The sequence below is a fragment of the Pleurodeles waltl genome, chromosome 1_1 (genome assembly GCF_031143425.1).
Source record: "Pleurodeles waltl isolate 20211129_DDA chromosome 1_1, aPleWal1.hap1.20221129, whole genome shotgun sequence".
Taxonomy (NCBI): domain Eukaryota; kingdom Metazoa; phylum Chordata; class Amphibia; order Caudata; family Salamandridae; genus Pleurodeles; species Pleurodeles waltl.
The window spans coordinates 177,024,980-177,601,695 of record NC_090436.1 but is presented as its reverse complement, the minus strand read 5'-3'; the positions used below and the strand labels follow the sequence as shown (position 1 = coordinate 177,601,695).

The following is a 576,716-nucleotide window of genomic DNA, read 5'->3' as shown; positions in this document are numbered from 1 at the left end:
TAGGCTGCCTATGCCCAGGAATTGAGACTTGTAAGTGTCTTACTTACCTCACAATCTAACTAATACTTACCTCCCCCAGGAACTGTTGATTTTTGCACTGTCTACTTTTAAAATAGCTTATTGCCATTTTAACAAAAACTGCATATGTTATTGCTCTAATTCAAATTTCCTAATTTACCTGTGTGGAGTACCTTGCATTTTATGTATTTACTTCACATTTTGAACTTATTTCTCTATATAAAAACTATTGGCCTGGAGCTAAGTCTTTGAGTATGTGTTCTTCATTTATTGCCTGTGTGTTTACAACAAATGCTTAACACTACCCTCTGATAAGCCTACTGCTCGACCACACTACCACAAAAAAGAGCATTAGAATTATATAATTTTGCCACTATCTTACCTCTAAGGGGAACCCTTGGACTCTGTGCACACTACCTCATACTTTGAGATAGTATATACAGAGCCAACTTCCTACAATTTGGCAACAGTGAAAGCTGACTTTTATGCCCTGGGTAATATCCCCAACATCATTGGTGCCATTGATGGTACACATGTGGCATTTGCCTCCCCCCCGGAGAAACGAACAAGTGTTCAGAAATAGAAAAAGCTATCACTCTATGAATGTACAGATGATATGTTTGGTGGACCAGTGCATCTCCCATGTGAATGACAAATATCCTGGCTCTGTGCATGACTTCTTTATCTTGAGGAATAGCAGCATCCATATGTGATGGGCCAACTCCAGAGGCACCGGGCGTGTCTAATAGGTGATCCAAAGTTCCCCACCCAGTATAACTTGGTGTCTGGGTATGGGGTTCTCCCTAAGGGTTAGTGTGTGTCTAACAGTTGTCCCTCGATATTTGCAGGTGACTCTGGTTACCCCAACCTCTCAATGCTACTGACCCCACTGAGGAATGCCAGGACAAGGGCAGAGGAACATTACAATGAGGCACATGGGCATACAAGGAGGATTATTGAAAGGACCTTCGGCCTCCTGAAGGCCAGGTTCTGGTACCTCCATCTGACAGGTGGCTCCCTGTACTACTCACCCAAGAAGGTGTGCCAGATCATCGTTGCATGTTGCACAACCTGGCCTTGAGACGGCAGGTGCCTTTTCTGCAGGAGGATGTTCCTGGAGATGGTCTTGTGGCAGCGGTGGAGCCTGTGGACAGTGAGGAAGAGGAGGCAGAGGAAGAAGATCTTGACAACAGAATCAATATAATTCAGCAGTACTTCCAGTGACACATAGGTAAGACACTGTAGGTTCACTTTACATTTCAGTTTTCTGTTGGACATTGTACATGGCAGCCTGATTTCCCTATGTCTATGGCCACTTACTGTTCCCTTTGGCATCTCTATTTTCAGATCTCTGTGCCCCACTCTGGCTCCTGCTATGTGTACTGCTGCCCACCAAAGGTCATTCCAAAGTATATTTCACTGTACATTTGAGTTGCAATGCTTTGATAATGTTGTACTAACACATTTGTGAATCATTTGACAGACTCCCGCTTAGTATTTGTTCCAAGGGTGTTTATTTAGGTGCTCATACGTAGAGAGGGATGTGCAATGGGCTGGGCTGACGGTGGAGGAAAGTCCAGGGTAGAGTCCAATCTCTTGGTATCACAGGTGCATTGTCCAATGGGGCATAGGAAGGGGAGTTGTGGCAGTTGAAGGTGGACAGGGTGACAGAGTGGGACAGAAGGGTGACAATCAGGAGAGTCTTAATTTCTGGTGGGGGTCTTGGCAATGTTCTCTGGCTTCTGCCTGGATCGCAGGGATTGTTTGCGGGGTGGTTCTCCTTCTGCAGGGGGTGGGGTGCTGGTGGCCTGTTGGTCCTGTGGTAGGACCTTCTGTCCACTAGCGCCAGCGGAGGTGGAGGGCTGTTCTTCGGTTTGGCTATTGTCAGGCGCCCGTTGATGTGCCACTGCCTCCATCATGGTCTTGGCCATGTCAGCCAGCACCCCTGCAATGGTGACCAGGATGGTGTAGATGTTAGTTAGGTCATCCGTGATCCTCAGGTACTGTCCCTCCTGCAGCTGCTGGGTCTCCTTCAGCTTGGCCAGTATATGGCCCATTGTCTCCTGGGAATGGTGGTATGCTCCCAGGATGTTGGAGAATGCCTTGTGGAGAGTGGGTTCCCTGGGCCTGTCCTCCCCCTGTCACACAGCAGTCCTCCCAGCTTCCCTGTTGTCCTGGGCCTCTGTCCCCTGAACCATGTGCCCACTGCCACTGACCCCAGGTCCCTGATCGTCCTGGGTTTGTGGTGTTGCTTGGGGTCCCTGGAGTGGTGGACACACTGCTGATTGATGTGTCCTGGGGACAGTGGCATGGGCCCGCTGGGTGGGTGCTGTGCTGGTGTTTCCTGAGGTGGGTTGGGACTGTGGCTGGGTACCCGGCTATCCAGAGGTCCCTGATGGGCCAGGTTGGTCATCCTGATCCAGGCGTGCAGAGCTGCTGTCGTCACTGTGGGCCTCTTCAGGGGGCGACTGGATGTAGCTGGCACCTCCTCTCCAGTGGCGTTGAGTATGGGTCCTGTGGGGATGCAAATGCAGTGTTAATGCATCTGCGTGTGGCATCTTGTGCATGGGGGTGTTTCCCTGTATGGTTGTGATTTCCCTGTCAGCTTTGCCTTGTGTGAGTGGTGATTTTGTGGGCTGGGTGAGTCTCTCTACTGGGCATGCTGTGGTTATGGGTGTCCATGCAGGTCTGTGTTGGGGGTCTGTGCTTTGGTGTTGCATACAGGGCTTGGTATTGGGATGGGTGGGTTGTGATAGTGGAGTATATGTGAGTTGGTGGAGTGATGGGGGTGAGGGTAGGAGTTTGTGATGGCATGCAGGTAAGGGGGTGAAAGTAGTAAAGATTTGACATACCAGAGTCCAGTCCTCCTGTGAGGCCCTCAGGATGCATCATTGCCAAGACTTGCTCCTCCGATGTTTTTAGTTGTGGGGGAGAACGTGGTGGGGGTCCACCGCCAGTCCTCTGTACTCCTACCTGGTGTCTTGCAACCCCAGAATGCAACTTCCCCCGTAGGTCGTTCCACCTCTTCCTGATGTCATCCCTGGTTCTTGGGTGCTGTCCCACGGCGTTGACCCTGTCCACGATTCTCCGCCATAGCTCCATCTTCCTTGCAATGGACGTCTGCTGCACTTGTGATCCGAATAGCTGTGGCTCTACCCGGATGATTTCCTCCACCATGACCCTTAGCTCCTCCTCAGAAAACCTGGGGTGTCTCTGGAGTGCCATAGATGTGGTGTGTGTGATATGTGTGAGGATGTGTGGGCTGCTGTGTTGGGGTGTATGCTGTGATGTGCGTGGATAGTGTATGGGTGATGGTGTTCTGTGGCTCTGATTGAGTGGGTGCTCCTGGCTTGTGTCTCTCTGTGTTGGCAATCTATTTTTTTCATTGAAAGGCTTGTGGGTAATGTGGGTGTATGTTTTATAGCGGTGTGAGTGTGTTGGTGTGGTGTGTGTATGTGTGTCAGGTGTGTGTAGTTTGAATTGTCCAATGTGGTGGTGTTTTGTAAATGTGTGTGTATTTTGAGCGCAGCGGTATGTACCGCCAATGGTTTACCGCGATTGAAAGACCGCCACGGTGATTCATGGGTCGTGATACTGTGGACTTATTCCTGTTGGCGTAACGGTGTGGGTTTGGCTATCGCCAGTTTATCACTGACCTTTGGTCTGGCGGACTTGTGTGGGTGTCTGTATTGTGGCAGAATTCTCAGTGTGGGTCATAATACCCGTAGCGGAATACCGCCACTGTCATGGCGGCCGTCTGCACGGCGGTAGGCTGCATTTACTGCCACGGTTGTAATGAGGGCCAATGTGTCTCCTGGAAACTAAGTCCAAAAGATCAGTCCTCTGGGCAGTATGTTGGTGTGGGTCAAAAATAAGGTTTGCGGTGCAGACAAATCCAAGCATGCTCATATGATCTGATGGTACTATGAACGACAATGAGCTCTCTATTAGTGAAAGAATAATTTCTTATAAATATCTATCTGTGCCATGAAGCTGTTTAAATGTGTCTACTCAGCTAGCTATTCAAACTGGTAGCCGTAGATAGCTTAAATTAGATGTGCCTATTAATGTTATGGAGGATTTGAATTTCAGAATACCTGTTGAAACTATCATTGACCAGGTTGTATGTGTTTGCTGGTGGCTGGAGATTGATGTACTCTCACTAGTGGATCCAAAGAGGCACCTCCTTCACCCCTTAAGGGGCCACTGCTCACTAGTATACCACACTGAACATTATTCGGTAATTATTAGGTCTGGCTTGGCAATGCAACTGTTATCTGACTTTCACCCACACAAATTTCATTCTACAGCTCTTTGCATCCACACAAATACATATCTATTCCTATACTATTTATTTGTAGTGCGTCACGTTACCATACAACATTCCTAGAAGGCCAGACCTATTGGAATTGCCAATGCTTGTTTGGAACACAGGGTGCCTAGAAGGTAGCTATACATTCAAGTTTGTAAGAAGAAGAAGAGTGCCATGTCACTCAGGTCTCCAGCACGTGCACACATGGAATGGGAGGGGCTTGCTTACAAGAATCTGCTTCCTGATTGCTAGTTCATACAAGTTCTTACCTCACAAAACTTTCTCAGAATAGAAACTGAAAATTAACTTTTCAAGCAAAATATAAATGCTGTTCAGAATGCAAATATGTCAACGCTGTGAGAAATACAAACACCAACCCAGCCTGTACAAACATGCGCTATGAATCTTTCATCACTTTGTCATTCTTTTGGGAACCACCAAAAAAAACATATTGCATGGAACTAAGGGCCAAATGTACTGTTGCCTGTTTTACTGAATGGTAAATTGTGATTCTTAAGAAATCACATTTTGCGACAGTAAATGAAATGTACTATTGCATGAATGTTCCTATTAGCAATTTTTTAAGATTCACTTCCTAAAAATGATGAATTGCTAAAAAGCGACTTCTACGCGTTAACAAATTGCGAACGACCCTCAGACACCTAATGATGACATCTCAATCAAGAAATACATTGTTGCACTGCACAGGAGCTTGAAGTGAGGACCTGTTTGGACTCCCATTTTTTTGTAATTTCATTTTTTTATCAAAATGGCAACTCAGGAAGGGCAGACAGAGTACTCCTCAAGAAAGTAGAAACACATGTTCTCAGATAACGAGACAGCTATGCGGGTGGAGTAGAGGAATGTGTAGCCAACCACTTTTTGGTATTCCTTCCTAACTGTGCCTGAAGCCACAAAGGTGCAGATCTGGAGTTGTATACAATAAAGAATCAATGCTGTGGACCTAACTGTTAGAAGTTGGACAATTCGCAATTTTCCTGAAATTCGCAAGCAGAGGTACAGTCTTCACTCTTGCACAAAGTAGAATCTCGCTAGTTGGAGGGAGGAAGCTGCTCGCACTGAAGGGGAAACTTCTATCCAACCATCAGCAAAAGAAGAAGTTATCAAAAGCACATTCACTACGGAGGATATATCTGGCCTCACTAGTATTGGTACACAGGATATTGTTTTGTTCTTTTAAATACTGAAATACAAATCCTGTAGCTTGACTTTTTTTATTATAACTGTAACTTCATTAAATTCAAACAGATAAGATTTGCTTCGGGCTCATGTATCTTTCAATCCATTTACATTTCTTATGTTCAATAAATTGCATTATGGGATTAATAGTCCAATGTAGAGAATTTAGCGGTTCAAAAGAATACAAATTTAAATAATGATACTGTGTAATATGTAACTAAAAACAATATCATAAAACATGTGTATCATGAAACAATTAGTGCATCATAGGCTGTAGAGGTTTGCAATGCAAAATAGACTGTTATGGGTCATTCAATATTACATACATATTATTTATCATTATATGACATTTTATATACAGAGATAAAAGACAACATTAAAGAAGAACATGATGGTCACAATGTAGAAGATGTAGCCAATAACGTTGCAAAAGTAGATTTTAATATTTTAGGATAAAGATATATATATATATATATATATATTCACTGAAAAAAACAAAGGTTACGGGCACGATATAGTTAGGTTCTGAATTTACTCGTACAAAACCACATAAATTCAGCAGTTATAGTTAGAGTTCTTTCAAGTAACTAATACATGCGCCCTAAGGTGACTATAACTCACGACCTTGCCCTTTATGGGCTATCTGGGACCGTGAAGGAGCCCTCAAGGGCTCCCTCGCGGTCCCTATATATATATATTTTTTAAATTGAACCAAAATAAAATGCCCTTTACGGGTTACCTGACACTTCGAGGCAAGCGTTAAGGCCTCCCCGCAGTGCCATTGCTTCAGCAAGCAGGAAGCGGCTTTGACAGCAGCTCCCTGCTTGCTGAAGCATTTCATCTCTGTCCCCTGCATCTGGGCCAGGCCCAGCAGCCAACCCCCACTGCGCATGGCCAAAGGTCTTGTGTGTGGTTGTGTGGTTATAGGGGTTCACTGTCTTCATGGTTGGATTAACGCATAGTAATGAAAATTACTTTTGTTAAAAAATGATAGAAATTCACTGAAAAAACCCCAAAGGTTACAGTGATGTTACAGTTAGACTCACATTTTGAATGTACAAAACCATAGAAATTCATCTGTTATAATTAGAGTTATTTCAAGTAACTATAACTCGTGCCCTAAGGTAACTATAACTCAGACCTTCACCATGCACTGCTAATCACCCCACAAATGACGGCACTTGTGACATCTCTGATAACATCATTGATCAGTCGTGGCTTGCGGCAAGCAGAAGGGGTGGGGCTGCGCGTGGGGGAGTCACAAATTAAAATTAAATTAAAAATAATTGTAAAAAACACTTAGCTGAACGCCGTGCTTCGCTCCGCTCCTCGGCTCCTCTGTTTCCTCGCTGAAGGCACAGACTCCCAGCCTGCCCTGCAGCTAATCCGCTAGAAGCCCCTAGCCAGGGCGCTCCAAGGCAGACTGGGAGCCTGTGCAGGCTCTCTCAAGCCCGGTGAGTGTGTTGCTAGGCAGAAGAGAGCCTACTGTGCATGTGTGTTTGGCAGGCCCGAGACAACCGATCAAACACACATGTTCTTTGTCCCTGTGGCCCTGCCCTTTTACCAAAAAATGATAATAAACACAGTTTATTATCGTTTTTTGTTAAAATGTTTACAGCTGCCGCTGCTGGCGAGGAAGCAACGCTCCTCTGCCTAATGGAGGAGCTGCTCTCTCATTGATATTATCAATGTAATATTTGGAGTAAAACTTTTGACAAAAAAACTGTGCATGGTGAGGGCGCGAGTTATAGTTACCTTAGTGCAAGAGTTATAGTTACTTGAGATAACTCTAACAGGTGAATTTCTATGGTTTTGTACATTTAAATGTGAGCCTAACTGAAGCATCCCTGTAACCTTTGATTTTTTTTGTGAAAATATATATATACAAATAGACATATATATTTTTTTTAAACTTTAATTTTACTGGCGGTCCCCAGTACATAGTTATAGTTAGGACCTAGTTTCCATACGAAAAGTGTTTTTTGTTTTGCCAATAACTTTAACACCAATAACTTTGATGCCAGATTTTCAAACTAGTACACACCTGAGTTCATCTGCTGTGTTGAATGTTTCGGGGTGATTCATCAAGTGGAGTCTGAGAAAAAGGGGGGTGTAAAACGTGTTTTTCCCCATAGGGATTTTAGACACACTACAGCCTGAACCGCTAGATGGAATTACACCAAATTTGGCAGAAAGCTAGCTCTTGGTCCAGAAAAAGCCCTTTTTGTGTTTTGGTATAAATGTGTTCAGTAGTTTTGGGGCTATTTAGGAAAAACAATTTGTATACCTAGGGACGAGGATCCAACAAATCTCATGCTGAGATCTGATTGGCTGCCAACACTTCAACCAGGAAGTGTTGACAGCCATTTTGGGACTTGGATTCAGCTGAGTCCCAAACAAAACAGTAAAAATGAGGGGGGCAGGAATACCCTGTCCCCCTAGGCCTGGTGATGGGGTCGTCCAGGGACCCTCCCTGGGCCAAAAAAGCACTTTTGCCACAAAAATCAAAGAATAGCCACATATCCTGGAGAAAAAAAGAAATAAATAAAATAAGTGCACTCTTGCATGCTTGTTTAGACCTTGGCTCAGGTCCCGGGATTAATTTGAAATAATTATGTTGGAAAGGGGAGTGCATGCGGCCCCCCTCCGCATGGCTGATTTCGGCCCTGGGGACCACCACCTCCCCAGGACAGGCCAATCTTTATGATGGGAGGGGAGGCGCAGAGACCTCCCTCCTGGGCCCGTTAAAGCTCCGGGGATCACCACCTGCTGCTAGGCTTATTTTTTAATGGGAAGGTGTGCCGTGCGGCACTGAGAAGGGGATGGGTTCCCGGAGCCATTATCGGCCCAGTGAAAGGGAGCCCTGTGGCCACCCTCCCCTTCCAATAATTGGCTGGGCCCCGAGAGATGGGGCCTCCAGGGCCAAAATTGTCCCAGGGAGGGGGCCGTGTGCCCTATCTCCCCTTCCACTAATTGACCGTCCCATAGGGGATGGGGTCCTAGAGGCCATAGTTGGCCCGGTGAAAGGGGCTGCGTGTTCCCCTTCCCTTTTTAGTAATTGGACCCCTCGAGATAGGGGAGTGGGGCTGCATGCCCCCCTCCCAGGTTGCCTGCATATGGGGAGTGGTCTACAAGGTCTGGCCGCAGGCCCCAACTGAGCATAGGCAAAGGTCATGTGAATCACAGGTGCATGCAGAGGGTTCGCTGCAGGCTCCGCAGTCAACCAACCTCTGTGCACAGCCGTGGAAGGTTGACTGCAGAGTCTGGCTGCAAGCTAGGGTGCAGTGCCTATGAAGGGGAGGCTGTAAGGCAGGCCCTGAGGCCATACCCCACCATGCAATGGCATGGCTGAATGGCATGCGTGGTGCAGGGGTTGGCTGGAGGGTCTGGCTGCTGGCCCGGCCCTGCAGCCAACGTCTGCCACGCATAGCCAAAGGCCGTGCATGGCACAGGGTAGTGTGCGTAGGGGGGTTGGCTGTAGGGTCTTGTTGCAGGCCAGGCCCTGCAGCCAACCCCTATCACGCTGTGGCATGGATTTGAGAACCTGCAGTTCAGATTTTACATGCACAAAACAATAGCAATACATATCTCAATACAATGTAACTCTTCCTCTAAGGTAACTATAACTCATGTCTTCACCATGCACTGCTACTCACTCCACAAATGACACCAGTAATTACATCATCTACGTCAACATTTATAATATAACTGCAATATTTGCAATAAAATTATTGATGAGAAACCTGTGCATGGCGGGGGCGTGAGGTATAGTTACCTTAATGCACAAGTTATAGTGTCTTGAAATCAGTATAACTATAACTGTTGAATTGTTATGATTTTATGCACGTAAAATCTGAACCAAACTATAACATCCCTCTAACCTTTGTTTTTTTAGTGAAAAAAAAAAATACCCAAAATCGAATCATCTTCAAAGTCTACTCTTCCAAGCCGGTTGTTTAGGGCAGAGTGCTGAAATATATAGGATTCAAGGGCGGAACCTGGAAATGTAGTCACAAAGTCAGTAATTAAAGAGCCATCATTTAAAAGTTGTTGAATGTTAAAGGAGTGCTGGCTCTTCCAATCTTAAAGACAACACTCTCTTGCTCTAGGTGGGCAAATTAAGACGTGTCCCATCAACACAGCCTATGTAACCTGTGGGAAACGTGGCACACAAAAATAATCAAATTTGGTTCATTGCAACGCTTACTGTGAGCCGGGAACAATATATTGTATAAATGTTTAGCAGCATTACATCTAACAAAAATTATGAAAAAAACGTGAAAGACCACATTGGGAGTGATGCTGAGCCTATATTTGCTATACATCTCCACCTCTGTCTGGTGAAATAAAGTCCTCCTGACTCTGTCTTCTCCTTGGGTGGCGGAGGGCTATCAGCCTCACCCTCCTCGCCATAGCATACAGTGCAGCCATTGTAGGATAAAATTGTACGTTTTACCACTTGTTCCCATTTGATGGTAAATTGTGAGTGCAAAACGTGTTTTTTAGACTGTTCGCAATTATTGAATCAAAATAAAAAGTGCAAATGGGTAATCAGTAATTAGTAATATGTAATAGGGAATTGCTAATTTCAGTTGCAAAAATAGCGAGTCAGTAAGACTGGAGATGAAAATCACTTTGATACATTTGAAACGTACCTTTCACTGGTCGCTAACCTATTTGCAACCAATTATGAAATTGTATTCTTTTCACACATCTGACCCTTCTTTAACAGTGATCGTCACTAGCAGGACTCCATCTCACAATTATAGTTAACTACTGCTTTAGCCTGTTTATCTGATGCTGAGGCTGACTCTATTGGAATAGAGGAGAGGATGTGGTGTCAGGGATAGAGCTCCACACTTTGAAAATGGGAAATTAGATTTGAGTCTCGGTGTCAGCTCAACATCCTGTGATTCTGGGCAAATCACTCAACCTCGCCATTACTAAAAATGATAAAAAATGAGACTGGTTCTCATGTAACGGGCTCAAACACCTTTGGGCGAGTTTACACTATATAAAACTGACAGAACAATCTTGAATGTAATTTTCTATTATTTCTCAAAAAAGCATCAGAGCAGGTCGATTTCCCCTCTGGAAGCCGGGCGGCGTTGTCCATGCGAGGCCGTGCATCGAAGTTCCGGTCGCCCCGTAGGCGCTGCGTCGGGCAGCGTCGGCGTGCAGCGATTTTTCTCACCGCGGAGCAAGCTGTGCGTCAAATTTTTCAGCGCACGAGGAGTCCAAATGAAAAAGAGAAGTCTTTTTGGTCCTGAGACTTGAGGGAACAGGAGACAAGCTCTATCCAAGCCCTTGGAGAGCACTTTGGCAGCCAGACAAGAGTTCAGCAAGGCAGCAGGCCAACAACAAGGCAGCAGTCCTTTGTAGAAAGCAGACAGGTGAGTCCTTTGAGCAGCCAGGCAGTTCTTCTTGGCAGGATTCAGGTTCTGGTTCAGGTTTCTTCTCCAGCAAGTGTCTGAGGTGGTAGGGCAGAGGCCCTGTTTTATACACAAATGTGCCTTTGAAGTGGGGGAGATTTCAAAGAGTGGTTTAGAAGTGCACAAGGTCCCCTTTCAGTTCAATCCTGTCTGCCAGGGTCCCATTAGGGGGTGTGGCAGTCCTTTGTGTCAGAGCAGGCTCTCCACCATCCCAGCCCAGGAAGACCCATTCAAAATGCAGATGTATGCAAGTGAGGCTGAGTACCCTATGTTTGGGGTGTGTCTGAGTGAATGCACAAGGAGCTGTCAACTAAACCTAGCCAGACGTGGATTGTAAGGTACAGAAAGATTTAAGTGCAGAGAAATGCTGACTTTCTAAAAGTGGCATTTCTAAAATAGTAATATTAAATCCAACTTCACCAGTCATCAGGATTTTGTATTACCATTCTGGCCATACTAACTATGACCTTCCTACTCCCTTCAGATCAGCAGCTGCCACTTCACCAATGTATGAGGGCTGCACCAATGTTAGCCTATGAAGGGAGCAGGCCTCACAGTGATGTAAAAACGAATTTAGGAGTTTTACACTACCAGGACATGTAAACTACATAGGTACATGTCCTGCCTTTTACCCACACAGCACCCTGCTTTAGGGGTTACCTAGGGCACACATTATAGGTGACTTCTGTGTAGAAAAAGGGGAGCTTTAGGCTTGGCAAGTACTTTTAAATGCAAAGTCGAAGTGGCAGTGAAACTGCACACACAGGCCTTGCCATGGCAGGGTAAGGGGCTACTTGAGCGGGTGGCACAAGCAGTGCTGCAGGCCCACTAGTAGCATTTAATGTACAGGCCCTAGGCACATACAGTGCCCATTACTAGGGACTTATAAGTATATTAAATAGTCCAATTGGGTATGATCCAAAGTTACCATGTTTAAAGGGAGAGAGCATATGCACTTTAGCACTGGTTAGCAGTGGTAAAGTGCGCAGAGTCTAAAAGCCAGCAAAAACAGAGTCCAAAAAGTGGAGGGAGGCAGGCAAAAAGTTAGGGGTGACCATCCTAAGGCATGTCAGGTCTAACAACTGCCAACAAGAGAATTCATATCATAGGGGTCCAGATCCCATAGCCGCCCTAAGGGAAGTCCAACATCCAATTGTCTCTTCAAACTACGCCAGAGTATCAGTGCGCCAATACAACGGGTCACTGGCAGATACATAGTGTGAGCTTTCCACAGACAACAATAAACCAAAACATGAACAAAAACAGCCACTGGAGTATTACATGTACAGTCCATAAAGTGTAATTCAAGCATGCAACTCGGAGTACGGGATTCACTGCTTATTGCTTTTCCATACCATTGTAAGATGGGCTCGCTCGCAGGCCACAACTGTCTGCCACCTTTCGATTATGCAACACTCTACACCACACCAAGGCAAGCCCAGTCCCACAAACACTCACCTTCCCCCACCCTCACTCCCAGCCCAGAAACCATCGCACATCTGCCTCTGCAACTAGTCAGATTCATACACACTCGAGCCCAGACTCCCAGCCCGCAGGCAGGCCTCTAGTTCTCCACACCTGTCTGATAACGAATACTGTCTTAGCCCCAACACGTCTTCCCGCTTCAATGCTACAAAGATTGTCTCCAAGTCTGCGCGGCAGGCGGGCCAACTGATTTCCTTCTACGTTTGATCAACCGCTTAGCCGTTATCAAGCCTAGGTCCAGGAATCGCACCTCCGCCCTATGCTGCTTACCCCTGGGAAATAGGCCCAGCACACAGACCTGCCAACTGAACGGAACCGGACAGGCCGTGCACTCCAAGAGGCAGTCGACCACCGCCTTCCAATAGCCTTCCAATAGTGGTGCAGGGATCCACAGGACCATATCATGTGCAGCAGGTCAGCATCCACAGAAGAGCAACGGGGGCATGCCGCATCTTGTCAATCAAAATACCTGTTCACACGAGCCGGAGTAAGATAAGCCCTGTGAATGATATAGAACTGGATCAGGTGAAACCTGGAATTCCGAGGGACATTAACATGTCCAGAAAGGGCTAACCTCCACTGCGTGTCCGCGATTGAGGCAGAAGCATCCCGGTCACCGGCTGCATGCAGGGTATCACATTCTAAGGCCGTGTGTATGCGCAGGTGCCTTCCCTGTCCCATCACCTGTATGTACTGCACCAGCAAATGTGTAGGGGGGCTACCGACATGTCACCCCACCTGGATGCCAAAGACCTTAACAGTGAATTGTACAATAGAAACTGCCCTGCCGGCAACCCCGACTCTTGTGCCAATGTAGGGAACGGAATCAGGGCACCACCCTCATAGTGATCACCTAGCGTGTTTAACTCCGCTTCGTGCCACGAACGCAGCTCCGAACCTGACGCAATCGTAGGGCCACGAGGAGTTCCCAGCAACGCCAGAGCCGGAGCAAAGGGAACCACCCCCCTAGTAAGACGCAAGGATCTACGATAGCAGCTACAGGCCACCTTGAGGAATATTTGCCCTGTTGACATCCCACGCGTAAGTGGGTGAAATAAATGTGACACCTGCACAAGGGACCAAGAGCCCTTTTGTAGTCACTGTGTCTGCGAGATGAAGGCCCGCCAGCCACTTAGACACTCACTGAAGCTGGGAGGACAGGTAGTAATGCTCCAGGTTAGGGACCGCCAGGCCACCTCTCTCTAATGGGAACTACAACTTTTTCAGTGCAACCCGGCATCGACCCCCATTCCAGATGAAATCCCTCAAGGTAGATTCCAGTTTTCGAAAAAAGCGAAGAGAAGTAATAGAGCAAGCGCGGTAAAACTATCATTTTAAGCAGCGCTATCCTGCCTGCCACTGACAACGGCAGTGTCTGCCAAAAAGCCATCTGGGACTTGATCGAGGACACCGCCCTTTTAAGATTTCTGTCCATTAGGTCTTCCTCTCCATGGTAAATACGGATGCCTAGGTACCTGAATGTATGAGGCTGCCAGGGAACCACAGTCCCTGCAAGACAAAGCTCCGGATCCGGTAGCACAGGATCAAAAGGGAAGAGGCATGACTTGGACCAATTAACTTTTAAGCCAGACAGCGAGGCAAATTGCTGCAACAGGGTCCCAACCTCTGGGGGGATACTGGTCACATCCCAAAAATACAGCAGGAGGTCATTGGCATACATTGACGCCACGTGCAGACCATCCCCAAGGGTAATACCCCAGTCAGTGCCCTTCTTCCGCAAAACCGGCACCAGTGGCTCCATAGCAAGGGAAAAAAGCAACGGGGAGAGGGCAACCCTGTCGCATACCTCTACACACCTTGATGGGCTCTGATATAATGCCCCCCACCTGAACCCGAACTTGAGGATTAGTATATAGTAACTTAACCATTCGAAGAAAGTGAGGCCCGATTCCAAACCACCGCAGTACTCTGAAAAGGTACGGCCACTCCAGAGAATCGAAGGCTTTCTCCAGGTCAAGAACAAGACAGCCCGCTCGCGGCCATTCCCACCTAGCATAGTGCATGAAGCGGAACAGTCGCCTGATATTATGTGGCGTATCTCTTGCCGGCACAAATCCATTTTGATCTGGGTGCACCAGACCCGGCGTTATTGGCGCAAGTCGCATTGCTAGAGTTTTGGCCAGAATTTTGTAATCCGTATTAAGCATTGCTAGCGGCCGAAACGACCCCATCTCTACCGGGTCTTTGCCGGGCTTGGGAAGGGACACAAGCAGCACCTCCCCCTGCGATAATGACAAGGAGCCTCTCCGCTCTGCCTCTTCATAAACACATATCAACTTGGGTGCCAGTATTAAGCTAAATGCTTTGTAAAAGTCGGCCGGCAGACCATCCGGTCCCGGCCCCTTACCAGATGCCGGCTCCCAAATACTGGCCTGTATCTCAGCGAGACCAAGCGGCTCCTCCACGGAGATCCCCTGCTCCTCCGTCAGCCGTGGGAGCTCCACACCAGCCAGGAACTCCGCACAAGATTGTCCAGAGGGGCTCACCCTTGAAGCATACAAGGCCTGGTAATGCCGCATAAACGCAGTGTGTATCTCCTTTGGCGTATACAACAGCCTCCCGGAGTCCGAGCGGATCTCCATAATCGGGCCATGGTCTCGGTCCCCTCTGACCAGCCAGGCCAGCAGTTTACCTGACTTATCCGCCAAAGCATGTGTTCTCGCCGAGTGTGCAGCGTAATTCAGGCATCGCAGCCGTTCACCCACACACAATTCATACAAGTCAAAAAGTTAGTACATTTCAGACTGTATTCTTTAGCTAATCCACAACTGTCAAGCCCTCACCCACTCACTAAAATGAATTAAATGTGGTACACAGAGTTTTGCCATACTAGAATTTACTTTTCTGTAGTCTGGCCAACAAATCCTGTTTTTTTATCCTTTCTTCCAAATATGTTCTCAATGATGAGACGCTATTACAGTCTCAGATCAAGTGAAATTGTAATTCTTTTCTGCAAGAAGGTTTTTTAAACTTTATTATTTGAACATATGACCCATAATCCAAATTATGTGAAGTGCCTATTGTATTTGTACTTTAACTTTCGGTTTAACCACTAAGCTAGTGTTATATGGGGAGCCATTCATATCAAAATCTCTGCGCTACAAACTAATGACACCTCCTGAAATGCATAGCATACACAAAAATGTATATAACACATACCAGATTGAATATAAAATGTCTAAAAATAAATAAGATGCCTATTAGGATGATTGTATTAATTAGCAAATTATGTGAATACCACAGACTAAACGGAATACAGTATTTACTAAAATAAATATCAACCATACTGAAATGAATATGGACATAAATGAGAAGACTATAGCAACATCACAAAGTGTGTTGGGGAAGGAAAAATACAAACCTCACCTTCCTTAATTGAAGGTTATATTCAATTTAGCACATCATATTAGTTTAAACATGTCATATTTCTCCTAACACGTCCTTCAATCCAGTGAATGTTCTGTTCATTTTAATACATTTCATATTCATTTCAAAGCTTGCTATAGTCCCTCCCCCAAACCTCTCAGTGGGCTTTAAATACTTACTGCATCCTTTTCTGTTTTCCCAAGGGCAGTGGCAGTGGCAAACCACCACCTGGGACCTGCGGAGAAAAGATAAAGAGGAACAGTAACATCTACTACCACACATGGAGGATCACACCAATCTAGCCATACTAAATACCTGTTGGAATATCCAGTTGTGTTAACACGTCTTATCAATAAAAGTCAAAATACGTAAATCAAAAAAGCCTCCTAAGATATATTTCCACCCATCCAAGGAAATTCTACATGCTCTGGGAAATTGGGACTGGCATTTTTCAAGATGTCCTCAATTCTAGGAGGACTTCTACAGTAGGACATTGCTGACTTTTTGGCCTTCTTTTTGTGAAATAGGCCACGTTTTTCAGTTCTCCTTGTACGCCTCCGCTAAACCAATCGTGTAACAATGTGTGCATGACTATTGCAGTGTATGGCTCAATGACCTGCCTAATGCATTTGTGGCACATCAAAAACAACACAAAATTAGGTTCAGAATTAACCAGATGTTGACTAGTTCCATAATTGGAATGCTCTCTTTTATTTCCTCCACAACTCACAAGCTACAGTAGTTCTGTCCCTCTTTCCACACTTCAATTGTTGCTCTTGTCCCCTTTTCCTGTGTAGGATCACGTATATGAAGAGAAGTTGAGGAACTGTTGTCATCCAGTAATTGGCAGATGTTGAATGCAAAGATTAAATGATTCTCCAGGCCAGCTGCTTATTTAAACTCCACAAGTGTTTGATAAAACTGAAGTCTAAGTGCCAAGTCTGGAGTATGATCATTTTACGATTAAGGACTTGTTATCTACCGCCCTTACAAACGCACGCTATATGCAACGTCTCAGCCAAATAGCACCTGTAACTTCAAGTAAATGTTGCAAAGTTTAATCACTTGGCCAGGAAGCAGGCAAGATTCAGGTCAGTTGGATCTAATAGGCTCTAACGAGTGTTGCAGATGCAAGACTGTCTAATGTACTCTGCAGCTGCAAGTAACACATGCCTTTTAGAACCACCCTTTATTTGTAGTTTCAAAATACTGGTTTTGTTGCTATGCATACAAACAAATAATATGATCACTTTTAATCACAGACAAGAACTGTATACTCCTAATCTACAAACAACAGCCCTTGTACTCTAATATTTTCCTCAAGTTAAGTTACTGACTAGAAATTCACAAGGATCCCGAGAAAATGCTCGGGATCAGATGAGGAGTCTCAGGAGAACCAAAATGCAAACAAGCTACAGATATCATATCCCTATAGATTACGACTATCCAATACTGATACAATTACATCTTGTCAGATATGTCAATGGTACTAGGAACATGCTTAAATGTTCAGAAGTTCAAATGTTTTTTCGCTGCGAAGAAATCCAGGGGGCGCACACAGTCCAGAACACCCAGGTAGAGTCAGGTAGAGGGGAATCAACCTTGGAGACAGAAAGCTTGCAACCCCTTGCAGGCGACATCGCTGCACTAGAGACAGACATGGCAGACCGGGGACAGCAGTCACAGGCCAATGGTTCAGATCCAGAACACTCTAACATCTAAATGTGGCATTCATATGGCCGGAGGACCAGATGGCGAGCGGACAAAACTGACATATGCCACACCCCTGCTTTGGGAGAACACAACGGAGCAGTGCAATTAGACAATCGTCTAACTGTATTTAACTTTGCTCACTTCTTCTCCCCCTCGTTCTTTTGTCTCTTCTCTTCTTTCTTCCTTTACTTCTTCTCTTCTTCCGGTTTATATATGTGATTTAGTGTTGCGGAATCTTAAATGTTCTTGGGTATCGGGTGACAGACCTCTCTGTACTTTCTTACACTGAGTTGTTATATATTGATGTGGTTTGATGCGTAATGGAGATTGTGGGTGGTGGGTTAGTTATTGGGAGGGTGAACTTAACGTTTGTTTTTCATACTTGAGGTATAGTGGTGACTTCTGGAGAGCACGTGCAGAAGTGGTGACATGTATGATGGGGGAGGCAATCGGCCTCAGCAACAAGTTATATTTATGAATTTTGATTTGTCGGAGAACAATCTTCAATGCAATTAGGTATATATAATTTCTTGTAAGAGATTATTTTGCTAGAAGTGTAAATACACAATCATAGCACAAATACACAATGGCTACACTATCCACTGATTCCATCCATGGGCTCAAGGTCTTGACATGGAATGTCAATGGGTTGGGAAATAAAGTCAAACACGGGTTGGTAATGACCTACATTAAACACTTACATCCCAACCTTGTTATGTTACAGGAGACACACTTACAGGGAACCCAGTGCCACTTTCTGGGGAGGGGCGCATATGTGACATTGGCCTACAATTGGGTTACACTACTGGTTCGAGAGCTGTGGCGATATTGGCCAAAAAATTCCTACCCCATTTAAGGTGTCTAAGAGATGGACTGACCTGCACAGTAGGTTTGTGTGCATTAGGGACAGATGGGCTAGACAGGACCTTACTTTGATTTGCATCTATGCACCTCCCCATCTTCAAGCTCCCACATTAGCCAAAGTGATGGATATTCTGCTAGAATCTCCCAACTCCCACCATATTATAGGAAGGGACTTTAATGTAGTGATGCAAGTATTGCTAGACCGTTCCAGCACCCAGGTGGGAATTACGCAAAGTACCCCATTGGCACGCTTTGCAGAGACACTGGACTGTCTGATCTGTGGAGACGCATACATCCTCACACCTGACAATATTCTTACTTTTCTGGGGCCCATAGAATCTTCTCCAGGTTAAATCATGTGTTGTCCTAGAGGGAGAGGTGGGAGAGGTGACCAGGGCAGAATGCATGGCGAGGGGTCTGTCCGATCACTCACTGCCTCTTATTCAATTAGGGATGAAACCCAGAGTTATGAGCATGGGGTGGAAACTGAACGCCTGGGAACTCCTTACCAAAGAGGTGGACAGAGGCCTTCAGGTGGACACTGAACTTTATTTTGAGGAAAATACAGACTCAGTCGAATCTAAGGTGATTTTGTCGGAAGCCTACAAAACCATCCTAAGAGACAGGCCACAGATCCTGGTCACCAAATAAAGACGCAGGAGGTTGCAGAGCTAGTACGGATGGAGCAACAGATTCTCCTTTTAGAGGAGAAATCGGTCCTCTCACCGGACGCCCTACTTTTGAGGCAACTCGCAGTTGCGTACGGAATACCGTGACCTGGCTCAAAATAATGCTAGACACCAGAGACTGGCGACCCTGCACCGTCTATATGAAGTCGGTGACAAGGCCGGTATACTCCTGGCCTAGATAAGTAAAAAAAGAAATAGAGGCTAGATGGGTCACTGAGATCCGAGATGATGAGGGGACAGTTCACACTACGGACCCCCAGATCATACAGGCATTTGCTACTTATTATGGTTCATTTTACGAGGCCTGCACATTGAGTGATCATGTAACCATCACTGATTATTTAGGTGGATTTCCAACCCTGGTGTTAAGGCCTGAAGAGGATGAAATTCTGGAGAGCCAACTCACTCTCACTGAGCTAGAGGCTGCGGATGCCAAGCTGAAGACAGGCAAAACCTGGGACTCAACGGTATTCCTGCGGAGTTTTATAAATGCTATCTTGATATCTTGGGCCCCCACTTACTAAATCTTTTTACAGAAATAAGCGAGACAGGCACTCTAACCCCAAACCTTTGAACTGCTACGATTACAGTTGTACACAAAGAGGGCACCCACGAGATCAGTGTGCTTCCTACCACCCAATATCCCTTTTAAATAGCGAGATCAAATTCCTGGCTACTATATTGGTGACACGGCTCCTCCAAGTCATAATACCTCTTATCCACAGGGATCAGTCTGGGTTCATGCCAGGGTGATCAACCCGACTGAACTTATGTTGCATTCACAACTGGATGTCTAAAGTCCGTGGCCAAACGTCTCTTCATAACTTTTTATTCCTGGAAGCCGAAAAGGCGTTCAACATAGTCCATTAGTCATTTCTGGAATGCAAACTGGTTAAATTTGGATTTGGGTCTAAATTTAAATGCTGGATATCGATTCTATATCAAGCTCTGAGGGCGGCAGTTCATGTCAATGGGTTGCTGTTGTCGGAGTTTCCCATTCTGCGGGAGACCTAACAGGGGTGTCCCCTCTCCCTGGGACTGGAGAATCTCAAAGGGAACACCTTTTTGAAAGGGGTCATGGTTCACTGAGATTAGCAAGCTGCAAGGGTTTGGGGTGTGAGATCTAATTGGAATCTCCACTATTGGGGATATCTTGGAGAAAGGAGATATCAAATCCTGGGTAACATTTTGCTCTGAATACAAATTACATTAAGTCACAATTCCTGAAACATGTGCAACTTAGACATGTCTGGGCGTCGGAGGGCATTTCTGGCCATGAAATCCGAGAATATGCCCCACTGGAAGGGAGGTTATTATTAGAAGAATTATCCTAAGGGGCTGTTTCTCTCACATATCGCACAACATGCCTGACAAAGTGCACACCCTTAGGGACCGCTGGGTAAGAGATGTGGGTAAATTGGAAGACATTGACTGGGAGGCCGCGCTCATGCACCCAAGAGGAAGTCATCAAGTCTTGGTTAGGCTTGATCCAATACAAAATCCTACATAGAGTGTATTATGACAGGGCGAAATTACACATGATGGGTACAGCGGGATCTCCAATACGCATACGGTGCAACACTGACAGGGGTGACTTCATCCATACACTATAGCCATTACCCCCATCCCGAGATATTGGAGTGCAATTCTGGCTGAACCCGGCAAAATACTTGAGGTAACGCTTCCGACTGAACGCACATATGTCCTACTGGGTATCCCAAATGATATGAAAATTCCATGACCACACCTTTTTTCAGTGCTCTGGCACTGGTAGTTGCAATGCGTGATGTAGTGAGAATGTAGGGAGTGACGTAGGTCAGGATCATACATGAATTGAGGAGCGGCATGGACCTCTACATGGCAGCAGAGAAGGTCACATATGCCAATAGTGGCTGCCTCCAAAGGTTCAGTAAAATATGGGGCAGGTGTATCAGCTACAATGGGCTTGATCTGATAGATGGTAGCCAGGACAACACTTCAGACCCGTAATTGTGTAACCGTCCTAGAGGGCCACAGAGTCACATAGAAACGTAGTAACAATGCTGCACTGGAGCGACATATGCGATGTCCTATCGATCAATGCTGTAAAGCCAAGCTTCCAATGTACGGCCTTTTGCCAATTGTTATTATATACTGTGACTTAATGTACTCTATGTACGTATATTCCACACCGCCGTTTTTAATGTTTATGCTTTTCTATGGCTACCTTGACTATTGCAAAATAACAAATATATTTATAAAAAAGTTAAAATGTTTTTGGCCACTTGTAAAGATGTGGAAATCATACCTCATGGTTGCTTCCTTGTTTGCGTTTCCTCTCGCTGATAATTAACATATAATTAGGGATCTAAATTATTTCAAATATTTTACTCTCTTATAAAGACAGCACCACTCTTTTTTCCCAGACTCTGAATACTACATAGTGAATTGCACAATTTCCTGTATACAAAATACTCAGCATTGTTCCCTTTACTAGTTATTAGTATGAGTTTAGTAGCAATTGTATTTTTTTTTTTTTTTTAACTTTTATTTATTCAGTTTCAAGTTATCAACAACGACCAACATTGCAGCACTTACAATAGTCACAGTACATTGGGCCAGATGTATGAAAAAGGCCTTTTGCGAATCGGAAATAGCGATTTTTAAGAAATTGCTATTTCTGATTCGCAAAATGCAATGTATCACATTTGCGATTCGGTAATAGCGATTTCTTAAAAATCGCAAATGCTATTACCGAATCGCAAAAATACCGGCCCCATTTGCACCTATGGGCCTGTCGGCCCATATTTGCAAATATTTTGCATGTCCCAAATTGCGAATTCCTAACTGGAATTCGCAATTTTGGGAAATGCAAAGTCCAGGGTGCTGGGGGCCTTAGGCCCCCTCTGCTGCACCCCAAAATATTTTTTTACAACATGGAAGGTGCACACATGCCAAAAGGGCATGTGTGCTTTACACGTAAATTTTAAAAATGCATTTTAAATGCATTTTTAAAATTTGCACATGGTTACCACTTGGTAGTAAATAGCGACTCCTTAATGCCAATTCGCATTAAGGAATTGCTTCTTACATGTGCTTTAGAAATCGCAAATAAGGATTCCTTATTTGCGATTTCTTATTTAGAGAGTCGCAAATTTGCGACTCTCTAAACAGGGTCGCAATTTTAAGGAATCGCTATTTTAGCGATTCCCTAAAATTGCTTTCAGAATGCCTTTGATACATTCTGAAATGGCTTTTTGCATTAGCAAACGGGCATTCGCACCGTTTGCGAATGCAAAATCTTTGATGAATCTGGCCCATAGTGAACAACTGAGGGGACATTTCTGCATTAACAATAATGGATTCGCAGGAGGCAAGCGACCAGTACCAGTACAGTGAAACATTCAAGGTGCGCATCCATTCATAGCCTAATGCAAGCAATCATAGTATTTTTATTTGCTTCAGAAAGTGTAATTTCAAATAATAGCTCAACAGTAACAATTGAGGTGCCAGCCTTGCATATGCTAGGAAATAAACTAAAATCTTTATATAATAAAGTGCATAATAACATAATGGAACTGTGATTTGAACCCACCCGCGTAACCGAGAATCTAAAATGTGATGAGACTGTAGAGTCGCCAATGTGATCCAAGGATATGTGATTCAAGGGCGCTGTCTGGCAGGGTTGCAGCCCCCGGTGTCCGATGGAGGCTCTCGTCCCCCATAGCATTCTGGCATTGAAACTCATTGGGTGACTATGTTCAGAAAAAAAGTAATGACTTAAACTTGAGAAGCGCCCTGACCGAAAGACAGAGGTAGCACACCACAACAGTTGTAAGGCGGAGTGCACAGGGAGTGAAGGGGAAGCAATGATGTGAAGATCTGATTGAGCAATGTCCCTTGTAAGGCTGTTGCAGTCTGTGGCTGACTGATGGTGGCTGCTGCCCTGGAGCCTGGAGTTAACATCTGAGCCTTGTTGTAAAGAAAGCTGGAAAGGCAAGTGGGATCAAATATGTTGCAAGGGAAGCAGACATGCTGTAGAATTCAATTCCAGGATTCGACTGATAGGAATATTGTGTCAAAGCCAATACGCAATGGGGGCTGTGACGAATAAAGAGGTAGGACCTGACTGCAAAAGACAACAGGGCTGTTCCTAAGCACACAGTAGACCTTAACAGTAGACACATGAACAGCCACCTCTGCTAATTGTTGTGGTGATTTCAGTTGCATTCAGAGCATCAACTCTGCTCAACACCTCTTTCACTGTGTTGCCAATGAGCTGTGATCCAGCAGTAGGTGATCTTGCTTGTAGGCAGAGCCTTCTCGATATGTTATCATATAGGGATTTTATTAACATGCTAACACAATGGGTTAATCAGATTTACAATAGATAAAATAGTGCTTCATTAGTAAACAATAGTGAACACAAGGCAAAACAAGTGAGACATCTAACAAGGTCATTCTAATGGTGACAGGGAGTACACCTACTGATATCAATAAAGATGTCATGGTTGTTTGTAGAATAGAGTGTTGCCAACATCAAAACTGGAGTACTACGTACTGCAAAATGGCAGAGATGCATATTAGACGGGATAAACATTGCAATCAGAGCAGACTACCATCACTGGAAGAATATAAAAGAATCACAACTACAGCTGTACTTCGAGTAAGATAAATGTCATAGAACTCACAAGGCGCACCGTACTCCGAACAAGACCCACAATCACTAACCTACTGAACTTCTGTGACAGAGATACCATGTACTGATTGGCCACAGAGTAGGGTGACTTGACTTATGAAGGTTCCAGAATTATGGTATTCCAAAATCCCTTTTGAAGATTAAGAAACTTCAACAAGATCATGAGTGAGGTGCCCTGTGCCATTTCCAGTGAAGCTGCACACTGGACTGTCATGCAAGACACACTTCCTCCTTGCTACTAAGGAATCTAGAGGCTTGGTGGAACATAAGCCACTTTCCCAAAGCAGCACCTGAAAGCAGCCAAAAGAGAATGATCAGGAATCGTGATTTCTAGAAGATGGGCATAAAGAGAGCCCCTGGCTTCCTGAAAACCCTAATCTATATTAGTTTTAGCAAATCATCCATCTTATCAGTGCCTACATGTGGTCTGCCAATTGGTGCTGGGAGTAACTGCAGGGCACACCCTGAAATTTTTAATAGTCTTAACTTGATGCACTCTTGTTGGCCATGACTGGTTCCATTATGGGGGTAGCAAACAATCACAACAAGTTTGTCAGGTCCTGCGACTCGCAGTACTCCACTGTCTGCATTGTTCAGGTTTGGGTCACTTGCTGTGGTCCAGACACCTGATCAGGAGGCAGGATCTCTTCTTTCTAATACCATAACAGGGATCAACAAAGGTCAGGAGGTGCTTGCATATTTAAACAGATACAACATTAATATTTACATGCTTCAAGAAAGCCACCTATCACTAAGTCATTCTGCCTCCTTCTTAATGCCACCAGTAGTGCCCCTCAGCTCACACAGAAGGGCGATCATCGCTATGATCCACCATTCAATAGGCTTATGAGTGGTGGAATCAGTTACAAATAAGGATGTAGAATTTGTGATCAGTCATAGGATCTTAGCTGGCCCATTTATGCAGCCGGGTAATGATTACAGCCCTAATCATGATTACTGTAAATGTTTGATTCTTTTTGGTGGTGAGTTTAACAACAATGAGGATCTTGCTATCAATAGGAAAATTAGTTACTTACCTGTAACTGCAGTTCTCCAGTATTGGTATCTTTCATAGATTCACATGCTTGAATCATCCCCGTCGTCGAGGTGGGAGCCTCACGGTAAACTTAAATATATAAAAAGCAGTAAGTCAGTAAAAGTAAAACCAGTAGGCCCTAGTAGGCCTCATAGGGTATTTTACAGTCTATCCACTTTGTTTTGTGAAAAGACCCAAACTTGAGTATCAACCAATCAGGATTCAGCCCCTCCCAAACACTCCCAACAGAGGCTGAATTCCCTCAGATTTTCTAGTAGGAGTGTGAAGTTTAATATCTGTATAATAGGGGAGCCTCTGAGGGGAGGAGGGTGGGTCGCATGTGAATCTATGAAAGATACCAATACTGGAGAACTGCAGTTACAGGTAAGTAACTAATTTTCTTCTCCAGTATTGGATCTTTCATAGATTCACATGCTTGAATCAGAGTAACGAGCAGTAATGTTTTCTTACTTACTGAATTACATTGACTGTAATTCCATCGTAATTCTATACGTGATGTGATTCACATTAGTTCAGTTTAAATATGCACTTACATATAATTATATTTATATTCATAGACATCCGAATATAAGAGCAATAAAAGGTGTGTGGCAAGAAATCCTGACACAATTTATGCTATTATTATGGAGAATACGACACGTTAAACAGTATAAGAAAATGAACCATTAATGACCATACCTCGAGTGTGGTGGTGGGATGTGTAAGAGGCTCACCTTAACGAAATAGATGCCTCAGCACTGCTTGTCCCACTGCTGTATCGACCTGGTTAGTCTCCTCTAGACAGTAATGTCTTGTAAATGTGTGTTGGCTGGACCATGTCGCTGCTCTACAGATGCTATGTAGTGGTACACCTGCAAAGAGTGCAGCTGAAGTGGCTACCGATCTTGTAGAGTGAGCTCTCACCCTGGTGCGGAGAGGCTTTCCTTCTTTTGAATGGCAGAATTGAATCGCCAGGCCAATCCATCTTGCTAAAGTCTGTTTGGACACCGCGTGTCCCTTCTTTGTTCCGCCGAATGCTACAAATAATTGATCCGACTGGCGGATGGCCTGAGTTTTCTGTAGATAAAACTTTAAACATCTTTTAATATCGAGAGAATGTAATGTTTTTTCCGCCACTGTTTGCGGATTTGGAAAAAAGGTTTTTAAGATGACTGGTTCATTTAAATGAAATGTTGAGGGAACTTTCGGAATGAATTTAGGATTTGTCCGCAGGATGACACCTGAGTTTGTAAACTGGAGGAACGGCTGTTTGATAGTGAACGCCTGAATGTCACTGACTCTTTTTGCCGAAGTAAGAGCTAACAGTAACGCTGTTTTCCATGCGAGGAATTTTAGGTCAGCTTTGTGGATCGGCTCAAAAGGAGCTTTCATGAGCTGCATCAACACAACATTCAATGACCATAGAGGCGGAGGTTTCCTAATTGGCGGGAAGACCCGAAAAAGGCCCTTCATAAATTGTTTGACAATTCTTGTGGAACACAAAGAGAGTCTGTCTGGTGATCTGCGGTATCTGGAAATTGCTGCCAGATGTACCCGTATGGAAGAATATGCAAGTCCTGATTTTGCCAGGAGCAGGAGATATGGAAGTATCTGTTCCGGAGTAGAAGATAAAGGATGTATATTTTCCGCTGCACACCAAATACAAAACCGTTTCCATTTAAGTCTATAGGTTTTGTTGGTAGTGTCAGCTCTAGCTTTTGCTAAGATGTCTCTACACTCTGGGGAAATTTTGAGATTTAAGTATTCATTGTGTTCAGGAGCCAAGCCGACAAATGAAGAGACGACGGATGTGGGTGTGTGACTTGTCCCTGGTGCATCGTTAAAAGAGTCGGACTCTGTCTGAGTGGTAGATGTGGTCGTTCGGAGAGCATGAGGAGCTCCTTATACCATATTTGTCTGGGCCATCTGGGAGCTATGAGTAGAAGTCGACACCCCTCCGTCTTCATTTTTCTGATGACTCTCGGAATGAGCGGGATCGGAGGAAAAGCGTAGGCATAAACTCCTGACCATCTCATCGAAAACGCATTCCCCCACGAATCTTTTTGGGGAAGCCAACTTGCGTAGAACTGGCATTTCTTGTTCTCGAGATAGGTCTAAGTTTGGTTTGCCCCATAATAGAAACAGGCCATTGAGAATTTTCTGGTCTAGCTCCCACTCGTGATAAGGAATCACTGTCCTGCTCAGGGTGTCTGCTAGAACATTGATCTGTCCTGGCACATGCTCCGCTTTTAGTGAAATATTGTGTTTGATGGCCCATGTCCAAATTTGTTGGGCTAGCTGCGAGAGTTGTAGGGATCTTGTGCCTCCTTGCTTGTTTAGATAAAACATGCTGGTCATGTTGTCCGTCCGGATTAAGACGCTTGAACATTGTATCTTTGGCAAGAAAGCTTTTAGAGCTAAGTGTATTGCTTTGAGTTCTAGATAATTGATGTGGAGCTGGCTCTCTTGCTGATTCCAGAGTCCGCTGATTTGCAGGTCCTGGCAGTGTGCACTCCATCCTTCTAGAGAGGCATCCGTTGTTACTATGTAACTTGGTGTTTGAAGAAGAAAAGACAGCCCTTTTGAGAAATTGGTTGGAGTCGCCCACCACCTCATAGTGTTCTTCATTAGAGGCGTTATGCGAATCTTGTCTTCGAAGGAGCCGTGGACCTGTGTCCATTGTATGTCCAATTGCTCTTGCAGGGGTCGCATATGGAGCCTGCAATCTGGGACTAGCGGAATGCACGATGATATCATTCCGAGCAATGATTTGTAGATGCGGACTGAAACGAACTTTTTTCTGGATAGGTTGTCTGCCAAAGAGGTTAACTTTTGTTTCCTCTCGTGTGATGGGTACGCTTTGCTGCGTACTGTGTCCAAAATTGCTCCCAAGAAACTCAATTCTTGTTTGGGGTATATCTGAGATTTCTGGTAGTTGACTACAAACCCCAGGCTGTGTAACAATTGAAGGCAATAGGAAATATGATTTGTTACTTGGAATTTTGAGGGTGCCTTTATAAGCCAGTCATCCAGGTAAGGGAAGACCTGGATACCTGACTGGCGAAGATGTGCTGCTACTGGAGCTAACATTTTTGTGAAGATTCTGGGGGCTGATTTGAGACCGAATGGTAGAACCCGGAATTGGAGGTGCATACGTCCTACCCTGAACCTTAAAAATTTGCGATGTTTGCGATATATGGGGATATGAAAATAAGCATCCTGGAGGTCTAGGGATGCCATCCAATCTCCCGTGTTTAAGAGACGCAGGACATCCTGCAACGTTACCATCCTGAACGATTGTTTCTTTAGAAACTTGTTTAGTGCTTTCAAGTCCAGGATGGGGCGCCAGTCTCCTGATGGTTTCTTTAGAAGGAAAAACCGGGAGTAGAATCCTTTGTTCTTTTGAGATAAAGGGACTGGTTCTATTGCTCATTTTGTTAGCATTATTCTTACTTCCCTGAGAAGTTGGCTCAACCTCGGAGGCGGTGTACCCGATGGAGGGACACTCGGTGGTGTTTGCATGAATTCCAGAGTATGACCTCTGGTCACTACATCTAGTACCCATCTGTCCGATGTTATAGCCTTCCACTTGGGGAAATAAGAATTGATGCGACCTCCGACCTTCAATATTGATTGGGGAGGTGTTGAGATTATCCGCTGGTCATTGCTTTCTGCCTGTATCTCTTCCTCGGGCAGCTCCTCTTCCTCTAGCCGGATGTTTGTAAGCTGCGGCTGGTGGTAATCGATAATGCTGCTGTTGTTGATGGTGCTGATGTCCTGGTCCTGTGGAGGAAGATGGATATTGTGACCTGTATTGTTGGTATCCACCTCGAAAGGAGTAATTACCTCTACCCCTTGCTCCACGAAAAGGTAGTTTTTTATACTGCAGGGTACCTAGGGATTTTGCTGTATCGGTATCCGTCTTGATAGCCTGCAGCATGTCGTCGACATGTTTGCCAAACAAACTCTCCCCATCGAAGGGCATGTCGAGAACACGAGTCTGGACTTCTGGTCTGAATGAAGTAGCTTTAAGCCACCCTTGTCTGCGCAGGACTGCTGCTCCAGCTAATTGTCGAAAGCCAGTGAGGGAAATATCTATTGCAGTGTCTATTATCTCTGCGGAGACCCTTTCTCCCTCCTGCAAGACCTTTTTGGCTTCCACCTTGAGATCTTCTGGCAGTGAATCTACAAAAGCGGACATGTCTGCCCACATCTGGCGATCGTACCTTCCCAGGATGGCGAGGGAATTGGCCACCTTGACCGTTACTGCAGCAACTGAGGAGAATTTCTTACCGATATTGTCTAGTCTCCTTCCCTCTTTGTCTGGGGGAGACGCAATAGGCGTAGAGGGGTTTTTGGATCGTCGTTGAGCCGCCTGTGATATAACCGAGTCAGGTTTCGGCTGTGAGACTAAACAGGCCGGAGAATCATCTGGGGCCTTGTATTTTTTCTCTAGCCTTGGCATTTGTGAAGGCACTGTTGCCGGGTTTTTCATTGCCTTCAAACTCTCCTGCCATAAGAAATCCACAATCGGTATGGCTCTTACAGATCTCTTTGATGGCTCTTTAAAGTCATACAAAAAACACTCAGTTTCATGGGAAACAATTGCCAGGCCAAAACGTTTCGCCGCTCTCTCTATGATATTATGGAAACCTCCTATGTCTTCTGGAGGAGAATCCACTGGAGCTGCTGGAGGTGGAGATGGTGTGGGAACGAGATAATCGTCCCATTCACTAGCCGCTGAATCTGCTAGCTCGCCCTCTTCCCTTTCGTCGTCCGACGAGAGGTAAGCTTCCGGAGCTTGGCTAGTTACAGGTCTACTAGCCTGTGGCTTTTCGGAAACATTAGTAGTTTGAGCTTGCTGGTAACTCTGAGGTCTAGGTGGCGTGGACTGAGTTGACGGTGGGAACCTTTTATAGTAGTCCTTCAACATATGTTGTAAATCTGTCACTAATGTGCTAGGCATAGCCAGTGGCGATGGTTGGTTTGCCTGTGGATAAGATGTTGAAGCATAACTATGCTGGTAATGTTGATCCTCTTCTTCATCAAACTCTTGACATTTGACATTTAGTTGGGACGGGCTACTAGCTGCCCCAAACATTCCTTGATCCTCATCATCATCATCGTCCAAAAGATGTTGCGGTGGGTATGGCAGCACTTTACTTGGTGATGTATGTATCGGCAAAATGTCAGATGGCTTGTCCCCTATATTAATAAGGGAAAGGGGTAAGAATCTGGTGGAGTCCTCATGATGGTATGAGGAATGATCTGGTGAAATGTCCCAAGGTTTGTAAACTGTTAATGCTGTGGTGATCGTCGGTTCCATCGTCGACGGTTCCCTCGTCGACGGTTTCCATCGTCGACGGTTCCCTCGTCGACGGTTCACTCGTCGACGGTACTGTCGTCGACGGGTCTCTCGTCGACGGGTCTCTCGTCGACACTTCCGTCCATGACTGCGTCTTTGTCAATGGGTCCTTAGTCGACGGTCCCTTCGTCGACGGGTATTTTACCGACGACGGTCGCTTCGCCGACGTATCTTGCGTAGATGGGTTTTTTAGTGCTCTGGATGATTTGTGAACCCAGGAGGCCTCCGCTGTCGACGCTGTGGTTGCCGACGAAGCTCTTTTGAAGATTTTTGCAGTAATAATCGTCGTCGATGACAACGGCGACGACGTCATAATCATCGGTGATGATGGTGTTGTGAACGTCGACGATACCGTGGTCGCTGTTACCGTCAACACTGTCGTCGACGGGGCGGTCGTCGACGGTTGTTTTTTCACCGACAAGAGTTTTTCTGGCTCTTTTTGTGGTGACAGAGACAGGGATGGTTTCTTTGAGGTGCTTTTCCGGTGTAACGGTGTAGTAGGTTCTGAATGAACCTTTTTTGGTCCATGTTTAACTGCCCCTTCAGTTAAGACTTGTTTTGTCTTTTTGTGCATTTTTCTTGGTGGTTCATCCGCACCTCTATCTCTCTCACCTGTTCTTTTCTGAGGGCGAGAAGTTTGTGGTGACTCTTCGCTGTCTGATGAAGGATGCTCTAAGGCTTTCTGTTTTTGCAGCCATAAGAGAAGTCTACCCTCTCGGTCTTTGAGGGTTTTTTGACTAAAGGTGCGACAGATTTTGCAGTCTCTCACCTTATGGTCTGGATGAAGGCAGTAAATACACTTCTTGTGGGGGTCATCAATATGTAGTCTCTCCTTCCCACAGTTGTCACAGTCTCTGAACAGACCCTTCTTTGCCTTTTCAGACATAGTAAAGTTGTAACTAGTTTCCTGAGAGAAAAAACAATCTTCAGTCAGAAAATAGGAAAAAAACTGAGCAGAGCTCAGGGAGACTCCCTTCACACGACGTGCGGTAGAAAATCTGAGGGAATTCAGCCTCTGTTGGGAGTGTTTGGGAGGGGCTGAATCCTGATTGGTTGATACTCAAGTTTGGGTCTTTTCACAAAACAAAGTGGATAGACTGTAAAATACCCTATGAGGCCTACTAGGGCCTACTGGTTTTACTTTTACTGACTTACTGCTTTTTATATATTTAAGTTTACCGTGAGGCTCCCACCTCGACGACGGGGATGATTCAAGCATGTGAATCTATGAAAGATCCAATACTGGAGAAATTAAAAATAAGATCAGGTGTCTGTCGCAGACATAAACGGTACCGTTTCAGGACCTGTTTAGTCTAACGGATGCAGGATGACAGATGCCTCCTGGGTAGAGAGGATGAACAGTTCACTCCATGGTGCAATATGCATGGTATTGGATTGATTGAGCATAGGTATCATCAAACTTGGTGTGTGCTATCGAACATATTGCCCACAGCAGTGTCCAGTCTTAAACTGAGGCTTACTTCACACTGCAACTGTCTTCCTGGAGATTAACACACAGAGCACAATCTTATATGGCTTTCCACAGTGAAATTTGGGAACACTATCCTGCTGTATTTTGAAAAACTAGTATCTCCGTACCCAAACATGGCATAGAATGGGAGGCCTTCAGAGTATATTTTAGGTGGGTATACGTATCCTATGTACATGGTATACGTAAGGTAATGTGATGGAGGATGACAAATTTGCACACAATAGTTAAGGAACAAGGACCCTAGTGTACTAACGTATTTCCCCATAGACACAGACTGAGTAAAACACTTTGATACATCAGACCCCAGATTCCCATAATAAAAATCTGGTGACTAGACCGTAGTAAAGTTACTTTTTCTTCAAGGTCACACACAATTTTTCACCTTTTTGTATTCGTTTTATGACACAATTCAGAGTCATAATGATGGAAGCTTAGCACAAACCTGCAAGTTACAAGTATTAGATATTTGACATTACTGTATTCAGTAATAAACAGCAACTGATTAAAAAAACATACTCTCATCACAATTTTATGGCCAAAAGTATAAGACATCGATTAACTTTTGACACTGGGACATTGCTATTTTTCCACTATAATCCCCAAAGTCTGTAACGATTTCTTGGATTCTCTCTCAAGAGTAGAGACATATGTTTAAATCTAAAGTCAATAAGGCAGGGGTTGGCAGACTAGCAAGGCCTAACAGTGAGAAATTGCCTTGTTATGATAGGTAGTGGAACATAACCAGAAATCACCATTCTAGCTTGAGGCCACTAAGTACTGCATAAAAAAAAGCCACCACATGGCAAAGCTACAACATATGCATTAAATGCACTTTCCTATGACATTGTCGCTAGCAATCTATAAATACACTTGGATAAAAAGCATACAATAGTTGGAGTATAGTTCCAATTGTAAATATACAACAGACTACCATGTTTGTGATTGCTTTTAAATAAAGCAATCTTTTTTTTAATGCAGCTGCAAGCTTCATTGTTTTGTATGCAGAGCCACTAGGATCCTTTTTATAAGGGCCCAATCTTCTTACCAAATGTTTTGCAGTTATTCATGATATTAGTGCTTTTGGTACCTCTTTCATCTTTACTTTTACAACATAGTGGATAAATGAGCATGGATTGTCATGATCAAAGGGTCCAGGGTGGTTTATGCCTGGAGACAGTAAGCAAATCTACACTTTTCACCAACCCACACTTAATCATGTACAATATGCCCACTCCAGCCTGTTCTTAGATGTGGTTGAAGGGAATGGGATATTATGTGTTTAACCAGTAGAAAGATTTCCAATGTATATCTTAATGGAGAATGTCCAGCAACCCACAGGGTCATCTATGAGTTACTGTCAGTATATAAGATTGTAAAATGTGCTCCTACAGGCACACGCAAAACGTTTAGGCTATTGGACGAGGACCATGGTAGTTGTGTTGTGTCCTCTGCCGTCCATTCAGTACATAGCCCACAGGACCAGCTAAGCGAGTTTATGAGCACTAGAGGGAGCTTTCCTATCAGCTCATCCCTGGATTCATCAGATGGGAGGTAACACTAATCGTCAAGCACATTCTTTCTTTGTCTGGATTAAAGAAGAGGTGGACAACATAGCTCCTTTGCCTGTCAGCTACCTAATGACGGAAAGGTGGTGGCTCCTTTTAAATTGCTGTTCTCTGCATCAAGTCTTAAACCAGATTTTTTGAGGAGGGAATTATTCATTGTGTACAAACATGATTTAGTCAAGGTATTAGTTTGAGAAAGAATTGCACTAGGCTACAGCCAAATAGTTTCCGGCTTGCAACTACCCTAACCTTATAAATATTGAAGCTACAACTTCGGACTGATGTAATATCCTGCATAAGGATCTAACATATCCTTCTTAATATCTTCTGCTGGCCAACCTTACCCTATCTACTAATATATACGAGACAACCAATTTAAGGAAATGAAAACATGAGGAAAACTAGTTTGGTGATTCATGTCTTGCCAACTCAGAAAACCTATGATTCAGACATTGAATCTCCTTGCGTACTAATTCGTCTGGTACAGCCCTGAGTTAATCCAATATCTTGTTCTGCCTAGCTCCACCCAACATTCACCCAATTTCTTCAATTAACATCATGACTATACATGTTTAAATGGTGTGCTCTTTTAAATTCTTCTACATCCTATAGAACTAGGTGCTTGATGTACAAAGATTCCAAATAAGAAATTGTAAATTGCATCAAAAAATTATTTGCAATTTCTTCAAATGGATTCGGAAGAAGAGGGTGCATTTTGCACACCGACTTATACCGAATGCATTGGTATTTTGCGATCCCATCCATGTCTAATAGGTTGCTTCACAAAACACTGATTCGTAGTTGGTTGCAACTTGACCTATATCATTAATATGCATGAGGTAGGTTGCAAATCAAGACCCACTGAGTGGTTAGAGTCACAGGCTTTGTGGCCTACTGGTGTCAGCAGACCACCATTTTTGCCACTGCTTTTAAGTAAAGGCAATTTTTTTTTAATGCACACCATTTTCCTATATGAAAAATGGGATGCATTTAAAAAAGAAAATGATTCATATACAAACATGTTTTAGGAGCAGGCAGTGGTCCGTTTTTGTCAACATTCACGAAGGGGTAGGGGGCCCATAGGGACCACTTCCTGTTTGTGGATGTTTAGTGGTAAAATAATAATGTTTTGCTATCAGCTTTAATTCGCAGAAGATTATTACATAAATTAAGGAGCTGGTATTTTGGAGGAGCTCACCCTTTACTCGCCCCTTCTAAATACTGATTCTATATTTTCTCTGAAACCCAAATCGCTGTTTGGTAACGTGTTACCAAATCGCAATTTTGGTTTTGTATATTTGAAAAAGCCATTTTGTGGTCTCAATTGCTCAAATTTCATCTTTGCAACCGTAAACTCGCTTTATAAAGCAAGCCCAAAGTTAGCACTGGTACTAACAAGTGGTTTGAACAAATATGCAAAATGTTGGAACAACTCCCGTGGGGCAGAAAACAGAGGCAACGCCTTTAAACACTACTAAGAGAACTAGCAAATGCAAGAGCCCGGGAGAAGTGGCATTTCCAGACCTGCAGAGGAACGACTAGGAGGGGCAGTCATCACATATGAGAAACCGGTTGAGAGTAGAGCTAATGCTGTGAGGCGGAGCAGTGTAAGAAAAAAATGTGAATAAAATGTTACCTAAAAATGAGAAATACACTTAGATAAAGAGGAAAAGTGTCCAATCCACTGGAAAAGAATTCAATTTAAATGTAGCAGATTGAAAAAATCTGCCTCAGGATAGAGGAACTAATAGAAGAAAATGCACCCAGTATGGTGCAATAGGTGATGGCCTGTGTTGTGAAAGTTGACCGGGTACTGCAAATGGAGTTATAAAAGAATCCTGGGACCACCTTGAGGAATCGGCTAAAGTAGAAACCTTTGCCTAATCCAAAGAGTGTTTTCAAGATACAGGGGCGGGAATGGCTCACATAGACAAACCATGAAAATAAGGCATCCCATAACAAAATAACAGATAAAAACTCACGTTGAACATATGCTCCTGGTGGGCATATCTAGAGACTATCCAACACAACTTGACAAGCGGAGTGGAATATTGACTATTCCTTGAGGGAGTATTGACAACAAGCACAGAGGGAATCACAGCAGCTTCCTTACAGAATTCCTTGGGTTTACACCTCCTGAAACTGTCACTGAAAATGCTCTTCATAGAAGTAAAATGGCAGTGGCATAATGTCCCATTTGAGGATTCACCACTCTTGGGTCATGGCCTCCTCCCATCTCACTCAACAATGGTAGTAAAAAAGGATATTACACTCTCTCGCTCTCTCTATATATATTACACAGTGGCGGTTGCCACTGTGAATTTATAGTTTAGCTGCACTTTCCATTGAACAGCAATTATCTGGTTTGCCTATAACTACTGATTCTATGAATGGATTTTCACAATATTTGAAAAATGACTATGTTTGTCTGCTAAGGTTCAGCATGCTGAGTTTCATGCAGGAGCGTGCAGGGGAGAAAACACTTAAGGGGTAAAAAAAGAAGCGCTTTCCCATTTTAACTCCTATAGGAAAATCCCTGCGGTGTCTGTGCAGGGGGAGTTAGCTGTGCACACTTGGTTAGGCTTTTGCTGTGCATGGCCCTCGGAAGGCTGGAAAATAAGTACAAAATGACACAACAAGGGAATTCACCGAAAAAACTCCAAAGCTAAAAACTGAGTTACCGGTCTGGCACGTGAAACCACTGCAATTTGCCAATTATGATGTCCAATGCACACAACTTGCATGCTGAGCTGCACGAGTCATGATGTGTGTTGTGTGGGTTGGAAACCATAATTGGCGAATTTCAGTGGTGTTAAAAATTTAAGCCAGAACCATAACTCCGGGTCTGATTTAGAGTTTGGCGGACGCGTGCGGTCTGTGACAAAAAGTCTGTTTATCCGTCCCCCGCCATGGACGTCCGTCTGTCTGCCTGTTTTAGAGTATGGTTGGATGAAAAGAAACATAAATAGCCAGACTCTGTCCACAATAACCACAAAACCAGCCCAAATGACATGTCCATGTTGCTCCAAGTTCAATCTGGCAGCACAGGGTGAGCAACAACACAAGCCTCCACCACAGGGGTTAGGCAAAACTTTTTTTTAAACTTTCTTGAATGCACAAACTTAATCAACAATGCAAGTAAATGTACCTTTCTGATCTCCAAAACAGTGCAAATTACTTTGTTAGTCAGTCTCGATGTCTGACCACGTGTCTCACTACAGATCTATACAAATAACTCACATAAAACAATTTTAACTATATCCCACAACTCAAGTCAGTGTGTGAATGCACATTTTTTTCAAATGTGAATGTTCACATTTACATATACTTTTAACACCCTCTAAGTAAACTTATATTTTAAAAAATAAACATGTTAATGCTATTTCTTATTTAAACTATTTATCGTAAAACACAAACTTTTTCCAAGTATAACCTTCATTACACTTTATCCCAGTGGTTCCCAACCTTTTGACTTCTGTGGACCCCCATTTTATCAATACTGGAGCCCGGGGACCCCCACTGAATTATTATTGGAACCCGGGGACCCCCACTGTGTCATTACTGATAGCTGTTACCCAATATTATTAAATTTTTTAAGCAGTCACGGACCCCCTGAGGAGGCTTCCCGGACCCCCAGGGGTCCCCGGCCCACAGGTTGGGAACCACTGCTTTATCCACTTAACACACATTCCACAATCATATCAGTCAACCATGTGCCCCAAGTATGGTTTTCTACCACCTACTCATTGATATGTTATGTATACAAATCAGCCACATTGTATCAAGGGCTGGACACATACTCATATGACAGACATTGCACTCAAACGTTTAACCTAGGTGTAAGTATATATAATCTATGGAATGGACTATAGGGGAGCCACAATATTTCTATCTATTCCTGCATTTATTTTCAAAAGTATCACTTTTTTATGTAGTCATGCACACTATTATTCTGAATGTCACCTACACTAGAAACTCACGACAACACTGCCAATTTCTATTAGAATATGCTATCACATACGGTAACTTTTTTGAGCATTTTAAAACACAATGGGCCTCATTACGACCCTGGCGGCTGGTGGCAAGCTGGCGGTAACACCGCCAACAGGCTGGTGTTGTACTGCCGGCATATTATGACCGTGGCGCATTAGCCAAGGCCATACCGCCGGCCCCTCCATTGATCCCCAGGGCAGCGGTGCAAGCACTGCTGCCCTGGGGATTATGAGTCCCCAACCGCCAGCCTGTCATTACCGCCATGGAGAGGCTGGCGGTAAGAGGGACTTGGGGTGCCCCTGGGGGCCCCTGCACTGCCCATGCACTTGGCATGGGCAGTGCAGGGGCCCCCAGGCACAGCCCCATCGCGCATTTCACTGCCCGAATTTGGTGCACCCGCTGCACATCAACATTGTCCCTGGCTCTATTACGAGCCGGCTGCAATGTTGATGTGACTTTTCTGCTGGGCCAGCGGACGGAAACGCTGTTTCCATCTGCTGGCCCAGCGGAAAAGTCATAATAGGGAGCCAGATAAACTGCCAGCACTGGCAGTATAGTGGCGCCCGCAGCTTCAGCGGTCTTTTTAAAAGACCGCCGAAGTTGTAATGAGGGCCAATATATCTTCAAGAAAACACATCATTTTAGAAATTTTAGATATTTATAGAAAACAAAAATTAAAAGGGACATCAACAATCTTCCCTTCTGAATATCTGTGTTTATGTAAAAAAAAGAAAAGAGTAAAAATGTCAAAGTCCAGGGGTGTTTGAAATAAGTAGTGTCCTATCACACTTCAAGAAGCACCAAACTTCAAAATGCCTCCAAGCATAATCGTTGCCATCACAACACATGTAGCTATCTCCCCCTCGGAGGGCTCTCCATCTTCTCGCTGACGTCATTCCAGGCATCTACTTTTTTTAATGGATGTGGGTTTTTTGAATTACTGTAGGTGAGGCAGGGCCAGATGGTTCTGGGTAGAGAGTGCAATGGGAACGGTAAGGTTTGGGGGAATGGTGAGTTTTGAGGGTATGGCAGTGTTTGGGGTTATTTCAGTGGGAGTATGGGACGTTTTATGTATTTTGGGTGTGGTGGGGGCAGTCGGAATTGCTGAGGGAGGTGGTGGGATGCTTTCAGAAGGACAAGATGGGTTGGGATGTGGAACAGATTCAGGTTTTATAATGGTGACAGATGGTGGTAAAGGGTCAGGGCTTTGGATGGGGGGTAATGGTATCAGTGGGGTTTGGGAGGGCAAAAGAAGGAATAGGGGCAGGTGTACCGAAATAATTGGTGTCAGAGCATTCACTAGGAGATAGCGATCCACTCTGTAAGGCAGACATGGCAGAGTGCATGCTATCTGACATGTCAATGACTTGTGTCAGCAGCTGACTGACATCCTGAGTACCATGCAACAGTGGTGTCTGTCCTACATACATGCTCTTTAGAAATTCCAGGGCTTCCTCTAAGACCAGTGCTGACTGCATGGGGGCAGGGGAAGAGGTGCCTGGGGCAAAGCAGACCCCAGCCAGTTTCCAGACTGAGGCACTCATTATGACTTTGGCAGGCGGCAGAGGCTGCCTGCCAAAGTCTCCCATCGGGATGGCCGCATATGTGGCTGTCCCTTCACGGTACCTATTACAAGTTTCCTGCTGGACTGGCGAGCGAAAACAGCATTTCTGCCCGCTGGCCCAGCTGGAAACACACCACATCATTGACGCCGGCTCGTAATAGAGCCAGCAGCAATGTTGTGGTGTGTTGGGTGCGACAGCACCCGTCGCGCTTTTCACTGCCCATAATTTGGGCACTGAAAAGTGCGACAGGCTGTCCATGGGAGCTCCTGCACTGCCCCTGCCAAGGGCATGGGCAGTGCAGAGGCCCCTATGAGGCCCCCGGCACCCCCTTCTGCCAGCATTTGCATGTCAGTGGGACCGCCATGCAAAGGCTGGCGGAAACGCGGGTCGTAATCTGGATGGCAGCGCTGCCCTGGTGGATGGAGACTGTCGGCACCGCCAGGTCGTTGGCTCCAATGAGGCTCCTATCTGTTAAAATGAAACTCTTATTTTTCCTTCTTTTAAATTGGGTAGAGACCACTTTTGTGTACATGGTGTATACTTATTGGCCATGGTCAACATTTACATACACTTATCTGATTTCAGTGACTATATATGGACATTTTTAGAAGAAAAAAAAGAGTTTTTGAAAAGGCATAGGACACCTTTTTATTATAACAGTTGGCCTATTCCTGGATGTCCAGGGGAAATTATCCATGTGACATATTATACAGTCAATCACAAATCTTCCTAAACATTATGGTTAGTATACATATGAACAGCTTATCCAATGTTTCTGTTAGTTACAGGAATGTAAATCTCGAGAGCAACTTGATTAAAGTCCAGGTGAAAATTATTTTAGCTGGCAAATGCCTTCTGTTCCACATATGACATCAGCAAAATTACAACTACAGTATTGTCACTGTACTTCATTTATATTTGGAAGCATCATTTACTGTGTCACAAATGTGGGCTTTATCTTGTCTGCCTTATTTCAATTATGAGTGCCTCATATGTAAATTGGCATATTATACTTTGGACGGGATATCTATAACATTTGGCCTACTTTATGCTCGGTTCTGAGTTTGAGGTTTGCAGTTGGGTACTCCATTAGAACATGACGGATATCCCATCTGCCTAAGTACAAGTGCATTATATTGTAAAGCACTAGTAACAAAGTGGACTTGATATTGGCTTCGTTGTCACAGAGTAATCCATCTGCAAAACAAAAAAATCAGACCCAACATCTTGGTAAAGGTCAATATATAATTTATGTGCTTCCGTTCGCAACATTTTATAAACTTGACTGTCCTGAATTTTATTTAGTTGGATGTTTAACTTTCGCAAAATCTGTCAGATACAGTAAAATATATCTATGCACTTGTAATAAAGTAGATGAGCTATGCATGGCAAATTGGATGGAGTAACTTTTAGCAAAACTCTACATCAGCCAAAAAATGTGGGCCTAAATTTTATGAGATCATATTACAATCTGCAAAATGTAAATAATGGTTAACATGCAAAGATTTATAGATTAATACACTTACCACCTTGTCGATGCTTAATGGCCTGCAGCTCCCTATTTAGGTCAGGGTATGCAACCTCCAGAATGCGCAGCATCATAGGAGTCAGCGACTGCCACAACTGCTACTTTTGCTGGGAGGACTTTCCCAGTTTTGACCAGGTGACAAGGTTGGTCGACCATCGAAGGACCTCTCACCTGTTGAGGCAGCAGATATTGCGGCTGTTGAATACCCGCTACTGACAATGGCCTTCCAGTTGACCTTTTTGCAATGGGGGCTGTTCTCTAGAGAGAGTAAGACAAAAACAAAAACATAAAAAAGATACATTAACTACAATGTTTCTTGTAACAATAATATTTTACAAATATGATTATGTATAGGTATATATAATTTCTAAGAACTGAGAATGCTTTTGAATGACATTTTGTTTCGCATGTTAATTTAGCAATACACTGACAGAAATACCATCCAGTTTGGTGTAGGTGCATGATGTACAGTGTACTATTGTATACAGTCGATGGGATATAATTTACCTTTTGGGTCAATTAAATAACAAACAACTTAACAGTCAAGGCAAACCACATATTGAGAAGATTGTTTTTCAAAAGTATATATTCAAGTTTTCATTTGGTAATAACACATTGTAATGTGATGCCATTTATGATCATATGTAGACATATTTTTGGAATTTTAATTTAGTGTGATGCCCCCTGTATTTTACCCAATCCTTCAGTGCAAAACTGACTGGCCTGTGCCAGCCTGCCACTCAGACGAGTTTCTGACCCCCTGGAGTGAGAGCCTTTGTGCTCTCTGGGGCCAGAAACAAAGCCTGCACTGGGTGGAGGTGCTTCACACCGCCTCCCTGCAGGAACTGTAACACCTAGCAGTAAGCCTCAAAGGCTCAGGCTTCATGTTACAATGCCCCAGGGCACTCCAGCTAGTGGAGATGCCCGCACCCCAGACACAGCCCCCACTTTTGGCGGGAAGTCCAGAGGAGATAATGAGAAAAACAAGGAAAAGTCACCCATCAGTCAGGACAGCCCCTTAGGTGTCCTGAGCTGAGGTGACCCCGTCCTTAGGAAATCCTCCATCTTGTTTTGGAGGATTCCCCCCAATAGGATTAGGGATGTACCCCCCTCCCCACAGGGAGGGGGCACAAAGAGGGTGTAGCCACCCTCCAGGACAGTAGCCATTGGCTACTGCCCACCCCCTCACACCTAAACACACCCCTAAATTGAGTAATTAGGGGCCACCCTGAACCCAGGAAACCAGATTCCTGCAACCTGAAGAAAGAAGAAGGACTGCTGACCTGAAAGCCCAGCAGAAACAACAGAGACAACAACTGACTTGGCCCCAGACCTACCGGCCTGTCTCCCGACTCAGAGAACATGCACAGCAACGCATCCAGCAGGACCAGCGACCTCTGAGGACTCAGAGGACTGACCTCTACCCAAAGGACCAAGAAAATCCTGAGGACAGCAGCTCTGTCCAAAACTAGAACCAAGAAACCATCTTTAAAGAAAACACCAGCCTCACTCGGGAAGCGTGAGTCTTCACACTGTGCACCCGATGCCCCTGGCTCATGTCCAGAGAAACCAACCCCGCAGAGAGGACCCCCAGGTGACTCCAACGATGTGGACACCCTGAGTCGACGTCCCTGCACCCCCACAGCAACGCCTGCAGAGAGGATCCAGAGGCTCCCCCTGACCGTGACTGCCCAGTAACAAAGGAACCCGACGCCTGGACAAGCAAGGCAAGGCACCTGCAGCCCCCAGGACTGAGAGGAACCAACTACCGGTGCAGGAGTGACCAGCAAGGAGCCCTCATCCTAGCCCAGTCGGTTGCTGGCCCGCGAAGTCCCCCTGTGTCCTGCCCCCAGGTCTCTCCATTGACTTCAATACAATACCCGATGCCTTGTCCACACACTGCACCCGGCTGCCCCTGTGCAGCTGAGGGTGTATTTTGTGTGCCTGTTTGGGCCCCCCCCAGCGCTCTACTAAAAAACCCTGGTCTGCTCCCCAAGGACGCAGGTACTTACCTGCTAGCAGATTGGAACTGGAGCACCCCTGTTCTCATTAGGCGCCTATGCTATTTGGGCCCTACCTTGACCTCTGCACCTGACCGGGCCTGTGTTGCTGGTACTGGGTGTTTGGGGTTAACTTGAACCTCCAACGGTGGGCTGCCTATGCACAGGAGACTGAACTTGTAAGTGGTTAACTAACTGAGAAACTAACCAATACTTACCTCCCCCAGGAACTGTTGATTTTTTCATTGTCCACTTTTAAAATAGCTTATTCCCATTTTTGCCAAAACTGTGTGCATTACTGATTTAATTCAAGGTTACATACTTACCTGTGTGAAGTACCTTACAAGTTATATAGTTACCTAAATTCTGAATCTTGTGGTTCTAAAATAAATTAAGAAAATAATATTTTTCTATATAAAAACCTATTTTCCTGGAATTAAGTCTTTGAGTGTGTGTTCTCATTTATTGCCTGTGTGTGTACAACAAATGCTTAACACTACCCTCTGATAAGCCTACTGCTCGACCACACTACCACAAAATAGAGCATTAGTATTATCAAATTTTGCCACTATCAACCTCTAAGGGGAACCCTTGGACTCTGTGCACACTATCTCTCACTTTGAGATAGTATATACAGAACCAACTTCCTACAGAAACCAGGGGTGGATCCTGGACACCTAAACAATTCTGAAAAGTAGACAAAATTTAGAATTCAGCAAGGGGTCATTTATGTAGATCATTCAAGGTTTTTCTACAGAAATTAGCAGCCGAAATAAAAAACAAATTGAAATTGAGTTGAAAAAAACCATTTCTGCCCACATTTTCTTCTGTAACTTTTTCCAGCTATGGCAGATTTTTGAAAGCAATATACTGTTACGTCTACTGGACTCTTCTGGTTGCAGGGATATATAGGGCTGTATGTAGGTTCATCAAGAACCCTAGGTACCCAGAGCCAATAAATGAGCTGCACCTTGCAATGGCTTTTCATTGTTTACCGGGTAGACAGCAATTCATTTGGTAAAATAAAGAGTGAAAAATAGGTATTAAGGAAACCTTTGTATTTCCAAAATGGGTACAAGATAAGGTGTTGAAATGCAGTGGTTATTTGCACATCTCTGAATTCGGGGGTGTCCATACTAGCATGTGAATTACAGGCATTTCTCAAATAGACTTCTTTCTTACACACTGTCTTACATTTGGAAGGAAAAAATGTAGAGAAAGACAATAGGCAATAGCACTTAGTCTTCTATTCTGTGTTCCCCCACGTCTCCCAATAAAAATGGTACCTCACTTCTGTGGATAGGTCTACAGCCTGAGACAGGAAACACCCCAAAACACAAAATGGACACATAACATTTTGACATTGAAATCTGACCTGTTTTTTGGAAAGTGTCTAGCTGTGGATTTTGGCCTCTAGCTCAGCCGGCACCTACCAAAACCTAGCAAACCTGTGCATTTTTTAATACTAGACAACTAGAGGAATCCAGGATGGGGTAACTTGTGGCACTCTCACCGGGTTATATTACCCAGAATCCTTTGCAAACCTCAAAATATGGCAAAAAAAACACTTTTTTCTCACATTTCAGTGATGGAAAGTTCTGGGATCTGAGAGGAGCCACAAACTTCCTTCCACCCAGCATTTCCCCAAGTCCCCCAATAAAAATGGTACCTCACTTGTGTGTGTAGGCCTAGTGCCCGCAACAGGAAATGCCCCAAAACACATGTGGACACATCACATTTTTGCTAAAAAAAACTTACCTGTTTTTTGCAAAGTGCCTTTCTGCGGATTTTGGCCTCTAGCTTATCCGGCACAAAGGGATACCTAACAAACTTGTCAATTTTTCAAAACTAGACACCTAGGGGAATACAGGATGTGTCGCGCCGCTGCGCACGGCACGAGCCGAACATTCGGCTCGGGCCGCGGCACGCGGTCACAAGACGCAACGCGCCCCTAGACTGCTCTGCATTCTCCAAGGCCCCAAATTGGGCATGGGACCTCGTTCTGCTTTCACGCACCGCGCTCACAGGCAGGTCTGACCCCCCACTCACCTGTTCTTTTATTTTCTGCTTTTTCTGGCTATCTGGTTGTGCCTTCCTTTATGTTTTTTTTCCCTTCCCATATTACCCTTCTCTTCCCAGCATTCCTTGTTCCCTACTCTCTATGGCTCCTAGTCCATTCTGTTCTATGTGTTTTTTCCCTATCTAAGATGGTGTCCTTGTACTTCCTGTTGGTCGCTTCCTGTTTGTTGGTATTTAAGGGCTGTGATTCTTTCTCTCCTTGCGCTGCAACACTTTCTGTTTGGATGGTGTCTTCGCTCCTATTTCCTTGCCTTCCTCTACTGGTTCTCGTCGGTTCCAGTATATTTTCCTGTATTTCACCTCTGTTGATACCTGTTCTATTTTGTTCCTGTTTCAGGATCCTATCTTTTTTGGAGTTTTTTTCCCCTTTTCAGGGGTTTTTCCCTCTGGCGCTACTTCTGAGGGACACTGTCTACTCTTGGCATTCCCATTGCCTGCAGCACTGTGGCTACCAGAAAGAGTCACCCCTACCTGGGCCAAGGCCGAACATTCAAGAACAAGACCCATGCCACTCGTTCTGCGGACTCCAGGTTAAAGCAGCACGTAAGTCGTGACAGGATGGGGTGGCTTGTGGGGCTCTCACTGGTGTCTGTTATCCAGAATCCTTGCAAACCTAAAAATGTGGCAAAAAAAACACTTTTTCCTTTCATGTCGGTGCTGCAAAGTTCTGGAATCTGAGGGGAGCCACAAACGTCATTCCACCCAGCATTCCTGCACATCTCCCGGTAAAAATGGTACCTCACTTGTGTGGGTAGACCCAGGGCCCTCGACAGGGAAGGATCTAAAACACAACATGGACACATCAAAATTATCTATTACAAAACTACCTGTTTTTGCAAGGGGGGCACCTGCGTTTTTTGACCTTGGCAGCCATCTATGCAAACCTACCAAACCCAGACATTTCTGAAAACTAGACACCCGAGGGAGTCCAGGGAGGTATGACTTGCATGGGTCCCCCAGTGTTTTCTTATTCATAATCCTCAACAAACCTCAAATTTAGCTACAAAAAATCACATTTGTGTGTGGGATCACGGCACCGGCACAAATCTCCTACCACCCAACATTACCCTCGGTTTCCTGATAAAAATTATATCTCACTTGTGTAGGTGGGCCAAGTGCCTGTGACAGGGAAGGGCCAAAAACATGTTGAAATTGAGAGGCAACCAAAGCGGGTCCCAACGGGCAGTTTGAAAAAATCTTTTTTAGGCTTACAAGTGGAGCAGAATTTTTATCGGCATAGATGTGACAGTTCTGCGTGGTAGGAATTTTGTGGATTCCTGCAGATTCCAGAAGGTTCCTTCACAAAACTGTGGGGAGAATGCGCGATTTGAAGCAAAGTGGAAGGTTTGCAGGGCATTGTGGGTAAGAAAAGGGTGTGGGGTGCATGTGAAGCACACCACCCTGGACTCACTCAGATGTTTAGTTTTCAGATGTGTCTAGGTCTGGTAGATTTTTCTAGGTAGCAGCTTCCCAAAGTCTAAAAAGTGTAGCTGCTCACCAGTCCAAGTGGGACGATATTGGGAGTTAGCCAAGCTCTCTTGGCCCAAATGTAAAATCAAAACCCAAAATAATCAAATGTCCTCTTGCTTGCCGTTGGGAGAAGATCCTTTAGTTTGCAGGGGGAGCTGAAAGGCTGTTGCACCCTTCAGTTGCAGTGGGGGACATAACCATGCCCATACTGGTTGGCAGCCCCCACACCTCTATTTCTTTTTTAATTTCCTGGCATCTAGTAGGCTTTCTGCACCCCCCCCGCGGAGTGGATCAGGGGTAATTACCCCATCTGTCCACCGGTGAACCGAACCGAACAGAACAACTGTGTCCCATTTATTTGGGGTGGGGGTATGGCCATACCCTCACCCTCTTTTTAAAAAAACATCTTCCCTAGTGGGCTCTATGCCCCCATGGGGGCAGATGGCTCTTACAAAAATAGGCTGGTCTGCCCCCAGGGTGGCGAAAATGGCCATCAGTAACGAGTGCCTGAGTGGTTTCTGCCCCCTTTGGGGCAGAAGGGGCTAATAAAAATAGACTGATCTGCCCCCCAGCCGTAATGTTTGCCCATGAAGAGCGAACCTTGCCCAAGGGCTAGCCCCCCAAGCAAAACACCCACATACACACAAAATAATCCCTGGTGGCTAAGGGCCGTTCCACTTGGGGGCAGATGGACCTAATAGAAATAGGCCGATCTGCCCCCAAGCGGGGCAGTAATGGCCTAAAATAATATGCCACCATGGGGAACGGCCCTTGCCCAATAGGCCGCTCCCCTTATGTAAAATAATTAAAGAAAAATCCCTGGTGTCTAGTGGTTTATGCCCACCTTGGAGGCAGTTTGGCCTAATAAACATAGGCCAATCTGCCCCCAAGGGGGGTAGAAATGGCCTAAATAAAAATGCCTCCTTGGGGAGCAACTGTTGCACCTGGGGCCGCTCCCCTCATGTGTAAACAAAAATAAAACAAAATCCCTGGGCTGCATGAATGCTTAGAGAGACATTAAAAGAAAAGGAAAAGCCTTTCCATTCCTTTACATGCCTGTCTGACCTCCTCTTCCCCGGTCCCAAGGAGAAACTAATCAGCATAGCTTCCAGCGCAAGGGGGGCGACCTCTGATGAGGTCAGCGCGCAATGATGTCACTTGGAGGGGTCTGAGTGATTCTGCTGTCTTCCCTGCCCACGGGGGCTGGGCCAGTGCAGGAAGTAATGGTTACATCCACGGCACAGCAGCGCTGTGTTACTGGATGTAACCATAACGTCCACGGCCCTGAAGAGGTTAAAGAAAAACTCATTAGAGTTGTTTGGAAGAAAATGCTTATTTTATATTTTTTTTGTATACTGATAATTTTGCATTGCATATGTGTATTTAAAAGCATTTCTTTGTAATATGGTTATTGATAAATGATCATGCTCACTCCTTGCTAGGACGAGTAGACCAGCCATTTATACTCTAGTGTTCTGAAACTCTGACAAAGACAGTAGGTTTGCCTTACTTAAAATGACATGTGTTATATTGGGCCATATGTACGAACACTTTTCCCCATAGACATAGCATGGGGAAAAAACCTTTGCTGCATCTGGCCCATTGTTACTTAACGTAAAAAATGCAGAAATTTACTGAGAATAAACAAAGGTTAAAGTGATGTTAAAGTTATGTGCTAATGTCAGTTAAAACATTTAAAACTCAGAGAACCTCTGAAATTCAACAGCTATTTTTAACTGAAGTAACTCTAACTCAACCCTTCACAGGGCATGGCTTATAACCTCACATTGTGCATCACTCAGACATGTACTATGAGATCTTTGATAACATCTCTGATGACATCTGAAATTACATCAATGATGACATCACTGTGCATGGTCAGTTCATGTGTTATAGTTACTTCAGTTAACTATAAATGGTGAATTTATTAGTTCAGCATTTCCATATGAAGTGCCTTTTTTGTTTTGCTTATGACTTTGACACTGTTTGACGACTATTCATGAAACATTCTAAAAAAGTGCTCTTTGTTGCCTAGTTTGTGCACTAAAAGTTTTGCGATACTCAGTCAAGTGCGGTGCTGAGAAACAATGGGGTTCCAAAAATGTAAACTCCACCTGCATTTTCCATAGACTTTTTTAGACAGAGTTAATGCAAAAACTGCTGAACAGGATAATATCAAATTAGGCAGCAAGCTTGATCTTGGTTCGCAGATTGTGCTTATTGTGATGTGGTGTAAATCCGTTAGTCGTTTTTTTAGATATTAGTGTTTCAAAATATTTGATATCTGGAAGGTTGGGTTTGAGGGACTCTCGCAAGAGTTCCTCAAACCCAATTCCCCATTCTGATTGGCCCAGGGAGCTTAATTGCCCCTCGGGCCAATTTACTCCTGCAACAGACAGCCAGACTCTCGCTGGAGCGAGTGCTCTGCTTGGCTGATAGCAATGTGAGAAAAACATTGTTGGCAGCCATTACAGGACTGGGGGACATAGTACCCTCTCTTGAAGTTTATATAGAAAAATAATATAAGGCGGCATGGTAGGTATACCCTGCCCCCTAGGCCTTTGGAGGGGGGACCCAGAGGCACCACCCCCCGGGAACAAAAAAAGCCCCCTCCTCTTTTTTATTATATTTTGCCAGGAAGATGGGTCAACAGAGCCTAATAAGGCTCAGGGATGGGGCTTCATGCCCCTTCCTCTGTTCTATTGCATTTGGCTCCAAGGGATGGAGTACCTGGGCGTTATTAAGGCTCGGGGAGGGGACCACATGTCCCTCTCACCTTAAGAATCTGGATACAGGGATGTGGTCCCCAGGGCCCATGAAGGTTAAGGGGGCACACACCTCTACCTTGTTTAATTGTGTTTGGCCCAGGGGGATGGGGTCCTCAAGGCCTTTTAAACCTCAGGACGTGGGCCACACTGCCCTCCTCTCACTTATATTGGAATTTGGTTCCAGGGGATGGGGATCCCAGGGCCAATTAGGACTCATGGAGGAGGGCAGCACACCCCCTAACCTTAATATATATATATTTAGGCACCAGGGTTGTGATCCTTTGAGCCTGAAGGCCAACCCTAAACTGCCCCCACCAAAGGCTGTGTGCAGAGTGAGGTTCCCAGCCTGCTAGAGGAGTTGGCCACAGGGCCTGTGACCAACCCCCTGCTGCGCATAGCGAACAGTCATGTGCAGAGGGGGGTTGGCTGCCTGGGAAGACTTGGACGCAGGGCCAGGCTGCAAGCCATGCCTCATGGCCAACCCCACACATGACCAAAGGCTGTTCATGGATTGGGGTTTCTGCGGGGAGTTTGAACCAGGGCCTGGCTGAAAACCAGGCCCAGTGGCCAACCCATGCCACGCACAGCGAAAGGCTGTGCAGAGTGTGGGGTTGGCTGCCTCCTGGTGGGCTGACCTTCGGACAACCTTCTGCCATGTAAGGAACATATAGTAACAAAATATTACTTTACATAAAAAAAACTAGAAATTCACTGAAAAAAACGACGTCTAAAGTAACGTTATAGTTAGGTGAAATGTTCACTAACAATGTAACGTGTTAAACCAAAAAAATAGGAATTCACCAGTTATAGTTAATAGTTATCTCAAGTAAATATAACTTGTGTCCTTAGGTAACTTTATCTCACACCCTTGCCATGCACTGCTAATTACCCCACATTGGTGTATGGTTCCTACTATGATAACAGGACTGTGTGTAAGGGCAACAGAACTTCAGAATGTGGGAGACTGAGGTGCTCATTCCGAGTTTGGCGGGCGGTGGAGGCCTCCTGCCAAACTCAACCCGCCACCTGACTGCTGGTGCCGTTAGGACACCGCCGGACGTATTCCAACTTCACTGCAGGGCTGGCCGGCCCTACGGTGAAGAGGGCCTTAACATTGACCCGGGCTCGGAATCGAGCCGGCGCTAATGTGGCGGTGCAGCAGCACCCGTTGCGCATTTCAGTGCATGGGCAGTGCAGGGGCCCCCGGCACCCCATTCCACCAGCTTTTCCACAGCAGTGTGAACCGCCATGGAGAGGCTGGCGGAATGGAACTCGTAATCTGGCAGGCAGTGCTGCTTGCAGCGCTGCACTCGTGGATTACAACCGTCGGGACCTCCAGGCTGGAGGCCGTCTCCGGCGTGACAGAGTCAGCAGTATAACCGCAGAGTTTCCGCCGTGGTCGGAATGTGGCAGATCAGACCGCCACTACTGCGGCGGTCTGATGGCCACCCTGAGTCTGGCGGTCTCAAGCCCCCAGACTCAGAATGAGCACCTGAGTCCGTCCACGTCCTCAGAAACTGTTGGCAGAATTCCTGGCTAGCTCACAGTGCCTTACCTGAACCATCAAACCAACCAGTGTGGAAGGTGACTGTGGTAACTTGAACAAGACACTCTGGGGGTCATTCTGACCCTGGCGGCCGGTGACCGCCAGGGTCACCGACCACGGGAGCACCGCCAACAGGCTGGCGGTGCTCCAGAGGGCATTCTGACCGCAGCGGTTCAGCCACGGCCAGAAAGGGTAAACCGGCGGTCTCCCGCCGGTTTACCACCGCCCTTGTGAATCCTCCATGGCTGCGGAGCGCGCTCCGCAGCCATGGGGATTCTGACACCCCCTACCGCCATCCTGTTCCTGGCGGGTCTCCCGCCAGGAACAGGATGGCGGTAGGGGGTGCCGCGGGGCCCCTGGGGGCCCCTGCAGTGCCCATGCCCATGGCATGGGCACTGCAGGGGCCCCCATAAGAGGGCCCCGCTAAGTATTTCAGTGTCTGCTAAGCAGACACTGAAATACGCGACGGGTGCAACTGCACCCGTCGCACCCCTGCAACTACGCCGGCTCAATTCTGAGCCGGCGTCCTCGTTGCAGGGGCATTTCCTCTGGGCCGGCGGGCGCTCTTTTGGAGAGCGCCCGCCGGCCCAGAGGAAATGTCTGAATGGCCGCCGCGGTCTTTTGACAGCGGTGCGGTCATTCAGCGGCGGTACCTTGGCGGACGGCCTCTGCCGTCCGCCAAGGTCAAAATGACCCCCTCTGACTCCACAGCGAAGTCATGGAAACAGATCTTAACCTTTCATGGTAGTACTCATGCATGCCCAGGAGAGAAATGAAAGAGATGTAAGATAAGTTTTCAATGCATTTATTGAAACAATGGCAATCTGGCATAACGTGACATAGCTGCAATAATTAGGCTGATGAAACACAGTAAAGTAATCAGATGTTGTATAGGTTCTAGATGTTCCTATCTAAGCCTAACCCAGAGCATAGCCGGTGTACCTTTCGCCTGGCCCGATCTAAGGGATCAGCCCCAGACCAATACCTTAAAACAGTGTCAGGAGTTGGCCTGCAGTATAGATGGCAGTCATCTCTGGGCTGGTAGATTAGAACTAGCTGAACAGCATATCAAACAGCATTCATCTCAGGATGGTAGTAACTGGCATGCCCTCTGCCCCTTCCGGTGAGTGTATTGCTTATATAATAAACCATACTGTGTTGGAAGCACAGCCAGGATGCAATGCTGTGTCTAAATGTTAGAAGCTGTCTCCTGTATAGGCACCACAAACTAGCATATTGTGTACCGGGTTCTTAACCTTGGACAAAAAGTACTGATTACATGTCGTACAAGGCCTAACTAAACAAGCAGCTCGCTCTCTATATTCCTAGAATAAAAGCAAGCTGATAAAATATGCAAAAAGTCATTGCTAAAAGCAGCCTTACTGAAACAAATAAAGTATGAGAGGCAAAATGAAGCCAAATGGCGCCAAAAACAGGGGGAACCAACACGGGTCCAAGAGGTTTTCACAACAACATATTACATCACTGTTGCCATCTTCTATGAAAATATGACTGCAACATTTGCAATGAAATTATTTATGAGCATGGTTGGGGTGTGAGTTATAGTTATCCTAAGTATCTCAAGGCACAAAGTATAGTTATTTGAGATAACTAACGTTTAAAACATTACTCTATGCTTCGCTTTTCATCAGTATATATATATATATATATATACCATCAGAGTGAAAAATGTGGCCCAATCGCACATTCTCACATTTATTACTACAGTGCCAATGTAAAATTCCAGTTTGTTACTATAGTAGTATGAAATTCTCAAGAAAAAAATCATTGTTTGCTGCCTCACAGATTACATGTTGCAATTACTTTACACATGGAATCAACTTTTGTTGTAGTCACAATTTTAACCCCTTTTATACTGGTTTCGGTTAAATACCTTTTGTTAAATTCACATCCAAAAATGACATGGCATAAACCTTATATGCAGATACTCAGAGTATAATAAGCTATTTATTACCACTGTTGAGTAGAACGAGAATATTTTAATTATTCAAGCACACGTCTTTATGGCGTGTAGCAGCAACATGTTTGTTTAGTTTGGGATAAAAAAGAGACTGCCCATTGAAACAACGTGAATTATAGAATTACACAGTATGACCTTTGTCTATGTGGTCTACACATTTATTTATTCACAAAAACGCATTTGTCCTTGCATGCATTATGTGTCCATACAATAGTTTACAGCAACCACATATATAAGGAGAGATTGTTGACATTGTTTTGACTATTTGTTCAAGCTTCTTTTTCATGACGTAAGCCACAGATAGTACGTATACTGTTTGTTCATTTTTTTCCGGATGAGGTAAGTGGAAATACAGGACGCCCAGTAAATGTTTCAGTGTAAGGCCAAAAAATTATGTTTGCCCTCACTCAAATGATCTCAGATGTCAAAACCTCAAAATGTAAAAGAACTTGGGGACAAATGTACAAACATTTTTGAGGTCGCAAAAGGTCCGATACGCAGAATCGGGGCATTTGCAACTGCAAAAAGGCATTTTTGGATGTACCAAGGCCAAACTGCGATTCGGTAATCTGTTACTGAATTGCAATTTGAGTTTGCGAGTCGGCATTAGAAAGGGGTGTGTTTAGAGCGTCCCTTCCTAGAAAAGAATCGCAGTGGTATGTATGAATGTTTCGTGACCTAAATGCTGTCGCAAAACATTTGCATCTTACCACCAATTTCAAGTTGGTGATAACCCATTCGCAAATTGGTAGGGGTCTAGGGACCCCTTCCCCTTTGTGAATGGTTGTAAAAACATTTTAAGAGCAGGCAGTGGTCCCACAAGCCACTGCCTACTCTAATAAAATTAAAAGAAAACATTTCATTTTTCTTTTTGAAATGCACCTTTAAAGAAAACGGGCAGCGTTTCAAAGAAAAAAAAAACACAGTTTTCTTCAAAAGCAATAACAGACATGGTGGACGGTTGACCCCAGGAGGCCACCATCCCTGTGAATTTTGCCATTCCCAATGGGTCCCAAACCAAGGCCTACCTCATGAATTTTAATGAGGTAGGTCTATTTGTGCCCTAATGGAAACCGCACAATGTGTGAAACACAAATTAGTACATGGGTGTTTCCATTACCAAATAACAAATTGCAAAAATCCGCTATTTGGTAATTGCAAACCATATTCTACGTACATCTGAACCTTAAAGATTAAAACACACTTAAATATTGAGAATAGAATGCTGAGAATGATGAGGCCGTCAGAATTAGTAAAATGCTGGCATTCTGGAGACACATAGCCCCTGTTTACACCCTGAGCTGAGGACAGTAATACTTACATTGCATATAAAGTTCAGAAAGGAAAATGACAGGTTGTGCCATGGTGCATTCTAAGAGTCTTACAGCACATAGAGAGACAAAGAAGGTTATAGTCCTAATACTGCCTCTCAAACTCAAAAACCATATACACAGAAAGTATGCGGGCATTCCAAAGAACAAACCTGCAGGATCTGTTCAACCTGTAATAGGACCACTCTTTTCCGTGATCCAGTCAAAATAAAACATGATTGTGATAACCGTGCATTGGGGGACCTATCTCAGGGGTTCCTCCTTACGGAATAGGTGGTCTCACACACATTATAGTGTCATGCTTCATCATTTAACCACCTATCCTCACCCGGGTAGGACAGTACCACCTGGGCGGACTCAACCTTGTGGTTAAATGAATCCTGAGGGAGTGCGGAAATAATGTTTTTCTGGATAATATAGGGATAGAATTACCTTGCAGATCTGCAGTGTGGATCGCACCTTTTTTAATAAGGGTGTCTGTTGGTAAAGTAAAAACAAAGTTGGGACACTTATACTTTGAGTATAATGACTCATAATGTCGCTCTAATCCTAATGGCCAACATGTTTCTGCCCACACTTCTAGCCTTTACTAGTCTGGGGCATTCTTCAGGGCCTGGGATCCCTCCTCGTATAGTGTAAAGAGAAAGCCTCTTCTAAATTAAAGGTGAAAGGCTCATATATAACACATTCAGGGCCTACCTGAGTAAAGACAAGGAGGAAGGAAGATTAAAACACAGCATGCACAAAAGGCTATATATATGTGAACATGAACATAACCACAGCAAACCACTGCATACAAAGTGTCAAAACGCATGCCAGTTGTGGTATCACAACCATGCAATTATTCATTGTTGTGGACATAGTGTCTATGAACATTATTTATTATATCCACTGCGTCTGTACAGAAGAAAGGACTTGTATTCTCTCTTACCGAAAACATTAAGAGCAGCTGGCCCCTGGTCTGAGGGAGGGGATGATGCCCCTTATAGTCACACACTGTGAAAGAAATTAAAGGGAGACAAAGGGAAAGAAAAGCAAACGCCGTTGAGTGGTATTACACGTGTCACAGTTTCCCGAACTTCCTCCAATAGAAGCAGGTGGAAGAAAAGCTCCGGCAGGAGGAAATCCGGAACTATGCGAGATACCTGGTCTCTCATTAAATTATTAGGGGTAGCCTCTAGTACAATTAAATAAATGCCTGATGGTTGTCTGTCTAGGTTATTAAAAAGCCCCCAATCAAACTTTTTCATGTTAATAACTGGAAAGGCAGTAGATCAAGAGTGTGCATAATTAAATAAATAAACTGAGCCTCTGCAGCTCAGAAAAGAATCATGAAGCCCCCGTTCTTCCGGGAACTTCACTTCCACGTGCCTGTTTATCACAAGGTTCTTGTCGTGTAAAGCAACACAGACCAAACAGAAATAAAGGACAAACACAAAACAAGACAAAAACGAAGGATACTCATCTTTTCTCCTTTTAGGAGTATGGAGCTCACTTGCTCCGGAGTGCCTCCAAGATGCGGCCCCCCAGGGAAGACAATGGGCGGAAGTCCCCCAGTGACTCCTAATATGGTCAGCAGACCGCCAGCACTGACAGTCTGTTGGCTGCAGAGGCTTCTGTGGTCTTACAAGAAGACATAATGAGGCCCTAAATGTGTAGTTTGGTATAACTAACAAGAACCTCAAAGTTGTGAATTATATTTACAAATAAATCTTATTTGGAACATGTTTCTTCAAATGCTAGAGTACGTTGTTCTCTCTTCATGATAGATGGCATATTCCTTCACCTCTCTCAACCTGCTACCCTGTGGAAGAGTACCCAAGCGCCCATGGTGGAGGCAGCCACATCGACAGGCTGCTGGAAATGATGGTTTGCTGGATCTCCCACCCTTTTATCCCTGGTAAACCAGTTAATTGTGGGAGGGCATTGTATTGCTAATTTGCCGGGGGTTTTGAGTTTCTAGGACATAGAACTGGTGGCCAAAAATAAGATCTTTATCACTTTCATGATGGACGGTCTTCAAATATTCTTTATTGTTAACTTCAGGGGCTAACTTAGTAGCAGCATTGTGTTGTTTTAACTCTTCCCAAGAGGTACTTTGAACTGTTAGAATATTGAATGACACTAGGATACTGAATATACATTCTGAGGTCAGTTTAACAGTGTGATGCAAGATTCTTGTCTCTATGTGAGTGGCAAAGATGAAGGAATGTTGAGGAAGATGGAAAAATCACTTGGCTCAGGGAGTGTAGCAGGTGGTGATGGCCTAGGATACAATAGTGAATTCTGGAATTGGTTTACAGTTAAATAGAAAATGTAAAAGAAGGATAATGTGAACAGTGGGAACTTCTTAGGATAGTTTTGGGTTCCATCTCCAATTACTAGCCAGTGACTACTACAATAAAGGCTTCTACTTCAGAGAATTCAAAAAACAAATGCTCTTGGGCAAGAATAGAAGAGGAAGAATATACTGTCTGTGTCTGCTTAGCTGTGAAACAGAAGACTTCAGGTATCCATCCAGTGGAGCCCTTCCTGGCTACAGCTTTCATCCAAGCCCCACGTGAGGATTTCAAGCACCAAAAAAGTGACTAAGACCAAATAAATACAGCCTGAGCTCTGAGCTTTTGGCGATAAAAGCCCATACTTCAGCAAGATCCTGCAAAAGACTTATCTAGATTTTGCCAAGAAGCCCTGTTGAATACAACTTTCTGCTTAGACATGCTGAGTGATTCTGCACTACTAAGAATTCATGTGAAGGAACCCAGTGGGAACAGGTGCAAGGTGATCCTGGAGGTGAAGTAACTTCGGAGTCTACAACCTTAAGCTGGTCCCACTTTGACGTTTTGCCCAAAAAACGGAAAGAGTGCTCTCAACTCTATAGGTTGTCATTTTGTGAAGCCCTTGCTGGTCACAATGTCTTGCCTTGCCCTGCTGGATGATTTCGAATTCAGGTTTAAGGACTAAGGCCCTGATTACATGTAGCCCAGGCTCGCAATTTATTGGGTGCAAAGAAATGCATCTGTTCTGATCAGCACCAAACCCCACCTTTCACATTAAATACTATACTGCAATGCTTTCCCCTTTTACATTTTGACAGGTTTGACCTACCAAAATGTGAAAAAGGGTACAGACTTTATCAAACCTGTTAATCACACTACCTAAAATCTGACCCAAACGTCTTCAAAAACCCTCTTTATAGGCCTCCGTCGTGGACGCTTTGCCAGTGGCCAAACCTATGTGAAGAAACACGTAAAGAAACTGTCCTACAAGATCAGCCTCAAAAAAGCATTTATACAAACACATTACACAGCACAAGTCCACAAAGATGCACCTAGTTAAAGTCTTGTCTTTGTTCCAAGACATAACTGCGAATATCCATTCAGGACATATTTGGAAAACTTATCATAACCCTGAGATCAGGAGGTAGATGAGACATATACCAGGGAACATGGCAATATATAGGGGAACAGACCAAACCAGACCTTACCTTTCATTCTGCGGGAAACAGCGGATATCCAGTGAAAATCCTGTGAATTCTGCTATGAGCGAGTAGGAGAGATGTAATATGGCAACATCCTAATGTATTGCGCTAGACCACCAAATCATGTTGTCTGTGTCTGACTGCACTAAACTTCCATATTCTGTAGCCAGTCTTTACACCTGTCTCTTCCCACTGCTGCTGCAGAGTTTAGTTACCTAGTTCTATCACCGGTCATGTCCCAATAGGTGGCGTGATCCCCACAGTGGTGGACCCCCTCAGCCCTGTGCTTCCTTGAGCCAGCACCCTTTGGTGGAGCAACACTGGTCTCACTGTTATCATTATGCCAGTTTGTCAAGACTCCACCACACAGACCTATAAAGCTCCAGGTTATACCCTTCTACTTTGATCCACATGCATGTCTCCCATTCTACTGTTGTCCACATCCACTGAGCTCATACCAAAAGCACATAAGGGTATAGTATACACATTCAGAGGGTCCATTGTCATCTTACCATTACTATCTTAAAATAACACAGATGTATCTTCAACAACACTTCTTGGTTTGTGTACTGCACTGGAATTGGCAACAATGTAACTGGGTCTCTGCATGGATACACAAATCGACATATGACCCCCATGGTCAAATATGAAGCTGGTGAAATAATCAAACATTGATACATGCAGGACTGTCACAGCTGCAATGGATATGAGAGCATGGGTCAGTTGCACGTCATCCATGGGGTGTATTTATGATAGAAGTTAAATGGAATGGTGTTCATGGCAAGGACTATTCTAGGTATTCCAAAATATCAGTCGGTCTCTAAGGGACTACTTGAACTACACTGGCTCCCCGTAAAAAAGCGAATTATGTTTAAGGCCCTGTGCCTAGTGCACAAAGCCTTTTATCAGACTTGCCCAAAGAGAATTAAGGCAATGTTCCACTGTTAGGTTCCAGGGGAGAAATCTTCGCTCAGCCCATTTTAATTGGGTTGTAGTGCCTAAAATCAAGAAGCAGAGATGGGGAGGTAGAGCCTTCTCTGTCACGGCAACCAGATTGGAGAACTCTCTCCCCCATCATCTGACGTGCATAAAATTGCACTATCCCTTTAGGAAAGCCTTAAAGACCTGTTTTTTTCACATTATAGGAATATCTTGTTAGTTTTCTTCTGCAGCTTAGATTTTTAATCCCCTGTTGTTTGTACCACCGATATTACAGCGCCTTGATGCCTAAGGGGAAATGTTGCGATTTACAAATACTGTTTATATCATATCATAAGTGGGGGGGTGAAAAGTTCTAGAAGCCAGGGACCTCATCCCTCCACGCCTGACCAAACCCTCTTGTACATAATTCTCGGACAAAGTAAGGTGGCTACTTCAAGTTGTTAGTGGAAAGCACTCTCCTAGGAGCCTCAACTCTGCCCCTCAATAGCAGAGCTCCCTTCCCACCAAACCTTCAAAGGCCCTGCCCCCATGTGATGGCTCCAGAGGCCTGGCCCTGTCATAGTGGTCTCCCTGCCTCATTCACAAACCCCTAGGTTGCCATTGTTAGAGTATTGTTAGAGCTCCTGGAGTTTTTGTAATTTCTCTTTGTTAGAGTACTATGTCGCCCCCTCCGTGTTTTATCTCAGCTCCCAAGTCCACATTCCAACATCAAGTACTATGTAGCTTTGTGGACAACATCAAGGACTATACTTGCCTATTGCATTTATTCAGTTGCTGTTATTTGGTATCAAGAGCTGCCTTACGTGCACCTCAGTGCCGTCTGCTTATAATTTACCAAAATCTCAAAAGACTTCAAATTCCCGCGAGATTTTGGCAAATCTTGGCGGCCATCTTGGGCGCAGTAGTATTTAAGCAACACCCAAAACCAACACCACACTTTGCCTTGTGATCTCAGCCCCAAAATGACCTTGCTTACTTGGCTTTCAGAAAGTCTTCATCTCAGCCTCCGAATTTCGTCTCCTTGAATCTTTGCAATCAGGAAATGGGAATCTGAAAAGGAAGCAGAAATAATCAATATTTGAGAAAACAACAGACTCAAGGTATACTTAAGTTTTAATTATGAGTGCATAAAGAAACTACATAGAACGGTGTTTGCAATTGCCTCATGTTAAAGAGTGCATCAATAAACTGTAATTCTAATAACTGTCAATATTAAAATCATCTTGGAGGTTTTAACTGTTGTGACGGAACCTGGTGAAGAAAAGAGATCTCCAACATTGACAACTACCACAGATTCTAAAAGGTACTGACAAGGAAATGAAGATTACCAGATGTATGATAACCAATTGTTAAATGTGTATTTGGTCTTAAAGAGTTATTGTGTATATATTGCAGATGTTAGCAATTGCTCTTCGAAAAAGACATGGTAGGGGATGCTACACTGCCCCAAGGTTTCACTAAAGCAATCATTCAAACAAATTTCTTAAACAGTGCCTGTGCCCATTTTCTGCTCCGCTTCGTATTATTCGCTCTGATTGTGCCCGTTTTTCTTTTCCGGCTCTTGCCGGTTGTTCTGACCCTGCCGCTGCATCCCCTGCAGCCCAGCCCCCCTCGAGCCCCATTGGCCACTCCCATACCGCCTCCCAGCTGCTCCTCCCTCCCACCTCCCCTTCTTAATGGCAGCCGCTACACCACCGTGCCAGAGGCGTGCCAAGGGCAAGCCCGTCTGCGTCCGTCCGTGCCTGGACCGCGTCCAGCGCCTGTCCCCCTGGTCCACGCTCCTCCGGCCCCCCAAGTGCCACTACTCCTCCACAGAGCTCCTTGCTCTCAACCCCGGCCAGCACACCGCCTGCACCCAGGCCAACCCCAGACACACACACGGACCTTTCACATGCCACTCATGCCACTTCTCTTGCACTCACACCAACAACACCAACAAGCACCACAACAACACCAAACCCCCCAATCACCTCAACTGCATCCTCCTTAACACCCGCTCCGTCCACAAGCACGCCATCAAGCTTTGGGACCTACTCATCACAAACACTCCCAACATCGCCTTCCTCACTGAAACATTGATGAACTCCTCATCAGAACCCGACATCGCCATAGCCATCCCAGAAAGATACAAAATCACCTGTATAGACCGCACCAACAAACCAGGAGGAGGAATCACCATAATACACAGAAACTCCATCAAGATTTTCACCAACACCAACCACACCCTAGACACCGCAGAGCACCTACACTTTCAGGTACGCATCAACGCCAACAACACCCTAAGAGGAACCCTCATCTACAGACCACCAGGACCCCGCCCCCATTCTGTGGCACCATCACTGACACTATCAGCTCCCACGCCCTCACCTCCACAGACTACCTACTCCTTGGTGACCTTAACTTTCACCTGGAAAGCACCTATGACTGCAACTCCACGGCCCAGCTGGACAACCTCGCAAACCTTGGCCTCAAGCAACTGGTCACCTCACCCACCCACTCAGCCGGACAGACGCTAGACGCCATCTTCACCTCCAGCAGCCACATCGCCTTCACTCACACCACCGAACTCCACTGGACTAACCACCACTGCGTCCATTTCTCCTTCCTGAAACCCACCACCAACAACATCCTACCCCCTACCGCAAATGGAACAAGATCTCCAAAGAACAACTGATCTCCAACCTCGCACAAGCTCCACCTCCCAGTACCAACGACCCCAACGCCGCCGCCCTCAACCTCACACGATGGCTAGAAACATGTGCAGACTTCCTCGCCCCATTCAAAATAACCAACAGCACACGCACCATCAAGACTGGCCCCTCGTTCACCACAGAACGTCAGTCTTCCAAACGAGAATGCTGAAAAATTGGAAAGCCTGGCACCAAGAACCCTCAGTGAGCAACTTCTCCGCCCTCAAATCAGCCATGTGCAAACATCACCAACTCATCCGGACCACCAAACGATCCTTCTACAAAGAATGCATGGACGACAACACACACAACAGCAAGGAACTTTTTGCCATCAAAAAAGAACTCACCAAACCCAAATCCTGCACCATCGATCCTCCACACTCCCAAGACCTCTGCAACTCCCTCTTCAACTACTTCCACCACAAGATCACAGACATACACGACAGCTTCACATCGTCATCACCCACCATCACCACCACCGACACAACCAACACCACAGCACCCTGCCGCACCAACCTACTGAACACCTGGACCCCCACCAACGATGAAGAAATCGGCAAAACTATGAGCTCCATCCACTCAGGCTCCTCAACTGAACCTTACCCCCACCACATCTTCAACAAGGCCAGCCAAATCATCGCTCCCCAGCTCCGGGCCGTCATCAACAGTTCCTTCAAGACCACAATCTTCCCAGATATTTGAAAACACGCCGAAGTCAACGCTCTTCTCAAAAAACCCAAAGCAGACCCTGAAGACCTCACAAACTACCGACCCATCTCTCTACTCCCCTTCCCGGCAAAGGTCATAGAGAAGATAGTAAACATACAACTGTCTCGCTTCCTAGAAGACGACAACATACTCGACGTCTCCCAGTCTGGATTCTGCAAAAACCACAGCACCGAGACCACCCTCATCGCCTGTACAGATGACATCAGGACCAGATTGGACAAGGGCAAAACCGTCACCCTCATCCTCCTAGACCTGTCCGCAGCTTTCGACACAGTATGCCATCAAACCTCCGCACACACCTCTTCGATGACGGAATTCGCCACAAAGCCCTGGACTGGCTCACCTCCTTCCTCTCCGAAAGAACCCAAAGAGTTTGCCTCCTTCCTTTCCGGTCTACAGCCACCAAGGCCATCTGTGGGGTCCCCCAAGGATCCTCCCTCAGCCCCACCCTTTTCAATATCTCCATGGCTCCTCTCGCCAACCTCATCCGCCCCCACGGCCTCACCATCATTTCATACGCTGACGACATCCAGCTCATCATCTCCCTCACGAGGAACACATCTACTGCCAAGAATAACCTACACGCCGGACTCCTCGCCATCGCTAACTGGATGACAGCAAGCCACCTCAAATTGAACTCAGAAAAAAACGAGATCATCATCTTCGGTCTCAACAAGACAGCATGGAACGACTCTTGGTAGCACACGACCCTTGGACCAGCCCCAAGACCCACCACCCACGCACGCAATCTCGGCACCATGCTGGACTCATCCCTCTCCATGACTCAGCAAATCAGCGCCATATCATCCTCCTGCTTCAACACCCTTCGCATGCTACGCAAGACTTTCAAATGGATTCCTTTAGAAACAAGACGAAGGGTCACCCACTCCCTCATAAGCAGCAGACTGGACTACGGCAACGCCCTCTATGCAGGGACCACAGCCAAGCTTCAGAGAAAACTCCAGCGAATCCAGAATGCAGCTGCACGTCTCATCCTCAACCTCCCTCGCCACGAACACATCTCCGCCCACCTCAGATCCCTACACTGGCTGCCCATCAACAAAAGGATCATTTTCAAAATCCTTGTCCACGCTCACAAAGCCCTCCACAACACTGGATCGGCCTACCTCAACGAACGAATCAACTTCCACAAACCAACTCGACAGCTCCGCTCCGCCGACCTCGCCCTCGCTACAGTCCCCCACAACCAACGCACCACCTCTGGCGGCAGATCCTTCTCCCACCTCGCCGCAAAAACCTGGAACTCACTCCCCACCAACCTACGCAAGACCCAGGACCCCCTAACCTTCAGAAAGCACCTCAAAACATGGCTCTTCGAGCAGTAAACCCCCCCCAGCACCTTAAGACCCTACCCGGTGAGTAGTGCGCTTAAGAAATTTGTTTGATTGACTAGAGCAAAAGACAATAGTAGCCAGAAAGGGGACTGCCCACAGCTGCATCACAGGTAGAGATTTCACCCTACCAATTGAAGGGTGCTTACATAGGGAAGTCTAGAAATCTCTATGACATAACTCATGAGTTGTGTCTTGTGTTCAATGTCAACAGCTGCCACCCGGGTTGTGTAACTCCCTTCGAAGAAGCAAGATCTACTTTCCTGGTCCTAATCACCTCAGCTTGCTGTACATCAGTTTATACGTAAGAAAGGTTGGGGTACAGGAAGTAGGTTCTTATCATCTCTGTGGAGCCATGTTGTGGGCCTTACAATGTAAGGGCCTGCGCTGCATTTTGACAAGCCCCCTCTATTGTTCCAGTGAGCCTTGGCTGACCCGATCCAAGTGCAATGTGACAAGCTCATTATCAGATGCAGATTTCCTCCCTACCCCTTCTTTTCCCAGGAGCTAGTTGAAGCACTGTTCATTTCTCTGTTATGTGGGAAGGCCTTTGGTCCTTTTGCTGAAGAGCAGAGTAATTAACTTGGCCCTGCAGGAAGCTAGAGGCCTGAATCTGATTCTGAGATAAGCAAGGCAAATATGACAAATTTTACAGGACAATAAGGTGCATTTGTGGGATGATGGGAACTGTAGCTTCACAAGAAGAGTACATGTTTTACTCCAGATTGGTGTCTCTCTGGACCCTCAAAAGCCTAAGTGGAGTAAAAATGTACTTCTGGGCAGATTTCACCTCAAATGTGTACACAGTATAAGTACCACAGAGCTTCGTTAAGCTCTAAAGACCAACACTATGAATGTCCACTGACATTATAAGGCCTACCCCAGGTAAGCACCAACCCCTGAAAAGTTCCTTGTGCAACAGACTACCTGTGCACAGATAAAAGACTGCACAAGAAAGTCGTTTCACACTTGCAGTCCACAAACAGCAGCTGACTTATCTTAGCAGGAGGATACTGGTGGTTAATTCAGCCCATTTACCATGAATATACCATGAGTGGGATTCAGGTTGTGAGACTCTCTCAAAGTAAAAGCCCAAAAACTGAGAAGGCAAAAGTGAAAAATCCTGGGGACTTACAGGGGAGGACCCATTTGCTTCAATAATGCACTGACCTCAGATACACCTTTGGTCAATAAATAACTGTTAGAAATTGGGTCTTTGGTTGGTAGTCAGGTTACCCCCTGTCCAAGCAAGTCACACACAATCCAAATTATCCTGTGCCCACCCTCTGGTAGCTTGGCACTGAGCAGTCAGGCTTAACTTAGAAGGCAATGTGTAAAGTATTGGTGCAATAAATCATGCAATAACACAGTAGAACACCACAAAAATACACCACACAGGGTTTAGAAAAATATTTAATATTTATCTGGTAAAATGCAGGTCAAAACGATTAAGATGCAATAAGTATATGTTGAGATATCACTGTAAAAATGATATAAAGTGTCTTTAGTCTCTTAAATGCAATAAATGTCTCTTGCAAGCACAAAGTACATGGTTTGCGTTCAAAATCTCCGCAAAGAACCGCAGAGAGGGAGATGCGTGGAAAACAGGGAGGTGTGCGTTGATTTCTCGGGCCGCACACGGCAATGCCTCATTTATTTATAACACAGGGAAGGCTTTGCATCGATTTCCGGTGCTCGGTCTTGGATTCTCTTCGGGTTGCAGGGTTTTTCGGATGCCTCAGGGACAATGCGTTGAAATCCGGCACTGACAGGACGAAGTCACAGGGGCTGCGTCGATCCAGTGGGTGTTGCGTGGAAATTTCTACTGCACGGCAGGCGCTGGGTCGATTCCTATCAAGAAGTTGGGCTGCGTTGTTCTAGCTCAGCTGTGCATCGATCTAGTGGGCCGTACATCGAATTGCTTGACTACGTGGACGCTGCGTCGATCTTCTCCTTGCGAAGTCAGGCTGCGTCGTTCTAGTTTGCCGTGCAGTGAATTTTTCACCGCAAGGCACGCTGTGCATTGTTTCTGGCAGGTGGTGTGACGATTTGCGCCGCACGGGGTGTTCTTCTTGCAAGAATGAAGTATTTTTGGTCCTGGGACTTCAGGGAATAGGAGGCAAGCTCTATCCAAGCCCTCGGAGAGCACTTCTCAGCACAGCCAGAGAGCAGCAAGGCAGCAGGGCAACAGCAAGGCAGCAGTCCTTCACGGAAAGCAGTCAGGTGAGTCCTTGGGGCAGCCAGGCAGTTCTTCTTGGCAGGTTGCAGGTTCTGGTTCAGGTTCTCCTCTCCAGGAAGTGTCTGTGACAAGAGTGTCTTGTCAAAAAGTGTCTAAATTGGTAGGGTCAGAGACCTTGCTTAAATACCCAAATGTGCCTTTGAAGTGAGGGCAACATCAAAGAGTGGCTTAGAAGTGCACAAGGTCCCCTTTCAGCTCTATCCTGTCTGCCAGGATCCCAGTAGGGGGTGTGGAAGTCCTTTGTGTGAGGGCAGGCTACTGTCCTTTGACATGTAAGTGTCAGCCCTCCACCTTCCCAGCCCAGGAAGACCCATTCAATATGCAGATGTATACAAGTGTGACTGAGCATCCTGTGTTTGGGGTTGTCTGAGTGAATGCATAAGAGAGCTGTCAACTAAACCTAGCCAGACGTGGATTGGAAGGCACAGTAGGATTTAAGTGTAGAGAAATACTCACTTTCTAAAAGTAGCATTTCTAAAATAGTAATATAAAATCCAACTTCACTATTAAGCAGGATTTTGTATCATCATTCTGGCCATACTAAATATGGCTTGGCTACTCCTTTCAGAGACCTACCACTCAAACAGTATATGCAGGTAGCCCTTATGATATCCTATGAAAGGAGCAGGCCACACAGTAGTGTAAAAGGAATGTAGGAGTATTACACTACCAGGACATATAGAACATACATGTTCATGTCCCGCCTTTTACCTACATAGCACCCTGCCCTCTGGGCTACATAGGACCTACCTTAGGGGTGACTTATATGTAGAAAAATAGAGTTTAAGGCTTGGCAAGTACTTTTAAATTCCAAGTCGAAGTGGCAGTGAAACTGCACACACAGGCACTGCAGAGGCAGGCCTGAGACATGGTTAGGGGGCTACTTATGTGGGTGGCACAACCAGTGCTGAACCCCACTGGTAGCATTTAATTTACAGGCCCTGGGCACATGTAGTGCACTTGACTAGGGACTTACAAGTAAATTAAATATGCCAATTGGGTATGAGCCGATGTCACCATGTTTTAAGGCGAGAGCATATGCACTTTAGCACTGATTACCAGTGGTAAAGTGCACAGAGTCCTAAAGCCTGCAAAAATAAGGTCAGAAAAAGAGAAGGAGGAAGGCAAAAGCTTTGGGGATGACCCTGCAGAAAGGCCATTTCCAGCAATAACTATCCAGCCTTTCTTACATTCTTAAGTCTTAAAAGCCATGTTTGATTGTCACAATCAAAAGTATAGGATCCAAGATGAACTTTTGGAAATTTGAACAAGGATCAGTGAATTTACTGTCCTACATTGTTAGGTTCAAAGCTCTGGCTCTTGATAGGTTCTAGTTACCATTTTTGGAAAAGTGTTAAAAAAAGAATTAAAGAATGAATTGTCTCGAGTAGAGAGGCCATCCTCACTTCAAGAGCTAATTCTAATAACCCTTCAGACTGATAACTGAATCTGGGAGTGGAGGATTGAAAAGAGAAGAAGTGCCCCTAATAAAAGAATTATTTTCATTAACATTCAGCGGTTCACTTTTCCTACATCTCAAAGGGCTGTCACTGAAGAAGAGCTTATACAACTAAGATTTACCCTCTCACCTTTGTCTAAAGAAGAAAGGTCAAGGAGAAGAGAACTTGGCATATGTCTTTATTGTGGTCAAAAGTGTAATTTGGTCGACAACAGTCCTGTGAGACCCAAGAGACCGAAGAAGCATTCAGAAAACTAATAAACTCACCCTTGAAGAAGAGTAAGGTGGCCAGTTTATGGAATTCATCCTTGCAGCAAGCTCATAAACTGACATATACCAGCTTCAATATTCTTCAAGCATTCTTATTTTTTTAGAGCAAGGAGTTTGAGGTTCCTGTCCTTCCTACCTATGGAGAATCAGAAATGTACATGGATATAGCCTGGGTTAACCTGAATAAAATACCTCTATGTAAACAAAGAAACTGCAGGAAAGGAGATGCAGTTGATGGGATGCCAGTCTTTTCTGATCTATTTAGTGAACAGACAAATCAAATGATGCTGCAAATAGTGAAACATTCTGAGCAGCTCTCTATGATTTACTAGCTTCTCTTTGCGACCTAGTAATTCTGGGAATAAATTGGTTGATTCTATATACGCCATATATTAACTGGTTGGCCAAAACCTTTCTCTTTGGGTTAGAGTACAGTTGAGGCCAAAGCCACTCACCCAAAGTCAAGCAATTAAAAACCTCAGCTCCATTGTCAACTGAAATGTTAAGGCCTTTCTAAATTCCATTCCTGCTACATACGTGGATTTCCAAGAGATTTCTGAAGACAATGAAGTTATGATCTTCCATTTTTTCTTGGGTGCATCTATTCCTTTTCCATAAAGGAACGAAAAGCCATTTGAGAATATTTGGACACTAATATTCAAAATGCTGTGATTATGACTTCTAAATCTCCTGTTAGAGCTTCCTTTTACTTTGATTCAAAGATTGCTTCCTCAGAATTCAGACCATCTATAGACTATTGAAGATTAAATTAAGTCACCAATAAGGAGAGATATCTTTTTACACTGATTTCTGATAACATTGAAGCTGTCAGAGAAGCAAGGACTTTTACTAAACTTGATCTATGAGGGGTGTACCATGTACTCAGAATCAGGGAAGGGAATAAATGGAAAAGGGTCATTAGAAATCCTTTAGGCCATTATGAATATCAGGGTCATGCCTTCAATTTTTCAGCGATTCATGTATTTCATATTTTCAGATCTTATACTTCACGTCTATATCCAAGCACAGCATTCCTAGTTCAAACAAACGCTTCAAACATAGCAATACTGGTGGTACTTCTTCAAGAGAATAACAACCAATAGGAATATCTTATAGCCTTCTATTCTCAAAAATTAAGTCCTTTCAAGACCAATTATTCAGTCTTGGTAAAATTAATCTTTGGCCATTAGGTCTGCTATCAAGCAATGAAGCTAATTTCTTCTTGGTGCGATCAATCCAGTTACAGGCAGACCAGAATACTGTAATATGGTAATCTCTGCACTTTACAACAAGTAAAGTGTTAAAACAGTTGACAAGCCTGATGGGCATACTTTTTTTGACAGTATGACTACATAATTGCCTATGTTCCAGGTGCAGAAAATAAAGTTACCAACTGTTTGTCCCGGATGTTCCCAGACATAGAAGAATCACCTTCTAGGGATTGTGTTCTCCAGCCTCAAGAAGTAACTGGTGTGACTACCATTATTTACACCTTTTTGGAACTGGTAAAAACACAAACTAGAAAAGCCACCTTTATTCTTTGGCGGGTAGTAAGAAACTTCGCTCAAAGGATGGCCTTCTCTTTTTAGACAGTATTTTACTTGTTCCTACTGAAGACGTACATAAGTGTATTCTTCAGGTTCATCATGATTCTAAGCTTGCCAGACAGTGGTTAATGAAACACAAGTCAACTAATCTTCTGAAACGTTTGGTGTTCATTTTTGAGAAAAGATGTCAAGAGCTATTTAAGGTCTTGCAAAATTTGGATGACCTTTTTGTCCTGCATGGGATTTGTCTATAACAATGCTTGAACCTTTTAAAATAATTTGCTCTTTGGTCTTGTTATTGTTCATTTGAAATTACCGCCTTCCTGATGAGTTCATCCATATTTTCATGACTCTCTGTTAAAGCCCACTTTCTGATCACATGTACATAAGGATTATGCTCCTTGTAGGCCTATTATGGTACATTGGCATGAGAAATATGGTTAAGGAAATTTGTTATTCTAGAATGTGTAGACCTCAACTTTACTATTAGGTGAATTTGAAAGGATATCCACCTTCTGAGAGGTCTTGGGAACCAGTTGATTTAATGCATGCTCCTAGATTGGTAAGAGCTTTTCATGGCCGTTTCATGCAAAGCCAGGTTGGACTTAGGGTGGGTAAAGCTTTGTGCTCCTTATTGATATTTTACTCCCGACCACGCTCTCTTGATCAGGTCGTTTGCCCTACTTGTCAGTCTATGAAGCACTGGCACATGCTGGAGTTGGTGGGGCTTGATCAGGTCAGGTGCCTAATTGTTATTATTTTCTCTGAGGCTGCAAGCTCCCAATCCCTTGCTTTTTAAAACTGAGCAGCCCAGGCCAGGATTTGCTTTCAGGGAAACTAACTTTTGTCTCTTTTCAGGTTCACTATTACCAATCAATCATGGCTGAAGTACTTCTGGAGCATTTTGCAATCTGTCTATATAAATGGCTGCCTAACCTTGGATCAGCACGTCACAACATTGCTTGTGTTGCTTACTCTGTTCCAGTTTAAGCTGCTATTTTCCTGTAATTTAGAAGTAAATTCTGCACTGTTTCTTTTTGACTTTCCTACGCCCAGGGTTTTTTCTGGTTGTGCAGCTTTTTTCCTCTGGGATTTTATGTTGCTCTTTTCTGCCTGCTTGAGTACTAGTTGTACCTAACCCTGGACTAAGAGCAGCAAGGTAAAAGCAGCAGGCCGTTTCTAGGAGCAAACTAAAAAAATGACCTACTTTTGGCATTCCATAAACTGCCCAAAATGGAGAAAACCTCAAAGATCTGTAAGATATTTTATTATAAGCAAACTCACCTGACCAAACTCAGCTGACAATTAAAATATCAACTCATTCTGGGGCTTCTGTAGAGGATATATAACACCAAAGATATTGTTCTGTTGTCTGGTTCACCCTTCCATCTGGTCAGCTAACTGTGCATGGTAACTTGAAGAAAGATAGACCCGCACCTCAAACTTCTGACAAAGTTAGTTCCAACAGTTTGTAGTAAATTGGGCCTCTTTGTCTGAAACAATAATTTGAAGCACGCCATGACATTTAACAATACACCGTGTGAATAATAAAGACAGTTTTGGGATGAATAGAATTTATTGACATGGGATGGTGCCATTTTTATAAAAGTATCTACCACTACCCATATATTATCATGTTGGTCTAACAAGAGCACCTCTACTCCATAGACATCATTTCCTATTGGGCTAAAGGATTAGGTAGCACACTTTCTGTTATCTGTTTTTAGAATGAATACAAACTTCACACCCTTGTACTTATTTTTCTATATCTTTGCCTACAGATGGGCACCTAAAATAACTTTGTGCCACCTGACTAGTTTTTCATAAATACTCCCATTCAAGGTGTGTATTATGCCCTTTTTAACCAGGGCATGCCCAACATAATTTTATATTGAGGGTCAGACCTTTGTGTCATCTGACAAGTTTTCATAACTCCCACGTGACCTGCTAATTCAGGATTGTGACACCACTGCATTAAAGCAAACTGCAACAGCTGTACATGATTGCCTTCAATTTGAATAATCTCTGCATTACACTGGATCAGACTTGAAGTTAGTTCTGATCCATCCACTGGATGGAATGTTCCATTTACTCCGTTTTTAACTATTAGGATTTTTCACTGTTTGACACACTTTAAACTGAAAAATTGAATGTGGTCCCTGAATCAATTAATAATTCATCAGTTTCTCTCTGGTATTCCCCACCCAATATCTGGGGCTTGACATGAAAATGAGGAACAGAATCTAACATAGTAGAGTTTAAGGTAAGTAGAATCTTACCTTCCTGTTCTATTTGTTTTTTTTATCTGATATGATATGACTCAATTCGATTCCCCTGACAGTTCCTCTCTCTTCTTGCTGTTGACTAAAATATTCCTTTTTAGTTTTTCTGGACAACATCTAACAAAATGCCCCTTACCCCCACAGTATACACAATCTCGCTCTCTTTTTCTTTTCTCCTTCTTAACTGCTGTCAAGGGGCCCATCACTCCTCCAATTTCAATATTTGAAAAGCGGTAAGGTGTATCTCACCTACAGTCATAGGAGAAGACTCGTTACAGGGTACAAAACAATAGATGCACATTGGAGCTATGTCAAGAAATAATATATGCTTTCTCAATACCATGTGTTCTCATACTGTTTCAATCTCTGATGTATTCCTTGAATTTACCTTTCTAATATCAAAATGCAGCAGCAACAGTAGTCTATGTTTACAAACAAGAAGAGGGTGCTTTGTATAAAGAAACTTGTACATTTTCCCAATCCAAGACAATGGCTGATTCCACATGAGATTTTGCATCTTGAATGAGAACAAGGCGGGACTGGCTAGTGGCACCCACCTGTTGCTTTCAGTCTGCTCACATATGACTGCTTGAAAGCCACTTCCTCTACGAGCATTACTGAATCAGTGTCTCCTGTGTCCTTCCCTCTATGGTTTGGAGTAATTTTATTGGTGATGGTTTTCCCCCAGAAATGTTTCAGCAGTATTTGAAAAGGTATGGATCCTTGTGTTTCTGGATGCTGATTAAACAATTGTTCTAGAGCCGAAATCCAGCAGGTTGTGACATTAAGAACCTTTTCTCCTGAAAGACTCTGAATTAAGATATTGGTTGTGTCAATAAAGCCATACTGTGAGCTGCATTTGGTATTATTTTGGGTGATATATGTGTCATATAGATGGTATATGCTATGACATATATATATATATGTATATATATATATATATAAACATACATATATATATATATATAATATATATATGTATATATAAATATTCACTGAATGCATGTATATCAATTCACTGAAAAAATAAGCTTAATGTGACATTATAGTTAGGTATGATAATAAGATCTTCCCTTAAGTTCAAAACAACCCCAGAAATTAAAGTGACGTTATAGTTAGGTGTTAAAATGAGATAGAAACATTTTTTTTAAACTGAAATTCACTTGTTATAGTTTGATGAGCTAACTTTAACTTGATCAGCCACCATGCACTGCTTGTGACCTCATTTATTACATCTCTTTTGATCAGTGCTTAATTTGTGAAAGAAATCCTGCTGGTGCCCAAAGCTCTTCTCAGAAGGTGCCGGCTGCTGTAATTGATCATTGGCAGACTGGATACTAGGGCTGGGCTTTAATCCACTACCAGACACTTCCTATTACCTTTTCTCACTTCTGCGGGTTCCTGCTTTCTCTCTTTGTTACAGTTTTTCTGTATTTCTCTCCCTCTGTCTTTCTGATCTGTGTTGCTCTCAGTAAATATCTGATGTGGCAAATAAGTGCTGGTGCCCCGAATTGAGCGCCGGTGCCTCCTACCGGCAATCACCAGCTCAAATTAAGCACTGCTCATCACATCATGGATGAGACCTTTTTTTGGTAAATTTCATGAAGATTCCTCATAAAGCGCCAACATTATAAGCAAACCAGAAAATGATTTTCCAATAGGAACTTGGTCCTACCTATAAGTACTATAAAATCTACCTCAGCTTCTTCCTGGAAAATTTTGGAGTGATCCATCTATCGGGGTCCAAGAAATAGAGGGAGGGTCCCAAAATGCATTTTCCCATTTACTTTTTTCGTAGGAAAATCAGACACATCTACAGTCCAAATGGCTGAACAGAATTACACCAAATTTGCAGCAAGCAAGATCATGCTCCAGAATGCATGCTGTTTGTGATGTGGTGTAATTTCTTGCAGTCGTTTTCGAGATATTAAGATTAAATAAATATAGATATTTCATGCAGCGAAGGATCTACGGAGCTGACAGATCCAGCTAAGATCCCATTGGCAGATATTTTAGGACTTGGGGTTCAATCCCCTGTCCTGAAAAAACAGTTTCAAAAACATATAAAGGGGCAGGGTAGGGAGACCCTGCCCCCTGGGTCTGATGGGGGGGAGGGGGTCCCAAGGGTCTGCGGCAAAAGTTTAATATAAAGCAGGCTCCCAAGCTTATTAAAAAGAACCAGGGTCGGCCCGGGGGATGGTGCAATGTTATATATATATATATATATATACATATGCATATTTATGCGCCACTCTAACCCTGAAAGGGATTTGTTTTGATATATATATATATATATATATATATATATATATATATATATCAAAAACGAAGTTGTCCTCATGTGAAAGCGCACTCCCAACAGGTTATATAAACAGGAAGAAAAGGCAAAGCCAGCAACTCACAGTGAATTCTTTAAGCAGTTTCATTATTCCAGGCCTTAAGTTATAAAATCATCTCTGGACACGTGTTTCTAGGTCAATCCTTTCTTCAGCAGAGAAAAATATTAAAGTGTTTCACCCTCATAGGTGCAGCCAGTGCTGGAAGTGTTCCAGGCATTTCTTTCTTACTGAAAAGACCGGCATGGCTTCAGCTTGTCTAATTACAGGCACCTGATTAGTCTCTTTAAATACCAGTCTGTCCCAGTGGGCCTCTCAAGTGAGCAGTGCATGCTGGTTGTGGTGGTCCTGCAATTTTTTCATTTTGCCCCAAGTGGGTTGGTGGAGCTAAATGAAATAATGAACCAAAGTGCAAAACCTTTGTAGGCGAATCCAAAGTAAAATTGTCAGATTTGCTGTGAATATCCCAACCTGACTGCTCTTATGTGACAATCCATTTTTAGTCACACAGACCTGCTACGATGTGCAGTGGTGCTGCTTTCCCGACTGGACAGGCCGGTTAAATATCAAAAACAAAATATATATATATATCCTTGTGGCGGTTGCCACTAGATAGTTATAGTTGGCATCTGGTTTCTATAGAAAAAACTGTTTTTTACTTGCCTATTTCTTTGGCACCGCTTGACGAATCTTCCCAAAATTCTCCAAAACATTTGACAGTCACATCAGCTGCTGTCTGGAAGGTTTTGGGGTGATCTGTCAAGCGTGCCTGAGAAAAATGTGGGGTCAAAAAAGGAGCCTTTCCCTTGTTAATTCCCAAAGGGATTTTGAACAGCGATAGCGCCCGAACCACTAGATGGAATTTTATGGCAGAAAGGTAGCTCTTAGTCCAGAAAGCGCCCTTTTTGTTATTTGGTGTAAATCGGTTCAGTCGTTTTTGAGATATTAAAGAAAATCCAAATTTGGATATATAGGAACGCAAAGGCTTTATGAACCCTCCCAGTCTCGTGCTGAGATCTGATTGGCTGCCAACACTTCAACAAGGAAGTGTTGGCAGCCATGCTGGGACTCAGCTTCAGTCAAGTCCCAGTAAAAACATTTTAAAAAAAGAAAATGGGCCAGGCTAGGGGCAACTTGACCCCTTAGCTCTGGTGCTGGGGTCCCAGAGGGACCCCCCAGGGTTAAAAAGCACTTTCAAAAAAATAATTGCTGTGAAATTGTGACAGAGTCGCATGGCAAAAAAAAAAAAAAAACACAAGTGTGAACTCCCGCAGGGGCTGGGCTATTTGTGGTGGCACAGGAGCAATGGCTCCGGAGCCTAAGCATATGAGAGACCAACTGCAATCCAATTATGGCTGCCTTTTACCGCCATGCCAATTCCTGCTTTTGTTAGGGGCCGTGGCACCCAAACATCTCCACAGGTAACTTGCAGTGTTTTTCAGTTGTTGCAGGGGTATCTAAGCCTTTCATCATTCTAAGATAGAACAAAATTGATATGACTGAACAAGTCATTAACAGTGCTGTAAAACTGCAAACTTTGCTGCTGCAAAAGCTATGTAGTGCAAACAATGATATACCTGGTAAGTGAAAGCAACATTTCAGTGAAAGTTAAGGTTACAACTGGTGTACATTAGAAAACCTAAGAAAGGTTTCAGAAGTACAAAAATGCTCAGATAAGGTGCCTTTTTACAAAACATCATAGCACTGTACGTCTTTCTAAATAAAGAGTATTTGCATCATATGTTGATCAGTATACTGGTGGTCAGTCAAAATGAATTCATGGTTTGGGTAGTAGTATGGTGTTTTATTAAAAACACCTCAACTGACGTATTTCAATACCTTTGAACATACTTTTGAGAGTCATAGTCTACACCCAGTGCGCCCTTAACTTTGGTTGAAAGTTTTGTGTGACTTGAATGACAGTGTCTAGGTAGAGTTAAGTAGCGCACAGTACAGTGTTGTCCACTCTTAATATACACCCTTTCCATGTTATATGAGCAGAGGAATGTGCAGGCAATAGTGTACTTTTTATGAATGAATGTCTTCTTTCACGGTGCTTGTACTTGAACATATTTAGTTGCCCACTTTAAATGTGATGTTGTTTTTATTCTGTATCAATGTTCATTTCCTTCGGTAAATGTGCATTCACTGGTCTAAATGTACATTTAGTTCAAAGTCTACTTTATTGATTGGTTGGTTCGAAGGAGGCTACATTGGTTTTTCAATATTTACATTGATTGAAGGTAATAGAAAGTTGATTAGGCTCAGTTCCATGTATGACAGGTACTTACCGAACTGCATATCTACTAACCTCATAATGTCATGTCCATTTCGTGCTGACTGGACAGTAGCCAAACTTGCAGAACCTGCAATGGTCATGGCTTTGCTAAATACTGTATATTTTATGCATTTCAGATACTGATTGAACATGAGTTTGTTCTTTCGCCACTCGACACACCATAGACAATTTTGCAATACATCTAACAGGTTTTCTATAAGGGCTGCATACTTTTTACACACTTTTACCGTGCTCTTTGTTAGATTATAGGACCTACACACTTGGAAGTGATGAAAGGCCGCGTAGAAGTATGCTGACTGCAGCAAGTGGACTGTCAGTGTAGCAGATGGCCTTGCCACTCTGGCAAACTATTTACGATGCGGGGTTCGGTACTGTGTTGCTCACCTTAGGGTATACAAGGAGAGACAGAGCTTGCTCTCTGTGCTCATAGACCATTGCTTTATGGGGACTGGGATTTGCAATTCATTTTTTCTGAGGAAAAGCTAACATAAGCAGATTGGATGTCCTCAGGACACTACTGGAGCTGTACCAACTACGGTTACCTGCAGCTAGACAGTCCCTAAACACCATAAGCATTTGAAAACCAGCATTAGAATTTTAAAGCTTATTATGGCATTCACAGGAAGCCAGTGAAATAATTTCCTAAGATGTGAAATGTGATCCATTTTTCCCCAGCTAAAATTCATCGAAATAGAACCATTTTGAATGGCTGTTGTTGAGATGGAGTAATGTTCCCTGCTTTGATCTATGTGCCCCGGCATCGGATTTATCATGGTAAGCTATAGCTTTGAGGCCCCTACGTCAGTACGTACACATGACTATCACGTGCAAGCACTGGAGGTATCTTTCTTCAGTAAAGATAGCAAACCAGCACAAGGCTCTATTGTCAGCTCACTGGGCGGTACAGGGTAAAGTAATAGGGCTGGCCCTTTCACCTTTCACCTGCTAGGGAGAGGGCCTACAAGCCTCTGCTGTGTTTTAACATTTGTTCCGCCACTCCTCTGAAATTCTGCCACTCCCCTGTAATCAGGTCCTTCACCCATCGACGTAAGTCATGGATGTTGCATGCTGATACATTACTTGTGTGAGTAGAGAATACACAGCCAACCAACCCCCACAGAGCAAGGCCAAAGGCTGGGATGTATGCGGCAGGGGGTTGGCCACAATGGTAAACACAACACAATGTTTATTAGTATTGATTATTTTAAAAATATTTAATACAGTCTTAATAAAATACCTATCGGTGACTCTTTTTCCATGTTTTTTTATTATTACATTTTGAGGGTGAAAATTTGAAAATAAATAGTGAAAGACATATTGATTTTTTGAAAATAAAAAAAACATATGTGTCAGTCTGTTCTTTTAACATTTTTCAGTCCTAAAAATGCAATAATAAGAACATCTACAGAAAGGCCTTCCATTTGTTGTACATCTTCAGGCCACATACAGCAGCAGCCACAGTATCAGACCCTGGAGAGGGCGGCACTCCCAGCTGCAGAGCAAAAGCTCCATACGGGGAAGCGCTTTAAAAGATATGGTAAGTTCTCCTGGGGTCATGAAATCAATGGCCCAGGAGTCTTAATGTTTTTTCTAATGTTTCTGGAAGGCTGCAGAATTCCCTGCAGCACCCCTCCCCCACAATATTAAGCTGTGGCCACTCATTTATTAGCCTATTTTTGTTTTTTATTTGAATTTTTCTGGGTGCTGCGGTTCTACACTGAACAAAATATATACAATCCCAATCCCTGTATCAAAGCCCTTCTCGAAATCCTTTTTACAGGTCACTTGGGAAATCCCTAATTGCCTGTAATAAAGAAATGACATAGTTGCTCAACTGCGATACCTTATTGCAGTTTAGATCAGGCATCACAATGTCTGCTGCCAGATCCACTTCCCAATGGGAAAGGCGGGACATGGAATATCATTCCATGTACTTCAGAAAATTAAAGGAAATGTTTTTTTAATTCTTCTTTGTTTTTCTAGATAAGTAGAAAGGAGATATTTATGGCAGTATACTTTTTTCCACCCACGTAGAGAATCAATGACCTTACAAAGGAACTTGGCGTTCACTCTCACTCACTTATATGGCCATGGATCTCTCCTGTGACTTCCAATATCCTTATAACATATGGAAGGGGGTATTTTACTACTTAATAGATGGATGGTTTGATCGATGGATGGATATTGCACAGACGTTATTGAAAGATTTTGAATATATGTTAACCATAATATTATTGTTTACAGCAGAATCACATAATCTGCATTAAGCACATTTAGCTGCAGAGTTTTGTCTGACTCTAAAAGGTACATCATAATGCAATATGCTAAAGATAGTTAATTTCAAAAGATTGTTAAATGCGCCTTTGTTTACTTTGTGTAGGACCAGAGATATTAAAACTACAGAAAAGGAGAAGAATCCAGACAAAGGTGCTATGCAACACATGCCTCTCTTCCCCATCCTTTTCAAGTGTCCTCAGACATGGTTTGTAGGGGCCTCCTCAGAGAACAAGAGGGGCGAGACGGAGCATCATCAGAGCCCTGGAACCATAGGTTCTCCCATTTCTCCACCTTTAGCAAAAATAAAAACTCTCTAGCTCGTTCAAAATTAGGGTTATACATTATATCACTTTGGAAGACGAGGAGGAGGGGCAAAGGCTAGATAATGGGAATCAGACTGTCTTGCAAAGTAGGGGAAGTAGATGAGAAAATGGAGTGAAGATGCTGAAAAATAACAAAATGGGATGTCAGTACATATGTCACAATCAGATTGAAATATGTGTTGAAGAAAGTAGTAGTTTTTTATAATGCATTATGCTCTGAATAATAAGTATGATTAAGGAACTTCAATTCATCTGAATAAATATACTCAGTGAAAATTAACATAAATATCTCAGACAAGTCAATTGTTTTACTACAGGGACCATGCACACCATGTAAAGCCAAGAAAGTGTTTTGAAAATATGGTAGGTTGCAAGAAGAGTGTAAATGCAGCCAACCCAGTAGAGCTCGGAGGTGCTCTTGTTTTGATTTGAAAAAAGGGTATGCATTTTTCCACAACACACAGTAAGAGGCAATATATCAACTTTCCAAATGCATGATGTCTGTAAAAAATGTTATACTATTGAATTACCTGGGTTTTGTAAGCTGTTTTCCCCTCATATTCAGTGCTTTAAATGGAAAAATAGAAGTGCAGGTACTCTGTACCAGAGTACCTGCTTGTTTCTGAGAAGTGCCGGTACTCTCCAATTAAAAGTATTACGTTTTTCTTGAGATATGCCGGTACTCTCCCTCTCAATATAAAAAAGTGCCGGTACTCAGTACCGGAGAGTACCGCCCCATTTAAAGCACTGCTCATATTATACTATAGATGATCACATGATTCACAACACAGTTGTTGTCAACTTTTTAAATCCTGTTTAGGATCATTATGAATGTTCACTCACAAGAGTATTAAACACATACTATAAGATCTTAGTAAAAGTTTAACAAAACCGACGATCAAGGATAAATGATCACCTGGTACAGTACAATTATTACAGAATGGGACTTCCAGGGGCAGCACATTTGCACCAAACCTGGCCTGCTTGTATGTTCACCAATTTGAACTGGGCGTAATATGGGCCAACAGCACCTATCAAGAACATGCACATCTCTGGTGCTGATACAGCAAAGTTGTATTTTGTCATCTGACAAGGGTGTCGGAGAATTGGCAAACACTTTTGTGAAGTGACTCAAGTCATAAAATCAATATTTGAGATTCACCCATGCCTTGAATAACTTGGAAACCTCATTTCTAGACTTAGTTATATGGGAAGAAGAAGGCACATTAGACACTCGACTATTCAATAAACCCACTAATAGGAACAACCTACTACATTTCTACAGTGCACAACCTTGTGAACTTAGGAAAATGCTGGTATTTGGGAAGTTCTTGCTGATCAAACACAAAAGTACGAACTTACAGGACCATTGGTTTGAGGCTGACAACCTGACTACTACTTTGATCTACATATATTATCCACAGTCTATAAATGAGAAAACAAAAAGATTGGGAAAAGAACAACCACAGAAAAAGCTTACTGAAGGTCAAACTCAGAAAACAGCCAACACAATTAATAGGCATTACTACACACAGTAACACATCCAATGGGTGAAAAGGAAAATCAACAAGCAATGCTGCATATTTAATTAAAATAGTCTCTTTCTGGAGAAACCTATATTCTCTTTTAAATGCAACAAAAGTCTAAAGGATTTGCTAGCACATACTAGGCCACAGTGATCTACCCAGCGTGAAACAACCACCTTCTGGAACCTAACCCAGTTTTTAGAAATTTTCTATGTGAGCAGTCTTCAGGCTGTATGTTTACATCACCTACAAAAACACTTGATCCACCAAGGTCAGAGGAACTGAGAAATCACACTAATTACAATTCTACAAATGTTATATATCCCATGTAGCCTCAAGTAAAAAGCGTTGACCTCTAGATAAGTAAAATTTGGGATATGTCAACACAGTATTAATATCAGATGCGTCTGTAATACGACTAAAATGACTTTATATCGGTCGTTTTTGAAAAAATATCACAGCATACCAACATAATAAAAAGACTGCTTGAAAGGGTATAGGGATGGGTATGCAGACGCAACACCAACATCAGTGAGCTTAATGATGATATTTTTTAGAATCATCTTAGTTCATTATAATCCTGAATCCAACCTGACAGCCCTTCCAGGGTTTCTGATACAGGTAACATTCTGTGCCCTGTGTTTTATCTCGTGAGACCACATCCACATGGAGATGAGGTAATCCTCCCTTTCTTTTTGAGTTCTTGTCTAACTCTTTACTCTTAGCTGGTTGTTGGGCACACTACATAATGGTCAATCTCAGACCTCATACTTAAGAAAGGGGCGTGTGCACTTTTTCATAACACATTATAAAGAAGTTGTGTTTCAGTCATGGATAAGCTGAGAAGTTGTGTTCCAATCATGGACAAGCTGCCATGCTCAACATTTTCTAAAATTGCATATCTAATAATTAATCTTGATATCATCTCGGTTGATTATCCAAATAAAATTTCATATTTTTACTTATTCTGAAATTAATTTTGGATAAAACGTCACCAGAGATAAATGCAGGACAGTTCTTACCAAACAAACTTTCTATGGTGTGACCTTGTGACACTCCCTTGCCCATTGGTGCCAATGAATAATGTATTGTTTGGACTATGTTTTGTAACATTAGCATTGTCAAATAGACATGTGTCACATGATGCGCACATCAGACGCAATGGATGCTGCCAACTAAGTGCATTTTCGGAGTTTGACTCCTCACATCAATTTAGATACTGTGTACTCATAGATGTAAGCAGATGGGCATAAACTCCCAAAGGATATGATCACTTTGTACACCACTGGGAATGACCACGCAGTGCTGGCTAACCTAAGGTTAATCCTCAACTTAGCACCCTTGAGGAAGCCTGTAATAGGCCTAAAGTAACCAAGGAATACTATATAGAATGCATATTGGAAGACTGTTTTTCCTCCATTAACTCCTCAAACCTCTACTTTCATTTCTTACCGCCGCCTCGACATAGTGTGTGACTATAGGGACAGGTCACCAATTGTTTCAAGGACAGGTCACCAATTGTTTCCTATAAAGTGTGATAAAATACTAAGGTGTGAGACTGGATTTTTTTTTAACGAATTACTATGCATCTCACCTTTAGTTTCAGTGCTGTGTGTTTTACACCTTATATTGTATGCTATATATATTGTCTCTACCTTGTATGTGATTTTTAAGCAGGATCATGCATACATCCTCCCGGTGCCATACATCAAGAATGTTGTATTGCATGCAGTGTTTGCTGTTTTGTTCAACTCTTTATATAATGTAAGGAACTGTGCTTATAAGTATACCTTTATTCCTCCAGACACTACCAAGTGCAAGATGTTTGGACTAAGTCTGCATGTTTTCTTATATATACATGTCCTATATAAATATTACCAGACTGTGAAAGGACTGGACATAGAGCAAACATGGGGGTGTAACATTAGTCCTGATGAAAGCCTAGGAACCATAGCGTCCTGTGAACTGGTTGAAACAAATGATCCCGTATATGGATGTACGGCCAATAATAACAGTAAACAACCATATAAATTCCTTTTAAACTATACCAAGGGCACCCAAAATAAGGGGAAACTGGGGTGAAACTTAAGTAATGTTTATTTCTATAACCATGCTAGGAGAATATAGAAGTGCTCCCGGTGACATAGTTGAGCCCACCCTTTTTTATAGGGACCAGGATGAGATCCGATGATGAAGCATGCATTTAATAGAGTGGGTAAGGGTCTTCAATGAAAATAAGAACATTTCTGTTTTACAGGTACCAACTTCCCAACATTGGGATGACTTGTTTTGGTTGTAGGAAACCAGTTGTGCAACTGTTGTAGTAAAGGAGATTGTCATATGGACCCTTGCATTACAACCAGACTACTGAATTTGTGGTGGCAGCACCTCTGCGCTGTAGGCGACTGAGTCACTCCCACACCAATCAGAAGCTGTCGGCCCATCCCTCCCGGCTCTCCAGCAGTACCTCACCAAAACCCTACTGGTAAAGGTGATTGTTGCAGCCTGGCATGGAACTCTGAAGACCCGACAGGGAAAATCATAGTGAAACAAGTCTTACCCTTTTCCCTCCATATACATGTCTCTTACACATACATAGGCAAGAAAAAAAGATGCAGGACAGTTTGCAATACATTTATTGAAAAGACTGCGATCTACAATAAAATACATGAGCTGCAATGATTAGGATAACAAGGAATAACAAAATCAGGATTATGAAAATTAGAGATGTTGTCAGAGTCAACAGATACTCGGGTCTGTGCACGTTCCCAACACTTCCATCACAAGACAGCTCCAATACTCTAATTAGATTTGTCACAGAGTCTAAGAGAGTCCAAGTGGGGAAAAGGGGGTTAGGAAGGGAACAGCTGGGAAGAAGACCTGTAGGAAGCAAAAAGGTTAAAACACACAACATCAAAATTACATCTCATGAAATCAATACTAGGCTATGACTCTAAGCATCGTCATTCTGAAAACATGAACAACCTAAGAATAGACTTAAAATGACTAGCCTTCAAGATGACTGGGTACCTATGAGGGAATCAAGAGAGGTTAAATGAAACTTTCAAATTCAAGTACTTTCCTTTGCTTGAGAATCAGGAAAACAATCTGAATAAGTTCTGAACCATCATATGAATCCTTTTTGAGAACACATATTAGGAACACACAATATTACATCTAAAACTCTGGCCTTTTTGTTCTCTCAAAATGTTGGAACATGAATTGCGCACATTGCAGATTTTCACATAGGTAGTAAACACCATAGAAGGATTGTGCACCATGAATAACACAACGTAGATTCAAGGAATAAATCACGTGACTTGTCAACTCGAGTACTACCAAGTAAATGCCTTAGAATGGTAGCGCACAATGAATAACATGAATTAAGCACGAGGAGAGAATCGCGCGTCTTGCCGATTCCAATGCCACCATGTAACGGCCAAGGAATGGTAGCGCACCATGAATAACATGAATTAAGCATGAGGAAAGAATTGCGCGTCTTGCCGATTCGAATGCCACCATTTAACTGCCAAGGAATGGTAGCGCACAATGAATACCATGAATTAAGCACGAGGAAAGAATCGCGCGTCTTGCCGATTCGAATGCCATCATGTAACTGCCAAGGAATGGTAGCGCACAATGAATAACATGAATTAAGCACGAGGAAAGAATTGCGCGTCTTGACGATTCGAATGCCACCATGTAAATGCCAAGAAATAGTAGCGTGCAATGAATACCAAGGGTTCAATCACTAGAAAACGAATTGCGCGTCTTGCCGATTCGAATGCCACCATGTAACTGCCAAGGAATGGTAGCGTACAATGAATATCAAGGGTTAAGCACAAGAGAACGAATTGCGCGTCTTGCCGATTCAAATGCCACCATGTAACTGCCAAGGAATGGTAGCGTACAATGAATATCAAGGGTTAAATCACAAGTAAACGAATCATGCGTCTTGCCGATTCGAAGGCCACAATGCAACTGTCAAGAAATGGTAGCATACAATGAATATCAAGGGTTAAACACAAGAAAAAGAATCGCGCGTCTTGCCGATTCGAATGCCACCATGTAACTGCCAAGGAATGGTAGCGTACAATGAATACAAAGGGTTAAATCACAAGAAAACGAATTGCGTGTCTTGCCGATTCGAAGGCCACCATGTAACTGTCAAGAAATGGTAGCGCACAATGAATAACATGAATTAAACACGGAGAAAGAATCGCGCGTCTTGCCGATTCTAGTAACAGCATGCAAATGTCACAAAACGCCCAAACGCACATTCACACATGCAAGAGTAATTTGTTTATCATGCAAGAATTAGGCCCAAGAATTTGAGCGTCCTCGATAACGGGGTCGGGGGCCCAGCCCAACCTCCGTCTTACCGTCCTGATTAAGGATTACGAATGTAGTATGAAGGGCAGAGGCCTGGAAGATCAAAGTAGGCCACCGGAACAGGAGCTCAGGAAGTTGCTGCTGCTCTGCACCGGGACCTCTGAATAGTGAGCACGTGGAGCTGGGCTGGCTCCCTTTTATAGAGTCTTGGCCCAACCCACAACCAAACCCAGGCATGCTGCAGGGAAAGCTTCTAGAAGGCCCTGGAAAGGGACCACACCCTGACACACTCTGAAAGCCTGCAGCAATACATTGCAAATGAACAGTATTTATAAGCACCTTAAAAATAAGTCTTCAGGATTGAACTCTGCAATGCAAAAGGTTAAACAACAACATATCAGCACAATGCATAAATTACATTATATTGAGAGTGCTGGGTTTTTGCATTCTAGTCACCCGTAGAGCATGCACTGCCCTGGTGTTGACAGATGTAAATATGAACAATCCCAACATATTGTCATAATATGAGTATACAATTCCTACCTAAAAGCCTAATCTCTAGCCCTTGAGCAACTGCATGGCGATGAAAGCCAAATCTGTCCATACAGTGTCCATGAGAAGCATGAGGTCGCCAGTCGGCATATCATGATCCATAGAGACACAAGGCTGAGGTCGTCTAAAAACCGGTATGCAGCCTCAATGGAACCCTGTTGAATGCCCTTTGTTCTACAATTTTTATAGATGACATGTTTATGTTCATACACAGAAGCCGGACACGGTATGTACCTAAGCGATGGACTGTTTACGCAGTCTTGGGGCCAGCAATTAAAAATATTATTCTGTGTGCCTCGCATTCCATTCTTGTAAATCCAAGGAAAAGAACATGATGCAAAGTATGTCATCCATAGCACTAATAATAGCGCTTTCGCAGAATAGCGGCTAGTAATGAAATTAAAACAATGCCACTAAAGAAGCAATAATAAAATGAATACAGGGATACAGAGCATAATGACTAACAGACATAGCCTGCAAGCCTTAGCTAAGCTATCACTGTGCCCAAGCGACTAACTAAAATGGACCCACAACAAGATAGTATCCTACATGCCTCTAAACCACCCACAAAAAATATATTTTGCGGTGCTTGTGATTGAGAAATTATAGTGACAGCCACACTAGGCTTATATAGGACAAGTACTCACCTACCTTGGGGCCAGCAATTAAAAATATTACTTACCTACCAGGCACTGTTTTGATTGATTTACTGGGATATGCTAATAATGAAAATATCTACGGTACCAGTTGTACTGTATGATGAGAAAGAATTTGGCCTGATGAATTGTGAATTTATGTTTAAGGTATAAAGCAGATGAAACTTGCCTGCCATTTCACAAGATCATTAATATAATTCTACACTGGATCAACGGTCTAGATGATAATAAATGAAGCATAGAAAATAAGACAAATAATCCAAAAAGACCGCTATTGGTGCTTGTGGGTGAAGGGGATTTAGGCATGGGCATCAGAGGAATGCAGCATATGTGGCCAACCATGCACTCCAGTAAATGCTCAGGAATTTAGGATAGTGCTTTAATACTGAAGGTAAACGTTTAACTGTGATTTGTAATACCTGAGGTCATGACCATGCAATGTTATTTAAGGAAGAGTTGTTGGAGGGAGTAAACTAGCGTGTGAAATTCCGCCAGCTGCCTTTGTATTTTGGGGACTTGGTACTATGATTCTGAACCAGTTTTTGAAAGGTTAATCACAACACCACTGACCTACAGTATATAGAATTGTATATAGACACCTAGCATAACCTATGATGTTGGTGTGTACACTCCACATTATTGATGCTTAGATACGCGATATTATGTTGAATATAACCCCGTCTCTAACATCTGAAAGCTAAGCCCAAAAATTAACTCTACAGGCGGACATTAGTTATGGGACAGCAATAAAGAACAATGGGGGTCATTTTGACCTCAGCGGTCTTTTTCCAAGATCGCCGAGGGACCGCCGTGCGGAAGACCGCCAGTGGTGGTGGTTTGCCGCTCGGCGTATTATGACCGTTGGCAGCTCTCCGTCCTTTTTCGGACGGAGAGCCGCCAACAGCCATACTGGCGGGCGGCGGGGAAGTGGAGGTTGCTCCACCTCCACCGCCCCGTCAACAGAACACCGCCCAGAGAATCACGTCCTGTGATTCAGCGTGGCGGTGTTCTGTTGACGGTGTGGTGTCGGCGGAGCAGCCCCCATGGATCCCGTCCCCTCTCGGAGGATCGACGGACCAGGTAAGTCGATCGTCCGTTAGGGGATGGGGGCGGGGGTGGTGTTGTGTGTTGTGTGGGTGCATGGGGGTGTTCGTGTGTGTATGTAGTGGGGGTGTGTGAGTGCGTGTATGCTTGCGGTGGTGTTGTGAGGTTGGGAATGAGTACGTGTATGACTGTAGGTATGTCTATATGGTTGTGTGCGTGTATGTTTGAATGTGGGTGTGCGTGTCTGACTGTGTGTGTGGATGTTGGCATGTATGTCGGTGTGTGTGCGTGTATGTGTGTTGGTGGTGCCTGCGTGCGTGTCGTGTGTGTATGAGTGATGTTATGTTGGGGGTTGGGGTGGGGAGGGGGGTCCTGCCACCTTTGGGGGGTGGCAGGGGTGGTGGGGGGGGTAGGGGAGGGAGTCAGGGTGGGGGTGGGGGGTGGGGTAGATCCCTATCAGTGCCAGGGAAGGAATTCCCTGGCACTGATAGTGCTTACCGCAATGGATTTCATGGCAGTTCCAAACCGCATGAAATCCATGGCGGTCAGCCAGGTCAAAATACCGCCGGCGGTATAGTGACGACCTCCGGGCTGGAGACCCTGGTCTCCAGCCCAGCGGGCGGAACGGAGAAGCGGCGGATGACCATGGCGGTAACCGCCATGGTCATAATTCCCAAAAAAAGACCGCCAGCCTGTTGGCGATCTTACCGCCGCTTCTCCGCCTTCCGCCAGGGTCGTAATGACCCCCATGGTCTTTCGTATTCACACTCACTTTCTTTAGGCCTTTCTCGTCCTACACATTAAAAAATACACATGGGGCCCTGCCATCTTCCTCCACCACTCTCCTCTCCTAGGCTGAAATATGTTTCTGAAAAACTTTGCATACTGTCACTTTCTTCTAACACCCATCATGATGTCCCTCAAACCCCCATATATTAAATAAAAGTTATGTGTGGCAGCCCTTCCTCATCACCTACAGCAAAACCCTTTATCCCATAAATGTAAAAAACATATCTGGAGCCATGTCGCCCTCGCTCACCAAGTATGCTCCTTTCCATTTACTCTCAGCTAAAGGCCATGCTCTCTACACTCAAAGCGAGAGCAAACATCTGGTTCCATATTGACAGAAGCTCTGTGAGAACAGCTGCCAGCTCAGACTGAAATCCCCTGCCAGATGCATGTTGGCGGAGACCCATGGCTGACAAAGGAGATCAAAGTTGGTGGAGCAAACGCTTCCACAATTAAACATGTAACAGAATACATTCAACAAAACACTGTTCATACATTGAACACAGTCCAGACATGCTATTAAATTGGTTTCAAGATGCTCTACAGTACTAATCAAGACACATCACACATAAACATCCAGATAAGAAAAATGTATCTAACAAAAACTGGTTATGAACGTATTATATATCAGACAGCTTTCAATATCAATGTTAGAATTTCTAACTGCTTTGCAACAAGCACACTACTAAAGGTTAAAGAAGCAACAGAGGAAACCAATTGGCCTAATTTTCCATACACCAACAGCCAATATATGAATTACCCATCAATACACTTCTCACCCTCATGTCAAGAAAAATCAAACCACACAGTTCTATAAATGAACCAGGACATCCTTAACATTTCATCACAGTACCTTTCAGACTCTGTTCTGCATTAGACAGCAGTGACGGCACGCACCCAAGAACACCAATGGCGCTACTGGGCTCACTCAATGTTTACTATGTGCTTCACAAATGTCAATAACAGAACATCTCAATGAAGCAAACTTCAAAAGGCATTGTTTAAAAAATGTAAAAGAGAAAAATTAAAACAGTGAACATTGAATTTGTAAACAACGTTTCATGTTTCAAATTTCTAGCAGGAAACAGTGAACAGAGTTTAAAAAGCATGGCTCCTTTGAGCCAGCCTAAAATTAACACAGAGTATATAAAAGAATATAACACCTGTCTGAGAAAGTGTATGAATTTAAAGGAAAACTCTCTTCATATTTATTTTTCAGAAGACCCTGAATTGGAGCAAATGCTCGGACCATTTGGTCTCTGCGCAGCCCAGGCTTATGTCCTTCCGGGAGAAGCAATATCTCCTATCTAGTTACTCTAAGTAAAACGTTTGTCTCATATGCAGGGTGAGTGATTGCAGCAGATTCATCTCTCCCCCGTGCCTTAAATGCTAATTTTACATGCTAAAGCCTTGACTTTCATGCAATATGTGGAAGGAAGGAGATAAAAGGAAAACAATCTGCTAAAATCCGCTCTTTATTTAAAACTGGAAAGTACATATATTACTGTACTTTTACTGATGATGTAGTGTATCGTTCTCCCCAGCCTGGGTACCCGCCAATGACTACGCCACACACGTAGCTGAATATTACATGTAGTTATTCTTCTGCATGTAACTGTGAACTCAACATTCTAAAACCAAGCTTTCATTACATTCTGCTCTAACAACTATGTCACATTTCTACACAGTCTGTTTGGAGCCAAAAGGGTTCCGTTATAAAACTTGCAAGACACTACATCTGCCCCTCTGTTAAATAAAAAACTTTTACAACTACATCACTTCAATCAACCTTCTAGAAGCTTTGGTTGCTGGGAGCCGATTTTTGAAGACAGTGAAGAGGTAAAAGCAGTCCCTACGTTCTCATGTTCAGTCTGTTCTTCACCATCTCAATTTGAGGACCGATGAATCAAAGGCCTAAAGTGAGAAGAGTCTCTGGGGCAGACTTCCCAGAGTGCTGGGCAGGAAAGGTTCAGCATCATATGGAGCATCAGGTTTGCTTCTTTGCATCTGTTGGGCGATCATTAAATCTCCTCTCTTAAAAGTGATATTCTGTGCATTTCACCTCTTATCCTCATAAGCTTTCATTTTCTCCTTGTTAACCAAGTTCCTTGTATGATTTGAATTCTTACTTCTTTCTCTCTTGTCGGTCCATTGAGGTAACTTGGTTGTTATTGCTCTCCCGGACATCAAAGTTGCAGGACTTTTGCCTGTAGTCAAGTAAGGTGCTGAACAATAAATCTGTAGGGTAGAATGTAGTACAGTTTTCAAACTGAGCTTCTCAAGAGTTGCACGCTATACTGCTTTCTTTAGCATACTAATAAAATGCTCAAGCAGTGCATTGGCCTGCTTGATGCTTTATATTTAGATGCTCCAGGGACTCTTTAAATTATCAACTGTTAAAAGGTGGGCCATCATCAGACTTCAAAATGGCCGGAGCGCCCCATGTCCCAAAGATGCCATCTAATCTCTCAGGGACTCGTTCATGAGTTGTTGATTAGTATTCACCCACAATCACCACCAGGTGATGTCCATTATTGAGTGGACTGAAAAAGTTGATAACTAGTCTCTTCCAAGCATGCTTAGGGAGTTTTGACATAGTCATAGTATGTTGAGTAACATTTGTAGAAAGGCAGTTGCATAGGTGACAGGCCTTGAGTTCTTTTTTAACCTTCACATCTAAATACAGAAACCAAACTCAGGTCTCGGAGAGCTCTTTTTGTGGCAATGATATCATGATGTCCTTTGTGAACCACTTCAATTATTTTCTGTTGCAGACTCTCTGGAATCATGATTCTTGACCCTCGCAGAATAATTCCCCCCCGAGTTATGGACAGTTCATCCTTGACATTTCTGCATTTTTGACATTCACCATCACTGGTGAGAGGTTGAGTGTGCTGGTTCCATGTCTGATGTGTAATTATGTCTTTCATTTCAGCATGCCACTGTCATAGCTTGTGGCAGTGATAATCTTGGCTAAAGAGATAGCAACTGATGTACTTGATGTTACAATAAAATTAAGGTAGGCTTCAGCCATCTTAGATGGAGTACCTTGACCTTGTCAGCAGGGTTTTGATCGTTCCTTGGACAATGCACAATGGAATAATTATACTTGTGCAATTGAAGTCCCCATTGTTCAATGCGAGGAGGCATCTTGGCTTTTGGATTGCCAAAGATGGTCAGTAAAACTTGATGATCGGTTAACAGCATAAAAGACTTTCCATTCAGAAATTCATGTAAATGTTCACAAGTAGGGGTGGGCAGTAAACTTTGCTCTGCCCGTGGAGTTTGCAGCGTTTTTGCCACTCGGAGCACAGAGTATGGCAAAAAAATCCAACTGCCAGCAGAGTGGAGTTTACTGGTGTGTGCTCAACCCTATGCCCATATCATTATGTATATTTTGCTTCATTTGAGCTTATTTTGTCTTGATTATGTGCACTGCATATGTTTGGCAATGAAGCACCATTGCTTCATTGCCAAACCGGAGAATGGGGAGGAGGCTTCAGAGCCGGGGAAAAAGACAGAGGTGATGCTGGGAGGTCTAAGAGCAGGACCCGACAAAAGTGTGCCTGCTAGCTGCAGCTCACACAGACTCCTGTGGAGCATTGACCGTTGCACTGCTTCGGGCCCAGACACTGCCAGCGCAGAAGAGAAAGGATTTCCTCCAGCTCCATGTAAACCCAAAGGCTCATAACTGAAGCACCTGGGTTTGGTAGATCAGACCATATTTCTGTTCTTCTGAAGTCCCTGGGTGGCTTCAATTTTCTGATCCCTGGACCAGCACTCTTCCTTGTTGGTGTCTCTCTGGGTCGCTGAAATGCTGCATCATTTCTGCAGGCTCCTGGGGCAAGATTACACGTGCCGAGGACCCCAACTTGTAGTCCCTTTTGGAGACCCAGGGCCTGGAGGATGGATCGGCCTCAAAGGCAGAGTGGACAGATACATCCATCCTCACCCTGTCTAAGTGAGTGCAAATTTTGCTTATCAGGTCTTATAATAATAACTCTGAGAAGAGTAGCACAATCTGGGGTGACCCTGCAGGCAGGGAAAATTTCAGCACTGGGCAGGAACAAAACATAGGGGGGTAAGGCTGGGAGCGCACTGAATCTGTCTATCAAATTGAAAAGAGTGTGCAGGCACAAAGGTAGGTGTGTGCCATCAGGCCTTGCATGGCCTATGAGTTACACTGGTAAAAGGCCTAGCTTCCTCACGCTGCCCCTTTGCTGTCACGAGAAAACAAAGCCTCTGCTTGCCTTTAATTCCATAGGGGCAGCACTATTTGCATAATACCTCATAAATGACTGCGCAAGAGTCATGTCCTTCCCTCTCTCCTCAGGTACTCACTGAATCCCCAGTGTTGCTGTTTATCTTGGCCCAGCACTGCTACACAATCTTGAGGTTCACCCAGGCTCAAAGAAACAGTGAATGTCCAACCCTATCGAGGCCGCATTAGGAGGCCTAGCAATCTCACAGTTTTGTTACTCCCAACCCCCCCCAAAAAAGGCAAAGACATTCAGAGTGCGGTACCTCCTTTCATGAGTCCCACTTCCAACCCTCTGTTACCTGGGCTGTGGGTGTTCAGCCAAGGTGACTAGTAGTACAACATGTGTTTATCATTAGTGCCAGCTGCTAATTATAAAGTCTGTACATGGCCTGAGTGAGGGATTAATGAGAGGTGGTGTTAATGATCCCTTCAGTGGAGGAGGAGCTTTATCCTGTGTTACTGTATGATGCCTTCCTGAAGTGGAGTTGTAGAGATACTTTCCCGCGAAGAGGAACCCCAAATGGTCCAGTGCAGCTTTCTGATAGCAAGGGACTAGGGGTGATCAAGCAATTCTCTGCCCGCTCACAGAACTCTGCAGAATTTAGCAGAGTTTTTTTGGTAACTCCGCCGAATTCCGCTGAGTGAAATTCCGTGAGCTCTGCCCACCCCTCTTCACAAGCCCACACCACGACTAAACATTATTTTTCAGGTTGTGAATAAGCATGTTCTGTTTGGAACATGCTTCTTCTACCATAAGCCACAATATGCCCTTTGAGCATTTGGGTGTCCACTGTGCTGTGCAAAGATAATCCCTAACCTGACTGGACTAGCGTCAACAACAACTTCTGTATGAAGTTTAGGATTGAAGAATGCCATTTCAGCAGCATTTTCAATAGCTTGTTTGATTCTCTTGAAACGTCTCTCACATTCTTGTGACCACTGAAATAAAACATTTTTCTTTATCAATTCTCATAATGGAGCACTTCCAGTGGCAAAGTCTTGTATGTATCTTGAACAGCAACTGGCCATGCCAAGAAATGAAGGTATCATAGAAACACCTTGTGAGGGATCAGCATACGAGAGTGCTTGTACTTTTGCAGGATCAGGTACCCCCATCACAAAAGATATGGCCAAAGAATTTTAGCTTTGGCTTGTGGAACTCACACATGTCTGTATTCAAAGTGAAAATGCATCAGTAAGTAAACAACATACTTGTATGAGAGCTCTAATGTGTTCCTTCTGTGTAGCTCCAAAACCTAATATTCTGTTGCTATATCTGAATGCATTCTGAACAGGAAGTATGATACCTCAAGTGATGTCTTGGTTAAGTTCTGCAGCTGATGACAAACCAAAATTAACTTTTTTGTATCAAAACAGACCAACGTGTGTAGAAAGGGGTGTAATGCACCTCCAAAATGTTGATAACCTTTATTTAAATTAAGGCAAAAGAAGACCTTTGCACCATTTAATTGTGTTATCATGTCAGCAATGTGTGGACCTGGATGTCGTTCACGTTCAGTTGCCTTCACTGCTCCTTCACTGTCCCTTTTGAGCACTAGCTTTATGAGAGAAGCCCGTGACGTTGGACAGGTAGAACACTCAATAATGCTGTGCTTGAATAACGATTCAAGTTCTTTTTCAACAGCTTCTTGTAAATAAAAAGCAATTTGTCTATGTCCATGAGCATCAGAACAAACATCTTCATTAACATACAGCTTTACTATCATAGTCTTAAGCTTTCCTAAACCATGAAACAATTAAGGGAATTGACTTACTATGTTGTGATAAGCATCCAGATTGTAATTCACAGAAATCAGACCTATATCAGAGGCTGTGTTGAAACTAAATAGACAGGCACTTGAAGCTGTACCTTGAAGCACATGGATGGGTCATTGTACCTGCATTTTTTATGTGTTTCATTATCACTACAAATAAACCTTGAATTTTTAAGGGTATCAATGCATCCTATGTTTACACTTTGGTTTTCAATGGCATACGACGTGGTAATGGAGATAGTTCATTGTATTTCTCTTCAGGCATTATGTTTATCGATGCACCACTGTTGATAATGAAGGTAATCTTTGGACACTGTTTCTTTCACTGATATTTTTCTTCACATGCAGCTGGTCCAACATGTGCAAGTTTCTCAGAGGTAAATATTGACATGGCACAACTATCTTCCTCATTTTCACCTGATGTTGAGGCAGAAAAACTGTTTGATGATTTAGTTGATGATCAAGTTCGTTCAGTGTTGATTTGCCGCAGCTTACGGCACCTCTTGGCCTTGTGGGCTTGCATTGAACGTTGCTTCTGGAACGTTCTAGCGGCCATTTTGTCTTCACCTGTGACATACCTTCTTATTCTTTTTCTTTACAAATCATCACAAAATGGTTCTTTTTCCCACAGTCTTTACATTTCTGTCCAATGGCAGGGCCTTTACCTTTGTCTGAAAATGAAAATCCACATCTAAAACATACCTTCTATTTACATGTAGACATCACTGTATTCTTCAGATGTTTGCTTTGGCTTACTTTCCACACTCGTGACTAATTCACTCTGGGCACCTTGAGCCTTCATGTCAGCAACTTGTCTTCTTTTCAGCTCTGGCAGCCAATAAAATCTGCTCCAGACTAAGAGTTTCTCTCTGCATTTGTCGTCTGAATGAATCTGACAAGCATCTATCAATAACTCTAAGATGCATAGCTTCTTCTTCATTAAATTCACTGAATTTTTAATGTATGATGGGTGTATCAAGTCTCTCCACAAATAAGTTGATGTTTTCATCAACTTTTTGGCATTTTTGACTGAAAATGTATCTTTTGTGATTAACGTTTGGTACTGAATTGAATATGAGATTCAACACTTCTTTAATCTGATGGTATGTGACTTCTTCATCAATTCTCTGCATTTTCTTTATGATTTCGTTCACATGATCACCAGCAAGATTTTTTAGATACTTGATAATCTTTCAGTTATTAGTCTCTTCAATTGTATCGATTAAATGATCAAATGTCTATATCCAAGCAGTCCATCTATTGCCAATATTTTGCTTTATGGCAGTATCAAAAGGTGGTGGTGGTTTCAGGGTGGCGACAGTATGGTAACTAGTTATGGGAATGGCTAACCTCAAAGGTCTGCCTCTTTAAGATGACGTCTGATGTCCACTAGCACTTGCGTCATCTGCTACACCTCTGAGGATCTGGGGTGAAGTGGCCTCCGGGTCATCCTGGACAGTATTTGGGGATGTGACCTCCTTCTTGGTCTACACAGGAGCCCTTTCACCCTTAGACACCTCTGGAGATGTTCTGAGCTGCCACATGACAGCTTTGGTGGTATGCCACTTCAGGTTTTGGACGGCTCAGTAAGCACAACCTGTGTGCTTCTTCTTGGGTCTCCTAGCCCATTGTGGGGTCGTAAAGCTCCACTTATTACTCACTCTGGTAAGTGTAAGGACAGTATGCTTCCTTCTTGTTCTGTCAGCTAGTGCTTCTATATATTTTATTAGTATTGAACTATAGCAGTTTTTTTAGTGCTTCTTATAAACCTGGTTGTATCTGCCATAAGCATTAACGCTCCTTATAATGTACCATTTGTTCTTGCGTGGCAGTGCAGTACCTTTAATATGGCATGACCAGCAGGTTCTCAGCTAATGACATGCAAATTCTTTACAATGCTTTCATTGCATGCGTGAGGCGTTGATTCCGTTCTTTGACAGCGACACATGTGGCATGCATGACAACCCTGCTTCGGCCATGGCAAACTCTCTGGGAGAGTACAATCATTCTCCGGATTACTTATCCCCTATCTCATTGCCATTTGTAGCTTCCTCCCAAGCCTGTGGACCTGCAAATGAATACGCCACTCACAGAGCTCAATATTACACATCTTTATTTGTCTGTGTGTAACAGCGAACGCAACATTCTAAAACCAAGCTTTCATTGCATTGTGCTCTAACAACTAAGGGCCACATGTGGCAACATTCTGAATTGCGACCCGCAAATTGCGAGTCAGAGCAACTCGCAATTTGCGAGTCGCAATTCAGAATGTTGGATGGTGTCCCTGACACCATCTGCGATTCGCAAGGGGGTCGCAACTGCCCACCTCATGAATAATCATGAGGTGGGTCGCAATTTGTGACCCCCATGCGAATGGCGGCCCTCACAGGGATGGTGGCCTGCTGCGGACAGCAGACCACCATGTCTGTGACTGCTTTTTAATAAAGCAGTTTTTTTTTTTGTAATGCAGCCCGTTTTCCTTAACGGAAAACGAGATGCATTACAAAAACAAAAAATGAAACGTTTTCATTTCATATTTTCAGAGCAGGCAGTGGTCCTTAGGACCACTGCCTGCTCTGAAAAAATGTTTGCAGTGCCATTCACAACGGGGAAGGGGTCCCATGGGGACCCCTTCCCTTTTGCGAATGGGTTACCACCCATTTGAAATGGGTGCAAAATGCGATTGGTTTGCAACCGCCTTCGCGGTCACAAACCAATGCTACATTGCACTGCAACTCACAATTAGGAAGGGAACACCCCTTCCTAATTGCGACTAGCAAACCTGTTTTGCGATTCGGTAACCAGGTTACCGATTTGCAAAACGGGCTTTGTGCATAGCGATTGCTTTTTGCACATCGCAAACAGTGAAATTTGCTGTTTGCGACATGCAAAAAGCTTGCTACATGTGGCCCCAGGTCACACTTCTACGTAGTCCATTCGGAGCCAAAAGGGTTCTGTCATAAAACGCGTAAGACACTACACATGAGAGAGAAGCAACATGGAGCGCGAGTGTAGACTGGGAGCAGCACATTGGGTGAGAGCATGAAAACACATTCCTTCCAATGGGGTGCTTAAAGAACAACAAAAACATTTCCCTGGTGTGAGTTGTGGAAGGATACAATCAAAAGGATGGTAAAGATGTTATGCTCCTGGGAAGGAACCAAAACAAGGAGGATAACCATCCAATAAGAAGCAAGTAAATGAGTGAAAGAAGAAAACCAACTAGTCAGCAGTGGGTTGGGCCAAAGCCCCCAGCAAGTATTGGCATTGTTAACAATAGGTCTTTAATAACAGACAGCTTTTAGCACACATTGTACCTGCTTCTTTTTAGTTGGAGTGTTTAATTTGTGCAGGTTTTGGGCACTGGCACTCATTTTTGGGAACAAGTACTTCATTACCTCATCAGATGTTAACCCATAACAAGAGAAGGGTAGAAACAGGAAAAAGAAAATTGAAGATAAAGATAAGTAAACAGTGACAATGGGAGAAAGCAGGGATGGAAAATGAACCTGCAAAATAAAGTCTCATCAGGTGTAGGGTGATGGAAGAAGGAAACCTGGGGTAAGGAAGCACGGGGTGGAATCAAGAGTAGTCAGCCCTGCTGTTCACAACCTCAGGAGCTTTCGACTAAGCTAGAATAGGCTTTTAAAATGGGGGCTCCTGGGGGTGGCATCCATTGGATGCTCACCCCTGGGCAGCTTCAGGCGGGTGGTAAATCCCAGGCTTGAAGGGATTTGCTCATTGGTGGTCCCCGAGGGTGGGCGGAGCAACGGGTGAAAATAACTGTTCGATCGAACTGTGTCATTCCGATGCTGTAGCCCGTTAGTTCAGGGTAAGAAATGTTGGTCCCCCATGGTAGCATATTTATGACATTTTAGTCATGACAGATAAAGCAGCAGCAGTGAGGGAAGCACTTAGGGTGCTTTGTGAAGCTGGTAGGGAAGACTTTATCCAACCAGGCATTCTGGAACAAGCCTGGGTTGAAATGGAGTGCCCTAAACGTGTGGCGGCAGGTGGTGTTGCAGCAGTATTTGCTTGTTCGCCGCCACAAAAAAAGTTTAACAGAAATGTAAATGCGCGTTTCCAAGGGGAGAAAAATACGACAAAAATAAACGAGAAGGCAAATAACGATGCGAGGGGCTTGCCGACTCCAGTGTCTCCGGCATCTGAAGGGAGGCGAGGCCAGGTCTGCACATGCGCACCAGCGGCTGCTGGGCGTGAGCTTGCGAGCGCAGGGCAGGCCCTGGGGGGATTTCTCTGAAGTAAAAGGCAGAGGTCAGAAGCGCGCCGCGTCGGCGACGCCCGCTGATGATGTTAAGATAAGAGGAAAACATGAACAAGAATGCGAGAATGAGCCGCTGTTTAATAGCGAGGTCAATCAAATAAAAAGACTAATGTGTACATTTTTAAAAGCCTTCTGCAACGTTCAGAGGCTGTCACAGAAGCTGCTTCAAGCGATGAGAGGGTGCTTTTACCTATAAGACCTTCATGGGGGGAGGGTGGGGTTGAATATGAGAGGCAAAAGAGCATAGTTTTCAAGAAGTGTAAAGAGAAGGAAAAAGGGATGGGGGGCCCTTGATGATTGAGTGCTGAGCGAGATCCCTAATATAAAAAAGAAAAAAGAAAACGTAGCTGCAAGTCTAAATGTATATACGTCATACACTGGGGATTTTTCTTCGCAAACTGAGGTGGGGAGTTGGCTTTGGGTGCCCGAATATGCTGATGGGGATAAAGGGAGCATGGAGCAGGGCCACAGTCTCTGCAGGTTCGGGCGGCTTGCGGCGACATAGGGAGCATGCAGCATGAACAGCGCAGATGTGGTGAGGGACAGCCGGCCAGGTTTGGAGCATCCTGGGAAAACCGGCACGAAGTGAGGGAGAGGTTTGGAGCAACCGTCCCAACAGCGAGGGAGCATCAAAAGTCATCATCTTCACTTAAAAAGAAAGACATTGACTGGAAAGGTTTTGATGGGGGGTTGAAGATGGGGAGCGTCCAGGTGTGAGTTTTACTGAATCTAATGAGGTCATTGAGTGCGACCTAGATTTTGATGAAGAGAGCGAAGAGTTAGAAGAAGGGGAGATACCTTCTTGACAAGGGAATAAAGAGTCACAAGAAGTATCAAAGAAAGGAGGGTCGGGGGGATACTAAAAGCTTGTCCAAAGATTGTATGTTACAGGTGGGATCCTAGGGTGCTGATGGGGAAGAAAGTCGGGGTGTTAAAAGAGCAAGAGGGAGAAGTGAATGATGCAGAACACTGCAGGACAGGGGAAGCAAGTTGAGCACAGGTGAGACACAGTGGTGGTGTAGCTGGAGGGGAGGTAAAGTGCGGGATGACACTGGGGAACGGCATACAAAGGCATTATTGGTATCAGTGGATAAGAGTGCGGAGACTGACTCAGGAACTGAAGCCGAAGTGGATGGTGAGAGAACAAAACAAAGGTGGATGACATATTATCCAGTATCACAAGTACAGATAACAGCAAGGAGGATGCTGGGAAAGACAAGGTAGAAAAGGCGGATGATGAGAAGGCAAAGAGTAGAACACAAGGCTTGAAAAGGCTGCCACAGGACTTAGTCGTTTTTCTGGAGATTATGTTCAGTGGGACGAACCTGCCAGTCCAATCCGACCTCCTGGAACTCTTCCTTGGATACGCGTCGCAGTAGCCCTCGTGGAGATTTTTACCTTCGGACGTAGTTGTTTTTCAAGGTGAAAATCATTCGACCGGGACAAACCTGAATTTTTATCTGACGTCCTTGGAGCCCTCTTTGGATACACTGCCTGGGAGGTCCCGGTCAACTTCCTACACTCGGGCTTAGTCACTTTTTGGGAGATTTTCTTCACCGGGATGAACACTGGTTAGCAAGTTTTCACCTGTAGAAAACAGGGAGTCCCACCTTGAACCAGTTGAAGAAAGGCAAAGTCCTCCTTGTGGTGAAGCCCAAGTGTGCAGCTGGTGCAGTCCTCCAGAGTGCAGTGTCCAGGTGCAGGCCAGAGGTCCAGCAGGGCAGTCCTTCTTCTTCTGTAGTTCTTCCTTGTTGGAATCTGATAGGGATCTGGTAGGAAACTGAGGTGTGGGTGCATGTCTGCCAGTTTTATCCTTGCTCCTGGGTGAAAAACAGGGGGGTCATGGTACTCCACTCAGGGGCAGGTCCTTCCCCCTGTGATGACCACTTCCTGGGAAGTGTGGCAAAAATCTATCCCCGGGAGCAACATTCCTCAAAAATCCATCATGGCTGAAAGTGATTTTTGGAGGTTACATCTGGCTGAGCCCACCCACTGGTGTGGCTAAAAATCCTAAACACACCCCTCTCCTGCTCTCTCCTAATCTAATCAAGGGGGCACCTAATTGTCTGGGTTTGCAGGATATGAGGGTGTTACTGGGTTGCTCCAAATGTCCTTCCCTGCCTTTGAAGACCAGTTTGGCAGCCCTCCCCCCTTCCTGCTTCCCCATCTGCTGAGGGAAGATCTCCTCCCCCAGGCACATCTCTTTGTGTTGAGCCAGTCCACTTCACACCTAATCAATGCAGCCTGGCCAGGCTGCCAGAGGCTGGCCAATCAGAGCAAAGCAGCAAAAACACTGCAGGGCTGAATTTGGCAAGTTTTCTGGTAAAGTTTGAAACTCTGTACCTGAACAAATTATATTAAATCCCACAACTAGAAGTTGTGGGATTTATTATAACAATTAATTTGATACCAAACTTGTGGTATCTGTTACTTAAGGGGACTTTTAAAATTAAAATAAAGGCTCCCCACTCTAGCCTATGGAGGCCATTAACTACAATGAGGGAAAAACGAATTTGGCTGTTTTACCTCACCAGGGCTTATAAAACTATTTTTATAAGGTCCCTGCTTATAGTTACATGGCACCCAGCCATAGGAGCACATATGGCACACCTTAGGGGTGACTTATATGTAAAAATAAGGTAGCTTAAGGCTTTGGAACTACTTTTAATTTCAAATTCGAATTTGCAGGTAACTTTAATTTGAAAGCAGCCAGCAAGGCAGGCCTGCCTTTAAAATGACACTGGGCACCTCAGCAGTGAACCTATGGGTGCACTACCTATGCTGGGGGTCCCTAAACCCACATGCCCTACCATATACGAGGGACTTATAGGTAGGTTGAGTTAGCCAATTATAATTAGCATACTGATTTTTCACAGAGCACAGGCCCTAGGACTGGTTAGCAGTACCCAGGGCACCATCAGAGTCAGGAAACCACCAGCATAAAGTGAAAAATGGGAGCAAAAAGTTAGGGGGCCTCTGCAATCAGCCCTATTTTCTCACACAAGCTCCCCCAGCCTACACACCCAGGAGACTCAGCCCAACCCTGTGATAGTCTTCCTGGCTTGTTAAGCGAGGAAGACAGTGAAGAAAACTGGCTGTCCCTTTGCAGGGCCTATTCTGCCCTACATCCTCCTGTCATGGTCACTCCCTCTGGGTAGTGAACCCATCCCAACACTGAAAGGACCCACCTTTAACTGAAACTCCCCTCTGGGGGGTCTTCCTCCTCTCTCTCTGCCAACTTGGGTAGTGAGGTGCACACCTCCCCGATCCCTAACTTTGCTAGGGCAACACCTAGCTTACCCAAAGAGGTCACCCAACACTTGAGAAACCCACCCAGGACCAACAGGGTCAGGGGTATACTTTGCTTTTGGCCCTGGGGTCTGCCTCCCAGGCCATGTGCAGTGCTGCCAGGAAGGCTTGCACCCAGCAGAGGCTACTGACAGCTGTCAGCACCCAGAACCACACCCTAAGCTCTCCACTGACAGGTGGGTGAGCTGCTTTAGGGGCAACTGTGGGGTCCTGGCACCCCTCTTGCTGTCTAGAGTGGGGGGCTACCACCTCCTGTGGTAGACACCCTCCTTCCACTCTCCCTTCTGTCAGTACAGGGGCAACACCCTGCATCTGGGCAGCTGCCTGACTACTCAGGACTTCCTTGGGGTCAGGTGCGGCCTCACCAGTGCCAACTCTGGGCTCTCCTCCTACTGGGGCAGAAGGCCTTTGGCTCCCTGGAACTCTCTTTAAGAGTGGCCTACCCTTCCTTTTCTTCTTTCCTTTTCTTGGGGACCCCTGTCTCCTAACTGTAGGGACTGACTCCCTAGGACTTTGGGTTGGGAGGGCGCCCTGGGCGACCGCCCCATCTGGGACCAAACTCAACTCTGGGAGGTAATTGCCCAGAATAGAATCTAGAGGGAGGTCAGCACTGACTACCACCCTAAACCATTCAAGGATACCCTCCTTCTCTAGGGGCACTATGGCTACAGGTTTGGAGGTGACCTCCCCTGTGGCTATCCTGACTGTCCTGGTCTCTCCTGGGACACACATGTCTGGGGTCACTGACCAGTCACTCACTATAGTGCGACTGGCACAGGTGTCTCTCAGGACAGTGGTAGGGATCCCATTCACCTAAATGGGGTGAAAGTACCTACTCCCACCCTCAGGGATCACCAGCTTACCATCTGGTCCTGTCTCCCAGCCCAATGGTAGGAGGACTTCATCATCTGAGGAGTCCTCCTCCATAGCTACACTGGACAGCCCAGTGCTAATCACCTTTTTTGGACAGGCTGCATCTCCTCTGAAGTGACCTGTCTGCTGACAGACAAAGCAAGCCTTACTGCCCAAGAGTTGTTTTTAACCCTGGGTCTCCCTGTCGCTGCTTGTCAGAGTGGGAGTGGAATTGACTCCCCTCCTTCCTAGGGTTCTGGGGTACAGAAGGAGTCTCTGTGGTGGGCTAACCACCTCCCTCCTTAAGTTTTGGGGGACCTGATGCAGCAAAATTGGAATGGGGGGTTAGGGAAGGCATCAGGTTGGGTTATCAGAGTCCAAGATGAAAGAGGTTTGCAGATAATCTGAAATCAGCAAAAGAGTATCACTACATTATAAAGGAGAAACTGGGTAAGGAAGTGGTGGAAGGCAGAATGGCAGGCCCTTTTGATGATTGGCCCCTACTTGACTTAATGATCTCTCTTTTGGGGGTGGTTCCAAAAAAAAACAAGGGGAGTTCAGGATGATACATTACCTGTCTTGGCCAGAAGGCTTATCTATTAATGATTACATAGCAAAAGAGGATGCTGCAGTTCATTTTGCATCGGTAGATGTAACCATGGCTCTCGTAAGAGCAGTGGGGCCTGGAGCTGAACTGGCGAAATGTGATATTAAGTCAGCTTTCAGGTTATTACCTGTGTATCCTTTTGATTTTTCTTTGTTGGGAAGTCAGTTTGAGAATCAGTTATACGTTGACAAGGTTTTACCAATGGGTTGTGCTATCTCATGTAATTTGTTTGAATCTTTAAGCACTTTCTTACAGTGGTGTTTCACGTATACAACCGGAAATGAACTCACGCACTATTTGGATGAATTTTTACAGGTGGGTTCAGGTGGTAGTAAGGAATGTGCAGAGGCATTGAGACAATTTCAGAAAATGGCAAAGGCATTTGGTGTACGTCTAGCTCCAGAAAAAACGGAGGTCCCGAGTTCTTGTTTGGTTTGCCTTGGTGTTGAATGGGATACAGTGAAAATGGAAGCAAAGCTCCCACAGGAGAAGGTTTCAGAAAGTATTGAAATATTGGAAGAAGCAATACGAGCACCCAAGTTGCAATTGTATCAAATACGTTTGCTAGGTCGCCTTAATTTTGCTTGTAATGTGGTAAGGGCTGGAAGGTCTTTTTGTAGGAGGCTTGGTTTTGCAATGTCAGGTGTCAGCTTGCCACACCATAGAGTTAGGATTACAGAAGTAATAAGAGCAGATCTTGTTGTTTGGAAAGCTTTTCTGAGAGGCTTCAACTGGATAACAATGTGGTTGCCGGATGTGGACTTTGTTTGGTTGGTTCCGATTTTTTCAGACGCAGCAGCTGCAAATGGCTTTGTTCTTTTGGGAAGGACAATGGTGTGCAGAAGAATGGCCAGACAGATGAATAAAGGAGAAAAGAAGTATTGCATTTTTTTAGTTCTTCCCATTATTGGTTGCTTTAGCAGTGTGGGGAAATTTACAGAATAAGACAGTGACCCTCAATGTAGACAACAAAACGGTAGTAGATTTGGTTTATGAACATAAATACAGCAAAGGTAGTAGTAGTACCCTAAAAGCACTTCCCACGTGTGGCCAATACTCAACTAAGAGCGTATGTTATGGTGCTAAGTGGTCATTGATGTCTTACTACCTAAAGACAACACTGTATGTATCAACAAAGCATTCATAACATATACATCTTTACTAAAGACCACAGCACTCCATTTTGTCTTTGAAGAAATTCCAACAAACATTCTCTTAGGTAACAACCTTGTGATTTATTAATATAAAGAAAGTCCTCCTTTATTTTGGTTTGTGCCCATTTAGTCAGTCCATGAGGTAACAACACGTAATCTTTGCAATAACAGCCACACATCGTTAATCTTTACAATGGCAGCCAAAACGTGTTTCGTCACACAGTGACTTTTTTAAGGATGCAAAGAAATGAGTATGTGTACTAGTTGAAAAGCAGTTTTCAAATGTATAAGGACATGACAGAGTCAGAGGAAACTCATTTACCAAACGTGAATAATATCTTCCTTGATAGTGAATGAGTGAGAAAGGGTGCCAAATTGTAATAGTTCCCAAGAAGCCACTTGTATCACCAAAAGCAGTCATGTTAGTGCCAGACCATATTGCTAGGGTGGACATGCAAACAGTTTGCGTGTGTATGTTAGAACCACACCCAGAGGATGAGGGCAAGGGATCCCATATCCAAAACAAAAAAATAAAAAGATGGTCAAAAACATTATTACGGATTAATAAACCCACCAGAGATATTAGAATGATGGGTACTGTACTTTTTTCAGTAAATCAAGAGAAAAAGCTGAAAAAGAATGGTATAACTAGAGATTAATGTATGAAGAAAGGCGGAAAGGTATGGAATGTATGTTGCTCACCAATCATATAAAATAAGTGCGCCGAGGTGATGTGGGAAATGACCTGAATCTGAGATTTGTAGAAAGTCAATTGTTGCAATGTGGTCAAAAAAACAAATGTTCATAATGTCCACCAAACTGGACAAATATCAAGTCTTCCAAGTTGTATATGGTAGTTAGCAGTTTAAAGGGCCATGAGAAGTCCTGTGTCTATCCAGAAACAAGTAAGATGTAAAAAGTAAAAAAAAAGGAGAGGAGAGGAGAGATAAGTTGAATGTTAACAAAGGAAAGTATATCAATGTATAGTACAAACTTAGGTCAGTCATAGGATCAGAAATATAAAATATAATGTAAGCAAGGGGGAATATAAGTTTAGGTATTTCTAAAAGGAACGGGAGGGTAACCTTGTAGTGAGATTCCTTGCTATCAAAAGTATGTAGACATCTATTTAGAAACTCGTTTCATGATAATGTCATTAATTGCGTAAAATGGTGTCAAAAACTTGTAAAGGGGCAATGAGTAGAAACGTAGCCAGTACCTAAACTATTAATTGTTACAAACAAAAGGACGTAATAACCATTCCTTGCATATCAGGTCCGAGTGTACCGATCAGATGCCATGGGTAAACAGTCAGAATGTCTGGATCCAACCCCCACAGCAGAAGGTAAAAAAGTAGTTATCGTAACATACCTAGTTAGGTTGACAAGGTGTCGTATTTGTAGGAATAGGGGATTGATTTGGTTGGAACAGCATGATATTTTTAAAAAAGAGTTTCAATTCTTTAGGCAGGATGGGGTCCATTTTTCATTCAAGGGGACTGAGCTGTACTTGCTGGAAATAGGAGAAAAATCGGCATCAACCTTAGCCATACAAAGGTGGTGCTGGTAGAAGAAATATGAGAGTCATGAACACTTCTCGTAATCAATATTACAAGGCATTGTGCGATGCCTAGCTGCTTTGGCGGCAGTTTTTTGCGTCAATCGAGATTCCGGGTTTTTTAAGTGAGTTAATGTCTTTGCAGGTTTAAACAAATTTAGTGGGAGGGGGACAGGAAATAATTCCTTGTCAGGGTTTTTCCTGGTGGCGCAGTAAGCAGGAAGGATTGGGGGCATTACAGAGCAGGGGTTGGCAGAGGGGACACCGGGGAGCGATGGGGGAGTCACGGGGAAGGTCAGTGGATGAAAGAAAAAAGGGAATGGGGAAGATTGAAGCCTGGAAGACTGCTCTGGGGATTTGTGTTCTTTGGGGGGTTAGTTTTCGTTTTGTATTAGAGAGGACATGAATTATACATTATAAAATGTTTTAAGGTTTCAGGACTGCTTACCTGTACAATAACGCGGCCTTGTCTCTCTAGGACACTGCCTGGATATTTACCCTCTCGCCCGAAAAGCTTTAGGCCACTTCACTTATTATTATATTTAAAATAAAAAACGTCCTGCTATAGTGCTTACTTAGTTTCCTATGCAGATTTGTGTTTTAGATTTCTTTTTTTTAGTTGTTGTTTACTCAGTAAGTAGAAGTGATGTTGTTATTGCACACCCTGTCCTGGTTAGCTAGCAAGAAGACGCCTTTCGTGCAAGTTTGCCACCGGGCGCGTGGAGTTGTGCTCCCGATTGTGTAACGACTACAACACAATCGTCGCCCCCCTCATCCTCAGGGACAGGCCGCAGAGAAACGGCCGTGCCGTGTACCTGCTCAGCCGGTCCGTTTTAAATAAAGCCACATGGACTTGATACCGGCACGCCAACTGGGTAGCACATCATTAGCACAAAAGATCCTGAAACAGAAGAAGACGCCTACACCACCTTCGTGCACTGTGGTGTTGTGTTCTGTACTCGTGCTGGTCCGGCCTTAGTGTTTATACAGAAGGACGTGTTTGTTTCCTCTGCTTGCGGCTGGCTAATAAGGTAACCTGAGCTATTCTAATCCAGTAGCCGTGGATGGAAGGTGGTGGGTGTGTCCGGTGGAGGGCTGGAGGTAGGGAACCCCCCAGCTGACCTCTGCCTGGGGGAAGGGTCACATGACCTGGCCTGGCTCTCTCCCGGGTGGGGCCCAGGTAGAGCTGTGGTCTTTCTTCTCTCTCCCTCCTCCGGGATCCGGGAGTGAGGTGAGTGCACCAGGCAGGAGCCGAAAGTTGCCTAACTAGTTGGGCGAGGGAGTGACACGGCGGCTGAGGGGAGGAACCATTCGCGGGAAATGGAGTGAAGTGGGCAGGTGTGCTCCCGGAGCTTTTGTGTCCGCCTTGGACTTCTGGGGGAATGAAAAGGGACCTGGACAGGTAGAAGCGCCGACCGTGTGAGAGGGAGTTGGAGGGGGCAGCAGGTGAGCTCCCATCGCCCGCCTGAGAGGTAAGGGGCCACCAGCCGCTTGGTTTCCCACGGAGCTCTCTTCCGGGGCGGGCGTCAGTGGGCAGACTGCACACCTGGGTTACGGGGGCTTTGGCCCGCTCTGCTTAACGCTCAGTTGCTGGTTGAGCCGCCCACCACCCCCCGTTTTTGCCCTGTATAATTGTAATTGCTGTGTTCGCAGCCCCCATCTTGTGGTACATAACACAAAGACCCATCTTTACCTTCTACCGAGCCTTTCACTGACCGCCTCATTTTTTTTCTTTTATTTTTCTTTACTGCCCCGAAATGCTTTTAGGAAAATTCAAATTGTAAACGAAGGAACGTTTTTGCTGAACTTATTCATTCTTCTTTTTAAACGTTTTAATGTTCGGTGGGGCACCAGTCTTTCGATGTGCTGTGCCGATTTTTCTCGTTTTGAGTCATGTTTGCCACAGTGGTTGTAAAGTGGACGGCGCTTCATGTAAACCCTTATACGATGTGTGACTCATCCATCCACGAAACTTTATTTTACCCTGTTTTCAATACGGTGTTCCTTATACTGTGACTATTAATTATTAAATGGCTGCTATTAACAGCAACATGCCACCGAGCTCCGGAGGTGCCATGTATTACGGTTTTTGTTTGCTAGATGTCTGTTGTGGTAAGGGCCACTGTACCCGGGTTCCCAAGACGTCCTGTCTCACGGCTGTTGTTTGATAAATGCCAACTGTTCTGCTGCTGCCTGAGCTGTCGAGGTGCCCTGTATCATGGCTTTTCTTTGGTAACTTTCCTCTGTTATCAGGGGCATGCTACTGAGGCATCATGATTTGTTTGCTAAATGTCCATTGTCGCCATCGACATGGTACCCAAGTTCTGAAGGGCCATGTACCATGATTTCTGTTTGTTATATGTCTGTTGTTACCAGGGATGTGGTACACGAGCTCTCAAGATACAGTGCAACATGGATGTTGTTAGCTAAATGTCCGCTATTATCTGATTACAGCTACCAAAGCTTTCAAGTTATCCTGTTTTTTTTAATTCCATTTGTTCGCCTGCTCCTAAGGTGCCAGGTATCCTGGATGTTTTGACAATTGCCCATTGATATCAGAAACGTGCTACAAGATCTCCAAGGCGCCCTCTATCATGGATTTCCTTTTATAAGCTTCCATTCTTCTCAGGGACATGTTCATGTGTCATGGCTGTTGTTTGATGAAGGTGCCCTGCTATTTAGCACAACTACCCAAGCTCTCCAGTTAGCCTGGTTTTTGTTTATTAAATGCCTACTGTTCTCTGGCATAACTCCCTGAGTTCTTAAGATGTCTTGTATGGCTGTTCATTGATAAATGTCCACTGTTAACAGGGACCTGCTATCCGAACTCTCAAAGTGCCATGTGTCATGACTCTTCTTTGATAACTGCCCTCGGACCCCCACCCACCCCTGCCAGCCACGCAAGAAACCTCGGCTTCATCCTGGACTCCGCCCTCACCATGTCCAAACAGGTCAGCGCCGTCTCCTCCTCCTGTTTCAACACCCTCCGAATGCTCCGCAGAATTTTCAAGTGGATTCCAACAGAAACCAGAAAGACGGTGACCCAGGACCTCGTCAGCAGCAGACTTGACTACGGCAACGCACTCTACACAGGCATCCCAACCAAAGACATCAAACGCCTCCAACGTATCCAAAATGCCTCCGCCCGACTGATCCTCAACATACCCAGCCGAAGTCACATCTCCCCTCACCTAAAGGAACTCCACTGGCTCCCGGTAGACAAGAGGATCACCTTCAAACTCCTGACCCACGCTCACAAGGCACTTCACAACACCGGACCCTCCTACCTCAACACCAGACTTCACTTCTACACCCCAACACGTCAACTCCGATCCGCCAACCTCGCCCTCGCCATCGTACCCCGAATCCAGCGCAAGACATCCGGCGGCAGATCCTTCTCCTTCCTCGCCGCCAAGACCTGGAACTCTCTCCCCACATCCCTTCGCCAGACCCAGGACCTCCTCGCATTCAGAAGGCTCCTCAAGACCTGGCTCTTCGACCGATAAACCAGCAGCGCTCCCCCCCCTCCCCCCTCAGCGCCTCGAAACCCTGACGGGTACATAGCGCGCTTTATAAATACTATGATTGATTGATTGATTGATTGTTATCAGGGACCTGCTATCCGAACTCTCAAAGTGCCATGTGTCATGACTGTTCTTTGATAACTGCCCTCTGTTATCAGGGACATTCTACTGAGCTCTCGTGTTGACACACATCATGATTTCTGTTTGCTAAATGTATGCAGTCATCATTGACATGGGACTTATGCTCTCAAGGTGCTATGAACCATGATTTCTGTTTGCCAAATGCCCATTGTCATCAGAGACACAGCACCTGGGACCTCAAGACATCATGTGTCCTGGCAGTTGTCTGCTAAACGTCCACTGTTATCAGGCACAACTTCCTGAGCTTTCAAGGAGCTATGTATCTTGGCAGTTTTTTTTATAAATGTCTGTCATCAACAAGGGCATGGCAGCCAACCTCTCGTGGTGGCATAATCTCAGTATACTAAATGCCCTTAGTTATCAGGAACACGGTACCCTAGCTCTCAAGATGCCAAGTTGTATGGTTTCTGTTTCCAAAATGTACGTTGTCATCAGAGAGTGGTATCCGGGCTCTCAAGGCGTCATGTGTCGTGGCTGTTGTTTGATAAATGTCCTCCGTTATCTGGTGCTGCTACCCAGGCTCTTAAGTTATCCTCGCTTTTGTTTGTTAAATTCCCATTGTTCTCTGACACAGCTACCTGAGCTCCCAAGGTGCCCTGTATCAAGGCTCTCCTTTGCTAAATGTCCTTTGCTATCTAAATGTCCATTGTTATTGGAGGCGCTTACAGAGCTCTCTGGGTTCCATGTATCTTGGTTTCTCTTCGCTACATGTCTGTTGTTATGACGGACCTGCTAACCGAGTTCCCACAGTTCCCTTAACCATAGTGTCTGTTTGCTGAATGGCCATTGTTGACAGTAATAAACTCAGAGACGTAGTATCGAGCTTGGAAGGAGCACTCCTGGCTACAATATAAGATTCTGCAATCCCTGTGTTTAAAAAAAAAAAAAAAAAAAAAAAAGATTCTCTAATGTCTTTGCAATAGGCGACTCATGACACACCCAGCCTCCTATTATAAGGAAATGACGTGAGAACTGGACTGTAATAACTTATTACAGTTCTGTCGACACAGTGCTTGCTGTCAGCCAGCCGCTGAGGGAAAAGCCAAATCCGGTCATAGAGCATAATAAAACAGCTTTTTAAAGAACAAAAACCAGATGAGGCTTTTCTTTCTTGTGCTTTGTTTTGTAGCTTTACCATGATAAGCAGAAAGAAGATATTTATGGCAACATGTTTATTTTTTTGCACTCCTTAGGTAATTATAGAAAAGTTGTAATCTTTTTGCGTGTAACTACACGTTCCCAAGATACTGCGCTTTAAAAAAAATAAATAATAAAAAAAAAAGTCTTGTATTAAACTAATTCCAATATTGTTTTGCGTACATATCTAACAGCTTTGTGTTTAAAACATACTCTCTTTCATATGAAATCAAGGACTTAAGAGTTGCGGGAAAGGTAATGGTGGGACCGTGCATTAAGGACATACAGTACCCCCTGCAATACAAAAGATATTGCAAGTCACCACGGAGTTCGAAAACCTTATCAAGGATCCCAGGCCTTAATCTTTGTTACTCTATATGGTGATGGAACATCTTAGTGACCTGCGATATTCCTATAGTGTATGACGGGAGTAGTTTAGTGTGTGTGTGTGTGTATGTGTGTGTGTGTATATGTATGTGTGTGTGTGTGTGTGTGTGTATATATATATATATATATATATATATATATATATATATATATATATATATATTACCTACTGGCAGTCGCCAGTAGGTAGTTTATAGTTAGTTAGGTCCATGTTTCCATAGAAAAAGCATTTTTTGTCTTGCCTATATCTTTGGCACAGTTTGGAAAATCATGGTGAAATTTTCCATAAAAAAAGTGTACTGATGATTGTTGTTGGGCATGGAAAGTTTTGGGGTGATCCGTCAAGTGAGGGCCAAGAAAAAGGGGGGCAGGGGTAATAAATAAATAACGTTTCCCATGTTCATTCCCATGGGACCTTTAGACAGGACTACAGCCTGAACCACTTGATGGAATTAGACCAGATTTGGCAGAAAGCTAGCTTTCAGTACGCAGATTGTGTTTTCGCTTATTTGGTGTACATCTGTCTAGTAGGTTTGGAGATATTAAAGGGAAAATACATTTGTATGTCTCTGGTCGCGAATAATTGTGAATTTTAGCGAATGCATTTCCCCATAGAATCGCTGTAATTGGCTGGCCACAACCTGACTAGAAAGTTGCGGCCATCATTTTATGTTATCAGAGAGGGGCCACAGGGCTGAAAACAGAAATAAGGGGTCAGGGTGGAGGTACCCTGACCCCAGGGGTGTGATATAGGGGTGTTTTAGAGTCAAATTATGGATTTAAAATATGTTTTTTCTTCATCACGCGTGATGTCCTCGAATATTTGAGGATATGCCAAAAAAATTCACAGACTCATTTATACACTAATTTGGTCACTCAGACACTCATGCACCCACTCAGACACCCACTCAGACACTCACGCACCCACTCACAGATCCACTGACGAAGACAGGCCCTGTGACCAACCCCCACTGCGCACTGCCAAAGGTTATGCGCAGCAAAGGGTTGGGTGGTTATAAGGGCTTGGTTGCACGGCTTTGCTGCAGGCCAGGCCTTGCAGCCAACCCCACAGCCTTTGGCCTTGTGTGGTGGTGGTTGGGTTAACGTATTAAAATTACTTTGTTTAAAAAAAAAAAAACTACAAATTCACTGGGAACAAAACAAAGGTTACAGGGACGTTCTAGTTACGATTTGAATTTACTCATACAAAACCATAGAAATACAGCAATTATAGTTGGAGTTATTTCAAGTAACTATGCCCTGAGATAACTACAACTCGTGCCTTCCCCATGCATAGCTAATTACTCCACATATTATACCACTGATGACACCTGTGGCATCTTTGATATTACCACTGCAACATTTGGCAATAAAGGTATTGATAAGAAAACTGCATCGCAAGGGGGCGAGTTGTAGTTATTTGAAATACCTCTAACTGCTGATTTTCTATGGTTTTGTATGAGTACATTCATATATAAATATCAGTAGTAGAATAATCAGGCTCTGTTTTGTGTGTGTGTGTGTGTATGTGTTTTCAAAATGTTTTTTCATATTGGCGCCAGCAAGGCACAAAGGGCATCGGAGTACCTCACATGAATCAGAGGTTTGACTGATAAAATAAATAAGCGTTTGAGTGTTGCTTAGAATCATTAGGACAAACCTTTACTAAAGTAGTTACAAAGAGGAACAGGCAGGGTTGCCTTGATTTTGTCAAGAACCTGTTTCAAAGTTGATTGTGGAGCTACTTCAGTAAATTATATAGTCAGCGGTCAGTTCTTCCACATTAAGTAACTTTGAGAAAATCTAACAAGATTCATGGTCTGTTAAGACTGTTATCATATAAGAACTAGATTAAGTTTTAAGAGTTTCGCAAGTGACTCTCTGGGTGCCCCATACATAGGCTCTTTGGTAGATGCCTGGGGTAGGTAGTAGGGGGCTCTGAGTCGAAGTGAGGCATGTTTCCCCCCCCATTCTTAGCTTTTTAGCTCCCAACACCTAGAGTTATGGGACTTGTGCATTTATGTCCCCATCCTAAATGCTAGGGTATTCGCAGCAGAGCATGTGCTGCTGCAGTTGTAAATGTTAGACAAGAAGTAACAGAACGTGCACTGCTTCTATTTTAAATGCTACTCTACAAGCACCAGAACGTTTATATGCATTATTGTGACCACAAAGCCATGGGCACCAGAATGTTTACTGCTCCACAAAGTGGAGTGAGATTAAAAAGCCACACCCGCTTAGTTGTCACAGGCTTGCAACTACTGTGGTAGACCAGATAGGCATGACTAAGAGATGAGACCGTCTGTGAGATTCCCCGGTCTCAAGGTTTGGACATCATCGGGGAATGTTGGTCCCCTGAATCAAGAGGTGTGAATTGCCACTTGGTTTTTGACGTCTGTGTCCACACAGTGGGTTGAGTAATTTTGGCAAAGGCTATCAAACAGAAAGTGCTGTAAAGTGGAACGATTCTGAGCAATGCATTAGTTGTTACTAGCCGCCCAGGATTCTGATACTCGAACTGTAGGGACCCTGCTCTGCATAACGCACTTTAAGAACACCATTTTTGTAGATTTGTTAAGGTGTGATGATGGGGCGATTGAGTTCAGGCTGTACATTTTTATATATTGGACCTACATATTATTGAATGTATTACTTTTTTATAAAAATCTTATAATGATGAATACAAGAACCAGACTGGCACACACAGTGATATTTTGAGCATGCTGCATAGGTTTAGGGTTAAGTTGTTCTTCACTAAAATAGCTTGTAGGGTCACAAGCTTAAAGGGTAATTTTGTGCCAGAGCAAAACTTGTGTGCCCCAAAAGAGTCATTTACAAGACACAAATATCCCCTTCCTTGTTATCATACTCACGAAGATCGGTACTTAGTACTCATAAACGTATCTACTCACACAAATTGAGCCAGTGGAATTTCTCTGAGGAAATCTTCTCGCAGAGACAGCTTTTGGGTCCAGCAGTAGAAGCTGGTAAACGTCCTTAAAATCACACGTTTATTTAAAATTCTAAAGGTTTTGCTGGGATATTATTTCTGACCTTGAAGATGGTCGTAGATTTAGTCGTCATGGGCAGGAGACCATCTGCGTTTAGCGTGTAAATGGGAAGGACGTGCATACTAAACAAAATATCAAGGGTGCTAAATATCAAGGACAGAATACTGAAAAAAAATATCCGCAGATAAGTACGTCTAGATTTCCTTTATCTAAATCCACATATATGTTCCTATGCCATACACATATCTTCAAGGTGTGTAGATGTGGAGTTAGGAATAGTAAGTCTGTGCAATTAGTTTTCAGTATTATATCCTTTAGTAATCTGTCCTTGATATTCTTGTATTTCAATATATATATATATATATATATTTTTTTTTTTTTTGTTGATATTCTCTAGTACAGCCAGTCGGGCGGAAGCATACCTACAATTGTTGGAGGTGCTTGGGGTTTCGACTGTGGAAAATGTTTTTCCAGTGTGGACAAAAAAGATAAATGTGCAATTTTACTTGACCCTCACGTTGGAAATTATGTAATTTGTTTTCTGTAAAAGTTGCGTTTCTTTTAATCGTTGCTTGTGGTTCTTGTTTTCTAGTGTTTTATATGTTTCTGTTATTGTGGTTTTTTTTAAAAAAAATTTTTTATGTTGATGAAGACTACAGGGAAGTGATGTAGCTAGGTTTATAAAGAGCGAATTGAGAATGAACCAGCACCCTATACAATGGATTCAGGTGGTTCAAGTAGTACAGTGGAGCATGACAGATTTTATGTGGTGATGTGCATGCATACGTTTATGGATCTTTATCAGTCTGCATGTGTTAGACACATGCAAGGAGTGTGCCAAATGGTGAAAGGGCGTGAGATTCAGAAGGTTGCACATGCAAATATTATCACATTTAGTGTGGCTTTTAATTTCCTCTGTCTGAAATTGCTTACTGTATAGTGGATAGTTTGTTAGGTGCATGGTTATGTGTTAGAATCTTTCTGATGTGTACTTGGTTAACAACCATAACATTTTTATAAAGCTCTAAAACCAGGATGGATCCATTTGCTTGTGTTGTTGCAAACCTAAGTGATAGAAAGGAAAGCTTTTTTACTGATTTTTTTTTCAATTGTTCAGGACTGTTGGTCTTTCCAAACGCCTAACACTTTATTGCTTAACCTCCGGCAAGGGATATGTCCCCATTAGTAGCTAGTGCACCCCGTGGTGGAACAAGTTCAGTGTGCTTACAAGAACTGATTTAAGAAGAAAGACTCTAAATTAGAAATTTGGTCTTTATTGAATAGTCGTCAGAAAGAAGGCATGGTTGCGTTACTTGGTAAAATTTGGATATACCTGAGATTGCGTGCACAGCATGGTTCTGTATCGTGTGTAGTTTGTTTACCAACTTGCAGGTGCGCCAACAAACAGAGAGCTTCCGTAAACAATCCTAGAACCAATAACGATGTGAGCGATGGTAGTTCATGATCGTTAGAATAAAAAGGGGGAGCTGCTCAATTAGACTAATGTAATGTTTGCTCGTCTAGAAGATAACATTTACTGCTTATTAGTTAATGATGGGTGCACTTTTTCAAATGCTATGGTTATTTATTCATCTGTGAATCATGTATTGCATCGTGAATGTGGCTATACAGATGTCTCTGGTGCATATTAGAACTGTGTGTGCAGTCATAAGATCGTTGTAATGATGTTTAATCGGTCTCAGTGCAAACAATGCATGATGTGATGAATTGCGTTTGTGTCTGCATTTAATAATTTACTTAGGATAAATATTAATCAACAACTATCTCAATTTACATGTTCGGATAGTGGCCTGCTGGGTGTTTTAGTGAGATTTATTTTCCAGGAGCAGCATGTGGCGCGGGCGGGGTGACTTGGGGGGTGGAGTGGTGGGGGGGAATAAAAAAATTAATAATAATATTAAAAAAAAAAAAAAAAAAAAAAAACTTACCTGACTCCACCGCTCAGCTCTTATTTGCTTCACCGCAGGCACAGGCTCCCAGCCTGCCCTGCAGTCAATCTGACCACTGCTGTCATGCTGCTGGCAGGTCGGATCGCCCAGCCAGGGCTCTTCCATGCAGACTGGGAGAGTCTCCCTGCTCTCTTCAAACCAGCACTGTGGTGCCAGGTTGGATGTTTGGCCGGCCTGAGACTGCCAGCTAAACATACATGCGCACTGAGGAGTAGTGCTGAACACTCCCCCTCTGTGCTTGTCAGCCCCGTGGCCCTGCCCCGTCTACAATACAATGACAATAAACATAGTTTATTATCGTTGTATTGCAGAAGTTTGGCAGCTGCTGGGAGGGGGGGGTGACACTCCTCCCTCCTAGCGGAGGAGTCACCCCTGTTCTTGTCCCCCCCCCCCCCCCTTTTTTTTTTTTTTTTTTTTTTTAATTTGATCTGGATTTTGACAGAGCAGACCTATTGCTAACACTAGGTACAAAGTGTGTTTTGTGTTCTCAACCTCTAACCCTTGACTTTTTCAGATCCACCTCTTTCAGCCATTGATTTGAAACTTTGTCAGTCAGGTCTTGTCTCAACCTACCCACTCCAGTGCTAGCAGTGTACTGCAGGAGGGACTGCTTAACAACTATAGTCCTCTCTGTCTGTTACTGTTGGCTCCCGCTCGTATGTCTTGCTATATTGTACTATTGCTTCATGCTCTAGTACGTTAAACACAGACATATTGGCTTTGCCAGTGTTTTTATTTTATTTATTTATTTATTTTTTGCACACTTTCTTTGTGCATGTACCATTCTTCAAAGTTTCGCAGGACATGTATTTATTTTCACATCACATAAAACTGTGTGTTATTTTTGACAATTTAAATGTACATTTAATGTGGTTTGTATGAAACTCTTTAGCTTTCGTATAATCATTGGAGATTTAAATACTCTTTTCAACTTTGAGATCTTTGAACAGCGTTGATGAACCTTATTTATTAGCACATATTAAATCTATGAGTCTGTATTACATTTGTGACTTTTTTGTTAACACCATTTATATGACAAAGGGATTTAAGGGCTTGTCTTTAAGTTCCTTAGAAAATAGTCTTGACTACCAACTACTTGTACGTTCTGGGCTGTCCACAAACTTTCTGTGGTACTAAGTAACATATTATATACATAGATCTATATGTTTCCTAAAAAACAAACTTTAGTGGGAAGTTAAGAGGCAATACTCCTTATTGGGTACAACTTCAAATCTAAAAAGAAGTGAAATTCACAACTTAAAGTAACTTTACTACTACCAAGAAGTCATAAGTCAAGGTTAAAATGAAATGGAGTGAGAGACTGAGTAGGCATGTTGGTGAGTGTGTAAGAGTTTGTGCAATTTCCCTCGGTACGTGTGAAATGACTTTAAATATAGCTCCTTTTTTTCTTTTCAGTGTGTAACATACTTTGTTGCATTGAAGTCACGATTCATAGGTTTGCTTAAGGTCATGAGGTGTTTATAGCCTGTATTTGAATTTGCTTTTGGTGTTGCAGGTGGGGTTTCCACCGGGCCGTTTTTCCACCTGCACTCTGGTATTTTAATATCCTGGCTGGTACAAAAATAAACAAAATCACCTAAGCCAGTATTTTTAGCCTTTATCTGTACATACTTCAAACAACAAATATAAATAGAAAACACTTTTAAATGTGTTCCAGAGCTGTATTATTGATCCCTGACTATTAAAGTGCACACAGACACGAGTCAAGTTACCAATGAATATATTTGATTTTGTTTTACAGTCCTATTCAGTATCCTGTCCAGGCCTTTGCAAACTACTAAACAAATGGCCGATATTTTTCTTTTGGAAAGGTAGCGACTTTAGTTGCCGAGTGGGTATCATATTTTGGCGTTTACAAGTGGAATTGCCCAGGACATATTGTTTGGGGACATTCGGATTGTGTAACGTGGCGTTATATGTGTGAAGTAAGCACTTATTTTCCTTTTGGATTTCTTTTGCTTGTAAACATCTTATTGGAGTTTTTTTAAACTTTGGGTGTGGATATTTGTTTTTGGTTCATTTGAGTGTGAATGAGTTTGCGTTTTTTTTTTTTTTTTTCCCCCTCTTTTGTGAACCCTGGTAAATTGTATTTCTTTGATGCAAGAGCTGTTGTTGATACTATCTAGGCTCTATGAGTCACATGTTGAAGAATTAATCAAACACATTGTTGCTGTTTTTTGGAAACATTTACTTATGTTTCTTTTTTTAATGCATACGTTGTGACCTTGTCTATGTGTTTTAGTGAGAAATGTCAATGCCATATGAGTTGCCTATGTCAGCTTTAGTGATGATATTTAGTTGATGATCTCAAATATCTACTTATGTTTGTTTTAGTAACCTATGGCATTTAGTTCAATGTGGTAAGCCATTTCAGGTGGTCTTTACTTTTGCTACCTTTAATATGTTTTGCTTGATGTTCACACATATATATATATATATATATATATATATATATATATATATATATATATATATATATATATATTATTTTTTTTAAACCAAACTAACATGGTGTTTGTTAGTATGTGGTATATGTTGTCAGAGCACAAGTCCAAAAAAAAACAAGTGTGGAAGACTAACCAAGTTAGACAGTATGCAAGTGTCATCGTGGTGCATGACATCTCGGGAAGTGGCATCACACCCCATGACCTCACAGGAAGTGACATCAGATTTTAACACCTGACACATGTTTAGCAGTCTATCATGAGTACATTTGAGAGTAAATTTAAGAAATGAGATTTTGTGTTGCAGTTGTGCCAAAAAAGTGATGCGACCTCGACAAATATCTGGACCTGAATTTATAGATTTATTTTTTAAATACTCTGTCATAAATAAATTGGCAACAAGGAGAAATGTGACAGTAAATCTGTTGTGCTTAATTGGTTGAAGTCTGCAGTTTAAAATATCCTATGAGGTTAAGGCACCTGCTGTAGAGATCTTTGTTTACCTTAGGGAGTAACAGTAATGCTAAGTTAACTCTGGAACTTAACACATTTGCTGGAGAGATTGGTTTTGTTTAGTCCCAATTTTGAATTAAAGTAGCATTGAAAGTTAATGTGTCTCCTGCAAAGCAGACCATGTAACATGTAGAGGAAAGATTCTTATTGTATGTAGATAGGTGAGTGGGTTACTGCTTTTAACACAGAGATACTTTTGTTACTTGCAGTTCATAAATTGTAATCCATCTAATAAAGCACAGTGAGCTAAGAAGGACATGTAACTCCTGCACCTTGTAACCCTCACTGTCTTAAGTAACACATGTACATTGATTTACACAATATTTACTTTGTCAATGTATAATGTGCATGTGTGATGTAAAGCGCTCTGACACACTACATTGGGATAAGTAGCACTATGAAAGACATTGAAAAATAGTGATATTTTATGTATTTGTGTAAATACTGGGGTTAGCTAACATGCTGCATCTGACATTCTTACAGTGCACTCATATCTTTTATATCTAGGGATTGTACAAAGTCAAAAGCATGCCTCTCTTAAGTACATGTGATGTGATGATAAACTGTGCGCCTTGGCTTCCCCTCCATTGCATTTGCATCTAGGTGGGAGGCTCCAGCTAGCTCCCTGCCAAAATATTCAAACAAAAGGTCTAATGATCCCCTAAATTCAGCCTTTGCTATGGGCCCATCTGGATTCTGATAAGACACTTTGCGAAGCGGTCAATGTATAGCAGGCGTCTGGAATTCCTATAGCCTGATGCCCAGGACATATTGTTTGGGGTCAAGGACAACAAGTTTTCCGGTTTTATTTTGTCCTTGGGACAATTAGGCCCAACCTCCTGCAGCACAAGCCCTTTGGCTGCCAGTTTACAGTACCACATTATGGAGCAGGGAATGGCATTGTCTGCAGTTGAGGTCATATTTGTGTCTGTATGGTGATACTATTTGAACTCGTATTTATGGTTCATTAACGCAAAACCTTTATTATTAGGGTGAGCGCTCTAAGAGAATGTTATCAGTCGGGACTTCACTACTGACAGTGGTTCAATATAAAAATGTGCAGACACATTTTCAGAGTCTAACAACCAGATGCTACGTGTAATGCTCCCAGAATGCTCTCTGATAGGATGCAAATATTTGCAGAAGCTTGAAAGCAAGAGTGATTCTTCACTTTCAAAATAAAATGTTCATAAAAATTGCAAATAGGAAAAAAAAGTTGCTAAACTACAATGACATTTTATGTACGCTTTCTTTGAAGCATCATTTATTAAAACGTGTTGACGGATGCTACTATTTCCCCAAAAAAATCTTAATGGAAAAATCAGTGTAACCAATTTCCACAAGATTATGGGAAGCATTAAAATAAACCAGCATTGGGAAAGCCAACTTCTTGGTTTTATCAATACATGTCTTGTTTTGACATGGTTTTTTTTTTTGTTTTATTTTTTAACGTTATTGTTGTGGGAGCTGCCAGGCCCTCCCCATCATAAGAAACATTGGCAAAAAGAAAAAATATTTTTGGTCTCAAAAAGCACATATTGGCACAGTAGCTCCTGGCACTGAATAAAACTCATTTATGTGCCAATATGCTCCTTGTGGAAGAGATGAATGCTGCCACTTACAGTGAAGTCAGCTGATATGTATAGAGAGATAGAATGTTAATAAAAACAAGAGGTCTTTGTTAACCAATTAGGTGCTCCATTATTAAGGAAAAACACAAAAGTGCACACATGATATCTGTCCTTGCATTAATGCAGATTTACAGTTTTCATGAATTCACAAGAATTTACAAACGTAGGCTAGTCTATCGTACTCCTAGAAAATATTTGTGAACTACATTTTATCATGAACAAATACTCGTGTGTAGATTTGCTCATGGGAAACTCTGTTCAGCATTTACAGGTTCACTTTCCCTCCAACCACTTTTCCCAATCCTGGAAGAAGTTTTACTTCTGTCCGTATCAGGAGTAAATTTCCAACCTTGCTTACTTTGGGAAAAGATTAGAGGAGAGCTAGTGAAAACACCTAAAACGTGCAAAATAGGAGGTTTGTACAGACTCAAAAGGGCATTCCAACCATGGAACTTTAGCTGACCTATGGCATAATCAGAGAGGCTATTATCAGAGCTCGTGTATAATGAGATTGCAGCCATAATATTTAGCTTCACAACATGGCACCAACGGGACAAGTGGATTTTTTTTTTTTTTTACAGGGCAAGTAGATTTATAAAACCACCTGTCCCATGGACAAGCAGATATTTTATGAAATTCCACACTCCTGTACAGGCTCCTCTTAAAGTGTCCTGGTGCCTGAAATTTACACCAGGATGAATTCAGCATATTTTAGGGTCCCAACTTCTTGGCAGAGTGGACGACGCAGTGTCCTTGCGTGTATCCCTCACACGTGCCCTGGGTGTAGTCTGTCGGGACGTGAGCTTTGCGAGTACCAACTTTATGGGTGATCTTATTTTTTTAACTGCTTGTGACCTGCAATATTTGCAAAAATTGACTGTAAGAGTTAAAATGTACATGCACTGACTCTGTCACTGTGCAGCAGTGATGTTAACTTCCAATTGTAATGAAAATTGTAGTATCAACTATTTTAGGATGTATGCAGGTCTGGCACATGCACACTTTGTTTTGGCGTACTAACTCAACAAATTAAAGAGTATAATATTCTCGGGGAAAAGTACAAAGTGGAGCCAAGCACCACATGCTTTTCAAATCTGAAGTACTTTTTGTTATTTGGACAATTCGCTGGAAGCTGGGAACTCATCATAACGCTTTGAATTTTTGAAGGCCATTTCCCAAGTTTGCTGGAAATTGTTCAATAGGGAGATAGTCATTCAGAGTTCAAAACTGGGATTCCTTATGGTGTGATTTATCCTAGTGACTGACCCTCAATTGTTGTAGCCACTGCATTATGGGTTTGGAATATTGTTTTTGACTGAAAACAACAAATTGAGATTTATGTAGAAAAACCTCTGGCTTAATTTTGAGTTATATATGCACTTCCATTAAAGTCATATATTGACTTAAAACTTGGTCTTTACCATTCTGGTGGAAACAATATGAAACTTAAAAATTGAACAACTTGGTGGCTCCAAAGTTATACATTTTTGCAAACCTTAAATGTTTACAAAATCTATTTTATTATTTCTGAATTTATCAGCTAACATGCTGCTAAGGTTAATCCTCCATTTTTATTTTTTCCACAAGTGACTAAAATGGCCACGGATGAATGGACGCACTGCAATGATTTGTAGTAAAAGGTTTCAGCCTCCTTATTTTCATTTTACCCCATGGAATAATGAAAAGGTAAAGGAGCTCAAACTAATGTTGACAGAATATACAACCAATGGGATGACCAAATACAGACCTATTACTCTGTACAGAACTCCAAGATGATGTAAATGAGATTATTCCAAACATCCACAACCCAGAGCGGACCACCACCAACATCTAAATAGTTCTGTGACACTATTACAAAACCAAAACATATGAACATCGTCTCTGGAGCACGAATGCAATCAACCAACCCAATCTGACTGGGAACAAAAAATACAGCAGCAATGTCAGATAGTCTCGGACCTCCTTCAAACAAATCTGATTTTGAATTTGAGGGCCTAGTTAAGGCCGGCATGCTATCTGATTTAACAACAGACCTTTGCTCTGCACAAATCTACAAGGAAAACCTGCTCGCACATCTGCTGCATTCAAGGATGAACCATTCTCAACAATATGTTGGGTCTCGTCCCCTCCGCAAAAGCTGCTAGTGTCCTTGGCGGATCAAGTTATGCAGAATGATTGACTAACTTATGGAGCATGAATAGGAAAATTATATGACGTATTCTGTGGCAATATTCTCACTGTTATGCCAGTGTTACCCATATTAATACAAAAGAGATACCAACCAGCATGCAAAATACAAAAGGGTTATTAAGAAAGGGAAGTGTAAACTTTCACTGCATCCTAATAAAAATGTTATTGACAAACAAAGAATGATTTTTATCTTGCATGGAGTCTCAGTAGCACAATATTTTAACATTGTTCTATTAGCTCCTAGGATGGAATAGTGTTACGAGAAGCTTGCACATGTAGTCTTGTTTTTTGCTGAAAACAGCATTGTTCTTTCCCTTATCGTAAAACAAGCCTCCTTGTACACACTTCTTGTAATGAACACTTTTCCTCTTTTATCCTGTGTATACTTGTTATATTTCTTAACTGGCTTAACATTTTTTAGTTAACTCTGCATAAGATTATTGAACATTACTTATATTTAATGTAAGTGTTTCAAATGGAGCTGCTGTAAAAAATAAATAAATGTGTGTTTTGGGGTTTCTAAAGTGTGAGTCTAGCTGGCTATCAATTGAGTGCTGTACAGAGAGCAAGCCGCAGTGGGAGAAGGTAGAGCGACTGGAGGCGGGTTGGGGTGTACGGGGTGATACACCAGCCTATCTGAAGTAAGGTTTATTGAACAATTCAGTTTTCAGTTTCTTGCTGAATTGTACGGTGATTGCTACTGGTGGGCTGATGTTGGAGGGGATCTTGTTCCAGATCCTCTGGGCATATGCTAAAAAAAAATGTTTTTCTTGTTTTCTCCTTAGTGCATTGTTTAGCCTCAGACCTGGAAATGTCAGAGCTCATTGTCTGGGGTTGATCTCAAGATATTGCTAGGTTGGTACAGAGTTCTTTGTATAGAGAGCCTTTTAAGTGGTGTATATTATCTTGAAAATTATCAGGGTAGCATGGGGGACAAGAACAGATCTATACCACAAGAGTGATGTGTTCTGATTTCTTTGGCCCCTTGATGAGCTACGCTGCTGCCTGAAGAATGCTTTCTCTGGGAGCAAGGGTGGTATCTGGAATGCTGTTGAGCAGAGTATTGCCACCATCTAGTTTAGAGAGGACTATGCCTGAACTCGCATTCTGGAGACGTGTTCCGGGAGAAAACGTTTCATTGTTTTCAGTTAGTTGGAGCCAAGCTGTTTTGTGTTTTTTGAGCAAAGTGTTATTTGAGCGAAAGGTTTGAGTTGAGGGTGAATCTGAGGGATTTGCCCTATTCTGTTAAATGGCAGGTGAAGCCTATTTGGCTTAAGTTGAGAAACCATGACTGAATCGGAAAATGTTTTGCCATTATTGGCAAACAGGAGGAATTCGGTCTTTGTGGGGTTTAGCCTTAGGTAGTTTGTTGGCATCCATTTAAAACCGACTTTATATAGAGAAGTAAAATATTTGAGATTTTTCTGCTTTCAGAATGCTCCTTAATGAATGCTGATCTTAGAACAATGTCTCTGCCATAAGGTATTTTTTTTTAATACAAAGCAAAACATATTTTGATGACATATAAGGATTTCTTTTCACCCTGTTTGATTTGCATGAAAATGTGAAAGAGTTATTTTAATGATGCAGAAAAAAAGCCATTCCAATGTTCAGTGGCTTCTCTAGAGGTATGCCAGACGCAGTAGCTCTTTCCTCATACCATACTGCCACAGCTTCTTAATGAGCCAGGAGGAGACACAAAAAAAACAGCTGCTGCACTTTGTCCCACACATTTATTTGTCCAAGTATCTTCCATTGCATGCCTCGAAACATCTACTCACCCACTCGCTATAGCGAGTCATATTTTAGCAATTCAGACTATTTTTAGGACTTATTCGTCCCTTCTGGCAAGAACATGTGTTGTGTTCAGTCAGAAAATGAAGGAGCAATAAAAACGTCTTTAAATCTTGACCTTGTCACATTTGCTCTGTGTCTCAGAAGTCAAGTCATTTGTCTTCTTACAATTACTTTTCCTTCTGACTGCAGAGTTCCTGGATTTTGTAAGGTGAACTGTCTGACCTGCTGTACGTGTGTGAAATAAAAGGCTGTATAGTATGTCAGGTTTGTCCTATCACACAACATTTAAATAACCAAGTCCATCCGAACAAACATTTCAAAATATATTTTACTAGTTAGGAAAACCAATTTTTTTAACTTCTGTATGACAAAAAAAATATTTTAATAGGATGAAAACAAATCGGAACACTTTACTTGGTGATGCGGTCTCGCCACACTTGAAGCGCTTTCCTCTGCCATCCATTTTGACGTTCCAGAACACCACCTTTCCTGTAATTTGCCTTATTGCAGCCTTACATTGGTGAAAGTATTTGTAATAGTGAACACAAACTCTCAAGGAAGTACTAGAGAGTTTCTTTTGGCTTGGAGTCATTGTTCTTAGAGTGAAAAGCCTAATTTAGATTTTGGTCGGCAAGGTTAAACTCTTGGAGTGCATTGTATGGTGCTGTTAGAATCATAAAAACCAACAACTCTGAATCAAAAGGTAACGTGTAGATGGAAAATCCATTTTAGACAACCATTATCTATACAACAAGGTAACCAGAAGATTCCTTTAAACCTGTTCACAATCTTTTTTTCTAAACGAATCCTGAATGTGTAGGCACCAGCTGGTTGATGAGAAGAGTTGGTGTTTGAGTACCAACTATTTTTTAAGTTTTGACATGGTTTTTTTTAAGTGGTACTTGGCTTGCCTAGGTTAGGATCAAACCATTAATTTGTTAATTTCATTTATTGGATTTTAACGTGTAACATTTGAAGAGATGATGTTCATAACTGCTGCCACCCGAAGTAATTTGTTTGCCAAATATCTATTCTGCTTGTTTTCTTTGGATTAAAATGTGTCCGCATACAAGCTGTTGTATGGCACTGTGTGCCAAGAAAAGATGTACTATCACAGGCTTGCCAACAGCCCCAACCTTTCAGGAGACTTACAAAAAGTTGAGTAAATTTAGATAAGGTAATTTGGTACAGCTAGATCAAAATCTTGAGTTTCTTGACATGAAAATAAAGGCCCCATTCACATTCTACAAGATGAAGAACTTGGAACTTTTTTTAAGGAAAGCTTTCTTACCTCGGTATAGAATTCAACCTAAAAGATCAAATAACTAATGGAGATGTAATAACAAAGCAGAGTGGAATGTTTTGCTAAAAGGTAAAAGCATGGGTCACCTCACGTTGTTTTCGTTAATGAGATGCAGATGGGTGTTTTATTTCTGTAACGTTCACCTGAATTGACCTACCACGATTACTGGGTGTCTGCGAATATTGGAGAATATAAAAAATGGACCCGAAGAAGTAAAACAAGGGTTGAAAAAGTATTTTTTCTTTCTTTAAGCAACACGTTATTGGTACAGTTTTATTTTTGTGATAAAGTAGAACTGTCACTCAAACAGACTGTTAATAGGACAATATTTGTATTGTATGTTTAGAGTAGTCAAACAGAAAATAGAATAAAAGTACTCCGGAGGGCTTTTTTCCGACCTTCCAGTCATGGGAATTTTGCCATATTGCCTTGCGATTACAGTGTCAAAGTTGCTAATGCTTTTTTCTAGATTTATGAATATAAATACACATTTTTCTTGGCATTCGTCAAAATGTAACTGTTTAATTGCATAGGCTACTGTTAATGCTCGATTTGTTAACCATAAGATAGAAAAAGATCGCTGCACGTGCCAAACTGAGGCGAACAAAGCCTATTAGTTGAAAAAAGTACTGACAGGTGTGTGAAACGTCACCTTCCTTCTTTCAGTGACATTCCTCAGACGTTTAGTGCGTATATAAAAAAAAAATGAGAACTAGAGGATTGGAAAGAGTTGCCTAATCGAGTTTGGCAGTATTTGTGTTTGTTTGTATAGTGTATGATATAGCTGTCTGCGTGTGTGTGTGTGTATATGTATGTGTGTATATGTATGTGCATATATGTGTGTGTATATATATGTGTGTGTGTGTGTATGTGTATATATATATATATATATATATATATTCTTTACCCAACGGGCAGTCGCCATTGGGTATTAGAGCTAAGACCACAGGAAAAGCATTTTTTTGGTTTGCAAATAACCTTTGCACTGTTGGACAAATCTTCATATAACGTTCCAAACAAAAGGTTTATCCACCAAAGCGTCTCACTGGAAAGTTTTGGGGAAATAGATCAAGCAGGCGCTGAGACAAAGAGGGGGTCCCTAAACTTGTTTTCCCCATGCAATTTCCATGGGAAAATTGAACAGCGATACTCAAACGCAGCTGAAATGAATTGCACCAAATTAAGCAGAGAGCTACATCTTGGTCCAGAAAGCGTGCCTTTTGTTATTTGGTGTAAATCTGTTCGGTAGTTTTTATTTTTTATCTTGAGAAATTAGGGTTCATAATGTATTTTTGTAAATATATTGCCACAGATGAATACACACTGACAGACATTTCCTCTGCACCTGCATTTGAGAGATGAGGTCTGTTGGCTTTGCTGATGCTCTTGTAGCTTTTAACTGTGCCCAACCATCATTTCTCCACTATATAGGTTGTCATTTCTCTTTCTTCAAAGAGATCTTACTGCTTCATACATATAGTGGCAGGTGCTACATTTGTAGGCTAACCCCAGTAAATATTCTCGTTCTTCTGCCCTCCTCCGCTTCTTGTCGCCACCTATGAGCCTCCTCCCAACCTGTCTGCTGCTACTTTTAATAGGTTCCAGGAAGCCATCATTTATGACATGGATTTTGATGTTTATAGCTCTAATGCCATAAATCTATACAATAGCTGGGTAGTCCAAAACTTTCCTCATTGGCAAGTGCCAACAACCACTTCCACTTAGAACCGCATTATATAGTGGTGGTTCAGCTTTTACACCCAGTATATGGCTTGCATTGAACACGTATGTTTAGCTCTGTCTTTTCCAAGTTCCAATTAAGTCCCAAAATAGGTACATACTGGAATCGAAAAATATTCTGGTACAGTGAAGCACTTGACCTCAGTTCTCTGCTTAGTGAAAACGTGATTGTTCTGCACTTTTTCTCCTATGTAAAGCCTTTCCCTGACATAGTAGGACTAACTTCTGGTGGCAAATCTTTGATCAAGACAACTGGACTAATCTGTAAATTATTAGAAGTTATGTCAAAGGTAGTCAGCCTAACTTATGTATGGTGACAAGCGTGTATTAAAACTAATTGGCCTTTTAGGGTCAATTATCATTACACCTTCTTAAAGCCTGTACACAGATATTTTGATATAGGTAATCTCACAAAATACCTCCATAATAGGCAAACAGTTTGGTGAGAAAACCCCCATGAACAAGATTTTCACTTTGAGAATGCTTGTTCTGCTGTTTTAGTAAAGGTTGTATATTATTTTGCTAGCTGGGAAGTGGTGCATGTTTGTAATGTTATCAATGTGTATACCAATAATTGTCTTTTTGAAAAGCTTAACAGAGTATGTCTGAGTAAAAAAGTTTTGGTGTTAGTTTCTTCTTCTAACATACCCTGCAGGTAGAAGATTTGCCCTCCGATAATCCTTGCCAACCCTTTCTATTGCACTGTTAATTACCCCACAAATTACAGCACTCATGACATCTTTGATAACATCATTGATAATATTAATGTAATATTTGCAGTTCATTTTTTTTTTTTTTTTTTTTTTTTTTATTATGAAAGAACTGTGGATGGCGGGGCTCAAGTTAGTTACCATAGGGCACAAGTTATAGGTACTTGAGATAATTCTAACAGGTGAATTTGTATTGATGGTGCCCTGGGGGCACCCAGATGACATGGCCGGGCCCGGGGGTTGGGCCCCAGGGGCAGAGATTGGCCTAGGGAGGGGGCCATGGCACATGGTTGGGTGGTTATAAGGAGTTGGCTGCAGGGCGGTGTGCGGCGGAGGTTGGATGGATTAATGTATAGTGGTGAAAACATCCATATTGCATTGAACATAACGAGGCTATATTCACTTTATATTTATGGTGCACTTTGTTTATATTTGAATTGTGACACCCTAACATGTAGTCTTTGAGAATTAAAATGTCCTCAGTGTGCCTTGTGGAGGCAGTGAAGTGAAAGTGCAGTGAGGAGGATCGATCAGTGATAATGGAAGAAAATCCCTAATGATTGCTTAGGACATCATAAGTGTCCCCATGATCATCCAGCGCATGTGTCAGTTCTCAGGTGAGGGAAGGGCTGGTCATGGTCCTTGGAAGTCAGAAGTTGACTCCGTCCCGTATCATGGCAAGAGTGCATGGCGCTCAGATGTGCAGCGCCAGCTGCTTCGGGGGTAGGGAGGAGTAACCTATGCGGGCTTTTGGTGTGGAGCTTATTGTGCCTCGGGACTCCTATTGCTGTAATCTCATCTGGCTGGGCCGTTGTGGTTCTGGGATGGTGGCTGCCTTCTTGAGTCTTCAAATCTGAGGGGCCACTCCAGGACAGCATCATTCCTTCCTGTCCCTGTGACGTTCCTGGATCCCCGCTGGGACAGCAGTCAAGACCACCTCATCTCCAGGCAGCCATGATAGTCAGACAAGAGTCCACCAGCGTGGCCGAATGATGTCTGCAACAATCAATCATTCGCTCATGTCCCAGGTGTGTCCACCACATGCGTCCAGAGTCTTCTAGAGTTCCTTTTTATGGCCCGGGGGCCGGCAACGAGGCTTGATGGCAGGTGATGGATAGAATGTTGGGGCTCAGGAACGAGAAGTTAGCTACAGTGTGGCCATCATGGGGATTAGCCAGTCCCACATCTTATATTATTATGCGCTAGTCCATTGAACATCTGCCCAGATGGCCGTACCTCTTCTTTACTGTAATCATAGGAACTGGCTCGTTAAACATAGAATGCCATAAAAATTATATGGTTGTAACACAAAAATAAATCTAGATGAAAGCTAAAAAAATAATCTGCTTTATTAATGCTTGTTCAAGCTGTCTTCTGGCTGTTGGAAGTTGGGAAGTTTCAACTGCTTTTGTGTGGCTCCATTTCTGAAAGCTTAACTACAGTTAAGCATTTTTTTTGTTTGTTTCATGGATGCTTGAATTAGCTGAAAACTAAAAAGTGATACATTGAAAGTTGTTCCGATTAACAGGCCTCAAGCTAAGTCTGCCTGGGGCCTCAGGAGCCCTTAAGATGACCCTGGTTGTTGCTCCACTGTTGATAAGTTAAAAGTTAAACTGGATCCATTCTGGACCATGAGCTGTCTGTCTATAGATTTCAGAAGTATGGCTGACCCCTCAACTCTACTGAACTACTATCCTGGGGCCTGTCTGCCCCTTTCTTTTCCGAGATAAGACCTCTACCCCAACTCTAAGCATGGCTCTAGGCAGACAGTCACGGGTGCTTTTGAAATTTCCACAGCCAATGCAGAGCAGGCTGGGCCCTGGTCGTACTGCACTAGATGTACCACTGCCAGCTTTGCCCATGATTGGAGTAAAACCAACAAATATGGATTTCTAAATCTCTCAGAAAAACACAGCTTAATGGGTTTGTAGTGCCTAAAAGTGATGGTGTGTTTTACAAGGTGTGGCTTGGTAAAATTGCCATGAGAAGGCAGGTGGTGGAGGGCAACTAGTGCTGGAGAGGTACTGATACCCTTCAATAGCTGAGACGGACTTACTTGACTTGGTCGCAGTATGTGTTTTCATGTTGGTGATTAGGTTGATCCAAAAGTAGCAAAAATGAAATAGGCAAAACCAGCTAGTCCAGCTCTTCTTTTACGCTGAACTATGTGGAAGGGCTCACCCAGGCTCAGGTCTCGGTTTCCGCCTCTGCTCATATTTAACTGGCTTGTGGTGAAGCCGTGCCTTTGTTTGGGACATGGAACCTTATTTACTCTGTCGGCTGCAAATGGATCTGTTAAACAGCACAGTAAATTTACCTTTCTCAAATTGCTGCAACAGGAGACAGGATGTAAAGGGTTGTTAGTACAAAGGTGTCTTTGAGTTCAGCAGCTTATTCAAGTGAACTGTTCTAGTAAGGATAAAAGTTGCGCTGTATTCATCAGTTTGATTTTTAATGAGTACATTGTTATAGTAATCCATTGAACTGTCACCTAAATATCGCTCATCTAGGAATATTTGTTTTAGTAATTGCCTATTCTTGGCACAAATAGTGTTGTTGTACCAATTTTTGTGTGATGTGGATGTTCATCTATAAGGGCGTTAAGCCAAAAAGTAAGACGAGCTCAGAATCACATTCCATGAACTGAATTTGGAAATCCTGTACGGTGTCAGTTTATGCGCTGGTCACTGTATCCTCTTCAATGTTGACATTGTTCTCCAAACATATCTTGGTAGCACCAACTTGAATTGCACCAAAAAAATCCAAAAATAAGCATAGGCACATTTATCTTCCCAGAAAAAATCCTCTCAGTCGAGCCAAGAAGGGGGTCATCAGCCAGCAAGGCATTCTCCACTTCAGTAATTTTTCCATACTTCCAGTCGGAGCAAGAACTCCACATCAGTCTATCCATAGTTTTACTCTAAAAAGGGAAATTATAATATCACTAACTGCACAGATGTAATTTCTTTAGTGCTAAATTTGCACCTCCACCTGAATCTGTCCTGGCTCATGGTGAAGTCCTTCAAGAGAAGAAGCGTTCTGTCACTATTGAATACTGTGGCAACTTAATGGAGCTACTTGCAGTTCTGATACACCCCTCTGTCACCTCTACTGCACAACCTTAACACAGTGGTCGATCCTGGACCACCTATAGCATTCTTTCACACTATTCTGCAGTAATTACCTCTGTCTTGGACCACATTATAACTCCACTCGTAGTAGCAATGACTGATCTGCACTCTACTATCTTAAGGAATCAGGTGGCGCGATAACCATAAGCCACTGTTTTTAATGTACTGTAGACCTCAGGGAGTTCTGCTGCTGCTAGCAGTATCCCTAACATACTAGTGACATGATAGCAACCCCCCCCTTTCTAGTCCAGCATCTGCTTGTCATGCAACATTTGCTTCTAGGGGCTGTCACATGACAAAAAAATCCTTAAAGATCATTCCGTGAGCGTACCTGCATGCTAATTTGAAAGCTTGGTGAGCAGACTGGTGGGAAATCAGTTGATGTATTCCCGGAGCACAGTTTGTGCACCAAGCCCCACCTGCTTGCTATTTCTCAAGTATACGACTAGCTCCTTTACAGTTGAGGGACTTCTCATAAAATCTTATTGACCTAACTAAGTGCCTCTGTTCTCCATCCAGCCCCCCCCCTTTTTTTTTTTTTTGCTCTGAGTGGAGTGTCATTGACTGAATTGTTGAGTGAATTGTGGGCCTATCTCTGCGATATGCTCTTGGAACCAGGCGCTTTAAGAATACCTATTTTTTACAAAATAGAAAGATTTATATTGAGCAGTGCCCCTAAAACTGTTCCAGGTTTATTGAAGGAAGGGTGTTTCCTGAACTTAGTGCTGGATTGTGAAAGGTGAGGTAACCCGTGCCAACTAATTGAGGTAGGGCATGGAGAGTTCTAGTACCACAGCATGAATGTACCACTCACTTTTATTTTTCCCTGAGTTTCCAGAGCTGTTTGGCAAAATAATTTTACACCAGCACAAGCATTTGAACTAAACATTTGTGCTTCGATGTCAAGCCAGCTAAAACGTTGCTGGGCTGCTTATCACATGGACTGTTTGTCAAATGTTTTTATTCAGTTGGATGTGGTTGAAAGTGCTAAGCGTCTTGAACTGGTCATGCCTCAATTCTTAGAATAACCGTTTAAGGAGTTGGTAAATAGTGGTCAAATAAACTAGTGTGACACTGCGTTAGTGAAGAGGATTCCAAATTGTGTTCCTTGGTAGGCAAGGTTTTCATGTTCATACTGCTGTTCTCAGACAAACTTTTTAAGTTTTTGGAAGAGCTTGATCAGCTCTTAACTATTGGAAAATAAAAGAGCAGAGTAACTGGGAAATAAACAAGGTTCTGTTCTAGTGTTTGCATATTGGAAATTAATGCTGCAGTTTCTTGGGTATTTCAGAGAGATTTTGAACAGATGAATCAGAGGGTGATGGGGCGGAAGGGGGGGAAGAGTGGTCCGCCGAGAATTCAGGCTGTGGTAAAATGTCTACCTGCATTTGCCTGTAGCCCATTCACTTGATGTTCTTGACCGTTTAGGTTTCTTACCTAGAAGTGTTGTACCATTTTTTTCAAGAGAGCATCCATTCTTGGACCATAATGATTAACAAGATTGCATCTGTTTAACTGAGCAATTTCCTATGTGCATATTTTTTTCACTTAAACATTTCATAAATACCTGCTGTGTTGTTGGTTCTAAGATCAATCTGCCTCTTGCAATGTAAGATGCCCCTGTTTGCTGCTGACCTGTGCGAATCCACTTTGCTTTTTGCTTTATTCCTCCTATGGCCACATGTACCTCCCTGGCGGCCAGGCAAGTAGTCCCTTGTTCCATTACTGCCTGGAACGGATTGTCCGCCTGCCCTTGTTCTAGCGATTTTCCTTCTAAACCACACCTGCTTCCTGGAATCAGACTTTTAAGTGACCAGTCGCACCATGCAAACCATATATTGCCGTTCTGAGGAGGGGAATAGCAACAGCTGCTATTATCCCACGCATTCCTGCTGTGATGAGCACCTTACATGTACTATTCACAGGGTGAAAAACAGTGATGAGCTTCGGATTACCAGTAAAACAGCTCGGAATGTTTTCTTAATTGTGTAATGTTGTGTTGGTTTCCATAGGAATAAACCTGGAAATGAGAGGATTATCACTGAATCCATTACTGCATCCTGCTTCTTTATTTCTTGATTACCTGCCAGCATAGCTGTCTTTTCCCAGTTGGTAGCAATCAAAAACCAAAGACAGTCCGACTAAAGGGTTGTGCTGTGTTTTTTTTCTACGCTGAATGTCTGATTATAGTCCATCCACACTTGGATATCCCCCTTCTTCCCGCCTCCCCTCACCTTTTTTTTTTTTTTTTTTTTTTTTTTTTTTTTTTTCCTCGAGATTACTAGACATTTTCTGTGACTGCTTCCTCGGGTACATTTGATTGGTCACAAATTTGTGTCAGTAGCCTCCAAGTCCCTTTTCAGTTTTAATTAACATGATTTTGACTTGACCATGGAGTTGTGTATTTGATATCTCAATGCTAGTCCTCTGCTTCCTTTTTTTTATAACATGGTCAGGTCTTTGGCAACTACAATTCAAGTTAATTCTATAAAATATTTGGTTGGGAAGGTGCATTGTGATTAAACTGACATAATGCCACATTTCTCAGGATAAAAGAATTGTTATGGGAGGTTGGGAACAATAGCCAAGCATTAGAACAGAAGTGAATGGAGATGAAAAGGAGAAGACTGTGAAGGAAATCTACTTACCCGAGCCAGACTGAGGAATTTAATGCACCCGGCTCGAATCACATATTGAGCGATATTCCAAACATTTTCCCAGCTAAGAGTACTGGTGCGTCAGTCCAAGCTTCCATCGCAGTGCTAGAAGTGAGCATGAAAAAGGACTAGGAGAACTTTTTCTTCTTTTTACCAAAGAACTTGTAATACCCCTGAGGGTAATCTACAAAAAGATTGTACTGGGGAAGGCGGTTGAGGGATAATGGTGTGGGGGAATGGGGCTCTAAAAAATATAGTAAAAAATTGATTTCTTCATAATCGTGATGGGTTGCTGCACTATGGTTGTGCACCTTTGAGTAGGGTACTCCCCTACTTTTTTGTACCTTTGACCTAGCAGGGCAGCCTCATTTCGAGTGTTGGAATTTTTTTATAAATGCTCTGATCGCCAAGCTACCCCTTTCATTTATTTTATTGTAATAAAGAAGCTATTAGAGTGAGTTATTGTTTTATATAGTGAAGTAGGTAATATTAAAGAAAATCTGCCCACATTCCTATTTGAAGTCTAAAAGTGTTTATTAACAAAGCACTATGTATATCTGTGAATCACAAGGTCAAGCATGAAGGGTATTCTCCACCATCCAAAATGAGCATCAGCTACCCAAGCAGAGGCCAGATAGAAATGTATACATAGGTTTTCATTTACAGGGCTCTTACAGAGATCATGTGGTGAGACTGAAATAAAGAATCACAGATGTATGGGATTCTAAAGTCCTGAGAGTATGCAAATGACCTTTAGACAGATACAGAAATGTAAACGTTTCACCACTGAGACTCTAATCATTGTTACTCACTCAAATACCCAGTATCGATACAAAGCTTTATGTAATAGATGGGCACATCTTGAAGGACTAACTAGAAAATAATCTTTTCTGCATGGTCACCCCAGATTTTTCACCTATCTGTAGCCTTATGTGTGCTGGCTTTGCATCTTGGCAACTTGGTACATGTTACTGCTACAAAAAAACAAAACTAAAGCATGTGCTGTTCATTGGAACTCCCTAGTTTGCCTAATTTACCTTCCCGTTGTAAATAGTGCCTTAATTGCACCTAGGGTATAGAGAGTTCAATGTGCTATATATGCTGCCTTGTGTTTACAACATTTATATATGGATGACAAATATAAATGTATGCAGAAGAACCAGTGTACTCTGGCTGGGCTGCAGTTTAAATGCACTGCAGTGACACATGACGGGGAAGATTTATTTTCTATTTAGTAAACGCCTATTTTGATATATTCATAAGTCACTCATGCAAGTGTTCCTTGTAATCCCACAGTGTGGGGATACAAATATATAAAAACTGGACACACTATTGATTGGGGTTACTGCGCCCCACAGTGAAATAAAACCCCAAATCGTTTTCACTTTGTATGCCTGGCTTGACCTTTCCCTCATAGGAATAGGTAGGATTAAAATCTTTGGTTTCCACCTCCAAAGCTTGAAAAGGCATGCTTTGCTGGAAGAGTTAACAATCTGGTTAAGAGGACAATGGCTTGTCTGCGGGCCCAGGAAAGGGTAGTGGGTGTTAACTGCGGACCACCGATTCTGGGAGTAGACCGAAGCAGCTGATGGAACAAAGGGCATCTTTAACCTTAGCTCCTTGGACTTGCAGATGCCAGGGGAGGATTCTTTGATTCACTCTTTGAATCCTCTTAGACAGGTCCCAGCTTTAGTTTGAGGGAAAACCAGTTTTGACCTTGACAGGTAGGGGAGTTCCTCACAAGCTGTAGATAAGCCTACCTTACGGCAGCTGGGTTCCGCTATCTTGAAACGGGCTCTTGAGTAATTGTACAGTAAGACGTTAATATTGTGCTGCAAAAGGAGATTGAGGGGGCTGCGATAAAAATGTTACGTTTGGGCAGTAGAATTTCTCTAGTCATTAGATAGTGCACAGGCTAAATCTGGCACCTCCAACACTAGCTCCTCAGAACATCATAGACTTGGAAAGATTCCATCTCGGGAAAGCAGCCCTGCTGGAAGAAGAATCCTGACTATGGTCTCCTGACTCCTGCTGGAAGAAGACGACTCGCAGGTTCTTAAGGACCCCCGAATTTTGCTGCCAGTTCGTGGTTCGAGTTGTTGGTCTCTTTCTTACCTGCTTACGGGGCACAATAAGTAGGACTACATGCTGAAGGAGACCTGGCTAGAGAGCGTCCGGTGCCCAGCAGCCAGCCATGGGGAGTAAGGTGCTACTGGAGTGATGGGAAGGTTTTCCCAGCAGTTTGAGATCAAGTTTGAATGTGAAAATGTTGATCAGGACAACCTGCATGGCATCTAACATCTGTATTTCAGTCAGCTTGAAATTGTGCGAAGGTTCCAGTCCACTGTGAACTGTTGCTGTTCGCTAGTGCTTGATTTATTCCAGGTCCCTTTTGCCTTAAAGCTTAGAAAATCCATATCTCCAGATCTCCTTTACACAATTTGATGATTGTGGTGTATTTGTGCCATTAAAATGAACTCTGTTGTTTGTAGTTGGTTTGGTAATTTTGCTAAGTTGTATTCTTTACTTTGAAATTGTTGGTAGTGCTTGGACTTGTAGGAAAATAGCCCCTTTCTAGCATGGTTACTCCCACTTTTGGCCTGTTTGTCAGTGTGTTTGACTTTGTCTACTGGGATCCTGCTAATCAGGACCCCAGTAGTTATGCTCTCTCCCTTAAATTATGGTTATTGCGTGCCGGTAACCCAGTATTTCACCCAAAATTGGCATACTGGTCTCCCCTTATAAGTCCCTAGTACATTGTAGTTAGGTACCCAGGGCATTGGGGTTCCAGGGAATCCATATGGGCTGCAGCATTCCTTTTGCCACCCATAAGGAGCCTATGCAAAGGATTCTACAGGACTGCCATTGCATCCTGTGTGAAATGGTGCATGCACCCTTTCACTGCCATTTACACTGCAACAGGACACTTATAAGTCACCCCTGTTGCAGGCCTTCTAGTCCTGAAGGCAGGGTGCAGGATACCTGTGTGTGAGGGCACCCTGTACTAGCAGAGGTGCCCCCATGAACTCCAGGATAATTTTCCCAGACTTTGTGAGTGTGGGTCGCCTTTTTACGCATGCACTGACATGGGTCACTACCTATGTCAGACTTCACAATGGTAACTCCAAATATGGCCATGTTTGGCATCAAACATGTTGGAATCATACCCCAGTGCTTTTGCAAGCATTGGTTGTATGATTCTATGCAATCTGGGGGCTCCTTAGAGGACCCCCCAGTACTGCCATTACAGCCTTCTAAGGTTTTCCAGGCAGCCCCAGCTGTTGCCACCTCATAGACGGGTTTCATCCCCTTGTTGCTCCAGCAGCTCGAGGCTAGGAAGGCAGAACAAAGATTTCCTTTGGAAGAGGGATGTTACACCCTCTCCCCCTGGAAATAGGTGTTACAGGCTTGGGAGGGGTAGCCTCCCAGAGCCTCTGGAAATTGTTTGAAGGACACAGATGGTGCCCCCCCTAGAATAATCCAGCCTACACTGGGTCAGGAACCCCTATTCCCTGCTCTGGCATGAAACTGGACAAATGAAAGTGAGGTGACCACTCCCCTGTCCATCACCATCCCAGGGGTGGTACTCGAGCTCCCCACAGAGGGTCCCTGGGTTTTGCCATGTTGGATTCGAACTTTCAGGGCTATTTAGGGTGCCTCTCTCTCTCTCTCTTGGGTGTCTTTTCAGATTTGGATTGAAAGACTCCAGCAGGAATCCTCTGCAACCTTTACTTCACCTTCTTACCAAAGAAACTGTATCTGGACCCTCCAGGAACTCTACAACAAAGAAGCAAAGTTGACTTCTGCAACATTGTATCTTCAGCTCCTGCCAGCAACTGCAACTGTTCCCAGGTTGTGCACCCTCCGAAGACTGCCTGTCTTCAGCCTGCACCAGAAGAATGAAGGAATCTCCCTTGAAGTGAAGGAGTCACTTCCCTGCTTCAGCAGGCACCCCTATGCAGCAACGACCGGTGGCGTGGGTCCCCTCTCCTGATGAAGTGCGTGGATCCAGCACCACAATGGTCCTGACGTCTGACTGTCCAACTTTGGTGGAGGAAAGAGCTTGCCTGCCCACACAAGACCCCCATGCACCGCATGTTTTGCAGTTGCCAAGCCTTGTTGGCATCCTTCCACGCAGTTGTTTGTGCACCGTATAGCTCCGGCCTTCAGCACTCTATCCTGCGACACACAGCTTCCTGAGTGGTTCTCCAGCAGCATGGGATCCCTCTTTGTAGTGCTGCTGTGGGCCTCCTTTTGCACCTTCTTTGTCCCTGTGCTGGGGGACTCCTGTGTATGCTGCCTGCTCTTCTGAGTGCTCTCTGAGTTGCTGAGAGCCCCCTCTGACTCTCCCTCCTGAGTAGAGTCCACCAGGTCCCTCCTGGTCCCGGGCAGCACCATTTTCTGCTAACTGTGAGCTTTGCATGTGCCAATGCTTGTTGGTGGAATCCAGCAACGCAAACCAGACTACAATCATCCATCCGGCGTGGGACATCATCTGCACCAACCAGAAACCCGCATCTGTCTTCTTGGGTGCAGTGCAGACTGTTGTTCTTCACCAGTGGTTCTTCTTTTGCACCTTTATCTGGGTTAGCAGGGGCTCCTGTTTTCCCTGGACTCTTTAGTGCTTCTTAGACTTGGTCCACTTCTTCCACAGGTCTTCAGATCCAGGAATCCAACATTGGTGACTTGCAGTCTCTTCTGATTCTTGCAGTCTCTTCTGATTCTTGCATAATCTTCTTTCTCATGTTCTTGTGTGTTCTAAGAAAGTTACTGTGATTTACTCCTGCTTTCCTGGGCTCTGGGATGGGTTCTATTACTTACTTTTGGAGTTTTCTAATACTCCCAGCGCCCCTCTACACACTACACTTACCTAGGTGGGAAACCGACTTTCGCATTCCACTTTTTTAATATATGGTTTGTGTCCCCCCCCCAGGCCCATTTCTAACTATTGTGGTTTGCACTGTTTGCACTGTTTTCTAACTGTTTTTACAGCTATTAGTGCATACTAGTATATATAATTTGTGTGTACGTACCTCCTAAGGGAGTATAGTCTGGTATTTTTAGCATTTGTGTCCCCAAAATAAAGTACCTTTATTTTTGTAACACTGAGTATTTTCTTTCATGTGTGTGTAAGTACTGTGTGACTATAGTGGTATTGCATGAGCTTTGCATGTCTCCTAGTTAGGCCTTGGTTGCTCATCCACACTACACCTAGAGAGCCTGGCTTCTAGACACTGTCTACATTTCACTAACAAGGGATTACTGGCCCTGGCATACCTGCTGCTTCTGCCATAATTACCAGGGGTTGAGCTAAGATTCTTCCAGAACTGTTTGACCTAACCTGAATGGGTTTATTGATTTTGTAGGGCAGCCCCTTCCCCAAATAACTCTATTTCTGGCAGTGCAAGCAGAAATTGACTACAGTAAGTACATCTACACTAAGAAACCTTTAAAATCTCATAGTAGCTTCTGGAGTTAGGTGATGTGGACGGTTGTTCAGTGTTTACAGAATAGGATGAGGATGTATGGTGTAGGCTGTTTAGTCAGTGTTTTAGTTCTTTACAGTGCAGTTATGCTATAGGGTCTGGGAAATGAGTGTTGACACTGAAGGTTGTAGAAGCTGGCACATATGTGATGTAAATGGGATGTCCATTTAGATGTTTTCAGCAAACGTCGTGCTATAGTATTCAGGTGTATATGTGGAGGTGTATGAAGAAACCTGATCTGCGAGTGGTTATAGGATGGTGATGTTACCCTTATCTTAGATTCAAGTGGCCTGAGGTAATGCAATGGAAGAAGAGGGGAACTGTGGGATAGATTGTGAATGGTAGTACTGATGCCTGCTTACTCCGCTGCCAGGCAACGTGCCCTGAAAAGATACAGGTGGTGCAGGTAAAAGTTTAAATGTGGTGGATATTGTGAAAGTGATGTAGGGTGTAGTTGTAGAGTATTGTAGATACTTGTGTACATTGTTTGGTATGTCTAGAATGTGATGACTGTATAGTAGGTAGTTTTGTCATTCTCTTTAGGATATAGGTGATGGTATACTGTGTAAGGGGTCCCAGACTTCGCAGGCTGTGTTGTAGGCCGTACGGTAATCAGGACTTATAAAGTGTAGCGAAGCAAGGTTAGCTGTGGTGGGGGGTGAACATCCTCCTGTGGCCCTATGCATATCTCTGATTGAGTGTTGCGGTGCCAATGCACTACTGGTGCCTGTAGCCCCCCCGCGTGTTGGTGTACTGTCTCAGTCTTGCCACAATACCTTTTTATTTCCTACTCTCCACCCAGCTACTTTTTTTTATTCTACTATCAATCATTCTTCCCTATCCATCTCAATGTCTGCCAGTGACTTGGTCTTCTCTCTCTCTTATTCCCACCTGTTCTGGTGACTCCTGCTCCTTGTCTTGGTTCCATGCCACCTTGTCTGGTTGTTGGTGCACCTACAGCGTCCAGGTTTCAATGCCTAGTCCTAGTGTCTTTCCCATATCACCTTGCCAGTGTTGAACCTCAGCACGTTGGTTTAATTTTTAGCCTGAAAAGGCTTGTGATCCACAGAATTACTTCCACCTAAATGCTTTATGATCACATCTGCAATGACATCAAGTATGTTGAGTGACCGCAACCACCACATATAAAAGATAACATTATTTACAGTTGGCAGTGGTTGGGGCCTTGGATGGCGACTCAAATAATGAAAGCTTGAAACCTGCTGGTTGCATCAGACAATGGGTACTGCTTTTGGCAGAAGAGGGGGCCGATTGCCTTTGTAACTGCGTCACCACTTTCTGGTCGTGTTTTTGACTTGTTTTAGTATATGCAAACTTTTGCAACAATATAGTTTGCTACATGTGCACCAAGTGATTATGAAACGCCGTCACTGAACCCGACAGCAGAAAATGCAATAATATGAAAAAAGGTATAGGAAAGGTCTGGGGTCTGCCTGGAGAAATGTTGGCAAAGGCCCACACACACCCTGGTAGTTTGTGGGCACACTTTACGCTGCGCACGTTGCATCACCAGACTCTTGCATTTCAAATGCATACCTTCCATCCCATAGTTGTGCATGGAGATGCCAAAAGATACTTGTGCTATGTCAGCCGTACGATGTATAACTATTTTGAAACTTAACAAAATGCACAATAAACAGTTATGTAAAAAAGTGCATCCCGTTCTTTAATTACACTTCGAGTATTATGTCTGGATGAGTGTATATTTCATTGAGTAAATGGTGTCTCGAGCACAATGCATTTAAAATCTAGCCTTCCTCGCAGTGTGTCGGGGGAGCTGGAGGGGGCGTTCGTCTAGTTCACACTCTGAAGAAACCTAGTCCAGATAACCTGTCCTTCCCTTTCATGTACTGGAGCTGTCCTTGCACAGCCTTTCAAGTGCTGGCTTGCAATTCTAGGCACGCAGACAATGACAGGACTTGTTGGGTTTTGTTACAAAGCGCTTTAATTCATGTGGGCTGGCATTCTTTTCAGGAGCAGATGTTTATCGCTAGCAGCATATTTGTACTAGGAAATGACGTGTTCAATGTATCAGTGTTTCCTTTTGTATTATTCTTGAGCCTACCTACTTTGGTGACCAAGGTGGAGTGGGGTTTGCTGGTGCTTCAAACTATAGGGTAACTGCTAACATGTACACCAGAGAAGATATAAAAGTAAACAAAGGTTTAAATTCATTATATTGTGTTTTATGTGACTTGGGTAATGCACCAGCCTCACTGAAGGGGCCCTGTATAAGGTCCTCGATTACGCCTACATGGTAACACATATTGTCTGTCGCCCTCTATCTTGGGGGGCTGTAGGAATGAAAAGAAACCTGACATCGGACATTTCGAGCTTATTAACATGCACAGAACTGCAGTACGAGTTTACCTGTAGGCACAGAACTGAATTTTATTTCATTGCATTGAATGGACAGTTTTTAGAGCTTTTGCCGGAATGCTGGAGCGAGTTGTAAAATGAATACACTGCTTCATGAGCAAAACAAAGTTTAGGGTCCAAGTAGGTGGCGAAGGTAAGGTAAAAGAGAATAGAGAATTCCAGACTTTTGGAGCGATCAAAGAACAGCTGTATTGAGGCTGGAGTGACGTACATTTGCTGCTCTACGTCTTGCAGAGTAAGAGTAGAATTCCTCACACCTCCCACAGCACACAGAATCTAGACGAGAACATTCCATGCAGATCCATAGAGACTGCCTCCTAGGTTTCCTTGGCTTTCTTGAGCAATAGCCCTCTCACTCTTTCACAGATTAAGAACATCCATACTTATTTTTATGCAAGTTCCATACATTTTAGTTTTCTGTTTCCCATTCCCAATTCTTGAATCTCTTGATGTCTTATGCCTTCTGTTCTCACCAGCCGCTCACTTTCTCTAATTCCATTCTTGGCTAAATTCTTTCCCCATCTTTTCCCTATGCCTTACCAGGGTTCTCTTTCTCTTGCTGCCAGCAGCAGCAGAGGACTCTTAACAACCAAGAAGCTTGGTCGACCTTCATCCAAAGAACCCAACCTCATCCACTGTATCTGATCAGGAATTGGACTCATTGTAGTGGGGAGGTGTAACAATTCCTTGTGCACATGCACAGTGACACAAGGATTGTAGGAAAGTGCCACTTTGTGTATGGTCATCCCCATTTTTTGCCCCAGTGTAGATGTGTATGACTCGGTTAGTGCCCTGGAAGCCTGCTAGCCAGACCCAGTGCCTGTGCTCTCTACCTAAATTGATTTGTCGACATGGTGATTACCTGATTGGCAAGACTTTACCCACTTATAAGCCCTTAGTAAATGATGCCCAGGGCATCGGTGGTAAAGGGATCCCCAGGGTTGCAGCACAGGTTTGTGCCACCCTAGGTGACCCCCATGAATTACTGATGACAGGTCTTCCATTGTAGACTGCCAGAGCGGTGGAAACTGCTCGTTCGACTGTGCCCTCACAATGAGTGGCACAGTACCATGCACTGCTTTACATATATTTCAGACACCCCTAAGGTAGGCCTCAGCAACCCAGGAGACAGGGTGCATTATATTTAAGGTGCAGACATATAAAGCACAAGCTTATGTCTCTATAGCGTCCTTTCCATTAAGGTACACTGTGAGTGCAGGCTGGACCATTGGATAACATGGGACATAAGCCCGGGCAGATCCAGGCTGCTAGCTCCACTATGGTACTGCCTAGATTTGTTGAGTTTGGTGTCGAACAACTTGCTTTCTCTCCCGCAACACAAATCTGGTGTTGAGAGATGGCTGGCATGCACCCAGGTGGCAAACTAGAGGTTGCCCACCTGTTTGCCACCATTCTTTGTGCTCTGCCTGGTCACCCAGCGATTGCTGCCACCAAGACAGGTTTCTTACCTCCTGCCAGGCAGCCTAGGTGCCCCCAGGATTCAGAAACAAAGGCTAAGGCAGGAAGGAGGTCACAGCTCCTGCCCCCCCCCCCTAGTCGGTCTAGTGAATAGAGCCACCAGGCTTCTCTACCCTTGATTGCCATCTGTGCATCCCCCAGTGGAGGTAACAGCCCCCCACTGTCCCCAAGCATATTTGCTTTTGCTCAGATGGGAAATTAGGTATGTAGGACTGTGCACTCCCACGTCATGCTGACCTCACCTATAGGGTGAGCAGCCAAGTCTGTGCACTGCATTTTGATTTCTGCTACCGTAGGAGTGGCATAATAGAGGGTTCTGGGTAGCCAAAGGTGACCTGACCCACCGGATGTGGTCCCCTCTGAGACTGATTAGCTGTAGGAGTTAGCTGCCCAGTGGCCACTAGTCTCAACACTCCTAATTCCACTAAATTCAGGATTTAAGGAACATCCCTGACACCAGAACCTCAGTTCTGATTGACTAATTTCAAAGTAGGACCTTGAGGAGCTCTGCATCACAGACAACCAGACTTTGCCCACTGCACCAAAGCAAAAGAGGGATGCTTTGTCTTTGAGGCAACAGACTGGGAACTGCGTGAACGACCCTCGTCCTTGGCTGAAATTTGTCACTCCCAACCAGAGGGACCCTTGTGGAAGCCAGAAGCACCCTCGGACTTCCTTGGACTGGTGACAGCAGTCCCCTGCAAACTACAGGTAAAAACCCTGCAGGATCTGAAGTTTCGCTCACCATCGGGTGACCCATGGGATCGTCGAACAGAAGTTGGTCCAGTGTATTCTGGAGTTATTGTCCCTCCCAGTGCCTCCAAGTTTCAGGCCGCTACACCACTCCCTCTGACCCCAGGAAGTACCTAAAGGATTACTCTGCCTTTACCTCTGCCAAGGCTTGTTGTTGGCCAGTCAGGTAACTAAACCCCATACTCAATGTTGCAGGTGCAGGGCACCGTCGTGTAAGCGGTAAAATCAGCACCAGCGCGTGTCCTGTTCAGCACCATAGACAGCCAGGACAACTGTGCACCTGGACCCCATAGACCAGGTACAAGTGAACTGACTGCTGTGGCCTAGTCCTAGGATCCGCATAACCTTAACCCTGCAAGGGTTCCTGGCAGCTCAACCTTCAAGTGGCTGTTTGTCACCAGTGGCTCACTGCCATTGACTTCAGTGCGAGTCCCATTCAAAACCACCGGCAGCCAGGACAGCTCTGCAACCGGATACCGCAGGCCAAGTAAAACTGCACTAACTCTTGTAATCTGGTTCTTGGGCCTGCACACCTTAAACGTCAACACAACCCGCTTTCTAAGTACGTTTTTGCAACCAGTGATATTTTCTCCATAGAACTTAATGCAATGTATAAATGCCAGTTCTGTTGGGATTTTAATATTGCTTCTAAAATCTGTTACTCTGGTTAAACTGATTAATTTCTGTTCATTTTGGTGTGTAAATTAATGTAACAATAAGCTCAGTTTTTAGAGTCGAGCCTGCGAGTGCATGCGCATGCGTCTCGCATGCGAGACTGTCTTCAGTAAAGGGCTTGGAGCCCGCTTGTTGCTCACCATTTGTTGGTTTGTGTAGCACTCTTTTTACAGCCTTGTAATTGGTCAAGGCACGCCTGGCATCATTTTCGTTCCTTTGTGTATGGAAGGCTTGTGACTGGCAAAAAGGTATCCAGCAGGACAGAGAAAATTGCAAAGTTTTTTTTTTTTCTTCTTTTTTTTCTTTTTAAAGTTAACTTTATTTTAAGTCGTCTTTTCTCAGTCTCCACTCGTTTTTTTTGTTCATTTTTTACTCGTGGGTGCTCTTGTCAAAAGATGACAATTGTTCAAAATGTGCGGGGCCTATTGCATTGCAAATGCTTGTTGTAAATTGGTGTTGGATCTCTTTAGAGTCGTGCCAGTTACTTACCATCTGTGTTGGTGCTCTGAAATGCTTAATACATGTTCCTCTAAGTCAGAGGTCTTCAAACTTTTTGATGCCGGGACCCCCTCTTAAAAATTTTTAGGTGTAAGGACCCCCTTCTGATAAAAATTTCTAGAACCTGGTACACCTCATCATCAACAATAATAAACGTCCCCATTTCCCACAATATAGGCAGGATTGTATTTGTGCAGGAAGAGGCACTGTACCTTTTTCTATATGTGCAGCAGAATGCAACACACATGGAAAGAGGAAAAAACAATGAGAAAAGAAAACATTTCTCCTCATTATGCCTCTCTGGGGAGGCGTAAGGTTTTGGCACTGCTCCAGTTTACGTGATTTTGTCAAATCCATGCGTGTTGCATGGGAACACCCACCACTACTCCCATGGAACGCCTCTTCGATGCAAAGTAAGGCAATGCAGCAGCTTGCGCTGCTTTGCCTTTCTCCATATCTACAACACCATTCAAAGCCACTCAGGAAGGCTTTGCGTCACCTCATAGGTATGATTGAGAGGCCTGTGCCGCTGGAGCATCAAAAAAGGTGATGCTCCAGCAGCGCAAGCCTCTCATAAATAAACTCAAAATATTCTCTACGTTTTTTTTAGGCCTTTCACTGTCAGATAGCTACATATAAAATACCAGCCAGCTTAAATGAAAAATAAATAAAAAAAAGTTGTTACTTATTGGTAAATGCATTATGAAACCTCTATTAGTTAATGCACTGCAGAGGTCTGCGTGTAACCAGAGACAGAACGAAATCTTGGTTAGTGCAGTTGAGAATAGTGACTTGTGTATTTTTAGTGCCATGAGGTCACAGACTGACAGAAAGCACTGTGAATATGTGAGGCATTATTTTATACTTGCATTACACACAGTATAAGATAGGCCACTACAAAAAGGTTTAAGACAGAACTGTGGTTCCAAAATGTAGATTTAAGTAATACCAGAGCATATACAATACCTTTTTTTTTTTTAATAGCTGTCCCTTCAACACCTTCAGGTGAAGTAAGCACTGTGGAAATACAATTACAATTAAAAGCAGGCACTTCACAGCCCAGTTGTTAACTCTTTGCACTACCCTCAAAAAGAATAAATATTTGTCGTCCCAAAGCTTTGAGGGATTCCATCATTTAAAGCTGCTCCCAAGCACCCTTTACATTTGCAGATGAGCTCATAGAGCACATTTGCATTTCATTCAGGAAGCAGACCCTTGGGAAGGCCTCCGCTGTCTGTGCGGCTTTCACAGCACAGGAGACTCAAAGTTCAAAGTTCAGCTGAGGCATTTTGAGGATCGGCTGGGGGACTGCGCGGCCCCCTTTCCAGGACTCCACGGCCCCCCTGGGGGTCCAGACCCCCAGATTGAAGACCTCTGCTCTAAGTAGAGCCTGACTGCTCTTTACTACACTACCAGGACTGAGCTAAGGATTTACTAGTGTGAATCCAAGGACCATCTTTGGAGTATTGTGGGAGTATTACATGGTGAGGACTAAACCCCACAGCGCATAATACTCTACTTTCCTACAAAGACATAATAGCTGAATTTTGGCCAGCATCAGACTCTGTCACACTGTCCCCTCACCTTCCCCAGTGTCTGCATGTTGAGAGGGTGGTTTCTTCTGCTCAGGTCCCGCCCTCACCACGTTCAGTTATCACATACGTAATGGAGATGTCTATTTATACATGTTCCACTCCACCTTGACAGCAGGATAGAGAAGGATAGTATTTGCACCTTGCAAATTTGGTGCAAACTCAACACTCCGCTATGTCCACTCGGATGGATCTTTGTCTCAAAATGAGGCTGAAATTAGAATTCAGCATTATCTAAATGCTCACCAAACAAGGACCAATCAAAACCCAGCGTTCTCTCTCTATTTAGGGTTTGGCCTTCTCACGAACAAATCAATAATAACTTTTGATCATTGTGGTCTTCACAGTATCATAAAAGGAGTATTCACCTCTTTCCCTCCTATCCTGTATGTGCTCGGTATCGTCATCAAAACAAATAATTTCTACCTTACGACCATCAAAATGTAAGCTAACTCGTGTGCCTAAAACTGGAACAAAATGTTATGCATAACAAGCAGAAATACACCATTACTTCAAAAGGAGTATGGCACATAGGCCTACTCATGACAATATTCAATCCACTTGTGCTTACTAAAGCTAATCGAATAGGTGATTCACATTATTTACTGAATCTAAATACACAATGACATGTAGAATAATGTGTGAAATAATGCATAAATGATGAATAAATCTGTGTAAATCATGTAAGCAATGGTTTTGTTGGTTACACGTTAACATTTATTAACCTCAAACGAATGATGACACTGTCGCCATCTCCATGAAGCATTTTTTAGAAGAAAAAAATTGAATAACACATTTTATAAAATGTTACTGAATCTGGCCCATGAACCAGATTCTGTAAAATGATTAAACAATCATGTGATAGGAAACTGTACATTCAACATCATCCAGGGACCCGTGTCCCCATCCCTCCATCCTTCATGTCCCAAACCCAAAGAAGAGTTCTTGATGCTCATGTTTTCCATGCAGCATTTTAATACTTGCAAATAGTATAAAATGAGTTGTTGTTGCCACTTGCAGTGCAATGTGGTGTGCTACTTGCTCTGGCTTTTTGTATGCATTTTTACAGTGCCATGTTGTAGAGTTTCCTAAACAGTGTTTTGTGTTAAACCACAGTACATTGCCGAGCCTTCGCTGTTCGCCTTGCTTACGCATGGACACCTTTGCTCCATCTGAAGGGTGTTTGTCTGCCACACTGTAAATGGCCTTATAAAACACATTAAACCATTCATATGTTCCTCAGTGAATCCTTCTCATGCTGCAGTTGTTTATTAGCAGTAGCCAGTTCGAATGGTTTGGCAGCTTAAATGAGTGCTTTTGTGTACGGCCAGGAGAACGGATTATACATCTTTAATGAAGGGTAATATTCAATTTGACTTTTTGGCAGGGATCGGCGGCGACGGGGGCGAGAGCATCTTGTCTCATTAATGCAGAACACGGCGTGGCAGGGTTTAAATGTCTCGCAGGAGGTGAAGCCTGAGCAGGAGCCTGCGGTACCTACCTGCTGCAGTTACTAGGCTGTGAAATGCACCAGAAGACCAGAAGTGAAAGGCTTTTTAGAAATGTAATAATCCTCAGATTTCTTCTGAACTCTTGAATTAGAAAGAATTGATTATTTTAGGTTGTATTTAGTAGCTTTCCATAGAATATTGCTGTTTTGTGTCTCTTTCTACATTTACATCTACATTCAGTTACTTATTAAAACAATGCTACAATGTGGCATACTTATTTAAGACTGCAGCATTCAAGACTTTGTACTAAAATTATGTGTATATATAGTATCATTACTTGCAAAAACTTTAAGATGGCCCTCTTCATTGATTTATAAGTTGTGGTCATGCACATTTTCTTCCACCCACTACAGCATGAGGAAATGGGTCAGGCTACTTCAGCCACTGGCTAAGCTCCCAGGATGTGATGGCTTCTGCTTTTTCACAAGGAACACATCCGCACAGAAATTAATTCTAGTAGGTTACAGGTACTACTATGGGAATGAGTGCTTTTAGAGACCAAAAAATATTTCTGTTTTTAGCCAAGGTTTTCAGGTTTTGCCTGAACCATGCCATGCGTATGCGATGTCAGCAAAATCTTGTCAACAAAAAAAAACTTTAACACAGGCTTAGAGCTGGCCTCTAAATTACCATTTGTTGGCTTACACGTCAGTCATTTTCTTGCTTCCTACTGAGCACAGCCTCCTGCTTCATCCTGAGTCTTCAAGTGTTTGTCCCTGCTGTGGAGTCTGGACCAAGTACAGTTTCCTGTCTGTGGCTAGTGTTTTTCCACTGCCCACACACTCCTGCTGGTACTTATTTTAGTTTTCACACGCAGTCTATACCAGTGCATGTCTCCGGTTTTTTTCCACTGTCAGTGCTCTTGTCCTCCACCGTCTGCCCACTGTCCTAGTTGTGTTGTTCCCTCCCTCCACCACACATTTCCCTTGCGTTTGCTCCTGCACTTCATTGTGTTGCTGCTCCCTCCCTCCTCGCCCGCACCTCTCTCGTGTTACTTGCCCCTGCCCTCCTTCCCATGTCTGTTGTGCTGTTAACCCTCTATAGTCCGTCCCCCACTTCCCCGCCCAATCCTCCCGTCCGCCACAAAAACCTAAAACAAAGTCTGGTAGCTTTTGCAGATGCAAGTGCTATTTGGCTTTGTTTAATATTTTTTAGACCTAGTTCCCAGCAAAATGGGCTGCTGTGCAGCATGGAATAAAGAAAGAAACGCACTGAGTGCTGTACAACACGTCTGAAAAACATTAACAAAGGCAATGGATCTTGCTTGGACAAAGACTATTGGCTGTGCTAATGCTTGTTATATATTTGCGAGAGCCTTGGAGCTCTCCCAGCAAACATAGTTTTTCAAAAACCATCTCAAAACAAATTAAGCACTTGCCAAGCCAAGTGGCCTGCAGCTAATGCCAGATTTGACATATTAGCTAACAAATACTTGTTTTTAAAATGTACAAAAGAACAGTGACCGCCGACTCGCACACAGTGATTATTTGTGTTTCTGAAATTCTAGGTTCATTCTAGATAATTCTGAGATAAGCATAATTATGTTACGTTCTGTATCCAAGCTCAAATTACAGCCATTATGGTTAGCTGATGAATAACCCATAGAAAGGGAGATGGAGGAATACTTTGGTTTTAGCCAGCTCTCAGTCACACCAGTACATGTCTGCTTTAACTCTTGAGTGAAAACTCTTGCTGAAGGAGTTGAACGTGTTTTTGTACGTGGCAATGATGCATTTGTCTTTACTGTATTCAAAATAGTATTTATTGATTTGCTCAGCATGCTGTTTTTATCTGCTCCTTTAGGAGTTTTTATATTATTTTTTTTAGAAACTTTTCCTTTCATGTAATTTGCGAGGTTTACCACTTCAGGACATCAATATATGCGTGGCAACAATTTAGCATATGTCATTGAAGAATTAGTTATGCAGTAGGTCTGTTTTACAGGAAACCGTTTTCTTTTCATCTGCAATACCACTGTGCATATAAGAGCTACACAAAATGACTGCCCATATACACAAAGCATCTGTTATCTTGCACTTTTGCGGTGTTCCACAGGATTCTGCCCTCTTCCTACTTTCCGTTCACTCTGTATCAGTGTTATTTGGCAGATGTAATTTGGAACATAGTTAGCTGTGCTCAAGGATCCTACATGCTATGACTCAACATGACAATTATGACTGAAACCTTACTTTGAGAACCCATTAGTCACTCTGTAGAGGTAAAGGGAGGAAAGCAATACTTTTACTGCTTTGCCTATCTGTTCAGAAGGTACTTGACAGCTAGGTGTAGGGCACCCCAGGCAAAAATCAAGTATTTTTAACAAAATTAAAACATAAAAGAAGAAAAATTGTTTACCATATCGAGTATGTACATGCATAATAGAGATTTACAGAGCTAACTAGGAAGAAACTGATCCTTTCTTTAAGTAAAATACCTGTAAAGAGAATAATGTTACAAATTGTGGAGTGACCTCAGAATCATTGCTTTGGTGGCACTAACAAAGCAAGGATTTACTGAGACAGAAAGGAAAAATAGCATGTGAGAAGCTCCCCAGGGCGAGAGATAGAGGTCTCCGCTTGTTCGCTGCCTGGAGAAGCAGCAGTAACGAGGATACCCCTGGAGAGCTGCTGCCCTTTTTACTGTGATGGCACAATATTCTTGTTTTTTTGTCCTCATTGCTGCAGGGAAACCCAGTGATAAAGCTATTTGCACGTTATGCTGCCTATTATCTTGGAATTACATGATCTAAAGTGATCACATTATTGTAGATTTACCTAGTGTTAATGAAAGACAGTCTCACATTTATTCAAGGTAAGGAGGAGAGTATTATGCTTCTCTTAACTTTCCTTGTTTTAAATAGCAGCAGTCAAGAAACGCAACAAAAACTACATTTCCTATAAGGCTTAGTGACAAGCCGGTGATAGAACAACAGTAGTACATCAGTTACCCAATCCTAGTCAACCAAGCCGAGACTAGGGACCTCTATAACATTTATCTTGACTGGAAAGAGCCCTCTTTTCTTGAGTGAGAAGTCATTAAGAATTTTGAAATTTCAGAACTATCAGAAAAAAAAGATAGAACTTGCTGACAATAATCTGAACAGTTCCTAGGAAAGTTCTGTGAAACTAAATACAATGGTGTGAATCTTGGAACATCCTGAATGTTTGAAGAAGATGTAGCAGACAAATAAATACTGTTATTGAAGAAGTCTGAAAAGACCTTATGCGCAGGTAGTTGTTGCAGAGGCTGACACTAAAAGGGAGGGAAATAACACTGATAATGAGATTTTTGTGGTAGAATAATACTTGCCTCTCTGTCCTTAATCAAATTGAGGCTTTTCTTCATTACCACTAAGGAAATCTGCATGTATGGCAAGACCAGAGGCTCTTATTATTCTTGTTTAAAACATGTTATTACCAAAGATGATGCGATAATACAGGTTTACAATAAAAACTACTAGAAGTATTGTAATTCAATCAGTCAGCCAATTTCAGAATGCCATGTCACCCCTGGTAGAATGTGTCTCAAAAATGGAGCTGTCAATTCCTACTAAGGACATTAGCCATTTAAATCATTTAGCGAGCATACTGGATTATGTAGTTTTCTCAAAGAAGTAAGTCTTGAGTGTCAGAGGATGTTCTGAGATGGTTGGTCGTTTTATTATATCCCTTCAAACATTTATCTATACACAGTTTAGGTTGATTTGACAAAGGGGGATAGAAAACAGTAATCGGTTCCATTTTCTAACATTAAATGATACACTTGTAGGATTGTAATGTTGTGCAGAAATATCAAGTGCTCTTACATCTGAAAGATGTGCTATGGATACTAAACATAACATTGTTAACTTTGCATAAAACATTTTAAGAGATACATAATGGTCATCTGGCCAGTTTATAAACATTTTGAAAAACAAATTAACATCCCATAATTGACTATATTTTGGGAGAAGAGGATTACAAAATCTTCCTCTCTTTAAAAGTCGACATACCAGTGAATGTTCTTCAACTGGTGAGATCTGGCCACATTGGGCTCCTAAACCTGTCATACTTTCATCTGATTCTAAGACAACATCTGGAGGTGAAGGGAAAATTGATCTGCCATTCCAGGTGTCTGTGATCCATCCACAACTGGAGTTGCATTTGAGATTTAAGATCTAAAGCTATAACATCCGAATAGGCGGGATCTCCTGTGGAGATGACGAATCCTCAATCTCTGAAACGCCCAATAATGAAGAGGACCCAGAAAGATAGCCCTTGTGAGCAAGAAGAAAAGGCCTACAGTTCTTGCAAGAATTCTTAGAGAAATAAAGGAAACTTGAAAAGTTTGAGATATTTCTGATTTTATTGCTTTTACTTAGGATTGAGGTAAATGAAGAGTGGAAATTTCTACATTTATTAGAAAATCTAGCAATCCCATTTGTTTAGAAGATTTTGAGCCATTAAAAGAGTGTTGTCAAATTACTAAATGGGCACCTAGCGATGTGAAACAGCTGTTTTCAGTACTTTTGTAAAGCACCAAGGTGTTGAAGACAGTCCAAACAAAGGTTAAGAAAATTGATTTGTTCTGCCTTTCCATTGAAATTGTAGTGATTTACTGAACTGTGGATTTATCAGTGTAGTTAAATATGCGTCTTGTACATCTAATCAGATTTGTCTTTCAATAAGAACTCCCTGAGATTAATTATACTTTCCATCCTGAACTGATGGTAGACAAAAAATTGCTTAATATTTCTTTAGTTTAATGCAGGTCACTTTTTTGTTTTTCTTTTATGCCAGGAAAATAGTAGTTAGAAAACCTGCCAGATGTAACTCTCTTGAATAGCCTTTGTGTATAGAAGAGTCTGAACTTCTTCGGATACCAAAGAGTCCAGTGCATGTGGAAATTTTAAAGGAAGAGGAAGGCAATTCTGGAAAAGGAGTTGTATAAAGTTCTGTAGAATATCCCTGAACAGTGGCCAACACTCAAGTATCTGCTGTTAATCAATAAATCAGCAGATTTATATAACGCTGCTTGTCACGTTTGAGGGTATCCCGATGTTGGGAGGGTCCAGTTGATTTAGCCCAATAGCCAGGTCATCAGGGACTTTCTGAACTTTGGAAGAGATGGGGAGGTCCATAGATGAAAGGATACCTCATTCCATGTCCTCGCTGCTGGGTAGAAGAAGCAGCGACCTCTGTATCTGCTACGTCAGATGCAAGGGGTGATGGTTAGACAAAGGTACTCGGAGGGAAAAGTAGGCAGTGGTTCAATTAGGCAGTTCCGCAGTTGTGTAGGGCCTTGTATGCATGAGTCAGGAGCTTGAACTGGCATCTTTTCTGTACAGGGAGCCAGTGAAAGATCCTGAGGCATGGGGTGATGTGGGTTCAACTAGGGAGATCCAGGACGAGTCTGGATGTAGCGTTTTGTATGGTCTATGGTCATTGGAGAAGGCGAGCTGCACTCCCTGCATGGAGAACGTTGCCGTAGTCCAGTCGACTTAACATGAAGGTCTGAGTGATGGTGTGTCTGGAGCTTTGGGGTATCCATTTCAAGATCTTATGAAGCATGTAGAAAATGAAGAAGCAGGAGGAGGATGAGTTGACCGGAGTCATCATGGTTAGCCTGTTGTCCAGCATGGAGCCTAGGTTCCTAGCATGGTCAGTGGAGGTAGGCGTAGGTGTGAGTTCTGAAGGCCACCAAGATGCATCCCATGGGGAGCTTTTGTTTCCAAAAATCAATACCTCTGTGTTGTCCGTGTTAAGCTTAACGCAGTTTTTCTTCATCTAGTTGGCAACGTCTGCCATGCAGTTGTTGAAGTTGGTCTTAGTAATGTTTGAAGAGGGTGAGGATGAGTTGTGTGTCGTCGGCATAGCATATGTTGTTGAGTCTATGGGTTTTGGTGATGCTGGTCAGAGGTGTCTTATAAGTGTTGAAGAAAGTGGGGCTGAGCGAGAATCCTTGGGGTACTGTATAGATGATTTACTTGTGTTCAGAGGTTATTGGGGTGGGGGCAGACTTTTTGCGTTCTTCCGGTAACAAGAGAGGTGATACATCAGAGGGCAACTCCTTGGATGTTTATGTTGTGCAGCCTTGTGATGAGTGTGTGGTGGGATGTCATATTGAAGGCTGCTGAGATATGTGGGATGATCAGTGCTGCCTTCTCTTCTTGGTCAAGTAAGGCTCAGATGTTGTCTGTATCTGCGATGAGGGTTGTCTATGTGCTGTGGTTGGTGCAGAATCCAGCTTGGGAGGAACTGACAAGGAGGTTCTATCCAGATGTCAGAAGAGTCCTGAGGGAAGGTGGCCATGGCAATTAAGGTGTTAAAGAAGGTGGTGAGTACTTGGCTGAGTCTGGTTTCACCTAGGTTAAAGATGCGGTAATGGTTGGGGCCTCGGTGGGGGCGAGCTGGCTCCATTCGGTTTGTCAGATATCCGTGGTGGTAGCAGGATCGTTGTGTTGCTTGAAGAAGTTAGTGGCCTTGGACTGGGATTTGAAATTTCTGTAGATGTTTGCAATCTTGTTGTCTTGTTGTGGAAGAAGTTTGCAAGGTTGTTGTAGAGTTCCTGTGGTGTGGTAATGTTATTTGTTGCAGCTGCTGGGTTGAGTATTGTGCTGGTATTGGAGCTTGATTTTGTGAGGCTATGGCCTTTTTGTTAGATTTTCTCAACTATCTCTGGTAGAGGTTGATGGCTGTCTTGAAGGCGGTCTCGTCAACTGGTCCTTGCTGGTGCGCCATCTCCTTTCTAGTTATTTACAGTGTTGTTTAGTGGTTCTGGGGTCTCAAGTGTACCAGCTAGCCTGCTTGGTGGACCGTCTGTGGGTGTTGTTGCCGAAAGGAGCGAGCTTGTCTGCTCAGTTGGTGATCCGGTTTTTGAAGTTTCTGATGTTTTAGTCTAGGTTCTTGGAGATGGGGTGGATGGTGTTGAGGATGTTGGTCCATTTGTCCTTTGAGACTTTGCTCCAGCTGCGGTAGGGGGTGTTGGGCAGACTAGGGGCAGAAGTCAGAGAGCTGGTGATTTAAAAAGGAATCTCCACATATTAATCCCTCTTACCTAACGTCGACATTTACCAAAGTTAGATTACCCAATTTAGGTTTATGTAGATGAGTTGGGCGAGTCTGATGTTCATGCTGTTCAGAAGATGAGTAATGTTGATTTCATTGTGGTCAGCGAGGTGGCATTGTGGTAGTCTAGATGGAAGTTGAAGTCGCCGAGGAAAATGTAGCTGTTGGAATTAATGGCGAGAGGGGCGATGAAATTGCAAAAGGCTGGACATGGTCCTGGAGGATGGTAGGCAAGGGTGCCTCTGATGGTGGCTCTGTTGCCTGTTTCGAGTCCGAAGTTGAGGTGTTTCATGGCTGGGGTGATGTAATTTCTGGTTGTGTATAGGATGGGTTTCTTGTGGATGATGGTGATCCCTCTGCCAGGCTTGTTGATGCAGTCATGGTGGGTGATCTTTTGGGTATTGCAGTGAGTAAGTCGGAGTGGGGTTGAGCCATGTGTCAGTGAATAAGAGGACGTTGGGTGCGAGGGTGAAGAATGTGTTCCATATCTCAGTAGTGTGTTTTGCATAGTGAGTTTTTGTTGAGAAAGGCCAAACAATTCGTGTTTTGTTCATGTGGTTTCTGTGGTGTGTTCGGGGTGGGCAGGTGGGTGTGCTGTGGCAGGTGAAGTGGCTGTGGGTGCAGGTTAAAGTTCCTACCGTGGAGCATGGGTCAGCATGGTTGCATTGTTTGTTGTGGCTTCTGGTGTCAATGGTGTAGAGCTGGGCGATGGTGTATCTTTAGGGGGCAGGAGGGCCAGGTGTCGTGGTGCTGGGTGCGGCCCATGCACAGATAGGTGCAGATGGGATTGCCTGTAGTGCATCAGCGGCATGCCTGCTCCATGTGTCCTCTGCACGTTCACGCTATGGCCTGCATTAAGTAGGTCCTAGGGGTGGATAAGACTTTTATTGGCAGGAAGAAGGATGAGTGAAAAAACCCAGGCAGCAGTGGTGTCGATGGAATAAGCAGGAACTGGAGTCCACAGGCAAGTGGCAGGCTAGATGTTGAGGTTCCTACTGATGTAGTTGTGCTGGAGGCCACAGGCAAGTGGCAAGCTAGGTGTCCAGATGCCTACTCAGTGCTGTTATGGACTGCCATTTTTGGAGAAAATGTTGTAAAACAAACCCTAACAACATGAGGGCCAAAATCTTGATTTACCTATTGGATTAGCACTTTTGTGCATTCTTGGTCCATGATTCAAGAAACCTCTTCCCTTTAAGGGAAGAACTGGTGTTGAAAGTCTTGTGATCCGCAGTAAAAGGAGCCTCTGTAAATCTTACTTGTGTTGATGCGGCCGGCAAAGCACCCAAAACCCATTGTCCAAAGACTCTGCGAAAAGGTTGCAAAAGTAGTAACCTATTTGCTCAATTTCTTTATTCAGGAATCTCCAAATAATAATCCCTTGCCTTGACTCCAACATCTACCAAAGTTAGATTAGCCAATTTAGGATCTGTTTTTAGAAGGAACCCTTCTAAATATAGCAGATTTTACATTCTCCAAAAGACATATAGCCCCCTGGATCCACATGGATAGTTCATCTATTACTGAATTCTACAATCCAGTTGATTAAATAAGATTTAACATATGAGTTAGAGGCCCCAGCATATCCAGCATTTTATTCTGACAATTTGACCAGGCTTTATCTATCCCTTTCCCTGGATCTTTTCCAATTTTAGAGAAGAACGTTACCATGTTTGAATCTATGGTATGGGTTGATGTGATGTTGGAGGGTACCCTAGGGCATTAGGATTTTAGTTTAGCTCTGGATTGTTTGTCCAAAGCTAAACTTAGCTTTTTTTAGATTCAAAGTACTGTCCTACGCCGATGATACTCAAATCATTGTGTATATTTCCAATGATCTGACCCTGGTTGCCAAAAAAATTCAGTCAGTATATGTCCAGTATTAGTAAATGGATGAATGACAACACCCTCAAACTTAACGCTGGAAAAACAGAGGTTTTGATTTTCGGCACCCAAAACCTGATGTTAGACCACAATCATTCTGGTCTAACATCTGGTGGCTGAGTGAGTGTGGTTCTTTTCCCACCCTGTTCAAATCAATTAAGACCCTGGGCGTTGTATTTGATAACACTCTCAGCTTTGAGAACCAGAACAGTGTTACGACCTGCACGTGCTTCCGCATTAATAAAATCTTGAGGAAGATCTTTCTATACATCCCGAGAACCTGCATCAGGTGGTCACCACAACACTTATTACATCATGTTTGGACAACTGCAAATTTCTTAATCTTAATATCAATAAGTCTTGCATCAACAAAGTTCAGGTTGTTCAGAATGCAGCTGCTCGCCTTGTTCTGAACATTCCAGGATATGTTTCAATCAGTGAAGGCATACAGTCACTTCAAGACAAAAACAGGATTGTCTCCAAGGCTCCATGTATGGTCTTCTTGGCCCTACATCAAAAAAGCTTGAACCAGCTGAACTCCTCATTTCACTGGAATCGTCCAGGTAGGTTGCTCAGGTCCGCCTCTCGGAAAGTAGTGCAAGTTCCCAGATTTCAAAAGGCCATTTGCGGTGGTACGGCCTTCTTGGTGGCGGCTGTGAAGCTTTGGAATACTCTGCCATCCTGCATTGCAGAAATTGATTATTTTATGGTTTTCAAACAGTTGAAGGCTTGGCTCCAAAGTCTCCATTTCGCTTAAGATGTGATCTTGCTTTAGCCCGGGTTCCTTCCGCTAGCTTTGACACCCTAGGATTTAGTGCGCTCTATACATTTTATATACTACATACAACCTACTTGTAACATTCTCCTACATGATCAGTAGGGAGCCTCTCTGTAGACCTGGGATGATAAATTAGTTTAGGTTCGAACTTCGGTTGCCCTTCTGGGTCCAACTCTATTTTCATAGTGAAATCTCCCAATTGGGGAGAGGAAGACAATTTACATTTTCTTTTCTTTAGATCCGACCTACAAATCTGAATCGTCACCTTTTGTTATTGTTATCATCAGAGTCTGGGAATTGTCATCATTTGTATCTTGATTATTTTGTATTCTAATACGTAGGACATTTTTACTGCTAGATGTATCCCCGTCCTTCTTGGAGGAACATCACCATTGTCTGTATGTGAGGAGCACTCACCAAGCAATTGTGCATCCTGAGAAGTTTTAGGCAAGCACATCCTTAATGGATGTAGATTAATTATTTTTAATGGTATATATTTTTACAGACATATTGCCTGCATTGCGCTTTCTGCATTCCTCCGCAAAGTATTTTTTTGTCTTTATATTTTTTACAGTATCCCCAAATGTTTTTTTTTTTTTTAAATACATTTTGTATTAAAGGAGGACACATCTTGCTAACCTGATGAATAATTAAAGGGATTCAAATTATTATGAAAATTATCATCATCCTAAAACGCTGAGGAATTCTCAGAATTCAGGCCAGATATTGTAAAGACAATATTAAATTGAACAAATAAATAACTGAATATCTAATTGAGAAAATAAGGGATAACAAATAATTAAGAATAAACTGAACTAGCTAAACCAGTGTAAATAGGGTTTAAATGTGATCGTCTCTTGATAGAATGGTTCACAAGGGAAAACACTCCCACAAGGATGAGACTAATTATTTTACTAGTGTTGCCTTCTCTGTAAAATTAGAACTGCTGGGAATTTGAACTAGGCTGTCCCAGATGAGGGGCCTCCCGCTTCATCAGCGGCCTCAGAGAGGGGCCTGCCTCGGGAGAGGAACCGGGCAGCCAGCGGAGCCCATATCCCATGGGAGCAAAGCAAATCAGAAAAAACCCTCTGTGCAGACGCGAAGTTGCGCTCAGCAAAAGGTGGCTTCTTGAGGGAACGTAGAGACCCTCCGATGGTGAGTCAGGATTCGAGGGGGAAGCGCCTGGCAAGATGCATCAAGAAAATAATGCTCACTGACCATGAGAACGTAATGATCGCACAGCATGTCGGTGCTGCTGGCAAACCTCCCAGTCAGTATTTGCAATGCAAAGAGTAAGAAATTAAAGAAAATAAAGGCTACCTGCTATAGATAGATAGCTACCAGTATGTAAGGGATAAAGTATCCCCTGTCGTACATTATAAGGATATTGCAAGTCACTGAGCAGTTCCTTTATAAGGTTATTTGGTACTTTGTTCAATATAAATACATGGCCATACTATCACCTTTCCCACAAGCCACAAAAAACTGTTGGTGGGTAGCTCTTTCATGTGAAAGAGTGGGCATATTTGCAAACATGAAATTAAAAAAAATAAAAACCTCTAGTTAAATATTAAATGCATCGAAGACCTGTTAGATAGTTGTTGCGAACCGATATTAGAAACTGTTCAATACAAGTTACCTAAAAAAACAAAAGCTGCAGTAGCTCAAAGTGTAGAAATATGCAGAAAGACTAGAGCTTTTCTCCATCTAAGGAGTGCAAAAATAAACATATTCCCTCTGTTTGTCATTTTAAGCTGTTACGATAGAGCTGAAGAAAGAAAAGCAGCATTCCAATTTCCATTGCAGGGCCGGACTGGCCGGACCGGGCATTGGGCGTTTCCCCGGAAGCTGAAATTGTGGGGGCTGGTTTAGCAACACTGGGGGCTGGTTTTGTTAGTGGGGGCCGGTTTTGCGGCAGTGCTGCAAAACCAGCCCCAAGTAACAAAAGCAGCAGTGCCCCCGACTCCATGGAAGCCCACTTCCCCCAGGCTGGGGGCTGGTCCAACAAAATTGCCTGGGCTTGTTAGGTTCCCAGGCCAGCCTTGTTGCGTTGGTTTAAACAGCTGCCTCAATTTTATTTAAAAAAATAATAATTAGAATATTCAAACTATACAAACAGTACTCCATAAAAAAAGGCGGTGACATTGGATAAACAGCTGTATTCGTGATTATTGCATGTCCAGTGCTCTCCCCCCCCCACCCCCCTCCAAATCCGGGCATAAATCCTACAAACCGCGTGAGGCAACAATCCTCCAGTAATCACAAGATTGCCATTCACCAGGTGTATAAAACAATGGCAGTTGGTCACATTTGAAAGCGGTGGGGCGTAAACGTTTGAGTGCCCTGTGGCAAGGGGGAGGAGCAAGCGAGCCCGACTGTGATAAGGGGAGTGATTTCATAACAAACCTTAAGATAACAATACCGAGTACCTCACAAACTTCTTCATGTACTGATATACTTTGAAGTAGCGCATCACAGCCTGTGCCCCAGAGAGGTAGTGGGGTCTCGAGGCTGTGGTAGAGAAGAGAGCGCACAGAACGCCGCTCATCATTGCACAGCCACTGGGGTTTATTAAAGTAGAGGACATGCCAGGAAGGGGGGGCATAGAGCCATCCACTCCCACTGACAGGGTGATGTCTCTTGGAAGCCAGAAGGGCTGAGGTAGGGTCTGTACTAGATGTTAGGGACGATAGGATGGTTTCAAACAGTCTAACACAGATGGGGCTGGGGGAGAGTAGTACTAGACTTTAGGGGAAAGTGAGTAGTTTCCCACAAGTCATGATTGTCTGAAGGCTGGTGGGGCTGGGGCAGGGTCTGTACTAGACTTTGTGGGCGAGGGTGGTTTCCTACCAGTAAGGGTCCTTTCAAGGCTGGTGGTCCTGGGGCAGCCTCAGAGCCGGCTTAAAAGCTATCTGTGCATGTCTTCATCCTCTCTCTAGTAGTGCCCGAGTTAAGCCTGCAGCCGAGTGGGGATTGAACCTGCAGCATGTTTACTTGGGTTTAGAAATAAAAAAAACACATTTGGGAATTTAAAACCAACCATGTACTCGAAATCTGGCCAGGTGCATCTTCAGAAACATACCAAACTTGTGTTAGACGTGTTTGTGGCCGAATTTCCATTTCTGAATTCTGCACTCTCGCTTATTGTCCTCCTGCCCTCCCGCCTTGCTGCTCCCCTATGAGTCTATCAAGATGCCAGGCTTGACCTAGCATCACATATGTATGAGATGGCTCCGGTATGAGGATAGTTAATGACTGCTAGGAAGTATTAATCACTCAAACCCAAGAGACATCACAAACCAAACTTTCAAAGCAGGAACATACAGCCCTTACCCAGCAAACTGCCAATAACGCATCAGCGCATTCATTGGACTTCTAACCGCACTTGCAACCCAACAATAACACTATGCACTATACACTATTGATCCACTGGCACTAACAAGTGGTCTTCCTCGAACAGCACAAACTATACAGAACCCCTTACACTTTTGTGCCTCACATAGTTGGCAAAGCGCTGCCATCCCATCACTGTCCGACAGTGCACCAAGGTACATATTCGAACCACAGATTAAGTTGCAGGCTTACATGACAGCAACGTATCTACTGGCACACTCTTGCAGCACTGCATCATGGCTGCCTGCACACCCTTGCAGCACTGCATCATGGCTGCCTGCACACCCTTGCAGCACTGCATCATGGCTGCCTGCACACCCTTGCAGCACTGCATCATGGCTGCCTGCACACCCTTGCAGCACTGCATCATGGTTGCCTGCACACCCTCACAGAACTGCATACTAGCTAGCTACCAACCCTCACAGCAGTGCATCATAGCTGTCTGCACGTCCTCACAACACGCAAACATAGCTAACTGCACACCCTCACGCCCACTACGTCATAGCTCCCTACCGCCATAGTGACACCCACCTAAAACCATAGCTACCTGCGCAGCCTCACATGTACAGTACCTGCATAGCACCTACCTGCGTAGTAACGCCTATGTCAACAGACTCTGCAATCTGCATTGGCCGAGCAACGGGCGGACACCCAAACCCCAAAAGGAAAAAAAAAATAGCAATCACACCTCTTCAAACACACGAAGCTCTACAAAGAGCTTTTCCTGACTCAAAAGCTAACAAACAGCCCCCCGTTGTATGATTGAATGCCCAGCTGTGTGTGTTTCTCTGTCTCTCTTCGTGCCACACAAAAAAGGGAGAGAGAGACCTCTTCCTCCCACCCCTGCGCAGCACTACGTGCACACACACTGCCAGAGGCCTCCAGTCTCTAAACCAATCAAAACATTGCTCCTGATGTTATAGCAATGCCTGGATTGGTTGGGGCAGATACCTCACCTCTCATTACTGAGCCTGGGTACTGCAGTTTTGAGTCACCCCGGCTCCAGTATGCACAGGTGGAGATACTCTGAACACCCTCTAGTGCTCATGCCTGGCTGGCCGGAGAGTCACAGCAGTCCAACCCGACATGCACTTTTGGGCCCTGGGTGCTGGGTATCATTAAGTCGCACCCCCTCAGGCCTCTCTGTACTGCAACTGCCACTGCACAATGCAAAATACTTAGTTTGACTTTTATAATATTTAATTGAAGGGGCACAGAAGGCCAAAATATGAGTGGGCCAATGCCCTAAGGGAGGCACTGCCCGTGCATAAAAATCGAAAGCTTGTTTGTAATATAAGAAATAACTCCAACAACCCCCCACAGATTTTTTGATCTGTTTGATTTTGACAGGAATAATCGAAATGGCAGCTTTAATTGTGCTGCGTGACTTGACTTGCCCTTCACCTCCGCTGCTGGCACCATGAATTGTGACATTGGAACTCGACTGTAATAACTTATAATAGTTCTGATGTCTTTTCTTTATAATGTGCGACTGTGTCACTAGTCCCTGTGAAGCACATATATAAAGGGATTTTAGAATCCCATGTATTAGAATGCGATAAAGCAGTGGTTCCCAACCTGTGGTCCGGGGACCGCTGGGGATCCGCAAAGCCTCCTCCGGGGGTCCGCAACTGCTTAGAAAATTAAATAATATGAACAGATTAGGTCCCCGGCTTTCAGTATTGGCTCAATGGGGGCTTCCCAGATTCCAATAATGATTCAGTGGGGGTCAATGGTTCCAGTAATGATAAAGTCGGGGTCCACAGAAGTCAAAACATTGGGAACCACTGCGATATAGAGTTATCTTGACTGTGCGTAGCAAGAAGAAAAGACTGTTCACAGTCCCTTTATAGAGGTCCTTCGTCTCCGAATGGTTAACTAAGGTACTACTGGTCTACAGTTGGCTTGTCACTATGCCTTATGGGAAATTTAGTTTTTCTTGTCTGTTGTTATTTAAATTTATGCAACTTAAGTGCACCATAATATGAGCCTCTGGTCTTGCCATAAACTTTCCATTGCATCAGTAGGCTTCCCTCAGTCATAGCTATATTTACTATGCAGGGTGTTCTTCAAATAATTATCTTCAATGTGCCAAGTGGAAATTTGATTTGGATTGTGATCTCCATTCAAGCAGCATTTTTTGTCCATCCAGGCTGAACATTTTACTCTTACTGTCGGAGGCAAAGTAATGCATGTGCTCCTCACATAACATGATCTTTAAAGATCAGTTTACTATCCCAAAGATTACTTAATCCAGCATTGGGGCAGCCTCATTTTTATGTCAATGACCATGCTTTCCAGGAGCATAAACAGTCATTAATATAAACAAATAGTCACACACATTTCCAGTCTTTCTGTTAGGTCCATTAAGTAAAAATAAATTGTGTAAGGATCCTTTAAAGCAGTGGTCTTTAAACTGTTTTGCAACAGCCTCTCTCCAATTTAAGAGGCTCAAAGAAAACCAAGTACATTCATATTTCTCCATTGGACATTACTCTTTGCTAAAGGACAGGGGCTGCCACTGTCAGGCCACAAAAGCAGTTCCAAAATAATGAATAATAGGTACGACAGCATCTTTGAAAGTCCTTTAATGTTCTTTGTGCCCTGGTCAGTCTTCTAGGAATGGTTAGCAAAATTCACATATGTATTAAGAGAAAATAAGGGCTAGTAAACACTGTCGTAAATAACTTGTTTGAATTTGCCCTTGTATGCATTTTTAATCTTTTTCATTTACATGCAGCTCATATGTAGTAACGATGTGTGGTGAGGGGTGGGTCTGTCTACCTTGAATCACTTTAGTAAGGAATTGCAATTATGAGAATATCACATTTTCAGATAAACTGTTATTTTGATGGTATCCCTTTGAATTTCTGCATTCCTAGGTCCCTTTCTAGAACCAGCTATTGTTGATCTAGTTCCCTGTGTGGGCTTTTTCTGTGTGTTAAGGCATAATACAGACCTGGAAATTAACTACTTGAGATCGTCATTTCTGTATAATTAAATCCAAGTGTGGTCACTGGTGTAATATTATTCTGTCCTCAGTTGCTAATAACATGATTTTTCAGTTTTATTATTGTATTTTATTTTGCTATTCTAACTTTTTTTTAAATCTAGTTAGTAGTCTCTGGTAGCACTGAGTCAGATAGCTGCTTATTGGCCTAGTAACATGTGACACTCTCAGCCAATCCTGTAATTTTTGCCAACAGTACTTCATATCCTGACACCTTGAAGGGAGTAGCGGCATGTCCTTTGGGGCTGTGGGGCCACACCCCTCCACCTTTTGCCCCTCAAAAAGAGTGTTAGTCAAGCTGAGCAAAGGTCATCCTGCAGACACTCTCCATTTTCAGGTCAGGCAGCCAGGAGCTAGACATGTGCAGGCTCCCGGCTGCCTGACCTGAAATTTGCTGGGCTGAAGTAGTCACAGCCCTGTGGGTGTGACCTCTTCAGCCTAGCAAAGGTGCCTTGAGGCCCTCCCCCTCTGATGAGGGGGGGTTGTCACTGATTGCTTCAGACCTGGGCACTTCAGTTTTAAGCCCTGACGCAACCAGGGCCGAATGTGAATCAGTGACACCTTGTCACAGAGTTGGGTGGGGGAGGTCAGCATTCTCACTGACCTGATCCCACTCTGTGACGAGTTGGGACTGTTGCCTTCCCTCATTGGCTGACCTTAGGCTAGCCAGTGCGGGAAGGCAGTAGTCCCAACCCCTGTGGGACCTCCGAGGCAGAGCTAAAGATAAATATAAATATGTACAGTGCTTGAAATGGAAAAATTAAAGTGCAGGTACTCTGTGCCAGAGTACCTGCTTGTTTCCCAGAAGTGCCGGTACTCTCCAATTAAAAGTATTACGTTTTTCTTGAGATGTGCCGGTACTCTCCCTCTCAAAATAAAAAAGTGCTGGTACTCAGTACCGGCCCATTTAAAGCACTGAATATATATAGATGTTATTTTTTTTTTCCTAATGAATGTTTGGTGCATGCGTGTATGTTTGAATATTTGATGAGTGTTGTGTGTGTGCGCGTGTATGAATGAGTGTGCGTTTGTGTGCCTGTGTGTTCTTCTCATCCCCTCCCTCCTAAAATGACCGGCTGCTACTGCTTGAAGGCCATATTTATAACTGGAAAAACTTTACTATAAACCCAAGTACTGCAAGTTAAAATTATTGGACTTCGTGGGGACATCACTCCTGACTTGAGGCAACTAGACAGCTCATCAGTTACATGTCCAAATCAACTCTAATACACAGGAAGACAATCAGCAGAGTCCACCACTTTTTAACATTACCTTGAAAGCTGGCTGGACTAAAAAATAGTTATGCGCAGGCGAGTACATCTGGGTATCGGTGAAACACCTAACATATTTACCCTCGAAAGGCTGGTGGGCTTTGTTCAGCGCCAGTCTCGCGTCAGACCAGTGCGTCTGGAGGAATAGGACCGGTGAGGACAGTCAGTCAGAATCATCTGTGAAAGACTCGCTGGGCTGGGGCAGACAGTGTCAAGTCTTATATATAAACCCATGATCAAGTTGGATCAGAGCTTGTCTCGGGCAAGACCGACTCTGGCCACTGCAGTACTGCATTTCAGGATCCAAATGATGTATTCAACAGTTTGGTAAATACTAACACTTGTGTGAATGTATGTACGTATATATATATGTGTTACACTTGCTTAAAGAAAAGAAGGTTAAGGTGAGACCTTATGAGTCGAGTTGGGTCATCATAATTTGCCAATGCGTGGGTCTGTTGCCAATCTGTCGTTTTTTTTTTCTCCCAAATAAGATATTTATTTTTAGAAAGCCGTAGTTCAATGTAGCATCGAAATGCATGTCAACATAAAAGGAAGGCCGGGTCGCCCAGGAGAACTTTGCTACATGAAGCGTGTTGCACTTCTTCTCCATAGAGGGTTGGCCTAAGAGTGAAATGCTTATTGCACTATTGTAAGATGCAGTGATTCCCTTGGACCCCATTCGGGATGAGCTGTTAGATATATTTGGTGAATACATCCATTGACTCGCCTGTGATTCCGGTATTGTGGTGGTGTACGGCGTGACGTGGACACAAACTAGTGGCCGAGTAATACATGGATGATTGATGCCCGGGGTCTTCGATTTAAGCTGTGGATTTTCACTATGTTCATTGCAGCGCCGGCAGAACAACATATGCAAGTCCAGTTCTGCACTAAATCCCTAGTTTCCGATTTGTGCTGGACATGGCTTCAGCGAAATACTCTTGGTGACGGACGCGCAGGAAGACGTTCAAGGTATCTCACTCAGTAATCGTGTGAATGTTTCATTAGCACTGTGTAGTAATGTGTTAAATTCGTGCCAGCCCAGCGTTCATGAATCATTCAGGAGAGGTACGGTAGGGAGGATGCGCCCTGAATTATTAACACAGATGGTTTGTGAATGGCTCTGCAGGCCGTACTCCTTTCATGCTCTTCTCTCCCTGTCTGTTTTCATTTTCAGCTGCTCGCCTTTGGGTTTGCATGGAAGCTTTGTTCACTCTTGCAGTATCCTGTAACATACGTGTCCCTGGTTTATCAGTGAATTCAGAATTAGAAAAAGTTTGACTCTGTTAGACCATTTGCAAACTTCTTTTAATGGGGTATAGTGAACGCAAAACTACTTGGCAGAGGAAAGAAAAGACTTTAGTTGAAGTACTGTGACAAGTCTCTCCCAACAGCACTCGGTTTCATAGCCATAAGCAGCACAAATATACAATATGATAAATTGTACCTCTGTAAAATAGGTGAACGGGGGTTGCTTTGGGGAAGATCCGCTCACAGAAACGGAGCAAGCATGAAGCATCCAAATTTAGCAAAAGGGACACTTAAGAAGAAAAAAAAGAGTAACAGTTTAATGTTGGAACAAGAACAATAAAAGCTGTAAGGTGGAAAAAAATCAACAGTGTACTTGGTTCTTTTTAATGTAATAAATCGCATGGCTGCAGGCCAGCCATTTCAGCCTCTCATCGACCACATTTGCACACTGCAAACTAATTCCACCTTGTTTATACCTCACATGTGGATAGTGTGTGGGAATTCCTTGCACTTTTGTTGCTTGTCTATCCCCGTACTGGTTCTGCCACTTATATTCCCTTAGCTGATGATCAGCTCTTCCATCCTGATAAAACTTTAAAGACCTACCTTGTTGGTTAAGAAGAAGCTGAGACGTTTTCAAATGTATAGCTAAAGTGCATAGTGAATTAAAACCATTGCACTTGGAGCATTCTTTAGAAAGCAGCAAATTCATAACCTTTGTGTTCACATTACTAAAAGAGAACATACAATAAACAAGTCTTTCCAGTTCTTCAGATCTGCATAGTGTACGTGGTATAGGTAAATGCCATTAAGTGCTAGAGGTCACAGCAAGCCAGGGCGAGGGGAATGCACGCGTGTGAAAACGCACCCTACGGTTTGCAGAAGTGGCAGACTGATCATCTGTACTGTATGAAACAGTAGGACCAGTGTCCATTTGTCGCAGTACTCTAGTGGCGGCCTAAACTGGGAGGGTGATTCATCCCACTGTGTCCAAAAGGTACTTAAGTGACAGTGCTCAGCCAATCAGTAGAAGAGAGCAGTCAGCTACAACAAGGGGCTTCGTTGTTGGCAGCGCTAGCTCAGCTGTGACTTAAAATCGTATCTCTCATTTGAACAAATACATAAAGAGTGTGAGGGGACATGATAAAGCGCCCCAGTTAAGCCTTTTGTCCAAATGTAGACCCAGATTAACGGTATAATTTATATTTGGGCTTTCAAATGGAACCTGTTGTTCTAAATCTGCCCTCCCTTTTAGCACACAATCCAAAAGAATGATGCATACCTGGTCCCAGTGTGAATATTTACACCAGAGCCAGATTTTCAATACATTGTATGTTTAGGATAAAAGGTTAACTTAATCTGATCTCAAGAACATAATACTTGCATCTGCTTATAAGCAAAACATTCGTTTCACAATTTCAGATTTCTTTTAAATTATTTTAAATCGGTTTTTTTAAATCAACATTACAGCAAATGTATACTGACCAGATTGAATCATGTGTATCAATTGACTTTATGCTTCATGGCTTTATGTTCTTAAATTTCATAGCACAGGTTCGATCAAAATCTTTGGATGAAAAATGTTCAAATGTGTATTATATTACAAAAAGTAAAATCTTTTTAACATAGTCTTTCAAACACTACGAGGATCATACAATTGAAATATTGTCCTATCTAGCAGCTTTTTAGCCACATAGAATGTTTTCCTAAATTTGGTTATTTTATAGGATCTTTGAAAAGTACCATGCTAATCTAGATTGTAGGAGTTGAAACCCCAGATGGCTATTTAATTTGGTGAAGTGAATATTCTAGCGTTTCTTTACGCAGAAGCAAAAAATTATTTTGTTTATCTTGGCAAAGCCTAAGTAAGACATAGGCACTGTTCGGTGTTCATTCCTGTTAAACCTAATGAGTTCTATTTGTCATTCAAGCTGAAACTTGTTTTATGCCATTCCGGTATGAATATGGATAACAAAAGTTATGGAAGCAACCATTTGTTGTCCACTTCGTTCAGTTATGGGCATAAAATGGTAACGTTTTAACATCCATACAAAGTCATCTGGATACAAGGAAGTGGGCATTGCTGCAATGGTAAAGTCCCCGAATCGTTAGAAAATATGTTGACTAAGAAGTTGTGATTCATCATTGGGGAAGAGTTTTTGAAGGTGAATGGTGATGGAAAGGGAATACACCGGACAAGTTATTGAGCACGCTGGGGAATCCGCTGCTGAACTCTGCAACATTTTATTGAACATGATGTCTTTTAAGATATGATTTTGTGGTTTTATTTATATTCATTTCAACCATTTTCTGGCTGTAGAGTAGAAAACCGCTCCAATAAAAGTGAAATTAGTATTTAAAGAGACATGTCTTAAAATACTTTCTAATCACGGAGTGTGAATGACTCTCATAAAAAAAGGCAGAGTTCTTTGTACACAGAGGGTGTCGGGGGGGGGGGGGGGGGGGGGGGGGAAGGGGAGGAGAAAGTGGTGAAGGGAACCTAACTTCCCCATGCTTTTTTTTATTTACTATTAAAACATGAAACCATAAGGAGGCTTGTACTGAATCAGAGGTCTCCAACTCCAACTCTCAAACTATTTTTCGATATTACTCTCCTTCCCTCTATTAATGAAAAAGTTAAAAGGCCATTGGATGACACATAGAGCCTTGCACTTGATTTGCTGCTGCACTGGTGGCCAGTATAATTTCATGGAGACTTCCTAGACATGGTGTGATCTACTGAACAAAGACCAGCCCTACTGCCATGTTCCTATACCAGTCTTCTCCCACCAACTGTTATCTGGATGGGGACATTTCATTTCTAATGAAGAAACCTGCTGAAACTCTTACTTACCAGATGGAGAATGCCCAAGGAGCAGTATCCCAGGGAGCATCTTCTTGTGACATCGCACAAGCTTTGTTCAGTAGCTTACATAGTTACAGTGGAGTCAACTCAATGTTTTTAAATCTTATTGCAGGATCCTCTTCCTGCACCACTGTTGCCCCTCTCATGAGAGCTCCCTCTGCTCTTAGGGAAAGTATACGTCTTGACAGGGTAGATGCTTTACTGAAACAGCTTTTGGTACAACAGATTAAATAAGGCAACAGTAAGAAAGGAGCATAATAAAGTGAAAGAAAAATGTCAGAAGGCTGAGTGGGTAGAAGTTGAATGCAGTAAGGTTCTGGGACACTTGGCAAATGAAGAGGCAGTAGAGGCACAAAAAATAGTCACGAAGAGTTAATTTCTCTATTGGATAACTGAGTGAGAACTATGGAGAATTCTCTATCAATGTTGAGATGCTGCCCACCTGAGGAGAAGTTAAAAAATGTTATAAATTAAGAGACGTCTTTGGATGCAGGGGCGCTCCAAAGTGGCATTCCTTGGCTTACATTCAAACTCATCTCGAGGGACCTGGCAGGTTAAAGTGAAGCATATTCAGGATGCGTCTCTGCATGAGCCTTTAGCAATTTCACAACCTGAACAGTCAACCACAAAATCGATCCAAAACAGCCTAGTGTTAAAAATGTTAATTTGTAGGCCCATGTGACTTAATGAAAAATTGCAAAATAACGTGGAGGCGGAGAACATGACTTTGAACATGGAGTTAGAGCAGCCAGCAAAGCATGAGCTGCCTGTTTAATTTTGCAGGTGGGGGGTATAGGGCATCATATTTACAGATAAGCTAGTAGAAGCTAAAAGACATAGAGAATCATCAAAGTTTTAACTCCACAGAGACGAGCCTTTATTTATTTAATAGTAGCTAACCATCCCTTCAACCACCTATCTCCGGGGAACAATATGCATTCATTTAAAGGGCTCTCACTCGCACAACAATAGTGTGGCATGCCTTATCATCGAGTCCTCATCCAGTTGTCTAACATCATTGTATGGGCTCCATTTTCACTTGCCAGAGGTGGAAGGAGTAGTTAGATTTTATTATTAACAGGGTCCCCTTATGAATTTTAAAATAGTCTTGAGGTGTCCCTAGTTTATCTTTTTACTTGGTAGGGGGCATTTGAATGATTTTACAGAATTGGATGTGTTGGGAGTTTGGTCCCCTGTGCAATCTCTTGCCATTCTCGGAAAGGATGGAAGTGTAGTCCTGATAATGACTGGGGAAAAGCTTTTTTCCATGGTAGATAAAAGGGGGTGTAGGAAAAGTGAATTGTATGCAATAAAATACATGTGTAAATTTACTCATGCGTTAGGATTCACAAACGTTTGCTAGAATTCCGAATTCATGAGTGAACAAAGCTTCAAAACAAACCCAAAAGGGAGTAAGCAACTGGGCCATCAAGAAGACCTCGTTGACAGTGGTCGGAAAGTAAGATGTCAGATAATGCTGCTTAACATTCTTGATGGGGAAATAGCCATTACAACACTATTGTTACCACTCAGTACCATTGCAACGCAGTCATTACCACGCAGGACCTGTTACCACGTGTGTTTACCACATAGGATTTTACAATTACTGTCTTTACCACGCATGCCTTTACAACAGATTTAGTTGTAAAGACTTGAATAATAAGGGCAAATGTGAGGTAAAGGTTCTGCTAGTAAATGCAGGTATTTTTCAGGTAAGTATTGTGTTTAAATACGTGTGTGTGTGTGTATATATTTTGGAATATATAGATTTGCTTTATTTTTTAGGGTGGGTATGAGTTTTTGGGTGGCAAGGGTAATTTTAGGGGAGTTGAGATTTTGGGGTGGCAAAGGTAATTGTATGGTTTAGGGTGGGTATGAATTTAGGGGTGGAAGAGGGTTTTTTAGGGTTAGGGTGGGTTTTGGGTGGCAAGGATAATTTGAGGGTGGGTTTGGGTTTTCGGTCGGCAAGGGATTTTTTTTTTAGGGTTTAGGTGGGTATGGGTTTTGAGTGGCAAGGGTAATTTTAGGGTTCAGGGTGTGTTTTGGTGTTTGGCCTGCAAGGAAATTTGTAGGGTTGAGGGTGAGGATGGGTTTTTGGGTGGCAAATGTAATCTTAGGATTGAGGGTGGGTCTGGGTTGTGGGTTTAGAAGATGATATATGTGTGTGTACGTAGGTATATGTGTGTAGAGAAAAAGTATTTTTTATTTGCCTATATCTTTGGCAATGTTTGACGAAGCTTCTCAAGATTTTCCCAAAAAAGTGCTGGTTATTCTTGTTGTACATGGGAAGGTTCGGGGTGATCCGTCAAGCCCAGGCTGAGAATAAGGGAGAGTCAGAAAATGTGAGTTTCCCATGTTAATGCCCATAGGAGTTTTGAACACAACTACAGCCCGAACTGGTTGCAACATCTTCACAAATAATGACCAGCTGGTGTAGAGCTCTGATTTGGTGCAGCCACTTCAACCAGGAAGTGTTGGCAGCCATCTTGGGGCTCTGCTTCAGCTGAGTTGGACAAAAAAAGTAAAAAGATAAGGCAAGGGGCCAGGGTAGAATCACCCTGACCCCTTAGCTCTGGTGGACCCCGCCTGGGCAAATTTTTTTGTACACTTTGCTGCAATTTTGTGACAACGTGGCAAATTTGTGAGAGAAATTAATTGTTTTTTTTTATTTTTTTTATTTTTTTATTTTTTTAAAGCATGGACTGCCTTGCATGTTTTCTAGAAGCCCTGGGTGGGCCAGGTCCCGGGGGGTATTGGCATTTTGAATGCACCCCCACAGCCCCGGGACCACCACATCCCCTGGGCTCAATTTAAATAATGAAGGGGGTAAGTTACGGACCCAAGTCCCCAGGGACCACCACCTCTCTGGGCCTATTTAAGTTTGGGGTGGGGGTTGGCCCCCCTCGTGGAGCCAGTGATGGCTTTGGGGACCGCCAAACTCCCCCCCCCCCCCCCACCCCCCCCCTCCCGACCGGCTCCTGGCATGTCCCAGGGTGCTTCCCCCGGAACACAGCTGTTTGCTTGGAGTTCGTGGAGTTTGACAGCTTCCTCCAAGTCAAAGCAAACACTTTACAATCTGCAAGTGAGATCTGTGAAACAGCTCTCACCTGCAGAAAGTGGTGTTTTCATCTGTTTGCATGAGGGTAAACATATGAAAACATTTCTCCCGCAAGCAGGGTGCTGCTATTTGAAGCAGCTCCCTGCTTGTAGGAGCAATGCAGGCTCCCGCAGGACGTGGGGAGCTGGCTAGGACCGCAGGGGTATTGAGGCTCTCCCGCTGTCTCTCTGTGTGTGTGTGTGTGTGTGTGTGTGTATATATGTATGTGTGTATGTGTATATGTATATGTATATATATATATATATATATATATATATATATATGTCTATTTGTGTGCGTGTGTATATATATGTATATTTGTGTGCGTGTGTATATATATATGTATATTTGTGTGTGTGTATATATATATATGTGTGTGTATATATATATATATATATATACACACACGCATATATATACATACACACACACTCTTTCTCTCTTGCTTTCTCTCTCTCTCTTCCATCCTGCAATGGGATGGAAAAGAGAGCGAGATTATTATTATTGCAATGATCTCTCCATACAGTGGCTTCAACGAGTCAGACTATCATTACGTTTGGTACCAATGTTAGCTACGTTTGGAAGCAGAACAGAGTCGCCTCTAGCCTAATGGTCAAGGTCTTGTACTGTCACTCAGTAGGCCTAAGGTTTGAATCCTAGTATTGCTTGGCAGTGTGTATGTTTATTTTCTAGTGTTTTCACTGTTACACATTCCTAGTGATGGAACACTGAAGTCTTTTTGTCCTGAAAATCTATGGATTGAATGTCGCAGCTAAGTCTGGACCCTGCATAGTAAGGAGTCACCTCTAACCTAGTGGTTAAGGTCTCAAATGCACCCTAAAGATGAAAGTTTCTAGTCTAGGGGAGTCTGTCGTCATTTCCTGTGTTAGTTTCTTTTCAACTATAAATATTTGTTATATACTGAAAGGTTATCTCACTCTTTTTAATTGATAAAAACATTTTTCTTTTCAATTTGTCTGGAAATATGTCATTATAAGAATATCATTCATCAAAGCTTAAATAGCTCTCTCTCTCTGTAGGCCCTGTGGCTAACCCTACCATGCACGGCCAATGGCCGTTTGTGGTGCAAGGTTGGGTGGTTATAGGGGATTGATGCCAGACCCTGCGGCCAACCGCCGCCATGCACGGCCAAAGGCTATCCATGGGGGTGGTTGGATTAATGTATAATAATGAAAATTACTATAAAAAAATATATATATAGAGATATATATATAGATAGATAGATATAGATATATATATATATATATATATATATATATATATATATATATAGAAATTCACTGAAAAAAAACAAAGGTTATAGAGACATAGGCTCACATTTTAAACATTGTCGTTGTAAAAGCATGCGTGTTTCCTTCATACAACTTTCTTCATAACCTTGACATTAATAGATATGTACATGTTTGCGTGATTGGATTTAGTGTTAGTAAAGCGATACATTGCCCCTGTTAAAAAGGTGGACTTCGGCTGCTAGCACTTGCAGGCCATTTTGACAGTAAGTAACTCATAGCACAGGTTAAAAAAAGGGGCATTCTAGAAAGTAAAAATTCAAGGAGCTAAAAATATGGAGAGAGGTATATGATGGAGGTGAAGCCTCAAATAGAATAACTATTACACACAAATAGTGAGAATTTGTGCACAAGGAAGGGGTGTGCTATATTGTAAGGTCCTTGTACTTACAATCCCAAAAATAGTGTTTGTTTTATTGGTGCTTGCATTCTTCCCATGTGAAACTGGTGTTTTGTTCTATCGTGGTAAAGATATGGTGTAGCCTGGTTGGAGGGTGTCATCTAGACGGATATGTTGGATCCTGCTAGACGTCTTGGCACTCTTATTTGGGGGGGGGGGGGACAGGTGGGGGGCTGAACACATTCTACAAGAACAGATCAGCAGTGTGCTCTCCCAGGAATACAGGTAAAAAGACCTGTGACCCTCAACTAGGATCTGCACTGCCCCACCCAGCAGTCTTGCCGTAATCCACTAACGAGTTAACTTTAATCATCTGCTGTAGGAGGTGCTACCCTCTGAGTAAAATCCCTGTCCATAAGAGCCTTGTGCTCGGCTGATGAGGCCGGACTAAAAATCATGGCATGATGCCATTGGGCAACCAGATCCTAAGCTTACTCGGGCCAGGAAACAGAGCACCAGCTAGAAATTGGAACAGGATGGCTTAAAATTCTGCATGCAAATACTTTGCTTCCTGTGGGATTTTATATCTTAATAAATTTATGAATGACGTCTCTGGGCGTAAGGGCTCGTTATATCAATCAAGTAATATATAAAAAAGGGAAAGATGTAAATGTTTCCCAAACTAATACATGCAATTCGTCTGAGCAGGTTAAGCACCTGATCTCATGACCTCATGTGTGCCTTTGTTGTGCGAGGTAAGTGATGTAAACATGAATATCCAGTTACCTTCCTGTTGAAACGATGTGAGGTACGTCTTGTGAAGGCCGCAAGTTGAAAGCAGCTCTCGAATGGATCATTCCTTTATTGGGCGGGGTTGCAGTTATGTGCATTGCTTCATCATTCCTTTACCTGCGACTTGGAGGAAGTGATAATGTTTTTTATGTAAAAAGGACAGACATCGGTGTCGGCCACGTTAACCTGGGTGTGAACTGTAGTCTGAAATGTCGAAACGGACCTATTATGTGGATGAGGCGTTTTTACATTAGCCTTGGATGAGGTCATTTAACAACCAGTATTTGTGCCATTATACAGTAGTGGGCCCGTCAAAGCAAACGCAGAATGCGTGACAGTCGGCCATTATTACGGTGATACTCTCTCAGGATACATTTGGAGATAGGATTTTTGTAAAACATGGAAACCTTGACCACTAGTGGGACCAGCCACTAGAGTGAGTGGCCGTGTCGACCACCGTGTAAGGATAAGAAAATAGCTTCAATACTGCTGGACCATTCCATCCTTAAATTATGGTGGAGCACAGTATTCTTCTGACAATCTGGATACATGGGTGATTTTGTCCGATCTAAATATTGCGTTAATCAAGTAGTAAAAAAACATATGGATTGGGTCAGTGGGTTCGTCCTTGTGACCAGCATCATGCTGGGTTCCCTATGGATTATTATGCCCCCCCCCCCCCTCCAGGTTATTTTCTGGCTGAAAAACAGACAAGGATCAGGGCAAAGTTTTCTGAACTCATACACAGTAGGTGGTACACAGGGACTGTACCTCCCCAAGGGCGCCCTCGACTCAAAAGATCAACATAACAAACAAGCCCTTGGTGCCATTCATACCAATATTTTTCTTAAAAGAACATAAGAAATACAATGCCCTTTAGCCAATGTTATATACAAGGTTTGGACATGCTCCAGTAAAAACTAAGAGAGAGACCATGTCACGGTGTAGTTTTTTTTTAATAGGTATGGTGCCTAAGAACCTTCAAAATCATCCAAAAGTTAACAAAAAATATTCAAAAAATTATAAGAAGTGCCTCATGTAAGCGATTATCATGAGCCAATAGGCTGTTGCTCACAAACTGACTCGCTAGATCATCATCTGCACTTTCCTATAGTGACGGGAGGACCAGGCATCATGCATATCACTAATGATGCTCAATATGTAGAACTACTAATTATTGTCACAAGAGTACATCATCCTCCTGCAGGTCCCCAAAAAAGGAAGAAAAAATGTAATGTCTTCCTTTCAAAATAAAGTAAAAACCAATCAAACAATGTATGTCACATAAATTTTACTGTATGCCTAGGCTCATGATTAAAAGCAAAGTAACATCTTTTAGACCACTTTATTGTGAACGGTCAGTGTTTTTCCTTGCCAAACAAGACTGGGAAATTTATCTGGACACGAGGACCAGTTGCCACCCAACTGTGCACCATACCATTTGACCACCAGGTGAACGCCTGCCAGTAGGCCATAGGTGATAATTCTGGGTCAAAAGTTGTAGTTGCCTTTTGTGTCATCAGCCACACCAAGCCTACATTTATTGTCAAATTATAGGTGGCTACTAAATCCTGCAGCCTCATTGTTCCAGAATCTCTGCTACTATCACGCTAGTGAAGGAACACTGAAAGCAGCCCACTAGCTCCCTGTTGAATCAAGGATTACATTCAGGGGGCTCTGCTGTGTCCACGAAGTCTGTTGTGGCAAAGACCCAATTATCTGCAAAAGTACCCACTCCAACCATTGTACATCAAATAAGAATCTCCATTCAGAGACTGCATACTTAACAGACAAACCTTTAAAACAATAGTATATCCTTCGAAGTTCTTGCCCCCAAACAGTGTATTGTCCTCATTCTGAATCCGGAAACCGCACCAAACTATGAAGCTTTTGATAGCTTTTTCAAGCTGGCCTTCAACCTCGATGCAGACCCTGCTTTTCACCTGTGGAACCCAGGACCAGCTTTCCACCTCCCCCGACCTGAGTCTAACTCCTTGTTACAATGTGAACTGTCATGGCAGAAAAATTCAATTTCAGCTTTACTTTAATAGTAGAGCAGTTGACTATTTCCTCTGGGATCCAGACTCTTCATCCGAATTCATTTCATATTGCTAAGAGTCATTACCTATACAGTCTTCTTTTCCATTTATTGTAACTGGGTTCCGTTATCCCTATTTGAAATCATAGTAGTGGGCCGCAACTGGAGAAGATAAATGGGATCCACCAGATCACCAGCTCTGGGCCCTCCCTTTCAAGCCCATCCCAGTTACTACTATGCCATAAACCCCTTCCCATGTGGGTCAAGAGTACACCTGAGGAAATTAAGGAACCATACTCAAGGGTCAGCATTCATGATCTGTTTTTTGACAAGTCATATTTAAACTGAGAATAGTGCCAAGTGATTACAGTGTTATCCACAACTTAAGACAATTCTTGCTGTAAAGAGACTATTTCTTTGACAGCACCCTCTATACAGCAAACCAAGATTTGCCTTCACCGGAAAACTTCTTAATCAAAAAACACCAAACTGTTGTATTTAGTATTTGAGTTTTTTTGCATTGCATTCTTTTTGAGTAAGCCGGCATACCCTCCCTTTAAGACAAATCACCAGTGCTACATAATGCCGCTAATTCCTGCAGGATCTGGTGAAGCAGAACCTGAGGAGAAGGGGTGTGATTGTGTAAGTCATTGGTCTCACCAGTGACTGACTCCGAGCCAAAAAAGTATTGGGACCCTTACCCAGCTCTACTGACCTCACCCATCTTTACTGACCAACTATTGATCATACCTCTCAGTTTGTCAATGGTAATGCAGGCATGTGATAAACCCTGCTCCGAGGCAGCCTTGTCATGTAGATGAGCCTGACTGTTGACTGCAGTGCTTCACAGCTCCCATCCTGTAGCTCTACTTTGATGTTTTATGGGGATCCAGAATATGGCCCAAAATCATGTGAATTATTTTGTTGGCCCAAAAATGGTTAGCCATAGTATAGTGGATGAGACATGGGGTGCAATATTTTCAAAAGCGTCATGCAGGGTGACAACCTGAACCAAAAAGAAAACAATAAGATACTAACAAAAATATATTTGAAAATATTTTAGGCCATATTGGTGGCCTGCTTGTTTGGCTCACTGTTTTCTGCCTGTCCCTCTGTGCTGTTGGACTCCCGAGACAAAGGCTATCATGGCTGTAGTGATGGTATGGGTCGTAGCACGGTATCAAGCCTTATAGCAAAGTCAAGGTTTACAGCATGATTTCTTAGTATCTCCTAAACCATAAGAGTTGATAGCTCTTAGCTTGTTAGAGTAGCTGTTTCAGGGAAGTAAAGCATCTCAGATGTGATGAGTGCACAAACATAGCGAGTATTGATGTTAGCTTAATCATAACAGCAGGGAAAAGTGTAGAGAATTGTTGGAGTCTTGATATCCCCATGGCTACACTCAACAGTGGTCCCGGAAGAATCAGATGCCTACCTACAGAGTGGCGGGAGGGCAGGAAAGTGCACTTATCAAGCAGTGCTGCACCATTTCAGAAATGTACTATCTCTTATCTGTATTATGTGTAGGTTTCAGCTGTAGCTACCGGTTTCCATAATTGGAATGGGAGCCTACGATCACTGAGTTTCTTTTCCTGACCCAGTAGCTTATGACACTGAGTGGTGCACCCTGTGGTGTGGTAAAAGGAGTTGACTAGCAATCATATGAGTAGGTGTGTGCAGCGCACAACGTCCCCAGTGTTGAGTACCAGCTATCTCACAAAGCAACCCCCCACCCCGAGACTAGACCTGTGTGGGCTAAATCCTGTTGTGAGATGAGATGCTATGGGCACATTCTGCAGCCTTCCTGGGAAGGGTACAGTAAGATAATCTATTTTATGGGATGAAGGGAATAGGCTAACCCAAACCTTTAAAGAAGAGGACTAAACTACAATTCCTTGAGCAGTGACCCTTATGGCTGTGGCCTGAGATATGCTGCAATATAAGCAGAGTAGCACCCGATCCTGTCAGTGCTTGTTTCTTTGGGCTTTCTAGGCTATCTTCATCCTAGTCCCATTAGTATCCGAATACTGCTGGGGGCATTGGAGCATTACTCCAGGAGGGACAGTGGAGGTCTGTGTCTCTTTGGTGGAAAATCTTCAAACACTTCCCTCCTCTAAGGGAACCAATATAGTGATTGGACTATCTGTTAACGCTTAACCTGGGATTCTTACGTTCTCACATGCCAGATTACCAAGAAAGCTAGCTTTGCTCAACCAAGATAAGATGGTTGTCTTTGTTGAGCAAAGACATGCCTAAATGGTGACCTGCATGACTCGTTCAACTACTGTTCTTTGTCTGTCACTATGAGCTCTCAGAAGCCATATCGAAAGACCATCATCATTTCGGTATAATGTGCAGGGGACCAACCTATCCAAAGGGAGCCTTTCATTGGATCAGTGTAAACCTAATGATCTTCAGTCCTAATCATCTGGTAATGACCCATCCTGGGAGCCCTACACAGCCTGGGCACTATCCAGTGGAACGCTGCTTGATGCTTGGCTCCTGCATTCATGCACTACCTACTCCAGAAGTTATTCTGCACTGTCTCATTCTCACCATAACATTCTGAGTAGAGCGCTTACATCAGGCACGTTGCCAGCCAGAAACCACCCATGCATTTTATTCAAGACCATCCATCCATTGTTGTTGGATTCATTATCAGCCTAACCCACCTCCACCAGGTCTTGTTAAGTGGTGCCACTTTGGGGAATTATCAGGAGTATGCTCAAAGCACACACTTCCCTCTAAGTGATCACATCCATGTATTTATTTATTCCAGCGAGAGAACTCTGATCTGCACCTTTCAATATTTGGCATGTTGCTTAATTACTGGTGTTGATGAGTACTTGATATTATCGAAAATACACAGACGCTAGGCGTAGGTCTTCTGCAGCACCCCCAAAATAATTATACTGGAGTTCAGAAGGTGAATGAAAAATGGAGATGCCTTAAAATTAGTTTTTGTCTTGGAAAACTCTGGTGTGTTCAAAGGCAGAGGTCAAATGTCAGGCTAGGTCTTCTGACAAATTGCTGCTTATTCTTTCAACATAAAGATAGGTTGGAGTTGACTTTTCTTTCCCTAACTTCAAAGTTAGAGAAAAAGTTTCTCAAGTTTGAGGATTTTGTAAGGTGAACTATCTGATAATCTTGCTGCGTTACAGGGAGTGTGAAAGGCAAAAGCTGTAGGATGACTTTTGATTTTTCTTTCTAAAAATAAAATTTGAAAACCAGTAAATTAATGGTACAAATATTTCAAAGTTTATCAGCAGTTAGCAAAATAGAAATGAAACACATATTTTTGCAGATCTGAAGTGTGATGTTAACAAAGACTTTAATAGGATCAGAACAAATCAAGACACTTTACTTGGTGATGTGTAAATTATAAATATTTCCTCCAACCCGATTTTCACACATTATTGTTTGTGCTCCTTGGTTTTATCGGTAAAACTGCATATCACTGCAACATTTTTGGTCATTTTAATGGAAAATCTGCAGTTTGTAAAAGTAATAGACTTCCGACAGAATGCTCCAAAACGCACCACTGGCAACGTCAGCAGCGGCCGATGCAAATGTTTGGAAAGGTGGTGGGGAGGCACAACAGGACGGGGAAACACACACATATATATATATATATATATATATATATATATATATATATATATATATATATAAACACTTTGCAAGTTGCTGAAAAATGAAATGGATATCTATGAAAGCACATATCTTTATAAGTAATTTGAAATATTAGGAAACGCAAACACACATTACTAATTTGAAAAAACGCTTGTGCGCAAAAGGGAGGAGGATTGTCATAATGGTTTCTAGGTGTGAGAATTATTTGGATTTACAATCCCAGAATGCTTAGTAAAAACCTGGATGGACGTATAGGAATGGGGAGCCTGGAAACTATAAAGACATTTTAAGCAGCTTTGGAGATGGCAAACTGTTATGTACGTAGTCATTTGCGAGAAGATGACTTTTATTTTAATCCAAAATCGGAAGTAAAGACATGTGCTTGAAAAACAATTTGCGTTGTGCTAAAAATGAAATGGAGATTTATGACAGCACATACCTTTATAAATAATTCTGGATATCTGGAAGCACAAACACGCATTACTAATTGAAACAAACGCTGTGCATAAAGGGAGGAGGAGTGTTACAAGTGTTTCCAGGTGTGAGAAATACGGGGACTTACCATCTCAGAGTGCTGAGTTTAAAACTGGATGGCAGAAGAGGAATTGAGAGAGCAGACTAAACCACCTGGAAGAAGACATATTGTCGAAACGCGTCATGGTGTCTGTTTGAAAGCTTTCATTAAGTGAATAAATGATGAAATAATTTACAGCCTCCGGGAGTGCAGCGTTGCTTATCTTTGATAGTTCATATGTATATTTTTGAAACGTACCCTTTCGGCTACCTCCTGCTGCCTCGCTCCTCTGTTGTTCTGATGTCCCAGCATTCACTAGGACACCAGCACAGGCTCCCCAGCAATCCTGGCACTGCTCTCATGCTAAAACTAGCATGAGAGCAGTGTCAGGATTGGTCTGAGTGGCTTGGACTGCCACTCCCGCTGTCCTGGGGTCTGTACAGTTTCTCCAGCCCAGCTGTTCAACACAGCCAGGTTGGAGAAACCTAAGTGCGCATCTAGGTTTGCCAGCTTAAGATGACTAGCCAAACACACATCCACACTTAGTACACTTCATTCCTTCTCCCCTTCCTCCTCCAATGCCCCAGCCATGACTCACCCCTCCCTTCACATGCTGGCTGAGCCAGCAGCAGAAATATAAAACAATAATGAAATATTGTTTTATTTTTCTGCTGCTGGCTCTCAGCCGGGGGAGCGATGCTCCTATGCCATTCCCACTCTCCTGCTGAATTAGCGTGGTTTTGTGTGATATTGGTATATTTCACAGTCCCTATTACTTCAGTGATATAAAATTGATGGCAGATCACCCGTCTGGTGAACGCAGCCATGTTAGCTGGGGTACTGGAACAATTTTCAGTGTTTGTAAATGCCAGCTTGGTGATTTGTGAGTTGACGTTTTGCTGGATACTCACTGATTCAGTGACCCAAAACACATTTGGTTCTGTTGCTTGTGTTGTTTAACTTTGCAATAAAACAATGAGATGAGATTCAGTTTTTAACTCCTTATATAGAACCACATTTTCAAGGTTTGTTTTATGTTACTGAGCTCACCACGCTTTTGTTTGTGTTCAGCGATGCCTAAGCATTTTAATCTTAGCTCTTTGAACAAAAGTTGCTTTGTGAGTGCTTTCCTTTTCTTCTTGCCTTTTGTGTTCCAGTGAATTGCCAGGTTATGCAGGTGCCGAGCGTTGATTAGTTTATTTAAATTAGCAATGCTGATTACGACGTGGCTTTCAGGGAGCAGTGTGGTCGGATGCTTAAATGAGCCCTTGCAGGGTACATTATGTACGCCTTCCTACTGTTTCCATCAGTGTCGTGTTGTAGAGAAGCAGGCATTAGGAGCTGCGCCCCCTCTTCATTCAGGCTTTCCGCATGGCTCAAGGGATCAAGGCGCAAAGAACACATGTTTTAAAGTATATATTTTCTCGACTCTTCAAGCCTTAATTACTGTCGTCAATATCTAAACTATATATCTTGTATGAATATGCACTTTTATTTTAAGGCGAAGTACCAGTGTTTCGTGGGCACAGGTAGCCTATTCATCTATCGAAATCTGGCTATTTGTTTCTGTAACTATATGCATTCAGTAGCTTTATAAAACTATTACCGTTTTATTTGTTTTTTTTAAATCAGTTTGTGATTAGCTACCTGGTGGTGGCTTAACTGTTACTGGTGGTAGACACCTGCGCTCTTGGCTAAAGCACTAGGTTTAGCTGTGCAATGACCCACCTGTGCCTGCCACGGGGCCCGCTTAGAAAGATGTTAGCATCACATAGTGCCATTTTAATGACAGTAACTCCAGTGTAAAGTTGTAGTAGATTTATTTAACTATAGTACAGCAACCCCTGCACGTCCTCCCTGCTGCGCAACTATCTGCCCCCCCCCCCCCCAGGAATCTCCAATCTAGAATCCTGCGAAGAAGCATCGGTTGCTAAGATACCGTTGTATCTGGTTGCATAGATATAACACATCTCCCCTTTTTTTATTAAAATTAAATATACATCTGAACATAAATCAGAACATTTGAGGCAATTTTTGACTGAAACTCGAACACAGCTTTATATGTTTATATGGTAACTAACAAAATATATATCATATACATACTTCATCTTTCTGCCAAACAGGTCTAGTTTTGATCTGTTCCCTTCTGTTTGTTTTTTCTATCCTAACATTGGGTTTGGTTTTGATCCGTTCCCTTTGGTTTGTTTTTTCTATTGTAATACTGGGTTTGGTGTAAGTCTTATCACTTTCCCTTGTCCAAATGTTATATTCTTGATCATTGCACAAAGTTACATTTCGAATTTTCCTTGTCTTACCATCATCCAACCGTACATTGTTCCCAACTACTTTACGGATTTGCTTTGGTCTGGGCCATTTGGATAAGCTAGATCTTTGACTATATATCTGAAATGTTTTTACCCAATCACCACATTTAAATTTGTGTGTTTTTTTTCTTCAGTTTGCCATCATCTGTGCTCACATATTTATCCTGGTACTTTCTTACTCTCTGCTCAATATCTTCCCTTTCTATTTTCTTTATATTTGACCCGTTCATCCACGCTGGTGTCAGGTTGGTGCTAGCTGATTTACCCTTCAACAAGCAGAAAGGAGTTTCTATAGTGGATGAGTGAAGTGTGTTACGATAACTCCATAACATTTCCTTGACAGCCTTGCACTCGCTCCCCAGCTACTTTCACACATTCCTTCAACATGTGGTTGAACCTCTCAGACCATTTTCTCTGGGATTATACACTGCTGTTGTGTGATGTTTCATTCCTGCCTCCTTTAGATAATTTTTGAACTTGTCAGCAATGAGCTGAGGCCCATTGTATGTAACCTCTTCACAAACATTTATGGTATTGAAAACTTTTATTTCTTTCCTAAAAAGTCACCGCTGGCCACTTAGAAAAAGAATCCATTAACACAATGGCATATTTGTTCCTCTGGCACCAAAAGGTCCACAAATGTACATCGCTACTTTCTGCTGAGGTTTTTTTTGGCAACTTTGTAGATGAAATGGGGGATTCTTCTGACTTATGTGCTTTGTCGCTTGCACATACATGCTACACAATTTCAAACACGTCTCTGTGTTTTCCTGTCTGTACCAGGACAACAAAAATCCGTATGGGGCCTCCTCTTCTTATCCGACATGCCCCTGTGTCCCTCGTGTAACAATTCCACCAACCTGGACCTCAAACGTACAGGTACCACTTAACTCTCTCCTATCCTCAGAATTCCATTTAATGTTGATAATTCTGACAACACCATTTTGTATTCACTGAATTATTTTCTTACACACTCCACCTAACTGTTTGAGTAAGGCAAACATGCACACAACATTTTCATCACACCCTCTGAAATGGCTTGTTTCCATTCATTTTCATCAATGGCACCTCCACACGATTAATTGATGTTGGCTATTAACCATTCTTCACCATCCTCCATGTCATTATCCTCATCTGACTTTGGTAGAGGAAGACAAGATAAACAGTCTGCATTCCTATGTTTACTGCCTGGAACATATTTTAAGACAAAATCATATTCTTGCAAATGGTACAGCCACTTTGCTGTTCTCAGCGTATCCTTCCCAGCACAATGACTGAATATGTACGTTCTGCACCCTTAAGTGTCCGTGAGGCAAACACTACCACATGTTCTTGGCCTTCTTTTCTTTCCATTAGCACTGCTCTTACCTATAGGCACAGGCATGCACTACCATAATTACACAGTTTTGTGGATCAAATTGTTTTACAGCTACAGCATTCACAATTTCCTTTTATGTCCTTTCAAATGTTTGCTGACATTCATGTAACCATTCAAATTTGACCCCGCTCTTCATCATTTTCTTAACACAAGTACTTTCTCTGCAAACTGCTGCACAAATTTGGAATAATATTCAGCAAGGCAGAGGAAGGAACGTAATTGTTCCTTGTGAGATGGTGGTGGTGCATTTTCTATCGCTTCCAACAAATTTCTCTTAGGTTTTACGCCTTCTCCTGACAGCATATTTCCTAGATACTCTATTTGCTTCACCCCAAACTTGAATTTGTCCACACTGTCAATCCTATCTCTTGCAGTTTCTGGAGTACTTCACCCAATACACAATTGTGACTTTCCATTTCTGCTCCCCATACCAAAATATCATCTTGAATATCATTACATTAGATATACATTTCAATATGTTATTCATGATCCTTTGAAAAACTGGTGAGTCAGACACTAATCCGAATGACATCCGCATAAATTGAAACGCGCATTCAGGTGTAATGAACTATATGAGGTGTTTCGATTTTGGATGTAATTGGATTTGATGATAGGCATTTGGCAATTCTATATAGGAAAAATATTTTGTATTCTTGATACTGGATATTAATTCATAGGCGGCAGAGGTGATGGTCTACCCAAGGTCTCTCAAATTAATACACATGCACAACTTGCCACTTGGTTTGCACGCCAAAACGATTGGACTGAGCCATTTAGATGATTCTATTGGTTCAATAACTTTGGCTTCGCATAACCTCTCCGGTTCCTCCTTAGGTTGCCCTCGCAGCGCAAATGGCATATTTCTCACCTATGTACTTTGAGCACACTCCATGTCCTCAAAATTTACAGTGTTCAAACTTCCCTAAATATCCCAAGATGTTTGCAAATAACTTAGTAAATTTTGTGGTCCATTTTACTTTTTCACTGTCACCCGTTAGCAATACCTGATCAGGGTCCGAAATAATTCCTAAAGCTTTTTGTTCTCTCCATCCCAGAAGGGCTCTCCCATGCCTCACCAAATACACTCCAGCCTCTGCACATCTATTCTTGTATCCTATCTTACAATTGAAATATCCGATTAATGGTAGTTTCACCCCACAGTATCAGTTCTATGTCTGATGGAAACAGTTTACATTTCTCTACTTCATTCCACATTTGGTCATTTATTGTGGTATATGGAGAACATGAATCGGCCCAAACTGTTACTGTTGCCACTTACTTTCATTATACACTTTGGTGGACAATACCCTTCTTTAATATCTCCCACTTCATTATCAGACATAACTAATACCCCAAATCTGTCTCCCTTATCCTCTTCATCATCAGAGTGTTCTTCACTATTCTCCTTGACTACATTCACTGATTGTTTCCCTCCTCGTTCGTTCTTCCAATTTGCACATATGTGAAAAATGCCCCATTTTTTACAAATAAAAAAAATTAAAACATATTGCAGACACCGTTTGGCATCTTGTAGTATCTGCAGTATGGCTAATACTTCTGCATATGTAACATGCTCCTGTCTTAGTGTCTGCACCTTATTGAAATGCGTTTTAGTTTTATTCATTAAGTTCACCCTGTAATGCTCAGTACTGTTTTTGCCCTGGTCTGTCCTAAGTTCTTTCAAATATTTCGATGTATTCTTTATGCTTCTAGTTTTGTTTATGGTTTTTTGCAATGACGGGTCCTTAAATTCTAACAATCTTTCCTGTATCTTGACATTACTAGTTCTGTTAATAAATTGATCTCTTATTATTTCCTCGTGTAAATCCTTGAACTTGCATGTAGCAGCTAACGTTTTCAAATCAGGCACGTACTGTCTGGAGAAAAAGGTATGCCTCTCTACGACTACACTTCTTTTCCCCCCATAATTGTCATCTAATGCCTTCATTGCTTCTATATATCCATCCAAAGTTACTTTTCTGACTCTGATTCCTCGTCCCCTTCACCTTCCACATTAGATTATGCGGCTCAAGCATCCTTAGCTAATGTCTTTAAAAGGTTTCTTCCTTCCACACCCAGATTAAGTTTTAACCATGCAAATTTTTGTGGGTGCTTCAAATGCTTCGCCTCCCTTCCAGGTATGTCTCAAAAAACTCACGCCGGTCCTCCCATACACTCACGAGTACATGGAGTCTGTGAAAAATTGGGAGGAGCAGATATTGATGGGATATCCATCTTTGTACAATATAGATTACTTTCACCCTCAGCAAGTTGTTTAACCACACTACTATCTTGCAGCACTTGAAAGTGTTAGAGAGTTCACCATATTAAAATAATTGACTAAAATAACTAAAGTAGTCACTGCTGTCTGCTTCTGCACCGTGTCTGCTTACTCCAAAATGTTCCTCGATAACCCACGTCGCGTCTTATACTCATAAAGTTAATCAAATTCTACCGTACAGTAGCGTAGACCAGAATCTACATTTTTTTGTCACGCTGAATGTTTCTATTCCACCGGCAGCTTGCTTTAAAAAATGCCAGTATTACTCCTCTTTCCGTACACATCTCACTGAACTGCTCTGTGTAAACCAGGCGTGTGCATCAGAACGTGTGCACTCTGCCAACATCGCACTCTGCCGTCCCCGAGCCCAGATACACTGCGGCGGGCCCATGCCATGCTGTTCTCACACGTCACAGAGGGTCAGTTCCTGCCTCCGGTGAGTGACGCGTGAACCTTTCAAATATATACAGTAATGATAACCATTACTATGCTCTCACTCCACTTGTGCCGGCTTTTGTCTATTATTTATTTATTTGTGCACCGCCTCCCGAAAGACGCAGGTGCCTTTCCCTGGCAAGTCTGCATTGATGTGCTTACTCGCCAAAGCGCATAAGTATAATTACCCCACCGGCAGCACACGTACCAGCCCAGGGCTTCCGAAAGCTCAGATCGATGCAGGTTCTGCAACACTCACATACCAGGACTTCCGACTTAGCATCACATAAGTATCCTTTCATGGCTAATTCCTCAATGAAACGGAGGAATCAGGAGTTGCACCTCTTCTTCTTGCGTTGTCCTCTCCAACCAGACGACTCACACAAATTAGTGACTCTTTGTTCTAGTACTGGATCCCACCCTTGTCGCCATTTTTAAAGACAACTCCAGTGTAAGGTTGTGGTAGATTTCTTTAAGTATAGGACAACAACCCCTGCAGGTCCTCCCTGCTCAGCAACTGACTGCTCTCTCCCCAGGAATCTACAATCTGGAATCCTGTGCAGAAGCATTGACTGCTGAGGTACCGTTGCATCTGGTTGCATAGATACAACATAGTCCACTATTAATTTGTTCATGCGTAGCTTGCCACCACTACAGTGGCACTTTTATTCACATGCATGTGTGTGTATGTATGCGTGTGTGTATACGTGTGTATACGTGTGTGTGTGTGTGTGTGTGTGTGTGTGTGTGTGTATATATATATATATATATATATATATATATATATATATATATATGTGTGTTTGTTTGTGCGTGCCTACTGGACCAACCCTGCCTGTGATTGCTCTGAAGGTGGTAGCAGCTTCTGAGCTTGTTCGTGTTTCTTGCCCTGATCTGCGCCCTCAGGGCAAGCAGGGAAAATGACAATGCTATAGTCTGTTTTTAGTGTTTTCTGCAGGCAGACACAATAGCCACATTCACTGTGCACATCAATCGGTAGAAATAACCTCCATGGCTTTCTCCATCAGCAACTACATTCATCACTTTGGCAGGGCATGTGGGGTTAAATCTGATGTGTGCTGTACAGGACATGGGTGCAAATGTAGATCACCTTATGAGTGGTCTGTAAACAGGCGCAAATTCAGTGTATTCTTCCTAAAGAGAACAAGTACTGGCGTGCTGTGCAGAGCAAGGCTCCTTTATGAAATTGTGGATGCTTTAAATGTCCAGCCGTTTGGTATAATAAAAGATGTGATGAGTTTCTATTGTGATGAAAGTGTAAGGAGACTGTTAAAGCAAATGGTACTGTTGGTTGTTTGGGCAGGACTTTTATCTTAATACTGCCTCTTCCTATTGGAGTTTCAATATCCTTGTAGTCCAATAAGATCTGTGAAGCAGGAAAAGCATACGCACCAAATTCTCAATGCAATATATATATATATATCTATATTTTTTTAAGTTTGAGCCATTTTTTTCGCTAGCTAGGACTTCGAAAAAGTCAACCTATTTCTGTTCTGTATTTTTAGACCTTTTTAAAGCCAAAACATGTTTGTAATTGGGGTCAAGACAGAAACAAACAACCATAGGTTTCCGTTGTGCTCTTAGTAAAACATACTGCCTTAAATATTATGTCTATGTATATTTTAAATATGGTGATTTATTAACTTATTACAATAGTAGTCAAGCATATTTTAATTTACTTTGCATATTGCTTGATCAACTGTAAAATCGGTGGATGCCAGTGTTGAGCCTGGAAATGTTTAGCTTGATGAATTTGGCATTATTGCTCAACCCAAAATATATATTCAGACAGTAGTTAGAATGATTCACAGCACTTAATGGTTTTTTGTTGTGTTTTGAAAGGCCTTCACCAACTCAAAGCCCAACAGAAATGGACCGGGACTTCAATGATCCAAATATGGACCTGGGTTTCAGGGATTCAAATATGGACTCTGACTATGATGCAACATTTGATGAAGAATCCCAAGAGCCCAATGATGAAGTCATGCCATATAGTGATGATGAAGCAGAGGATGAGTTAGAAAGACCGGAGTCTGCTGAGCCTGAACAGAATGAAGTTAAAACAAAGACAGAGGAGCGCCAGAAGACTCTAACTAGAGGTATGTAAAGGACCCATCTATTCTTGAATGAGGAGTGCCAAAGAATTCCTGTGTTGTAAATTGTGTGCAGAAGGGGTTACTTATCTCTATTTAGAACAGAGTTATTTGGGTACAGCAGATTGGGATGCAGGGCAGATTGTGGTGCAGCAGATTGATGAAGACTGAAGTGCAGTGGATTGGGGTAGATTGGATTGGAGTGGAGTGCAGTTATTTGGGGGGAAGAGTGAAGTGTAGTGTAGTGGATTGGTGTAGATTGGAGAGTGTGGTAGGTTGGGGAAGTTTGGAGTGAGTAAATTGGAGCAGGGTAGATTAGGTGGATTGGAGTGGGGCACAATAGGGTGGAGTAGAGTGGGTAGGTTGGAGTAGAGTGGGGTGGAGAATGGTAGAGTGGGGTAGATTGGAGTGGACTATATTGAGGCAGATTGTGGTGGAGTAGATTGAGGTGGAGTAGATTGTGGGTTGGGGTGGGGTGGATAAGGCGAGATTGGGGTAGAGTAGTTAAGGCGAGATTGTGGGAGCAGAGGAGGAGAGTAGGGGTAGGGTAGATAGAAATGGTGTGGGGGTAGAGTGGGGTAGGTAGAGTGGTGTGGGTATATTGTGGTAGAGTGGAGGGGAGTGCCATAAGGTAGCCTGGATTGGGGTAGATTTGAGTGGAGTAGATTGGGGTAAATTGTAGAAGAGTGGGGTGGGGTAGGCTGGGGAACATTGGAGGGGGGATAGACTGAAGTTAAGTGGAGTGGACTAGATTGGAGTAGGGTAAGTAGTGTGGAGGGGCATAGATTGGAGTGGAGTGGAGCATCATATATATATATATACACATACATACGGTTTTACTGCACTCAAACAGTAATGTGTGCAAATGTCATTACCTAGTGTATTGATCATATTCAAATATTTGTTTCCACGACACTGCTTCATTTGTATTAATTTTGATATATTGTGCAACGTTCACAGTTCATTTTTTTATTGTGTGCTAAAATAAAAAAGTTCATCCCTTCTTGTCTTACATGGTACCCAGCAACATTGTCACATAAATGCTCTCCCCTTGAAGTCAGGGAAAGAAAAATAAACACCAAGCTCCCTGGAAGAGAAAGCCTGGCATTTGACCTCTGTCTTTTGAGTGCACAGCAAATGTGACACAAGAAGAACAAGATTTAAAGGCATGTTTGCAGAAAACAAGCTTATGGAAGCACACAGTATACAAGGTGTGATAAACAGGAGGGAAAAACTCAAGCTGGACAGCATAAGGCAAATAAAGCCACCAAATAGCCACAAAATGTGAATTACAGGTCAAAAGGCCAATGGTAAGCAACAAGCAGAATGCATTCCTAGGTCAGTTTTCTGAATGCCCCTAAAATGTTTTTAGCAAACCAGACAGCTATGCTGCCTGGTAGGCTGTACCTAAAAATGAACACGTTAAAATCTCTTAATGAAATGAGAAAAACTGCACAGATATAACTGGCCCTACTCGCAGACCCCTGACTCAACTACAAAACCAAGAATGCACTTGAGGGTTGCCACACCCCAGACACCACTGCTGAAGCTATGCCTTTGACTGTCACTCCTGGGCCTGTCAGTTTGTCCTGGGTACTCATGACTACAGTCATGGCTCACAAAGATAAAAAAACAAAAGAGTGACTGCAGACCACACAAAGACCCAACTACCAAGCAAAGAATGCATTTATACATCGGGTGTCACACTCCAAACAACCCCTGAAGCTAAACACCTGAGTTTGACAGCTCCCACTTTGTGGTTATTAATGAGGATGCCCTTGAATGTATTTGGCAGCATGGCTCTTCTGGTGATCCTGATGAGCTGCAATCTTTTGTAAAATTGTAGAAGTTATCTGAAGATAAGTGGGTTGAAGGAGAGATCTGATGCTACTTTGCAATCTGCTAGTGGTGTCTGTGTCAGTTACTATCAAATTAACAGCCTGATAGTAGAATAGTAGCTGGAAGGTGGCCTCCACAAATTTGGAGGCAAGCGCAAGATGGCAGACATTGCTTGGGGGAGATGCTCTGTTGTCGCCAGTGAGAGTGGTATACTGAGAGAGTCTCACAGTTCCAGTCAGGACACAGTCAGCTCTGTGGTTAGCAGAGATGCTTTCTAATACTTAACTTGAATCCTCATTGTTACACTGGATCGGAGGCAGCCCTTGCACTAGTGAGCTAGAATGCAGTGGTCAGGTCTCACGTAACACTGGTGTCTGTACACGTGATGGAATGCACGGAGTCTTGCTACTCTGCATTAACAGACTGTATATTGTTTCACTTTTTGTTACAGCAATGAAGGTTTTTGCTTACCCGATCCCGCGATCCCGCTGAAGTGAATTGGGATATCTAGAGAATGCATGTTAAAAAACAAAGATTATTTTGTTCGATACCTTCATATGTCTTCATAGATCACATTAAACATTTGACATGGAGCAAAATTTGGTTTTCAACCAAATTGTCAAATTGAATGAGCCCATGGGCCTACTTGAATTTGTACGACTTGTGACCGGGTAGCAAGTGCGCTACTAGTAATCTTTCATTAATGCAGGAAGACCACAGGTTAGTACAATGGATTAACTTATTCTGAGTTAGAGAGGAGGCATTTAGTATTAATGAGTTCTGGTATAGGACTGAAAGAAAACACTTACACAGTGAGTACATTCAACCTAAAGTAATAGAATAAAATGTGCACTAAGGCAAAAGAAGCTAGCATTCATCCTAAATCACCAAAACGTATAATAGATGTTGCAGAACAATAATATACCGTGTTATAGAGTCGTGGTGAGTCCAGGCTTTGAGTAGTTTCGACAGCTGTGGGCATATGTTAATGAGATGCCATGTTTCACATTGCTGAGGAAAGGCCCCTATTATCAAATTTGCTGCTCTTATTTTTCACAGTTGCCAAAAGGTGGTGCTTGTTTAGATATTTTATACAATAGTTCATCAAGCCAGGCTAAAAGGGTGTTCGGATATTTCCTAACTATAGGCTATCATCAAACTTGCAGCCAAGATCACTTGTATTATTAAAATGATGAGTTTAGTGACAGAGTTGACGTCTTCTTCTCTTGTGGATCAATTATATTTTGTAACCTTTTTGATTCATATAAGATTGTTTGCCAAAGCATTTCAGTAGATGTACATATCCTGCATATGTTAAGCATTTCACCCCAATGATTGTACCGCCCCCCCCCCCCCCCCCACCTCCAAGAAGCGTCAAACTGCCCAAACAAAGCTTTCAGTCTCACTGGCATTAGGTGCCAGTTTAGACTGATTGTATTCACGTTTTTCTTATATTGAGAGCAGAGAGAGGACTTGGCAGCCATCATCACTTGTTTACCATAGAACTTTCATGAATAGCTCTGCCTGGGTTTGCATATAACTGTAGTTTATTGGTAGTTCAATCAAGTCAAGCAGCTTCTGTAATGTGGACACAACTCTTAAGGGTGATTTCTATTGGAAGAAAGAATCCATGTATGTGAGCTTTCTTTTACCTCAAATTATTTTCAGGGTTGGGATGTTTTAATATGATCTTGGAGAAAAAGTCAAGAAAGGGAATTATAGTTTAGTAAATGTAAAATTTATATGTGAGATTGATGGCTGCAGAGAAGACGCTATGAAGTTATAAAGGTCGGCGATAACGTTTTAGATGAGTAGAGATTCACATTTTGAAGCAGTATCCTTGTATATTAATCCGGTAGGTTGAGAGCTTTTGTGGACAATGTCTAGTCCTCCTCAAACTTCCCAATAGAGTGGTGAAGTGAAAGCGCTTTAGAGTAGTTAAAAAGGTGAGCAAGTGTTGGCAGTAAGGTGGAAGAAGCAGGGTCATTTAAAGTTTGACATGTAGCCTCATGGGCACACCCGCGAGTGAAGGAATGTAACAGGTATACGAAACAGTAGGTAACGGAGGATTTACAGGCAAGAATAGAATGAACTGGGAGGGATTTGTAGTCATTATATTTTACTAACTAAATGACATCGAGTGTAACCCCCTCCCCAACTTTTTCCATAAGAACTTGGAAGACCTGCTGTGAGATGGAGGGTGTAGTTGTAGATGTTGAGTGTTTACATAAAAGCAACTGATAAGTCAAGCTATAGATCAGAAAGAAAGCTTTACTGTTTACTTACCTACTGGTGAGATGACCAAATGTATTACCACCTTAATCATGTGGGTGAAAATCAGCTTCAGTGTAATATTGCAGTAAAGCAGCTGGACGAATACTTTGATGGTTAGCCAAAATATAGGAATATACAGACAGAGGATGCATATAATGAAGCTAGAGAAAGTGTGAGCATTCAGTTTGAGGGTTGCTGCTCACAGTTCTTTAGGGGTGACTATTGCAAACATCTGTTCGACACAAGTAACAAAAATCCTTTTGGCAGTCAGACTGTTGAGCTATCATTTTGAAATATTCTAAAATAGAGTGACCTTCGAAATACCTGCCCATGTTGATTTAATCAACTTGGAGATTATATGAGAAATGTAGTTCTGCATAGTTCAATACCAAGTCTTTGTAAGCCTATTGATTTACTGATCAAATGCTTGCTTGCATTGTATAGTTCATCTTAGACAAAAAGCTCCACACAAGTTTTATAATAACTTGTTACAGGTTTCTTTTTAAATTTCACCTTCTCTGTGATCTGTAATATTATTAATTTATATCAGTTACTGGTTTGCCAATCACAGGAAATCCTGGTACAAATCCTCTGTAGTACACACACTATCATAATAAAATATTGTTGATTTAGTGTAAAGGGCCTTACCCTGGTTTAAGTCTGCTTAGACTAGACCAACAACGGTTTCTTAAGCTCAGTCTGTCTAGTGTGCTTTGCATTAATTGCTTAAAATTGTAATTTTTGGAAATGCAACTTTAGCCCTTGCACTTCTAATGTGTGTTGTTATATCAGTCATTTTAGCTAAAGTCTGTTCCTTTGTGAATATTAACTTTGGTAGTGCTCCTTCAGCACTTTAATTTAAATAGTTCTGTTTTTTATTCCTTTTAAGAACCTTGAATAAACGTCCTGTGTAATAGGTTTCTTCTTTCAAAGTCAATACCTGGTCAAAGCATACACTAAAGATAACAAATGATATCCCCGCTATCCTCTTCTTTCTCAGTTACTGTTTATCTCTGCTTGATAAGGTACAACATGAGAGCAGTTGGCTTCATAACCTGGGCTATCTGTGAACTTGGTCATCCTTTTATTCCATACCTTACCGCAGTGAAAGCAAACTTTCATTCAAGCAACTATTACTGTTTTGCCTACTTGTCTGCACAGAGATGGCTTCCCCGCTGAAAGAGGAAGGTGCAATTGATTCCGCAGTTTTGCTTGTAAAACACTCTTTCCAACGTGGAACAGCAGCAGATTTGTTTCTGTCTAGCTCTGATGTGTTTCTTTCGCTTGTTCCAACTGAAACTTCAGCTCTCTGAAAAGCAGTGTCCTGGTAGCGCCTTTCACGATGCCTTTGACATCGGGTAGAAAGCAGAACGTTTTACAGCCACTCTTGTGGCTAAGTCAAGTTCTATTTATTTTAGGTTAATGGGAGTAATGTCAGACCAGAAGCCTAGTTTAACTCATTTGGGATTGCATATTTCTAATGATCATATCTCCGTATAGGCCGAGGCTTGTAAAAAATACAAATATACTCCTAACTGACACAACCAGAGGAGAATATAATTATACACTTTAATACTCCTACAAATGAGGATTAAAATCAAACCTTTGAGCTCATTCTACAATGAACTTGCAAATAATGTAATCATCCTAAACATAATGTGGGTCCTAAATCATTTGCTCATTTACAGTTATAGCTTCTTGGTTGCTACAAAGAGTTGTTATAGTTGGGAAGGCCCAAGGTAGGAGTCATAATGTTGGAAAAATTAAATATAGTAAAGAAAGGAAACCAAGTACTAAAAACATCTTTTAAAATTTTGGGGCAGTATTGTTAAATTTGTTCAAATCTGATACATGTTCGGCATAAGCCTTTAGGGAAGGAGGTGGAAAATTATTGAGGTATATTTTACGGGTGAAGGATGTAGAGTAGAAGACGTTTTTGAGGTGGTATAAAATGTTATGTTAAATGTCAGAGACAAGGAAATTCAGGAAAATGATGGTAGTGAGAACTTGTTTGCAGGGGTGTAAGTGGGTGGAAGGAGATTAGGGTTGTCAAGGGTTTGGGATCAGTATAATTTCACAAGGCAGCTAAATAATTGCTATTCTGTTGATATATAAAAATAAAAAAAACAAGAAATTGCTTATGTCTAATATAGTTCTAACAGCATTTAAAGGCAGCAGAATGGAATTAATTAGAAATGGTCTACCGTACATGAAGTTGAGACCCTAGATCAGTGGTTCCCATCCTGTGGTCCGAGGACGCCTGGGAGTCTGTGAAGCTTCCTCCGCTACTGCTTCAAAAATTAAATATTAACAGAGTAGGTCCCCAGCTTTCAGTAATGACTCAGTGGGGGGTCCCCGGATTACAATAATACTTAATTGGGTTCCTCGAGTTCCAGTAATGATAAAGAAGGAGTCCACAGAAATCAAAAGGTTGAGAACCACTGCCCTTGATAATAGAACAGATTCATTTGTCAATAGGAGTTAACGTTTTAGGAAGGAAGGAGCAGGAAGAATTTTAGATGACCTTTTAGCCTGGTTAGAAAACCCAACTTTTACAGTTAAGGGTAATTTAGAAAGTGGATTAGTAGAGAAATTAAAATGTATTTTCTGACAAACTAGGTGAACTAAAAAGCTTCATGTACGCGGTACAAGAGAAAAGAGGATAACACTGATCAAGCTTATATTGGATTAAGTGCCTTGTAAGAGGAAATATGTTTGTTAAAGAATCATCAAGTATGTTTAGGTTACTAAATTCCTGGCTTAAGAAAGACTGATGTGAATTTGCACGTTGATTGGCGCAGTTTGAATAAAGCTGTGTGGGTAGAAAATTATCCTTTTCCGAAGGACATATATTTGATCACGGCTTTGAGTAATGGTAAGTGTTTTAAAAAAAATTTAAGCTAGATTTGAGAACAGCCTAACATTGGATGAATTTAGATAGGCAAACTCACCAACACATGATTTTATTTACCTAAAGTTGAGTTCTCCGGTTTGTTGGATGTAATTTGGTTTGGCAACTAGAATGGCTGCATTTCAGCAGTTGATTTTTGTATCTGCTCAATTAGATGAAATAAGTAGTAGCATTCTAAAATGATGTTTAGGTTTTTGCCGATGTAGAAGCAGGGCATTACATGAGGGTGGAAATGATGTTGAGGATTTTAGCGAAGTGTGTTACTATCAGTAGGGATAGGTATTTGGTTTGAATATTTAAAGTGGAATATTTGCGTCCTATAATTGCCAATGAATCCTGGTTGCTGTAAAGATTTGTTAAATCCCTGACCTAATTTCACAGTTCATGCCAATTTCATGCAAAATGTTTCCCCAATTTCACCTAGAAAATTAAATGTATATGGCTCTGTAAGAATACAGAGGTTTTTGGGTCAGAAAAAGTTGAGATAGTTTGACTACATAGAGGTTGAGAATGTAGGTATACCTGCCATCAGTCTTATTCTGCAAGGATTGGGAGTTATGCAGCACTCACATGAGCATATGTGGAATATGAGGTCTGCTTTTGGAGTTTGAAGGACTAATTCAATCTTCATGATGCACGGATATTGGCATGAGCAGACTGAGAGAATATACTCTGTTCACAGTAAGATGTTGAAGTTTGAGGATCATAGACAAATTCAAGTTTTTATTTAAGGGGGGAAGCCTGAGCAGACCATTAATTCTAGGGGAAAATCCCTATCCATTAGAGGGTTTCTTAAGTAGGAAAAAGATCTAGAAAAGATCAAAGACTGCCAGGCGTGCAAGTTTTGATACTGTGCTACTTCAGTTCAGTATTAACAATAAATATAATCCTTTGGAGGGGTTTGAAGGAATGTAAGCGCAGAGTGATTATCAAGAATGATACCCTGTCATAGGAGTGGGTGAAGAATGTCGATGGAGATAATTCATTATGATGCAGTAGTGTATCCAAGTTGACCAAGTGGACAGACTGCTTTCTGGAAGGCAACAGACTAATAATCAGTCATATATGCTGTCCTTAAAAGGGAAGACATGCTTAGTCCACCTTAAGAGTTGAAGAGGAAAATCATAGATAATGCTCATAAGGGTCATCTATGGTTGTAGAGGAAGGCTCAGGCAGACATTTGGAGGTCTGGGATGGATACAGATGTATAGTGTACAATTAAATGGGCTTGTGGTCCAAGTGCTATCTAGTATCTCAAACCAGCTTTCAAATAGATAAACACAAATAGATAAATATAGTCCTATCAGAATGTGTGCAGTATTGCTGAGGTATACAGTGATTACCTTCTTACAGTCTTCTCACACCACAGCAGATGTGGCTATGGTTAAAAACACCTTTTAAGCTGTAGCACAGTAGAATGGTGCGTTTGCAGCTGTGTTCAGCGTGTAATGAGTGAAGAATATTAGTGTCCTAGGAGTGTGTCATGATCAGTCCTGGGTGGATGAAATCAATGTAAAATGGCAAAAAAGTTGTATGTGTTCTAAAGCGGCGAGCTTATGTATATTAAGTATTCTGAGGTAAGAGATCTTCTAATTTTAGGATTCTGCATGTGCTGAAGTGAAAGGCAATGCGGTCAGAGATTTGGTGGTGTAACCCATTGTTAAAGTTGTAGATGACAACTTTAGAGGTTGGTACTTGAGAGGAAGCACAGTAAGAACACCACCGCTTTAGATCAGTCATAGTACATATGTACGCAAATTGCTGGTGCTCTTTAGAGAATTATTTACTGACTGGTCTTGCTTTCTTTTGTTGTGTTTTATTTATTTTTAAGGTAGATGTGTGGTGGCTCACATGTTTATTTTATAATGTTTATCTTGCATCCTTGGTGCTATATCATGAGACATGCACATGCTCTATTCCTAATTGTGGTCCGGGATTTTAGGGGCAAATTCATGGATATTGTGATTTGGCTGCCAGTGTTAACAAATGCATTATTAGTCTTTCCACAGCTTCTTTTTTCAATTGGATTCTCTTCAAAATGAAAGTAATTGGGGTGGTTATTTAAGGGCCTGATTTAGATGCTGTTGGGAAGAATACTCCGTAACAGACGTGGCGGGTATCCCATCCACCTTATTACGATCCCATGATATCCTATGAGATGGTAATGAGGCGAATATGATATCAGTCACGTTTGGGACCGAGTGTACCCTCCACCAAGACATAAATCTGGCACTAAGTGTTGTTATAATTATTTACATAGAAAGTACATTTCTTCCACTGCCTTCAGGAAGGTGATGAAGTCTAGTGGTGATATTTGTAACACATTATTCTTTAAATACTTTAACTTAAGATATGGTGATTAAATCCATACTGTCCGCTAAAAACTCAGAATGCAAACATGCCTGTAGGTACAATTTATTTTTATTAATCCTCTTTTCCTCAAAAGTCCAACTTAATTTTGTAATGCTATGATTCTGAAACGTTTTCCTGCAATAGCTGTGCTCACGCCTGCATTTTAGTGTAAAGTGATGACAAACAAATGTATTTAAAAAATAAAGTAAGTAGATGTATTAAACCTAAAGCTAATTTGGGTGTTGGGACCTTCCTAGATGGCATCTTTTTTAAACATTGTATTGATTTATCACACATTTTTACAACATTGATACAACAGAGTGGTGACACCATATCACACAAATAAGAAAAACAAAACCGCAATGTCAAAATATCAATATAACAAAATAGAGGCCAGCAACCTCGATTATTGAGGAAAGATGAATGAAGTGCAACCATGTAGATAATCTACAGACTCCTAACCCTCCCGACCACAGCATCTAAGTACACCCCTGCCCACATTGGTCTGAAACCTTTCCTCGCAGGACCCCTCTTGACAATAAGCATCTGTGGACCGTAAATATCCAAGAACTACTTAAACCAGGTAATTGCCAATGGAAGGATCGGGTCATGCCAAAAACGGCAAACCAGAATACTAGCCATCCGAATCCTAAAGAAAACAAAACCTATCACCTTCAAGGAGACTTCATTCAGTGTTCCAAAAATGATCAACTGAGCAGACTGGTAAATAAGACTTGGAAACACCCTAGAAGTTTCTCCACAAGCCCCCTGCCAATATTGATGCAATGCGCCACACTAGTTAAAGATATGCATGGTGTCTGTTCCTGCCTTACCACACCTAAATCATTCCAAACCAAGCTGACTGCCCCAGTTGAAATATCTGTTCGGAGTGTAGTATATTTCTTGAAGAATCTTAAAATGATGTATTTTCAGCCTGAATACATTCACAAATCGATTACCGAACTGGGTTGACTCCATAACAGCACCAGCAGCCATTTTTAGTGATAGCTGACGAGTCAATTTGGAGGCTACGTTGGATATATCGTATTGGTATGAATTTAGTAGTTAGTACAATTGACTAATCCTCCCTCTTCTATTAGTTCTGTGCAGCAGTTCAATACACCTCACATAATTTAACAGCCCAGAGTCTTTAACTTTAAAAGAATAATAATAATTGTCACATACTTAAAAAGACTTGCACTAGGAACTGCAAATTTTGTAGCTAAATCCTAAGAAGACTAAGACCTGATGTCCTGCGAACAGCTGACATAGCGATTGCAGGTGTGACCTAGACCAATCTGTCACATGCAAATCATTAGAAAAAGAGGGAAGGTCCCAATTAAACCATAACGACAAATAACGAGTGAGCGAGGCAGTTGAACGTTTTGCACCTTAAACTTCGCCACACCTGGTAAAACACCAGGAGGCTGTTAAACCGAATATGCTTAAAATGAGAAGGGTCATGAAATCGTACTTCAAATACAAAGACCACAAGTAAAACAACGCATGAAATGTCATTACTTGGGACAAGCGCTCTGAGAAAGCAGACCAATAGTAGTACTTTAAACTAGGAAGCGACCACCCACCTTTATCTTCCGGTAGTTGTAAATTCCTTATTGTGCAGTGAGGGTGTTAATATTGCCAAATAGAGTGGGCCCAAGACCTTCAACCCAAGAGTAAAAAGCAACTGTTAAAGGAATGGCTCTAAATAAATATATGAATTTAGGGGAGGATCACAATTTTTATAAGATTACAACGTCCCATAAGACCTACTTGTAACCTATTCCATTGCAGAAATAGATTGCTCAATTTATCCAAAACAGGTTCGCAGTTAAGTGGCACAATATCCTGGACTACTGAAGAGAGCCAAATTCCCAGATATTGTGCTGTTTCCTCACATCTCTTATCACCTTCTGGGCTCGGCTAGTTAAACAGAATTTGCATCTTTAGCCTATATCCAGAGAGTGCCTCAAATATCTGAGCTTCACGCTCAATTGCTACCATGGATAAATACAGATGGATCAAATGTAAACACTGCCCTGTCCACATATGCAGATATGCTGTACTTTGAAGCATTAATTGTCAGTGGAGTGAATTGCCCTGACTTTTTTAGGCAGTGCAAATATGGTTCAAGATACAGTGCAAATAGTAATGGGGACAAAGGACATCCCTAGCGTGTTCCCTTTTTTATTTCTAAATTCCCAGCGGTAAGACCACTACTGACCACCCACATTGAGAAGTTGTGATACAGAGCCTGAATGTTGACTATAAGAAAGGCCATAATGTCCAATAGCACCGTAGTTATGTTTTTCAATTAGCCCTGTGACACTTTAAACCGTGTTTTTAAAGTTCTGCTTTTTAGGTAAAAATATTACCTCATACAGAGGCCAACTAAAGGCATATATATTTTATTTGTTCAAAGTCATCGTACATCTTTTGTCTTAATTAGTGACAAATTCAAGGAGCTCTGTTTCAAAATGCTAGATCTTAAACAGTGTTTATAGAGTTCAGTTATTGAAGCCGTTTACTACATGGATTTGGTAATTGTATCTAGAAATTCCATTTGTTTACCAGGCCAGGTGGTTAGGGAGTGTAGTGGTTCGCCTTCTGTTAGTTAATGATTGGCCAGAGTCAAACACGTGCTGCTGCTGTGTCTGAACGATGTGTGGATTGTCTGGAAGTTTAAGATTGACCCTGCCCGCTCCATGAGTAAAGACGGTGAATGGCGGTAAAGGTAGCTTGATGTGTGATTGGATGGCATTTGTCTTCTTTGGTGTACTTGTGTGGTACATATGGGGGGTTAGTAAGTCATTTTGTATTTGTTGGTGCTACTTTTATATTCTGATGCACAATGGTCAGTCTGTCCAAAATTAACATGAAGTAAGCGACTAAAGAAAAAAGAACCATCTGCTTGGAGTGTGGCTTGTTTGCCAGTCACAACTGTGTGGTGGCTGCTTTTCATGTTTTTTGTGTGTATCCCTGAGTGGGAAATTGTAATTATCAATCTCTCCTCCCCGCCCCAACCACCACCACAAAGTTGTATAGACCTGGCCTACACAAATGTAGAGTGCCCGTGTTCATCTTCCCTGCTAGGACTTCATGGCCTGGTGTTTTCATGCTGATCAGTTGCCTTGTTTCCATTTAAAGCCTCTGTGAAGAGAGGCATTAATTTGATTCTTTCAGTAGCAGAGTGCAGGATGACAAAGATGTGAATACGTATATGTGAGATCCTTCAGATGTAGGTATTTGGCCCATTCCTGGCTTAGTAATCTCTTTTATTTAAAAACAAATGATTACTTGTGTAGTAGTCATTTTCTCAGACATGAAGGACTGTATCTATTTTTTCCACCAATTAAGGGGACAGTTACCACCCTAATACATTGGTGCATGGAGTTTTGTTTTTAGGAGTCATTGGGTTCCCCCTAGAGGTAAATCTAAAAACAGACTCATGTCCTAGATTATTGTGAGAGTACTTCTGGTACTTCTGGATGTCCCCTGTTGTGGATGCAGTTACATTAAGTAATATGTCATACAGCATCATTGGCTCATTGGAAATAAGCAATGTTCTTCCCTCCTGTTACTCAGGAACAGTCAAAGATAAAAATGCTTAAGAGATAAGTGGCTATGCCAATGTTTTAGGCTACATCTGCCTGTTTATCGCTTGTGAAACATACAACTACACTTGGGCACAAATGTGAAATACAGATGGTAACCACTGTTTGGTTTTTCTTTCTTATAATCTGACCTATGAAGTGTGTTGCATAATTCTACTCTAAACCAGCAGAACATGGTCCCCCGTTCCCCCCCCCGCCAAGAGACGATGTGCTGTAAGCATTGTACAGGTGTCCTCAATATGCATGCATAGTTCACAATAGTGTTTTCTTGCATTTCCAGATTGCTCTTGGCAAGTTCGTGCAAATGACCCGTTCTTCTACAACCTACCAGAGTTTCAGAAAAAAACGTATTTGTGCTTAAAAAGGAGCAAATATTCAGTAAGATGACGTTTTTTTTCTTTGTGATTAAACTAATGATCATACCTCTTTCTGACCAGAAACCACATTTCTCACTTACCGCATGTTTGATTGGTTTGTTATTGTATGATTTACATTATCTGCATACGTTACACTAGCTTATTGTTAAAAAGTGGTGTCTATTAAAAGCCTTAGACTCGCAGATCATCAAATGACTCTGGACCCAGGTACATCCAGCAGTGATTGACTCGTTAACAACCTTGTTGCATTCTATGCTCTATCGTTGGTCTTCTACGCCAGAAAAGGCTTGGAGGTTATTCTTTTAGCTGCCTTTCTCCCAAGCCATGGAATCAATTGCCTTCTAATCATCAACAAAGTATTTATCTAGATTTTAGGAAAAATCTCTATACCGATCTCTTACAACATTAGTTTAGAGTGTTGTCTTTCTTACTGTTGTTGCAATTTAATGGCAGAACATCTTTTTTAGGGTAACTGTTGATCTCTATAAATTATCATTCATTCTTCATTTCAATGTGTGACCATGAAGGATATTATTAAAATAATAGAAAGGACACCCTTGATGCATATTCTAATTGAGTATTAATTGCTCCAAAGTTCTGCAAAACCACTGGACACATTCATACAAGTCTGTCTGTGCTTGGTTCTTGGATATACCCAGTATCTTAATGGTAGATGATAAGTAGCAGGAGAGTGGAGATGGGTGATCACGATCCGCTGACTTAGTTGCAAGACAAGCGTTGTACATCATCTCAAGTCCACTAAATTATCAAGATTCAGTAAAAGTACCTCTTCTTTAGAGATGTGTACATGCAGCAGGAATGCAATGAGAGGCACATGGTACATTCGTTAACAAAGCTGAAAAGAGTGAATACCTGTTGCCAAAGGACATGCAACAACTACACAGACACTTCTAGATACAATGCTGCCTTCCGTGGCACCCAGGTCACGGATGTCATTTGGATGGAAGGCAGTGGAAGGTTCTCTGCCAAGTATCACAGGACACAAAGTTCTTCTGCCTCATGAGATTTATGAAGGCAGTCACTTCTAGAGATCCTCACTGTGTGGTCATCCCTTTAGAGCCAAAGAGCCCCACATTTAGAAGAAATGCCACTTGAATGTTACTGAGATTCATAGAAAAATGTATGAACTGGAGAGTGCCACAGCTTCCATCTCCTCGTTCCAGATACTTATGGCACAATTATGGTCTCTTTTTTTTTTCTCCAGTGTACGCAATTTTATCTCTGACCAAACCTTTTGTACTGGTCTGCTCCCTCCTTTGAATTGGCTGCAGTTTTAACACAGCCACCCTAATGCATCACCAGTGGAAGACGTCCCATAGAAGACCAAACCACAGGTTCTTCAAACCACTATCATGTTGGAAGGAAAGATCAAAGGCACAATCCTCAACATCACCCTGGAACCACATTTGTAGGGTTGTTGGAAATACTAGACTATTAAAAAAAGGACTAGCAGCTTTCTTTGTTAATATCTAATGTTTAAATTTTTAGATCTTTAACAAATTAAGTAAATCCTAGCTTTTATTAAAGCACATGAAGAATTAATAAACAGCACTTTGGCGAAAGTGATGTAAGAGCTCATTCATTGCCTCTCTTCGTGGTTGTATAACCTTTAGGACTGTCCCACAATCGGTGAATTACACCAGTGAATGTCAGACAGTGTTTCAACTTATATTTTTATAAAAGTGGCGAGGAAGATGATTCATGATTTGTTTCCCCTGTGCCAGACTAATCTGGCCATGCTGTCCAGAGCATCATAGCTGGCCCTTTAAGCTTCAGAATAACATATTCTGGACCGCAGACTGAGTCCCACCTAGTTTTGAGAATGTTATCAATCCTAACCCTATTCCTCACCGACAATATTCTTGTGAGCAAAAAAAAAAAAAGAAAATTGTTTGTGGGTGGGCAAAGGAGAAAAAGATTGCATAAATTTTCTCCAACATTTGTATCAGTTGGTGGGGAACCTCTTCTAATATGTCGACGTCTGAATCACAGAAATGAAAGCCAAGTGGTTTATTGTTAATTCAATTAAAAATGTGCATTGTTTGAACCTAACCCCACACGTTATCTCCTTGTTCTCATCCATGTGATTGAACCATGTTACTTTAGGTTACGTTACTGTCATTTATTTGTATTTAATTGCTAAGATTTACATTTGTTTCATGTTAAATTACCATTTCTCTTTTTTTAAGGTACTAAAAATCTGTAATAATTCTCCTGTATTGCATTCCTTAATTTCAATTGTTAGCATTTACATGGTTTCCGTTTTGAGCATCTGAAACTCATAAAATGCCCAAGGAATATAACAAATATGCATAATCAGTTATGTTTTAATCTGTTATTATATTAAATAGCAATTCCCAAAATATTCTTTATTTTGCTTGTATCTTTAGTTGCTGAATGCTACTTGCAATAGAAACCTCAACCACTCCATTTTGTTTCAGTGAAACTGCTATACAAGATTTTAAGCTCCGGTAACTTACTGCAGCACTTAGCTGAGATGTGCATGCACAGTTTGAAATCTCAATTTGTAGGGTACACTATGTGAGTAAACATAGTCCCTGAGAGCAGTAAACAAGTGTGTCTAAGAAGAGTAAAGCATTGCCATCTCTGCTGTGCATCGGTTTCAGTCACCTTTTCCCAGCCTCTATCTTACAGGTTAGAGACTGCAGGTCATCAACACTAAATTAGATCCTCATATATAGGGTATGCTCGGAACTTTTACCAAGCACATTCAAATTGTAAGTAATTCTCACGTCTTCCTTCTAACTATCCTTGCAGTAATGAAATGATCAGGGAAGAGAATTGGTAGAGTTCGGAATTATGAAGATGACCAGAAAGATAATTGAAGAATCAGGACTTACCCTTCTCTCATGTCATAGTTTTAAATGTACTGCAAGGGCTGGTGACTAATCTGCACTCTGAGTATATCAAATTGGAATTGGGGTAAAATAGTGGTTCTTAATGTAGTTGAGGACATGTCCGATTATGTTGGACTAAAGTTGACTGAAATGTTACCATCTGGAAATACTCACTTATGTTATTTTTATTTTTAATAGGGAAATGCAATTAAGACTTCCAAATACAACCCAATCACCTTCTTACCACTGAATTTATTCGAACAGTTTAAGCGAGCAGCCAATGCTTACTTCCTTGTCCTGCTTATTCTTCAGGTAAGATTTGGATGCAGACACGCAACAGGTAGTCGCTATGATTTGAGAAACTGAATGTTCCCAGAAGTAAGAAATTGCCTTGAGTATTTAATATTAGTTAATTATACAGTATTTTTACAAGAGAAATGTTGTCAGGAAATATTATTACCCAACAAGCATCACCTTATAATATTTAATTAGATGAGAACTAAAACGATTTCTAGAGTTAGGAATTATAATGGTATCCTTGTTTTAATTTATTTTTATCCAGAGCTTGAGTACCACAATGGTATCTTGACTCTGTAGAACGTTGACATTGGATTGCAAATTAAAACGCTAACCATGACTCAGTGAGAACATTTTTTTAAAAGTTGGAAATCCGTAATTGAATAAATACTTTTCAAGAGTGTTTGTAAATCTGAGGTGGAATTGGGTTGCTTACGGTGTAAAGGAATGTTATTCCTGTTGAGGGTCAAGCAGATGAAGAGTGACTTCCTAGCCTGCAGCACCGATGGTGGGAGACCCAGAGTTAGAGCGAGGAGTAAAAGCGTTATGTCCTATTTTAGTTTTAGAGGCTATAATGTTTGCTAAAACTGTAATTCTCCATTACATAGTGTTTAAAATTGGGTTACTGGTTGACAAGGGTGTGAGCCCTGGTCAAGCAGCAACCACGGTCCTAGTCCGGGGACGGCACCAGGAACCCCAATTAACTGCTCACTCCCTGGTAGCTTGACACAGAGCAGACACGCTTAAAGTAGAGGCAGTGTGTAAAGATTTTATTCAGCACTTCGAACAGTGAAAACCCCACAGAAGAAGTTCTAGATTAGAAAAACTGTGAAATGTAATAAATAAAATAAGGCCAAAATGACAAAAGTCCAGTCGGTAGAACTGAAGTTATTGATTTTTTTTTTAAAGAATAAACTGCAATGTAGTGCCTAAAAGCATAAAGTGCCAACCGCAGCTATCTAGTCTAGCTGGACTGGGTGAACCGTAACAGTTCTGGCCGACTGTGATGAAGCGCAGATTCAATTAAAATCCTAGATTAGCTCCGCTGAAGTTTTACCATCTCAAGATTTGTGCCAAGAGTCAAATTCATAGGAAAGAAGTTTACCAGAAGCAAGGAGAGGATTGCTGGTGATGTTTAGCAGGGGTGCATGCAGCAGGCTGGATGTCGCGGATGGACAGGCTGGAGCCTGGAAGTGTTGATCCACGCGTGCGGACCATGCTTGCAACAAGGTTCTGGAGTGGAAGGGCCCGTTGACGGTGAGCCCAAAAGCTTGACTTTAAGCAGGACCTGAGAAGCGTTTCAGAGAAGGGGTCAGAAGCACATTGAAGATGGGCGCAGGAGCTGTGGGCAGCCTGTATCTCCCTAAGGCTCTGATCAGGAGGTCAGCGGATTAGCCCTTTGAGTCATTCTGGGGTCCTGGGTTTCAAGATGGGTACCAAGTCCAGACCTTCCTCTCCAGGCAAGAGGGTAGCAGGCGGCAGGTCTGCACAGCAAGACAGCAGCTCCTGCAGAGTTGCAGATCAGCAGAGTGGCAGTCCTTTCAGCGGCATGACAGTCCTTCCTGGCAGAGTATCCACAGGTCCAGAAGTGTACTACAGTGGTGGTGTCTGAAGCCCAGTATTTATACTTTGGTACCCTGGTACTGTAAGTTGGGAGAAGCTTCTAGGCAGTGTCTTTGAAGTGCAGAAAATTTTGTTAATCCCCTGCCCTGGCTCCAAGCTGGCTGGAGTGACAATACAGGGTTGTTAAGCCCTTTGTGGGTTGACAGGACACAGCCTAATCAGGTGTAAGTAAGGCTGTGTCCAGCTCCTCCCTCCCGTCCTGCCCAGGTGACCCATTAACTTGCCACTAAGTTCCCATTGTGTGTGGCTGTCGAGGAGGAATGCACCAACCCCAACTGCAAAGTACATCATTCATGTGACCACTGACAAGTTGTAGGCACTAAGGGCCAGATGTAGCAAGCAGTTTTGCTCATTCTGTGTCTATGGGAAAATGTGTTCATACATATGGCCCTAAATGGCTATGGCAAGAAACAAAAACTTTCTAAAAGTGGCATTATTTTGAATTGCAATTTAAAATATGACTTCACCTTAAGTTTATAAATTGTGATTCCGGAGACACCAGACATGAAGGGGGCATCTCTTCCCATTGGAAAGCTACACTTAGAAGATGTAATAAGTGAACTCCAATATGATCCTAAGGGAGAGATAGACCTAACAGTAGTGAAAAATTAATTGAAGAGCTCTTCGCTACCAGGGCATGTAAAACCTAACAGCACTGCCATTTGGGCTCTGTCTAATACCTACCCTAGGGGTGACTTATGTATTTAAAAAGGGAAGGTTTGGAGCTGGCAACAGGTTTAAGTTGCCGTGTCGAAATGGAAGTGTAAGCTGCACATACAGACTCTGTAATGGCAGGCATGGGACATGTTTAAAGGGGTACTTAAGTGGGTGGCAAATCCAACTATTGGCATTTAATTCATCAGCCCTGCGCACATACATTGCACTTTACTAGGGATGTATAAGTATATTAAATAAGCCATTTGGGTATAAACCACTGTTACAGTGTTTTAAGCACAGAGGGTTTGCACTTTAGCACTGGTTAGCAGTGGTAAAATGTCCAAAGTCCTAAAGCCAACAAAAACAAATTCATCAAAAATGGGAGGAGGAAGGCGAAAGGTTTGGGGATGACCCCGCAGAAAGGGCCAGGTCCAACACATAGAATACCATTAGGAATAAAGCTTAGCACCATAAATATAATTCTCTGCCTGACTGGTAACCAGGTGACGCATGGTTGAATTTAACTTCAGGTTAGTTCCTCCAAGGAAGAGGATATTACAGCAGTCAACTTAACACAAGCTGATGCTATTTATGCAAGGCGTTGGGTTTTTTCAGTTTAATAAAGTTCTATGACATGCATGACATGACCCCAAGCAAAATCTTGTTCTGATTGGCTGTTGTCTTCGGTGCATCTTGGTCAAATCAGACAGTAAATTGCGTAGCCCCTGCATAAATCTAGTTGCAGCATTAGAGAAGATTACTTCAAAAGCAAGGCTTCCATTGTTTAAAGTGTACACTGTTTCATCTAGCAAAGGAAGTGATTTGTGTGATTGAATTGTCATGGAGACCTCCGATTAAGGCTTGCCCGATCTTTGGAACATGTAACAAGAGTCTGCATTTGCTGCACTGGGGAATTGTCCGTGCGAGTTCCAGGAGGTAGAAAATAAATCATCTTTGTTACAAAGGCTGTATCTATCAATTGATGCTTCTGGCAACCAGCACTGACTCCTCAATGGTCTTTATTTATGATGCAGGAAAATAGCTTTTGTAGCTTCCACGCATTAGACAACTCCGGCAAGCATGATTTCTAAATGGATCTTAAATTCTCATGGAAAGATCACCTGAAGAGCTCCTAGAAACCCTCAGTTGTTCTCTCAAATGCTTGTATTGGAAACAAATTGAGTATCGTATTGGCACATCTTTGTTACCACTAAGAGAACCACAGTTTAGAAAGTGGCTGGTTGGTGTTATTCTCCAAAATAAGACTGAAGACCTAGTTAGCAAAGAGTCAAATCCTTGAGTTGATTTCGACCTGTTTTGTGATGAACTTTGAGTGCAAACATATTATGGTGTTATTAATATATAAACATTAGATAAACTATTTTCCCTGAGAGTAGTTGTCTGATTTTCTGAACATTTTTATATCATTTCACAAAATGACGTAAATGTACTGGGTATTCCATGTGGAGATTTGCATTCACTGAAATGTCAGCTAATGGCTTTTTGGGCTCTTTCAATTCTGCCCGCACAGGCATTACTCATGGAAATGATATCCTTACGTATTACCAGGCACCGTTATTGCTCTACAAAGAGGATGTTGTCCCTGAGTTACGAAATTTGAAAGAGGCATGAATAGTGGAGATTGTCGTGGAAGGAAGTGTAGACTGCTGCATCACACGTGTGGTGGGCTAGTGGTGTGATGAGTAATGCCTAGCAGACTGTAGCTGGGACCTAAGGGATTGTTTGTACAGAGTAGTGCCGACAATGGAAATAGAAGATTTTTGTGCTATAGAACTGTTGTGATGAGTAACTTCATGATTATCAGCATGTTCAAGAGAGCCACCAAGTTGTGTGTATGATAAATACTAGCTCTTCCAATCACACTTGTTCATTTTCTTAGAGATGTAAATAACCTGTCTTACTCTCTCTGAATTTAATGGTTACTTTTGAAGGATAGAATTTTGAGTTGGCCTTGTTAGAAACGCGTATCACAGTTAGAGGTCAGCGGCAAGCATTAAACTAAAAAAGCCATCTTGACTGCCGGCTCTATAGGCAAGACTCTGGGGCTGATGGGAAAAGTAGATGCAGTGTTAGCATTGGTGGACTTACTGAACAGAGCAATAGGAGTCCTAAAGGACTGCATAAGAGTCTACCATTCTTGGTGCCATGAAGCATGCAATCCTCACTTCTGATGCCCCACCCCAATAATAGCTTCTTCCCACCCTCCATGCAGTTTCTTCCCTTCTTCATCACCAGCACCATCCTTGAATTGTTTCCAGTTCAGTGTCTTTCCCGCTAACTACTGCCTGTATAATGTCACAGGTAGACTGGGTATGAGTAATTGGGGATCGTTGCTGGTGACCTAGAGTAACTATCAATCAGTAAGGTGACTCATGCATTGTGACATCCTTTAAACCTGTACCCAGCCCACAATCCTCAAACACACTGGTTTCCGTGTGCAAAAATTAAATGTATTGGTCTCACGTAACCTTAGGCATGGACTGCACATGTATTTATTAGTTTGTTAATCCTAATTAACCTGTGTTGTTAATGTGTTGCATTAAAACTTTGTACAATATAGATTGTTCTTTTATTTCCATTATCTTTTAGGCTATTCCGGAAATCTCATCTGTGTCCTGGTCCACAACCTTGATACCTTTGTTGCTGGTGCTTTCGATAACTGCCATCAAAGATCTTGTCGACGACATAGTATGAAGCTTTTATCAGTGTTTATGAACTGCTTTCTGCATAAAGTTATGTTGTGAAATATGACATTTTTTTAAAGTTGGATTGCAGAAATCGTTAACTTTTTTTTTTTGTATAATGCATCTTTAGGCCCGTCATCGAATGGATAATGAAATCAACAACAGGTCATGTGAAGTTATTGCGGATGGCAGGTATGAACATATTCGAGGTATCCGCCAATATAATGTTATTATTGGTGCATAATAAATGTTAGTGCAATTGTTGATGTTTTTCATATGTACTTGTTGTATACTATATAAGGAAATGCTGTGTGTTTCCTTTGCATACTAAAATGTTGTTTAACACAATGAAGACTGCCCTGTTGGTATATGAAGGTTAAAAAGTAGCCAAAAGGATTGCATTGTCTATAGAATGCATATAGGAGATAGAGTGGACTGTGACAAACTGCATAGTGATTCTTATTTTTAGGTTAAAATTGTGCCTCATATGTTCCAATGGAAGCACTCCCTAGAAACTGTAATGGTTCATTAATTATCCAGTAGCATGAGGTGAGAAAGCAATGTTCCACTATGCGGCCAAAACCCACTCTATATATATTTTAAAGAAGTAGTAAAATCACGTCTTGAGGATAGCTGAACTATAAAGCCATACCTTGAAAGAGAAGCCCTCTGGCACCCATTCGTGATGGGTGTGTATCCTGTAGGTAGAGATGGCAAAGTAATGAAAATAGGGGTTCGATGGCATCTGTCGCTGTAGATACGCATGTTCTGCAATAGCTCGCCATCTGGTGTTGGGCCGGAGTGTTACAAGTTGTTTTTCTTCGAAGAAGTCTTTCGAGTCACGGGACCGAGTGACTCCTCCTTTTGTCTCCATTGCGCATGGGCGTCGACTCCATCTTCGATTGTTTTTTTTCCGCCATCGGGTTCGGACGTGTTCCTGTCGCTCCGAGTTTCGGAACGGAAAAAATAGTTAATTTCGGAAGATTTTCGTCGGTATTGTTGCGTTCGGGATCGGCGTACTTAGATTCCACACCGCATCGAAGATCGAAGAGCTCCGGTGCCCTTCGGGGTAGTTTTTCGATCCTCCGTCGGGGCCTGGTCGGCCCGACCGCGTGCTGAAGAACGCCGATGGAACGGACCCCGTTCCGTTTCTGCCCCAAATGCCACAATAAATACCCCTACACAGACCAACACTTGGTCTGCAACCTGTGCCTGTCACCTGAGCACAGCGAAGACACCTGCGAAGCCTGTCGTGCGTTCCGGTCCCGAAAAACACTCCGAGACCGTCGAGCCAGAAGACTTCAAATGGCGTCCGCACCGACAGCCCAACGGGAGTTCGAGGAACAAGAAGAGGAAGGTACCTTCTCGATCCAAGACTCAGACTCCGAAGGATTCGACGATCCACAAACCGTGAGTAAGACGTCGAAAACCACACAAAGAAACATTTACAAGGCCCAGGGGACGCCACTGCCACCAGGCCATGGCTCGACCCATAAATTCGGTGACCGACCGTCGGCACCGAAAAAGGCCCAAACAGTGCCGAGATCGTCCGACTCCGGTCGAGACACCGGCACGCAGCCTTCTCGGGACCGAGAAAGTGCTGGAGACAAGCCTCGACACCGAGATGCCGGTGTGGACACGGCTCGACGCCGAGACAGCGGCACCGAAACAGATCGACGCCGAGAGGTTTCGGCCCCGAAAAGGAAAAAAGTCACCTCGGAGCCGAAAAAACACGCAGACAAAGTTTCGATGCCGAAACAAACTGCAAGCGATCCGGCTTCAGGCTCTTATACAGAAGAGCACTCGCTAACCTCCCAAATGCAAAAGCATAGGTTTGAGGAAGAGCTACAAGCAACTGATGTGGACCATACGCAAAAGCGTATCTTCATTCAGCAGGGGACAGGAAAAATAAGCACCCTTCCCCCCATTAGGAGAAAGAGAAGGTTGGAGTTCCAGACGGAACAAGCACCACAACCAAAAGTGGTGAAAAGAGTTACACCACCACCCTCTCCTCCGCCCGTGATTAACGTTTCACCAGCACAAACGCCATCACACTCCCCAGCTCACACCACCATGAGCCAGGGTGACCAAGATCAGGACGCATGGGACCTATACGACGCCCCAGTGTCAGATAACAGCCCGGAGGCATACCCTACAAAACCATCTCCACCAGAAGACAGCACCGCGTACTCTCAGGTGGTGGCTAGAGCAGCACAATTTCACAACGTAAGCCTCCACTCAGAACAGGTCGAGGATGATTTCTTGTTCAACACACTCTCCTCCACCCACAGCTCCTACCAAAGCCTGCCTATGCTCCCTGGTATGCTCCGGCACGCAAAAGACATATTTAAGGACCTGGTCAAAAGTAGGGCAATCACACCAAGGGTGGAAAAAAAGTATAAACCGCCTCCTACGGACCCGGTTTTCATCACAACACAGCTGCCACCAGACTCTGTTGTTGTAGGAGCAGCTAGGAAAAGGGCCAACTCTCACACATCTGGAGATGCACCACCCCCAGATAAAGAAAGCCGCAAGTTCGATGCAGCTGGTAAGAGAGTCGCAGCACAAGCTGCAAACCAGTGGCGCATCGCGAACTCCCAGGCACTACTTGCGCGCTATGACAGAGCCCACTGGGACGAGATGCAACATCTCATTGAACATCTGCCCAAAGACTTCCAAAATAGGGCAAAACAAGTGGTTGAGGAGGGACAGACCATCTCCAACAACCAGATACGTTCCTCCATGGACGCTGCAGATACAGCTGCACGGACAATTAATACATCTGTAACTATCAGAAGGCATGCATGGCTCCGAACGTCTGGATTTAAACCAGAGATTCAACAAGCAGTTCTCAATATGCCTTTTAATGAAAAAGAACTGTTCGGTCCAGAAGTGGACACAGCGATTGAGAAACTCAAAAAAGATACGGACACTGCCAAAGCCATGGGCGCACTCTACTCCCCGCAGAGCAGAGGGAATTACAGCACATTCCGTAAAACGCCCTTTCGAGGGGGGTTTCGGGGTCAAAGCACACAAGCCAGCACCTCACAAGCAACACCGTCCACTTACCAGGGACAGTATAGAGGAGGTTTTCGGGGACAATATAGAGGAGGGCAATTCCCTAGAAATAGAGGGAGATTTCAAAGCCCCAAAACCCCTACTACTAAACAATGACTCACATGTCACTCACCCCCTCCACACAACACCAGTGGGGGGAAGAATAGGTCATTATTACAAAGCATGGGAGGAAATCACTACAGACACTTGGGTTCTAGCAATTATCCAACATGGTTATTGCATAGAATTTCTACAATTCCCTCCAAACATACCACCAAAAGCACAAAATTTAACAACACACCATTCCAATCTCCTGGAGATAGAAGTGCAGGCACTATTGCAAAAGAATGCAATCGAATTAGTGCCAAACACACAAATAAACACAGGAGTTTACTCACTGTACTTTCTGATACCAAAGAAGGACAAAACGCTGAGACCAATCCTAGACCTCAGAGTAGTGAACACTTTCATCAAATCAGACCACTTCCACATGGTCACACTACAAGAAGTATTGCCATTGCTAAAACTGCACGACTACATGGCAACTTTAGACCTCAAGGATGCTTATTTCCATATACCAATACACCCATCGCACAGGAAATACCTAAGGTTTGTATTCAAAGGAATACATTACCAATTCAAGGTACTGCCTTTCGGATTAACAACCGCACCAAGAGTCTTTACCAAATGTCTAGCAGTAGTCGCAGCACACATAAGAAGGCAGCAAGTACATGTGTTCCCATATCTAGACGACTGGCTAATCAAAGCCCATTCGTTAATAGAGTGCTCAAATCACACAAATCATATCATACAAACCCTCTTCAAACTAGGGTTCACCGTCAATTTCACAAAATCCAAAATTCTGCCACGCAAGGTACAACAATACCTGGGAGCCATAATAGACACATCCAAAGGAGTAGCCACTCCAAGTCCACAAAGAATTCAAAATTTCAACACCATCATACAACGCATGTATCCAACACAAAAGATACAGGCAAAGATGGTATTACAACTCCTAGGCATGATGTCATCATGCATAGCCATTGTCCCAAACGCAAGACTGCACATGAGGCCCTTACAACAATGCCTAGCATCACAGTGGTCTCAAGCACAGGGTCACCTCCTAGATCTGGTGTTAATAGACCGCCAAACTTACCTCTCGCTTCTGTGGTGGAACAACATAAATTTAAACAAGGGGCGGCCTTTCCAAGACCCAGTGCCACAATACGTAATAACAACAGATGCTTCCATGACAGGGTGGGGAGCACACCTCAATCAACACAGCATACAAGGACAATGGAACGTACATCAAACAAAACTGCATATCAATCACCTAGAACTTCTAGCAGTTTTTCAAGCACTAAAAGCTTTCCAACCAATAATAGTTCACGAATACATTCTCGTCAAAACAGACAACATGACAACAATGTATTATCTAAACAAGCAGGGAGGGACGCACTCCACGCAGTTAAGCCTGCTAGCACAAAAAATTTGGCATTGGGCAATTCACAACCAAATTCGCCTAATTGCACAGTTTATACCAGGGATACAAAATCAACTCGCAGACAATCTCTCTCGAGATCACCAACAGGTCCACGAATGGGAAATTCACCCCCAAATACTGAACACTTATTTCAAACTCTGGGGAACACCTCAGATAGACTTGTTTGCGACAAGGGAGAACGCAAAATGCCAAATCTTCGCATCCAGATACCCACACAAACAATCCCAAGGCAATGCCCTATGGATGAACTGGTCAGGGATATTTGCTTACGCTTTCCCTCCTCTCCCTCTCCTTCCTTACCTGGTAAACAAACTCAGTCAAAGCAAACTCAAACTCATATTGATAGCACCAACTTGGGCAAGGCAACCCTGGTACACAACGCTGCTAGACCTATCAGTGGTACCCTGCATCAAATTGCCCAACAGGCCAGATCTGTTGACACAGCACAACCAAAAGATCAGACACCCAGATCCAGCATCGCTAAATCTAGCAATCTGGCTCCTGAAATCCTACAATTCGGGCACTTACAACTTACCCAAGAATGTATGGAAGTCATAAAACAAGCAAGAAGGCCATCCACCAGGCACTGCTATGCAAGTAAATGGAAGAGGTTTGTTTGCTACTGCCATATTAATCAAATACAACCATTACACACAACTCCAGAACATGTAGTGGGTTACTTGCTTCACTTACAAAAATCTAACCTAGCTTTCTCTTCCATTAAGATTCACCTTGCAGCAATATCTGCATACCTGCAAACTACCTATTCAACTTCCCTATATAAAATACCAGTCATTAAAGCATTCATGGAGGGCCTTAGGAGAATTATACCACCAAGAACACTACCTGTTCCTTCATGGAACCTAAATGTTGTCCTAACTAGACTTATGGGTCCACCTTTTGAACCCATGCACTCCTGCGACATACAGTTCCTAACCTGGAAGGTGGCATTTCTCATCGCCATTACTTCCCTGAGAAGAGTAAGCGAGATTCAGGCGTTTACTATACAGGAACCTTTTATACAACTACACAAAAATAAAGTCGTCCTAAGGACCAATCCTAAATTTTTGCCGAAGGTTATTTCACCGTTCCATCTAAATCAAACAGTGGAACTTCCAGTGTTCTTTCCACAGCCAGATACCGTAGCTGAAAGGGCACTACATACATTAGATGTCAAAAGAGCATTAATGTATTACATTGACAGAACAAAGAACATCAGAAAGACTAAACAACTCTTTATTGCATTTCAAAAACCTCACGCAGGAAACCCAATTTCAAAACAAGGTATAGCCAGATGGATAGTTAAATGCATCCAAATCTGCTACCTTAAAGCTAAACGACAGCTGCCCATTACACCAAGGGCACACTCAACCAGAAAGAAAGGTGCTACCATGGCCTTTCTAGGAAACATCCCAATGCAAGAAATATGTAAGGCAGCCACATGGTCTACGCCTCACACATTCACCAAGCACTACTGTGTAGACGTGTTATCCGCACAACAAGCCACAGTAGGTCAAGCTGTATTAAGGACATTATTTCAGACTACTTCCACTCCTACAGGCTGATCCACCGCTTTTGGGGAAATAACTGCTTACTAGTCTATTGCAGAACATGCGTATCTACAGCGACAGATGCCATCGAACTGAAAATGTCACTTACCCAGTGTACATCTGTTCGTGGCATCAGTCGCAGTAGATTCGCATGTGCCCACCCGCCTCCCCGGGAGCCTGTAGCAGTTTGGAAGTTACCTTCAATTATTTATATATGTATCATCTCAACCTTAAATAGGTGCATACTTAGTCACTCCATTGCATGGGCACTATTACTACAATTCAACTCCTACCTCACCCTCTGCGGGGAAAAACAATCGAAGATGGAGTCGACGCCCATGCGCAATGGAGACAAAAGGAGGAGTCACTCGGTCCCGTGACTCGAAAGACTTCTTCGAAGAAAAACAACTTGTAACACTCCGGCCCAACACCAGATGGCGAGCTATTGCAGAACATGCGAATCTACTGCGACTGATGCCACGAACAGATGTACACTGGGTAAGTGACATTTTCATTTTGCCGCATGGATCATTTTGGATTTGCATAATGAGGGTTATTCTGCCATTTAGGAGTTGGGTCTAAAACATTTTTTGTCAACACATGGTCCTCAAATTAAGCAGAGGCAGATGACATCTGTACACTGCCTTATCAACACTAGCGCAACAAAGTAACATTTTTAAGGAATGACTGCCGGCTTGACCCTATTCTGTGATCCATAACTCTGTGTGTCCAGTGTGCCACATTTTGGAATATTTTAGAATTTGTCTAAACTCTGGTGTTTGTGGTTATAAATACCTGGACCTTTACATTCACAAACATGATTATACCGATTCATAAAAGGCAGCAAATATTACAACTTGGAGATTCTGGCAGTATAAAGTGTCATACAAGTGCTCTACTGATTGTAGTTAATGATTTTCAGATTCAGAAAAACCAAATGGAAGCATATAAAAGTGGGAGAAATTATTCGGCTGAAGAAAAACGACTGCATTCCTGTAAGTAAATTATTTGTTGCTTGGCTTTTGAGAGTTTGGGACTTGGATTTTCGAAAAGTCATGATATATTACTTTATCTATTTTCATGGATAGGCTGATATTCTCTTGCTAACCAGCTCAGAACCGAACAGCCTCTGTTATGTAGAAACCGCAGAACTGGATGGGTGAGTTTGAGATAAAATGTTCACAAAATATTTATTTGCTGTTATTGTATTTTGGGTGGTGGGGGGTAGATTCAGAAGATGTTTTGTGTGGCACGAGTTTAGTTTACACAAAATGTTTTATCCCTAACTATACTTCTGCAGTGATGGCCTATGTTTAGCTTCCTCCACTTGTGTGCAACCTCTTTTAATTAAGAGTTTTTGTCAGATAACCCCTTCATTTTCAAAGGGACCCTGTTTGATTCCTTTTGTTTGGTCCCAGTCCTTTATTTCCAAAATATTGATTTCATTGCAAATTAAAGTTTTGTTAACATACTTATAGATCACATGGACTCTCAAAAGCGTCTTGGTACTTTTAGCCATTATGAACGGCTTGCGTCTTACATTCAGTCAAGTCTTTTATTTCACTTTACTGTCCACTATATCTAATTGTTTTCTGAATTTTTATTTTTTGTAGAGAAACAAATCTGAAGTTCAAAATGTCTTTAGAAGTGACAGATAGGTTGCTCAAGGAAGATGGTGATGCAGATGGATATATTAAAGAAGAAAAAAACTTGGCCGATTTTGATGGTTTGTAAGACCATACACTTTATCATGTTGTGTGTGACTGGTCTGTATATTTTACAAGTAGTGATAATAATGTGATTATGAACTTTAGCAAATTGAGGAATTAATAGTAGCATTTTTATAAATCTAGCAAGAGCTCAGTCCACTGAGGCAGGTTCACAAACACCTAAACATGGTTGGATAAAAGGTAAACTAAATGAACAGACTAAAGAACATAAATGTCTCTGTGGGATGACAACTGTGGCACAAGTAATTATTCCTTTTCTAAATTGTTATTCTGCTTCGCTTTTTTTTAATTGGTGGGCATCACTTTATTCTGAGTGAAAACATATGACTAGCCTTTCTGTATTTGGGACATGGCGTTTACCATGGCAGCTGGGTGTAAAGTGAAGTCATAGGTACTTGAAATAAAATGCCTCTTTTGCAGCTGAATAACAGTCCTGGAATGAGCATCAAAATACATACTGAACTGTCAAGATTTTCTGTGCTTGGATTTTCCATAGGTTTTCCACACCCTGCAAATGTGCCGAACATTTAGGCTTGATTCAGAATTAGAAGGAACACCCTCCATTACTATGTAAAATCTGTGGTGGTCATTGACGTACCTGCATTAGAGGTCCGTGTAGTGACCCTTTGTGGCAGACAATGCGTATAGGACTACATGTTTGGGTGCCATACAGTAAAAATGGAGGAAAAAAGTGTACGAGGGGAGAGCAGCATGAGGACTTAGGCCATCCTGGTGTGGCAGGAGCAGCCTGCCCTGAGGCATTTGCCGTTGTGAATCCAACAGTTGTTTGAGTGATTACACTCCCAAGGAATAGGTGCTTTCCCATAGGAGCCTTGGTGAATGGAGGCAAATTTTGCAGTTGCCCAGGCAAACCCAACAGTAAGTGCCTGAAGGGCACAATGCATAGAGGTGCGCCTTTTTGAGGTCTCTTACCAATCTTGTCAGTAACTGACCTAGAAGGGATGAAGCACTGCCAATGAGGTGGAGGGAGACCTTACAGGGTGAATAATAAAAAGCACTAGCTGGAGTTTAGGTGACTAAACATACATGCACAAGTGACTTTAGAACTGACTGCCTAAGCTGTTGACCATAGGTTTATGATTGAGATGAATTCACGTTTAGTTTTATTTTGATGCAGATATATTCAGTCTATGCCTAATTGCAATATTATTTTTATCAGTGCAACACTTAGTGATTCTGATGTGTGGCATGAGAATGCATATACATACACGCACAACTGGGATTAAGTTTACAACAAAATACATTCATTTCTTGGGGTAATATTGGTTAAAGTTATTGGTTAATTTACTGTTTCATAAAACACCTAAAGTAATCCTTTGGTACTAAGTAGCCCAAGCAGTGCTGCTGCATCTGAAGTACTATTTGATAAGGCTCCTCATCCCTAGAGTATATACTTTAAGTACATTTGCCTCTTAATTCATAGACCAATAGTTGTGCCATTTATGTCTACAGTTGTTATATTAAAAATATGCCTCATCAAATTAATAAGCATTGGCAATGCCAATAGATTTGGCTTTAAAAGAATGCTGTATGGTAATGTGAAGCATTACAAGTAAATAGTGTAGGCATTAATATGTATTTGTGTGGAAGCAAAGACCTCTAGAATAATATTGGTGTTAATTATAAAGTTAGATTGCAGTTTTACTGTCAAGCAAGACCTAAAAATCAGTGTAGCTTAATGACTGCCCTCCTCTCCTCTGTGTTGCTGCTAGAGAAAATTCAACATAATACATTATCTGTGATGTTTTACAGTATTAAAATGTCGTTTGTGTGCCCCTGAAAGTTCAACCTCATCCAGCTGGATAAATAAAATGACCTCAGCTGCAGTGGAAAGCAAGCACCTTTTTGTGGAAGTACACACTGTCTACCCAATGAAAACATTTATAGTGGGCTCCCAACGGGGCCTGAGCCAAAGTCCCTCTCCATTGGTGCTCACATAATTGTCAGGCAGCATCTGCGCTGTCACGCCTAACCATAAAAACGATTAAAACATTTAATGATGGTTCATGTTGTATTTACGTTGTTGAAAATAGTTATTCTTACCTTATCAATTAGAAATTCGGTCCCATTATTTTTAATCTTTGAGTTGGTGTATTGTAATTTATTGCTTTCTATTACCCAGTTAAGGTTTTTTGTGTTTGCCTAAAAGGAAGTTTATTGCAGCATTAGTCTCAAAATTTAAACTCTCCAGGTTCTGTCACTGAGTAACACAAATAAACCAAGTTTAAAAACAAAACTAAGTTATTGCAATGCTTTTGCTTGCCTGTAAATACAAACAGACTGGGGAAATTATGCTAATGCTGTGTTTTCAACCTGGTGATGAAAACTGCTGTCAGAAAAGCATTAGCATGCAAATATCAATCTTGGGTCTAACAAGTGAAGAGTTTACCAGATCACATCTAAAAACACAAATACTAAAATGGATGACCTGGCCAATACAACCGCCTCTTTCAAGCCATTGATTTACTAGTCCCTAATAATCAGGAACGTCCACTGCAATGGAATCCAGCACAAACAAGCATTTACAATGCATCGGGTCTCGCATTTGCTCATGTTAGAGGTGATCGCGTTGTAAACTCCTAACCCGAATTTTCACCTATCGGGCAAAAGTGCATTTATGTACATAACCCGAAAAAGTGAAATCAAGTACGTAAAGCGCTCGACTTCTGCCAAGTGAGATCGGGCTCGTAAATTAGAGAAAAAAAAGTCCACGAGCCCGATGGAAAACAGCGAGCCTCGCATGTTTTCTGTACTTGGTCGCTGCGCTCGAGGAGGGCTAGCCACTGGAAAAGGCATGCCATATGCGTGCCTTCGACTAATGAAAGCAAGCGGATTTTATTAAGGAAGCCCACCAACCAATAAAAAACACTGAGATGAAGTTGACAGGCTCCGAGCCCTTTTATAAATATAAAAGAGTCTCCCTGCGAAACGCATGCGCGAGCGCATGCAACGCAGGCTCGACCCTAAAAAGGGACCCTAACTCCCAGCAGCGGGTCTTTTTATATGGGTTCCAAGTGACAGTAAAACCACAGCATGAACGTCTTCGTACCAAAACAGGGTCTATGAATTGCAGCACTTTATATATTATGTAACTATGACTATTACAAATGGACTTCATAAATTCCTTCAGTTTTGCGGAAATTCAGAAGAATGATGAAAAAAACAGCCTTTCTGCTAAATCTGTGGTATTTACATGACTCGACACTTGTTCTCCTGTGCTTGTCTGTAATTTCCCATTTGTGACCTGGACATTTAGTTGCACATGTTCTACATATATCACTATGCTGCCAAGCTCTGTGAATTGAGCTTTTTGCTGACACCTTGTGTCCTTCCTGTCACCAAGACGGGCTTAAGATTCCATTTTCCTGAAGTGAATAACATACATGCCATTAAATGTAATAATAGTAACATCTTATATATACAACACTTAAAAGACAGCACTTCAGTATTAAGAAGTTTTTAAAACAAGTTATTATACTTTGTAGTTCACTCTTAGTTCAAATGAAAAAAAAATACTTTTATTCTTTCATTTTCCGAATGCACCCAGAATGAGGGAAAAGCTGTTACTGCTAATAAATGGGCACCTTGCATGCATGTTGTCTTTTAAATAAAGATGGATGCAAGTGGTGTAATGCAGTTGTATAATAAATCTAAGATTTCAGTTTGTCTTGTAATAAAAAAGACTCTAAATTGTTGTTTTACTTGTTGTTCTTGTACTATTTTAACAGCACCCCACTGCTACATGGATTTAATTTTAGATACTAATATAGCAGCTGATACGGTGTGGATGGTCCATATTTAGTGCTCCTGTCTGATTGACATTTGCTCTTTATGCTTGGCTATCAGCTTTCCTGCTGAGGAAACCAGTCTCTCTTGTTTTTTTACCCAACAGTGTTGTGTGAGCGCCGTGGACGGTATATAAACTGTTGCATTTAGTTTTTACATTGTGGAAGTTAATATTTATTTTCTCTATTATATAAGTTAGACACTTAGGGCCTGATTCTAACTTTGGAGGACGGTGTTAAACCGTCCCAAAAGTGGCGGATATACCACCTACCGTATTACGAGTTCCATAGGATATAATGGACTCGTAATACGGTAGGTGGTATATCCGCCACTTTTGGGACGGTTTAACACCGTCCTCCAAAGTTAGAATCAGGCCCTTAGTAATTTTAATGTTGCTATCCCTAATTAGAATGATGCTTTTGGAATGGTATTAGTAGCTTTTTAACAATAATTAACATTTGATTACAGGAAAAAATATTGCTTTTGTTTTGTATTAGGTGTGGTTGAGTGTGAAGAGCCCAATAACCGACTAGACCGATTTATTGGCACTCTACACTGGAAGAACAGGAGCTATGGCTTGGATGCGGATAAAATATTACTGCGTGGCTGCACAATCAGGAACACAGAGGTCTGTCATGGGCTTGTGCTCTTTGCAGGTATGGGCACTACCAAGTTGCAGTTAATTTATGTTAAGTTTAGAATTTTTATTTTTGCCTTTCTATTGTGCCTTTGTTTTTCATTATAAATTAGAAATATGCTGTTGGATTGTACACTTCATTTAATTTTAAACGTTTAGATATGGATGGATATTTACCTTTTGTTCGACATTAGCCAAATGTAAGCTGTGAATTTTTCTCCTTTCCTAAATATTTAAAAAAATAATTGCACCAGTATGCAATATATATGTGTGCAGCAACCCAATATCTTTTTTTCTGTCTGTTAAATACATCAACATCTCAGTTAGACAATGTCTGTCATTTATAGCGTTCAGCTCTTTCTTTTATTGCCTTACTCAGATCTGCATTTGTCGTAGTTGGGAACAATGCCCAAAACATCATGTGCAACACCCTCTTTATATTCATGGAGGTATTTACGTTCATCTTCAGTCATATAATTTGCCTGCAGCATTGTGCTAAACATCCTATGATATTTGGAAAGTGTCTTTCTTCGCAGACTTATCATGCTCTAGTGAGCTCTACCATTTGCCTTAACCCCAATATGCACCACACCAAAAATCAATCCATATTGTGGTTTGCCAAGAACCTCAAAACCACAGGGTTGCTCATTGCTAATAAGTGCAAATTAGCATGAAACGTGTGCAAGGATAGCACACACTATCTGTTTCATCACTAGGGTGCAAAACTTGTTTTATTGTATCAATCAGAATGCACTGGGAGAGCTGTTGCAGACACAAGGATGTTTCTTCCCTTTGTCCACTGTTTAGATTCCATAGATGGTGGCTTGATTTTCAATTTCAATGTTCTCATGGCCTTCTTACGGCCATTTGTCTTAGAGTTCATACTGCAGTGCATGGCTTTGATCAGCTTCAACAATTCCTTTTCTCCTTTACTAAATTCATGTTTATTTTGTGCCACCTTACCATTGGACTTCTTGAAGGTATCTTGGTAGATGGATCTAGGAATAGAGAAACGCTGCCCTCCCCTCTTTTCTTGGGTTCAATGATTGTGATTTACCCATAGTTTCCAGTTTTCGTATTTCATCTTCAGATATGACTTTTGAGAACTTAACTCAATTCTCTGATGCAGAAATAACTTACTTGCCGGGCCCCTTTTACCCAGTGGGATTCTTGCAGAAAGTGCCCACTCGTTGGTATGCATCCTCCCTCAAGGTCTTCCATAGCTAGCCCTAGTAACCAGACCACATAAGTTACTTTCTACCGCTGTGCTTATGCCATAGAGAACAACCATTGTTTACTTTGTTTCTTCCTATAGTATCTATCAGTTAATTCAAGTGCTACTCATAGGTACCTTAACTCTCAAAGGAAATGGACAATCTGGCTGCTATAACGCTGCCATTTTCTGGCATGTGGTGGCAGCGAGAGGAGGCAGAAACTAAGTGCATGCAAATGGCAGTGGGATTGCAAATTGGTGTTTAGGGGTTCTAACCCAGTACCTCTTCATGTACCCATTTAGTAGACTGTTATCAGCTACTTGCAATACTGGTGTGAAGTGGAGCTAGTGGTATACCAGTGTGTAAAGGTCTGGCTGACAGCACACAGTGATTCTTTTATCTGCCAACAAAGGATAAGGACAAAAACACATTGAAGTAGTCATCTTATTTTTTTCCATATGTTCCTGAGTTGTTTTTCTGTATCCAAAGCTGAAGTGTAGCTGAAGATCCTATTAGGAGTGTCATTTGGAGTTTTAATGCTGAGGAGAAAAACTAATGAAGTTACATTGGTGGGGTAGTTGCAGAGCATGTTATATTTTAAGTCCAGATTGTACACAATTATTAGGCCCACTGATAACTTCTGAGAAGTCATGCAGCTGCAGTGTCATGTCTTACCATGCAGGATCCATGGACCCGGACTTAACTTGCGCCTGACCATTGGTCCACGTGGTCCTACGGAGCGCACTCCCTTAATGGGGATGGGCCACAGTTAGGAATTACTGGTTCCCTACTGATGTAAGTGACTGGTTATTTTTCCCGAAACTCTCTGGTTAAGAGTAACCTATATACTTCGATTAAGAAGGCACACTTGGCCTTTATGATTAGGAGATACACGTAGTCATCTAGGTCCTGAAGAAGCATCACTGGACCCGTATGGGCCACCAGGATGCGAAACATGTTGACCCATGAAAGGGTTGGTTTGGAAACTGCCCAACCTCCCTCCCATTTATTCTTTCTAATATAGAGTGATTGACCATTATCTCTGTTTCACTCTCTTGACTATATATATTTTTTAATCTTGGTCCCTACCTTCCACCTGGTCTAATAAATCGTTTACCCGTTGGAGGTTCTGAGAGCCAATTTTAACCATTTCCTATTTTTGATCTCCTTTTTTGCCTACTCATTCCTGGGGTCACGGCACCATCATTGTAAAAGATCTCCAGCAAAGAGCCCCCCCCCCACTTGGGGTGGTGCCCGTCAGACATTGCAGTGCCGGTCTGACGAGGAGCTATACCGATGATGAAGCATGACATCCTCATGGATGTGTGAGGTTTTTTGCTCCTAACTTTTAGGACCCCCCCATGTGTTCCTTTCTTTCTACTTGGAACAGTGTATCATATATTTTTCACATGTCATGTCACACATCTAGTCCCAGTTTCCTAACACTCAATCCAGAATTTGAAGACTAAAGTCTGTGTTTTCCTCAGTATGTTTCACACATTTTGTGGTACATCTGTTGTAGACTATTTTGAAAGGAACCGTGTACTATATCTGCATAGCTATCAGTACCTTGACATGTGCCACCTTCCTAAGCAGGTCACACAAGCTGTCTGCAGGTTACTTTGCACAATCTGCTTGTCCTGAAGGGGCATCTTTGAGTGCCCTCAGGATGGGCATATGCTGACGTAGTGACACAAAATTGACGAAAGAACATGAAAACGTATAAGGCATTTTTGTACACCCCCTATGCATCAAAATGCAACTCTAATTCACAGCATCTGATGGGCGCATACAAGTCCAAGACCTTCTGCAATCTGCAGCATCTGGTGGGAAGGCTGCAAAAAGGTGGGTGAGCATTAGTGCTTAGGAAGTGGTATCTCTGCTTGCTCACACATGAGTACATGCTGCTCACCAAGAGGAATCGGTGTGTAGTGTGCTCTGTACACTTTATTTAATCGCTAAAGGCACTGTTTTATGTCACATTGCTAGGTTCCCAAGGCTGTTCATCAATTGGTTATAGAAAAGAACTGAAAAGAGGACTGCATTTGTTTATACTATATTGCTATAATGAGCAATTGACACATAATGCATAGTATTTATATTTTCTTTTTTTAGGTGCTGACACGAAAATCATGAGAAATAGTGGCAAAACTAGGATGAAACGGACCAAAATTGACTATCTGATGAATTACATGGTGTATATGGTAAATACAGTAAACTAAGCAAATACATGTGTTAATCTAATGCCCTGTGATTCTACCTGCTTACTTTGCTTTGAAACCTTTCTTTAATGGGAGATTTTACCTTGCCTATACTTTCTGTCTATGCTGACAGTCCACTATGAAAATTTCTGATTTGCTGTAGAGCCCATCTCCAGGGGTCAGTTTTCCAAGATGGGAAAGGATCACCTCATATTTGCTGGGGGTTAAGTGGAAGGGCTTTCTCTATAGGAAATAATATGTTAGATGGCATGTGTGGCTGTAGATACACATGCTTTGGATAAGTCCACCATCTAGTGTTGGGTCTGTAGTGTTGCAAGTTGTTTTTGTTCGGAGAATCTTTTTGAGTCACAAATTCGAGTGACTCCTCATCTCAGTGACACTGTGCATGGACTTCGAGTCCTTAGTTAGATTGTTTTTCCAAAGACAGGTGAGGTAAGGAGTGAATAGAGTAAAGAAAAGGTAATGTCCATGCAGTGTATATACAATAGTTATATAAGAATGTAACTAACAATGTTAACTGAGTTTGTTTTGAAGCCAAAGTTGGCCTTCTGCATTGTGTTCCGGTCAGACTTGCATCACTCCAAGTGTAAGCAAAAAGATTTCTTGGACAAATCATACTGTGGTCATTGACATTATACTCTTCAGAGGTAGACTATACTGGTTGAGTTGCTTTTGCGGCAGAAAAAAAAAAGCTATGTGGGATTTCGGTTAGAGCCAAAGCTGCACTCTTCATGCTTGGAAAAAGCAAATTGGTAAGTAGTCTCTCTAAATAACTGGAGTATCATCCACTAAGTACAAGTCTAATGAAAATGTGGGCTGGCAAGTAAGTATTTCATGAAATTAAAACTTTTCAAAGGAATCAATATGTCAGCTACTAAACTATATATGAGTTAGATAAGTGTGAAAATTCTCTCACAAATCACCGAGTGTTAACATACAGTGGTTAGTTAAGGAGAAATAGCTAGCTTTTAGGAAAGCAGAGAAACACTCTTTTGTAATTGAAAACCTTTTAATATGATTCATGAGGACATAGAGAAACAACAAGAAGTATTTCATCAATCTAAAAGATGACACTATGCTGTGTCCCTGAGTTTTAATAAATGCTCTTGTAAATATAGTGACAATATGATTACGTAACTATGAACTTACTATCAGCATTTGGGTCAGTATGAGCAATGGAGATACTGAGTTGTATCATACATATGTGTAGGAAAGTACCATCTTGCCTGGCATGTTACCCCCATTTTTCACTGTATATATGTTGTTTTAGTTGTATGTGTCACTGGGACCCTGTTCTCCAGGGCCCCAGTGCTCATAAGGGTGCCTGAATGTGTTACCTGTGTAGTGACTAACTGTCTCACTGAGTCCTCTGCTAATCAGAACCTCAGTGGTTATGCTCTCTCATTTCTTTCAAATTGTCACTAACAGGCTAGTGACCAATTTTACCCATTTACATTGGCTTACTGGAACACCCTTATAATTCCCTAGTATATGGTACTAAGGTACACAGGGTATTGGGGTTCCAGGAGATCCATATGGGCTGCAGCATTTCTTTTGCCACCCATAGGGAGCTCTGACAATTCTTACACAGGCCTGCCACTGCAGCCTGAGTGAAATAACGTCCACGTTATTTCACAGCCATTTTACACTGCACTTAAGTAACTTATAAGTCACCTATATGTCTAACCTTTACCTGGTAAAGGTTAGGTGCAAAGTTACTTAGTGTGAGGGCACCCTGGCACTAGCCAAGGTGCCCCCACATTGTTCAGGGCCAATTCCCCGGACTTTGTGAGTGCGGGGACACCATTACACGCGTGCACTACATATAGGTCCCTACCTATATGCAGCTTCACAATGGTAACTCCGAATATGGCCATGTAACATGTCTAAGATCATGGAATTGCCCCCTCTATGCCATCCTGGCATTGTTGGCACAATTCCATGATCCCAGTGGTCTGTAGCACAGACCCTGGTACTGCCAAACTGCCTTTCCTGGGGTTTCACTGCAGCTGCTGCTGCTGCCAACCCCTCAGACAGGTTTCTGCCCCCCTGGGGTCAAGCCAGGCTGGTCCCAGGATGGCAGAACAAAGGACTTCCTCTGAGAGAGGGTGTTACACCCTCTCCCTTTGGAAAATGGTGTGAAGGCAGAGGAGGGGTAGCCTTCCCCAGCCTCTGGAAATGCTTTCTTGGGCACAGATGTGCCCAATTCTGCATAAGCCAGTCTACACCGGTTCAGGGGACCCCTTAGCCCTGCTCTGGCGCGAAACTGGACAAAGGAAAGGGGAGTGACCACTCCCCTGACCTGCACCTCCCCTGGGAGGTGTCCAGAGCTCCTCCAGTGTGCTCCAGACCTCTGCCATCTTGGAAACAGAGGTGCTGCTGGCACACTGGACTGCTCTGAGTGGCCAGTGCCACCAGGTGACGTCAGAGACTCCTTCTGATAGGCTCCTTCAGGTGTTGCTAGCCTATCCTCTCTCCTAGGTAGCCAAACCCTCTTTTCTGGCTATTTAGGGTCTCTGTCTCTGGGGAAACTTTAGATAACGAATGCAAGAGCTCATCAGAGTTCCTCTGCATCTCTCTCTTCACCTTCTGCCAAGGAATCGACTGCTGACCGCGCTGGAAGCCTGCAAAACTGCAACAAAGTAGCTAAGACGACTACTGCAACTCTGTAACGCTGATCCTGCCACCTTCTCGACTGTTTTCCTGGTGGTGCATGCTGTGGGGGTAGTCTGCCTCCTCTCTGCACTAGAAGCTCCGAAGAAATCTCCCGTGGGTCGACGGAATCTTCCCCCTGCAACCGCAGGCACCAAAAAGCTGCATTACCGGTCCCTTGGGTCTCCTCTCAGCACGACGAGCGAGGTCCCTCGAATCCAGCAACTCTGTCCAAGTGACTCCCACAGTCCAGTGACTCTTCAGTCCAAGTTTGGTGGAGGTAAGTCCTTGCCTCACCTCGCTAGACTGCATTGCTGGGAACCGCAACTTTTGCAGCTACTCCGGCCCCTGTGCACTTCCGGCGGAAATCCTTTGTGCACAGCCAAGCCTGGGTCCACGGCACTCTAACCTGCATTGCACGACTTTCTAAGTTGGTCTCCGGCGACGTGGGACTCCTTTGTGTAACTTCGGGTGAGCACCGTTTCACACATCCTCGTAGTGCCTGTTTCTGGCACTTCTCCGGGTGCTACCTGCTGCTAAGAGGGCTCCTTGTCTTGCTCGACGTCCCCTCTACCTCCTGGTCCAATTTGCGACCTCCTGGTCCCTCCTGGGCCACAGCAGCATCCAAAAACGCTAACCGCACGATTTGCAGCTAGCAAGGCTTGTTGGCGTTCTTTCGGTGGGAAAACACTTCTGCACGACTCTCCACGGCGAGAGGGATCCGTACACCAAAGGGGAAGTCTCTAGCCCTTTTCGTTCCTGCAGAAACCTCAGCTTCTTCTGTCCAGTAGAAGCTTCTTTGCACCCACAGCTGGCATTTCCTGGGCATATGCCCATCTCCGACTTGCTTGTGACTTTTGGACTTGGTCCCCTTGTTCCACAGGTACCCTAGATTGGAAATCCATCGTTGTTGCGTTGTTGGTTTGTGTCTTTCCTGCATTATTCCTCTATCACGACTTCTGTGTCCTTGGGGGAACTTTAGTGCACTTTGCACTCAATTTTCAGGGTCTTGGGGTGGGCTATTTTTCTAACCCTCACTATTTTCTAATAGTCCCAGCGACCCTCTACAAGGTCACATAGGTTTGGGGTCCATTAGTGGTTCGCATTCCACTTTTGGAGTATATGGTTTGTGTTGCCCCTATCCCTATGTGTCCCCATTGCATCCTATTGTAACTATACATTGTTTGCACTGTTTTCTAAGACTATACTGCATATTTTTGGTATTGTGTACATATATCTTGTGTATATTTCCTATCCTCTCACTGAGGGTACACTCTAAGATACTTTGGCATATTGTCATAAAAATAAAGTAACTTTATTTTTAGTATAACTGTGTATTGTGTTTTCTTATGATATTGTGCAAGTGACACCTGTGGTACTGTAGTAGCTTCACACGTCTCCTAGTTCAGCCTAAGCTGCTCTGCTAAGCTACCATTATCTATCAGCCTATGCTGCTAGACACCCTATACACTAATAAGGGATAACTGGGCCTGGTGCAAGGTGCAAGTACCCCTTGGTACTCACTACAAGCCAGTCCAGCCTCCTACAATATGGCATAAGGTTTAGGAGCAAAACTCGTAACTCAGATTTCTTATCTAAGGAATCATTACAAGTTAAAGTAGCCTGAATGATCACAGAGTATTTAATTTGCGTATGGGTATTGGATGTTAGCCTTGTTTTTAACTTGATAAAAAACAGTTAACCAAATCTTAAAAGGGTAGATATATCAGTAGAGATCCAGGATAGGTTGCAGTACATCATTCAATAATGTAAAAAATAGAGAATGACACCCAGTGCGCAAGGGTTGGCGAGATGCTCTTAATCAGTGCATACATTTTGAAAATTAATCAATGCATTCTAAAAGAAAATATAAGTTGGCACACCACCAGGCTGGAAGGATCAGTGGGACTAACCAGGATTACAGACACCATTCGTTTGTGCATTTTGAATCTTTCAGTACTTAGGCAGATATGCTAGGACAGACACCTGGTCATCCTTTTGGTGACCCTTGCCTCCGAGAACCTGAGGGATCCTTGGTTCCTTGCACAGGTGGTTAGTGAAGAGGAATAGTCTTAACTGAGGACAGGAGGAGGCAGGATGGTAAAAATGTCTCTGTTTAAGATATGTTTAGCATGGCAAAAGAGAAAGGTTTGTGGAGAGTGAAGTAGCGCCCAAGATTGAGCATTAAGTAATGCTTAATGTCCAGCAGGTTTACAGTAGACATAGTGACAATGGGGTAGAAAAAGAACCATTTCCTCGATGTATTGCTAATCACACATTCATACTATGGGGGTGGCATGGGGGGGGACGCTCATCCTAAGAGCCACGTCTTGAGGTTCTTCCTGAAGATGGTGAGCGACGGGCTTTGTCTGAGGTGCAGGAGGAGGTTGTTCCGGCTCTTTACGCTCTTTACTGCTATGTAGGTGAAGGATGTTCCTCCACCGGTAGTTTCGCAGATGTAAAGGAAGGTGGCCAGGGCCCACACGGAATCACCATCATATCCTACACAGACGACACCCTGCTCATCATCTCCCTCACCAGGAACCCCACCACCACCACCAAGATCAACCTCCACGCCGGACTCCTAGACCCTGCCAAATGGATGACAGCAAGCCACCTCAAACTAAACTCCAACAAAACCGAAACCATTATCTTCGGCCCCAACAAAACAATATGGGATGACAACTGGTGGCCCACCACCCTAGGATCACTGCCAACACCCTCCACCCACGCACGCAACCTCGTCGTCATCTTAGATTCTTCTCTCTCCATGACCCAGCAAATCAACTCGATCACCTCCTCCTGCTTCAACACCCTCTGCATGCTGCGAAAAACCTTCAAATGCATACCCATAGAAACCAGAAAGACAGTCACCCATGCACTCATCAGCAGCAGGCTAGACTACGGAAACACCCTCTACACTGGCACCTCAGTCAAGCTTCAGCAGAAACTCCAGAGGATCCAAAACGCAGCTGCACGCCACACCCTGAACCTCCCATGCCATGAACACATCTCCGCCCACCTCAGATCCCTCCACTGGTTTCCTATCGACAAAAGGGTCATCTTCAAAGTCCTCATCCACGCACACAAATCCCTCCACAACACTGGACTAGCCTACCTCAACAAAAGAGTGAACTTCCACATTCCCACTGGCCACCTCCACTCCGCTGACCTCGCCACAGTTCCTCGCATCCAATGCACCACCCCTGGAGGCAGGTCCTTCTCCTACCTCGCCCCCAAAACCTGGAACTCCCTCCCCACCAACCTCCGCAAGACCCAGGACCTCCTGTCTTTCAGAAAACACCTCAAGACATGGCTTTTCGAACAGTAAAACGGCAGCCCCCCCCATCGCCCAGCGCCTTGAGACCCTAACGGGTGACTATCCCTCTCTATAAATTTTTTGATTGATTGATCTGGTGGGGGTTTGGAGGGAGACGCATTGGTTCAGGTAGGCTGGTCCTGCGATCTGTATGGCCTTATACGTGTGGGTGAATAGCTTGAAGCTGATTCTGTTCTCGACCGGTAGCCAGTGGAGGGCCCTCAGGTGTTGTGAGATGTGTTCTCGCGCGGGAGATCCAGAATGAGTCTGGCTGCAGCGTTCTAGATGAGTTGTACGTTTTTGATGTTTCTAGTTGAGGTGCTAGCATAGAGGGCATTGCCGTAGTTGAGCTTGCTAGTGACTACGGTGTGGGTGACTGTCCTGCAACAGTCTGCTGGGATCCATCTGAAGTTTGTGGAGTGTTTGCCAGCAGGAGGAGGTGACGGAGTTTACCTGGCGAGTCGTGGTTAGAGAGGAGTCAAGGATGATTCCTAGGTTGTGTGCATGCTCAGTCGGTGCTGGGGGGGGGGGGGGAGGGGAGCGCTGAGGGATGTGGGCCATCAGGAGGTGTCCCAAGCTGAGGTGGCGTTTCTGAAGATGATGAGCTCAGTCTTGTCTGAGTTGAGCTTGAGGCAGCTTTCTCTCATCCAGATGCTAACAGCTTTCATTTCTGAGTGGAAGTTCCTTTTGGCCATGTCCGGGTCTTCAGTGAAGGAAATGAGTTGTGTGTCACCAGCATATGACACAATGTTCATACAGTGGCATCTGACGATAGCAGTAAGAGGGACCATGTATACGTTGAACAGTGTGGGACTCAGTGAGGATTCTTGGGGACTCTGCGGTTGACTCCTGTGGGTCTGGAAGTGTAGGGTGGAAGTCTGACCCTCTGCATCCTCCGGAGAGGAAGGTGTGGATCCATTTCAGGATTCTTACACAGATTCCTATGTCGTGGAGTTTGGTGCGCAGAGTGCTGTGGGAGACAGTATTGAATGCTGCTGAGAGGTCGAGGAGAATGAGCGCTGCAGTGTGACCACGGTCTGGAGTAATCGGATATCGTTGGTGGCTGCCAGGAGGGCTGTCTGTGCTGTGGTTGCTGTGGAAGCCAGACTGGGAGCTGTCCAATGAGTTCTCTCAAATTCCGTAGTTGATTGCTTTCTCCAGTACTTTGGCGGGGTAGGGTAGCAGCGTGATGGGCCAGAAATTCTTTAGTTGTGAATGGTCGGCCAGAGGGCATATTACAGCGTGTTTCCAGTCCTCGGGGAAGGTGCCAGTGTTGATGGAGCAGTTGATTGTGTTCTGGAGCTCGGGGCGATGGATGCACTGGCTCTGATGTATATGTGGTGCGGGCAGGGGTCTGTGGGGGCTCCGAAGTGGGTGCTGTTCATGATGCTGACTGTTTCCTCTGTGGTGAGTGTGGACCAGCCGTGGATGGTATAGATGGGTTCTGGGGCGGTCGGTCGATCACAGGTTCCGGTGCCAGGATTTTCCAGGAGGAAGCAGTCGTAGATGTCCTGGATCTTGTGGTGGAAAAAGGTGGCGAGTTTGTTGCAGAGGTCCTGTGACGGGGGATGCGGGTGGCTTCTGAGGGGGATCTGTGAACTCGTTGATGAGTGAGAAGAGTTTTTTAGAGTTGTGTGAGAAGGAGTTGATGCACTCCCGGAGTGCGTCCTTAGATGCGTTCTTGATTTTTCGTCTGTGGGCGGCAGTTGTGGCTCTGAATAAGGTGAGGTCTTTGCTGAATTGGCTGTTCCTCCATTTTTTCTCTAAACGTCTGCGAGTACTTTGTGATTCTTGGAGTTCGGTGGTGAACCAGCTGGCTTTCTTAGGTACACGTTTGGCTGATGTCAGCTGGAGGGGGTGGGGGTAGAGTGTCTGCGCATTCAGTGATCCATGAATTGAGATTGTGCGCTGTGTTGGCGACATCAGAGGGAGGGTTTTGGAGAGGGATAAAGTGAGTTGCTCATTGATGATTTCCTTTGGGGGGCTCCTGGGAGGTGTGGGTGCGGTGATTGTGAATTGTATGCAGCGGTGGTCGGTCCAGTCTGGGGTGGAGATGGTCTTGATGGTGATCTGGTTGGTGAAAATGGGGTCCAGTGTGTGTCCTGCGATGTGTGTGGGTCTCATCTTTGTGTTTCAACACCCTCTGCATGCTCCGCAAGATCTTCAGATGGATCTCCACCAAAATCAGAAGGACGGTCACCCACACCCTCATCAGCAGCAGACTGGGCTACGGCAACGCACTCTACGCGGGAACAACAGCCAAGCGCCAGAAGAAACTGCAACGAATACAGAACGCCTCTGCACGCCTTATCCTCAACATCTCACGCTGCTACCACATCTCAGCCCACCTCAGAGATCTACACTGGCTTCCCGTCAACAAGAGGATTACCTTCAAACTCCTCATCCACACCCACAAAGCCCTCCACAACGCAGGACCTGCGTACCTCAACGAGCGACTCACCTTCCACGCTCCCATCTGCCAACTCCGCTCCGCCAACCTCGCCCTCGTCACCGTTCCTGGCATCCATCAAACTACAGCCGGCAGCAGATCCTTCTCCCACCTTGCCAGCAAGACCTAGAACTCCTCTCCCGTTCACCTACGACAGACCCAGAACCTCCTGACCGTCAGGAAACACCTCAAGACCTGGCTATTCGAGCACTAGCAATCCTTCCCTCTCCCCCTCAGCCCCTTGAGACCCTAGCGGGTGAGTAGCACGCTTTACAAATGATTGATTGATTCATTGGGTGCAGAGACCAGCTGTCTGAGGCCAAGGGTAGCGAGGTTGTTGAGTAGAGAAGTCGTTTCTGGATCAGCATGGTACTCGAGGTGGAAATTCAGGTCCAGAGGAGGAGGTAGTAGTCTGATGCCAGGGCTTGGGTGGTAGCGATGTCTACAAGGTCATCTAGGAAAGCAGGGCGGGGACGGGTGGCCTGTACACCAGGGTGCCACGGATGGGGGAGTTGTGGTTGGAGTGGACCAGGAAATGAAGGTGTTTCTAGGTGGTGCATTGTTCTTCTGGGATGGCCTTGACACGTAGTGAGGACTTGTGTACGATGGCGAGTCCTCTGCCCGGGTGGGAGGTCCGGTCGCTCCTTAGGATGCTGGATCTGTCAGGAATGTCAAAGGCAATTGCTGGTCCCGAGGTAGGGTTGGCCCAGGTCTCGGTAAGGAAGGTGATGTCCGGTTGGGTGGTGTCGATCAAATCCCAGAGTTCGGTGGCGTGTTTGTGGAGGGAGTGGAAGTTGAGGAGCAAGCAGTTGATGGGAGTTTGGAGGTTGTTGGTATATTTGTGTGCGGAGAGTACCTTCAGCTTGTTGAGGCTGGCGCTGAAGTTGCAGTTCATGCAGGTGAAAGGTCTGTTGGGGAGATGATGCAGCAATTGCTGAGGCGTCCTGTCTTGAGGCAGAGGAGGGTCTCGGAGTCGTAACGGAGGCAGGCCAGGGGGTGGTTTAATGGAGAGCCAGGGTTCCTGATGCTGGGCGTGGACAGACGCAGACGGGCTTGTCTTAGGTGCCCCAGCAGCGTGGCTGTGCTGCGGCTGCCATAAATAAGGGGTGGGGGGAGCAATCAGCTGGGAGGTGGGAGGGCGGAAAAGGTGCTTCACGGGGGGCAAGGGGGCAAAGGCAAAGGAAAATAAAAGGAAAGGTATGAGAATAAAGGCAGAAAAACAAAATTGAAAGAGCGACAGAGAGAAATACTTACTTGTGATGGCCATCTGACCACCAGGGATGAGGTGCAGGGATGAGCCTGTGTGTGGAGGAGGGCCTTGAACTGAGAGTCGGGAGACTCTCAGTTCGTCCCAGGCAAAAGGCAGAGGCAGCAGCAGCCAGAGGAGCTGGGAAGGGCAGCAGACGCTGACCAGGAGGTCAGTGCAGTTCCCCTCTCACAGTGCTGCGGCTGCTATTAAGAAGGGGAGGGGGCAGGGGGAGTGGTCAGGAGGGAGGCGGAAAGGGGAGAAAGGTGCCTTACGATGTAGGGGGCGGAGGACAAGAGCAGAGAAAGGAAAATAAAAGGAAAAATGAGACAGAAAAAAAGGCAGAAAAAGCAAGAGTGAAAGAGCGACAGAGAGAAATACTTGTGATGACCACCAGGGATGAGGCGCAGGAACGAGCCTGGGGGTGGAGGCGACTCTCCGTTCATCCCAGGCAAAAGGCAGAGGCGGCAGCAGACAGAGGAGCTGGGGAGGGCAGCAGATGCTGACCAGCATGGCACAAATACACGTATTGCCATGAGAATGGTTTGACAGCCAGCCTAGCTGACCCCTCCGCAGCCTTACTTGTCCATTCCATTATATCTTCATGAAGGAAGGCACTTTGAATGGTTTCTTCTTGAATAATTTGCAAAACTCATACGTGCAGCATTTACTTTTGTCAATTTTTTGCTATGCTTAGTTTAATAAAATACAAACAAACTTAAAAACTACAATGTTGTGTAACAGTTGAAGTGACAAAATGTTGCTTTTACATGTATAAAGTTGTGTTTATGAAATGTCACAATTTTCCCTAATAAGGCAAACACTATGAAAGACATTGAGGTTTCGTATGAGTTTGAAACTACGCTTGCCCTGAACTGATGAAGTATCCAATGTTCCATATATTTTACTCCAGCTCTGTGTTGTATAATTTCTTTGGTTTTTTGTTGAGCCCACCCTCACTTCACACCTAAGGCGCGGAGGTTGCAGGATCTTTGATGTCTGGATAACCTAATAATTTATGGTTATATATTACTGCATGACCCGAGAAAAAGAATATTGCAGCTTTGCATATATCTCATTATTTAACTTCTTTAGTGTTAATATAAACTGAAGTATGCATTTGAACATTATCCTTAAAGTAACAGCTTTTTGCTGTTTAGTTTCTGATTAAACATTTCTCATTAACAAATAGGACACAATACGCAGGTCTTAATTAACAATGAAACAATCATGGAATAATTTCCCATAACCGTACAAATGTATCCAACATTACAGGATGGAAAATCAAGGATCTAATTCCCATTATTACTAACCGCTTTGGGGGTTGCATCAGTAGTGGTGCATAACATGTACCTACTGCACAACAACATTGTTACAAGTAACAGTAAAACTAATTTAAAAAAGGTGCTGTTGTCTTAAAAAACAAAAATCACATAACTGCAATCAGGGAAAGCAATACAGGGGTAGGTGGGTTGAGGCACATGCCATATATTGTATGACAAAGTTAGAATTAAACATGAAGGTCAATATTTTTTTTATTTATTTATTTTTTATTTAATTGTTTATAAAATCTGATTAACTTTTGATCATTTTAAAATATCACTCATTCCTACTGCTGACTTGCTTAACAATTGTAACCATTTTCTTGCAGATTTTTATACTCCTGATCCTTGCTTCTGCTGGCCTCGCAATTGGAAATTCATTCTGGGAAGCTCAGATTGGCAACTATACTCTGTCATGGTACCTTTATGATGGACAGACGTATAGCTCATCCTACCGTGGCTTCCTTGCATTTTGGGGCTACATTATTGTGTTGAACACAATGGTTCCTATTTCCCTTTATGTGAGGTAAATACAGCTTATCAGTTTTTCAAAATAATTAATTTTGACACCTTGGGAAAATATATGAAATAAATAAATGGTGACAAATCAAGAGTATTTACTAAAAGAGGTAGCAGAAAATGAAACATCAGTTTGACATACCATAATCATCCAGGCTAATGTCTACTCTTCATGTCCTGGTATTGAGATTAACACTCCTTTACAGCTTATTGTTTACTCCTGCATTCACAACACTTGCCATACTTTCCCTTTCCCACCTCATTCCCTTCTCCTTTTAATCAACCAACTTGGTATTATCCATTAACATTTACATCTGCAACTTCCACCATTTCTCAAAATACTGTCTGCTCTCACCTCATTGTCAGGTTATATACCTCTAGTATGATGCTACCTTCCTCCTATTCAAATGCTGCCTACCACGCAAAATCACATGCATCCCTCTAACCTGTTCTGGAGAACTTGGAAAGACCATCCCATTTTCTTCCAAACCTAATTTTCACTCAGTCCCATCACCTTATGCACACTTACTCTGTGTCCTCTCTCTTTATTCTTTCGTATCCCTTTTTTCTTCCACCTACTTTCTTCCCACCATTCACCAGCCTCCATGGAACAAGCTTAGCCCTATCATTTCCGATAATATAGTACTCTACCCCTTCTTTTCAGCTGTCCTCACATTCCAACTATCATGCAACCTGTTTTTATGGTGCAATTACTTAGCTTATTGGTATGTTTAGAAGTCCCATCAGTCTGCAGATTGTACAAAGAGATTACACTCCACAGCTTCTCAAGGGAGCTTGTATTTTATATGCGAACCTTTTCTCATCTTGCAAACAGCCCCTGCTTCCCCTGGATCATCTTTTAACCATGTGTCCACATCCAGTTTTCTGTTTATTTCCAATGTTCTATTTTTACAATCAGAAAAAAAGTTCCACCTACTCAGAAACATTATCTATCCCTGAACACCATTTTTTCTCTTTTTATGTATGTCTGTAGGAAACTGGCTATCTAAGTATAAACCAATATAGGTTTACACCATGTGTCCAGACGACCCTTATTGGTTTACAGGGCTTAAATTAAGAATCAGAAAGGTCTTTGTAACAAGGATACCAGATGAAAGCCTGAGCCCAGCTGCACGATTGCCTTGAAGGTGTAGGTAGAAGGTGACATATTGAGAAAGTCAGTTCAGATTTTCTTGGCGTACTGCAGGAGTTGACTCAGACATGCCTCAAAAGCTTCCTGCGCTTTGTGGAAGGAGACAAAGCCACACTAGGATTTAAGTCTCCCAGTATATAGCATTACCCCCATTGGAAAGTTTTTTTGTTGTTGTTTTTTTTTAGTTTTTTTTTAAACACTATTGGTATTTCAAATGCTAAACATTTTTATTCACAATGCCATTACAGATTACGCGGCCATACTGTACACCATTCAGTGGCGTCATTAGGTAACTGTTTCATACATTATAATTCCACCAACTCAGAATGACCTTTTGTTTTACAATTCTATATTCAAGCACAGTAGTTCATGGTGCAGGCTTCTTAGGAGCCACAAAGTCGGGTGGCATGATTGTGAGACGGGGAGTCAGCTTTCACCAATTACAACTCTTTGAACCCGTATAACAGCCCTCCCATAGTACAGCAAGTACCAATGCAACCATGTAACTTGCCCAGAAAAGCCAAACTTGATTGCATGATGTGCGAGTGCAATTGCCAAGCTGCAGCGCTGTGCATTCCTTAGTGTAGCCCCCCCACCCCTCTGTGACAGTGTGTCACCAAGGTGGCAAGGCGGTGACGCAAGGGGGTTCATTAAGGAGGTCCATACCAGGTGTGTGAATCTACAGGGGGAATTGAAAGTGTGTGTTTGTCATACCTCTAACCCTCAAGTATTAGAGGTCTATCAGGGCCCTCGTCTACGACCGCGTCTAGGGTTTCCCAGGCATCCACCACTTCTGGCCACAAGGGGGCTATCGGTCTGCGTCTCAGTCCTCTCATCTCTTCCCTCTGTAGTGCCCTGTCCTCTGGCCTCGCCCAGCGTGTGACATCTGCTACCTATGTGTCCAGTCTAGGCCTGTTTTTATTTTTCCAGGCGATCGCCAGTCTTCTGCGTGCTAACCCCAATGCCAGGTCGGCTAACCTGCTCCCCACCTTTTTTGGAGGGGGCCTATCCAAGAGCCCCAATTAACATACAGCCAGTCCGTTATCCATTTGCTTGTGTAATGTACTGTTGAGCCGTGCAAGGACTCCCCCCTGCCCCCAATAGTGTCTTAATGTCGGGCATTCCCAGGTCATGTGACAAAACTCAGCATCAATCAATTGGCATCGAGGACATATCCCTGACATCACGCCATATATCAGATTCATTCTATGTAGAGTGAGGTAGGTCCTATGGACGTAGTTGTATTGAATGTACTTCAGGCGTGTGTTTCGGGAGACCTTGTGTGCATATGCTAGGGTCCGGATCCATTCGGCATCTGTCATGTTTCTGCCTATGTCTGTATCCCAATTATGTCGCAGCCCCCCCAGCGGCTGGTCATTCATCCCATTCAGTGCTCTGTAAATCTACGTGACCAGGTGTGATTTACCCCCCACCCCCGCACCCTCCACACAATAGCCAACATGGTCTGGAAGATTGCAGCCGTGTGAGGCTCGTTGTTTCAGTCACCCTACATATCTTTCAGGGCTTGTGTAATGGCTTTGTATGTTACGAATTGACCAGTGGGTAGGCCTGTCTGTTCCGTCAAATCCCCGAAAGGGATCAGCATCCCTCCTTGATAGCAGTCCCCCACAGTCTTTATCCCCACGTCTGTCCAGGGTTTTTAGCTGTCCAGGTGTAAATGAGGAACAGGGTTCACCAAGCAGAATTCCAATTAGGGGGAGGGCCGGAGAGAAAGGGGCACTCGTGCGTGTTCTCTTAAGGGCCCTACGCCAGGCAGCCAAGGCACACCAGTAAGTTTGGTCTGGGGGAAGGGTTGCTTTCCACGGAGTAGTCGGGCCAGGAATCCTTCCCCCTGTGTAGACTCTCCCTCCAGGGTGGTCGCCGATACATCCTGCCCATTAAGCCATTGTACCAGCCACTGAAGTTGGACTGCCAGGTAATACAGACAGCTCAAAGGCGTGTGCTCCAAGTCCGCCCTCTGCAGGGGAGAGGCCGAGCATCGTCAGTGCCACCTGCTGTCGCCCCTTGTCCCACACTAACACTTGTAGGAGTGCATCCAGGGTTCGAAACCATGACACTGGGTTGGTCAGCGGTAGATTAGCAAAGTGATAAAGGAGTTTGGGAAGCAGCACCGTCTTGGAAAGTGTGCCCCTATGCCATAGTGGGGAGCCTTAACAAGCACCAGAAAGCTACTGCAGCCCTCAGTGCCTGGCATGCTCCACCCTGATTGCCTTCTCGAAGATCTCTCAGGTCATGATAGATCTGGATTCCCAGATATCAAAATGTTCGGGGCCAGAGTACATTCTCCGGGCAAGAGAATGGGCATGGCATCCCTTCGGTCATTGAAAAGATGCACGTCTTCCACCTGTTGAGCAGTAGGCCCGAGTGCCTACCGAAGTCCTCCAACATCTGGAGCACCTGGGGCAGCACTGCATTGCCATTCTGTAAATAAATAAGAAGATCATCTTCGTAAAGGGAAATAATGTGTGGGGTTCCTCGTCTGATCACACCCCACACTCGGCCCATGGCCCCAAAACCCTCCGCCAGCGGTTCTAAAGCTATGGCAAACAGAAAGGGTGAGAGTGGGCAACCTTGTCTAGTCCCCCTGCAGATCTCATAACTGCTTGAAATCGTGCGCCCAGCCTTTACTCCTGCTGTAGGGCAGGTGTAAAGTAGGTTGACCCATCTCACCCTTCTAGGCCCCATGCGCATCATCACCACCTCAAGGTATCAAAGGCCTTTTCCAGGTCCACCGATACTATCACTGCTGCTGTGTCTGGGGGGTGCAAGTAGTCATGAAGCAAGAAGTAGAGTATAGTTGGGATCGGTGGGCGTTTCTCCAGTGTCTGCATTGTCGGTTTGAGCAGGCTATGGTCCGACACTGTGCAACCCAGATATTTGGTGTGTAGGACAGCACCGCTGAGGCCAGCAGAGCAGATCATATGATTCATCCTAGTATGTACTTGGTAGAGGGGAGAGTAGTATGAGAATTCCCTACTGTGGGGGTTTTGTGTCTGCCATGCATCCCCCTTATCCCACCTAGCCATCCACTGCGGCAGTCCCTTTGCCACCCTAATAGCTGCAGCTCCCTGCATTTGGAGGGTGGAGCGTTCCCAGTCTGGATCTGTGATGCTATTGAAATCCCATCCCCCCCACCCCAAACCGCTCAGGAGGTAGGGACCATCTGATTACCTAGCCATTTCGTCGAAGAGTGTATGTAGGAAGGATATCTGGTCCTGGTTGGGGGCGTATATGCTCCCCAGAACGATCACTATACATCAGAGGTGTCCCTCCACCAAGACAGAACAGCTCCTGATCTCTTTGTCAGCATCTACTGAAATGGCCTCAAAGGGCACTTCTACCCGCACCCATACCATTGCTCCCCGTGCATACACGGAATAGGTGGGCATTAACAATAACTGAAATAATAAAACCCCAATTCCCTGTCCCCAGGTCAGTCTGGCATCGGCCGACCGCCCAAACCAGTGAAGTCTATCTTTGGCATTCTATCATCATCACCCTTCTGGAGCAATCCAAAGGCGAGAAGGGGGGGGGGGGGGTGAACAAGCCGTGGGCCTACAGTAGAGCATCAGGTGTGTCCAGACCAGCCTGCTTTTGAGCTGCTGCTCCCTGTAAAAGTCTTTTTCAGGCAGAAATGGGAGGTGCCCCCTATTGAATGATGTCTTCTGCTGTTTGGGGTGTCACACGAGGGAGTTCTTCCAGCACGCTAGTGACCGATTCAAGAGCGGAGGTATCCTCCGTCTCGCAGGTGTCAAAGAGAAAGTTTCTTTCCTTAACTGAGGTGGGTGACTCTGTCAGAAATGCTGCAGCCTGGCTGGCAGCTTGTTTCTCCTGGTTTGGCTGTAGTTGTGTTAGCCTCGTCACTCGTTCGGTATGATGTTGGTCCTTTGAGCGGTCTCTCTTTCTTCGACGTCTAGGTGTAGTGGGCTCATTCATTCCAAGTTCATCTTTCCTGTCTTTATAGGTTTCAAGCCAGGCACAGGCTTCCTCAGGGTTTTGACAAGTGCATGCGGCCCTCCCACATTATCTTAAATTTTGAGGGAAATACAAGGTGTAGATCACCATCTTTGTAATGTAGTAGCTTGGTCACGACCGGCCTGGGGGGGGTCGTCCTGGTGGGGCCCTTTCTGGGAGTCCTATGATGATTATGTTGTTGCGCCGACTTCGTCCATCCTCTTCATCTGCCTGATGATCCCGCCTCTGTACTCTATCCATGAGGTTGGTCAGTTGTGTCTCATGCATTCGTTGTGAAGTTCCAATGTCTGTCAAGTCCTCCTCTGTGACTTTCACCCTCTGTCAGCTTTCGGTGGTCAGCTCGTAGGAGGTTCAGCTCAGCCGACACCTTCCCGATCTCTTACTGGAGGGTGTTCTTTGAGTCTTCAATTGCCTCCAGTATCTTATGCAAAGTGTCTACCATTTGAGGGGGCTGCGCTGCTAGCTGTGAAGGTGCGTGGGCAACTCTGCCTGCTCCCACCCTATGCATCCTTTTCTCACCACCCAGCCGGGGGGGTTGGTGGGGGTGGTGGAGGGCACACACCACCAACAGTACTCTGCTCATAGGCCACCCGGCACTCTGGGACTCCCAGCCTCCTCTTCTGTGTCCTCAGGTGTCGAGGCACCCGCTTCTGCAGTCACACCAGGTGGGTGGACAAAAGCGCCGCAGTCGCATCTCTCACCCGCTTTTGGCTCGCTCGGGCTTCAGCACAGCTGCGCAGGTGCCATCTTGTGCGGCACCACTATCTTCGCCCACGGTTGTCTCCTTCACGTCGTGTGGCAGGAAGAGGGGTCGCCACCAGTCTCATGGTTGGCTCATTCCCCGCTCGTCCCTGGACACCTTCTCCCGGTCTCGGCACTGGACTGCAGTGCTATCAACCGCAGGATCTCATGCAGGCTAGTCCGGAACCTTGCATTCGCACAGCCACCATCTTCGGAGGCTAGCTCCACTCACCCCCGCCCCATTTTGGAAAGGTTGTAGGGCCATATAGCCATTTCCCTTGCAAACTGGGATCTTTTCAGTTTTCTTTTGACAGCCATTTAACAGATCTTTCCGGTCTGACATATTAGGTAAGTACGTTCTCCAGTCTGCTTGCATGTCCTCACCTGTTGTCAATATCTCAACCAGTGAGGAATCCCTGTGTAGCCGTTTTCCTCAATTTTAATCTCAGATGGACCACCTTGCCTAACACTGCAGATCCTCTGCTGCCAACTAAGTCGATCTGGCAAGGTGGCTGTTGCATGGAGTAGGTTTGTAAGTCTACGGATATATATTTTTGTGCTACAGGGTGCATAAAGCTGCACTGATCCTTGGGTACCAGTTTGTCCATCACGTTCCATAGACTATTGGCCAAGACCTTATACATAACCTTAGTGTCTGAGTTGATCCTGGTCCAAGGTCTGTAGGATGAGGTTTTCAGCATCCAACAAATTATGCTTTCTCTTAATGTGTCTGGAAGTGTGCCCATCTGTCTAGCTACACTGAAAGTCTCTTCCTCTTCAGCCAACCGGAGAGTCAGAACATGGTGTAGTTTTTTGGGAAAGTGTAATTTCCAGCTGGCTTCCTCTTAGGCCTTGATTGCATTGCCCCATTTATTCCTTCCAGCATTGTCTTAGATTCCAGCTTTTTTACCATAATCTCAATGTACCTTGGAAGCCTCATGCCCTTCAAACATCTCATGATGAGGTCAGCGCAGTAGACTCCCACCAGGTGTCCTTTGTGATCCTGCCCCCTCACAGTCCTAGCAGATCTCATTCTATCTCAATGTTCCAACCAATCCCAAAACATCTCAGGGAAGAAGATCAAGTGACATTTTCCTTCATGTATCGCTTTGTTTGGCCAGGAAGAGTAGCATGTAGTTGAAGGTCATAGACAGAGCTTTTGCTTCACTGGCTTGAAGGCCCATTAGAAATGCTGTACTCTTTGAGTGTAATCTTTAAATAGTCTAATGACTGCTACCTCATGTCTCCACTCAGTCGTTCTTCTGGTGTACTGGAGAATGAGATTCCTATCACAATAGTTGAAGATTTTGGCAGTGAGGGCTTTGGGTTGAGGACCGGGTGGGGTGGGGGTGCAGGAGCTTGCACCCTGGGCACATACTGCACTATGAAGCACTGCAAGAGTTCCATGGGCTGGAGAGTGGATATTCTCTAGTTTTCCAAGAACTTCTCTGAATTGTGTACCTCTGTCTTTTCTGTAAATTCCATGAACTGTAGATTACTCCTATACAACTCCCCCTCCTGTTCCTCCACTATTATTCAGGTAATTGGCTAGTTCAGACAGGGATTCAAGTGAGTTACTCAGTACATTCCACTGTCCTGGAGACCTTTTAGTACCTTTTTCTAAGTTTGTCTGTAGTAGGATGACCTTTTGAGATATGGGGTCAATCTTTTTCTTTAGATTATGACTTTCTTTCAGTCGCAGGAAGAACTTGAGCCCCACTAGCGTACACTGGTGTAACAATAGCCACTGCAGCCCCTGCGGTGCAGTAGTCCCGAGCTCCAGGGGGTCCCCCTCAGCACAATAAACTATGCATTGGTGGCGGGCCCCTGCCTCAGAGCTTCTGCATGGGTTGGGGGGCCCTAAATGTACTTTGCAAGGTGGCTCCTCATGTTTCGTTACACCACTGGTAGTGTCAACCGGTGCAGTAAAGACTACCAGGGAAGCCTTCAAATCTGCAGGCCCCTCACCTCTAGTACCAGCTGTGTATTAGTTCATTTTAGGTTGCTGGGTTACTTTGGGAGCTTTGTACCTCATGTTAATTATGATATTTTGGTGGTCTTCTCAGCCAGTTTGCTCATAGGACAAAGAGGTTCCTTAATCTCGCTAGCAGTAGAGCGAGGTCTCAATGTGTGGCATAAAGATCAGCTTGAAAACCGGGGGAGAAGCAGCAAATTCCAATTAATCTTCAGTTAAGCATCAGCTATGCCAACACAGGGCACATAGGCCTCTAGGTCCAGTAGGATCCAGACTAAATAGGTGTGCTGTAGATGCTATATCCATGCAGAGAAGCCCCCAAGGAGGAGCCCGAGGGCACACAAAAATGAGGAGGGCCAGCGGAACGCAGAAGGGACACAGCTCCTAGACTAGAAGTCAGCCCTAACATGCTCAGGCCTCTCCGTTCCCCACAACGGGCCCCTCTGACCAGGCACAGCCACTGACCAACAGCAGCAATCGACCACAGGACCTGGGGTGCCAAGAAGCAGGCCAAGGAAAGCAATCTAAAGAGTTTCTCAGCTCTGCAGGTTCAAGAATCATTTGCCATGCCCCTCCAAAAGGAGTCTCAAAATCATCACACTGCACAGCAAAACCAGAGCCCCAAGGGGGAACCGCAGAAAATCACTCATTCAGTTGGCCATCTCATCCACACAGGCCCCACATGGGTGGCGAGTGCATCCCCAAAGCAGGCCTGTACAGCCCAAGGCTGTGTGGTGCTTCAGTGTTTCCCAGTTAGGAAAGCAGGGTCTTTATATTTGAACCGGGAATATGTGGCAGTCCTGTGGGTGAGCAATCTTCTAGGCGAAGAGTGAGGCACCTACTTAGTACTAAGAGCACCCTGACAGCTTCCTCACAAGTCATCTGACCTCAGTGTACTTTAGAATAACATTTTGGCTTCAGGAGCCACTGGTTACTTTGTGTTGTTGGCCATGTTGCTTGCCACGCCTCATCAGCATTTCTTGAAAGACTGCAGTTTCAAATGCCCTAGTACATATCCTCACAGTCACAATTCTGAAAACATCTACAGCTCATCCAGAGGACCAGATAAACTACTGTCTGATTTCGTACTTCACCCTCCCAGATTACATTGTGAAGATGAACTTCCGGCATGACTAGCAATCTGGTCACCTGTGCACTGGCACCAACGCTACCTTAATGGATATCACAGGGACTTGGCCCTTTTGCACAATTCTGCACTAATACTTATCTACCTATAAAGGTGTTAAGCCACCTGAGTCAATGAAATCGTAAGCTTAGAAAAACATGGCTGAGTCACTGAGGCAGCCCCAGGGCGATACTGAGCACTTCTCTTTAATAAGGAAAAAAAAAGCCCGGAATTGGTCCCTCATTGCTAAAGCACCACACCCATGGATTCTTAGTTTTACCTTATGTACTGGCAACTGTAATTGCACAACACCAGCTGCAATTTCAAATATACATGGATGACACCAATCTCCATAACTCCTTAGGCAGCAGTCTAGTACAATGAAATAAGATCACCACCTGCTTGAGCCATACTTAATGGTGAATGAACTAAGTTCCACCAGTCAGCCCAGTGGAAAACTTGTAATGGGACCAGTGGGGAGACCGCCAGCACTGCGGCGGTTTCCTCGTCAGGAGTTTGGCGGACAAATGTTTCTGTCCACCAAACTCATAATGACACTCTTGGTGTCCATGTAACCTTTAAAGGGAAAAGACAACTAATACCTGCACCAGAGTTTAGCCTATGCTATGCCTGGCTGCCACCTCTTCAGGGCACAAAGTACTGATCACTCAAGCAATTGGATCAAAGAAAGCAGAGGAGCAGAACCATCTTTACTAGCCCAATATAGAATGCTTAAACTCACATTGGAAGAACACACCCAGCCTGACAACCCGCAAGGTTTCTGAAGACATCTTCCTCCTTCCATTAATACTTTTCATCTCTTTTCTCCTGCCCTGTCCCACTTTTAATGCCAGCAAACACTCACAGAAGCACAACAAAACGGTCTGAAGATCGGTAGCACTGTTCTTCCTTTACTGTCTTCATTGCTACAAAACTGACTGATGTTCCATAATAAACCCAATACTCAGGTGCTTGGCAACACTCCAGAGGTCTGCAAAACACCTAACTGATAAAAACAAAAAAAAAACATGTTCAATAATTGATCCAGTGTAATATAAATAAATATTTTGTATCTGTTCCCTCATTTCAGCGCTGCTTCTCTTTCTCAAAATGGCAGCAGGACCCTAACCTGCAAGGGTCTGAGATAGCTTTATGTGAGGGTTTATTTCTGCCAGTGTCTGACTCCCATCTGCTTTAAGAAGCTGTCGAAGTTAGGAATACCTAAATAATGAGTCCAGTATTAAGATTTTAACTGTTCATGCAAAACATTTTACAATTCTGAAGAGGAGCATGTTTTGTTGTTCTGTTTTCGATATGTTCCAAGAAGTCTTACAGCACCATTACTCCTGTACTGAAAATGTAGGCATGTACATTTGGCACATAGCGTATCAGAATGTCCTTACATTTTATTTTTGACTTTGATCATATCTCTGTCTTGATGGGGACTGCTGGTCGTATTTCTAGAATTCATAGCTCAGAATTCACAATCCCTGGTTTACTGTCTTTTTTTTCAAAATGTTGTGAGAGCCTCTCATCCTTAATCATCTTCCACAATGCAGTAAATAAACATCTATTGAGAAATTGTGGTTTAAACAACTGATGTAACTTGTATTCTCCATCAATAATTGTAAAACTGGTGGTTGGCATTCAAACAATCTGATTGTGGCTTATGCAAGAGGAATTGTCCATTTTGAATGCACCAGCCCGTATAATATGAAAGTATATCACTTCTCTATATTGCCTACTCTGGGTATCTGAGATCCCAGTTTGGCACACAGTTATGATGTTGAATTTTGTTTTGTGTTTTTTTTCCTTCTAAAAATGTTCTGCTGTACTCTAGTGGGTGGTGGAGAACAACTGAAAGATGTCACCAGTATGTGGGGCATTGCAGAATACACTGCTATGCAAGTGTTTTAATCATAGAATGATCTTCTTACACTGACCCTCATTGGTGATACCCACAATGAAACTATGAAAGAAAACAAGTTTAACAGTTCTGGCCTGTCTTTAGAGGGCAAGATATACACATCCTGTGAATCTGTCTATATACGCTTTAACACTGGTTACAGGGGTAAGAAAAAATGATTTTAATTCATGGATTAATCATGGAAGATGGTCATAACTAACAAATTTAACTTATAAGTTAGTGTTAATACTGGTCATACAGTAAAGACAAATCATAACATACTACTTATGTTTTTCTTTTCCAGCGTTGAAGTGATTCGTTTGGGTCAAAGTTATTTTATAAACTGGGACCTACAAATGTACTATACTCCGAAGGATACACCAGCAAAAGCCCGAACCACGACTTTGAATGAACAACTTGGACAGATAGAGTATATCTTCTCTGATAAAACAGGAACACTCACACAAAACATTATGCAGTTCAAAAAATGCACTATTAATGGGGAGACATATGGTAAGTTTTAGGCAACGGTTACATTTAATTGGCTGTGTAATAGTTTAATCATTAACTTTTCGTTTTTGTGTGATATTCGTTTTTAAGCTTGGGAAGGTAGTCTGACACAAACGTGTTAACATTGTAAGAAAAGTACCAGGTATTTAACTTCCGAACACTTTCAACTGAATTTAAAAAAAGGAAAATGGTTAAAATGGTGCAACATGTTTCTCAGTTCAGAAAAAGCAGCCATGTTGGTATCCCACCCATTTCAAGTCATAGGCAGGTCAGCTATTAAAAATGTCTGCTCTGCTATACAACAAAGTTGATAGGCTTTACCATGGGCATAGCTGGGAGCGTCTTGTGACAGCCTAATAAGATAATATAAAATGTTGTCATGATGGAGGTAAAGGTAAAAAAAACAAAAAAAAAACGGTATTAATTAAAACCATAATTTGTTTAAAAAAAAAAAAAAACACACCAGATGCATAGATTAATAAGCACTTCAACAAACATTGCCTTATTATAAACAACCTTCGTAAAAAAGGCACCAAAAAGATATGTTGTTTAGACCGAGCAAATTAAACTTCATCTTCGTCCTTACAGATTTCTTAAACATACACTACACGTACCTAGGCCTTCCTATATCACATCTTAAAAAGACTTACTATAACAACTGTATCAAAAAGTCAAATAACCAGAATGAATTCATACTTTCTTCTTTAAAAGCTTGGATTAAGATGTGCTGGCCAAGGATGTAATGCCAATTTCCTTCTTATGTTGTGACACCTTAATCTAAAAAACAATTACAATATAAAAATATTCAAAGGAAACCTAAGCTGCGTTCATAAAATAAGACATAATGCAGCTTACCTCTTAATTCGGTATGGAAGGAAAGGGCTTGTCACTCATCACTATTGTGAGGCGTGTAATGCGTTGTGCTGATCTTTCCAACTATGCTGAGATGACCAGCCATTCATAACACTCTGAGCATTGTTAAAGTGCACAAACCTAAGCAAATTAAATATATCTGCGTAGAAAAACTCACAAAACTAAACATCTAAAAGTGATAAGGGATTAGTGTTCAAAACTTTGCAAGCCTCCTTCAAAAATTCCAAAAATCTTGCAGTTAGCTGAATGCGTGTCCCACTTAAACATGCAGCAATTGCATTTTCACATTTCCTGGTCTCTAAAATGCAAAATACAGGAATCACCCAATAGCTTCTCAACCCACTCAATTCTTTGCATACACATACTATGTGTGACAATTATTCTAGTTTATGCATGCATAGTCTGCAGTGTAGGGCCTCTGAACCTTTCAAATGGCCATATTTGGTGACCGCATCTTAGCCTGATTAGGTCTGTTCTCAAGCCTAGCTGCAGATGACAGTATAAGTAAGTGGCACTCCCGTTGGACTGGTAAAGAGAAGAACATAGATCAGTGTGGGCCTTTGTAGCCAAGTCATATTGATCTTCCTCTGCAGTGCTCAGCCTTGCATTTTTAATGAGCAGCTTGGCACATGATCTTGGTGGAAGAGTCAGACTAATTTAGTGGCCTGGCTGGATTTTTTAGCGTACACATTCTATCACAGTTTACTATTCTGCATGCTTAACCAAATCGGGCCCCTCAGTGAGTGGGGGAAAGCTGCCTTAAACTTGATATAGTATATTTAAAAATCTAGTTTCCCCATGATTGTTGGGTTACTTAGATTAAATTCCAACCAAATTTGTGAGGAGGGGGTTGAATACGGGAGCTGCAATAATCTTCTATAACAGTGGCACTGGGCATTGTCTAGCCAGGGGCCAAGACTGTGTGTGAAGATCAACAAACCGTTAGACAATGTTGGAATGAACTCGGAGCCAATTACTCGACAGATTGCCATCAGATCTGGCCCTGATGTTTGTTTCAGCAATTTCTGGAAACTGATGATCATGGCTACCGCCATTCCCTTAATTGCCTCGAGATGCACCTAATGTGAGCTGTGCTGGTTAAATGAACGCCCAAATATTTGAAGCTGGATACATGCTCAATGATAGCCTGGTCCAAAGTGAATTTTTTTTTTTTACTTTCACTCGAAGACCATAATTTTAGTTTTCGCGGCATTGATGGAGATCTTATTTTCATTGCAATAGTAAGACAAAGTATTCAATGACATTTACATGCCAACAGCACTATGATAGAATAAAATAGTATAATCTGCATATTGCAGATGTGAGTCCGCAAACTTGGTGGGAAGGCATTCACTCCACGAAGAGCAATATTTAGGTTGGCCAAGTAAAGATTAAATAGTAAAGGAGCCAATACGTACCCCTGTTTCAACCCTTGGTTGGTCCGGATCTTTTGCGTCCTCCCCCCCTATTCGCGGAGGCCTTAACTCTGACCCAGATTTTGACATACAGGCTCTTGATAGCTCGCAGCAGTGAAGACGGGATACCCCAATTATGAAGCTTTTGCCAGAGCCTTGATCTACCTCTTTGTCAAAAGCGGTGGTGTAGTCAATAAAGGCAGCATATAATATTGGTGCTTGCTCATCATTTGCTGCAAAGGGGAAAGTATCACCAAGTTGTCCTCATTACCTGCAGCCCTGTCTGAACCCAGACTGTGTAATCAGAGTTAGTGCATTTACTGAGGCCCATTTTTCAAGATCTGAGTTGAGGGCTTTTGCATACCATTTCCTCTCTACATCAAGAAGGGCTATTAATCTAAAATTAGCTGGCTGATCAGGTTAACCTTGTTGGTGTATTGGGGATAATATTTATCCACTCCAGCTATCCGGAACCTTGTTTGCGATTGGACATTTCTTGAATAATGGACATAAAAGAAGCGTCCAAGCTTCTTGTGCCCCATTGACTATTCTGGCGGGAAGCACATTGGGACCTGGGCTCCTGCTGGTTGAAGGAAGGCTATAATCAATCGCAAATTATTATTTTTGTTCCACTTACTCTCCCCATTAACCCACATGTCTGGGAGGGGCCCCGTGTCCAGAGACTAGATCTCCTCCTACTGACTGTCTGTATTTGTGCCATATAGATTTGAGATGTAATTCACCCAGGTAACTGCTGATATAGAAGGCTGCTCTTTCAGACCAAGCCCACTTGACCTCTGTTGGACCAGTCTCCAAAATTTGCGGGAAATTTTTTGCCTTGATGCCTCATATAGCTCCACCCACTGTTTTTCTTCTTTCTGTTTGGACTTCGCTTTGTATGTCTTTCTTATTTTTCTCATCTCATCAATGAGAGCACTTGAGTTAACAGGCCAAATACTTCTCAGGCGTTTGTGCAACTTCCGCTTGAGCATTCTTAATTCCGTTTTTGGATGCCAGCGCGGGCATGCCCTGGGTGAACATAATTCTTTAGTAAGTAGAGAAAATTGATTTAACAGTAGTGTAGTCTGAGTGTGCTACTGCAACGGAGATGCAGCCTGACCCATAGGATCTGCAATGCAGAACTTCTTTAGTACTTCAACTTTTTCAACTGATATGTCGGTGCTCCACTTAATTCTGCGCAGCATATTCACATCCTCTTGAGCACCAACTACCTTGACCAAAGGCCATCTGGGCATACTCGTCGAAAGGGAATAAACTAACATTGAATGATCACTGGCCAGGTCGGGGGATCACCTCAAAGCCTCTCATTTGGTTAAAATGCTGGATGGACACCCAGACATAGTCTACTAAGGATGAATTATTTTGCAAGGTGAATGTGCTGGCTGGAGGGATATCTAGGGAGCTTCTTCCATTTAATGTCCTCAGGCCTAGTTGACTGAGAAGAGTGGTGAACCTCTTCCCTCCTACATCCTTCTTGATTGTACCGGATTTTATTTCAGGAATGGACCAGGCCACCTGTTCCTCTTGGACCCAGATCGATGGCACAGCAGTATCAAGGAGAAACAAATTAAAGTCCCCAGCAATTGCCACACAGCCTACAGATGTCTCTCTCTTAAAGTTCTTGTGGTATTTGCCACTTCCGCCACCACAGTTTTTTTTGTTTGGTTGCTTTGGGCTGATGTAAATGCACCCTATGATATGTAACAAGCCCCTAGGGTTTTGTTTGATGACCAGTACTGGTTTCATAATTATATAAGCTCCAAGGCTGCAGGCCAGAACTAAAACATTTGTTGCCAGTGTTTTCTGAATTGAAATTGAAACCCTTCCTGAGGGGTGACCTCCTTTGGTGGATGGTTCAGCTGGGGCAAAAAAATCAAGATGATTCAGCTTTGCTGTTGGGGCTAACTGCCAGGTTTCCTACAGACACATTATATCCTTCTTACTGAAGTGTATCATTGTTGGCCGATAATGTCCTTAGGCTCTGGATGTTCCAGGAGTGGAACTGCAATCTAGTGGAATGGCTGGGCAGTTAGTCATAGGAAATCGTTTACTGAGTGAAATACCCCATTGAGACAACACATTGGCATATTCCTCAGTTTTTCTTATGATTTCTGGATGGCCAAACTGAACTTCAGTGGCCTCTCTTGGATTGTAATGGGAGCCAGGAATGAAGGCAATAAAATCTCTTTTGATTCAATCCTATCCATACCAGTGAGTGCGGAAAATATTTTAGATTCCACGATTACGAATATCTTCTCGTCCATGAGAGGCGTATTCTGGTGGGAAATTAATGTAGCACTGTAGGAGGCCGGCCTGGCTTATAGTGGGTACCTTGTGGTACTTACACCCTGTGCCAGGTCCAGTTATCCCTTAATAGTAGAATAGAGGTGTTTCTAGCAGCTTAGGCTGATAGAAGGTAGCTATGGCAAAGCTTAGGCTGAACTAGGAGACATCAAAGCTCCTACTATACCACTCAGATCATATAGCACAATATCATAAGAAAACACAATACACAGAGTTACCAAAAATAAAGGTACTTTATTTTTGTGACAATATGCCACAAGTACCTCAGTGAGTACCCTTAGTAAGAAGGTAAGTAATATACACAAGTTATATGTACACAAACCCAAAACCCAAACAGTGTAGAATTACCATAGGATTCAATAGGTGAACATAGGTCTAGGGGCAACACAAACCATATACTCCAAAAGTGGAATGCGAATAACAAATGGACCCCAGACCTATGGGAGCTTGTAGAGGGTAGCTGGGACTGTAAGAAAACAGTCAGGGTGTCCAAGATACCCCACCCCAAGACCCTGAAAAGTAGGAGTAAAGTACACCTACTACCCCAAAAGGACACAATAGTCGTGATAGGGGGATTCTGCAAGAACCACAAACACAAGCAAAGCACTGAAGACGGATTCCTGGACCTGAGGACCTGCAAGGCACGGGGACCAAGTCCAAGAGTCGCGATAGTGTCCAGGGGGGGCAGGAGCCCAGAAAACCCCGGATGAAGGTACAAGAAAGCTGCCTCCGGATGGAAGAAGCTTAGGATTCTGCAACAACGAAGAGAGCTAGGAACTTCTCCTTTGGATGGAAGATGTCCCACGGCGTGCTGAAGGTTGCAGAAGTGTTCCCACACAGAAATACCACAAACCAGCCTTGCTAGCTGCAAGGGTCGCGGTAGAGATTTTTGGGTGCTGCTGGGGACCAGGAAGGACCAGGATGTCGCCCCTTGGAGGAGGAGACAGAGGGGGCGCTCAGCAACTCAGAGAGTCCCCACAGAAGCAGGCAGCACCCGCAGAAGTACTGGAGCATGCACTTACAAGATTTGTGAACCGGAGCTGGCTCAGAGTCACCAAGGAGGGTCCCACGACGTCAGAGTCCAACTCAGAGGTTTGAGCACTGCAGGATGAAGTGCTGGGGGACCCAGGTTAGGCTGTGCACGAAGGAATCCTTGGAGGAGTGCACAGAAGCCGGAGCAGCTGCAAATCACGCAGTACACAGGTTTGCAGTCTAGCGTGGGGAGGCAAGGACTTACCTCCACCAAACTTGGACTGAATGATCCCTGGACTGTGGGAATCACTTGGATAGAGTTCCTGTGTTCCAGGGACCTGGCTCGTCAGGATGAGAGGGGACCCAGAGGACCGGTGATGCAGTCTTTTGGTGCCTGCGTTAGCAGGGGGAAGATTCTGTCGACCCATGAGAGATTTCTTCTTGGCTTCCAGTGCAGGGTGAAGGCAGATGACCCCCAGAGCATGCACCACCAGGAAACAGTAGAGAAAGCCGGCAGGATTAGGCTCTACAATGTTGCTGGTAGTCGTCTTGCTACTTTGTTGCGGTTTTGCAGGCGTCCTGGAGCAGTCAGCGGTCGATCCTTGGCAGGCGTCGAAGAGGGAAGTGCAGAGGAACTCTGGTGAGCTCTTGCATTCGTTATCTGAAGAATACCCCAGAGGAGAGACCCTAAATAGCCAGAAAAGGAGGTCTGGCTACCAAGAAAGGAGGATTGGCTACCAAGAAAGGTAAGAGCCTATCAGAGGGGGTCTCTGACGTCACCTACTGGCACTGGCCACTCAGCAGTCCAGTGTGCCCACAACACCTCTGTTTCCAAGATGGCAGAGGTCTGGGACACACTGGAGGGGCTCTGGGCACCTCCCCTGGGAGGTACTGGTCAGGGGAGTGGTAACTCCCCTTTCCTTTGTCCAGTTTTGTGCCAGAGCAGGGCTGGGGGATCCCTGAACCGGTGTAGACTGGCTTATGCAGAGATGGGCACCATCTGTGCCCATCAAAGCATTTCCAGAGGCTGGGGGAGGCTACTCCTCCCCAGCCCTTCACACCTATTTCCAAAGGGAGAGGGTGTAACACCCTCTCTTAGAGGAAAGCCTTTGTTCTGCCTTCCTGGGCTGGGGCTGCCCAGACCCCAGGAGGGCAGAATCCTGTCTGAGGGGTTGGCAGCTGCAGTGGAAACCCCGGAAAGGCAGTTTGGCAGTACCCGGGTTCTGTGCTAGAGACCCGCGGGATCATGGAATTGTCCCCCCAATACCAGAATGGTATTAGAGTGACAATTCCATGATCTTAGACATGTTACATGGCCATGTTCGGAGCTACCATTGTGACGCTATCCATAGGTAGTGACCTATGTATAGTGCACGCATATAATGGTGTCCCCGCACTCACAAATTTCAGGGAATTTGCCCTGAACGAGGTGGGGGCACCTTGGCTAGTGCCAGGGTGCCCACACACTAAGTAGCTTGGCACCCAACCTTTACCAAGTGAGGGTTAGACCTATAGGTGACTTATAAGTTACTTATGTGCAGTGAAAAATGGCTGTGAAATAACGTGGACGTTATTTCACTCAGGCTGCAGTGGCAGGCCTGTGTAAGAATTGCCTGAGCTCCCTATGGGTGGCAAAAGAAATGCTGCAGCCCATAGGGATCTCCTGGAACCCTAATACCCTGGGTACCTAAGTACCATGTACAAGGGAATTATATGGGTGTACCAGTGTGCCAATGTGAATTGGTAAATTTAGTCACTAGCCTGCAGTGACAAATTTAGAAAGCAGAGATAGCATAAACACTGAGGTTCTGGTTATCAGAGCCTCAGTGATACACTTAGGCACCACACAGGCAACACATATAGGCCACAAACTTATGAGCACTGGGCCCTGGCTAGCAGGATCCCAGTGAGCCAGTGAAAGCACCCTGACATATACTCACAAACAGGCCAAAAGTGGAGGTAACAAGGCTGGAAAGAGGCTACCTTCCTACAAGCACCCTCCTGTACCTTATTCCAAGGGGAACCAATACTTCTCAAGGTATTAGAGCATGTCACTCCACCCTGAGATTTCCACTGACCTTTTGTGTCCCCGAGATGGGGGCTGCCACCTCCAAATGTAGCTACTAGATCCTCTTTTCCCATCCTCCCCGTCTCACCTTCCTTCCACCCTTTCTCTGCATGAGAGGAGGCAGACATTATTTTATTACATGTCTTGAGTCTACTAAGCCCAGGAGATCACAGAGTGTTGGGGGCCCGTCAATTAAAGTTTCTTTCCATGTCATTTGAGGTAGAGTTTGACGTTCAGTAGAAATTTTTAGACTCTGGAGGGACAGGCATTATTAATTTCAGATATCTTATTCCAGTCATGTTCAGAGGAGCATGGTTTGCTAGGTGCCCAGTCCATTGGTTAAAATTTATTTCCATGTCATCTGAGGCAGAGTTTGAGATTCTTTACAAAACTCTTAAGGACTTAGACCTGATTACAGGTTTTACTAATGGCCCCAGGCTATCGGCTGAGGCTTCCATTCCATGTCATCTGAGGCAGAGTTTGGCATTCTTTAGAAGATCTTAGCAACTCTGGAGCCATAACCTGTTGTGTAGATTCGTTGAATGGCACCCCCGATTTCACTCTGGGGTCCAGCACCTCCATTAAGCCATTACTTTAAAAAATAAATAAAAAAAATCGAACTGTTTAATGGCATTTGTTTTACAAATAGTACATTGTACAACTTATCCCATAATACAACATTGGGTCTCTATTCTGAAAAGGATGTCTGTGCCGTGGTATTCTTGATAGTGGGAAGAGGAGAGGACCTCATACTAATAATATTGTAATCTGAGTGCACTGGAACTGCTTACATATTGTGCATGTACCTACATCTCAGTCAGTGGAGAAATGTATGCCAAACAACTTAGGTTGTGTAATGGTCATTTTAAACTAAATAAACTCTAAGCAAAACAAAGCACCTGTGTGTCGCATCATTTCTGGAGTATGCATATTATAGTAGGAGACAGCAGGTTTAGTTAGCTCGGGAGGGGGTCTACGCCAGTCCAGGGCATCAGCCGATGTATGAAGGCCACTACGTCTCTTCAACAAGGGGATCGTCGTCCCTCCAGGAGCTGCTGTCTTGTCTGGAAGCATCATAGTTCGGTGGGTTCCCTCTTGTCGCCCACGATCACCTGTCAGATAGATGTGTATTGCCGGGGTATCAAGGTTGTGGTCCATCTGTCTGGGGTGGACTTTCCGAGCCCTTTTTCGCCGGGTCTAAGACCCACATGCCCCGTTCTAAGGCTTCCACCATCTCCGTCCACAAAGGAGCAATAGATAAGGCTCACAACCCGCAAGCCTCTTCTCTCTGTAGTGCCCGCACCTCAGCTCGCGCCCATTTTGCCACATTTGTTCCCCACGCCTCAAAAGTCTAGTCATTGTGGGACATCCAGGCCATGGCCACATGGCGTTTAGCCAGCACCAAGGCCAGGTCTAGGAATCTGTTCACAACTTTCCCGGGGGTCAACCTGGAAAAAAGACTTTGTAGTTATATTTGGAGGGGTTATTCGCAAGTGGGTGGCCGAGGGTGTCACCAATTCTCCCCAGGACCCTATCCCAGAAATGTGTAACAAGAGGAAGTCCCAAGTCATATGATCAAAGTCTGGGTCCAAAGCATCACATCAGGGCATCCTTTGGGTTCACCTCCGTATATGGTTCTGAGCCTATGTGGTGTTAAATATGTTCTGTCCGTCAGATCCCCAAATGGGATAAGAAAACCGTATTGGATGCAATATCCCAACATCTCCAGCCCCGCTGCCGTCCAGGGTTCCATCTGTCTGGTAGAAAAGAAACACCAGTTCACCGTGAAGCACGCCCACCAGAGGCAGATCTGAAGCGGACAGGACCCAGACCCCAGTGTGCGGCAGTCCCCTCCTCCAGCAGGCCTGCCCCTGTCAGCAGAACGCGCAGGGCAGGGATGAGGCGATTTCGCCATTACTTCCACAAATGACATAGTAAGCTTGTTGTTGAGAGCTATGTGTTCCAGGGGCTCTTCCACATCTCTGTTTGATGTCTTGGGAAGACTGATGTATTTTCTATCTTGTAAACTTTGATTGTGATCATTATTTTTTGATTGAGATTCAGAAAAGATTGGATAGAATTTCTGAGCCATTGTAGTGGGTCTATTTAAACTTTTATTGAGTTTCCATAGGCGTTTTTTGTTTTTCCTTGTCAGGATAATGGGTGCCCTTTCAATGCCCTCTGTATCTACAGGGCCAAGGCAACCCATATCATCCCGGCGGGTATCACTCTCTTTAGGAGGTGGAATTTGGACTGCTGGAACATAATTAATTGTTTCCCTTTTTATGCTAGGTATAGATCACCACTATGTTAGCATGGCATAAGGATGGCTCAGTTAAGAGATCCATTAAGAGAGGCTATTGCTTTGCATTCGTAAACCCAACTCAGACATAATTTCAGGAAGCGCAGACATGTTTCCTAACAAGTGGGAGCAGTAACAAGGCACCGTAGGTTTCCCAGTAGTCTCCGGAACCCCAATAATTAGGGCATTAAGATTGTCTATCTAGATGTTGATGTTCTTAACATGCTCTGCAAGTGACTGGAGGATGTTTGAGTGTCCAACTTATCTGCATGCATCAATGATGCTGGGCCGATTATCGTAAGGGCCTTGTCCATAGCATCCCACAATGCAAAGCTGGATTTAACCTGGTCCTTTTTGATACATAGCTCATGGTCAATAAGGAGTGATTTGGAATTAGACAGACTCTGCAACTTGTCTGATGATGCATGGCCGGGAACATTATATGTAGGGCTTTTCCAAGAATCCTCTGTTGCTACAGTCCTACTTCAGTCTGTTATCAGGGTCCAAGATGCTGAGGACATCCTTATCCTTAATATATTGGACATTGGTCTCTCAGTGAAGCCTGTTAGGGTAAAATATGGATTTACAGTGCGTTGCATCCTGTTTATTTTTCACAAGGTCCATAGGGAGGAAGGAGACACTGGCACTGCTGGCAATCTGAGTGTCACCACCCACAAGCTCTGTAGAGGTGATAACATCTTCTATAGCAGGAGCTACCTTTCTTGAAACATGCCTGAGGGACATTGTCTTTAATGCCGGAGGTAAGTTGGAGTTATTAAAGTTTTTATCGGCCACTTCCTGAATTTCAGGCGATAAAAGCCATGGTGGCATATCTATTTCACTTTTCAACATAGGAGCCTTCCGGCTTATTTCCCCAGGGACCTAGCCCACATCTTCTGGCACTGGGGAGGCCGCCTCCTCATGAGGGGGCCCTCAATGCATTATTAGAGCTTTGGTCTATGAGTTTGGCAATTTAATTCCAGCAATATTCTGCGTGTGATACTCCTGCATGGACTTTATCTTCTGTAGTTAGCTCCCTGCCGTCCCCCCAAGGGCACCGCATCCTGCATAAAGGTATTCAGTTGGCCATAATTGGACATTGATTTAGCTGATTGAGTTGGCGAGCAGTATCCTCTTCTAAGGGAAAAGGCCCCTTTCTCAATGTATAATACTTCTTTATGCCCTCATTACCAGCAGCATGGTTCATGGATGATCGAATAAGCGTTGTTTGATTATCATGCTTCTAGGAGGGTAGAGACCCTAGCTTCTTCATGGATTTTTTCACCGGCCTGGATACACGTGTGCGCCAGCAGGGAGCTTCTTGTATGCATCTTAAAAAACATTTTGCCTGTTAGCTGTTTGTTTGAATAATTTTAATTTGTGCAACTGAGGTTTACTCCACTACCTTTGGCATTCAAGGCGGGCTGGGTCATGGCGATGGCCCCCCCCCGGCTACACCTGGGAAAGTGGCCAGTCTCACACCTATGTAGGCTGGATACAACCCATGTTCAAAGCACTGAGCAATTAATTACCCTACACCTTTGTTTGAATTTGATGAAAGGCAATGAAGTGATCCAGATAGAAATAAATGGGTTATGATTGAGTAACTGCTGGGCCCCTGCCTTAGGTGTGTTAACTTCTGGCAGCAGTGTGTAGACTGTAAACTCCTTTTGTTAGGTCAAAGGTAGATGCGGAAAATGAAACACTCGCCCACTTATTTTATGCACTTATGCTCTGCTTCCACCACGCTCTTCCGCTTGCTGTGCTCTTCGTGCTATCTCAGTACTTTTATGCCACCCGCCCCCAACATCACTTAACAGGGGCGAGTGAAAGGGCAAAGCTTGCTGGCGTTTAGTGGCAGAGTCTTCAGGGCTAGATGTCCTGCTCAAGAGACAGGACAATCTAGAAGGTCCTGGGAGTCCTGGTGGCGGAAGGAGATTGTAGCAGCCGGAAATAACACCAGCGGGGCTCACCAGGGACACCCACAAGCCGCACCCAGACCTAGGTGGGCCACTACTGTTGAGTCCCGGGGCTCACTCTCTGGGGCAGCTGACTACAGCCACTCTGCTTGCTTACCTTTTCGGGGGACGCCACGAAAGCTTTCAGCGCTCTGCACTGGGTGCACCACAAACACCCCAAGATATGGGTGTGGATGTCGTGCAGGTCTGCATAGATCTCTAACTGCTGGACACCACACTCTGAGCTCCTCTCTGCTGCTCTGTTGACACGGCAGGTGCACTCGCACTCTGGACACGTCATGTTGTCCACTCACGGTGTGAGCTGGAAGGTACAAGCAAAGGCCATCAATTCTCAGTAGCATGTATGATAGACAATAATGCTGTTTTCAGTTTAATCATCTTAGATTAAAGAAAATAAGTTGGCTTGAGCGTTTGCAATGGCATATGTTGTTTTACTCTTCTGCTTTACACATGCCTGATCTCTGACACACAAAGCAGGCTGCAGATAACAAGACACCATCCCTTAAGAGGAGATCCTCTTGCACTTGAATTTGGCCCTAAAATGTATGTCCAACATGTCTAAACTGTGTCAGCACTGTGTTCAACGCAAGGCTCGAAATTCTCTGCGTCAGAGTTGCAGGTTTTCCTCCAGCTGGCCAATCCAAGTTGGAGAGCTTTGTTTATATCATTTCCACAGTGCAAGCACATGTACAAAAACATGGGCTAATGATTCAGAGAATAGAGAAACCAGAATATGCTAGACCAGTGGTTCCCAACCTGTGGGCCGGGGACCCCTGGGGGTCCGCGAAGCCTCCTCAGGGGGTCCGCGGCTGCTTAAAACATTTAATAATATTAGGTCCCAGCTATCAGTAATGACTCCTCGGGGGTCCCCGTGTTCCATTAATGATTCAGTGGGGGTCCCCGGGCTCCAGTATTGATAAAATGGGAGTCCACAGAAGTCAAAAGGTTGGGAACCACTGTGCCAGACCTAGCACTGAACTATTTGGGTATGAAGATCAAAGTTCATGCTAAGGTTACAGACTACTTGACAGAAATGTAATGCATATCATTAGATAAAGGTGAGAGTTTGTGGAATTGATGTGGTATAAACCCCTAAACGTAGAAATGAATGAATGAAATCAAGACTCTAATCCTATTGACAGTACAGAGCATAAATTAGTGCTATATAATTAAACAAGAAATATCTGTCATGAGCACATGGAGACTTGAGAGCTGAGCTGCAGCTCCCGAGGGCGGGTATCAAACAGTTGATTCTGCCTGTGCTTTATGGTAGGGTGGTGACTTGAAAGGGAAATTACAGTCATTGTTAGATTTTGTAGCGTTCTCACACCATACTGTCAGATAAATAAAAGCTTTCACATTCATCTTTGTAGGAGACTGACTCTCTATATAGTGTACGAAAATGATGTGCACTGTGCAGAGAGTCCAAGCAACCCCACCTTGGTTTACAGAGGTAAAAACCAGACCACCTAATGCTCAGATTTTTATGGTAGCTTGGTCGAGCAGTTAGGCCAATCGTTTGAGAAGTGCAAAGCATTTGTCCTACTCACAGAATCAATAAAAGTGGACACACAGTCCAGGAATAACTTAAGCCCCGTTTACAAAAATACTTCAGATTTTTATTCAGTTTTAAAGACCAAGATCATTAAAATCTGGTAAGTACTTTTTAAGTTGTGATTGTTCAAATTTTAGAAAATGCCTTGCTTTTGTGCGTAATTATGCACCATAGGAATCAATGGGGAAAAAACTTTAAAAATGCATAAAAAATCAGGCAATGCCTTTACCAGTGTCTCCTTTTGTTTTAAGGTCCAGGTTGTCAAGAGGTCCTGTAGCCCAGCCAGAGAAGTTCAGGTAGTTTCCGCGGGAGTAGCTGCTGAAAAGTCTTTGGAGCAAGGAATCACTTGAAAAAGCAATGCACAGGCGAGCTACAAGGTGAGCCCATTGGATCCCCTTGGAGTGTAGAGGTTGCAAGGGATGGAGGACCCTTAGAGCACAGCTGGTTCTCCAGAGCAGGGCCTTGGGAGGCCAGGTGCAGAGCAGATAGGTGAGTCAATAGCTGTCGCAACACCACCAAACTCGGCACACTTGCAGGGTTTGTCCTCTCAGTCCATCAGGTGAAATTTGGTCCACCTGCTGTGTCCAGTTCTTTGGTCAGTTGTTAGTGAATGAACTGGACTTTATTGGGCTTTTGCTTCTTTGTTGCAGGGAATGATGCCTTCACTCCAGAGGGAGATCTTTGGCAATTTTCAGACTGGTGGAGCTCCCCTGAGGTTTTGTAGAGTCCGTCTGATGTCCGTCTGATGTCCATGCAACCCCTCAGCGGCGATTGTTGAGTCCTGGGTGCGGCAAGCAGGGTTTGGCACCTTTTTCTTTGTACAGCAGGAATTTGGTCTTCTTTGTTGCCCGCTTTCTTATGTCTTTTGAATCTGATCTCCAGGTCTAGGGTGTGCCCACTAAATACTGCATTCCTAGTAGTGACCAGTGGGTCATTTACCTTAGGTTGGCCACACCCACTATGTGACCACTTTCTGTGGACAGAGGTCAGTTCCCTATCGCTAATTGGCTATTTTCCTACCATGCAAGATAGAGGAAATTTAAATAGAGGGGTCACCTCTCATGCAACACCTTAGGGGGTGGTGCAGGCTAGGGTTGGCCACTCCTCCTTTCCTTTGTGCATTTGCCTGCCATTGCTCCCGGTCAAAAGTGGGGCTTTGCAATGGGTGGCCATCTGCTCCTAGCAGCCGTCTGGGGGGCCGAGTTTCAAGGGCAGCAAGCCCTTTGAAGCTCGCAGGCAGGGCTGTGCACATTCCTGAGGGAGTAGGTACAACGCCTCTGCTCAGGAAGGGCTTTTTTTTCTGAACCCAAAGAGCAAATGCCCAGGGTTCCCAGGCCCAGGTTTCCAGAATATTGCTTGATTGGAGCAGGTTGGTTGTGACCAGTCAGCAACCATTCCATGGTTAGTTAGCTTTTGTAAGGGTCATCTCTAAGGTGGCCTCAGAGTACCTTTTGTAATAAATCCAATATTGGTACCAGTTTGGATTAATTGTTCTGAGTTGTTTTGATACCAAACAACCCAGGGTTCAGAGTGGCCATCATCTGGCTGTAAAACTCATGCTAACCAGTGTTCAGCACATGCATTTAAAATGGCTGCTCTGTAAGCTTACTATGTCCCAGGTTTGGCGAGGACACAGTAGGGGCATACTGCTCATGCACCTATGCCCACACATGCATTATAGTGCACCCTTCCTTGGGGCTGGAAGGCCTACCAGAGGGGTGGCTTTCCTATATTGACTGCAGTGTGTAGTGGACATTTCACCCAGGTTTTAAGTAATGTCAGGTTTGCATTTTAGGATTGCTCCAGGACACTCAGCCTGCCATGGTAGTGAGGAGTGCACTTGAATGCAAGGTCCCCGAGGGTGGCAAAATCTGTGCTGCTGCCCTCAGCAGGGTCCAACCCTTAGTATCTCATACCGTGGGTACCACAGTATCATTTACTAGGGACATATAGTGGCAACTAAAGGTGTTGTCAATTATATCAATATTTTTGCAATTTTAGGGAAAGAACACTGGTATTGGGGGGGGTGGGACTTGGTTAGCAGGATCCTAGTACACTCCGGTCTAGGTTGCAGCCAGAAACCAAGAAAAAGTGTGTGGGGTGGGGGGGGGCGGGGGGCAACATGCCAGCTGTGGTTTGCTGCTGTTTGGCTTTGTACCCACCGTACCTCTCTTTCAGGGGTAGGTGGTGGTGTACAGTAATAAACTTTTAACAAGCAAATTGAACACCAATAATGACAATGCTGTGGTTTCAGTCAGAATATTATAGTTTTTGGCACTGTAAAATGAGAACCCACTCCTTGGTCTTCAGTTAAGGGTTTCTTGATATGCACCCTTCAGAGGAGTTTCCGATGTGGATTTTGCACCCCCTCCTCTTGCATCCCCTGTTAATTCTCTTTTCAGGACCATCCTCCTAGGTGCCTTGGATATATTTATTGTAGATCTTTGCACTTTTGATTTGTCAGCCTCTAATTTGATAAATTATTTTCTCTAAATCAAAGTCCTTCATTATAAGCCACTGTGATTTTGTTAAACGGTTGGGATCCACCAAGTGCATGGATATATTATTTTCAATAGTCTTTAATGGCAAATGTTTGTCTTAGTATGCCATCTAGTTCCAATGTTAGATACAGCTTCATCTTCCAATCTACAGTTGTCCACTCCTAGTTACCCGAATATGAAAGTGTGCATGGATTGTAAGGCAAAAATCACTCTTTCCTAACTGCAAAGACCCTATCTTTTGCAAGCTAACACATTAGTATAGCCTGCGTTAGTATTTTATTTGCACAAATAAGGAATTTAAAGCTACCTCAATGGAAAATGAATAGCTTGTGAATAATGTTGCTGTTTTCGTGGTCCAACTTCATTTCACTACTTTCCCTTTGCTTACACTAATACTCATGTATTAAGGATTAGATAACCTTGTATGATTCTAAGATTTTAAGATGGGCAAGTATATCACCATGTAGAGATGTGTATGGGCCTCTATTGTTGATTAATCGTTCTGGAATTGTCTTGCCATCTATTGCCACCCTGCTACTATTGGTGTAACCTCCAATTTAACAGTGCAACTTGAGTTACTCTCTTGGCTCATTAATGTTACTTCCTGTGACAATTGCTTCAACATTCCATAACTGTAGATAATTTCCATCTCCCATGCCCACTTCAAAAGCTAAAACAAATTGTTTGTGTCCCAAAAGGTCAGAAGAACACTGTGAAATATAGCATATGCACATAAATTGAACTTCAACTTATACCACAGAATAGAGAATGCAACAAAGCCATCGGACAAATTCCCGCTTTGAGAGCTGGGGGAGTATGGGTGGGTGGGTGGGTGTGTGTGTGTGTGTGTGTGTGTGTATGTACACATGTACACAGCTGCATGGGGGTGAGAGAGATCTCTGACCTCTATTCTAAGCTTGGAGTTTTTAGAATTCCTTATGGCACAAAAGTGTTCATTATTTCTGTTCTCACAAGCCAATGGGTATCTCCTTTCAAAGGCATTTTCTGAGCTATTGGATTTGCCAGTGCTTCTTAAAGTAGGCATGGCCAAAGAGACGCGATGCATGCACTCACATGGCCAACCATCTTGGAATATTTTTTCGCTAAGAAAAATCATTCCATGATGGATGTCCATGTGTGTCATCATATAGGCATGCAAATAGGTGTCTTTTGGACATTTTGTTATGAGAAGGATCATACCACAATGACCGCTGGTGTGTCCACCTGCTTGCATCGAACTGTTTTCCTAGTTAAATTGCCACACAGGTGTGCTCACGGATTGTGACGCATCAACTACCATTTTGGTGTTTTTAAAAAACTTTAATTTACTGTTTCAAGAGGGGCGAATGTTAGGAGTAGTAAATGGCCGGATAGCAGTCTCCAATTGTAGAGCCCTTAAAGTAGTTTTATTAATTTAATTACAAAAATAATGTTTGTGGAATGTGGAGTGGACAATTGCAGAAGCAGGGTAAATAGGAAGTTTCAAGAGAAAATTCCGAGGTAGGCATATGAGATAAAACGAGCAGATGGGAGACAACCAAAGGAAACAAATGAAATAGTAGTTCCTGATGTAAGCAGTGGAAAGATGCAACTCATTCATTGAGAAACACAATAAAGTAGAAATGCTTCAGGGGAAAGATAAACATGAATATTGCTTCAGTTTAGGAAAGAGCTGATGATGCTCCTCTTTAACGAACACTAAGTCACAATACAGTAACCATCAACCTTTACTCTCATAACCCAGCTTTCTCATAAATAATTTATTGGCTGTATTTTGACTTCGACCATGTATAGTGCATTACTGCCGTCCTATAGACACAAGGATGGAAAGAAAACCCATTGAATAAGGTGCAGTGGGGTTGACCCAAAGACCACTATTGTTTCTTCTAGTATGCCATGGAATAAGCCTTCAAAAAAAGTTTGAATTTTTTTTTTTAAAGTCTGAAATGAAAGAAAATGGTAGTTCAAACACTATGGTGAGCTATATCTCAGGACAAATGTTGAGCGATCAAAAGCTAAAGGATAACAAAAGGGGGTACAACAGACAAGAAACATAATTCATAAAATGGTGCTTGAAACAATAACCAAGGCCAGGTTTTAAATAGTTTAAAGGACCTAAAAACTGGAATAGGTCAGGTGGACTAACTGGCCAAAAAGCATTTCAAATTACATGTAGAACTCAAAGTAGTCCATAGCAACTCAGACAAGCTTAAATGAGAGCTTGAAATAATCACAACTAAGCTTTAGTAAACAAGACACAAAAATATGTAATTTATGGAAGCAAGAACATTCTTCAGTGCCATAATGTCTTAGCAACTGATACCCAAGGGATACCATTCAACAACACTTGTAATAACAGTAGGGTGTTCTCTCTCCCATGCTTCATGTGTAAACGGGCTGTATAACAAGTCTGGCATCATCAAAGGTGTAAAAAAATGTTTTACAATTTAAACCTGTGCTTTTGAAACACATGTTTTTGAAGAGGACTACCATGACAACCAGTATTTAAAATACAATAAGGAGGAAGAGAAAGTGAATAATAGGTTTTACATATTTAAAATAACTTGAGAGACACTAAATAACAACCCAGGAAAGATAGAATTAGAATTTTAACATTACCCAAGAAATTTACTTCTCTTGCGTTTTGGTACTTCAGTTTCTGCGAGACAAATTTGTACTTCGCCTTCCACATTCCACTCTTCACTGTAAGAACATGGATATGATCCACAGTAAAGGTGTGCCATAGACCTAAGTAACTTGCTCAGATTTTAATAGAAGTAAACACAACTTTTGGTTTAAGACTGTGCTTAGCCACAAGTTTGAGTAATTTGAGCTTCTAGTGATGCACTATGTTTATTAATAGGTAAACTGTAATGTAATTTCATTTATTTGCACAATTTACTAGTTCTCTCATATTCAAATTTAAATTCTAAGGTATTTTATTAGCATTCTATATATTTCTTGTCTTTTTTGTTTGTATGGTTGTGCACATTTGATCAAACGTTACTAACTAGACTACTTCTAGACACATACTGAACTTCATATATCAAGGTCAGCTGCAGTGGAACAATTGTTTATTTTATGATTTTACCATTAGGAAAACAGAGGGATTTTTCAGGACATGCAACAGGAAAAAGTGGGGTAAGTAGGCTATGTTTGCAATTTTGAATGCTATTATATTGTTAATACACAAGCAAATAGGCACCTGTGACTATAGATGTCTTCCAGAACAAGATGCAACTTCTTTTTGTTTTTATTGATAATTAGGTAATAACGAACAACATATTGTCAAAATTGCATTTAGACTAAGAACAGCTTCAAACAGTAGCATTATCATTAACATAACCTCCTTCAAAAGATAATTTAATATTTTGATAGGCATTCAAGGGGAGGAGCTAACACTTAGATGTTCCTGTGAAATGTGTGATGGAAAACAAATCTGTCATCTGTGGTGTAGCTAGCTAGGCAGCTTGCTCCTATAAGTTTTTTTTTGTTGTTGTTTTTTTTTGTTTTTTTTTTTACATAAAGAGATGAGTGTTTTCTTTTCAGGCTATATCATTTATGGTTGACAATGTACCAGATTGTTCTGTAAAAAGGTAATATTTTTGAGTAAAGGTAAAGCACTTTTTGCTTTACTGGACATCTGAGGATTGAAAGTTGGTAATAAAAAAAGATTCTTTTGTCTAAATTGACATGCTGCGAGAAGCTAACACAGGTTAGGAAAGACGATTGGGAGACAAGGAACCTTACTTAGAAAGCTGGGTTTGTTGTCAGTGGGTCTGTTTAGACCCATTAGAGTTTAAATAAATAGCCTTCCGCTGACTGTTAGTAAAATGTAATGGTATAACCGGAATCATGCTATATCTTAATGAGGCCATTTTATAAGGTCATTGCAATTTTCAATTGAATCTCATCAGTTTATCCATTGTTTACAAAAAGTCAATCATTGAGAAAGAAGTGTTCTTTGAAGTACAGATGCTTTTAAACTATCATGAAATACTTTTGCAGTTGTTGTTCTGCCCCCGCTTCTGTATGTGTTGGGGGATATCCTTCATTTTATGTGTTGTGGTACTGGACTTCTCCACTGACCTTGCAGCAAGGCATGGAGGTACCTTGATTGTTTTTATTTATCTGCTCACCTTGGTGTGAAGATGAGTTCTTGAAGTTGTTTGTGTCTTTTCTGTACCTCACACTTCAGTTTCAGAGTGGATCTTTTCTAGATTAACATGCTGTGCATTATTCCATTGTTTAATAATTAGCTAGGAATGCTCTCTGTGGTGGTCTTTTTTTTTTTATCCCCCTTTTGTGTGTATTGACCAGGCAGCCTATAGGTTTGATTTTTGTTGATTTCGACATTTCTCATCCCAGATCTCTTGTTGCTTCTTCTGAGCCTATTGGTTGAAAATAAGCTAAAATATGTATTTTAGTACTAGGGCATCCAGGGTTTACACTTGGTGTCAGACATGACTCCTCCTTTCATCAGCTCCCATAAGAAAAAAGCAAAAAAAACTGGACACAACCACTATGTGGCAGAATAAAGCACATCATGTGATTTATGAAGAGATCCATGCTGCAAAACACTAGTTACAGGTAAGCAAACATGTCCATTTCTCAGGTATCTTGTTCTGCAACAACACAACCAATGGTACATCTGCTTACCGGCCCTTGCCTCTCTATATTTCTCAAGATGTTGACCTTAAAATGTGATCAGTGGAGCACTGCAGGTGCTGCCACTCGGCCTACTTTCCTTCTGCTTTTAAACCAAAATTAATGTTTGCTATTTTCTTTGGGAGAGTATCCTCACCTTTATAATCTGGGTTGGTTATCTTGATATAGTTATAGTTTCTACTGCAAAGTGTTTTAGTTCATTATAGGTATAAAGCTTTCATTTTATTGCCATTTAGCCAAAAGAGCAAGAACAAGTCTGATTTTCAAGCTCTTAGTTTTGCTTCAGGTAAATAGTATGAGTGCTCTTTAGTCCGGGATTACCCAAAAATTTTAAAAGCCAGGCTTTTGCTGGTTGTCCCCCCACTTTATGCCCCCATTTGAACTGCTAGATGCTGGGTTTTGAGTGGCAGTGCACTGAAGCCTGCTAACCAGGCTCCAGCGCCAGTGTTCTTTCCCCTAAAACCTAAATTCCCAATTGTGTACAAATGACACACGCTTTAGCTCCCCTGTACGTCCTTACAGGGGTAAATGACCCCTGATACCTAGGGTAAAGGTGCTAAAGAGTGTCCCTAAGGGCCGTAACATGTAATATGCCACCCTAAGGGACTCACTTACAAATTACATGCAGACTGCCCCTGCAGGCTGCACGTCATGGTGCAAACCATGAATGAAAACACAACATGGCACACTTTGTGTGCCATGCCAGGGTCACTGCATACAATATATGTAAGTCACCCCTGCAGGTGGCCTTGATGCCCCAAAGCAGGGTGCATCATATTTTATAGGAGGACATATCTGCATGAGTGGATATGCTTGTGTGATGTCTAGTTTTATTACTAGATATTACAAGTGTACAGGGAAGTCATCTTAAGGTATGTATTGGGCACTGGTTACTAGTTACCCAGTTACATAATGGCTTCACTGAAAGCTATGGTGTTTGGTATCAAATACCTCGCCTTAATAAGTCCATACTAATGCCAGTATTAGAATTATTATGGCATGCACCCAAAGGGCCTTAGAGGTGCCCCCTGAATACCTACCTAGTCCTCTAGTGTGCTGGCTGACTAGTATCAATCAGCCTGCCACCACAGGCGGGTTTCGTACCCCCTAGAGGTGAAAATCAGTGCTCAGAAACAGTGCCTGCTCCATCGGGAAGGTGCTATCGCCTCCTCCAGCAGGATGGCTAGTAAATCTGCATACCAAGGCCCGGGGATTCAAAGTCCCTGCCACCTTGATTTACGATTCCAGCTTCCCCCAGACCTGGGAGATGCCACCCCTTGCCTTGAGGCCCATTTATCACCAGGACAGGTGGGAACTTAGCTATGCAAGTAGGCATGTTGCACTACCAGGCTAGTCATGCCCCTGAGGTGGGCTGCCGGATGTGCTCCATGAAGGAAGGGTTCTACCATCTTGCTTTTGGTGGAATTAGGAATTCTGGGACAGGGTTATGCCCACTCCCCCAGGAAATGGCCATATAGGGAGTGTAGCCACCCCAGGGGTGGGTAGCCCATTGGCTACAACCCTACAATCCACTAAATGCCCCTAAATATAGTATTTAGATTGCCCACTGCCACCAGAACTTCAGATTTGCTTGACTACAAAGAGGAGAAAGACAAAGAAGAGCTCAAGATGCAAGAACTGTAGACTATCTTAGGACTTGGAACAAAACTGCCTGCCTGCTCCTGTCCCGGCAATTTCAAAGACCCGACTCATCCTGCAGCTGTGCATCTGCCCAAAGCCTTTAAGGACTGCCAGCACTTCGCTCTCCAGTCAGCATCTCCCTTACAGTGGGGGGGCCACTTCCCTGCACCTACCAACCAGGACTGTCTATTTCTGAGTTTTGCTGACCATGTAGTCCACCTGGGCAGCATCTCACCAGGAAGAGAATCCCAAGTGTTAGGAGTGAAGCCTCGTCGACCTATACTGTCTTTGGGGCTCTGGGCAGGTTCAGCATCTCAGCCAGTTGCAAGCACCATGGTTTGTTTCATGTCCATCCCTGACACCAACACTGCCTAGACTGACATACCGAGGAGGGACGTAAGCATCACTGAGGCCAGCACCAAGAGTGGCCCTGATGTCTTGGTTCCCCCCCATCACCAGGTTGACCCGAAGAAGTGAGAGCCTCTAATGCCAGTGACCTGTTGGACAAAACACCTCTGCACCCGAGCCCCACAGCCAGAGTCCAAGCCAACTGATGGTCCCCCCACGCCAAAGAGACCATCAAGAACCAAGTTTTCAGTTGGGTTCAGCCAGACTGGTTACTTAGTCCCCACTTGCAGCCCTTTTTCTTACAGGTACTGCTCCCATTGGCTTCAACGTGTAGTGTTGGAGGCTACCATCTTTAGAAGCACCTTTGAACCTGGACACACCAGGGCAGGTAACCTGAAACTGCTGCTGGTTCTAAGGAACCTTGACCCCTACTTACCTTAAGTCCAGATGAACAGACCTTTAAGTGGTTGACAAGTGACCCTGTGCAGTGTATGTTCTCCCTATTGGATAACATTACCACGTTCGAGGCTCATGATTCACATCTGGCAGAGGTATTTTCTAAGTGTTGAAATCTCCCTATCTCAAAAAGTACTTACCTGATGTCGGAGATCTTGGTTTAGATTAAGGTAAACATTTTATTTTTCTAAATTGGTCTTGAGTTTCTATTTGAGTGTGTCTTATTTATTGACTCTGTGTACTCAACAAATATTTAGCACTACCCTCTGATAAGCCATAAGCTGCTCACCCACACTACCACAACAGAGAGCATTTCGGGCTATTAGAGCTATTAGAGCTTAACCTCCGTCAGCCATTAAGGATCACCTGTATTATCTACACAGTGTACCCTTACATTGGTACTCTGCACAGATTGCCAGCTTCCAACTGAAAACTGTATTCCAGCCTGACTGATGATAGATTTGTTTAAAATGGAAGCTCTCGGTCACTGCTAGGGAATGCTAGTTAGAGACCATAGCTCCATCTCGGGCAATTCCTACCTGTATCCATGACAAAATTGGACCCATGTAAAGCCAGACCAGAAATGAGCAAAAACAAAGGCCGGAGAACTTCAATTTATTCGTTAGTTGAGCCCCTTAGTGTCGCTCCATAAACATGCAATCATTACGTAGACTCATATTACAGCAGTTTGCCAAATCTTCTCCAGTGAGAGACGTTGGAGCACCCTAAATGGTGGAGCTACTGTGGAATGCTGGGACCTGAGAAATCAACGTGTACCTCTCATAGGAGAACTAAAATCCTGGTAATCTGAGCCTGAACTCTCATTTGCTGCTAAGATGCTGGTGGAGGATTACCTTGGGGGAGACTATTTTCTCTTCATCATATCCTCTTCTAACCATTACCTCATCCTGATTGGCCCTACATCAGCATTGCTGCTAATGCTGGTACATTGGGCATCCTCAGCTTATTAAAAAGTAACAAAATACTTACTGTTAAAATATTTTAAAGTAACTTACTTTATTTACATACACTTTTTTGATATTCTTTTTATTGATGTTTGCAACCAAGAAATAAAAAAGGGGGAGTGGTTGTTCACCCAACAGAGATAGACATACGACCCAATCGGGCCAATAGTCAAACACATTTTGAGGCATAAATACTTATTGATCTGTATGTATAATCAGCAACCCGGGTGGACAGCCGCATATGTAAGTTGTAAGGGATAATGAACATTGTGTACTGTTAACATTGAGAGGTCAAAGTGCGACGAGGCCTCCGCCTCAGATAGTGGTTTGTCCTGGGCAGCAGGGCGTTCATGAACAGGAGTGTACAACAACCCAGGATCATTCATTGTCAGTAAGTGGTCCCTCAAAGGCTGCAAAGTATCCTTTGGGGCAGGAAGTAGGGAGTTGCAGAAAAGCATATTCTCCCTTGTTGTTATCACAGTAAATAAGCCTCTGGAGCCACGCCCGCACCAAAGGCAACATCCCAGATCCCCAAAGTAAAGCTATTTCATGCCTGGCCTGGAAGTGTGCCCAGGAAAAGGCCTATGGTCCCAAAGAATCTAAGAGGTTTAGCAACTTTCTCCACATATCCCAGTAGCGCCATCAGGGGTAACTGTAGTATCTAACATAGACGTCCGTGCAGTAAAAACGTCCCTCCAATGTTCTGCCACTCCATCGAATGTCCATGTTAAATGGGCAAAATCTGCATTATCTACCTTCCATGTCAAACATTCAGAGGATCATGAAGTTTTTAGTTTGGCTAAAGCATTAGATGTTATGTAGATTCTACTGAGAAACTTTTAATGTAAAAGCTTGTGTCTGTGGTTAAGGGAGACTGTACATGTTTGGGAACAGCATGCATAGCATACTTTACTGGATAGCTGGTGCCCTAGGTCTGCATCCCATATCCTCAGATCCTGAATGGGAAGAAGCTCAAGGCATGTGTGGTACAGCATGGAATTTAAACCAGTGCTGGAGACTGCCATGATAGTCCGTGTGAAAGGTGGAAAGTCTGAGGGTGCCAGTGAGTAAAAAGGCAGGAGTGCCGCAGTGTGCTCTGCAAATGATGGAGGATAAAGTGATCCATATACGTGGTGGATACAAAGCATCTATCCTCCGTTCACGAAAATACATGATCATGTGGGAAGAGGTCACCTATGGTAGAACGTTTGAGAGCAAAGCGTATGTTGCACTAATTTTTCCGCTGTGACAGGAAGCCAAGGATTGTTACCCAAGGGGATTGCCGCTGAGTATAACAAGCTACAAGTCAAAAGGCGAGCCAAACTGTGCCAGGCCCAGCAAATTGTGGCCAGCGGCTGGACATCTGTAGATCGAGAGGGAGGCCAGATTGGAGCAGTGATTGTAAGCGAGTGGGAAACGCAGAATTCCTCTGCAGTATAGCATATGGAAAAGCATAGTGGCATTGTGTAGTAAAGTATTCTAGCTGAAAATGGGGAACCCCAAACCCCCCATGTTCATATGGAAGTGTCAGTACGTCCCAGCGTACGTGGGGTCGCTTCCCAGCCTACACCAAACGGATCAACATGCTCTGAAGTGTAGCGATAAATGAATTGGTGAGAGGGATCTGTATGTTGATTAAAAGATATGGAAAATGTAGGAGCACTACCATTTTAATGAATGCAGTGTGGCTAGCCATGGGTAACAGGAGGCGGATCCAGCGGTCAATCTGCGTGTTTAATCTTTCTATTGCGGGTCTGTACTTTAAGCTAAGTATTTGTTCCTTATCTCAGTGTATGTAAATACCCAGATATTTAACCTGGTCCTCATGCCATGAGAGAGGGAACTCACAGCTCACAGAGGGGTTGCCTCCGAAGTTCTGACTGAAGTCCGTTCATCCGCAGTCCAGAGAAATCACCAAACCAGGCAATCTCCGCAAGCACAGGGCTCAAGTTTGTGACAGGATGGCAAAGAAACAAGAGGATGCCATCTGCATAGAGGGAGACCAACAGTGGTCCAGTCTTGAATTGCAGTCCTCTATGCAAGTGTTTCTCCTGGAGGTGCTGTATCAGAGAGTCCATGGCGACTCTAAAGAGGAGGGGGGACAGAGGACACCCCTGCCTTGTCCCCCTAGTGATAGGGAAAGCAGGTGACATTGTGCCATTAACTCTGATATGGGCAGTGGGGGAGGAGTTCAGCAGCCTGATTAGGAAGACAGAGCCCTGCGGCATGCCTAGTGTGCGGAGAGTGGCCTCTAAGAAATGCCATGCTAAAGAATATTAAAGGCCTCCTCCATATCTAGTAGGGCAAATGTGGCCGGTGTCTTAAGGGAGACTCTGTGAAGCGACGTGAACATTGTACGCAGATTAAGCGACTTGGATCTGTGAGGCACAAATCCTGATAGAGCTGGTGAGATTATTTGGTCCAGCAAGAGAGACAAGTTGTTAGCCCCCGTATTAGTCCGAATTATATTATCAAAATTCAAAAGAGACAACGGTCAGTATGAATCGCATAGCATCGCATAGGGTAGGGTCCTTAACAGGCTTTGATAATAAAGTGACCACCACCTCTCGAAGCGTGGGCGGAAGCACTCCCTCATCCAGGGCCTCCTGGTAGACATCCATAAGATGGGGGGCAAGGATATGCTTATATGTCCTATAAAATACACCAGTAAACCCATTCAAGCCAGGCGTCTTAGAACCATTTAATGAATTGATGGCCTGCAGTCACTCCTCAACGATGAAGAGCTCACTCAAATACCGAACTCAGCCACACCATGACCACCTCCTCCAAATACTGCAGCATCTCAAGGGAGCTGTCCTGTACGTGGGTGTCATAGAGCTGCTTGTAATAATTAAATAGCAGTGTCTGTACTTTGGAAGTCATTGAGGTTAGCAAACCATCGGGCCTTTCTAGTTCAGGGATAGAGGAAATCGACCTGGGTGGCTGTGTAAGTCATACCTGGGCCTGGCACCCTCACCATATCAACGTGCTGTGGCGTATTTATCCAGCATCTTAGCCTCACACTCAGCCTGTTCTCTAAATTCATCCAGCATTTTGGCTTGGGCATGTAGGTGTGCCCCTGCCGGTCGCGAGGCAGCTCTGCTATCCATGTCAACAAGCGCAGCTTCAGTTATGCCAATATCCCTGCAGATATTTCACAGGACCCGCAAATGTGTAGCTATGGTGATACCTCTTAAGTAGGCCTTGAAGGCCTCCCACAGTGTTGCTTTGGATGTGACTGAAGCCGTATTGATGGTAAAGTATTCTGTAATGGCGGAACGGAGGTCAGAACGGAATACCTCATCATGCAGGGTCATGGTGGGAAATCGCTATGGACCCTCCGTGAAATCCATGCAGGGAATGCATAGATGGAGTCGAACTGGAGCATGATCGGAGAGGGTATGTGAGGCAAGAGGTGGGAAACAGAACTGAGCCAGGGCCATGTCTGTAGTGACATGAGCAAGAAATCAGTGCGAGGCCAGGTATTATGAGGGGCAGAATAGAATGTGTATGTCATTGCGGCGGCGGGAGACAGCCGCCAGGGAGCTCGCAACGAATGGTTATGACGTGTCACGTAAGACTTTCAGGCATTGTGTTTTGTTAGCAGGATGTAGTGTTGAAGCATATGTCTTGGAGAAGGTTGAAATCTCCCCCATATCAGATGATCCCCACTTTCTCTGTCTGTGCGTCTGGAGTGTGTAAAAGAAATCTGGGGTGTCAACATTAGGGGCATAGAGATTAAGTAGTGCAATTCTACAGCCCACTAGGATGCCTCACACAAGGAGAAATCTGCCGTAGTGTGCTGATCGTAAAAAGGCAAGGTTTTATGGATCAAAATGCAGACCCCTGGAGAGTATGAGCTATAATTTGAGTAATAATGATGGGGGCTGCATTGTTTAGCAAAGGCACCAACTAGAGGTATGTGATAAATGAGTCTCCTGCAGAAACCCAACCTGCTCAACATGTCTATTTAAATATTGTAACACTTGTTTCCTCTTGCACGGGTTGTTTAAGCCTTTAATGTTCCAGGACATGAATCTAGAGACGGTCGCCTATTGGCCTGTGTAACTGTCATCGCCAAGGGGTAAAAGGGTACCATTGCATGTCCTGTGTGTGCACAGAGAAACAAAATAAAAGCAAACTAACAATAACAGAACTACCTCCATTCCAACTATCCCTAAACGGCCCACCCACACTGGGTAAGGAGTGCCATGTGAATCCCATATCAGAACCAAAACAAAACCACCCGATTGCAACATGTAATGCAGTGTCAACCATGGAGGGGTAGCAATGCAACAGCGGGTGGAATTAGGTAAAAACTGTATGTCTGTTGTTGGGGAGACTTGAGATCCGGCCAGCCAGCACAGTGCACTCAGGTGAAACTAATTAGAAGCAGGGGCATAAGATGCATGTTATAGACAGGCCCCACATCCAGGAAGGATGGAAATATCGTAGCCTTTAGGGGAGTCCAACAGTGACTACATTTTCAAAAACATGTCTTTGCTGGATGTCCCAGGGGTATGTACCGGGGATTGGTTTGGCAAAGAGCGAGCTGAACGTGTGTTCTCCCTGGAATGTTTCTTACAGAAGTCTAGTACCTCAGCAGGCTTGTCAAAGTGGCGCGTTTTGCCCTGGACATCAACACGGAGTCTAACGGGATATATCATGCCATAGCAAAGACCGAGCCCCCGGATGGCGGGCTTAGCATCTTGAAACTTCCGTCTGGCCTCCTGCACCACCACCATGAAGTCAGGGTAAATGGAAATTGTAGCTCCCTGATACTGCAAAGGAGTCTTCTCTTGGGCCAAGCGGAGTGCTCTGTCATGATCTCTGTAGTTTAGGAGTCCATCAGCGATCGGATGTGGGGGCGGGAGCATTAGTGATCTATGCGCATACTCCAGCACAAACATAGGGGCTGAAGCTAGTCCGGTCAAACAGCTCTGCAAGCAGGCGTTCAACAAAGAGGTCCATGCGCCCCATATTTGTCATTTTAGCCACTCCCAAAATACGAATATTGTTGCTTCTGCACCGAGCCTCGAGGTCTTCGGTTTTAATGGCGACAGTACATAGGCGAGATTCCAACACCTCTGACCTCTTGGCCGTTTTTATGGCAGCATCCTCTGCCTTTGCTATTCGATCCTCCGCTTGTGCCAGTCGCGTATCTGGTCGGACTAGGCGATTTTCCCATCCGGTCAAGACAGCTAGCTATTATGTCAAATCTGGCGTCAATGGCCTTGAAACAGGCATAGAGGTCTGTCGTTATAGTAGTGGCATTGACGGACATTACAAAGTCCTTGACTCCGTAGAACCCCCCATTGGACATTGAGGGCTAGCTTTGTTGATGGGATTGTTTCTGCTTGTTAAGTGCAAGTTTTCATTGTTTAGGATCTCCTTTACCCATCGTCATATAAGTAATGAGCAGTCTCGGAGCCCGATGTGGCAGAGGAGTCAATAATGACAGGGACTAATGCTCTGGCGCAGATCCGAAGGGGATGGAGATGTCCATTGGCTGAAGCACAGCGCCGGCCCCCGAGACTCGCTGCCACAGAACCAATTATTTCATCCCACACCAAGGGTAAATACAGGGTGCAAATCTACTAAGCTGCAATGGCAACAGATGATGCAGCACGAGGAGAGTTCCAGTGCCTAGTAGTCCATCGAGGAGCATGCACCACACCGGGCCAAATCCAGGAAGGCCGCCAAGGCCCAGAGGCCCACCCCGTCATGAACAGTATTAGTCCTTCAGCACAGGCACAATCCACAGCAGCAGGTCAGACTGGGAAATGTGGAGCGTACCTGCTAGGCGAACCACAATACGACCGTTGCTCCACATATTTGCAATACCATAATTCAAAAGAGCAAAACGGTGAATGTTAGGGTAATAGTCAATTATTTTAAGGTAATATCATTAATGAAACATAGTGCTTTTTATTGGTTAACTTTTGGGTGGCGCCAAGAAAAGTAATGTAAAATACTTAACACAAATTAGGGCTAGAGTCTTGGTGTGCAATACTCTTAGGGTATTTTATTTTATTTTAAATTCATGAAAAACCTCAATAAAATTTGATGCTAAATGCAAATATTGGTAAGGTGTTGCATATATCTGGCTGTGGGAGGTGACTGGCCTCATGAGGAGAATGCTGTTGGATCCTTGGACTTAATGTGAGATTAGAGGCCGAAGGAAGGGGGGCTTGCATTATAAATGAGGTTCAGAAGCACAGAAGTGTGGATCACAGAGAAGGGGATCTTCACGGCTCACCCCAAGGAGTTCCCAGGCACTCACCATCAGTAGTTGCTTATAAGTAAAGGCTCCTCTCAGCCACCCTTTAATCCACCAATAGGTTGATTGTTGAGAACTGTAAACAGAGTAGCCAGTGAAAACACTAAGACATAAGAGGGGAATTGGGCAATGGCTGGTATCTTGATAGGAACGTTCCATTTGGAAAAACTTCCAATTGTGAAACTTTCAGTCCACCTTAGACTGGCCTGGCTGGCTAAGATGGAAGATGCTAATTACGCATCATCCTACTTATCCACCCTAATCCACTGTGAGAGCTCCGCATCGGGACCAGCCTTCCATGCTGATGACCTCCTTTGCTGGGGGCAGCCTCGCAGAAGGTGTTGTCGAGGAAGCTGACTGGCCCTGATGGTGGCAAGTGCAGAGGCAGCCCGCACTGAAACAGCGAGGACTGGGCCGGCTGACCTCACCCCCCCCAAGCAGTTGAACACCCCCACCCCCCCACAGAATACATGGTGCATCCACCCCTTCAACCTGAAGCTGCACCTCTGACGTAGGAGTGGCAGTCAAGCATGAGGAAATGCCGCACCCTTGAGGACAGCTGCTGCCACACCACAGCAGCCTGTTAGGTGTAGACCACAACCTTCCGGCAGCGACTCTTGTCCTGCTGGGGCCTGACAAGCTCCTGCCGCACGGGCTTCCCCTCCCCCAAAGCCCATCCTCAGCCCAATATGGGAGCTCAGAGGAGCGCACTCTCTCCTCCCCATCAAAGGTGCTGTAAGGCACTGAAAGGACAGGAGGCAAAGGGCCCAGAAAGAGAGCGAACAGCTTTGGACCGTGCCCACAACTGTAGCAAATGCTCCAAAGGAAGGACCCTACTCAAGGGACAGCATGCCGTTGCTGGGGCCACTTGCACCAGGAGAAGCAGGTGAGGACTGGATGGTGCATCGGAAGGGGGCTCTCAGCATTTCCTCCTGATTGGAGGCAAGGAACTGCCAGGTGGAGGAGAGGAGGCCCCCCGGCACTAAACTAGGCCGCAGCATACAGGACTTGATCAGATCTCACTCACTCGGGAAGGAGGAGCTCGAGCAACTCCTTTAAAAGCCCCCTGCCTACTCCATTTGAGTCCCCCTGCAGCCCACTCATAGCCTGGACACTGCATACAAAAGAGTTCATCCTATTCCTTTAACAATAGTAATGCCACCCGGGGATGGACCTCCGCCCCCACCTGCTGATGCCCGACTCGAGAACCGTGGAGAATTGCTGATTGGGGTGAAATGGCTGCAACCTAACCCTGTTCCCATGCCTGCTGCCCCAGAGACAGGGCCACTGAGAGGTTTAGAAAGCTGTAGGTGCACATGGCCCCACTCTTGCAAACTATCACAGGCACTGCATCAGCAGCAGCTCGAGGGGGCATTAACAACCCTGTGTGAGAGGTCTCGCCCCATTGGCCTGGCACTGGGATATTCCGAGATGTCTGTGCTCACCCCCGTCCAGGTGCTGCCCATGCTGCGGCCCCCATGGTGATAAACCCAAGGGATAACCGTTGGAGGGAGCAAGCCTCATCTGGCCTCTTTCACAGCTAAAGTTCAACTGACATTACTCCTATTACCATGGGCCGCCTAATATTTGCTGTACCTGCGCAGACCCTCCGTACGACTGACCCAACTAATACAGTGTTTGAAATTCCTTTGCCTGAAGATTCCATGGGCCCTCCAAGATCACCGGACAACAAGCTAGATAAAGTCATGCAAGCCATCAAACAGTCCAGAATCTCCATGGAAAGTAAGATAGGGTCCCTTGTGGCTGAATTGGGCTTTCTATGAGATGATCATTATAATCTGACAGATTTAGTTGCAGAAGGTGAGAAAAAACTGGCCACACTACAGCCATGTCTCAATGAACCAGACCACAATCCGAGATCTGCAAGACCAGGTACGAGTGCTCGAGGAGAGAGCCGAAGAACTTTCATGCAGAAGCAACATCCGCATCCTGGGCCTGCTAATTGGATAGAGGACAGCAATCCTTTGACTTTCCTGGAAACCTGGTTCAAAACTGTCCTCCTCACCTCTAACTTCCCACTATTCTTTTCCCTGGAAAGGGCCCACAGGATTATGGGACACCCACTTGTCCCGGGGGCGCTGCTGCGCCCTATGCTGGCCAAACTTCTTCACTTAAAAGACCAAGGTCCAGATGTATGTAGCACCGCATTAGCGATTTACAAAATAGCGATATTATTTTTTATTTTTATTTTTTGCCAGTTCGCTATTTGGTAATTGCTGAATGCAATGTAACATAGGTTTTGCTAAATATTTTGCAATTACCTAAAATTCGCAATTGCGAATACCAAATAGCGATTCAGTAAAATAACGAATCGCTATTTTGGAATCGCAATTTGCGTGTTTTTGCATTCGGGAACAGTTTGATGACCTCACAACCAGGAAGGGAGTCAGTCCATGCTGTTTCCAGAAGCCTGAGCCACAGGAGGAGGCAGACTCAGTGAGCTGGATATTAGGGAGCCAGTTTGAAGTCGCACCCAGTACCAAAACACACCATGGCACTGAGGGGAATGCAAAGGATGCTGGAGGCAAAAAAAAGGAAACTGAAGTTCAGTGAGTAGGAGCCTGAGGTGCTCACTGAAGAGGTAGTAAAGAGCCATGGCAACCTTTTTGGGAAAAACTTACTGTATGACCCAGAGAGTGAGAAGTGAAAAATATGGACTGACGTCCAGGCAAAGACAAATGCAGTGGGTGTGGCTCAGCGCTCCATTGAGGAGATACCCAAGCGCTGGTATGATTTGCATACATTTGCAAAGGAGAGGTTTGCAACCAAGCTTATGGAGGCAAGGAGTGCACTGGTGTAGGACCAGACACAATTCACCCCCCTTGGAGGACATGGTGGAGGCAACTATTCAACCTGAAGTCATCTTTGGGGTCACTGTCATAGACACCTCAACAACACCAGGCACCGGCAAAGGTAAGGACAAAAATTATCTGAATTACCATATGTGCAGGCAGAAATGTCCCCTAAAGGAAATCAGTGTTAACACTCACTGATAAAAAATAATAACCCATGCCACACATTCCATGCAACCCACCCATACTCCAACAGTGAACCAAGATCAGACAGCGCAGCATTGTGCATCCCCACAGGGATAGCCAAGACAAATGACAAGCAGTAACACTATGTCAGGAAAACTGTTTTCTTCAAGATTAAACTTTGAACTGAGACATGCAAATGTAATTTCTAACTGAAATACTGCTCATTGATGTTGCAGATGTCCCTACACCGCATGCAGCAAAAACAGAAACTGGGGGAATGAGGGAAGCCAGCCACAGTCTGAGATTGAAAACATTGTGTCCATACCACTCACAACACCTGCACAACTCAGACGCAGGACAACAGAGGAACCACTCCCTGAATTCAACCTGGAGTCTCATGACATAAGATGTGCATACACCACCTTCAGAGGATAGACTCGCTCACAGTCCCTTTTCCAGCGCCAATACACACCCCTCAGGAGACGTGGAGCAGATTTCAAGCAGAGCTTGGAGGAAGGTCAGGGCCCATCTATGTTTGGAGGTCTGGAGGCATCAATGTTGATGGTGCAGCGTCTGCAGTGTAAGCACATGAAATCAATGCACAGACAGTTGGTGTTTCTGAATCACATGTGCCAGCTGAATGCAACAGTGTTGGAAGGACAGAAAGCACAGCAGACAATATAAGGGAGATGATGAATGCCATTAAGAAACTCTGCCCAGTAATGCAGCAGGAGAATGTTACCCACCCTAGGTGTCATCACCAATTGATGGATGGATGGGTGGGTTTAGCAGATCTGTACATTGCTTCACAAATGCAATTGCTTGACTGTCGCAATGTGCCGTGGGCATGCAAGTGGAGATGGCACGTTGCAGTGGAGCCATTACACAGCGATTGGGGCAGGTTACCAATGCCTTGGAGAACATGCATGCGCCCTGGATCACTGGAAGCGGGAACCTTGGTGTCGAGATAGTGAGGAGATCTCCAACCTCAATAGTATGACTGCCCCTGTGATGGAGTATCGGTGTCACAGTTCCAGACACTGTGCTATCACAGACAATGTGCTGTCACAGAAACCTCAACAACATGGTACCTTCATTACTTGCATCAAAAATAATTATGCATAATTTCTGCACATCTGTGTCTGCCTTCTGCTGCTCTTGAGCCATCTGCTGGGTGACGGGGTGGTAATGGGTCGTCATCCTCGGAATCCATATTTGAGGGTTCTAGTGGTATGCCTCTCAATGTTGCGATGTTGTGCAACATACCACATGTAGCCACAATCTTGCAGCAGGTCTCAGGACTGTATGGTAGTGCCCTGCCAATTCTGTGCAGGCATCGAAAGTGACTCTTCAGCAGGCCGAAGGTCCTCTCAGTCACACTTTGCATCCTCCTATGTGCAGCATTGTAACGCCATTCACTTGGACTGGGGTATGGTGTGAGGATGAAGGATCAATCAAGTAATTTCTTAAGCGCACTACTCACCCGGTAGGGTCTCAAGGCGCTTGGGGGGGGGGGGGGAGGGGGGAGGGGTAGTCACCGGTTACTGCTCAAAAAGCCATGTTTTTAGGTGCTTTCTGAATGTTAGTAGGTCTTGGGTCTTGCAAGGGTTGGTGGGGAGGGAGTTCAAGGTCTTGGGGGCAAGGTGGGAGAAGGATCTGCCACCGGAGGTGGTGCGTTGGATGCGGGGGACTGTGGCGAGGGCGAGGTCAGCGGAGCAGAGCTGGCAAGTAGGTATGTGGAAGTTTACTCGTTCGTTGAGGTAGGCCGGTCTCCTACAATGACTGGAGTGAATATTGAGTAATTGTCATCTCTAACCTCATCTGTACACTATGTCACATTGTTCTGTGATTATTTACCTAGTAGGTATCATTCTTCAAACATTCCACCAAGTAGCCGTGTGTAGATTCCACTATGCCTGAATATATAGGAGTCATGTGTGCTACCAGGGAATCTGGCCACTAAATCTGTGATGATGTGGGAGGCATTGCAGATGACCTATATGTTCATGTAATGGCTACACTTCTGATTTCTGTATATATCTTCATTGGCTGATGGTGAACAGGTTGCGACATGTGTCCCGTCATTGCAGCCAATGTTGTGTAGTAATTGGGCTAAATGATTGAAGTGTAGTTTTGTGAGCTGCAAGTTCAGTGGTGTGTTGGGGAATTTTATGTGCTCATTGTTTTTGGTTAACATCGCATTCAGGAAAATATGGAAGAACCCATGAGAGCGCACTTTGGGACACATCTCCAGCTGCTGCTATTAACCCCTGATAGCTTCCGGAGGCCAAGAGGTGCAGGGAACATAAGACCTGCACGTGAGTGGGCATTTCATTGGTTGTGATTGTGTCACTGAAATTGTGGTTGCAAATCTGCTACTAGGACTAATAATATGCCAGAATTTAACCTATACCTGTCATACATCTCCTCCCCTGTTTGGTCAAATAATGTTAGGTGCACTCTGTCTCCTGAGGCAAAAAAAGGAGTCCTCAGACCTGCCAGGATCCTCATCCTCTTCGCCATGACGTAGAGTGCAGCCATTGTTGAAAAGAGCTAATGCAGTCTGGGCCTCTTTGTATAGGTTAAACCTAATTACCACCTGATTGCACAAGCAAATTCTCTGTTTTGCGGCCCTTCGCAATTTGCGAATGGTTCATACATTGAATTTGTGATTACCTATTTGCTAATCACAGTTTGCGATTAGTAAAATCAAGTTGCAATTTTAGGTAATCGCTAATTTTGCAATTCTTTAAATTTGGTCTGGGAAGGCCTTTCATACATTGTGACAGATAATTTTGCATTCGCAAACAGCCTATTTTTGTGATTCGCACCGTTTGCAAATGCAAAATCGTTTGATACATCTGGCCCCAAGACTCTATCCTAAAAGCCTGTAGACTTGACAGCACTTTGAGGCAGGATAACAAGGCAATAATGCTTTTTCCGGATTACACTCAGGTGATCCAGCGCTAGCGTGATTCCTTGCTGACAGTGAAAAAGAGGATCCAGGAACTCGACATCCACTACTCTTTGCTGTTTCCAACTCGCCTAAAAATTCTAGTAAATGGTAAATCCCTCTTCTTCACAGACCCCAGGGGTGCCTGGGACTGGGCAGACAATACCACAGTGGAGCGGGGGAAGACAGTATCATCCACCCCTCAGTGAAAGAATGTAGGTGACATACCTAGGAGGGCCCCTCCCCATTGCCCACAATGGCCAGATCACCAGCACTAAGGCAAATCATTGAGGACCATTGCAAGCACCTCAGGCAATGAGAAAGGCCCTCACATATTTTCGTCAGATGAATACTCCAGGATGTCAGATGACTCCTAAGGCAGTACTCAGACTCCACCATTGGAGAACTGGCATCAGGGATCCCTCATTACCGTAGGAGACCTCTCCATCCTTCAAACAGCTTGTCTCTGGCCATGTCAGGTTCTCACATACAGGCAGCTGTACCACACTTGTCATGTCCACACGAGATAAAGAGCCCCAAACACACTTCCCCACGCAGACCCTACAGCACATGAGGACGGGGTGCCACTTAATAGTGTGGATATACAAAGCCATGTGGGAAAGCACATACAGTAAAGACTGGCAGCTCTGAGAGGAAAATGGGAGGGCGATATAGGGCGAGCTTTACATGACAGTGAGAACAGGTCCTGGACTTTCCCCAGCTAGTATCCAGAAATGTCCAGTATACAATTCTCCATTTTGCACAGGGCCTATTAGACACCGGAGCAGCTCAACCGATTCTTCCCTCACGCGCACCTTAATTGCCATAGATGCCATTTGGTCTCTGCAGATCTACAGCACATGTTCTGGTTCTGCCCCGCTCTCTCCACTTACTTGGACTCCATTCACATAGTATTACAAGAGGCCACCAAACTTAGACATCAGCACATGAGAAGCTTGTGCTCTTGGCATATTCAAGTGTAGGAAGCGACACAAGGTGAGGACGCACTCTGCTGGCATGTCCCTTCTGCCCACTAGGAGTGTCCTCATCCTACAGTGGAGGGTGGAGCAGGTGCCATTCGAGGGGGCATGGCACAGGGTGATGCGGTGGTGGGGGAAGGCTGAGGAGGAGGCACTGCAATACAGACAAGTCTGGCACCTACGCAGGTGGCCGATCTTTGTTATCTCAGCAATCTCTGTGACCACCTCACCCTGAGCGATGAGCTTTCCTTGTGAGTTCAGCACCGAGGCCTTATCTACATGCACCTTATTTACCTCTCACTCTGCCCTCAGGACACCTCCCCCTCCTTTGTTTGCCCCAGCATCATCCACATGGTTCGCTGAGACCTATGGTGATAGTATATCTACTATCACCAGGTCATCTGCGTATAGTAAGCAGGAGATATGAACCCTATCCATTTTTGGGCACAGGCCTTTAGCCTCCTTTAGCAAGCTTGGTAAGTCTGACAGAAATATAGCAAATAATAATGGGGCCAGAACACATCCTTGGCGCAATCCATCCTTATAGAGATCTTCTTTGAGAGTGAACCTCTTGTATCTAAAATTACTTGGGCCCAATTTTGTGAATGCAAACCCTGAAGGAGAAACAGTAGGTCCAAATCAACCCCCAAATATTTTAACATATTCCATTACAGATTTCGATCCACCAAATCAAATGTGGCACGAAAATCTACAAAGCAGCAAAATAGACCTCCTCGCATTTCAATTGACTTTTTTGCTAATGACCAAAGACTGAAGCAGTGGTCAGTGGTTGAGTGACCTTCTTTGAATCCGCCTTGCTCTACGGATATAAAGTTGTTTGTCTCTGCCCAGGATTTAATTTGACCAAGCAATAACTTTGTGAAACTTTTCTCGCCTACATCTAATAAACATCCAATAAACTAATTAGGCGATAAGTTGAGTTGGGTCATCCTTCTTATAGATCGGCCTAATAATGGCACCCTTCCAATTCTCGGGAAACAACCGTAATCAAAAAATTTATGGAACGTGGCATAAAAGAACTTGGCCCACTAATCAATATTATTTTTTATCATCATTGCTGGACCCGCAGCTTTCGTTAATTTAAGCGTTGCAATTATTTCTTTTATCTTGCAGGGTAAAAGCTGATCTTACATCTCTACCTATCTTCATATTAACTCCACATTCTCCCTCTGCATCCATTCCTCTATATACATTGCTCAGATATTTATTCCAGCATTGCATAGTTCCTGTGGCTTTTCCCTCCCTAACCAACTGCCAAAATCTCCTAAGGTTTTGTGATCTTATCACATCTACCATTACCTCCCAATTCTTATTTACATATTCCCATTTCCTCTGCCTTTAGATTGTTTTATAACCTTGCTTTGCTAGGTGGAGCTTCTGTTCTACTTCAGTAGTGCGTCTTTTCCTAAGTTCCCTTTCCAGTTTCCGCACCGTCTGCCTCTGGCTCCTACACTCCTGGTTATACCAGGTATTTTTATTGTCCATGCATACTTCTCCCTTCGTCTTTTTCGCCTGTGTTTTTTTTATTTTTACTTTTAGACAGTCCACTATTAACTCAATTACCCTATTGTGTCCCTTAAGAACATCATTTGGGTCTTCCTCCGTTCTGATATCTCTATAATTTACTGTCAATTCATTAAGTACTTTTAGGCTCCTTTCTGTAATTCAGGTATTTATCCTATGTGGATACTCTACCTGCAGGGTCAGCACTTTTTCTCTTTGGGCGTTGTTTACTGGCCCAGTTGTTAGCCTTAGGGGCCAATGATCGCTGCCCTCTAGGTGCTAGATTCCAAAGTCTAATACTTCCCCAAATTGCCAAGTGTTTATGAAGGCATAATCAATAGGGCATGCCTGATTGCTTATTTGAAAAGTTTGGTTTGCTGTGCGATCCTTATTCATACGTCCATTAATTTCAGAGCAGACCTAGGGATCCTAAGTTTCTTACTAGGGACAGGTCTCGAGTGGTACATTCTTTTTTGGGAAAATTGTATGCGGAATCTGTGCAGCTGTTAGCAGGTCCTTTTACAATTTATCACTACTATTGGGGTCAAGTTTATGGTTAAAATCTCCCAGCATTAAGATCAAGTGTTCCGCTTTACCTATACAACCCCGCTGAATATCATAATCGTGTATCAACTATAATTATCATGAGCGGTCTAGACCCTCCAATATTATTATAAAGGTCTACTTGTCCCACAAGTATCCAGCGACATTTACTTTTTACCTCTGTGAGTCTGTTCAATATTTTAGACGAGGTCATAGTAATTAGGCCCCCGAGGGACGGCCTGAACCTTGCCAAGTTGCACCCATAAAGAGCCTCATAAAGCCATCTACTGGTTCTGGTTCTTTGCGCAACTAGGTTTCCTATAAACACATTACATCACAGTTTTTCCAGCCTTCCTTTAAATTTATCTTGTTTTAAGTGTTTTCTATAGCCTCCTAAGTTCCAGGAAAAAATCAGACGGCTGTGCGCATAACTTAATTCCTAGTCCACATCACTCAGCTCCCCCGCTGTAATTATCAAGGGGGTTTACAAGGGGCTCAAAGCGGTTCCTCAGCTTTAGGTCATTATACTCGGTGGCAGTAGTTACGCTTAATCTGCCCTTATTACCATATGTGTTTATGAAAACCCAAATAAAAACAAGTTTAAAAAACAAAACAAAGTCCACCTTAGTCTGAGTCCGTGTTAGAAAGCTAGACCTGACCTCTGCAGTCCAGCAACTTTTCTCTTTGAGAACTGACCCTTCATATCCAAGAAAATACCAAACTGAGGGAGCAGAAACATGATTACCCTGAGGCCTTTGGAAGGGGGTGAAGGATACTACTCCCATTGAAACTGCTAACGCCAGGCCTCTCACTTCTGTCACTAGCTTAAGATTATATAGTATGCATGATCCTTTACCTAATTGCATGAGCTGGATGGAACTGTTTCAGTAACACAGTGAAGGGGAAACCACAGACAAGGCAAAACCGACCCACTGTCAGATGGCAAGCATGGAAATTGAAGGTGGTCAAGCAATTGAAAAGACTTTTAGGAGCAGGAAAAAGCTTCAGTGGCTTGCTTCTCCTCATGACCAGGGTATGATTCCTTGCAGGATGATCGATCTGCTGTATTCAGATATAGCAATTATATCTGGCCAGGACCGGAAACATGCTATTGTGCTGACATGGAACAAACTGCATGCTTGGAAACCGTAATTGTTCAGTTGATTAAAACATTATGATTAAGCGTGCAGAATAAGGATCTAACTTAGCATTTTAAAAGGGCGTGTGCTACTTAGAATATTGAATTATTGTTTTTCTTCTTAGTTGTATTGCAATTTCTGTGAATATTTGTAGTTTCTTTTAATATTATATTATAATTCCTTGGTGTTCCATTTCTGGAAACTAAAAAAACATTTATTGCCTTTGTATCTCAGCAGGTTGATTTTAGCTGGAATATGTATGCAGATGGTAATCTTACATTTACTGATCATTACCTAATTGAACAAATCAAGTCTGGAAACGACCCCTCTACTCATTTGTTTTTTAAACTGCTCGCACTTTGTCACACTGTAATGGTGGATCGCACTGATGGTAAGTTTTCTCGGCTACATATAAAGGTCCACAACTGAGTATAATCTAAGAAACTTCTAGTAACTTTTTACAGTGCTCTGGCCCATAAGCAGTGTTCTTCTTTTCTTTTTTCAAATTTAAAATAGGGGATCTAATCTATCAAGCTGCCTCACCTGATGAAGGGGCATTGGTAACGGCTGCTAGGAACTTTGGTTTTGCTTTGCTCTCTCGAACCCAGAATACGATCACAATAAGTGAGATGGGAACCGAAAGAACATATTTTCTTCATGCTCTTTTAGACTTCAACAGTGATAGAAAACGCATGTCGGTCATTGGTAAGTTTATTTCATCATTCTCTAAATAACTACAAAAGTGATTGGAGCATTCTCTAGATCGATACACTGGGCAGGATATTTTTGTATAAGGTCTCATACATGTACCAGTGACAATACGGACAACTGCCATTGACTTGCCACACCCACTCATCCATAGCTATATTCCCTGGACCCATTGCGCCAAATCATCTTTTCCATCTGATTGATAAATGTGACTTTGCCCCCTTCCACCAGCATGTAGTAGAAATGCACAAAGGAAAAATATCTTGAATACTTGGATAAAAGTTAAACTTGATTTGAACCACCTCAGCATTTGCTGTAAGTTATAATTACCTTGATGCTAAGATATGGTAACAAGGGACAATGTATCTGAAAATTGTGGTTGATTTAGTTTTCTTTAGGACACAGAGGGAATAGATAAACAGTAATGAGACAACTTGTTTGTCTTGTGCCTCCATTTCTGTTAACCCAGTGTACATTTTCCATACTATTCCCTTATTTGATTTAAAAGCAATATGGTTGCCCTTACCGTGGAGTTTAGGGCACCCCAGTTGGTAGCATAGGTAGTATATCTCCTTGTATTTATTTAATGAAAGTTTTGATGGCCTCTCTGATTTTTAAAGTTTGGGGTTATAATCTATATAAATGCAGGTTAAGTAAACGTGTGACAAGAAAGTGTAGTGTCTACCCTCCTTGTGAATCTATTCCGAATATCCACCATACCCCTATCTGTCATGGCAGGCTGCAGTTATTTTCAGCTTTGATGTTCTTGAATCCGCTTTATATCTGTTGTCAAGCCAGTTCCTACACCAGGTTGAAGTGATCCCTGAAGGTCAGACTAATTCCACTCCTTTTACAAAGCCCAGTTTAGGCAAGGGTCAAATTTACGAGTTGGATCGTACTTTGTTTCACCCAGTCATTGCTTGATATGATAGTCTGCACACCGTTAAATTTGGCTTGGTTAACTCTTCCAGACTTTAATGGTGGTAGATGGCCCAGGAAATTCCAGAACATACACTTTCTGTTGTGGTGAACAAACCGGCTTATTTTATAACATTATGAAAGAGAGCAGCTCCCTTTTAAACACTGTCTCAACAGATTGTATTTGATAAACATATTATTATGGGTTTGTGACTGAAATACAATTCGACTATTAGGAATAACTAATAAACGTTTACACGTTCAGATCAGGGCCAACTTCAGGATTCTGGATCTGGGAGGACCATGATGGAGCATAGAGAGGCCATGAAGAAGCATTGGGGAGTGATGTAATACACACTCTTTCTTACTTTCCAGCCGGCCTTTTGACTGCTTGTTTTCCTAAGCCCCACACAGTCTTCCAGTTCTCTATTTGCATATCCTGTCAATACAGTAAGATAATATAACCCAAACTACAAATCATTATCAGGGATGGGAGCTTTGTCCTCGTGGGATTGGGCTTTTATAGTGGGAGGAGGTATAAGATTTTAAGGGGAGAAGTTGAAGTGAGAGGTAATCCATGTTAACATAGTGCTGCAGTGTAGTACGGGGAACAGTGGGCAAACACGTTCTGCGTATACAAAGGCAGGTGTGCGGTTGTCACCATTATAGCTGGCTACCGAACACCAGTGGAATGAGACTGCCTAGCCCACTGACATGTCTGACTTGAAATGTGCATGGGTTAAACAACGCCCACAAAATGAGGCAGATACTCCTATCTAGACTGATAAAGTGCATATTGCGCTCTTACAGGAGACGCACCTTGTGCTTAAAACAGCTGGTGGGCGTCACACAGGTTATTCTCTTCATTTTCAACATAAAATAGAGTGGTGTAGAGTTAATAAAACATGGAATTTCCTACTGCGAAGTGGGCTCTTCCACAGATGATTGTGGACAATTTGGCATCACGTGGGAGAGGGAGACTGGGCACTTCAGGGGTAAAATGTGTCAATTGCTACGGCTTGAATTCAGAGGAACCAGGCTTCTTTGACAGACTGTGGGGGAAGATTTGGGCCAATAATCCGCACACACTAATCTGGGGGGGAAGGCTTTAACTGTGCAGTATAAAAAAAGAACAGATAGATTACACACCCACCCCATTCACCGCAGTTTGGCATCTGCACATTTAAACATAATTATTAAAGAACACCATTTAACTGAAACGTGGAAGGCCAGATAGCCTGACACCAGGGTGGGGGCACCTTCTGCTTTGGGCCACATAGGGGGTGGTCATGACTGGATTATTGGCTTGTGATGTGGGGGGCAACATTGCTTCGTCCATGAGGCATGCACCCCCTTGATCACTTCCCGGTACTGCTGAGATTGCAGTTGCATAATGCGTTCTCTGCGCTGGGCAGCTGGTAGCTCACCCCTCGACCTTCTTAAACCTGCTATTTGTGGACAAACTACAAGGGGAAATAGCTGAATTCTTTGAAAATAATGAGGGGTTGGTAGTCTTGATTGACACTGTTTGGGAAGCTCTCAAGATCACCATTCAGGGCAACTGTATAGCCAAACATAGTGGAGTTCTTTACTCCCTGAGTAGAGACTTACCATGGTTTGAAAGGGACCTCAGAGCCCTAGACATAACACTGGGTGGGGGTGGAGAATATCTTAGAACAAATCAGAACTAAAATGACTGCATTCAACACTGTGGCAGGACGAGAGTGCAAACACAGAAGTAGATAGGTGTAAGCCAAAAGCTATGGAAAGAGGGAGAGACCCAGGAAGGCATTAGCCGCCCTGATTAAACGCCTGAGATGCGCGAATGACACAACAGTGATAAAAAGTGCACAAGGAGCAACATACTGGGGTCCGATGGGTATCTTGAATATATATTTTTAGACTTTTATAAGGCGCTTTACTCCTTCGCTGGTTTTGTGCCCTAGGAGCCCCTATCTCTGGTGGCACTGGGATGGCTTTGTGATGGGCACAGGCTTTTCCTGGAGCAGTACTCTACACTGAACAAGATCTTGATGGTTATAGGGTTGTTACCTACCTGTAAAGTGCCAGGAATGGATGGTATCTCAGCAGAATTCTATAACTGGTATGCTCAATAATTAGCCCCCAAACTACTGGCAGTATATGAGGAGTCCCAACAGACTGGAACACCGCTAGGAGCCTTGCGTGAATTAGTGATTATCATGCTCCTGAAGATGGGCAAGCACCCCTTCCCTATGTGACACCTACCAGTCTGTTTAATTACGATGTTAAAATATTGGCAAAATTGGCGGCAAATAGGCTTGCGCTCCTTAAGTCCCACTTAGTCCTGTCAGATCAGTCGGGGTTCATCCCAATACACTCCACAGGACACAGTCTGTGCACAATATTTGCTGCTTTGTAGATGTTGGACCTGGAACTGGAGGCGGCTGCGATAATTCTTTATGCCACTGAGGCATTTGATTCCCTCAAATAGGACATCCTCTTCTCTCTTCCTGAAACCTTGAGAGAATGCACGTGTCCCGCCCTTTTATGGGATGGATACAGCTCATGTATAAAAAGCCCATGGTGGGAGTTGGCATGAACGGGGAACTGTCGGAGCCATTTGAGCTATTGCAGGGCGCCAGGCAGGGTTGCCCACTCTTGCCGCTTCTGTTTGCACTGGCAGTAGATCCGCAGGTGGTTAGGCTTCCGCAGCTCTGCTCCAAATAGGTCTTACAAGCAGGTATATACTGGTATCAGTAAAAGTGGACAAATTCATGCTGTACCCAAGGAAACTCAAACAAAAAGTCTTAACATACTGCGCAAGTTCCTGAAATTGACTGCATGCTCCGGTATACACATTAACTGGGAGAACTCTTGGATATTTCCGTTAACTGGAAAAATTCATGCCAGATTTTCTATTGCGTTGGTGTACTGATGAGCTTAAATACTCAGACATCTGGATACACTGGAACAGAGAAGTTGTGATACGGGCAAGATATGGCACCACGCTTGCCACCTTCGTGGAACAGATCTATAGGTGGATATCATGCCAGCTCGCCCTGGCAGGTTGTAGAAGGCTAATCAAGATAATCAAGATAGTGTGGATACCAGAACTACTCTACTTATTTTTTAATATACCACTCCCGTTGATGGCGGCATTCTTCTGTAACCTCAAGGTACATATGATCTGCTTGGCCTGAGCCAGGAATCAACCACAAATAAAATGGGAAACCCCTATACTGTCATTTCATTGCCCATTCATAAGGGTGGGTTTGAGGCTTAAGACCTGAAATGCTATCATCTGTGTTCTCAGGCACACTTTGCATACCAATAGTACCAACCCATACGTTTCCTTTTGCGCTTGAGAGAGGAATCAGACCACATGATGCAAGTCCTGCTATACTCCTTCACCCAAGGCACTACACTAAGTTGGAAAGTACCATTACAGAGTGGGACAAACTGAGAAGAAAGACCTTTATTCCCCGCAATTTCCACTAGTGCATCACCCATTACTACAACTTACACATGAACTGTTAGTGCAATTGCAGTGCAGTCGACACTGGGAGGAATTGTATAGACAAGATGGTTTTTTGACTCCGGCAGACTTCTGGGAGATGGCCTGATTACTCCTCTGGTGGTCTTCACATATAACCCATTAGGGGTAGATGTACGAGCGGGATCCCAGGGTTCCTGATCGAGTCCTCTGTTTTTGCCACCCTGGACAATTTCCTTCGTGCTAAAACTACGAGACATCTGATTACCACAGTCTACTGCAGTGCCCAGGAAGTGATGGTGGTCCCAAATCTGTGGGCTAGGAGAGGTTGGGAGGAAGAACTAGGCCATGCAATTACAGATGCGGTATGAAAATATGGCTGTATGCAAACCGGTCAGGCATAAGCTAGCAGTAAGCTCTGCATCATACACTATAAATTTATGCAGCAAGCCTACTGTACCCCTAAGATCCTTCATAGATATGGTCTGAGAGAGAACGGCCAATGCCTGTGGTGTGGAGAGGGTAAATGCAGGATTCCTCCACCCATCTAGCTTGGGACACTCCTACAATTTGAACATTCTGGGAAGAGGTATTTTCAGCCATTGCCGATATGATTGGCGGTGAACTCGCCATAAATGCGTGTGTAGACCTCTAGGCTATGTCAAAAAAGTTGAAATATCGTACAGGAATCTAGTGGTATTAAGCCTTTTGTTGACCAAACAGCTGGTGGCCCGCAAATGAGGCAGAGGACGAGCTCCTAAATTCAGGCAATGGCTTGCAGACATAACATAGTGCAATGACCATCTTGAATTTAAAGCGGAAATGCTACCCCCCTCTTCAAGGCCTAGGGACTTATGTCAGGCCTTTAGACATTAAATCCTGCAGCTGTCCACGGACTTGGGCCCGGAGGATGCTTGAATCTGCCAGTGGCGATGGAGGGTCCTGCACACCTTGTGAGTAGGATGCTTGTCTGCTTCCAGTCTGTAGCACTGTCACAGTATCTGTAATACCACGCTTGCTTGCTTCTCCTTATAACCCCTACTGTTTCTCACTGAGGCGCACGACTAGCTGATAGATTGTTGTGTATGTTTCTTACCGCCCATAAATTTATTGTATATGCTGTCTTGTACTGTTGGTATGGAATTTGAGATACAATATTTAATAATAATTAACACAAAAAAAAAAAGAATAGAGGAGTCTTGCCCTGTAGACATGTGTGTAGAATGACTAAGAACATGGAACTGATTCTTTGTTCCACTAGCATCATGTGAAGCTGAACGAGCACTGGGATAATTTGTACCTTGAGAGATCATTTAAAGATTAATCGAGCAGTGGCATTCTCAGTTACTTGAAGTCTATAGAGTAGTATTTTAGGTAATGCAAAGTAGAAATTAGCACAGTACAGGTGGAATCGGTTGAGTTATTACACCTTGTTTATGAACAGTTGATGCTATTAGGTGGAGTTATGTTACTTGATGTTCAATTAGAAGTCATTGGTCACTGGACCTTTTCTCTGTGTAACGAACAATAGATTCTGTGAAAGAAAACATTTTTTGAAGCATGATCAAGTTGGACTTGCTGTTGCATCTAAACTCTACTGTCGTTTTTGTATTTATTTTCTAGTAACCGAACCTTCAGGCAACATTAGACTGTACTGCAAAGGTGCAGATACTGTCATTTATGAGAGGCTGAGTCCTAATAATCCCTTGAAAGATGAAACACAAGAAGCACTAGATGTAAGTTTTCTTTTAGAAATATGTGTACATGCAATGGCATTCCCCAATTAAGGGCACATTTTACATTTATGGTGCAAAGTATTGTTTGGTGTGTAGAGTGAGCAGTCCCATTTTCTCATTGATAGGATTCATTAAGGCCACAAATTGTGTGACCGTTACTTTGTAACAAAGGTCGATGAACAGAGATCAGAAATTGTCTAAGTGTTAAAACCAAGTAGTTTAATAATAACTAGGCCATTACCCTGTCTTTAATCAAAAATGATTGTCACGGTAAACGGAAAATAAACCTAGAAATCTATTTATTAATACTTTTTTGACACTAGTAAGCCAGGTGGACAAGCAATTTCCTTCAAAATAAGACTAATATCAGTGACAGAATTTGCCCTATGCTTCCTTACCACACAATTAGTGCTTTTTTTGTAATTTACTTGTTTAGGACGCTAATATACATGATTCCATTTTCCACTGGATCACCATCTGTTGCCAAAACCTATTAATTTCAGTCCTAAAGCATTTTAATTAAGTTAAAAAATATCATATGTAAGAAATATATTTTTTGTGTGCAAAGATTGTTACTTTAACTGCGTAGCTTAGACGAAATTCAAGGCTCTGTAATACCCGATGATAGGACTGATCACTGGTTAGAAGTATTAACAATTTAATTTATACTGTGTTGAGGAACCAATGCCCAGTAACTGGTTTTGGTGTGCGTGAAGAGGAAAAACGGAGCCTGCATAGGACAATGAAACCTCTTAAAATGTAAGAAAAAATAACAGACAAGGAAAAATGATTAAATGAAGTATGGACCAGTGGGTCACAGTTTTGTTTTCTTTTTTTGAGATCAACGGTGGCTATGTGGAAACAATTTCTTTGTTTCCCATGGCTGCAGAATGATTGGCCTCGGTGGAAGACTGCCAGTGTTTATGGCAGGTACATTAATACTGTGGGGACAGAAGCAGAGCCATAGGTACCATCAAAAGAAAGGAAAAAACAGAAGGATGCAGAACTGGAACCCCGAGTGGTTAGGGCTGACAGACAAAGGTGACATAATAGGGATTCCCCATTAACAAAGAACTTACAAGATTGTAATTGCATAAGGGCAATGTTTATTAAAACCGATTTGCTTAAGTGACTTCGTCATGAAAATATTTCCATCAATACTAATTTCTCAGGGAGATGTAGTCCATGTGGTGGGTTTCAGCTGGTAATTTGTCAGCATAACATAGACCAATATTGGTATCACCACAAATAAATGTTGAAGGCTTCCCCGATACCCTTATATTTTTTTAGGTTGGAGACTGAAAAACAGGTGGAGTAGATCTTTTTTGGCTTAGAGTATTTTTCTGGCAAGACTCAAAAATGTGCTTATACTGGCTTCCACTATAGAGTATAGCTGCAATATGATGGTGGTCAATTTAACTGGTTGATGGGCTCTAATTATATCGAAACCGAACCTGGGTTGCTTGTTTTCCATTTCAGGGAGGGCCTGGCAATTTGGGCTGGACTGTTCCCACTGAAGAAGGGGCAAGATTGATTTGCATATGGTGAGCTCCACACTGCCATGGTGTGCAAAATAATGATGGACTGGGATGCGTCCCGAGTAATAACAAGTGGCTGGGATTAATTAAAGCATTCCATCCATCACTTTCTATATACTTTAGTGAGTCCCAGTGCTAGCCATAAAGGGAGTGTTGGAAAATGGGTTATTGGTAAGGGCAGGTAAGTACCTACACTTAGCAATAGGCAACTAACCTCCACTTAGGTCCAGTTAGGTCTCAGTAAATTAAACCCAGCTCAACCCTTGGTAGCTTGGCAACGAGCGACAAGGCTTAACTTAGGGGACAGAGTTTAAAGCATTCAAATATCACAAAACAGTAATTAAATAAAACACAGGAAACAGTTTAAAAATCCAAAACCAATTTATAAAAATAGATTATATTTTTATCTTTAAAATTACACAAAATGAATAAAATCAGATAAGGGGAACCGGAGATATGAATTTTTAAAGAATTATTGTTTTCTAGCGCCTAGAAACAAAAAGCGCCAATCTGGTCATCTGGTCGTACCTCGACCGGGGCCAAGTCAAAGTTTAAGGCTGACCGCGATGGACCCTGCTCGGCTACAGCTCGCAGGAGGCCTCGGTCAAAAGTTTACCTTCGGACTTAGGGGGTTATTACAACTTTGGAGGAGGTGTTAATCCGTCCCAAAAGTGACGGTAAAGTGACGGATATACCACCAGCCGTATTCCGAGTCCATTATATCCTATGGAACTCGTAATACGGCTGGTGGTATATCCGTCACTTTACCGTCACTTTTGGGACGGATTAACACCTCCTCCAAAGTTGTAATAACCCCCTTAGTCTCTTTTCTGAAGATTTTCTTCAGTGGGACAAACCTACCAGTCCAATCCGACCTCCTGTAACTCTTCTCCAGATAGGCGTTGCGGAGCCCTCTGTGGAGATTTTTACCTTCGGACTTAGTCGTTTTTTTTTTTAGGTGAAAATCCTTAGACCGGGGCAAACCTGGATCTTGATCCGACATCCCTGGAGCCCTCCTAAATACGCTGGCTGGGAGGTCCCGGTCAACTTTCTACGTTTGGACTTAGTCTCTTTTTTGGAGATTTTCTTCAACGGGGCGAACCCGCTAATCAGGCCGGGTCGCGGTTGAGGCAAGCCGGCTAGAGTTGCCGTGGCGGGTCGGTCCCTCTATGGAGCTTTTTTTCAAAAGTTCTCCAAACTTCTGGGTCTTCTCCCAGATGTTCTTTTAAGATTCTTTTGGGGTCCACAGCTCACCCCAAGGGTCCAGAAGCTCTGAGATGATCCTTGGGGGGGGAGGGGGTGGACTACAACTCCCAGAATGCACCTGGCGCAAACTCCTTTTTGGCCAGTGGTCAGCTGGTTGATTTCTTCAGGAGTTGGTGCAGGGGACTCTGGTTAGCAATTTTTCACCTGTAGCAAACAGGGAGTCCCTCCTTGAACCAGTTGAAGCCAGGCAAAGTCCTTCTTGTGGTGAAGCCCAAGTGTGCAGCTGGTGCAGTCCTTCTGAATGCAGATTCCAGGTGCAGGCCAGTGGTCCAGCAGGGCAGTCCTTCTTCTGTAGTTCTTCCTGGTAGGGAGCTGAGGTGTGGGTGCAGGTCTGCCAGTGTTATCCTGGCTCCTGGGTGAAAAGGAGGGGGGTCCTGGTTCTCCAATCAGGTGCAGGGTCCTTCCCCCTGTGATGACCACTTCCTGGGAAGTGTGGCAAAAATCAATCCCAGGAGGCAACATTCCTCAAAAATCCATCGTGGCTGAAAGTGATTTTTGGAGGTTATATCTGGCTGAGCCCACCCACTGGTGTGGTTAAAAATCATAAACACACCCCTCTTCTAATCAAGGGGGCACCTAGTTGTCTGGGGTTGCAGGATGTGGGGGTGTTGCTGGGTTGCTTCAAATGTCCTCCTCTGCCTTTGAAGACCAGTTTGGCAGCCCTCCCCCTTCCTGTCTCACCACCTGCTGAGGGGAGATCCCCTCCCACAGGCACATCTTTGTGTGAAGCCAGGCCACTTCACACCTCATCAAGGCAGCCTGGCCAGGCTGCCAGAGGCTGGCTAATCAGAGCACAGCAGCATAAACAATGCAGGGCTGAAATTGGCAACTTTTCAGGTAAAGTTTAAAACTCTTTACCTGAACAAGTTATATTAAATCCCACAACTGGAAGTTGTGGGAATTATTATAACAATTAATTTGATACCAAACTCTTCGTATCTGTCATTTAAGGGGACTTTTAAAATTAAAATAAAGTCTCCCCATTCTAGCCTATGAAGGCCATTCACTACAATGAAGGAAAAACGAATTTGGCTGTTTTTACCTCACCAGGGCTTAGAAATCTACTTTTATAAGGTCCCTGCTTATAGTTACATGGCACCCAGCCCTAGGGGCACATAGGGCACACCTTAGGGGTGACTTATATGTACAAATAAGGTAGTTTAAGACTTTGGAACTACTTTTAATTCCAAAATCGAATTTGCATATAACTTTAATTTAAAAGCAGCCAGCAAGGCAGGCCTGCCTTTAAAATGACACTGGGCACCTCAGCAGTGCACCTATGGGTGCACTACCTATGCTGTGGTCCCTAAACCTACATGCCCTACCATATACTAAGGACCTATAGGTAGGTTGACTTAGCCAATTATAATTAGCCTAATTTGCATATTGATTTTACCCAGAGCACAGGCCCTGGGACTGGTTAGCAGCACCCAGGGCACCATCAGAGTCAGGAAAACACCAGCCAAAAGTGGATAATGGGGGCAAAAAGTTAGGGGGCCTCTGCAATCAGCCCTGTTTTCTCACAGGGAGAATAGGGGAGAAAATCAGGCAATCATTTTTTATTTTTTTTAGACCCGCTCTCTAGTCTGTTACTGAGATGTTGTGTGAAGATGACCGATCCAGTCTGTCCAAGAGAGAGGGTTTATGTGACCTTAATTGAAAAGGTCCATGTAAAGTTCAATATACTCCAAAAGAGGTTTGGGGCCTGTGAGATGAAAGTGAGTCAAGTGAAATAGAGACTTAAACCCAAATGAAGTGAGTCCAGTGCACAGTATGTTAACTTGAGTGAACAAGCAAAGGCAAAGCAAGTAGTCCTTTCTGCTGCAAGCATGCAGTGGATTTTTATTTCTATGTATTTTTTGCAAATATAAAATGTGTAAAGAAATGAAAATGACAAAAAAATTAAATATAAAAAATGAAGAAGGACCCAGCAGCCAAGGCACACCAGTCCTGGCACTGAAGGGCATGCCTTTTCAGGCAGTTATGCATCTGTGATCAGGCAGAATGATGTCTCTTCTAGAGCAAGACCGCCATGAGTGAAATAGTCTGACTCAGTGTCCTATGCTGTATGTTCTGGTGAAGCAAATTAACAGCTAAACAAACCAATAGGTGAAGAGGACCGAACACAAAGCAACTATATCTATGTACACGTGTGTATTTTTCTTTTGACTTTCTAGGAAAATCTGAGGCTGTTGGGACAATGAAAACTAAGCCAAGGCCAGGCCTAAAAGGTTGTCCAACAGATTAAGGAAGCATTGTCAAAGCTCTCAAAGTTAAGTCTGTGACCTGTCAGCGATTGTAAGACCAGCAAGTCAACCTGGAAAACAAACAAAAATATCCAATATGTTTGGTTTCTTGTGCGGGTTCCAACAGATAAATTCTGACCTTATCTCGGAACCTGATTTTTTTTATATCACAAAATGGTCTCCAACTTAAATAGATCTCTGGTCAGCTTGAGATAAGTGATGCACCACCAGGAAAGAGAGTTGGGATGTGGGGGCAGATGCAGGAATGTTCTTTGCTTAACCGTGCAATGAAGATCTGAACAGGAGAGATTTTCATTGCATGGGAGGGAATCTCCAACAGACCCTCGCCCTCTTCTGCCATAGCGAAGGGGGTGGATGACATCAACCCAGTGCTAAACTCCCTTCTTAACAGATCTTAGGCATCTGGGATCATTTCTTCTACCTAGAAGAAGGCCAGGATTTTGCCACTCTTGAAAAAGTCCAATCCCAATATCCTAACTATTTACAGGGCGATTTTCCTGTTACCAGCTTCATTTAAAATAGCAGAGAAGTTTGTGAATCGTCAGCTTTCAAGTTATATAGAGTCCAACATCCTCTCCACCCTATTTAGTCACGTTTCAGGCCCAAAGTTAGCACAGAAACTGCTGTTTTGGAACTATCTGAGGAGATTAAATATACTTTAGATGTGTGGGGCAAAGCAGTCCTGGTCTTGTTAGATCTCTGCCAGTTTTCATACTGTTCCGCATTCCAGGGTGCTTGCCTGCTTTTGTGATATTGGCATCAGCAGCACAGAATTAAATTGGCTAAGATTTTCCTCAAGGTCGGATACCAAGAGGTCTGGGTGCCTCCTTTTTCCTCTAGTAGGAGTAGTGTTTCACTGGGAGTGCCCCAGAGCTTAGCCGTTAGTCCTGTCATGGCTAACATTTACATAACTCTTTTGGCTACTCTGGTCGAGTCCTTTGGGGCAAAGATAGTGTCCTATGCTGATGACACTCATTACTTTTCCCATTTAATAAAGATGAGACATTGGATCAAAAGGTCATTAAACCCTGCCTATCTGCGGTCTTTCGGTGGATAGGTTCTTACCAACTCAAATGTAACCCTGATCGGTCTGAGACTCATCTTTGGTCATAATTTTACTCAAAACCTACAAACTCTCTGGCCGGATGCGACTCCTCCACCTAATGCCAATCATGAAGTAGTAAAGAACTTGGGTGTTAAGGTTGACAAACAGCTGACCCTTCAACCCCAGATCAACACCGTTGTTGGCACTTGTGTTGATGTGCATGGCCCAACATTTCTTGCAATTCCTTTCCCTAACTGTTAGGACAACCATTCTCCTTCCCGTGGTTGTGCCCAGAATATATTACGCCAGGGGCTTAATCTGTGAAAACAAAGAGGGGGAGCCCAGAATAGTTGTTATGCGTCTGCCCCAAGATGTCTAGTTTTGATAACACCTCATGGCTTTCATCCACTGCACGGCACTTCCGGTCACTTGATCTCACTCTCGCAGTTATTTTTCATCTCTGCCTTTTCCCTTTGTCACTGTTCTCCTCTCTCTTTCTGTATTCTACACTCCTTCTCTGCTTGTCTTTGATCTATCTGGCGATGTAAATAACGTGCCGGTCTCCAAAAATGAGCATCACGTACACAAATTAGACACGGACAGTAATTACATATTACATCAGTCTAATAGAACTATCAATAACCCAGTATGATTCATTCATGAATACAACCAAATTCAATATGTACAGAATATTTTGCCTCCAGTCAGTTACAAGCAAAGATCCACAAGAGGGCGCGCACATTTCAAACTTGACGTGTTCCATACACAAGCTAGAAATAAGCTATTCGAAGGAAATAGAAGTCTTTTTTCTGTGTTAATAGCTCCGTTAAAAGGTGTAGTCATCACGGTTTATGATTTTGCAGCAAGGGCCATCAATGAATTTGGAATTCTGCATCAATTGAGTTGAATGTCGGTTCCTATTGTTTGCACATCAATAAACCATTCATGCTTTCTGCACTTTATAAATGGTGAAGTTTAACGTAGTATTTCATAAGCTTTAAACTGAGGAGGAACGCATCCCTTACTATGCGTTTTAAAAAAACAAGCAGTGGTACTAGTTGCAATGACAGTTACCTTTTGTTTGTATATGTCAGTGTATACACTGGTGATATAACGTGTTGCTGCACAAGGTCATTTGTGTTGTCCACCACTGATTCAAACATCTCTATATAGGTGTTCCGCAACCCAGATACGACCATCTAATGAGAACGAAAAAATTAATCTCTTGATAAAATAAATAATATTGGATCACGTGAGCTTTACTCCTTTATCTGGGCTGCCTGCATCTATTTAGACACCTGACTTTTACCCGATAAATCACATACTAAATATCAAGCATGTTCAGACCTAATGACCTGTGAGTAGCGGACCTACGTGTGTAATGTATGAATAGATTGTTCTTGCCAGCATACACATAAAACACCAGAGTAACAAACTAATAAAATGCAACGATGAGCCAGCTCAAATCAGGTTCATGGGCGCAGATGCAACATATGGGAACAATAGCAAGGTTTCTGACCTGAGTTTTTGTTGATAGCTTTAATACTGTAATATTAATAATGTGGACAAACACGAAAATATAACCAGACAAAATGCAGCGAACCTAATTCAACGGGAGAAAATTAAATGTGCTATCTGCTGCAATGTAATGTATACATGAAACACTGTGCTGTGAGGAAGGTGCGGCAAAAATAATAAAGCGGTGTCGGAACAAAAAAACACAAACTTGTCTGCGTAGATTTTTTTCCAGCAATGAGGATGGTGGTGCAACAGAGCAGGTACTTTTTCACTTGGTCTTTACCCATCGTCGTGTTTAAGTTTCACTGAGCTATTCTGCCCACAACTTGCGAAATCTCGACTTTGACTACTTAGGAAGATGTAGGTAAACTTATGTTTTTGCTACTAGTAATAGCCATATAGCAGTGTTTACGATTTTTATAAGCATCTGTTCTGCTTTTGGGCCGCCCCACACGTCGAAGGTACTTACCAGTACATCCTTATGTAGCAGTAATCAAGAGAACCAAACTTCCCTGGTCCTCACAAGCTAAGAGACCCAGTCTCCCCACATTCCGGCTTTAAAGAACTGTTGGAGCTGAATTTAGGGGATCTGAAGAATAACGTCTGTTAGAAATGGGGTTTTTGGTTGGCAGTCAGGTTGCCCTCTGTCCAAGCAAGAACCCTCACTCTAGTCAGGGTAAGTCGCACACAATCCAAAATCAGCCTGTGCTCACCCTCCGGTAGCTTGGCACGAGCAATCAGGCTTAACTTAGAAGGCAATGTGTAAAGCATTTGTGCAATAAATCATACAACACCATAGCATAACACCACAAAAATACACCACACAGTGTTTAGAAAAATATATAATATTTATCTGGGTATCATCAGGTCAAAACGATCAAAGTTGCATTATGAATTTGTAAAGATATCACTGAAAAGTGATATAAAGTGTCTTAAGTCTTTAGAAAGTAAACAAAGTCTCTTTCAAACACAAAGTACTTGGTTTCTGGTGGAAAATCTCCTCAGAGGGCCACAGGAGAAGAGGAACGTGGAAAACGGGTGTGTGCTTCGATTTCTCCTCAGCACACACGGACTTGCGTTATTTTCCACGCGGGGAGTCGTGCGTCGTTTTCCGGCGCGCGGACAGTCTCTTTCTGTGGTTCGCGGGGAGTACCAGATGTCCCGGGTCTGTGCGTGGATTTTCCTGCTTGTTTTCCGGCTGCGCGTCGTTCTGCGGGGCTGCGCGTCGAAGTTTCGATCTCACGGCAGGCGTCGCGTCGATTTCTCCTGGGGAGTCGGGCGGCGTTGTCCTTGCGAGGCCGTGCGTCAAAGTTTTGATCTCACGGCAGGCGTCGCGTCGATCAGCGTCGGTGTGCGGCGTTTTTCTTGCCGCGGAACAAGCTGTGCGTTGAAAATTTCGGCGCGCGGAGCGTCCAAGAGGAAGAGAGAAGTCTTTTTACCCCTGAGACTTCAGGGAACAGGAGGCAAGCTCTATCCAAGCCCTTGGAGAGCACTTTTACAGCCAGACAAGAGTTCAGCAAGGCAGCAGGCCAACAGCAAGGCAGCAGTCCTTTGTAGAAAAGCAGACAGGTGAGTCCTTTGAGCAGCCAGGCAGTTCAGCAAGGCAGCAGTCCAACAGCAAGGCAGCAGTCCTTTGTAGAAAAGCAGACAGGTGAGTCCTTTGAGCAGCCAGGCAGTTCTTCTTGGCAGGATGTAGTTTCTGGTTCAGGTTTCTTCTCCAGCAAGTGTCTGATGAGGTAGGGCAGAGGCCCTGTTTTATACTAAGTTGTGCCTTTGAAGTGGGGGTGACTTCAAAGAGTCTCTAAGAAATGCACCAAGCCCCCTTTCAGTTCAATCCTGTCTGCCAGAGTCCCAGTAGGGGGTGTGGCAGTCCTTTGTGTGAGGGCAGGCCCTCCACCCTCCCAGCCCAGGAAGACCCATTCAAAATGCAGATGTATGCAAGTGAGGCTGAGTACCCTGTGTTTGGGGTGTGTCTGAGTGAATGCACAAGGAGCTGTCAACTAAACCTAGCCAGACGTGGATTGAAGGGCACAACAAGGTTTTAGTGCAAAGAAATGCTCACTTTCTAAAAGTGGCATTTCTAGAATAGTAATATTAAATCCGACTTCACCAGTCAGCAGGATTTTATATTACCATTCTGGTCATACTAAATATGATCTTCCTGCTCCTTTCAGATCAGCAGCTGCCACTTCAACAATGTATGAGAGCAGCCCCAATGTTAGCCTATGAAGGGAGCAGGCCTCACAGTAGTGTAAAAACGAATTTAGGAGTTTTACACTACCAGGACATATAACCACACAAGTACATGTCCTGCCTTTTACCCACACAGCACCCTGCTCTAGGGGTTACCTAGGGCACACATTAGGGGTGACTTATGTATAGAAAAAGGGGAGTTCTAGGCTTGGCAAGTACCTTTAAATGCCAAGTCGAAGTGGCAGTGAAACTGCACACACAGGCCTTGCAATGGCAGGCCTGAGACAAGGTTAAGGGGCTACTGAGGTGGGTGGCACAACCAGTGCTGCAGGCCCACTAGTAGCATTTAATCTACCTGCCCTAGGCACATGTAGTGCACTCTACCAGGGACTTACAAGTAAATTAAATAGTCAATCATGGATAAACCAATCAGTAGTACAATTTACACAGAGAGCATATGCACTTTAGCACTGGTTAGCAGTGGTAAAGTGCCCAGAGGTCAAAAGCCAACAACAACAGGTCAGAAAAAATAGGAGGAAGGAGGCAAAAAGTTTGGGGATGTCCCTGTCAAAAAGCCAGGTCCAACAACGTCCTATAGCTTGACCAAACTTTTTATGCTTAAGCGAAAGAACTTTAACCAGGGGGGTTTTCTATTTCACATATGTTTATTAACATTTATGAAACAAAACTGTAACTGAAGTCCTCATTTAGAACTGCTAAGCAATAGGGTACATAGAGAAGTAGATCTATAAAGCATCTCATCTTGCATAAAACAGATTACATAGCACTATTCCCCCCTCAAAAATATTCCCATGATTGTGCCTGATGCTGTCCCGGGGCCTTTTTTATGCTTGAGATAAATGAGGGTCCATAAACGAGATGGTAAGGAGAGCTGTAACGGGATCCCTCATGATAGCATTTACATTGGTTGTTACAAAGTTTATCAAATCAAAGATTAAAACCTATGACAAATTAAAACGAGTCCAGAGTTACAAATCGTCTGAGAGATGTCCTAGGATTATCAAAAATGTCTGCTTCTTATAGGATTTCCAGTGGGGGTTTCTAAAAACAGAGCAGGCAATAAAAGAGATTGTGTTCTATGCACCTCCTTTTAAAAAGCTGCTGATTCCAGCCAAGACAGCAGGTTATGATCCACAGCATCCTACAATAACAGCATTGTTAAGTGTATCAAGCTAGACACCGGCCAGTGTGGACTCTCGCTTCTGATATTGAGCTGTAGTTTGTGCATAAGAATGTATTACGACCACGGCAGGACAGCAACCTATTGTTACTTTCATATTCCTGTTAGCTCAGAATCTGATGATCTTATTTTTAAACGGAATGTTATTGTGCTGTTTTTGAAAACCTAATAAAAAAGAAAACCAATAAAAGGAAAGTGATGAAGGCATTTTTTTATCTTCACGATTTCCAAAATCTGTTATGGGTTGCGACGTGATTGTGTCATTGACATTCTTGAGTATTGCGTAAATGGAGAATCTTGCCCCACTAAATAATGACATATGAAGGATTGATGCATATGAAATAGAGGTAATACTTAACATTGTTTTTATGAAACAATACAGTTGATCACAAAGAATAAATGTGCAATAAATAATGGAAAACGGTTGATGTAACAAGTACTATTTGAAGGATGTAATCAATTGTACCATTCATGGTGCTTTCTGATCTGGCTGAAAAAATATTAAGGTCTGTTATTAAAAAGCACCAAAGTAATCCACGTAGAAGATTTTAAAGTGATGTAACAGGTTTTGCAAAGACATAGCCGTAACAAGACAATTATATCTTAGTGGATTGTCACTTGAGTTAATGAGTGCTGTTAGACAGCCAGTAAGACTTCCTCAGAAGAGCTGAGGACTGCAGAAGCTTTCATAGGGGTTGTGTCTTTTAGAAGAGTGTTGTAAAGTGGCTACTTGGTCTTCTCTGCATAATTGCCTGGATGCTGAAACTAGGGCAGAGACTTGTTTGGGAGTTTGATATTTTTTGTTTTTTCCGCACTCTCGCCTAGGCTTTGCTTGAGAGGCCTTTAAAATATTAGTGCGCAAAGGAAATGCTATGAATCAGAAGTAAATAACACATACCTTTTAGAACACTAGTTTAATAATATTCTCTTTACTCTGCAGAGTTCTTCTATGGCTGATCATATTTGCAACTGTGGGGTACAAGCAGGTCTATGTCATTATGGTTGTGTTCGTGAGAAGTTGCAGAGGTTTTCCTGTTAAAGTCCTTCTGAAGTTCTAAAGCAAATTATGAGGGGAAAAAACCTTTGATGTGCAAGTTTTGCAGGGAAGGGAGCCCAATTCAGTGAAACTCATATTTTCGTCCAAGAACTCTTGCGTGGAAACATTTATTTATTTGTTTTTTTTTACGTTCAATCCTGCCTGCAGACAAAGTTTTTCCAAGTTCACAAACTGCATAAAATATGAAGCAGGGCAACTTGTTAAAACTTTGCAGACATCTTTAAGGTTTTGGCTGCACCTAAAATATTTATTGTCATCTTCTACTGGTGTCCTGGATAGTTCAAAAATGGATGCCACAGAGTATCCATCAGCCAGTGTTGCAAAAGGTACAGAACTATTATTTCTTTTGTAGTGCTCACTTGATGAAATGTATCTTATTATTATTTGCACTTGATGTATACCAAACAATTTTAAATGTCCATTCTTTGTTAAGCATGCCTGAGTTTTATTGATTTTATTTTTTAGATGTTTGCAAATGACACATTACGGACATTATGTCTTTGCTACAAAGACATTAGCCAGGAGGAGTTTGATAAATGGAATGTTAAGTATGAGGCAGCGTCAGTGGTAGCAGTAAACCGAGATCATGCTCTGGATCAAGTGTATGAAGAGATAGAAAAGGATCTCATAGTAAGTCATTACCATTCATGTGTTTCTGTTCTATGCAAAGTGTAAGCTATACAACATTGTAGGCATGTTGCACAATTGTATCAAGAGTTGTGGTTATAAGTTCGAAAAATTGATTTTTATTTTGAGAGAAAATGAATGTTAGGTTACAACTGTGTACCTGTCTAGAGAATAAACCTGTCATGTGAGTCCATGGACGTGTGGCTGCACGGGGAACGTGCTTATGTTACTCTCTTTCAGTGCTTCACATATCAAAAATTAGTACCTGAAGTAATCCCCACCATCTCTGTTTATACATTGAATATATTTTGAAAATATTCTCTTAGACCTAGGCACGTATCTCTATATAATGGATAATGCTGGTGCACCAGGATCTGAAACTATTGACCCCACTTAAACGTGTGCTACGAAAAAGAGCAATTATTGTTTGTTTATGTACAGAATCGTGGAGAACGGGAGATGTTATGTTTTCTTAGAGAACCTCCCATGTCTACAGTAGAAGTGGAACTGTTAATTTAATTACAAAATGTTTTTAAAGAAACTGACTGCAACTACAGAAAGTGTCTAATTTTCCCAGGGCTCCTTAGATTTTCCTTACACTACTCCAGGAAGTCTGGCCACACAGTAGTTATTGATTTGCAGGTCCTGGGGGGGTTAATGAGGAAGATGCATATTGGTTGAGCAGTTGTTGGTAATCCACAACACTGCTAACCGGTAGTGTTTGGGGAGTCCAAGACAGGGTGGAGTGATGGAGTATCTAACAACTTGGCACAGCTTTAGCCCAAAAGGGTGAACTGTGAGGGTGATGCATGAGCACAAAGTAGAAGACAGCTACTTGGGGTATGACCAACAGGAATGTAAATCTGGGACCATAGGGCTCATAGAAGGGAACTTCTAGACAGGGCCCTTCAGGTCTCTGGTCTTTAAGGAATCACTTAATAAAGGAGGCTATTAGGGCAAAGTGAATTGTAGGTGCAGGGTTTGGACAGTGCCACAGAAGCAGGAACACAGGGCAAGTGAAGAATAGAACATAGTGCTTTCTTATTTGGTCTTATACACTCTAGGGTAGAGCGGGTAGCTCTTCACCACATCTCTTTGATCTTCTCTATTAAGGGCATTTTAAAAGGATGGATTTTCCCCCTGTTGACTGTTCTCCATAGTTCCGTAAATTGGGAAACCTAGGAGCAGAAAGAAAGGTGTAAAAAGTCAGCCAGCTGGGTGAGACTACTGGCGCTGTGCTAATAAAAATCGATACAGAAGGTAGCATTGAGTAGAGGGCACCTAAGCCATAACCATTGGTGCAGAATATCTGGAAAACACAAAATGCACTGACTAGGACTGTGGTCTCTCCTCCAGTGTTGCGGAGGATGTTTCCATTTGTTTTCCAACTGAGTATCTGAACCCCTAGAGTTCTTTGTCATAAGTGGGGGTGTATCCCAAGCTGATCCTCACTGTAACAGACTTGAGGGGCAATGTGAGATTTCTGAAACTAGTCCTAGATTGTAATTTATTCATTGATCTTGACGTTCTCAGACCTATGTGCGGAATAGGTGTCTTCTGATTCCTGTTAAGAGTAGGAAGCTTTTATTGAATCTACTGTTTCCGTTAGGATGTGAAGGATGATGGGTACATAATGTTTTTACTGGATCTTGGAGTACAGAGATGTTGGTAAAACAGGTAATATCAATATGTGAGGGGGTGGTAGGAGATGTGTGTGTGTGTGTGTTTGTGTCGGTTTATATGAGATACATGTAGAATGAGATTACAGTATCTCTGTGACAGCAAGCAAAACCCAGTATGGCAAATGTTATTTAGTTATGTGGTGTGAAAGAAGAGTGAAAAAAGAATAGGAGATTTCACTTCGACATGTTTGTATTATTACACGGGGAAGATAGTAGTGAAGAAGCTTCAAATTTTAATATGTAGTTGCTCAATTTAAAAGTGGTTGGTGTGGAGGCAGTAAAATAAATATATGAAAAAAGCTGGGTGGAGAAAGTTAAAATAAGTTGGCTACGGAGAAGAATGAGATGATCACAGATGCTTTTAAAACTGCAAGTGTTGAGCATGAAAAGTCAAAGACTAGATCTTCCAGTCATATGTTTGCTGAACACCCATTTAATGGTGCTAAGTGGCCTGGGTTGATTGAGGTGTTATGGTGATTAAGTGACTGATTTAGGGATTGGTGTGGAGGAGAGCACAAAGCAAGTAATCTTTGCATTCAGAAGGAAGTGACCAGGGAACCAGTTGATTTGGGCCCAAAGAACAGAATTGTACGATTGAAACAAAGTAATTTTCAACTGCCTGTACCTTTCATGGCCAGATAGGGTGTGTCTGTTCTATTGAAGAAACAAAATTATTTGATGAAAATGATGATTGTTCAATGCATAAATATGAGATAGTTAAGAAGTACTAGAGACAGGCAAGTTCTAATTAGCATGGGGGCATGTACTTTGGAACAAAAAGTGGGGGAATTAGTTAAAGGGGTGAAGTAAATATCAAAATTGGGATATCTGTTTGCTTTTTTGTGTTTTTGTTAGAATGTATGACAGGAAGCCAGGGATGCTTTTATGTCATAGGTCCTGTCCTGCCTCATTTAAAGGAGACTTTTATGTGAAGGTTTGTCTGAGGATCCTTTGTCATAGTCCTAAAACCCTGTCAACCTATCCTTGGATTGCATGCCTCGTGTTTGAAGATGACTTTTTTTCTCTTTGTCAAACTGTAGAGTATTTAATAAATAATTATATGAAGCAAAGGATCCGCAATACGTGGCTTGTTTTTTTTTGCTTCTCCGTAAAGAGAGAGGGAAAATAACCACTTAGTGCTTCTCCCTTGTTGTACCATGAAATGTAATTGATGCAGTAATCTTCATTTAACTACAAGTTGCTCCAGTTTTCCTTCCCTGATGGAGGATACTATAGTTCTACTTCCTAATCTTTTCTAAAACCGAAGCAGTTTGATTAAATATTTGGACAGTAACTGGTAAGCCATAGAGGAATTGAGCAAGGTGGCACCTGACCTCTAGTATATGACATTAGGAAGACATTGTGTTGACATTTTCTCGAATTATAGACCTGATACCAGCATACTTTGCCAAATATATGTTGAAGACATGGCTTCAAATAAACATAGGACTACCTCAAACACTTCATATGTACTTTGTGGTTCCTTTCCCAAACAGACCTTCTTTCTTGGGGATATTTGCCTTTCCAGTATACTGGAAATAAAGAACCTGACACACTGACACTGTTGCTGTGGAATTCAGTTTAAGGAATTAAAACTGTATTAAAAAATAATTCACCATATTTATGTATTTTTAATATCTTTCAGCTCATTGGTGCTACAGCTATAGAAGACAAACTGCAAGATGGAGTTCCACATACAATTTCAAAACTGGCACAAGCGGACATTAAGATTTGGGTGCTTACTGGTGACAAAAAAGGTAAACATAAAATGTACTGTAAGGTCCGAAAGTTCCTTTTTTGAAGTTGTACAATACATTTAGTAATTTACGTCATTGCTCCCTGTAGTTATTTTCTTTGCATCCTTTATATAGTCCCAAACGTCTCAACTTGACCAGTATCGTTTTATGGGTCTCCCGAATGCGTTTTCAGGAATGCAAAAATACTTTCCCTTCCCTACCAGCCTGCTGCCTTCAAAAGTGACCCTGTCCCCAGATCAAGTACTATACTGGCTGCTAATTTAAAATCCGTGCATGACATGTCAATGTGTTACCAGTAACACCTAATCCTATATGCAAAAATAAATTGCATCCGCCCCTTCAGCCTGTTAAGCTTATTGTTGCCACACAAATATACATATAATTGAGTAAGGCAGGTGATTTATTAGTTCAGAGTCTTAACCTCAAATATCTGTCAGCAGCCTGTAACCCAACCCAATCATTTATATTAGTGCATAATGTGGAAAGGGCAACACTGTCCACTGTGGATGGTATTCACTGGATGCTTGACAAGGGCAACAGAGCAGCCTTTATTTTTTGGACCTCTGCTGCCTCCAGTGCCATCTGTCATCATTTGATATATCGGACTATGAATGGAGCTTTTGTGATGCAGCTTTAGACTGGATCCAGTCACACCTCTAGGACAAAAGTGAGGCAACCAATATATCATACTTTGCATCTGATTTTAAATCAGTGAGTCAAGTGGAACCACAAGAATATTCTTGAAATCCCACATTGTTTAACATATATGTTGCCAGTCTCACCCACCTAATTAGATCTTTTGGATTTATACTTGTGACCTATGCAGACAACACACAGTTTATCCAGTGGATGTCTTCTCAAACAGCATAATTAAAATGTAAAACTTGTTTTGCAGAAATAGTCTCTTGGAAGGATACAAATGCACTTAAGCTCAATGATGATCATACCAAAATACTTATTTTGAAGTTACAAAGATCCGACTAGTCCTACTGCTGGTGACCTCAAGGTGTAGGAAACCCACCTGTTCCTTTCGTCTCAGCCAAGAAGCTGGGTGGAATAAATGATAATGCCTTCTTTCCAATTCCCAATTTTAACAAGATTAAGTTTTCATGATTTCCATATTTAAAGCTAATAAAAACACCTACCATCCTCCATTACCTTATCTGAAGGTAGTCTTTAACGTCACAATCCTGCCATGGATGGACTTCTGCAACATACTTTAATAAGGTCGATCTTAAAAATTGCAGATGCTGCAGAATTTGCCAGCACATTCTTTATCAGGACTGTATTGGCAGACAGAGATGTCCACAGTTTTGGCCGACTAGTGCTGTCTACCTGTCAATAAATGGTGTACGTTCAAGATCCTCTGATTTTTCTATCTTTAATATTATTGATTGAGTCTTATTTATATTCAAGAAAAAGGTACACCTAATGTCTGAAATGGATCTCTCTGATCTGAGGCTACTGCTTCATCCAAGGCACCATTATTTAGAAAATGTAGTATTGATGGCTCCTCTATTTTGTGGTTGCTGCTAAACATTAGAACCTTCTGCCCATTTGCTTCAGAACGTCACAGAATGATTTGGCTTTCAGAAAAGTAATAAAACCATTCCTGTTCAATGCATGTAACCAATTTAGTACTTCCTTAGTACTTTCATACTTCGAGTCAGGATAACATTTATGGTAAATGTTGCTTTCTTCAAAAAAAATAATAATAATAATTTTACGCAATGTAGTGTATCCTGAATATTGCTTGGCTGTTGTACCTTGTAAGGACTGTTTTCTTTACGGCCTAATGCTGTTGACCATTAATTCCCTTCTCCAGTTCAAGACATGAAGCACGCCTGGCACCGAAGGTGAAGTTTCATGAGAAAGTGATACTTCTGTAGAAGCGATGCTCATAGTTTATCCTTTCAAAGTTTGTCTTCTTTCACTCCCATGAACTCACCCTCCTGCAGCAGCTTGCACCAGTACTGAAACCCCATAGAGATGTGGCGATTATAGAAAGTTCTGTATTAGGGTATAAACGTGTTTCACAACCTCATCTCTTTAGCAGATGCTGGGAGATCCCTTTCTCTCTATTTCTTGTGCCTGGCAGCTATTTTAATTATTGAATTTTTCAGCTCAATCAAAAAAAGGAGACCAAAGTTGTAGGAAAATGCCACTGTTGGCATGTTCACCCCCCACGTTTTGCCTAGTGTTGATGCCAGTTTTGATTGAAAGTGTGCTTGGACCCTGCTAACCAGGCCCCAGCACCAGTGTTCTTTACCTGAAACTGTACCTTTGTTTCCCCAATTGGCTCAGCCCTGGCACAAAGTTAAGTCACTTGTAAAAAGTACCCCTGGTACCAAGGGCCCTGTGGCCAGGGAAGGTCCATAAGGGCTGCAGCATGTATTATGCCACCCTCAGGGACCCCTCACTCAGTGCATGCACACTGCTTTGCAGGTTGTGTGTGCAGGTGGGGAGAAAAGACAGTCACCATGGCACTTCCCTCAGAGTGCAATGCCCACCAGCCACTGCCTGTGCCATAGGTAAGCTGCATGAGCACTATGCCCCTACAGTGTCTAAGTCAATTCTTAGACATTGTAAGTGCAGGGTAGCCATACTGAGTATATGGTCCGGGAGTTTGTCATTACGAACTCCACAGCACCATAATGGCTACACTGAATGCTGGGAAGTTTGGTATCAAACCTCTCAGCACAATAAACCCACACTGATGCCGGTGAGGGATTTATTGAAAAATGCACACAGAGGGCATCTTAGAGATGCCCCCTGTATGTTAGCCCAGCTACTAGTGCAAGGCTGACTGGTCTGTGCCAGCCTGTCACTTCCAGATGAGTTTCTGACCACATTGGGTTTGTGCCTTTGTGCACTCTGTGGTCAGAAACAAAGCCTGTCCTGGGTGGAGGTGATTTACACCTCTCCCTGCAGGAACTGTAACACCTGGTGGTGATCCTCAAAGGCTCAAGCCTGGTGTTACAATGCCCCAGGGCACTCCAGCTAGTGGAGATGCCCGCCCCCCGGATGAGCCCCTACTTTTGGCAGCAAGTCCGGAGGGATAATGAGAAAAAAAACAAGGAGTCCACCCCTAAGGTGACCAGAGCTGAAATGACCCCCTCCTTGAGAAATCCTCAGGATGTGCTCCCCTCCCCAGAGGGAGTGGGTACAAGGAGGGTGTTGCCACCCTCAGGGACAATAGCCATTGGCTACTGCCCTCTAACCCTAACACACCCCTAAATTTAGTATTTAGGGGAGACCCTGAACCCAGCTCTTCAGATTCCCGACGACCTCACAAGAAGAAGGACTGCTGAGCTGAAAACCCAGCAGAGAAAAAAGGAGATGACAACTGACTTAGTCCCAGCCCTACCGTCCTGTCTCCTATTTCAAAGACCCTGCAACCGAAAAGCCATGCGTTCTGCAGGACCAGCGACCCCTGAAAAGCCTCCAGGGGACTGCCTGCATCACGAGGACTAAGAACTCTTGTGGGCAGCGGCTGTGCCCAACCAGAAGAAAAGACATCCATCTTTAAAGGGACTCCCACCTCACTCCAGAAGTGTGAGTCCCCACTACTCTGCACCGGCGCCCCTGGCCTGTGTCCAGAGAAACCAGCTACCCAGAGAGGACCCCCCACATGACTCCGACGACATGTCCACCCTGAGCTGACCTCTCTGCACCCCAACGACAATGCCTGCAGAGGGAATCCTGAGGACCCCCTGACCGCGACTGCCCAGGACGAAGATATTGGATGCCTGGAGAAGCATTGCACCCACAGCCCCCAGGCCCATGAGGACCACCCACAGGTGCAGCAATGATCAGCAGGTGGCCCTCACCCTTGCCCAGTCAGTGGTTTGCCCGAGAGGCCCCCCTGTGCCCTGCCTGCAGTGCATAAGTGACCCCCGGGTCCCTCCATAGAGTTCTATTGAGAACCCGACGCCCTGTTGGCATACTGCACCTGGCCGCCCCCGTGCCGGTAAGGGTGTGGTTTTTGTGCCTACTTGTGGCCCCTCCAGTACTCCTCCAAACACCCCTGGTCTGCCCTCCGACAATGCGGGTACTTACCTGCAAGCAGACTGGAACCGTAGTACCCCATCTCCATAGGCGCCCATGTTATTTTGGCTCCCGTTTGACCTCTGAACCTGACAGGCCCTGTGTTGGTAGTGCTGGGTGTTTGGGGTTGCCTTGAACCCCCAACGGTGGACTACCTATACCCCGGAGATTGAACCTGTAAATGTGGTATTTACCTCTGAAACTATACTGTACTTACCTCCCCCAGGGACTGTTGAAAATTGCGGTTTCCACTTTTAAAATAGCTTTTTGCCATTTTGATAAATTGTGTACAATATTGAATCTATTCAAAGTCTCAACTATTAATATACAAAGTACCTTTCATTTAATGTACTTACCTGCTAAATGAATCTTGTGGTTCTAAAATTAATTAATAAAAGAATATTTTTCCATATAAAAACGTATTGGCCTGGAGTTAAGTCATTGAGTGTGTTTTCACTTCACACACATAAGCTTTATTCGGCTGACAGACCATCAAAGCAATTCAATACAATACAATACAATATAAATATAAGTAAACATCATAATATCATAGCAAAATTTAAAAGAGTAAAATCCATGTTTGCCCGACTTGGAACAATTTCAAATCATTGTAAATAAAAGATGCGTATGCGCCATGCCATTACTAAAAACTTGCTTACTGCATAAATTGTCACACTCGAATTATGGCTTTTTAAAATCCTCAAAGCTAAAAAACATTTCCTTAAGTTCAATTCCCAACAGATTTTGCGAATCCATTTAAACCTTGGGGTTGAGTAAGCGGGACAAAAAAACATAAAATGTTCTACTGTTTCGGAAGAAGTGCCACATGCAGGACAAATATCGGAGCTTAACTTAGGTCCCCATCTGCTCGTCAAGGCCTTCAAAGGTAATGTTCCGAATCGAAATCTGGCATACAAACTTTTGCCTAGTAAGTCAGGTATTATGTCTAGATATAGTTCGAACTCTGGGTACCATTTGAAATCAAGAAACAAATTAGTTAAATGACCATTCGATTTTTGAGAAATGTAATTATTACGTATGTGCGACCAGTAAGCTCCTTTCAGTACTTTTACATGGGACTTCACAAGTTGCTGGGGATTCTCCCAAAAGTTCCCCAATCCCAGCGTACAAAACCAACTGGATACGTGTTTGATCCATGGGATGGACGTAGAGTTAGGGCTTTTTAACAATTCTAATAGAGAAAACTTATATATGGCCAGTTCGGGAACTATCCAAAGCCTCACCCAATATAATAGAGGCCGTAAGATAATTAGATCAGCCATTCGTTTAAACCCTAGATCTAAAAATAGGGGGGTTAATGGGGTGCTAGTAGGACAAGCACATAAAGCCCGTGCAAAGCTATTCTCAATTTTGGTTATCCTACTGCTCTCTGACATGCCCCAAATCTCTGCGCCGTAAACAGCAGCACCCTGTGCCTTAGCCACATAAATCTTTACTGCTGGAGACACAACTTTAGCGATCGTATTCCTATAGAGGCGCAATATGGATGCTGCCCGATGTTGCAAAAGCCCAGCACTCTTGCCAGCTTGTTCCTCCCAAAGGAGTGAATCTGTAAGTCTCACACCCAAGTAGTCAATGGAGCTAACCTGATCCAAGAAAGCTCCATCTAACCTAATAGTACATTTCTTACGAGGGCCAGAGCGAAGCACCATTAATTTTGTTTTCTTCGAGTTCAGCTCTAAACCAAAATTCCAGCAGAATGATTGTGTTTTCACTTATTGCTTGTGTGTGTACAACAAATGCTTAACACTACCCTCTGATAAGCCTACCTGCTCGACCACACTACCACAAATAGAGCATTAGCCTCTGTCAAGCCTCTTGGGGAACCCCTGGACTCTGTGCACACTATATCTCATTTTGATATAGTATATACAGAACCAGCTTCCTATAAGAGTTTTAAGCCATACACCCCACCCCCACAAAATCAGCAGCGGGCTAGCAGCTTTCCCCAGTATTCTATGGAAGCCTCATCTGTTTCCCAAACCCCTGAAATGTTATAGGATGTTTAGCCCCCCTTAGAGTCAGTGGAACAAACTTTGGTCCATACACTTTTTCTAGGACTTTTCATGGATGCAAAGGGTTTGACACGGACTTGTAGTTGACTAGCAGTCTCTGAGGTGGGATGTGATGTGACTGTGCCATGGGATGTCCAGGATGAATCTGGCTGCTACATTCGGGATTTTTTGTAGTCTTGATTGTTGTTTCTTTGTGATGCCACCATAACGTGTGTTGCCATAGTCCAGTTTTCTAGTGATGTGTGTGTAGGAGACGGTCTTCTTCGTGTTGTAGGGGATCCACATGAAAATCTTTTGGAGGAGTCAGAGGGTGCTGAATTGGCGGGTCATGAATAGAGAGGAGTCCAGGATGATGCCTAGATTACGTGCGTGTTCTGTGTGAGCTGTGGGCATTAACCAGTGCGGTGTGCCACCAGGAGTCATTCCAGGATGAAGGGGTGGAGCTAATTAAATGAATCTGTCTTGTCAGAGTTGAGTTTGGGGCATCTGGCTTCCATCCAGGCGACGACTGTTCTCATCCCGTTGTGGAAATTCCTCTTGGCTTTTGCAGAGTCATCGGACAGGGAGAGGATCAGTTGGGTATCGTTGGTATAGGAGAATATGTTTAGCCCGTGTTGTTTGATGATCTTGGCTAGCAGGCAATGTAGATGTTGAAAACCGTTGGGCTGTGTGATGATCCTTGGGGCAGACCGCAGCATGTGTCTTTGGGTTCTGACATGAAACACTGTTCTGAAACTTGGTATCTTCTGTACAGTTAAGAAATGCATCAATTTCCTTCATAATTATTTGCCGTACTTTAAATTTTAGCATATAAATTGCTGTCTAGTCGGTACTCAATAATTTTTGTTAAGTTGCAGCTCAGTTATGGCTCTGGGTATTGCGTGTTTTTGGAGAACCTACAAGTTTTCTCTCCTTTATGGCCCCCATGAGCAGGAGGGCCTATCAGATGTAATGGTGTATCACTTTTGTCGTGATTCTGTCCCCAAAGTTTCAGACTGTGAATACTAGAATGATCTGTCAATGAGGACTAGTGTTACCTTCCATGAAAAAGGGAGAAAATTGTTTTGTAAATGAGCCATCGGGCAAGAAATTAAAAATGAAAACGTCATAAATGGCTGTTTTTTTTCCTACTAATTATCAATATTGTTTAATTTTAACAGTTTCTTTTGGAAAACTGAGGGATCTGTACAAACAGACCCCTTGCTAAATACAACATTGTCTACTTTTTAGAAATGTATAGGTTTCTAGGAACATCAGTGAGTTTTGCACCTGTTTGAACAAACCTTTTTGGCACAAATCCATTCTGAAAGCTGAAAAGCTGGTGATCCTCACACAGTAAACTTTTTGTTCATGCCATTCTTAGAAAAAAACACTTTCTTCCACAGAAATTTTTTCCCCCAAAAATGTAGCATATGCGTATTTTCTCGGTGCCCTCCAAGGAAATTCCCAAACCTGGGTACTTTTAGAATTTGACGTGGATTCCTTGTGCAGATAAAAAGTTATGAAGGTGTAATCACAAACTACCCCAAGTATATATAAAAAAAAAACACAAAGAGCTCAGCACTGGGGATGGAAAAGCCCTCAGTTGAGGGGTTAATACATTTGGTGTTTAATGTCTTACCATCAGACTTGTTTTTTTAATCCTATTTTCTATACTTTACTTTCTGCACTTTTGCTTTCTCCGTGATTTTCTTTGGATCATTCTTGATGGCCTCATTTTCTGTTTCAAAGGTAATTCTAAAATTGTGAGAGATGCATGAGTTTTGTCCTTTTTCTCTCAACTATTTGTTTTAAAAATGGATGAAATGTTGACTACTATTCTACTTTAGATCTCATTGTGTAATGGTTAAGAAGCATCAAGTTTGTTTATCATTTGGTATATGTTTTGATTTCTTATAAAGAATCAAATTATGCATGAGTGAATTTGAAAAATGGAGCCTCATAAATGGTCAGAGTCGTAAAATGTATACCCATGCCCAAAGGAGAACTTAATTGTATTAGAGTGAATAGGCAATATGAAATGAATACAATATGTGGTATAGCAGGCAAGACTGTGTGAATATTTATATTCCAGCTAGTACCTCATCTCCAAGATACAATCATGTTTGTTTATAGGGTAGTTCAATTGCTTATGAACAAATAAATTGTGATTATCTAAGCTACTTGAAATGTTGGTCTTAAATCAAATTTTTTAGTTGAAATACATTTTTGATAAATCTTCGATTCGCTAGATCATTTTTATTATGTGTGATGACTGCAGTGTAATAGTCAGTAGCAATATGTGCCATTTTTGTTCATCCACCTAGACTGATTACATTAAAATTGAGTAATAATCCTTTTTGATTATACATATATAATAATGTAAGTTCCCTTTTTGTTTGAAAGTGGGTTGAACTGAGCACCAAAGCGAATGGTTCAAATGTGTACAGACGAGGAGGCTATATCATGAATGGCTTAAAAATGTTTAAACTCTAGTGAGAATATTCACTATTATTTTCTTTTGTTACAGAAACAGCAGAAAACATAGGCTATGCCTGTGAGCTTTTGAACAATGATATGAATATCTGCTATGGAGAGGATATTAAGTAAGTAGACAAAGAAAGTACCTCTTGATAATTGTTAGCCTGCATCCTTCATCTTAATAATTATATATGTCTTCGAGGATCAATTATACTGCTTAATGAGTTGGTGAAATTTTGTCTTTTAGCTACCCAGTGGCAGGATTAATGTGCCTTTTTGAGTTCCATGTGTGCGTTTAACAATTTTCTCACTTTAGTATGGAAAATAACAGTAGTCCTCATGTACAGATCATTCTAGTATTCACACAAGTTGAAACTTTGTGGACAGAATCACAACCATTGAAAGCACTAGCAGCACTTGACCTCTGGCCACTCAGAGTACATTCTGTCAGAACACTTCAATATGATTTCTCCCTCTGCTGCAGCAGGCAACGCATTGACCACTCTAAATCTGACACATACTTCCACATAGCCATTTCCACTGGTCACTGCTGCTACCTGCGGTCCATGGTAAGTGGTTAGCATTATCAGTTCAACATGCTGCCCTTAGGGGTCACTACAGTTCCCAAGTCATTTAAAAAAATGCCTTGCCATGGTAGCCGCTCATCTCAGAAGGAATGACATGCACATGTTCCCTTATTTGGACCGCCGGTTGATCAAAAGTGCAAACAGGCAACAGTGTCTCTCCCGCGATCAGACCACTATAGACCTTCCATGCAATTTAGGCTTTGCTATCAATACAGTCATGTCCCATCTTCAACCTCTCCAGATCCAGTCTTTCTTGAGCCCACTACTCAACACAGTTATAGGGAACACTTACCCAGCCAAACGGTGGTCGAAGCTTGCAACTGTTAATGCTTCTTTTCCAACTAGATTACCACTAAATGGTCAGAACAGTAATGCGACTTCTTTGCATGGTGGCCTCTTGTATTGCCATAATCCCAAATGCAATGTTACACATGCAACCTCTACGAGAGTGCCTAGTGTCACAGTGGTAACGGACAGAGGGTCAATGCGAGGATCTAGAACTGATTCAGGCCAACACCCATAGGTCTCTGCAGTGCTGTAACAGCAACAACCTATCATGGGGCCTTTCTAGACCCAGTACCGCAGGTGACTATCTCCATTTACACTTCCGTTATAGTGTGAGGGCCGCATATGCAACATATGACAATGCATGTGGGCGCTTCATCAATAGGGATCCCACATCAGTTTTTGAAGCTGCTGGCCATCCAGCTAGCACTTAAAGCCTTCTTCTATCAGCTCCACCACAAGGTGGTCTTCATCAAGAAAAGACAACATGACAGCCATGTACTACCTTCAGAAACTGGGAGATGCACACTCTCCGCAGCGATCAGCGATGTCACAGAACATTTGGCATTGGGCAGTTTACCACAAGATACGTCGGTTAGTAGAGTACCTACTGGGAGTGCACAATGACTTTGCAGGCTTGCTCACCATAATATGGTGGCAATTCCACGCATAGGAACTCCCCCCTCAAGTCCTACTCCTGTACTCCGGTCATTGAGGGTTTCCTGACATGGATGTATTTTCAACCACGTAACACACAAAATCCCAACACTTCCCCACACACAGTCCATGGACAATGCTGTATGGATGAACTGGCCAGGGATATTTGTGTGTACCCTTCCACCTTTCCCACTCCTTCTGTACATGGCCGTACACGGTTTGGAAGCTTCAGCAAACATCCCACACCCAAGTTAATGTTACAGTCCTTAAGGGGCTATTTAGTTTTAGACATATTACATTCATTGAAAGGTACAGTAAGAATATCCATTAGACCCACTAAGTATATCTAGTTCTTACGTAAGAGGGACATTGTCAGAGACTAGAATTTGGTAAAAAGATACTGCGGGCATGCTTACTAACATTTCAGATTGATGCCTGCATTTTCCTCACCTCTTCTTGCAAGGTGCCAGACAGAAACAAGAAATTTTAACAGCTTTCCTGTGTCTGTGTGATGTTACAGTTCTGCATTGGCTCTGAGTTTCACCTCAGTAATATTCCATGGAGCCATATAAGCAAACACATTGATGGATTAAATCCTGATCTGTGACTGAGGGTGAATGTTTGATTGGTTCTGCATTCTGTCCATCATTTGTATTTGTTTGCTTTTGTCACCCTAAGTGTGCCGGGTATGCCCAGACGTGGGTCCCGAGCTCACTATGCCACTAGATTTAAGCTAGCCTAGCTGATAAAGGGTGATACCCTGAACCAGTCCCAGGATGCTTGTTTCGGGTCCAGGGAGGACCTGTCCTGGCAGTTTGGGCTGGACGGTTTCCATGGTGAACGGGGCCAAGACTGATTTGCATAAGGCTGGGTCCAAATTGGGATGCTGTGGTGAGTAAAATAATTGATTTGGTCTGTGACTGGGGGTGAATGTTTGTTTGATTCTTTAAACATTCCCCCTTTTGATGTAAACAAATGGCTTCTCGGACTGCACTATGATTCCAAATCCCGTGAGAAGTGTGGGCACATATATACCAAAGCCATAGAGCAGAGGAAAGCCAAACCCTTTATGGCCCGGGGCTGCTGTATGGCAATGTGGCACCACTCTGCTTTTTGGTGCTGTATCATGGTCCAGCTCCACTTTGCTTTTAACCGGCAAGTGCTCCAAGAAGCCATCAATGAAGGAGAAGTCCTCCAGTAAACTATATGGATGTGCAAGGATGATCCCGTTCTGGATCCCAACTTTGGCATAGACTTCAGAGCTTGAGTTGGTTGGTATTATGCTGAAGATGTGCTCCTTAGAACCTTAGTGTTTCTTGCCTTTTACTGTGCCCTCAGGCCAGTAGAGGGAACAGCGGCCACTGAGTGGTCAAATTCTCTATTCCAACTTGAGTTGTAGAATGTTTGGGTAAAGTGCAACATTCTAGAAAATATTCTAGCAGGCTTCTTTAATGTGCTCCAGTCCTAGATAGAAATGGTATGAAATGGTTGAAAAGTAGTAATTTAGCATTGTAGAAAATCATGCACTGACAGCGCAGCTCAAAGCAAAAAAACTAGTAATATCTCGTATCGGCCCCTGCTGCACACAACTCAGCCTTTGCCTAGCCTCTGCTGGCTTTTTTACTCAGATATTCTCACCTGGCTCCATCTATTGAGTCTTCTGGCTCCAAGAACCCTACGGGGCTCTGATCAGCTCTGTATCATGAGAACTAGGTCCTGCCCAGTCGGTGCTAGTCCAGCACTTTTAAACTGTCATTATAGTGCCATCCACTCCTCATTTCTCACTGGCTGTTCTTTATTTAGTGCCAGTATCAGCTCTATAGTTTCAGCTTTACTAAAGTCTTTCAGACCGGGATGAAATGCACAGCAGTTGTTGTAAGAGATAGCACACAAATTTCTGCCTCATGTCAAATGCTGCAACAGGAAGGGAGAACTTCTCGGATCCATTTCATATCCAATTCAAATGCTGTCTATGGGTTGTAATTGTGATGACAGTAGTGATGCTGGTTGCCTCCTCCCTCACTCCAACGACTTGTGGCTTGAAGACGACATCTGATTTTTGATCTAGACCGCCTTTCAGGTCCTCCTACTGAGTAAGTGCCTACATTTACTATGGTACTGTTCAAGACTGCATGATGTATAACAACTGCCCTTGTAGGAAGAGGAAACCAAGTTAATTCTCTTCCTTGGATTTTGCAGATTACTGCCTCTGCTGTTGTATCTCTACTCTTGTTTAACAATGTTTTGATGGACTCCACTTTAGTGGCTTGCAACAAGCCAGCTTCCCTTCTGGACATCAACTGCATAATTATGTGCTGTCATCATCCTGCCCCTGGGGGATACAAAATTATTGATTGCATACCAGTCTCTTGAGAGACTTCTAGCCAGCAGGAACCTTCATCTTCTAAAGAAAACGCTGGTTCTTTTGCTATATTTCCACTAGATGAGAGTTGAAAAAGATCAAAGCCATAGGAAAGATGGGCTTTTCATTGGGGGTTTTGCTCTTAGTTCAACTAATATGACTTACCTGTTGGCCGGATACTACAGTGCTTAATGGGAAATTACTCAGATAGTTGTGTCCACTCTTCCTGACCACCTCCTTGATCATTTTGCAGAGATTGTGCAAGATGGACAGGAAGCCGTGGAGCAACTGGACAGTCGACTATGTGTTTAATGAATCGGTTTCTCAATCACCATCTGCTTGTGGCTAGACACGCTCCACAAGCTTTTTTCAAGAGATGCCCAAGAAAACAGATCGCAACCTTGACTTTGGTCCATGGAGTTCAACAGCAAAAGTCTTCCTCTTTCTCTTTGTCATTCCCAGCACCCCAGCTAAGATGCTTTAGTCCACCTTTGAAGGAACATGTGTGGCCTATGGGGAAAGTGTGTCCTACCACTTCAGTTAATGGCAGTCCACCACTACGGACTGCTGGGTCCTTCAAACAATGCCCTTGCGGACCCCTCTCCCTCCATTTCTAATCTCTCCTCAGCCATCTCTGAAGATCGCTCTTCATTTAAAGGAGAATGTTTTTTCACTGTTAGTCAAAGGCGGAATGGAACATGGTGTTTGAATGAAATCCCTCACCTGCTTGACTCATATTCCCCATTCTGATCCTGCACTCAAACAGGAAGTACCAGTGGCCTTTTGGATGTGCCACTCACTATCAATTTCCAGTCTTCCCATTTGGGCTGACTTCTGCACCTCAGTTGTTCACAAAAGTGATGTAGGTGTTGTATCTTCACAAGTTTGGGGTCTCTGTATTCCCATACCTTGACAACTGGCTGTTGAAGGCATCCTCACCGCAGCTGGTCTGGTGTTGGACTATCTTCAATCCATTATCCCCCTGCTGTTTACTATTTCTCCAAGTCACTTGTTCAGCCCTTTCAGCGAGTACTCTTTATTGAGGGGAAGCTGGATTCTCTCTCTCTCTCTCTCTCAGGATCTTTTCACCTATCTGGTGAACTCAGTATGTTCAGGCTGTCACCTAGATGTTTCAGGATAGAGCTGGTCTTCCATCCCTGACAGTACTTTGTCTTTCGGGACTGTTAATCTCTTGCATCCTGTTGGTACTTTACACCTGGTGACATAAGTGTAGTACCTTGTATCTACCGCAGAGTTGAAAGACAAAAACAAGGGTGTGAATATTAGAGACAACTGGTCTTAAAGATAGTAAAACTAAAGAAAGAAAGAAAATACCTAACTAAAGTGTGCAAAAGTAACTTTTTCAACCAAACTAATGTTTGTTTCTGCTGCAGAAATCCTGCCCATTCTAAGGGTGGGAGACCCTTTCCAGCAAAAATTGTAGCATTTAGAAATTAAAAAAGGTGTTGCAGAGTACAAGGTGAAACCCAGTCAAAGGAGTAAATGTCATTATGGAAAGCTCCGGAGAAGAAAACCAAACCAGTTTTGAACACATACAAAATTAACTGAAAGACATGGTATTAGTAATCAAGGATGAAGAGGTTAAGACAAGAGATCCAGCTGAATTTGTTGATCCGTACATTGATGTATTGATAGGAGATAAAACGATCAGTTACTAGTTGACTCTGGAGATAGAATAACAATGATTACAGAAGAACTTTTCCTGGAGAAATGGCCTGGAAAATTTTACATCACACTGATTGTTCTCCTGTATCATATGAGGGCAGAAGAATTGAGTTAGCTTTTTTTTTGTTGTTTTTTTTTTGGTAAGAAACCATGTATTTCAGAGGCAGACAAATCTTTGGAAAAATATATGTGGCAATCAAAGGGTTGTGTATTTTAGGTTGGTTCCACTAGGGCCTATTTAAAATGGTTTTGAGATCAGGAACCAAAGATCAATTTACGGTCATTGCTGCCGATCACATCAAAGAGGTGTGGTCTAAATATCCCTTATTATTCTCAAAAGATACTGGAAAAATCAAAGGGTTTTGCCATGCAATAAAAGTCAACGAAGGATCCATCCCTATTAATCACAAACATCACAGTGTTCCATTCTCCATCAGGGAGGATGTAGAAAAAATATTAATGGAGCAATGTGCGAAACGTAAATTAGAACCATCAAATCATTTTTATAGTTGTCTCCGTTGGTGGTAGCACGCAAAAGGAATGGAGAATTAAGAAATAAGAATTTGTGCGCAGCCTAAACAAAGCTATATGGGTGGACTCCAATCCTCTACAGAAAGTAACTGACCTGCTAGCACTTATTGAAGGTTAGCTTCAGCATACCATCAGGTAGTCTTAGAGCTGGAATCTAGATGCTACACCGATTTTGTTTCACTGTTTGGCACATTTCAGTATTGCCACATGCAATTCGGTCTGGCTTCAGTGGTGCCAGTGTTTCAGAGGATAATGTATCACCTGTTCAATGGAATTAAGGGTGTGGCAGCTTGTCAAGATGGCGTGTTAATATTTGCAGCATCGGCAGAAGAACATAAGAGAATTCTTAACCAAGTGTTGCATAAATTGCAAGAAAAAGGAGTTGTGCTAAAAAAAGAAAAATATGAATTGCTTGAGGACAAAGTGGAATATTTGGGCATGTGATATCGGATGAGAATATCGAACAAAGAGCAGGCTTAGCTGATGCTATCATGAGTGCCAGGTCACCTAAAGATAAAACCCATGTCACCTAAAGATAAAACAGCACTAAAGATTATGCCTCCCATGTCAGACCTTTGACAGAACTAGTAAAAGAAATGTCTCATCTGGGACATCAAGTGCCAAGAAGCATTTGAATGGATTATAAAACAATTAGCCAATTCCAAAGTGCTGAAATGATTCAACCCCAATCTTTTGTGCTGCATAACAGTTGATGCCAGCAAGTATGGTTTAGGTGCCATACTGACACAAAATGAGTTTGGTGTTGAAACCACAATTGGAAATGCACTCAGGATGCTCATGGATCCTGAAACAAAATTTTCTACAATTGAGAAAGAAATGTTGGTGGGCCATTTTAACATTTAAACCGTATGCGTGGGGGACCAAATTCGTGGTAAAGACCGATCACAAACCCTTAGTGACAATATTGAGTGGGGAGAAGGTGAAAGACAAAATGCTGCACAGAGCTATGTTATCAACCAACATGTTACAATTCCATTTCAGTATTGTTCACATTCGAGGGGCAAAGAATACAAAGGCAGATTTTTTGTCTAGGTGCTCCACACTGGAAAATATTGAAATGGACGTTTGGGAATCTGAGGAATACTGTTTGATTGCAGCTGTTGATTCAGAAAAGATGTGTGCCATATCAGAGGATTTGTTGTAGGCATGATTAAAAGGTGATTATCAGCCCACCATGTAGGAGGAACAACTGCATCTTGTGGGGATCCTCTTACAGCCCTTAAGTTACACATGGACACAACCTGCATGCTTCAGATATACCAACTTTTCTGGATTACACAGGCTCAAAGAAAGGCAAGGCGATTCAAAAACAGGCAGTTTCCCCCCGGGGTCATCTTGTATAGTAATATCTGCCATGCCCTGGCCAAGAAAGAACCTTCAGAAAGAATTGAGCCCATGCTACCAGAGCTAAGGCTGCCTCTTTATGTCTTTCCCATGGACTGCCAGACATTTGAAGGCTGGCGACCTGGTCATTGGTGCACATCTTCACAAGACACTATGCTCGGGACACTGAAATCCACCAAGTTGGGCATGTTGCCAAATCAGTACTGCAGAACTTTGGGGTTTGATACTGTATTGATTCATGACATGGACAATCTGCAGGTAGAAATATTAGAACGATTCACTAACCTTTATTAGAACATTGGAATGTTGGCAGCTCCATTGAAAACAATGGAGTGCTCCGGGCTTTTACTGGCCGGTAAAAGCCCGGAGTGCCAACATTCCAATCTTTGTTCACAGCAACAACTGTGAACAAAGCCTCACGGAGCCGGAGGGGATTTTAATCCCCTCCGGTTTCGTGAACCCTTTTATGTATGAGAACATTCTGCCCTCTAATGGCAGAATGTTCTAATTGCCTTAGAACCCGCCGTAGCAGGCTCTACCGGCTATTAAAGGCCCTCTCCCTTGTTAAAGGCCCTCGCCGAAGCGGGAGCGAGCCTTTAATACCGCTAGAGCCCGCTACCTTGGGTTCTAAGGCTGTATTAATGATTATTCTTGTAGATATTATCCACTTGTAGATAGCTCACCAACCTCTTCCCATTCTGCATTTTTCATAACAAAAATCTGGCTTTGGTATTAAGTACTGAATATTGTCAGTCTTTTCAGACTAGTATTTGCCTCCAGAGGTGTGGAAAAAAATGGGGACCTGATGTCAAAGTGCCTTTTGTAGCTCCATGACCTATATCGAAGGTGGAGCTAGTGCTGAGCTGTGGCACCAACTTGTGGTGCAAGAGGGTGGTTGCATTTTCCAGATCCAGTCTGGCTTCTGGCAGGATTCCAGAGGTGAGGGATCAACAGGTGGATAGAGAATCCACAAGAAGATCGTTCCTGAAGGAAACAATCTTCAGTAACAATGAAATGTTCAATCTGTGAATACTTGGAGTGAACCTGCACAAAATGGTATGTGCCTGTGCGTCAGAATAGTTTATCAATGGTGACTGAAATACTCTGAGTGTTTTACATAAGTAAAAATATGGCTGTATGGACTCTGGAGCATCCAGATCATAAATACAGATTAATAGAATTCCTCTGCATACAAAGGATGCAGTCAACACCCTCTGTCAGAATAAGGCAGCTCAAGAGAGATGCTAGTTTCTCACTTAGTATCATATATAGTTTGGGTGAATATATATAGGTATCATAGAGAGAGCACAGGTTAATCGGTTTCTGGCCTGCCTGAAAGGCGAGTACCCCAGTTAACCCTCTGGATCAACCGGACTAACGGTCGCTTTTAATTAAGGATCGACTCTTGGGATTACCACCCCTTTTCAGAGCAGGGGTTTGTGAACAGCTGATGATCACTATGAACTTGTTTGCTGTAAAGAAGCAATGTTGGACTTTGTGTGAAAGCTCTGTCTTTAGCGGGCTGTTTTACTCTATCTTTGAGAATCTTAGCATGTAGGGATACTGAAATTAACAGTCCAAGCTTACTCATTGCTGCTGCTTTTTTCTACCATCCTCATTTCTCCTCCCTTTCCTCACCCACCCAGTAACCTACCATGCAGTTGGATGGGGACTTCCTTCCTTTCTCAACAGTGGATGTACTGCAGTGCATTGATAGAACTGTTAGAACATGACTCCTGATTCCCACTCCATTTAAACTAAATGAGTCATACCACTATTCGTATTTCAAGGTTATAAAATATCTAAATTCGAATGAAAATAAAAGTAAATTCAGTAATAAGATGAGAAAAAGCAGACGTAAATGTGCTTATCAGCAGATGAACTTGCACATTTATATTCAGTATTGATAAATTCTTTCAAGGAAGAAAACCAGTCTAAGAAATAAATCACTCCATCTTATAACAGCAGTGAGGCAGTGGTTGAGGTTATGCTGAATATAGGTTCTAAACTATAGACTAAGAGTTTCAGCCTGCATAAATATCTCCCTAAATATTTCACACATCAATTTTGTTCCCAAATCCAAACAAGGCTGCATCTGACATATGTTAGGACAGAGTTAGTTTAGAGTTCAAACTCATTTCTTAGTATTTTTGGGGCACGCACTTGATAGTGAGATAGGTGTAGGTCAGACGTTTAGTAGGGAGAAATTTATGAGGTCAAGATTTGTATAATCTGTTTTCGATCTGTTTTGGGTGACTGTTTTTTCGCAGACTGTTTTCTCATTCTACCAGCATTTGGAGAATGGGGAGTCTTGCTATACAGAGTCTCTTGCCAAAAAAATATCCAGAAAGACCAAATACTCCAGTAACTGTACCTTGAAAATAAACATTTATGAGCCCTGAATAAATAAAATCAAGTTAAAAGAATCTAGTGATCTAACCAGAGATCATCAAAGACATCCCAAATTGAATCCTTATTTCATAAATCCCTATTTCCCAACTCATAGGCTATACTCTATTACAACATAGCATACCTCAATATATTTTCAATAATTATATTCTGCACATGTAGTATTTCTTCAAAAGTGGAGAATTTTAATCAGTCTTGTGATGTCTGGTACTAAATGTCACATATAGTAGAATTCTACAATCTTCTAACACAAATCAGTGAACTGGGACTTCTTCAGGGCTGATATATAATATATGTATATATACTAATTTATTTCAGGATTAAATCTTTTTATTAACATTTTGACTTATACAACTTATACAACTATTTCACCTACAACCACTGGCTGGTGGATATGAAATGAAAAGAATAAATAAGAAACCTAATATAATGCCCTCCCGTACCTTTATCTTAATGTTGCTATAGAGCCTGCTCACCCCACCCCCTGTGCATGGGCCACCTATCCATCTTATGTCATATCTGTTGTCCCAGTTGGGCATTTATCTGAGCTAGACAAGCGCAGGGCGCCCAGGTAGTGTGGGCACATCAGCTCCCTGAACTCGTCCGAGAGGTAAGAAATACAGGGGTGCCATATCCTATCAAAATTGGGCAGGGATCCCGTGGCCATTGCTGTCGGCTTTTCCATCCCCTTCTATAGTTAAATAGTGTGCAGTTGCGTGCATGACATGCATTTAGCATTGTGAAAGCAAGCTGAGATAGACCCAGGAGAAGACTTATGGTTAGGATAGAGTTAAAGTATAAACCTCCATTTGGAACACAAAGTGGATATAATCCGTATATAAAAAAAATGATATGCAATGGAAAGTGCCCGCTTAAAAAAAAAAATAAAAATAAAAAACTATCTGAGGAATGTGTTTGTAAAATAAACTGCTTTTTTGAAAATGTAATTTATACGTTGAATAATATTTGGAGATAAGACACTTTTTGGTATACATTTCTTGGTCTCATTTGGACTGCTGTACATTTGGAAACAGAACAATGGAAACTATAAAGGAATGTCTCAGAATGGTCTGTAAATCTTGAAGTGTGCATTGCAAAATGAAATCCAACAGGATATTGGTAGAGAATGACGCATACTGCATAGAAGAATTCTGAACTACTCTATGGGACTGTGTTAGTGGTCCCACAGTTGCATATGATGCAGATTTAGTACATGTACGAATAACATCAATGGCAAATATAACTGTTGGAATGTTTTGTTTTTAGTGCTCTCCTTCAGAAAAGAATGGGGAACCAACCATATCAAAATGAAGGGAGTCTGGCACAGAAGAAACGTGCTCTTATCATCACCGGTTCTTGGTTGGTACGTAAACCTCTGACTGTACTGTAAAGTCTTAATTCAGTAAATGCACAGTGAATGGCTGTAGGTTCCTTTTGCAATATGTTCTAGATCCTATGTTGCTGTGATGAATATATGTTTTTGGGTACAATGTTGATTTTAAATGGTGAACTTTAGCTATTGTTTGAATTACTATATCAAAATCTTCAAGAAATTAATTTTATCCAGTGTGGAACTAGTAGTGTTAAATATTAGTGATGCAAACATTTTCAAAGATGCATGGCTACTTCAACTTTTCATTTTTATTTCAAAGTGTTGTGGTTATGTTCTATAGGTAAATTTCATTTTCATTAAACGTATTTGTAAATTTGTATAAATAATTATGAAGCACAATTTGATAAATATTGCTTTTTATGGATACTTGATCTTTCTACTGAGTATCGGCTAAACTGCAGTGATCTAGTGGAAATGAAAAAAAATACTATGAGTAGCGCTCCACATGATTTCACAAAGTTGTAAAGTATACTGTCTTATTTAAGGCTTGACAGCCCAGCTATTTAACCCTTCGTGTGATAGACACAGCACGCTTGTCATCCAGTTAGCAGGGTAATGCTAAATCTAAAGCTGATCACAGTCCATAGGCATAGCCGCTTCAGGAGAAAAATAGGGTCCGCCAGGCACTACGTCATGCTCATGAATCTCATATCTGACGTACGTTAAATATATTTTACCCTTCACGTTTCCAAGCCTGCTGTGGTAGCGTTGTCTGTGCTCTGATCATGTGCAGTAGTAGCAGTGTCATGATTTGTACGCTTCTTACCGCTGTAATCTGCCACCTGGTTTCTTGCTTGTTCTGGATTGGCGACCCTTTCCAGTAGCAACAGTGCTGCTGACAGTATAACGCCTAGCAGGCTGTAACCTCCAGAAGGAGCCCCAGAGGAAAAAAAACAATATTGGGGAGAAAAAAAAACTCTGATCACAGGAACTCCTTAAAAGAGGCAAAAGGAAAAAAGAAAAAAAACACAAGAAAAATCAGGAACAATTACGTAAATGTAAAACTTTATACTTGTATAGCGCACTACTAGGCACTGTACGCATACCGCTGTGGAACCCCTCCTGGCTTTTCCCTGTGAGGCACACACTGCTGGGCAACCCCCCAGGGTGAAGCCTGGCATCCAAGCACTGTCAGGGCCGTTGTGGAGATTAAGCAAGCTATTGCCCAGAGTTACAGAGTGGGACCCATTAATTAGATTAGGCACCGAGGCGAGAATTATCTGGTCCAAGGGAATTGAATCCTGGGCCAGATCTCTGCATCAGGGTCTGCCGCTCTAACCATTGTGCCACACTTCTCCACTCAAGAAAACTGTGAGCAAAACAGGAGGGGTCCAAATCACAGGACACAGGAGTGAGGAGCACCACCAGGACGGAGGTGTTTGCAATGCACAGAATAAAAGACCTTCTGTGCTTATATACTGACAAACAGGAAGTGACATGCAAGAAGAGCTGAGACACACCATCTTAGATTGGGAAAAGCCACATACAGGTGAATGGAAAAATAGTAGAAAAGGTGGTGAGCAAAGCTTGCAGAGAAGGAAACACAGACTCCTGGGAAGAAGATATGGTCAAGGAAGGAGAAAAAAAGAAAAGGAAAAATAAAAAGAAAAGAAGACAAAATAAATCCAAAAAGCAGGTGAGTAAGGCATGGGGGTCGTGAAAGAGCACAGTGTGACCCAGAGACCAATAAAGGAACTCCAGACCATGCAGCTGCCCAAAAAGCAGGTTGCGGCCTACAGCAGAATCGGCCACCTGAGACGCAGACCCCAGATCTGACCACAGCCCGCGAGAGGGAAGCCGCTGGTCTCCACAGCGTCACAGTAGGTCCCCCCAGAAGCCCCAGGCTTGTCTGGAAAATGCTGAAAAAAATGGGCAGACCAAGCGGGGAGTATGGACAGAGGAAGCATCCTCCCAAGAACAATCGCTAATGGGATATCCTTTCCAGTGAACCAAGAACTGAAGACAATTCCGAAAAATGCGAGAATCACATATCTCCTGTACTTCATACCCAGGGTGGCCATCAACCAAAAGAGGAGGACGACAATGGGCACGTCCCTGGTAAGGATCAGGAACAAAAGGTTTGAGTTGAGACATGAAAAACTGAATGAACTTTCCAAGACAGTGGTAGAGGAAATTGAACAGAGACTGGATTCAACACATGCAGAACTCTAAAAGGTCTTAACTTATTCTGGGATAAGCAAAATGGCAGAAATTTTGAAGAAAGCCATACTTTATCCCCAGGCTGGTAAGATGGTGCAGGGCTACGCTACTTTTTTCATATAACGTTTAGAAGCTAAGAGATTGGTACGTATCAGGTCCTGTACATGACGGAGACTTCGAGCAAATGAGGAAACTGCTGGAACAGTGGCGTGTGCACGAGTGACATTAGGAAGAGCAGTAGGATGGAAACCATAAGTACAAAAAAAAGGTGTGGACTTTGTTGGACTGTATTATTATAGGAAAACTCAGCCAATGGTAGATACGAGGACCAATTGCTTTGAGTCGCATTACAAAAACAGTGTAGATATTGTTGTAGTCCTTGATTTCAAAATAAAAATGCACAAAAAGCTCTCCAAAATCGGGACACATATTGAGGTCCTCAATCGGATATTATTTGAGGAAGGCCATGCAATTGGAATATATCTTGTATAAAGATTTGACTCATTTCCTTAGCGGTGGGTAATTTCGTTAAGGCTGTAAAATGAGTCATTTTGGTAAACGAGTCAACAGTTACCATAATGACCTGCAGAAGATGGCAAAGAACGTATAAAATCCGTGGACAACGTATGCCACGGAACGGATGGCACAGACAAGGGCATTAATAAACCTGCTGGCTTAGTTCGAGGTATCTTAGTTTGAGCGCCGATTGGGAAGAATTTACATGTTTAAACATCAGACTTTAACGTTGACCACCAAAAGGAACAAAGGAGCAGTTTCTGTGTATTCTTTATTCCACGGTGTCCAGCAATATGGGAGTCATGACACATTTGCAAGGATTCTGTTTGCACTTTCTTAGTAGGTAGAAACAAGGTATCTTGTTGATAGTATTCCTGATCTTTCTGTAAGTGGGAACTTAAAGTGTTCCATTCTTCAAGAGATAAATTCTGATACTCTGTCTTCACGCGGTCAAGAAATGACTGAACGACTCCCACGATTCGGCATGGTTCTATAGTGTGTGGAGAAGAAGTAATTGTGCTTTCCGGATATCGGCGGGATAAAGCATCTCCCACAACATTTTGGGATCCAGGTATGTATGTAACTACAAAATCGTATTGACTGAAAAAGAATGCCCATCTGGCTTGACAACTGTTTCTACATTGAAAGCTGCGGAGGCATTGTAGATTGCGATGATCGGTTCTGACTTCAAATGTCTTCTTAGAGCTCATTAGAAAATGCCTCCATTTTTTGCAGGCAGTTTTTAAAGCAAGCAGTTCCCTTTCCAACACAGAATGGTTTCGTTCTGCATCTGACAACACATGGTGTATATATAGAAGACAGGATGTTCCAAGTCATTGTCGTCTTGTTTTTGTAGTAACATGGCTCCAATGGCTCTATCCGATGCATCAGTGACCACTATGAATTTCTTAGTAGTGTCAGGGTGACATAATATCGGGGCTTGTGTAAAGGCACTTTTAAGATTCTGAAAAGCCTTTTCTGCTTCTTCTGTCCAAATGAAACCCTTTAGGTTTTCTTTCTTGATGGTTTGGGATATATGACCTTGTTGTTGGGCAAAGTCCTTTATAAATTGTCTATTAAAATTGGATAACGCTAGAAAGCATTGTGTCTCCTTAATGGAAGCAGGAGAAGGCTTGTCAAGGATAGCTTGTACCTTTTCTGGGTCCATGGCGATGCCGACTTGATTGATACGGAAATAAAGATATTGAACCTCGGTCTTGTTGAACTCACACTTTTCAGGCTTACACTACAGATCGTTTTGTCGGAGTCTTTCTAAAACCTGCAGAACATGCTTAGTATGTTGTTCTGGACAATGGGAATAGACCAGAATGTCATCTATATATAATACAATGCGTTGGTTAAAAAAAAATCAGAGAATACGGAATCCATAAATCTTTGGAACATGGAAGGTGCGCTCGTCAGACCAAAAGGCATAACGCGGTATTAAAAATGGCCCAATGGAGTACGGAAATTGGTCTACCATTCGTCACCTTCCTTAATTCATAAAAGATGATAGGCACCCCGCACATCCAGCTTGGTGAATATCTTGGTTCCTTGGACTGCTTCTAAAACATCCTTAATAAGGGGTAGTGGATACCTATCCTTGATGGTGATCTTATTCAACTCTTGAAAATCAATACAGGGGCGTAGATCTTTAGTCTTCTTTGGTATGAAGAAAAGAAGAGCCCGGGCAGGTGACGAAGAGGGAACAATCAATCCACTCTGTATGTTTTCATCTATGTATTCCTTAAGTACTTTCTTTTCCTCCTCAGACAATGAACACATTCCTCCAAATGGAATCACTTCCCCAGGTTTTAAAGGAATAGTACAGTCCTACTCCCGATAAGGAGGCAAAATGAGTTTTATAGGTTTCTGGAACATATCAAAGTATTCTTGATAGCAGCTGGGTACTCCTTGAATCATGTTAATGGCACAACTTGCGTCTTTGGAGGAAATGATGGAACCTTTAGGGGACCAATACGAGTCTGTCGAACAACAATGTAGTTGACAAAATAGGGATGAAAGCGATATAGTCTGTGTCTCCCAGTTAATATATGGATTATGTCGTGTTAGCCAAGGAATACCCAGAATCATAGTATGGTTAGGTGAAGTTATCATGTCAAAAGTAACGTATTCCTGATGTCTTCCGAATTGCAAGCAAACGTTTGGGGCAGTATCAACCACTGGTCCAGAGGTTAGATGAGAGGCATCCACTGTTTGGTCTTGTTCTTGAATCTCTTTAGGGACATGAGGTATTCCTTTTTCTTTAGCCCATTTCTCATCTAAAAAAATTCCACTAGCTCCACAATCCAATAACGTGACTACTTGTTCTTCCTGATTATTAGGGCACTGTAGGATTACTGATAATATAAAGAGAGCCGTGGTATTTTCTTTTGAAGAGCAGATAGAAGGTATCTCGACACCTCCCGTCCCCTTCCTTCTCACAGGGGACGGGAAATGGCGTTTCCCGAAGGTCTGATAGGATGAATAGGACTCATTCAGATTAGGTGAACCGCACTGCCACATTAAAGACACAGGCCCTTACGTCGTCTGTTTTCTCGCTCTGCTTCAAATAAAGGTCCACGGACAATATCTATTTGCATGGGTTCTTCTTCTGTAGAGGCTGGGTTCTCTGATCGGTTTTCATCAGGGCGACATACGGAGGGACGCATTGTTCCTGACTGGGACTCCTCGTAAACGGTACTCTATATTTAGTGCCAGATCCATCAGTTCTTTCAATGATTCTACCTGGGTGGAATGCACCAGTTCATCCTTTTATTTCGTCTTGTAGTCCTCGACGGAAGAGGGTTACAAAGGTGCATTCAACCCAAATGGTTTCAGCTGCTAGTTGTTTGAAACTGGTTATGTAAGTCAATACATCCTGTTTACCTTGTTGTATATCACATAAAGCTTCTTCCGCAGCGGCGTCCAGTCCAGGTCGTTCGGACATCTGTTTAAAGGCTTGAAGAAAGGGTGAATAGTTGGATAATAAAGGGTCATTGGCAGCTACCAAGTGACTCACCCAAGCTTGGGCTGGGCCAGACAGGGCACTGATCAAATAACTAACCTTGTTCTTATCCTGGGAAAACTAAGAGGGTCAAAATGCAAAATATACCATTAAGGAATCTAGGAATTCCTTTATCTTGTTTGTATCTCCAGAATAACGTGGTGATGAGGTGGAGACAGTCTGTATATCAGTGGACCGAGAAACCAGAGCTTGTCTCAGTGCTGTATTTTCAGCACGCAGTTATTGTAACTCCTGGGCCTGGTTTACGATATGAAGCATGGACTGTCGTTTTCACAACATCTTCAGAAGGTCCTTCCATGGTTCCAGCGCAATGTGAAATCTTTTGGCTTTGCAATCTGTCACAATTTGAACGGTTCTTACTGCTTTAATCTGCCAATCTCAGGGCACCACCTGGCTTCTTGCTTGCTCTGGATTGGCTAAGGTAAGGGTGACCTTTTCCAGTAGCCACGGTGCTGCTGACAGTATAACGCCTTGAAGGCCATAACCTCTATCCGGTGTCCCAGAGGAAAAAAATAAATCTTGGGGGGGAAAAAAAAACCTCTGATCCCAGGAACTCCTGAAAAGAGGCAAAAGGAAAAAAGAAAAAACACAAGAAAAAAAACTGAGAGCAAAACAGGAGGGGTCCGAATCACAGGACACGGGAGCGAGGAGCACCATCAGGACGGAAGTGTTTGCAACGGAAGGAACAGAAGGCCTTCTTTGCTCATATACTGACAAACAGGAAGTGACATGCAGGAAGAGCTAAGACACCATCTTGGATTGGGAAAAGCCACGTGCAGGTGAATGAAAAAATAGCCATAGTAGAAAAGGTGGTGAGCAATGAATGCAGGGAAGGAAACACAGACTCCTGGGAAGAAGAAGATATGGCCAAGGAAGGAGAAAACACGAAAAGGAAAAAAGAAAAGAAGAAAAAAAAATCCAAAAACCAGGTGACTAAACTATGGGGGTCGTAAAAGAGCGCAGCGTGACCCAGAGACCAAAAAAGGACCTCCAGAGTACGCTGCTGCCCAAAAAGCAGGTTGCGCCCCTCGGCAGTATCTGCCACCCGAGACGCGGGCCGCCGAACCAACCTCGGCCCGTGAAAGGGACGCCACTGATCTCCACGGCGTCACACACGCACATGAACAACGGTGGTCCCTTGATCATTATCAGAGCGATGGAACGCAGTGATGAGTACTGCCTGGCTTTCTAAAGCTCTGATGCCACCACCTTCTGAGCAACGCAGCAAGAAGGCATTCAGGAGTTTTTCATATGCACAACATATCACCACCAACAGCACATGGCACAAGGACCAAATACAGTACTTCCCATCCTCACACCATTCCAAGCATGAGTTTCTTATCAGAGACAGCACGTTTGGCACAAGGTGAGATCTGCCTGCTTTTAAGTGTTACACTCTCATGAGGCTCTCTACAAATGTGATCCTTGATTCCCCTCACAAAAGCATGCTTCCAAACATCAATGAGGAAATTGTGATTCTCTGTACGTGCAATTATGCTGCCTTATCTCTTCATGGCCAAGCTTGCTCTTGTTAACCCCCAACCGGCACCTTCTCCGATATGGAACAGCAGGGTCTACGTATACTCTTCCTACTAATCACAATTTTGGGTCAATCTGTCGCCTCTCTGCAAGCTACTGTTGTTTAAGACCAGATTATTATATGAAACTGCTTATCTCTCAAGCATCTAAGATTGTTGATGTTTTGCCCCGTAAATGCAGATTGGTCACACAACATGCATTTCGCAAAAGGTATTTTGTGTAATGTGCTATACTTGAAGAAATCCCCACTGTTATCCGTATGTCTACATTTACTTGTGCCCTATATCAGATGCTACCACCTGTCTCAATATTGTGTAATATGTAGCTTGTCAGTGTTTCTGATGCCTCTATCTGTGCTTGTTTGGATTTTCATCCGCCCTTTACCTAATCATAGCTGCACCCATTTTAGGTGTACTTGTTTGGGGGAATGTTTTTTTTTTCCCTTTGGCATCAGCCTTTTACCCAATCTCCCCAGTTGATAGTACCACCAGTAACAGCCCAATATATTGCCTTTCTCAATAAACAAGTCAACACACCATCACAGAGTTTCAGTAACTTACATTGCACACCCGCTCACCAAGCTACAACTTACAACAAAAATAGCTTATTATTAATCACATAAGTGGAACCTAATGCATTTACCAATGCTTGTTAATACTTATGTCACCCATATGGTAGACCCTAAACATCCAATAGGGCAGGGTGCAGTGTATTTGAAAAGTACTTTTAACTTTTACATGTTCGGGTAGTGAAAACCCTAATATTTGTGTTTTTTTCACTGCTGCAAGGCCTACCTCTCCTGTAGGATTACACTGGGTTAACATATTACATTTACCAAGTGATAACATTTAATTGGGAGCAGGTAGGAAGTTCGAGTTTGGTGTCTAAAAATGTAATTTAAAACCCTCTTTAAAGGTAAAGTGAGATTTTAGTCACAATTCTGAAAATCTCTTTTAGAAAATTAGCATTTTCTTGTCCTATCTACATGGTGCCTGTAACCTTAGTAGGTGTAGCTGACAGTTAGTCTTTGAGTATTGCTCCCAGACAGTGAGACAAAGGGGACTAGTAGCTGGCAGGATGGACAATCTCTGACCTAATGAGGGCGGGGGAATGGGCGGTCACCTTCCACACTTGCACATCACAAAGGCTCTGCACAGCACTCACAAAGGGTTTTGACATTAGTCGTTTGTGACCCCAGACAAGCTGGGGCCAGGGCAGGGAGGCAGGAAATTCCAAACACCTCTGGGGGTGAAAACCTCCAGAACCTTCTCCTAGTTCAAAGTGGCTGCCAGGCATAAACAATGGACCTTCACACACAACTTTTCAGTGCACCCCTGGACCTGTGGTAGACTCGGAAGGGCTGCTATGCTGCTTTGCAAGAAGGAATGCTAGTTTGTTAACCTGCTGCCTGAGTGAAAACACTGGACCTGCATCTTGATTACAGTACCACCAGAGTGACTCCAAGGGCTAGTTGGCTGGCCCCCTGATCAGTGCCTCGGGGACAGAAAAGGCTCCAAAAATCTTAAACCCAGCACTTTGTATCTACTTGCTGTTTGTCTTGCCCTCCAAGTGGTGCCACCACAGTCCTGGACCATTGGAAGTGGTCTTGAAGGTGCTCTGCCGGCTCAACTGTGGTCCTGTGAGCAAAACCAACATAGTGTGATGTATCTCCTCGCAGCTGCTTCAGAACATGCGCAGGGTGATGCGTCCCCGGTGCAGGACCTTGCATCACAGCCTGGTGCTTCCTTGGACCCACCGCTGCATAAAGCATCTTGGGAACATGCTGTTCCAGCGCAAGCTCATCATCAACAGCATCCTCAGCAACAGTGCAGGACTCTCCTTTGCAGCCCTTCAGCTTCTTCCAAACCTCTGGTGGCAACACATCTTCGACACAGGACTTGACATTGCATGCCCCTCACTAACGGCATCCTCCATGATGATGTCTCTGTTACATATCTTTGCTGCTCCTTGGAACCGCCGCTACATGGTACATCTTCAACACAGGATCTTTCAACGCTCTGCAAAGATCTAAGGTATTTTGTTCAATGGGTCTAACTTGGTCCCTGTACCCTGCATTCACTCCATTGAGTTCAGCCTGAACTTAGGACTTTGTCCCAGTCCAGCGCAACCAGATAACCACAGTTGGCACGTGGTGCTTCAAGCCACTATTTTCACCTAAATCTTTAAAGTTGCAAAGCTCCAGTTCTACTGATTGGATTTGTGTCATTTTCGTCTCAAATAAATTCTAAAATTCTACACTAATTGGTGACTTTCTTATTTTCTGTTTTCACTTTATTACTAATTGAAGTGCTTCACAAATACATAACTCATTGCATCAAACTTAAATCTGACTGCTTGTGCCAAGCTACCTACGAGGTTTAGCACAGGATAACTTAGGGTTTGTTTTCTACTTCAGTCTAAAAGAAATTGTGATCACTGCTTGAGAAGGGGTTCACCCTCCCTTAGCCAGTCACTCAATTTCCAGCAGGTATTTTGTGTTACTGTATACTAAATTGCAGTGGATGCGGTTAATATGTGTGTTCCCTTCTCACCGTATTGCAGTGGTTATCCCGTGGTACATGATTTAGGTTACATATGCGATCTACATATTTTAAACTCCACAGTGTATCGAAGATTCAACAGTCTTATATAGTTTATATTATTTTGAAATGTTGTTGATGCATGGTACATAGTTATACATACCTGTAAGGTTGTTAATAATGTCATTGTACAATAAACATATATCAACTTTTTATGACACAGAATGAAATTCTTTTGGAAAAGAAAAAGAGAAAAAAGAAACGACTAAGATTAAAATTTCCAAAAACACTAGAAGAAAAACAAAAAGAACTAGCTGACAAAATGAGAGCTGATGCAATAAAAGAACTTCGACAACAGAGCTTTGTAGACTTGGCTTGTGAGTGCAGCGCAGTTATCTGCTGTCGAGTAACTCCAAAACAGAAGGCAATGGTTGTCGAATTGGTTAAAAAGTATAAGAAGGCAATAACACTGGCTATTGGTGATGGTGCAAATGATGTTAACATGATAAAAAGTAAGTACCTTTTTCAGATATACTTCATACAGTTCATCTCTGAGAAGTGAATGTTGCTTTAAGAGAAAGCCATTGAATTACCATGGCATGTATTTATTCACCTAAGCATTGTTGATCCATTGTACATACTCTACAGGTTTGATATGCTATTTGTAGCTCGAAACAGCATTAAGAAAATAATTGTAAATTGTATTTGAAAAAACATTTACTCTTTTATGACCGGAGAAGCAGCGTAGTTATATTTGAAACACAGACTTTTCAACTACCTCCTTGCCGCTACACAATCACTAATTGTGTTTTTTTCTGATAAACCAGCCCTGACCGTGGCTCCACAATTCAGTCCATTGTTTGAAAACGTTGTTTATTGTTGTCCTGAGCAGCACGGCATACCTCAGTGTAAGTGCTATATGTAGGCAAAAAAGCGAATCAGCAGTGCAGATGCAGCAGTACAGTAATAAATAAACTTGCCGTAGTCACACTAACTTTAATTAAAATGTTAAAGTTAAATAAGAAAAGCAAAACTAAAATTAATAAAAACTGTTAAAGAAACTAAGGCAGTGAAAACAATAACACTAATAAGCATTCAATGCTAACAATATGCCCTTTTCCAAATTTAACTGAAAAAAGTAAATTCTGCTATAAACAACTGGTGGGAACATTACAAAAAAAGATTTATAGGTGTCTGTTCAGACATCTATCTTTTGAACTGTCTGTTAAATGAGAATGTAAGTTTGTTTCGGCACCACGGACTTTTTCTTTCCTCTGCACTAACATGTTTTTATATTATTAGGCATAATATTAGGAGAGGTTTGCCTCAAGGGGCATTTGAAAGCTTTGTTTACCGCACCCCTACTTCTGTATGCCCACCAAATAGGAGTCTTACAAACAATGAACTTGAGTATATCTTTCTTATTTCTTTTGTGATTGAACATGCCACAGTCTTTAAAGAAAAAATCTATCTCAGCCCAATTTAACAATGAAATCTAAAGACAAATTGATATGCAGGCTCAAATTAAACCACAATCAGGCTGGGAAACTAACATAAACAATAAAGCATCAGGCCCTGTTGAAAACATGGTAGGCTGACAAATATAGATAACAAAGTTCAGATCCCTCCAGATTATTTTCACCCTTCAAAGAGGCTAAGTGCTTCCCCATTAGTAATATCAATACATCATTTTACTTGAAAACATTTTAAGGGGGTATTTTATCGACGATGCAAAATGTACTGAGTCCCCTGAATTCCTTTCTTTTTAGAAAATCCTAAGTCATTCTCAAGACAGTCCTTCAAGTTTCAATCTATTATCAAACTCAGGAAAAAGGCAAAGGTCATTAAGTCCTTCCAAATTAGTAGTGCTTCATCTTTCCTCTTCCCCCCTTTTTGAATAGAACTAGCCTCTCTTCAGTGCGAATGGTGCTGGAAAGGTGTAAACTTTGTGGAGAAACTCTATTGTTCTATAATGTAATTCATTAATTAAATAGGTAAATATGGGATGCAGACCCTCCACCCCCATGTTTCGGAACAGGGAGGAAGGGGCTAATTGGCACTCCTCCACAATTGCTTCACTACTTGTATTGGCTTCCCTCTCTTCCTGTAGGAGAATTCAATGAAAAAAAGAAGGACAATTGAAAAATTGGCAAAAAATAAATTTGAGCAAGACTTAGACATCTTAATCGAACACTTTTCTCACTCTTGGTTGGATTCAATTGGATGATTGTAAGCGTGTCCCCCAAACAAAAACACATTACCCATACAACCAATCCACCCACTATATTGCTTTCAGTCCTTTTAGAATGCTAGCACCCTAAAAATCTCCAGTTTTTTTGTGTAGTTACACCAAAGCTGCCAGGAGCAGAAAATCCCCAACTAGAAAAGAATACTGCTTTCACTTGCAACATGTTGATGATTATTTGTATTTCAAGAGAAAGCATAATTGGAAATCTTACATGCTTCTTGGTCTCAACGTTTGCTCAGTAAGCTCTGAATTAAGACATGATAGTCTGACTTCCATTATTAGGATGTTGCATTTTGACACATTCTTCTCAGTTTTAATATTTTCATTGATGTGGATATCTTCTTAACAGAGTCCTCTTTAGAAAGAATTGACTCATTTCTGGTCTTGTTGAAATAGTTTCCTCTATAGAGCTTAAATTATTATCCGTGGTATTGTTCCAGTTCTTGTTTTTCAATTTCTTCATTCACATATCTTTGTCTGTGGATTTTGTTAGGTCCTTAAAAGTTTTAAATCCCTTGTTCAGTATATGATCCATTCAGGGAGTCCTCAACAATCCCTTTAAAGGCTGTTTTATCATTTAACTTTTCTTACAGCTATGCCAAAACAATCCTCTGCTCTGTCATCGTGTTTTCATTAGGCTGTCAATGTCAGAAGTTTGATTCTATAAGATTCTATTCTGTATGTACACTACATCAGTAATGCAAACACAGCAACCTATTTGGAAACTCCAACTGCCACTCAGGCATTTCTAGACCTTGAGGATTTATACAGAAAGCATCTAGTTTTAAGGGAAAGTACTTCCAGATTTGCTACATCGACACAGGAGACTCATCAGAGATAGCTGTGTGGTCATGGGGGGGATCCTTTGGAGCAGCACATTTCTGCTCATTCTGCTTTTATGGTAATTTCTCTTGCACTGCTCTGCCAGTATTATTGTTTTCGTAGTTCCCCAGAGGGCTGTTATGCAAGCCCGTATGGAGGGCCATGCCTGGAATATGCTCCTCTCTTTAAAAAAAAAAAAAAAAAAAGACAAGGGTAGCCCTAAATCTTATCCTGTCCAAGGTTGTCTGAAGTTTCCAAACTAAGACTGTGCAACTCCTTTTTCGTGTGTTATCATTTCCTACCTGGGCATAGGGAGGCTTTGCCGCGAGATAGATGAGTTGCAGCACATTTGTTCCCCATCATTGCCTACTTCAAAGGATTTTTTTGTCCCTGATTATTAGTTTGCCTATTTTCCAGCAGCTAGATTCATTATTGAATTCACTCCACCTGGAGACTTTATACAGCCATTTTCTCTACCAATGTACAGGGTTGGTTTTGGTACCTTGCTTAGCAACCTCTTTTTTCAAATTTCACCTACAGTCCTACAAAAGGATGAAGCATATTGCAGCAGAGGGTGTTTTGCCTTGAATGGTTTGTTCCTCCTAACTGGGAGTCTCTTGAGTAGGCACTTGACACCTTTCTAGGTAACTCTGATCATCATGTATGTCTCAAATCAATATGTACATGGGCATCAAGGGTGAGATAGCATATGCTTGTAAAAAAACATAATTAATTTATTTTCCCCTCTAAACAAAGACATCTGAAGGCCCAAACCAACAAGTATTGGCAAAGCCATCTTGTCTTGTCACGGCAAGAGCTTTTGCCTTTTTAAATGTGTTTTAGCCATGTTCGACACCAATGTGATTGTTTTTCAGTATGGCTAAAAATTAGTGGCACATTAGAGTGTTGCGAGTGTGAGGTAGAGTAGAGCATGTATGGTGTGGCAGCACACTGCCATTACAGGAAACTCATTTTCAATTGGAATTACCTTTACATTTGCACAAGCATGCCATTTTATTGATAAAACTATACAGCACAGAAACAGTAGTGTATGGAAATCGACATCATCTAGTCTATTGAGTTATTTTGATCATATGAAAAGGTTTCCTTTACACTTTAGAATTAGAAAAAAATGTGCTTCATTTGTGTTCTTGTTATGATATATTCTGAATTATTTGTACAGTTCATTTACTGGAATTCAAATTTTGTTTTGTGCTAGAATAAAATAACAAAGGTTATCACATAAATCTTTTCAAGCAGTCAGAGAATGGAAAGTAAACACTAACCTTCCTTGTAAGACAGAGCCTATAACATTTGACATTCGTCAAATGTTTTATTTGTTTTTGAATGTACAGCAAATATGACAAGACAAAAATAAAATATAAAGGCCTGTTTATTCCTAATTTGCTTTTGAACTGTGGCATTGTTATTTGGGAGTGCTTTAGCACCCCCATCTCCCCTACTTTCAGTGCCTTTGCTGCAGGCATGAAATTGAGGAAGAGGAAGTTATGCTGGTAATAATGAGCACTGACCAAAATAAATAAACTTGTAGACACAACATTGCTTCACACAGGCATCTATGATTAGTAGCAAAGATAAGCAAAATCAGTGAAGCAGAAAGGTAAGAGGCAGGAAATGTCTTCCTCGGAGTGCCTCATGAAAAAGGAAAAAGAGTTCCCAGATAGCGAGCTCTCATGCTCCACGAGAGGGACAAAGACATGCTGGGAGCCTAAAACAAATAAAGCCAGCAAATAGAAATCAAGCAAATGTGAGTTACAAACCACAAAGCCAATGGTAAGCAATGGGCGGAATGCATTCCTACGAAAGCTTTTAATATGTCCCTAAAATGTCTTTGCAACCAGACAGCTTCACTCCCCGGAAGACTTCAGCCTAAAAATGACAAATACAGAGTTTATTTTTTTGGGAATGCTAAAATAGCCATAATTCGGAAAATAAATAGCAAAATGGCATTTTTCATTCTAATCTGACAGGAGAAGCTAGGGAAATAATTTAAAAGTATATAATGAAGACAGTATTAATGGAATAAGAAAACAGAAGTTAAACACTCATTTTTAGTTAATTAAAAAAAGGTAAAGACTTTTGAAGGGATATGGAAAATGTGGCGTTTGGCTGTTAAAAATAAATACAGTTGGAGACAAGTTCTAAATCATCAAACTCTTGACCGTTTCAAGGAAAATGATACAAAATATTTAATCCAATGTCCTCAATGTTTTATTTTACGCTTGGCACACTGTGGGAGGAATTGCTTACTGTCACAGTTGTCCTCAGACAATTTCATATTTTATATATCTTATTGTCAATAATTATTGTTTCTAATAAATAAAGTGTCCTTTTTATCTCATGCTCTATATGTTGTCAATACATACCAAAACAACATCCAGCTTAAGAATGTGGGGTGTTTATGGTTGTATCCAAGGCTCAGAAATGCTGCAATTTTCTCTTCTGTTTCACAACTGGTGCTTTATGTTGTAGAACGTTGTGAGTCACCTGAAACATGCCAATGTCTTGATCTATCTTGTGAGATTCATCTTGGTTGTGAGATTCATCTTTGTACAGGACACATTTCAGAGGCAAGGCTTCCACTATGGAGCTAGCTATCTTGTGCCTTTAATAACAGATTAACTCGGAGCATCTAGACAAGCTTTAAGTTATTGACTTGTGAGACAGACATGCAGAACATGAGTGGGCAGGAGAATGATAGTGCCAGGAGCAGATTTGTTCATCAAACCATTCTGGATATTCCAGAGTTGAACCTCTACTATTGCAACAGTGAAGCGTTGCCTACTGTCCTCTCTGATGAACGGAGACCAGTATTTCTATGTCCAGAGATATACCTATGAAGTTGCTTGGATTGATAGGGCATTAAAGGATGTAACCCTGATTCGGTGCTACTATTACTACCATTGGGAACTATGTGGAGGTTCATGGCTCAAAGTGGAGACTGATAATAATTGTTCCCTACATGAACTTGTACTAGATCATGGTTTTTTCTGTTCATTATCTAATAATCTACAACACAGAGACCAGCATATGACAAGATGTTCTTCCGCCAAAGACAGGATTTACACCTTTGTGACCAGCATGAATGTGTCCCTTTTGATAAACTAGCAAATCTGTGATCCTAGATTGGATAGAAAACTTTGACATTTTGTGATACTAAGATGTACCTATGATGCAGTCCTTGTCATTTAGACAAATAGTGTCTATTGATATAGTCATCCAAGAGACAGCATTTAACTTAGATCGTGAAAGGATGGTTTGAAATCTGATACACAGCGAGGCACATTGGACTACTTGTGAATGTACATAAGACTGTGATGGATATGGATGCAAGTATCAGACCACTTTGTGGTCATAAAACCAATTTTTGATAGCAGTAGTGACAAGCCTACCATAACTGTTAAAGACCTGTGGATGACTTTATCCGATGAAACAAAAATTTGTGAGTGAAAAATTATTCTTTTAGAAGATAAACAAAATGGGTCTCCAGCATAGTTCCAAACTGGCAAGTTTCATGTCAGATTTTCAAAAAAATACACATGATAAATCTAAACTCATTGAATATAAATTTGACTCATCTACAATTTTCAAAATTATTCTGAAAGTCTGGCATAGATCATGATTTACTTTAAACACCCTTGATGTAAATAAAACATGTCACACAAAAAGATAAGGGATCCTTGAATTAGAATGTATCTTTTTTTGTATTGAAGAAATATCATACAGATGAAAGTAGGCTGAAAAATGTATAAAAATTTTAATGTAACACAGTTGATGTCATTATGTTTTATAGTGTAAATATGTTAACCAAAATATGTTGAACATCATGATTACTTTTCAGCTGCTCATATTGGAGTGGGCATAAGTGGTCAGGAAGGAATGCAGGCAGTGATGTCCAGTGACTACTCGTTTGCACAGTTTCGATTCTTACAACGGTTGATCCTTGTTCATGGAAGGTGGTCATACATAAGGATGTGCAAGTTCTTGCGATATTTCTTCTACAAAAACTTTGCATTCACCTTAGTTCATTTTTGGTACTCATTCTTCAATGGATTTTCTGCACAGGTAAGTTCTGTTACAGGTTTGCAATGTGTAATTACATGTGAACTAGTGCACGCATTCCAAGTTTCCGTGTATAACAGGCCGAGTACAAAATTCAAAATGGGGACTTTCTTTGTATAAAAGATACTTGAAGATTATGACCTTGATAGCGTTCTACTATCCAGAAGCCTTCTGCAATGTAAATAGATGTTTATGAAGGTACAACTCAGTCACCATTCACTTTGCTAACTGTGAAATGTACTTGTTTGTTCCATCTATCTCGTATGTGTTAGTAAATATTGAGTTTACTTAATCAGTGTGGTTTTATTATCTCAAACTACTACTTATGTAGGCCAACATTAAAGAACATCCTAAATTATAGGAGGGGGCAGTAAACAATTTTGAAAACAAAATAACCAGTACTTGCATTTTAAATAACAGCTTATTAAAATAAGCAGACAGTAAAACAACCATTCAAGTTTACTCTTAATTTAACTATTAAAAGTATTATTTATTAATTTTTGATTAATGTGGCTAAAATGGTGTGGCTGAGAAAGAGCCCCAAAAGATCCCTAGCAATACCTTATGTTATTTAGTACCTTATGCATAGTTGTGTATGAACTCCAAAGCTATCTCCTTGCCATTACTACAAACATGCTGCAAAACCCAGATCATAAGCTGCAGTTTCAAATCCAATAAAAAAAAAGACTACTGCTTGCCATATTTATGTATACTTCAAGGCTAGAAAGTCAAAATGAAGACAAATTAGATGAGATTTGTAGAAATTCATTCACCAAGTATATTCTGGGTCAAATCAGTAAAAAGCTTGATGTTTCTTTAGATAGTTAACTATGCATACGTGCTACTCAAAGCACTGTGTGCTCGTTAGTTACACTTTTATCCTGATACTCCTACTTTTTAAATTTCGCTAATACACTTCAAGGATACTGTGTTTTTAATAATTTTAGACAGCACTGTTCACATTGCGCTCTTAGAGCCCGGGGGTCAGCCATTTTACAGGCATCTTGGGGTTTGGTGGACGTCGGTCTAGTTGCTTGTTTCTGGGGCCACGCCCCCTCTTCACCACATGTGCAGACAAATGCTATTAAGACAGGGGGTGCCTCGGACGCACCGCTGGCACGCCTAAGCCAAGCCGGTCTGCACCTGTCTGCGACCGACCAGAAGCCAGAAATGCTGCTGGTCCTAAAGAAAATTGTATCCAGAGGCATTACACTGGAACTCAGGAATCTTAGGCCCAATTTCTGAGGGAGGAAAGAGGAGATGGCTCTTCTCCCTCCCCCTCCTACGAAACGATGGAGTTGTAGATCATGCTCCTGGACACCTGAGTATAGACGGAATAGTCCACCGGAGCTTGAGAATATGAACACATCGGTCCCCATAAAGTGTAGATTGATCAACGCCCGCTCCCTCATTAAGCATAGCCTGGAAATAAGAGATCTCAGTTTAGGAAAAAAATTGGATTGCTTATTTCTTAGAGAGTCCTGGGCCAGAGCGGACTCAGACCCTGACTTCATATCTGCATTGCCTATGGATTATGGAGTAGAAAGGAGAGACAGACAGAGCAGGGACTGAAAGGGGCGGTGGAGTGGCAATCATTTAAAAAAAATTCCTGAGCTGTATCCTTGACCCAATAATGGATGATTTGAACTCTTGTGAAGATGGCTATTTCAAAATCAAAATTGGAACTACTTCAAATATGGAGGGTCTTTTGATATACCGTCCACCTGGTCCCAAGAAGCAGTTTTTGGATAACTTGGTTCAAATTATTGAACCCCTAACCTCCTCAGATCACAGCATAATTCTCAGAGATTTCAACTTCCATTTGGAAGATAACGAGGACAAAGATACCGCCACTCTCCTTGACCTCATGACATGCTTTGGGTGGGTCCAGGCGATCAGTACAAATACCCACTTAGCAAGCCATGTATTGGATGGTATTTTCTCCACAAATAAAAATATTACGATAGGAGAGTGTTTGCAGTTAGATTGGACAGCTCACAGGTTCATTCCTTTTGACTTAAGATCTAGGAGACTGAAGGATTTTAAACAGTCTCCATCTGCAGGAAATGGGATCAGATAAAAAAGAGAGGAACTCGTCCATATCTTAGAGGGCAATCGGGGAGGCTTGAGGAAAGAACAGGGGTCTTGAGTTGCCAACCTTAATGCTTGGATTAAGGATGCTATAGAGCTTGTGGCCCCTTTAAAGGTTGTTTATTGCAAAGCTAAGAGAAAGACATCTGCCCCATGGTATACTGGAGAGCTCAAGGCTCTCCAAAGAGATTCTAGAAGGCAGGAAAGGAAATAAACACTCGACCCTAGCCTACCTGTTAGCATAAAACTTAGTGAATTGAGAGGAGCGTACAAATATGCTATTAAACTGTCTAAGACATGCTGCTACTCAAAGAAAAATGTAAATGCAGATAATGTCCCTAAAGAATTATTTAAAACTGTTAAGGCCTTAACCTCCCCAGTTTCTCCTCAAGTTTTAGATAACTCACAGAGTTTCTGTGATAAGGTAGCTAATTTCTTTAAAGACAAGATTGTTAAGATTTACTGAGTTTTCTGCCCCACTGCTATCTTTGGGAGATCAGGACAGTAGTCCCAAGGGGAGGCCGGCAGAGGGCCCCATGCTGGCAAATTTCGCACCTTTAACTATTGACATAATCCAGTCTCTGTTAACCAAGATTCATTTGGGGTCCTCTGCGGACCCGTAACCCCTCTCCTGACCCCCCCCACCCCTGGGCGTGTTTCCCTCAGAATGGAAAGAAACTGTTATAGTACCCATTAAAAAAAAAAAAAAAACTGGGGGAGACCCTGGAGATCTCAAAAACTTAGACCCAATTGCCCTCTTACCTACATTAGCAAAAATTTGGGAAAAACGTTTAAATCAAGAACTCACTTCCTACCTGACGACACATGACTGCCTGGATACATCGCAACGCAGCTTCTGGAAATATAGTACGGAAACTGCCTTGATTGCAGCTACAGATGCCATCAGAAAACCGGTAGATCAGGGTGGGGGTGCCATCTTAATCCTGCTCGATTTATCTGTAGCATTTGACACCATCTCGCCCCTCATATTAACCCATCGTCTTCATCAGGTAGGATTGAGGGGGATCAGCTCTGAATATTCTGACGACATTCTACCAAGACAGAACCCAAATGCGGGGATTTTAGCTCTGCTTCATTTCAGCTCCCTTGCGGAGTCCCTCAGGGGTCTTCTTTAAGCTGGACCCTTTTTAACCTGTAGGTCGCGCCTTTGATGGATTTTGTCCGGTCCTTTGAGTTCCAGGTGTCCTCCTATGCTGATGACACCCAAATTTTAGTTTCCTTCCAAGATAAGATTCCCATCACAGCTAACAGATTTCAATCATGCATGAGAGCAGTCAATATCTGGATGGACCAAAACTGTCTAACAATGAATGGAGACAAAACCGAGGTCATTATCTTCGGTGGGAACCCTTCCTTCTGGAATTCAAACTGGTGGCCTGAGTCATGTGGGCCCTTACCAGTACCATCATCAGTGGTTAAAAACCTCGGGATCACTTGTGATTCAGGTCTAACATTTGACACTCAAGTGAATAAAGTCACAAAAACGTGTGTTTGGATTATTAAGATGTTAAAGAAAGTTCTCCCCTTCATCCCTCAGGAACTCAGAGTTACGGTAGTATTGGCCTTGATTGTGTCCACATTGGACCATTGTAACGCCCTCTACTTCAACATTAGGCAAGCATCTCTGAATAAGTTACAACTCATTCAGAAACAGAGTGCTTGGTTGGTACTGGGGTTAAAAAAGATTTCATCATCTTCACTGGCTACCGATTAGGAAGCATATAATTTTCACTGCACTATGTATGGCTCGTAAGGCCCTCCATTCACAAGGCTCTCTATACTTACAATCGGCTATTAAGTGGTATACTCTTAGCTGCAGCTCAAGATAGACGATCTTAAGCTGGCACGTACCTAATGGACAAAAAAGGCAAAGTGAGGGAATAGAGCCTTCTCTACAGCCGCCTCAAGATTATGGAATTCTCTCGCTTTCAAACGCTGAAATATTCCCTTTGTACTGCCGTTCCGCAAGCAAGTCAAAACTTGGTTATTTTCACTACAATCTTCACGTGTTGCAGCAGTCCATGGTTACTGCGTTAACGCTTAGATACCTCTGGTTGAAATGTGCTTTATAAATCCCCTACACATACATATATGATAGTAGCATGCCAGTTGATGATATTGAAATGAATAAAACATAATCAAAAGTTACACTGTTAGAACAGTTTTGTTTCTTGACCAGCTTGCACAATGCTTAAAGAGGAATGGCACGATGCCGGGACAAAGTGTTGTACTGGCATTTATTGATACTGATTTTGGGTAGTGTTTCAGTGAACCTTTATCAGATGAAAAAGAGTTCTACAAGGCTTGTTTCTGCTCTACTTATACCACATATGATAACTATGTAAAAATGCAGCAAGTATGGGCATATCCCCACCATCCACCTGGGAAGAGATGGTCACCTTGTTCTTGAAGCCAGATGAATCAGATGATCAAAATAATTCATAATGGCCATACCTCAGTGTGGTAATAAAATAATGGTTGGATTAGCACCTCTTACCCTTTTGACTTATGTGGAACCCCAATGAATCACTAATATCATACTGCTTCACCTCTTAGCGTCTGGAGATTACTTGTTGTCACCTGGAAGAAGCACACTGCAAACAGGTGCCTATCACCTCTCAGTTTAACAACATACGGGTTGTGTTAGAAATGGGGTATCTGGTTGGCTAGGGTATGCACCTAAGCCAGGCAGAACCCACCAACTCAAGTCATGGTGAGGGGTTACACACCCCGGATTACCACTGCTCACTCCCTTGGCCCTCCTTTACCATTGTTACCTAGGATGCCTTCTGAAAATTAAACAGGGGTCTTTGAAGGTCCCCTACATTTGATTCCCCACTTACAGGTATGCCCCTCTTCCTGCAGAATCCCTTTAACACACCTAAATTGTAGAGCAACAGGTTGCCTGGGTCAAAGGTAGATTCCATTTTGATGAGGGCAACACAAGTGTCAAAAAACAAGAGTCCTAAGTGCAAGCATTTGAAACAGGGGTAATAAATAAAAATAACTGTTTTTAGAGAACAGGAGAATAAAAAAAATTAGAACATGTAATCGTTTGAGTGCAATTTGTGGTGCGACAATGTGTCACAATGTAATTGTGCAAGTCCTATCCCACCGCTGCCACCAATGTTAGAAATGGGGTTTCTGGTTGGCTAGGTTATGCACCCAAGCCAGGCAGAACCCATACACTCTAGTCAGGGTGAGGGTGGGTTACACACCCCAGATAACCCCTGCTTCACCCTCTTGCTAACTTGGCACAAGCAGTCAGGCCTAAACCGGAGACAATGTGTAAAGTGATGGCACAACACACGTGACGTACTACATACACCACAAAGGAAACACAACACCAAGTTATATAAAAATACACTGTATTGCACAAATTATTAGACTAAACACGACAAGTATCAGTAATATGCTGCTACATAGATATATAGAACATAACTCAGTTACTATTACTCTGCAAAAGCAAAACAGTAGTCACAAAAACACATAGGTTACTGGTCGTCCTGCAACTTAAGCAGTAGTCAGGTTGTCATGATTACAAAAAATGCACATCCCAATAATCCTACTATTAGGAATGCCTAGGTATTACTATGAATGCACACAAGGTTAAACATTCCCTGATAGGCCCATCTACAAATGAACATACTATCAAAAATGATAAGACATTATCATGAGTGAGTGCCTCAGGCATAGCTTACCAAATAAATCACATGTCATAATGCCATTGCATCGATCATCGGCATGATTTCCCCCACAAGGAGCTCCAGTGCTCTCATTACAGGGAGCATGATACAGTTACAACGGGGGAAGCAGTCCAGCTCCTCTCACAGGGACTGCAACCATGTGGAATGCCCCTCCCAGCCGGGTGCCCCCGGCAAGGGAATGGTGGGAGAGACCCTCCTTGGGCTTCCCCAGTCACGAAAAAGGAGGAACCAGGTGGCAGCCACGCGTGTTAACGCGGGACGGCTGCTGTCTTTCGCCCTGCACGTCTCCTGCGCGTAGCGGGCGGGAAAGATCGAGAGGGGGATTCAGAGGCAGCTGCCCTTGTCCACATGGGACAGTGGCTATCTTCTGCACTGCGCCTCCTGCGCGTGGTTCGACTCCTCTCCTTCTGCCCGCCTGGGCCGCAGTGGTGTCTGGTGGTGCCTCGGGGTCACTGACCTCAGTGTCCACAAAGCCCAGCTGTCACTCCCAGACGTGGATTGGAGTCAGGCTGCAAAACACCAGAGTCATAAGCACAGAGAAATGCTCACTCTATAGAAGTGGCACATCTATAATGGTAATAAAAAAATCCACCTACACCAGTATGCAGCATTTCTCACTACCATTACAACCATACCAAACATGCCTACACTACCCCTCATAGATCATACAATACCACCCAGACCTAAGGTAGAGCATTTCCAATGCAATCCTATCAGAAAGGCAGCACCCAGCAGTGATAAACCAAATAGGTTGTTTGTCACTACCAGGACAGGCCACACAACTAGGCACATGTCCTGCCTTTTACATACATAGCAACCTCCCAATAGGGCTAGCTAGGGCTCACCTTAGGGGTGACATATATGTAGTAACAGATGTGTTCCAGGCCTGGAAAGTAAATTTAGATGCCATGTCCCTGTGGCAGTAAATTGCGCATGCAGGCCCTGTGCTAGCAGGCCTGAGACACGTTTGAAAGGCTACTTCTGTGGGTGGCGCCAGAGATACCACTGTACAAGGCACTTAGAGGTAAATTAAATGTGCCAACCAGGTGTAAGCCAATCATACCAAGTATAGAAGGGAGAGCACATGCACTTTAGCACAGCAGTCGTAAAGTGCCCAAAGTCCTAGCGTCAGCAAAAAGGGTCAGAAAAAATAGGAGGAAGGAAAAAAGTTTGGGGATGACTCTAAAAAAGACCAGGTCCGACAGTCTGAATATACAAACTTTTGGTTAAGAGGGGGAAGAGTAATCTGCTGATATTAGGTCTGTGGTAGGCAAATTATGTGAGAGTTGATTGTTTAAAAGTAAGTATATTTAATGGAAACAAAACTGGTATCATGCAAATTTGAGTTATTCAGCATTTGTGCAACTTATTGTTTTGCTTTCAGTTTTTCCTTCAGAGTATAGTCATTACATTTGCAGACACATTGGGCCCTTAAGTGGAACCCTTAAGTGAGTAAGCATCTAAAAAAATAAATATAAATGGTCTAATCAGCTATTTTGTATTAGGGGGTTGACAAAGGTGTTTGTTTGTTTTCTGCAATTTCAAGGTGGAGTCTTGGTCATATGCTGGTACACTATAATAAAGACAATTATAAAACAAGATACAATCATTATTTGGGAACAAGAATTTCAGCTTTAACTGTGGAGCTGCTTTTAATACAAGCAGTGTTGAAAGAAACTCAGAAAGTTAGGGCAGTTCAGAGTCTAGAGCAGATTAATAAAGAGAAGTAACTCTTTAAGCAAACAGATGTATTCCTTTAGAATCTGAAACACACAATATACAATCAGTGAATTTCTATGGAACCTTGGCGCTCCAAATCCTCTTGCATAGAAAAGAAAAAGAAAATCAATGACAACTAACTACCACAATATAGAGACTAGCATTGACACACACAGATGTGGACGGGGACGTGAGGTTAGCCTAAGGCACAATTTCTGTGTACGCACAGACTCCTGCATTTTCAGCTCATTCAATGCTTTTACTACACTCCAGATAGGTAACACTAAATGGAATCTCTTCACGTTTCCACACAATCTGAGCCTCATACAATAGTATCTGATTTACATTAAACATATATATTTTAAAATACTAACTCTTTTTCAGTGCGTTTAATTTCGCAGTACATTCTGCTTTTATTTGAGATGATTGATAGGTGCATAACAGAGAACCAGATGAGTGGTGGATGACAAAACTGTGTTTTTAAGAGACAGATTTGGATTTAGTATGTCCCTTCAAGAAGTTCAACTCTGCAGGCACTGACAGCATTTTGAATGCCATCAGATGCGAATTACCTTTTTGCTGAAGACTGCTATCATGCAGAATATGCTACCGGGTTCATTTGGGAGCATGCTGCCGTATAGTAAGTCCTGTCTCTTTGGCTATAGGTGTTGTGATTATTTGCCAAGTAGCTGTAACACAAGATCATCAAGCTACAGAAGGAATCATTTGCAAGCTCTGAGGAAACAGACTGTCTGGCTTGGGTGATGCACCTTGCCAGCAAGCACTTCAAACTTACTAGTGATATTGCAAAGAGGCGTCACCTCAGTTACCATCCAAGAGTGCTGATATTACAAATATAATTCAAGACTTATGCTAACCTCACTAGAAACAATGAAGTATAGTATATAGTAATGGTTAAATCTACCATTATAGTAACGCTGCTGCTGTATTAGTAAAGCACCTGGACATAAAACTAAGATGCCTCTCACATCTTCACACTAAGCTGTCATCTGAGTCCAGCGGAAGGTGGGCGCCTGTGATGCTGGAGGGGAGCTGCTAGAATCATACCTACTTCTGTGCTATTAAAGACAAAACTAAGGGCATCAGACCACCATCAATACCTTTATGCATTATTCTCAATGTCCACATAAAAAAGGCTGAAGTGTGAGGGAATGTGCAGCTCCCACCCTTGGCTTTTTTATCCCACCTGCATTTTGACATGACAAAATTGAAAACTGACAAACCAGTTTAGAAGCTAATAACTTTTTATGAAGAACTGAATCGTTTTCAAACTATAACATCTGTTTTAGGTGAGGCCTCTTTACCTTTTTGAAGATGAAATTACATTTTTGTTATATTTCTGAAAGGAATATAAAATTCACCTGTAAGCTTTGAAATCACTTACAGTAACAACCCTCTTAACAACATTTGTCTTGTGTGTTGCATATTTTTGAAAGCATAACCATATAACCATAATCCTTTACTTGTTTCCATAATAGGACTTCTTGTGAACGCACTTTAGTTACTTCATGCTTCGGAATTTGTTTTTTGTAAAACTTTGTCACTTAAAGCATTGACACTAAATGTTTTTTCCAGCCCGTGTATGAGGATTGGTTCATTGCGTTATACAACGTTTTGTATTCTAGTCTTCCAGTTCTTCTTGTTGGCTTGCTCGATCAGGTATGTTACATGAATTTAAGAGTTTTTGTATTTTCTGCTCTGTACTGTGCAACCACATTTAAAATGTCCATCTGCAACACAGCTGTTAAGCTTCAACATAATAAATTATTTGTTTCCTTAGGTAGAGAAGTAACTTCATCAACTTATTTTAGAACTAATAAACTCTTTGGCCTACTGAATCATTATTGAACATATGAGAAGTGTCTAGTTAAACTATAGGATTTAATTCTATCTTTTGTTTTCACAGGAGCTCACTTTTCCCAGGTTCTTAACCAGATGTTATCTCAGCTTTGTGTTCACTCTTCCTTCTCATTTCTCTTTGGTGGGTTAATCAAACCAATTTCAAGCTATCTTTCCCTCCTTGCTGTGTTGGTTTCCTGCTATTTAGCGTGTTGTTAAATTCATCTGCAATACTGCTGCTCCTTCCCTATTGCTTTCCTGAACATCTCCTATACCTCAGTCATACTTCAGCTATATCTGGTTTTACTCCTCCACTATCATAAATTATATTAGTCTCTCTTATTTAACGGGGTATTTCTGTCATGTTCTACTCTTCAGCGGTCATTCCCTTAGTTCCAGATTTTTAAATTGACTCCATTCCCACCTTACTTTTTCTTCATTTATTCTTCATTTTTTCTCACCTCGGTTTGTCATTCCTTTGAACTACTGTTTTACAATTCTGTTTCACTTGGACCAGCATCTCAGCCTTTATTTGTTAGTATAATAACCTACAAATGTGTTTGTGGAATGTATGCCTAACCTGAGGAGCATTGTGGTGCTGCTGACATACAACAGTTTATTACAGCTGAATGATTACTTCTTTATATGTTATTACGACCTTGCTTGACACCTAACTTCTTTCACTGCTGTTGTCTTCAATGGTTCTATTCCATGCCCACCGATTCTATTTTGTTGCTCATCCCCTAATGTCTTTTTGCTCATTTCTTGTATTCTGCTAATGATTAAGCCACCGGTGAGTGCTTGATTTGATTACTGACTGTTAATTGGCCACGTTTCCTCAGACTGATTAAGATAAGTGCCCCAGGCTCTAATTTACTATTTATATATTAAACTGTTTGCCAGATACCTGGTTGTCTAGATTATCCTCTGAGAGTGCATCATTTTGCTTGGACTTCCTGAGCTAAGGAGAGACGCAGACAGGTCAATTTCCTATTTGGCCAGGATCCATACATCATGTATAAGCACCTACTCTCAAACCCAACCCAAAATCACCATCCTACTGCACATTTTACACCTCTTTATTCCCTCACTGTACTATAATAAATATGCAGATTACACAGGTAAAACTGGTGCAAGGCTGTCATATCCACATTACTTCCTCTCCCTTCACCCTTTGAGACCCAGCAACACTCTAGTTATTTGAATCCTCACATCCCTCGTCTTCTTAGGTAGTCCATTTGACCTGATCCGAAGTTCTTCTGGACCCAGAAAGGACTTAATTCATGAAATCTCTGACCTCATCAACTCTGCCTTTTCCTAACACACCCACAATACACTCCTCTAAGACCAAGAAACTGAAAGACTCCCTCAACACACTCCTCAAATTCTTTGTCATCAGCCAAAATGTTACAAAACCTAGAGGGAAAACCTTCACCTTAATAGCTTGTCCATCATTCATTTGCAAGCCCTCCAAACATCTGGATTAGACCAGTCCTCTCACCATCCCATTACCCTTTCTTAATCCCACATCTGACCAATCTGAATTAATAAAACAAACATTAGTCCTTCATGGAGTTGGCAATAAACTCTCTCTAAGAACTCATCAAGCTCCACTTCTCCCCATTCAACAACTGATAGTACCAAGCTCCAACACAACCCTGAAAAACTACATGGACACCAAGGTGGAATCAAGGTGACACTGAGAAGTGCTGTAGCTTGTTTCCATGTCTGTGTTAGCTTTCAGCATGGCTAATCCATTGCTTTAAACTCTCAAGCACTAACCCAGTCTATTCCCTGGGCATATCTTGCAATGTAAGATTCATTGTTGGTGCCCTTCTGTCTGAGAGGATCACCTCAGCTCTGTTGCCAGGAGAGGAGCAAGCCAGTACTAAAATTCAGACCATTTGTTCGAACAGTTAGTTGGGGCCACCAGGTCTAGTGAGAAGCTGCAAGAATGCTTTGCATTGCTAGTAAGTGCTGTTTCTAATGTTTTTGTTTAGTTTGATTTAGTTGCAGATTAGTTACAGTTGCAGCTCTATTGCTCTTACCTGTGTTTTTTTCTGCCTGTTCCCAAACATGTTGCCCAGCAGGATATTTGTGGGCTTTAGTGATTTACTCATGTCTGTTCCCACCAAGGGAGTCCAATAAACTCCAAAACTAGGTATGAGCTGCTAGGAAGCCTGGGCCCGGCTGTGGGCAAGGGACCATCTAGTGCAGGGGTTGCCTATCTTTTCTCTAATAGGAGATACTTAAGTTCAATGAAAATCATCCCAAGCTACTGATATTACTAATGTTGTAAAAGTGACCACATCAGAAGAGAATACATTAGAGACCACAAAATGCAAGATTAGCAGCTGTGATCACCTCAGATCATCATGCATGTTTGCTATTTGTAATGCAGAAAAGGCTTTGTCAGTGTGGAATGCCTCTACATGGACAATACATGATAGTCATAACTGCAATGCCCCAGACACCAAGGTAAGTATATTAGTACGTTTCTCCGGCGCCATATGATTTTTGAGTCAAATATCAGCTTTAATCATATTGTGCAAATTCAACTACTAAGCTCCAAATATCAGTTTGAGTTCTGAAAATATACATATTTTCATCTCCAATACACACTTTTCAATTTTGGTGTATACAAAAAAAAAATCTAATTTAGTACGCTGGGTGCACACTGGAGAGCTACTTAGAGGTAGCTGGAGAGCTAACTGTAATTCACGAACTACTCGTTGGAGAACCCTGTTCTAGTGTGTGCAGTGTGTTGGTCCCATGTTAGTAAATTTCCCTGATCATTTCCTCACAAAGATGGCAGTTTTAGAGCATCGATCACTGATGCTCAAAATGAAGGAGCACATACCTGAAGTGTTTTTGAGAATCAATAAGAAGAAAGGGGATTTAATGCAGCTGAACAGCTTCGCCAAGCCTTAAGCCTTTTTTTAGCCTATTTTAGGTGTGTCCTCCCAGCATGAGCATTCACAACTTGAAACAAGTCAAGATCCCCTCCCTGAAAAGCTACAGCATGCTCCATATACTGAAAATGTAAACAAGTCAATTGGTATGAGAGGCTGAATTCTGAGAGAGGGCAGCTGAATGGTCGAGTAAGTGCTAGCGTTCAGCCAGCACAGAAATCAAACTCAGATCAGCCAGTTAATGCTGAAAAGAAGTCTCAAAAAGAGATGTAAATTAGAAAATGAAAAGGAAGAGGAAAGGGCCAGAAATGGAGAAAAAAGATTGTGAGGGAGACTATCTTATTATATTATATCATAGCCCCAAATTAATTGGAACCCTGCTATATATACCGCTGCCTCAGACCGAGATCACAAATGCTCACAAAATGGTAAACTATTTATGTGCTGCACCATCAGATGGAAATTCTGAGAACAGCAATGGAAAAGAGTAGTTTGGAAGCCCCAAAATGGCTCACGGAACCTCACAACAGTTGTAATACATTGCAGTTCTGAAAAGGTATATTTGGTGGCAGAAACAATTGCATGTTTTGTCACCAAAGCCATAGCCCAACCCTCATATGAGGATGTAGTATGCTTGGTGCAGGCACATGAACACTGACAAAACTAGAGGAGCTGCATAACATGTCAAATAATATCCTGCATTATCACATTTGTTATAGACTGTCCTAACTCAGTTTTCAAGAAACAAAATAAAGAGAATGAACTTTTATCACCTAATTTATGGGTAGGCCTCATTGTAAATTAAGGCTGTATGCAGTTGCCTAAATCTTCTTTGACATCTAGTCCCATAGACACTCCTTTAAAAGTACCAGCCGGAGTGAATGTAACATCTTCCATTAATGTGGCCATCCAAGATCATTAGTAAGAGCAGAGAAGATCCTGAAAGCTAAGCAAAGATACACAGTCAAAAATGACAAGCTCAGAATTCTAGTTAAAGGCAAGCGAAACATTATGATCATTAATGTCCCCCCAATAGAAAGGAATGAACCCCAGGAGGCCTTAAGTAACAAAATTGTACGCCTCCACAATCTTCAAGATATGGAGAAGTTCATATTGCAGAATGGAATGAAATGATACTCGAGGGTAGGTCGCTCCCCCTGCCGCTGCAGCTCCTCCAGGTTCCTGAGTTCCTGAGACCCACCTCACAGTAAGTACCCCCCACCTCCCAGCCCCTCGCCCTGCCCCGCGCTACTCACCCTCTCTCCTGCTTCTTTTCTTCTTTTCCTCTTCTCTGTTCTTCCTCCTCGCTCCTCGTCTGTAATCTTCTTCTGTACTCTTCTTCTCCCCGTCTTCTCTCTTCTTCTGTGTGCTTCTCTGCCTCTCCTGTCGCCTCTCTTCTTCTTCATCTTCTTCTGAGGTCTTCTGCCTGTCTTCTGCCTTCTGTTCCTCGTCTTCCGTATCTTCATCTGTGATCTTCTGCTCTTCTGTGATCTTCTGCTCTTCTGTGATCTTCTGCTCTTCTGTGATCTTCTGGTCTTCGGTTCTTCCGGTTCTTCCGCTCTTCTGTCTTCGGCTCTTCTGCCTCCTCCGTCTTCTTCTCCCCGTGCCTGCCCTCCTGCTCCTGCCTCATCCCCCTCCCCCTCTCTATCACCCCTATCTAACCCGTTCGCTATCTACCTCCCTCACTCCTCCTATCTACCTATCTCTGTCTCTCTATCCCACTATCTAACTCCCTCACTCTCCACCTCCTCCTATCTACCTATCTCTCTATCTATCTATTTCTCTATCTATCGTTTTCTCTATCTATTTTTCTCTATCTATTTCTCTCTCTCCCCCCCTTCCCGCCACCCCCTCTATTACCTATCTTCCTATCCTCTCACTCTACCTCTCACCCTCACCCACCTCTACAACCCCCCTCCCCTATCTTCACAACCCTACTCCTATCTCTCTCCCTAATCTCCTAAACCTCCTAACACTCACCCCCTCCACCCTTAAACCCCCCTCCCCCAGCTCTTCTCACTCTACCTGTCCCCCCCCTCCCTCGCGCTTTCCCGCCGCAACCTCCTGCACGCCCCCGAGCTCCCATTCGCCCCCAGCTGACCCCTCCCCCCCCCCCCCCCTCCTACGGCGGCCGCTGCGCGAGCGCGCCAGAGCCAAGCCCGTCTGCGCCCGTCTGCGCCCGTCTGCGCCCGTCTGCGCCCGTCTGCGCCCGTCTGCGCCCGTCCGCGCCTGGCCCGCGCCCAGCGCCACGACCCCTGGTCCCCAGCTCTCCCAAGCCCCGCTGATCCGCTACGACCCCACCACCCTCCACGCCCTCAACCCAGGGCGCTCCAACACCTGCTTCCAAGCTTACCCCAAACGCACCCATGGACCCTTCGCCTGCAACTCCTGCAAACGCATCTTCCACCACGCAACTACCACGACCACAAGCCCACGCGCCATCAACCACCTCAAGTGCATCCTGGTCAACGCTCGTTCCGTCCACAAGCACGCCGTTGAACTCTGGGACCTCCTGGACTCCACAGCACCGGACGTCGCCTTCATCACGGAGACCTGGATGAACGCCTCCTCTGCTCCAGACATCGCCACCGCCATCCCCGAAGGCTACAAGACCGCACCAACCAAGTTGGAGGAGGTATCGCCATCGTCTTCAAAGACTCCATCAGCGTCACCACCTCCACGAAGACACCCCTGTCGCCGTTGAACACCTGCATTTTCAGATTCGCACCGACCCGAGGACCACCCTCAGAGGATCCCTCGTCTACCGTCCTCCCGGACCGCGCGCCCCTTTCAGCGACGCCATCGCCGACTTCATCTCCCCGCACGCCCTCGCCTCACCGGACTACATCCTCCTAGGCGACCTCAACTTTCATCTAGAACAAAACAACGACCCCAACACCACCCACCACCCTGCTCGACAACCTCGGCCTCAAACAACTGGTGAACACCGTCACACACATAGCCGGACACACGCTCGACCCTATCTTCTCCGCCAGCAAACACATCTTCTTCAGCCACACCTCCGCTCTACACTGGACCGACCACAGCTGTGTCCACTTCACATTCCGACCCGAGACCCGCCACCTCCGCACTCAACCCATCCCTCGTCGACAGTGGAACAAGATCCCCGAAGAGCAACTCTTCTCCGCACTCGCCGCCAACCAACCCACCCTCACCACCGACCCCAACGACACAGCCCTCAGCCTCACAAACTGGATCTCCAACTCCGCAGACAACCTTGCTCCCCTCAAACGCACGCATCGACAGACCAACACCAAAAAACCTCTCTGGTTCTCTGACACCCTCAAAGAAAACCTGTCGCGCCCTCGAGAAGGCCTGGCGCAAGGACCACACCGCTGACAACATGACCGCCCTCAAGAACGCTACCCGCGAACACCACAACCTGATCCGCGCAGCTAAAAGGAACTTTTTCACCGACAGACTGGACAAAAACAGCCACAACAGCAGAGAACTCTTCAGCATCATCAAGGAGTTCTCCAACGCCGTCACGCCCTCACAGGATTTGTGCGAATCCCTCGCCACCTTCTTCCATCGCAAGATCAGCGACCTCCACGACAGCTTCGGACACCAGACCCAACCTAACACCACCGAACCCGCACCCCCGGCCATCACCCTCAACAACTGGACTCACATCAACACTGAAGAAACCAAATCCACCATGAACTCTATCCACTCAGGCGCCCCTTCGGACCCCTGCCCTCACTTCATCTTTAACAAAGCTGACAACATCATCGCCCGCACCTCCAGGCCGTCATCAACTCTTCTTTTTCTTCTGCTACCTTCCCCGAATGCTGGAAACACGCCGAAGTCAACGCCCTACTAAGGAAACCTACGGCTGACCCGAGCGACCTGAAAAACTTCCGCCCCATCTCTCTCCTGCCTTTCCCAGCCAAGGTAATAGAGAAGACCGTCAACAAACAGCTGACCACCTTCCTGGAAAACAACAACCTGCTCGACCCTTCACAAACCGGATTCCGAACCAACCACAGCACGGAAACCGCCCTCATCTCAGTCACAGACGACATCAGATCCCTGATGGACAACGTGAAACAGTCGCCCTCATTCTCCTCGACCTCTCGGCTGCCTTCGACACCGTCTGTCACCACACCCTAATCACCCGCCTCCGCTCCATCGGGATCCAAGGCCAGGCCCTGGACTGGATCGCCTCCTTCCTCTCAAACCGTTCCCAAAGAGTTTACCTCCCTCCGTTTCGCTCAGAACCCACCGAGATCATCTGCGGCGTACCTCAAGGCTCATCACTCAGCCCGACACTCTTCAATGTCTACATGAGCCCCCTCGCCAACATCGTACGCAAGCACAACATCATCATCATCACCTCCTACGCTGACGACACCCAACTTATACTCTCCCTCATCAAGGACCCCGCCAGCGCCAAGACCAACCTACAAGAGGGTATGAAGGACGTCGCAGATTGGATGAGGCTCAGCCGCCTAAAGCTGAACTCTGAAAAAACGGAAGTCCTCATCCTCGGCAACACCCCGTCCGCCTGGGACGACTCCTGGTGGCCCACGGCCCTTGGCACCGCACCGACCCCCACAGACCACGCCCGCAACCTCAGCTTCATCTTGGACCCTCTTCTCACCATGACCAAGCAAGTCAACGCCGTGTCCTCCGCCTGCTTCCTCACCCTCCGCAAGATCTTCCGCTGGATCCCCGCGACACTAGAAAAACCGTGACCCACGCCCTCGTCACGAGCCGCCTGGACTACGGCAACACCCTCTACGCTGGGACCACAGCCAAACTCCAAAATCGCCTGCAACGCATTCAAAACGCCTCGGCCCGCCTCATCCTCGACGTACCCCGCAACAGCCACATCTCCGCACACCTGAGACACCTGCATTGGCTCCCAGTCAGCAAAAGGATCACCTTTCGACTTCTCACCCATGCACACAAAGTCCTCCACAACAAGGGACCGGAATACCTCAACCGACGCCTCAGCTTCTACGTCCCCACCCGCCTCCTCCGTTCCTCTGGCCTCGCTCTCGCTGCCGTCCCTCGCATCCGCCGCTCCACGGCGGGTGGGAGATCTTTCTCCTTCCTGGCGGCCAAGACCTGGAACTCCCTCCCCACCAGCCTCAGGACCACCCAGGACCACTCCGCTTTCCGGAGACTCCTAAAAACCTGGCTTTTCGAGCAGCAGTAACCCCCTCTTTTCCCTAGCGCCTTGAGACCCGCACAGGTGAGTAGCGCGCTTTATAAATGTTAATGATTTGATTTGATTTATCGTACGTTGTGCCATTAGGTGCCGAATCCCTTCACCTGAATCAATGCCTGGGTTTGGAGGGAGGGGGCAAAGGGCATAACAATGGCCCCTGAGCACTGATCAGTGCTGGAGAGGTAGCACTGGGGAGCAGACATGTAGGAAGTTGGCTCTGTATGTGCTATTTCAAAGTAAGGAATAGCATGCACAGAGTCCAAGGGTTCCCCTTAGAGGTAAAATAGTGGTAAAAAGAGATAATACTAATGCTCTATTTTGTGGTAGTGTGGTCGAGCAGTAGGCTTATCCAAGGAGTAGTGTTAAGCATTTGTTGTACATACACATAGACAATAAATGAGGTACACACACTCAGAGACAAATCCAGCCAATAGGTTTTTATATAGAAAAATATCTTTTCTTAGTTTATTTTAAGAACCACAGGTTCAAATTCTACATGTAATATCTCATTCGAAAGGTATTGCAGGTAAGTACTTTAGGAACTTCAAATCATCAAAATTGCATGTATACTTTTCAAGTTATTCACAAATAGCTGTTTTAAAAGTGGACACAGTGCAATTTTCACAGTTCCTAGGGGAGGTAAGTATTTGTTAGGTTAACCAGGTAAGTAAGACACTTACAGGGCTTAGTTCTTGGTCCAAGGTAGCCCACCGTTGGGGGTTCAGAGCAACCCCAAAGTCACCACACCAGCAGCTCAGGGCCGGTCAGGTGCAGAGTTCAAAGTGGTGCCCAAAACACATAGGCTAGAATGGAGAGAAGGGGGTGCCCCGGTTCCGGTCTGCTTGCAGGTAAGTACCCGCGTCTTCGGAGGGCAGACCAGGGGGGTTTTGTAGGGCACCGGGGGGGACACAAGCCCACACAGAAATTTCACCCTCAGCAGCGCGGGGGCGGCCGGGTGCAGTGTAGAAACAAGCGTCGGGTTTGTAATGGAAGTCAATGGGAGATCTAGGGATCTCTTCAGCGCTGCAGGCAGGCAAGGGGGGGGTTCCTCGGGGAAACCTCCACTTGGTCAAGGGAGAGGGACTCCTGGGGGTCACTCCTCCAGTGAAAGTCCGGTCCTTCAGGTCCTGGGGGCTGCGGGTGCAGGGTCTCTCCCAGGTGTCGGGACTTAGGATTCAAAGAGTCGCGGTCAGGGGAAGCCTCGGGATTCCCTCTGCAGGCGGCGCTGTGGGGGCTCAGGGGGGACAGGTTTTTGTACTCACAGTCTTAGAGTAGTCCTGGGGTCCCTCCTGAGGTGTTGGATCGCCACCAGCCGAGTCGGGGTCGCCGGGTGCAATGTTGCAAGTCTCACGCTTCTTGCGGGGAGCTTGCAGGGTTCTTTAAAGCTGCTGGAAACAAAGTTGCAGCTTTTCTTGGAGCAGGTCCGCTGTCCTCTGGAGGTTCTTGTCTTTTCGAAGCAGGGGCAGTCCTCAGAGGATGTCGAGGTCGCTGGTCCCTTTGGAAGGCGTCGCTGGAGCAGGATCTTTGGAAGGCAGGAGACAGGCCGGTGAGTTTCTGGAGCCAAGGCAGTTGTCGTCTTCTGGTCTTCCTCTGCAGGGGTTTTCAGCTAGGCAGTCCTTCTTCTTGTAGTTGCAGGAATCTAATTTTCTAGGGTTCAGGGTAGCCCTTAAATACTAAATTTAAGGGCGTGTTTAGGTCTGGGGGGTCAGTAGCCAATGGTTACTAGCCCTGAGGGTGGGTACACCCTCTTTGTGCCTCCTCCCAAGGGGAGGGGGTCACAATCCTAACCCTATTGGGGGAATCCTCCATCTGCAAGATGGAGGATTTCTAAAAGTCAGAGTCACCTCAGCTCAGGACACCTTAGGGGCTGTCCTGACTGGCCAGTGACTCCTCCTTGTTGCTTTCTTTGTTCCCTCCAGCCTTGCCGCCAAAAGTGGGGGCCGTGGCCGGAGGGGGCGGGCAACTCCACTAAGCTGGAGTGCCCTGCTGGGCTGTGACAAAGGGGTGAGCCTTTGAGGCTCACTGCCAGGTGTCACAGCTCCTGCCTGGGGGAGGTGTTAGTATCTCCACCCAGTGCAGGCTTTGTTACTGGCCTCAGAGTGACAAAGGCACTCTCCCCATGGGGCCAGCAACATGTCTCTGGTGTGGCAGGCTGCTGGAACTAGTCAGCCTACACAGACAGTCGGTTAAGTTTCAGGGGGCACCTCTAAGGTGCCCTCTGTGGTGTATTTTACAATAAAATGTACACTGGCATCAGTGTGCATTTATTGTGCTGAGAGGTTTGATACCAAACTTCCCAGTTTTCAGTGTAGCCATTATGGTGCTGTGGAGTTCGTGTTTGACAGACTCCCAGACCATATACTCTTATGGCTACCCTGCACTTACAATGTCTAAGGTTTTGTTTAGACACTGTAGGGGTACCATGCTCATGCACTGGTACCCTCACCTATGGTATAGTGCACCCTGCCTTAGGGCTGTAAGGCCTGCTAGAGGGGTGTCTTACCTATACTGCATAGGCAGTGAGAGGCTGGCATGGCACCCTGAGGGGAGTGCCATGTCGACTTACTCGTTTTGTCCTCACTAGCACACACAAGCTGGCAAGCAGTGTGTCTGTGCTGAGTGAGAGGTCTCCAGGGTGGCATAAGACATGCTGCAGCCCTTAGAGACCTTCCTTGGCATCAGGGCCCTTGGTACTAGAAGTACCAGTTACAAGGGACTTATCTGGATGCCAGGGTCTGCCAATTGTGGATACAAAAGTACAGGTTAGGGAAAGAACACTGGTGCTGGGGCCTGGTTAGCAGGCCTCAGCACACTTTCAATTGTAAACATAGCATCAGCAAAGGCAAAAAGTCAGGGGGCAACCATGCCAAGGAGGCATTTCCTTACACAACCCCCCCCCAAACGAAAGAGGATGAGACTAACCTTTCCCAAGAGAGTCTTCATTTTCTAAGTGGAAGAACCTGGAAAGGCCATCTGCATTGGCATGGGCAGTCCCAGGTCTGTGTTCCACTATAAAGTCCATTCCCTGTAGGGAGATGGACCACCTCAACAGTTTAGGATTTTCACCTTTCATTTGCATCAGCCATTTGAGAGGTCTGTGGTCAGTTTGAACTAGGAAGTGAGTCCCAAAGAGGTATGGTCTCAGCTTCTTCAGGGACCAAACCACAGCAAAGGCCTCCCTCTCAATGGCACTCCAACGCTGCTCCCTGGGGAGTAACCTCCTGCTAATGAAAGCAACAGGCTGGTCAAGGCCATCATCATTTGTTTGGGACAAAACTGCCCCTATCCCATGTTCAGAGGCATCAGTCTGCACAATGAACTGCTTAGAATAATCTGGAGCTTTTAGAACTGGTGCTGAGCACATTGCTTGTTTCAGGGTGTCAAAGGCCTGTTGGCATTCCACAGTCCAGTTCACTTTCTTGGGCATTTTCTTGGAGGTGAGTTCAGTGAGGGCTGTCACAATGGATCCATATCCCTTCACAAACCTCCTGTAATACCCAGTCAAGCCAAGGAATGCCCTGACTTGAGTCTGGGTTTTTGGAGCTACCCAGTCCAGAATAGTCTGGATCTTGGGTTGGAGTGGCTGAACTTGGCCTCCACCTACAAGGTGGCCCAAGTAAACCACAGTTCCCTGCCCTATCTGGCATTTGGATGCCTTGATAGAGAGGCCTGCAGATTGCAGAGCCTTCAAAACCTTCTTCAGGTGGACCAGGTGATCCTGCCAGGTGGAGCTAAAGACAGCAATGTCATCAAGATAAGCTGTGCTAAAGGACTCCAAGCCAGCAAGGACTTGATTCACCAACCTTTGGAAGGTGGCAGGGGCATTCTTTAAACCAAAGGGCATAACAGTAAACTGATAATGCCCATCAGGTGTGGAGAATGCTGTTTTCTCTTTTGCTCCAGGTGCCATTTTTATTTGCCAGTACCCTGCTGTCAAGTCAAAGGTACTTAAAAATTTGGCAGCACCTAATTTATCTATGAGCTCATCAGCTCTTGGAATTGGATGAGCATCTGTCTTGGTGACAGAATTGAGCCCTCTGTAGTCCACACAAAACCTCATCTCTTTCTTTCCATCTTTGGTGTGAGGTTTGGGGACTAAGACCACTGGGCTAGCCCAGGGGCTGTCAGAGCGCTCAATTACTCCCAATTCCAGCATCTTGTGGACTTCCACCTTGATGCTTTCCTTAACATGGTCAGACTGTCTAAAGATTTTGTTTTTGACAGGCATGCTGTCTCCTGTGTCCACATCATGGGTACACAGGTGTGTCTGACCAGGGGTTAAGGAGAAGAGTTCAGGAAACTGTTGTAGGACTCTCCTACAATCAGCTTGCTGTTGGCCAGAGAGGGTGTCTGAGTAGATCACTCCATCTACTGTGCCATCTTTTGGGTCTGATGACAGAAGATCAGGGAGAGGTTCACTCTCTGGCTCCTGATCCTCATCTGTTACCATCAACAGATTCACATCAGCCCTGTCATGGAAGAGCTTAAGGCGGTTCACATGGATCACCCTCTTGGGGCTCCTGCTTGTGCCCAGGTCCACCAGGTAGGTGACCTGACTCTTCCTTTCTAGCACTGGGTAAGGGCCACTCCATTTGTCCTGGAGTGCCCTGGGAGCCACAGGCTCCAGAACCCAGACTTTCTGCCCTGGTTGGAACTCAACCAGTGCAGCCTTTTGGTCATACCAAAACTTCTGGAGCTGTTGGCTGGCCTCAAGGTTTTTGGTTGCCTTTTCCATGTACTCTGCCATTCTAGAGCGAAGGCCAAGTACATAGTCCACTATGTCTTGTTTAGGCTCATGAAGAGGTCTCTCCCAGCCTTCTTTAACAAGGGCAAGTGGTCCCCTTACAGGATGACCAAACAGAAGTTCAAAGGGTGAGAATCCTACTCCCTTCTGTGGCACCTCTCTGTAAGCGAAAAGCAGACATGGCAAGAGGACATCCCATCTCCTTTTGAGTTTTTCTGGGAGCCCCATGATCATGCCTTTTAATGTCTTGTTGAATCTCTCAACCAAGCCATTAGTTTGTGGATGGTATGGTGTAGTGAATTTATAAGTCACTCCACACTCATTCCACATGTGCTTTAGGTATGCTGACATGAAGTTGGTACCTCTGTCAGACACCACCTCCTTAGGGAAACCCACTCTGGTAAAGATACCAATGAGGGCCTTGGCTACTGCAGGGGCAGTAGTCGACCTAAGGGGAATAGCTTCAGGATACCTGGTAGCATGATCCACTACTACCAGGATATACATATTTCCTGAGGCTGTGGGAGGTTCTAGTGGACCAACTATGTCCACACCCACTCTTTCAAAGGGAACCCCCACCACTGGAAGTGGAATGAGGGCGGCCTTTGGATGCCCACCTGTCTTACCACTGGCTTGACAGGTGGGGCAGGAGAGGCAAAACTCCTTAACCATGTTGGACATATTGGGCCAGTAGAAGTGGTTGACTGACCTCTCCCACGTCTTGGTTTGTCCCAAATGTCCAGCAAGGGGAATGTCATGGGCCAATGTTAGGATGAACTTCCTGAACAGCTGAGGCACTACCACTCTCCTAGTGGCACCAGGTTTGGGGTCTCTGGCCTCAGTGTACAGGAGTCCATCTTCCCAATAGACCCTATGTGTTCCATTTTTCTTGCCTTTGGACTCTTCAGCAGCTTGCTGCCTAAGGCCTTCAAGAGAGGGACAGGTTTCTTGTCCCTTACACAGCTCCTCCCTTGAGGGTCCCCCTGGGCCCAAGAGCTCAACCTGGTAAGGTTCAAGCTCCAAAGGCTCAGTTCCCTCAGAGGGCAGAACTTCTTCCTGAGAAGAGAGGTTCCCTTTCTTTTGCTGTGTTGCAGTTGGTTTCCCAACTGACTTTCCTGTTCTCTTGGTAGGCTGGGCCATTCTTCCAGACTCCAGCTCTACTTGTTCACCCTGTGCCTTGCATTGTGCTCTTGTTTTCACACACACCAGTTCAGGGATACCCAGCATTGCTGCATGGGTTTTTAGTTCTACCTCAGCCCATGCTGAGGACTCCAGGTCATTTCCAAGCAGACAGTCCACTGGGATATTTGAGGAGACCACCACCTGTTTCAGGCCATTGACCCCTCCCCATTCTAAAGTAACCATTGCCATGGGATGTACTTTTCTCTGATTGTCAGCGTTGGTGACTGTGTAAGTTTTTCCAGTCAGGTATTGGCCAGGGGCAACCAGTTTCTCTGTCACCATGGTGACACTGGCACCTGTATCCCTCAGGCCCTCTATTCTAGTCCCATTAATTAAGAGTTGCTGTCTGTATTTTTGCATGTTAGGCGGCCAGACAGCTAGTGTGGCTAAATCCACCCCACCCTCAGAAACTAGAGTAGCTTCAGTGTGGACCCTGATTTGCTCTGGGCACACTGTTGATCCCACTTGGAGACTAGCCATACCAGTGTTACCTGGATGGGAGTTTGGAGTGGAACCTTTCTTGGGACAGGCCTTGTCTCCAGTTTGGTGTCCATGCTGTTTACAGCTATGACACCAGGCCTTTTTGGGATCAAAGTTTTTACCCTTGTACCCATGGTTTTGTGAAGAGGCTCTGGGCCCACCCTCCTGTGCAGGTTTTTGGGGGCCTGTAGAAGACTCTTTACTATTTTTAGTTTTGGTTGTCTCATCACTCTTCCCCTGGGGAGTCTTTGTGACCCCTTTCTTTTGGTCACCCCCTGTTGAAGTCTTGGACACCCTTGTCTTGACCCAATGGTCCGCCTTCTTTCCCAATTCTTGGGGAGAAATTGGTCCTAGGTCTACCAGATGCTGATGCAGTTTATCATTGAAACAATTACTCAATAGGTGTTCCTTCACAAATAAATTGTACAGCCCATCATAATTACTTACACCACTGCCTTGAATCCAACCATCTAGTGTTTTCACTGAGTAGTCAACAAAGTCAACCCAGGTCTGGCTCGAGGATTTTTGAGCCCCCCTGAACCTAATCCTGTACTCCTCAGTGAAGAATCCAAAGCCCTCAATCAGGGTACCCTTCATGAGGTCATAAGATTCTGCATCTTTTCCAGAGAGTGTGAGGAGTCTATCCCTACACTTTCCAGTGAACATTTCCCAAAGGAGAGCACCCCAGTGAGATCTGTTCACTTTTCTGGTTACACAAGCCCTTTCAAAAGCTGTGAACCATTTGGTGATGTCATCACCATCTTCATATTTTGTCACAATCCCTTTGGGGATTTTTAACATGTCAGGAGAATCTCTGACCCTATTTATATTGCTGCCACCATTGATGGGTCCTAGGCCCATCTCTTGTCTTTCCCTTTCTATGGCTAGGAACTGTCTCTCTAAAGCCAATCTTTTGGCCATCCTGGCTAACAGGAGGTCATCTTCACTGAGAGCATCCTCAGTGATTTCAGAAATGTGGGACCCTCCTGTGAGGGACTCACTATTTCTAACACAGTTGGAGACAGGACTTGAGGGGTCCTGTTCTCCCTATTTAGGACTGGAGGAGGGACATTGGCCTCCAAGTCACTAATTTCTTCCTCTGTGATGTCATCATCAGAGGGGTTGGCTTTTTCAAACTCTGCCAACAGCTCCTGGAGCTGAATTTTGGTAGGTCTGGAGCCAATGGTTATTTTTTTGATATTGCAGAGAGACCTTAGCTCCCTCATCTTAAGATGGAGGTAAGGTGTGGTGTCGAGTTCCACCACATTCATCTCTGTATCAGACATTATTTTGCTAAAAGTTGGAAGACTTTTTAAAGAATCTAAAACTGTTTCTAGAATCTAATTTCAAACTTTTAACAAACTTTTTAAACTCTAAAAGACAATGCTAAACAGGGACTTAACACACAAGGCCCTAGCAGGACTTTTAAGAATTTAGAAAAATTTCAAATTGCAAAAATGAATTTCTAATGACAATTTTGGAATTTGTCGTGTGATCAGGTATTGGCTGAGTAGTCCAGCAAATGCAAAGTCTTGTACCCCACCGCTGATCCACCAATGTAGGAAGTTGGCTCTGTATGTGCTATTTCAAAGTAAGGAATAGCATGCACAGAGTCCAAGGGTTCCCCTTAGAGGTAAAATAGTGGTAAAAAGAGATAATACTAATGCTCTATTTTGTGGTAGTGTGGTCGAGCAGTAGGCTTATCCAAGGAGTAGTGTTAAGCATTTGTTGTACATACACATAGACAATAAATGAGGTACACACACTCAGAGACAAATCCAGCCAATAGGTTTTTATATAGAAAAATATATTTTCTTAGTTTATTTTAAGAACCACAGGTTCAAATTCTACATGTAATATCTCATTCGAAAGGTATTGCAGGTAAGTACTTTAGGAACTTCAAATCATCAAAATTGCATGTATACTTTTCAAGTTATTCACAAATAGCTGTTTTAAAAGTGGACACTTAGTGCAATTTTCACAGTTCCTAGGGGAGGTAAGTATTTGTTAGGTTAACCAGGTAAGTAAGACACTTACAGGGCTTAGTTCTTGGTCCAAGGTAGCCCACCGTTGGGGGTTCAGAGCAACCCCAAAGTCACCACACCAGCAGCTCAGGGCCGGTCAGGTGCAGAGTTCAAAGTGGTGCCCAAAACACATAGGCTAGAATGGAGAGAAGGGGGTGCCCCGGTTCCGGTCTGCTTGCAGGTAAGTACCCGCGTCTTCGGAGGGCAGACCAGGGGGGTTTTGTAGGGCACCGGGGGGGACACAAGCCCACACAGAAATTTCACCTTCAGCAGCGCGGGGGCGGCCGGGTGCAGTGTAGAAACAAGCGTCGGGTTTGTAATGGAAGTCAATGGGAGATCTAGGGATCTCTTCAGCGCTGCAGGCAGGCAAGGGGGGGGGGGTTCCTCGGGGAAACCTCCACTTGGTCAAGGGAGAGGGACTCCTGGGGGTCACTCCTCCAGTGAAAGTCCGGTCCTTCAGGTCCTGGGGGCTGCGGGTGCAGGGTCTCTCCCAGGTGTCGGGACTTAGGATTCAAAGAGTCGCGGTCAGGGGAAGCCTCGGGATTCCCTCTGCAGGCGGCGCTGTGGGGGCTCAGGGGGGACAGGTTTTTGTACTCACAGTCTTAGAGTAGACCTGGGGTCCCTCCTGAGGTGTTGGATCGCCACCAGCCGAGTCGGGGTCGCCGGGTGCAGTGTTGCAAGTCTCACGCTTCTTGCGGGGAGCTTGCAGGGTTCTTTAAAGCTGCTGGAAACAAAGTTGCAGCTTTTCTTGGAGCAGGTCCGCTGTCCTCGGGAGGTTCTTGTCTTTTCGAAGCAGGGGCAGTCCTCAGAGGATGTCGAGGTCGCTGGTCCCTTTGGAAGGCGTCGCTGGAGCAGGATCTTTGGAAGGCAGGAGACAGGCCGTTGAGTTTCTGGAGCCAAGGCAGTTGTCGTCTTCTGGTCTTCCTCTGCAGGGGTTTTCAGCTAGGCAGTCCTTCTTGTAGTTGCAGGAATCTAATTTTCTAGGGTTCAGGGTAGCCCTTAAATACTAAATGTAAGGGCGTGTTTAGGTCTGGGGGGTCAGTAGCCAATGGTTACTAGCCCTGAGGGTGGGTACACCCTCTTTGTGCCTCCTCCCAAGGGGAGGGGGTCACAATCCTAACCCTATTGGGGGAATCCTCCATCTGCAAGATGGAGGATTTCTAAAAGTCAGAGTCACCTCAGCTCAGGACACCTTAGGGGCTGTCCTGACTGGCCAGTGACTCCTCCTTGTTGCTTTCTTTGTTCCCTCCAGCCTTGCCGCCAAAAGTGGGGGCCGTGGCCGGAGGGGGCGGGCAACTCCACTAAGCTGGAGTGCCCTGCTGGGCTGTGACAAAGGGGTGAGCCTTTGAGGCTCACTGCCAGGTGTCACAGCTCCTGCCTGGGGGAGGTGTTAGCATCTCCACCCAGTGCAGGCTTTGTTACTGGCCTCAGAGTGACAAAGGCACTCTCCCCATGGGGCCAGCAACATGTCTCTGGTGTGGCAGGCTGCTGGAACTAGTCAGCCTACACAGACAGTCGGTTAAGTTTCAGGGGGCACCTCTAAGGTGCCCTCTGTGGTGTATTTTACAATAAAATGTACACTGGCATCAGTGTGCATTTATTGTGCTGAGAGGTTTGATACCAAACTTCCCAGTTTTCAGTGTAGCCATTATGGTGCTGTGGAGTTCGTGTTTGACAGACTCCCAGACCATATACTCTTATGGCTACCCTGCACTTACAATGTCTAAGGTTTTGTTTAGACACTGTAGGGGTACCATGCTCATGCACTGGTACCCTCACCTATGGTATAGTGCACCCTGCCTTAGGGCTGTAAAGCCTGCTAGAGGGGTGTCTTACCTATACTGCATAGGCAGTGAGAGGCTGGCATGGCACCCTGAGGGGAGTGCCATGTCGACTTACTCGTTTTGTCCTCACTAGCACACACAAGCTGGCAAGCAGTGTGTCTGTGCTGAGTGAGAGGTCTCCAGGGTGGCATAAGACATGCTGCAGCCCTTAGAGACCTTCCTTGGCATCAGGGCCCTTGGTACTAGAAGTACCAGTTACAAGGGACTTATCTGGATGCCAGGGTCTGCCAATTGTGGATACAAAAGTACAGGTTAGGGAAAGAACACTGGTGCTGGGGCCTGGTTAGCAGGCCTCAGCACACTTTCAATTGTAAACATAGCATCAGCAAAGGCAAAAAGTCAGGGGGCAACCATGCCAAGGAGGCATTTCCTTACAAGACACAAGTCCACTAATACCAGAAATTGTATTTATTTTTCAAATAAACACACAGTAAGGGCAGTGCACCCACACCTCTGGTTGTGCTTCCAACCCCCCCATAACAACCTCAGCAGCCTTTCTGACCCCCGGGGAGACATACTGGGGGTTTGCTCCCAATCTGCCACTCCTAGAAGACAGTAAGTCCACTGCACCCAGGGATGTGTTTAAATAAATGTGGTGGAGGTGCCTCTTTCTGGCTTTACACCAACCCATAAAGTAGTAATAGTCTTTGTGCTCCCCTGCACCCCCCCAAGAGAGGCCTAGATCATCTCGATCCCAATGGCAAGCAGGAGGATATTTGCATTCTTCTGGTTGTAGGTTTGACAAGTGGACTAATGTACGAGTCAAGAAAGTTATTTTTTCCATATTATGTGACAGAAAACTCTGGCATCCCCGGCCAATGGCCAGCGTCTTACTCAACTGAAATGCTGCTTCCCATGTGTGGGTACATGTAGTGCACATCATTAGGATCAGCTAAAACTATAATTATGTGAAGACCACATTGACAAGACATTGACTTCAATTGTTTCGGGTTTTGACCTGTTCCTGGTCATAGGCCCAATCAAACGATTCGGGTAGTCTTTTTGTCAGGCGAAGGGAAGTAACACTAGGTGGTACAAATTTTGTGGATCCGTGCAGATTTCAGATTTCTCCCTCAGACAAATGAGGACAATGCTTGAGTTTAGTCAAAGTTTAAGCTAAGCAGGGCATTCTTGATTAGAAAACCTAGTGGGGTCCACAAATCTCACCACCCTAAACTTTGTTTTAGTAGGTTACTCTGGGTGGCAGCTCTACCCAAGCCAAACCACATCACATAGCCAAAATGGGTCAAACATAATTGTGAAAACCTGATGTCTTCATATTTAATTTTGAAGCCTGTCATGTTACTGGTACTAGGCTCAGCCACACAAGTAGGATGACATTTTTATCAGGTGGTGTGTGGGAACACAAAATAGTTGCACCTTTGTAATCATCAGTTAAATGTCTTTCTATTGTTGTCTTTCAAATTTTAGTGTTCAAGAAGGGACACATTGTTCAAAATGCCATCTGAATCACGCTCTAGTGTTGGTAACTCCAAAATTAAGATTTGTAGAAAAATCCAATATTCATACAATCATCTAAGGCATATTTCAAAGTGCATATGTTTCCTTCATTCCTATTTTTCATTGATTTGATTTTACCACTTGAATTGATGCATGAGTAGGTACACAATAAAATAATTATAATCTGTGAAAAAAGGCTGACTTAATGCAGTAGGTGTGAAAAATCCTCTAACCTTCATCTAGCAGTATTGATTCCTCCACATGGGTAAATGCTTTCCATATGGATAAAATGTTGCAGTAGATTTGCACTCTGAGCTAACTAAAACTGTATTCTTCTTGCCCTTTTTTATATATACATACAAATCATGTTTAATGGCATATATTTAACAGTAAGGGTGAAATCTGGTTCGGCAGATCTTCAGATCAGAGCGTGAGCAGCATTTAGAATATTTAGAGCACTGGCTGCATTACTTGAATCTTCGGATCAGAGCGTGAGCAGCATTTAGAATATTTAGAGCACTGGCTGCATTACTTGCATTATAGAGCAAGATGCAATAGTCACCACATCAGAAACCACACTTTCATCAACCATTTTCCAAAATTATTTGTCCATGGTCCCCAGAGTCCGAGTTAGCTCCTACTTATATCTCCTGTGTTGACAACCTTTTTCTCCTAAATTCTTCTCCGGTGTGGAAGGGAATATGTCCACTCCTAAAAGCACAGGATTTATGTATTGTAAGGGCAGTTACTAACAAATGTGTGTGACTGATCCCCCATAAGGTGTCTCTCTGGTGTTTGGGGTTGGGCCACAACTCCAAGCCATGCAAGGAGTGGTCCTTAATGCACCAGAGGAGACCAGGCTAAAGCCAAGCTGCAGGCCATGAAACACCAAAAGAAGTTATGAAAAGACTGGTCCCACTTAAGGTCAAGGGCCTGGCTCATTCCTATTCTTGAGGCTGGTCCCACAACAGGTTGTTGTCTTGTTACAAGCCAGTTACAAATCTTCAGTTAAGTCCTAGTTTAAAAAAAAAATAAAACACAAAGTCCCATGCGTCTCGTCCCAGCCTCAGCACACTCCATCTGAAAAGTTGCAAGGATGTCAAGGTGACCTGCGTTCCCCTACGAAGGAGCCTATTCTGCAGCTGATATTGATGCACAACTAATTTCTGGGTCCGTCAGTGCCACAACCGATTGAGGCAATTAACTAGAGCATACTTGACATTTTTTGCACCCTACGCCTCCCTTAGGCAAACCTTCAGGTCCCATGGATCTGTGTATACAGAACTCCAGTCAGGGGTTAAAGCCAGTTAGTCGGCTCTCTGCAGCTCCCAACCTGCTTTAAGTTAAGATCTGACTCAACGTCTAGTGCCACCATCCATGCTTGTTCCTGCTGCATCGAAGTGGATGCTGTCCACACTGGAAGAAGAGGTCAAGCCCATAGTTCTGTCTGACAGAATCAAATCTGTCTGGACCTTGGCCGAATCCACTCTAGAGTTCAGTTCCTGTGCTCCTGGCCCCTCTATGTTCAGACTCTTGATAAAATTGCAATATGGCCCAAGAGCCACTGTCCAGTGCTTAAATAACTAGACAGATTGGATAGTAATAGTGGGAACAAATTCTCCCTACAATACCTGTTGTGGGTGGCCCAGCCATCCTAACACAGCACACTACTTCCCAAAGCCTGACAGTATTAAACCACTAGCAGGGTTAAACCCAATTATTTTCCTTCTACCCCACAGGCAGAGTTGAAAAGAACTGAGGCATTTGGGAATAGGATGTTTTCATATGCTGGCTTCACCCTCAGGTCCGTGTTTGCCGTGGGGATACTCCCATTTATTATAGGAGTGGGTGGCTGAGAGTCTACCACCAGTTCTGGAGGACTTTCATGCCAATTTGGCGCAGAGCATTCAAGATGGCTAGGATACAGCAAATTACATAATCTGCTTATTCCTTGAAATGACAGAATGTTTGGGAAAAGCAGTCAGCACAAGCTTGAGGCTCCGGTGCCATGCATTGACCAGATCAGTGAACTTCTTGGATGACATTCAAGGGTCATTCTCATTTCACATTGATTTGGCTTCACCACTTGAATTGATGGATGGTAGTGACATTCAGGCATCACTCATTGATGTGCTGTTTGACCGGTCTTGCCTCTATGGCAAGAAAGCAAACTCCTCCCAGGAGTACTTTACAGAGAGTAGAGCTGCTGCATCCTCCCTCAGTCTTTCCACACCTGCAAAGCTGTATCCTCAGCGATGTCTCGAAAGGGCAAAACTGCTAACAACTTTGTCTTGAGGAAATATCAAGTCCTTTCAGGGTTGGGATGGGGGGATCTAACAGCATACAGATTAGCAGGGGCAGTGAATGTCTGTGTTCCAGTCCCTCTGGCAGCAGCCTCCAAGCCTCATTATTTTGTCCTTGGCTGTACACAACCACTGTGAAGGAAAACAGGGTCACTTCTTTTTTTCAACAAGGAGCAAGCCATAACATTTGACAGGTGGGTCCTGTTTATAGACCAATGGGGCTTCACCCTGCCGTTTCTTTCTGCCTTGCCCTCTATTCCACCTACATCAGAGCAGCTTTCAGAGGACAATATACCCATTTTTCATCAGCAAGCTCAAGCTGTTTTGGAGAAAGAAGACTGGGATCCTGGCCTTGGAGATCAGAACTGGGTGTTAATTCCATATTTTTCCAGTGCCAAAAAGGACAGAGACCTTCCCCTACTAAATTAGATCTTCAACCTCTCAACTCCTTTCCTTGTAACCTTTTGAAGGTGGGATTATTGCAGTGAGTCGTACGCAACCTCCAGATGACTGTGGATCCCTCACGTTATTTGGGGTTGAAGTCACACCTGACTCCTTCACAGAAGCTTCCTTTCATCGGAGCCAACCTGAATACTGTGCACTTTTGATCCTTCCCTCTGGGACAAGTCTAGAACATTTGGGCTAGGATTCCTATATTTCTGCCTCTGCCCTGGGTCTCAGTGAGGATGGCTCTGAGGCTTTTTTGCCTTACTGACCTCCTGTATCCTGCGTGCAACAATGTGGCATATGCGGTCTCTGCAGTGGGATCTAAAATCTAAGGGGCTCAGTACCACAGAAGCCTGTCTCATACCCTCCAGGAGGCTCCTAAGAGATTGTAAAAAATCTGCACCAGTGGCTGCTTGATCAGACCAGTAGCAGATCCTTTTCCCTATCCCACTCAGAACCAACAGTGGTGACAGATGCATCACTGCATGGTTGGGGAGGTCACCTGGGAGCGGTGGAGATCAGAGCCTTTGGTCGAGACCCAACTCTACGTCAACTTGTTGGATCTGTGGACACTAGTTTGACATTAAAAGCCTTCCTTCCATACATCACGGGAAGGGAGGGTGAGTTCCTCATGGACAACACCACTGTCATGTGATGCTGTAGCAATCGAGTTGAGGTGGGATCCTGGAACCGGTGGCAGGAGGCCCTGCACCTTTGGACCAAGCCGCATTGTCCAGTCATCTCCATGATCGTGCATCCCCTGGTGAGATTTTAAAACACCAGTTTAGAAAACTCAGTTATCAATGCCTGTAGATTACATCTGCACCAGAGGTGGCGCAGGATGTCTTCCAGCAGCAGATATAGCCCTGGTTTGATCTCTTTGCGGCTGCAGAGAATGAAGGGTGTCAACATTTTTGTACACTGGGGTTCCAAAGAAGGCTTTCGCTCGGAGACGCATTCTGTCTAGAGTGAAGTAAGCGACCCTATATGCCTTCCCTCCACTACCGCTCCTGCCCCAAGTTCGGAAGAAGATAAGGAATGACTGGGACAAAGCTATCCTGGTGGCACCAGCTCAGTCCAGGAGAATGTGGTATTTGGAACTTCTAGGCTTCAGTGTCTGTTCTCTGCTCAGGCTGCCACCTTGGAAGGATCTTCTATTGCCGCAGCAGGGATAGATCCTGTACCCAGGCTCACAATATCTGGCTCTGTGCGTGGAGAACGAGCTGCAGCAGTTGACATCATTTGATCTTCCTCCCAAAGTAATAAGGTCATCGTGGCGGTCAGGTGTACTACAAAACTTGTTTACACTGCACACTGGGGCAAGTTTGCGGCTTGGTGTAGCATTTGTGATATGGACCTGTTACATACTAAACTGTCAGGTGTTACTGTTTGGTCTGTCTCTGGTGCAGCAAGGACTTGCAGTGGGCACTGTTAAAAAATTTTTCAGCCCTTGAAGCCTTTTCACATTTGCAGGACCAACTGCCCTTGTTCAAGTTATGATGCATTTTTGCGAAGGTTTGGTCTACATGTTTACCAATAGTCCATTTGTGATGCCACAGTGGGACATTTAGTTGGTCCCTATCATCCTTATGTGTACTCCTTTTGAGCCATTGCTCAGTTGTTCCATCATGACCCTAAAGAACGTCTGTTTCATCACGATCATCTCAGCTCTTTTTTGTCAGTTAGTTTCAAACATGATCATTTCAGTCATCCTACATTACCTTCTTTACAGACAAACTGGTCTTCAGGACTGCAGCAGTATTTCTCCTGATAGTTGTGACTCCATTTTACATTGGGCATCCTTCACTCCTCTGACTTTCTTTGCCTCATCTCACTCCTGGAAAGAGGATGAGAGACTCCATCGTTAGACACTAAAAGAGTACTCCGTGTTCACGTTGATTGTACCAAAGACCACTGGTGACCAATTAGCTCTTTGTAGGGTTATGTGGGGCAAAGAAAGGCAAGACAGTGCAGAAACAGAGTTTGTCTAGAAAGACAGTCGTCTGCACCAAGATCTGCTACTCGATGGCCAAAAGCAGCTCGCAGAAGGGTTGAGGGCCCAGTCCTCCAAGGCTTCTACCACTGTTAGCATGTGGACTGTCTGTCCTGAAGATTTTTCAGACTGCAGGCTGGGTGTCAGACTGTAGGAAACAGGCTTTTTGCAGGTTTTTATCCCTGATTTGACTTACAAGTGCTGGTGTGATGACTCCGGAATGCCCAGAGTCCTGCTAAACAGGATTCACTGTATGTGCTCTGGCCTTTAAAATGAAGTATGTTAAATTGGCTTGTCCCCAGTTGGCATAGCCTCACTTAACTGTAAGTCCCTAGAAAATGGTACTAAGTGGTACCCAGGGCCTGTAAGTTAGAGGGACTGCAGCACTTGTGCCACCCTGAGTGAGGAATGGTAAAATATGGCTCCCAGTCTGCCATTGCAGACTGTATGGGCAGTTTAAAACTGATAACTCAAATTTGCCTTTTAAAGTAATGGCAAAGCCCAAACCTCCCTTTTCAGTATATGTAAGTCGCCCCCTTATTGCTGTCCTATTAAGCCCTAAGGCAGGGTGCTGTATGTTAAAAAGTGGAATGTGTACTTCTAAGTGTTCCAACAGCAAACACCCTAAATTGCAATTTTTAATGTGGAAAGGCTAGTATCCCCATTAGCAAGTACAGAGTTACAGGCTGGCATCCCAGCTCTGCTAACTTCTGAATGGGACTCCTAAGGTTGGTACTGTGTGGTATCAAAAGAATCCGTGCATAACATCGATTTTACTGGTTAAGTTGAATGTAATGTCGCTGGTGTGCAAATTGCAACTTTAGAAGTTGCCACTTTAGTTGCCTAAGATTTCCAGTGCCTGTTTACTGATGTACACTGTACTTGTCCTGCAGACAGCTTTCTGCCCTCCTGGGGAGACATGCTAATGACTCCTAGGAAAGGACACAATAGGGGCCTGGATGGGAGAAAGGTGTTAACCTCCATCCTGGGGGAAGCCCCAAAGGGCAAGCTTCAATTGACAGCTGCCCTTGAAGGGCTAATGGTTAACACTTGGGAGTGGGAGAGCTCTGTTGTTTAGGCAGATAAACTGACACTGGGGACAGGAAAAGAGAAGCTAGTTGTCAAACCGTTTTTTCCTGGGGTGTGTAGCCACTTAGTAGCTGCACATCTAGGGTGGGCTAGGGAGCTCTGAGTGTCAAGGGAGGGTTCTTGCCATCTTGGGAGTGGTCAGAATGGTGCATCCTGTGATAGTTAGATGCCAGACTTCCCAGGAAGTGATCATTGGGAGGGAGGTAACCTGGTAGCCCATTGGCTACTATCTGCATCCTACCCTGAGGACAATTTCTGAAGATAAATAGGGCACCCCTGGCATCTAGAACTCTGATCTTGACCACCTTGGAAGGCTGAACAAAGAGGACTGCCCTGCTGCACCAAGGAACCAGCAAAAAGAGGCTGCACTGACGAAGACTAAACCCGCTGCACCTGGTCGGTAGCAGAGAGAGGGACTGTGCATGCTGTGTCCTGCTTGGGGAGAAGCTGTCTCCAGAGCAAAGTGAAGCAAAGGGAGCTCTGAGGGCCAGCTGATTGGTCTCCTGTTCAGAGCACATGGACACCATGCCGAAGAAGCCTGTTGGGGCAATTTGGGAGTTCAAAGTATTCAGCTGCTACCATCACCACAGTGCAGAACAGAGGACCAAGTTCCAACACTCAAGAGTTGCACCTGAGTTCACTGAGCCCTGAAGTGCTGTCAGAGTTGCTGAGACTCTGAAGAAAAGTTATCAGCCTGTGACCTTGACAATGAGCGACTACTAGTCCAGTGGCAGCTGAACTTTGACCAGACTGGATAGGATTTAATGGGATGTCGACCCTGCAACCAAGACCACATCACCATCTTCGTGGACTGCGGAATCCCTGCAGGAAGGTCCCTGCCAGCCACTTCATATTCACAGCATCCTTGGACCATCTTCAGCATCTTTCATCCCTTAGAACAGGGCCGCTCCATAGGAATCCATTGCAACGTGGATTAAGTACCTGGAACTGCTGAAGAACTGCTTCTTCTGTGAAGGTAACTGTCCTGGAAGATCTTGCTACCCCCCCCTGGACTAACTCCCTGCCCGAGTTGGGCACCCCAAGTACTTCTGACAGACCCCATTGACAGTTTCCATTCGTTGACTTTGCCAAGGCTTATTAGTTGTTGAGTGAAATTGCCCCAATTTACTATTGCTAGTATAATCTATACCTCTGGAACCCTTTGGTGGATCTTTTTCGTTCAAGCATCTAAATTCTTATAAAAATACAACCTATTTTTATAAACTGGTGTCAGATTTCTTGAGTGTTGTCAATTTATTCTTTAGTTTTTTAATGCTGTTTAAATACTTAACGCTTATTCCTCTGTGTAAGCTTTGCTGATCAGTGCAACAGCTATCCAAGGTTGAGCTGAGGGTTTGCAAGACAAAACCTACTGGACATAAGTGGGTTGGTATGTGTATTGCACGGTGAGGTTGCACAGCCACACCATATAATACACCCCAATTACTCACACAGACCACACATTCCCCAAGGACATTTTATTCCTTTGGACCTGCAAGACTTTTTGGTCTCACTCATTCCACAGACCCGCCATTGAGGAAGGTACTGCTTTGATATCTATTCTATAGCTGAGGGATCTGCAGTAGAAGTATCCATAACAAATGATTTACCTTGATAACACTCTTTCTGGTGGATATTTACTCAGACTGCAGATTCCTCCCTCACCACCCTTACACTACCCTGTTCTGTGGAAAGGACTCTTCCATCTAAAAAGATCCCAAATTAAAGATCTGCACACTGGCACAGATGACTGGTTTTTGGATTCCACGTTCAAGGGTGTGGATGACGATCAGAAAAAAGCTGACATCCATATGCTGGGGATGTGTGTTCAGTCGTCACTTCTGGGGTGAAGCATAAAAGTTGCAGAATCTGTGGTTATATTGAGTATCCACCAGTAAGAGTGTTATAGAAGGTAAGTAACTTGGCCTTTGAGGAACATCATAGACATAATCCTGTCACTTGTAAGGGTGATGCTCTATTTTTTATTTTTATTTTTTTAACACACTGGCCCAGATTTACCAAATCACACAAAAGAGAATACTAACCTAATTAGAATGAGACTGGATACAGATCTCTAGAAGCAGTAGCACATACATTTAGTTGGTCTAATTCTCATATTTCCAATAACAAACTTATTCAGAAAGCAACATATGCACACTAGTCTCAATTTGAGAACCTTTGAGTTGGAGAGCATGAAGCAGCTGTTATCTGCCAACAGTACCAAGAGAACTCCTTGAGTGTGAACATGCACTCTATAAATACAGCAGTTCATGATAAATTGATCTTGTGCTGTCAGACTTCTTTCATTATCTTTCTTATACTTTAAGACTCCATAAATATCAATACTCCCTTAATATCTTATGATGCCTTGGAAATTTTGCACTTCACAAATAACTGTGCCAGCTTAGGCCAGAACTCGGGACCACTATTAGTTATATTGTGTGCTGTACATATGTTCTATTGCATGCAAGCCTTTAATTGAAATTCTTCTTCTTCTTCTTCAAGGATGTAAGTGACAAACTGAGCCTTCTCTTCCCACGGCTTTATATCCCTGGGCAAAAAGATCTGCTGTTTAACTACAAGAAATTCTTTGTAAGTCTGTTCCATGGGATTGTCTCTTCACTGATAATCTTCTTCATACCATATGGGGCATTCCTGCAAACCATGGGACAGGATGGCGAGGCACCCTCAGATTTTCAGTCGTTTGCCGTTACAACAGCCACTGCTCTTATTATCATTGTAAATCTACAGGCAAGTATTAGGAATATTGAACACCTGTTATTTGCAAAGTGGGTGCTCAACTGTACTGACTAATAAAATGAAGGTTGATGCATATGTTTCTGTGAACATATAATTAGTGGGGCTGCTCCAATCCATTTTGCAGGTCATGTGCAAGGGCACAAAATAGACTTTGCACTCCGAAACTTTGCATGCTGAGCCTAAGGACTATATATATATATATATATATCTGTGAGACAGTCAGCGTAAGTGAAATGCTATGTGCCACTCAGAAAAGAATACGTAAAACCACTCTTCACTTTATGATGTATATATGTAATTGATATGGCTATGCTATGAGTACCTTAGGCGTAAACTCTGTGATATTATATTCTTACAATCTGCTGTTCAGAGCATGTCTACAGTTGTAGTGTCCTTCCTGAAAATGCTGTTCTTTTTTTTTTTATATTCTATTAAAAGTGTAAAGCAGGGGTGTCAAATGAAGCTCTAAGATGGCAGATCCAGGTTACCATTCAAGATATATTTGTAGTCAAAATAAGAGGTACTCATTTATATACCATTCAGATGTCATTCTTGGAATACGGCAAGAATCTAGCCCTTCTGGACTAACATTGACAGCCTGGGGATCTGTTTTAAAATGGCTGATGGACCACAGTAAATGTAATGCATTTCCTTCTGAAAACAATACTGTAAAGGCTATACTGAAGATGAGCCCATCCTTAAGCACAATACTTGCAGAAGAAGGAAATCTCACCTCTAAACTAGTAATAATTGCTTCTGAATGTTATCACAATAAATCACTGAATGCTTTTGCCTCTCTGCAGCTTCCCCCTGTGCTGGAGGAAGCATATTATTATGTAAGATTTGTGAAGAATACCCAACAGTTGCACTTTTGAAGAAGTATCTTGACGTCAGGGCTACACAGCTCACAAATGATATCAGAGTCCCACTACCCTTTCCCTGATTATTGTACAAGATACTGAAGTATCTTTTCCCTTTTCTTCGTACAGTGCATGCAGTTTTGTGTTTATAATACAAGCACATGCATTAAAAAGTAATTTGGATATAAAATGCACACGAGGGTTCCTTGACTAGAATCCACAAATTGATCAACCATTTGTACCCAAATAGAGGACTGTCCCAGTATTAATAAATTTGACAGTAGTGCCTCAACCAGAAGTTTAACATAAGTTCCACTATGTATAATGCACAGACCACTTTTTGAGTGGACACTGTGGCCTGGAATCAGCCATCAAAGGATCGTTAGTTGCTTCGAAGTATTTTTAGATCTAGTAACTCCGGTTTTACTAAGCGTGTATTTCAGATGTTGAGTGCCCAGAATTCTTTGTGTAATATATCACTCAAAAATGTTAAACTAATGTTAAGGTTAGACCGCCAAAACGCAAGTGATGCAACTCAAATTTTAAAATGTGACAAACCTTACTTTATTCCCTTTCCTTTCCTTTTGACATACATCCAACTTGACATCCAATATGAATTTCGTTGAATGGTCCTCTGCTGATATGCAAGTACACACTGCACTTTTGTAAATGTTCTAATTTTTAAACTTAACACATAATTCCCCTGGAGTGCAAGAACCACTTCTGTATTATGTGATTGGTTTGTGAGTTCCTCTTGCTGTTTATTTGTTATGGAATCAGTAATGTTTGAACCACAGCAGAAAGATTCAGTACACCATACCATTTCAGTTTCTAGAGTTTTTTTTGTTTTTTTTGTTTTGTTACTTAATGATTTTACTGAGAGAGGATTTCAACTCCGATATATTCATCTTCATTCGACATTATGCCATATAAAAGAATAAAAAAATCACATAAAACAAACTTTTTGCAGAATAAAACCTAAAGATGATAAAGTGCTCAACAAGCAGTTACATGTTATGTGAACAGTACCTAGGGATCGCTCATGTAAAAGACATCACTTGGCCCTATATTTTCCTCAAAAAGTCAACCTGTATAACAAATATCTAATGACAATTTTTGAAGGTACTCCAGTGCATTGTTTCCAAGAAAAGCCTAATATTTGCTTTGTGTAGAACCAGCAATAAATACTTAGATCTTGGGTTGGGGTATAATGTGCAAAGTAGCAAAAAATGGCTTGTGCTTTATTTCGCAATATGACAACAGTGGCAAGGTAGTTCAGCTGCCAAGCACATTGATATGAGAACACAACCCTAGAATGCTCAAGAGGCATAAGACAAGGATGCATACTAGCCCCTTTCCTCTCTTTAACTTATATAATTGGGATAACAAAGCATTTAGTAAGGTCAGGTAAGGATCTGCCAAGAATGTGTGAGAGACTGATACCAATTCCTCTGTACGCAGACAATGCAGTATTGATTTCTTACATAGCTAATGGACCATTTTCTAGAGTTCGTGAGGGACTTGGACCTAAATGAGAACTATACCAATTCCTATGTAATGACCTGTGGGCCTCTAAACACAAAACCTGGATTTTTTACAATGGGGGATACCTCTCTTTCTAAAATAAATTATTGTAGTTACTTAGGGACCATTTCCCTTTTGTGTAATGCAAAAAGAACAGATGATGGACGGAATGTGAAACAAATCACCCCCAGTCACACATCTAGGTTTAATCCATCAGTGTTTTTGCTTGCCATGCCATTCCAGTTTGGACCCAGCCATATACAAATCAGTCTTAACCCTGTTCCCCATGGGAACAGTCCAGCCCGAACTGGCTTGGCACTAAACTGGGGTGGCGTGGTGGGCAAAAAAACAATGGTTTAAACCCAGATCTTTGCGACTTGGGGTGAATGTTTGCATTGTTTAGCATTCCATCTATCATCTATTTTTGTTTTTGTCTCCCTTTTGTGTAAATCACACCTTTTAATTAAATCTCAGCACACTGGCAGAAATATAAAAGCCATTTTCAGCTTCGCCTGGAAACTGAAACAGAAATCAGTGGCTGAGCTGACAAACCTTCACAACACTAAATGTATAGCAGCTGCTACATATGAGTCAGAGGTATGGGGATATCAAAAAGTGGATTCTCTCAAATGTATGCAAAACAGTTTTCCATGTAGGTTGCTTGCTGTACCAAAATCCACTGCAAATTTTGTATGTCATAAGGAATTAGGCCTTCAATTTATTGAGGAACAAATATGGATGTCCCCACTGCTCCTTTGGATCAAATGTTGGTCGAATCCAGAAGCTGACCTGTAGGAGTATGCTTGTCTGATTGTCTGACTTTAGGAAAAAAACCTTGGCTTGCATACGTAAAGCATACCTTTCAGAAATTAGGTCTATTAAAAATGTTCCTCAATCCACAAAATATTGCCGCAAATGCCAAAGAGATGGTAAAACTCTGTTACAGCAATTATAGTCTGGGCGATAGATTACAGAGAGCTCAGAAGGTGAAGTAAATTAATCCTGCTTACAAATTTAAACCATAAAAACTAAAAGTGATATATTCATAGATATATTAAATGGCATGTTAACTTTCTTCTTACTATTGTATTCTTTTATCAACAGATTGGCTTGGATACATCATACTGGACATTCGTAAATGCATTCTCTGTGTTTGGAAGCATTGCTATTTACTTTGGCATCATGTTTGACCTTCATAGTGCAGGAATACATGTTCTCTTCCCATCTAAGTTTATTTTCACAGGTGCGTATGTGATGCGAGAAAGTACATGATTACATTTTAGAAACAAAATAGAAGATTTCAATGTTTTTCTGTAACTGTGTTATTGTCTTGTGTATCCCTCCCAAACTCAGTGGTGCATCTCTTGCCTTCTTGTATGAAAAGATGTCTACTGCTGTTTCAGAGACATCAGTAGACCAGGTCTGTCAATAATGACTCTTCTGCTTCTGTTCAAAACGTGTGCACCCATGCAAGAATGTGTTAATCACATCTGTTAAAAACATCTACTTGCATGACAGCCATTTGTAGTAGCTTTAAGGAGTCATTGGCGGCACGTATTAAAAATAGGCTCCTACAAAAAAGCATACAATCAACCTCCGGATGAGTTTAATGCAAATGCTTGGGTCTGATCTCCCATACCTCAACAAGAATATATAGCCAGTGTAGAGCTCCAGCACTGTCTTGATGAACCCAAGTGTTTGCTTGACAGTTCACCTCTTTGGTACTGTGTTATTGGAAAGCCACTGATTGTGCCTAGACCTTAGCAATATGGGCTTCAATCCCTTAGAGTGGGAGACATTTACTGTACACAGTTAACTGTAATGCACTCTTTTAAGTGGTCATTATAGGCCTTGACAACATCCCTCCCACTCTTAGGGCCACTGTAGTTGATGGTCTTTTCAGTGACTGACAAAATGGTGTACAGGTCGACCACCAAAATTGTTGGCAATCAGATGAATTGTTAACCAAAAAGGGCAGAAGACATGCGAATTTGTTAGTAATATGGCAATCTCGCAAGACTTTTAGGAATAATCTTCGTTGACGTATGTCACCAAAACAATTTTTCTTCATCTGAAATCATGTACTCTTCTCATGACCTCCTAAAAGGCCATCTTTCATATTTCCAGTTTTAGTTTAACACAGTTGTAAATTATGTGTTCAAAGGAGTTATGAGCCTGCAATGAAAGGATAATGTTCAGATGCCAGTTTAGATCTCAGAACTAGGGTATAGTTTGAACAGCCCTTCCAGATGGTTTTGACAACTTCTTTGTGGAAAAAACCAAACTGTTTGTTGCTGTAAGCAGCAAACATTTTGAGGAGTAAGATCCAAGTGACAAAGTACAAAACACTAGTCAGTGAAAAGTACCTCTGGTCATATTACATTTTGTTAACAAAAATATAGCCATGCACTTTGGTGAAAGATCTGCCTGCAGCCAGTAAACTGAGATATTCTCATTGTACAAGTAGAAGTTTCTGTAGAACAGAACACCAGCCTTCCAAGTTAGCAACCAAGGAAAAATTAAATGAAGACAGCATGTTCCAGAGTTGTCAGTATGCAGTGTGGGTGGTGCTCGTAAAGGTGCTGGCTACACTAGGAGGATCAGATATTGTAGAATTTGCAATTATGAAATTGTTTATTAAGCTACATTTGCCCTTTATACTTTTGGGATTTGAGCTGTTGTGCATTATGGTGGTTTTGGTATTTATTGCTCAATTAATGAAAATCATTACAAATACAAACACATTCTCCCCAGGTAAAGTGTTGACTCAAAGTATAACAAGGGTTTTTTCAAATGCTTTTGGTGTACTTCAGATTCCAACTACTTTCTCACTTCCTGTTGGGGCTATCATTAGAAATGTCCTCTTCTTTAGGAAGATTTGTGTCCTTGTTCAGTCCCCAAACGAGGAGACTATTTGCTTTCTGCCTTGGTCAGGTCTCATTGTATAATTGGGCTACTGCGAAATATGCAACATCAGTTGATATGGGGTGCTTTGTGCCAGCAGCCAAAAGAGGATACAGAATCCTTTCATGCAGTTATTGACTGGTGAGGAGCACCAGTCCACTGTTTTATTTTAATTTTTAGACTTTGTTTAATGTCCATTTGTCTCCCTGTTTGCGTTTGTTATGAGGGCTTATACCTTGCCTGGACGCCTCTTCTCTATGTATATCATACCTCCTCTGTCCTACTTCAGTTTTATTACTTGGTTTTACAGGTCTCCATCATCTTATTTGTCTGCTGATATTTGCACAACTTGTTGGATGATAACTTTCTGGGTTTAGCCAGAAGTGTGCAACAACACTATACATGAGGCCAGTGGCAATCACTTCACACCAAAACAAAAAGCAAACGTGGCACAGCCCACTTGCAACTGAAAAGGATGTCCTCTGCCTTCCCATCAAAGGGCTTGTCACCTCCACATTGTCTCGGCAGCCAGCTTAGAGTCAGGAAATTCCAGCACTCCAAAGAGAAACCTCAAGAAACTTGTCCCAACTTCAAAGAAGGCACCAGATATAAAAATAGGACTCCCAGACCAACTCTTCAGTTCACTTTCTGGATCTGAAGAAGGGCACTGAGTACTGCCTGCTGTTGTGGCCCGCTGTGTACTCCACAAGCCTGGCTTGTTGCACCTGGAAGTACTGGCGCCTGTCTTGAACCCTCAGAGGTCAGCCCTGCTGTCCAACTCTACATCTTCACCTGATCCCAGGACTACCCGAGTGACTCCAAGGGCTATTATGCAGGCCTCCTGTTCAGAGCCCCAGGTACATAAAATGCTCCCACCATCTTGAACCCACAACTGGATGCAGCCTTGGTGAGTCCTGAACCCCCAAGTGGTTCCTCTAGTCCCGGACCCTTGGTTGTGGTGCTAAAGGTGCCCAGATAGCAAGAATTCAAGACTTGGGACTTAGTAAAGTTTGGCTAATAACTGCTCTGAGAACCAAAGGAAGACCAGGACCAACCTGTTTGTCTATCCACCCAAGGTACATCGCCAGTTGGACTGACTTCGCAGCTGCTCCCGCTACGTATTTCTCTGTAGTACCAAATCCTGTTCAGCGGACCTTCACCAATGGGTATCCAACCTCCTGGAAACAGTCTTCGGCTACAGCCTCCTGCCTCGTCCCAGTGGAGGTTTTTGACTTCCAAAAAAGTGATTAAGTACGAACATATACATCTTCATGCAACTTATTCAGTGGCTCCCTGACGACGCGCTTCTTTCTTGCATACCGCCTGCAGTTTTGCCCCCTGAACATTTACCTTCTGAGAACATTTTTCTTAAATTCTTTTAAGTCCAAAGGTAACTGCTGACGGGGCCCTATTTTCTTTTTTTACTTTGACCCAGCCTTGCGCAACCAGATACTCACGGTTGGTGCTTTAATCTTTTAGATGCTAGATTTTACTAAAAACTTTAAAAATTCATAACTCGGGTTCTGCTGATTTAGATTTTTGTTGTTTCGGTGTCAAATATGTTATTTACATTTATTCTATTCTTGTAAATTGGTGTGCTACTTTTTTGTGTTGTGTTTTTACTTTATTTCTGTGTATGTGCTAATGAATACTTTACCAAATGTCTCTAAGTTAAGCCTGACTGTTTTTTGTGCCAAGCTACCTAGGCTTAAGCACAGCTTAATTTAATGACTTTTGTGGTTCACCCTTCCTAGGATTGTGGCTGTTTCTTGAGCAGAGTTCACACCCCAGTTGACCTACAACCCAATTTCTCACACTGGTGCTGAGCAGGTGTGAGTCTAGACACCCCTATGGCCTAGTAGGACTACTCGAAAAGCCAGTTCTGCAGCATCTTGCGGAATTTAAGAAGTGAGGAGGAGGCTGTTATGTGTACGGACAGGTCGCTCAACGCTTTTAGGAGTGATTTAGATGACGGCTCTAATGCCAGATCTGGTTTTCCATATGCATGGGATTTTTGCAAGTAGGAGTCCAGACAAGCTGAGGCATCTGGAAAGTTTGTGAAAGCAGATGTAATTGTTGAGCTATTTTGGGCCATATTACATAGTGTCCTTGAAGAGTGAGGGAGGATTTTGAATTGTGCTTGTTTGTGAATGGGGAGCTGGTGGAGCTCCTTCAGGTGTGGTGTGTGTGTGTGGACATTTGGAAAGCATGTTTCCCAGATATATATTTGAAAACGTGGTGTTGGAAAATGGGTTATTGGTAAGGGCAGGTAGGTACCTACACTTAGCAATAGGCCACTAACCTCCACTAAGGTCCAGTTAGGTCTCAGTAAATTAAACCCAGCTCAACCCTTGGTAGCTTGGCAACGCGCGTCAAGGCTTAACTTAGGAGACAGAGTGTAAAGCATTCAAATATCATAAAAACAGTAATTAAATAAAACACAGGAAACAGTTTAAAAAAACAATTTATAAAAATAGATTATATTTTTATCTTTAACATGTCACAAAAATGAATAAAATCAGATAAGGGGAACCGGAGATATGAATTTTTAAAGAAGTATTGTTTTTTTTAGCGCCTAGAAACAAAAAGCGCCAATCGGGTCATCTGGTTGCACCTCGACTGGGGCAAAGTCAAAGTTTAAGGCCGACCGCGATGGAGCCCTGCTCGGCTACAGGCCGCGGGAGGCCTTGGTTAAAAGTTTACCTTCACACTTAGTCTCTTTTTCGAAGATTTTCTTCAGTGGGACGAACCTGCCAGTCCAATCCGACCTCCTGGAGCCCTTCTCCGGATACGCGTCGTGGGAATCCTCAGTGGAGATTGTTACCTTCGGACTTAGTCATTTTTTCGAGGTGAAAATCCTTCGACCGGGTTAAACCTGGATTTTGATCCGACTTACCTGGAGCCCTCCTCGGATACGCTGGCTGGTAGGTCCCGGTCAACTTTTTACCTTCGGACTTAGTCTCTTTTTCGGAGATTTTCTTTATCGGGACGAACCAGCAAATCAGGCCGGGTCGCGGTTGAGGCAAGCCGGCTAGAGTTGCCGCGGCGGGTCGGTCCCTCTATGGAGCTTTTTTTCAAAAGTTCTCCAAACTTCTGGGGCTTCTCCCAGATGTCCTTTTAAGGTTCTTTTGAGGTCCACAGCTCACCCCAAGGGTCCAGAAGTTCTGAGATGGTCCTTGGGGGGGGTGCGGACTACAGCTCCCAGAATGCACCTGGCGCAAACTCCTTTTTGGCCACAGGGCAGTGGTCAGCTGGTCGCTTTCTTCAGGAGTTGGTGCAGGGGACTCTGGTTAGCAATTTTTCACCTGTAGCAAACAGGGAGTCCCTCCTTGAACCAGTTGAAGCCAGGCAAAGTCCTTCTTGTGGTGAAGCCCAGGTGTGCATCTGGTGCAGTCCTTCTGAGTGCAAGTTCCAGGTGCAGGCCAGGGGTCCAGCAGGGCAGTCCTTCTTCTTCTGTAGTTCTTCCTTGTTGGATGTGGTAGGGAACTGAGGTGTGGGTGTAGGTCTGACAGTTTTATCCTTGCTCTTGGGTGAAAAGCAGGGGGGTCCTGGTTCTCCAATCAGGTGCAGGGTCCTTCCCCCTGTGATGACCACTTCCTGGGAAGTGTGGCAAAAATCCATCCCAGGAGGCAACATTCTCCAAAAATCCATTATGGCTGAATCTGATTTTTGGAGGTTACATCTGGCTGAGCCCACCCACTGGTGTGGCTAAAAATCATAAACACACCCCTCTCCTGCCCTCTTCTAATCAAGGGGACACCTAGTTGTCTGGGGTTGCAGGATGTGGGGGTGTTGCTGGTTGCTCCAAATGTCCTTCTCTGCCTTTGAAGACCAGTTTGGCAGCCCTCCCCCTTCCTGCCTCACCATCTATTGAGGGGAGATTCCCTCCCACAGGCACATTCCTTTGTGTGAAGCCAGGCCACTTCACACCTCATCAAGGCAGCCTGGCCAGGCTGCTAGAGGCTGGCCAGTCAGAACACAGCAGCAAAAACAATACAGGGTTGAAATTGGCAACTTTTCAGGTAAAGTTTAAAACTCTTTACCTGAACAAGTTATATTAAATCCAACAACTGGAAATTGTGGGATTTATTATAACAATTAATTTGATACCAAACTCTTGGTATCCATCATTTAAGGGGACTTTAAAAATTAAAATAAAGTCTCCCCATTCTAGCCTATGAAGGCCATTTACTACCATGAGGGAAAAACGAATTTGGCTGTTTTTACCTCACTAGGGCTTATAAAACTATTTTTATAAGGTCCCTGCTTACAGTTACATGGCACCCAGCCCTAGGGGCACATAGGGCACACCTTAGGGGTGACTTACATGTAAAAATAAGGTAGTTTAAGACTTTGGAACTACTTTTAATTCCAAAGTCGAATTTGCATATAACTTTAAAAGCAGCCAGCAAGGCAGGCCTGCCTTTAAAATGACACTGGGCACCACAGCAGTGCACCTATGGGTGCACTACCTATGCTGTGGTCCCTAAACCTACATGCCCTACCATATACTAGGGACATATAGGTAGATTAACTTAGCCAATTATAATTAGCCTAATTTGCATATTGATTTTACACAGAGCACAGGCCCTGGGACTGGTTAGCTGTATCCAGGGCACCATCAGAGTCAGGAAAACACCAGCAAAAAGTGAAAAATGGGGGCAAAACGTTAGGGGGCCTCTGCAATCAGCCGTTTTCTCACACTTGGATATATTGTTTTATGTGGCAAGGTGTAGCTTTACGTATGCTTGACATTTTATTAACCATAAATTGCACAAAGAAATTTACACAATAAATATTGGCATTTTCCTTAGGGAGCACTAGCGATACACTATCTTTTAAAATGCACAGGAATTTGTTGTCCATAATACAATTTACTGCACGTTTCCAGAGAAGTTTCCCAAAAGTTTGAAAACCTGTGACAAAATCATCCCTTTAAATTGTATTTTTCCCATACCCTGTATGATCCGTCCTTTCAACCAGTTTTCACACACATTTTTTGATGACATAATTTCAATTGTTAAGGTTTTGTTTTCTGGCAATAATAACGCCTCTACTCAAAGGCAGTAGCATCCACTTTTAAAAAGAAACTGTTCATAAACACCTCAACCATTGCAGTTGCCATGAAGGCAAAATAGTCTTTTAATTGATAAATCCCAGTGTGCAAAATACATTGACCGACTGTTTAATTTGGGAAACTCCACCTGAAATGTTTCAAGTCTCACTACACGTTATTGTCCTGCATACCTACCTTTAGTATCTCACCAAGTGTGCCAGAACAATCTTGAAGGTATTTTAATAAATTGTGGACAACTTGAGACCCATTGACGATGGCTCAGTTAATTTAGTCCTCTTTCCCACAACATTATCGGTTTCCAGCTCCTTTTTCCAATTAGTTTATTCTTACCATAGATTCAGCGTTATGCAGTATATAATTACAATTTATGCACGACTTTGCATTCCCTTTATTATGAAATTATTTGTTATTTCATAAACTCTGCAAAAACGATCGCCATCGGTTTCCTTGGTGAAACAGGGCACACTTTTCAGCAACTCAGCAATATCTGTCCAATAATTATTAAAAGGGATTGCTATTATGGCTTCAAGACTTTGACACTTGACTCGGAGGATGTTAGCATTCTCTGGGTCCTTCCTGCTTGAGTGTTCCCTGTGAATCACTTGACGAGCTAGGCGGCAATCTCTACAAATTGGGTGTTTGCTAAACAAAGTCTTGTTTCATTACTATAGTGTCTTCCTTCATCACGTCATTGTGACAGTGAGGAGAACAATAGCTGGACTAGCCTAACAACCACAATAGGGAGTAGAATTGGAGATAAAGCCCTGTGTTAGTTTTCTATTTTTCGATAAGGAGGTTCGCCAAACCCTCATGACCAGCTGGTAAAGATCGAGTGGGGTGATGGTGTGCACCTAAGACATTACACACAGCTTCGGAATAAAAGTAAAATGTTCCTAGTTAAACTGCACCACAGCATTATTGGCATGTGACTTTAAGGATGGCATGAGGAGCAGAGGCAAGCGGAGCCACAAGGTCATAGTGGGAGCGTGCCACATTTTTTGTTGGTGATACATGAGGGAAAAAAAACTGCGCAAGACTTGGAGAAAGTGAGCAACTAAACGGTGCCATGAAAGTACAAGTGTGTTCAGCTTCCCGCTGGCTATGCTAACGATTTGTGGCTGCTGGCCTCTGAAGGCATAAAGAGATATTCAGCGGGTAGTCAAGTACATGCATTTAAAGGGCTTGCTGAGAAAACCCCCAACAAATCCTTCTCTCAACCATTGCATGTAATTTGAACAATCCAAACATGCAGAGCGGGAATACAACTGAAAAACGAATTAACAAAATGTTAACGACAATCTGGAAACACACACCACGCCCTAGTAGTCCCATCCCATACCTCCCTCCCCCACCCCTCAGTAATTCACAATCACCTTTCGGCCCATCCACCCCGGAGGCTACCATGGTGTCTCTACCACTGACCACCACTCTATCCTGAGCTCCTGATCACGCTATCATCGCGCCACTACACGTCATCTCCAGGAAACAGCCTTTACCACGTAGGTAAGTACCCCCAAGTGGTTTCCATCTAGTCCTGGAAAGATTTAACCTTTACCATGCATCCTTCACTACGTGATATTTTACCATGCAGGTAAGTGTATATATATATTTTTTAAATAACACATTTGTATGTTATTTTTACAAAATAAAGTGTTATGGTGGGGGTAGAGGTAAAAAGAGATGGATGCAAAATTAGTATTTAAAAGTGGGTAGAGGTAATGAGTGGTAAGGGCAATTTTATTGTCTAGGGATGGCTAAATGTAAAGGAAGGTAAGCAGGATTTAAGGGATATATATATATATATATATATATATATATATATATATATATATATATTCGATGGCATGTGTAGCTGCAGACACACATGCTGTGCACTGTTCCTGCCATCTAGTGTTGGGCTCGGAGTGTTACAAGTTGTTTTTCTTCAAAGAAGTCTTTTCGAGTCACGGGACCGAGTGACTCCTCCCTTTCGGCTCCATTGCATATGGGCATCGACTCCATCTTAGATTGTTTTCTTTCCGCCATCGGGTTCGGACGTGTTCCTCTTCGCTCCGTAATTCGAATCGGGAAAGTTTAGAAAATCATCGACATCCGTCGGTATTGTTGCGTTCGGGACCCGGTTTCTATAGGTACATCGGCACCGACGAGACAACCGCTTCGGCGGCCCTTCGGGTCTACCGCTCTCAACCGAGGCCTGGTCGGCCCGACCACACCCGTCGTCGAAGACTCATGGACCGGACCCCCTTCCGTTTCTGTCTGACGTGCCACGCCAAGTATCCTTATACAGACCAGCATTGGGTCTGTAATCTGTGTTTGTCGCCAGAACACAGAGAGGATACCTGTGAGGCCTGCAAGGCTTTTCAGTCGAAAAATACCTTAAGAGATCAACGAGCAAGGCGTTTGCAGATAGCATCGAAGTCGACACAGCACCTCGACGTCGAGGAAGAAGAGATGGCTATCTTGATCCAGGGTTCGGAATCGGACAACTCTGACGGAGACCGGCCACCGACAGCAGGACAAAAAGTGAGTACACCTGCCTGACCCAGCCCCAAAGTCAGATGAAAAAACAGAAGGCCTCGGGGACGCCACTGCCGGAAGGCCAGGGCTCGACCGACAAGAAAAGCGGTGACCAAATAACATCTTCAGCACCGAAAAAGGCCGAGATCGTGCCGAAGTCTTCAGACTCGGGTCGAGAAACCGGCATCGAAAAGAGTCGACATCGATTGGTCGAATCGAGTAAGCCTCGAAAGAGCCTATCGGAGCCGAGACCGACCGTATCCATGGGTGTTTCGGTACCGCAAAAAACTGCTTTGGAGCCGAAAAAGACTTCTTATATAGAAGAACATGGGCTCTCCCAACAACTTAGAGAGGCACGAGAGGCACAGGTTTGAGCAGGAGCTGGATTTGGAAGAGCTTGACCAAACTCAACCAAGGTTACAAATGCAAAAGGACACAGGAAAAATTCAAACCATCCCCCTCCTCAAGTTTAAAAGAAAATTGGCTTTTCATGCAGAGACTGAAACTGAGCAGCCAAGAGCAAAGGTGGTTAGAGAAAGGTCACCAATCCCACATTTCTCACCAGAAATGTCGCCACCTCACTCGCCACAACAGACAAGGTCACCAGTTGGCATACCAACGGCAGTCACCCACACATACTGTGCAGATGCAGGACGATGCGGACCCCTGGGACCTATATGACCCACCAGTTTCGGACAACAGTCCTGAGTGTTATCCTTCAAAACCTTCTCCTCCAGAGGATAGCACATCCTACACGTAATTACTGGCTAGGGCGGCGACATTCCATAATGTCACTATGCACTCAGAACCAGTGGAGGATGACTTTCTTTTTAATACACTGGCATCCACACATGCTTCATATCAAAGCCTGCCAATGTTACCAGGCAACCTTAAGCATGCACAACCGGTCTTTCAGGAACCGGTCAAAGGCAGGGCCATTACACCGAGGGTAGAGAAAAAATATAAACCTCCCACGTCAGACCCTGTGTTTATTACACAGCAGCTCCCTCTGGACTCTGTTGTAGTGGGAGCCGCAAGAAAGCGGGCAAATTCTCAATCGTCAGGGGATGCGCCACCCCCTGATAAAGAAAGCCGTAAATTCGACGCGGCAGGAAAAAGAGTGGCGTCGCAAGCGGCCAACCAGTGGCATATTGCCAATTCACAGGCCCTCCTCGCCCGTTATGACAGAGCACATTGGGCCGAAATGCAGGATATTATTCAGCATTTACCAAAAGAACATCAAAAACGGGCTCAAAAGGTGGTGGAGTAGGGACAGGACATCTCCAACAACCAAATCCGTTCTGCACTGGACTCTGCCGATACAGCAGCATGAACTGTCAACACAGCAGTTACCATCAGGAGGCATGCATGGCTATGCAGTTCTGGTTTTAAACCAGAAATACAGCAAGCAGTTTTAAACATGCCGTTCAACCAGCAGCAACTGTTTGTGTCCTTTTTTTCATTTTTTCTATTGCAGTGTCCACCTCCGGCCCGGACACGGCCAAAGCCATGGGCGCGCTCTACTCTTCCCAGTATAGGGGAACATTTAGGAAGCCACAGTTTAGGGGAGGGTTTAGACAGCAACCCTCAGAGCTATCCACCTCCCAAACAAAACCCACTTACCAGTCTCAGTACCAGAGAGGGGGGTTTCGTGGTTCATACAGGGGACAATACCCAAGAGCAAGGGGATAATTTCAGCCTGCCAAGCAGACCCCTAATAACAAGCAGTGACTTCAATGTCACACTTCCGCAACACACATCACCAGTGGGGGGAAGATTAACAAAATACCACAAACATTGGTCAGACATTACCACGGACACATGGGTTCTATCAATTATCCAACATGGTTACTGCATAGAGTTCACACATTTCCCTCCAGATGTTCGCCCAAGGACGCACAAAAAGTCAGCACAAAATGTCAGCACAACACCTAGACCTACTACAAGTAGAGTTGCAAGCACTATTAACAAAACAAGCCATAGAACTAGTACCACACCATCAAAGAGGAACAGGGGTTTACTCCGTATATTTCCTTATTCCCAAAAAAGACAAAACACTAAGACCAATTCTAGATCTCAGGACGTTAAACCTCTTCATCAAGTCAGATCATTTCCACATGGTCACACTACAAGACGTAGTTCCCTTGCTAAAACAAGGAGAATACATGGCAACACTGGATCTAAAGGATGCGTATTTCCACATACCCATTCATCCATCTCACAGGAAATACCTCAGATTTGGCATACAGGGCAACCATTACAAATTCAAAGTATTGCCCTTGAAGATAACAACAGCACCCAGAGTATTTACAAAATGCCTAGCTGTAGTAGCAGCTCATATAAGGAGACATCACATGCACGTTTTCCCATATCTAGACGATTGGCTAATAAAAGCCAACACTCAACACCGGTGTCAAAGTCACACGCAATATGTAATTAGATACTCTACACAAACTAGGTTTTTCTATAAATTACCAAAAATCTCACTTGCAACCATCCCAAAATACAACAATACTTGGGAGCCACGCTCAACATGCAAAAAGCAATTGCCACTCCAAGTCCACAAAGAGTTCAATCGTTTCAAAATATAGTGTCAAGCATACAACCAAACCAACATTCCACAGTCAGGTTCATAATGAAACTACTAGGCATGATGTCCTCATACATTGCCATTGTCCCAAACGCACGGCTACACATGCGGCCCTTACAACAGTGCCTAGCAAAACAATGGACGCAGGCACAAGGTCAACTTCAAGATCTAGTGTTGATAGACTGCCAAACACACACTTCGCTTCAATGGTGGAACCCTGTAAATTTAAACAAAGGGCGGCTATTTCAAGACCCAGTGCCTCACGCCATTATTACAACAGACGCTTCCATGATTGGGTGGGGAGCACACCTCAACAATCACAATATACAAGGTCAATGGGACGATCAACAAAAACAACTTCATATAAATCTCTTAGAACTACTAGCAGTCTCTCTAGCACTCTCTCTAGCACTAAAAGCTTTTCAACCCCTTCTAGTCCACAAACACATTCTTGTCAAAACAGACAATATGACAACAATGTACTATCTAAACAAACGGGGGGGGAGACACACTCGTCACAACTGTGCCTCCTAGCACAGAAAATTTGGCATTGGGCAATTCACAACAACATTCGCCTGATAGCACAATATATACCAGGCATTCACAATCAGTTAGCCGACAATCTCAGTCGAGATCACCAGCAAACTCGCGAGTGGGAAATACATCCCCAGATTATACAAGATTACTTCTACCACTGGGGGACACCAGACATAGATCTGTTTGCAACAAGACAAAACGCAAAATGCCAAAACTTCGCATCCAGGTACCCACACCCTCAGTCCAAGGGCAATGATCTATGGATCAGTTGGTCAGGGATATTTGCTTACGCTTTTCCCCCTCTCCCACTCATTCCTTTCCTAGTCAACAAACTCAAACTAATACTCATAGCACCAACGTGGACTCGCCAACCGTGGTACACCACACTGTTGGACTTCTCAGCAGTACCTCACATCAAACTCCCAAACAGACCAGATCTGTTAACACAACACAAACAACAGATCAGACACCCCAATCCACCATCGCTCAACCTAGCAATCTGGCTCCTGAAGTCTTAGAATTTGGCTATCTAAACCTTTCAAATGAGTGTATGGAAGTCATAAAACAGGCAAGAAAACTGACAACAGGGCATTGTTATGCTAATAAATGGAAAAGGTTTGTTTTCTACTGCCAAGCAAACCAAATCACACCGTTAGATGCCTCCATACAAAACATTGTGAGTTACTTACTACACCTACAAAAAGCAAATCTCTCTTTTTCTTCCATTAAAATTCATCTCACTGCAATCTCTGCTTACCTGCAGACTAAACATACAAAGACACTTTTTAGAATCCCAGTTTTTAAAGCCTTTATGGAAGGACTAAAAAGGATCATACCTCCAAGAACCCCACCAGTACCCTCGTGGAATCTTAATATTGTACTTACACAACTCATGGGCCCACCTTTTGAACCCATGCACTCTTGCCAAATACAATTCTTAATTTGGAAAGTAGCCTTTCTAATAGCCATCACTTCACTACGAAGAGTTAGCGAAATACAGGCGTTTACTATAGAAGAACCCTTTATACAAATACACAAACATAAGGTGTTTCTCTGTACAAATCCAACTTTTTTACCAAAAGTAATTTCACCGTTTCATCTAAACCAAACAGTAGAGCTCCCAGTCTTCTTCCCACAACCAGACTCGGTAGCAGAAAGAGCACGGCATACATTAGACATTAAAAGAGCGCTAATATATTACATTGACAGAACAAAATCATTTAGTAAAACTAAGCAATTGTTTGTTGCTTTCCAAAAACCACATGCTGGTAACCCTATATCCAAACAGGGCATAGCCAGATGGATAGTCAAATGCATTCAGACCTGTTACCTCAAAGCTAAAAGGGAATTACCCATTTCACCAAGGGCACACTCCACTAGAAAGAAAGGAGCAACAATGGCTTTTTTAGGTAATATACCAATGACAGAGATTTGTAAAGCAGCCTCGTGGTCTACACCTCATACCTTTACTAAACATTACTGTGTAGATGTGTTAGCAACACAACAAGCCACAGTAGGACAGGCTGTATTAAGAACATTATTTCAAACAACTTCAACTCCTACAGGCTGACCACTGCTTTCGGGAGGATTACTGCTTTGTAGTCTATGCACAGCATGTGTATCTGCAGCTAAACATGCCATTGAACGGAAAATGTCACTTACCCATTGTACATCTGTTTGTGGCATGTTGCGCTGCAGATTCACATGCGCCCTCCCTCCGACCCGGGAGCCTGTAGCCGTTTAAGTTGCATTTAAATTGTATACATGTAAATAAATAAACCTTTACCACAAACTATGTACATACATATCTATTCCATTGCATGGACATCTTTAGTATCCTCATTCTACCACTCCTACCTCACCCTATGCCAGGAAAACAATCTAAGATGGAGTCGATGCCCATGCGCAATGGAGCCAAAAGGGAGGAGTCACTCGGTCCTATATATATATATATATATATATATGTTTGAGGGTCCCCCCCAAAAAAATACATATATATTTGCGTGCGCCCCTGTCTTCCAAGTTAGATCAATCCATCCAGACTTTACGAATCATCTCCATGTACCCAGTCATTGTTAGTGTCCTTCACTATGGAACACATCTCTTTCATATCCAAAAACCATGTTATTCAGGCAGGCCCTGGACATTTTGTACTTGCTTCTTTTCCCCCCTCATCAACCAGAAAGGGGCTTTTCCTGTTAAAAAAAACAAAAACAAAAAACGACCACAGAATGATATGCCCACGCCATATACATATGCTCTCAGTATCCTGGCCCTGCTGTCATTCACCATTTGAATGACCTCTTGCTCTGTCACTACTATTGCGGTGGTTTGAGGATTGTTTGGTGCTGTCCAGGCATAACACATGCCACTCCCATCCAGTAATATTTGCATTGCTTTGGGTGTCAATTGCGTCCCATTTTCTAAATTATTTTCAGTACTCTGAACAGCACCGTCAGCCATTCTCAATCTTTTCTCACCCTTCTTGCAGTCACCACACCATACAAACAAATTGAGACTTGGGCATTGTGACCTTGTGGTCACAATATCTCCTTTGTAAGAGTCTGTCCAAGATGACCATTGTTGCCAACATTTTAAGTCTCATACGCTCCCTCTGGAGGTATCTCAACACACCAAACATCCCACCCTCACCTACAGGTAAGTTCTTTGGCATTAAAAAGGATGATAATTGCATATCCAGACCACTCATCCTGTTTCCACCCAACTTCACTACCACGCATACCTCCTCTTACACTCACTTTTCCTTACCAACCTCTTTCTAAGGCATTTTCAACAACTGCCATAACGCCCTCCATGTTTCTCAAATTTAGACCTACCGCATCCATTTCTTTTCAATTTATGGTCACACTAGAGAGACCATCTGACTGTTACATCGCCCTACTGTGATCTCCATTTTGTGTTCACAAATTCTTGCAATCTCAGTCTCCCAGAGCCGTTTAACTCACATGTAGGCTGAAACACTTTAACCAATGGCTTCATGATATATGCACAGAATGACATTAACCTCTCAAAATAAGCATTCTGAAACAGTCAGTCACCAAAGATCTACCAGTGTTGCTCAAGAATCGTAGTTGTGCTCAGTGTATATCAGTGGCCGTGAAGCAAAGGCAGCTTCTTCCCCATTTTATAATGCATATGTGACAACGGAGCCCCAGCTCCTTCCAGACAGGCATCAACTATGAGACAAGTTTTCTGACGAATATCAAATTGATTCAATATTTCTGCATTCACACCACTGTTTTTCTTAATAGTCTCAGTCATTTGAATCCTGATGTCAGATTGAAATGTTTCCCCTTCTGCAACGAAGACCTCAGTTTTGTCTGTGATATATTTTACTAAGTTTGCACAGTCCTCAATTCGTCTTTGTGTGCTGTTGTGGGAACCAGACAGCTGACTGTAACGATAATAGACATTTTAAAAGCTGGAAATCGGCGAGTTGCATCTTGCAATCAGATTACACTTGAGATTATTAGCAATATTTTTCTATTTTTAACATTGAAAAAGAAACCAGTGGTATTTACTTAAATGTTCGGTTGTTTCTCTTTTATTTCTTTAGGAGCAGCTCCAAATGCACTACGGCAGCCATATCTTTGGCTGACCATTATAATTACGGTTGCAGTTTGTCTGTTTCCAGTTGTGGCAGGGCGCTTCCTGATAAAGACAATCTGGCCTTCCGAAGGTGACAAAGTAAGTTAAAACACAAACTTTTTATTTTCCACAAGATATGCATTTTGCCTTTGGAACCTACAGGCGATTCACATGCTGTGCGGCCTCCTGCCATCTAGTTGCTAGACTAGGAAAGCATCTGGTTTATATGTTTTAGGTATTGCACAGAATTATAGCATTTAGCAACTGTGATAAAACTTGAAAGCAATTTAATGGTGATTACGTAACTGAGGAGCCCTTTACATAAGCATGGTGGGAAGTGACTGACTCTGTGGACAGATGAAACAGAGAATGCATAATTAGGAACTCAAAATTCAAAGAAAATTACAAGCTGGGAGGTGAGTGGGTGGAAGAAGAGCGGGTAAGACTAAAGCAATAAAAATATAGTGACACTGTGCATAGCAACTGATTAAATGCAAATCAGACTACAAAGTAGACCTGGGGAGTGAGAAAGTTGGGAATATGTGGCAAGGGAACAGGACAACCAAAAACAATATAAATACTGTGGTGCTCTGAAATACAGAAAACCACACTGTAAGAAAATGGGATTATTTGGGGTGGGTGGCTACCCACCTTAGGGAACAATCACAACCCTTCTCAGGGAAAATCCTTAAAACCACTAAATTAAACTGAGCTCAACCCCTCTGGTAGCTGTGGCACAGAGCAGACAGGCTTAACTTAGGGCAATATGTGAAGTATTTCTGCAGTATCAAAACAGCAATAGAGTCAAATGCAAAATAATAAAGAAAATCCCAACCCGAATTACAAAAATAAAGTAACATTTAATAAACGCAATGACACCAAACTGACAAACCAGAGGAACTGGAGATAGGAGTTTTTAAAGATTCAATGGAAGATAGCAACAAAAGAGCACAAAGCACAAATGTTAGTCTAAGGTTACTGTAGACTGGGATGCAATTTGAGGCTGACTTTTATGAAGCATGAGTTGGATACACCAACCAGGTTTGTTCTGGTCTAAGATTTTACCTTATTACTTTAGCCCTCATTATGACTTTGGCGGTCTCAAACTGAGACTGCCATAGCCATGGGTGCCAGAAGACTGCCAGTGCTGGCGGTCTTCGCCCGCCATAATATGGATACTACCGGATTTCCGCCACATTTAGGGCGGTAATCCGGCAGTAGCCATGCTGGTGGATGAGGCGCATGGGCGGTGCTACCACCTGCACCGCCCCACCAGTAGGACGCCACCAGCCATATTGTGACCAAACAGACAGCCTGGTGGTGTCCTGCTGGTGGGACGGTGCTGGCAGTAGCAGCGCCCCTTCCCATTCCCTGCCGGACCACCACCTCGCCAGACAAGGAAAGTCAGGCGTCCGTCAGGGGAGAGTGGTGTGTGAGTGTGTGGTGTCTGTGTATGTGTGTATGTATGCGTCTGAGTATTGTGTATGTGTGGTTGTATGCTTGTGAGTGAATGCGTATATGAATGTCACAGTGAGTGCGTGTCCGCGTGTATGCGTGAGTATATGTGAGTGAATGCGTGTATGGATGAGTGAGTGTATGGAAGTGGTGGTGCATGCGTGGTGCGTATGTGTGCATGATTACGGGGGGTGGGGTTAGGGGGGTGCTGTGATTATAGGGGGGTAGGGAGTGGGGGTTGGATGGGTGCTGTGATTCTAGGAGGGTTGGGGGGTGCTGTGATTCTAGGGGGGGCCTGGAATGTGTGGTTAGGTGATTACTGGGGGGGAGGGGGGAAGCCTTCTACCAGTTACAGGGACACCTCAGGGCTGTATGGCTTTGTTACACCACTGAGACCAGTTATTACTTTTTGGTAGGTTGCCCGATATAGTTTTCCTCACTTGGGGTCGAATTTTCACTTTATTTTTATGGCCGAAGTGCTAGCAGGGCCTCTTTACACCTTTTCTTTCTGGCCACTGCATCCGGATGAATCTTCCCCTTTGGAGACTGCATCCCTTATGTGGTGTTGCATAAATGGTGTATTAACCCTCATTCTGGGCTATATCATGAACATTTCATGAGTCTGTTCCTGCTGAGATACTGACGCCCTGGAAAATAGGCTTACCATCAGGAAATGTCAGAAGTATAATCATTTTTCTGGCACACTCGTATTATTTACCTTTCTTCCTGGATTCTAAACTTGCTAATGCAAAACAAAAAGTGTTATTTGGTATTTTGGGGGTAAACGTTTACTGCAGTGTTAAACTAGGCTAATGCGATAATATACTAAACAATACATAAATAGAATTTAGTGTAGATATGCAAAATCAGATTTAGAGTTTTATGTCACGTGTAAAAGTATTTAGTGCTTACTCACCATTATGTAATTGTATTTAGATTCAAAGGGACCGTAAGAAATATAAGCCTGAAGAAGTTGAGTGGAAACCGAAGGAAAGTGTTTTGCGCAGGGGGGTCTCAACTCGGCGTTCTGCTTATGCTTTTTCACATCAACGTGGATATGGTGATCTCATTGCTTCAGGACGCAGCATCCGCAAGAAACGAGCCCCGTTGGATGCAGTTTTAGGCAGGAATGCTGCGGAAATGATGCAGTCTTCTAGGAGCACAAGTTGATTTAACAGCTTCCATCCCAAGCTATTTTTATCGTTCGGATTGCACAAGAAAAGATATATATATATATTTTTTATGGAGGATTTAAGTTCTCAGGAGTTTTTTAAAATAATGTTTATGAAGTTTTGAAGGCATCACAATTCTTCTAACAAGATTACTTGGTGGACACTATGGAACAATATAAATGCCAAGAATGGGGATTTTAACATTTAGCTAGTTGAGGTAAAGTTTAATAATACTGGACGTTCTCTTGTATTTGTGACAGTCATTCCCGTTGGTAACATCTTTTATAGAACTGAGAGAAAACGTTACTAGTGGTAAAATAGGAACAAAGGGAATAACAATGTGATTATAGGACACCACAATAAAATAACGTTTAAGCCACGTAGTCCAATCAAATAATGCAGTGGAGGAGATTCTGGTTCCAGTATTTGCTTACCACCTTTGCGCACCCCAGCACGGTGTTTAAATCTGTTTAAAAACTTTAAGTGTTTTTCAATATTACGTATTTATAGCAGAATAATATTTTCATACAAGTATGTTTCTGTACCTAGTTGGGTCTTCCGTGGTAACATGATTGTCTAAATGACTATGTACTTCCATATCACCTTGAATGAAATCTATAGATTCCGTTTAAAATTGTTGTTTGTATTTGTTTTCATTTTCTCGAATTGTAAAGAAACACTTCATCAGAGCTATGCACTGGAGCTGTATTTAATTCCAGTGGCACAGTGGGGCATTTTCAAGAGTAACGCCAGTTCAACTTGATTATAAGCTTCAAACATACATTTAAGTTCGTTGTAGGTTACCGAGGGGCAGATTTAAAGAGTAATATTTGTTATTGATGATATGTCCCCTTTTGTTACTGTAGGTGTACTATGGAGTATTTACATTGGTCACTGAAGTCCTCTCAACTTAATGTACTCATGAAAAATTAAGATGACATTACATGGTGAAACTGTGGTACATCAAAATGAATACTTTTTTACTTTTTTTTTAAGGAGCGTATTCTTATTTAATTGTTTTATTGTGCCAACATGTGTTAATGTTGGGCCTGGAAAACGGATTAAAATTCATTTCAGACACTTGTGAACAGAATTGTTTAAACTGCCTACATGTCAGAAGTTAAGATACGTTTCTTTAAATGGTTTGCTCTCTTCTCCAGCTACTCACAGATTAAAGCTGAAACCAGTGCAGACAGAATACCAGGGGAAATTGAATTTCTGAACAGGATACGAACGACTTCTTTTTCTATCTAGAGAATGTCTAGGGTTCTGTCTAGTCTGCAGTATGCGGGGATATCATTTCTTTAGCTTGTAAAGAAAGATGGGCTTCAAACGTCATAAAATCATGACATTTACTAATGCAACCTCTACACCTTTCCTTCCTTTTCCACCAAGTCCAAGAATGCATCAAAACCAGGTTTTCCTACGGGGGTAAAAAGTGCACATTTTGACTGTGAAATTGTCACTTGTCCTTGGCTACTAAAATGTACGTCTACTTATAGTTTTTAAAAGCAGCAAAATCACATTAATGGAATGGGTTAGTAACATTTTCATTTGTATATGGTTATGTTTTCATCACACCAAGGAATGGCTGAGTTTCCTTATAGCAGGTGCACTCGGGTCCCTTTCACTAACTTTCCGAGGAGTAAACTTTACATCGTTTAAAGTGGTAAATCAAATTAGTATATTATATGGGACCAAGTACAGAGTGGTCCCTAGATTGTATTCCAAATTTTAATGACCTGAGACATGAGGGGTTAGATGTACAGACTTTTGTATAGATTCATAGTGTTTTCTTGGAGATAAAATAGTTAAATCTACTTACTACATTTTATTAATATATTGGTAAAAAAATACTTTGCATCACTGAAAGATGTTCTTTCCTGGCTTAAAATGTACGATTTTCTCAGACTGACACCTAGGCTACCTATCGAGTAGTAAGTAACATTGTTACCCGGAAATTCACGCTACACAGTTGGGATTTATTTTTCTAACATGTATTTTTTGATGAAAACTGCATAGCTCCTGACTACGGTAAAAATGTGGGAAATAACTCAAAGATTATACAGTGTGATCAGGATTACCGTGGTATCAATACATCGACTAGATCTATCCACCTACTGAGGGTTTTAAAACTTAAGCTGCAACAAGCCCAACTATTTTCTATTCTCTACAGTATGGAAATGGTTTTGAGTAAAAATAGTGAGATGGATGGCCTACTTGCTACTTCATGCTTACCAGATCAGTGACTACTGATGCTAGAGTACCCTGGGGAAAACTTCAGTTCACCAGCTACCAGTCCTTCACAATTGCTCCAGTTCCTAGCATACACGTTTGCACATATAGTTAATGTGCATAGAGGCAATTTTAATGAATTTCAGTTGCATCGCGTAATTGTTTGTGTCCTGTGGTGTATCTCGTAATTGCTTGTGTCTAGTGGTGTAGAAAAGTTTGGCTCAATATCTAGCCAGATTAAGGCCCCTTATTTATTTCGCCTGGACAAATATAATCCAGTGTTGATAAAAATAAATTCAGCAGTTGGATCAAGCAGAAACAATTAGGAACTGGAGTTTGCACCAAGACTGTCGACTCCAAGAGCATATTGATATTTTAGTTAGAGAACCACAAAAAGATCCACCTGTTGAGCTATTTTTGTTAATCTTAACAAGCAAAGTTGTAAAATGTATTTTGTAATAATAAAAAGAATGTTGCCATATGCTGTTACCAACCCAAGGTGGCAGCACTGCCCTGTTATATGATGGTTGAATTTCTGCAACCTCCAAAGTTCCGTTTTTTCTGAACTTCCTCATGAAAGCCAGCTTTACAAATTAATAAAACATTTCTATTTACAATCTTGTTGTTTAATATGTTTTGCCCTGATGATAATGAATGTTTTATCTGTACTTAAATTGTGTTCAGTAACTAATGTTTCAAAATGACAGAGTAATTGATGGCCTCATCAGGAGTGACCTCAATGCCAAGGCCAGAATTCAAATGCTTAGGTGTTTTAGAAAGTGACACGAAAACAACAGATTTGTATTGGTGAGTTTGGTCATACATGTTTTCCTTTAGCTTCGGCGCTTGTGCGCTTTTAGATCATCAGATTTAAGTATATGTTTTGTTTTTTTTGCTCCGTACTGATATTCCTCTCAGTCTTTGATTTTCATCCTACATGTACCCATCTCTTTCCAGTAAGGTGCATATGTGTCAATGTTGTGTTGTGCTGTACATGACAGCTATCCCTACTACCCATCTTACCCCTTCCTATCTACCTCCCAACAAGGATAGGCTGTGCAGGCCTGCTTGGAATCGAATTTAGCTAATTTCAAATTGCAAACTGATGGGTCAGTCCCAGTTTTGTTACATTCTCAAAACACTGTTCGTCATAGCCCTTAATTAAGGAGGCTCTGACTGGAATCAGGCAGACAATACTACCTCTCTGTTTCTAGGAATACAAGGGAGTTCCTGTAATACTTCACCAAAGACCGCCCTCTCTCCTCTTGTCGGTCTGTGTGGGGGCCAAATTCCCCTGCACCGCTTGGAAACACTATGCTGTCCTACGGTACGCACTTTTTTCTACTTAGCCCTATTTTTTACCTTCAGGAGCACAAACAAGTGAGTCCAATGAGGGATCGTCATCTTTACACCATGGTGCTCCTCGCCTGCACTGATAATCTGTAACCCTGCTCTGTGAGCGAGCGGTTCGTGCAACATCATTTTGCAACGGAACCTGGACCGCCGACGCTCTGCCAGCCGTGTTAAAGTAGCTCAGCTACATGTCCTGAAAAGGCAAGATGGTCGATGTACCTCAGTGAGGTTGCTACCTGCATCCCTCTAAAATCTGCAATGATCCTTTGGTGATAAGTAAAATACATTGGAGTTACTGAGGCCCTGTGGTGGCATCTATAAGCCTGTTGAGTTGCCTGCCGAACCAGTATTGGGGTGAAAACGAAGGAGTTTATAGCAACATAACTAGAGGTCTCCATTTCCAACTCCCCTCCTCCAACATCTTGGGCCTGGTGATGGGGGCGATGCCACCCGATGGGACTGGTGGCCTGATCAGCAGGCTAATGGAGGAAGATCCTGAGAGATGCGCTCAGTAGCTGGAGTTGAGCACAACTCCGGCTCCGGGGCCTGGAACGTGGCTGTGGCCTCGCGCTGCATTGATCAACTCCGCTCCAGCCTGCACAATGATGTGAAGGGGAGACCTTCTGCCTTTTCCAAGTAACATGTCTAATGCAAGGTGATTTTGCATTATCGTAGCTCTCATAGCAACTAATTTCTTGTTGATGGCTGTTAGTGCCCCTACTGTGTTAGCAAGCCTAGGCAACTAAGACAATTTTCTAATCTTCACAATATTTAAGGCTACTCTAACAGAAGGCATGAAAACACCAGATATATCTCTCAGCACATGTTCAATGCTATGCCTACTCCTTAAATTAGTAGCATTCCCTCATCCCAAATCATCTGTATGGTATATTCTTGGAAGAACTAAAGTCGCATAGCAACTTGCCAAACCGTGACATGGTAACTGAAAATATGCAGATTTTGCCACAAACATGGCTACCTGCTTGCTTGATCCCTCACCAAAAATATCCGGTCACAATCACTCCAACCTACCATTTCTTCAGTGTCATACCTTTCTCGTTTGGGAATGACACGTTTCTTCTCTTTGACAAATCCAAGTTTTACCTTGGATATATTTCTGACTTTTCAACTTTTTCTTTCCCCTGTTCTGACTTACCTTATATCCCTTCCTTTGAACTTTTCCTTCACTTCCTTATTCTTTTGCTAATTTCATCTATAAAACTCTTTCAGCATGGTTAAAGTTTACATGAAAGCTCGCTTGCACTTGTGTAAGTCGTGATAAGTTTAAAATAAGGTTTGAAATACTTCATGTATTCATTTACTCACCTTTCCGTATGCTTTTGAGATTCGAGAAATAGGTTTAGTTGTTCAGATGTACATGTTTGAAGACTTAGTGATAGGAGCTTTCTTTAAAGGTGATTCATAATCGGAATAGAACAGTTTGGTGGTATTCTGCTGATATAACTAATTCTTAAACACACTACAGGAGAATGAATATATCAAACAATGATGAAAAAAGTAGCTCCCTCGAAGGCAGTTAAATAAGAGGTCCAACAGCAATCCAACTACAGTTAATAAGGCAGTCAAAACTACTAGGACAATTTTGTAGCATACTTATGCCTTAAATACCATGTTAATCTCATTGCAAAAAAGAAAAAACTTGTCAACTTTCAGTTTTATGTTTTAGTCAGCTCAATCTACTCTCTCCGCTACAGTCCTTATTCTATCTAGATTCTAAAGTGATGATTATCTTCTTCTGCTGGTTACATGTGGTGTATTTGATTCAACTTGGCTACAGTTTCTTCATTTCACAGAGTCTCTTCAAAGTCAATATGATAGTAACTTAAGTCAGCGCCCCTTCTCACAAAGGAAATCTATCCAGGACCTGAGTACTTCTTGTACGGTTTAGTGAATCTTCTTCGTCTTTTGACTTCTGGCTGTTTGCTGTTGCTATCACTAAACTCTACCTCTTGTCTGTCCTCTAGCCCTTCTACCTATCTTCACTAGTGGTCTTTGGCCTTCTTGATCTTATCAGCACTCTCCTTTTCATAACTTTATTTTTTGGCCATTGGTCTTTGTGATGCACTTGCTTTCCTTGAAGTACTTGTCATTTCCGATTCATGAAGTGCATTTTCACAGTCAGGTCTGGATTCTCCCCTGCTGCTGTTCCTGCATCGTCTTCAACTGGCTGTGCGGTGGTTCCTCACTGATTGTTCTGTTATCCAGAGCTCACCAGGGACTTGGTGAATGCAGTGTTTCGGTCTTTGTTTGAGTTTCTTCCTGAGCAGGAGACCCTGGTACTTCTCATGAGCTTGGCTCCGCCTGCTGTTGAAACAGGTAGTGCTGTGGACTGTCTGGTAGCACCTCTTTTATTTCTGACACTGCTGATACTTCAAATCAAGCTGGCCTCAAAGAATCAGTGGGTGTGTCCCCACTACTTCTCTTCATCTCACTCTCTTCAAATGTGAGGCATGAATCCTGTTTGGTAAACCTGCACATTTCACAGCAGTGTTGATCACAAGGATTACTTGGCGAGGTCCTCTCCAAGGGGCTTCCAGACAAGACTTGCACTCATGCTTCTTCATGTGAACCTAATCACATTGGTTCAGATCGTGGCAATGTTCTGGTCTCACTCCTGGAGTCACCAAGTCAATCTGATGAGACAAAGAACACACACATCAGCCAGTCCTTTGCAGTAGTTGAGAACTGTCATCACTAATATTTACAAGTGCAGCTGCAGGTAAGGAAGCAATTCTCCTGGCGACTCCCCATCAAAATTTCGTCATGGGAGGGTCCTGTTCTGTTGCAGGGGATAGTCTGGATGCTTAGAAGAACCAGCAAGACTGCATCTGACCATTTGAGAGTTGTGGAGGCACATGCTTTTACTAGTTTAGCTTTAATCATCCAGTTGACCCTCACTACAACTCCTGATGCTTCTGGCCTATAACTGCAGTGAAACTTGTAATCCATGTCTATGGCTGCGCACAACAGCTGCATCATCTCACTTATAAAAGGACTCCCTTAATCTGAATCAAGATAAACAGGCATGTCAAACCTTGGTATGGCCTCCCTCAAGTGTAATTTGGCCATGGTCAGACTATCGCACCTCCTACTTCGATAATCCTATACCCTGTGTAAAAACAAGCACACTCCAATGAGTCTATGCTGCAGCTAGTTACAGAGGGGCGTTTCCAAAAAATAGATTTAAAGGAGGTAGAATGGTCCATCTGACTTCCCTATAGACCTGTGGTCATAATATTCTTTCTCCCTGGGTTTGCCGTCAGACGCACAACACATTTTTGACACATGTTCTCAGCCATGACACAAAAGTGTTGTTGTACCAATACTTTTTAAAGGTCTGCACCATTCTATCTCGGCCAATGTGAGGTAGGTAATGTCGGTGTCGAATCATTGCCGGCAACATGGGATGTGGCAGATCTGATTTCTCAGCATTAGACACCCAGAACTTACTGATCTTTCAAACAACCTGCCTTTCCCATTTTTCTTTCTCAAGCTCAGGCACCTCGTTTTGGAACTCACTAAAGGTCTGCACAGTGGTTAATAACATATTCAGGGCACTTTCATTTTCATCATTGCATGGTTCATCCAAGTGAAATGTGCTTGACTAAAGAGTACAATACCTGGCAGTCTCATTTGTGTGATGATTACCAGTGGTGAAAAAATCATCACCATTCTTGTGAGCAGCATACTTCATGACTATTTCCCTAGGCAACTGGAATGAATTCAACAATTCATGACACACAGACTTTTTCAAATAGGGAAACCAGAGATCAAGAAATCTCTCTGCAACTATAGCTTCCTGAAGATAGTGATTATCGGTATAAATGGTAACCCTCATCCTGTCAGATGTGCAGCATGCCCTTGCTATTGCAATCAGTTCAGCCACTTGTGCAGAGGTTATATTGATCAAGTAAGATGCTTCCACAACACCATTTGTGATGCAAATGATATTTGCTGCTCTCGCGATTTTGCATCTCTCAAACAAGAGTTATCTACAAATAGAGTGTGAGCAGACTCTGAGTGGTACATCCAGTGTGTCTGGTTTCTGCTTAGTGCATAACTCAGTTACATCAAAGCAACTGCGGTCAAACTCATTCTCTTTGTCTGGAATGGGCAGGTGGTGAGATGAGGCACGCTACAATCCCTCCGTGACACATTTCAGCTGGCAAAATAACTTGTTTACCTTTACAAAGGTGCCTATATTGAGATTGAGTGGGGGTAAGGATGATTTTAGTTGAATGCAGGGCCATCAAATAAGTGGGTGGTTGTAGTATTAGATCATGCAGACACTGCAAAGTGGTGTTCTTTTTGAGTTTATTGGCAGGAAAATCCTGTGCCTGGCAGGCCAGACACCAACAACTTCGGTCTCCATCCAGCTGCTTAGAACCCTCCCATGTCATCCCCATTACCTAGTCAACATTCCATATCTACATCCCAGAACTACCTAACCTAAGATGTACACGTGTAAGAAGTTTAAGCCCACATTATAACACATCCCCTTTCCTTCCCAAACAGTGAAATCCCAAAACAACACCCAATGAATCACCCACATACAACATTCAACCATACAAGACAATACCACAAACACATAAAGCCTTAACTCCACACTAAAACTGTTAACTCAGAAACTTCAACCCCACACAGTCTCCAACCAACAGGGAGGTCTGTGGGAGCGAGTCGCATGTACAATGGTGTGATCATACCCATCAACACAAGTACTCAAAGTATCTCTTCTGTCACATACAGAACTTGGCTGAAATTCTGAGTCTTTGATCATCAATCAAAACAACTTACTTTCTTTCTCTGGTTCGATCACACTTCTCCCATCCTTCTGAAACAAAGCAACTCTCCTCAGATTTCATGTTTGACCATTTTCCAACTTCACCCAATTTCCACCCACTAACTTCACTATTTAGGGACAGTGGAACTTAGAGAATGTAGCAACAACCCCACCTGTTTCACCTTCACACAGTATCCTACATCGACTCAAAGTTCATCCTTGAAAAGTTGCACATTTCCACCCGATGTTCTGAAGCTTTCCTCCTGCAAACGTGAAGGAATCAACTTGGTTCCAAATGGTGTCTTTCTTGTGCCCAAATTCACAGTTGATTTGCCCACAACATGTAGTTGAAAGCACTCTGAACATCCAAACCAGATTTACTTGCCAATTCCATGGTACCTATTAACGTGGGGGTTGTAAAGAGAAGTACACACATGCTTCACACCAATGTTATTCAGAAACTCTTGCATTTCACAAGATGTAGATTGTGTGCCATTATCTGTTATCATTCTGGATGGAATCCCTTCCCTCCTGAAAATCTCTCCCAAAACTCCAATGGTCGCTTTTGTGTTTATGCCTCTCATAAAAGCCACCTGGAACCATTTGGACTTTGCATCAACCAAAACTGCCCATGCTCTGGCGGATATCCAAATGGCCCTATGAAGTACAAGAACACCTTCTCCCAAACATACTCCACTTCAGACGTGTTGATTTTCTCCTGTCATACCCAATCCCAATGCACTTTCAATCTTTTCTCTGAATTCTTGCATACTTCACACTCTTCCAACCAGCTGTTCACTTGATCTTCTATGCTGGGCCACCAATATCTTTTCTTAAGTCCCTAGAAAGCGAGTGTTTGAGCCAAATGGTCCTCATGTGCTAAGCTCATAAGTTTAACCATGACCACAGCAGGAGGCATAAATATTTCATTCCTCATAATGAGTGTGTTTCCAACCAATAACTATTCTAGTACTGTATGAAATGATTTCACAGCCTAAAGAAAAGTGCTTTCTCTTCTCACCTCACCCTTGAGCATCTCCACCACTGCCTCAAAGACAAGTTCATTTCCCATGGCACACCTCCACTTATCCATATTCACCCACCCCTGTAACCCTTCTGTCACATCTTCCAAACTAGCCACCACCTCTTCAGTATGTAAATCACAATCCTCTGTGGCCTTACCCTGCATTCTTGATAGGCAGCCAGCCACTCTGTTCCTTCACCCTGGAAGATATTCCACCCCACAATCTCAGCCTTGGAGTTTGACTGCCAATCTTGCCAATTGTCTTTAATAATTTCTTGTGCCATTCGGACCCAACACTTTGAGAAGAGGTTTGTGATCTTTTCTGATATTTATTCTAGGAGCCCCTCATTGCTCACACAGCAGCCAACGCCTCTCACTCAATGACAGAGTAATTCCTTTCCGTACTAGTCAAAGAGCGAGAAGCGAAAGCTACTGTCTTCTCATCCTTACCATGCATTTGTGTGAGAACTACCCCAATTCCAGTGACACAGTCATCAACTGTGAGAATTATCTTTAAGTCAAATTGAAATGGGACCAAAATGTCAGCATTAGCAATGTCGTTCTTAATCTAGTCGAACACAGTTTGTTGAATTTTATGGATGGCTCTATTCATAAACTAAATTCTTGCTGAAAATTATCCCATCATTCCTATATCAGCTCTCTTGATATTCTTTTGGGATCATATCGGTCGTTTTCAGGCCTCCCTCAGGCCATATTATATCAAACAAGTCAGACACCAACAGCTTCTCTCTGTCCAACCACTTTAGAACCCTCGCATGTCATCCTCATTACATAGTCAACATTCCATAGCTACATCACAGAACTACCTAACCTAAGGTGTACTCCTGTGAAAGAAACTTAAGCCCACATTAGAACAGTAGCCCACCACTTTGTCCTTGTTTCGCTGTATGCACAGACTAACAAAAGTAACTCATTTTATCAGTTAACTAGGAAGTGCGGTGGCCACTGTATCAAGTGCAGATGAAAAGTATGCCACTGGCTGTTTCTGTTCCCCGTGGATCAGTCACTACACAGCACACGCCCACGGTGTTTGTGACTGTACAAAGTAAATTCCTTATTGTAGTCTGACAATCCTAGATCAGGTGGGCTACAAAGTAAGTTTTGTGGCTCTAGGAAAGTTTTAATGTATTCCTTGTCAAATGGTACAAGTTTACCTATATTTTTGTGCGTAAGCCTCCGAAAGGCTTCTCCACTAGGGACAGTAGCCCACCACTTCCAAAAACATTCTCACTTCCCTCTGTGTTGAAGGGCACTTAATTTTTAGGACACTGGAGATGCGCTCGTGAGAAACTCTCATCGCTCCTTTCTCAGTTTGGTGCCCTAGATAATAGACTTCCTTCTGACAGTACTACAATATGTTGGGGAAAACATTCTCAGCAAGGTGGTTGAGCAGGACATCTTTGGTCACAGACGCCATGAGAAAATCATCAATGTATTGCACTAATGTCGAACTGCAAGGCAAATGTAAAATCCCTAGATTTTTGCTTCAATAGCTGTTTAAAGAATCGAGGGCTTTATGTATATCTCTGAGGAGTCAACACCAGACAGAAATTTTATCTTGGAATCTAAAAGCAAAAAGGTATTGGCTGTCCTCATGTAGAGAAATGCAAAACCCTTCAGCATCAGAAGGAATTTAAAATAGGGTAACAGCAGGATTGGGTACCACAGGACAGCGCAAAATGTTTTATTTTTTGAAGGTCCTACACCACCCTCCATTTTTTTGTTTGGTTCTCAAATGGCCATTATCAGAGTTACGTAGACTCCCAATTACTTCTTTTAGCATGCCCTTTTCCACCATGCCTTTGATGATGGGCATTGTACCGGCTAATGCTTCTGGTGAGAGCTTTTATTTGGGCTTCTGTAGAAACACTGCATCTTGCCTCAGGGTTTTGCATTTCTAAATAGCCACTTCCATTTCCTTTAAAATCCCATCCTCCTTCACTGTCTCTTTGAAGTCAAGGGGTATATCCTCCTTCATGATGCCTGTACACAGCCTGACAACTGACTTTTGACACTTTATTTTGAATTTTGTGTCAGCTGAGTCTCCATCTGTACATCTTCTGATGTGCAGTACATCACAAAATTTAGTTTGCAGATTAAGTCACTTCCCGATAGGTTCACAGGACATGACTCGCTTTTCACAAATTGGTGATTCTTTGATTAAACCTATTCTTACTGCAACGGGGGCTGATACTTTGTTTACACAATGCTTATTAGTAATGCCTACAACTTTGATCTCTTTTCCAGGGAGGGTTAGGTTTGTGACCTCAACTGCCCTAATGGTTGAGCGGATAGCTGCCGTATTGATCAAGATTGATATGAGGTGGACATTCACCTCACCTACATATGGGCCACTCTGATCTACCTCTAAAATTGCACCGAGCATGCATGCCTTCTGCCTGTCTCAGGCACCACCATCATTGTCACTGATACTCACTTGCTTCTGCTCCATTGGCACTACCACTTTTGGTTGGACTTTCGAACATAAGAGGGTACCGAACAGCATTAGGATTAATCCTGATGCATTCTGGGGTGGGGGCTGAAAGTTTAACCCTTTATTCTGCATTTGAAGTTGTACATGGGTGCTTGGAACACATTTGGCCTCCTGCATCTCTGGACCTCTTGTGTATATGGACCTTGAAAATTGCTATTTGCATCGCTCTGTCCAGTGGCACGCCATTCTCCATTTACACATCAAATTGCACTGTCAGGATTCATAACTGCATTCTGTCTTCAAAGTCAGACTTTACTGCAAAAGTGGCAAAGTATAACCTTCTTCATGCACTAAGATCAATGACATTTCCTCTGCCTCTCTCCTTGGGACTAAATTCCCTTTTTGCAACTTCTCCCATACTCATTCACACCAAGTGCAGGATCAAGACCTTGATCGATCTTCACTGAACTTATTGGACCAGCATGCTATGCCAACTTTGTTTGTGCAGTCATGTATTCCCCCCCCCCCTTCAATTTTCTCTGTTTTTAATCTTTTGTTTCACTGCAGTAATTTGCATACGAAAAGATCTCTTCAACAAATCACACTTTCTTCTATCTGAGCACTAACTTTTGGGTGCAAACCATAAACAAAAGTGGAGATAAATGTGCTCAAGTCCTCAACAGTTGGATAGTCAGTTCCACTATGCACCCCTAAACCTGTATCAATCTCTCAAAGAAAGAATGCACAGGCTCTTTAGGTTCCTGCGTCGTTCTCAGAGATTTTGGCCTATTACTTCCCTTCTGCTGTAATTTTGTTTTTAAATGTGCAATCACAACATCATATTTAGCCTTAACTAAGGGAGAAGCAGCATTGGTATAGCTCCAATCTTGGGCTCTTCAGTAGGCCAATCTACAGCTCTCTTGCACTCTGTCCACAAATGCTTGGGAACCAGCACCTCAAGGAGCATGTCTAAATCCTCCCACAACACCTTCAAGATAGTCACAGTTCTACCCATCTGGGTGTACCATTTGCCTGGGTTCTCTTTTAACTTTGGAAGAATGTTTGTGACATGGAATAGTCTGCTCAAGCGCATGGAATTTGCACATAGGCTCCTCCTTTCACATCTCTCAAACGGTACTCGCTTGCTTCTGTTCTATCGGTACTACCACTTTTCTACTATGTGTCTTTACCAACTATTTTCTCACTCTTAACTTTTCCTTTTGTGACCACTGTTCTCTGAATTTTTCTGAATCTTTTACTCTCTGATGCTATCCACCAGTTCCTTGGCATGAATTTTAGAGCCTCGCAATTTCATTGCTTTTAATTTTTTGTCACTTATTCTAAAGTTCTTTCATAGCTTAATTCTCGTTCTTGTGACACTTCAAACCCAAAGCCTCAGCTAGACCCTCCATCTTTGCAAATATTACATTTACAATTTTAGCAGCTTGCTTGCTCCTATACGCTAATTCACTCTTGCAATAGTGTTTTAGAACTACATCAAGATTTTCTTTGGGTACCCAAGTTCAGTTTCAATTATACAATCTGAATCTTCTGGAGGACATTTTCTTTAGGCTGAGATGATGATTCAGGTGTTGCAGCCAGAGTGGCCCTATCTGTTATAAATGTGTCAGCAGACTCTGTCCGGGGACACTAGTGCAGAGTGAATACCGTGTGCTAGTCTATATGGGGGTTGACACCATTGTTTGTACATGTGGAGTGCTCTTGATCACTTACATTAGGGAAATGCTTGAGGAAATTTGGAGAGTACTTGGAGCTGCTGGCGTCAGAGGATCCCTTTAGACTGCTATATGTTTGGGAATCACTGGTTTCTGCTTATATTGGGGGTGCACTTGCATCTACGTGGATACCTGTTGCTGCTCCTCCCTCCAGGGGTTTCTGTTGCGGTTTTCCCTATGGAGTGAACTAAATTACAAGGGAGTTGTCCCAATAAATCTTCCAAACATTATTCATCCTCATCAGTCCCTGTGTCATTCTGCACTTGGTAGGGGACTTCTCCTGTTCTGAAGTTTCACTGACAATCGCAGGCTTGGCACCTACTGCATCCGTCATATCTTCACACCAGATCCTTTGCCTCTCATTACACTGTGATTGCAACCAATTGCTAATCTGCTAATTTTATTTTCTCCAGTATTGGGGTATCTTTCATAGTTTCACATGCTTGAATCTTTCCCCGTTGTCGAAGTGGGAGTCCCACAGCACATAGAAAGCAGATTAAATTTTAACATTGAAATCAGTGGAAAAATACATTCACTTTTATAGCTTATTAGTGCCATTAGAAAAGACCCAAAGTCCAACCAATCAGGCGATACCACCCTTTAGAACCCTCAGCACAAAGGCTCCAGACTCAGATTTTCTACCTCACATCGTCTGTAAGGGAGTCTTCCTGAGCTCTGCTCACTTTACCTTTTCGTGACAGGAAATTTTCTGAATATTGTGTTCTACATCGACAGCTGTGATTTCTGTAACATGTCTACAGCAAAGAGAGGTTTATTTCGACCCTGCAACACCTGTGGGAAGCTAAGGCTTCACTGTGAGGACCCTCACAAGGAGTGCATTTACTGTCTTCACCCAGAGCACAAAGTGAAAGACTGACACCACCGAACCCGCACCCCCGGCCATCACCCTCAACAACTGGACCCACATCAACACTGAAGAAACCAAATCCACCATGAACTCTATCCACTCCGGCGCCCCTTCGGACCCGTGCCCTCACTTCATCTTTAACAAAGCCGACGACATCATCGCCCCGCACCCCCAGGCCGTCATCAACTCTTCTTTTTCTTCTGCTACCTTCCCCGAATGCTGGAAACACGCCGAAGTCAACGCCCTACTAAAGAAACCTTCGGCTGACCCGAGCGACCTGAAAAACGTCCGCCCCATCTCTCTCCTGCCTTTCCCAGCCAAGGTAATAGAGAAGACCGTCAACAAACAGCTGACCACCTTCCTGGAAAACAACAACCTGCTCGACCCTTCACAAACCGGATTCCGAACCAACCACAGCACGGAAACCGCCCTCATCTCAGTCACAGACGACATCAGAACCCTGATGGACAACGGTGAAACAGTCGCCCTCATCCTCCTCGACCTCTCGGCTGCCTTCGACACCGTCTGTCACCGCACCCTAATCACCCGCCTCCGCTCCACCGGGATCCAAGGCCAGGCCCTGGACTGGATCGCCTCCTTCCTCTCAAACCGTTCCCAAAGAGTTTACCTCCCTTCGTTTCGCTCAGTACCCACCGAGATCATCTGCGGCGTACCTCAAGGCTCATCACTCAGCCCGACACTCTTCAATGTCTACATGAGCCCCCTCGCCTACATCGTACGCAAGCACAACATCATCATCCCCTCCTACGCCGACGACACCCAACTTATACTCTCCCTCACCAAGGACCCCGCCAGCGCCAAGACCAACCTACAAGAGGGTATGAAGGACGTCGCAGATTGGATGAGGCTCAGCCGCCTAAAGCTGAACTCTGAAAAAACGGAAGTCCTCATCCTCGGCAACACCCCGTCCGCCTGGGACGACTCCTGGTGGCCCACGGCCCCTGGCACCGCACCGTCCCCCACAGACCACGCCCGCAACCTCGGCTTCATCTTGGACCCTCTTCTCACCATGACCAAGCAAGTCAACGCCGTGTCCTCCGCCTGCTTCCTCACCCTCCGCATGCTCCGCAAGATCTTCCGCTGGATCCCCGCCGACACTAGAAAAACCGTGACCCACGCCCTCGTCACGAGCCGCCTGGACTACGGCAACACCCTCTACGCTGGGACCACAGCCAAACTCCAAAATCGCCTGCAACGCATTCAAAACGCCTCGGCCCGCCTCATCCTCGACGTACCCCGCAACAGCCACATCGCCGCACATCTGAGACACCTGCATTGGCTCCCAGTCAGCAAAAGGATCACCTTTCGACTTCTCACCCACGCACACAAAGCCCTCCACAACAAGGGACCGGAATACCTCAACCGATGCCTCAGCTTCTACGTCCCCACCCGCCTCCTCCGTTCCTCTGGCCTCGCACTCGCTTCCGTCCCTCGCATCCGGCGCTCCACAGCGGGTGGGAGATCTTTCTCCTTCCTGGCGGCCAAGACCTGGAACTCCCTCCCCACCAGCCTAAGGACCACCCAGGACCACTCCGCTTTCCAGAGACTCCTAAAAACCTGGCTTTTCCAGCAGCAGTAACCCCCTCTTTCCCCTAGCGCCTTGAGACCCGCACGGGTGAGTAGCGCGCTTTATAAATGTTAATGATTTGATAAAATGTGTAGAACCTTTCCTGGCAAAACTTTGAGGGACAGAGAAGCCAGGGTCCTGCTTTGGTTTCAAAAACGTAAAACCAAAGAAACTCTCAGATGAAGAGGACAGCGACGCCTCTGTGGCATCAAGAAAAAGGAAAATATCTGTTAAGAGTTTTTCTCCAAAACGAAGTAAGGCAGCCACAAAAGTGCACATTCTGAAGGAAAAGCACAGGAAGTTCCTTCTACTTCGAAGAAACATGACGAGAAAGTTTGTTCTGAACCTTCTACTCCAGCTGCCACTTCAATGAAACTTAAGAAGCCATCTAGCTCTTTGCCACTGTCAACGAGGCTGTCGACAAGCACGTCATCAATGACAGGTTTCGTATCATCTGCTACCACGGCAACGGCAACGTTCACGACTCCATCGTCGCTCATGATAATAACGTAGTCACTGTTGTCATCTACGACAATAACATTGGTGAGCTTGAAGTATGAGTCTTCTTTATCGAAAAGATATCAAAGAAGTTAACATCGTTGACAGGTAAGAAATTAAAAACTACATCGTCAGCGTGTATACCATCAACGACTCCGTCAACGTCGGCATGTGAGCCACAGATTAAAGCTCCGTCGACGACAACCCCGTCGACATTGGCTCTGACAACACTGGCTCTGTCGGCGACAGCTTCGTCGACAACTACAAAACCGACCACTCTGTCGAGAACACCGTCAGTAAGAACACCATCGACGACAGCTTCATCGACGGCCCTTTTCTCACCTTCGACAGCAGTGGATTCTGAGGGATCTTCCTTTTTGCCCTTAAGAATTATAGCAATTCAATGTAAATCCACTCAAGAGACATTGCTACCTTCACATACCTCACCTAGTAAGGTGTCACTCGTACCTACAGAACATCTCCTTGATGAGGACGAAGAGGAATATGGAGATGACTACTCCGACGATGGTCTGTTTCCGGTGGCACGCAGTCCTTCAGACCTACGAATTAAATGTCAAGAAGAGGAGAAAGAAGAGAGTGATATATTCAGCACTCATTTCGAGAACAACAACACTCACGTGCCCAAGAACAACAGCGCGAGCCAACAGTGCAGATGCCAGTATTATTAATTGCCAATTTGCAGCATATGATGCAAGATTATTATACTAGATTCCCGCCACCAGGACCAACCACTCCGCTGCAGCATCTGCAAATGCCATTGAGTCCTCCTCCCACAGAACAACCCTAAGACTTTCAAGTACCTACGGTACCGATACCAACTCCATTGCCACTTCCCGGAAACGAACCACCTTCTTTGGAAGCCGAACAGGAAGAAGGAGAGATACAGTACACTGTCTCACTCCCAACTGAATGGTATAATTACCAAACATAAACGCCATCCCCCTCTACGCCGCCACCGGTAGATTCTCCACCACAGGATATTGGAGGGTTCCATAGTGTAATGGGAAGCGCAGCTAAAAGGTTCCAACTTCCCATTATATCTAAACAGTCATATTGTTTCCTTTAAGGAAGACACCTGGTGTCAGGAATCCCCAAGGTGTCTCCTGCGTTATCTGTCAGCATCCCCAGGGATTAGGGTTAAATCATATCTCTGTTCTTGGTTAAACTTTCATGTTTCTAAGTAAACATAATGTGCTGTGTTACACAATTGGTTTTATCAATGCTTATTTTACCAATGCTTGTTTGCTAATGTGAACAGGTGTAGACATGTGCTTCTGATTGGGCGTGGTGACGTTATTTTCATCCACACGTGGAAACTCAACTGCTTTCCTGATTGGCTATAAATAGCAGAGTGAATTGTTCCTCCCTGCTTTGCTTTGTTTTGTTTTGCTTCCTGATCTCAGCATCTGACTTGGCAGTCCAACCCCTGCTGTCATCCTCGTATTCAGGACTTTTGTGGCAATTCTTTTCTTCATTCCTGTACCAGCTGAGACCAGGCATTCCTCCAGCACACCGGAAAAGACTACAGCTAAGTGACTAGCGTTCTCCAGGGAGTTTGTTCTTTGAGCACTGCGCTTTCCTAGAACAGATGGTGTATTGCAGACCTTGTATTTTGGCAGAGTGCTTATCTAGAAGAGACAAATGCATTTCTGGACATTCTACATTATTATTGTAGTTACCTGCCTAAATGTGCTTCAGGAAATCGTGCTTGAGCTCAAGTACTACAAAAAGTGACAGTGCAATTTTAAAAGAACATTTATGTGACTTTTCTTTCTCTAATAGCATAACTCTTGGATTTAAATTGTGTCATTCATGCCTGTGTTTGAGTTTTGGGGAATTTGCTTTTTGAAGGGTTTTTCACACACACACAGTAAAACCAAACCAAACTGTGCCACCATAACTGTTTGAACCCAGAGTGGACATTTGTATTTTTTGGATTGTTTTTGTTCCTTTTAGTTTAACCCTATGCATGCAGGAAAGTTATATAATTAATGCCCTTGTTTGTCTTTCGTTTGCATGATAAGTGCAACCACAGTTCTAATTGTATTGTGCAACAGTGAATGTCTGTGAAGCCAGCCCTGGTGTCGCAGTACTTACTCTTATGGTACTCAGTTTGGGTTTTTGGTAATGCAGTGTTAGTAATTGTGCCAACGGTTATTATTATCCAAGTGCATGTATCGGAAAGAGGGATTCAGTTTCAAGGAAGTTGAGTGCATGAACTCTACTATCACTCTGTCAACAACGACCTGCCCACCCCCCTCTCTCCTCCCCCAAAGATACACGGTGCCTGGCTGGACCGGGTGGCAAGACGTGGCAGTTTTTTTTGTCTCTTTCTCTTCCACTCCGCCTTTCCTTTTGGGACACCTGCCGGTGCTTCGGTGTCCACCAGGAAGTGCCGAGACGTGTTCCAGGAGGTCGGGGGCATATCATCGCCCCTGCAGACATCCTGATTTTCAGGTGAGTGGCCCCGTCCTGACACCAGGAAATCAGTTTGTGCAATCCCAATTGTAGACTTCATCTGGTAAGAGGGCCTTAAAGTAATGCAGACCCCATCTTCCATTCCAGCTGTACTTCCTAGGCTGGACCAAAAATACAAAGCACTGGAAAATTCACCAGCCTGTTTAATTGGTCAACCTAAACCTGACTCAGTAATATCTCAGACGGCCCAGCAGATCCAGAAATCCATCCTCTCTGCAACCCCGGATAAGGAAGGAAGGCGCTTAGATACTATAGGGAAAATGTTTTCCACAATGGTGGCTACAACAGTCAGGGCACTCCTTGGCAATTTTAGGCAGATACGACAGACAGATGTGGTTGGACATCTCCCAATTCATCAACCTCCTTCCCGAGAATGCTAGAGTTGAAGCTCAGAAGATTTTTGCAGGAGGGAGAAAAGATCTCTGCCGAGATCATAGACTGTGCAATCTACAGGTTTCCGTCAGCTAGCTGGAGCAGCAGTATTAAGACGCCAGGGGTAGCTAAAGGCCACATCCTTCCGCCCGGAGGTTCAGATGAAAGTTCTGGATATGCCATATGATGGAGAATTACTATTTACCAAGCACGTCAATGTTGCGCTTCAATCTATAAAAACGGACACGGTCACAGCTAGATCGCTGGGTACTCTGCCATTCAAAAGGCAGCCCTTTCAAGGGGCAAGAGGAAGAGGACTGTATTCTTAGAGAGGTGGCCTGCACCATTATCAGCAGTACCAACCTTACCAGAGCCAGTTTTGTTCAACCACCAGTCAACAACAGCCCTATCGGCAATCACTATCTGCAGCCTACAGACATATCACAAGAGGAAAGTCTACTTATAGAGGCAAGGACACAGCCAGGAAACACTGACCAAGTGCTTGCATCCAACACTCAGATAGAGGGCAGAATTTCCAGCTTCTCCCACCAGTGGTCCCAGATCACCTCAGACCGATGGGTCCTCGCTATTCTCACCAAAGGGCAAGGGAATTTCAGCAGCAACCTCCTCCGGTGATACTGCCACAAAGACCCCACCAGCCCACTTAAAAGAGCTCCTTGTACAAATTTCCAATATGATAGACAAGGGAACCCATATTCTACTCTTGCTTCTTTCTCATCCGGAAAAAGACAGGTGACTGGCGACCTATCTTAGATCTGTGATGTTTTAACAAATTCCTGAAAAAACAATAATTTCAGATGACCACGCTGCACGATGTTTTGCGATTACTCAACCAAGGGGATTTCATGACGCCTTGGACCTCCAAGACGCCTATTTCCATATTCCTATTCACAGGAAATTCTTACGCTTCAGGGTTGCAGGCACCCACTACCAATTCAGAGTGTTACCTTTCGGCCTGAGATTGGCTCCTCCAGTTTTCACCAGGGCCTTAGCTCCTCAGACGAATAGGAGTTCAAGTGTTTCGCCACTTGGACGATTGGCTAATAAAAGCACAAACAGCGTCCAGGGCAGCCAGAGACACAACAACATGCCTGTCCCTCTTCCAGAGATTAGGCCTCTCAGTCAACTACCAAAAATCGCACCTAATGCCGTCAAACAACCACCCCCGTACACACCTTATATATCACATGGGGTATGATGCCTACAATTACTATGTAAGCTAGAGTTCAATTTAAATTAGTGCAATCAATTTAATTTGGAAAAACGAAGTCAACAGATGCAACATGAGCTCCAAGTGCCTGTTATGTCGTGGGCCCAGTCACACATGCTGTGATAAGAGACACCGACACCAGGGTGTGAGATACTCAACTAGCCTCGAGCACACGTACTTGGGCTCTTTTTTATCAGCAGGACACTACAGTGCCCAAGTGACTTGGATGTGGCAGGGATCAAAAAACACAATCTAGTGTATGACGGAGGGGGGAGTGAAATAGTGTGAAAATAGCCCCCCCTGTCGTCCGGACACACACAGACCACACACACACTCTCTCTCTCACTCTCATGAGTGAGCACAATCATTATGCTTCAAACTTATAAAATATATCGCACATTTACAGTTGCCAAACATGTAATTAAGTTCACTTATTCTGTAGATTAAGATTAATTTAACAAGGCATTGTTGTGAAATACTACATCAAAACTATATTATATACCAGAAAATCATTAATCTCTGTTTTTTTTCTTATGTGTATGAGCTATTTGGCTTAGTTGGAGCAGTCAAATTAGCTTAACCGTATATAAAATATCCATGCTGCCAAAACTCATATTTTTTAAAAACAGCATATCACATACAACAGATGTCCAGAAGTTGGACATATAGTAGTGATTTGATACCGACTAGAGCAATACCCACCCACTGAGCCTACAAATGGGCAGGCACCCACTGACACATTCCTGATGTGTACACTCTGAGACCTCTGGATTCAATCAGGAGGGAAAAATCACTTTCAGTAACCAACACTGCCTTGGACTTGTCAAGTGGGGCACCGTCACAGATACTTGCATAGGACAGAATGCTCAACTCTATGTGAGGAGCCACTGGTAGACTATTCAGGCAGGCTGATAACACTGTGGGAGTGCATGTGGGATTCTGAGGGGGTTGAAAAGTGGTGAAAGACAGGGGTGTTGTTTCCTCTGTCAAGGAAAGCTGGACAAATTCACGTACACCAGCCCTCAAAAACATCATACATGCAAGTGGGCCCAGATAGAAAGGCACCTGAAACAGACTAAGTATTCACAAAAGTTATCCACCTAGTCATTTGACACACTGCATCTGCCTCAGAAAAAAAAAATGGTGAGGTTTAAATACATATTGACTTCCCACAACAAGATGTGCAAAACATGGTGGTTGGCGTCACTGAGAGTGAGAGTTGCTTCTCGGAACTAGAAAACACACAGACTCCATACTACAGTCTGGGAAAGTAGTCCCATCACATTCACTGAAGGAGAGGATAGAAGATTCAGAGGGCTGAGCATTCTGGAACAACCCGAGAGTAATCTGAATTCGGGAATGAGGTGAAGGCAGCCTGCACTAAAATTTCTTGGAGGAATGGATGTGCAGACTCATTCCACCTGTGGTCTTTTTAGTTTTGTAATAGAAAGAGCTCACAGCTCTTTAACCAAACAACCACTCCTGGGGCCCCTCCCCTTGCAGCAATATTTCTCAACTTCAGAGACAGATACTGTATTAAGGACACTGCACTGGCACTTAAACTTGTTATCCCATCTTATGTTTTTCTCGAACTATATGAATTTAACATGAGATCAGAGGAAATATTTCGAGGATGTCAAGAAAAACAAATCACAGCCATGCGCTCTTCCTGGGTAGACTGAAAGTGATCCAAAGCTAGGAAGACTTGCTGTCTGAAGAACAAGATCCAATCTCAATAAAGATATAGGCTTGTTATAGGCTTCTCCGGTTCCTGTAATGTGGGTTCGATGGGCGGCATGAACACTGGCAAAGTGGAAAACAACAAAGCAGATTCTGATACGACACATAGAGTTTAATCCCTTCATGAAAAGAGATTGAGACTAATGAATTGTTTGTAATTACCCCACTCCAAAGTATTACAGTGTGAGTCCTAAAAGCACAGTATATAGGGGTGAGTAATGCTAGCACGCATTGCCTTTATCACACATGGCTGTGGTTTGTTGGGTGACACCTTCCCTACAAAGTTGCATTAAGTTGTCAACATGGTTAAAGAAGGGAGGGCAACAGATCTTCCTAACCTCTATGTAGTGATGGCTGGTTGAAAACCTTCCTTATGGAAAAGAGGGGCTTTGGGATTTCAGGGGTGCTTTAAACTGAGGGGTAATAAAGTGAACTTAGTTCTTAATACAAAAAGCACATCAATCAAGGCCTAACTTATATCAGGGGATATGTGAATATCATTGCAATAAAACCTACAAACAATTGTGGGTGAGGAAGTGCTAAATATAGAGAAACACTTAAGTGTAATGATTTGGAATATCAACGGTCTTGAAGACAAGAAGTAAAAAGGTCTTGTGGCCATGCACCTCAAACCACAAGACCCCGATCTGGTTCTCTTACACAAGACCTATCTATTGGGGCCTTAACATTTCTTGGGAGCAGGAAAGCATCTCTCTGGCATACTTTGGATGCACTATGGTTGACCATATTAGCCAAGAGGTCTACTCCCTTTAGTTTCATGCATGCCTTCCTTTATAGTCAAACATACCTGTCCAGACCCAAAGGAGTGTCATGGGCTGGGGGGGGGGGGGAGGGGGAGGTGTTCAAGGGATCTGGTGTGGAGCAAGCCACCATGACTACAGACAGCCACACTGAACAGGGTAAGACCATTACTACTGGAGATGCCACTGTCCATACACATTGCAGGAATAGACCGCAATGACATAATGGAAGTGAACATGGACAGATCCATGTTCACTGCCACACAGTTTCCCCAACACGCAGATGCCTTGGGACTGTCAGAGGTCTGGAGGCTGAAACATAACACTGATTACCAATATCCCAATTTTTCAAAAGCACACAAGTCATTTAAAAATAACTGACTGTTTTTTCCTTCTGACAAGTGTGAAGTCGATGCATCGGCTGTCTCGCGGCTGCAAAATCGACGCATCGCCTGCTTGAGCACGGATCCATTGTTGCTGTGCGTCTGGATTTTCCACGCATCATCATTCTTGGGTGTCATTTTCTTCATCAACGTTGCTCTTCAACCAGGAATCAACACTTTGCTAGTCCGGTGGGAAAAGAATCCATGCATCGCCTGTCTGGCGTGAAAATAATGAACGCATTACTTGCTTTTCCGACATATCACCTCCTTTGCGGCACGCATCATATTTGTTTTGACGCACCCAAGGTACTGTGGGTTAAAAGGATGCAACCACTGATTTTTCAGAATTGAGACTCTTTTAAATCTTTAAAAAATGATATATTTTCTTGTATATGTTGGATTTTTGTTGTTTTGGTCTTGTTTGATTTAGATACATATTAGCTATTCCTTTAAACTGTTGTGGAGTTCTTTTGTGGTGTTTTCACTGTGTTACTGTGTGTGTATGTACGAATGCTTTACACACTACCTCTGAGATAAGCCTGACTGCTTGTGCCAAGCTACCAAGGGGTTATCCTATGTGTGTGACTCCCTTACCCTGACTAGGGTTCCTACTTGGACAGAGTGCAAACTGACTGACAAATAGAGACCACATTTCTAACACATGCCATCCAACAGATGCAAAGCGGTAAAGCCCTGGTATGTAATCATCTTAATGTAAAACTATTTAAAAACCTGACCTCTCATATATGTTCCTACCTGCGTGACATGTTCAGGAGGTGGCAACAAAAGGAGAGCTCCCTAGAGATCTCCAATAATATGCTGTTGGGATGGGCATGTCTTCTTTATGGTGTGCAGTTGTGGTTCTCTTCCCTGAGTGCCCAATTGTGAGTATCTGGTATCCTGGTTATTAATTGTAGGCCCTTCTCTCAAATTAATCTAATGAGTATGCTGAGTCCTATGCCCTTGTCTTAACAAGAGTGAGGACCTGGACCTCTCCTGTGACCTGGAGTGGCCCACCATGTGAACCCTCATTTACTGACAGTAGACTACTGTCCATGTTAAGGGTTTGGAACACAGAACTGTGGTGGCAGTGTACCATTGTTTGTGAATCTATAGTTGTGACCGGACCTTTTTGTCTGTCTCACTGGAATAGAGGCCTACTGGCCCACTCACAGAAAGTTCAACTTCTATGCTCCAATCCAGATCTTGGTGCTAACAACCCAAGTGCATGTTATGGGTGAGTGTGGCCTCTATGGTACATATATTTTGTGTATGAGTGAGCCGGAGTGATGAAGGCCTATTGGTTCCATTTTGGAAACCTCTGGCCTATCCCTGTGCACACAAATAGACGTGAGGTTGTTTTCCCAGGCAGTGGAAGTGCATTGCTGACAATCCTGAAGCAGGTGTGTGGAGACCTTGACATACAAGTGAGGACAATGGAGACAAGGGTCTTATTGAAATTCAATTAGGCGTTTTGTTAAGAGTGGCTTCTGATTAGTCTTCCTGTGTTACCACCATTTAGTAAAGGGTTGGACTCCAGTCTACTGTTATGATGAAAGGGTTACATTTAGGGGAGGTCAGCGTTTTCTCTTCCCTGATCACTGCTCAGTGTGGTTCTTGATAGCCAAGTGCAGAAAGCCCACACCTCCTTGTGCCTCTCTTGTGTGTGCTTAAGTCTGGAGACTATCTTGCTGTGAGGAGCATCAGTCTAAACAAAGGCTTGCCTGGACAGAACTACCTCAAACTAGTTCTGAAAGTGCAAAAGTAACTCTCCTGACTGCTTTGACTGGATTAAAGTGGTCCCCACTGACCCACCTATTTTCCAGGTTCAAGTTCTTTGATCAAGTAAGGGAGTGCTCTGCTGAGGACTTTTGTGCAACCAGAACTGGAGTATGCTTGACAGCCAGCTTTTCAGGGGTGGGGGCAGCTCAAGCTTTGCCTTGATCGAAGAAGCTGTTCTTATGACCCCTGGTGCCTAGAAGCTAACCAACCTGCTCAGATAGAGAAAGAGCCTACCAACCTTGCAGGATTTATGACTGTCCAGAGTCTGCCAAAAGCAGCTTGACCCACAGTGTTGTGTATGTCTGCTAGGGAAGACTATGTAGAGCCATCTGCGTGCCCTGAGAAGCATGGGTGCAGATTTTCCATGCTAAAGGTTCCAGGTGGGAACCACAAAGTAAGAGCTGTGCCTGAGGCAGACATGCTGCTGTAATGATAGAGCTATGCTTAAGGTAAACCGAGCTGTGACCAAGTTACCAAAGACTGTGCCCCAGGTCAATATTGCTGCTTGAATTGAGCTGCACTGCATGCTTGGCTGACAACTCCTCTTTGGCTGTCCTGGTGCTGCTGTGACCACTGGTTAAATACACCCCCCCCCCCCTGCCCTCCCCACGGGAATCGCTGCCTCGCGCTCAACGACCCAGAAGCAGGTCCATCATCAGTGGAAGGCCTGTGTCTGCAGCTGGTGCCTCTTTGCATCTGATGGTGGACTCTGTTGCCTCTGTGATCGAGGGTTGTACCCCCAGCCTGCATGTCTGCTCTTGGAAGAAGGAGTGACAACATGCTGTTGGTTCTCACAGGCCGTATAATCTACACTGTGGTGAGTCTGTATAAAAAAGAATGTTTTAAAGTAACTGAGCACTGTGAAGTTAAAAAGGGGTCATTTCACACGAGCCTTGGTTTATGCCTTCGAGCAACTATAACCCAAGAGGGACACCAACGAAGGGGGAAGTGCTTAATCCAAGGCACAGTAGCCCAAGCACTAGTGTAGTAAATGTACCTGCAGGCTGTTTTGTGAAGTATTACATTTTGAGTGTGTATTAAGTACTTTTAAGGTAAAGCACTCGGCTGGACAATCTGGTATTGTGCCGCTGGGTAACTACTGAGTTCTGAGCTTGTGCACCCCCCTCGCTACCTCCTCCAATCACTAGCACTGAAGGGGTTGTATTTGGCTCCATTCCCAGAACAATAGTAGGATAGACCCTGAGACATAGGAGACAAACAACCCTAGGCCCCATGGCTGAGCCCAGTAGTCCCCATGTCCCCCACGGTAAGCTGCCTGCAAAATGCAATCGCAGCAATACACAAAAAATGGAAAACCAAATTAGACTGCTCTTCCTACCAGCCGATCTCACTCCTTAGGTAGAGATAAAAGCACTGGCCAAACAACTGGCATACCAAGTACTAAAAATGATCTGAACAATGATCCAATCAGACCAGGTAAGCATTATGCTGCAAAGGTTAACCAGAATGAATCTACGGCAGTTATGTAAGTGGAAATGTAAAACTAGCGATACAGATGACATATTAGAGATTAGAGCTCTCATTGGCAAAAAATACATTTAATTCTTTTGACTGGCAATTCCAGACCCTAGTCTTGGAAAGTTTTACATTTCACACAAAATATCTGCTTGGACAGGACTACTGTACACAAGGCCACCACTTCAGTGGGTGTGCATGTGCAATTGGGCTAAGTTTTCAAAATGGGGAGAGGCATGAGGCAGTGCTGGCCACTTACCCCACTCCTGTACATACTCGACAGAGAACCCTTGGCATGCTGGGTCAGATCAGAAGCCCGAATCGGAGGATTTGTTCTTATGGACAGGACGGATTTCACTCTGTGCATATTACATGCCTCTGTGGCTAACTCCTGATTAGGTTGGTAATACAAATCAAGGTCACCACATTGATAGTCTGGAAATTGAAAATTACAAAAGAAACCTCTCCTGTGGACCAAATTAGAATATTTAAATGCTGGGACACCACTGGCATTTTCCATTTGAGATACCTAGTAGGACATTCCAGAGTATGACATGGGCCTTTCAGAGAAATTCAGCTAATTGTAAGTCTGCTATGCACTGACTATCTACTTGTTAAACTGGCCAAACCTACTGGAGGCAACTCCTCTGGAATATATAGTTTCCACTTTCCAGCTGACCAAGGGAGCAACTCAGCCATTTACAAAACCGTACTGAATAATACACCTGCCTGTTTCCAACATCCCAGTCCTCATAGGAGAAAAACGTAGGACCTGTTGAGGATACAGACCTCGAAGTTGCATTGCTGCACCCAGGAGAAGAGGCATTCTGAGCAGCCATGAGATTGATTTCTATTACCACAGGAGTAGATTGCACAAGTACAGCTTGATAGTGGGTGTCATGTGCATGAAGAACAAACACAGGCGTACCAGCCAGTATCCCATCAATGCATGACAAAAAACTAAGGTATGTGTGAAAGGAACTGTAAGAGAATGTCTTTTTGCATGTTCACCCCCAAAAGTCAGGATATTTTTGGATTGTTGCTGCTGGTTTTTCTACTAGATTGCACTGAGGCCTGCTAACCATACATCACTGTCCGTGTTCTGACCCCATGCAAAGTATATATAAAGTTGGATACCCCTAATTGTCAAAGCCTGACTTACTTATAAGTCCCTAGTATATGGTACCCCGGGCATGTAATGCAGAGTGTCCACTCAGGGCGGCAGCATTGGCTGTGCCACCCCAAGTGTGACAAGGTACAAAATGGCTCCCAGCCTGCCACCGCAGACTGGAAAGATAGTGTTTTCACTGTCAGTTTAACTTTGCCATTCAAACCAAAGACACCTTGTCCCTTAATGCTATATATGTCTCTCCTAAGGAAGGCCTATGGAGCCCTGTGGCAAGGAACTGTATTTTGTTATGTGAGACATATGTATTTTTATAGATCTCAATAGCAACACTTCTAAATTGTAGTTCTTGCTGTGGGTAAAGTTGGTAGCCCCATTGGCTAACACAGGGTTACTGGGTGGCACCCCCAGTTGGCTAACTTTTGACTGGGTCTACCAAAGTTGGCCATGTGAGGTATTCAATTAATTGTGACATTAAATGTGAAATTAATGTAATTATTGATAGTTGGCCACTTTTATAAAAGTGCTCTGCTCTCCCAGTAGCCTTAGAGAGTCTCTCTCTCTCTCCTTCCATCTTGAAGGGTGCAAAAAGGTGTAATTCTGGGTTAGCCAGATGCCACACATCACAGGACCTTCGTCACTAGGTGGGGGGGACACAGTAGCCCATTGGCTAGCGACCGCATAGTCCCCTCAGGGAACATTCCTCAAATAAATATGACACCCCTAGCACATTGACCCTCAATACTTGTTGGACTTGGAGAGAGGGCGAGAAGAAGACCACTCTGCACCTGTTGGAAGCACGCAAAGAGAGGCTGTGATGCCAGAGTGACTGCTCCTGCTACACTTTGGGCAGATGGGCCCCCCCCTGACCGACCCTGGGGACATCAAGGTAGCACCTCTGGTAGCCACTAAAGAAGTGTTGCAACTACTGAAGGCCGGGCAACCCCAAGGACAATTCGGAGACAGCCAAAATGTGCACTCGTAAAGAAAGACACCAGCCTGCACCAAAGATTTGAACCCTGGCCGCTGTGATGCAAAAGTGCAAGGTCTGCATTAGCAGCCCTTGAAACCCTGCAAAGAGGTCTTCTTAGGATCCCGAAATTTGAAATGCCTCCTGTGAGCACACTTGAATGGGCAGAGATATCTCCTCAGCTCTGAACTCCACAGACTATGCAGGGTGGGGGAAGTGAGCATTGTTTGGTGCTAAAGATTCACATCCTTCAATACAGGTATGCTGAGCCACATGTAACATTTGAAGCACACTTGAAAGGGAGGGAACAGGGTGCCAAGACAATTCTTGTGGAACCCCTATTTGATTGATGAAGGACACTTCTGTCATACCAAACATCTGTTTTTGGGTTTGTTGTAGGTACACAGCCAGCATCAAACTGGATTTTAGTCAGGTGTGGGAGTACCCTGGGATTATGCGGTTACAGAGACAGCAAGCTGCAAGCGGCTTTTTCCTGGAAGTACCCAGCTGAACAGTGGCAGATGTACCTGGACTGGACCCTGCTATTGGCCTCTGCCTAATGCACTGCAAGATTTTAAATGTCTCTCCTGAAGTCTTGAGGGCCTTAGAAGTTTACCCCTGTGGTTGGTTGGGGCTTAAAAGGTCTACCACGACCCTTGACTATCATTGGGTTTTTTTTTGTTTGTTTTTTTACATTATTTCTGTGTAACTTTAAAAATACATGTCTCTGGTTCCCCCAATTAGATTTTTGTCATTTTATTTAATAAACTTTACTTTTTTTTAATTCAGTTTGGGACCTTTATTGTTTTGCACTTTGACTTTATTATTGTTTTGGTACTATATAAATACTTTACACATTGTCCTAAGTTAAGTTTGTCTGCTCTGTACCATAACTACCAGGAGTTCAGTTTCATTTAATGACTGAGGTTCACTCTAACAAGGGTTACAATTTTTGCTTGGGATGGGTAGTCACCAGCCGCAAACAATAATCCAATTCCTTACAAACCTGTTCAGGCATTGACAAGCACCAGGACAATGGCAAACAAAGTCACACCAGCAAACCTACCTGTCAAGGAACCACCTGCTGACTTAACATATAAACCCTCTCAAGAATGAAAAGACCAAAATAACAACTTACTGACCTTTCTTTTGGATATTTTAAACCAACCTTAGAAGATCCTAAGATATTTGATAGCCTTAGATTCCTCACCTTGGAATAGCCCGCAGGTGTAACACTAGATTGGGAGGTGTTTTCATTACAGTGCTCCTGTGTACCACTAGGTGTCGTGGAGCGGCTCTGCGTTGGTTCCAAATGCCCTGAAAGTGAGGCAGCAGAGCTGCATAGATGTCAGTTTATGGTCTTTTCCCTCTTTGTCCATTCAGACATGGAGCTTGAACAATTGTTGGTGACAGTGTGCTCAGGACTAAATTAAGACCTTTTAAGATGTTAAAAAAAGGCCAGCCCACAGAATGGGAATGTGTGCGGGCAGTGAGAAAGCTGCTGTTAGATAGGCTGTCCACAAGTAACAGCATTATCAGAGGTAAGTAATTTCTTCTTCTGATGGATACTTCTAGCCTGAACATAGAATACATTCTCCAGATGGAGGGTTTGTGGAGTGGCCTCAGACCAAAAAGTCTTGCAGAACCGAGCAGGCAAATGGTGCTTCCCACTGCACCATGTTGTCAAAGCAATATTAGTTTTTGAACATATGTACAGCCACCTACATTGCAGCCTTGCACCAATACAACCCTTGCGCCAATACAATGGTAGCAAGGGTTGCTCGCTCTTTAATTTCTGGAGTAGTATACAGGCAGTGTGGAGCCGCATGACAAAACCAAGCAGTGCATAGGAACCCTGCTGTGAAAAAAATCTTCCAATCCAGTCTGGCATCTGGGGAATATTCTAATGTATGTAATCCATGGTTAGAAGTATTCTTCAGAAATGCAAGACTATCAGAGTGTGATATATACAAAAAAGGCATTTCATAAATGATCCAATCATAGAAATTCACATAGAAGGCTTATCCATAATTCAGCTAGAGTGCTTAGTCATAAGAGTGATGCAGCTCCTATCTTGCACGAACTATAATACAGAGTTGTGTGAGAAACCACCCTAATTAAATGGCTTGATGAATTACAATTGTAGGGAGGATGAACACAATGGACCTACATAACTTTTCAGCACTAGAATGTAACCTTTCCTAGTCATACACAACCTATACCCCTGTGACATAAATTCATTCTACTTTATTTACTGCCCTCCCCAGATCACCTCTTTTGTAACAACTTTTTGCAATTTTGTTGCCACCCAGGCGCTAAATAATACTCGAAACAGCAAATCTATCATCAAAAAGAGGAGTAATTCCAGGACATCGGGCTTTGCAATTAACAGCTCACCACTGATGCTGTGCACTCTGCTGAACATACCCAGGACAGAATCCTTAATAACACGCAAATAAATACTTTCAACCCTTTGCTGCAGACCGTTAGTGACCACTTTGCCATTCATTTCAACATTACAGTACCAAAAAGATGAACAGATTGTTCAAATTAGAACCAGATAGTTCTTCACATTGAGACAGTACATGTAAATCCCAACCATTAATCTACAAATAGAGAGGCAATAAGTGAATTATACATAAATTGAGAGTCAGGCTGGTAGGAATAGCAATCTAATGCATAACTCATACTGCACGGGTATTTCCCTGCTTGGGTTCTGGTTGTCTATTTAATCCACAGTGAGGCATTTTATTTTAGTTATGCCTACAGAATAAGTTTAAGTTTTGAAGTTCCTTTTGACATTGCAAAGAATAAGCTAGGATTTACCTTTTTTTGTTTACCATTCTGAGTTGCATCGGGTAAAACAAGAAAAGTAACAAGAATGCGGGTGGGGGGGAAAGAATATGCGGGGAAGCACCAAAACAGTGCATGGAGGACAGAGCAATGTGGAGGGGTTGGGAGGGAACGAACAAGAGAGCTCAACATTGAGTTTAAGCGCATAGGAGAAGGCTCGAAGGGTGAAACTGTATAAAAGTGAAGGCACACAAAAGACCCGATCAAAGGACAAAGGATTTTATAATGATAGGCAAATAAATGTGCTAGTACTCTCTACTGCCCATAGCACTTATCACCGCTCTAGATAGAATTGCCTTGATATGGCTGGAAGGGTCTAAATTCCAGTTTCTTGACACTTTTCTAATTTGGTCATCTCGGTACTGCCAACATGCGAAACACTTAGTGGGGACGGACATCCGAGTGAATTCTATAAATTATTCACGGACTTACTAGCTCCCCTGCTATTGCAGATATATGAGGAGGCTTGTGTTAAGGTCACTTTCCCCAATCAATGCAAGGGACGGTCCTGATCATTCTCTTAAAAGCTAGCAAACTCTCTGACCTACGCAAGTCGTACAGTCACAGTGGTGGCTGCTGACTTTCAAAGTGGTGGGCATAAATGTGAATATTATAAAGAGGCTTACCTTGATGATGCAAGCACTCCGGGTCCCAAGGTTCATCCTGCCATCTCGCACTGCCTGCTTCTAAAGATGTATTGAAAAAAGGGATCCCTTGAAAGAAAGGATGTAGGAGTGGGATCGGGCAAATCATAAATCAACAAAAACAAACCTCTACCTCCATGCAAGGTTCTATATAAAGAATCCAACCTAAGGTCACAGATTCTAAATAACACAGTTGATATAATTTGTTAGACAAAATAATTGATTGAAAAAATGAATCTAATGAATATCATACTATATCATAGCCACCCCCCTTGTAATACCCACACAAACACACTCATTCCAGCTACAAAACTCCACATCATGCTAAAATTACATCCCATAACAGACTAAAAAAGGCAGATGAAATAAAGAAGCCCCTGTAGTGAATCCTATCTTGTTTTAATGGGAAGCAGGAGTTAGCTTAGCCTTCTGGCTTGTAGACTCATGCCCCAGTCACCCAATGACTTTTACCCTACTTAGGGACATATTTATACTCCATTTGTGCCAAATTTGCATCATTTTTTAAAACGCAAATTCAGTGCAAAACGAACTCCATATTTATATTTTGACGCTAGACAAGTCTAACGTCAAAATAATGGAGTTTGCACCATTTGTTAGATGCGTGAACCTACCTTGTGTCAATGAGATGCAAGGTGGGCGTTCCCATCTAAAAAATGGTGCTAACCCCATATTCCCATATTTATCCCCCCTGTGCTAAAATGACGCACAAGTGGGAGGAGGGGCTAAATAATGGTGCAAAGCTTGCTTTGCATCATTATTTAACACCTGGGTCAGACCAGGCGTTAGGGGACCTGTGGACTCATTTCCATGATTGAACACCATGGAATGGGTCCACAGGTGCCCTCCTCAAGCCCCAGGAGCACCCCACCCACACCAGAGGGACAGCGGAAGATGGGGGACCCCATTCCAGGTAAGTATAGGTAAGTATTTTATTTTCAAATTGAAGTGCCATTGGGGGCCCAACTTGGGGCCCCCTGCATAGTACACGGTACAATGGCCATCCCCAGGGGACACTGATCCCCTGTGCTGGCAACTGAGGGTGGTGGGCATGACTCCTGTCTTTTCTAAGACAGGAGTCATGTGGTATGGATGGTTTCGCATCAAAAAATGACACTAGGCTGGTTAGAGGCATTTGTTTTTGCCTCTAACCAGCCTAATGTCATTTTTTGGTGCAAAACCCCCTTCTCCCATACCGCCACCCCCACCAGCTAACGTATTTTTTTTTTACACTAGCCCAACCGTTGCGCCATATTGCGCCATTCCATTAATATGGTGCCCAGCTGGCGTCCTGAAATGGTGCAAGCCGGCACTATACTTTTTGACTCAAAACTGCGCAAAAACAGTTTTGTGTGCAAAAAGTATAAATATGGGCCTTAGTTTGCTTGCTTTAGCACAATTATTTAATTATATCCTTCCAAGATGGCTGCATTGTTTTTAGTTAGGCCAATGTTTTAGTTTCATGTTATCAGTGCCACCGTGCTAAGGCGTCATTATCAAGCAACAAAGATAAACAAAGTGTAGGTATTCACATTAGGTACGTTCCCTCTTTGCGCTTTTGAGGGAATTGTTTATATAAATTGCCGCCCAAGCATGTCTTGTTATCTATTGTTTGGGAACAGATCTAAGTCAGAGGTCCGATCAGATCTGAATAAATACATCTCACACAGGCAGTCACAGGGATTCCAACCAGATGCCATCGCTGCTATCGATGCTGCACGTCGCCTTAGTGCTGACCCAGTCTTCGTGTCCCCACGGAGTCTGATCTAGAGACCTCATTTCAAGGTAACAAGGGTTGGGGGACTCTTCTCATGGACACAGCATTGGCAGATTATGTTTATCACATCTAGCTCTCTTAAGGTTAGGTTCATCATGTTAGGGTATTAGGATATCCATTATATCTAATGTCATTTCATGTTATTGCAAGATGGTGGGGGTCTTTGTACTAATGACTCTTGTTTCCACAATTCTGTTTCTTGCACTGTTCATTATCCTAATCATTGCAGCCCATGCAATTTATTGTAGATTGCAGTATTGTTTATAAAACCCTATTAAGATTTTTACTGCACCTCTTTCATTGCCTGTGTTTGATTGAGACATGTTGTTCATGTGAGAAAGGGGTAATCTCCTTTTAACCACAATACTCCCTGAGATGTTGCATTCTTGAGTCCATGCGTAAAGGCTGCCACAAATCTCCTTTTACTGTAGGGATTTTGGTGGGGTGCTACTTATGAGCCAGGAGGGTTGGGCAACAGTTGCTACTTGTTGTAGGACTGGCATGGTCACTTACAAACATAAGTACTGTCCTCCCTAAACTAGCAGTCTTGCCTAGAGCAAGAGTCAAACCACGACATGGAACCACCAACGATGGTGTTTAGGCACTAATTTACAGATACCCTGACTATCACTGTCTCACATACAGCAGGTACCCTAAGTAACATTATACAGAGATGTCTGTGGTCTTAGGGAAGATCCTCCTCAGCTGAACATGGAGCACCTAATCAGGCTGTAGGTTGCTCGAGCCCGAACTATTAAAAGGACTTTTACTCCCCACTTGGTGTTCCATCTCTGTTACCCATTACACAATATGGCTAACGCCATGGATATTCCTGAGAAGGCTAGACAAGCATTAAAATTACACCTAGTAGTGCATGGCTTAACAGAAGAGGGCAGGGATGTCACATTCATAGTAGAAGCTAGTGAGGCTTACCAAGCAGAAACATTCTACTCTTGGGTCACCTTTCCTGAGGAAGACCAAAGATCATTCACATTCCACACATACAGAATAGCAAACATACCTCAACAATGCCAAGCATACCAGTATCCTGAAATACCAATCACCTTTCCGGAACATCAGAACGGGTCAATGGCGCCCTATCACATGTATTACAACCTTTGAGACTAGGGGCCATATGTACAAACACATTTTCCCATAGACACAGAAAGGGTAAAACCGTTTGATACATCTGGCCCTAGATCCCTTAGGTAATGACGGACCAACGTGGCCTAAGTTTGCCAAATACACACCTCACCCGGGTATACAAAATATACAGGCAGCTGATCTGCGCAATTTATACACTGAGCTAGTAACACTATATAGACGACTTGTTCAGTTCGCTAACTCTGAACAGTACACCAGCGCGTCCAGCACTACCAGCACCTGCTGGATACCAATGAGATACTACTGGGATTAATCCACAAACAGTACATTCTATCATGGGTGAAGTACCCACAGAATGAGAGAAAATCCCATTCTGGATAGTCCAGAAAACAAATCAGCTGGAAGCTGTGTTTCCCCATATACGACCACAGGAAAAACACTGAATTCTCACTATGTGCTTGCCTTTCGGGATGGTTCCCTCAGTGGATGACTGTGCCACATGGGGTACAGTCTTCGCTGCAATATATACTACCACACATGGCACCCCGACACTTGCCAACTTACCAGAAGTGTTAAAACAAATTCAGAATGAGCACAGGGCTGCTCCAGCCCTAGATTTGGGGATAAAACGAATGCGTAACTTTGACGCAGTCTCCTCAATAATACTTGGTAACATTAAAGGGGAAGTGGTAGCATTGGCTATACGCCAGCAGCTCTGGGAAGTTCCGCAGCTGGACCAGGAGAAAGCACTACCAAAAATCATTTCCAACACCTATACCACTATAGGATGGGACAGTTTGGGAGCCAAGCCAAAAAAGATAGAAATACAAAGTACCACCCCTAAGGAAGGTACTAAACAAGCACAGGAGGGTTTAAAAAAGCAGTGGGATAAACAGCCCAGAGCACTCCAACAGGAGATACAATCTCAGAAATAGAGAAAATATAAAAACTCCTGACAGATATCCTGATTCACGTCCCTCTCGTTCCTTTCAGGATGCACCAGATAGATGTAGCGAGAGAGGGGGCAATCCTGATTGACATCCTGAGTATGTGAAACAGAAGAAAGATTCACCACAGTCTTCAGAAAAAAAGAAGACAAGTCCCCACAACAAAAGCCACAATTAAAAAAGAAAAAGGTGGCAGCACTGTCAATTTAAAATGCCAGTACACTTGAAAACATTGCTGAAGAACAAGACGTGGGCAGTGACTCAGATAGACAGAGCGGCAGAGGTCACGATATGCCGCCAGAGTCTGAAAGATCATCTGGATGCGACAGCAACTAGCTATGTCATTGCAGTTGAGACTGTGAATGGGCATGTCCTCCCGGCCGACAGGGTTTATGATTTAAACATTCAAATTAAGGGGGACATAGAACGCACTATTAGTGTGATATTCTGGGATGAACTCAGTTGTGATATCCTATTGGCCGAAAGGGACTGGCCACCTGAGCACGTCCGTAAGCTCCAACATGGGGAAGGTGTAATTTTGCCTTCTTTCTCTGCTCTTGTTCCAGAAGCGGTAAAACAAGGTTACGCTGTCAACTGGCCTTTAGCGCAGGCACCTGCATTATACCGCAACCATGCAGGTTGGGACAAGGATTCTCCTTGTCATGTAATACCTATCAGGTCTACACCCCAGTCTCAGCCACAATATCCTGTTAAACCCGAAGCAAAAGCTCCAGTAAGGGAGGTCCTCACTCACCTCAAGTACTCGGATGTAAGTGAGCACTGCGCCTCTGCAATGAATAACCCATTATTCCCTGTTGCAAAACCAGACCATTCATACTGAATAGCCTTAAATTACAGACATTTAAACAGTCATACACGCACATACGCTATACAAAATTCACATAGCACAGCACTAATAAACAACATAGTGCGCAAAAAATACAAAACAACCTTGGATATCTCTAACCTTTTTTCAGCCAAAACGTAGCACATGAAAGTTGAGACCTGAGTGCATTCTCATTTGGCTCACAAAAACACTTGCCATTTGCCCCAAGGCTACAAGAACAACCCACAGCTGTTCTCAGCCCGTGTAACATCAATACTGCATGAGATTGATCCCGAGGCGTTGTCTTAAGTGGATGGCATTTATCTCACAGATGATGACCTCAATATTTATCTTGCCAGGGTCGATCGGACCGTTTTAGGATTCGCAGCCCTTGGTTACAAATTTAATTTTAGGAAAACAAAAATATCCTTACTCAGCGTATTGTTCCTGGGAGACGTGCTATCAAACGAGGGCAATGTGCTTAACTCCAGCCACAAAATACAATTAAGAAACTACAGTCTTTACTTGGTTTCTTCAACCTTGGCAGAACATACGTTCCTGACTATGCACAATGTATTAAGCCACTTTATGACTTAATACGTCCTGATTTTTCTAGCAGACACTGGACAGTTGAGCACACACACATCCGTAGGGAATTGCAACAGGACATGCTTGAAGCAAAACACTTTCACACATGTGACAACAAAACAAATTTGGTCATCAGAATAATTGCTGGTGCATTTGGGTTCACTTATGTCACCTTTAGTGAAGGCGACACAGTGCCCATAGCTTATAAATCTCATCTATACTCCAATGCAGAACAATGCTTTGCACCCACAGAAACAATTCTGACTGCAGTTCAGATGGCTGTCATCAAGGAGAGGCCACTTGGCCAAGGGAAATGCATTATTGTTGTTACCCCTGTGCCAGCTTTAGAGGCTGTCACCAAAGCTAGCGTTCCAAAAGCGAAACCATTACATCCAAGTTGGATTCAGTTGGCCCCCTCCCTGACTGCCACCAATGTAGGTTACATCTTTGATCCAAAACTTCAGACACAAGAATTTCTCCAATACGAACAGGAGTACCCCGCACCTCTAGACAGTTTTCCACTTGACAGATACCATGCTGTCACTGATGGCTCAACACAACCAGTTGTAGGTATCAAACATCAATACTCAACCGCTTGCACAGCTGTGAGGGGAGTGATGAAGGATGGTGTATTCCACTCTTACAATACCTACACGCAGACCCTACGGGACTGCACAGCCCAGCTGGCTGAACTCAAAGCCCTAATATTAGCGCTAAAACACACAGAGCCAGGACTACTCAGTCTGATTGTCTGTGATTCATACTACTGTGTGCAATCATACAATGATTATCTCAATCACTGGAAGTTGAACAGGTTTAGAGATTCCAAAGGGAACACCATAAAACACAGAACTCTGTGGGGGAGGGTGGCTGATCTTGAGGATAAGCTACCTTGTGTCCATGTGGTGCATACATTGGGCCACCAACGTGTATGAGAACACATTATAGGCAACACTTTGGCTGATGAAGCAGCCAAATCTGCAGTAGCTACGGCTTCTGTGGCTTCAGTGACTTGTTCTCAGACGAGATTGGATAGTGAAATTCTGACTGCCGTGAAAGCTTTGGCTGAAGGCAAGCCTCTTCCAAAAGCATATCCTACAAAATACTGATATCACATTAGTGCCCAGAATGTTGCTTATGCAACAATTCCTGGGGTTGGAGACCGAGCAATCCCCAACCAAGACCTGAGATTAGATTTCATCAAAGCAGCGCATGAGGTTGTTGCATCTGCTAATGCCGGTACTTCGGCCACAGTAACACTGTTACAGAAACGCTTCTGGTGGCCAGGTCTATACAGACAAAGCAATATGTCTTTTGTTGCGACATTTACCAGCAAATTAGGTGCTCTAACACCAAACGCCCACCCCAGACATCCCTCTTAGTGTCCAACAGGCCACTACAATGTGTGTACCCGGACCACTGTGGTCCACTCTAACCAGATGGTGCATGCAAATATATCTTAGTCGCTGTGGATTCTTGTTCTAGATTCCTGTGGGTATGGCCTCAGCGGTTGGCTGACTCTTGAACTGGTATAAAAAACTTGCTGGTCTTTATCGGTACATATGTGGTTGCAGCATTCCACTCGGGCCAGGGCCCTGCCCTTGCCTCCAAAGCATTCAGGGACACCAAGGGGACGATGGGTGTTGAACTCCATTAGTCCTCACCATGCCATCACAAGGAAAATTTGGACCTGGAGAAGGGGAATCGAGCTCTAAAGCAGTCCTTAACAGCCAGAGTATTAGGTTCAGGCCCCAGTTGGCTTCATCACCTATATGAGATCCAGAAAGCACTGAATAATCTGCCAAGACAGTCCTTGGGGGGACGCACTCCTTATGAGATTCTCTTTGGGATACGTATGTATGTCCCAGATCTTGATGGCCCTGGTATGGTGGCAGCATATACACCATTTGACAGAAATGAACGTCTCACTGTCTTACAGGAGCTTCAGCAATTTTGTGATGATAATATATCCGCCAGTGCTGCCACCTTAGGAAAAGGGGTTTTACCAACAACTTCTACTGGTTGGATTCCTAGGGTTGAGGATCTGGTTCATGAGAAGATCGCTGTGAAGAAGGAATTTGATCCATTCTACAGACCACCGGTCCCAGTCCTGTGAATACAAGGTACCAGAATTGTCCTCCTACCACCGCTGCCAGGCTCTAAAGCTAACAGATTCATTTCCATTGATGACATCAAACTTCACCATGTGGCCGATCCTGCACAGTAGACCCAGAGGTCCTGTGGGTAGTTCCCAGTCCCCTCTCACTACCCAACAGAACATACCACTTCAAAGAAGAAACAACAATACTTCTGACTACACAAGCATTTCCAACGATGCTACAAATACCTCCTAGACCATGGGAAGGGTGGCAATGAGCTCTTGCTGATTCCTTTTGCCACTTCAACGACATCCCCTGTCAAAGATGTGGCTGTCTTCTGTTCCAACACAACACAAACTGATGACATTGTCTGCTACGAGCCTGCACACGAAGTGGATCCATCCACCTGGTAATGCACCTGCTCCTGCATTTGCAGAGACTGATTCTGGTTACTTCATTGACACTGATGACTTTTCTTCAACTTCATCCACTTCTGCAATTGAAACTGTTTCAAAGACACGTAAGCTGTATATATGGTTTAAAAATAACTATTTATTTACCCATGGAACTATCTATGATTCTTCTTGACATTATTTGTATTTTTTCTATGGATTGGTTTCGTGACTGTTTTCTTTCTGCTTATAAATGGTCATTACCTTCCTGAATGCTCCTCTGTAGAGCCTGTGGATGAAGTTATACCTCCCTTTCATTCCTCACATAAGGTCCGAAGAGACTTTTCCCTTAGGAACATTTAAGCTGTACCAATTCCTGATGGGATTGTGTTGGATACAGTTCCATTCGATATATACGGGCCTACTGAGGTCATTCAGATTCCTTATGTATTCAAAATTTATATGGCTGATGTAATTACACCTGGTAGTGTATCTGATGATTGGGATGTCAAGGCAGTTGATTCAATGTTAACTGAAATGAAAGACTATGCGGTATTTGAAAGTGATGATGTGTATACCAACACAAAGAATTATGGGGAAGTGTTCTGTTATAAGAACTGCGGACATGACTACCTGCACCGTGCTACTTGACATAGACCAGTACTTAATTACACACAGTGGGAACACTGTTCAACACCACCTGTGGGGAGCTCAAAACATTATTTGGACAAATTCACATATTTTACTGGGCATGAACCAAAAAACACAGGTTAGAGAAGCTTTATTTAGAGCGTGCCTTATTCCTTTGGAAATTATCTTTTTGAATGACACCATTCAATAGACATCCTAACAAAAATTAAGAAAATGAGTGCACCGAGTATCCCTACACCAGCAAATTTTATAACTGGCAATCCTTCCTGAATGGCACTGAGGAAGAACTAGATGCAAACGTTCAGGCGGGTACCTATAACTGTTCACTTTCCAGTCACAGCGGGTGGTTAGTATAGCCAATAGACACAAATGGGTGTCAGACACGTTTTGTGAATTCTTCAGGGGGTTTCAAAATTAGTCGGCCAGACCCTCGCTTTGTCTCGGGTCAACACACGGGTATAGTTACAACATACAGTGTGGGTAAACTGTGCCTACAGTGGGTACAGACTAACATGTGCGCCGCAGTTAAGGAACATCTTGACACTCTTTCTGAAGATATAGACTTACAGGACTTCTTGTTAGGTCCTAGAAAGCCACGCTCTAAAAGATTCATCTATGCCATATCTGATGAGATCTGGAAGCTTTCTCAGATAGAAGCTGCTGCACGTTTAAGGGAGAAAGACAAAGAAAATTTAGAAAAGGCTTTAGTTGTTGTCGACATGAACACTCTGTCCAACAGGATTTATTCCCTAACAAGCAAAGGCCCATATTTATACTTTTTTTGCACTGCATTTGTATCAAAGCAGCCCAAACTTACAAAATCTAATTGTATTTTCTAAGTTTGCGCAGCTTTTACGTCAAAAAATGACGCAAATGCGGCAAAAAAAAAGTATAAATATGGGTCAAAGTGTCCTCTGCGATTGATATTTTTAAGACAGACCTGTCCCTTTTATTCCATGGACAAAGTCAGTGGCGTTCCATCATGCAGTTAGGTTGGACATTACAGACTCTAAAAAAAACTGCCACGTTACGTGGAAGTATATTAACTGTAGTGACTTGTTTTCTGTTTTTTATTTATCCAAGGAACACAGACAATGGCTAAAAGGGAAGCTAGTTTCACCATGCTCCACAAAGAAGTTAGAGAAATTGCCTTTAATGTTGCAGAAAGTCCATCGATGGTATGGCTCCTACATGGCATTATTAGTCTGCCCATTTTCACTTTTTGTTTTTCGAAATGCCTAAAACATGTTGCTGTTTGCAGATACGAGCGGCTAGGCGATATTAAAGAAAAGTGGGAGTTGCCCTTTGAATATAAATGTTTGAACGGCGAAACAGAGGTGTTTCTCAGCAGAAGCAAATGTGAGACTACTATTAGTCATTCAATGATCTGAAAACAGGTGTCCCTTCACAGCCTTTGCAATGAAGAGGTCGCAAACTTGGCCTGTTTTCTGAAGGGTACTCCTGTCCCTTTGATTCGACCAGCATTTAATGTACTTCTAAATGGAAGTTATGTGGTGCTCAGCGACCAAAGCTGTTGCGGTATGCGACCAGGAATTGCTTGCGCAATTTCAGTCTCTAAAGTCGTTACGTGTTGTGGACATGTTTTATTCCTCCCACACAAGAGGAAAGAGTAGCAGAAATGTGGTCACACATTGATACTGCTAATGTAAATTATGACAAGCTGAGCAGACTAAAGGTGCTACTGTTTCAAAAACAAGTGGCACTGACTTCAGCTAGAGAGACTTATGCTCTCCAGATAGCAAGAGCATCAGCCGAGATACAATCCCTATTAAATACCAACTTCCCCAAGCACTTTGGAGAGCTGGTATCCAGAATATTCAACGCCTCGAGTACTACAGGGATTGTCCGTTTCCTTAAGGCTGTCGGGTCTGGATTTGTGTCTATCTCCCAGACGGTCATCTGAGTCATTCCTTCAGCCATCGATTCACTTTTTTTCAAGTGTGTTTGGTGGCTTTACTATAATTTTGGCGTTAATAGACAGAATACTACTGCTGTTGGTTCTAATTCGCAGTGATTGTGCCTTTCCAGCTTAGTGGAGTGATGGAGCCACTGCCACCAGCTCAGCCACTACCATTAGCTCAGCTGTGCCGTGAAAGCATGGTTCAGTTCTTTAATGCTCTGTTGCTGGAGGAGTTGGAGTGTGACTGGTCATTGTCATTCAGACCAGTCTTATGGTGCGTGCAGCCAGTTTTTCGCTGCACTTGGTGCCTCTTCGAACATTTGTCTATAGTGTGCCTTGCTGTTGCCCCAGTGCCTCAGTGACCAAGCACTGCTGTTGTCCCCGATGGGGGCTCATTCACGGCCGTGACCCTTGAGACTAAGGCTGATTCGCGAGGCAACTTATGAGCCGCCCTTGATGAACGATCTGGCTCTTTTTGGCTCTGTGGAGAGTACCGCCCCTGCAGGAGGTCCTGCACAAGAGACTGATGCACACTACTGCTCCGTGGATCCGTCTGCCTATCCTGTCATCGATCTAACATCTGACGATGTGGCCTCCTTTCTGAGGGCCTTTCCATTTAATGGCTTTGAAGACACTCTTCAAGATCATGACTATTGTTAAATAGATTCAATGATTGGCTTATATTGCTAAATTCATAGATTACCTTTTGACTTTGGCGGCTGTGCTTGTCATGGTCTGCAATATGGCCCTCATTACAACCCTGACGGTCGGTGATAAAGTGGCGTTTATACCGCCAACAGGCCGGCGGTAATACATGTGGGATTATGTCAAAACCAGGGCAGTGCGCGCTCTATTGGCGTCTAGAATGCAAAAACCCAGCAACCTCAAAACAATGTAATTTATGCATTGTGCTGATATGTTGTTGTTTACCCTTTTGCATTGCAGAGTTTAATCCTAAAAACTTATTTTTATGTGTTTACAAATACTGTTCATTTGCAATGTATTGCTGCAGGCTTTCAGAGTGTGTTAGGGTGTGGTCCCTTTCCAGGGCCTTCCAGAGACTTTCCCTGCAGCATGCCTGGGTGTGGTTGTGGGCTGGGCCAAGACTCTATAAAAGGAAGCCAGCCCAGCTTCAAGTGCTCACTATTCAGAGGTCCCGGTGCAGAGCAGCAGCTACTTCCTGAGCTCCTGTCCTGGTGGCCTATTTGATCTTCAAGGCCTCTGCCCTTCATTCTTCATTGGTGATCCTTGTTCTGGGCGGTAAGATGGTGGTTGGGCTGACCTCCCAACGCCGTAATTGAGAACTTTCATATTCTTGGCCTAATTCTTTTATGATTAACAGATTACTTTGCGCGCTACCATTTCTTGACATTTGCATGGTGGCTTGCAAATCGGCAAGACGCGCGATTCGTTTCATGCTGATTTGATCTTGTTAGTCATTGCGCGCTACCATTTCTTGACATTTGTATGGTGGCTTGCGAATCGGTAAGACGCGCGATTCGTTTCATGCTGATTTGATCTTGTTATTCATTGCGCGCTACCATATCTTGACATTTGTATGGTGGCTTGCGAATCGGCACGATGCGCAATTCGTTTCATGATGATTTGACTTTGTTATTCATTGCACGCTACCATTTCTTGACATTTTTCATGGTGGCTTAAGAATCGGCAAAAGACGCGCGATTCGTTTCATGGTGCTTTAACCTTATTATTCATTGCGCGCTATTATTTTTTTACATTTACATCGTGGCTTACGAATCGGCAAGACGCGCGATTCGTTTAATGGTGATTTAACCTTGATATTCATTGCGTGCTACCATTTCTTGACATTTTACATGGTGGCACTCGAATCGGCAAGACGCACAATTCTCTCTTCGAGCTTAATTCATGTTGTTCATTGTATGCCATTTATTCTAAGACATTTATTAGGTAATATTCGAGTTGACAAGTTGTGTGATTTGTTTCCTGAATTCTTCATATTGTGTTATTCATGGTGCACAATCCTTTTATGGTGTTTACTATATATATGAAAATCTGCAATGTGCACAATTCGTGTTGAAACATTTCAAGAGAACACAGAAGACCAGAGTTTCTAGATGCAATATTGCATGGTCCTAGTATGCATTCTCAAAAAAGGATTCATATGACTGGTTTAGAACTTATTCAGAATGTTTTTTCCTGATTCTCATGTAAAGGAAAGTACTTGAATTTGAAAGTTTCATTTAATCCATCTTGATTCCCTTACAGGTATCCGGCCATCTTGAAACTTAGTTATTTTAAGCCTAATTCTGAGGTTGTTCATGTTTTCAGAATGACTAGGCTTAGAGTCATAGGCCCTCATTCTGACCCTGGCGGTCTTTGACCGCCAGGGCGGAGGACCGCGGGAGCACCGCCGACAAGCCGGCGGTGCTCCAATGGGGATTCCGACCGCGGCGGTAAAGCCGCGGTCGGACCGGCACCACTGGCGGGGTCCCGCCAGTGTACCGCGGCCCCATTGAATCCTCCGCGGCGGCGCAGCTTGCTGCACCGCCGCGGGGATTCCGACCCCCTCTACCGCCATCCAGATCCCGGCGGTCGGACCGCCGAGATCCGGATGGCGGTAGGGGGGGTCGCGGGGCCCCTGGGGGCCCCTGCAGTGCCCATGCCACTGGCATGGGCATTGCAGGGGCCCCCGTAAGAGGGCCCCTACATGTATTTCACTGTCTGCTGCGCAGACAGTGAAATACGCGACGGGTGCAACTGCACCCGTCGCACAGCTTCCACTCCGCCGGCTCGATTCCGAGCCGGCTTCATCGTGGAAGCCTCTTTCCCGCTGGGCTGGCTGGCGGTCTGAAGGAGACCGCCCGCCAGCCCAGCGGGAAAGTCAGAATTACCGCCGCGGTCTTTCGACCGCGGAACGGTAACCTGACGGCGGGACTTTGGCGGGCGGCCTCCGCCGCCCGCCAAGGTCAGAATGAGGGCCATAGTCTAGTATTGATTTCATGAGATGTAATTTTCATATTATGTGTTTTAACCTTTTCTTACTACAGGTCTCCTTCCCAGCTGTTCCCTTCCTAATCCCCTCTTCCCCTCTTGAACTCTCTTAGCCTCTGTGATTTATCTATCAGAGTCTTGGAGCTGTTCAGTGGTGGACGTGTTGGGAACGTGCGCAGACCCCGAGGATCTGATGACTCTGACAGACCACGGCGGAAACAGCTCAGACAGACAGACACTTTAACACACCGACCGCCAGGGTGGAATCAACATGCATCACGGCCGTAACCGCCAACAGCCACGCGGAAGACAATGTACCGCCCACAGTAATATGACACACCTATCCGCCACCTTTTCCTGGGCGGTACCAACGACATAAAAATCCTGGCGGAAACACTGCACAGAAGGGAAACGACTCACCTCTGGAGACTCAGGGAACAACCACGCCACCATGGAACCGAGTCATATGTCTTCCCAATGTTGTTTCTACGTCCTGCTCCGTTACGAACACCAACGGCGGTGAAGACAACCACGGTGAGTACAGCCACCTAGCACACAGGTGAGGGGGGAGGAAAAAGAGAGTGACACACACACACGCAACACACACACACTACCACCCCCAAACACTCCCAGATGCAGTAACATAACATATCCACCCTGTACCCCTCATGAATAATGCAAAGATAACTACTATAGTGTTAAAAGGTTGTAATAAGATAAATATAGTTGAAATAGGTGCATCCAAATTAAAAAATATATACATATTTAAAATGCAAGGGACACTGCCCAGTCCTCAATGTCCGTGGGCCACAGGGCCACATCACAAAGTCCAAGGCCCCACCTCACCCCTGCAACAACACAGAGAGAACAGTGCAGGGGCATCAGGTTGAAAATAGCCAGGCACCTCAGGGGGACGGGTAACGGGGAGGCACCTCAGCCAGAAGATGGTACAACGCCACTGGTCCTGGTGGGGGAAACATGCCCTGCGCTTGGTCCTGGGGAGTGATAGGCCACAGTCTCTCAAGTAGGTGACTTGCCCACTGGTTCTGGAAGGGGCAACATGCCCTGTGCTTGGTCCTGGGGAGTGATAAGCCACAGTCTCTCAAGTGGGTGACTTGCCCACTGCCTCTGGATGGGGCAACATGCCCATTGCTCTGTCCTGGGGAGTGCAAGGCCACAGTCTTTCAAGTGGTTGGCTTCCCCACTGGTTCTGGAGGGGGCATCGTGCCCAGTGAGCTTCATCCTGGGGAGAATGGGGTGAGTACATTGCATCTCCACTGGTTCTGGAGGGGGCATTGTGCCCTGTGATGCAGATCTTGGGGAGTGCAAGGCCACAGTCTCTCAGCTGGGTGTCATACCCACAGGATTTGCAGGGGTCAGCCGCACAATAGCCCATGGACGCAGGACTACACACTGTCCACCGGCAGTGACGGCTGTTCACTGGTGGTAGTGGTGCTGCTGCTGGTGGTGGGGGGGGAGGCTCCAGCCCATCCTCTGCAGCCTCGGACGGCTGCCCACTGGTGCTGGTGGTGGTGCTGCTGGCGGACATGGTGGTGGTGGGGTGAGGCTCCAGCCCATCCCCTGTAGCCTCGGACGGCTGCCCACTGGGGCTGCTAATGCTGGTGGCGGTGCTGGCAGTGGTGGGTGTAGGAGGCTCGCCTGGGTTATAGTGGGTACCTTGTGGTACTTACACCCTGTGCCAGGTCCAGTTATCCCTTATTAGTAGAATAGAGGTGTTTCTAGCAGCTTAGGCTGATGGAAGGTAGCTATGGCAAAGCTTAGGCTGAACTAGGAGACATGCAAAGCTCCTACTATACTACTTATATCATATAGCACAATATCATAAGAAAACACAATACTCAGAGTTACTAAAAATAAAGGTACTTTATTTTTATGACAATATGCCACAAGTATCTCAGTGAGCACCCTCAGTTAGAAGGTAAGTAATATACACAAGTTATATGTACACAAACCCAAAACAGGTAAGTAATAGTAAGAAAAGTAACGCAAACAGTGTAGAATTACAATAGGATGCAATAGGTGACCATAGGTCTAGAGGCAACACAAACCATATACTCCAAAAGTGGAATGCGAATCACGAATGGACCCCAGACCTATGGGAGCTTGTAGAGGGTCGCTGGGACTGTAAGAAAACAGTCAGGGTGTCCAAGATACTCCACCCCAAGACCCTGAAAAGTAGGAGTAAAGTACCCCTACTACCCCAATAGGACACAATAGTCGTGATAGGGGGATTCTGCAAGAACCACAAACACCAGCAAAGCACTGAAGATGGATTCCTGGACCTGAGGACCTGCAAGGCAAGGGAACCAAGTTCAAGAGTCGCGATAGTGTCCAGGGGGGCAGGAGCCCAGGAAACCCAGATGAAGGTGCAAGAAGGCTGCCTCTGGATGGAAGAAGCTTAGGATTCTGCAACAACGAAGAGAGCTAGGAACTTCTCCTTTGGATGGAAGATGTCCCACGGCGTGCTGAAGGTTGCAGAAGTGTTTCCACATAGAAATACTGCAAAAAAGCCTTGCTAGCTGCATGGGTTGCAGTAGAGGGTTTTGGGTGCTGCTAGGGACCAGGATGGACCATGATGTCGCCCCTTGGAGGAGGAGACAGAGGGGGCGCTCAGCAACTCAGAGAGCCCCCACAGAATCAGGCAGCACCCGCAGAAGTACTGGAGCAGGCACTTAGAAGTTTGTGAACCGTAGCTGGCACAGAGTCACAAAGGAGGATCCCGCGACATCGGAGTCCAACTCAGAGGGTTGAGCACTGCAGGACGGAGTGCTGGGGATCCAGGCTAGGCTGTGCACAAAGGAATCCTTGGAGAAGTGCACAGAAGCCGGAGCAGCTGCAAATCACTCAGTACACAGGTTTGCAGTCTAGCGTGGAGAGGCAAGGACTTACCTCCACCAAACTTGGACTGAAGGATCACGGGACTGTGAGGGTCACTTGGATATAGCTCCTGTGTTCCAGGGACCACGCTCGTCAGGATGAGAGGGGACCCAGAGGACCGGTGATGCAGTCTTTTGGTGCCTACGTTAGCAGGGGGAAGATTCAGTCGACCCACAGGAGATTTCTTCTTGGCTTCCAGTGCAGGGTGAAGGCAGACAGCCCCCCGAGCATGCACCACCAGGAAACAGGCGAGAAAGCCGGCAGGATGTGGCGCTACAATTTGCTGGCAGTCATCTTGATACTTTGTTGCGGTTTTGCAGGTGCCCTGGAGCAGTCAGCGGTCGATCCTTGGCAGAAGTCGAAGAGGGAAGTGCAGAGAAACTCTGGTGAGCTCTTGCATTCGTAATCTGAAGAATACCCCAGAAGAGAGACCCTAAATAGCCAGAAAAGGAGGTTTGGCTACCAAGAAAGGAGGATTGGCTACCAAGAAAGGTAAGAGCCTATCAGAGGGGGTCCCTGACGTCACCTGCTGGCACTGGCCACGCAGAGCAGTCCAATGTGCCCCCAACACCTCTGTTTCCAAGATGGCAGAGGTATGTGACACACTGGAGGAGCTCTGGGCACCTCCCCTGGGAGGTACTGGTCAGGGGAGTGGTCACTCCCCTTTCCTTTGTCCAGTTTTGTGCCAGAGCAGGGCTGGGGGATACCTGAACAGGTGTAGACTGGCTTATGCAGAGATGGGCACCATCTGTGCCCATCAAAGCATTTCCAGAGGCTGGGGGAGGCTACTCCTCACCAGCCCTTCACACCTATTTCCAAAGGGAGAGGGTGTAACACCCTCTCTCAGAGGAAATCCTTTGTTCTGCCTTCCTGGGCCGGGGCTGCCCAGACCCGAGGAGGGCAGAATCCTGTTTGAGGGGTTGGCAGCAGCTGCAGTGGAAACCCCAGAAAGGCAGTTTGGCAGTACCCGGGTTCTGTACTAGAGACCCGGGGGATCATAGAATTGTCCCCCCAATACCAGAATGGTATTGGGGAGACAATTCCATGATCTTAGACATGTTACATGGCCATGTTCGGAGTTACCATTGTGACGCTATACATAGGTAGTGACCTATGTATAGTGCACGCGTGTAATGGTGTCCCCGCACTCACAAAGTCCGAAGAAATTGCCCTGAACGATGTGGGGCACCTTGGCTAGTGCCAGGGTGCCCACACACTAAGTAACGTGGCGCCCAACCTTCACCAAGTGAGGGTTAGGCATATAGGTGACTTATAAGTTACTTATGTGCAGTGAAAAATGGCTGTGAAATAACGTGGACGTTATTTCACTCAGGCTGCAGTGGCAGGCCTGTGTAAGAATTGCCTGAGCTCCCTATGGGTGGCAAAAGAAAAGCTGCAGCCCATTGGGATCTCCTGGAACCCCAATACCCTGGGTACCTAAGTACCATATGCAAGGGAATTATATGGGTGTATCAGTGTGCCAATGAGAATTGGTACATTTAGTCACTAGCCTGCAGTGACAAATTTAGAAAGCAGAGAGAACATAAACACTGAGGTTCTGGTTAGCAGAGCTTCAGTGATACAGTTAGGCACCACACAGGGAACACATATAGGCCACAAACTTTTGAGCACTGGGGTCCTGGCTAGCAGGATCCCAGTGACACATAACAAACACAATGACAACATAGGGTTTTCACTATGAGCACTGGGCCCTGGCTATCAGGATCCCAGTGAGACAGTGAAAACACCCTGACATATACTCACAAACAGGTTAAAAGTGGGGGTAACAAGGCTAGAAAGAGGCTACCTTCCTACAGTGGGGGGAAGCTCCAGCCCATCCCCTGCAGCCTCGGACGGCTGTACCACCATAGTTGGTGGTGGGTTCACTGACTGAGTCCCAGCACCAGGCCCCTCTTCCTCACTGCCTGCTGGTGCAGGCACCTTGCCCTTACTGCCAGCAGCTGGGTATGGCTCCTTGCTCTTCTTTCATGCAGCACTTGGGGATGGCTCCTTGCCCTTCTTTCCTGCAGCAATTGGGGTTGCCTCCTTGCCCTTCCTACCTGCAGCACTTGGGCCAGGCACTCTTTCCAGCTGGCTGCCTGGTAGCCGGGATCCTTTCCGACCACGAGTGGGTGTGGAGACTACTGTGCCCGTGGACTGGGTGGCTGAGGTGCTTGCCTGGGTTTTGACCACCCTGGCCTGACGTGAAGGAGGGGGGTGGGGAGGAGTAGGGGAGAGGTCAACGGTGGAGAGGAAAAGCTTCTTAGGGACATTGGGGCGGGAAGAGGGAGATGGTTTGGGAGTGGAGGAAGAAGGAGTGGTTGTAGGAGGTGCCAGTTTGCTGTGTTTGGGTGCAGGTACATGAGTTGGATGATGTTGTGAGGTGGATGGCTGTTGGGTGTCTGAATGCTTGCACCTGCCTCCAAGGTCTTCTGGGATGCAGCTCCCTCCGTCGCCGGTGCCTCTGCTCCTCTGTCAGATGATGCTAATGCACATTAGGACAGGGTGACAAAACAAAAAGTGGGGGGGAGACAAAGGATACACGTGGTCAATGGCGGCACCAACACCACCGTTGACGTACACATCACACTAACACACAGGGAATAGCCCTACGCATTAGGCAATACACTACCAGTCACAATGCTAGGCACCAGCTCCAATTGCAGCATACCTGAGACCCACAGAGCCCTGCCCAGTATTGGATGCCTACTAGCTTGTATGGAGGACTTTTACAGAGGAACCCTGCCGAACATAGGACCTAATCTGCAATGTCAGCCCTGGACTAGAGGCACCCAAAGTCCCACATCCCCAACCCAGAGACCACCCCACCAGGCGTAAGTTGTAATGAAGGGCACTGTACTCACCCCTTTGTTGCTGCTGTGATGCCCCCAAGTGCCCATCCAGCTCCGGATAGGCCACCACCAGTATGTGGGGCATCAGGGGGGTCAGGATTCGATAGGCACCCCTTCCTCGTTGGGAGGCCATCCCCAACTGGGCTTCTGCGGTCTCCATACCCAGCTTCTCAGGTCCTCCCAACATTTCCGACAGTGGGTGCTCCACCTGCTGTAGACCCCCAGGGTCCGCACGTCCTTGATGATGGCATGCCATATACCCTTCTGTTGATGGGTGCTGACCTGCAGAGGAAATACACACAGGGAAAGGTATAAGTCACACCGTCCTGCCTGTTACACTCATGGCCCACCATACCCCTTCCCATCCCCATTATCACAGACATGGCCCAGCATACATGTAGCACACTTCCCAGGGCAGCATACATGTACCACACTTCCCAGGGCCCACCCACCCACCCCCACCTACATGAGGCCTGCACACACAGCACTCCATGCATTCACTCCCTATGCATCGTACACACGGTGTACTCACCTGTTGGTCTGGAGGCCCGTACAGCAGTCGGTACTGAGGTAGGACCCCATCCACTAGTCTCTCCAACTCTGCCGAGGTGAAGGAGGGGGCCCTTTCCCCAGTAACACGAGCCATGGTCGGTTCCAGACACAGGTCACAGCAGCACATGCAGTGTAGGTCCTCTCCTGTTGAAGGTCAGGTACCAAGTGAGTGAAGAGAGAAAATGGCGGTCACGTCTGCGGCGGTGCGTACCTACACCACCGGCGTACATCACCATTGGCCACTGTAACCCATAGGGCCCAATATAAACCAATGAGGAGTTGCACGGCGGTTCTCGACCGCCTCCCACAACGTCAGCAAAATTACCTTATTTCCACCTGTCCCTCCATACAGGACAGGCGGGCGCCATTTGGGGGGGGGGGGGGGGGCACGTATCCTAACTGCGTCACAGTACACAAATACACATTATGGACATATCCCACCACATTAATGTAACAATCACAAAATGCATTTCTCTGTAGTGGTTAGAATGTACAGATAATGACCAACTACTCACTCCTTTGCCCCATAGATTGCAACCGCTGTGGATGAATAGTAGATGGAGACATCCACCCATGTACAGACCCCTGGTGGACTTGGCAACAAAGGAGGACAGGCACATCATCCTCACCTATAGACTTGACAGGGCCACAATCACAGAGCTGTGTGCCCAACTGGAGCATGACCTGATATCTGCTAACCGTCACCCCACTGGGATCCCCCTCTTGTGCAAGTGCTATCTGTGCTCCATTTCATGACAACTGGTTCTTTTGAAGTGACAGTGGGCTTGGCAGCAGGAACGTCACAGCCAATGTTCTCAATAGTGCTGACCAGACTGTGGCATCCCTCATTAAACACATCTGCAGCTACATTGTTTTCCCCCAAGTGGAGGATTTGGCCACAGTGAAGGCTGACTTATATGCAATGGGACATATCCCAACATCATTGGGGCAACAGATGGGACACATATTGCATTTGTTCCCCACCCACCCTCCACCCCCTGGCAAAATGAACAGGTGTTCAGAAATCGAAAGAGTTTTCACTCCATGAATGTCCAGATGGTTTGCCTGGCGGACCAGTACATCTCCCATGTCAATGCTAAATATCCTGGATCTGTGCATGATGCTTTTATCCTGAGGAATAGCAGCATCCAAAATTAGATGGCCCAACTCCAGAGGCACCGGGTGTGGCTAATAGGTGAGCCCTGGAACCCACCCACTGGATGTTGGTGTATGGGTATGGTGTGGGCCCTAAGGGCGAGTGTGTTGTGTGGCTAACAGTTGTCCCTCCATCTTTGCAGGTGACTCTGGTTACCCCAACCTCTCATGGCTACTGACCCCTGTGAGGAATCCCAGGACAAGGGCAGAAGAACGTTACAATGAGGTTCATGGGCGAACAAGACGGATTATAGGATGGACCTTCGGCCTCCTGAAGGCCAGGTTTCGGTGCCTCCATCTGACAGGTGGATCCCTGTGCTACTCACCGAAGAAGGTCTGCCAGATCATCGTGGCATGCTGTATGTTGCACAACCTTGCCATGTGCTGCCAGGTGCCTTTTCTGCAGGAGGAGGAGGAGGAGGAGGCTGGAGATGGCAGTGTGGCAGCAGTGGAACCTGTGGACAGTGAAGATGAGGAGGCAGAGGATGAGGATGAGGACAACAGAAGTGCAGTCATTCATCAATACTTCCAATGATAGACAGGTAAGACAGTCTAATTTCACTTTCCATTAACAGTTTTTGGTTTCACATTGTCACTGGTAGGCTGTGAATTCCCACTTCTATGCCCACTCACTGCACCCTTTGGCATCTCTTTTTGCAGATGTTGGTGCCCCACTATTGCTCCTGGTGTGTTCAGTGCAGCCAACTACGGGTCTTTCCTATGTAAACATTATTGTACAGTTGAATTGCAATGTTTGAACCTTGTTAAACAAATACATTTTGAAATATTTTGACATACTCCATACTTGTTTTATTGAAGTGTGTTTATTGCATTGCTCGGAAGAAGAGGGGGTAGTGCAATGGGATGGGGTGATGATGAAGGAAAGCCCAGGTTAGAGTCCAGTCTATTTGTATCACAGGTGCATTGTGCATGGAGGCATAGGAAGGGGAGCAATGGCAGAACAAGGTGGACAGGGTAACAGAGTGGGACACAAGTGTGACAATAAGGAGAGTCTCATTTCCTGGCGGGGGCCTTGGCAATAGTCTTTGGCTTCTGCCTGGATCGCAGGGAATGTTTGCGGGGTGGTTCTCCTTCTGCAGGGGGAGGGGTGCTGGTGCACTGTTGGTCCTGTGGCAGGACATCCTGTCCACTAGCGGCAGCGGAGGTGGAGGGCTGTTCAGTGTTCTGGCTAGTGTCAGGGGCCTGCTGTTGTTTCAGTGCCACCCTCATAGTTTTGACCATGTCTGCCAGCATCCCTGCAATGGAGACCAGGGTGGTGTTAATGGACTTCAAGTCCTCCTTGATCCCCAGTTACTATCCCTCCTGCAGCCGCATGTTCTCCTGCAACTTGTCAAGGATCTGGCCCAGCGTATCCTGGGAATGATATGCTCCAAGGATTGGGGTGAGTGCCTCCTGGAGGGTCGGTTCCCTGGGCCTGTCCTCCCCTTGTCGCACAGCAGTCTTCCCTGTTGTCATGTGCCTCTTTCCCCTGAACCGTGTGCCCACTGCCACGGACCCCAGGTCCCTGAATGTCTTGGGTTTGTGGGGTGGCCTGGGGTCCCTGTAGTGGTGGACACACTGCTGACTGACGTGTCCTGGGAACAGAAGTATAGGCCCGCTGGGAGAGTGCTGTGGTGGTGTTTTCTGAGGGGGGAGGCTCTGTGGTGGTGTGCAAGTGTGCCTGGGTACCCGACTGTCCGGAGGTCCCTGATAGGCCAGGTTGGTCATTCAGATCCAGACAAGCAGAGCTGCTGTCATCACTGTGGGCCTCTTCTGGGGGGGACTGGATGTTAATGGCACCTCTTCTCTGAGGACATTGGCTGGGGTACCTGTGGGGATGTAAAAGCAGTGTTATTGTTTATGTGTGTGACATCATGTGCATGGGCGTGTTGCCCTCTATGGTTGTGATTGCCCTGGCAGCTTTGCCTTGTGTGAGTTGTTATTTGGTGGACTAGGTGATTGTCTCTAGTGTGCATGCTGTGGTGAAAGTTGTCCATGCAGGTCTGTGAGTGGTGTCCATGCATTGGTGGTGCATGCAGGGCTTGGCATTGGGATGACTGGGTTGTGAGGTGGGGTGTGTGGGAGGTGGTGGAGTGATGGAAGTAAGGGTAAGGGTGGGGGTATGTGATGGCATACAGGTAGAGGGTGATAGTAGTAAAGAGTTGACTTACCAGAGTCCAGTCCTCCTCCTACTCCTGCCAGGCCCTCAGGATGTATGATTGCCAAGACTTGCTCCTCCCATGTTGTTAGTTGTGGGGGAGGAGGTGTAGGTCCACCGCCAGTCCTCTGTACAGCCAGTTGGTGTCTTGCTGCAATGGAACGCACCTTCCCCCGTAGGTCGTTCCACCTCTTTCTGATGTCATCCCTTGTTCTGAGGTGTTGTCCCACGGCATTGACCCTGTCCACGATCCTCCACCATAGCAGCATCTTCCTTGCAATGGATATCTGCTGCACCTGTGATCCAAATAGCTGTGGCTCTACCCGGATGATTTCCTCCACCATAACCCTCAGCTCCTCCTCAAGAGAACCTGGGGCGTCATTGTGGTGCCATGGGTGTATTATGAGTGGTGTTGGTGAGGGAGTGTAAGGTGATGTGCTGGGGTGCGTGGGTGGTGTATAGTTGATGGTGGAGTGTGGCTGTGGTCTTGTCTGTGGGCTTGCTATCCCTCTTGTGGCAATTGTTTGTAGTCGTAAAGGGTTGTGGGTAGTGTGGGTGTGTGTTTTGTAATGGTGTGGGTGTGTTGGTGTGGTGTGTGTATGAGTGTCAGGTGTGTGTAGTTTGAATTGTCCAATGTGGTGTAGTTTTGTTTGTGTATGTATTTTGAGCACAGCGGTATGTGCGGCCAATGGTTTACCGTGGTTGAATGTCTGCCGTGGTGATTCATGGGCCATAATGTTGTGGGCATAGTTCTGTTGGCATAACTGTGTGGGTTTTGATAGCGCCAGTTTATCACTGACCTTTGTGTGTGGCTGAATATTGACGGATTGGTGTCCTCTACGAGGAACCACGGCCAAACTCCAGAAGAGGCTGCAACGCATCCAGAACACCTCTGCACACCTCGTCTTGGACATCCACGCCACTGCCACATCACAGACCACCTAAAAGACCTGCACTGGCTCCCAGTCAACAAGAGAATCACCTTCAAACTCCTCACCCACACTCACAAAGCAATGCACAACACCGGACCAGAATACCTCAACAAATGACTCTCCTTTTACACCCTGACCCGGCATCTCTGCTCCGCTGACCTCGCCCTCGTAACTGTCTCACGCATCTGCAGAACTACAACCGGCGGTAGATCATTTTCACACCTCACCGCCAAAACGGGGAACACTCTTCCCACCCACCTGCGCCAGACCAAAGACCTCCTTATCTTCAGGAAACTTCTCAAGACCTGGCTGTTCGAGCAGTAGCAGCACCCCACTCCCCCCTCTCCCCTCCTCAGCACCTTGAGACCCTCACGGGTGAGTAGTGCGCTTTACAAATCCCCTGATTGATTGATTGATTGTGTGTGTCATAATATGGGTAGCGGAAATCAGCCACCGCAGCGGTATGTTGGCAGCAGTCGGCATGGCAGTAAGTGAGATTTACTGCCAATGTCATAATGAGGGCCTATATCTTTTTGTATGTTTTTTAGTTATTATTTTTTAGCATGTTTTTAAGTACAGTTTTAGCTATTTTTTAAAGATTTACCTTGTTTTTAGTCCAGAGCATGTTTTAGTTTAGATTCATTCACCTTCGGTGGTGTCATCCTATGGCACTATCCTTGTTCCAGCAATGGGGAGGGTGTAGTGAATCCTATCTTGTTTTAATGGGAAGCAGGAGTTAGCTTAGCCTTCTGGCTTGTAGATTTGTGCCCCCGTCACTCAGTGAATTTTGCCCTACCAGGGCTCGAAAAATCTACTGGACCACTCGTAGCTATTTTTAGATTCCACTCGACCCTTCTGGCAAGTGGACAAAGAACAGGTGTTCTGTTCAGTCTGAAACTCAATTAGCAATTAAGATGCCTTTAAATCTTATTCTTGTCACATTTGCTCTGTGTTCAGAGACAGAGGTCAAAAGTCAGTTTGCCTTCTTGCAATGCAAATACTTTTCCTTGTGACTGCAGAGTTCCAGGATTTTGTCGGGTGAACTGTCTGACCTATGTGAAGTGAAAGGCTTTAGGTATCAGCTTTTTCCAAACACACAACATTTATGTAACTAAGTCAACTTTACAAACGTTTCAAAATATATTTCAGTAGCTATGAAAGACGATTTTTTGTACTTCTGTGTGATGAATAAATATTTTAATAAGATGAAAAAAACAGTCAGAACACTGCTTGGTGAGGTGCAAATGATAAATGTTTTCTGAAACCCAATTTTCACAGATTATTGTTAATATATTATATAGTTTTATCAGTAAAGCTGCAAGTTAGTGGGAAGGTTTTTGGACATTTCTTGTAAATTTACAGTCTGTAAATGACAGTGTGCTACCGCATCATGCTTTAGCAATATATTTATGAAAAGTGAGTGTTTAAAGATAAACTGAGAAACACTCCTGCTCTGATGGCAAAGCTATTAGTAAACAAAGAGGCAAGTCATGCATGCATCATGTGTACCCTATATGTGGGCTAGATGTATTATACATAGAGCAAACGTTTAGTGTATTTAATCAAACAAGAGGATTTTTTTTTACAGCAGAAATGCTGAACTCATATATTTGAAGGTGCACTCATATATGAGAATGAAGAAAAAAGGCGACTGTAAAATAAAATATTTGCCTAGCATCACACAATTTGAGACCTGTTTCCGGGTCAAGTACATTACAGTTAGGTCAAGTAGATTATTAAATTTACTTGACCTGCAGGTCTAGTAACATTTTTATGATTTTACGAGGCCTGACGACTTAGTTTGCTCTGCTTTGGCACAATTATTTAATTATATCTTTCCAAGATGGTTGCATTATTTTTAGTTAGGCCAATGTTTTAGTTTCATGTTATCAGTTCCAACGTGCTAAGGTGTCACTATCAAGCAACAAAGATAAACAAACTGTAGTTATTCACATTAGGTACTTTCCCTCTTTGCACTTTGAAGGAATTGTTTATATAAATTGCTGCCCCAAGCATGTCTTGTTATCTATTGTTTGGGAACAGACCTAAGCCAGGGGTCCGATCGGATCTGTATAAATATATCTCACACAGGCAGATAGTCAGAGGGATTCTGACCAGATGCCATTGCTGCTATCAATGCTGCACGTCCCCTGGACGCTGACCAATCTTCGCGTCCCCACGGAGTCTGATCTAGAGACCTCATTCCAAGGTAATGAGGGTTAAGGGGCTCTTCTCATTGACACTGCATTGGCAGATTAGGTTTATCACTCCTAGCTCTCTTTAGGTTAGGGGTTAGGTTCATCATGTTAGGATATTAGGATATACATTATATCTAATGTAATTTCATGTTATTGCAAGATGGTGGGGGTCTTTGTACTAATGACTCTCGTTTTCACAATTCTGTTTTTAGCACTGTTCATTATCCTAATCATTGCAGCCCACGCAATTTATCGTAGATTGCAGTATTGTTAATAAAAAACATTTTAAGACTTTTACTGCATCTCTTTCATTGCCTGTGTTTGATTGAGACATGTTGTTCATGTGAGAAAGGGGTAATCTCAGTTTAACCATGACACTCATTGAGATGTTGCATTCTTGAGGTAAAGGCTGCCACAAATCACCTTTTACTGTTGGGGTTTTTGGTGAGGCGCTGCTTATGAGCCAGGAGGGTTGGCACGACAGTTGTGACTTGTTGTAGTACTGGCATAGGCGCATACAAACATAAGTGCTGTCCTCCTTAAACCTGCAGTCTTGCCTAGAGCAAGAGTCAAACTACGACACCCCCAGACTTAGAATACAAAAATTATACAAACCCAGTAACCCAGTCCTAACAAGGACATGATAATATTACAGTAGAACTGTATGCTGTTACAATATTGATCACCAATATGATTTTATACAAAATGTTTCAAATATAAAGACTACAGCACTTTTCCAAATTCAGTAATAAGGGTCCATTCAATTATAATATACGAAATGATGTCAAATAACCAAGAATTTCTCTGTTGCTGGCCGATGCCTTGAGTATGGACAAGGGCCTACGCTGATGCATATTGTAGTAAACTCTAATACTTTGTTGATACCATGTGGTTGATACAGTGTTGATGCACATTTCGGTGCCAAGTGGCTCACCGGCCACGCACCTTTTTCAGGACACAATCAATATCAGTTTAAAAGTTCTCAAAATACAAATTGGGGGAGGACCGCTCCTTGGTACAGATTCTACCTTTAAATGCTTATAGCTGTCTCCTGATATCCTTCATTCTTATCATCTAAGCATTTTCAATGATTTGAACTGCAAAACAAGGCACCCAAAACACAGAAACAAGCATCCATCAAACTAATCCACAAATTATTAAATATTTTATTTAATCCACAGCCAATAACCTGCAATGCACAAGTCATGCTAACCTTCCTAATATTATATTAGGAACGTAAGCATGTTTCTAAATTCAATTGAGGTCACTCATTGCCCATACTTTGTTCTGTTTGATGCATTTGCATTGCTCTCACAAATCAATCTGAGGGTATTAATTCAGGGGCATATTTACAACAAATTAGCATAGTGCAGCGCCACAAGTATTTTTGCTCCGCTGCCCTACACCAATTTGAAAGGGCAGAAATGTCCCATATTTACAAGATATGGTGCATTTCTATACTTTCCCCCTGAGCTGTTGCACAATTTACTGCCTAGCGCCAATGCTGGGACCCTTGCACCATGGTGCAAAGGTGCCTGCATTGCATGCACAATTGTTTTGTGCAGTAAGGGGCACCTTTCTGCACAAAACAATCCATGGATGTGTGTTCCTCTTTCTATGTGTGCTGCATTCTGCAGCATGCATAGTAAGAGGAAGAAATTAGGAGAAATAAAGATATTTCTCCTCGTTGCTCCTTCCCTGCCATGGGGAGGTATAGGGTTTTGACGCATTCATAGGTTTACAGACCCTTCTAAATCTGGGAATGTGTCAAAACTCATAGGTGTTGTAGGGTAAAACCCACCACAACGCCCACAGAACTCCCCCCTGATGCAGTGTAAGGCAACGCCTTTTAAGGCGATGCATTCCCAGGTTTACAGATCCTTGTAAATCTGGGAATGTGTCAAAACCCTTAGGTGTTGCAGGGTAAAACCCACCACGACGCCCATGGAACTCCCCCCTGATGCAGTGTAAGGCAACGCAGGACTTGCACTGCGTTGACTTACACTATATCTACAAGGCCATGTAAAAGCCTGGCTTTGCATGGCCTCATGGATATTGGTCTGCACTATGTGTTGTCAGAGCATCAAAAGAGTGACACCCCGGCAGTGCAAGTGGCTTGTAAATAAACCGTTCAGTTTCTAGCCTCCATTCTCATATTCCTGCACATTTACAGAACGTTTTTAATTTTTTTTACATTTTGCTTCGTTATCAATATGCATTTCAGTAATCTGTTAATTGTATTTATTTGCTAAGCAGTTGTGTGACCCTAAGTGGGCTTCACGGACACCCATGGGTGCCTACCACAAGTGAGGAATATCTGCCCTATTCTACAGGCAGCAGAACATCCTACGTTACATCATCCGCTATACTCTCGCACCAAGGACAGAGCAATATGGAGTAGACTTAAACGGTGGAAGCTGACAACGCCGTCTAATCTGTTTCTGAAAGGCAATTTTATTACATATCTTTACATCCTCAGTAGACATGTCTGTACATTTATGGATAAAGTACTTTATTACAGGCAAAGGGCAGTATGTAGGGTAGAACAAAAGTTGTGCACAGCACTATCATTTCTCCTTACAGCCAGGAAACAGATTATTACCAAGCTTCATAAAATCAATACAGCTTGAAGCACCAGGCACGATCCCTTGTGCAAAAGATACATGTGACTTGGATATTCAAGGTCTGGTTGTACTGCAGTGCATAAAATAGGGTAATTCTCCTCTAACAAGGGGCTTAACTTGTTCACTAAGATTGGGAGGGGGTTGGGCTTCAGAATTCGCGACAATCAAGCTGGCATACAGTGTTAAAATACATTATATGACAAGCAGGGTGTATGAGAGAGGCTTAAGAGGCAGTGGAAAGGGAGAGGTATGTAAATTGGTAGAAGTACTAAGTGAGAGGAACACAGTATTTTGTAAAATAATGAACAATTTTTAGGGCTTTCAAAACAGAGATTAGACAGTGTGTGTGTTTTTGTCTCTGTATAAATGCCAGGTGACATCCGGCAGACACCTCACCATACCCAACTGGAAGCAACATACCCAACTATTCTTCAAAAAATACATTTATTAGGGGGTGTAACACCCCAAACACCCCCCTGACGCTAGACCTCTGCTTCTAATAACTGTGGCTGCTGCATTTGAAATTCTTGCATCAACGTCATAGTATACCTGTACTTCTTAAAAGGCGGGTCTGGTGGGTGAATCACAGCCCCAACACTTCATCCATCTTATCTGGTATTGCCCTACGATGCAGGTTTATTGGGTTAATATATTCAATCAATTGTCAATAATATTTGATGTGGTTGTGCAGCCGTTGCTGCTGCTGACCCTAATTGGCTGTATGTTCACCCTCCCGAAGGGTATTCATTGTCTTGCTTCTGTGGCACTCCCGCTGGCCATGAGAAGGGTGGCGTGTGTGGCGCAGGAATCGTTCACCGATGGTCAAAAATCGGTCACTGGACATGATTTATTGTAGCTTGCAACTGGACTACTACTACTCAATGTTGCCTATGGTCAACTGATCTAAAGATAGTTGTCCTTTGCATACTTTCTTCAATGATACACCACTTCTTGCGAAATCCCCTACTGCATCAGTACGGTAACGTGGTATGATGTCCAATCTGGGTGCAGGTGGGTCGCACAGTGGGCAAATGTTAAAATAGTATGTGCAATCTGCGGATTGTACTGTTATTTGTAGCTGCTGCTGCACATCACGTTTGGTCATGTTTGATTGCCTGCTGCGTGGGGTGCAGATTTTGTCAAGCTTCTGTAATAGATCTCATGGGTTCTAAAGTCAACTATTTGTTGTCTGTATTTTTATAAACTCAATATATAAATGTATACATTAGCTAGAAGAAGTAAGAAATGCAAAGAATGTGGGAAACATATGCACGCTCATGGGGGCCTTTTAGAAAACTGAAAGAGGTTCCTGAAAAGCAGACACTTTTGGACGGATAAAAGACAGCCTGTCAGAGATACAGTAAACAGGCTATGCTCCACAGGAGTGATTAAAACAAATAATACTATCAAGTAGCAAGAAAATAAGCGTGACAAAACAAAAAGCCAATGGAAAGAAATGGGGAGAGGTGCTTTCCAGATCAGCTATTATCATAACCGTAATGAGTCTTTTGTTGTGCTGTCTAGCAACCTTTCACCTAAAAATAAATATTGCTTAGAGAAAATGTAGGAAAACTGGATAAGAGATATAAGATTTATACTATCAGTGACTACTCCAGATGGATGTGAAAAACATAGCTTTTTTATTTTCTTGTTGTGAAGGACACGAGTCTTGGTTGAGGTACTAATAAAGTAGGCATGAAGTGATCAAAAGAGTTGCTGCACCAGTGAATCAGAGGTTCCAGGCAGGATGCATTTTAAATTTTGGGCTTCCAAGCACCAAAGTGCCTTTGCTCCTACTGTCTCACGCTCCTGTAGAGAGAAACATTTGTACTGGTACTGGATTTACTAGGTGAATGACTTATCATGTGAGTCAGACGATTTTTAGTTTATTTTTTTGGCCTCATTTTCAAAACTGTGTACTTTTTTTTTGAGAGATGAGGTAAACCTTTCTTTTGTCTGAGATGAGGTGGGCTACAGAATGGTCTTGACTGGGATAAGTGAGGAATGTAAGCCACCGGCCAGAATGGCAATACCCTTTCAAGTTGAGACATTATAAATGCTTTGGCATTAGGTTTAGGCTATTCAGGCCCAGACAGATTGCACTATCCTGTCCAGTTAACGAATAGATGACTGTTTTAAGGCCAATTTACAGAATGAGGTATATGTAAATGAATAGATAAGTGCATGTAGATAAGTCCTCCATGCTTATTGTGTTGCAGACAGCATATGCCATCATACTGGTAACTTGCCACTGTGGCCTTCCAGGGGGCACGTATTTGGGGGAGACACCAATCACAGCCTCGCTAGAGTAAATCGAATTGCCCAGTCTACAACGGTGCCATTATGTGTGCGATAAATGTACTGCTTGCTCGAGCCCCTAGCCCACACTTCGAGGTGCCTCACTACGAGATAACAGCCCAGCAGCTGGCAGCGACAAGTGAGATGCAGGAGAAGATCTCGTTTAAAAAGAACAATGATATAATTAAGATATGTAAGCAAAAAAGGGGAAATTAAAGTGGCAGGGAGAATATCTACCCAATTCAAAGAAAGGGGAATATGAATGCCACTGTACGAGGGAGTTACCATGGCCTGCAGGGCACAGAGGCTTACGAATGAACAAATTAACAGCCTTGAGCTGTTATTCTTGCCACGGGTCACGCCATCGCCAAGTACCCAGTTCCCTGAAGAGTGGGGCTAACGCAGAAACCGACACATTCGCGAAGTGATCACTACTGTTACTCTTTGTGTAAGAAGTAGTACTGAATATATTCCTGATCTTCCTACAGTGGGTCAGGGAGGGGGACTTGAGAACAGCAGACTATACATTCCTACTTTCTACCCCAATACAGCCCCAACTTCAATAGTTTTTGCTGGCAATCACGTCAGGAGGCAAGGGAATCACTGGAAGCCTTCCATGCTTGTCTCTCTGTGCTGTGACTGACTGCATCGTGGCGGACTCGGAAGTTGGTCGCAAATAATCAAAGGCTGCTACTTATCAACATTAAGATAATTCCTGAAAGACGCAACGCTAAAACTACAGGACATACAGGCACTGGGTAGGACCTCAGAACTTCTCCAAATACATTATATCAAACTGTGCGACTCTGTATTCATAGTAGTGACAAAAGAATCCCCACTGATAAGGTGGATGGATTTAGTTACTGGCTTGTTTGGACCCAAGTCCCCAGGCCAGAGGAATGCCAAACTATGGAGAAACTGTGGCAACCCCTACTTCACATGGATGAGTGTCCCACAATAGGGAAGCAGTGATCCTAATCTAATAAAGATTTTTACTACTTTGCATACGTGTATCGGTCTATGAAGGCCAGTGCTGCCCCACCTGTGACCGTCAATCAGTAACCTCTGGCCTGAGTCTCAGAGCCTGCCTGACCAGGTACTTTCGAGTCAGGGTTGACGGAGAGTTCATGACGGGTGAATTTGGCAATAGGGATGGGATTTTGTGTATATGTGTGAACATATCATGGTGCATATCCACATTGATTTTCCTAATATTAATAAAGCAATGTAAGAGTGTAGTCAGAAGATAGGTGTGGAACATTGCTAAGCGACAGCAGTGTTGAAGCACACCAGCTCAACTACTTATCTCTGAGCATAAGCCAGTGTGAATTTAAAGATTCACAGAAGGGGGAAGAGACCTGTTACCAGAAGTTTAAAGGATAAGCAAATAAATATTCAAATAAATCTAATGATAGCAGTGTAGAGCCCCAGCACAAGCACATAACACTTCACATTTGTGAGCAAGTGAAACAGCAACATGACAACCTGAAAAAATGTGTGATCGAAAATGCAAAATTAGTCTAAGAGTTACATCCATTGTTGTAACTCACATAGGGAAAAAACAACCAAGTAAGGATTTTTGCAAACACGAGATTTCCCAACCAAGCCACGGAGAAGAAAAAGCGTGCAAGTTCCCAGTGGAAAAGGTCTTGGTAGGCCTTAAAGCGGCTCAAGTCAAACTTCAACACTGTGGGAAGCCATTGTCTAAAATTGCCCTGACCTCCTGCAACAGAAGACCCTTCTCCATGGTATATGGGTTTGTGATCACTGGCTCATTTTCAAAATATCCTCCTAGCCCAACTGTTCATATCATCCTCCACAAAGCCTTAGCAAGATTCCTTTGAGTTCTCAACAAGAGTGGCTACAGCTAAAGCTGAACTCCACGAGACACCATTACAAACCCATTTGAGTTCATAAAGTAGTAGTACTGCAGTACACTTGTATGTAGTCTTACATGCCTTTAAGAATCAGCCTCGAAAACTGCAACTCTGTATGTGCAAAGAGAGTACAATTATTACTATTTGCATTAATTGTAAATGAATATTCCCATTTTAGGTTTTTTGGGACCAGTTCAAAAAGGCATGAAAGATGAAAGAGTACTACTGGCATGCTACTTTACATTCTCTGAAATGCCTCTTATAGACTCCTTTCAGTAGTTCTTCAGTGCAGCCAAGAACATGTGGAAGTTTTAAATGTCATCCGAAGTTCTGTTGGATGTGTGTTCTCAGGAGATCGTATCAATAATGACTGTCGGAAGTTGAATGATATGAAGACGGCCCATGCCTGGAAAATAATGTGTGTGCTTCAACCCATTTCTGTCCACTATCAAAGAACCACAGAAGCAACTCAGGGGAGGAAAAATGCTGGGGATCCAGAGATCAGTGAAAGGCATGCCTTCCAAAAAACATAGGGCCTGATTACAACTTTGGAGGAAGGTGTTAATCCGTCCCAAAAGTGACGGATATACCACCAGCCGTATTACAAGTCCATTATATCCTATAGAACTCGTAATACGGCTGGTGGTATATCTGTCACATTTGGGATGGATTAACACCTCCTCCAAAGTTGTAATCAGGCCCATAAACAGAAGACGCTTTGGTATTACCAATGATGTCATACTGAAACCTGTGAACGGGCACTGTGTGCGTTTTACACTAGCGTCTGTGATCTGGGCGTTGCCCACGTCCAGAATGGCAAAAGTGGTAACCCCAATGACTGAACAGAAATACTTTGAGGTAGAAACTCAGTTAATATCTATGCAATGGGGCTGCTGGTACTTTCATTTCTATATGTACACCTTATCTGACTGCATTTGAGCATAAACCGCTGGTGTCCCCTCTTCAAGGGTTCAGCCCCTAACACTCCTACTCATCAAATCACAGAGTTAACCTTCCCTAACCTAGCTTTCATTAAACAAGCATTTACAATGCAATAGGTCTCGCATTTGCTTGAGTTAGTGCTATTGTCGTTGTTAATTGATAACTGGATCTTTCTTGCCACACACATTGGTCAAGCCTGCTTAATAATTTTGTCTTTTCCTGCTACCTAATTCCAGTGGCCCTGCATATAACTAAAGCACTCTTCCATTTACCTTCTTCCTCTAGCTGCAGCAAAAAAATGAAAATATTGCCATTTAGCATCCTAATAAATATGCCATGCTAATTCCAATAAAATACCACTTTCCCCATCGCACTTGAGTTGTTAGTTTGCTGACACAATTCTACTGTGAAGTTGAGTCACCTAGATTAACACAACCTTCGCAATCCATGATAGGGCCTATAACCACAAAATGAAAATGTACTATCATTGGCTAGTTCAAGTAATCTAGTTTCTATTTTCTGACTAATTACAAACAACTGCTATTTCTATACTCTCGAAGTGGGACAGTGTACATTCAGTGATGGGAGCCCCAGGGTGTTAACCTTTGCATAGGATTTCCAATTATCTTCTGTTTCTGCATTATGAGATTTTTTATCGCTATTCATTAACATAGATATCAGGCGCTAAGTGCGGGACACAGGAATGCTTAGTTTAAGAAATGGTTCTAAAACATATTATGATCTAACAGTGACATTTCTGGTCAATTCTAATCGACTTAGAAAAAGGCTTAATCCCTTTTTTGTTCTTTAAAATAGAAAATTAAAAGCAGAAATGGAAAGCGTTATTTTAAGATGATATACCTGAAATGCTGAAGAGTGCAAAGCAGCTATGCAATGTAAAACACACACTAACAATGTACATAGTTCGTTGTAGCATCTCTCATGTTCTCCTCTTTTCCGTACAAAAGTTAAGGTGGGTAAAGAGTGTAATACTGTCAAATTCCTGTCTGTGGTAGAAATCCTCGTGTCCCACTCCTTAACCTCTAGAATTGTTTTCAGGAAAGACCACGTTTTTGTTTGAGAGCAAATACGATTACGGAAAATGAGAAAATGATATTGAGGTGATGAATACTTTCTGAGATGAGGGCACGTACTACTTTTAATGATGTTATGGCATCATCCCTTTCCGAAAAAAAAAAAAAAACCTGAAGCTATTATTCATTGTGCACCTCAGTGTTCAGCTCCCTCTTTTGCCAACCCACTTATGAATGAACGGCAACATCCCTTATTTGACCTCAGATGCTCTCATTTAATCTACTCCCTTAAAGACTCTGTTTTACCCGCACTTCCTTCCTGTCCCGCCCTGTCCTCTTTTATACCACATATATTAGTACTTGTTTAAACCTCTGATTCTTACTGTATGCATTTTTTTCGGAGGCCATGACTCATTTCTTTGAGTGTAAGCGCACTACTGCTTTAAGTAGCGCTATGTATCAGCGGATCCTACACAATAGCGTGTTTGCATGTTGTGAGTAAACCAGTGCTTACAAAATCCCATGAGGAAAACACGTGCCTGAACAGCTTCTTCAAAACAAGTGCTGCACTCCAACTGTTTCCCAGGGAGCTGCTTGTAAATATTTACAGCACTGCATAAAATAGAAGCAAATGCCTGCTGTTTTCTGCTGTTAACGTGTTAAGAAAGAGCTACGAAAAATAGCCTACATCATTTAAATGTCAATAACACGAAGGACTGGCTTGTAATGGATGCTCGCAAACTCTTTTGATGGAAGCACATTTTAAATGCTCTTTCAAAGGACGATTACACACAAATGTAAATAAAAACAAAATCAGCCCAGTGAAGTACATTAGTGCCCTCGCCAACCGCCGGCACGTAAATGTCACCGCGCTCCCACGATCGAAGCAAAAAACAAAGGAGGGACAAACTAATAAGCCCTTCCTTTGAATGCACAGCAAATGTAAGAGATAAGAACGAAATTTATAGCCCTGTTTACAGCAGAGCTCGGTAAACCACGAACCCTTGAGTCCTCATCTCAAGAGATACCAGATTAAAGAAAAAAGACGGGACTTGTGTTTTACAGTGACCTTTTAAAAATATGCACGAGAAACGGAATCATGTTTACACAACATAAAACAAGAGGAAGAGAGGGAGAGGGAGGGTGAGCTGGCCCTGGAAAAGCCACTCTCTGATGTTGGTTTATCTTTACAGAGGGGAGGAGGGACTAAACACACATCCACAGTGCAAGGCAAACAGGGCAATACTGAAAAAAAAGCCCCCTTGAGAAGAGATAAACAGGACATAGCGTAATTACACAGTACTTTGTGCTGCTCCCAAAGTGAAAAAAGGCAGGACTATGAGGCAGAACTGACCACTAGCAAGCAAGGATTTTTGAAAGACACTGCAACTAACAAATCAGAATGCTGAAACTCACTCTATTGTATACTTTAGTATACAGCAGGCCGAACGCTAACACTCGACCTAAAAATGAAAATATGACTTTGGCAGAAACATCTTTAGTTAGTTCATTCAGTGACACAAATGCCCACTGGGTGCCCATGTGCTACAGGAATGATGAAAGTACCTAAATAGATGAATCCATAAATACTCCAGTAGCATCAGTATTTGGTAGAGTACTAGCCAGTCAATGAAACCACTATAGATATCATAGACATCTCTGCCTTGCCAAAGTGTAGGAGAAGGAAGACACGTGTGAAAAATACTGATTGTAAAGACAAACCTACACAAAGTAGTAAGCCTTGTCATGGTGTGAGCTGCACAATGCCGGGTGTGTGTATGCTACAGGAGGGGCCGCTGAAGAGAGCAGAGGTGGCAAGTATAGTCACAAGAACAGGCTGCTCCTCGGGGCTGGCTCACTCATGCAATCTTCATCAGCCTATCATTAGTTAATGAAGGCCAGGAACCCCGCGGCCTAAACTGATTGGTAAATATTTTTTTCAAAGAATCTTTTTATTTTATTTTCCATCATTAAAGCTAATACAGATATAAACCGTTTAAAAAATCCTTAGAAAAGAAAAAATCACTGTAATTTCCGTGTAATTGACATGTAGCATAAACATAATTTCTCAAATCGGACCAACAGTTGTTACCCATGTATATCCCATATAATGATCCCCATGTGCTCCTCTCCTGTTGTGAGGTCCCAACCATACCATCCCGTGTATTCATCTCTCTTCATCCGTTGTTCCTTCAAGCGCCTCTTTCCCTTCCCTCAAACCACATCAATAATGTCTCCCATCCCTACAGATCTTCTATCTCCTTATCGTCTCACCTACAACTTCTTTGGTGGGCTTTCTCTTCCACCATCCATTCTGTTACATCCTTTTTCCAACCAACCACACTTGGGCCCGCTCGACCCATCCATGTAATTGCTACCCTGCCTTTCATTAACCCCCTTCGCTGCCAGGCTTTTTCCCCCCTCAGGCGCCAAGCCTTTTTTTGGCTATTTGGGGTAGTCCACGCTTACGCCTTCATAACTTTTTGTCCACATAAGCTACCTGCGTCAAATTTGCGTCCTTTTTTTCCAACATCCTAGGGATTTAAGAGGTACTCATAGTTTGTGGATTCCCTGGGAGGAGACCAAGAAATTAGCCAAAATACAGCTAGAATTTTTTTTTTTTTTTTTTAAAGGGCTGCAGAAGAAAGCTTGTGTTTTTCCCCCTGGAAATGGCATCAACAAATGGTTTGCTGTGCTGAAATCACCATCTTCCCAGCTTTCAGGAACAAGCAGACTTGAATCAGAATTTTTTTTTCACAATTTTTGCATTTTACTGGGACATACCCCATTTTTACTATTTTTTGTGCTTTCAGCATCCTTCCAGTTAGTGACAGAAATGGGTGTGAAACCAATGCTGGATCCTGGACAGCTAAACATTTCTGAAAAGTAGACGAAATTCTGAGCTCAGCAAGGGGTCAATTGTGTAGATCCTTCAAGGTTTTCCTATAGAATGTAACAGCTAAAATAAAATAATATTGAAATTGAGGTAAAAAAAAAAGCCATTTCTGTTCACGTTTTCTTCTATAAATTTTTCCAGCTATGGCAGATTTTTGAAAGAAATATACTGTTACGTCTGGTGGACTCTTCTGGTTGTGGGGATATGTAGGGCTTGTAGGTTCATCAAGAACCCTAGGTACCCAAAGCCAATAAAGGAGCTGCACCTTGCAATAGGTTTTCATTGTATGCTGGGTATGCAGCAGTTTATTTGGTGAAATATAAAGACTGAAATATAGGTATCAAGGAAACCTTTGAATTTCCAAAATGGGCACAGGATAAGGTGTTGAGAAGCAGTGGTTGTTTGCACATCTCTGAGTTCTGGGGTCCTAATACTAGCATGTGAATTACAGGGCATTTCTCAAATAGACATCTTTATTACACACTGTCTTACATTTGGAAGGAAAAAATGTAGAGAAAAGCAAGGGGCAACAACACTTGTTCTTCTATTCTGTGTTCCCCCAAGTCTCCCAATAGAAATGGTACCTCACTTGTGTGGTTAAGCCTAATGCTTGCGACAGGAAAAGCAACATGGACACATCACATTTTTACACTGAAATCGGACGTGTTTTTTGGGAAGTGCGTAGCTGTGGATTTCGGCCTCTAGCTCAGCTGGCACTCATGGAAACCTACCAAACGTGTGCATTTTTTAAAGCTAGACACATAGGGGAATCCAGGATGGGGTGACTTGTGGGGCTCTCACCAGGTTCTGTTACCCAGAATCCTTTACAAACTTCAAAATGTGGCAAAAAAACACTTTTTTCCTCACATTTTGGTGATAAAAAGTTTTGGAATCTGAGAGGAACCACACATTTCCTACCATCCAGCATTCCCAAAGTCTCCCGATAAAAACTGTACCTCACTTGTGTGGGTAAGCCTAGTGTCCGCGACAGGAAATGCCCCAAAACACAACGTGGACACATCACATTTTCGAAAGAAAACAGAGCTGTTTTTTGCAAAGTGTCTAGCTGTGGATTTTGGCCTCTAGCTCGGCTGGCACCTAGGGAAACCTAGCAAACCTATACATTCTTGAAAACGAGACACCTAGGGAAATTCAGAATGGGGGACTTGTGGGGCTCTCGCCAGGTTCTGTTACCCAGAATCATTTGCAAACCTCAAAATCTGGCAAAACAACACTTTTTCCTCACATTTCGGTGATAGAAAGTTCTGGAATCTGAGAAGAGCCCGAAATTTCCTTCTATCCAGCATTCCCCTAAGTCTCCCGATAAAAATGGTATCTCACTTGTGTGGGTAGGCCTAGTGCCCGCAACAGGAAATGCCCCAAAACGCAACATGGACACATCACATTTTTACATTGACAACTGATGTGTTTTTTGGAAAGTGCCTGGCTGTGGCTTTTGGTCTCTAGCTCACCCGGCACCTAGGGAATCTTACCAAATCTGTGCATTTTTCAAAGCTAGACACCTAGGGGAATCCAGGATGAGGTGACTTGTGAGGCTCTCACCAGGTTCTATTGCCCAAATTTCTTTGCAAACCTCAAAAGTTGACAAAAAAAACATTTTTTCCTCACATTTTGGTGATAAAAAGTTTTGGAATCTGAGAGGAACCACAAATTTCCTTCCACCCAGCATTCCCCCAAGTCTCCCGATAAAAATAGTACCTCACTTGTGTGGATAGGCCTAGTGTCTGCGACAGGAAATGCCCCAAAGAACAAAATGGATACATCACATTTTCCCAAAGAAAACTGACTTGTTTTTTGCAAAGTGCCTAGCTGTGGATTGGATTTTGGCCTCTAGCTCATCCGGCACCAGGAAAACCAAGCAAACCTGGACATTTCTGAAAACTAGACACCTAGGGGAACCTAGGATGGGGTAACTTGTGGCGCTCTCACCAGGTTCTGTTACCCAGAATCCTTGGCAAACCTTAACTTATGGCAAAAAAAACACTTTTCCTCACATTTCAGTGCTGCAAAGTCCTGGAATCTGAGGGGAGCCACAAACTTCCTTCCACCCAGCATTCCTCCACGTCTCCTGATAAAAATGGTACCTGACTTGTGTGGGTAGGCCTGGTGCCCACAACAGGAAATGCCCCAAAACACTACTTGGACACATCAAAATGATCAAATACAAAACTACCTGCTTTTGGGGGTTGGAAGGGGCACCTGCATTTTTGGTCCTGGGCTCAGCAGCCATTGAGAGAAACCTACCAAACCCAACATATCTGAAAACCAGATACCCGAGGCAGTCCAGGGAGGTGTGACTTGCGTGGATCTTCCAGTGTATTCTTACCCAGAATCCTCAACAAACCTCAAATTTAGCTAAAAAAATCGCATATTCCCCACATTTCTGTCGGATCACCGCACTGGCACAAATTTCCTACCACCCAACGTTCCCCTCAGTCTCCAGATAAAAATGATACCTCACTTGTGTAGGTGGGTCAAGTGCCAGTGACAGGGAATAGCCAAAAACATGTTGAAATTGAGGGGGAACCAAAGCGGGCCAAAATGGCAGTTTGAAAAAAAAAACGTTTTTAGGCTGACAAATGGGGCAGAATTTTTATCGGTATAGATGCTACAATGCTGGGTGGTAGGAATTTTGTGGATTCCTGCAAATTCCGGAAGGTTCCATCACAAAAAATGTGGGAAAAATGTGTGACTGCAAGCAAAGTTGGAGGTTTGCAGGGCATTGTGGGTAAGAAAATGTTGCTGGGTGCATGTGAAGCACACCACCCTGTACTCACCCAGATGTTTATTTTTCAGATGTGTCTAGGTCTTGTAGATTTTTCTACATGGCAGCGTCCCAATGTCCAAAAAGTGCAGCTCTCGCCATTCCAAGTGGGACGATTTTGAGAGCTAGACACGCTCTCATGGCCCAAACCTAAAACCAAAACCCCAATTAAACAAATGTCCTCTTTCTTGCAGTTGGGATAAGATCTTTTAGTGTGCAGGGGAGAGCTGAAAGACTTATTCCCTTCAGTTGGGGTGGGGGCAAAACCATGCCAATACTGGTTGGTAGCCACCACCCCACTATTTTTTTATTTTTTTTATTCCCTGGCATCTAGTAGATTTTCTGCCCCCACGGGGAGTGGATCAGGGGTAAATGCCCCATCTGCCCACCGGTGGGCAAAACATCTTTGTCCCCATTTATTTGGGGTGGGGGCATGGCCGTATATCAAAACAAACAAAATCCCAGGTGCCTAGTGCTCAGAAAGTCAGGAAAGGAAAGGCCTTTCCTTTCCTTTGCGGCCTCTCTGCCTGCCCCCACCCCCGATCGGAAGAGAAATGCAAGCATTTCTCTTCCGATTGCGCTGGAAGCTAAGCTTCCAGTGCAATGGGGACGGCCTCTGACGGCGCACTGATGTCATCAGACATCACTGGGCAGGTATGGAGGCTGGGTGGAAGGGGAAGCGATTCCCCTTCCATCCCTGCCCTAGGGAAGGGGGTGGGAGGCCCTCGGGGGAGCACTAGCGCTTCCTCCGAGGGCAGGTCCAGGACGTAAAGTCACTAGTCCTAATGGGATCTATTATATGTAGAAGTACTGGAGTGATGTAGGTACGATGGATATAATTAAATTGCACCAGCTTAAATTGCACATTGTATGATACAGTGTGAACCCACGAACATGTTGTCTGCCAGCGTGTTTCCCTCAGCATCCCCAGTTCCTCCTCCAACACCGTCATGGCCGGAAATTGTGTCTTAGGTTTGTCAGTTAGCATAGCTGTGTATAGCTGTGAAACTAGGTGTCATGTCCCCCCCAGCTCCAATAGTACTCTAAATATAAGTGAAGAGGGCGGGCCAGGGTCTCACAAACCCCTTCCCGCCATGAAGTGATATTCACAGCGTCAACCAGGTTTGAAAAGACGAGTAAGTACCAGAAGTTAAATTCCCAGGCGAAGGGTGCCCTCCCCAGTACCACTTTCACATTCACCTGACATCGCAAGACAGTCTCCTCGTGCTGTTCCTGCTCATCCCCACATAGTTTTTTGTAGCTCTGCCAGAGCACACTCCTGATAAAACAGCTCTGAATGAAGGGTTTTACGTACTCCACATGAAAGGCCCATGCATCTGCCCCTCAAAAAAGCCTTCATTGCCTCCCACTCTGTAGTGCAACTCTGTGTGGTCGACCAATTGATCTCAAGATAATCTTTCACTGCCCCACAAGTGTTTCTCGACCCATAATGTCCTGTAACACCTAGGTTGAAAATTGCCACATACATGGCGATCGGTGACTCACCCAATTCACATGTGATTGTTATTGGTGCATGATCAGACAAATATTGTAACAAGCGAGTCACCTCCAGCACTCTGGGGGCACTTATACAATCTAGCCATACTGAATGTGCCCTGTGTTGGTGAGTAACATGTGTACTCCTGCTTCATCGGTGCATCTCTCTCCATATGTCACATCGCCCCAGGTGTGTCATAAACCCCTGTAGTTGTGATGTCATTCTCAGTTTAATATTCCAGCACGGAGGTTCGCGATCTAGTTTGCCATCATTTATACAATTGAAATCTCCCACCCAAAATAAGCCTATACCAACCACTGAGAACACAGCGTCCCTTATCACACCATAGAATGCGTCATCATCCACATTCAGCCCGTAGGAATTTACAATGGTCATATCCAATCCATCCAATCTACCTTGTAGTAACAGGTATCGACCCTCCACACCCGACCCACACATATGTCAAGGCGAATGGGATGCCCGGGATGAACCACATCAAAAACCCCTCTGGAGTACGACATAAAATTAGATTAGTGCACTTGACCCCTCCATTGTTTCACCAACTTGTCTGCTTCCTCATCTGTAAGATGTGTTTCCTGTAGAGTGTCAACACCCACTCCATGCCGTTTAAGCAGGAACAACACTGTACCTTTTTTTGAGAAGTGCCTATGCCCGCACATTCCAAGATAGGAGTTTAATCTTGCTTGTGTTAGTCATTGACATGTATCAGCAACTGCTCCATTCATCTAAGCCCCAGCATGTCAAATCAGGAAATGACCACAACACATCAACCATTCAAACAACTCAAAAGAACTTACCTCCCCCACCCAGAACAAGAAACAACAACCAAATACCACTTGCTTGTCCACCCTATTCAATTTGCCAGTACTTGCACCACTGTCGCCCTTTATTTCGCCCCTGAACTTCCCCTCTTAAGTATCCTTCCAATGAATCCCCCCACCGCCAATGCAAAGCTTATTAGGTTAAGGTCTCTTCAACATCTGTGACTTAAAGATAATGCTATAGAACCTTGTGCCCACCCAACTATTTCTTGAGATATCAAATAACTCCAAGGGCTGAGTCTATTACAGAAAACCTGTAGTGGTTGCCATACTTTGCAATCCCCCCCACTTCCTCCCCCTGTTACTGTTCTGCACCTCCCACTAAATTCAAAGGAATAGCTCAGTCACCAAATAGAGTAGTCATATATAATAACACACTAGTCTCACGCTCAGTTGTTACTCCTGTACTATGCAGGCATCCCTGGTGGATCATCAGTCTCAGAACAAAGTCTCTCAGGGTGACATCAAAGTGATAGGGAAAGACAGGAGGGACATTCTGACTCTCAGATTCCGGTATACAGGATAATATTCTCAGTCTGATTCCTCCTCATTTTCAGATATCATACTCCAGAGAGTCTCTGCATCTGACTGCAGCTCAGCAGGCAGCGCCATCATTGTACCATCTTCATGTATGGCTACTCATACATGACTACTCAGCACAAGTGTGAGCTTTCTTCTCAGGGTGTTTTTGTGGTGACCCCTCTGCTTTCTGCTGGTGTGGAAAGCTTCTGGAGCCATCCCCATATCCAGCCAGGACCAAACATCCTCTCGTCTTTCAAGTAATTTTTCTTTCCTGCATCTATAACTACCTGTTTGACGGGATAAAGTAGCATATATTGGAGTCCCATAGATCATAGGCACTTCTTTCTCTCCATAAACATTTTGTGACGTTCCTGCACCTTTTGGGCGTAGCCAGGGTATATTGTGATATTGCGTCCCTCAAATAGTGGCCTCGACATCTCACTGGCCACCTTCAGTATCTCATCCCTATCTCGGTAGTTCAGCAAGCGCGCTATTATAGTCAGGAGGGGCACCAGGAGGTGGCATGGGTGTCAGTGCTCTGTGTCCTCTCGGTCTCCCAGCGTAGTTGTGGTCACAATCAGAAGCTTGTGGAGTCGTGATGTTGGACCACTTTGTCAGCTATTTTTGGTCTGCATGGAGAAGATTTACTTCCGTCGATACCCCACCAATCTGCCCCTTCAACTCCAGCCTCAAACCTTGTATGGCCTCCATTAATGAGGCCCCCGAAGGTTCCACTGGCCACTTTGGTGAAGGCTCAAGTGTTCTTCCGACCTTTCTGGTGATCCTGTGGGTAGCCTGTCCAGGGATCTTGTATAGCATAATAGTGTTGCTCAGTGCCTGCTTCTGGGGTCTGTTCTTACCTGTGTTGAGCAAACAATAGCGTTCTCCCCTCTCTGATATTATGGGCTGTACATAGCTCTGTTGTTTAGGCAACTACAATCACAGGAAGGAGACCAACCGAAACACGGCCCCCAAGTGGGGAACAACAGTACTTAAATCTCAGGCCGGATGAGTGCTATCATCAAAGAGCTGGTGCTGGGCAAATGTCAGAGGGTGCCCATGTTAGCGCACAGGATCAGTAACGTCCCCTCCTACTCCTCAACCAGTACGCTGTTCCTTTATCACTGGGGGTCAATGAGAGGTATACGTGAGCAGTAGAGGTTGAGTTCTCAATTTACTATTTGCACTTACCGGCCATGAGATAAGACTCAGTATCAGAGGCCGGGTGTCAGCTTCACTGATCATGAACGGCTCCCTAGGACAAACAATCACAGCAGTGTGGCTCACAGATCTGGCACCACCCCAGTGATGCTGTTGGCATCTTTCACAGATGTCAAGAAAGTAGTGTTCCCGCTGCTGTGCCACTAGTCACATCCAAGACCATAGGTCAGTGCAATCCTCTGTAGCCACCTCCACCAAAGCGCTCAGACAAGGCCTAGGTCCAGCCAGTACATAATGTTTGCTTCAAGCTCACTTTTGAGAGCTCGGCTGGTGAGTGAGTCCCCACCTGGTCGCTCCTGTGCCACTAGGAGAGTAAAGGGAGAGTAAAAGTCAATGAGGGACCCTGATCCCCACACAGGCCGGTCTCTGGGTAAACTTACAGTGACTTCGAGGGGAGCCAAGGGCTAGAAATGCCCAATTGCTAAGGAGGGCACAGTATCTTATGCGGGCGTCGATCTTTCCGTTGTGTGAGGCACGTCGATTGCTGTTTTACGCCCAGAGTCTAGCTGCACCTCCAGCGTTGGCCGTACACTCCTCCAGCCCCTTCAGGGTTGCCCCAGCGGCTCTTCAGCCGTGCGACACAGTAGGCTCCAAACTGCACCACAGGTTTCCGCCAAAGGAGCACACAACGGAGGTCACCGCCCTCTGAGGTCTTCACTCAGCTGCGCAGCTCCCAGCATTGCACTCATCCATGTGAGCAGTCAGCCAAGCACCGTTGCAGTTCTCCACGCTTCCAGGTGTGCAGTCTGTCTCAATTTGCACGCCACGTTGCACTGCCACCCTCTCCGGTGTATCTGATTGTAGTCCGCTGCCCGCGGCAGATGGTCGCAGAAGGTCCCCGTCTTTTCCTTCATCCGTCTGCTTGCCTCTGCCATTTCTCAGTTGCGCCGGAGTCCTTGTGTCTTTTGAGAAGAAAGGCTCTGTGTCCCTAGGGCAATATCTTCGCCACCAATGACAGGATTATACAGGATAGTGCAGTTGGGGATCGGAGCTGTTTAGAGACTCATCCTGTCAGCCATTTTGCTGAACATGCCTTTAAGATGTTGGTAAGTATTACTAATTTCTGATGGACACTTCTAACTGAACATTCATAACCTTTAAACTTTCCCCTAGGCACCAGACTGGATCTGGAAGATTGAAACAGTAATGTTTCTGCGCACCAGTAGATGCACTGAGTGGCACCGTGGTGACTTTGTTCTGCCCTAGAAGTGACAATGTAGCCTTGTTCACTTTCATTTGCCCATCTGGAGGTCACTCCCAACTTTTTCCTCGTCAATTGACAATTTGTTTTCCTACAAATTCGTTTTTCCAGTGAGCAAGGGAACTATGTTCACTATAACTATAGGGAGTAAGTCTTGAAGGGACTGTTACAAACAGATGTCTGTGACAGTCCCCCTGGGGTGTGCCTCTGGTGTTTGGGTTCATCAAGTGATTCCAAGTCCTGGAAGGTGTGTGCCCTTATGAATCAGAAGGCGACCCAGGAACATTAAGTTGAATGTTGACAAATACCAAAAGAAGGCTCGCTCATTCTTGAAGTCGAGAGTACAGTCCCATTCCCGTGACAGGTCCAAGTATTCCTGTTGGTCAAGGTCGAAGCACTCAAAGGCCATCCCAGTACCGCCATTGGACATCAGGGTGCCTTAAAATCTCTCTCCCGTTTCCCTGCTGAGGAACCAATTCTGTTAAGTTTCCGCATCCATAGGTAATTTCACAACAGCTTAAAGCCTCTAGAGGGGGTATGCTGTGCAGAATAACCTCCTGCTTAACCAATTCCATTGCTCCATCAGTAATGGCCCTTTACGATCTCTATCTTCAGCCAAACTTCCGAAGGAGTAGAAGTGCACTCAGCTACCTCTATTCTCACAAAGCCCCCTGCCAATTCTGAGATCCTGTCCAACTCTGCTCCCTCTGGTAGGAAATATTCTAGAAAGTCACATCAATAAACAACTGCCAACCTTCCTAGAAGATCACAATATCCTAGACCCCTCACAATCAGTTGTCAGAGCACTACATAGCACATAGACCACATTAGAGGCAGTCAATGATACCATCAGACTGTCACTAGGTGCAGCCATGCTGGTAATGTTGTTAATCCACTGACTGTATGATGATGCAGGGGAATATGGCAAAGTGCTACATTGACTCATGGATTTTCTTGACAATCAAACCCATTCCATTTGTCTTGAGTTCTTTAAATCAAGAATGGTGTTGATAAACAAAGGAGTCCTCCAGGGTTCATGCCTGAGCCCAACACTATTTTAACATCTACACAGTACCTCTAGCACAAATTGTGAGATCATGTGGTTTTGAGATCGTACCATATGATGACAACACTCAACTTCTCTTCTCTTTGAGGCCTGATACAGTAAAAGTGAAATCTCAGTTTGCAAGTTGCTTGAGGGGAATCGATGAATGTACGACTAAAAACTGCCTCCAACTAAATGGAGAGAAAACTAAGATTGTGCTATTCGGCAAAGCACAGGACATCTGGTCAGCTGATTGGTGGCCAGCAGAATTTGGTCCAGCCCCTTGCCTAATACAGGTGATCAGAAATCTTGGTATAAAGTTTAACCAAACAAGGGACTGGACAAATGCCAACGGCATAGGTCGCAAGATCTGTGGCAATCTAGCCCCATCCTACATGTTTACTGTACAAGGGGGCACAAAATGACAATGGAGGACCCCCCCCCCACATCCAACTGCATGTCCTGAGTTGTCCTGGGGGACTTGTGGTGGAGTGGAACCGCATTGACCCACCGCTGGGCAATGCAAGAAACCGACAACAAGATGGGGGATATGGGCTGTATGGCAGCGAAGCCAACCAGCAAAAAGGGCTGCATCTGGGGTGCTATGGCAGTGTGGACCTTGGCTTAGACGCTAGAATTTTAAAGAGGGGAAGCAGCAGACCTACATTGCTCGCCTGAGGGAAGAGAGACGCAGTGAGGAGCGGGCTTCTGAGACGCGTACAAAGAACTGGGAGTGAGTTGCGCAACCAGCAATTTGACAACCCTTGAAGACGACCTGCCAGATATGCAGTGGCTTCCCTGAGGTAACTGCACACCCTGGCCTGCTGGATGATGGTGCCTCCACTGAGTCGAAGGGGAGCGGCACTGCTGCTGCGTGGCTCGCCTTAACAATCCTGTGGCTGTACAGGCCGCTGTAGAAAAATCGAGAGAGGGGTCAGAGCCGAGTACTGCTTCGTGGTGCTATCAGAGCGGCAGTGGAGGGCTTGCCACTGCAGCCTTTGAACAGGGTCGGAAGTGCTGGGAGGAGCCGATGACTCTGGGCACAATGAAAGAAAAATTGGCAGATGACTGAACACTGCATGTTGCGGTCTGCTGAGGCCCCAAAGCTTATTACATAGGTGGCAGCTTGAAGTAAGGGGGTGTAAACCTGATGCTGCCTTCATCCCTAAGGGGAGTGACCTGCATATGTCCCTGGCTCTTAGGCTTGCACCCTCACCATACTGGGAGCCTATAGCCTAACACAGAGCACAAGGAAGCACTGCAGCTCCAGAATCCCCCCATTACTGCAGAACTGAGAAATGACGAAACTGGCTCCTAGAGTGTCCCAGTCACCCATCCAGAGTCCACAGAGGAACTGTTATATTGTTGGTTTAAGGCAGCAGGGGATCCCTGGTCATGCTAAAGTGCTTCGCTGTCTCTACAGTATTGTGGACCTGAGGAGTGGAGCAGTAGAAGGGACCACCCTAACTAGAGCAACACACTCTGCACAGTAACTGCCTGAGGATACTGCCAGAGAACTCAGCACTGGCAGGCCCGAGGGTGGGCACATGCTGGCATAATACTGTCAGTAGCTGGCTCTAGGGAGGGCTTGTTCTACCATTTGGTCTTGCCTCCTGCACAGACCTCTTGGGAGACGATGGAGACTGCGCCCCCATCCTCGTGGTGGGGAGAATAACGAGTAATGACCTGCGGCAACTTGAAGGCAATTGGTGTGTTGCAGGGATCCTCAGACATCCTAACAGGCTTTGGGAGTGGGGCTTCCTCTTTGATTACCGGATGTGCTCTGTGTTGGCGGTGCCACATTCAAAGCATTTCTGTTACAGCTAGCAACCCTTCATGACGCTGCAGGAGACATTCCTATATACTGAGGTCACTCTGAGCCCCAGAGGTTAGCAAGCTGATTAGGCCTTCTCACATCTTTCGCCTGAAGGAGAAGTGGAGCGACCATGCAGTAGTGATTGCGGCAACGGTCTAGACTGGTGGCTAAGGGGATATCTGGAGACCACTGGATTGTAGCTATGGGCAAAACTACTTTAAAAAAACAGACCCACAAATGAGATGGCAAGCGATGAAAAGAGAAACATATTACTAACATCATCCAGCAACACATCGACCGGCCCAACTCTTCAGGACATCTTACAGGCCATTACTGCATCTCAGGAGGCCTTAGAAATGAAAATTGATACCCTTAGGATGGAATTGAGCATTTTGAAAGACGACTAACGGCGCCTTACCGAAAGGGTTACAACAAGAGAAAGACTGGTCACGGACATTCCGTCTGATGTAGCGACATTGCGTTAATGCCTTATGCTTGAGGGAAACAAAGTTCAAACATTAGAGATAAGAGTGGAGGACAGTGAAAACAGATCACACAGGAACAGTATCCATGTCATAGGGGTCCCAGAACGCATTGAAGGAGACAATATGTTGGAGTACCTTGAGAAGTGGCTGTGAGAGGAGGTAGCCCCGGAGGGCCTATCTTCCTTTAACGCCCTAGAGTGGGCGCATAGGGTCCCATTGAGCCGCTTCCTCTGGTGTCGCCATCGCGACCTGTGGTTGCCCGCCTCCTATATCATAGGGACCATAATCATATACTTTTCCAAGGGAGAAGGAAGGGCGTGTTAAGGTTTCTTATAACAAGGTTATGGTTTTTCCTGAGTTCACAAAGGAAGTTCAAAAGTAATTAACTATGTTCCTCGAAGCTAAGCAACAACTCCGTCAAATTGGTCTGCAATACGCCATGTTATTCCCGGCACGATTGCAGGTGGTGACCCCGTAGAGAATGCAATTCTTTCACACCCCCAGGAAGTATGGATCTGGATGGACGCCCACCGACAAGCTGGCCCTAGCCAGAACTCCCTGAGATATCCGCCAAAACGAAGAAGACTGAGGAGGTGACGTGGATGTGCCCGGGGTTCCAACTAGTGTGGAAGTTCAGAGGGAGCAACAGAGAATGGTGGAGGGAGTAGCTGCGATGAGCAGAGATGAACTGAGCCTGATTCGCTCTCTGGCTGATGATGTGGTTCAGGACTCTGATGTAACTCAAGATGCCAGCTCGGAGAGCTCTGATAATTACCTCCCTGATGTCACACCTGGGACAGCAGACAAACTTATTTGATGAGGATGGGCGGACTGTGATATCTGTGTTATATTTGTGGGGGGAGGCCTGAAACGTTACTATATTGTGTTGTGCATAAGACAACGAGGACCCCTGGGAATATAACATAAGTCTGTTTTTTTGGCTGGATGGGGGGGCTCTGAAGTGGAGCTCTGGATTGGTCATAGCCTCTGTCTTTCTGAGTTTTCTGTGGGTAAACCCATGAGTACAAGTTGGTTGAATGGAGGTTTTGAGTGGAGTTGTGGGAAGTCTGTGGTTTGGTTAATAAGGGAGGACAACTACAAGGTGCCTTGACTGTGGGTTCCTTATTATTTTGGAATGAGCGTCCTTCTATGTCTGGAATGTGCCAACCTGGTGCCTGAACTGTCTACATCACACACAATGTCAGAACCCATTAAGTGTAAAATTATTTCTTGGAATATAAGAGGGATGCACTCCATGACTAAGAGACATAAGGTGTTCTCATATATAAGTAGAAGGGGAGCTCACATCGCCCTCCTAGAACAAACGCATCTTATTGCCAAGGAAGGGATAGCATTAAAGCGCAGATGGAGAGGGCAGGCTTATCATACTACATATTCAGTTTATGCGAGAGCTGTTATGATGCTGGTACGATTGCGGGACCCCTTTCAACATACTGGCCAGCTGATAGACCCTATGGGCTGCTATGTGGTAGTCTCCGGGCAGCTGGATGTGGGAGATGTCACTATTGGGAGTATATATGATCAAAACACAGACAAGGTGTCCTTTTTTGCCGAACTATTGAGAGTCTTGGCACCTCATCTGGTGGGCTTGATTATCCTAGTGGGAGACTATAACTGTACAGAGGGCCCAGTGCTCAACAGGTCCCAGCCCCTGTTGCGGGATTCTCCAACATTTTGAGTGGCGAGGAAGTTCTCAGACAGGCAAGCTAAATGGGTACTACTAGACTCCTGGCATTCACATCATCATGGGGAACAAGAGTATTAATTATTTTACCAATTATATGATTTACAAGTGGGCCTTGACACGATCTTGTGTTCACCTGATGTCTACGGTCTAGTACAATCCACTGAATATTTCTCTAGGACCATTTCTAATCATAACCCATCATTAGTTGGGTTGGGATGGGAGAGACCTTGGCCTTGTATACCGACGTGGCGGTTGAGGCCAGAATCGTTGGAAGATACGGTCTACAGGCAACCAACTGATAGTGTCATCAAAACGTATTTTGTTTAAAACAACAGACCTGCAACGTCTCCTCAAGTGGAGTGGGACGCATTCAAGGCTATGATCAGAGGTAGATGTATTTCTGAATTCTCAGGAATATGGAGGACCTTGTTGACAGATGTCTTATCTGCCAAGGAAGAACTGTGGACACTTAAAAGCAGAGGCCTGAACTACTAGAATTACAACCTGAGCTTGTTGAGACCAAAAAAAGGGTCTAAAGAATAGAGCGCCTTAGGTGTTTTGATTATAAGAATTATATGATTAGGGCACATACTGAGAGGGAACGCACTGGATCGCTGTCCAGCTAAAGAAGGGTTGGTGATTGTGGAAATAGAAACTGATGAGGGTTCTAAAATTTATCAGCTGGTTGACATTAACAATGAATTTTATAAATATTACTCCAATCTTTACAAGAGTACTGTTGATTGCACGTCAGACAATGTTGAGACATATCAGTGACGCTCCCTACGATATCTCCCTCTGAGGCCGAGGAGCTGGGGATAGATATTACTCTCCTGTAAAGTCAAGTGGTTGTCAAGAACATGGCTCAAAATAAAACTCTGGGCACGGATGGTTTGCCGATCGAGTTCTCCTCTGCTGATACAGAGGAAGGAACCATGAGCCTTTTATGGAAAATTCGACAAGGTGGTTATGGTTTTTTTGTGGGGATCTGATTGTCGGAGGGTGGCTCTGACTAAACTTCAAAGACTGCAGTGGATATCGGCTGTGCTCACACCTGGCAAGTAAGTCCTTTTGTCCCTGATAGTCATAAATTCACTAAAATACACCTCCGACTTCATTGTCTCAGTGTGGAGGACACCACAGAACTTAAGGCGTTACGCCAGTGCTGGACCAGAAGCCTGCTGTGGGCCCGAGTGAAAGTGCCATATTCCTCTGATATTCTGCTAGGCTTTCTAGAAGAGCTCCCACACAGCAGAGATTGGCAAGAGGTTGCAGCAAGAGCAACAAACTTGGAGGCCATGTTTGAGGCAGAAATGCAGCTTTTGCATGAGGAGTTACGATTGCAATATGACTTACCCCAAGGACAATTCCTCCTTCATGAAGCAGTGACAGCAACAATCCATAGGCACTAGTGGCAGGGACTGGATAAACCACCTCAAACCAAAGGGTGCCAATACTTGGTTGCCTCCTCGGGAAACTTTAAAGCAGTTACTTGCTTATACAGGAGATTACGGGAGACATGATGCTGCCCTTAAATACTTTTAAAGCCCATTGGGAGGAAGATTTGAGGGTCCCTATTTCAGAAAGGACTGGGACCATATACTGGAGAGCGTCCCCAAGGTGTCTAGGAACGCCAGGTTTAAACTCATTAATCTCTATGTATTGCACAGAGCATATCTCACCCCTGGGAGACTTAATAGGTATTTTGCAATGGAGACTGCCAAGTGCCTGAGGTGTGGGCAGGTGGGGACTGAGTTTCTCCACATGTTTTGGAATTGTGCGATATTGGCAGATTACTGGGGGAGAATTACAGAAACAATGGCTGAGGTTACAGAGTGGGGAATACCATGTGCTCTGGGATCATGTCTGTTAGGCTGGTTTTTGCATACGGCTAAAACTTAAATACCAAATCAATTCTTGGTTTTATCATTTATCATTGCCAAGAGAGAAAATACTAGAAACTGGAAGGATCCCAGGGGACCCCGGGTAGCAATGTGGAGGAGGGAATTATTGAGGGCAAGATATGAGGGTGAAATGAAGCTTCAAGAAGCCCGGTGAGGATAAGGGTCGCTAGATAGAGCTAGGTCTTGGGAGACATTGGTTAACACTAAGGGCCAGATGTAGCAAAGTTTTGCGAGTCACAAATGGCCCGAATCGCTATTTGAGACTGTGCAAAATCGGAAATGGGATGCAAAAACCCCATTTCCGACTTGCAAAAAGCGATGCGAGCCGTTAGCAACTCGCTAAATGTGCGACCCCATTTTTGCTACCCGCAAATAGCAAGTCGCTATTTGTGAGTTGCAAACCTTATGCAATTGCAACTCGCAAATTGCGACTAGTCGCAAAAAGCCCAGTTTGCACTTGCAATTTACCACTAACTCAGAGCAGGTGGTAACCATAACCAAAGTATAAAAGGAGACCCAGAAGGCATCTGCGTTACTCAAGATGGCGGAGATATACCTGATAGCAGTGAGGAGGAGAGTCCACGCCACCCAGCAGAGGAGGAGGAGGGGCCACAGACAGGAGAAGATATATAGAACAAGGCAGACTCTTTTTCAGCAAACTGAGGAAGAGATCTATGACAAATACCGCCTTAGCAGCGCAGCCATACTAGAATTAATTGATTTACTAAAACCACAGCTAGAACACCAGACTCTGCGCGGCTGCGCCATCCCTACGCATGTGCAAGTGCTATGCTCACTGCACCTCTTGGCCTCAGGGAGCTATCAGGGGGTCATTGCTGTGGGAGGTGGGGTATCTCAAAGTGCAGTGTCAAGGTTCCTCAGGGAATTCCTAGATGCCTTAGTCACACATGTCTCACTTCATATACCTACCAAGGAATGAGGCAGAAATAAACAGCACCAAGCTGGACTTTTACCGGATTGCCAACTTTCCCCATGTCATAGGATGTGTAGATGGGACACATATTCAAATATGCCCCCCTGCAAACCTGGAACATCTTTTCCGCAACAGAAAGTGTACCCACTCACTGAATATTCAGGTTGTTTGTGACATCCATTATGTCATCACTGACATTGTAGCTAAGTTTCCAGGCAGTACCCATGACTCCTACATTTTTAGGCACAGTGGGATACACCAACGCCTGGAACGTGGGGAGTTTGGAGACGGATACCTCCTAGGTAGAGCTGCATACACCTTGCAGACATACAGACAGGTCACTGTGCACACCAACCAGGACTTTCTAACAGTGTAATGTTTGTGCCCAACAGGTGACAGTGCATATGCTCTAAGGCCATGGATTATGACTCCGTTTTTAACACCCAGCAATGAATGTGAGAGGCGATACAACAATGCACATAAGAGGACCAGCAACCTTATCGAACGCACCTTCGGACTCCTGAAAGCAAGATTTAGATGCCTCCACCGCAGTGGAGGTGCCCTCCAGTATATCCCCATTACAGCATTCAAAATTGTGGTCGCATGCGCCATCCTTCACAATATAGCTACCTCCCACCCCTGCAGACCCAGATCCTGATGATGAAGAGCAAGAGCAACCACATCGCCATCATGGGGATCGGAGTATAGCTAATCAAGGCAGACTGAGACGGGAACACATCGCAAGCCAATACTTTGGAAGGTACGTGTCAACTCCAACCATACTCACCCATTGACCAAAAACTCCATTTGTTAAGTGGGACCAAAAAACTATTTAATTTATGCAGAAATACAACTATTTACAAATAATAACTGTTCATGGTCATCTAAATGCAAACGGTGCATGGGGAACATTGATGTCATGTGCCACATCAACAGGGCCAGGGTAATGTCTATGTCCTTCGGCGGCCCCTGCCAGCCTGGCTGGTCCCTGGTGCTTCTGCAGTGCTCTGCCTGGCACTGGTACTCCGGAGCACCCTAGTGTCAGTGGCAGAGACACTGCTCACTGTAGAGCCCTCCTCACTGTCCTGGGGTGTTTCCTCTGTGCCCCTGGACAGATGCTGTGCCTCCATTAAGTCTATCACGTGTGTGATACGTCCCAGGCCCCTAGCCACATCTCCAGCAAAATGGCCCATTTCGACCTGGAGGCCAACTGTCCTCCTCGACAGGCCAGTGGTGTTCACAGCCAGTCTGCCGATGGATGTGGCCATCCTATCTAGTCTTTGTAGGAGCTGACGGTCCCTGCACCGCCCACCCTCGGCCTGTGCCAGTAGTCCTGCCGCCAGATCCCTCATGGACAGGGCTAGGTCCCCAGTGTTTGTGGCAATAATGTCAATTCTGGAATTCAGATGCTGCATGCTGGCCTCGTTATTTCTGACAAAGCGGTGCAGCACACCACTAATCCGCCCTAATATGTTGTTTTGCAGGCGCTGACCACGCAGCAGCTGTGCCTCACTGTTGCTGGTAGGTTGATGGCCGGACGCAGCCTGCAGCCCTGATCTCCTGTACCTGCGTCGCCTGCGCAGCAGTGGCTGCCCTGTGTGCTCAACTGTATCACTCCTGCCTGTTGCTGGAGCAGCCTCCTGGAACACAGTTGCAGCAGGTGTGGACATTTCAGGGATGGTGTTGGCCGTGCAGGTGGGAGTGCTGGCGGCTCGTGAGCTGTCCTCATGTGGCTGGCTGCTGTGGGTTGTGGTGGTGTCTTGTGGGAGACCTGTGGGACATGGGGAACAGACTGTCAGTGTCTACTATCTGTTGCACACTTCCTAATAAACAATTGCCTATGAACTGCCTACTTGACTACATTTCCCATAATGCATCATTCTGGTGTTTGCTACCCTGAAATGGAGCTATCTTGGTTGAGCATGCCCCTGTGTACATGGTGGGTGGGGGTATGGCATTGATAGGGGTACAGGCATGTCACATGGTACTCACCGGTTGATGTGGTGGGCTCTGAGGTGTCCAGGTCTCCAAATCCTGACACTGCCTCCTGCTCCAGGGTCTCCTCCACCCATTCTTCCAGGGGTGTGGGTGGTGGTACTGAAGATGGTCCCCCTCCTGTGCCTCTCATCTCCCGGAGCCTTTCAGCCACCCTCTCCTTGGTCCGGGAGCAGAGGTCATCCCACCGTTTTTTTATTTCTTCAACACTCCTGTGGCTCACCCCCAGGGAGTTGATTTTTTCCTGGATCTCCTGCCACAGTTGTCTTTTGGTGGCTTCTGGCACATTGAGGGCTGCCTTCCCAAATAATTCGTCATAGTGCTGACAGCATTCATCTGTCAGCACCTCCTGCTCCTTCTCTGAGAATTTAAGTTTTCTCTTTCTAGGAGTTCCTTCCATTGCAGCTGCTGTTTCTCCTGTGAGCAGTTCAGCAGTTAAAAAGGGTGTGGTCCTCCCTCCTCCCAGGTGTATTTGTAAACTTCCTGGCTGTGATGTCATCATCATGTGCCAGGAAGTGTTTCCAGAGTGTTCTGGAGTGGTTTCTGGAGTGTTCTGCAGCACCTGTAAGCAATTTACATGCAACTCGCAATTTGCGACACCCACTCGCAAATTGCAAGTTCGTTTTTTGCACGGTCGCAAAAAGCGACCTCGCAATCAGCGGACTCGCTCTCTGCGTTGCGACTCCGGGTGCGAGTCGCTATTTGAACACTGACATTGTACCCACATTTCCATTAGCGACTCGCAATTTGCGAGTCGCACCTACTCGCAAATTACGAGTCGCTAAATTTTTGTTTCCTACATCTGGCCCGTGAGAACATGGACCCTGATGTCCCTGGGGAAGAAATGCCTACCCCTTAGATGGAGGATATAAATAGTGAGCACGCAGCCCTCAACAAAGATCATAAATATGAGAAAAGGAGAGGCGGAAATTTATTGGTTTATCATCCAAGGGCAAGAAACTGATGTTGACGTACAGGGGTAGTGCTCTTATGTGGCTCTACTGTCACTTTTGGGGCAGAATGACATCAACGTGGCACTGCATGACACCACCTAGCAGCAAGCAGGAGCCACGCTGTTCAATCTGCTGGATCCAGTCTGGCACCTGGGGATATTCTAAAGATAAAGAATCAGCACTTATATAGAGTATCCTCCAAAAAGAGCATTACCAAAGTTTTGGAGGCGGCACGTTCAGGTTGGCTGATGTGACGCCCTAGCCAGGCAGAATCTACCACTTCCATCAGGGGTGGGTAATTACACTCAAGCTATAAACTGCGCTCACCCTTTGGTAGCTTGGCACAGGGCAGTCAGGCTTATCACAGGGGCAATGAGTAAAGCAATGGCACAGCTCTTCCACACAGTAATTACACTGAGCTTAAAAAAAGAGACTTCACACGAGGTGTATATAAATAAGATTTTCATTCAACACACACATTATTAACACAGCATGATCATCATGTAAATCTGGACATAAATCACATTTAGCATTATTACTCGCAGTGCTAAGCCCAACTGTGTTAAACACCATAAACAGTATGTACTTGTGAGAAAAAATAATACTTTCCCTCCCAGTGCCCTCATGTGATGCCAAACGTTGTCAGCACGAGACCCACCCTAAAGATTACCCCAATTCAGTAACACACTGTTGGAGGGTGCATCCCAGTTCACAACGTAAGCAGCAATATGTACATACTTAGACTTGCAGCACTTTCAATTAGCTCCGCGGCCGGGGCCACACAAGTAAAACTCATTATCAACCGTGAGAGGCCTCTGGCAAGAAATAACGTGTATGGCAACACCACTGTGTGGTTCTATCAATCACCCACACTCACTCCTTTACATTCACTACGCACTGTTGCGCGGTGCCACAGATATCAGGCGGCTTGTACACACACACACTCGCTCCTAGCACCCTAATGCGATGCACTGATATCCAGGTGGTTTACGTCACTGTGTTCACAGACAACCGGGGCCCCAAACCGCCCTTTCAGTCTCCAGGGGCAATACTTATTCTATGCTCACAGTGCTGCTACCAGGTGGAGTCCAGCAGACGATAAAGGCACGGAGGAGGGTACGGAGGAGGTCCCTTGCAGGAGGTCTTTGATGTTCCTGAGACCTCCAGACACAACAGGGGGCACACCAACAAGTCCTTGGAGAGATCACTCCAGAGTGCCACACAGCAGCAGGCAATCTGCCCAGGCCAGCCACGATAGAGCAAAGGTGTGCAGATATCTTCTCAGGACAGTAAATACTCCTGTGCAGAACAGATTCCTCTGGCAGTATGCACCATGTGGTCCCTGCTAGTGTATCTCTATGTTGCTCAGGTGTGGTAATCATAGTTATACTCAAGTGTGCCTTTGAAGTTGGGGTGGTTCAAAGGGGTCCCCTTTGAACCACAGATGTCACTCCTACATTTCAGTCATGTCTGCCATGAGGCTGTTGAATGCAGATCTTTATCTTTAGTGGTGCCATGATTTGGATCCGGGAGGCCAAGTGCCAGAACCTCTCCCTCCAATCTATCCAGCCAGGCCCTCAAATGGCAGAGGTCTGTTGTTCAAGTTGCCTAGGTTTTATAGCTTTCACTGGTGTTCTGTGCGAGCCACTAACCAGAATTCCAGGCGTTCCGATGGAGCGATGACAATTCCCCAATCCCAGTGAGGACTAACGTGAAGGTGATGAAGAGTACGTTGCCCACTTGCAAGTCCTCAAGGGGAAGGGTTTTTTGGGAAGAGAAAAAGAGAAAATACCAGCTTCTGCTTCGTGGACTGCAGAATCGGACTGCTGGACCCTGGAATGCGTGTCATGTTGGACGTCAAGACATCTGATTTCTCAAAATACTTAGTTCTTGGCTTTTAGGATTCTGGGCTGCAAAATACTTACTTTGTTAATACACTGAACTTGCATAAACTATTATACCTAGCATAGTGTCAGTTATTGTTGACACATTGTGCATACGTTTCTATAAGGCTGAACAAGTATCTTCCTCTTTTTACAATACTTTCCGAGTCTTTGAAGCAATGTCCAAACTTAAAAATAATCAACTTGACTAAAGGGCTTCTTGTGTTCTGGCGTAATCTCTTTCCAATAATAGTTTTGATAAACTTGCTCTACTTCCAATCTCCTAATTGTCGGGGAAGCACTTGTTACAGGAAATATGTCTTTCCTTAATGTCAGTTTAGCAGTATGTTTAAACTCCCACTCAAACAATAAATCACACTAGTTCTTATTGTTAAAAAATATTTAAAAGACAGAGCTCTGTTTTGTTTCATTGAAGCGATTAATATTTCTTTACCTTGAAATTAAGTTACTTGCTTGAATATTCCAGAAGAACCGAAACTGGGGTTTTTTCACCTTTCTTAATTTCTCTCTTTTACAGGAAATACAGGATCGTCAGCAGAAGACAGAAGAGGAGAGCCGGGACTCTGCAGGCAACCGACAGGAGGGAAAAGATCGGTGGAACTCGACTGGAGGCTTTCCGGAGGAAGAGGAGCACTGGAAGTCAACTGGAGGCAGGCTGGAGAACAAGGAATCTGACTTGCACTAGAACTCAACTGAAGGCAGGCTGGAGGACAAGGAACTTGACTTGACTGGAAACAGGTGAGCAGAGCAATAGGTAGGAAGACAAGCAAGGCCTTAGACTCACAAGCATCCTTAAATAATCAAATGTGCACATGTGCCTTTTGACAGTTGATTGGTTGTTAAGGAAATGAGTAATTATCCTCCTGATTGTAGCACATGTTCAATACGGATCACAGTGTGAAGAGCACATGTTTTGGCAGTTACAGTTGGAGCAGGTGGAAAGGCAGTTGGTTGCTTGTTAAGGAAATGAGCAATTACCTCCTGATTGTGGCATATGTTCAATACAGATTACATTGTGAAGAGCCCATGTTTTAGCAGTTACAGGTGGCACAAGTTTAGCAGGAGGGATACAATGTGCATAATCAGCAAGCATTGGTTATAATAAATGAGACATGTGACAAGCATTGGTTAGTCCAAACTTGATATTCAAGGATGTAATGAATATACCCAAATAGGTCTGAATGTTGCAAGCAACAGCATCTTACTGTAATTGAGTTCTTGGATGTGCTAGTGTACCCACACCAGCTGAGGAATGCACATAAGTTTGTTTCACCCACTTCCAGTGGAATGTGGCTGAATTAAAAGACAAACAAAAATAATTTTCAGAACACAGAAATGCCCACTTTCTAGCAGTGGCATTTCTAGGTTATTATTGACAAAACCACCTTTACCATGAGAAAGGGTTTGTCATTATGAATCCAACGATAGTAAGCATCATAAGGCTGCTCCACTACAATCCACTATAGCAGCCAGGATTAATTTTAAACTTCCTCCCATGTTAACCTATGTGCAGAGCAGCCCTCATTGGCAGTGAGAACATACATGGGTATTCTGCACTCCCTTAGCACGTGTGTCCTGGCGCACACACAAACTTGCAGGGGCAAGCTGGAAACAAGTGTAGAATCCCCAAAAAGGTGCAAGTGCGCCCATTCAGGCCTGCTGTGTCAGGCTCAGTATATATAAAAACACCAGTGGGCAAGTGTGCACACCCTGGCAAGTTGTGGAAGGCTCAGTATATACGTAAACGCCATAGTGCAAGTGTGCGCATATTGGCTAGCTGTGCAAGGCTGCGTATATGGGTGAAAACACCACTGTGCAATTGTGCACACATTGGAAAGAGATACCAGGCTCAGTATTTATGAAAGCACCATTGTGGGGCGTGGTGTGGCCGCTAATCCGAATGGCCGCCTGAGCACAGAGCTCCGTGTGTCAGGTCGGATCGGGCCTGTGGAGGGGGCTCAGTGCCTGAAGGGAGCCTTTCCTGCTACCCGGAGGATCCCTGGAGATACACAGGACCCGAGGAACGGAGATCGAGGCGTCCCGCGTCACCCAGCAACCGCGGCGGCCCATCACAGCATTCGGCCAAGAGCAGCTGAGCCACGCCCTCAATTTTAATTTCAACCAGACGGGAGCGCAGACCGTGTGCACCCGTTTTTGCCTACCACTGTCCGTGGTGACCAGGATGTCCTGGTGAAGACGAGAGATGAAGGGTAATTGCCATCCCCCTTCTGGCCCATAATTTAATTCAACTTCCGAAGACCTGAGATACCGTTGCAGTACCCTGACACGCCGGAGGACCACCCTGAGAGCCCGAAGACGAGCTAAATAAGCGCCATCGACCATACCCAGTACAGCATGGCACACTGGGGACAACTGGCCCTAACAGCTGTATATTGAGGGCACAGTGCAAATAAAGTACGTGGGAGGGAGTAGCACCACTCTACTCCGTTTGGAGCCTCCTCAATGAAAGCCGGTGCCACCCTCGGGAGATCAGGTGAGGAGCCACTATCTTCATGGAATAGCTGGGCCCCTCGGGGAGCATCTCACAAGCCAGAGACTATTAGCCTGTTTCCAAAGCCGTAGAGGCAGGGTCCCCATCAATCACCCCACCGGGCCTCCTCCAAACAGTCATCCCTCCTCTGCCCTCCACTCCTATGTCCTGGCTTTAGGCTGATAAGCAGTGTTAGGCCTGGCATTGCTGGGGATCGCATTTAGGGGTTTTGGAGGCAGGGTCCATTACCTTTTTAAGAGAACATTGCAATAGGAGTGTGAGGAAAAGTGGACATAGCCCGGTGCTCTGAATCTCCCATACGCGAGTGTGATCCGTACATCAACCTTGTCTCCTTTCACGGACTCGCCCTGTCTATGTGATATCTGTTTGATATCTTTTGTCGACTACAATCATCAGCCTTTCTACCAGCCACGTTACTAACGAAGTACCCTCGCACATCTTTACTCGGTACTTCATTCTCGGAATCTCCAATACCCTGGGGCAATGCCAAGCGGAAAGTCCTCTGGTAAACACTCCCGCCAACTGTTGTTCTCTGAGGCCCTGGCACAACCTAAGGCTATGGCAACGCAGGGAACCCCTCTGGGCCCTGCGCCCTTACCCGCTGCACCCCCACCTGCTAGAGGCGACAGACCACATACTGCAGGAGATAGCTGCGGTGGGGCACTGCCTGGAGACACTGGATTCCAGAATCTCTGAAATGACTGTAGCCTCCTCCTCCATTCGGGCGGATATAGCTGGCTTTCGAAAGACTGTGCATAACTTAGATCAGCGCCTCACGATTGTGTAAGATCATGTAGCGGTCCTACACGGCCAGGAGGTTGAGTTGAGATCCCTACGAGCAAAGGTCATCGACTTGGAGGATAGGAGCCATAGAGACAACATACACCTTTTCGGTATTCCGGAACACAAAAGAGGGCTCCGATGTAAACATTTTCCTCAAAAATCTCTTGCCTGAGCTCACAGGTTTGGAGTACTCACCACCATTGGAGTTCCAAAGAGCACATAGAATTGGTCCCCTCCATAAGGCGACCTCCGACAAACCACGGCCCATTATAGTAAGCTTCCTGCGGCATGAACAGGCTCGCCAAACTATTTTGGCAGCCAAATCTCAAGGATCAAACTCCCTTGACGGACATGAGATCAGGGTGGCAGCTGATTTCTCCAGATCAACAAATGAAAAGCGGACAGCATTCTTGGCCCTTCATTCCCAACTCAGAAACTTAGATATTAAATATGGTCTCTTTGAGCCAGCACGCATGTGGGTCACTTACAATGGAAAATCCAGGGATTTCACTGAACCAGCGGACCTCAGCGCCTTTTTGAGCGTCCTGGCTTCTCATCCTATGGACACCACCGCTACGCATTCAGACCTGGACGACTCCACCATTGAGGATTTACCAGCAGTCTCCTCTTCGCTGTCTCAACTTCAGCATCTTGTCTCACAAAAGAGGGGCAGGATCTATGATCGCTCATCTAAATCCCAGGAAGGTCGCAACCACGCCCTGCAAGTGGTGATTGATCATACTCAGGACCAGGGCAGGGATAAGTCCCGCTCCCCCTTGAAACCAACTCTTGAGGAGCACCCTTGATGCTGGACCTATGGGAGCTCAGAGATCCTCCCACTTCTTATTCAACAAGTTACTACTCTTCAGACAGTTAAGGGCCAGGATAAACTATTCCTGTCATTGTCCTTTTTCCTGGTGGGGTGGGGTGGGGTTGAGGGGGGGTCTGGGCTGGCGCCTTTCCCTCATGCACTAACTGTAGTTACTATGACATGCCTTTACTCCTGATTGGGCTATGTGACCATCTCTCTTGCGAATGTCATATTACCCTGAGGATTGGCTATGGCTCCTGTCTCGGAGAAGCACTGGATGTACCATTTTGCTACCATAATGTTGCATATGCTCTTTGCTATTGCTAGTTGAACGTTTGTTCCTATTCACCTAGGTTATGTGTATGGTATTGATTACGCTGCATATGTCATGTGCTCAACCTCTAGTTGTTGATTGGGGTCATGCTGTTAGACACTGACGATTCTCCCCTCCCCTCCCTGTTCCACTCCTTTCCACCCACTATCCTGAGGAAATGTCCGGACGGCACGGGATACGGGTCTTTTGACCCCATGCCAAGCCTCTCTAGGATCCTAGGATTGTGTTTTCCTTTCCGGGCATTCCTTGGGCCGCATTGCTTCACTTCTTCTCTTTTCTCAACCCTAGGGCTCTTATCTATTTTGGCCTTCCCTTGAAGTCCGTGGACCTACCTCGTTGGTGTTACTGATTTTGGTGTGCGTGACATGGGCTGCATGCTTCTCTATTACTCTGGTTGATTATCTTTTTTCAACTACTTGTCTGGATGAGTGACCAGAGTGTATTTCTTTCTCAGTCTATTCCCATATTTATATTTTGTTCTCTATTGCCTTTCACGTCCTGGCCTAGTTTCTCAATCTATACCACTGCATGGCTCCACATGTAGGAAAGGCCCCTTGGAAATCATATTAGTTAGCTTATTGATTCCCTTGTCCCCCTCCCAGTTCCCCCCGATGACCGCCCGGCGCCTGGGTCTCCCAGGTTACGACCCGCAGTTTAACAGGACTCCCAGTGACTAGATATTTCTCGTTTAACCGTAGCTACCCCCTCTATTCTCCCGTAGCTCTGGTTCATTCATTTTTCTTCCTACTTTCTTTCCCCCTTTGTTTCTAGGGGTGTTTTTTTTTTTTCCTCTTTTCCTCCTTTTCTGTGACCGAGGGGTTCTCTCCTCATCTCCCGTCTTACCTTATTTAATTACCCCATTTCAAACCACAAGTCCGCAGAGTTCCGCTATATTTAGCTCCTACGTATATCCACTGTATCGCCGACTGCGTAGCCCCCACCTATCCATAAGCCTGCGCTACTAATCTACTCCATCATGGGGTCGACGGCCCCGCTCACAGTCCTCTCTTGGAATGTACATGGCATGACACATAATATCAAGCGTCAGAAGGTCCTTTCTTATCTCCGGTCAAAAAATACTGACATTGCTCTCTTACAGGAAACTCGCGTCACCCCATCTGAGTCAGCAAAACTCGGCAGAGACTGGGTGGGCAAGGTGTTTTTCAGTGGAGCGCCAGCTGTGCATGGCGAGTCGCAGGGCTCGGGGAGGAAGTGCGGGTTGCATTACTTATTTGTCAATCCCATTAGTTTAGGTTTCTTAAGACATGGAATGATCCGGAAGGGCGCTACGTACTGGCCAAGATTACTCTCGGATCTTCTACGATTTGTGTTGGTTCCATATACACTCACATTGGCTCCAAACACTCTTTTTTCCTCTCTCCTAACAGAGTTGTGACAGAGACTGGGGCCTCCCAATACTTGTTGGGCGGGGACTGGAATTTAGTGCAAGATGCCATCTTAGATCGTTCCAGTGGCCTGGATACGGGTAATAAGCCAGACTGGGGCCTTTTCCGTGATGTTCCGTCAGATTATGGGCTACTGGATCATTGGCGCCTTTGCCATCCAACTGACTGCGATTATACTTTCGTTTCTACGGTGCATGGGACTCAATCCCGGCTAGACTACTTTTTAATCAATCACCGGTTATTACAATTGATCCGAATATCTGAAATACTTCCGGCGGCACTGTCTGATCACCCCCCGATTTTAATAGCTTTGGAGCTGAGGATGGCCTCGCCAGGTCGTAAGCCCTGGCGTCTCCCAAACTCCAGATATCAATCCCCGAAGGGAAAAGAACAACTCGGGTCTCATCTTGCCACATATGTCCAGGGGTTTTGTCTCCTCACCACAGTTATTATGGGCAGCAGCGAAGGCGACCATTAGAGGACAGCTTATGAGGGATGCGGCCATTTCCAATGCCCAAAAGAGGGCAGAGCGATAGGCCACCCGGGAATACACCCGAACGCCCACCCCAACCATTTGTCGACGCCTGAAGCTAGCTAAAACAGAGCTCAACTCGCTCTATACGTTGCGAGCGGAATATGCATTACAGCGACTGAAAGGCCGTCACTATGAGCATGGTGAGAAGGCAGGTCGTCTGTTGCCCGCTTAACTCCGTCAGAGCAAGACGGCGCTGGCCATACCAGCTTTACGTAGTCCCGACGGTTCGTTTATCACGCATCCACAGGCAATTGCGGAGGAGTTTGATCGCTTTTATCAAACCCTATATACACCTGAAACACCTGAAGATATTGGGCGATTGGAGGCCTTCAATGATAGAGCAAATATACCATGTCTTTCAGAGGAGGGTAGAGCACTCCTAGAGGGTGACATCAGCAAGGAGGAGATACAGCAGGCGATAGTCAATCTTTCTTACCATAAGGCGCCCGGTGAGGATGGTTTCACGCCAGAATTCTATAAATGGTTAGGAGCAGATACAGTAGATGCATCATACGAGGCATTTCGAGGGGCTGACCAGACGGGATCATTACACCCTCTTTCCAACAAAGCCTCCATAGTAGTTCTCCCCAAGCCGGGCAAAGACCCTCTTCATAGCGGTAGCTATTGCCCCATATCTCTTCTTAATGGAGATATCAAGATACTAGCAAGGATTCTGTCATCTCGCCTCAGGAAGGTCGTCCCCTCCTTAATCCATCATAACCAAGTAGGTTTTGTTCCAGGCCGTTCGTCAAGAAACCACCTCCGCACATTATTCCACGCTATTTGGACTGCCCGGGATTCTCAGGAGGAGGCTCTTGCCCTCTCACTTGATGCTGAGAAGGGGGTCGACTGAATAGAGTGGTGGTTCCTTTTCAACATATTACGCCATTTTGGTATAGGGACAAATTTTATCAAGAGTGCGTTTTCTCTACGACTCACCGACAGCCCAAGTAAACTGTGGTGGGTTTCTTTCTGACATTTTTCCGGTCAGCAGGGGGACACGTCAGGGCTGCCCCCTGACCCTGTTATTATTTCTTTTAGCCGTGGAGCCTTTAGCGGCACTGAAACGCAACTCCAATCTTATATCCGGCATTCTGGTTCCAGGCAGCCAATCCACTATTCATTTGTATGCTGATGATATTCTCCTCACCCTCACCGACTTACCCACCTCTCTTCCAGCTCTTTGAGCTATTCTGGCATCTTTCAGGCTACCGGATCAATTGGGACAAGAGTGAGGCGCTACCACTGTCTCCTGTGACAGTTTGTGCTGCTGTCTAGGGATTTTCAGTTAAATGGAAACAGTCATGTCTTCGTTACCTGGGCATTGATGTTAACAGAGGTTTAGATAACATAGTGGCGGACAACCTGGATCCTTTAATTTGTAGTATGAAGCAGGACTTTGCGAAATGGACTTGTCTGAGCCTCTCCATGTGGGGTAGAGTTCAGGTGGTGCGCATGGTGACCTTGCCACGTTTCCTATATGTCTTAGGTATGTTGCCCCTATGAATACCCTTGTCCCTCCTCCGAGAGATAGATCGTCATATCGGATCATTTGTTTGGGGATCCATGCGTCCACGGTTGCCCCGAACCACTTTGCTTGCCAGACGTGAGTACAGAGGTTTGAGTCTCCCCTCAGTGGAACATTGCACCTTGGCACTACATCTTTCCCAGATGGTCTGTTTACTCCCAGGAATACGGGATCCGCCACTTTGGGTGGAAATCGAACAGAAGCTTTCAAGTGTCGAATCAGGACTCCAGGCTATTTACAACGCAGACCCGCCCTCCAACGAATTCGCAACCCTATGATTGGAGCCATGCGAAACGCATGGCGGCAAGCACACCGCTTATTGAACGTAGATCCCCACATACATGACAGGGCAGTCATCTGGGGCAATAAAGGTTTTCACATTGGGGGAAAGACCATTTTTCAGAAGGACTGGTGCTTGAAAGGTCTCACAAGGGAAGATCAGTTTCTCACGGGGGACAGATGGAAGACGTTCCTGGAACTTAAAAGAGGAATTTAGTCTCCCCGAACATCATTCGTGGTGTTTTATACAGCTCAAGCACTGTCTGATGAGTCGCCTTGGGAACCTCCCTCGCCGACTCATTCAATCCCCGATACTTCATTACTTGGAAACCTGGGGGCAAATGAGGGGGGCTATATCAGGCCTACAAGCCTTGCTAAATCAACATCTCTTTTCACTCCCCCTCCTGGTTTCCCTCAATAAAAAGTGGGAGGCACGCTTACAGGTCGAGTACGATTTGGAGGACTGGGCGGATATAATCGAGGCCAGAGACCACGGAGCTCGAGAGGCCCGCGCAAAATTTAGTCTTTTTTAAAACATTACACGACTGGTATTGGACCCCCAGAAGCTCCGTACTGCGAGGTTAGTACCTCATGCCTCCTGCTGGAGATGTCCTCATGTGCGCTGTGACTTACTTCACATTTTACACAACTGCCCAGCCATACAGCCTTTCTGGCAAGCAGTAGGGGCTACTGTTAGGGAAACACTACCATTACCACCCTCTCTTACCCCTCCCCTTCTTTTGCTGCATGACACCGGGGGGCTCCCTGATTTCTCCAGGCTGCAACTTTGCTTAATACACACTGCACTATCCACGGCAAAGATATTCATCCTCAGATATTGGCGAACGCCACTTGTACCCTCTCACGGGGAGTGGATCTCTGCAATGTTTCAGGCTGCTTCCCATGAGTGTCTTATTTACGACCTACAGGATAAGACAGACGTGTTTCTACAGACATGGTCACCATTTCTCTCTGGCCCGGTGACCTGATTATCCCCCATACAGGATACGTTGCAGATGCTCCAGTAGCACCACGCCTTCCCGATAACCTTATCATTCTACCTCAGTACAAGTCGGTTCTTACTATCCTTCTTTATTCCGCGTTGGACTCCACTGATTGCACACACACATTTTCTTCAGTTCTTTCTCTGCGCTGTTTTTTTATAGACATATCACCTGCTTTCCTTCTTTCCCCCTCCCCTTTGAGTCCGTTGTCCCCCCCTTGGTCACTTTTACTATTACTATTACTTTTACTATCATCATCATCATTACCCTTCTCACCTTCACTATTATTATTATCCTAATTCACATCTTCCTTCTCCCTCTCATTATCATGCTCATTTTTATTTACACCCTTTCCCTGTATCTTTCCTTGTACTTTCCCTTCTGTCTTTGCCCTTTTTGTTTATCTCTTTGATATTCTCTTTCTCCCCTTTCCTTTCTCCTCTCGCTATCATTTCTTTTTCTTCTTATATAGTTCTATTTTATCTTATTTGTCCTTTTTTAATTCTTTTTAATTCATTTTTGTATTTTTGTATTAGTGCCTATTTTGTCAGATATATTTTCTTTAATTATGATCCTATCCATGTCATTGCACATTACTATTCAGAGACACTCATTCCTCTCTTCCACAAGGCTACCACTGAGGTGCTCCTTTACTCTAATACCCCTTCTTCTATGGCTCATCTCGGGTTCTCCTTCTTTAAGCCCAAAGGAGGAGTATTACTACCCCCCTAGGGGTCCCATTGGCCATCATGTCCTGTCTATAGTCAGAGGACCCCAGCTTGGAGGTTCTATAGTATTATTTACCCAAGACATCTTGATGCTCCTTCTCATCTCTTCCCCTGCCCAGTTGGGGATTTTTGTAGCTACGGGCTCTCTAATGCTGGGGCAGGTTGGAGAGGACGGGTTTATTAACCCCGTGAGAAATACATATCTCTGTGTCCTTTCTTGTGGCCCGAGATAAGGTATATATCTATATAACATTACATAATTGTACAATGGTGACGCTGTCTTGTTCCTATAAGCATGTTATGTTATTTTAACCTATAATATTATATTATTGCATCCCCCTATTGAGGTCCGGCATTTTGGTACTGTATCATATTGTTATTGTACTATGGATGCTCCATATAGAATACTTTAGTAGATGTTGCGTATCTTGGAAATTATTATTAGGTAACAGAATCTTCGGGAGGCTTCACCGCCAATGATTGTTTCTATTCCTTCATTTGTTTGACATTTCACTGATGTGGCACTATCAGGTCCTTTGTTGTATAATGTATGCAGATTTTAGGGGCTTGCTGTTTGTTTTGTTTCTGTATGTTACATACTGTTTTGAAAAATGACGATAAAAATATACCACACAAAAAAAAAAAAGAAAGCACCATTATGCAAGTGTGCACAACTGGCCTTCTGCAGCAGACTCCGTACCCTCTGGTTAGCACCACTTCCTAACCGGTGGAGGAAGGGCATGCGCACCTCTACCCTGTACACACAGGGAGATAGTGCCCAGGGCCCCAAGGCCACTAAAAGAAAACCAGCCCACCCTTTGGGAAAGGCCACTACCCTAGGTAGTTCTTCCCTACTAGGACTTGGCACATCTTGGTGTACCTGCCCTGGGGAAACCTAAGGCCTGCTCAAGGTTGTCCACAGCATGAGAGTTGCCATGCTGAGCACAGGCAGACATGCGCCCCCATGGGACTGCACTCTCAGGGGCCTAAGATATGGTTGACAAGCTCTTTTAGTGGGTGGCACACTCAGTGCTGCGTCCCACTAGTTGCCAGGGCTGTACCTGACATGGGTATGTGGTGTACCAGTTTACAGGGCACTCCTGGTTTCAGCACAGCAATCACGCCCATGAGCACACCCTTCCTGGCATGTGTAGGAAGGGTGTATGTACTTTCCCACTGCAGTACAGTAGGAAAGTGGCCAGAGTCCTAAGGCCACGCGTAGAGAGCCAGCAAAAAACTGGTAGAAAAAAGCAAAAAAAATTCAGGAAAATCCCCAAAGAAGGCCATGTCCTACTCAAAGGTAAGTAACTTGTTCAATTTGCAGACTGTCCTTACTAATACAACTCACTAGATTTTAACACTAGAAGAAGTTATTCCTAATCACTCAAATCAATCATAATCAACAAAGGTGGGAAGGAATACAATGAGCCTGAAATATGCTGATGGAGGCTTAGTGCGTGTGTTTCATTTATTCTGGCTGCGTCCCTTTCAAGGTCCAGTTTCCTGTGGTTGGAACCAGAAAAAGTTCAAAGTCCAAATTAAGAGCCAGAAAGACACAGAAATCATTCTAATGCTACTGGACAAAGGGTCTGTACATCACACACCCTCATTGTACTGACTGCCCCTTTACAACTATTTGTAGAAAAGAACAAGCACGCGAAGAGGTTAGAGCTAAAGTGATTAGTGGCACTACAGACATTACCCATCTGAGACGGAAAAGCTACCATGAACTCCAGAAATCCACTTAGAAAGCACACAAAGACTTTGGAGCCCAACATAAGGTCAGCAAAGAATTTAGCTCCCAAGGTGAAAACTAATTTTTGCATGCAATGAGCAGTCAGCCAGTGGTGGCAATTATGGTTTGACTCTCCCAAGGCAAAAATATCCTCTAGGCCTTCATGGCGACATGGCAAGACAACTTCACTCCTAGAGACCCTACATCACTCAGGATATACTGTCAGGTATCTGTTGAAATTCACAACGAGAATAGGAATGGAGGACTGGAGAAACTTCTCAGCTTGCTACCAGACTACACATCAGTGTGGGAGTTGGTCGCAATAGGCAAAGTTATCTGATAGGGAGCTTTTCAAACAAAAAGAAGAAATTATGAGAATTTTTCTGAAGAAAATGAGAAGCGTGGCACAAGGTTGACTAGGGCAGTTTCCACAGTTTTCATACAGGCAACACTGAAAAGTTCTCAATGCAGAAACAGTATGCTACTGATGCAGCCCAAGATGGGGTTTGCACCAAGCAAATTCAAGTACAAGCTGCACTCGAATAAATGGATGATTGTCTTGATGTGAGACTTAGCAGCTCAACAATATATCAATGACAGCAAAGCACATTTTGCCTCACAAGGATGACAGAGAGTTATAGATTTGCAAACCATGAAGGTTTATTAGCAGATTAGCGGCTTAAAGTAAAACACAGGGTCTAAAGGAGAGAGGGAAGGGGCATCAGGCTATTGAAAGAGTAGACAGGAGCATCTGCAACTTACTAGCTCAGCAATGTACAAAACATAAGATTCAATGAATGGTTACACATCCCACAATTCCCAAGACGTAGGGACCACTCAAAGTCCAGCATTTCCCAAATAAGTTGTAGTCGCCCTCTTTCCTAAGTATTGCGCAAACCCCGCTTCGCGTACATCTGCACGGCATTCGGAAGATATATCGTACAGGATGGTACATCACAGTCAGGCTGCCCCAGTCACAAGTGCTAGAAACCAATTATTCAGTTACAGTGAAAGTAACAATAAAGGCAGTTCTTATACAGATTTAAACTGAAACCATTCATTATTCAAACTGTGGCAGTTTAGAGCTTGGCTCCTGAAATGAGAAAAGTGTGAGAAAATACACAGCAGCCAAAAGCACAGTTTTAATCTTATGAAGAATTATTTAATTGAGGCCTACATAAACTATAGCTAACTTAAGGTGAACACACCTTAACTATGGTCAACTATAACGTGAGAATCACTGGTCAGACACAATTGAATTAGCCTTGGATAATCTGCGGAGACGCGTAGTTTTGGTTCCACCCTTATATACTACAGAAATCACATACGCATGTAACCAACATCTCATATACTGTGTGCCTTGGGAGAGCTTGCCTGGCAATGAAGATGGCCGCTATCTAGGTGAGCTCCTTCAGCCATTTAATAATCTTGCACAATCCTGGTGATTTACACTATGAAACTGCCCCAGCTGTCACCAAAAGGCTGCCCAGAAACATGAAGAAACTTTGAGGACACTGGCACACTCGCTGAAGCCCTTTGACATCGCCTGCAAGACTGGGCCCTGGACCTGCGGAGCGGAGCCGTGACACACTCGGGGACTGGAGTGCCCACTATGGAGTCTTGGCCCTTGCAGTGTTGGAAGGCACCCCCAATTGACTGCTTGCTGCTCCGGTGCAGGAAGGCATCCTAGGGAGCAACGTGACACCTGGGCGCCGCAACTGCGGCGCCATAGCGAGAAGTGATCGGCCGTGTCTGTGGCGCTGCAATTGAGTTGAAGGAGGGACTGCACGGTGGTGTGACCCTGGGCAGGAAGTGTGGGCGGCAGGCCAGAGTAGAGGGCCTCGGATCCCAGTGCACGGATTGGAGGCCCTCCTTAGCCGGCATCAGCTATTCTTTCATGTGGGTCCCCGGACCTTTGAGTAACACTACTATAACAGTTGGGTGAGGCATTCTGCAGCTCTCTGCTTGGGTGTAGGGCGCTCGGTGCGGCCTACCTGGTAAGATGAAGCCTGGGCCTTCAGTACAGGCCCTCCAGACATTATGTCCTTGCCTTCTGGGCCTCTGCTTGAATGCCGCTGTGAATCTGTGATGCTGTGGGGGATACTAGGCACCGGTGCCCGTCTCTGCCACTGCCCGGGGCTGCATGTACATCTCGCAAGATACCGAAGGGTAAAGATCGCATGCAGTGCCGCACACAACATGCTACGACACTACTTGGAGTCTGTGATTCCAGAGGGCCTAGAGATGAACTGAAGTGGGCCCCTATAACTGTACTATCTAGTGCTATCGTGCCACAACATGCTGCGTGGTTCTAGCGGCATGAATTGTCTAATGTGGTGAAGTTTGTCTGTCTCACCTGATTCGTACGTGTGCCATGGTGGCATTAGAGTGGGCCTCGAGAGAAAGCTTGCCGCCTGGCCTGTACATTGACTTAGGGGCCCCAGCACTCTCTGTCAGTGCCTAGTACCCTCTAGTCCTACGCACAACCTGGATGTCAGCGGCGAGGGACTGTCACCCTCAAATATAAGAGATGTTGGCCAGAGCACACTGCACACATCTTAGGTGACTGCTGCTGCTAAGAACTCTGTGAGATTGTGTGAGGGCTGCAGGTCTCCTTGGCATCATGGGCAAGGTGGACAAGCCACGGTCTAAGCTATATTTTGACATGGGGAAAGCCCTGAAGGCCCGGGATGATGGAGTGACATTATTAAATCCTGGACATGAGGATGCAGACATGGAAGTGGATACCGAATTACACCAGATCCTAGCGGCAATGCAACACAGCTCCCAAAAATCAACAGGAAGATCGGTGATCTGTCCTTCTGCACGGACAGAATGTCAGAAAGGCTGGATAGACATACCGAAGGACTAGATAAGGTGGAACGGCACATTTCCGAGGTGGTAGACAAGCTGGTGTTGTAAGCGCCTTAAAATAGAAATAAATTGAGGCTGGCCAAGCAGGATCCTGTGAAGAAGTTCTTTAATTTGCCTCAAAATAGGAGCTCACAACCAACGTGACATGAGCACAGGTAACAAGGAGAAAACTGGCCAACCGATGTCATACTTACATTTTCACAACCGGTTGTGCCATTCAAAATACAACATGTTGCCTGCACACGAGCCATCAGCTTCAACAACCAGAAAACAAACTGAAACTCACAAGACTCTCATCAAAGACCACACACGCTATTGAAAATAAACAGAACGTGCTGCTGCAGAGAACCTAATGATGTAAACATGCAGCAGACGTCACAGCACGAGCCGAGCTCATGCTGTGACAGCTGAACTAAACAAACAGTAACACGTATACAACACCCCCCCTTTTAACACAAAAGAAAAAAAAAAAAAAAAAACAATAACTACATAAATATAAAAATATATACATATACATATTGTCATTACATTTACCCAATTACTAAGAAGCCAGTGCAGAACTTATAACTTAAAGCATAAAAGCTAAGAGACATAATAGTCCTGAAATTTGACAGGCATACACGCATTGCGAGAATTTCTACTTTTCACTTTTGAAGAAGGTTGATGTAATGATTGCCCAGAAGAGGAACTTTCCTCATCACACGGACCCAAAACTTCTGAACCTTCCGTCAATTGTGTTTCCAAGGTTGGCCTACTCAAATCAACTTGAGAGAAATTCATAAGTTGTTGATCACCCACAAAATTATATTCTTGATTTGTTGTTCTTGATCTGACAAACAATATTTTCTTTGCTTGCTCTTTAGAAATTTTAACAATGTCTCTCTTGCTCCACCAACCTTTGTTCCACAAAAACACAGAACCTTTAGAAATTTTCTCAACCTGGGCAGGTAAGGAAAATTTAGAACTTCCCTTTTTAACCCTAGACGGTACTCTCACTAAAACCCAATCTCCAACCTGAACATCAACTAATTTAACTCTGAATTTCTTGTCAAACAGTTCTTTTGTTCGATTTTGTTTTTTAATCACTGAACTTTCAACTTTAGATAAATCCTCAAATTTGTCTTTGTTCAAATTTCTAATCCAATCAGGTAACATATTAAATCTGGGGAACCTTTTGCGTAATAACACAAAAGGACAAACACCAGTAGTACTGTGAGGAGTGTTTAAATATGACCAGATTTTTTCTTTTAAAAACATTTTAACATCCTGACCCATCGCTAAAGCGGTTTGAACACCTTCCTTTAAGAATTTGTTCATACGCTCCACTAAACCGTTTGATGAAGGGGAATAAAGAGCCACTTTATTATGCTTTATGTGATGCTGAGATAAAAACTCATACATTTTGTGTGAAGTGAAATGTGTACCATTATCTGTTACTATTTCATTTGGTGCACCTTCAATATTGAATATCTTCTGCAAAAATGTGATTACAGTGTCCGTATTTGGATTTGTAGCAAAATCAATATACACCCATTTAGAAAAATAATCAATTAAAACCATCATATACCTTTGACTAGATGGAAGTAACTCAAAAGGGCCTGCAATGTCTATTGCCACTTTTTCCCATGCCATGTCAGGATAAGGAGTCTTGTGTAGAGGTGTCTCCTGCAACTTCCAATGTTTATCTGAGACCAGACAAGTAGCACAGGCACCAATATAAGTGGCCACTTGGGATTCCATTGCTGGCCGCCAATAAAATTGTTTGAGAGCTTTACAGGTGCTACTTATGCCCAAATGCCCTTTATGTGCTTCTTCAATTAGTAGTTCCCTTAAAGAACTTGGAGGGACACACAAGTCAGCACGCATTAAGACACAAGACAACAATGATAGTTCTTCAGACACTTGAATATAGGGACGTAATGACGTCTCCACATTTCTCTCACAAGGCCATCCGTCCTTCATATAAGTTGTGACCTTAGAAAAAATAGGATCATTGTGAGAAGCCTCTATCCATTTTTCATGCAAAAGTGACCCAGTACTATGTAAAATGTCCTCTATAGATGCCACCACGCATTCTTCTTCCGAATTTAGTACAATTTCATCCGAAACTGGTAACCTTGACAAACAATCTGCTCTAACGTTCTTACCTCCAGGGATATATTTCAGAACAAAATCAAATTCATGCAACCTTGAAATCAATCTCACTAAACGTGACGACGCTTTCCCCGTTCCATTTCCATTTAAGAGATGAATTAACGGCTTGTGATCCGTAAACATGTCAAAATGTGTGCCCCAGATGTAGTTTTTAAATCTTTTCACTGCCCATGAACACGCTAGTGCTTCACGTTCAATTGTACTATAATGTGACTCTGCCAAATTCAGAGCACGTGAAGCAAAAGCAATAGTGTTTTCTTTGCCTTCAATCCGTTGCGATAGTACAGCTCCCAGACCAACTTGACTGGCATCCACAGTAATTATACATTTCTTTCCAGAAACAAAAGATGATAATGCTGGAGCTGATATTATCAATCTCTTGACATTCTGAAACGCTTCCTCAACCTCATCGGACCAAATATATTTGGCGCCTTTTTTTAACAAGTTCCTTAATGGCTGTACAATATATGCATATCCCTTCACAAAGCGTGAATAATACTCCCTGAAACAAAAGGAGGACACCAAGGCGTTAGGGCTGAAGATCAGGAAGACTGGAGAACGAAGACAGGTCAGGAAACACTGGATTCACAGGAAGAAACCAGTCAGAGCGTGACTACCACCAAGGAGTGTTGCAACGCAATGAACAAGCAGCTGAATTCCCCTTATATACCTCTAAACAGGAAGTAGGAAACAGGAAGTAGAAACACCACCATCTTGGATTGGGGAAGAGAATGTAATAGTGAATCAGGTACATGCGTCTAAACAAAGAGAAACAATGCATGCTGGGAAGAGAGGAAGTGGGCAGCATGCTGGGAAAGGAAAAGGCAGGCATAAAAATACCACCATGTGCAAGGGTTCGGCTTTTGCCTGGAGACATTGGTAAGTGGTGAGCAGATGTGAGTTGCAGTAGAAGGAAACTGGATGTAAAGCGCACTAATGCGCTATACGCGGTCAGGCCCGAAACCCACTCGGAGTCTCAAGCCCTGCCGCGTCTGCCTTTGTAGCAGCACTTAAGGAAAGGGGCGCGGCGAGTGCCGCAACCCCTGACCAGGCCCCTTGCTCTTCCCGCAGCCAGCGCACGAGCCGCGCCTTCTCCCGCGGTCCGTGCGCCATCCGCAGCTTCCCCCGCGGCCTGTGCGACAGCCGCGGGTTCCCCCGCGGCCCGCCCACAGGCCGCGGCATGAAAGGAATGCCGCGCCGCGGCAACCTGTGCCTGCGGCCGCCGTAAGAGCAGCGGCGGCCGCGGCATGACAGATTTGTTCTTCACAATACCCCAACAGATCAATATCTTGATCCCCATAAGCTTTAGGGTGTACATCTGGTTTACTTAATATCACTTTACCTTTCCAATGAGAGTTAAACAAAGTGTCTGAAATTATTGTGATGGGTGCACCTGAATCACATGCCATATTGATAAAAATCATATTGCCTAAAAGTACTTGGCAAACAGGGTCTTTGATTACTTCACTTTTACAAGTGCCAGTATCTAAGTTCAGTACCATACTAGATAAACTCAATAAATCCTTCTGTTACTTCAATGCTATGCACTTTTACATTTTTACTGCTTTTACAAACACTGTAAAAATGTCCTACCTTTTTGCAGTTAGTGCAGCGTTTACCTATAGCAGGACATTGCGCAAAATTGCTCAAATGTGATTTAGAACCACATCTAAAACAATATTGATTAGTTTTATTAACAAAAGGCTTAACATTCCTTCACTTGAGACCAACATAATCCACATGCTCTCCTTCATTAACTGAATTTACCAGAACTGAAGATGATTTGGTATATTCTTGAGTTATTACCTGAGTTGAAACAATAGAGTGTTCAATACTTTTAGCTAACATGAGCACCTCACTTAATGAAGGATCCCTGCAACTTAATAATCTCTCTTGAATCTTCTTGGAATAGCAACTGTAAACAAATTGATCACGCAAATACGTATCTAATGCAGACCCAAAATTGCATGTGACAGCTAAAGATCTCAACACTGAAATAAAATCCTCCACAGACTCATCTGCTGCCTGTTTTTTTTTTTTTTTTTTAAATGAAACCTTTCTAACAAGACACTTGGTTCTTCGCAAAATTTACGTTGGAGACGTGCAATAGCTTCTGCAAATTCATTCCAATCACCAGCCGCTTCTTCAGATGGAATAACTTTGGGTAAATTATCAAACACTTGTTGGCCTTCTTGCCCCAGGTGACTAAATAAAATGGCAGCTTTACGCTTAGGTGGAAAACCATCAGCACCTACAGCAACTAGATAGTTCTCAAATGAACGTAACCAAATAGGCCATTTAACATGAGGTTTACCAGAACATTGTAGGAATGGAGCAATATTAGCCAAGTTAGAAGCAGATTCATAAGACATACTAGCTAGAAATTTTATTTTTCGTTCCCTTTAAGACCCAACAAATAGCCACTCTGTGATAATTTTAAATTGCAAACATTGTAAAACTAAAATGACTAAATTAAAGACAAACCAAATTTCATGGCACTGAATATAACACTACAGATATAGAAGTCTTTTAAAACTTGAAGTTGCTAAAGGTGTGCCTGTCACCGTGGTGCAAGCACATAAACAGTTACCAACACGATGGTGTGCTCATCACTGTGTTGAAATCTTGAAGCTGTAATTAACACTGGAATAAAGAGTCCTTTCCTGAAGTTCCAACAGACCAGAAATGAGTTGTGCTTCAAGGATGCTTGTCAGTGAAAGAATTAACACTGCATGGACAACACAGAAAGGTTCAAGGGCTGATAAGAAGAATTTTACATTCAGGTGTCACTTCACAGCCATGAGAAAACAGCAAACAGAGCAATCCAGTAGGAAACACCAGGAACCATCCAAGAAAGGTTGAAAGGTAAACAGACTTCAGTTTGCTGCAGAGAACTCCCGGATTTCACACAACAGGCTGTTCTGAAAGTCAACAGCAGGAACAAAACCAACTACAACTCAGCAAACAACGATGTGTCCTCAAAAACGATTCCGTTCAATAATACTTAGAACAAGGAACGATGCAGTTGTGAGCTCCAATAAACTTAAGGCAAACCGGAAAAAAAAAAATAATTAAGAAAAATCGTCGCCAAATGTTGCAAGCGCCTTAAAATAGAAATAAATTGAGGCTGGCCAAGCAGGATCCTGTGAAGAAGTTCTTTAATTTGCCTCAAAATAGGAGCTCACAACCAACGTGACATGAGCACAGGTAACAAGGAGAAAACTGGCCAACCGATGTCACACTTACATTTTCAAAACCGATTGTGCCATTCAAAATACAACATGTTGCCTGCACACGAGCCATCAGCTTCAACAACCAGAAAACAAACTGAAACTCACAAGACTCTCATCAAAGACCACACACGCTATTGAAAATAAACAGAACGTGCTGCTGCAGAGAACCTAATGATGTAAACATGCAGCAGACGTCACAGCACGAGCCGAGCTCATGCTGTGACAGCTGAACTAAACAAACAGTAACACCTATACAACAGCTGGTCATCACATAAGCAGTCCACAAAAATCTCTATAAAGCTCTGGATGCGTTCCAGGCGAAAACTGAAGACCTCACTGCTCGTTCGCCCCAGAACAACTTACAAATAGTGCGTCAGGCGGAATCTACCAGTGTGGGCAACATGAAACTTTTGTTGAGAAACTACTTACTGACTTGTCAGGGCGTGGAACTTTCTCAGACATCTTCTTAGTTGAGCGTGCCCATCGCTCCCTTGCAGCATGCCCTGTGCCACGATCAAAACTGCATCCAATCTTAGCTAGACTACTGATCTACAGAGACCGAGATGCAGCACTTAGTAGGGCATGTGAACTTACGCTCTCCACTAAGAGGGTCCAGATTTCACCCACTAGGACTAGGAGGCTCGACCTCAATCCACTCCGTCAAAATGCAAACTGCAAGAGCTACAACTGGAGTACAACGTGCTGTACCTTGCCCGCCTGCCGGTGTTAGTGGATGGAAAAGCGATGATCTTCGGGGACCCAAGACAAGTACAGCAATTCCTCAAGCAGTGTTTAGCAAGTGGTGCCAAAAGGCACTCCCATAGGTCAGAAGATGGTGACGTGGGGACCTCACAATCACTGGTGGATCAGGACTAGTGTCCACTGTCCCCTAATCTGGGTACCTGTAGCGGGAGCAGGGCCAATACACCAGTGAGTGAGGCTCTGTAAATATTTGCCCTGGTGTCAGCTGGTGTCATTTCTATGTCATCAAAAAACTCCAGGCCCCACTCGAGTGCACACTGACTGCACTTCTGGACTGTACCTGCTTGCCTCTGGTGGCGAGTGTACTGTCAGCTGTAGTGGCATCCACCGCAGCTGCTGTGAGGTAGCTGGGAACATGGTCTGAGATTCTTGGTAGTCAGTGTGCAAGGCAAATATACAGGGTGGTATGCAGGAGGCGGATATGTTTTTTTTTGGGCATGTGCAATTATGGTCAATGTATGAGGCACATATTATGTTTTACTACAAGCCCCCCCCTGTGCTTTTTCTTGTACCTGGGGGTGCCTGGCCGGTCAACATCTGTCCCCATGTCCAAATTCCACAAAAGGTGGTGCACCAATACGTTATAGTTCACATAAGTAACAGTCCAGTTCCCACACAAGCATATAGTTCAACATGTGTTTTTCTTCTATGTTGACAACACCAGATAGCCAACACGTTTAGTTCACCACATGTGAACTTCCTCTGGGCTGTAAAAAGACATATAGAAAAACACATGTAAATACACAAAAACCATTAAAACATCCAATGACAAACATAAAAAAGTAAACATATCTTAATACAATACATAACCATACTACATAAACTTGACAACTGACTAACCCCCATGTATGACTCAACAAAGGCAGAAGGGACCATTACCCGCGGACCCCTTGAAAAAAGACCCTTTCACATTATTGGACCCACTTTATTAGAAAAAACAATTGTAACAATTAAAAGCATGCTAAAAACAAGCGGGACTTGCAGCCATGTGAACACCACCTGGTGTTGTTTGTAGGTCTTTGGGGTGATTCCGGAGTAGGTATTGGATGGGAAATGTACTAAGGTGTATGTTGTGTGGGTTGACAGTGTGGATTGTCGGTGGATGATGGTATTTTCTACAGCCAATTGTTGCCCATAGGCGGTGGTATGTATGGAGCACGACTATTGGAGTGACTTCACAGACTAATCTGGTAGACAATGGAGACTGCTGTGCATGCCACAGCGGGGGTAGGAGGATGCAGAGCCCTTCACTGCTCAAGTTCCTAACTTGGAATGTCAGAGGTTTGAATGGTTCTAGGAAGATATGTAAAGTGGTGGCATGTTTCCAAAGGCAGCAATCCAACATAGATATATTTCAGGAAACTGACCTGGCACCCGAGTCTTAAAGCAGCGTCATATGCAAAGCCGTTGCTGTGCATCAGGTTTCGCCTTGCATGCCAGAGGCATGCTCATCTGGGTCGAAAAAGGCTCTGGGGTTCGACTGCAGGAAATGTGCGTGGATAAAGACAGCAGCTATGTGGTGGCACGCTGCTCCAAGTATGGGATTGGTGGTGGGGGTATATGGTCCTAACTATGACAACCCACAGTTTTACTATGCTCTGCATGACCAGCTTGCCCGCTGGAGTGATCTGCCGCAGATCTGAGTTAGTAACTTCAACTGTGTACTATGGCCAGAACTACATTGATCTAGGGGACCGTCTCAGTGGCCCTCTGCCACAGCCAGAGCCGTCAGTTAGATAGCGGCTCAGAGCAACCTGGTAGATATTTGGAGGTTAAGGTTTCCCTTGGGCAGGATTCACTCACTATTCTACCTTGCATGACATTCATACCTGCATCAACCTTTGGTTACTGTCCTGCAGCCTGGTGCCACGTGCGCAGGTCTGCAAGCTGCTGCTACAAACATACTATGACCACTCACCAGTAGTTCTAGAGATAGATGTAGGAAGCCAGTGGCCACACTCTTCTCCTGGCTCTTCCCCCTGTACTTGCTATTAGATGATGAGTTTCACAACAAGCTGGCTCAAGCCATAGATTAATATTGTTGCAATAATATCAGCACTGTCTTAAAATCTGCAACAGTCTGGGAGGCTTTCAAGAGCTACCTAAGGGTGCGTCACCATCCCCAAGCATGCATGGTTACTCTGGTCACTGTGTGGCCGACTGGCAAGACTAGAAGTAAAGCTTGCAGACCTGTACCAAAGGCACAGGGAGACAAGCGAGTGAACATTGCTGGGGGACATACAGGCTACACTGGAGGAGTACCCATAACGTGGCGCAAAGTGACGTGAATCACCTGGGGAAATAAATACCACAAGGGCCTATGGGGAGGGCGTGCATCTGGGAGCCAGGCTGGCTAGCTAGCTAGATGATATGATACTGGAAGTGCAGGACAAACAGTGGTCAGTATTATTCTCAGCAGAACAGATCTCGGAGCGGTTTTGTCTGCAATATACTGATTTGTGTAAGTCACGAATTGTGTACAAAAATGATACCACAACCTAGCCCACATTGCCATGAAATGGTTCACAATGGAACACAGAAAACACTTGATGGCACCATAGAGCCCAGAAGAGATACATTTGGGGGCAGATTTATCCTTGCGTCCCTTAGCGCCCCCTAACACAACCATGTGTGCGCCGTATTTAAAATACAGCGCACCATGGCGGAAGTCAAGGGTACTAGCGTCATATTTTTTTCCGCTAGTCCAGCACTTTTCAGGATGAGTTAAAAATGTTGACGCTACCCTGCAAAGCACCCAGAGGCCTATTGAAACCAATTTGATCCTCTCTTTAAAGCCTGCTCTTAGCATGTGTTACAAATGGTGATAAAAATGACACAAAGAAATCTCTTAGATTTCTGTGTCATTTTTCAGCCCCCTTAGCGCCGGAACCCTCCCCTCCTTGCATACATTAGGCCTGGCACTGGCATAATGTGTCACAAGGGGTTACAAAGTGGCGCAATGCAAGCATTACACCACTTTGTAAATATGATGGCGTTTTTGGCCACCTAAAGCCACATTAGCATAAAACAATAACGCTAATGTGTAGTTAGGATGGCGCTAGGCTTTTTTAAATCCGGGCCTTGGTGCTTAATGGTATGCCTAGTGGGAAAGCTACTGGCACTGATGGGTTGATGGAGGCCTTCTATAAGGCGTATCAGCAACAGTTGGTGCCGCATTTGGTCACCCTTTATGAGGAGATGGTAAAAGAGGGCAGCATGCTGTCCAGGATGCTCAAGGCCATGCTGTCACCTTGTTAAAGGCCAGCAAACTGACAGATAGCTGTTCGTCTCCCAGGCCATTATCACGTCTGAACATTGACACCAAGATCTTTGCAAAGATACTTGCTAATCGCTTGGCACAGCACTGACTGGGGTGGTTGGCCCAGAGCAGTTTGGCATCATCCCTGTATGGTCCCTGTCATATTACCTTAGAACCCTTTTTGGGATGATTCAGCGTTTAGACCCTGATGTCAGCGCCACAGCTGTATTTCTGGGCGCTGAAAAAGCATTTGATTCTATTGAGTGGGGCTTCATTCTGGTGGTGCTGCACACATCAGCCTCAGTAATATCTCTGGTTGGTTCAGGTACTCTACACGTGCCCAACAGCACGCATTCAGGTAAATAGTATAGTATTGCACTAGACTAGATATCTCAAGAGGCACCAGGCAGGGGTACCCCATCACTGCTGTTATATGACCTGGTAGTTGAGCTTTTGGCCTGCAGTGTCTGCCAACACCTCTCACAAAGAGGCCTTCAGTTCCCGAAATATAATTTGAGCATATTGGTGTATGCTGACGCCCTTCTCTATGTCCACAACCCAGGGCATAACCTGGCTCTGGTCCTACGGGAGGTCGTGCAGTTCGGGGGCATTTGGGACTGCGCATTAACTGGGATAAATCACAGATATTTCTGCTAACGATATTGGTGCAATTAGACTACCCTTTACTATGGACGATGGAGTTGGTGCGGTATCTGGGAATTCAGGTTCATACCGATCAGGCTGTAGTGATATCAAAAAACTAAGGCAAAGCAGTGCAAAAGTTATCGGGGGAGGTCTATCGCTGGATTTGATTGCCTTTGTCTTTAGCTGAGCCCATTGCACTAATGAAGATGCTGATGCTGCCCCAGCTGTTGTTTTTATTTCAGAATATCCTGCTCCTGTTACCCCGCATGGTATTCGTCAGTCTGTGTTCTCTTGACCCGACTGGCCTGGGAAGCAGTTTTGGGTGCGTTGGAATACATTGACCCTACCATATGATATGGGTAGTTAAAATGCCCCGACCTGGAATCTTCCTATAAGGCAGCTCAATGGCAGTTTACACATTATTGGCTGCATGGTCCGTGAGACTTGCTGCCCTTTAGACTCGAGTGAGATGTAGCTTCTCCACACTAGCTAACTCAAGCCCTTTTTTCTAAGCTGGTCCGCTGTTTCAATGTCTTTGACTCTTTGAATGGAACAGCTTATTATTGGCAACATATACTGGAGCAGCAAGCTGGGTCACTCCTATATTCGCCATCTGTGCCAATTGGGTGGTGTCTTTGGTTCCCTTTGGAACAGGAGCGTGGGGGGGGGGGGGGGGGGAGAATGGCCTACAGGAGCTAGGGCTGGACACATTGGGGGATTTCTTCCAAGATGGGGTAATGTGCAGCTGGAAACAAATAAGGGAGCGAGCTGGAGACCCTACGACACCAGCACAATTTCACTACTATAGTGCGCACCACATGATGCTGAAGCTTCTGGGCGGGGGCTTGATTGAACCCATGGAGTTCTTACCTCTGCTGTACTTAATACAGACAACTACACCGCAGAACATGATAGTGAAACTTTACGCACTGGCACAAAGGTGCGATGGCCAGGAATCTCCAAAGTCGGACTTGAGTGGCAGAGAGAATTGAATATAATTATTACAGATAAACAGTGGACTTACTGCTGCTCGGCTGTGAGAACCTTCTCTTTGAACAGTCGACACAGACTACTACATTTCAAATATGTTAATAAAGTCTATTATACTCCGGCCCATTTGTTCCGTTATGGGCTGCAAGACGATTCTTGCTATCACCACTGTGATGCAGAGGGCAAGGTTCGCATGTGTCATGGTATTGCCCAGGGATGCAGCAGTTCTGGCAAGATGTACAGAGGGTCCTGGGGGAGATCATCTGTGACTGCATAGAGTTGACCCCCTTAATGTATCCGCTGGGGTATGACAGGGGTATCCAGGAACAAGGAGGCATTTGGTAGCCACTGACTTATTGCTGTCAAAAAGCGTAGGATAGTGCTGCGATGGGCCTGTGGGCCACTGCGGACCCTGACAGAATGGCATAGGGATATGACAATGTAACACATAGTCAGATGCTTAATGAGAACTAATGCCACTGACCAGCTGGCTACAAAATATCTGCAGACCCTACCAGGCTTATTTAAGCAGACCAGGTATGACAGATGGAACCAGGGAATAAGAGAGCGGGAGAGTTCTTTGCTAGGGAAATTAGCACGGGGAGAGGGTGTTGGTAGCATAGCCCATTGATGAGTGTTGTGGACCAAGTGACACGCTGCATGATAAATGATAACATAGCAGGAGGTAAGCTTTAATGCTTAGCCAGATGCGTAGTGTATGAAACAAATTCCCGTTTGGTGGGTAATATTCACCTGATTGCTGCACTGCAAATTCTCTTTACTGTGGATGCTGATGTTGGTAATACATGATTCTTTGTACCCTGACTACTTGCATTTCTGTTCAGATGTCCACGTTCGATGTTTATTATCTCTGTACCACACAAGTGCTTTGCATGTCAAGATTCTCTGTATGGTGGTTTCAAAATGAAAATAAAGTTAAAAAAATATACGCTGTGTGCCTTAACATAACATAAGTATTTGTAAAACGCATGTTCACCCATCAGCCTCTTGGCGCTGAATAACAGATGTTTATTGTTACCCAACTCAATGGTACTCATTTTATCAACCTCAGAACTTGGATGAAAGGCTGAGTGGACCTGCTGGGATTTGAACCTGTGACCATGAGGTCAAACACAGGCCCCTACAGTGGATGCATTAGTTCATTAAGCCACCAGACCCAGCATTTAACATTATTAATGTAAAGTGAAGCACTAAAATGTATTATTAATAATGCATTCACTGTAAAAAAAATAAAACTATCAATTCATATAAACATGTGTTCTGATGTTTAACTTGAACAAGAAAGTTGTAGTTCTCATTCACATTTACACTTGTGCACTTTGAGTTTACAGCTTTGCTAAAGTTTCCTTTATGTACTCATGTTTTCATTCTTAGATGTTTGCATTTATTCTGTATAGGTACATTTATAGTCATGGATTCCACATGTGCATTGATTGTTTTACTAAGTTAGCATGACCAAAAGCTTAAAGCGGTTGGTTTCTTGTGTTTAATCTTCAACGTGAAGTGTTGTTTGCGCTGCAATGTTCTTTCCTTGCAGTTGCGCTCATGTGATTCTACAGTTAGTGAAAGGCATATTGGGTCAAATGTATCAAAGGATTTTACCCAGTCTGTGTCTATGGGAAAATGTGTTTGTACATATGGGCAATTGTGTATTATAGATAGTGAGGTCTAGGAGGATAATTGGCAAGGATGAGAGGTGCTAACGAACTAAGAAGAAAATGCTCCTGTTCACGTTGTATCAGGGGGAGGGAGACACTCCTGATGTTCATACTGTGGGATGGGAGAATCAAATGGAGTTGCCAATTTCAACTGTGGGAAGACAGAAAACTACTGGTATTTGTGATATGGAATTCTCAAAGGTTCTGTGGGCTTAATTGGTACGGTTAGGCGAGGGAGGACAGATTTGCTGCTGCCCTTCCTCGCTTTGTGTGACTTTATGCTATGCAACACCTCGATTGAAGTATTTCTACTTACATCTTCACTATTCTGACACCTTCCCAATTCCCCAGAATTAACTAGGGTTTCCTGACTTTAACTTAGTTTAGGATTAATTTATACTACTTTAGATTTATTCATGCATAGACAAGAGGATCAAGACCAGGTCTCGAAAAATGTACTCTACCACTCTCTATGGCAAGTTATTTTTTGATCAGGTCAAGCTATTTTTAGATCCTCCGTACCCCTTCTGGGGAGTTGGCAATGAACAGGTGTTCTGTTCAGTCAGAAAGTAAAGAAGCAATAAAGATCCCCTTCAATTCTTGTTATGTTGTCACATATGCTCTGTGTTGAGAGACAGAGGTCAAAAGTCAGTGTGTCTTGCAATTAATTTCCCTTCTCACTGCAGAGTTTCAGGATTTTGTAAGGTGAACTCTGACCTACTGTAAAAAGAGTTATTTGAATGTTGTTATTAGGAAAAACCTGACATTATACAGTCTTTAATTTCACAGTAAGTCAACTGTGAAAAATATCAAAATATAGTTCAGTAGTTGTGAAAGCCCATTTTCTGTACTTATGTGTGATGAAAAAAATAATTTGAAAGGACAAAAACAAATCAGAACTCTTAGTGATGTGCAAAAGATAATTATGTTTTCTGAAACCCAATTTTCACAGATTATTTTAATACTCTATATAGTTTTATCAGTAAAGCTGCAAGTTAGTGGGAAGGTTATTGGACATTTCTTGGAAATGTACTGTCTGTAAATGACAGTATGCTACTGCATCATGCTTTAGTAATGTATTTATGAACAGTGAGTGTTTGAACATAAGCAAAGAAACATTACTGCCTTAATGGCAATGATATTAGTAAACTGTTAGACCTGACAGCCTTAGGGTGGTCACCCCTAACTTTTTGCCTGCTTCCCTCCACATTTTGGACACTGTTTTTGCTGGCTTTTAGACTCTGTGCACTTTATCACTGCTAACCAGTGCTACAGTGCATATGCTCTCTCCCTTTAAACATGGTAACCTTGGATCATACCTGATTGGACTATTTAATTTACTTATAAGTCCCTAATAATGTGCGCTGTATGTGCCTAGGGCCTGTAGATTAAATGCTACTAGTGGGCCTGCAGCACTGGTTGTGCCACCCACTTAAGTTAAGTAGCCCCTTTACCTTGTCTCAGGCCCGCCATTGCAAGGCCTGTGTGTGCAGTTTCACTGTCACCTCGACTTGGCATTTAAAAGTACTTGCCAAGCCTAAACCTCCCCTTTCTCCACATATAAGTCATCTCTAATTTTTCCCCTCGGTAACCCCTAGAGCAGGGTGCTGTGTGGGTGAAAGGCAGGACATGTACCTGTGTAGTTCACATGTCCTGGTAGTGTAAAACTCCTAAATTCGTTTTTGCACTACTGTGAGGCCTGCTCCCTTCATAGGCTAACATTGGGGCTGCCTTCATACACTATTGAAGTGGTAGCTGCTGATCTGAAAGGAGTAGGAAGGTCATATTTAGTATGGCCAGAATGGTAATAACAAATCCTGCTGACCGGTGAAGTTGGATTTAATATTACTATTCTAGAAATGCCACTTTTAGAAAGTGAGCATTTCTTTGCACTTAAATCTTTCTGTGCCTTACAATCCACGTCTGGCTGGGCTTAGTTGACAGCTCCTTGTGCATTCACTCAGACACACCCCAAACACAGGGTACTCAGCCTCACTTGCATACATCTGCATTTTGAATGGGTCTTCCTGGGCTGGGAGGGTGGAGTGCCTGCTCTCACACAAAGGACTGCCACACCCCCTACTGGGACCCTGGCAGACAGGATTGAACTGAAAGGGGACCTGGTGCACTTCTTAGCCACTCTTTGAAGTCTCTCCCACTTCAAAGGCACATTTGGGTATAAAACAGGGCCTCTGCCCTACCTCATCAGACACTTGCTGGAGAAGAAACCTGAACCAGAACCTGCATCCTGCGAAGAAGAACTGCCTGGCTGCCTAAAGGACTCACCTGACTGCTTACTACAAAGGACTGCTGCCTTGCTGTTGCCCTGCTGCCTTGCTGGACTGTTGCCTTGCTGCTGAAGTGCTCTCTAACGGCTTGGATAGAGCTTGCCTCCTGTTCCCTGAAGTCTCGGGACCAAAAAGACTTCTCTTTTTCATTTGGACGCCTTGTGCGCCGAACAATTCAACGCACAGCTTGCTCCGCAGTCAAAAAATTCACTGCACGCCGATCCGGAAAGACGCTGCTCGAAGCGATGCCTGTGGTGCGACCGGAACTTCGACGCACGGCCTTGGCTGGACAACGCCGCCCGACTCCAGAAAGGAAATCAACACGATGCCTGCCGTGAGGGAGAAGATTCCACGCACAGCCCACCGGAACGACGCGCAGCCGGAAAACAAGCCTAGGATTCCACGCATAGACCCCAGGACATCTGGTAATCCCGCGAACCACAGAAAGAGCCTGTCCGTGCGCCGGAAAACGACACCCGACTTCCCAGCGCGAAAAATAACGACGCAAGTCCGTGTGTGCAGGGGATAAATCGACGCACACACCATTTTTCCACGTATCTCTTCTTCTGCGGCCCTTTGCAGAGATTTTCCACTTTAAACCAGGTACTTTGTGCTTAAAAGAGACTTTGTTTTCTTTTCAAAGACTTAAGACACTTTATATCACTTTTCAGTGATATCTCTACAATTTCACATTGCATCTTTATTCATTTTGACCTGCAATTATCCAGATAAATATTATATATTTTTCTAAACACTGTGTGGTGTATTTTTGTGGTGCTATATTGTGTTATCGTATGATTTATGCACAAATACTTTACACATTACCTTCTAAGTTAAGCCTGACTGCTCGTGCCAAGCTACCAGAGGGTGGGCACAGGATAATTTTGGATTGTGCGTGACTTACCCTGACTAGAGTGAAGGTTCTTGCTTGGACTGACTGCCAACCAAAAAAAACATTTCTAACATAAACTAAGAGGCAAGTCATGGATCATCTTTCCCCTGTATGGGGGCTAGATTCTTATTATACATGGAGCAAAGATGTTGTCTATTTAAATCAAACAAAAGCGGTTTTTTTGCAGCAAAAATGCTGAGCTCACATATTTGAAGGTGCACTCGTATGCGAGGATGAATAGGTGACTCTGTAAACTTATTGCCTAGTATCACACAATTTGAGACCCATTTATGTGTCAAGTACATTACAGTTATGCTGAGTAGATTATTCAAGTTACTCGACCTGCAAGTCTAGTAACATTTTTATAATTTTTCAGGGCTTGAAGACTTGTACACTGATCATCAGATTTTATTTCTTATCTTTTGCATTGCTTCATCTGAAATCCTTGTATACCTTACACTATTGCAATTTAACATTATCAGACACTTTTGTTCACCCTTGGTGATCCTGTACTTATATAGAATGTTTTTGAGATTCATTTACATTAGTTTGCCCTTTTATTTGTAATAAATTCATTTAACTTTACTTACTGTCTCTTAGTCTTTAATGTATGACCGAATGGGTTACACTGATGATTGGTCTGTGGAATTTAACTAACTCTTCTTTACCACTCAGGCATCCTAAAAAGATCTGTAAAAAGAAGAACGGTAAAAACAAGGGCCCAGAGCTCTAGCATTTGCATTAAAACAAAACACTCTTAGGTAGTAGGACACAAGGGTGAAATAAAATAATTGACGTTAATTCTCAAGTTCCAAAGTGGACGTGGTGTTAATGAGCACAATGACGGCATGCATGCCAACCTTTCCAATTCAGGTAGTAGACAACCGATTTTAAGGCTAGTCTTCCGCCTCCTTATTCCTATATGTAAAAACCTGATTCCTCTGAGGGCTTCAGCTGACAGGGCCTGGTCTTGCACATCACTTGCATCACACTCTCTTTGCCTGCCATAGCGCGTTCTCTGTGCTCCTAACAGGCAAGGAGAAAAAGGTACATTTGCGAATCTAATATCCAATCCTGCAGCAGCAGCAGATTTGCAAATCCCATACATAACAGTAAACCGTTTGAGGCCCCACTAGAAGTCAATGGGGGAAATACATTCTCCCAATTTTTTTCTAGAAATCTCCAACTTTTCTCTTCTAAAATGTTGGCATGTATGCCTGAGGATCACCTTGTGAATTTCCTACACAGCCAACCCCCAGTGATCAGCAGACTTTAAGCCACAAAATACTGAAAGGAAGGCCCAGTTGAAAAATGTTGAAATGGGAACGGGGAGGGGAGCAATTAACTGCATTGAGTGTATCGCCTATGTACAGCTGTATACTTGTTTTGTGATGTAATGGGGTTCTGTTGTATGACAGATTTAGGATGATCATTTCTGCCAGGCTGAGGCAGGAGCCAGACGTGTCAACCACGCTTCAATAAATATCAACCTTACCTTCTGTGTAGGCACCTATCATTACATAGAAATGCCTAGATAATCAAAATTGGATTAATTGCTCCCTCTGATCCACAGAGTGAGGTGAAATGTCAGGTATATTTACAGTACTAAACAGCAGTAAGTGAAAGGTGTTGGCAAGAATTACAGGGTCCCTGGGGATACCGGCTCAATGAGCAACCCCGGTCGTCTCCCTCATATGCTTGTTCGAAGGGTACTACTACTGCAGTCCTGACTGGGAGGAGTGAGGCAGCCCGCACTGGAAACATGCATGCGCTTTCTAAAACGGTTTTACCCTTTGTGTCTTCAGCGGGGTAACCTCTTAAATCTCGGCCTTCGCCCAGATTCGCGAGTGAACAGGTCGGAACACCCGATGCACCGGTCGGCGCCGGCGGACGAATTGATTCAAACAACCTCAGCCAAGTGCTAAAGGTGCGCACGTTGGGCTGAGGCGGGACGCTCTGCTGTCAATCATAGGTCCGTCGACCGTACGTGCGCGAGGGCGCGTGGCGTAGGGCGCATGGGATGGACAATCCGAAACGACGACAGTTGAACATCGATGAAGGAAAAGAGGGCGACAATGCTGCGCAGTAGTAGCTGGCAACCAAAAGCCGGACCATGTGCCTTTTTTTTGTTTCTGACGTTGTTAATCAGCAGCGCCTCAGACACCTATCCTTGTGAGTGAAATCCTTGTCCACTTGTACTCATCTGCCAGAAAGCCGTCCTTTACGTAACCTCCGCATACGTAGTGCTATGGTGACGGCCTATTGTGAAATTATGTAGGGGTAGTTACTGTGCTAGACATGGGAAAATGTTACTCTGTAAACCCGTAAATCGGGGTTGGTAAATGTACGACAGCAGAAACTGCGTGCAGTGCGGAGAGCTGAGAGGGTGGGTTGTCTAAAGCAGAGCCTATCAGTATACATTTTTTTTTGTTTTTAAATGAACTCGCCCACCAACACATTGTCAGCAAGGACATACGTGATAGTTTTGATTTACTGACGGGATCGCAAGCACGATATATATTCACAAAACAAGGCTTACTGGGCAAGGCACATGCTGCATTTATCTTTTATCTTTGCCTATCCCGCACATTTCATCAGCTTATTATATCGGTAACCGGTCGCATAACTGATGCTCTTTGTTCATGCTGCAAACCACAGCGGGCAACTTGCCGATCACAGACTTGTATTTTATGTACATGGTTGATTTGCTTCCGGAATATTTAATTTGCCTGCAGGTCACAAGTCCTAGAAAAAGAAGTGGAGGAGTAGCCAAGTTAGACATCATACAGGTGACATCATGGTGCTTGGTATTACAGCATGTGACATCATGGCGCGTGACATTGCAAGTGGCATCATAGGATGTGACATCACAGGAAGTGCCATTATAACCCACAACCTCACAGTAAGTGACATATCAGGAAGTGACATCAGATCTTAAGACCTCACGCAGGTCTATAAGGAGTACATCTGAGCAAATTACCAGATTTAACAAATTAGATTTTGCTTTGGGGATGTGCCAAAAAAGTGACACAACCCAATGCAAAATCTGGGCCTCAATTTCAACATATATTTTTTTTAATCTGTGCCATAAAGAAATTGACACAAGGAGAAACTTGGCAATAAATCTGTACTGCGTAATTGGTTGCAAAGACTGCATTACAAAAAGTCTATAGTGTTAAGGCACTTGCTGCAGAGAGCTTTGTATTCCCCATAATTTCAGAGATAATAAGGTAAGATAACTTTGGGGGTTAACACATTTGCTGGAGAGATATGTGTCATGTCTAGTCCCAGTTTTGAAGCAAAGTAGCATAGAGCAGTGGCTCCCATCCTATAGTCCGGTGACCCCTGGAGGTCCGCGAAGCCTCCTCACGGGGTCTGCGACTACTTAGAAAATTAAATAATAACAGATTATGCCCCCAGCTTTCCGTAATGACTCAGTGGGGAGTCTCCGGATTCCAATAATGATTCAGTGGTAGTCCTCGGATTCCAGTATTGATAAAGTGGGGGTCCACAGAAGTCAAAAGGTTGGGAACCACTGGCATAGAGGGTTAACGTGTCTCCTGCAAAGCACATCATGACATTTTATTTTATGTAAATAGGTAAGTGGGCTACTTCTTTTAACACAGGTCCTTTTGTTACTTGCAGTTCATAAATTGCAATCCCTCCAATATAGCACAGTGAGCTATGAAGGCCATGTAACTCCTACACCTTTTAACATTCAGTATCCTATGTAACACACCATGTACATGGATTTAGACATATTATTTTTTGTCAATGTATTATGTGTACATGTGATGTAGAGTGCTCTGACACCCTGCATTGGATACGTAGTGCTATAAAAGAAATAAAACAAAATAGTGATGTTTAAATTGCTACTTCTGTAAATACAGGAACAGATCAGCATATCTGACATTCTTACTGTGCACTCTTATATCCAGGGACTGACCAAAATCAAAATCATGCCTCTCTTATGTGTCTGCGCATTTACAACAATCCACGTGCCTTTGTTTTCCCTCCATTGCATTTGCAGGTAGGTGTGAGGCTCTAGACAGCTCCAGAGAGAACAAAATGAGGCCTGAAGGCCACTTAACTTCATCCTTTGTTTTGGTCCCAGCTCAAATTAAAATAATAAAGCCCCCTCACTGCCGCCTGCACGTTGCTGCTCAGAAGGAAAGCAGACAAAGTGGAGGGGCTGCTGAATGCATTGTGGTTTTTTAACATTGCACCGGGACGAGTTCAGCATATTACAGTGCAGCACAACTACTTAGTAGGGTGGTCGGCGCTCACCTTGTGAAAATAGTGGGAGGACGTCATATACCCTCATGTTCCCTCGACTTGTGCCCCGGCGCAGTCCATATAGCTTAGTACCACCACCAAGGAGCTGAATACAAACTGCAAAGCACAGGTTTAGGACCTTAAATGTTTTTTTCTCAATCTTTAGGTTTGTAAGGTTGCTTAACAGGGCCCATTTGGGTAGTGAAAAACACTTATGAGTAAGTACTGTAAAAATGTCGATTAGTGTAGTTACTCATATAGACAGATACAACCGGAATTCTTACAGCACAGCACATCCCTTACATTCAGCACTTGGAAAATCAGAAACCTGCCTCAATATCCTGATTTAATTACTAAGCACCATTCAAGTGGCCAACTGAGTTTTTTTCTTTCCTGATGCCATTGGCATCATGTAGCACAGCTCTAGCTAGCTCACAGCTAGGATGAGAGTATAGCAAAAGTGACGTTGATGGTCCTTTTAGTGAAGCATGTGTATTGGGCCGTACTTGAACTAAAAATAAGAGACTTCTGTTTCTTCCTGCAGATTGCTGCTGTCAGTGCAAAACAAACAAAAGGCCTGATTACAACCTTGGTGGATGGGATACTCCGTCACAAACGTGAGGGATATCCTGCCCGCCATTTTACAAGTTCCATAGGATATAATGGAATACACATCACGTTTGTGACGGAGTATCCCATCCGCCAAGGTTGTAATCAGGCCCAAAGTGTGGGCAACTTTGTCAGCAAACTGCACCAGTGGCACAGCATATTTCACTGTTGCACTCCCAGACCCCCAGATCCTGCTGAGTAATAACTAACAATTGCGGCTGTATCCCTGTCTTTTCAAGCACTGATTAGTCCTGCAAGTTTTTAGGTCTGGCACTAGACAAGAACTCTTGAATTTACTAAAATTATATATTTAATAATAATAAACTTATAGGCGTTTCACCCAGCCTTCTTTCATCCATTGGCCTGTTTTGTGTCATTCACCCTTATTGAAAATGAGAATTTTTGCTAAATTTAGTGTAATTTGACAGGACAGATGGTAACAAATCATACCTCCCTGGAAAATTTGGATGCTTGGTCACCCTATTCATTTTGGCACTTGGGATAATATGAGAGGAATGTCCTCATGTAAAAAATTGCAATATCAGATCCAATCTCAACATTTTTTGTTTTCCTATGCTTGTGCAGCAATGGCCCTGTGATCTCTTCCCTACATCTAGGGCTCCTCTGGAAACAGATAGGCTAGTGCCAAAACTAAGTACTGGTGGACTGTGGCACCATGCTTAAGTAACATATTGGCATAAGAAGGTTAATGTAAGGATAGGGTGAAGAGGTGTTTGCTGTGTGGAAAACGTAACAACCACTTTGCAGTGGTCAGCAGATCAGCGGGTTCATCAGCCAATAAAAAGCAGTTGCCCTGAGGTAAGTTGGGACAGAAGACATCCAAAGCAGTTTGATCCCTGAATTGTATGAAAAGAAAGTGTCATCATCGACCAGGTAAAGAGCAGCAAAAAACCATGAAAAGCACACCTCAAGTGCAGAGCATTAATACAGGGACCAAACAGCACTGCGATCCATAATTGACGCAAAGGTAGCTATATTGCGCATGAGTAGCCCCATCTTTTGTGCCCAAGCCATTATTGGTAAACACTTGAACAAGATATGTGTGTGCGGGGATCATTGTTGAGCACCGCTGAAAGGCTATATGTCCGTAACTGAGACCAGATTAGGCACTGCTGAGCTGTAGTAAATGCAAAAGTGGTGGCTGATTCATTTCATGCTCAACCTGAGCTGATCCTAAGTAAATGGCATCTTGGAGGAACATGCAGAACTATTCAAGGGGCAGTTTTGCAAAAGTGGTGGCTGATTCATTTCATGCTCAACCTGAGCTGATCCTAAGTAAATGGCATCTTGGAGGAACATGCAGAACTATTCAAGGGGCAGTTTTGTCATTGACAAAACTACATGTAGACCCTACGTTTATTTCCGAGATAAAAGGGAAAATTCCAGTGCATCCGCAAATAAGTGGAAAATGAGCTACAGAAGATGGCTTTTAGACGCAGGGCTGACGCATAGCAAGGGCAGTGTTGGCAGCTTCCTGGTCTCGTCCTAGCACACAAGGAGAGGCCCCCTCACCCAAGCAATGTCTCAGAGGCTTCACTCAATCCCCTTCCTAGGCTATTACAGTAAAGGAGAGGGAGTTGTCTAGGAACCACAGCCATGCTGTTGTATGACTGCATGCAGCTGATGTGGAACATAAATGGCTGTATTACAGAAAGTGCCCTGGGTAAGCCAAAATTGTGGTTGTTAGTTGTTGGTGCCCTCCAGGGCACTTTGGTATTACAGAAGGGGCCACAGACACTTATGGAGCTTCGTCTGAAATATGGATCACATTGTGCAAAATATGCTCCAGCCTGAACACAAGGGGACATTCCCTCTTGTGCAAGGTCACACCCCCAGGCAAATGAGGGAACACTTTGGTATTGCACCCACACTATATTATAGATGCAAACACAGTTATGCTGTTAACAGTGGCTCACAGTCGGTGTATCCCTCAGTGGCACCTATTGAGAGACTAAAAATGTGTTCCAGGGACTATCCAGGCATCCCTCTGCAAGCAGGTGGAGTCACACCCTACACCTACCTGCTGGCGATCTGTGCCTTCCTTTCAAACTAAGGCTGGACTGTGTCTGCAGTGACAGGCAGACCAGCAGCTTCAGTCAGCCGGTCCACCTTTTACTAATGCATTGTTGAGCGGGCAGATGTGAGTTTGCCTATTTCTAGGTATTATTGGGATTTGTGACGAGATAGCAATAAAGGTTCAAGATGATAATGAAAGCTAACAATAAAGGAATATTGTAAAGCCAAGGCAACTCCAGAATTGAATCATATACACATGCAGTACAGCTGTGAGGTATGGTTGACAGAAAACGTGAGGAAAAGTGGAGGGAGGGATGATCCATACATCATGGTTTTAAAACATTGTTTTAAACCACGTAGGGAGACCTGGGCAAATCTTTATAGTTTTAGAATACAGACATTTATTTTAGTTATGTTTTTTAATCTATGTATGGTTTTATAAATTGTGCTGATATCCCTACCAGGGAAGTAACTTCTTGAAAAGTTGCTTCAGTGTTGCCAAAGAGGATGAACCGTCCTGTGATGTCACTTTTCGAGATGTCAGGTCTGCTGCAAATTAGAGCGGCCTAACATGTTCATATTTCCTCGCAAATTGGGTAATGTAAATCCAAGGGTGCTGGGGGCCAAAGGCCTCCTTTCATGCACCCCCCAACAAAAATTGTGCACATGTAAAGTGCACATATGCCCTAGAGGCATGTGTGCGCTACTTGGCACTTTTAAAAATGCGTTTTAAATGCATTTTTAAAATTGCACATAGTTACCACTAAATTGGATCTGGTGGTAATTGCATTTCCTAAATGCATAGTTCACATTTAGGAAATGCATGATACACGTGCATAGGCAATTGCAAATAGGAAGGGCACAGAAGCCAATATTATGCTTACAAGACTCTTTTATTATACTCATACTTGATAATAAAATTTGTGAACATGCATGAAACTATGGAACCCCCAACCATCTTCCTTTGTCCATTGCGGCACTTATACATACCTGTCTCAATTGGGTTTCTGTGGTTTAATGCTTGATGAGTGTGAAATGATTTGGGTTTTGCAGGGAGTACTTGCTTTAGCGTGGCAACAAGTTTATGTGAACCCCTGCAGCGCAACCGTATTGCATCACCCTAACCGTACCATCTGGCTCTCATCAAACAATACCTTTGAAAGGGCAATAGCAGTCGGAGCAGTTGGATCTGACCACAAACTTTAGTAACCTCATGGGTCCCCCACACCCAACCTTCTCCCAATGATCCCTTTGTAGAGCATCTAGGCCTGTTTCCTGATTCTCAGCAGCCAAACAGAGGATCATGTACATCATCACTTCACACCCAGATTGTCACTCCTGAGCCTTGCTCTCTGCACCAGCAGGCATCTTTCTTGTACAATACCCATCAACTCAACAAACAAGCCTATGAACATCAAAACAAGGAAATAAGGGCAGAAGAATGCTTTTGTTTCAGTCATTCACATGTGTTAACGAAAAATAGGCGACAGAAGGGAGTGTATTTTTTTCACATTGAAATAAAGTCTGGTCTTGCACTTGTACAGTACCTGGGTGGATTAGTACTTTAGAGCAGCACTCGTACCCCCCAAACAGTGTAGTATAGATAAAATAATCATTAGTGCAGAACAAGGAAAAAAGAAACACTTCCTGAGAGACATATTCAAAGACTTGTAACTTATGAATACTTCCACCCAGCATCTGCACCCTTAATAGCTACCCTAGAGACACCCCCAGGTAACTTGCAACAGGGAAATAGGTGTTTGAAGCTTACTTTACGGTTATAGATAACAATCCTTGCACCACTATAAAAAGAAAACCTGTTTAGTAAATACTTTAGGTGCAAATGTTAAGAGTACTTTAAAAACACTACCCATACAGACTACACATGAGGCCTCTGCAGCAGAATCTAGGGGATCAGTGGGATCATTTCTCAGACTATTGGGACTCAGTGATCACCCTGTCTCCGGCTGTGCAAGCGTCAACCCATGCTGGGCTCAACAAAAAAAAGGAAACTTGCCATTATGCACTATCTGAACAAATAAGGGGGCACACGCTCCTGTCCCCTATCCCTGGAAGCGCAGGCCATCTGGCACTGGGTCATAGCGAGGAAACTCACCATCTCAGCAATTCATCTACCCGGAGTCCAGTACATGGAAGTAGACTCTCTAAGCCGAAACTTCACATACTCTCATGACTGGGTAATACACAACAACGTTGTGAGAGATATTTTTCAGGAATGGGGGCACCATCAAATAGACATGTTTGCAGACGAAACAAACAGAAAATACCCAGACTTCGTATCCAGTTTCTACCGACCGGGGACAAAGGGGAATGCCCTGGTCAGGGACATTTCTGTACGTGTTTCCTCCCATTCCTCTGATACCAGCTGTCATCAACAAACTATACAGACCCTGGACCCAAATGATAATGACAGCCCCAGAATGGCCCACCAGTGGTGGTATCTGGATTTTCTCCACATAGCGCACTAGACCCCACAGGAGACTGCTGTGCAGACCGGATCTCCTCTCCAAGTTTGGAGGAAAGATGGTCCACCCCAGCCTTCCCTCACTGAGCTTGACAGCATGGCTTCTGAATTCCAGTATGGACACTTAGGTCTTCCTCAGGAATGCATGAACATTTTCAGAGAGTTGAAAAGACCATCAACCAGACGTTTTTACTCTTTCAAATGCAAGAGGTTCTACATGTGTAATCAAAGTCATTTCAACCCAATTCTGGGTCAGGAAGAGATAATACTACCCTATCTCCTGGATCTTTCTAAATCTTGTTTACAGTTTTCCTCTATTAAAGTGCATCTTGCAGCAATTACTGCTTATAGAAAATCGCCTTCTCAAGTATCATTTTTCTAAATAACTATAGTCAAAGATTTCCTGAAAGGAAGAAAAAAGCTGTTCCCACCTGTACATTCCCCATCTCCTCCTTGGGAGTTGAATGTGGTACTTCAGGGGTGTGGAATTTATTAAAATATCTACTTGTCCAGGGGACAGGTTGCTTCTCAAATCTACTTGTCCTGCAAAATGATCTACTTGTCCTTTTGGTGCCATGTAGTGTGGCACCAAATTATGGCAGCAATCTCATTATGTAAGAGCTCTGATAATAACCTCTTGATTATGCCAGGGCTACTACCATAGTAGGGCTTGAATACTTGCAGTTTCAATCCCTACTGTAGCAATTTCCTTATTTTGCCACCTTTCTGCAGATCTGAATACTGGGGCTGGAGGAAGCAGTAAGCAATAGTCCCAGGGCTGGAATGCCTTTGAGTCTGCAAACCTACTAACCTGCATGTTTTAAAGATTTTCACCAGCTTCTCTCTAATATTTTCCCATAAGAAAGGTTGGACATTTACTCCTGACAATGGCAGAATTAGAACTTCTTCCAGGGTTGGGAAGAAAGTTACTGGGAGAAAATGAACTTGCAAATGCTCAATAGATTTTCACATGAGCAAATCTACACATGCGTATTTACCCATGCTAAAATACAGTTCACAAATATTTTATAGGGGTACGACATACCATGGGTGCACTTTTGTGACCTTCTTTAAGAATCTGGAGCCACATGTAGGTAGGTTCAGATTTGCGACCCACAAATTGCGAGTCAGAGCGAGTCGCAATTTGCGAGTCACAAATCCGAATGTAGGATGGTGTCCCTGACACCATCTGTGATTCGCAAGGGCTTCGCAAATGCCCACCTCATGAATAATCATGAGGTGGGTCGCAATTTGCGACCCCCTTGCGAATGGCGGCCCTCACAGGGTTGGTGGCCTGCTGGAGGCAGCAGACCACCATGTCTGTGACTGCTTTTCAATAAAGCAGTTTTTTTTTTTTTGTAATGCAGCCCGTTTTCCTTAAAGGAAAACGAGATGCATTACAAAAACGAAAAATTAAATGTTTTCGTTTCATTTTTTCAGAGCAGGCAGTGGCCCATCTGATAAAATGTTTACAGTGACATTCACAATGGGGAAGGGGTCCCATGGGACCCCTTCCCTTTTGCGAAAGTGTTAGCACCCATTTGAAATGGGTGCAAACTGCGATTGGTTTGCGCCCGCGTTCGCAGAACAATCCTACATAGCACTGCGAGTCGCAATTAGGAAGGGAACACCCCTTCCTAATTGTGAGTCGCAAACCTGTTTTGCGATTCGGTAACCAGGTTACCGAATCGCAAAACTGGGTTTGTGCATCGCAATATGCTTTTTGCACGTCGCACACAACGAAAGTCGCTGTTTGCGACATGCAAAAAGCTACCTACATGTGGGTCTTGGTCCCTAATTAGGTCTGGTGTTAACAAAAGACATTTTGTTTTTATTAAACTTCTATTTCTCTCTCTTTCGGCTAGCTTTACTGTGAGTGATTGCATTCTGCTCTTCCACAAGGAGCATATTGGCACACAAAGTAGTTTTGTTCAGTGTCAGGAACTACAGTGGCAATCAGTGACGTAACGAAACTGGAGGGTGCCCCTTTGCAAAGAACATGGAGCCCCCTATCCAGACTCACTCATGGCAGGTGCTGTGCTGAAGGGGCCCCCTGGAGGGCAGCTGCGGGCCTTTGTTATGCCACTGGTGGCAACGTGTGCTTGTAGAGTTCAAAAACATTTTGGGGGGGTTTTTGCCAGTGTTTGTTACAATGTTGAGGGCCTGGTAGCTCCCACAACAATAAAGTGTTATAAAAGCCATGTCAAAACAAGAAACGCATTGATTAAACTAAAAGACTTATAAAAATGTGTCAGATCAGTTGGCTTTGTCAGTGTTTGTTTATTTTCATGCTTCCCATAATCGTGTTGAAAATGGTTACACTGATTTTCCATTAGAAATATTTTTGGGAAATACTAGCATGCATCAAAACATTTTACTAAATGACACTTCATTTGCATCTAATCAGAGAGCATTCTGGGAGCATTATACTTAGCCTCATAGCCTAAACTTTTCAAACATGTGTATACACTTTTTTTTTGTTTTTGTACTGGAACCAACGTCAGTAGTGAAGTGTGACCTTAAAACATTTATTTACAGCACTCACCCTAATAATGAAGGCTTTCAAATAATGAACCATAAATACAAGTTCGAACAGCATTATCTTTTGGAAACACATTACCTCAACTGCAGAGAGTTCCACTCTCTGTAAACAGGCAGCCAAAGGGTTTGTGCTGCAGAGGGTTGGGCCTACTTGTCCCAAGGACAAAGTAAACATAAAAACTTGTTGCCCTTGACCCCAAACAAGATGTCCCGGGCGTCGGGCAATAGGAATTCCACATCCCTGTACTTTCAAAACTCATGGGTCAGCGTTTTGAACCTATACACAAGGCTTCCTTGCAGCACCTTACCAGGAAGACTGCTCTTCTTGTCGCTATTACTTTGACATGCAGAGTCAGCGAAATACAGTCTCTGTGTACCAAAGAGACTTACACCTTGTTGCATGCCGACAGGATAGTGATGAGAGCTTACCCTAGTTTTTTCCCCAGGTGGTGTCTGATTTCCATATTAACCAGACACTCTCGCTCCTTTTGTTCTTTCCTAACCCGTTTACTCCATTAAAAAGAGTCCAACACTCTTTAAATTTGGAGAGGGTACTAAGATTTTATCTGGACAAGACTAAAGAGATAGGGTCTGCCCACCCGTTTGTGAACTATGGCCCAATGAGGATGAGCCTCGCCTCCTCTAAACAATCCATTTCCAGATGGATCATTTCTTGCATTATGTTTACTTACCAGTTGGTTAACAAGCATTAGCCTGACAAGCCCAGAGTCCATTCTACAGCGGGCAACATCAGACTCACTAAAGAATGTCCCCATCTTCGAAATCTGCAAAGCTGCTCCTTGGAGATTGGTGCATACTTTCACAAGGCATTACGGTCTAGATTCAGATATTAAGACAGACACCTAAGTAGGGCAGGCCTCCTTAAGAAACATCTTTAAATAAACATGTCAGCTTCTTTTAGTTTGCTCTTGCTTTGCCCGCAGGAGTGTGGGATGGACTTTCTACTCTATTCAGTGCTTATGAATATTGATGAGGATGCCTTGGAAGAGAAGGACAGGTTACTTAACTGTAATCCTAGTTCTCTTCCAGAGGAATCCTCAAAGTCATAAGCAACCCGCCCACCTCCCCGGACAAATCTTGCATACAGCAGTTAATACACATCTAAGGCATAGATCAGTTAATGCATGGTTGTGACTGCTCTGAATATCACAGTTGAAAGTACTGACCTAACTGTCACCTTTGGGGCGTGGTGGGATACAGGAGGTCCTGGAAGTCTTAAAGGCACAGTGCCAGTTTTTCACTTGTTCCAATGCCTTTGTATTTCCTTGCAGTGTTTCTCTTCAATAAATGCACTCTTTGCTCTTTCTTATCTGGTTTACAGAAATGTCTGAGTCTGTATGTATATATATATATATATATATATATATATATATATATATATATATATATATATATATATATATATATATATATATACTTAATATTCGCTCTGTGATCCCCGCACGCAGGTGAGAATAATATTCAGTGCTTATGACTTTGATGAGGATTCCACTGGAAGAGAACTAGGATTACAGGTAAGTAACTTATCGTTTCCCTGGGTGCCAGCTGAGGGAGGGCTCAAAAGCCCCAGCTACCCACTTTGCAAAAAACGGGTCAGTTTTGCGTGGATCAATTTGATGTACCCATGTGCATTTTGTGCCATTTCCTGTCACAGCACTAGGGTACCCACACAGGGGAGGTGCCATCTTCATCATAAGACATTTCTTTTTTGCTGTTTGCTGTTTTAGCATAGGTCTTCTGTATTACACACCACTGGCTGTGCAAAACTCGTCTTCTGGATGATAGCTAAAGCTGTGCTGCACTGGTGGGTCTGCAGAGTTTTGCTATGCTTTGGTGACTGTGTCAAGAAACCTCAGTGTGCATCAGACCGCCCCCTCCCCACACCCTTTTGACTGTGCACATGACCAGGTGAGCACCATTTGTTAGTGTCCAAATCAACGCCACAGCAGAGGTCTGCTGCCACTGTGATTGCCTCTCGTTTTCTGTTTCCACAAATGCTTTCCACATACTTTAAAGACACTGGCAAAGTCAATAGCTCTGGCTAAACTCTTAAAAGGTCCCAGAAGAGAGACCTATTGGCTATGCCAATGCTTGTCTTACTTGGGATTTTGTTTGTTTGATGAACATGGCACCTGGTTTTCAGCAGTCAATAATAGGAATTTGCACTTTAGTAAAGCAGTGACTGCACTTTTAAACTTTGTTACTGAAGCAGGGATGTGGAATTTCTATTGACCAGGACTTATTGTTTGGGGTCAAGGGCAACAAGTTTTCATGTTTATTTTGCCATTGGGACAAGTAGGCCCAACCCCCTGCAGCACTAACCTGTTGGCAGCCAGTTTAGGGTGAGTACTATAAATAGACACTTTTAGGTCACACTGCACTTCTGACAGTGGTTCCAGTAAAAGAAAAAAGTGTACACACGTTTGAAAAGTTTAATGTATAATGCTCCCAGAATGCTCTCTGATTAGATGCAAATGTTTGCTGAGGCTTGTAAGCAATAGTGATGATGCTTTGCTTTCAAAATAAAATGTTCAGAAAAAAATGCAAGTAGGAAAGAAAAGTGTCGCTACTATGAAATTTTAGGTACTATTTCTTTGAAGCATCATTTAGTATTTCCCAAAAATATTCCTAATGGAAAATCAGTGTAACCATTCTCAACAAAATTATGAGAAGCATGAAAATAAACAGGCACTGGCAAAGCCAACCAATCTGGCATTTTTGTGAGTATTTTGATTTCGTCAATGTGTGTCTTGTTTTGACATGGATTTTGTTACACTTTATTGTTGTGGGAGCTGCAAGGCCCTCACCATTGTAACAAACACTGGCAAAAAGAAAAAAAAAGCTGTTGGTCTCAAAAAGCCCCCATCCAGGGAGCCCCTTCAGCATAGCACCTGCCCTGAGTGAGTCTGAAGGGGGCCCTCCACGTTCTTTGCAAGGGAGCCCCATCCAGTTTCGTTACGCCATTGATAGTCACAGTAGTTCGTGGTACTGAACAAAACTACTTTGTGTGCCAATATTCTCCTTGTGGAAGAGCAAAATGCAAGTACTCACAGTAAAGCCAGCCAATAGATAGGGAGCAATAGAAGTTAAAAAAAAAAATATATATCAATGTTAACGACAGACCTAATTAGGAACTAAATTCTTAAGAAGGTCACAAAAGTCCACCAATGAATTAGTGGCTTTCATTAATTCACAAGAACTTACAGAAGTAGACCAGGAAATCGTACTCCTAAAAAATATTAGTGAACTGTATTTTAGCATGTTCAAATATGCATGTGTAGATTTACTCATGTGAAAATCTATTGAGCGTTTACAAGTTCACTTTCTCTCCAACCACTTTTTTTCCAACCCTGGAAGAACTTCTACTTCTGCCATTGTCAGGAGTACATTTCCAACCTTTCGCATTATGGGTTTGCAGGCTTGCAGACTCAAAGGCGTCCCAGCCCTGGAACTATTGCTTACTGCTTCCTCCAGCCCCAGTATGTAGATCTGTGGAAAGGTGGCAAAATAAGGCAATTGTTATAGCAGGGATTGAAGTTGCAAGTATTCAAGCCCTACTAAAGTAGTAGCCCTGGCATAATCGGAGAGGCTATTATCAGAGTTCTTGCATAGTGAGATTGCTGCCGTAATTTGTCGCCGCACTACATTGCACGAAAGGGACTAGTAGATTTTTTTACTGGACAAGTAGATTTAAGAAGCAACCTCTCCCATGGACAAGTAGGTATTTTATTAAATTCCATACCCCTGTAAAGGAGGTAATAAACCTGTAAAGGAGGTTTTAACTATTTATAAATGTGTCTCCATGGCTTTATCTGGGGCCGGCATTTGGGGTTATTCTAAAGTCATTCACCTTCAATTGATTGAAGATGCCTTTTTTAAGAATCTTTTGTCTGTACTTAAAAGCTGTTGTACATGTGTCTGTCATTCTGAATTGGAAGCCATATTTTTATCTGACTTGATTAAAATCCAGTCTATTTTGTAATGGCATAAGGTATGGACTTCCAATTTTACTGTTTTAAACCACTGGTTTATCAACGGTCGCTGTAATCAGTTAGGCTTCCACCATATTCCTTTGTTTATATTTGTCAAACAGTTTAGAGGACATTTGGGGCATCCAGAATATTTTACTACCCAAAAATATTACAGCATGCTAATAGAAATGAGGAAATGATTTAAAGAAACAATGCTTATTTTTACTTTGAAAGGCTGTTATAGGAAATTGTTAAGCCTACTACTATTAAGAACCAAAGGCTTCTCTCTGCTAACAGTTTACAACAATATCTCAGTTTTGTACAAATCTGCCAGCATAGGTTTGTGTTAACTCACTTCAGGCTGGACATATTGGATCAACTTGTTAGCTTTCCTGTTACTAATGACTGATCAGATGACTTGATCAACTGCCCTTGTGATAATGTTTCCAGACAATGTACCTTTTATGATGCATCTTGGAGACGTTTTATTTTACCAATTCTTTGTGAACTGAATTTTAATTAATGTTGACCCTCCCTTTTGCTTTTACAACTGCCCACTGCTGTTATTTGCTTCAGGATGTCTAGCCTTTTTGGTCAGTGATACGTCTCAGGAAATTAAGGGACGGCTCATAGCCAAGCACCACCTCTTGCTTTTTAACCACCCACTCAATTTCAAGGACCTACTTATTTTGATCATGCTTTGCAATTTTTAGTTGATTATGCGCTTTATAAATGTTTTGTGCTTTATACTGTATGGTTTTATTCATGAAAACCGAATAACTCTGACTTTGAACTATATGGAATTGTAATATTGGAGTTATGCGAAGCAGAACATTTATGAAACTGTAAAGCTGTTATATTATGTGATTTTGCAGGCACAGAAGTAATAAAAAACAACACAATTTAAGTAAGCTCTATGTTATATGTAATTGAAAAGCCCAAACAATGTTTAAAAAACAGTGATTTTATTTAACACAGCCATGAACGTATTCATTTCCATGCTTTAGTCTTGAGCTAATTATCTGTTAAAAAAGATACATAACATTTGGCCACATCACTTCGAAATATCATTTTCTTACCTATTTATGAATACTAAGATATTTGGTCAATCTAAGAAGCAGTCATCTTTTATCTTGTCATCAAAAATATTGATTTAAAAACATTTACAATGAAAGCATTTAAATACCTTTCCCTATGTTCTAAAACCAGAGGTATCAACTCCAATGTATTATATGCTAATACAATGATTTCTTGAACTATTGGTTTATATAGGTTCACCAAAAAGAACATATTACATTCCAAACTTTCTACATAGTCTGTCTCAGAAAAATTGAGAACAGAGAAAGAAAACCTCTAATGAGCTCTGAAGAAATACATAACAGCACCCCCCCATCTTCAGTCTAAAGAAATCTTAGAACTACCAGAAAACCCTACAAGTGAAAAAAGATTCAATTAGAACGCCTCTCCTATCAACATTCAAATTGACATGGCAAAGAATTGACCTTTTGGAATTCGTTAAGCTTCCAACTAATACCTCATTGCATAATCAAAACAGCGCCACAAGATGAAAGTCATTTGTGTAGTTTTTCATCAAGAAAGTTGAAACTTAAACTCTCTCTGCCTCGGTGCTCAAACTATCTCACTACTTCCGTTGGTATTGTGAAAAATCTCAAAAGAAGATGATTAAAATGATTGCCAATGTGAACTTTGCAATCATTTCACAGATAAAGAAACTATAGTCTGCATCATCTGAAAGAATCTAGTGAATGTGTCTTACCAAATGAGTGGTCCCCGCCTGCCTTGTCCAATTGATCTAAACTTTCCTCTGCTGTAGAAAGCATCAAATCATAACAAAGATCTATATAATGCCTGGATTGTTTCAGGCCTACTTGTGCTAACCAAGGTAATTGAAATCTTTGTAGACTTAACCCTAGGACCATACATTTACAAATTTACAACATAAATTCTAGAGTTGTGTCAGATGGGAATGCAGTGCCAAGGCTGCCTTGCTCCAGGTGGTAGACAACACCTTATGCATTCAGTCACTGGCACATAATACCTACTTATTTTCCTTGTCTATCAGTTTTTTTTATACATGGAACAACACTTGACTCAATAGTACAACCAGAGAGCGTATGAGAAAAAATCAATGACTCCCAGGCTTTTTCTCAAACGTGACTAATTGAGCTCAGCAGACTAAACATGGCAAATCCTTCTGTAGCACTATAATGTCTGCCAAAGAGTACCACAAGGTCCAACTTGGCACAAGCCCTCTTTCATCTTTACCCAGAAGTCGTTGGGATATAGCCTTAAGAACTCATGCTTTTTGTGCCATCAATACACTGTTATACTTGAATATATCTCTGGACCACCAGTAACCAAAGGAAATGAACCCTAATACCATAAAATTCCAGGCCCTCTGAGATCTTTCTCAACAGACCCTCAACCACATATTCTACTGTCAATGCGAATATTGCCACCATGAAATGAATTTGTGGTTAGCATCATCACAGGGACTTCATTCACTTGAGTGTCCCGTTCTCTAAGTGAATATCTCCTCCTACCTGGAGGGTGTCTTAGTGAGGACAAAAAATGAAAAAAGTGAATTTAAATGACATCTTATACTATTCACTTATTTATTAGTGTCCATAAAAAGGATAGGATTACAGTACAAACAAGGGATATTGTCAGGATCAACAATGAAGCCTGCACATCCAAAATTAGGGTCGACATGTTTCAGCCCAACACGCCAACACGGCCACTTGGGGTCCATGGCTTTCATCTGACCATATACGAAGCAGATTACCTGCAACTCCCAAGTAATCACTGGTGGAAATTATGACTCATGGTTCCTATGATGCAACAACATTGGGAGCATTGGAGGGGAACCCTAGTGGGTAAGTGCTTCATTATCCGACCAAAAAGAAACACCTCCACTCATGAGGAGCGCTATGTCTGTCCTTGTTGCCGCTCCTGTCGAAATACTGTCAGACCCTTCATAACTGATGACATCTCACATCTAGATACAGCCCTTGTGATCATTCAGAACTACTTGTCACTTCAAAAATAAACATTTTCTTAACCTTCCTCCACTCATTCCAAGATCAATCTATGATCCTGGAGCCAAACTTGCAATGTTCTAAACATAATCTTGTGATCATTGGCTGCACAAAGAAATGAGGAATTAGGGGGTCATTCTGACCCTGGCGGTCTTGGACCGCCAGGGTCACGAATGACGGAAGCACCGCCAACAGGCGGCCAAATGGCGGTTCCCGCCTGGCGGGAGGCTACTGCCGCCCGCCAGAGTTGGAATCACCCCCTTAGTCTTGACAAAAGTCAAAGATGGTCACGTAGTCATTTAGAGGCTGTGGATTTGAGGAATCACAAACAAATGGCAAATGCACTGTCAGCCAACCTTGTGGTTCCCCCTCCCTATGTACAGGCAGTGGAACCGCAGGGTTTCTGCTGGCTGTTTCCATCAGTGGAAACCCTTGAGATGATGGGCCGTCTACTACAGGATCACCTTGTCACAGTGCATAGTGACAGTAGCCCTCCTCTATTTAAAGCAGGGTTGCCATCACTGGGGGTTGCCATCACTGAATTTGCCTGCCCAGTATCTGGACGGGAAACACATCAGTGGCTCTGACCCTCAAGGAGAAAACTCCCTGCAGTCATGGCTATTGTTTTGTTTGTTGTTTTATTTCACATGTACCCACTTCAGGAGTTCATTTGTAAAATAAATAAAAAAAATGAATGCCACTCTGTCAAAAAAGCATGGCACCCTCTTGACATTCATCTGTGCCTCCAGTGCAGTGCTTAATTTGAGCCGGTGGGGAGAGGAGGGGCTCACTGGTACTCATTTTTGAGGATTGTCACTTATTTTTCCTTGTTGACCTTGCCCCAGTGCAAGAGAGTGAAAAACACAATAAGGGGGAAAAAGGACAAAGAGAAAGACAGAAAAACTTAACAAAGGGAGAAAGAAGGAAATTGCAAGAGTGAGATAAAGTATCTGGGATTGCCTTGTGGTGGGCTGAAGAGGTACAAGGTGGAATCAAGTCTACGCAGCGTTGGTATTCAGCAAATCAATATAAAATAGCGGCAGTAGCCTCAATATCTGACTAAAAGCTGAAAAGCTAACGATGTCACTGACCACTCAGAAGTGCGGAATCCCTTCTTCTGGAAACTCTGTTGTTCAAAGAACGGTGTGCGATGGCTAAGTGATGCCCTGGTTGCTCTTCTAAAATTTGAAGTTCCCTTGCCCTCTCTCCCCACTACCACTTTTCACTTGACCTTCATGAAAGATCTCAAACAACTTCTTTTTGATTGACATTTCCTAGGTGGATTCATCTCTCTGCTCTTACCCCACTAGTCTACAGTAGTATTCAACCATCCTGACAGTCTCTTCTGAGCATGTACCATCCCCCAAGCAGCAGCACAACTACTAGAGTTCTTCTGGCAATGTATAAGGAAAAGCTGTCCTGCTCAGGGATACTGACCCTTACCCGTCTGCTACTATCTCTTTACTCCTCCTTTTCTACAACCAAACCACCGCAAATCTGGTAAACGTCTGGAATTCTTCAGACTCATCTGTTCCCCAATCCCCCATTGTTTTGTACTGCAAAAATCCCTACCTATACTCTTGATACAAATCCAGCATTTCTACCCACCCTTACTTACAATGGTCATTTTTTTCATTGTCATGTTCCTGGTAAACATTGCAAAATATCTACAGAGAAGCTGCTAATCCAGGAGAGTGACTAGAAAACTTCTGTCATACTCCCAAACTTACAAAACCCTGGTCACAGTAATGGGGAATGACACTTACCAGACCTAACGCAGAGAACGGTGATAATACTCACATGCTAAGGGTGGTATAGGAACCCGATCTATTAGTTAAAATGCAACTATTATGTCCTTCCCCATAATAGGAGTAGTTTGAGTGTCCTCCGGAATGGGGTAGGCTTCCCCAGCCGCCCAACAACCGGGACCCCCTCCGCTCTCCCAGTAAATCATTGTCCAGCTGTTACCAGACAGGGTGGCCGGTGTCCACCATTCGGTCCTCCCAGGTCACCCATCCACCAGAGCAAACGAGGAACTGGCAAAGTCAATGAAGGACAGGGCAGCACGGGCGACAGGCTCGCACTCCATAGCACAATACACCAGCCCAAAGCAGCCCACCCAATGGATTACGAGACAGACTGGTGGAGTTGATGGAGAAGATCCCGGAGAGGAAACGGGGGATCCCACAAGGGCAGACCTGATGGTGGCTATTCAGGGCCTCAGATCAGCATTGGAACGCCAGATAGAGACTGTGTCAAAAGATGTGAACTTGGCACAAGTGGACCTACGCAAAGTCTCAGACAAAGTCTCCGTAGTGGAGACCAATATAGGGACCCTCCAGGGGGAAATGGCAATATTGAAATGACAGAAACCCACAGGAGAGCAGAGGATGCAGAAGGCTGCTCCCGCTGTAGTAATATTCGGGTGCTGGGGTTCCCGGAAAAAGTAGAGGGAGCCTCAGCGGAGAGCTTCCTTGAGGACTGGATTAGGCCGACCCTAAAGCCCCATAGGTTTTCCTCTGTATTTGTGATTGAGAGGGCCCACAGAGCCTTGGTTCGGCTGCCGTGCCCGAGTGCCCTGCTGAAGGCCCTTATTGCCAAGGTCCTTAACTATAGGGACAGGGACTGCATCCTGAGAGCCACCCAGGAACAAGAAGTGCCGCAATATGAGAACTGTAACTTTGCTTTCCCTCCGGACTATACTAAACAGGTGTAGGAACAACGTAAATCCTTCCTGGCAGCAAAACAAAAACTGAAGGCAATGGGCCTCACCTATATGCTACTGTACCCTGACAAATTGAAAGTCATCAACAATGGCAAAGCGCATTTCTTTGAAAGGTTGCAGGGCGTTTGGTACTGGCTCGAGATCAGGATGCGTGGGACGGAGCAGGGAGAACCAGTGCTGGAAGAGGGGACGGGACACTCGGCCATCTCGAGTAAATGCACATGTATACAGAGAGAGTCCGGATAGAAACTCGTTGGCTCCTGACAGAATTTGCATAGGGGAGGATGGAACTGTGCACTGGATGCAGGCGATGTCCCCGGAGAGTGTTCAGAGGTTCCTGGGGCTGGCACCCTTTGGAGACGTCGTGTCGCACAGCCCACACCTCACTTTCAAGGAGGTCCTCGATATGGCACCTCTGGAGAATGATCTTCAGGACGGTTGAGAAACATTATGGCAGAACATGGATGTAGCGCAATCTGATAGGGCCTCTTGGGTACCACCCACTCCCGGATGAACGTTTCGCTGACACGCGGGCTCATTGGAATGAGCCCGTTTGGGCATCCTGAGAGGCATGGTATTGAAACGCCGAGTTGGTTCGAAATTAGCATACTGAGGGTGGTTTCCTTTTTGTAATGTTTATGTACTTACACTATTAAGCTACATGGCTGCACGTAAAGCTAATAGAGGGGGCAGGCTGAGGGAATGGTAAGCTTAAGGTAACGGGTCCCAGTTGGACCAGAAGGGGAGTTGTGAGCATCCTGACACAACAGTGGGTGGGCTTCGATATACTTATGTTAATGCTACGGTTGTCTGTGGGAGGGACAAGGGGAATGGTGCAGTTGAGGGTTATGTTTTCTGTTTCTATTACATTGGTTTGTTATGCACAACATGGTAATGGTAGCCCAGGGACGGCCCTGCACAGGGGCAATACAGTATACGTAACAAAATGGTAGCCCTCAGTACTTACAAATTTCTGACCTGGAATGTGAGAGGACTTGGCAATGCTGCAAAGTGATATAGTGTGATGTCATTGCTTAAGCGCCGGTAGGTGAGCGTTGCGTGTCTTCAGGAAGCCCACCTGACTGATACAGAAGTGCAGAAACTGGCCAAAAAATGGAGGGGGCAAACTTACTATGCTACTTATTCCTCATTTTCTAAAGGAGTGCTGATATGGATAGCCCCGGGGGTGCCTTTTGACCTGCAAATTATGGTGGCTGATATTGCGGGCAGATACATTCTGATCAGGGGTGCGTTGGATGTCCAGGAACTGGAGATACTGAATTCGTATGTCCCGAACAGTGATGATGAATCATTCTACCCCACATTAGCCAGTGAAATGTCCACGACCATGGGGACTGACACATTCTGGGTGGGGGACTTTAACTGTGTTATAGATGGGGACTTGGACAGACACCACCCTAGACAAGGCTCCAAACCACGAATGACCATAAGTCTGAGGGCCACAATGTCAAAGTTGGGGTTTGGAGACATATGGAGGGACATGCACCTGGGTCTCCAGGAATACACCTGCTATTCAACAACACATGGTACATTTATTAGACTCGATCGCATACTGCTTACACAACATACAGCGCACAGGATTGTGCCGTGTATTTCAGTGGGGTAGTAACCCTCGAACCCTCTGTAAGTAGAGATTTCCATCAGAGATTCTTCAAGATCAAGTGGGCAGAGAGACAATCGCACAATCATAAGGTGACTAAATAGAAAAAAATTGGAGAACTACACAAAGGCGGGCAACAGAGTGGGAGGCTTGCACGACTGTGCTCCGAGGTTGGTGTGTGAGACTTTCATGTGGAATCCGGCGCACCTTAGATGCCGAACTGGACCACAGGGAAGACTCCTTGTCGGCATGGCAGAGACACCAAGTGGGTGAGGAGGGCAGCCCAGTTGAGAGGAAACTGAGCTTCTTAGACAATTGACTGACACCAGAGACAGACGAGAACGTTATACTTTGAAATTATATCAACAGCTCCTACATCAGGAGGGCGGCAGATCAGGGAGGCTCCTGGCGTGTCTCCTCCGATAAGAGATGTCACGCATCTTTGTGCTTCACCTCACAATCACCCCGGGGAGAGGCGAGAATACGGAGTGACATAGTGGAGGTGTTCAGGAACCATCTTGAGAGTGTCTGCGCCAGCCCAGGAGATCCAGACCGAGAAAGATTGGTGGACTACTTAGATGGAGTGTCAGTGCCTCACCTGGGTTTGATAGCGGTGCAGGTACTGGACTTGGGCCTTACTTTGGAGGAGGTCAGGACGGCTATTAAATCTCTCCCATTGGGTAAAAGCCCTGGCAGTGATGGTTTCACATCTGAGTTTTATCAGGCATTTAGGACAGAGCTGGCTCCTGGCCTCTTAGAGGTATATACTGAGGCACTAACTGCCAATATACTCCTAGGGTCGATGCGGGAGGGGATCATTGCCATGATCCCAAAGGTGGGTGCGCCTTCCTCCGATCCTCCGTCCTATCGACCTATTACTATGATTAATGTTGAAGCGAAGGTACTGTGTAAGATCCTGACAACACGGGTTGGCCCGAAAATGGCCCGGCTGGTTCACCCCGTTCAATGTGGGTTCATACCAGGAAGGAACACAACCATGAATATCTGTAAATTGATGCATGTGCTCCACGAGGTCAGGGAAGACATATTAGCATTGGTCTAGGTAGACATTGCTAAGGCGTTTGACACCATGAACTGGAATTACCTTTTAGTGGCCCTGACAAACATGGGGTTTGGACCACAATTCCAGAGGTGGGCCAGGATTCTTTACACAGAACCTACAGCCAGGGTCAGAATGGATGGACTGTGCTTTGAACTGTTACAGCTTAAGAGGGGTACACGTCAGTGGTGCCCATTATCGCCATTGCTCTTCGCAGTTACTCTAGAGCCATTGGCACAGCGACTTAGACGTGACATGGAGGGGTGGGGCATACAAGTGGGATGGGATGCGCCAACTGCTATCACTGTATGCAGATGATACGCTTTTCTACCTGACAGACCCAAGATCCTCCCTCGCCATCCTGATAACAGAGCTAGAGGCGTTTGGCGCCTGTCTGGCCTATGAATTAATGTGAATAAATCACTGATATTCCCACTCGGCAGCTTAGCGAGAATCCCACCGGAAGCCTTGCCAGACTTGCGCTTAAGATGGGAAACCGATCACTTCCGATATCTCATAGTAATGGTGGCCCACGCAGTTAGACCGCGGAACCACCACAACATAGAACGAGTGATGTCAGGCCTAGAAAGATCGGTCCAGTTCTGGAATACCCTTCCGTTGTCGATAAAGGGGCGTGTTGCAGTAGCAAAGATGGTATTTTTGCCTAGATGCCTCTATACTCTGCAGAACTCTCCGGGCACTTCCCAGGTTGGTTTTTAAGCGTTTGCATTCCCTACTAGTAACACTAGTATGGTTTGGGGGACGCAGTAGGGTGACCCATGAGACCCTCCCGCTGCCTATGCTGGAGGGAGGTTTGGTATTGCCCAACTTAAAGTATTACAATCTAAGCTCCCAGTTTCAACATGCTCCACACTGGTAATCGGAGGGAGCCAACTGGGAGAAAACCCTCTTTAGAGACAAAACTTGCCATCAAATGCTACCGCAGCTGCTCCATGCAGGGAGAAGGGGGACCCCAGGCTCCCATACATAATAAAACATACAGCAACACTTTGGGCACGAGCAGTGAGGGTGGTTTTGAAACGGGCCCGATTTTCCCAGGAATTTGGGTTCTGGGACCTTCCGGCTTTCTGACACCTGACCATTATGGTAGACGTTAGACCTTGGCAAGAGGGAGAATGCCTGGCACTCGCAGACCTCTATCCCAATGAGACCTTTTAATCAGGGACAATTTTTTATCTACGCAAGTATAGTTGATATAGTACGAGAAATATGGCCCACATACCCGGAGGTCCTGGCCTCATCAGTAATGTTCAGGGTACTCCTGGAATATGGGGAGGCAGGTATTTAATATCTCACATTTATAGTGCAATGCTAGCAGACACACCCAGGGCTGCATCAAGGGGCCGAGTGGCTTGGGACAATGAATTGAACACTCCCCTAGAGGAGACACAGTGGAAAGTGGTATGTGCCCTGCTTAAACAGGGGACGTGTAATGCTAGATTTAAGCTTCTACATTTAAATTATATACACCACACATATGTTACTCCAGTCTTCCTACATAGAATTGATCCCACTACGAATGATAGCTGCCGGAGGTGTGCATCTAACTGGCAACCTTCCTTCATTTAGCCTGGAACAGTTCCGTAGTACAAGCTTTCTGGTACTTTGTGGTCCAAAGTTTAAGGTGTATAGGAGGGTGGAGCGGGATCTGACCCCCGTCATGTACCTCCTGGGGGATATTAAAAAAAAGAAAGGCAAAAAAATGGAAGGGAAGTTCATGCAGCTGGTCCTATTGTTGGCCAATCGCCGGATGGTGATAATATGGATGAGCATACACAGGCCTAGTGTAAAGGCATGGCTTAAAGATGTGAGGGAATGGGCACTGGCAGAAGCAATACGCTTTTAGAAGGGATGATAATCTCGAGGAAGACCTGCAAAAGTGGCAGGGGATCCTGAACCGATCAGAGGAAGTTGATGAACCCAGGCATAATGTCTCCGTGGTGACCCTGGGCTAATCATTCCTTGAGTTATGTTATAAAGGTGACCACTTAAAGCAACAAATGGGACACCACATCTTTATGGCTGATGCATTTGCTCTGTAATTCCTGAGTTTGTTCTGCGGAAATGCTTCTGTGATGGATTGTCTCGAGGAGGGGTGAGGGATGGACTGGCCTAAATGTGCAAGTTTGGTGATGGTACAATGTTATGGGTGTACTGAAAATGCAAAAAAGAAAAAAAATTTAAAAAAAAAAGTGTAGGACACAAGATGCTTCCTGTAAGCATTAGTCATGCTGCCAGTTGTTGATTTTTTTTATTGGTGACACATTTCTTTCCAGCCTGTTGATGTGAAATATAAATCTTTCAAGATGTTGAAAAGTTATTTGCATATTTAACCTTACGTTTCTTAATCAACAGGCATATTTTCTATTTCAAGCTCTGATCCCATTTTTGGCTATAGGTTTACTAATTGTCTAACTAGGATGGTATGAACCATTCTAGGTGATGAGCACAGGGAGGGTGGGGCCAATGCTGCATGGCATGGCAGGGACAGACATTAACAGAAGGAGTGAGCACTCAGAAACCATACTTGCTAAAAAAAAAAAATAAAAAAAAAGAGAACAGTTTTGGTCCTCACTAGTTAGTATTTCTATTTAGAACTTGGGGTGTACTATGCACTAAGATCAACGGATTTACTTTTTGTTTTGCAGCCAATAGAGGTAAACACAGAAAGCAGTTCCGTTTGTTTGAAGACCTTCAGCGTGGGTCGGGTCTAGTTTTAAGAAAACCTAATATTACTGGAATGGTTTGTATAAAGCTACTTTGCAGTTTGATCTTTTTGGTCATCTTTCAGTTGATTTCTGTAATGGTTTCATGTTAAAAAATTGAGGTTCATTGTAGACCGATATTACCCTGGACATAGCAAAATATGGAAAAATGTGGAATGTCTGATAAGTTTAAATCCTGATGTTTCGACATGTGCGAAGCTTAACCAGTGGTAAAGGACAGAAAACTGTGCTACTAATTCAAAACAAATGTGGAGCAAAAAAAAAAAATCTGCATAACTAATAATTATTGTCAGCATTCAATATCTTTGTTTTCAACCTGTCTGTGATACCACAGAAAAAACGATGTGCAAATCAGCATTGATCCTTCACCAATAGGAACAGTCATCCCAAAATGTAACCAATCTAAACAAGAGCATAAGCATGCCCGGATTGGTTTTGACTTGTTATGCATCTTGAGGTGCAACTAAGTTCCTCTGACACAGCAAATAAGTGGTTATCTAGCCACATCCACACCACTTGGGGGGTACTGAGTTAGAAAACAACAGTGATGGATGAAAATGCCTGAATTCATCTGAATACATTCCATATCATCCTTTGTAGCTTGTTTGTGCCATCTCAGAAGCGAACCAACCATATACAAATCAGCATGGCTCCTGCTCCAGTAGACTATGGGCTAGATGTACAAATGTTGTTAGCAGTTGTAAATGGAGAATCAAGCCGTTTGAGACAGCTAAAAAGCATTTCCACATGTACCAAACCCATTTTGCGATTCAGTGACCTATTACCAAATCTCAAAAAAGAGTTTGCGAGTCATTATTAGGAAGGAGCGTGTTAAGGGCGTCCCTTCCTAATAGCAAGTCGCAGGTGCTTGTGTGAATTGTTTTGCAACTGGAATGCAGTCGCAAAACATTCATATTTTACTGACTTGTGAAAGAGGTGATAGCCCATTCTCAAATGTGAAGGGGTCCCCAACAGACCCCTTCCTCTATTTAAATGTGGGCACCAACATTTTTTAAGAGCAGTCAGTGATCTCATGGACCACTGCCTACTCTTAAAAAATGAAAAGAAAACTTTGAACTTTGTCAATAAGATGTAGTTCACCCCCTTAAAAGGGACCCTAGCATGAGACCTAGGACTAGATGTACTTAGCTTTTTGTGCTAGCAAACCGGTACGATTAAAAGAATTGGGCCGTTTGCAACAGCAAAAAACCTTTTTACTATGTACAAACCCTGTTTTACAATTCCGTAACTATTACTGAATCGCAAAATAGAGTTTGCGACTCAGTATTAGGAAAGGGCATGTTAAAGGCATCCCTTCCTAATAGCAACTTGCACTGGCATGTAAGAATTTTTTGCGACCGAAATGCAGTTGCAGAGCATTCTTAGTTTTCCACCATCTTCAGGTTGGTTGTAACCCATTCGCAAATGGGAAGGGATCCCCAAGGGACCCCTTCCACTTTGTGAATGTGGGCATAAACATTTTTAATAGCAGACAGTGGTCCTATGCAAAGAAACTTTTTTAAGTTTTCTTTTTTAAACGCATCTCGTTTTCCTTCAAGGAAAACAGGCTGCATTTAAAAACAAGCATTTGCAATGCAATGGGTCTCAAATTTGCTCTAGTTAAAGCTATTAGCTTTGTAAACTCCTAACTGGACTTTTCTTGCCACATAAACTGAAAAGTAAAACGTTTCACATAAGCGAGCCAACGGCCGCCATGAGCACAAAGCAAACAGACAAAAAGAAACAGAAGTTCGCTTGCAGTGAAACTTATCGGCAAAAGTGCATTTATCCATGTAACCGGCAGAAGTGCAATTATCCATGTAACCGGCAAAGGTGAAAATATCCATGTAACAGGGTAGATGTCATACAAAGCGCTCTACTATTATCCAGCGAGACCGTGCTGCCTACAAAATAAAGAGAAAAGTAGTGCAGAAACCGTACGGAAAACATGGAGCCTCGTATGTTTTCAGTAGTTGGCTGTTGCGCTCGAGGCGGGCTAAACCCCCGGAAAAGGTATACATGCCTTTCACTAATTAAACCAAGCGAATTTTAAAAGGCAAGCTCACAAACCAACCAACATGGTTTGACATGGGCGTTGTTAAAAGCCCACAGTGATATTACACCAGGGACTTTGTGCTCGACCCGAAAAAGTTGTTTTATTTAAATGGCAAACACAGACGTGGTCTGCTGTCCCCAGCAGGCCACCATACCTGTGTTTTTAGCAATTCCCAGTGGGTCGCAAATTGGGACCTACCTCATGAATATTAATGAGGTAGGTCCGTTGCAACTCACTTGGAATCGCAAACAGTGTAAAACACACCTTGTACATAGCTGTTTGTCATTTCCTAATAGCAAATCACAAAAATGTGCTATTAGGAAATCACAAACGGAAGTCTATGTACATCTGGCCTCTACTTATGGTACTACCCAGATCTCTTAGAGTAACTAACTCAACAAGGAGAGTCACACTCCCACATGCATATCTCCCTGAATGTTTTTCCTGCCTATTTGTGAGGTACGAACCTGTGCTTCTCCTAATGATACTATCACTTTTAGTAATTTGTAAAGAAGTTCAGCATGATTATCTCCTCCCCACCCACAGGACATGGAGTCTACCTATGTGTCACCAACCATCCCTGTTCTTGTTTTTTACATGGCATATGGAAGAACTATTACTGACACGTCACCATTTAAAAAATGTATTTATGTCTTTGCTTTGCTTATATCTACCCTGTCTGACTTTGAAAGGGTTTAAAATGCAACGTTTTTTTTTAAATTTAAACAATCTTTGGACCCTGCTGCATTTTCAGCTTAACACAGTTTCAAATCTAACAAAAATATGCAACTTTTACAGATTTCTTCAAAAGATCTGTATGGCTTTCTTTCCAGAGCTCTGCTTTATTCCTTATGAAGAAAGAAGTATTTCACAGTGCGAGGTTGACTATCCTCTTTCCAAACCTGGTGATATTCTATCAAGGGCCCATCAAATAATATCAAAGGTCTTCCTTAGATGTCCTTTTTCAAAATTTCAGAATTATCTAAAGAGCTTTTACAAGACAGATTTGGCACCTTTGCTTCTAGTATGAAATGTTTTGGTTGCAGATTAGGAGATGAGTTTAAAGTTTTAATGTAGGTATTTGATTATTGTAGGAAATTGGCTATGTATATACTATCTCAAAGTTAGAGATAGGGTGCACAGAGTCCAAGGTTTCCTCTTAGAGGTTGATAGTGGCAAAATTAGATAATACTAATGCTCTATTTTGTGGTAGTGTGGTCAAGTAGTAGGCTTATCAGAGGGTAGTGTTAAGCATTTGTTGTACACACACAGGCAATACATGAGAACACACACTCAAAGACTTACCTGTGTGAAGTACCTTACAATTTATGTACTTAACTAAATTCTGAATATTGTGGTTCTAAATTGAATTAAGAAAATAATATGTTTCTACATGAAAACGTATTGGTCTGGAGTTAAGTCTTTGAGTGTGTGTTCACACAGTATGGAACTTTAAATTAAAACAGTAGTATACACAGTTTTGGCAAAAATGGCAATACGCTATTTTAAAAGTGGACACTGTGAAAAAATCAACAGTTCCTGGGGGAGGTAAGTATTGGTTAGTTTCTCAGGTTAGTAAAGCACTTACAAGTTCAGTTTCCTGGGCCTAGGCAGCCCACTGTCGGGGGTTCAAGTCAACCCCAAACACCCAGCACCCGCAACACAGGGCCGGTCAGGTGCAGTGGTCAAATACTCCATACCCTCGCCTATGGAGAACAGGGTTGCTCCGGTTCCAGTCTGCTAGCAGGTAAGTACCTGCGTCCTCGGGGAGCAGACCAGGGGATTTTGTAGAGCACTGGGGGGGGACACACAGGCACACAAAATACACCCTCAGCGGCACAGGGGCAGCCGGGTGCAGTGTGCAAAGTAGGTGTCGGGTTTTGTATTGAAATCAGTGGAGGGACCCGGGGGACACTGTGGCGATGCAGGCAGGGCACAGGGGGGCTTCTCGGGCCAGCCACCGACTGTGCTAGGACGAGGGTCACCTGCTGGTCACTCCTGCACCGGTGGTTGGTTTGTCTCAGTCCTGGGGCTGCGGGTGCAGTGCTTTGTCCAGGCATTGGGTTCCTTTGATACCGGGTAGTCACGGTCAGGGGGAGCCTCTGGATCCTCTCTGCAGGCGTCGCTGTGGGGGTGCAGGGAGGTTGACTCAGGGTGTCCACGTTGTTGGAGTCGCCTGGGAGTCCTCTCTGTGGTGTTGGTTCTCATGAACTCGAGCCGGGGGCGTCGGTACAGAGTGTGAAGACTCACGCTTCCAGAGTGAGGCGAGAGTCTCTTTAAAGTTTCTTGTTGCTGTTTTTGGACAGAGCCACTGTCCTTGGAAGGTTCTTGGTCCTTTAGGTGCAGGTCAGTCCTCTGAGTCCTCAGAGGTTGCTGGTCCCACTGGATGCATCACTGTGCAGGTTCTTTGACTTTGGAGATAGGCCGGTAGGGCTGGGACCAAGTCAGTTGTTGTCTCCGTCGTCTCTGCGGGGCTTTCAGGTCAGCAGTCCTTCTTCATTCTTCAGGTTGCAGGAATCTGATTGTTCAGGGTCGCCCCTAAATACTCAATTTAGGGGGGTGTTTAGGTCTGGGGGCAGTAGCCAGTGGCTACTGTCCTGGAGGGTGACTACACCCTCTTTGTGCCTCCTCCCCGAGGAGAGGGGGGCACATCCCTATTCCTATTGGGGTAATCCTCCAAAGCAAGATGGAGGATTTCTTAAGGCAGGGGTCACCTCAGCTCAGGACACCTTAGGGGCTGTCCTGGCTGGTGGGTGATTCCTCCTTGTTTTTCTCATTATCTCCTCCGGACTTGCCACCAAAAGTGGGGGCTCTGTCAGGAGGGGCGGGTATCTCCACTACCTGGAGTGCCCTGGGGTGCTGTAACAACAGGCTTGAGCCTTTGCGGCTCACCTCCAGGTGTTACAGTTCCTGCAGGGGGAGGTGAGAAGCACCTCCACCCAGTGCAGGCTTTGTTCCTGGCCGCAGAGTGACAAAGGAACTCACCCCATGTGGCCAGAAACCCGTCTGGTTGTAGCAGGCTGGCAGGAACTGGTCAGCCTAACACTAGGAACTGGACTGGTATACAGGGGGCATCTCTAAGATGCCCTCTGTGTGCATTTTTCAATACATCCCACACTGGCATCAGTTTATTGTGCTGAGACGTTTGATACCAAACTTCCCAGAATTCAGTGTAGCCATTATGGAACTGTGGAGTTCGTACTTGACAGACTCCCAGACCATATACTCCTTATGGCCTCCCTGCACTTACAATGTCTAAGATTTGGCTTAGACACTGTAGGGGCATAGTGCTCATGCAACTATGCCCTCACCTGTGGTATAGTGCACTCTGCCTTAGGCTGTAAGGCCTGCTAGAGGGGTGACTTACCTATGCCACAGGCAGTGGGATGTGGGCATGGCACTCAGATGAGAGTGCCATGTCGACTTGGCAGTGTGCATGTGCTGAGTGAGGGGTCCCCTGGGTGGCATAATACACGCTGCAGCCCTTAGAAACCTTCCCTGGCCACAGGGCCTTTGGTACCAGGAGTACCATTTATAAGGGACTTATCTGTGTGCCAAGGTTGTGCCAATTGTGGGAACAAAGGTACAGTTTAGGGAAAGAGCACTGGTGCTGGGGCCTGGTTAGCAGGATCCCAGCACAATTTTAATCATAACTAGCATCAACAAAAGGCAAACCGTTAGGGGGTAACCATGCCACGAGAGGCATTTTCCTACAATTATCCACAAAATCCATAAATTAGACATGGTCATTATGCCAAATCTAGGCCTTTATGAACTGACTAGTTTCAAATTATGGACTCATTTTACATGGTAACTCTGGTAAAAATGAGGAGGGGGTTGTCGCTAAGCGAAGAGTGCTCAAGAGCTCTGTGTAATTAGCCCCTACCTCACTTCTTCTGATTGCACCCTCACCTCACAAGAGAGACCACGAACTGATGCAGAGCATGTGCACAGTTGGAAACGAGGGGTTGGCCCCAATACTGGCATGAACTCTGATCGGCAGCACCGGAGGCCCTGAACGGCCGGCGCAATGACTATCATCCGTATTGGAGGACAGGTGAGGAAGGAACGAAAGGCTTAAGAAAAAGAAATGCAGCTCTCCATGCCCTCTTGTCTGGATTTGGGCCCAGGAACCCGTGGAGTGGCCTAATTATCCCCGCACTCGGTTTTGATTGGAAGATGTCACTATAACCGCTATAGCAGAGGCCTGGGCTTCATTGGCATATCAGCACTCCTTCTTACTCTGGTTCTTTGACAATTTTCCTGGCATTGCTCTTGATTTTCAGTGGACACTGTGCTTCTCTGGGCTCTCTGGTGTGCTGCTGTGCCTCTCAGTCTCCTGCCCCCATTCCTCCCACTGAGCAAAGCCTACAGTAGATTACAGTGGGGCGGGTGCCACGCTTCGAAACACAGCACCAAGTGGCAACAAGTAATGGGGAAGCCACATGGATTACGAGCCATGGAGCAGGGTGAACGAACTGACTCGCACTATTTATCAGGTGGCATGGACCAACCCAACTTGGAGACCATGGAAGCCATTCTCTATGAACACATCGGTAAATGTGAGGCCATATTGCAAGTTGTACTAGATGTGAAAGCCACCCTGCAGCCCAAAAATCGATGCACTGGTAATTGATCTGGGTCTGCTTCCGACAAACCATAAGCGGAGCACACAGAGTCCCCGGCTATGCTCTACTGTCTGGACCAGTGGTGGTGCATCGTTAATTACAGGGACCATCACATTGCCATATGAGAAGCTGGGCCTAAAAGTACCAGACCTGAAGCTCTACGATCTAGTAGCACAGTGTCATTTTGTAAGACACTAATATCATCTGGACAGCGGATTCCCTTACTTGCAACCGGAACGGGGCAAGGCCGGAGGCACACCCTTTCAAATACTCCTCCCGATGTGCCTCTCTAGAGATACACGCACACTGAAGACCACTGCAACCACCTGCTGGCCCCGGAAAGGCTAAGCGAATGACTGGGCCGCTCTAGCTTGCATTTGTCGGCCATACCCATCTTAAATAATCCGCTACTACCACCCACGATTGACGGACTAGTACAGCGCCTGATGACGAAACAGCAGGTGAGAGAACAAGGAGACCTTTATACCCAACATAACTATGCAACACTGGAGCAGCTTACTGGTGGAGATTCCAACCCTGCATTAGACAGTTCCCTCTACCTGAGGGTGCAACATACTGTCCAGGCGCCTGTGCCTGGGTTTGCTGAAGAGCCTCCAGACTTTCCACTCTTGATCTTCGTTATACGCTCTACTAAAACCACCAAATGGCTTCCCTGCTTCTATAAAATCTGCTCTGCAGCATGTATTGAAACCCCAGATGGATCCAGAGCTGCATTGAGCAGAGACACAGGAACTGACAATACCTTTCCCCAATGGACATACTGGTGCAGGCAAATGAAACTCATTTCAATGAACATCATAGATTTCAAATAATTGCGTTGCTTATATTCCGTGTCTGCCCAGAGGGTCAAAATTGACCCCTTCCATTCACATTGATGTTTGCAGTGCTCCTGTGACTATACAGACCTTTTTTTATTTGGCATGGGGTTGTCTTGACATTCAGGCCGTCTGGGAAAGGTAGCACACATGTTAATAGATATGACTGAGTTCCGCTTAGAGCTCACAACCCTGATTGCTTTACTGGGCTTTTTGAAATAGATCCCAAAAGGAGTGCATTGATTCATAACGATAGCTCTGCTGTCGGCAAAGAGACAAATAGTAGTGTGCTGGGGGAGTCCAATGGCGCCACGCAGACAAGACTGGATTGGATACTTGGTGCACTGCAATACCCATTGTGAACTTTATGTGCAGCTACAGCTCATGGCTTCCTGGCCAGGAGACATTTGGGGACCCTTGACTTATTTGGCTCATACTGGGAAATCAGATAACCATTCTAACATTCAAGATTAAAAGTAGGAGACAGTCCCTTGCTCACTCTCAGACCCCTGCAGGTGAAGCTGCTGGTATGAGTTCTGTTGCAGGATGCCTACACTTGTGCTCTTTGCATATTCTCCCATCCATCCTAAAAGGATTACTCTTTCCAGATTACCAGTATTGTACAACTCGCATATATGTACTCATAGCTCCAATATTGAAAGCATATTGAAATTTGACCTGAATAATCTATGCTATGTTCTTGCACTGATTTGTAAACTGTATAGAAAAATATATATTTTTTAAATTACATGGACCATGAGCATATCCTAAAAAATGGGTCGTAGACTTTCAAGAATTGCACAGTGCATATACTCCCCGACTACATAGAGGAGGTACAGAAGCAAAGAACCTTGTTCCTTGCAATTAAACATTGCTTGCAATAAATTAATCTCTGATACACATATTATTATACCTGGCAAAGCTGTGGGTCATTGAAGGCCACAAGACACTTCCTCATAAGCATGTGGAAGCACAAACATGGCTGGAATGGAAGTAGGAAAATGGATTTGCCAGGACTGTGGGAATGCACCTTGGCACTACGACAGAGGAGTCACAGGAGGTTGCACAGTAGCCCACTCCCAAACAGGTGGCTATGGAGAGTTCTTGGGTGGTAAATGAAAAGGCTCTTGAGATGATGTGGACAGAGAAGAGGTGACAGATTGAACTAGGACTATGTCAGGGTCCTGATGTCATCCCAGTGATGGAGGACACAGTGCCCTGACTCTTTATGCTCATGTCCTTTTCATGGCTTGGCTGTTGACCAATAGGGAGACATGTGGCATACACGCAAGATGCTAGTTGCTGTAGGGCACTGGGGGAGGGGGGAGAGATCAAAAAGTTGATTTCCAACACAAGCAAGGGATGATAATGCAGGGGCTTATAATTTTATATGCCTCCATGCTTCCTCATGCATACTGAAAAAATAATAATATTTTATTAACCCAATTGCACGCATTTTAGTCTCACACTATGAGGAACATTGCTGCATGTGGTGTGCCCTAATGCAGAGATACACCAGTAGCATTTATTCCTTATCCAATGATGCATGACAGAACAAGTTACACACCCCTTTGTGGGTTTATTATCCTCATTTGGAACATCCGTGGCATGGCCACATAAGCAAAAAGCTATTGTGTATGTACCTACTTAAAATGCAGATGTATCTATTCTCCAGTATTGAATCTTTCATAGATTCACATGCTTGAATCTTCCCCATTGTCATGGTGTAAGCCTTGCGGTGTTCAGAAGCAAGCAGTACTATACCAGTACATTAAAAGACACAGATAAAGCAATTGACATTGTTAACCAATGCACATTGTTTTAATAGACCCATATTTCAGAGAATCGGAGACAATACCCCGAACCACTCTTCCCCATAGGGCCACAATACCTCAGATTTCTAACCACACGTGTGTGACGGAGCCCCCCTGAGCTCTGCTCAGTTGTTTCAGAATTTAAAACTTTTGGCCTTTCGCTTTTCTCACAGAAGTAAACATTGGACTGCTACTGTTCTGAGGTACTGTTGTTTCTCAGTATTGTTTCAACACGTCAGAAGGATCGAAAAAAAGACTTTTTAGAACATGCCAGTCTTGTAGAAAGCGTAAACTTTCCCCAGAGGATCCCCTTAAAGAGCATCTATGTTGTTTACATCCGCAGCACAAGCCTAAAGAATGTAAGTACTTCAGAACCTTTTCTGCCAAGACACTGTAGGACAGGGAAGCCACTATGCTTTTATGGCTCCAGAAGAAAACGTTTCAATCAGAATCTGGCTTTGAGTAGGATGAGTGTCCAAGTCGCACTCCCCCTGAGCGCAAACGTGAAAATGTGGGCTCTACCTCATGTGTCAAGGATCCAAAAGACTAAAGGCTGCTGACAAAGCCTCTGAGACTGTAATAACGGCCAGTGAGGACTCATCCTCAGGTTCAGCTTGCAAGAGATCCTCTTCCTCTTTTTCTGTGCCTGTCACTTCACAGAAGGAATCATCGTCGATGAAGATCAGACCTTCGACGGACCTTTTGTTGACTGATTGTTCAAGGTGGCTTCCAGTGACTACAGTGATGACGCTGACTCGAGCTACATTCACGACGACAGCATCATCGACAGCACAGGTGACAACTACAACCTCATCACTGGTGGCCGTATTTACGAAAAAGATTACCTCTTCGTTGACGAGCCCGTCGACAAGACAGAAAAAGGCAGCACTCTCTGCAGAAGGGTTTCTGCCCATCTTAAGAGCAGATTTGGCATCACTCAGCAAGAACTCCCCGTTACCTCCTCACATCTTCTTGAAATACAAGAATCAGTACACGAAGGACTCTTTGGTCCAGTGTACGTGCCTTTCCAACTAAAGGTAAAGAAGAGGATCCTAACAGGGATACTTCCACCTACCTAGAGGGAGATTATTCTTTTGCTTCATGCCAGCAGGTTGTGTCTCGGTGTTATGACTCCTTTCAAGAGCAATACCTTGATGAATTGTCCTATGAGAAGCAACAGGAATCAAAACAGGAATCCATCTCAATGCCCATCTCTTTGGTCACTGACTTGCGACACATGCATACTGACTATTACAAATGCTTCCCAGAAGCGAATGCACCAACACCTACCGCTGCAGCTCGCTTGGATGCTCTTGGCATGACATCCTTGTCTAAGACTCCAGTGCCTGTTCTCATGCAGGAAGACAGGACGGTGAAACCTTCCATCACTATCAGGGATGATTACATTGAGAGTGATCCGGATGAGCAACCGAAGGAAGGGAAGTTACTGAGAGACACAGCTACATGGGGTCAGTAGTGGGATGATTATTTGACGTCTTCAGCACCATCACCTTCGTCAGCAAGTTCTCCTGAGGACATAAGTGGCTTCCATGAGTTGCTATAATGTGCTTCTAAGAGTTTTGATCTGCCTCTCCCAATGAAACAAACAGAATGCTTTCTGTATGATTTTAAGGACGTAGCAAGAAAGTCTATCTGATCTATCCTAATTGTTAACTATATTTTGGAAGAAGGCCTTAAACTGATGAAAAACCCAGCACCAGTCGCGCTGTTGTTCCCCATCTTGACAAAAATTCGAAGGCACCAGACTCTTCACCTGCCTGTTTGATTGGACATCTTCGTCCGGAATTGGTACTGATGCAAGCTGCTCAGCGACGCTCCAGAAATCCTTCAACACCTTGTTCTGTGCCACCAGATAAGGAAGGTAGGAGGCTTGATAACATTGGAAAGCGTTTCACAGAAATGGCTGCTACTTCCATCAGAGCTTCAAATGCATTTTAGGTTGCTATGACTGTCAAATGTGGTCCGACCTAGCGCCTTTTTTGGACTTCATTCTGGAAGACAAGAAAAAGGCGGTGAGAGAGATCTTGCAAGAAGGTCTAAAACGACCTTTGAAATTAAAGATACTGCAGTGGACATTTGGTCCACCTCATTTAGACAGATTGTAGGAGCAGCGGTTTTGCGAAGACAGGGCTGGCTAAAAGCCACCTGTTTCCGCCCTGAGGTTCAAGTGAAGATTCTCAACAAGCCATTCGAAAGCGAGAAAATGTTTGGCAGCACTTAGGATGATTCTTTTCAAGCCATCAAGAATGATAACAATCCTGCACGTTCACTTTGAATGTTGCAGCAAAAGCGCTTTCGATCTTTGCAGGGAGGAAGAGGAAAAAACAATTCTCTCAATAGCCTTTTTGTCAGTCCTACAGATATCAGCCAAATTCCCAACAAAGGTATCATCCTCAGTTCACTGGCTAACAGTCATAAGGAAATTCCAACACAAACCAACCAGCACGAAGACATTCCACAACTGAGGAAAAAATCTAAGAAGCTGCAAGAAGACAGTGACGTTTGTCAGGCACCAGTCACCTCACAATCCCACCATCAATAGCTGAACCACTATCTCTCCTCCTTTTACGATCATCGAGAGAGCACCTCTTCAGACAAATGGGTGTTAGTCATAATCCACCATGGTCACACTCTGGAATTTGTTCAAAAGACCCCTAATCATCCCCCCTCAGAAAAAGGCATCAACATCTCATCCTTAAAGCAAGAGATATGTCTGGTTCTCTCAAAGGAGGCTATTGAGGAAGTTTCTTTCCAGCAGCACGCCAGATGTTTCTACTCAAACCTCTTCCTCATACAAAAAAAGTAATGGAACTGGAGGCAAGTCATGGATCTCATGCAGCTGAGCAAGCATATTAAGAAGCAGCCTTTCCGAAAGCTGCCCCTGTAAGAAATTCTATTGCCACTCAACAGAGGAGATTTCATGACATCTCTGGCTCTCTTGGATGCATATTTTCACATTCACATCCATGTGAAACATCAGCAGTTCCCAAGGTTCAAGATCGCAGGGAACTCCTGCACATATCAGTTCAGAGTCATACCCTATAGCTTGTGTTCAGCTCCCAGGGTATTCACAAAGTGCATGGCACCGGTGGCTGCTTTCTTAAGAAGAAAGGGACACCAAGTTTTTCCCTCCTTGAATGGCTGGGTGGTCAAGGGACCAACCTTTCTCGCCGCACAAAAAGCCTCTGTTGCCTGTCGGCAAATGTTCAAGTCTTTTTTGGGGCTGAAATTGAATGCAGAAAAATTGTCCCTCATTCCATCCCAGTAGCTGGTATTTCTAGGTGCCGTTCTGGACACCACAGTTGCCAAAGCGTACCCAACTGCAGAGAAAGTTAAGAAGATAACGGAGACAGCCACTTCCCTTTCAAAAATAAGGTCCACTTCAGTAAGAAAGTTAAAGTACATATTTAGGGATGCTATCTTGGTGCATTCCATTTATTCCAAACTGCTGTTTCCACATGATACCATTGCAGGAGCAATTGGATGCACAGTGGGTACTGATTCACTGTTTATTCGAGGACTTGATAGATATCACTCCTACAATGAAACAAACCCTGTCATGGTGGGGAAGGAAAGAGGACATCACTCCAGGTCTAACATTTGAGGCAGCATAAACATGTTTCATAATGATGGACACTTCCTTAGCAGGTTGGGGAGCTCAACTTCAATAGCTAGAAATCCACGTAAAATGGTCTGTCCAGGAAGCACAAATGCACATCAGTCTGCTAGAACTGAAAGAAGTATTCCTGGGCTTGCTGTCTCATTCTAATAGCACCTGCTTGGCCGAAACAGTATTGATACATGGAATTCCTGCACCTATCTGTGTGTCCACCCATCTAGTTTCAGCCGATAGAGAATCTGACTTCTGTGAGCAATGGCCCAATGGTGCATCCTCAAATAAACTCTCTCAGTTTATCAGTATGGCTCCTCATGACAATGAATTTGGATCTCTGGCTATACCAGTGAAATGCAAATCTATATTAGAACAGTCACATGCTATTTCCACAAACAAGTCTAATGAAACATGGTGGAAGAGGTTCTGCTGCTGGTGTCTCAAAAATAAATGGCATCCTTTTCACTCTTTTCCAGAACAACTACGTCTTAACTTGGCGAAGTCAGGTTTAGCGCATTCTTCAATAAAAGTGCATTTAGCACAATTTCCAGATTCTCAAGACAACCACAGGAAATTGCGCTGTGGTCCACTAGACTTATGAAAGAATTCATGAAGAGCTTGCTCAGAGCCTTTCTACCAATAAAACCTCCTGCAATATCCTGGCAGCTCAAAACAGTTCTTTCTCAACTTATGAGAGCATGGTTTGAACCAATCCATAAGGCAAATATAAAGTATGTGTCATGGGAGACAACACTTTTATTGGCTCTTACATCAGCTAGAAGGGTCAGTGAAATTCAAGCCTTTACAGTCACAGAGCCTTTTCTGCAATTCATACAAGATAAAGTATTATTAAGAACCAACCCTACATTCATCCCAAAAGGTTCTGATCTCTTTTCACTTGAATTAACCTGTCATTCTGTCAATGTATTTTGAGAACCCTTTTTTGAAGTGGAGAGGGCTCTCCATTCTTTGGATGTAAAACACTACTTGAAGTTCTGTATTCATAAAACAAAAGCTTTCAGGAAATCGTATCAGCTTCTCATCTCTTTCTTACCTCCTTGGAAGGATTACTCATTTTCAAGAAGCAGTATAGCCCGTTGGGTGTCGGCGGCTATAGGATTTTGCTACAGCAAAACAGGAAAGCCACCGATCACAAAAATGGCTGCACATTCACCCAGAACGATGTCTACATCCACTGCTTTGTTTGCCAAAGTATCACTTCCAGTCCTTTGCAGAGCAGCAATGTGGTTAAATGCACATACGTTCACCACGCAATATTGTTTGGACTCAGCATGGAAAGCAGATACCACTGTTGGACAGGCAGCTTTACGTCACCTCTTTAATTAATGTACAAATTGCATTTTTCCTTATTTCTTTGATCACTGTATATTTCGAAGGATGTGTGGTTATTGCTCAAAACACCACTGTGCCATCTTGTGAGTCTATTTTTCAGTGGTTCATGTACTTACTTACTTTGTACTTCTTTAGAGAGTGCTTTCCCCTAACCCTCCACCATTTATTCTTTATTAACCGCTAGCGGATCTGATTCACACATGTGAATCTGTGAAAGATTCAATCCTTCCGAAAAAACAGGTGACTTACATGTATACTCTATTCTCCAGTATTGATATCTTTCACAGATTCACCTGTGATCCATCCACCTCCTTGTTTAGGTTCACCACTTCTATACCCCATTGTTTTATATATTTATTACACTTGGGCTCGAAATCTGAGGTATGGTGGCCCTGTGGGGAAGAGTGGTTCAGGGTTTTGTCTCTGATTGACTGAAGGTTGTGTCTATTGAAACAATGTGAATTGGTTAACAATGTCAGTTGCTTTCTCTATGTCTTTTAATGTACTGGCATAGTATAGCTTGTTTTTAAATACCGTGATGCTCCCACCATGACGACGGGGAAGATTCAAGCATGTGAATCTATGAAAGATATCAGTACTGGAGAACCACAGCATACAGATAAGTAACTTTATTTTTTTTGCATGCATACAGGAAACACACGTTATTGCCTTGGAACTTGATAAATTACTTAGGAAAGGGTGGGGGGTGGTTGGGGGGATCACATATTTCAACTGCAGCAGGAGCGCTCTTGTTTGGGACCCGCTGCGTGTTCCCTTTGTAATCACACAAACCAAAGTTGACCCAGAAGGCAGATATGTTGTGATGGAGGGCCTCGCAGGTAGGGAAATGCCCTCTGTGGTTGCTGTGTATGCTCCGAATGTTAACCTGGCAGATTTCCCCACCTCATTTACACTGTTGCTTCTTTTTAATATGGACTGCCATTGTATATGGTGGTGTAATTTCAACAATGTTCCCAATAAGGATCTTGATAAATTGACCCCGCCTCTGGCAGGGGCGCAGTCTCTAACTGCTACTGGTCACTTGACACAATGGGCAAGATCAGGAATAATCATTCTATCCATCATGTATATTTTGCACACATTTATTTAAATGTAACACAGAGGCTGCCATGAGGCCGTGTCGGACTATAACCTTTTAAAAATAAAATTGATGTGGGGCCACATCTGCCCCTTGCATACCCACATGCCCTCTTTACCCAGCATTATTACATGACCCAGTGATTAAAGAAGGGATCACAGACGACATAGACCACTATTTTTACCGACAATGTCAGAACAGCATCTAATAGGTTACTGATCCGGATCACGTGAAAGATGATATGAGAGGCCACATTCTGCATGCTAATCATGGGGTAAAACAGGTGTTGAGCTGAGATTTGGAGGGTCTGGAGCGGCATATATTCGCCTTAGAAAATGAACTTGTCAACCATGATGTGCGCCAGTACACGCTAGAGGGAAATACTGGACAATACTGGTGTGCCTGAGTAATCTGAACTATAAAGAACACACCACCAGACAACACGACAGAGCGGACCCCCCCTCGAGTCATTACTGAAAGCTGGGGACCTAATCTGTTAAAATTGTTCAATTTTCTAAGCAGTTGCGGACCCCCTGAGGAGGCTTTGCGGACCCCAAGCGGTTCACGGACCACAGGCTGGGAACCACTTGGCTAAGAGGATGGGGCGCTAGCCTGTTTCTATGCGAAGGATCTGATGATGGTGCTCCCAAAACAGGTTAGGAACCCCCTCTTGGGAAGATTCATATAAACATCTATAGTTACTGAACTTGGATTATAAAATCATAGGAAAGATACTTTCAAATTTCTTGATTCCAATAGCGCAGCCTGATACATAGCGGCCAGAATAGTTTCATTCCAGATAGCAACACCTTTATGAACATGCACTGATTGTTCCAGATTAACTGACTAGGCACCGTGGTGACAGGCTGATTACTGGGCAGTCTCCATAGACACTGGAGAAGGCTTTCGACATGTCGAGTTTGACCTTCTTGATGGCGGTACTGCGCCAAATGGGACTGCGTGAAGAATTATTGGGCTGCATTCACCTCCTGTATACTGGTGCGATGGCCTAGGTGTGTGCTGGAAGGGAGTTTTGGAGTCTATAAGAATCAAAAGTGGTACTGAGCAGGGCTTTCCACTATTTCCTATCCTTTTTGCACTGGCCATAGAGCCTATGGCATGTGCACTTGGATTACAGCGCCCGGAGAGTGGTACCACAATAAATAATGACTGTCATATTGTCTTGTTGTACTGATATGATACGCTGATATAGTTGAAGGATGTTCAGGACTCCCTGCCTCCCTAGACAGCTTCGCTAAACTGTCCGGACTACGTGTCAATTAGGACTGTCTCGTATGTTTGCATTGGTTATGCAAGTAGGTGAGCAATATGTGCAACTTCCACAAATGGAACTGCGACTGACACCTAACACAACTAAGTATGTAGGGTTGAATAATATCATGAGGAAATTGACCTGATAGATTGTAACTTGGGAGGGGCAGTCACATTGATCGGAGACCTACCTCCACTTCTGAAAGGCACTACCATTATTCACACTGTGCAGAGTCACAATATCCAAAATGTTGATCATACCAAGATTAAGGAAGGCATCACATGCCTGTGCGTGATGTTGGTACAATTGACCGTGAGAATCTTGAAGGAGTGGGAAGGCCTAGGACCTGATATCAGGGAGGACACATGGGTGAAATGCATGGAATTTGTTAAATTAGTCTCAAGAAACTCTTTGTTACATTCATCATATCTATAACACCCTAATAGAACGTATGCATCCGGGTCCTCCATTACTTGCCTAAGATATGAGACCGATGCTCCCCCCCCCCCTCATGGAGCAACTCCATTTCCAGATCCACGTCACCCTTAAGTCCACCTTCTGCAGCACCCTCATCTACAGGCCACCCAGCCCCGCCCAATCTTCAGTGACTCCATCGTCAACATCATATCTCCCCACTCACTCGCCTCCATGAACTACTTTCTCCTCGATGACCTCAACTACCGCATCGACAACTAAAATGACTACAACACCGCTTCCCTGCTCCAGAACCTCTCCACAATAGGCCTCACATCGCTGGATACACATTCTAGCCCATTTTCTCTGCCAGCAAAAACATCACCATCAACAACACCTTCACGCTAGACTGGACCGACCACCACTGCATTCCATTCCTTTCTGCATCACCACACCTATCGTCCACCTCCGCACCCCACGTAGGAAATGGAACCAGATCACCTAGGAACAGTTCACCAACACCTTCAGCAAGTCACCTCCTCCCCTCGCCACAGATGCAAACACCTCAGCGCGGAAGTTCCACCTATGGATCTCCGAATGCGCCAACACCCTAGCGCCGCTCCATATGACCTCATCTAAACACAACCGCAAGCAGGCCAGCAGGTTCTTCACGCACTCCAGTCACACCTGCACATGGCTAGAAAAAAGATGGAGAAACAGCAAGTCCTCGGAAGACCTTCGGCCTTCAAATCCGCCATCAAATCCCACCACCGCCTCATCAGATCCACTAGGAAAGACCGTATCAGCACTACTGCACACAACACCAAAGAGATTTGTGCTGTGGTGAAAGAGTTGGCCAAACCCTAGTCGGAAACAGCAAACATCCCTCTATCTCAGGACCTCTGCGACAGATACTTTTTCCATCGAAAAATCAAGGACATCTATGATAGCTTCAGACCCCAAGACCCTCCAAGCCTACCAACAACCCTCTAGCTTGGATCTTCCGACCCGCTCCATCATGAGCAGCAACCCCTCCCAAGCCCCTACTGATCACTGTCCTCACAACATTTTCAACAAGGCTGACACCTCCATTTCACCCAAGCTCTGCCACACCCTCAACTGCTCCATGGAGATGGTTTTCTTCCCCATGGACTGGAAGCATGCCAAGATCTGACCGCTCCTGAAGAAGCCCACGGCCAACCCCCCCCATAACCTCAAGAACTACTGCCCCATCTCTCTGCTGCCTTTCCCAGCCAAGGTCATCAAAAAGCTATAAATGCACAGCTCTGCAACCACATCAAGGATAACAACATCCTGGACATCTCCAATAATGTTTCAGGAGCAGCCTCAGCGCGGAGACCGCCCTCCTCGTCGCTACAGATGACATCTGCTCGCTCCTCGACTGCAGCCAGACACGAGCCCTCATCCTACTGGACCTATCAGCCGCCTTCAACACGATCTCCCTTCATGCCCTCTGCTTCATGCTCCACGCAGCTGGCATTCGCAGAAAGGCCCTACAGTGGTTACGCTCCTTTGTGACCGGCAGAACACAGAGAGTCAGACTCCCGCCATACCTGTCAGAACCTACAGAGATCAGCTGTGGAGTACCCCAGGACTCCTCCCTGAGCCCCACCCTTCAACATTTACATGGCCCCTCTTGCGTCCATTGTCAGGGGCCACAGATTGAATATTGTCTCCTATGTCGACGACACCCAGCTCATCATCTCACTGACCGAAAACCCTACAACTGCCAAGA

The 576,716-nt window shown here is 43.9% G+C and overlaps 1 protein-coding gene across 4 annotated transcripts; it reads left to right on the top strand.

Annotated features, from left to right (window-relative positions):
- The first annotated feature begins 105,475 nt into the window (after positions 1–105,475).
- Positions 105,476–412,203, top strand: ATP8B1 (ATPase phospholipid transporting 8B1). Of its 4 annotated transcripts, none has more exons than XM_069220066.1 (28): positions 105,476–105,653; positions 188,631–188,887; positions 202,152–202,249; positions 205,326–205,439; positions 210,315–210,413; positions 210,540–210,601; positions 217,443–217,515; positions 217,609–217,679; positions 218,134–218,246; positions 222,555–222,713; positions 226,024–226,112; positions 237,448–237,644; positions 248,839–249,047; positions 268,132–268,175; positions 289,765–289,921; positions 290,047–290,235; positions 296,255–296,367; positions 308,918–309,082; positions 312,407–312,518; positions 321,111–321,186; positions 332,210–332,306; positions 342,343–342,631; positions 349,052–349,275; positions 358,407–358,490; positions 386,852–387,097; positions 390,595–390,733; positions 406,693–406,823; positions 409,116–412,203. In XM_069220066.1, the coding sequence occupies exons 2-28, from the start codon at positions 188,659–188,661 to the stop codon at positions 409,347–409,349; spliced, it is 3,813 nt and encodes a 1,270-aa protein (XP_069076167.1). In that variant the 5' UTR covers positions 105,476–105,653; positions 188,631–188,658; the 3' UTR covers positions 409,350–412,203. The 4 variants fall into 4 exon arrangements, with proteins under 4 accessions (XP_069076167.1, XP_069076172.1, XP_069076181.1 ...); XM_069220071.1 differs by lacking the exon at positions 105,476–105,653 and adding an exon at positions 105,661–105,868; XM_069220080.1 differs by lacking the exon at positions 105,476–105,653 and adding an exon at positions 105,661–105,894 and having other exon boundaries at positions 289,768–289,921.
- The last annotated feature ends 164,513 nt before the right edge of the window (positions 412,204–576,716 follow it).

What these genes read in the sequence shown, in the direction of transcription:
- ATP8B1 (XM_069220066.1), top strand. Translation starts at nt 188,659, where the DNA reads ATGGACCGGGACTTCAATGATCCAAATATGGACCTGGGTTTCAGGGAT. An exon ending in AGAAAAACGACTGCATTCCT is followed by an intron (nt 217,516 to 217,608) that starts GTAAGTAAATTA and finishes TTTCATGGATAG; the next exon opens with GCTGATATTCTCTTGCTAAC. An exon ending in ATGCAACAGGAAAAAGTGGG is followed by an intron (nt 268,176 to 289,764) that starts GTAAGTAGGCTA and finishes TTTGTATCTCAG; the next exon opens with CAGGTTGATTTTAGCTGGAA.